The sequence below is a fragment of the Lissotriton vulgaris genome, chromosome 4_1 (genome assembly GCF_964263255.1).
Source record: "Lissotriton vulgaris chromosome 4_1, aLisVul1.2, whole genome shotgun sequence".
NCBI lineage: Eukaryota > Metazoa > Chordata > Amphibia > Caudata > Salamandridae > Lissotriton > Lissotriton vulgaris.
This window is the reverse complement of record NC_141691.1, coordinates 1867540571-1868117286: the sequence shown is the minus strand read 5'-3', so window position 1 is coordinate 1868117286 and position 576716 is coordinate 1867540571. Positions and strand designations below refer to the sequence as shown.

At 44.9% G+C, this 576716-nt stretch overlaps 1 protein-coding gene across 1 annotated transcript; it reads right to left on the bottom strand.

Moving 5' to 3' along the window:
* Window positions 1–271349: 271349 nt before the first annotated feature.
* Window positions 271350–533145, bottom strand: FAM91A1 (family with sequence similarity 91 member A1). The gene is made up of 24 exons (XM_086966190.1): window positions 532846–533145; window positions 512813–512897; window positions 484705–484856; window positions 483717–483774; window positions 479714–479781; window positions 470955–471068; window positions 469553–469643; window positions 466754–466816; window positions 450495–450601; window positions 438400–438438; window positions 438075–438187; window positions 436761–436873; window positions 427211–427323; window positions 422524–422610; window positions 412278–412401; window positions 396903–397051; window positions 395325–395459; window positions 368705–368818; window positions 348870–348942; window positions 344644–344796; window positions 312700–312807; window positions 288856–288976; window positions 276653–276722; window positions 271350–273320 (listed from the first exon to the last, which is right to left on the bottom strand). Exons 1-24 carry the CDS (start codon window positions 532915–532917, stop codon window positions 273126–273128), a joined length of 2517 nt encoding a protein of 838 aa, XP_086822316.1. The 5' UTR covers window positions 532918–533145; the 3' UTR covers window positions 271350–273125.
* Window positions 533146–576716: the final 43571 nt, after the last annotated feature.

The window sequence follows — 576716 nt, the reverse complement described above, 5'->3', positions numbered from 1 at the left end:
GAACTTGAATGCGGGACTTACTTTTACTGCAGGTATTCATGGCTGGCATGCCGCCAAACGTATCAATTTCTTTAACCTTTGTGGTACATCTGATGAGGAAAAACAGAGCACCACTGTTTATGTAAAATCTTTCATGGTGTTCTATTCTGTTCAAATCATAGAATGAACTTACAAATCGTATGTAAGTTATTTCATAACTTCACATTTATAATAGATGTGTGGCAGAACCCCTAAAGGCCGGTAGAAAGCAGTTAGGATGGGTGGATATATGGAGAGTCAAAATGGAAACAAATAGGGGGGTTCACCTTTAACAGTAAAATGTATGTTCATCAATCAAGACTAGACTTCTTTTTAATTGATCAAGACCTGAAACAAATGGGCCAAAGATGTAAAGCATATAGGGATACATCTATCAGACCACTCTTCAATAAACCTACCATTAGATCTGCTGGTTAACTTAGTTCACATGAGGTGGACCTTGGATTGTGCTATATCATTAGACGAGGAAGTGATTGAGAAGTAGAGAGCGGAGACACAGGAGTTCTTTACAATTAATAAGAATAGTGCCCCATCTGGCGTTGTGTGGGACACATACAAAGCTTTTTTCTGGCGGTATGTAACGTCTCTCCAAATATTTAAACAGAAGAAATATAGAGGTGAAATAGGGGAAACATCCAGCGACTGGAACAGCAGTTACTAGCTCAAGGGGGAGGCCAGGAATCAGAGTGAATCCAAACATCTCTCCAGACTCTAAGGCTGGAACTTGCTGGGGTGATGGAAGAGAGATTAAGGATACGAAGGCAAGCAAGCAAGTTAGCCCACTTTGAGTACAGGGAAGGATGCGGAAAACTCCTATCCTGGAAAACTAAGAACGATTTGGCAAAAGGATTTATAAATGAAATAAGATAAGAAATATCTGGAAATTCACTTGCAAGAAGTAGGGATATAGAAGAGACCTTTGATAACCACTTTGAAAAGGTTTACCAGGAGGTATTAATAATAGTCACAGAAGAAGACATTGAGGTCTGGTTGGGCCAGGATGTCCCGTGAAGAATCAATAAGAGAGCTGGCAACCTCAATAGTCAAAATATAGAAAGCGAGGTCAAGAAGACCATTATGGCTGGGAAGTCTGACAAAGCGGCAGGCCCAGACGGGATACCTGCAGAGCTCTATAAATGTTTGAGTGAGGTTCTCACCCCCATAATGGAGACACCATTCTCACAAATCTTTGAGGAAGGCAGGAAAATACCAGAATCCTGGAATGAAGCCATAGTCGCGTTGATCCTTAAGCCAGCAAAACCACCCAACTCTTGCGACTCATATAGACCCATCCCTTTGCTTAACTGATATTATAGAATCTTCGCCAAGATTCTAGCAGGGAGGTTAAATGGGGTGGTGGGTGGTCTTCTGAATGAGGATCAAAAAGGCTTTGTTCGGGGCAGAGGGATTCAGGACCTGCCCTATAATGTAATTGGGGCAATAGATTTAGCCACACTTAATGAAATACCCCTGGGCATCATTACCTTAGACGCCACGAAAAATATTGAGATTGTGCAATTTGGGTGAAATTTTTTGTAGGACTAAGTTTGATATACTAAACACCCACAGCTAAGGTTTTGGTGAACGGAGATCCGGCTGCCCCCGTTAAGATCCAGTAGGGTACTAGAAAGGGGTGTACTTTATCTCCTTTACTTTTTCATCTATATATAGAGCCCCTAACTATGAAAATAATACAAGAAGACAGAATTCCCCCCTTTTAAATACAGTCGCTGGGAGAAAAAGGTGGCTTTATAAACCGTGATTTAATGGTGTACACTTCAGATCTGTCTTTGGCGGTTCCAGTATTGTTTAACCAGGCTTCTCAATTTGGTCAGGTTTCAGGCTATGAAGTAAATGTGACAGTTTCTGGCCTGGAACATTTTTTTTTTTTTTTTTTTTTTGGTGTAAGACATTTATTGGCACAAAAGAAATAAAAGTTACACTGCGTCACGCCAACAACCCGGAGGCAGGCCGCTATGAAAGCAAACAACACACAAAAAGTGTTGAACCATAAGGAGTGACACATACAGTCGGGTGGCATGACTCATAGGAGAAGCTCATGGTATAGTAATGATACATATAACAGCAGTGTGACATTAGCACGATAATTGGTCTTACATTTTCTTCAGCGCCGTAGACAGCCAGACGGATCTGCAAGTGATAGTGCTGCCTCACAACTCTGTAGAGATCAACAGGCCACAGCCTGCTGAACCGGCAATATGGAGAAAATATGTCTACGGCCACTGTTTTCGCCCATCCCACCCCAACCAACAACAAAAAAGAAAAGCAACGAACATTGGTGCATGTCTGTAACATCAAGCACATATCATTGCACGCATACAGAGGGTCGTGTGCGCCCGTGCTGGGCAACCATAAAACAGCATCAATCAGTGGCAGAGCCAGGTTTCAACCGCAGGGAGGGGGGGGGGGGGAGAGGGGGATGGAGGAATAAGGTGAAATATCGGTGCGCGTGGCCTCGGAGGGGACGGAAAGGACCATACAGTGTAGTGTCAGAGTGTCCAGGGGGCAGGAGTCGGGAAGCGTATCACAGCCCTAGAGCGAACACGCTCAGTTAGAAACTACCAGATCAACAACAGCACTCACACATCCACAAGCCCCTACCCCATATCATCCGAAATGCCCACGTCAGGTGACATTCCCGAAGCATCCGAGCCAGCGCGCTCTCTAGTCCATTGCAGGAAGGGTTCCCAGATGTCGTTAGGCCTAGAAGCAGTAGGCATCGTCTCCCAGTAATATGTGAGCTGTGCATGACCATACGTCACACATCCCTGACCCACGCTGTGAATGATGGCAGACACTTCCGGCCCCAGTGCAATGATACTTGTCGCTTGGCGTAAAGGAGCAACAGCGCGTGTAATTTCCTATCACAGGGTTCCGTGTCTTTGACATAGCCCAACAAGCCCAGCAGTGGAGAAGGTGTATCAGTCCTGTGTAGTATTTGGTTAATAGCAGTGAATATGTCCGACCAGTACTCTCCTAATCTGGGGCAGCTACATGCTACATGAAGGAAGGACGCATCCTCCCCGCCGCATTTCCAGCATGATGCATCGGCGCGAATGCCCATTCGGTGCAGCAGTATCGGCGTGCGATAATAGCGATGTAAGAACTTAAAATGGACTAGCCGTAAACGATAATTTGGAGACAACGCCGTCAATCGCTTACAGCAATATTCCCATACCTCGTCTGTCAGAGGGTCTACCAGCTCAGCAGTCCAAGCCTGCCTGGCTGTAGGTACTGTTATCGGGCCTGCTCCTGCATGCAATTATAGAGTCTAGACACTAGCTTTTTGGGCGAGGGTCTCGAAAGCAGATTCTGGAGGGCATCAAGTGTCGGCGGTGCTTCTGGGAATTGGGGCCATAGTTTCTTGCAGGATTCCATAAGAGAGTGGTATAGGAGTGCATCAGCAAAGGAGTCAGGTTGGTCAGCCGCACAAGCGCCCAGCTCCCCGAATGTACCGTCAGGATATACATCCGCAAAAGTGTGCAGACGCTTCCCACGAATTGTGAGGGAGTCACCTCTGGCACACAAGCATGGCAACATCGGGTTGCCCCGTAGGGGGATAGCTGGTGCGTAGAGTAAGGTGAGTCCCGCTCTGTTTTGCAGTTCACACCAGGACCAGCGAATCATTTCTACGGTGTCCACGTCTTTCGAGGGGCGCGAGACTTTACCATAGAGCGCCACGCGTAGCGGCGATGGGGCTACAGCTGCCAGCTCCACCGCCACATGTGGCTGGTAGGGAGTGGGAAAGACCCAGAAATGTAAGAATTGCGCCTGTGCGCATAGGGAATATAACTTCAAATCCGGGGCACCAAGACCACCCTGCCGTAGTGGGAGCGTGAGCAGGTCCCAGGACGCCCTCGCCTGTCCCCCAGACCATACCAAATTCAGGAGCAGAGACCGGACGCGCGCGTGAAAGTGCGCCGTCATGGGCAGCGGGATGTTGACAAAAAGGTATAAAAATTTTGGGAGAACCACCATTTTGGCCAGCGCTATCCTCGCAACCAGGGAGAGGGGAAGCTTGTTCCAGACTTCTATTTTTCTTTCCAGCCAGTCCACCGCCCTGCCAAAGTTAAGAGACCATAATTCCTGTACATCTCTACTGACCCAGATTCCCAGATATTTAACAGCGTCAGTTTCCCAACGCAGGGGATAGTCAGGTGGTGGTCGACCGGTCACGTCAGTCAGAGGGAACGCCACAGATTTCGACCAGTTTATGGAAACTCCCGCCAGGCCCTCAAAGCGGACGAATTCGCGGAGTAGTGGGTTCATGTTTTCTGTGGGGTTGATGACATACAGGGTGACATCGTCCGCCTACAGCGAGATCAGCAGACTGCGGGAACTAAATCCAATTCCCCTCGCTGTATGGTGCTGCCGAATCCTGGCCGCTAGCGGCTCCATTGCTATGGCAAAAAGAAGAGGAGACAATGGACACCCCTGTCTGGTCGATGTTAAAGGGTGCCGATACAAGGTCATTCACACTTACCCTGGCTCTGGGTGTATCATACAGCAGTTTGATGAGGGTTATGAAATTACGGCTGAACCCCATCCTACTCAGGATCCTGAACAAGTAAGGCCACTCCAAGGAGTCGAACGCCTTAGTGGCGTCGAGGAACACCACCGCTGCCTGAACCGAGGGGTGTAAATAATGTAGGATAGAGAAGATGGTCCTGAGGTTGTGCGATGTGGCGCGGCCAGGGATAAACCCAGATTGGTCAGGGAGTGCTATGATAGGCGACATTGGCTGCAGTTTGTCTGCAATAACCTTGGCATAGATTTTTGCGTCCACATTAATTAGGGAGAGGGGTCGGTAGGAGTCCAGGAACAGCTCATCCTTGTCAGGCTTCAACAGTGTGATGATTAAGGCCTCGCGCATGGAGTCTGGAAGGGAGTACAGCTCAAGGGCTTCTACAAACACCGAGTGCAGTTTCGGCGCCAGTTCCTCTGCATACGTTTTGTAAAAGGTCGTTGTCAAGCCATCAGGGCCAGGGGCCTTGTTGGCCGGCATGCTTTTGATTACCTGTACAATGTCCTGCACGGTTACTGGGAGGTCCATGTATTGCCTGTGGTGATCATTAAACCAGACCAGGGCAATGGAGTCCAGGAAACTTTCCAAGGATGTAGGGACATTGGGCTGTCTGGAAGCGTATAGGGACGTGTAGAATTCAGTGAAAGCGTGCAATAAGGCTTCTTGCCCCATGACCAGGGATCCCTCGCTATTGTGAATAGTATGTATGTAATGTGTCCGTGCGCGAGGAGCTATCAATCTAGCCAGGGTTCTACTAGGCCTATCCCCCTCCCCGTATCTGCGGGCCTCAGCCTGTCTCCCTAGGAACTTAACCTCACGTTGCGCTTCTTCATTAAAGGCAAGTATCTTGGATTTTAAGCTGCCCGCAAGCTCCAAAGTTGGCTCCCGGCAGAAGGCCAGATCTAAGTTTACCAACTCCCGCTCCAACTGGGCTAGCGTCTGACGGATAGTGCGCAGTACCCCCGCCTGCCTCGCTATGCATTGGCCCCTAATAACTGCTTTGAAGGCGTCCCACACAATGGCCTCCGAGGAAGCGGAGCCTTCATTTTCAGCAAAATATTTGACAATATCCGCTCGGATCTCCTCAGAGAACACCAGATCCGTGAGTGCGTGAGGGGGCAGGCGCCATGTGAATGCCCTGTGTACAGTATCTGGTATGCGCAACTCCAACATGCAGGGGGCGTGATCTGAGAGTGATCTAGCCTGGATGTCAGCTTCCATCACCCACGTCGCTACCTCAGGCGACACCAGCCAGAAGTCTAAGCGGGACCAGGCAGATTGATGGCACGTGTAGCAAGTTCCCACCCTCTCCCCCGGATGTCTAACCCTCCACGCATCCGACAGTAATCCTTCTTCCATTACATCCAGTACAGCTTGACGCGCTCTAGCATGCGTGGGCCTACTCGCACCTCTCCTGTCCACGTCGTCATCCAACACAACATTAAAATCACCTCCCACAACAATCGAGTTACAGTCCAGCAGTGCAATTTGTGCCCAGACGCTCCGAAAGAAGTCTGGGTCATCTACATTCGGACCATAAATAGCAGACAGAATAATCGGTCGCCCCTGCAGCGAACCATGTATTATAACATAGCGCCCCTCCTTGTCCAGCACACAAGTGTGTTCCCGCCAATCCAATCCCCTCCATATAAGTATGGCCACCCCCCTTGCATAGTTAGAGTAAATGGCAGAATAAACATTTGACCACCTCGAATGTTTCAGCCGGGGCGAAGGGGTTGTATTAAGGTGAGTCTCTTGCAAAAAACAGATGTCCACTTTATGTCTAGTCAGCATACTATGCATCAGCTGGGCTTTCTTATAATCCCCAAGGCCTCGAATGTTCCAGGTCCACAGTTTAACCCCCCCCCCATGCCTGAAGTGTTGTGAAAGCTGCAGGGTCATCACCAGGTTGTGCCCCCCCGGTCCCTTAAGCACCGCACACGTTCCACACACCGACCCCCCGCGCAAAACGGAAAATATTGAGTAGTTCACAGTGCACCATGTGATAACTAAAAACAACAACTCTCCGAACACCCCCCACCTCCAACCCCCCAATCAGGTTGTGACATATCCCATAGAAAGACATGAAAAGTATGATGGAAAACTAACGACAAAAACAGTGGGAGACACCCCATGAGGGCGTGGTGCTCCCGGCGTACACCCCTGTGTGAACAGGGTGGCTGCATGCGGGTGTACAGCTCCTGAACCCGGAGGTTACCCACTCCCCAGGGTCGATCAACAGTCCCCCAGCAATGTCAATACAGGCAACAAAGCCTTAGTAGCCGCATGAGTGCGGGGGGATTCACGCCAAGTCCCCTCTCCCACCACAGTCAATGTTCGCACTGCAATAGAGGGTGCTGGGGACATCTGAGCCCCGAAGTAGGGCGTGAGGAAAACGCAATGACAGCACAGTACTTACAGTCATGGCACTATCAATCATTATCGCTTAGTCGTGCAGAGTCTTCTTCCAATCTCGGCGATTTCCATCTTGCCCCCGGACCATTGATGTGTTTAGCAAATTTGAGGGCGGATTGTGCATCCGTGAAGAAGTGCGTGGTGTTGTCATGGAGCACCTTCAGTTTCGCCGGATATAACAGGGAATATTGTACCCCAGCTTGCACCAACAGTCTCTTAGCCGGAATAAATTCCTTACGGGCCGCTTGCACCAGGGGGGTAAAGTCTGGAAAAAAGGAGATGGTGTTCCCTTTGTGCGGGATCTTACCCTTTTCCCTAGCCAGACGCAGGATGAGATCCCTATCCTGGAAATTGAGCAATTTAGCAAGGATGGGACGAGGCGGTGCGCCCACTGGTGGTTTCTTGCCAAGCGACCTATGTGCTCTCTCGACCGTGAAGACCGACGAGAGGGCCGGGTCGAAAAGTTTGTGTAGCAGGTCTGTTACAAACACCTCCATCTTGCCGGTGTTCGTCGTCTCCGGAATTCCAGTAATTCGGATGTTAGACCTACGGGAACGCGCTTCCAAATCATCCGACTTAGCTCGTTGGCTTTCCAGTTCCCTCTCCAGATTCGTGATATGTTCCTTGATCTGCTGTTGAAATTCGCAGCATTCGGTCTGCCTATTCTCCAAGCAATCCAGCCTGGTTTCATGGGCGTCAACCTTGGTCTTCACCGACTCCAGATGGGAGGACATTGCATCCAGTTTGGTGTTGATGCTATTCAGGCTAGTTCGCACCTCCATTATTAGCGCCCCAAAGCCAATGTCCGCCGGAGCAGACTGTGACGACGGCTCGCCTCCATCCGTCTCAGTCGCCAACTGCTTAGGCGGGCGTCTGTTCTCGAAGCTTATTTTGGGCTGTTTAAACTCATTTTTCCCCATTATGGCGGCAGTTGTACGGCACTCTGCAGGCCACCCAAACTGCACTTTTCCGAGTGTTCTGTGCGCAGTGTCCGGTGGGGAGCAGTATTTGTAGTAGCAAACCTCTGATGAATATACTTTCAGGTCAACTCGAATCGTTAGCGGTGCTTCGGGCGCCTGTCGACTGCAGCATGGAGCCCAGAGTGTCTGCAGTGCACAAAATGGCGAGATCCCCAATCCCGCAGCCCGTTTTCACAGCAGCGAGTGAGGCCCACTTAGCCGGACCGATCCAAACAGCAGTGCAGCGCAGGCGAAAGGAGTGCAAATGCCAGCTTGGTTTTGGGTCTTAAAGCCAGAACAGCCGCTCAACTATAGGACAGTCGGGCCGCGGCCCGGCAGCAGAGTTCCAGTATCTCCAAGCAGCTCCCGCAAGATGGCCGACCTGGTTCCGGAGTTTCAGCAAGGTTACCACCCAAGGGGGGATCGTCAGGTCTTCCTCGCCCGCCGGCCCCGCCGCGCCTCAGGCCGTGTCCTCAAGGCAACGGGGACTCACCGATTTGTTCCAGGGCGGCGACTCCCCCGAAGCCAGGCACCCGCGTCTTGTCTCGCCTGGCCACTAGCGGCCTCACAAGCCGCGGTCTGTAGTAGGCCGCGGCGCCCAGCGTCCGGCTCCGCAGCCGCGGGGCCCAGAAGGCGCGCAACCCGGGCTATCTTCCCACAGCGATATCTCCGTAACTCAGAAAGTTTTGCGTTTCAAACTTCGGTGGCAGGATCCAACGGGTGTGTGTCATCGACTCCCGGTCAGATCTGGGGCCTCCAGGGTCTTGGAGCAGGATTAATGCAGGATTAGATGATGCAGCCGGCGGAGCTCACTCACAGAGCGGCCATTTCGCTGCCCGGCTAGCCACGCCCCCCGTTTCTGGCCTGGAACATTAACACACAACAAGAGAACATCAAAAGGGGAGATAAGACATTTGGGTATTATGGTCTTAGGGAACTTCGAGAACATTCCGGAAATCAACTTAAAAAAAGTTAGTGAAGAGCTCTGCAAGTAATTGGTAAGTTGGTCACATCTACCGCTAACTATTACTGGAAGGGTAAATCTAATAAAAATGATTATCTTCCCAAACTCACCGTAGTATTTCATAATATTCTGCTAGTTTTTAGGGAAGTCTAGCTTAAGAAATTGCAGTCTAAGACAACAAGTTTTATTTGGGCTTCCAATGGTGTGTGAATTTTGTGAAAAAAACTTTGTAGGAAGAAAAATAAGGAAGGTGTGGCTTCCCAGATTTAGTTTACTATACATGGGTTTTTCTTATGAGGAATGGGAAAATGCTATTGAACGAACCAGATGGTTCGGACATTGGGAGAATGTTGAAGGTGATGCTTTTAGATGTGAAGGGAGGGGAGCAGGGCTTTATCTATAAATTTGGAGATCCCAGATACTTTAAAGAAGTGCGTCTTAAGACCCTGTATGGATTAGTCATTATGTGGAATCAAATCAGAAAGGTGCTAAAAACCAACTATTATAGCGCACTAGCACCTATCTGGGATGGACAAAGCATTACTCGGCGATGCCTTTGAGGAAAGCAGGAATACTATGCTGTAAACAGCTAGTCAAAGATGATACTCTACTTTCCTGGGAGGACTTGTCAGACATTACGGAGAATGAGCCATCCAGATTTAAGTGTCAACAATTGAAAAGTTGGCACCAAGCAGTTGAAGCAGTCGTCCGCACCTCGAGTGAGTACGAGTCTGCCTGCATTAATGAGGAAAGTGGCAAAAAAGAAAGAGGTGGCAAATTTATACTGGCTCCTGATCGATTTTTAAGAAGGAGATTTCAAACTGATGATGGAGCTGTGGGAAAAGAGCTTACCAGGGATCCATCTAGAAGAATTATGGCAAGTATCTTGTAAAATCTTGTATTGCACGGTCCAGCTGCAAATTTAAGAAACCAAATTTTTGTGTTCTCCATAGGGTTTATTGGACTCATTTGAGGCTCTCTAAAATTAGGAAGAGTGCCACTCCGTGATGCACTAAGTGCTCAAGAAAAGGTAAATGATATGCACATGTTCCTACATCGTCCAATATTGCAGCACTTCTGGGCAGATGTAAGTAATAGTATCTCTACAATACTCTGTTTGTAGTTTCAGGTAGGCCCACTGTTGGTTTTCTTTGGGGTTTCCATACAGCATGATTCCTTATCTTTTGAAAAAAACTAATTAACGTCCTATTTAATTGTACTTGCCCGGCGAGAAATTTGTAAAAACGGGGTAAATAACGTCTCCCCGACTGCTAGAGATTTGACTAATTCTGTGAGATATATAATTAAGTTAGAAAAGTCATCATCAAGTAAGAAGAGAGATTTTTGGCTACTGTGTGTAAACTGGCTGGAAGCTGAGGCGAGCATAGTTCTATCATTATGCCATTACACTGAGATACTTCATCACTCCGGTTGTCCCTTCGGGTGCTCTGAGAGAGGGCCGGAATTGGCCAACCAAGAAAAATATGTTCTGTGTAAAGTGCACTACCTTGAAACAGAGTTCTCTGTTTGGTGCCGACCAATAAACTTTAAAAATTCATAAATCCAGTTCTATTGATTGGATTTTTGTTGTTTTGGTGTCAGATAACATATTACAATTTACTCTGTATTTCTAAATTGGTGTGTGATTTTTCTTGTATTGTGTTTTCACATTATTGCTGTTTGTGTCCTGCATAAATACTTTACACATTGCTTCTAAGTTAAGCCTGACTGCTTTTGTGCCAAGCTACCAGAGGGTGAAGCTCAAGTTAAATTAGTGACTGTTAGTTGTTCACCCTAACGGGGTTTGTGGCTGTTGCTTGAAGAGGGTTAACAGTCCACTCAGCCAGTGGCCTAATTTCTCACAGTGAGTGGGACTCTGCGATGCAGCGTTTGTAGGGCTTACCCAGGAAAAGTCTTTTTGTTACCTTGGAGCACAGATGCCCTTCCTTCCATATCTCCTCTTCCACCCATAATAGGTTATCTATCAGGTTAAGCAACATAACATTTTATTTGGAAAACAACTGCCCATACGTCACTTTTCCCCATGTTAAAAGTGACACACCGGTAGCGCAAGGGGCTTGTAAATAAGCCCCTGTATATTTGTGTTGATCAATGAAGTATTCACTAACTGACATATTGGGCCATCAATTAAACTGTTTAAATCTCTCTGACTTGGGTAACCCTGACAAACACCCTTGTATAATCTTATTTACAACCTCTATGAGTTTAGAAAATCCGCTGATCAGGTACATACTATTACTTAATGTAATTACCAGCTGGAGTGTGTGCTAACATTGGGCTTAGAAGGGCCATGTTCTAATGGCGTGCTGTTGATTCCCTACTATAATCATAGCAAATTCAGTGTGTATATAACATAGTTACATTTTTGCTCCAATGTAAAATAATACAACTCCCATCCTCAAATAATCAGTTTTACTGCACGTTCGTATATAATTCTGATTTTGAACATAATACTAGCCCTTGCATTACTTCTCTTTGCCAAAACTTTAAAAAACCTATCACACGAGATTCATTTTGCTTTGCACCCGTAGGCTAAAAGGTTGGCAAAAGTGGTGTATTTGCACCCACTGGTCACATTTATTACATGTGAAATGTTTTCAAGGTTATTATCCGGTATTTATGATGGGGAAATACTGGCACCCAACATTAGTGTTAATCCAAAATATATATATATGTATATATGAAGGAAACATTAGTTACATATCTTTGGATGTCATTACACAGTGTTTGCATAAAATGCATGTATTGTCACATTGATACATCTTGATGTGATAATTATATTATATCAGCAGGCTGTTGTGATACTGGCAGTAAGTGTCCAACAAATATTTTTCTCTGTGCAATGCATTGTGCTACAGTGTCACTTTAGTCACTCAGTTCCTGGGCACTTTCTGCAAGTGTCAGTAATTTAAAGGCACACAGTGAGCGGTCATCTGCTTCTACTCCTGGTCCGCAGTCGTCATGTTCAGGGGCTGTGTCAAGGACCTACCCTACGTTGTACTCGTCTGTCTATTTTTCTACAGGTGCAGGAGCAGACCATCATGTGTACTTCACTCAACACCATCAGTAGATGTAGATGTTGTGTCCCTCTGGCACTTTATGATAGGCCCTCATCGATCGTAGAAATGGTCTGGTCTGTCCTCTTCTTGACTGCTGTGTTGCTCAGGTCCTCTGGTGACAGATGGTCATCACTTTCTGGTACCGTCTTCTCAGGCGTTGGGGCGCTGCCTTGCATCTTCTCCCCTCAATCCAGTCATGCCGTTGGTTCACCATCTGTGGTCCAGTCCACCTAGAACTAAAAAAAACAGCTTTTATTTTTCTTGCAATGACCATGTATCCATAATCACTTTAGAAGTCTTTGCCACATTGAAGGCAGTACTAAAGTCAGAGCATCAGGCCATTTCAGGGCTTTTCCATCCCTTTCTGGCACTAATAATCTATTTTTTATTTTTATTTTGAAGTTCATTTACTCCTCCTGGCCGCAAGTTGGAGGATGGTATGGGGTATGCATGTTATACTTTATTCCCCAAAACAACCTCTTCAGCATAAATGTAGTCACTAAGTGATCTTCTTCTATCGCTATTTATGCCCTGGTGGGTCCCTAGCCTTGGAGAGATGGCTTTACTGAAGTACTGTGCTGCAGTTGCTGGACCATTCTTCCCTGTTGGATACACCTCCAATCCTTATGAAAACATATCCACCAACACCAGCAAATATTTAAATCCATTCACTGGGAAGCAACATGCATCTACACATTCATCCTCCCTTGTGCAATATCAGAGGGTCCCTGCTCCAGTCTTGTAAGGAAAAGGAACATACTGTGTGGGGACACAGGCATCTCATCCTGGCAGGCCCATACTCTCTTCATTATTCGGCTCACATCCATCATCAATCCTCCCTCTATGTTCATCTGGTGCTGAAGACCATAGTGCTTCCTTTACATTAGCTTGCTACAATTGTCTCTGAATGATCTGTATTTTTGGAATGCTTTGTTCATTAGTCCCATCTGCAATGGCTGTAACATGCTTTCATTTAATGCTGTGTCAGCAATGGCATCACCTTTGGCTAACTTAGATTTAGCTCCTGTGTAGGCTTCACATTTTATTACCGCTATTGTGGTGTATAATAGTACTGCTGAATCCTTATTAAAGGAGCATTTTTAATAAGGCGCCCTGCTTCTGTTATGAATCCTTGATACTTCTGCAGCTGGCCACAAATAAGAACTTCAAAGCATAATGTGAGTCAGTTTAAATTTTAACAGTTTTACCCTTGACTAGTATTCATGCTTTTGTTACAGCATACAGCTCATCTTATAGGGTAGATTTTTCAAGTGGCAGAGCTGCACTTCAGCTATTACTATGGCATACCCTGCTCTGTATCGGTGTCGATCAGTCTGTTGGATGAACCACCAGTGTACCACTCATGGTCTGTCTTTACTAATAGTGTCTAATCTTGGCGTGGTGCAGTTTTATACAATCTCAACACCAACTTACTTAGGGGTCTTATCTTTTTCTAAGAGAATGGATCTCATCAGAATAACCTATTGCAGGTAATACTTTTGCCAAATTAACAGGTGAGCATCTTACATGGTGCCATTATAACCTGTGTGCCTGCTAGCAGAAAAATGTTGAGTTGATCCAGACAGCAACAACTGCACCAAATATGGCACCTAGATAATACAGGTATAGTCCAACACAGAGACGTCCTCTCCACCATCACAGCTGCTGACCCCTAGTCACTGCTGACCCCTAGTCACTGCAGAAAGCAAAGTCACCTAGTTGTGTCCCACACGCCTTTCTTTTCCAGCTGTGTCAGCACACCATTGGCAGCATCACTTCATTTGTAATGTTATTTTGCTCTGAAACAGAGATGGAAAGGCTGTTTGTAGTCCAGCAGTCCCCATGAAGGTGCAGTACACAATGTCTCTTCCAATTTCTTGAAACAGTTTGCCAGTTCCTTTTGTAACAGTCATAGCATCTGCATTCATGGACCCATTGGTGGCAGTAGTTCACTATCCCCAGGAAGAACGTCATTCCTTTCTTGGTGGGCAGGAGCTAAATGCCCTGAAACAATTTAATTGTGCCAGGTGAAATGCGGCATGTACCTTGGATTATCACAAATCCCAGGTAAGTCATCTCTTTTTGGCAGCACTGGCATTTTGACAATGAGGCTTTGTGTCTTCTCTCCTGGAGGTAGTTCCACCTTCCAGGCATAGATGGCCCAAGTTATCCCAGTATGACGGCAAAGAGGTTTTCACCCAGTGGATGGACTCTAATGTTAAAACCCACTGAGGAGAGAAAAAAACTCTGCCTCTACAGGTATAAATAATAATATAGTACTGGTGTTAGGCACAACAGCCTCTAAGGGAACCACAAGTTCATAAGGTATTCACTTTATGGGGGCAGCATGTTATCACCACCCTTTCTTTTTAAAATTTTATTTATTTTAAATATCACTTTATGGTGAAGGCATTTTTCCAAATCTCTCCATTCCCTAGATCTATAATCTTATTGTTAGTTATGTGTACATCCATCCATTTCCTTTTCATAAGTAACAAACTGCAGTCTAACAGCATCATTCATCATCTCTCAACACATCCACACATGCTCTACAGGGGGTGCATACAGCAGAATCCTTACTGAAGTTACAAGCAGCAAGTGCCCTGTTCTAACCTATGGTTAGGTATGTGAGAGTAAATTCCATTTATTAAAAAATATATATATATACTGTTGTGAAATTATGTTTATTTATATTAAAGTTGTGAAATGTATCCCTTTATCTTCCACGTTAATGGAAATATCTTCCACTTTAGTGGAAACAGGAGATTCTCCTTGGGAATGTCTGATATCTTCATCCTGAAACACTGTGCAACAACAAAACTGATACCATACTCTTATCTACTCTCTGGTATCTACACTGCACCCCATGATAATGTTATTCAGTGGAATAAACCCACCCTGCATATCTCCTACAAAGGTAATATTTCTCAAGAAAACAGTGATATCCTAAACAGATCTGTGGTGTCCAATCTAGTTCCAGGAAGGCTAAATCAAAGTCAAAATTTCATTGTAACAACTAGGTAAATTCTTTCATTCATTGAGTGTAGTTATATTACTAATGCCGATATCCTGAATATTATTAACATGAATTGAACATTCATTTGACCCTAATTTTCCTAGGCACATGACAGCCTCAGACATCATCAGAGCCAAATTTATTTTAACATTCTCATAGATGAGCAATTTTTTTTTTTAAATGCTATGATCTTATTTGTAAATTACCTGTAGTGTTTAATCCTATAATGTTAGAATCAGGAAATATAATTAACACAAAGGAATTTAAGTTGTTTAAACTACTCTTCAACATCACAAGCAGGTATTATATCTATGTTTTTTCTATTTAGAACAAGTTGCACTGGAGTTTGCATTTGCTTAACACGGGTTATTTGCTGTAGGCCAAAATAGAAGCAAATCTGCTGAAAAGGAATATGTTCTCCGTTCAATCAAATACAGCCCTGAACACACACAGATAAAAAATGCTCAAAATTCCCTGCGTGGACATTTTCTTTTGGTAGTTGTGGTCAGTTCTAACTATAGAACTGGCCTGACCCGTAAACCTGTTCTTCCTTGTCTGAGCGGCATTACCCCATGTGGCTTATTTGTTCAAAGAAACCTCTCCAGAAGCAAGACTGAGGGTGCGTGCCTCCGTGGTGATATTTTAAAAGGTACGATCACATTTGAAAGTATCTTTCGAGAAGCGTGACTGAAAAGCCTGTGTGCTGACAATTGAAAGGTAGGGTGCACTTTTATTCCTTATCATTTATTCATTTCTTGTGCACTGTGTGTTCTAGCACCTAAAAATTGGCACAAAAGCTCAACCTTCTCAATGCCATAGTGTGCCCAGAAATCTTGTGCATAAAAGTAAAAGACTGCATAAAGGCTTGCAATGGAATTTTCATGTCTGTACGGCTACTCTTTGCATAACTTTGTAAGTGCCCTAATTATTCGGTAATACTGTGATTGCTAGAGAAACTTAATATTCACCCTTTTAATTTGGTGTAAGCACAAAAGCCTTACTGAAACATAGAAATGTTCTTTCACCCTTTAGAAATAAGTAATTATTTACTATGAGATCCACAAATATGGAAAAGCAGGAAAGGAATTCCTGACTTGTATTCTTTCTGTTTTATCCAAAATAATCAACATATATTTTAAAACTTTCAAGAGAGCTGCAACATTTTGCATCTATTTTTAATATTTGTTATGTCCTAGTTTTGTAATAACACACATATTCGCTTTTCTCTGTGAGGCCTACTTTTTCTATTTATTGCCTTTTTCTAGGAAACGTCTGTTTTAACATTTATCATGTAACAATTAGTATTAAAGACCCACTGAGCTAACCATGTCTGTGACCAAACTGCTTGCTCTGTGCTCCTAAAATCTATTCCAGTCTGACCTTTTCTGCCCTTTTTGACACGTCCTGGGTTAACAGCTGCCAAAAAGCCTCAGATTCTTAAATGTTGTAAGCTCTGACTGCGCCACTGATGGTGGTTCCAGTGTAAAGTTGTACACACGTTTTAAAGTTTAGTAATATGAGGCTATGTATAATGATCCCAGAATGCTCTCTTATAATATGCAAATATTTACAGATGCTTGAAAGTAAGTGTGATTATTCTTTGCTTTGAAAATAAAACGTTCACAGAAAATTCAAGCAGGAAAAACATTTAGCTAAACTACTGTCATAATTTAGGTACTATATCTTTGCAGCATTATTTAGTAACATGATGAGGTATGCTAGGATTTCCCAAAATATTCATATTGGAAAATCAGTTTAACCAGTTTAAATACATTTATAGAAAAAAAAATAAACAAGCATTGCCAAAGCCAGTAGGTCTGAAATTGGAGGTCAGTCTTTTGATTTTTTTTTTTCAATGCATGACTTTTTTTAGGCATGCTTTTTCTAAACCCATATCAGTGTTGGAGCTGCTCACTATTCTAACAAGGTTTGGCAAAAGCAAAAATCGTTTTTGGTTTCAAAAAGTACACATTGCCACAGGAGTTCTGGGCACTGTACACAACTTCTTTGTGCGTCAAAATGCTCCTTGTGAAAGAGCAGAATACTGTCACTCACAGTAATGCCAGCTGTTAGAGAAAGAGAGTGACAGGCATAATTTTATTATACACAAAAGGTCATGGCTAACTCCAGGCTTAATTAGAGGCCCACTTATTAAAGAAAGTCTCAAAAGTGCATGCATGGTATATATCCTTGCATATATACTGTTTCCTTGAGTTCACAAGAATTTACAGTAGCAGGCCAAGAAATAGTACTCCTAGAAAATGTTTGTGAACTGCATTTTTCCATGAGCAGATTTGCATTTGTAGATTTGCTCATGTGAAAATCTGAATGTTTCCAAGTTCACTTTCCCTCCAACCACTTTTTTCCCAACCCTGGAAGAAGTTTTACGTCTGCCACTGTCAAGAGTACATTTCCAACCTTTCTCATCATGAGAATATTTGAGAAGCATTGGTGAAAACCCTTAACACCTTGGCTGCTAGGGAGATTTTTCTCCTGTGCTGATATTTCATGACTCCCATTGTTCATGACGAGCTCAGCTCGTCATCAGCACAGCTCCACTGTGCCTCATGACGAGCTGAGCTCGTCATGAGCATCGAAGGGGTTAAACATGCAAGTCACTAGGTGTGCACAGACTCAAAAGGGCATTCTAACCCTGGAACTATTACTTACCACTTACTTCAGCCTCAGGATGTAGACCTGCAGAAACGTGGCAACATAAGGGAATTGCTACTATTCAAACCCTACTATGGTATAAGCCCTGGCATAATCAGAGGTGCTATAACAAAACTTTTATATAATGAGATTGCTGCCATAATTTGTTGCAGCATTGCATGGCACAAAAGGGACAAGTGGAATACAGGACAATGTATGCAAAACCAGTCTCCTTTTATATGCTATATTTTGTAACTGCTTCACTGTCCATAGTAGAGTACATCCACTTAACATATTTTCTATACTTCATATTCTTACCTTCATTTGAATTTGAATTTGAATTTTTCTCTCCTGCCGTTTTTTTAAACAGCTTTCTATTGAGCTTACCATGATTTTCATCTGAGATCCTGTTTTGTGATATTTGCTTTGTACTCACTATGTGAGCTTACACCCTGAACGATAAATTCAAAAAGTCTCCTGCAAGGGAAAAGTTGTTAGACCAATTTCCTTCTCTCATGCACTAATGCGCTTCATTTTTTATATAAATGAAGAAAACATAGAGGTTCAGTACTGTACCCTATTCAAATACAGTGATTCATCCATGACATAACTACGCATATTTCAAAATTATTCCCTGTGTTCCGGTGCAACCAGCAAATCAGAAGCTCCACTCACTATATTCTGGGAGGGTTTCTTTTTTGTGGGTAAAATCAATACCCCCTACTAGCATAGGGTCTCCTGAAAATGGATTTTATAAAACCCCCAGAGGGTCTAGCCATTTGTCAATATTTATTGACATAAAGCAACTTTATAAGTCACCTGCTTCACTACTTCTTATATGGGTAGGTACACATAAATTATTCTCTAACCCAGGCTCTCCTGCAGTGTATGCCACATATCATTTAGTGTATTGATACAGAGAATATTTTTAAAAACATTCTCTGCAGTCCCCTGTCTATTTTAAATGCCAGTCAATGCCCCTTTTATTAATACTATGTGTTAAATACACATTTGAAAGACTGAAAAGTCACTTGCAGCAAGGCAAGTTAGTTATTTAGCCTACATCTTACTTACCAACTGATGACATCACAGTCCTCCAATATGTCCCACTTTCTGACACCATTTTGATGGGGAAATACTGGCACCCTCCCAGGAGTAAATGAATGAAATTCACCAGACATAGCAGGTTTGCTCAAAAACAGAGTGAAATGTATTTATTGGTACCAAAAGCATGCATCATTGCGAACTAGCAAGGAAGAACTCAGTCTACTTCTTCCCAGAGTGACAAATTTCTAGGTGCTATATATCTAAAGTAATGCCATGTCAGCAGAACTAGAATAAGTCACCAAGCCAAAAATGGCTGCCATGGATGTGCAATGTCTGCACCATGCAAAACAGCCAGATATGGGCAGACCAGAAAGGCAGGCTCTGCGCTGTGTAACACTTGCACAACCAGAATAAGAAATATCAAGTAGTCAAGACAAGCAAGGTGACCTGTAAGAGGGTACAGAATAGCTTGTTGAAGCTTGTCCAGTCAAGGTCAGATAGGAAGCCCTTTTGAGCTCCAGGACTCATGTTAATGTGATCTTATAGAAGCATGATAACTTTTGATGTGCATGCACATGAATTTATATGAATATTCATATATATTTTTTAGCGAAGGCTCCAATGTTATTAATGCTCAGATATGTTTTTTTTTAAAACAGGTTTTTATTAACTTTTCTTCAGTCATGCTCAGATATAATGGTTTTGAGAAAATGAGGCACAGAATGTGTAAAACCCTTCCATACATCTAGCCCTAAGCCTCAATGTAAAGCTTAGATCTACAACAGACTCTAACCTGATTTGTGATTTGTAAGCGCTGTGTGCAGGATGTGTCACAGCTCCTGGCAGGAATATGCTCTCATTGTGTGATCTGCCGCTGCTCCCTGGTAGAATGTGCACTACCACCCAGATCTCTCACACTACTCTACCTAAATGCTCATCCCCTGCAGGCCTTCTCAGCGCTGCATTCCAGTGAGCACTCCCTGCAGAGTCGGACCTTCATCCCTGCCAGAGTGTGTTTCTAATCCATTGCCCTTCTCCACTTTCTGCCTAATGCGCATTTCCACCAACTATATCCTGACGTACGGTCCAGTGGCTCAGTGGACTAGCGCATCCACTCCAGGAGTCCCATCTGGCTTTCATCCTGGCAAAGCCGATAAAATGAGTATTACAGAGTGTGGTAACAATAAACACGTTAATTATCACTGTCTAGAGTTTGCATTTCCTTCAGGACCTGTTACTATTCCCTGCTAGTACCTGCATTCCCTGCAGTGTTTATTTCTGCTCCTTGTTACTTGTACACTACAATTTCAGACCTTAGGCAGCATTACTGTCCCCCACGGAGCTTTGCCTATGCTTAGAGCACACTAACATTGTAGGACTTGGACAGCATAACAATACTCTAAAGGGCTACGTTCATGCAGACCAGTATTACAGGCTTCAGATCCGAGAGCTACACCAAGAAGGATGTCGGGATGCACACAGCACGTTAACACATTATGCATGCGGGGTAGCATAGCTCTCTCCCAGATAGCAGCCTGCATGCACAAGTTGCTTGACTGTGAATGTATCTAGAAAAACCAAAGGACAAGAGGCATTTGGCAAAGCAGGAGCAGTTGGTTTGATCAAACACTTTGGCCTGGAGAACAATTAAAGAGTCGGGGTCCGAGGATTGTCTCAAAGTATAATCGATTGGAGCACCATTATATACATTTCTTAGAGCATCATAAAACAATTCATTGATCCTTTTTATGGAACAGGGATGGGGGCAAGTCATGGAGTCATAAATTACGCCTACCTGATAACAAATGCAGGTGGGTCTCAACCGTGCATGGACACAATGAGGGCCAGTGGGTAACATGTCCAGATGTCCTGCATAGGGAGTGCATGATCACTGTGTGTGATGTGTCCTGATTGGCTGAGTGAGGAAGAAAAGCTCTCACCAGAGTCCTGCCTAATAATCCTACCGAAGGGATGGTAGAGTAAATTAAAAAATGTCTGGGAGTATCAAACATAGGATAGGGACAATCAAAGGTGTGATAACGCTCTCCAGAGTTACAATATGGTCATTGGTGCAATGGCAAGGAATAAAAGAATGTGTAAACATGGGATTCTATAATCCCCATTTAGCAGTCAATAATTTTGTTATAATTGGCGACTTGTGACGCACTAACTATACGATTATAAAGAAAAAACATCAGAACTCGACTATTATATAAGGGATAAAAAAAATTACAGAGGAGTTCCATATTCACATAGAGGAACGAGGCCGAAGGCTGAGTTCCTTTATAAGTTTAATGGAACTCTTAGGTCACTTCCAATATACATATAATGTATAGCAGGTTATCCCAACTAATACATGGTCACACCTTCACCTTTCCCACAACCACATACAACCTTGATATGTAGCTCTATCATATGAAAGAAGGAGCATGTTTGCAAAAAAAACTTCTAATGCAAAATTAAACACATCAAAAACATGGTAGATATTTGTTACAATCACAAACAAAGGAGCAAAAGAGGTACAGTAGGAAAGAGGGGTGCACCCCACTCAAACAAATCAGAAACAAAAGAACCCCCAATCTCAATCCCCCCATTTCAAACGTTCTATTAGTCTCACAGGGTAAAGTCCCTGTGACAAAATCAATTCTAGGTCACGCACTCACTCGTCTTTAATGAATTTATAACATGAAATCTTTGTTTATGCAGTTTCATTCAGAGCTATTAATCATCACTGTTAGAAATTGGGTTGCTGGTTGGTAGGGGTATGCACCTGTCCAAGTAGGAACTACAATCCTAGTAAATTCAAATACAAACAATACATTAATCTGTGTTTACCCTTTGGCAGCTTGGCACAAAGCAGGTAGGCTTAACTTAAGAGGCAATGTGTAAAGTATCTGTGCAACACTTCAAACAGGTAAACAGTGAAAACATTACATAAAAAGATACCACAACTGGTTAGAAAATTAGCTTATGTTGTTTTGAACAAAGCAAGACCAAAACAACAAACATCCAACAAGTATAACTGGAGTTATGATTTTTTAAAGAATACATAGATATATAGTGCCTAAAAGCTTAAAAAGCCAACCTGAGACATCTGGCCGCTCTTAACTCGGGTAAATCCAAAAGTTCTGGCTAACAGCGATGAAGCGCGGTTCAGATACAGGGGTCAGCCTTGGCCCTCTAAAAAGTACCTGGGATGTCGAGATGTAAAAAGCAAAGAGGCGATGCGTTGTTGTCAAACAGCGCAATTCAGAGAAGTGTTATTGTCGAGCCGCAGGATGTAGGTGATGCGTCTGGAACTTTGGTAGATGGACAGCACAGTCGGTGATGCGAGGTCCCTGGTTCGTCCTGTGATAAGTCAGCGTCAAGGGAAATGTGCCAGTTCCGATCTGTGCAACATTGATAATGTGTGGAGTTTTAACAGTTGCAGCACTTTATACCCAGTTCCCAGGGCCCAGGACTAGATTGGCACCGCCTGGCAGGGCAAGGTTTGCAGCAAGCAAAGATCAGGTTCTTTTGCAGTTGGATGAGAAGTCTTTGATGTCCCTGAGAACCAGTGTCAAGCCGGGTTCAAGTGGGATAGGTCCAATCCTTCCTCAGCAGGGCAGTGGGTAGAAGGCAGCAGGGCAGCAAAGCAGAAAAGCTGTTCTTCCAGAGCAGCAGTCCAGCAGAGTGGCAGTCCTTGTAGCAGCACAGTAGTCCTTCCTCCTGGCAGAGTTCTACACAGATCCAGTAGTGTCTGATTTGGTGGGGTCGGAGACCCAGTACATATACCCAGTTGTGTCAAAGAGGGGCTTTGAAGGGCACAAAGGGTCTCCCTCCCAGCTCTGGCTCCAGACTCACTACAAGGGGGTATTTAGCCCTTTGTGTGGGGATGGGACACTGCCTATTCAAGTGTAAGGGGCATATCCTCTCTCCCATCCTGCCTAGGATGATCCATCAGGATTTGGATGGCCATTCAGCCACACCTAAGCTACCTTTGTGCATGGCTGTCTAGAGGAATGCACAAAATCCAGCTACCCCCCACCCCAGACATATATTGGAGACATGCTGAAGGCACACAGGACTAAGAGCAGAAAAATGCCATCTTCCTGAAAGTAAATAATCAAGGGGTTGGGCCTATTTTTAGTCAGCAAGGTTAGGCCACTTTAATTTCAAAATCAACAAAAAAACCTTGTCTGACATCAATTGACAACATATTCCATTCATCAATGTGATCACGAAATTCAATTAGTATGACCAATTTTAATTAAATATTTTGGTTTCCTCATGATTTGAATTGATTCTCTTAACAGATCATATAATGTACTTCGGAAAACAATATACTTAGTCACAATCAAAATACATTTTAAGCTCCTACTTCTTGATTACTATTTATGAAACAAAGTCTATGCAAGCAATTAAATATTACTTATATCACGCAACTTATAGAAAATTAAAAGACATTTATAAAATTAAAAAAACAACTACATCTGTGAGACAGTGACCAATTCCAATATCTCAGTTCTCAAAATCAAAACTTAAGGAGTAACTTATTTCTGTCCATTGTTCATACTCCGAAATTGAATTGACACCAGGGGGTGAGGCACTGTATTTTGGGGGATCTGAAACAGAGGCCTATTATGTTGTCATGGGTTCCCTGTGTGCTTTTGTCTTTTTATCAACTCCGTAGTAGAAGAATGTCTGGGTTTTTCGAACCCCCCAATTCTGAGTTCTCCACATGACAAAGAACTACAGGGCATATTTACAAGGGCTTTATCTCCGCTTTTTTGGCTTTTTAAGCCAAAAAAGCGGAGATAAAACTATCGCCCTATTTACAAGAGAGTGCTAACGTGCCTAATCACATGTTAGCACCCTTTTTCCCAACGCCTTCCTTTGCATCTCTAATGAGATGCAAAGTGGGCGTCACTGGGAGTTCCCCGGATGGACTACCTTGCAAATATCTCTGATGTTCACATCACAATATTTACAAGGCAGCCCACAGGATTTTAACACACGTTAGTTTTTGGAGAAACTGCTGTTTTCTCCATAAACTAACATCTGCTCAAATGCAGACTTACCTATCCCTGACTTTGGAGTGGAGTATGCTGATACGACCGGGTTATTGCTGTTTTGCAGGGAACATCGCTGGAAAACCAGTGTTGTTCCCTGCAAAACGGCAATTTCCCTGCTATCTCTGGAATTTTTATCGCCCTGGAGTAACACGTTGTTACTCCTCCGGGAGATGATCCTAGCGCGATACAAACCCGCTAATAATAATAATAATAATAATAACGCGTTACCAGGGCGAGAAATTCCAGAGATAGACGGCAATATATAACAAAGCGCAAAGCGCATTTTGCATTTATTTATCACCGTCCTTGTAGATATGCTCCTAAATATCAACTGTGGGGTGGATTTACAAACATTTTGAACAGGTTAGCATCAATAAAGTGATTCTAACAAACACAAAATATTTTTTTCCTAATTTACTTTACAATGCAAAACTTTTTTTGCTGGAAAGTACCTTGAAAGTAACACAAAGCAGCCCAACGCACTACTTTGCTTAACTTAGCGCCAAGAGGGCATTACATAGGTGGTACAGAGGCATACCCATGCCTTTTAAAGCAAAACGCTATCTACAATAAATAGTAGACAGGGTTTAGCTCCAAAGGTTAACGCCATTTCAAAGCAGGTGTTAAGAGGAAACAATTTTGTATTTTTCCTTTACACTACACTGTGCAGCAAACATACAAAGTAGGAAACGTTTTAAAGTGTGTCCAGCAATAGTATTTTGTACCGTAAGGCTTCCCTTATTGTACAAAACCTATGGCAAACTTGGGCATGCACCCTAGTACTATGGCACTAAGGTGTGTGCCTGGCACAAGCAAGCTGAAATCAGCGCTGGTGCTCGGGAGAAGGTAGGAGAAAGACATATCTGTGAAGATATGGTGCTCTCCTCCTCCCTCCCTGTCACACAACACAGCACAGCATTTGTGGCTGCTAAACTGCGTTTCATGCCTTTTGTGAAAATCTGGGTCTCAGTTGCTGATGCCAAAAGGAGACATTGTCAGATACGGAGGACCGTATCCAGAAGCCGAGATCCACTCCCACTCTGTTTTCTTTATTCACATTAAATTCTACAGCGAAACAAGAGAATGAGGCTGACAAATTATTACGCCTCCAAAAAAAAAAAGCAAAAAAGAACTGAGTTACATGAACATTTTCTTCTCGAACATCTAAAAGCAGGAATAATACAATGGGGACTTCAGATACTGAAAAAAATTGTTTAGCTTTTAAATACGCTGCTCGCTTGCCACCAGCGTCGGCGACTGCACAACAAAGCTAGAATGTCTGAATGCTGCAAATGGGATTCCTGTGAACGGCGTCCGCATAATAAAGATGTTGAGAAGAAGATGAATGGATACTCTGCCAGATAAAAGGTCAGGCTAGGACACACTAATAAAATATAGACTGTGAAACCTACTCTTTCGGGAAGAAGACACACTAGCCCCGGCATTATTGAATGAACCAGGGCTTCTTTAGAATGCAACAAATCTATTTTAAATGCTACGAGATGTTTTCCAGAGATGGACAGCACAAGCAACTGAATGTGAAAAAAACAATATCCAGTTCTTTGTCCTGAGGCAAACCCAGAATTGTGGGGTTTGAAACCCCTTGGTCACTATCTCACAGATGTTTTTTTTTAATGTTGTATATGTTGTGTGATATGAGTAATATTCAATTGCTTGCATAGTTTTTGTTTCATAAATAGCAATCAAGAAGTGGCAGGTTGAAATGTATTTTGATTGTGACTATGGGTACGTGTTCCAAAGTACATGATGTGATGTGTTAAAAGAATCAATTCAAATCACAAGGAATTCACAGTATATAATTAAAAGTGGTCATGCTAATTGAATTTCGTGATCACATTGATTCATTGAATATGTTATCAATTATTGTCGGACAAGGCTTTTTTTGTTGATGTTGATTATCTGAAAGTGACTTCTTTTTAAAGGATAATGATAAATTCAACTTTACCAGTATTATTACCATTCAAGTGATATGAAACAGGACAGATCAACTCCTTCTCAATCATGAATTACAGCTTACAAAGTGAAATAAATAATTTCCAATGTTAACCTATAAGAGGGGTAGGTCTCACAGTAGTGAAAAATGAATGTGGGCGTTTTTCACTGCCAGGACATGTAAAACTTAAAATGTTCATGTCCTACCTTTCGATTGCACAGCACCCTGCATTATGGGCTACCTAAGGTGTGCCTTACTGGTGACTTATCTATACTAATATAATAAAGAGCCAACCCAAACCTTTGAGGCGGGTAAGCTCAGGAACCACAGCACCACTTACAACACCCAATACAGCATTGGAAAGGGCAGTTGCAGCAGAAGGACATAGGCTATGCAGACGCCCACCATATACATTTAAAAGGTAAAAGAACCGTGCCAGCAAAGTAGTCCCTTGTGGGCGTGTCTGCGTTGTGCTGTGGGCGTGTGCTGGGGGCATGACAAACGCTGGGGGCGTGTGGTACGTTCCGCCCTTCATGCCATGTCTCATATCGTGTGCAGTGGGCGTGTGCGGGGCACGGGATTACGGGGGAAAAAAGTGAGCTTTGTGCCCAATATTTCATTATGTTTTCTTCCCAGGTTCTGTACATTCCAGCTCCGGGTGTCCACCCTGCTCCTTTTAAATACCCCTGCACCCCATAATCATAACCCACCCTTACTCCTTAAAATAACCCAACACCCTTAAACACTAACCCATCTTAACCCTATAAATATACCCTGTACCCCAAAACCCAAACCTATCCCTAAACCCTAAAAATACCCCTGTACCCCAAACCCCAAACCTGGCCCTGAACCCTAAAAATACCCCTGAACCCCAAAACCCAAACCTAGCCCTGAACCCTAAAAATACCCCTGTACCCCAACATCCAAACCTACACCTGCACCCTAAAATACCCCTGTACCCCAAAACCCAAACCTAGCCCTGAACCCTTAAAATACACCTGTACCCCAAAACCCAAACCTACCCCTGAACCCTAAAAATACCTCTGTACCCCAAAACCCAAACCTAGCCCTGAACCATAAAAATAACCCTGTACCCCAAAATCCAAACCTACCCCTGAACCCTAAAATACCCCTGAACCCTAAAATACCCCTGCACCCCAAAACCCAAACCTAGCCCTGAACCCTAAAAATACCCCTGTACCCCAAAACCCAAACCTAGCCCTGAACCCTTAAAATACCCCTGTACCCCAAAACCCAAACCTACCCCTGAACCCTAAAAATACCCCTGTACCCCAAAACCCATACCTATCCCTAAACTCTAAAACTACCCCTGTACCCCATAACCCAAAACTATATCTGAACCCTTAAAATACCCAAACACCCCAAAACATATACCTCAGTACCCCAAAACATATACCCCTATACCAATACTTACCTTATCCAAACATTAAAAAAAACATGCTTTCACCATTCATGCATTTACAACTAATTTTGTTGTAAATGTATGCGTGGTAAAAGCATATAAAATGTAATGCCATGCGTTAAAATGGCATTGCGGAGTCTTGGTACTTTCATAATGAAAGTATGCGGAGTGATGGTTTGCGGAAAGAAAGTTGCGGAATAATGGGTGTTTACCCTCCCCCGGTAAGTACATTGGTGGCACGGCGGCCCACATCTCCAGCAACATACTCATATTTTTTCACCACCGATTTGAAAAATGCACAGGTCTCTCTCATTGATGGCCAACACCGACATACACTTTTAGACACACCTCCCGCCACAAGTTCTAGAATTGCAAACTTTAGAGCTGGGGAGCTACATTCGAATTTCAGCATCAGCTCAACATCCTGTGATTCCAGGCAAATCGCTTTGTCTCCCCGTGCCTACCACAAATGAATGTGTTCTTCAGTAATGTAAATTGTGCTCATGCCATGTTGTCGAGTTTGCTCTATATAATATTGCAAGGAAAAATAAAGTAGGGAAACTCGAGTTCACACACTACGGAACGCTCACTCTTAAGTGCATCAGCAGTGCACTGTGATTCGAAGCGTTTCACAGGCCTGTCACAGATAAAGAATGCTATCAAAACGAAATCCTACAAAACAATATACTACTGGCTGGTAGCAATTCATACCCGGACAATGTCGGGACGGGCTGCTAGTATGTAATAAAATGGGAGTTTAAGGCTTGGAATGCAGTTATAAATGCCATGTCATCATTGCAGCGTAAACTGAACACACAGGCTCTGGAGTGGCAGGCCTGAGACTTGTTTAAAGGGCTACTTGAGTGGGTGGCTCAATCAGTGCTGCAGACCCACTAGTAGCATTTAATTTACAGGTCCTGGTCACAGATATTGTAATCTAATAGAGACTTGTATGTAAATCAAATATGCCAATTGTGGACAAGTCAATCCAACCATGTTTAGGGGACAGAGCACATTTAGGGGAGAGAGCACTTGCACTGTAGCACTGGGTAGCATGGAATAAAGCGCTCAGAGTCCTAAAGCCAACAGAAATGGGCTCATAAAAAGAGGAGGAAAGCAAAAAAGTTTGGGGTGACTCTTCAGAGACGGCCATTTTACAACACAACCCCCCGCCCCCTCCAGCCTAAAGTCAGGGTATACTAATCAATACCTTGATGGACTTCCCTGCTTAGAGCGATAGAACATGGGCAATGGCCCACTACTATTGGGCACTTGTGAAGGAAGGAAGGGAAAAAATAATACAGCAGGACTATCTAGTAAGAAAGGTATGCAATGAAAAAAATAGTCTATTCATTAGCACAGCGAAGCTCAACCTTGGAGAAATACAAGAAAGGGAAAAAATAATACAGCAGCTGCTATCGCTGAGGCAGACATACGAGTGAGACAGAAATTAGTTTTGGTCATGGCTCAAAATGGCCGCTCAGCTTAAAATTGTGCAGTGAATGCTAACTTTACATAGAGCAATAAACTCGCAAAATGAATGCATAACATTTACATTTCAACACTTAATCCCAATTGCTCAAAAATGGAGAACCATCAAAAATGAACTTGGTGATCAGTCCTATCATTTGGTTCTCCCATAACACGTGGTCGGTCCCTTGATCATCGAGACCATTCAACCACAAATATGCTAGTGGAGCAAGATCGAGTCCATAGGCACTTATGGACGACCATGCGACAGCCGATCGATGATGGTTGCAAAAAATATATATTAAAGGTGCAGTGCAAAGCAAATTAGTGGTGATAGTAAAATAGAGTCCGGGGACTGGACCTCACCTTATGTGTAGTAGCATAGAGATAGAAGTATTGTTGGGATGTACTATCTAAATGATACTGCACAGATATTGTACTATACATGATTTTTTAACATACCCGTGTTAGCAATCCATGAGCAAGACAGGGTGTGCCACATCATCCTTGTGGTTAAGGAGATTACTACGCTTGCTGGCATATTTTAAAATATGAAATGTTAAAGGGATTTGTGTTGGAGTTGAGAGAGGGACGCCATGTGGGCGGACTCGATTGCGGTCAAGGGACTAATATGTTTAACCATGAGGGGCTTTGATGAATTCAGGAGCATGAACATCACTGTTTCTCTCTGGTTATTATCTCTTGGCGTTTAGAGCGGGGCCTCGGGAGACCTGAGCACGGACCAGGTGAGGTGAGGTCCAGTCCCCGGTCAAACTGAGTGAGGAAAAGCATCTTATTTTTGATGGGAATGGTGCATGATTGCATTCACATATAGTTGATTCATTACATGAATGTTTATTGTCTGTTATTGTTTCTCTTCATCTCTTTTTAGATGCGGGTCAGCCTTCACTGGCTCGGATGATTAGCTTCTTACAGGTTGTATTTGTTCCAACCTTTAGATTTGTGTTATATTATTATTATTCACATCACATTTCAGCAGTAGCAATATATCTAGAGAAGAGGCCCTGGCCCTGATGAAAGCCGGGGGACTTTATGCCCACCTAGGCAGAAACATGTTGGCCTTGTTTCACGACAGATATTTGTTTCCACTGTTGCTTGCACTGTTCTGTTTTTAATTAGGGGGTGTGTCCTTTGTTGAATAAAGTTTTTTTAGGACATTCCACTCTATTTTACTATCACCACTAATTTGCTTTGCACTGCACCTTTAATATATATTTTTTGCAACCATCATCGATCGGCTGTCGCATGGTCGTCCATAAGTGCCTATGGACTCGATCTTGCTCCACTAGCATATTTGTGGTTGAATGGTCTCGATGATCAAGGGACCGACCACGTGTTATGGGAGAACCAAATGATAGGACTGATCACCAAGTTCATTTTTGATGGTTATCCACTTTTGACCAATTGGGATTGAGTACTGTGGTACAGTATGTACGTTCTTTCATGCACACTGACCCATCATAATTTAGCATTTTTTCAGCTATCCAGTGTAACTAGGGAACCCACTCACGAGTTAGACTTGAGTGTAGGATAGCTAGCCACACGTTGTGTTGCTTCAGACCCCTTTTGTTCCTTCTGTGTATTGTATATTGAGTTTGGGGACCTGAACCAGGAGTGGTCTTTAAATATTGTTGTGTCTCTGTGACCCTCCCCTCCGTTTGTTATGACATTTCAACACTTGCCAGTTCTATGCCTCTCTGAACCCATTTTGATACCTCCATCTATGTTCTCTGTGGCCACTGAGTTGACCCAGGGGGAACCCTCCTCCTCACCTGTGGATCCCATCTGTGTAGCACCTAACCTTAACTTGCTCACAGAAGCAGCCCAGTAGCTACACAGTCCAACCATGGCCACAAAAACGTGATGTGGTCCTTTCCACTCCTTGGATCTGACTTTTGTCCGCAACCCAAGCAAAACCCTAGCCACAAGGACAATAACCAGCAGAGGCCACTGACAGCTATTAGTGTCAAGAGCCAGGTCCCAGGCCATCCAGGGGTCTCTGACCTCTGAGATTTTTCAAAGTGGGTGCAGTATCCTCAGGAGCTTTGCACCCTTTTTCCACTCCAGGTGTAGTATACTGAAACTGGTCCTTCAACCCAGAATCTGTACCCTTAGGCTGAACATGAGTCCAGGGGTAACCTATTCCCCAGAATGCAGTCTATGGGCATGTGGGGTCTAACTATGACCCTCCTCTGTGTCATCTCCACACCCCACTCTAGGGACACCAGGGTCATAGGGTAAGAAATGTCCTGCCCCTGGGCCTGAGTTACCATACACACCTGGCCAGTGTACTGCTTAAGGGAGGCTAGCCTTTCCACAATAATGGTCTGGCTAGCCACGGTATCCACCAAACAGTAACTGCGATCCCAGTCACTTTCTCCTGGTAGAAGTGATGACTCTCACCCTCAGGGATCACCACCCTCTGAGTTTATCTCCCAGCTGAGGGAGATCAGGGCATGGTCTATGTCCTGCCCCTGAGGACGACCTACCCCTAATGCCACATTAGCTACTCATGTAGAGTTCTCACCAGTGGGTGGTTTCTTTGGACAGACAGAGTCGTCCTGCCTTTGCCCTAGTTAAAAACAATCAAAGCAGCAGGGTTGGGAATGGTGCGTCCTGGGCCACAGCCCACCAAAACCTCCCTACTTCTTCTCAGAAGGGACATGGGAACCCTTTCCTTTCCCCTTAACCTGAGACTTGTCTGGGTCTCCCTTGACCTCTCACTCACTGTTTGGGGAAACCTGAACCACCCTTCTTGGGGTCACTCCCAGGCACCTTTTTGGACACTCTGGTGGTGACCCACAAACAGCCTCTGCAAGCTTCCTGGGGGCAGTCAGCTTGCTATCAACCAGGTGTTGGCACAGCTCTATAAAAGCAAATATCAAGCCTGTGCTCCCTCAAAATTAGGTTGTGCAGCCCAGAATATTCTTCTACCTTCTTGCCCGTTACCCAGCCCTTCAGTGTCTTACTGGCAAAATTAAGGAAATCCACCTAGGTCTGTGATGGGATTGTGTGGCTGCCCCTGATTCTCCGTCTATACCTCTCAGGGCTCAGCCCAAATGTATTGACAAGAATGTCCTTTATGGCAGTTTATTGTGTCTGCTCTTCTGCCTCTAGTGTTAGGCGTGTGTTCATACCAGCAGAGGGTATGTACCTCCACAAGCTACGCCCCCCCCCCCACCCCCAAGGACTTCTCTGAAACCTTCTGCACCCTTAGAGACACTTCATATGCTGAGAACCATTTGTCAATGTCATTCTCCACCCCATAACTGGGCACCACATCTTTTGGGATGCAGACCTTTCTTCTCCAGTGGACACAGTAGATATGCTGCTACCATTTCTGCTGGAATCTATGGGTCTGATTTAGATCTTGGCGGACAGGTTACTCCATCACAATGGTGACAGATATCCCATCCCAGAAATATAAATCCCATAGAATATAATGGTATTCATATTTCGGCGGATGGGATATCTGTCACCTTTTTGACAGTGTAACCCGTCCCCAAGATCTAAATTAGGCCTCATCTGTTTGGATGTGAGATCCAGCACTCTGAGACTGAGCTAATGTGCATTCTGCAATCCATGGCCACTCTCTTCTCCACTAGAGCTTGCTTAGTAAGCTTTTGTTCCTTCTGTATCTTGGCAAGCTCTAACTTAAGTTTCCTCTCTTGTCTTCCAGCTCCTCTGGGGTTTCTTGAAAACATACTACTCCCTGCACGTGGATGGACTTCCAGCGCTGGGAGAATGTTTACCCCCTCCTAAACAGTTCACATGCCAAGACCCTTAGGTAGGTCTTATTCCAAGTCCTCTTCAGATTCTGAGCCTTCCACCCCATTGTCTGTTTGGATCTGGTGGGCCTCTGCCCATGCTCTCAAAGCTTTTTGGAGCTCTACTTTTCTAGTGTTCCCTTTGGCAAGCAACCTCTTCTCCTGGCAAAATCCATTGAGCTGGGCCACAGGGTAGCTCTCTAAGTTTGCCAGCTCAAACTCCATCTTTGCAGGTGAGATCACAGACACAACTGGGAAAAAATGAGAATGGGGAAAATTTGGGAAAATTGAAAAATGTCAATCAGGGAGAATTTACTAGAATTGGTCTAGATATAGAGTAGTAGTGTACACCAAGTCACTGTATTGCACTTCACAAACACAAGTCCTACCCTCACCACAGATTAGAAATTGGGTTGCTGATTGGCAAAGGTATGCACCCTGTCCAAGAAGGAACCACAATCCTAGCCAGGGTAAGTCAGATACACACCATAAACTAACCGGTGCTCACACTCTAGTAGCTTGGCACAGAGCAGTCAGTCAATTCAACACATTGCACTGTATTCCAATCTACTATCCCATCACCTTTATGTGTGGTAGGAGCATTAACCCACCAGTTTGACCCACATTCAAGTGAAATATAGGCACATTGAAGGAACAAATAGGCAAGTCACTGTACTGCATCACAGGGAACTAACCCCTTAGACTGCATGGAATCCCTGAGACACACAAGTATGAATCCTGGGGAAGGCTAGTCCAATGTATAGTACTGTAAAATGGGAACATGAACAGATCATATTCCACTCTAGATCCACCACGGCCCCAATTGAGTGGAATAGGCAAAAATGGGTGCAAACTACATATTCAGTAATGTGCAATACCAGAGAGCTTTTGCACATTTCTCATGTGATTATGAACATGTGTGTGCTCTTTTGTGTTGCAGGTAGTGCATGTGAAGTTTGTGCATTCACTGACTCCCCATGTGCATTTAACAGGAAGTCCCCAAAACTAAGCATGGGCGGAAAATCCGTTCCGCTCGTGGATTTTGCGGATTTTCGGCAAATTCGCGACCCGCGAACGCTCGCGAATTTACCGAAAATCCGCAAATTCGCACGCAGCGGATTTTTTTTTCTTGGTGATACAATTTTGCGGCGTGCAGTGTAAGTTCGCAATTGCGAACATGTAGGTGCGGCGGGCAGCAACAATCTCGCACTCGCGAAATTACAAAATTTGCAATTCTGCACAAGAAATCCACTAGCAAGCAGCATAGACCTTCTAAAAATGATGATTTTTATCAGAATAACTCCTCAGGTTGACATTTGCCTGCCCTTTTTTGGATTTGAGGCCTTTTGACTTTCTTTGGATCACTTTTGGATTATAAATCAACTTTCACAAGTAAGTTTGTTTGGGGCATTACATTTGCTGTTCTGCAGAAAAACGAGTTTTGCTAAACTGAAAGCACTCAGCAGGTGCAAAAGTTCAAATTCATCATTAGTAACCATTCCCTGTAGTGCTTCCTGACTGGGGCCCCTCCAGAGTTCAGTTGCTAGTTGCAACAATTGTATTACCCTGCTCTGACCCTCACAGCCGATCATAGAATAGCTATAAGTAGGCCAAAAAGGTCCTGGAAAAAAAATTGCACTGCAACAGAAAGCAAATTACAGACAAGGAAGCAGGTGCCAGACTGGAATTTTAAAACAGTGACACATTAATAAATCAACCCTAAATTAATTCATTTCAGTTGAAGCAGGGCAGGTGTGCTTGCTTTTTCCCCCCATAATCTACAGTGATGATGATGAACCAGAGGGTGGCATTGAAGTACCAGAGGGTGGCATGGGTGAAACAGAGGGTGGCAGTGTTGAAACAGAGGGTGCTGTGAACCTGTGATGATGAACCAGACGTAGAAACAACATAGTCGCGACCATTGCGTGCCGACAAGTAAGTTCGCAATTGCGAACTGGTACAAAATCCTCGCGAACTAGCAGAAACCCTTGCGAACACTATAAAAACAAAAATATCTGCAAATTCGTGAGAATTCGCGGATTTTGCAGATTGTGAGTTCGCAAATACGCAAATTCGCGAATGCCAGAATCGCAAAATTCGCCCATGCTTACCCAAAACATTATCTGAACAGACTTGTCTAGGCATACATTATGCCAACGGTATATTACTACAAATGTGTGAGAGGAACCCAATGTTGAACTCCCCACCACTGTTAGACCTGGCCTATCAATCTAAGTGCAGCCACGGCACACCAACTGAATCACATGATGCTTCTCATCCATCTGCTCAACACCATGTGTCACTCCTGCAAGGCTCTGCAGGTGTAAGCAATGGGACAGGTTGCTGCAGTTTCTAGAACTGAGAGATGGTGATGTTGGTAGATGGCAATGCAGAAGTAGTTTTTAGAACGATCCCCCAGAGTCCACCATGCTCCATCTCACTGGGGCACTCAACAGACCTTTGCCTCCTCCGATTTCATGAGTGCCATTTCAAAGCCTATGTTTTTTATAAACTATAATTGAAAATTGAGCTGTAAAATGCATCATTTGACTCTGGAGTTAGTCTTTCTTGCTTGCTGCAATTCAGGCCAGGTACTGCATCTCACTGTTTTCAAAGGTCACCTGCCGGCCATGATCCAGAGTTCACTTTTCCGGACCAGGTCGGCACCCTTTTGATTACAGTTGTCAGCTATGTAAGTGATTAGTCTGTCACTCCAACTTGATACACAACATTCTGAACTGAAGAACCCCTTCATGCACACACCCTGGAACATTTTCACCCTGAATTGAACTTAGCAGAAGGGTAATGAGGGCACCAAAGACTTTGGGCGTGTCCATTCAGGCAGTAGGCAGCATTTGTTATTGATGCCTGCCATGCAGGTGGTGGAAGTACACAGCACCAATTATTGAAGTAGGCAGCAGCCCCCTAGAACAAAAGTATGGGAGCCTTAACTTATGTTTCTTTCAACATTAGGCACAGGATAAAACATACATGAATGCCTATATCTTCCAATGAACGGTGTATGGTGTGAATATGTTTAGGTAAAGCATAAATGTGATGGTGTGTGGGGTCATGTATCTGATACCTATGATTCTACAACAACTAAAGAGGGGAATGAGGTTAGGAACAAGTGTCATAAAATTATACTGAGCTATTCTTGCAAATGGATCCACCCAAGAGTACAGCAATGGAGATCCGTGGTGTTCATTTTGGGGCACCATAGCTAGTATCCTTACACTTCCACCTGCTGATAGCTCACACCTGGTCTACCACCACTGCTGCCACCAGATCGGAAGCCACACCTGTCCAGGAACAACCATTAATATCTTCTTTTTCTACTTCGGACAAAGCACTGTCACCTTTAGCAAGTTCTGCTAATCTCCCTGCTTCAGCCTCAGCCCAACCACCTTCAGCAGACCCTGCTGCCTCCTCTACATCAGTCACAGCTTTGCCGCCAGCTATGGGCACAGCTTATTCCTTTGGGCCTTCTTCCACACACACTATGATTTCCCCTTTATGTGAGTAATGAGGTGAAGATCCTCAGAAGGAGGAGGGCAGCTATATACTTCCCTTGGAGGATGCAAAAGAACAACATGTCCCATTTCTGGAGGCAGTTGGGGAGGGGAAAGCATGTCACCCCTCTCCTCTCAGGAACACACATATGCAGCATCTGCGTCATACAGAGAGCATGATCAGTCCTTGTGGGTACCACCCCCAATTCAGAAGTATTTTGTGTTCTGAGAGACATTTTGACATTTTCAGAAGAGAGGGAAGATCAGTACAAAGGCACAAACTGGAAGAAAGGTGGCATTGGAGATCCATGACCTGCAATGCACACCAGCAAATGTCATCCATGAATACTTAAGGTGGCAGATGGCAGTGGCACAAAGAACAACTGGAGCTGCCTTTGACACCGTGGGCCAGTTCCTAAATCTGATGTGACAGATCCTGTAAGGCAGTATCCAATCCAAAGGCAATTGCAGCACCACTCCCTCATCTTTCTCTTCCAACTCCACAGTCCTCCAATCGTCCCTGGTCTCCTGATCCGGGTTTGCCAGGAGGTGTTCAGCCAGAGCAGCCCACCTCTCAGGCCAAGGGGACCTACACACACCAAAACAATTAACATCAACATGGTATTGTGTAGGGTTTAGTGGGACCAGAGAGTGTTATTGTTAGTGTGGGTAGAACTTTATAGTACTTAGGGGATGGAATTGGTGTTGGTAAAAGATTGTAATAGTGGATAGGATATTTGTGTGGGTATGAGATTAGAGTCGTTTTGAAATTGGGTCGGTGTTAATGTAGATATAAGGTTATAATATTTGGGGATGGGATTGTTGTTAGTGTGGCAATTTGATTACAATGGTTTGGAGATGGATAATTGGCCTTAAAATGGGTGTTCTCAGGCAGAGTCGAGGGGTGTTCACTTGTGTTGTGTAATAAGATGTCCTTTATTAATAAAATGATGAAGCAAAAATATAGGACCCAGGAGGGACCCTATACACCACCCTAGTACACTAACACATCAATTGAACTCAATGTAACTACATACACATAAGGTCGTTTAGTTAATCTAAATATTTATTATAAAATGATAAGTGTATTCTTAATTATGTTTAAAATTAGGATAAGGGTAAAACTATATATTAAGACATAATAATATTTTATTAAACTAATTGCTATATTAAAATAACTCTGCAAAGGTTAGGGTTACTATAGGCATTAAAGCTATGTTATGTGTTCTCTACTAAATAAAAAGTAAATTAAACTAAAATAATTTAAATATCAGCAGAATGTTCACCCTCATCATCAGCTGCATTACAGTTGTCGGTGGGTCAGCAGAATGCCCACCCTCATCATCATCTACATTACAGTTGTGAGTGTGTTAGCTAAATGGCCACCGTCATCATCAGCTGCATTACAGTTGTGAGTGTGTCAGCAGAATGCCCACCCTCATCATCAGCTACATTACAGTTGTGAGTGTGTCAGCAGAATGCCCACCCTCATCATCAGCTACATTACACTTGTGAGTGTGTCAGCAAAATGCCCACCCTCATCATCAGCTGCATTACAGTTGTGAGGGCATCAGCAGAATGTCCACCCTCATCATCAGCTGCATTACAGTTGTGAGTGTGTCAGCAGAATGCCCACCCTCATCATCAGCTACATTACAGTTGTGAGTGTGTCAGCAGAATGCCCACCCTAATCATGAGCTACATTACACTTGTGAGTGTGTCAGCAAAATGCCCACCCTCATCATCAGCTGCATTACAGTTGTGAGGGCATCAGCAGAATGTCCACCCTCATCATCAGCTGCATTACAGTTGTGAGTGTGTCAGCATAATGCCCACCCTCATCATCAGCTACATTACAGTTGTGAGTGTGTCAGCAGAATGCCCACCCTCCTCATCAGCTACATTACACTTGTGAGTGTGTCAGCAAAATGCCCACCCTCTTCATCAGCTACATTACAGTGTGAGTGTGTCAGCAGAATGCCCACCCTCATCATCAGCTACATTACACTCATGAGTGCGTCAGCAGAATGTTCACCCTCATCATCAGCTACATTACAGTTGTGAGTGTGTCAGCAGAATGCCCACCCTCATCATCAGCTACATTACACTTGTGAGTGTGTCAGCAAAATGCCCACCCTCATCATCAGCTGCATTACAGTTGTGAGGGCATCAGCAGAATGTCCACCCTCATCATCAGCTGCATTACAGTTGTGAGTGTGTCAGCAGAATGCCCACCCTCATCATCAGCTACATTACAGTTGTGAGTGTGTCAGCAGAATGCCCACCCTCATCATGAGCTACATTACACTTGTGAGTGTGTCAGCAAAATGCCCACCTTCATCATCAGCTGCATTACAGTTGTGAGGGAATCAGCAGAATGTCCACCCTCATCATCAGCTGCATTACAGTTGTGAGTGTGTCAGCAAAATGCCCATCCTCATCATCAGCTACATTACAGTTGCGAGTGTGTCAGCAGAATGCCCACTCTCATCATCAGTTACATTACACTCATGAGTGCGTCAGCAGAATGTTCACCCTCATCATCAGCTGCATTACAGTTGTGAGTGCATCAGCAGAATGCCCACCCTCATCGTCAGCTAGATTACAGTTGTGAGTGTGTCAGCAGAATGCCCACTCTCATCATCAGTTACATTACACTCATGAGTGCGTCAGCAGAATGTTCACCCTCATCATCAGCTGCATTACAGTTGTGAGTGCATCAGCAGAATGCCCACCCTCATCGTCAGCTACATTACAGTTGTGAGTGTGTCAGCAAAATGCCTACCCTCATCATCAGCGGCATTACAGTTGTGAGGGCATCAGCAGAATGTCCACCCTCATCATCAGCTGCATTACAGTTGTGAGTGTGTCAGCAGAATGCCCACCCTCATCATCAGCTACATCACAGTTGTGAGTGTGTCAGCAGAATGCCCACCCTCATCAGCAGCTACATTACACTTTTGAGTGTGTCAGCAAAATGCCCACCCTCATCATCAGCTACATTACAGTTGTGAGTGTGTCAGCAGAATGCCCACCCTCATCATCAGCTGCATTACAGTTGTGAGTGTGTCAGCAGAATGCCCACCCTCATCATCAGCTACATTATGTGAGTGTGTCAGCAGAATGCCCACCCTCATCATGAGCTACATTACACTTGTGAGTGTGTCAGCAAAATGCCCACCCTCATCATCAGCTGCATTACAGTTGTGAGGGCATCAGCAGAATGTCCACCCTCATCATCAGCTGCATTACAGTTGTGAGTGTGTCAGCAAAATGCCCACCCTCATCATCAGCTACATTACAGTTGCGAGTGTGTCAGCAGAATGCCCACTCTCATCATCAGTTACATTACACTCATGAGTGCGTCAGCAGAATGTTCACCCTCATCATCAGCTGCATTACAGTTGTGAGTGCATCAGCAGAATGCCCACCCTCATCGTCAGCTACATTACAGTTGTGAGTGTGTCAGCAGAATGCCCACCCTCATCATCAGCTACATTACACTTGTGAGTGTGTCAGCAGAATGCCCACCCTCATCATCAGCTACATTACATTTGTGAGTGTGTCAGCAGAATGCCCACCCTCATCAGCAGCTACATTACACTTGTGAGTGTGTCAGCAAAATGCCCACCTCATCATTGTAGGAGAGTAGGGTCTGCAATCCTATGATCACCCAGATTTTTTGCTTTTGTTTCACTGGTTTACGACTTTCTCTGGCTGTGGGCCTGCCAATCAGACCCACAGCCTGGCTGTTCTCTTTCGAATTTACAACATGTACCCTAGGTGCATTTACCAATTGGTACTGGGCCACCTTATCAGACCCTGTAACTCAGGGCATAGGTGTACCCAGGGCTGCCAGGGGCTGCAGCATGTATTATGCCACCCCTGGCTGGCCTCTTAAATTTGGCACAACTGGCTGCATGACAGCTGGGGCAAAGTCGTGTAATCACCCTTTGCTGTAGGTGTAGTATACCTATACCTAACCCTAAAACGGACACACAGATTCCTATCAGTCACTCCTATGGCAGGCCTTGACAATCCTGAAGGCAGAGTGCTTGGAATCGTGTGAGATGGTGCTCTGGCTGAGCTGAGCCTGTCTGCAGCTTGCGGAACCAAGTCCTAATAGCTGTTCCATGATAACGCATACCATATACTCTTAAGTGCATTATAATCCTCGTGGTTAAATGCTAACTTTGGTATTGCTTTATCAAAACATGTCGAGTAAGGTGTCATACGAATTGGAATACTAACCCCTCGCCAATTCTGGCGACGGGGTTAGCATTCCACCCTTCTAGAGGGACACGACATGTATGTAACTGTGAACCCCGGTTAAAGTTAACTGAAGCCTCAGCTCCACAAAATGGATGCTGCCACCACAGACACGAGTCTGACCTCCTGCTGCTGGGAGTCCTTCCAGCGAGGGAGGCCTGGACAAAGGGTTTCCTGTCCGGGGCGGTGCTAGCACCGTCCCAGACATGGTTTTGTGTATCCTGGGTAGGCAGGGCTTTTCAGGAAGGTGACTGCTGAGTGGCACCCCGGTGCTCACTACGCATAGGCCGGTCTGAACCAGTTCCAGGGGCACACCAGCCCCTGGCCTGGGGAAGTCCGGCATGGCAGAGGGGTGTAACCACCCCCCTCCTAGTCCCACCCATAGGCAGGACCTAGTCACCGGGTCAGCCCCCTTTTTTAGTATAAAGATGGGAGCGGGCCCCCTGTTCAAATTAGATCATCTTTGGAATCAAGACACGACTTTCTGCGAAAGGACTTCAAGATTTCTTCCTCAAGATTCTCCCTTGTGGCTAAGGAGTAGTCACCCTGCATCAAGCAGGCACCATCCTCAGAACACTGCGGCCTGCTGCAAGTCCTTCTTCACGAATCCGACGACCCAGCTCGACGAGACCCGGCTTCCCTGGCACCTCTGACCTCTACTCACCTCTACAGCAAAGCTGAGAACCGTGAGTGCGACGAGACCTCGAGGGACCGACGATCGCCAAGACTGCACGACTTCTGCATAACAAGCCCACCGAGTCTTCCACGGGTGAGTGCTTTGGGGTCCGAGAAGCCCCAACCCTGCGCAGCTCCAGCACCCAAGATCAGCCTCCCTGCATCTCCACGATCTGCGTGGGGCCCTTCTGCTGTTTGCTGTGCACCGCGTTGTTTGGCTACTAGCCGGCTGGCTTGTGGCCTTCTGAACGACGCCCGACGACATCACTGCTGCTGGTCTGGTTGCTCCAGACTGGCCCTTGCTTCCTTCTTTAAGAGATGCACCCCGGACCCTCCTGGTCCACTCCAGACGCCATTTTAGGTCCACCGCGTGGGCTTGAATTTGCCAAGGCTTTGTTGCCCAATCCTGGGTCCAGCGACGCCGACAGCTTCTATCTTCGTGGGACAGCTCGCTCCTCCTTCCTGGTCGCCGACAACGCCTCCTGGTCCGTGAGATCTTCGAGCACAGCGTCACCCACTCACCTGGTCGAGGTGGCTACCATCCGGTGCCCTCCTGGTGCCCACTGACTACTGGCTAGTAGTCTCGAACTTGGTCCCCTCTGCTTTCAGGTGTAATCTTCCCTCGATCCAGGCTTAGATCCACCGAACTTTCTTCACTGGTCGCCTGCCAGCAACTTCTTTCTTCCAGGCTCCTGGTCCGTCAACGAGGATTCCCGACGTCCTTTGAGTCCTATGCAGCTGCAGCCCCTGGGCTAGGTAACTTCGGCATTTCGGTGCCCCAGCATAGCCTCAGTATCCAAGGGTCAGAATCCACTTTCGTTTTCTTCCTACCAGGTCGGGTTCGCCCGAGAACACTAACTTTGCAATTCCTAGCTACCATAGACTTTGTCCCGCATCTCGCGTGGGAGTGCACACACTGCACCCGAGTCCCCTGGGTCTCCTAGAAGTAATCTAACGATTCTATAGTCAAGTCCTAGCGATTCCAAAGCCTATTAGTACTGTACTTACCTGCTAGTAATTTCGCATTCCACTTTTCAAGTATATGGTTTTCCGTGCCCCTCGGGCATTTGTATATACTGTGCTAACTTAAGTATTTTGTAAGAGTTTTGGTTTGTGCTTAGTACCCTGTCCTCATAAAGAGTACAGGGCTGTTGTGATTCTTAATAAATAACTGTTTATTTTCATAATACTTGTGTGGTGTCCTTTCACTTGGTGTTCAAGGGGTATATGTGGTATAACAGCTGGCTTAACACGCCCTCTCGAGTCTTTAGCCTTAGACTGCTCGTATCCACGCTACTAGGATAGCTGGTCTATAAGGTTGACTTACAACCAATCATCAATAAGGGTTGCTGGACTGATACATAGTGTTCACTAGAATAGTGAGCACTGCATATCAGGCCACCTTCTCACATTGGTGAGCAGCGGTTGGGATTTGAGCTTGCTGTTGTTTTACCACACGTATCCTAAGAATATCTTGTTGAAAGATCACATAAGTACTGTTAGTACATATAACTAAGCTTAGAATACTCTGAGTTCTACTGAACCAGCTGTTGCAGCTCCTCAAGGCTTAGCACACCTTGGCTGCAACTCTTAGCAAGGGATCAGTAGGTAAACACATAGTGTAGGTAGGTGCATCACTTACACCACACTAGAAACAGTATGTCGGACAAAGGAGGAAACACTGAGTCTCCCCTTGTGTCAGTTGACCCTCCACAGGTCATCCCTTCAAGATATACTGTGCTTAGCTTCCATGAGTTACGACAAGTATGTACCTCTAGGAAGATTAAGCAAGGGGCTAACCCCACCACCTCCTTTCTGATTGGTCTCCTGGAGACTTATGATGCCAGAAAGGCTGAGAGACTTCTTAGCCCTTCTAATCCAGAAGGAGGCATGCCTCCCCTTGAGGGAACCAGAGGAGACCCTGACCTAATCCACCTCTCCATTGAGAACGAAAATGGGGAGGAGGATGAGGATGAGGATCCCTCTGGGGATGAGGCAGACAAGGGACAGGTAGAAGTCGTTAGACTAACCAGGTCCAACTTAAGCAAACATGACAGTGGTACTGGGGGACCCCTGGGGCCACTATCAGGTCAGCTTAACATTGGGAATGGACGAGCCAGATCTCTGTCAGAGGCTCTGGCAGATCCCTTCAAACCAATGGCTCTCACAACTCTTCTCAAAGAGGGATGACATCCCCTCAGAGGATAGTGTATGAAGCTAAAGAAAGGGCAGCCAATCTGAGGATTGAAAGGGAAGAAATTGCCCTAGCCAAAGAAAGGCTTGCCTTTGCTAGAGAGCAACAGTTAAGTGGGGTAGTCCCCACTGGTGGCAGCAATGTACCGAGCAATAGGGAAAGGAGTTTTGATACAAAACACCTAGGTAAGATAGTGCCCCCCTTTAAACAAGGGGATGACATCCACAAATGGATTACTGCTTTGGAGAGGGCCTGCACTGTGCAAGGTGTTCCCCCGAGTCAGTGGGCAGCTATCTTGTGGCTCTCCTTTGAAGGTAAAGGTAGAGACAAGCTCCTCACTACAAGAGTGGAGGATGCTAACGATTACCAAGTCTTGAAAAATGCACTGGTTGAAGGGTTTGGCCTAACCACTGAGCAGTACAGGGTGCTGTTCAGGGATACCCAGAAAACTCAGTCTCAAGATTGGTCTGACTTTGTAGATTGTGCCACTAAGGCTTTTGAGGGCTGGTTGCTGGGCAGTAAGGTTACTGATTATAAAGGATTGTATAATTTGATGATGAGAGAACAAATTTTAAACAATTGTCAGGACCAGTTGTTGCATCAGCATCTTGTTGACTCAGATCTGACCTCTCCCCAAGAATTAGGAAAGAAGGCAGACAGATGGGTTAGAACAAGAGTTAAACAGAACCAGGGCCAGAATCAAGGTGGTCAGAAGAAAGCAGACCAGAAAGGTAAAGATTCTAAGGGGGAACAAAATGACCAGAAGTCTTCGACAGGTCCCCAACAACCCAAAGAGGGTGGGGGTCAGGCTCCCCAAAAGAAGAAAGAAGGCCAATCTAAAAGGTGGTGCCAATACTGCAAAAGTAAAACTCACTGGTTTAGTGAGTGCACCAAGAAAGGAGGAGGGCAGACTCCTGCCACTGCAGCCCCTAAGGCACCTGTGCCCCCTAGTACAGCCAGCAGTGGTAGTGCACCTCCCAAGGGTTTAGTAGGGTTAACCCTGGGTTCTGAGGGGTGTGACAACTTAGTTGGTACACTCACTCAGGCTGTCCTTGTCAGTGCAGGGGATATGGACATGTCCCCTGACATAAGTCCCAATACTTTGGGCAAATACAGACAGACACCTTTCATTAATGGAAAAATGGCTCAGGCCTATAGGGACACTTGTGCCAGTGTCACAATGGTGACACCTAACTTTGTGGACCCTGGACAGATCATGCCAGGTACAGAATTCCTGGTGACCAATGCAAGCAATGTCACTACCAATCACAGTATGGCAATTGTAGCTTTCTCCTGGGGAGGGGTAACTGGCCAAAAGAAGGTTGTAGTTATTTCAGACCTCCCAGTGGATTGTTTGTTGGGCAATGATTTGGAGTCATCACAATGGTCAGAAGTGGAGCAGAGGACTCACATGGAAATGTTAGGCTTGCCAGCACATGTGTTCGCTGTGACCAGGTCACAGGTCAGGAAATGCCCCACTGAACAGGTGCTGGATCCTGGAACCAGACACCTCCCAAGAAGAAGAGCAGTAGGGTTAAAGCTGTGCCTTCCCCCTTGCCCCAGGTTGAGGATCAAGTCTCAGAGGAGGCTGACCTACAGGAATTGAGGGAAACTGAGCCCAGAGAGTTTGAACTTGATCAAGTTGAATTCTTGGGTTCAGGGGGACCCTCAAGGGAAGACCTGGGGAAGGACCAGCTAAGCTGCCCTTCTCTTGAACCCCTCAGACAGCAGGCTGCTGCTGAGGCTGCTGGGAACGCCACAGGTACCCACAAGGTATACTGGGAAGATGGACTCCTGTACACTGAGTCAAGAGACCCCAAGCCTGGCATGACCAGGAGGCTGGTTGTACCCTTGTCTCAGAGAGGTTTCCTACTTACCTTGGCCCATGAGATTCCCTTAGCAGGTCACTTAGGCCAGACAAAGACTTGGGACAGGCTTGTCTCACACTTTCACTGGCCTCACATGAATGAGGATACCAAGGAGTTTTGTCGCTCCTGTGTCACTTGCCAAGCCAGTGGTACGTCAGGTGGCACAACAAAGGCCCCCCTTATACCAATGTCTGTGGTGGGGGTGCCCTTTGAAAGAGTGGGGATTGACATTGTTGGTCCAATGGAACCCCAGACAGCATCAGGGCACAAGTTTATACTGGTGGTAGTGGATCATGCCACCAGGTATCCTGAAGCTATTCCACTTAGGACCACCACAGCACCTGTGGTGGCAAGGGCCCTAGTTGGAGTGTTCTCCAGAGTGGGCTTCCCTAAGGAGGTTGTCTCTGACAGAGGTGCAAACTTCATGTCAAGCTACTTAACTGCTATGTGGAAGGAATGTGGTGTCAATTACAAATTCACTACACCCTATCATCCACAATGCAATGGGCTTGTTGAAAGGTTCAACAGGACCCTAAAAGGGATGATTCATGGACTACCTGAAAAGCTCAGGCGTAGATGGGATGTCCTGATTCCCTGCCTTCTGTTTGCTTACAGAGAGGTCCCACAAAAGGGGGTTGGCTACAGCCCTTTTGAACTTTTGTATGGGCATCCTGTGAGAGGCCCCCTGTGTTTGGTGAAGGAAGGATGGGAGAGACCTCTCAAAAAGCCTGCAACCAGCATAGTGGACTATGTACTTGGTCTCCGCTCCAGGATGGCTGAGTATATGGAGAAGGCATCAGAAAACCTTAAGGCCAGCCAAGAACTTCAAAAAGCTTGGCATGACCAAAAGGCTGTCCTGACTGTTTATCAGCCTGGACAGAAGGTGTGGGTGTTGGAGCCAGTGGCCCCAGCAGCACTCAAAGACAAATGGTCTGGGCCCCACACAATTCTTGAGCAAAAGGGAGAGGTCACCTATCTGGTGGACCTTGGAACTCCCAGGAGTCCCCACAGGGTACTCCATGTCAACAGGCTCAAAGCATATGTCGACAGGAAGGACATGAGCTTGCTCATGGCCATAGATGAGGGACAGGAGGAAGAGAGTGACCCTCTCCCAGACCTGCTCACTCAGAATCCTGATGATGGGTCAGTAGATGGTGTTGTCTTTTGTGGCAGCCTCTCTGAACATCAACAGAAAGACTGTAAACAGGTTCTTCAGTCTTTCAGACATATGTTTTCTCTGACACCCAGTCAGACCAATTGGTGTACCCATGAGGTTGACACTGGTGACAGCCTGCCAGTTAAGAGTAAAATCTACAGGCAGCCTGATCATGTTAGAGACTGCATAAAAACTGAAGTGCAGAAAATGTTGGAGTTGGGAGTCATTGAACCCTCAGATAGCCCTTGGGCTAGTCCAGTAGTTCTAGTGCCAAAGCCTCACACCCAGGGTGGTAAGAGAGAGATGAGGTTTTGCGTAGACTACAGGGGTCTCAATGCAGTCACTAAGACTGATGCCCACCCAATACCAAGGGCAGATGAGCTGATAGATAGATTAGCTTCTGCCAACTACTTAAGCACATTTGACTTAACAGCTGGGTATTGGCAAATCAGGTTAGCTGAGGATGCCAAGCCCAAGACAGCATTTTCAACCCCTGGTGGGCATTATCAATTTGTGGTGATGCCCTTTGGTCTGAAAAATGCACCTGCCACCTTCCAAAGGTTGGTGAATCAAGTCCTCACTGGGCTGGATGACTTCTGTGCAGCATATCTAGATGATATTGCTGTCTTTAGCTCCACCTGGGAGGATCACCTGGTCCACCTGAGGAAAGTGTTAGAGGCTCTGCAAGCAGCAGGCCTCACTATCAAGGCCACCAAGTGCCAGATAGGGCAGACACAGGTTGTATACCTGGGCCACCTTGTAGGTGGAGGCCAGGTTCAGCCACTGGAGAGCAAAATACAGTCAATCAGGGACTGGGCTCCTCCAACCACCCAGACTCAGGTCCGAGCTTTCTTGGGCCTGACTGGATACTACAGAAAGTTTGTCAGGAACTATGGTTCCATTGTGACACCATTAAATGAACTGACAAGTAAGAAAATGCCAAAAAAAGTTCAGTGGACAGCAGGCTGTCAAAAAGCATTCGATGACCTAAAGCAGGCCATGTGCACAGCACCTATCCTTAAGAGTCCAGACTACTCCAAACCATTCATTGTCCAAACAGATGCTTCTGAGTTGGGTGTGGGAGCTGTTCTATCTCAGCTGAATTTTGATGGTCAAGACCAGCCCATTGCTTCTATAAGCAGAAGTCTGACCCCCAGAGAGAAGAATTGGTCAGCTATTGAGAGGGAGGCCTTTGCTGTGGTTTGGGCCCTGAAGAAGCTGAGGCCATACTTGTTTGGCACTCACTTCAAGATTCAGACCGACCATAAGCCCCTCTTGTGGCTAAATCAGATGAAGGGTGAAAACCCCAAACTGCTTAGGTGGTCCATTTCCCTACAGGGGATGGACTTTACAGTGGAACATAGACCTGGTACTGATCATGGCAATGCCGATGGGCTCTCCAGACTCACCTGGTCAAGGTTAGCTTATTGTCCCAAAGTTTGGGGGGGGGGTCATGTAGGAGAGTAGGGTCTGCAATCCTATGATCACCCAGATTTTTTGCTTTTGTTTCACTGGTTTACGACTTTCTCTGGCTGTGGGCCTGCCAATCAGACCCACAGCCTGGCTGTTCTCTTTCGAAATTACAACATGTACCCTAGGTGCATTTACCAATTGGTACTGGGCCACCTTATCAGACCCTGTAACTCAGGGCATAGGTGTACCCAGGGCTGCCAGGGGCTGCAGCATGTATTATGCCACCCCTGGCTGGCCTCTTAAATTTGGCACAACTGGCTGCATGACAGCTGGGGCAAAGTCGTGTAATCACCCTTTGCTGTAGGTGTAGTATACCTATACCTAACCCTAAAACGGACACACAGATTCCTATCAGTCACTCCTATGCCAGGCCTTGACAATCCTGAAGGCAGAGTGCTTGGAATCGTGTGAGATGGTGCTCTGGCATGAGCTGAGCCTGTCTGCAGCTTGCGGAACCAAGTCCTAATAGCTGTTCCATGATAACGCATACCATATACTCTTAAGTGCATTATAATCCTCGCGGTTAAATGCTAACTTTGGTATTGCTTTATCAAAACATGTCGAGTAAGGTGTCATACGAATTGGAATACTAACCCCTCGCCAATTCTGGCGACGGGGTTAGCATTCCACCCTTCTAGAGGGACACGACATGTATGTAACTGTGAACCCCGGTTAAAGTTAACTGAAGCCTCAGCTCCACAAAATGGATGCTGCCACCACAGACACGAGTCTGACCTCCTGCTGCTGGGAGTCCTTCCAGCGAGGGAGGCCTGGACAAAGGGTTTCCTGTCCGGGGCGGTGCTAGCACCGTCCCAGACATGGTTTTGTGTATCCTGGGTAGGCAGGGCTTTTCAGGAAGGTGACTGCTGAGTGGCACCCCGGTGCTCACTACGCATAGGCCGGTCTGAACCAGTTCCAGGGGCACACCAGCCCCTGGCCTGGGGAAGTTCGGCATGGCAGAGGGGTGTAACCACCCCCCTCCTAGTCCCACCCATAGGCAGGACCTAGTCACCGGGTCAGCCCCCTTTTTTAGTATAAAGATGGGAGCGGGCCCCCTGTTCAAATTAGATCATCTTTGGAATCAAGACACGACTTTCTGCGAAAGGACTTCAAGATTTCTTCCTCAAGATTCTCCCTTGTGGCTAAGGAGTAGTCACCCTGCATCAAGCAGGCACCATCCTCAGAACACTGCGGTCTGCTGCAAGTCCTTTTTTACGAATCCGACGACCCAGCTCGACGAGACCCGGCTTCCCTGGCACCTCTGACCTCTACTCACCTCTACAGCAAAGCTGAGAACCGTGAGTGCGACGAGACCTCGAGGGACCGACGATCGCCAAGACTACACGACTTCTGCATAACAAGCCCACCGAGTCTTCCACGGGTGAGTGCTTTGGGGTCCGAGAAGCCCCAACCCTGCGCAGCTCCAGCACCCAAGATCAGCCTCCCTGCATCTCCACGATCTGCGTGGGGCCCTTCTGCTGTTTGCTGTGCACCGCGTTGTTTGGCTACTAGCCGGCTGGCTTGTGGCCTTCTGAACGACGCCCGACGACATCACTGCTGCTGGTCTGGTTGCTCCAGACTGGCCCTTGCTTCCTTCTTTAAGAGAGGCACCCCGGACCCTCCTGGTCCACTCCAGACGCCATTTTAGGTCCACCGCGTGGGCTTGAATTTGCCAAGGCTTTGTTGCCCAATCCTGGGTCCAGCGACGCCGACAGCTTCTATCTTGGTGGGACAGCTCGCTCCTCCTTCCTGGTCGCCGACAACGCCTCCTGGTCCGTGAGATCTTCGCGCACAGCGTCACCCACTCACCTGGTCGAGGTGGCTACCATCCGGTGCCCTCCTGGTGCCCACTGACTACTGGCTAGTAGTCTCGAACTTGGTCCCCTCTGCTTTCAGGTGTCATCTTCCATCGATCCAGGCTTGGATCCACCGAACTTTCTTCACTGGTCGCCTGCCAGCAACTTCTTTCTTCCAGGCTCCTGGTCCGTCAACGAGGATTCCCGACGTCCTTTGAGTCCTATGCAGCTGCAGCCCCTGGGCTAGGTAACTTCGGCATTTCGGTGCCCCAGCATAGCCTCAGTATCCAAGGGTCAGAATCCACTTTCGTTTTCTTCCTACCAGGTCGGGTTCGCCCGAGAACACTAACTTTGCAATTCCTAGCTACCATAGACTTTGTCCCGCATCTCGCGTGAGAGTGCACACACTGCACCCGAGTCCCCTGGGTCTCCTAGAAGTAATCTAACGATTCTATAGTCAAGTCCTAGCGATTCCAAAGCCTATTAGTACTGTACTTACCTGCTAGTAATTTCGCAGTCCACTTTTCAAGTATATGGTTTTCCGTGCCCCTCGGGCATTTGTATATACTGTGCTAACTTAAGTATTTTGTAAGAGTTTTGGTTTGTGCTTAGTACCCTGTCCTCATAAAGAGTACAGGGCTGTTGTGATTCTTAATAATTAACTGTTTATTTTCATAATACTTGTGTGGTGTCCTTTCACTTGGTGTTCAAGGGGTATATGTGGTATAACAGCTGGCTTAACACGCCCTCTCGAGTCTTTAGCCTTAGACTGCTCGTATCCACGCTACTAGGATAGCTGGTCTATAAGGTTGACTTACAACCAATCATCAATAAGGGTTGCTGGACTGATACATAGTGTTCACTAGAATAGTGAGCACTGCATATCAGGCCACCTTCTCACAATCATCAGCTGCATTACAGTTGTGAGGGCATCAGCAGAATGTCCACCCTCATCCTCAGCTGCATTACAGTTGTGAGTGTGTCAGCAGAATGCCCACCCTCATCATCAGCTACATTACAGTTGTGAGCGTGTCAGCAGAATGCCCACCCTCATCATCAGCTACATTACACTTGTGAGTGTGTCAGCAAAATGCCCACCCTCATCATCAGCTACATTACAGTTGTGTGTCAGCAGAATGCCCACCCTCATCATCAGCTACATTATGAAATGAAATGAAAAGAATCTTATAACGCGCGACTTAGCCCGAAGGCATCAAGGCGCCTAACAGAAAAAACCAAGGAAGCAATGGAAAAGTAACTACAGGTTCGCCCTTGCAAACAGCCATGTTTTTAGTGCTTTACGGAAACGCAGAACAGAAGGCTGAGCTTTAATTTCACATGGAAGGGTGTTCCATAGCTTAGGGGCGATTGAAGAAAAGGCCCTGCCGCCCCATCTGCTCTTACGGAAGCGAGGTACCACAAGCAAGTTCTTTGAGAAGGAGCATAAGAGTCTGCCCGAGACATAGGGGGTCAGCAGTTTCTTGACCCCTCCTGCACCATTGCCAGAAAGTGCACTATGAGTCAGGCAGAGCACTTTAAAGGTGATCCTCGCTTCAATAGGAAGCCAATGTAAGGCTATCCTAGCTGCTGTTGATGACGCTAGTCTGGGAGCGTCCAGAACGAATTTGGCAGCCGCATTTTGGGCGGTCTGAAGACGCTGTGTTAGGCTCTTATTCATACCGATGTATAGGGCGTTACAGTAATCGAGTCGCGAGGCGACAAGTGCTACCACCACTTGCTTCCGCGCCTGGGGGGACAGGTAATGTTTTATTTTCCTGAGTTTTTTGATGATCCCCCAGCAGGTAGCAACAGTTCTATTTACCTGCAAAGTCATGGAGAGGGCAGGTTCAATCAATACTCCCAGACTGCCGATGACTTCGTGGGGGTGGGACTAGACCCCAGCGAGGGCATCCACCATTCAGGTGACCAGATGTTATTGTTAGGACCGAACACCAAGATATCCGTCTTCTCCCCGTTCAGCTTTAATGAATTGTAAATCATCCATTGTGACACTGCTTCCATGCAGTTCCTAAAGTTGAGCGGGGACGAGCCATCAGGGTGAGAGAGGGACCCCAAGATCTGTGTGTCATCTGCATAGGAGACTACCTCCATCCCAAAGATCTAACTAACTTGGCAAGTGGGGTCACGTAGATGTTAAACAGGGTCAGACCTAATGCTGACCCCTGTGGGACCCCACATTGCACAGGTAGGGATGGAGATAGAAAATCTCCCAGCTTAACCATCTGTACCCTCTAAAAAATGGCAGATGGCGGAACCTTCATAAGGATGCACCTGATCTGAAATAACCCAGTATAAAATTTACCCCTTTCTAAATACTGGAAAGCAATTATGTGCACACCGATAAGACACCCGCCATCACAATGACAGTCCTAAACAGAACTTTAACTTGTAACGAAAAAAAAGAACAGGTGCACCATAAATTGGAATTCTTCAGAAGTAACAATGTTCATATCAAGAAACAAATGGTGAGGTCCAGAGGTCTTGTTTGTTTGATTCTTTATTTTTCAACAGTAGAAAAAGAACAGCCGACGCGTTTCGTCCCAAGACGGGACTTCTTCAGGGCGAGGATAAAAGAGGATAAATCCCTGGCAATGGAAACGATCGTGTGGCAGAGCACCGAAGGCGGAGGTCTATTACGTACTTGTAAAGAGGACGTTTCAAAGCAACAACATCTGGGGGTATATATGTATTTCTATCCTCCAGGATTATTATGCAGCCGGGCTTGTAATGTTAGCTAAAAAATATCAATCAAGAAGGTAAGTCACTTGTGATCAGGATTTGGGCCAAGGTATCCACAGTGCACCATCCATGGGTTGTGCACCTGAGCTTATATAAACGACCCCTCAACATGAAGAAATGTAAAGCTTGAAAAGTCACTTCTTGCTACTTCGCCAGATTACGCGAGAATAGCATGGATCAACGTCCAGAGCCCGAACTGCTCACCGTCAGAATGTATAGCATCTCTGTACCCTCTGGTTGAGAAAGGAGGCCAGCAGACTCAAGGCCGCCCCTTCCACCTCTATTTCCCTCAGGCGAGATGTTAGCACCGAGGGGGACAGGGTATCAAAGGCGGCCGTGAGGTCTAAAAGGACCAGGACGGTGGAATGTCCCTGGTCTACCTCAATGCGGATGTTGTTCAATACGACCGTAAGGGCTGACTCGGCACTATGGTGTTTCCTAAAGCCGTGCTGGGATTGATCCAAGAGATCTGAGGAGTCAAGAAATGCCGCCAGATGTTGATTGAGATACGTCTCAAGCATCTTTGCAGGTGCTGGGAGCAAAGAAATGGGGCGACAATTCTTGAGCACCTCTGGATCAAGTGTGGGCTTCTTTAGGAGGGGCTTGACCACCGCATTCTTCCATTCAGATGGAAAAATGCCCTCTCTCATGGCCCTATTCATGATGTCAAGTAGAAAAGGGAGTCTCTACACTCCTTCAGGACTTTAAGGGGACACAAGTCCAATGGGGATCCCGACCTTGTCTTACTTAAAAGCAGGTCAAGCTCCTGATAGGATAAAGGCGGGAACTCTAACAGACTCTTGGCGGCGATGGAAGAGACCTCCTTCGGGAGCAGAGAGAGGGGGACAGGCGGGGGAGGGGTAACAGATCTTTGTGCTTCAAGATTCAGGTAGATGTCCGCAATCTTCGAGTGGAAGAATCCTGCAATTTTATCACAGAACTCCTTGGTGCCTGCAACAGGGTCCTTTATCTGTAACGTGCAGAGCGAGTCCACTATTTTGAAGAGATCTCTGGGAGAGGAGAGAGTCATTGTCAGGTTAGCAAAGTACTCTTGCTTAACTCTGATGATCTCCAGCTTGTACTCCTTAAGGAGTAACTTGTGTTTATCCCTCTCCTTCAGATTCCAGCTTGTTCGCCAAAGCCTTTCTTGCTTCCTGCACCCTTGTCTCATGAGCCTAAGAGGCTCCGAAAACCAGGGTGCAGAGGGTTTCTTTCTCGCAGAGTAGCAAGAGGCGAGAGGAGACAGCACATCGACTGCTGCACTAATGGTTTTGGGCAATTCCGAAGCCGCTAGATTGGTATCCTCATAGAGGTCAGGTTTGTAGTTTTGCATTAGTGGGGCTAGCGAGGTGCTTGTGATTTTCTTAAGGTTCCTCCTGAACTTGGTGTGACTAGGAACTCCTGTCTTAGCAGGCGTCAAGGCGACCAAAAGCTCCAAAGGAACAGCAAAGTGGTCCGACCAGGACAGTGGAATAGGGACTTCTGTTTTAAGCCTGTCATCGTTGGAGAAAACTGCATCCAGTGTGTGGCCTGCCTGATGCGTGGGGTGTCTGACCAGTTGCACTAAATCACATTAGATAGTGAGTCGAGGAGATCTGAAGAGTCTTTAGTCTTTAGTCATTACAGTTGTGAGTGTGTCAGCAGAATGCCCACCCTCATCATCAGCTACATTACACTCATAAATGCGTCAGCAGAATGTTCACCCTCATCATCAGCTGCATTACAGTTGTGAGTGCATCAGCAGAATGCCCACCCTCATCATCACCTGCATTACACGTGTGAGTGCGTCAGCAGAATGTCCACCCTCATCACCAGCTGCATTACACTTGTGAGTACATCAGAAGAATGTCCATCGTCAGCATGAGCTGCATTACAGTTGTGAGTGTGTCAGCAAGTACAGTATCTTGGAAGCATCAGGGTCATAATTTGAATGGTGCAACAGGTGCAGTGGCACAAGGCCAAAAATGTGTCATGCACTCCTCGAAACACTGAATATTGCTATATTTTACTACTATACAGGCAGACAAAATTGCAGTTATCTTGCAATGGTGCAGCAGATGCAATGGCACTGTGGCCAAAAGCTCTGGGGACCCCACTAAACACAGAATATTGCTAAACGTTACTACTAAACAGGCAGTCACAAGAACAGTTATCTAGCAGGCACTAGTGGCATGATTTCAATGGTGCTGTAGGTGCAGTGGCACCAGGGCCAAAAGTTGCCAGAACTTCCCTAAACACCTACTATTTCTATATTTTATATCTAACAGGCAGTCACAAATGCAGTTATCTAGGAAGCGCTGGGGTCATGATTTCAATAGTGCAGCAGGTGCAGTGGTACCAGGACCAAGAGCTCCAGGCACCCCACTAAACACCGATTATTGCTATATTTAACAACTAAACAGGCAGTCACGAGTGCAATTTTCTTTCAGGCACTAGGTTCATGATTTGAATGGTGCAGCAGGTGCAATGGCACCAGGCAATAAGTTGTCACAATTTCTCTAAACACCTAATATCGCTACATTTTACTACTAAACTGGCAGTCCCAATTGCAGTTGAAAGCAGCTTGATTTAAATGGTGCAGCAGGTGCAGTGGCACTGAGCCCAAAAGTTGTCATAACTTCATTAAACACCAAACCTTGCTATATTTTACTACTAAACATGCAGTCACAAGTGCAGTGATCTTGCAAGCAACAGGGTCATTATTTGAATGGTGCAGTAGGTGCAGTGGCACCAGGCCCAAAATGTATCATGACCTCCTCGAAACACCTACTATTGCTATAATTTACTACTTACAGGCATACAAAATTGCAGTTATATTGCATTTAAAAGGGGCTTGATTTGAATGGAGCAGCAGGTGCAGTGTTACTGGAGCCAAAAGCTCTGGGGACCCAACTAAACACGGAATATTGCTAAACTTTACTACTAAACAGACAGTCACAAGTGCGGCTATCTAGCAGGCACTAGGGTCATGATTTCAATAGTGCTGCAGGTGCAGTGGCACCTTGGCCAAAAGTTGTCAGAACTCCTCTAAACACCAAATATTGGTGTAACACCATCCTTGACTCCTCCCTCACGTTGGCCAGTCAAGTTAACGCCGTTACCTCCTCCTGCTTCAACACACTCCGCATGCTCCGTAAGATCTTCCGCTGGATCCCCACTGGAAACAGGAAAACGGTCACCCAGGCCCTCGTCACCAGCCGTCTGGACTACAGGAACGCCCTCTACGCTGGGACCACCGCCAAACTACAGAAAAGACTCCAGTGCATCCAGAACGCCTCAGCACGACTCGTCTTGGACATCCCCCGACACAGCCACATCTCCGCCCACCTGAGGGACCTGTCAGCAAGAGGATCACGTTCAGAATCCTCACCCACGCACACAAGGCTCTCCACGACTTGGGCCCCGAATACCTCAACAACCGCCTCACGTTCTACACGCCAACCCGCCGGCTCCGCTCCGCCAGCCTCGCCCTCGCCACCGTCCCACGGATCCGCAGAGCCACCACCGGAGGAAGATCCTTCACCTACCTGGCGGCCAAGACCTGGACACCCTCCCCACCCACCTACGACTCACCCAGGACCATCTCTCCTTCAGGAAGCAACTCAAGACCTGGCTTTTCGAGCAGTAGCAGCCCCCCCTCCCACCACCCCAGCGCCTTGAGACCCTAGCAGGTGAGTAGCGCGCTTTACAAATACTCTTGATTGAATATTGCTATATTTAACAACTAAATAAGCAGTCACAAGTGTAGTTAGGCACTAGTCAAGCACAAGCAGTGGTTTGATATAGGTTATCCGGCGCCACTTAGAAAGTCTCACAATTTATTCTAGTCCAAACGTTATTTCTTACGGTGCTATAAGGTAGAAGGAACCACTTAATCCTTCCAAACATGAGCATATGCTTCAAACAAATTGTAACACCCCTTAGCACACGTATATCATAGTACTATTATATATAGGTGTTGCCACACTTTTGAAACAATCAAAGTACGTAGTTGTTATTAGTACAGAAATTTGTATTTATTCTTGATCGTTGGAAGTTCTCCACACAGCCGGCACGTGTTTCGTCGTAACTGGGAGTGTAACCCACGACTTTTTCAAGGCTATTTCCAGATCTGTTCTCTTTTAGTTAGTATGCGGTGATAATTCCAACCTGCATGGGGGTTCTACGGGGGTCTTCTGTTATGGTATCCAGTTTATGCTGTCCACAGTGACTTCACATCACAGTTTATTTTAGCCGGCTTTCGCCCGCCTTGTTCAGTCCGTAAGTGCTCCCCGTTAACAATCAGCGCGTCCGCTCGATTGTCCTGTGGGATGGAACTTCCAACGATCAAGAATAAATACAAATTTCTGTACTAATAACAACTACGTACTGTGATTGTTTCAAAAGTGTGCCAACACCTATATATAATAGTACTATGATATACGTGTGCTAAGGAATGTAGTTAGGCACTGGTGTCATGATTTCAATGGTTCAGCAAGTGAAGTAACACCGGGGCCCAAACCTCTAGGAGCCCCTCTAAATACCAAATATTGCAATAGTTTACTACTAAACAGGCAGTCACAAATGCAGTTATCTTGCAGGCACTAGGGTCAGGATTTGAATGGTGCACCAGGTGCATTGGCATCGGGCCCAAAAGTTGTCAGCACTCCCCTAAACACATTGGGGCATATTATCTAGGAAATGGCGGTGAGAGGTGTTAGCCTCCTTGGCTTAATGCCTCTTATCGCCACTTCGGAAGCGCTAGGCTGCACCACATTACCAAGGATATGTTGCAGCCTGGCGCCTCCCCCTGCGATGCCGCTAAGTCTCATGACTCAACGCCAACGCAGGCACCCTTGCACCAGAGTGCAAAGGTGTATGTGAGCAGGGAGGTTTGTTTATGTACTAGAAGGTGTCCCTTCCTGTACATAAACAAACCTAAAATGCAATTTTGTAACTGACATGTGTGCTGCTTCATGCAGCACACATGTAAGTTACAAAATGGTATTAAAAAAAAAGATTGTTTATATACAGGAAGGGACACCTTTCTGTATATGAACAAACCTTGGCATTTTGCTTTTTCCATGTGTGCTGCACAAGGCAGCACACATGGAAAAAGCAAAAACAAGGAGAAATGAAGCATTTCTCCTCGTTTCGCCACCTTAAGACCAGGATTTTTCTGGTCTTAAGTTCGGCGCTGCCACCTATTATCGCAGCGTCGAAGTAAATGGGTGGTGCGGTGGAACGCCCACTGCAACACCCACGGCAGGCCCCTTTCACGCTAATTTTAGCTTGAAAGGGGCCCTATCACCAAGGCAATAATAAGTAAAAGGTGCCTACAAGGGATATGGTTTAAAGATTCTTACCCTGGTGTATTATACACATAGTTACTTAGTTATTCAACCACAGTTGGTCTTGAACCCTTGAACAATCAAAGCATATGTCAAATTATTGGAAATATAAACACTCAACGAATGAGAAAATATTATCAAAAACATGGGAATATCTTTTTTCAAAAAAGTACACATTTTTTAAATAGATAAAATTCAAGAGGGTGCAATCTAGGATAATTAATATAGTAAAACACCATGAAAGAGGATATACAGATCAACCCGCAGTTCATAAATGAATAATCTATTCCAAAATAATCAAAAAAAGTAACAGATCTGAGAATACAGGAGACAGTTAATAAAATACAATGAATATTTGGGAAATAGATGAGGGAGTCGACGTTTCGGTCTGTTGTGGCGATTGTCCGTCAGACCTTCTTCAGGTCATGTAGTCAATTGCTAAAAAAGACCCCTGTATAAACATAATGCATAAAATTACATTTATGGAAGTACAATTTGCCATCATCAGATTGGTAAAAGAAAAAAAGATAGCCTGTGCAGAAGAAAGACAAAAATGGCCTGAAAATCTAGCCAACAGCATGTTTGTTTAAACCTTAACCCGAAATGTTGTTCGGTTAAAGATGAATCATACATTTCTAAAAGAAATGGTTGGAAAGAAGGGGGGCTCCAATGTGATTGTAATGACTCTCACCAGGACAATGCAACATAGATTAATGTCACAAAGATTATTTGGCTTACTTGGCTGAAGTCTGATACTCGAATGGGACCCGGACAAGTCTTGATACAGAAACAGATTCGTCAAGAGTGTTCGCTGTTGAAATGTTCACTGTGAAAACATCAGTGAATAAATAATCGAGATGTCAAACAAGATTGTCACTAGCTCAGTCCTTGCTAAATGTCTGCTGATCAGGCTATCGCTTATGCGCGATTAGCCTTTACAAAAAATTAATGCTACTCTTCAAAGGACCCATCTTTATTTTTCGTGGCTTAACTATTGTGTTAAGTTGCTTATTGCTATGTTATTAGAGGGCGTCAATCGATACGTATTTTGCAACTGTAAATGATGCGAGAAAAACAAAACTGTGATTTTAGAGTAAACAGTGGACAACACATTTGCTACGGAAAATAATTACTAATGTGCATTAATTACAATATAGTGTTTGGTCATATTTAAAAAGTAGCTGTATCTACCAGCAACCACGTTGTTTGTATGTTAGTGGAAAAACAACCCTCGAAGAATTTTGTTTCTAGACAAACGTGGCTGTACCTAGCCGCAGCCGCAATGGCAACACATCTGGTCAGTTACTGAAACCAAAGAACTCCATCAGGGTTTACCTATGCTATCTCTAATGTCTCTAAATGGCTGCATCTAGAGTCAAACATATCAATTGCCGTATTTCAACAGCTAATTTGAGGTAAAATGTATTGCTTGCGTCCTGTGAATACTCAATTTACCATCAGCAAGCTACAACTGGCAATAAAACACAGCTTATTATTAATCACAATAGCCAACCATAATGCATTTACCAATGCTTGTTTCTTTAGCCAGTGAAAACTCAACTAGAGGGCCCCGTTCGGCCCTGGTTTGATGTGTTTTAAAAGTGCTGAGGTATATCCCTGACAGGCCCGTTCGCACAATCAGACACTACTTTTGCTGTGGAGAACTTTATTTTATCTGCCATCGACTAACCTTGTGCTAACACTAGCACAACATATGTATCGAGAACCGATTAGAATTGTACTTATATTAATTAAATCTCAAGGGAGTCGTATTTATTTTGAGGCCTCTGCTGACCACACATTCAAAATAAATAAATAAATAAACTGGCATGCATACTTATCGATAGAGGTGCACATATATGAGCACACGGTCATTTAAATACGTGCATGCATTAATTTCCCAATCATTTTTCAGACAGGACCATCTCTACCATCTAGTCAGTAACCATTCGGAGAAGGGTCCCTCCTTGCCTCTTGTATGTGCTTTCACCGCTGATGCAGGTCACTGCTGAGGGGGGGTTTGGGGGGGGGGGGGGGGCTGGGCCTAAGAGGTGTCTGAGAAACCTGCCAGGCTGCCTGCTTTGCATCATCCACGGGGCTGCTTGGGAAACCCATAAATCTCACTGTGTGCAAATCAGAAGCGGCATTCCCAGAAGGGCGAAGGTAATAAATCATCCAGAATGCAGCTCTATCCTTCTGTTTACTTTGTGAATAAAGAAAAATGTGTTGGGAAAATGGAGATTCGTGTTACAATTCAACAACGAACCCCCAACACAAAACACATGCCGCAGATGTCGAGATGAAAAAGCAGTGTACATTAGGATGCATTAAGGGTGACATTTTGTTAAAATAACGAGACTGAAAATAAAATGTGACTCTAGTTACGATTTGTGCTTCATTTAAACCTCATATCTGGTTATTAAAATGGGCCTATTGTCCGAGTAGTTTGCTTGCCAGTGAGAACACTCGCCAGATTGCATTAGCTATGTTCTCAAACAGGCGTCTCGAAGCTTCATGTGAACATCAGCTGACAATGTTTGCAGGCCATCTCCAGGATGGAACTATCTCCCATGATCAGTTCTATGCTAAATAAGGCCAACCTGAAGGAAGTCAAAATCAGTGCTTATTTTGCAAAAATAAAAAAAAACAAAGATTCACTTGCCCACATTTTTTAAGGCCTCTGTCCACTGTTCCACTTGCACTACATTCTTCCCTCGATCGTGCTGGAAACTATCTGCCAAGAAGCTAAAAAGCCGTAGGCTATTAAAAGGACCTGCTGAGAAATGCCAGTACTTTCACGGTTCGTTTTGGGGATTAGACAAGGGTTGTGGTATGTGATGGCGGACTTTATGGCTCCAGAACAAATGTATGAATAAAATGGCACATGACAAAAAAACACAAAATACTTTAAAAACACACTCTCAAATCGAGTGAAGCGCATATGCACTGACAGACTGCCCTTATCGGAGGCTGCGAGGGGGACTTCACTTAATGACAGGTTGAGTATCCCCTCAGAGCAATATAGGCCTTGCTACAAGTGCGTATTACACCATTAGTAATTGAGTGATCTAAAAATGAAAGGGTTTAGTCTTATCCTGTTTTTCAAATTGTCACCCTTGAAGGTCCAAAAATTTCCATTGGTCTTTCAACGTATAATTTATTTGGATTCATTTTCACCCTCCCACGAGGTTTTCCATAGAATATTTGGGTTTACTCATTCCCTCTGAAAATAGTTAATCTTGAGTGACTTCAACTGGAAAATGCATCAACATGTGACATCATCTTCCTTGAAGTTGTGCTCAAAACTAAACTAACACTCTACATACAGCCTTACTCTGCCTCGGGCCTCTACCCTTTAATGCTCCTGTCTCTAACCAGCACGAGCCTCCTGACTACTCACCATAAAGATCGCCACCTTCCCCGACGACTGGAAACACGCAGAGATCAACCCAATGCTGAAGAAACCGTCCGCAAACCCGACAGACCTCAATAAATTCAGACCCATCTCCCTGCTCCCCTTCCCAGCCAAGGACATCGAGAATGCCATCAATGCCCAACTCTCCGAGTTCATTGAAGCCAACCACAGCACCAAGACCGGTCTCCTCGCTGCCTCTGTTGATATGCACAACCTCCTTGACCGGGGAGAAACATCAGCCCTCATCCTCCTGTACCTCTCGGCCACCTTCGACACTGTCTCCCACTGCACCCTAAGCACAAGACTCCACGACGCCAGCATCCACGACAAAGCCCTGGACTGGATCCATTCCTTCCTCACTGGTACAACACAGCAAAACAAACTACCACCGTTCTTCTAAGAACCGACGGAGATCAGCTGCAGAGTCCACCAGGGCTATTCCCTGGGCTCCACCCTCTTCAATGTCTACATGGCCTCGCTCGCAGCCATAGTCAGGAACCATGGACTCAACATCATCTCCTACGCCGATGACACACAGCTGATCCTCTCCAAAGAGCCCACAATCAACAAAAACAACTTCCACAATGGGATGAAAGCCGTCGCTACCTGAATAAGAGACAGCTGCCTCAAGCTTATCTGGGACCTAAGTCCTCATCCTGGGGCCCAACACATCTGTTTGGGACGACTCCTGGTGGCCTGCCCCATTAGGACCCCAACCCACAGACCATGCACAAATCCTCAGCATAATACTGGACTCCCCGCTCACTATGAACTGCCACATCAACGCTGTATCCTCATCATGCTTCCATGCGCTTCCACTGCTTCGAAAAACCTTCAGATGGATCTCCACTGAGGCCAGAAAGATGGTCGTTCGCGCATTCATCAGCAGCAGACTCGACAACGGCAACGCAACAAAAGAGTAGCCTTCAAGCACCGCACACACAACTACAGAGCCCTCCACGATGCCGGACCAGCATACATGAACCAGCGCCTCTCATTCCAGGTATCCACCAGGCACCTCTGCTCTGCCCAACGTGCCTTTGCCACTGTCCATCATATTCGCAAGACCAGGACCGGAGGAAGATCCTTTTCCTACCTCACTGCCAAAACATAGAACACCCTGCCTCTCCACCTCAGGCTATCCCCATCACTGACCCAATTCAGGAAAGTTCTCAAGACCTGGATCTTCGACTGATCCTCAGCGCCCCACCTCCAGCACCTTGAGACCTTCACAGGTGATTAGTCACGCTTAACAAATACTGATTGATTAATCAACTGTGTTCGAATAATTCACAGGGCTTCTGCACACTTTCAGCCCCAGATTTCATATCTTGCCAGGATGCCCTACTCCTCCCCTCCACCTTGCACTAGCCTCAGTTTTCTCTCAGTACTGTATGGCTGCTTCTCCAGTTGAGGGTTTGTAAGCTTCCTCAGTTGCAAAAGGTGAGAGAGGGCTACATGAGATGGGATTACAGCAAGAAGGGAAATCAAGCAGGGTGAAAGACAAGTGCAGAGAGAGTTCCATAAGGGAGAAAGGGAAGATGCAAGAGGAGAGATGAGGACCCCTGGAAAGGGGAACTTCAAAGGGAAATTGTTATGTTGTATTATTTCTAGCATAATATTTCCTAAAACACGATTACCTAGTTAACAAAATAGGGCATAGGCACTCTTTGACAGCTGGCCCAACTGGGGGTATGTTCCCAGATTTCATTGTTGTTCTTTTAAATGCTCTGAACTAGAGCGGGAAATACTGGTGCAGTAGTCTCTACTCCATCATGCTCACTAGCACTATACTCTTGAATACTCTCCTTCTACTGAAAATGCACTCATAATCCACCCTTAGACCACGGCAAATGCAAAGATTCTTACCCAGGCAATTTATAACTCAGGAGTGTTCTCGCCTGATTAGATGGACTGGAGGAGTGGGCCAGTGTGAATTATATTCAGTCGGATTTGCAATATGGTTTTAAATCTGGTTTATAAACTACTGAGCTGTTCTTAAACTTGTTTCTTCTGATTAGTAAATAGTTCCTTGCGAGGGGTAGCACTATGTTTCTCGCATTTATGGATCCAGGACTAGCTCCAAATTTTGGGAGCTGATTTTTGGGATGGGGAGAGGTCTGCATTGTCGCCTTCGTGAGTCCTACGTATGCAGGGGTGATGGCAAGTGTAAACCACCACCTCCCCTCCCAACTTGCCCCCCACCCTTCCGGATGACTCTCCCACTCTACACCCCCTACACTGGACCGCGATCCCTGTCCACAATCGCAACAACCGCCCCCGTCGCCCATGCAACCCTCTTTCGGACCTCGACACTCACCCTCCTCCACTCCTACGACCCAGCTCCCCTAAACAACACAACCGCCACACACCTCTCCATTCCCACGATACACTCAAATCCCCGTAGACACTCCACAATAAACAACAGAATCTCCGTCCCTAATAACCTTAGAAAAGTCGCCCTCTCTCTAGAACCCTCTACCTCCCCTGACACACCCCGTCTCAAATGCACTCTCCTCAACTGCAGATCGGCCTCTAGACACTCCTCCGCCATTGCTGATCTCATCTTAACATTGGACCTTGACCTAATCATCATGACTGAAACCTGGCTAACCGAATCTTCTACACCTATATTGGACATTCTGGTTCCCCCCAACTACCACATCATTAGACTTGACAGGTCTGGCAAGATAGGTGGTGGAATCGCATGCATATACAGGAACAACCTTTCTGTTCTGAAAGTCACCGCACATTCCCTACCCTCCCCAACTTCCTTTGAATACATCTGCCTCGATATTATCAGTGAGGGCAAACCGATATGCTCTCTTCACGGCATTTACCACCCACCCAGGGACAACCGCACCTTCGCCCAATAAATCATGGATATGATCTCAACCAATTCCGGACGACAGCTCACCCAAATATACCTTGGTGACTTCAACCTCCACTGGAACGATCACAATGATGCGGTGGTAAATAGTCTTAAAAATTTCCTCAACGCCCTTGACCTCACACAATTATGCAACAGCCCGACCCACGAGAAAGGCTCTATCCTCGACCTTATCATCTCCAAAGAGGAGGCTATCCAACTTGAGTCTATTCAACCCTGTGACTGGTCAGATCATAATATTGTCACATTCTTCATCAATGAAAAAGTCAAATTCAACACGGTTCAATCCTCCAAGCCTAAAGTCTGGAAAAGAGACCTGAAAAAACTCAACCCAAACTCCCTACCCCTGAACAGCTGCGACCTCCTACTCCCTCCTACCGGCGCTACGGACGTCCAATCCTTGACTGACCACTATCTCAATGCCATGACCTCAATAATTAATGAGGCTGCACCCATGCAGCTAAAAAGAGTCTCCGCTAAAATCTCCAATCCATGGCACGACGGGAGTCTCAATGAGGATAGACGAGCCATGCGAATGGCACAGCGCACCTGGAGATCAGCTCCCTCTGCACTGCACCTAAAAACCCTGAAGAAAAAGAGAAACGCCTACTTCAGGAAAATAAAGCGCTCAAAATCAGACTTCTTCTGGCTCCAGCTCGACCAAGCAAAAAACCGTCCGAGAAAACTGTTTGAGCTAATCAGAACACAATCCAAGGAACAACCCCAACCACTCAGCACTATGCGCGAAGCACCCTCCTGTGAAGACTTTGCTGCTTTCTTTATCCAAAAAAAGGACAACATGAAGAGTGATCTCCTCATTGACGCAAGCCTTTACTCCAAACCCCACTGCATAGCACCCACTGAACCAAAAAAGGTCATCCTTTGACACCTACTCCGAAGAAGAAATTGGCAAACTGCTCAGCACCTTGAAATCATCCAATCACCTCATGGACCCCCTCCCTGATAACGCTATCAAAGACTTCACCCCGTTGCTCCTTCCACTCTGGACTAAAATTATCAACAGCTCACTTCAACAAGGAACCATCCCTGACTCCCTCAAAGTTGGACAAGTCACACCTTTACTAAAGAAACCTACAGCCGACCCATCTGATCTAAACAATTACCGTCCCATTACCAATATTCCCACTCTCGCCAAACTCTTGGAAACATGCGCACAACTACAATTGACTAAACACATCGATCAGTTTGCTCTCCTCAACCCTCATCAATCAGGCTTCCGAGCAGGACACAGTACAGAAACCGCTATGACTCACATAATTGACGACGCCCTTCAAATCCTAGATCAAAATGATACCTGCCTCCTCATCCTTCTTGATCTCTCTTCAGCATTCGACACTGTTAAAGATGAGAATTTACTCGAACTTTTAAACACAAGAATGGGTCTATCTGGGACTGTTCTCAAGTGGTTCACTTCCTTTTTACACAACAGGTCGCAGAAATTCAAGAGCAACAACCTGATGTCCTCGCCAATACCTGTATCGTTAGGCGTCCCCCAAGGATCCTCCCTATCCCTAACTTTGTTCAACCTAGTTATGGATCCTCTCACCACCTTGCTACAAGAATCCAATGTACTCTTTCACATGTACGCTGATGACACCCAACTATATCTCAAATTACAATCCCCCAAAGACATTTTACTCCTGAACTCAACGATCAGAAGCACCCAATCCTGGCTTGCCGATAATCATCTAGAACTCAATGCTCTGAAAATAGAGTTCCTTCTGATCTCACCTCCCGCGAAGATCTCTACCACTCAAATTTGGCTTAAACACCTAACTGCACTCAATGTCCAACTCACCATCGTGGACTCAGCAAAATCTTTAGGCATAACACTCGCCACCAATCTCAACATGCAGCAACATATCAGCAAGGCAACTAAGGGAGCGAACTACCAAATCAATACCCTGAGGAAACTTAAACCCTTCCTCCCAGCCAAAGACTTCCAAACTGCAGTACAAGCACTAGTCATCCCTCGAATTGAATACGGCAGCATCGCCCTCTGCGGTCTCCCTCTAACTACTTCTGCACCCCTAAGATCTTCTCTAAACGCTGCAGCGAGACTCATCACTGGGTCAAAAAAACACTTGCATATCTCCCCTGACTTGAAATCCCTGAACTGGCTGCCTTTTGAAGCCAGAATACATCTGAAAATCGCCTGCATGACACACAAGGCTGTACACCTGAGCTCACCCGGATACCTCACCCAGAAGCTGACAATCTCTGGCGGCTCTAGAAACACTAGAGGCACAAACAATCTTCTGCTATAACCTCAAAGATTCCGGAAGGAAAAAACGTATAAACGCTCCTTCTCAGGAATGGCACCCAGGATCCTGAACTCACTCCCTCCTGAAACCAGGCTCATCTCCTCCATCACACTTTTTAAGAAAGAAGTAAAAGCTATCCTCATGGCTAAATACACTTGAACTATTAACGTGGATTTTTAAAGACTCTGCACCGATCTGTATTATCTGTTCGATCCCTTCGATTATTTGTATTACTTGTATTATTGACTTACCTAACTGTCTATGCTCACACTTATTTGTACTATTTGCATTATTGATGTACCTGTTTTACTATGCTCCCTCATGTACCTACCCCACCCCACTTATTACCTACAACTACGCTATACCTAATGGCCTGTTATTCACTCTCCTGTTTGTATTCCCTGCTTTGTAAAGCGCTCTGATATCTGCAAAGATCTTGTTCGCGCTATATAAAACTTTCAAAATAAATAAATAAATAAATAAATAAAAGAAAGTGTTGCCCACGGTGTGAGACAAATGAACCATTTACTCAATTCAGTAAAAAATACTTTATTCTGATAAAACTATATCCATAAAAGCACATCAGACCCGATAATTTAAAAAGACAAGGACATAATCAAGCTGCAATTCATTGACATAGGTAACAAATACACAATATTTGAAACACATATTTTAAACAAAAACTCATGCATAAAAAAGGAAAAAAACTTTTCACGGGTTACACATCATATTGCGGGCCCGCACGGCAGTTGTCAAAAAAGTGACAACGTGAAAAACTAGCTGCCAGTGTAAGTATCTTCCTGTAAGCATCTGCCAGACTGATGGGCGTATTTCCTTTAAAAAATGGGATTAAAAGCCATTTAGCATATTTTATGTAATATTTACAGAAGAATAAAACATTTTAATTGATTTGATTGCTTTGTCCATCACACTGGCAGGGAAGGGAATAAAGATTTGCATTATAAATCAGGGGCAAGCAGAGCAAAAATGTAACCGTGCCTACCCTTAAGCGAAAGAGGAGACCCCTCTCCCAGTGACTCATGGGCCGATGAGGTAACTAGCCAATGGGTACACAATATGCTAAATATTCATAAAGTTAAAAACAGACACTTTCTTAGATTCCCTCGCTATCCTTTCCATGCCATAAAGTGTATAGAGTAACCCTGGGCGGTGAACTCCGCTCCGCTCACAGAGTTTGCGGAGCTTCCAGCACTCCGCGTTACGCGTAGCTCGCGGAGTTCTGAAAAACTCAGCTTCGCGCAGTGGAGCAGAGGTTTTTTCTTCACTCGCGTTTACCAACGTCAAGTTCACGAGCACGAGCGAGGAAAATCCACCCCCTGACGAGAATTTCCTCTTTCGCGATCACCAATATCACGTTGGCAAGCGCGAGCGTGGAAAATAAACCTCCCGGCGAGATTTCTCAATGCGGGGGGTCAGGTTTCTCATTGCGAGTGGTTGCGTATGCTCGCGACCTCTCGTGTTGAGAAACTGACCGTTCGCGTTGGGAAACCTACCACTTGAGTAAAAATCTACTTGAGCAGCAGAAAAGGTAAGCTTGCGTTATGCACGGTGCTGTTTGCAATTATTGCACAGTGCGGACAAGCATTCGGCACTGTGCAATTGCCACAAACTGCATTTTTCTTCCGTACTCCGCTGCTCACGGAGCTCAGCGTAGTGCAGCGGAGTTTGTATTGCACTTTGCGTAGCTTTACACGTAGTGCAACTCTGCAAACCCTGCCCAGGGTTAGTATAGAGTGCATCCCTGAGAGCATTTTTATGTACAGTCTCAGCTGTCCCTGGATTTAAAAAGAGCCTGCCTAAGTTAACACTGCATAGGCTCAGATGTACCCGGACAGCCACGGGATGTCCTGCCCTTTCTCACAATTAATGCAGTCGCCTATGATCTCTCTGGTAAGGGATGCAGCCTGATTTTTCCATATGGTGAGCCAGAATTAAGCAGGACAGGCCCTTATAAAATCTTCTATATAATTCAAATTAAGTTATTTATGGCAAACATACTGAGAAGTGAAAATTGGTGCGCCTACTAGTTTCCTACAAAATCTATTTTCTTCTTGTTGAATACTATGGCACTTGCCAATACCCCAAACCTCTGCGCCATAGGTGGCTGTTGGTATGCACTGGGATTAAAAAAAAATGGCGGAAAATGGCCCCTGTTCTCTTAGGCCGTGAAGACTAAGAATAGAGTTGGTGGCCTTTGAGAACTTTGTCCTGAAAAACGCCAAGTGTTCGGACGAGGAGCTGTTCGCAGCAAAGATCAGACCAAGATAGGGAAAGTGCTGGTGCTTTTAAAGTTTTGATCGCCCACAGTTATAACATTTTACTGGTGTTTTCATGGCCCACAAGACATAATAAAAGATTTTTTTTAAATTAGTACTTAGCTCCAGACAGGGCATGAAGTCAACAAATCCATGCTCTAAGGTGCGTAACACGTTCAGTGTGTGGCCCATAAGGACTGCGTCATCGGTATATAATAGCACAGGGAGTGACTTACCCTTCATTTTAGGAACATCATTGGTTAATGTAGTCAGCGATTTGTGCAGACCGTTAATGTAAATGATAAAAAGGAGAGGGGGTAAGACACAACCCTGTCTATCCCCTCTAGTTACTTTGATGTCATCAGAGACATCACCCCGCTGCTAATCCTAGCCCAGGCCTTTAAATCTTTGTGTAAATGCGCCAGGAAATGCACTAATGCCTCGTTCATGCCATAGGTCAAGAGAATGGACCATAGTCTTGACCTATTGACAAAGTTGAAAGCAGAGGTCGGATCCATAAATGCTAGATATATTGGCGAGCGCCGAGCAATAGTGTATTTACCGATAATTAAGTTGAGGTTTAGGCATTGTTCGTTAGTGCCTACTTTACTCCAGAAACTCAATTGGCATGGCTCTAGGATACCGTTACCCTCAGCCCAGTCTAAGATCTTATTATATAGAACTCTGCCCAGGATTGTTAAGGTGTTATCTATTAAGGAAATTGGTCTGTTGCAGTGGGAAACAACCTTTACAATGCAACTTTTACATCGCACTACCATTAAAAGCAGTTATTACATCGCAACATCCTTTACATCGCATGTCATTACAAAGCAGGCATTACATCGCATGTCACTACAACGCATACCATTACAAGGCATATTACCTTTACACTATCCAACACTTACCCTACTGTTGCACTCACTGGAGTTAGAATAGTAATTATTACCCCTACACTATCCAACACTTACCCCACTGTTGCACTCACTGGAGTTAGAATAATAATTTTTACCCCCACACTGTCCACCACTTACTCTACTGTTGCACTCACTAGAGTTAGAATAGTATTTATTACCTCTACACTATCCAATGCTTACCTTAAATGTGATGTAATGGTGTGCGTTGTAATGGTATGCATTGTAACTTTATAATGCGATGTAATAGTATGCGTTGTAAATGTAGTTTCTAAAAAGGCTTTGTAGTGACATGTGATGTAAAATCATGCGATGTAAAGGATGTTGCGATGTAAAAACTGCATTGTAAAGGCATGCATTGTAAAAGTATGCATTGTAACGTCATACAACAGTTGCAGTTGGGTTGAGAGCGATCTCCCTTTTTAAAAATCGGGACAATAGTACTTATTGACCATGTACTAGGTAGCGGGGCATACGTTAAATTTGTTAAAAACGTTTAAGAGGCGCCCAAAAGTCTGCCTTATGTTTAATGAGGTCAATAGATAACCCTTCTGGGCCCTGGTCTTTATTGCCCATACTCTGGTGGATGGCTTCTTCAACCTCAGACAGCGTTATCTGAATACTTGGTAGGGTCCTATGCTTTAAATGATCGACCTCTTGTGCAGGGGCAGTAAAGATCTTAGAGAAATGATTTTCGGATGCCTCGCTTTTTATGGTACAGCTAATGTGGGTTAATAGCTGCCCCATAGCCCTCAAATCTTTAACAGCTGCCCAAAACGTGTACCGCTTTTATGCACTTGCAGCTGTGGCAAGTGCTTCCCAACGTTTTTTAAAATTTCCCCTTTCCTTTTAATAGTCGCTACCTTAATCCTCTGCTGTGCCAATTTAACGTGTGAGTCGCACCTTCAACTGGTTGACAGTGACTTGCGTAGCTGTCTGTTGGCCTCGGAGCACTCATGGTCAAACCATCTAGATCTACGTTGCACAGAGGGAATAGGCTTCAAAATTAATTACTGAATAAAGTTTGATAAAATCATAAACTGCCTCAAGGTATGGATCAAGGGCCGATAAGCAGGGGTTGATGAGTTGCCTTAGCTAGTGTATGGAGCAGTTAGGTGTTGTCAATGCCCCGCCAAATCAATCTTAAGTTGTCAGTGGAAGGTGAAAAATTATTGGCGAATGTGGACTGGGGTTGATAGTCTCAGTACGGTTGTAATTGGGTTATGATCCCCATGAGTTGTGGCAATGACTTCAGCTTTCACTAAGTAATTCTCTAGGATGGGGGAAATAAAAACATAATTTATGAAGGAGGCACAGCCCCTCCTTCGGAATATCGGCTCAGGAGGCTTATTGTCTAATGTTCTGACCGTAATTTCCATGACGTTTGTAAAATTGTGTGTGTAGCCAATTCCATACCCCTGCAACAGGTTTGCCAACTATTACAGGGCCCTGAACTATATGATGTGTCGGATAATCTTACATTAAAATCGCTTCCAGGGCAAATGCCTGAATATTAGTAAATTCCTTATGGGAATCTAAATTGGCATTGAAGTCAAATAAATTGATAAAGTTCCTGTTGGGTATCGAATAGAAATCATTGTTATAAAAATTTATTAAGTGAAAAGAAATGCTCCTTTTGTATAATAGAACTGGAAGTTATTACTTTTGGAACATAGGGCCTTGATGCTACCATCAGTGGTGGTGGTTATCCAGATTGACAAACCCCGAGGGTCGACCTGACTTGGGAATTGGAACTACGAGGTTATGACATTCAATATAAAGTTCTTGAGTCACCCATGTTTCTTGAAACATAACATTCCCTGCTGTTTTTCTAATTTTAACCAATCTGGATCCCCCAGTCTAGACCGGAGGTCTGCCACGTTCCAGCTCAAAATGCTCAGATCTGAGTCAACCCAGACCCTAAGTGGCGCTTGTTGATCATCGATCCTGGTTGCAAAGGGAGGGAGTACGAGCCCATCAGGAGTGTCGAATAATTCCAGTCACGGTAGTGATCAGTCCTGGGTATTAAGATCAGATAGGGCCTGGAACCTGTTGTTTAAGATTGCCAATGCACGCTCATTTACGGGAGGCCCAAAGGTTGGATTGTAAAAGTAGCCCAATGGTAGGGAACAAATGATGGTGCTGTGGTTACGTGTCAAGTCCCAGGCTCTCAGTAGAGATCACACCATGGATGGTCTACGTAAGTTAATCACGATGCAATCTCCATCTACATTCTTAGTGGACGTGCCAACCCACCGACTCCGCGAGCCATGATAATCTCAATCAGGTCTGACGGGTGAAACCTCCTGTTCTTTGTTAACCAATTCACACATTTGTTATGCAAATCCACCCAGGGCTCCCTCTGATCCCTTTTAAGGGTTGGAACGCCAGCCAACACCAGCACAAATGGACAGGCGGCCGGTGGCAGGCTTAGGATGTCTCAATTATGCCTTAGATGGTTACTACTTAGAGTATCTGTTATGCTACAGCTTGGGGTACCTGGCTCGATTCTGACTTGTGTGCGGTCAGAGTTGTTACTACACCCTCGGGTAGAGTCAGGGGGCAGAGTTATGACTGGATCATCTACAGATGGCAAGCCACTCTTTGGATTAGGATTCGGTGATGCGTTGGCGCTAAGTGAAAGGCATTCCCTAACTTGACCGCATGTTGAACATGCACTACTGCCGAGAGAACTGACAGGTGGGGGAGTGACAGGGACGGGCACACTGGTGATGGTGATTGAGAATTGACTGTCACTAGCAGTAGATCCAGCCCCAAACCTGCAGTGGGTTGTGCTATCATCAGCAGCAAACTAAGTTTCCCCACAGCTGTGTCCAGATAGTCTAGACGTTCCAAAAGGGAATTGCATTTGGAATCTAACAGATCGATAAATGGCTTGTACACAGTATCAACAATAAAATTAACAGGGGTATCCCCAACCCCCTTATTGTCCATTGGTGCCGTAGTCTGTGTACTGATGGAATGGTGTGAGATCCCATTTTAATCCTTCCCTGGGAGTGTCAATGCTTGCAGATAACTACATCCATGCAGACAAACAATTTCAAGACGCGCCAATTCTGGGTGGTTGTTTCCTTTTGGCGCAGACAGGTTTCCCACTCTTCATCTTATGTTTGGAAACCAGGTTTCCCACATTTGTGGGTATATCAGTGGTGCTTTGGGACTCAGGTATACTGCAGCCAATTGGACTCGTGCTGACATGCGTGGTAATAGTAGTACTAGGTCTGCGGAGCTGTGGGAAACGCTGTACAATTGTGGGTCCCAGTTTGGATGCAGAGTCAAAATCGGGTGCGGCCCCTCTGAGATGGGAACTAACCAATGGGCCCTCACTGCCCAGAGACAAGCTGCGCTCAGTAAGTTAACTCTCCCCTGATACAATATTGACCACTCTCTCAAGCATGCTATTTATACTGCTCGAAATGGGGCATGCAGTCGATGTCCCGGTGCGCTTCCCCATAGTTATATTGCAGGTCAAAGTAACAATCGGAATGTGCCAAGGAAATAGGGCTTGGAGACTCTCACCTGGTTGTGACTGATGACTTGAAAGAGGGTTGACACTGTCCTGCCTTTTCCTGTCGCTGATGGGCACAGATAGGCCTGCCCTTGGCCTGGGCTTTGCATGGGCGCTAGCCGGGCACGCCAACACTGCAGGAGTCCTGGTAATTTTTTAGGCGCTTCCTGGTGATGGTAAAGTACACAGGCTCCCCCGCGGCCCCCCTGCAGTCAGGAAACAGCAGCAGCAGCAATCAGGTACAGGCTCCCATTTACTATTACTAGAGAGTTTTGCCAAGGGAGCCTACATGCTCAGTTTCTTTTTGCACTCTATATTAATAGACGTGGTAAGTACCTTGTCAGTTGGGGGCGTGGCTAACCACCGAGCATGGCGGCCGCACATTGACGGAGCTTTCGTGCGGGACCCACAAATCCCTTGATTTACCACTGAAATCTGGGGATAATTTGCCAAAACTTCTCCCCTCCCTAAGGAAGATACTGAGGCTGCCAATTATCTACAGATGATTCAGAAAAGGGGGTGGTGATGAACAGAGTGTCTGAATTAAGCAGACCACTCTTACCCAGTCCAAAGATCAGGGCTTGATCCATCACCGTTTTTTAGCTCACTGCACCATCCCAGCTCAGAACTTGGCTATATGCAAATTAGTCTGACCCTGGCCCAGTGCATCATGGGAACAGGGCAGACCAAACTACCAAGCCAATTCTTCACCAGAAAGGAGACAAGCTACCGGGTCTTAGATAAATAACGGTGATGGATCAAGCCCTGATCTTTGGACTGGGTAAGAGTGGTCTGCTTAATTCAGACACTCTGTTCATCACCACCCCCTTTTCTGAATTATCTACAGAGGCATGCCCAAGGTGCTTCGTACTTGAATGGATATCGCCATCTGATGTCGCCAGCATGCTGCATAGCTCAACAGCGTAGAAAGGCGCCAGCTTTCTGGCGTGATCTTACAGCGGCCCTGTGCTGCCTGACCTTGCGGCTCTACCTACTCTGGAAGACCCCTTCGAGACCCGCAATACATCATGCCGTGTGTGCAGACTGGGGCAAGAACGGCGAGGAGCGGCTACTGAGTCTGCACGGACCCAGCGCCTATGCCCTGAGACGTATGAAGACGAGTATTCTTAGAGGTGGGCCCTGTGTGCAAGCCTGGTAACCCGATACTCGGGCCGTCCTTGGGCTCTTACAGGGGTACCCCCATGTCCAGGGGGTAATTCTAGGCCCCATCATCTGCCGCTGGTGCTTGCCCCATCCCCAACTGCTCGCCGGAGCTCTGCGTTGGACTGGCAGTGTCACTATTAAATGAGGATACACTGTGTCTGTTTTTCACACCGACGTGAAGAACCGGGTTTTAATTATGCTCCGGCGTCGCAGGTACACAGAGACACGGAACACTCTCTTCGTGAGAAAGAGTAAACATTTATTTGACTGCAGCCATGAACAGTAGTCCCAGAAGTACAACAAAGTAAGTTCTCGGGAGACCGCTACTTCAATCCGCAGCGTACATTCTTTTATAGTGGTAGACACACCAAAATTTCAAACAATCAGCAGTGACTTCTATTGTTTGTCAGAATACGGCGTGATCCTCTCATGCTCTTGTTTTTCACTCGTGCAATATCTTTTATAAAATAGTTAATCATCAATACATTTCATGACTTCTATTGTTTGTCAGAATACGGCGTGATCCTCTCATGCTCTTGTTTTTCACTCGTGCAATATCTTTTATAACATAGTTAATCATCAATACATTTCATGACTTATACAACCCGCTACAAGGACAGATGAGCCTAACTATAAACATGAGCCACAATGCGGGGCTGGGATCTCACACAATCATCTTTGTGTACTAGGTTGACTCTCTTGCGCAAAGCTAACAGGGAGTAGTTTGCTTTTTAGTGAGCGTTTGTGTTTGTTCAGGGACAGGGAGAACCTCGAAGTCGGGCCTGGGTAATGGCAATACAAAAATGGAGGCAAAATACAAGATGGATGCGGTATTCGGATATTTTCATATTTCCTCAGACCCTCCCATACACAGGCAAATTCTAGTCCGAATCCACCTCAATAGCCATGAATTGGAGACTTGTTTTTGCAGCATTATTTGGGCATTTGTCTTTTCCCTATTCATTGGTCGTGGTATGCATGATGTGGCGCAAAGGCCGCGGATGGCCGGGCCGCATTGTAGGCAGAGGCAACAGGTGATAATCACAGCTAACATAGCTCCAATAAATGTCATAATCCTCCAAACCCAAGTGGACAGCATTCCCCAGAACCATCCTGTTAATGACCAACTCCCTTCACCTTGGTGGATAGACTCAGCTATCTTATGCCGTTTTGAGATGGCCTGGTATACTGTAGGGGCATTATCAGGCACATAAATACAGCAGCTAGATCCGATCAATTTGCATACGCCTCCACGGTCAGCTAGGATAATGTCTAGCACCATCCTATTTTGGAGCGTGACAAGGATGTCTGCAGCAAGCTCTGCTGTAAGATTATATAGAGCTCCAGCTGTTTCATTGACAGTTGCCTCTACAACTCGAATACGTTGCCTTATGTCTCTGCTGTTGGCCATTGGACCCCAGATTGGAAGGAGCCCTTTTAAGAAATCTGCTGTTCCTTGTCCTGCTGTACCTTCGGCAGATACCACTCCTCTTTTCTGTAGGTGGTGTTTGGAATCTGCCGTATACGTAGAGGGCAGTAACCAAGCAATATAACAAGTGCCTCTCCAACTACCTGGTTAAGAAGTGTAGGCTTTACTCCCGCACACAAAAAATGTGTTACGTGAGGGTATCATGCGAGGCCAGTCTGTTCCATTCAGAGTCACAACGTACAGACACTTACTAGTACCTTTGTTCTCTGACCCCCCTTTCTTAATACAAAATGGTGCCTGTCCGGACGCTACTAAAAGCATTTGTCCTTTGCGAGAGGTCTTATTAGAGGGAAGGAAATACAGGTCTGTAGACTTGTTTTGGCGGTCAGCATATTCCGACTTTTTCGCTAATCGCTCCGTATACTCTTTTCCCATCTGGCCAACACAAATGGTACAGATGTAGTCAAAAACTCCATACATCCGTATTGTCTCTGTTAGTACTAGATGCCCAACTGGCGCTCAACTCCTACCACACCCTACAGGAACCATTGAAGGAAAAAGGAAGAGGGATATATGGTGTCCCTGTGCTTGTAGAACTTGGCAGAAGGCCGCAAACCCAACAATTTGTGGTGTTGATGGCTAGCTGGTATTGATGTAACATAGAAACAAACGTACTGTTGTGGAACTCGCTCCTTCTTGACTCAAGATGTGGGGATAGCGTAACATGAGAATGCATTTCATCAATAATCTTAGTGGTAGGTTGTGCAAAAACCACATGAAACACCCATCCTATACAAGAAATCATAATGCATATTAGGACCACTATTATTAAAGTTATGACACAACGACTATGCAATAATTTACAATACTTTTTTTCTCTTCATTTGTACGTTGTCCATTGTTTTAGCAACAGTAAATTCCACCTAGGCGTTGCCCGTGACTGGTGGTTGCTTCACTCTTCACTCTTGACAATTGCGCTATTTGATGAGCGCCTTTATGTATTCTCACGTCCTCCTTCAATCCGTCTTTGGTATCGGGTTATTGTAAATTATCCGGCTCTGACTTCGATTTTGTGGCCTCCCTGCACCCAACGAGACGAGGTACGGGAGGGACAGGGAGGCCGCAAATACATAAAAGCGCCCATCAAATAGCGCAATTGTCAAGAGTATCCAGTCATAAGCTGTCTCACCTTTTTCCCAAACACGTGGCACCAGCTCTGCATCATTACAATACGGTGGCTCCCTTGACCTCTTAAAGAAAACAGCCATTGCATATTCAAAGGTCTGTGCACTATGTAGAATCACCCTGAACTCCAGCTAATCGCACCTATCCCTAAGAAGGTGACACAAACAGACATAAGAAGACAACCTCAAATTGATTAACGAGGCGGAAAGAATTCCATTATTTCATAAGAACTTTGTCCTGATGAAGGTGCTATAACAAAACCGAAACGCTGCGTCAACAACTCTGCATTTTTAACTGTTCTTCATGTGAATTGACACTATTTTAACTGTATTTTATGGCACTGTAACTGTGTACGAAAGTATTGTTTTATATTGAATACATTGTACAACTTTACATATATCATTTTAAATTGTTTTGATTATATTCTTTCTATTGTTGTGATTTATTAGAAATGTGGGTATGGCAGTAACGGGTTCGTGAGTTTTGAAGGGACGCATTTTATATGCCTTTCCAGTTTTGGAAAAATAGGGACTTTTTTTTCTTACTACTGGTCATTGCTCCTTGTCCCAAATTGGATTTGTAAGGAGACCTCCCTGATCTTTTTATTGTCATATAGCATTCAGTGTAATACATCTCTTTATGGTGATGTGGCTCGCTAACAGTGTTAATTCGTACCCGGAGAGATGGGCACTGGTAAGGTGTTGTGTCTTTGTTCTATTCAATAAAGTGTCTACAGCATGGGGAACCATAACAGTAAGCGGAGTATCCAATACCAATCCTGCCAATTGGCGGATTGATACGGCTGCTGCTGCTGCTCTTAGACAGCTCGGCAATGCCCTGGCGACAGGGTCCAAAGCCACTGAGAAATATGCGCAAGGACGTTGTCTACCACCAAAAGTCTGTGTTAACACTGATAATGCACAACCTTTTCTCTCATGGATATACAGTGTGAATGGTTTTGTATAATCAGGAGTACCTAAGACTGGTGCAGAACACAAAGAAGATCGTAGATCTGAGAAACTTGTCTGGCACTCTGGTTCCAAGGGAGGGGGTGAGGTGTATCCTTCAATGTCAAAGCTAATAAAGGTTTGGCCATTAAAGAAAATTTGGTATACACTGGCGACAATAAGAGGTGATACCTATGAAAGTACGTACTTCCTTTTGTGTGCGTGGGATTGTCATCTGTGAAATAGCTTGTATTCTTTCAGGAGTTAATCTACGCCCTTCTTTTGACAAAAGATGACCTAGGTAAGTAACCTCTTGTTGACAGTACTGTAATTTGGACAATGTGACCTTATGTCTACATTGAGACAAGTGTTGTAAAAGTAAAAGAGTAGCCTCTTTACACAATGACTCTGAGTCTGCTGCTACCAATAAGTCATCCACATATTGTATTAGGGCAGTACCTTGTGGTAAGGATAATGTGTCAAGCTGGGCTTTAAGTGCTTGACTGTAGATAGAGGGGCTCTCACAATAACCTTGAGGAGCTCTACAAAATCTAAAACTGCGACCTCCTAAGGTGAATCCGAAAATATCTCTGCTATCTTCAGCTATTGGAATGCTGAAGAAAGCATTCTTGAGGTCGATGACAGAAAACCATGAAGCAGTAGAAGGTACCATGGTGAGCAATGCAGTAATGTCTGGGACAATGGGGAATTGGGGCAAAACCAACTTATTGACTTCGCGTAGATCAATGACAAAGCGATAGACAGGGGGCTGTGTTGGATCTGTGCGTTTAATCACAAGAAGAACGGGGCTGTTACACATATTACCTCTGTTTCTTCGACGACCCTTTCTGTATCAAATCAGATATTATGAAAAGCAGAGCCTGTTCATCTTCACTGGATATCTTATATTGAGGAATGTGTGGCAACCTGACGTTATTCTTCAATGTTACAGAATAGGGTGGAATCTGCAACAATCTGACATCATTAGGACCTTGCGCCCAAAGTGAGACAGGTAACTGTCAGAACTCGTGTGGTAGGGCATCAATGGATAACTACACTTGGGACACTAATCGTTGGCCTAAGGTCTATGTACTCCTTGAGGGGAACAATATAGTGTGGCATATAATCTCTTCAAAAGGTTGAGACCCAACAAGTTTTCAGCACAGCCAGTGGTAAGGATGAGAGGCGCCTCTAAATGATATGGTCCTATCGATATGGGCAAAGGGCTAGAAACAGGATTCTGTACGGGTGTCCCAGAAAATCCTACTGAAACGTTTGTAATGCCAGACAAAGGTGCCCCAGGGAGCTTGGAGTGAACAATGGAACTCTTAGATGCGCCAGTGTCTAATAGAAATTTTTCCTGTACCCCTAACGTAGTGACATTAACATAGGGACCATGTTGATCCACAGGAATAGACACGGCTCCCTCACTCTGTCCTAGGCTGTCCTATTGGGGAAGAAACCCTTGACCTTCTTCTTCAAAGTAGTCATCATTGTAATATTTTCCAGCCTGGGGGGTCGGATGATCAAAATAGTTGGCAACACTGGGCTGTGTGCACTGCGGTGGTTGGGATCCTCGTCCTAAACCCCGGGGTGCCGACTGGTATCCACCTCGACCTCTTGGAATAAAACCTACTTGATCTCTCTGTACTAAGAGCGGGCATCTACTTTTAAAATGGCCATCCTCTTTACAGTATGCACATTGATTAGGACCAAGGGGAGGTCGCGGAACAGTGTATCCTTGACGCTGGTATAACTTCTGAGATGGGGCGCATTCTGAGGTATCCTTTGCTGGTCTCGAGGGGCATAAGCCTGTTGTAAAAGGATCTTTGTCTTGAGATCCTTCGTTCTCTTTTCCAGTCGTTCCTTTTCTTCTAAATCCCTGTTCTCATAGTATTGGACCATGGTCAAGATGCCAGACGGTGTGGCGACTGGCCACGCACTTTCTGACGCTTTGAGTCTGGTAGCTAATTCCGGCAATAGGTTAGAGACAAATTTATCTACAAATAATCTCTGGCCTCCTGGTGCTGCCATATCTTGTCCACTGTGATCTACGAAGGACTCTTCAAACCTGGAGAAGAAGTCAGAAACCGACTCATCTTTCTTTTGTTTGCATGCGGATAGCTTATCCCAATTAACTGCCTGAGGGGGCATAAGTGTCTTCATAAGTGTAATTATATTTCCGGGCAAGTCCCGTATTATCTGTTCTGGTTTGACTCCGCCTACCTGTCCTCGTTCTGCCAACAGTATGGCAGCCCAGTCACCACCTAATTCGGCAACGTGATCTTCCTTACGTATTTTATTCCATACCTCAGGTGGAACAACTTGACCCATAAGCATATCTATATCAGCCAATGTCAGACTGCTAGAGCTCAATGTCTGTGTCAATTCCTTATAGTAACCTGCTGGATTTTTTTGCGGGTCAGGCAAAGCTTGCTTAAGGGCGAGAACTTCAGATCTTTTCCAGGGGACATGTATCCAAACCTGTTGGAAATGAGCAGATATCGCAGGAGGTCCTGCTATGGCGTTGCGCCAGACCGGCTGTACTTCTCGCATAGGGTAGCCTTTGGATAATGTCAGTATACCATCTTTACCCTCGTTCCTGCATGTAAGGAGATCTCGGAATGTTACTAATTTCGCAACAGCATCCGCAAGATCCTGACCCACAACGTGTCCCCCTGCCACTTCTCTCCTAATGGTGATGAGGTCCCGAGGGGGACCTTCCTCAGCCACGTCACTCCACAGTTGTATTAAAATATCGCACATATGGTCAAAAACCAATCGCTGAGTGGCGTGTGTCCACTGTTCGAATACCGTCAGAATGTCTTCAAACCCATATTTATTCCCATTCTCCATCCATCTCCTAGCTTGCTGTTCTAAGACAGATCTCTCATGCATATCCATGTGAGTCTGACTACGCAATTGTCTGTGACGAGAGAGCGGAGAATTTTGAATGATGCCCAAGAGAGGTGTCAAGGGGGGAAATAAGTCAGAGAGGCCCTCCCTAATTTTTCTACGAACAGTAGTCGGGGTCTGGACGGGTGTTGTACTATAACTTGTTGAGGAGGAGGATGTGGAAGTGGATGCATAAGTGCAGGTTGTTGAGGAGGTACAACCCGAGCATACGGTGGAGGTGCTATTAACATGTGTGACATTAGTGGATCGCTTTCCGAATCATCATCTTTATTGAACGAAGTAGGCAATGCAGGATAGCATTTATCTATCTCCATTCTATGCTTCCTATCTACTATCTCTATGTCCTTTTTAACTCGATCGTCTTCATGTTTCAGAGCTTTTTGTATAATAGACATACGACCTTGTTTATTCTGAGATTTCTGCTGTTTATTTTCTTTCTGCTTTGATTCATTTCGCCAAATGCGAAATGAATCAAACATTGCCGGCCGGGCTGTGTTCTTCTAAAACAATTTTTCTTCCAAATTGTCCGGCACACGGGGCTCGAAATTACCATCCCGTGGCCATTGTAAAGTACCGTCATTCTTCGTGTACTTTTCCGAAAGGCCAGTGAAAATGATGGGGCCAGTCCCGTGTTTGGAGTAAACTTCATATTGCGGAGTCCCCACTGGAGGCACCGGACAGGTATCCTCAAGTCGGGAGTCCCTTGAACAACTGGAACAACACCATTGACGAAACTTGCTGAAACCAGGCATCTTTAGAATCTCTGGTTCATAAGACAAACATCAAGAGGTAAAACTATAATCACGTACTTTCTCAATTCAAGTACTTACCCCTTGGTTTCGGCTTTTGCAAAAGTCAAACAAACAAACCACAAATAACCAGACAAGTGGAAGCTACCCACTCTTACCTGACCAAATTCTCCTCTCACCAATAGAGGCCCGTCTAATGTCTCGCTCTCTCAACTAGTGGGACCAAGACAGGGCGTCAGTCAGGGCGGCGGCCAGATAGACTTCGGGAAGGGGAAGTCGTGCTGCAAACACCTCGGGTCCACAAAAAACAAGCAGGGGTCAATCAGGTGGTGCGCTTCATTCAGAGTTTGTTCACGAAACTCCTCACGACCCTCCGGCTTGACCGCAACCGCTGAAGACGCCCCACGTTGGGGCCAAATTGAAGACCCGGATTTTAATTATGCTCCGGCGGCGCAGGGGACGCCTGAAATCTTCGAGTTCTCCTGTCTAGGTACACAGAGACACGGAACACTCTCTTCGTGAGAAAGAGTAAACATTTATTTGACTGAAGCCATGAACAGTAGTCCCAGAAGTACAACAAAGTAAGTTCTCGGGAGACCGCTGCTTCAATCCACAGGGTGCATTCTTTTATAGTGGTAGACACACCAAAACTTCAACCAATCAGCAGTGACTTCTATTGTTTGTCAGACTACGGCGTGATCATCGCATGCTCTTGTTTTTCACTCATGCAATATCTTTTATAACATAGTTAATCATCAATACATTTCATGACTTATACCACCCGCTACAAGGACAGTTGAGCCCAACTATAAACATGAGCCACAATGCGGGGCTGGGATCTTACACAATCATCTTTGTGTACTAGGTTGACTCTCTTGCGCAAAGCTAACAGGGAGTACTTTGCTTTTTAGCGAGCGTTTGTGTTAGTTCAGGGACAGGGAGCGCCGAGCACGTACCTCGAAGTCGGGCCTGGGTAATGGCAATAAATAAAATGGAGGCTAAATACAAGATGGACGCGGTATTCGGATATTTCATATTTCCTCAGACGGCCCTACCAAGTGCTTCCAAGGAAGAGAGTCACGTCCCTACCGCGGCGGCCGCGGGATGTCCTCTCTGTCTATGGACCCCCTGTGACTGTCGCGACTGGGCTACCGATCTGCGCTGCCCCCCGGAGCGGGGGGAGCAGGAACACACCGGACCATTACTGGGGCCTACCTGCGTACTGGCACTGAGGTGAGGAGGCACATTTTCTAGGATCTTTATTTCGATACTCCATGAGAGTATACATTATACCCAGTGACCTAATATGGAGGCGGTGCCTGGGGCTTGATCAACTTTTACCTCTGTGCACGCTGCCAGTTACACTGAAGCAAGTGACTCACCCGCCAGCATCTGAGCCGGAGGGTCAGCCCAGGTATATTTGACTTTGCAATCTATATTACCAGTAGTGCTGACACGAGCCAATTGTCCCTGAGGAAAACAGACAGCAGCTGATTAAGGTGGAAGGTCTAGCACTTAAATAATTGTTGGTGTACAAGATCTGAGTGGTGGTTGACCTACAGGCTGCCCAATACTATATCACGCTTGAATCTATGCACCCTAAGAGACCCAACTTGCACACCAAGCGCTAGTATAATACAGCGGAATTCACCAGTGCAAAGCCAACATAAACCCTTAAATTGTATTGTCTCCACCAGAGTGCTCTACAAACGCGACCACACTAGTATATGATAACGTGGGATGCTAACAAAAAGACCAGAACAGAGGGCACACCCTGTGGCGGTTGCTTCAAAGGCTCTGCTCAGTTAACATATCCACTACACATGCTGAAATGTGACATACAAAAAGGAAACTGTCTGAAATGCAACCAGCAGAATTATCAGCCCAGGGTGACTCAAACTCTGCTTCTCAAGCTTCCTCCATCAGTTGCATCCCACCGACAAATATGGCTCGGGCACCTGATAAATTAGATCAAATTTTTCAGGAAATCAGAGACTCACATCCATCCATTGAGCACCAAATTGGCACTCTTACTATTGTCTTTGCTCTCCTATGTGCAGACCGTAACAAATTATCCGACACAGTTAAAAAGTAATAAGCAAATGCTATTAGAGATAGTACCACAACATAAAGAGCACGCTGGGCAATTATCTCAAATGTAAAAACAAATAGCTGTGCTCCTTTGATAGAACAGAAGATGCAGAAGGTAGAGCTAGGCATAATAACGTCCGAACGCCGGAACGCTTGGAGGGGCCCAATGCAACCCAATTAGTGGAAAAATGGCTGAGAGAGTATATAGCCCCAGAAGGATTGTCCACCTTTTTTTGTGTGGAAAGAGCGCACCGGATTCCTACTGGCAGACCAGCAGCGAGGATGCTGCCCCGACCACTAATTGCCTGTATACTGAATTTCAGGGATCGAGACCTTCTGCTTCAGAAAGCTAGAGAAACTGTTTTGATACAATTTGAAAACACTTGAATTTCCCTTTATCCGGACTATACTGTTTGTGTACAATGACAAAGAGCATCATACCAACCACGGAAACGAAACCTACAAGAATTAAATGTCAAATATGCTATGCTGTTCCCAGCGTGATTAAAAATTATATACAATTAAAAGTCCCACTTTCTTGAATGCTCTGAGGCAGCAAATGACTTGCTGAAATCCACCCTTTCCTCTCAAATGCTGGACAATATTGACCAACAGGTTCGGCTAGCCTCAACAGAAATAACTAAACCAGGACTCCACCGAAACCGATCTAGGTGTGGAACTCTCCTGAAGAAACCACCGCCGGAACAGGCCTTACTGGAATGAGAATCGACACTGGCGAAAGCTGTTTTTATGCGAGAACCTAGCAAAATAACATCACCAGAACACTTAGACGACAATTTAGTGCCTTCTGACTTTGAAAGCAGTGATGTGCTGTTTCCATCAATTACTCCACAGATAGTAAAGGACTTATTTGGCTAAAAGAATCAAGAACAGAACATGAAGAGATGCGACCATAGAAGACCGACTCCGAGAACCGAAGTGACGTAAGATAATGTCAATGTGTGAATATTTTGTCCTTTTCATTCCCGTCTCCGACCTTATGTTAGTTAATTAGTTCTCGTGACCTCCTAGACTATATCACAGTATTCTAACAAATATTAAATGGCTATATCAGGTAAATACAAAATAGTAACATGGAATGTGCGGGGAATGGGATCAGTTCATAAGCCACTTCGGTATGAACACCCACTCCAAATAGTTAATCTCAATCTGTATGGTTGTTGTGTGCCCCTGGGGTATCACCCTCTGACATGGGTGTGATGGGAAATACAGTATGACAGCGGCACTTAACTTAGCGACATCCCACTAGGCACAGCAGCAGACCCGCTTAATGCGGGATAGAAATCGTATGTACAGAAGTTATCCAACAAAGCTGTTCAGCGGATCATTTTCAGAATTCTTTATTCATTCTTTTGAGCTCGTAGCTGCTTTTCAAATTAAATCAGTGTTTTTTCATGTTGGCGTTCATATATTCATATATGCATATCTCCTTATGCATTTTGGGCAGGTCGCCCTTCGTCAGGGGAAGTAAATGTCCGATGCTTCACAGGAATTCTGAAAGAACGCTCATGTGTAGCCACCCCGGTCCCAACGTGGAGACTATGGGCACAGATCTTTCAAGAAGCAGTTTTCCATGATAAATTAAACACAGCCATTACCAACTACTTTAATGCGAATTACTGTTATAAATATTAGAACTTGGAATGTATGCAGTCATTCTTTGTTTTCCCTGCTTACTGCTGCATGCACCCTTTTTAATGCGATGCTGGATAAATAACAATGAAGAAGAATAACCACTACACTTTCTGCGTGGTTACTACAGTGGCCCTGATGCTCATTTCACAGAAATTAAACCTCAACAGAAGGCACTTACCAATATAATCATAGCAGGTGCCCCAGTTGAAGCTTCACTTCTGAAAAGGACATATGAGCCTAACTTCCTGGGCTTGGGAAACCCAAAGAAAGCGTGTTTTCTTGGGAATTCCACATTGAAAGATTATCTGAATCTTTTGTCGAGGTGAATGCATCAATGATATATTGGAGCGCAATCTGTAGTGACTGTGGATTGGAGACTTTCTTCTTGGATTCTTTTGGTGAAAGCAAAGTCCATGGTTCTCCCTCTAAAGTGCTATGATTTTGAAAATGTTCAGATCACCTAGAAGCATCGCCAGTTTGGCCCCACTGTCCAACTAAGGAGCATGGAATGGTCTTTCCATGTTTTACCAGGATTATGGACAGCTTACCAAAAGAGCTCTCAGTGTGTTTCCTGCCAGTTTTAGTGATGTCTTCCTAATGCTGAAGACTATGAGGACATCTCCACCAAACAAAGAAGCACTTACTTCATATCCTTGTTTGGTGGAGATTTACTTCTTTGTAGTCTTGTTGTCTTCTCTATAGGAAGATTCATATTATCACAGATTCCGGGATAAAGACGCATGAGGAGCAATCATATTGCCCAAATGCACAAAGATTAGAGGAGACATTTCCTTGTGTTCCATTACTCGTATGTAGTATAGAATATGCATTATACATTTACACAAGTTATCACTTACTAATTAACCAAAAGAAAGTACTTGCGTTGGGTAGCTTTTTTGTGCAAAACAGTGGACTCTTGTTGAATAAAGGGACAGGTAAGGCTCCGCTTTGGCCCAGTCACTCCCACAGCTATTGACAGACTCATACAGACATCCACTCAAATACCCACACAGCTACTCATGTACCCACTCACAGACCCAAATAGCTACTCACACACCCACTCACAAATCCACTCACACACCCACTCAAACACCCTGAAAAGTACTTATACCCACTCATACCCCATACAGATACTCCCATAGCTACTCACCGACCCTTACAGCCATTCACATGCCCACCCATATAGCCACTCAAACACCCTCAAAACTACTCACACAGCTCCTACACCTATACATATACTCACATACCCATACATCCACTCACACACCTACTCTCAAAGGTTACAGGTTAAAGATAGTTTGTTTTTTTTAAACTTTGAAATTCACAAAAAAAATCAAAGGTTACAAGGAATGTTATAGTTAGGAAATAGAATTTTAAAAACCCTAGAAATTCACTGAATTAACATTGCTCATGACAACACTGATGACATCTCAAATGATACCACTGATCACATAATCCACAGAACCACTCACACATCCACTCACACCCATACAACCACTCATGCACCCACTCACTCCCCAATGCAGCCACTCACTTACCCATATACCGACTCACATAGCCTCTCACTCAACCATACAGCTACTCACATTCCCACCTATCCAACCAAACAGCCTCTCACACACCTACTAAATTAACCATACAGCCTCTCAACAGAGCCACTCACACCCACTCGCTCACTAATACAGTCAGTGATACAGCCACTCCGTCACCCATGCAGCTACTCAAACTCACACTTGTTCACCCATATTACTACTCACACATCCATACTGCCACTGAGACAGCCACCCACCCACAGATAGAAACAGTCACACAGCCACTCACATAATATGTTAGAAATAGTATCACTCATTAGTAATACAGAAATTATACTAATTTAACTTTTGAAGTACCTCAGTATATGTGTTTAACTCTCATAAATGTTTAGAAAACACAATCACTGGATGATGTCATCAGTGATGTCACTTGAGATGTCATTGGTAAAGTCATGAGTGATATCACTGACATGTCATGAGTGATGTCATATGTGAGGTCATAAGCAGTGCATTGCGGGGGCGTAAGTTAAAGTTAGCGCAGGTACCTATAACTGCTGATTTTCATTGGTTTTGTACAGGTCTTGTATGAGTGAAATCTGAGCGAAACTATAACGTCAATGGTTTTTCCAGTATGTATGTATGTATGTATGTATGTATGTATGTATGTATGTATGTATATATATATATATATATATATATATATATATATATATATATATATATATATATATATATATATATATATATATTACCTATTACCTACTGGCGGTAGCCAGTAGGTATATATAGTTAGGACCTAGTTTCCATAGGAAATCCCCAACATTCTATTGGGAATAACTTTGGCGCTGGTTGATGAATCTTTGCAAATTTCTCAAAGAAGATGGCTCGCTCCGCTCCTCTCCTTCCCTGAAAGTTTGGGGGGGATTCGTCAAGTGGGGGCTGAGAAAAAAGGGGGGTCCCAAAACGTGTTTTCCGCATGTTAATTTCCATAGGACCTTTAGACTCGGCTACAGCCCGAACGGCTGAACGGAATTATTTGAAATTTGGTAAAATGGAAGAGACTGGTTCGCAGATTACGCTTTTCTTTAAATGGTGTAAATCCGTCCAGTATTTGCTGAGAAAATTGCATTTAAAATCAATTATATATCTATAAGCGCGCACGCGTGCGCGCACTGTCCCCGCCTGCCTGCCTGAAATCGGGCCGCCGCGCTGCCCGCGGCGACCCGGAAGTGCTGGGGCCGGCCGGCCAATCCCAGCGCGGCCGGCTGGAAATGCCCACCCCCGCCGCGAGGGGGAAGAAGGAAGATGGCGGCTGACTCTGCAGGGCTCCCGTGATGGGAGGGAGCCCTGCCACCTGTAAGAGAAGCGTCATCTGCGGCTGACTGCCCAGCTGACTGCCCAGCTCGTTTTTGTCCCCACCTGCCTACCTGAAATCGGGCCGCCGTGCTGCCCGCGGTGACCCGGAAGTGCTGGGGCCGGCCGGCCAATCCCAGCGCGGCCGGACGGCAATGCCCGCCCCCGCCCTTCATCATGGCTCGGCTCGGTCCGCTTCGGGAGCAGGTCAGCCTGTCATGTCAGCCCAGGGAGGTCCGCTGCCTGCCGCGGAGGGAGCGCTGGCCGCCTCCCTCTGGTGCTGTCAGCGGAGCGCGGTCAGAGCACTTCCCCTCGCACACTCCCTGCGTGCGAGACAGGCGTGACTGAGGGAGGAGACAGGCAGAGACCGCGCGGGAGGCGAGAGCCTGCCGGCGGGCTTTCTGTCCTTTTCCTCAGCTGCCTCCTCCGACCGTTTGGCGTCTTTCTAGGTCTCTCAGTGGCTCTTTCCTTTCAGTCCCTCTCCCTCCGGCTCTCCTCCGCCTGTTCTCTCAGTCCCTTCTGGCCCAGCACAGGTCCCCTTCCTGCGCTCTCCTCAGCTCCCTTCTGCCTATCCCGCCGCCACCATCTTGTCTGCAGCCTTCGGCTAGTATGGTGCGCTGTGCACCGAGAGAGGACGGGCCGTTGGCGGGCTCAGTCCCTGGCTACCCCCGCGCTACAACCACCCATGTGGCCCCTGTTTATTAATAATAATATTTGTTTGCCCACGGCCGACGCCGCGAGGCCTCCTCTCCCTAGAACCGGAGCTGCGCATGCGCATCAGGCTGCAGGAGGCGGGTGCTGGGCTATTGTCAGCGAACGCCACCATGACAGGGAGGGGAGAGCAGGGGGCTGGGAGTGGGGGAGGAAGGGAGAGAGCGGGGGTGGGGTACAGGGGCAAGGGGACTCGAGGGGTGCTCAAACATCACGGGGAAGAAAGGGGTTGCCTATCGAACTTTGGTGCAACGGAGCTGTGATATATATATATATATATATATCAGCTTTTAAAAAACCAATGAAATTCACTGAAAAAACCATAGGTTACAGACTATATATAGTTAGGAATTAGCCTTTAAAAAACCTTGAAAATTCACTAAAAAACCATAGGTTTTAGGCCTTATATAGTTAGGAATTAACATATAAAAAACCATTGAAATTCCTCCTATATAGTTAGCTGGACATTTTATTGATATAAAACCAATGAAATTCCACATATAGTTAGTTGCACTAACTATATATTTCGCGCATCCGCAATCCAATGCTGATGATGTCACATATTACATCATTCATGACATGGTCAGTGACATCACTGATGACAGCTCATTTAACATCAATGATCACACCACTGATGACATACTTCAAGTGATAATACAATGCACCTCCTTACACTCTAATATAACCTCTGTTACACCTAGTGTAAAATACAGAGTATCATTTTTGAAACTATTGACACACCAATACCATTTACTACATACGCACTCACTGATTCCTACATGCACATTCATTCATTCACCCATAAGGTCACTCGTACATACAGTCACTCATCATTACAACACTATCATATGCACTCATACACCTATGCAGACACTCACACACTGCCACTCATCCATGGAGTTACTCACACACCTACTCAGTCCTGTAAAGAATCAATCACACTTTGATTTCTTCATCTATACAGTTAAACACAAAACAGCTTACATTTTCACAGATATACTAACACATACTTACTTACTTATACAATCAAATCCTTCATCCATACTCTTATACATCCACTCATTCTTCAATATGTAAAACATATTTAAACTTTACAAAAACACACAGACAATGGATGATGTCATCAGTTGCTGACTTGGCTTGTTGCTGAAGTCGACAGGATTGTATACCTTGCACTTAATTTAACAAAAAGTCCCGCCCGTGTGGGCGTGGCCAACCCTGTGGCTTTATGGATCTTGTGGTGCAGGTAGGTACATCTCTCGTGAGTACCCGTCAAAACTTGAGCAAAATTATATGAAAGTGTTACCCCAGTGGGTTGAAGGTTGAAAGATGTGAGCTGCGCAACTTCTGCCTTTCCAAATGACGCCGGGAACTCTCTGCCTTCTCACGGAGTCAGCTTCACCTGGCCTCCCGAGCCTGCAGCAAGCAGGGGGCCTCATTCTTGTGGTTGGACTGAGCCGCTCATATCACAACACAAGGTTAGCCCGGAATGAGAAAGGGCCACAGGCAGATCGGTTTCTGTTCCACTTTATTAGGTGTTAAAATTGCAAGCTAGCAGCATACAGGATTCAGCATTCAAAGTTCCAATAGCCAAACGCGTTTCAGGAGAATTCCACACCCTTCATCAGTGACTTGTTGCTGAGGTCGGCAGGATAGTATACCTTGCACTTAATTTAACAAAAAGTCCCGCCCGTGTGGGCGTGGCTAACCCCGTGGCTTTATGGATCTTGTGGTGCAGGTAGGTACCTCTCTCGTGAGTACCCGTCAAAACTTGAGCAAAATTATATGAAAGTGTTACCCCAGTGGGTTGAAGGTTGAAAGATGTGAGCTGCGCAACTTCTGCCTTTCCAAATGACGCCGGGAACTCTCTGCCTTCTCACGGAGTCAGCTTCACCTGGCCTCCCGAGCCTGCAGCAAGCAGGGGGCCTCATTCTCGTGGTTGGACTGAGCCGCTCATATCACAACACAAGGTTAGCCCGGAATGAGAAAGGGCCACAGGCAGATCGGTTTCTGTTCCACTTTATTAGGTGTCAAAATTGCAAGCTGGCAGCATACAGGATTCAGCATTCAAAGTTTCAATAGCCAAACGCGTTTCACGAGAATTCCACTCCCTTCGTCAGTGGCTTGTTGCTGAAGTCGACAGGATTGTATACCTTGCACTTAATTTAACAAAAAGTCCCGCCCGTGTGGGCGTGGCCAACCCCGTGGCTTTATGGATCTTGTGGTGCAGGTAGGTACCTCTCTCGTGAGTACCCATCAAAACTTGAGCAAAATTATATGAAAGTGTTACCCCAGTGGGTTGAAGGTTGAAAGATGTGAGCTGCGCAACCTCTGCCTTTCCAAATGACGCCGGGAACTCTCTGCCTTCTCACGGAGTCAGCTTCACCTGGCCTCCCGAGCCTGCAGCAAGCAGGGGGTCTCATTCTCGCAGTTGGACTGAGCAGCTCATATCACAACACAAGGTTAGCCCGGAATGAGAAAGGGCCACAGACAGATCGGTTTCTGTTCCACTATATTAGGTGTCAAAATTGCAAGCGGGCAGCATACAGGATTCAGCATTCAAAGTTCCAATAGCCAAACGCGTTTCAGGAGAATTCCACTCCCTTCGTCAGTGGCTTGTTGCTGAAGTCGACAGGATTGTATACCTTGCACTTAATTTAACAAAAAGTCCCGCCCGTGTGGACGTGGCCAACCCCGTAGCTTTATGGATCTTGTGGTGCAGGTAGGTACCTCTCTCGTGAGTACCCGTCAAAACGTGAGCAAAATTATATGAAAGTGTTACCCCAGTGGGTTGAAGGTTGAAAGATGTGAGCTGCGCAACCTCTGCCTTTCCAAATGACGCCGGGAACTCTCTGCCTTCTCACGGAGTCAGCTTCACCTGGCCTCCCGAGCCTGCAGCAAGCCGGGGGTCTCATTCTCGCGGTTGGACTGAGCCGCTCATATCACAACACAAGGTTAGCCCGGAATGAGAAAGGGCCACAGGCAGATCGGTTTCTGTTCCATTTTATTAGGTGTCAAAATTGCAAGCTGGCAGCATACAGGATTCAGCATTCAAAGTTCCAATAGCCAAACGCGTTTCAGGAGAATTCCACTCCCTTCGTCAGTGGCTTCTATATCCAACAGATCGCCGCAGCTTATCAAGCACAGCAGCCACGGACAACGATAAGGACTTTTCAAGCAGCAGTGATTTATTTAACAAAAAGACAGGCAGAATGTCAGAAACAAATATTACCTACTGGCGTTCGCATGCGTGTGTGTAGGGTGCGTGGACTGTGCCGTAAAATAAATAAAATAAAACTGATTTTGTTTAATAATTCGTCTCCAGGGGGGGTTAAATACCGGAGGCAAAATTATTACATTTTATGTGGGGCCCAGAGGGGTCCCCGAGCCTCGGGGATCGTCAGCCCCTGGGGCTAAAAAGAAAAAATGGTGGGGGGAGGGATCAAAGGTCCTCAAAGGCCCGGGGACCATCACCTCTTGGAGGTTTATGTATTGTGGGAGGGGGACTATGTGGCCCCCCTCCTGGAGCACTCGAGGGCCTGTTACCCCCGGGGCTACAAAAAAAATCATGGCTGGGGAGGGGGGGCTGTAAGGTCTCCAAAGCCCCTGGGACCACCACTCCCCGGGGCTTTATGTATTGTGGGAGGGCCCACATAGAATCTGGGTTATCATAAAAGTTTCCAAGGCCAATTTTATAAAAAGGTTCCTTCACATAACAAAACCATGGGATCTGCATGGCATGATTCAAATTTACACAATCTTTTAGGATTTCTTTTGAAAGCTGCAAATCCTCTGAGGACCAGATTTTTCCCCATAGGAGCAATGGGGACACATGGATAATATCGCTCACAAATTCTAAACCCAACTCATCATGACAAAACATGTTTGGAGAACTAATCGGAGCTGATAAAAGACGTTTTAAAAACTTGTTCTCCATAATTTGTAGTTGGGCGCATTTATGGTATCCCCATACCTCCGCTCCATAGGTTGTGACAGGCAAGCATTTAGATTCATATAATATCTTCAGTTCAGCAATAGGTTTTTGGCCTAATTTACTTGCAAAATGAAAGAGGGCCTGTATTGATCTCGTGGTATTTTGTACTCGTGTCGTTATTAAAGGGTCCCAGCTCAGAGTTTTGTTAAAAAGATTTCCTAAGTAGTTAAAATGTGGGACCTTTTCAATGATCAAATTATCTACAACAAACCTACACGTTTTTGTTCCTCTTGGACTGCAGACCATTGAGAAAGATTTTGTGAAATTGACCTTAAGTTCTAAACCCAACATAAATTCATTAAAAGCATTAAAAAATGTTTGCATACTATTTGCAGTTAAGGTCATTAACACTGTATTGTCAGCGTAGGACAATAGAGGTATTTGTTTGCCGTTTATTTTAGGGAAGTCTGAAAATTTTTCCAATAAAAAAAATTCTAATCCATTTGTATAAACTAAAAACAAAAAGGGAGCCAAAATACAGCCCTGACGGACACCTTCGGTTGATGGGATAGGTCTTGTCTTTTCGCCCCCAAGGCAATATCGGATGGCCACTGAAGTAGCAGCATGTAATCTGCGCAGCAGGGTGACTAAGGGTTCCTCAAACCCCATAGCCTTCATTAACAACCACAATTTCTCCCTGCACACAGTATCGAAGGCACTGGATAAGTCCATGAAGGCCAGGTGTATAAAAACACCCCTGGTCTTTATGTACTTACCCATGGTCAGGGCTAAATTGAGACATTGCTCCGTTGTCCCCCTACCCTTTCTAAAACCACACTGTGAGTCCACAATAAGGCCACAGGAATCTGCCCATGTCTCCAGATGGTCCAAAATTACTCTCCCCATTAACTTGCTTTAGTCTAAATCGCTGGTCGCTTTTTTGTATCCAGTCTGTTGCACCCCATCGACTCCCTCTGATGCGCACCCAGTCCTCACTGCTCACCTTTTGTGGACAGGACACCTTTTACATCATGTAGTCCCGATCTGCCACTAAGAAGTCTCACATATGGTGCCGAGTCTTGATATTGGTACGGCTAACAACATACTCATGTTCCCATCATCATCATCGCAGGTTCTTCACCCGCTCAGTCCTTCCGGTACCACTAACTCAGCGACCAAAGAGGCCACGTCGTAGTGGTGGGCCCACAGTTTGGTGGTTCAGGCCTACATGAGTAGTCTGGACCACCAGGACGGGCCATCACAGCGCTTGCGATGGGAGCAACTCTAAAATGGCGTAGAGCACGTGCGCCCCGTCTTTTCTATAGGGAGGGTCACGTGCAGTTACGCATGTGCTGGATGGGTGTGGTGTGGTGTATACCAGCCATGAGGAAGTTTGTGTCTGCCGTTTTGACAACTAGACCTGGAACTAAGAAATCACTACAATGAAAATCTGCGCTATGTAGCTTTGTTGTGTTTTCCTGGAAGCATAAGTGCAGGCTGGCCTGATGTATGCCAGTGCTTCGTGAGGCTCTGAACCATGACTCCGAAGCTATGGGCGTGGTCCCGTCGTGAGCTATATGAGAAATTAAGCTCTTCGAGTGTCCGTTTTGTACTGCTGACGTCACCCGGGTCGTAAAAGCAAATGTGTCATTATATCTGTAAAGTTCCACACCTTGGCCAACATGGAAGGTACGGGGTATCACTGACTCTATATTCGTTCATAGTTGCATACATAAAAGATGGTGGACGTGACGCATTTCTGTGATTATGAATGTTTGTTGTACATTCAGTGGAGTGTTGTAGCTATAGAAATACAGGGCTGGGAAAGATTTAAGTTGTAGTTTTTGGCACATGAAGGGCAGCTAATTTATATACATATGTGGTCATTTAGGTACACTGTACAACTTGATGCTGAAAATCAGTGTTCGAGTCTCGGAGTTGCATGCACATCCTATTATTGTAAAGTAATGACATAATGTACGCGTGCCTGAAAATGTATTGTAAATATGGTGCTCATATAAATAGCTGGTATAGTTTTGGGTTGATTTTGCACTTTATAAATATACTTTTTTTTTTTTTTTTAAAAAGAGGAATAGCCCACACTGACTGTCAAAGGTAAGTTGGTTGCATTCGCTATTTATAGCACAATTATAAATTGGTAGGGCGGAGGAGCAGCATTTTACAAACACAATAAATACACAAAGACAGATAGATAGTTGAAGTGGGTACAGGCACGTGTGCTCGACTCCATTTTATTACGTTGTTGTGAGTAACAAGTAACAGATATTTAACCATAATAGTTTATGACTTCCGTTGTACAAAGGTAGGACTATTGTATGTGAAATAATGTATAGAACATTCTATTGTAAAGGGTTCATGAGTTGTGGTGCACTGAAGTAGGTGATGTTTGTGTTGAGCCTGTGATGATGTGTATTTCAGGCAGACCACACTGGTAGAAATGTGTTTTGACGATTGAATTTTGCATTAACAAGGGCATGTGGCGATTATTTATGGTGTACTGAGTTAGTGGTACGTGTGGTGTTTATCGTGTGCTCACCCTGCGATGATGCGTTGTCTGAGCGGACTGCACTCAAACCATTCACTGGTGCATACTGGACTATATGAACTTTGAGGGGGGAACTAGCATCAATGGTTATCAATTGCTCTGTAAACTAGGTCTACTGCTTGCCCTCCATAACAAATTAAATGGTTGCATTTCACGTAGTGCATTCTAACTTTCTCAAAATGGGGACGTACGTCTAGTGGCGATGTTGAAGGTGATGTCCCACAGGTACTTGGTATTGCCGGTGGTGAAGGTACATTTTGCCGCAATTTTCTACATTCTTTGTTATCATAGTTCACAGAATGCAACGATTGAAGGAGCTTGCGCATACTAGCAGTGCAACAGCACTATTTTTTTCTCTGCTTTAAATTAATTCGAGGCTGAATTTAATTCTGTCTGTAGTGTAGATGAAAAGGTAAATTCAAGTTGTGAACCTTACTATGCACAGTGTATATGGAATTTTGTCTTCTGAATTCTGGCTTAGTAAGAGCAAGTGGCGATTTTGTGTAGGTTTGAGGGGGGTTACTTTATTTGGTACTGCACTTTATACATAATTAATGAAGAACAAGTTAAATTCTGCCTGAATACGCCATGTGGTGATGAATTATGGTGCAATGAGTTAGTAGTACCTTTGGGGCTGAGCGTATACGTAACCTGCGATGATGCGTGGTCCGGATAGACCGCAATGGGGATTTTTTTTTACTACAGAATTTTGCGTTAATAAAGGCCCTTGGTGAATATTTATGGTGAACTGAGTTAGTGGTATGTCTGGTGTTTAGCGTGTGCTCATCCTGTGACGATGCGTGGTCTGAACGGGCTGCACTCAAAGAATTGAATGTTGCATACTGGATTGTATGTATTTTTAGGGGGAAAGAAAGTGCTATTGATGGTTATGAATCCTTCAGCAACAAAATTATCAGAATCAGATGATTCTTCCAGTGGTGTACCCATTTTTGTCTCCAAAAAAGAAATTCAGGTTTCCAATGAAGACATTTGACTTATGCTATCCACATTGTAGACTATCATTAAGTGCACATTTGTACTTGCAGCATGAAATTTATTATTCAAGAAAATCTATATGTGATACAAAAAAAGTTGTTAACGGAAGCATAATAAAGGGATATTGTATAGGTTTTGATAAATGTTATACTTAGTTTGGTATTGTAGTCTGTGAATAATAAATCAACATTGTAATTAATTGTAAGCTCTGATGACCGCAGTGTAGGCAGGAGGCAGCGGTTAGCAAGAGCCCACGACTATGTGTCATTGATTAGAGTTGCACAGTATTGGTAATTTAGTGTGTTTGCACGCAGCAATGATAAGTGGTGGAAAGAGTTAGTGGCACCTGAAGCAACAAAGTTCTGTGGAGTCTGCGATGATGCGTGGTCCAAGCAGGCCGCACTGTTAGCAAAGTCTTTAAAATCAAGTTTTCTAATAAATATTGGTTGTCCATTCACAGAAGTAAGTTGAAGTATATCTTCAAAAACTATGATATATTTTCTTCTAAATAAGTCATCTCATTCAATACGGTCACGTGGCGATGATTTCTGATGCACTGAGTTAGTAGTACCTTTGGGGCTGAGCGTATACATAACCTGCGATGATGCGTACTCAGGGGCGCGCCGCACTGGGAGCAATGTTTTTTGCCTAGTGAATTCTGCCATAATAAGGCCACGTGGAGATGACTTGTGGTCTGAAGAACTCAGCGTGTGCACACCCTGCGATGATTCGTGGTTTGGGCGGGTTGCACTGGTACAATGTCTCTTGGCTATTGGAATGCATCATGTGCAATCGCCATTCCACCTGAATCATGAGCCCTCACAATGTAGATCGAAGGCAGTTGTCAGCACAGATATCGACAAATGATTTTTGTTACTTATGTAAAAAGAATCTGAACATATACAGTAGAATCGTCTCTACATTACATAAGTCAAGGCTGAATTCCCTACTGTTCATAGTGTAGATGGAAAGTTGAATTCAAGTTGTGAACCTGCTGTCGGCAGAGTAAATTTTGGCAAGAGTCCACAGAAACATCGACGAATGCTTTTTTGACATATACGTTAATAAAATCTAACGACACAGTTGAATTGTCTCTGTCTTTAATAAATAGAGAATCAATTCAATGTTGATTGTAGTGCTTCACCGCTTTTGGTATCAAGTGGTGAACTCTGTTGATCGCAGTGTACACTTGAAGGTAGTACTTATTACAGACATAGATGAACGTTTTTTGAGGCATCCATGAATAAAATTGACTCTTCTTTTCATAAATCAAGTCTAACTTGCATGCTGTCCGTAATTGTCTCTGTATTAAATCAATGAAGGCTGATTTTTCTACTGTTCAAACTTTAACAAAATCTGAGGACATAGTGCAATTGTCTCTGTTTTAAATGAATCAAGACTGAATTCAATTTTTATTTTTATTTTTAAATTTTTTTTATAGAGCACGACAAGACCCTTATGGGTATCAGAGCGCTTTACATATAGTAAAGTTCTTCATACATCAGGTATGCAAAATTAAACAAGTATACATAACGTCATAAAGCAGAGAAGTGGTAAAGTGAACCAAAGAAGCAATCCAATTGAATCGAGTGAGGATAACAAAGACGATGTTTTCTGTAGTGCTGATGCGCAACTGGTATCAAGTTGTCAACTCTACTGACAGCAGAATAGATTGAAGGCAGTTCTCAGCAGAGATACTGAAGTCAAATTTAGATCCAAAGTTGAATTCAAGTTGTGAACCCTGCTCTCCGCAGTGTCAATGGAAACCACTAGTCAATACAGACATAAGTCTGCGGTGGTGTGGCGCTGAGTTCGCAATTGGCCTTTATCGAGGAAGCACACAGTCATGGCAGCAGCCACGTGGCAGGGTGGGGACCTTCGCTGCGGCACAGTCTCTCCTCTTTGCATAAGTGAACCACGCCCAAGCCGTAGCCTAATTATTTAGAATGATGTAATATGTGACATCATCACCAGTGGATTGCGGGCGCGAGAGTTACAGTTAGTACAACTAACTATAAAGGAGGAATTTCAATGGCCTTGTATGAGTGAAATGTCCAGCTAACTAAAAAACCCCTGACATCCTATGTTTTTTTCAGTGACTATATATATATATATATATATATATATATATATATATATATATATATATATATATATATATACACCAAACGCTGTCTCCTGCACTTCCTTCTGGTGAGCACAAAGACAACACAAATCCAATGCTTCTGGTACACAATCTTTATTTTTTTGAGCCGCTAAATCGGATGAGTTTCGGGCGTCCGCCCTTGTTCACAGATTGTCAGTTAAAAGCTCGCCATTTTCTTAGATATATTTTACAACACAACATGTGACCATTGACATGGGAAACATACTATAGGTAACCTTGTTTGCACTTTCTTCCCTTTTTAAAAAAAAAAACTTTACGCAAACATTTCAAATGTCGGCTGACAAATGACAGTTAATAGGAATTTTAGCCACATCGATTAATAAAATAAACGTTTTCAAATATTGCTGCATAAATGAAAATTAATTTTAGAAATTCTCAAAGGCTCCTAAATCCTACATCCACATGCTAATAAAATCTAACTGTATACAGTATTTGAATAAGAAACACTCTTAAAGGCAAATAACATCACTTCATAGTTAAGTGAAGAGCTCATAATAATAATGAACCTATATTTTCATGTCATAGATATTTGTGCAAATAACGCAATAAATATGTGCAAAATGAATATTACTTTCCACCATATTTCTAAGTATTTGCAAATCACGCAATAAAGTCCTATGCAAATTTGTTACATCTTGTGTAAAATATCCCAAAAATGTGTAAACCAACATATTCTCACATGTGCAATTAATGCTTTACAAGAAAATATCCTTTTCTAAATAAGTTCATTAAGCAGCCCATAACTGCAATTCTATCCAAATGGTTCAACCGCCCTGTTGACTACCTGCATAAATGCAGTATTCAAAATTAATAAAATAAAACTGTATTACACATGGTGATGAACAGAGCCAAAAAAGAAAAAGTGGAGAAAAAAGAACCCATAAATTGGTGATGCCAAATAATAAATGTGGCAATTCCAAACAATTTTTACTCAATGAAAAAAGTAAATCCTTTTTTAAAATAATCTGTAAGCAGTATTATCCATGTCCACAAGATTTTTTTTAAATGAGACAATTTCCCCTATTAATGTGGTTATACAAAATTTGTTACAAAAGAAAAAAGTGAGAAAGTAAAAATGTAATGTCTAAACTCAGCAGCAGGGAGGCCCAAGTGATGATACTGTATATAATTCCAACTATTCTTAATAAAATTACAATTCATAAAAAGTGATACAAATCCTCTTTAGTACTCAGTCCTTTGGGAAATTTAAAGTCTAATTCAATAATTATTTGTGACTCCATTCTCCTAAGCATTTTATCTCTATCTCCTCCCCTCCGTGGCTTAGGAACAGCTGCTATAACAAAATATTTGAGGCACTGTAAGTCATTGTTCTGCATCGACTTAAAGTGCCTCGCCACTGGGTATGTACTATCGTAGTTAACGATGGCACGCAAATGCTGGAGAATCCTGACATGTACCTGCATCTTTGTGCTCCCACATATCTCAAGCCGCAGGTGCATGTCAGGACATAATCCGCATATTCAGTCTTACAATTGTAAGATCTTTTGATATTAGACATTTCTGGACTGAAAGGAGTGGCGTATTGAGTGGTGTTGACTCCAAATCTGCAGGGCTCTGCAGCTGGAGCACCGTACAAATCCCTGCCGGGACTGTAACCACATTTGTTTTTTACTCAATTCAGGAAAGCTTCTACTGATTTGAGATCTCATGGAAGGTCCCTTCCTATATGTGATTGTTGGAGTATTAGGCAATCTCGGAGCCAATACAGTGTCAGTTTGTAAAATGGGCCAACCTTTCATGACAATGGACCTAATTTTCCTTTCTTGGCGGTTGTAGGTAGTTACAAATCTAGGAACCAAAGAAAGATCAGTAGCCTCTGTTTCCGTGTGTATACATTTTTCAATCTCAAACAGTGACTCCCGTGATCGAGCCTGCATTTTATTTACTGCTTGTTTAAAAATCCCTTCTTTATACCCTCTCTGCCTGAATCTTTCTAATGCCTGAGAGGTAAAAAAAGGCCAATCTTCCTCCGTACTGCAAATATGTTTAAGCCTTAACAATTCACCGAAGGAAATGTTATTGATGACATGCTTGGGTTGAGCACTGCTTGCATGTAAAGTACTGTTTCCAGCAGTGCTCTTTCTATGTAATTTTGTAGCCAAATGCCCTCTATGAATAAAAACTTTTACATCTAAAAAGTCAACCTCTTGCTTAATTATCATAGATGTAAATTTCAAGTTTTCCTGATTGTTATTAATTGTTTCAACAAAAGCATTGGCACTAATAACATCCTCCTTCCATAAAACAAAAACATCATTAATAAAACGCATCCACTTTAAAACTTGGCTATTAAAAACTGCATTGTGTGTGCCCATGAGGACCTGCTCCTCCCACCAGCCTACGTGTAGACACGCATAGCTGGGGGAGAAACAGGCCCCCATCTCCACACCCCGTTTTTGCAGATAAATGTCATTGCCAAACATAAAATAGTTATTATTAAGACACCATGATGTTAGTTCCAAGACCATTTTGTTGTGACTATAACATTGTATTGGTCTTTTTTCTAAAAAATGTTCCAAAGCCCTCAAACCCTATCATGTTCAATACTAGTATAAAGCGATTCGATATCCAACACCATGAATATCAAATCCTCAGTCCATGGAACATCTCTGATTTTCTTAAGGAAATCACCGGTGTCCTTAATATTTGTTGGCAGACTTTTTACTAGGTCCTGTAAAAAATTGTCAATATATTCAGTGATATGTTCTGCAACCCCTTGGATCGCTGAAATAATGGGGCGCCCCGGAACAGGGAATACTTGCTTATGCACCTTCGGTAGAAGATATCATTTTGGTAGAACAGGGTTTTCAACCTACAGAAATTCATGTTCCTGTGTAGAAATAACCCCTCTTTTTTCCATTTCAAAAGGATTTTTCTGAGCTTTTCTCTTGCCTAGTTGTACTGTTTTATTCTTGTCTTGGCATAGCATGAAGGATCGCCAAGTTGTTGCAATGCTTCTGCTATATACTCCTTTTGGGGCCAAATTACAATGTTACCGCCTTTGTCTGCAGTAGTGACAATAATCTGATGGTCATTGCTCAGTTTTTTAACTAGGGACGCATATTCTTTCTCTTGTTCACTCTTATATCTACTTCTATGTTTGACCTTTTAGTACAGCTTTTTTAAGTCCTCCACAATTACATCATGGAACGTGTCTATAGCGTCCCTTGGCATGTTTGGCATAAAATTTGATTTGGGCTTAAAGGGACTTGTGTTAGCCCTAATCTGTATGACTGATGCATCCCTGAGTTCCTGTTGCGTTGACATTTGTTCTGTTTCTTCAATAGTGTTGTTATGCTCAAGCTGATGCATTGTGAGATAAGTCCTTGTATCCGCTGCTGAGAGTTCCAAGCTGGTTTGGTTGTTAGTGTTTTGCTCAGCTTCCTTGAGGCCATCCTTAATGCTGAAAGATTTGCACAACTGTAATTTGCGGATATAACAAAAGACATCCACTCGTGTTCTGGTGTAGTTGAAATCCCAGTTTGGGCAGTAAGTTAAACCAAAAACTGTTTTTCCGCCTCGGTCAAAGTTGTTGTGGACAAATTTATAATTGTATTTTCATTTACTGCTGTTTGCGCCAATATTGCCTTTTGGGTTTTTTGTAAGGATTTTTGGTTTTTGCGGCGCTCTCTTCTTCTTTTGTTGTTCCTTGACCTTTTTTCTGTTGATTGCGTGGCCTCAATGTTTGTAGTTGATCTGAGACTAAAAAATCCACCTCCTCTCTCAAATCCAACACTCTTGATTTATCCACTATTGTGGATTTAGTTTTACTTCCTTCATCTGATGACAAGCCACTCGTTAGAGAATCAATGTCACTATTATCCGTCAATGATTCAGCGATATTGGCTGCAGATGCTCCTGTTTGGATAGTAGATAAAGTCTGTTGATTTTGTTGAGTGAACTTGGACTTTTTGGCATTCTCATATTTGTGTGCAAATGTGTAGATTCGCCCCTGGGCGTAATCCTCCTTATCGGGTGCAAATTTATAAATCTTGCAAGCCTTAATTTTATCTTCCTGCTTGGTTAGCCTCTCCTGTATCTCCTTGCGTGATTTTGTTATTAAATCATTTGGTTCAAACTTTGCCAACAATCCATTGATTTCATTGATTTCTTTCATTAACGCATCCCTGTCAATTGTTGCGGATTTCACTAGAATTTTGACTAGATTAGTTGATGCTTCCAAGTTACTGTGGCCCCACTCCTTCAACATCTCTGGATTTGGGCTCTCGTAACTCGGGGCTAGTAAAATGCGAAGCCCCCTAGGAACTCGACCTTATTCCACATATTTAGATAAGCACTTATGTTCCCACCATTTTGATACTTCCTGACGCATGCATTTCTCCAAGCGCTTTAATAAACCACGTATCTGGCTCTCATTAGTATTTTCACTACTGCCGGGCACCACCTTTGCCGTCGCTCCTTTACCGGTCACTTTCGGCAAGTTGGAAAAAAGAGCAATAGCGTCAGCCTCTCTGCCGCGCACTGTTTCTGCTGACATGGTTCAGCGGGCTCCTCTTATAAATGTTTGTATTTGAGCTGGACCTTTCAAACAATCACTATGGAAAGATTCCCGCATCGTGCCTTGCCGTCCTCCCCATGGTTGATTATCGCCGTATCACTCACCGCAGACAGGTTCTACTGCAAACGCCGACCATTAAGGTTACGCTGCCGCTTCCCTTTTCGTCACGGTTCCGTGCTTGTCTTCAAACGGGGGCTGCTGCTGAAAACTCCGTTGTGGAAACAAACAATTGCTGGTTGAGAGCCGCATCCGACTTTTAGGGAGTGAATTCGCCTTGGAAGCAACCACCTTCCGACTTTTACATAAACACCAAACACTGTCTCCTGCACTTCCTTTTGGCGAGCACAAAGACAACACAAATCCAATGCCACGATCTTCATTTTTTGGAGCCGCTAAATCTGACGCGTTTCGGGCGTCCGCCCTTGTTAACAGATTGTCAGTTAAAAGCTTGCCATTTTCTTAGATATATTTTACAACACCACATGTGACCATGGACATGGAAAACGTACTATAGGTAACTTTGTTTGCACTTTCTTCCCTTTTTTGAAATATGTATATATATGTATCTATATGTATGTATATGTGACCAAGACTTGATGAGGAAGTCAAAACGCATCTTGTTGCTTTCTAGCCAGTAAAATAGATTTTTCTTCACCCAAACCGGAGTGGCTTGTTTCTCCCTAAGGAGTGTGAGAGTTTTTTTTGTTGGGATATATATATATATATATATATATATATATATATATATATATATATATATATATATATATATATATATATATATATATATATGTATATAAATATATATATTCACAGATGCCCATGCAATAGGAAGCACTCGTCCAACAGCTCACATCAGGCTGCAACACAAACTCAAGTTTTCAATCACTCATGCCTGACGCGTTACCGACTTTCACCGTCCTTGTTCACAGGCAGGGACATCACTAAAAAAAACTTCAGGTGTGATTAATCAGCAGTCTGGCTTTATTTTAGCGATGTCCCTGCCTTTGAACAAGGACGGTGAAAGTCGGAAACGCGTCAGGCATCAGTGATTGAAAACTTGAGTTTGCGGTTTGTTTTGCAGCCTGATGTGAGCTGTTGGACGAGTGCTTCCGATTGCATGGGCATCTGTGAAACTTTAATTTGTATGCAGCAGTCCAGCCGCAAGGAAGCACCTCCGCTCTGTCATAAGCGGGCCGGGGGCCTTGTGAGTACGAGGCTTGGTTCGGACCAGCAGCATGGCTTAAGATGTTTTTGCAGGCAAGCTACGACTCAAAGTTAGCCCATTAATGGCTATATTGTTTTAAATAATTGAGAGACATCGCTGCTGTATTTCTGAACTGTGAGCAGCACGAATCATGAACTGCAAAACGGTTCAAGGACTGCTGATACCAGAATGCTTTGCGCTTTATCAGGAGGCCCACTGGGGTAATAAATTCAGGTGTGATTCATCAGCAGTCTGGCTTTATTTTAGCGATGTCCCTGCCTGTGAACAAGGACGGTAAAAGTCGGAAACGCATCAGGCATCAGTGATTGAAATCTTGAGTTTGCGGTTTGTGTTGCAGCCTGATGTGAGCTGTTGGACGAGTGCTTCCTATTGCATGGGCATCTGTGAAACTTTAATTTGAATGCGGCAGTCCAGCCGCAAGGAAGTACCTCCGCTCTGTCATAAGCTGGCCGGGGGCCTTGTGAATACAAGGCTCGGTTTGGACCAGCAGCATGGTGTAAGATGTTTTTGCACGCAAGCTACGACTCAAAGTTAGCCCATTAATGGCTGGATTGTTTTAAATAATTGAGAGACATCGCTGCTGTATTTCTGAACTGTGAGCAGCACGAATCATGAACTGCGAAACGGTTCAAGGACTGCTGATACCAGAATGCTTTGTGCTTTATCAGGAGGCCCACTGGGGTAATAAATTCAGGTGTGATTAATCAGCAGTCTCGCTTTATTTTAGCGATGTTCCTGCCTGTGAACAAGGACGGTGAAAGTCGGAAACGCGTCAGGCATCAGTGATAGAAAACTTGAGTTTGCGGTTTGTGTTGCAGCCTGATGTGAGATGTTGGAGGAGTGCTTCCTATTGCATGGGCATCTGTGAAACTTTAATTTGTATGCGGCAGTCCAGCCGCAAGGAAGCACCTCCGCTCTGTCATAAGCGGGCCGGGGGCCTTGTGAGTACGAGGTTCGGTTCCGACCAGCAGCATGGCGAAAGATGTTTTTGCACGCAAGCTACGACTCTAAGTTAGCCCATTAATGGCTGGATTGTTTTAAATAATTGAGAGACACCGCTGCTGTATTTCTGAACTGTGAGCAGCACGAATCATGAACTGCGAAACGGTTCAAGGACTGCTGATACCAGAATGCTTTGCGCTTTATCAGGAGGCCCACTTGGGTAATAAATTCAGGTGTGATTAATCAGCAGTCTGGCTTTATTTTAGCGATGTCCCTGCCTGTGAACAAGGACGGTGAAAGTCGGAAACGCGTCAGGCATCAGTGATTGAAAACTTGAGTTTGCGGTTTGTGTTGCAGCCTGATGTGAGCTGTTGGACGAGTGCTTCCTATTGCATGGGCATCTGTGAAACTTTAATTTGTATGCGGCAGTCCAGCCGCAAGGAAGCACCTCCGCTCTGTCATAAGCGGGCCGGGGGCCTTGTGAATACGAGGCTCGGTACGGACCAGCAGCATGGTGTAAGATGTTTTTGCACGCAAGCTACAACTCAAAGTTAGCCAAAACCAATCTCCCCGAAGGCATGAAAGATGTAGCCATATGGATAAAAAACTGCCGCCTAAAACTTAACTCAGACAAAACGGAAGTGCTTATCCTAGGATCATCCCCCTCTGCCTGGGACGATTCATGGTGGCCTTCGGATCTGGGCTCTGCACCCATACCCACAGACCACGCACGCAACCTAGGCTTCATCCTAGACTCCTCCCTCTTGATGACCAGACAAGTCAACGCCGTCTCATCTTCCTGCTTCAACGTACTTCGTATGCTCAAAAAAATCTTCCATTGGATCCCCACCGAGACAAGAAAGACTGTCACCCACGCACTGGTTACGAGCCGGCTAGACTACGGAAACACCCTCTACGCCGGAATTTCAGCCAAACTACAGAAAAAACTCCAACGCATCCAAAACGCATCGGCGAGACTCATTTTGGACATCCCTCGCTAAGATCACATTACCGGCCACCTGAAGGACCTCCGCTGGCTTCCGGTCAACAAGAGAATAACTTTCCGTCTCCTCACCCACGCACACAAGGCCCTCTACAAACTAGGACCCGAATCCCTCAACACTCGACTATCCTTCTACACACCCACTCGCCAACTAAGATCCTCCAATCAAGGCCTCGCCGCAGTCCCGCGTATCCAAAGATCCACCATGGGAGGTAAATCCTTCTCCTACTTGGCGGCCAAGACCTGGAACTCACTACCCACTCAACTCTGCCTCACACAAAACCACATCTCCTTCAGAAAAGAACTTAAAACCTGGCTATTCGATAGATAATGATTCCCCCTCCCCAAGCGCCTTGAGACCCTCTGGGTGAGTAGTGTGCTATACAAATTCCTGAACTTGAACTTGAACTTGTGAGTACGAGGCTCGGTTTGGACCAGCAGCATGGCGTAAGATGTTTTTGCACGCAAGCTACGACTCAAAGTTAGCCCATTAATGGCTGGATTGTTTTTAATAATTGAGAGACATTGCTGCTGTATTTATGAACTGTAAGCAGCACGAATCATGTACTGCGAAACGGTTCAAGGACTGCTGATTCCAGAATGCTTTGCGCTTTATCAGGAGGCCCACTGGGGTAATAAATTCAGGTGTGATTAATCAGCAGTCTGGCTTTATTTTAGCGATGTCCCTGCCTGTGAACAAGGACAGTGAAAGTCGGAAACGCGTCAGGCATCAGTGATAGAAAACTTGAGTTTGCGGTTTGTGTTGCAGCCTGATGTGAGATGTTGGAGGAGTGCTTCCTATTGCATGGGCATCTGTGAAACTTTAATTTGTATGCGGCAGTCCAGCCGCAAGGAAGCACCTCCGCTCTGTCATAAGCGGGCCGGGGGCCTTGTGAGTACGAGGTTCGGTTCCGACCAGCAGCATGGCGAAAGATGTTTTTGCACGCAAGCTACGACTCTAAGTTAGCCCATTAATGGCTGGATTGTTTTAAATAATTGAGAGACACCGCTGCTGTATTTCTGAACTGTGAGCAGCACGAATCATGAACTGCGAAACGGTTCAAGGACTGCTGATACCAGAATGCTTTGCGCTTTATCAGGAGGCCCACTGGGGTAATAAATTCAGGTGTGATTAATCAGCAGTCTGGCTTTATTTTAGCGATGTCCCTGCCTGTGAACAAGGACGGTGAAAGTCGGAAACGCGTCAGGCATCAGTGATTGAAAACTTGAGTTTGCGGTTTGTGTTGCAGCCTGATGTGAGCTGTTGGACGAGTGCTTCCTATTGCATGGGCATCTGTGAAACTTTAATTTGTATGCGGCAGTCCAGCCGCAAGGAAGCACCTCCGCTCTGTCATAAGCGGGCCGGGGGCCTTGTGAATACGAGGCTCGGTACGGACCAGCAGCATGGTGTAAGATGTTTTTTCACGCAAGCTACGACTCAAAGTTAGCCAAAACCAATCTCCCCGAAGGCATGAAAGATGTAGCCATATGGATAAAAAACTGCCGCCTAAAACTTAACTCAGACAAAACGGAAGTGCTTATCCTAGGATCATCCCCCTCTGCCTGGGACGATTCATGGTGGCCTTCGGATCTGGGCTCTGCACCCATACCCACAGACCACGCACGCAACCTAGGCTTCATCCTAGACTCCTCCCTCTTGATGACCAGACAAGTCAACGCCGTCTCATCTTCCTGCTTCAACGTACTTCGTATGCTCAAAAAAATCTTCCATTGGATCCCCACCGAGACAAGAAAGACTGTCACCCACGCACTGGTTACGAGCCGGCTAGACTACGGAAACACCCTCTACGCCGGAATTTCAGCCAAACTACAGAAAAAACTCCAACGCATCCAAAACGCATCGGCGAGACTCATTTTGGACATCCCTCGCCAAGATCACATTACCGGCCACCTGAAGGACCTCCGCTGGCTTCCGGTCAACAAGAGAATAACTTTCCGTCTCCTCACCCACGCACACAAGGCCCTCTACAAACTAGGACCCGAATCCCTCAACACTCGACTATCCTTCTACACACCCACTCGCCAACTAAGATCCTCCAATCAAGGCCTCGCCGCAGTCCCGCGTATCCAAAGATCCACCATGGGAGGTAAATCCTTCTCCTACTTGGCGGCCAAGACCTGGAACTCACTACCCACTCAACTCTGCCTCACACAAAACCACATCTCCTTCAGAAAAGAACTTAAAACCTGGCTATTCGATAGATAATGATTCCCCCTCCCCAAGCGCCTTGAGACCCTCTGGGTGAGTAGTGTGCTATACAAATTCCTGAACTTGAACTTGAACTTGTGAGTACGAGGCTCGGTTTGGACCAGCAGCATGGCGTAAGATGTTTTTGCACGCAAGCTACGACTCAAAGTTAGCCCATTAATGGCTGGATTGTTTTTAATAATTGAGAGACATTGCTGCTGTATTTATGAACTGTAAGCAGCACGAATCATGTACTGCGAAACGGTTCAAGGACTGCTGATTCCAGAATGCTTTGCGCTTTATCAGGAGGCCCACTGGGGTAATAAATTCAGGTGTGATTAATCAGCAGTCTGGCTTTATTTTAGCGATGTCCCTGCCTGTGAACAAGGACAGTGAAAGTCGGAAACGCGTCAGGCATCAGTGATTGAAAACTTGAGTTTGCGGTTTGTGTTGCAGCCTGATGTGAGCTGTTGGACGAGTGCTTCCTATTGCATGGGCATCTGTGAAACTTTAATATATATATATATATATATATATATATATATATATATATATATATATATATATATATATATATATATATATATATATATATATATATATAGATAGATAGATATATATATATATAGATATATATATATATAGATATATATATATATATATCACCTCGCAAATTGCCTTGTCGCAGGGGGAGCACTCAGGAGCTGGTGCCATCGCCGGGATCAAGGCAGTATCCCGTATTCAAATCTCCAACACAAGTTCCAGAAATGATGGCACTCCACTCGGGTATGTTTTCAAGGGTTTTATTCAACAACTGTGATCGCCTACGCGTTTCGAACATGGCGTTCTTGATCACGGCAAGTTATCAGACAATAAGTCCCTTTTCCCTTTTGCATTAAATACACATATTACACGCATTGCATTATGGGCTTTGTAGTTAAATTGGTTTCATTAAACATACAGGCATTTGTACATTTCCATCATGTGTCATTTTATGCGCTGCCATTTAACCATATGGGTTTGGCTTTTTGTATATAAAAATGAGCGTTCAACGGACTAAGTGCCATATGGTATCTTTTTATGTGTGTAAGTGAGATAAATCTGCTACTTCCAGTTTTTGTGTGGTAATGTGGTGGTGAGCGCTCCCTGTGCGGCTATGTTTTTGCTAGCCATGTTTAGATGTGGACTGTGTTTTGGTGTTGAATGACTGACTGTTGTAAGGTTGCACAAAGAGGGGGAGGGCCCTATGGTTCCTGGGCTGAGTGCCCTTGCTACCGCAATCATCTACCACAAGTAGCTGGAAGTGTGCTTAACTGTGTGTGCTTTTGTTCATATTATTGGTGCTAACAATGGATATTCACAATCACGATTCAAGTTCTCAGTAGTCCAAACAGTTTTAGGAAACAATGTTCTTTTTTAATTATAGATGTACATGTAGTTCAGCATCTGTGTTCAGTCCCAAGGGCTGCATGGTTTTAAATCTCATGATTAATTTGGACTCAAGCCGTCTCAGTTTTAGTTTCCTATCCCCGCCACGTTCATGTGGAGGTATTGCGGCTAGTCCTGAGTATGACATATTCAGCCATGTGTGGCCCGAGTGACTTGTCATGTGTTTTGCCATGGCATAGGAGAAGTCTTTTTTCTATATAGCACGTGTGTGTTCAAGAATACGTTTTTTCAGAGGGCATGTCGTGCTGCCAATGTATCTTTTACCACAGTTGCATTTAAGTAAGTATACTACAAATGGGGTTGCACACGTTATTGTTTGCTTTACTTCGAAGTTCTTCCCATACGGATCAGACATGTTTTTTAGTTTTTTTCCGATTTTGCATGCCTTGCATATTAGCCATTTGGTAAATCCTCCTTGCTTTGTGTCTAGCCAAGATGGATTTTTTCTAAGTTCAAAGTGGCTGTGTACCAGGTGATCTGACAAATTGGGCGCTCTTTTGTAGATGATCGACGGTCGTTCCCCTATATCATTTCCAATGTCAATGTCCTTTTTTAGTACATGCCAGTACTTTGTCATTACTTTTTGTATTTTGTAACTTTCCTTCGTGTATCTGATTATCATTCTGGTATATTCCCCTGTTGTTGTTTCCTCCATCGTCCAAATTAATCATGAGATTTAAAACCATGCAGCCCTTGGGACTGAACACAGATGCTGAATTACATGTACATCTATAATTACAAAAGAACATTGTTTCTTAAAACTGTTTGGACTACTGAGAACTTGAATCGTGATTGTGAATATCCATTGTTAGCACCAATAATATGAACAAAAGCACACACAGTTAAGCACACTTCCAGTTCCTTGTGGTAGATGATTGCGGTGTGGCAAGGGCACTCAGTCCAGGAACCATAGAGCCCTCCCCCTCTTTGTGCAACCTTACAACAGGCAGTCATTCAACACCAAAACACAGTCCACATCTAAACATGGCTAGCAAACACATAGCCGCACAGGGAGCGCTCACCACCGCATTACCACACAAAAACTGGAAGTAGCAGATTTATCTCACTTACACACATAAAAAGACACCATATGGCACTTAGTCCGTTGAACGCTCATTTTTATATACAAACAGCCAAACCCATATGGTTAAATGGCAGCGCATAAAATGACACATGATGGAAATGTAAAAATGCCTGTATGTTAAATGAAACCAATTTAACTACAAAGCCCATAATGCAATGCGTGTAATATGTGTATTTAATGCAAATGGGAAAAGGGACTTATTGTCTGATAACTTGCCGTGATCAAGAACCCTACGTTCGAAACGCGTAGGCGATCACAGTTGTTGAATAAAACCCTTGAAAACTTCCCTGAGTGGAGTGCCATCATTTCTGGAACTTGTTTTGGATATATATATATATATATATATATATATATATATATATATATATATATATATATATATATATATATATATATATATATATATATATATATATATATATATATATATATATATATATATATTCCCAAAGTGAAGGGGACCACACGGAAGCTTCTTATTGAAAACACCAGGTTTATTCACAACTTGCTCGTGGCATAAAGCATGGTTGCAGCCTCAGTAAAATGTTCTGGCCAAACGCGTTTCGGGATCACCATCTCCCTTTGTCAGTGGCGCTTCGTGAAAGCAAGCGGTCTCGCTGTGTTTAAAGTGTTCAGTTCAATCACCTGCCCCTGGGCGGGGGCGTGGCCGTAGCAACGGCCTTCTCGGCGTTGTAGTCTCTTTAAATAACTTCCAAGTGGGTATGCGAGTTCGTTCGCCAGTAAACTCAAATTTATGCCCCAGTGGGTTGAGGGGGGTACCAGCTCTTTTGACACGCAGCTTTGTAGATGCAAATAGTGTTTGTGTGAGCGCGCACTGGAATAACGCTCACACTGCTTCCTTCCATGTGCAATGCACCGAGGGGTGTTGCAGGTCCGTAAATGAATGCGGTGGGTCCTCTTCGCGACCGGGACGGCCGCTAACATCTAACCAAACACCAGATTCCCAAAGTTAAGGGGACCACATGGAAGCTTCTTATTGAAAACACCAGGTTTATGGACAACTTGCTTGTGGCATAAAGCATGGTTGCAGCCTCAGTAAAATGTTCTGGCCAAACGCGTTTCGGGATCACCATCTCCCTTCGTCAGTGGCGCTTCGTGAAAGCAAGCGGTCTCGCTGTGTTTAAAGTTTTCAGTTCAATCACCTGCCCCTGTGCCGGGGCGTGGCCGTAGCAACGGCCTTCTGGGCGTTGTAGTCTCTTTAAATAACTTCCAAGTGGGTATGCGAGTTCGTTCGCCAGTAAACTCAAATTTATGCCCCAGTGGGTTGAGGGGGTTACCAGCTCTTTTGACACGCAGCTTTGTAGATGCAAATAGTGTTTGTGTGAGCGCGCACTGGAATAACGCTCACACTGCTTCCTTCCATGTGCAATGCACCGAGTGGTGTTGCAGGTCCGTAAATGAATGCGGTAGGTCCTCTTCGCGACCGGGACGGCCGCTAACATCCAACCAAACACCAGATTCCCAAAGTGAAGGGGACCACACGGAAGCTTCTTATTGAAAACACCAGGTTTATTCACAACTTGCTCGTGGCATAAAGCATGGTTGCAGCCTCAGTAAAATGTTCTGGCCAAACGCGTTTCGGGATCACCATCTTTCTTCGTCAGTGGCGCTTCGTGAAAGCAAGCGGTCTCGCTGTGTTTAAAGTGTTCAGTTCAATCACCTGTGAAATTTTACCGACTGCGCTGTGGGCTGAGGTAGGTGAAAGGCGCCCGCGGTGGGCTGAGGAGGTGGTTGGGGGTCTGGGTTTGGCGGACTGCAGCAGATAGGAGCGCGGGGAGGATCGGTGAAGTTTAGCACACAGGACCTTGGGGAGGAGCGGTGAACTTTTTCCAACTGCGCTGTGGGCTGAAGTAGGTGAGCAGCGCCCGCGGTGGGCTGAGTAGGTGGTTGGGGGCCTGGGTTTGGCCGACTGCAGCCGACACGAGCGCGGGGAGGAAAGGTGAAGTTTAGCGGACAGGAGCGCAGGGAGGCAGTAAACAAGCATGATTGGCCCCGGACAACGTCGGGGCGGGCTGCTAGTTTATTAATAATTTGATCAAGTCTTTGTATAGGACAATATACACCAAAAGAGCTTCTTTGTATTATGAAGCACTCAAAAACTGCAATCCTACAGTAGAGAGAACTTAATGCTGGAATTTAAGGCCATGCACAACCGCCTATGAATGAAGAAGTTGGTTGACAGTCTACAGGTATATCGCATAAAAAGAAAACTAGGTATAAACCACATTGGGAGCAACATGTAAGTTGCCCAGGAAAGCCAGGGGTGGCTGAAAGTTGTTTTTGTTTTTTTTAAAGATTTATGGTGTTTGAGCCTTTAATGTACATATAAAAGAAACATGAAGCACTACAAAATCTTACCTTGAAAATATTCAAAATTATCAGTTGAAAACACCAAGGAAAACATGGAGTAATGGGAACATCAAAAGTGCAGGGACTTTATTCTGCTATGTCACTTGCTGGAGCTCTTCTAAGCCTTCCACCAACTCACTGACAAATACCATCTACAAGAAGAAAAGCATCAGTGGAACAGACTTCTCATTACAATTTACAAAACTAAGGAATTCCCTCCAGGCACAGAGATTAAATATTAAAAAGGACTTGAACTTTAGGAAATAAGTAAGGACCAGATTCCTACCAAACAACTGATGCAGGATCACACCGACATATAAACATATTCCATCACGCACACAAGGAAATTATGGACATGAAATTATTCAACAGAATAGTCACCTAAGAACCAAAACCTAGTCCCCCTCAAGCATAGTAGGCACAACTATCTCTCCTACTTTTTCCACTACAGGCATAAGCGCACTGACACAATCTCAGCAAAAATCATTGTGCATAGCGCTACGCATCACTCACAACACATTAACACTTCCCCATAGGTCACACTCCTAACCAATCACTCTCCAAAGCACACAACAATAAATGAACGTGAAGGTCTTGCATGTTATCCCTCATTCGTTTTAGCTACCCTACGCACTCATTCAGAGTGATCTGATGCATAAGAGCAACACCCCAGTCGCAACACCAAAGCACCTCCCAAAAGTGCTGCACTGCAGTTTAGCATTCTTAAAATCAAGTACAACCTACAGTGTAACACACTTCCTGTCTGCTAACGTACATCAGCTCTTCCTCGGGAGAAGGAAGCGCTATATAATTGTAACTATAATGCAATACAAAAATGTTCAATAAACCTTACGACTTCCATACGAGTTGAGAAGTTGTGTTCTCAGGAATTGAGATCCCAACTCCATGTGAAGGAGCTCACTTTGAAGCACCTAGGTCATTCTGGTTTAGAAGATACCTAGAGAATGTTATACACATGGTAATGCACAAACTGGCGTACCACCTCCCACTCCCATCCTTGTTTCTTCTTCGGCACCCAAATTAAAATCTAAATGCACATATTTTTTTACTTAGTATCCATACAAACTTGCATGCCTATTTTCCAAACCTATTTGATTGTTCATTTTTATTTATTTCTTCAATTTACAAGTGGCCATGGTTCAAGTCTTACCTTTGACCTGAAGTTCTGTTCTAACAATGTTAAATGTTACACATCTTTCAGTTTTATAACACTGAATTATGTAGAATATGGAAGGCAACATTAGATAAGATATATTTTCAATGTTTTAACATTTGTCTATCTTGAGAGAATGACTACAGTAATGACAGATGAATGCAAGTTCTAATTAAACATGCTAAATTAGTTTTAGGATCAGACTCTTTCTGCTAATAAGTCTACTAATAGTCCTGTGTGTACAATGATCCTTGGTCAGCTCAGAGTCTTTATTGAGCTCAGAGTTGGTATATGCCTTCAGTGGGCAAATCAGTCACTCAAACCTAAGTAGGTGGTGCTGTCACATAAAAAAAGTTGTACAAATTCCATTCAGTGAGACTTAGCTGTAGGCTATTTTCAATCCTAGAATGTGTCGACTGACAATGCTGATTTTCTATTCATGGGTGCTACACTTTTTGCATCCATTTTGCTTTGTGTACTACACAACTTGTGACATTTTCTCCATCCAAAACATGTTGGGTCATCTCTGAAAAGAACCGCTGACTTGGGCAAACTAGTGTCAAAGAAATTTAATATGGTTGTCTATGCCAATCCACCAGGAGAACTTTTATATCTGTGTAAAAGTAGTGATGTACTGTAATATAGTTGAAAATATTGTGACAACAAGAATATCATGGGATATAATATTGCAGGAAAGAATATTGGGGGTGATTATGATGGCGGAGGGTCTGCCTCCTTTGGCCATGCGATGGCGGGCCCTCCTCCATCGGTTGATGATGATTCTCCGCCCACCAAATTAGGATTGCGGAAGGGAATCATACCGCGACCGTGGCGGGAGTAAAGCCCGCTAGCCACGGATCTGCCAATGGCATTCGTTCCGATTGCCTGGTGGACCGTCTAGATAGACTGAAATGGTGGCAGTGCCTAGCAGGCACCGTCCGCCAGATTACGGTGCTGGCCGCAGCCAGCCTTTCCTCAGCGGGTAAGCTGTCATTGAAAGGCCAGCAGAGAATGGGGGCCCGTTGTGGGCCCCCCTTGTGCTGAGGAGTGCAGTGAAAAGCACGACATGCATGTTTAGCATTGCAACGGGTGCTGCAGCCAGCAGCACCCGCTACAATGTTAACCATGCACGATGGGACCGCTGACGTCTGCGCCCTTCTGAGCCTGGGCCGGGCCCAGGGCCACGACCCCTGTCCGCCACACTCCAAAAGCCGGCATACGACTGACGTACTGTAACATCACTCTTATGAACGTTAATAAAAGATATCTTAAGTCCCCCTGCCTTCGGCTCAACCTTTCCAATGAGCTTAAGACATGCCCCTACTGCAACGCAAAGTTTCTCTTTACTAAAACTAAGGCATGTCTCACAGAAAAGCATATCCCATATGGACAGTCACCAGCCCCCAAGACAGTGACAGGCCTGCTCATTAATACCCCCTCCCTAATAAAACACAACATAGAATTTGCAGAGCTATTGACCTAGCACAAAGTCAATATGGCCTGTGTGACCGAAACCTGGGCAAATAGCACCTCAGCTGCGATCTTGCCTTTGCTATACCCCAAAGATTCTCTATTATCAAAAATGATAGACAAGATAGACGGGGAGATGGACTAGCGATCATAATTAATATCTACCTGGAACTGAAAGGATCCCTGGCAGGAAGTAGTCCTGATCGCGAACTACTTTCCTTCAGAATCACTCTGAGTGCTAACTACACCTTTAACAGCACACTACTGTACAGGCCTCCCAGCTCGAAAAGCAAAAGCAAATTTGAGGAAATTATTAGCCAAGTAATAGAATTAAGCACCAACTCAAGGGACTATTGTATATTAGGCGATTTTAATTACCATTTTGAAAATTTAGATGACCATAATTCAGCATCACTAATAGAGATGATGTCTAAGGCTTCAATGGAACAGAAAATATCTCACCCCACACATGAAGCTGGTCACACTCTGTATGGACTTTTCACATCCAATCCATACCTTCAAATACAAGAAATCCTGCCAGTTCCATGGTCCGACCATAGAGCCATCCTGTTCACGATAACTACCACACATCACATCTCCAGCAGGCACATACCCCATAAGATAATTAGAGGTCGCAACTGGAGGAATATTGGCCCCCAGCAGATGCAATACACTCCAACATCCTCTAAACCTGACCTAAAACATGAAACAAATCAAGCGTCAGGTAATTTCACCAACTGGATCAAATCTGCAGTGAACGTACTGGCACCAGAAAAAAGCATCACTAGCAAGCGCATAAAGAAATTTGTGCCCTGGTTCTGTGATGCCCTGGGCAAACAGAAACAACTCTGTGGAAAGGGAGAGAGGCGCTGGAGAAGCAACTACTCAAAACCCGAAAAAAACTTTATATTCTCAATCTTTGAGCATCTATAAAAAGATGTTACTGGAAAAGAAAAGCAGCTACTTAAAAAAAAAATACAATAAGAAGGTAATTCCAGCAAAGCACTATTCTCAACATTGAAGAAGCTAGTCAAGCATCCTGAACCACCAAAAAAAGACATCAACGTAGCTTTCTGCAATCAACTAGCAGGGTTTTTAAGGACAAAGTACAAATCATCTTCGAATCCCTCTCTGACTGGGACGACAGCACTGTAGCCACTCCCGCCACAATCTCCCACCAATGTCTAGGGATTTGTTCGAACCACCAAACATAGAGCAGGTAGAGGAGGCAATTAAATCAATAAAATCCGGAGCACCATCAGACCCTTGTCCTCCCAACATATTCCATATGGCACCAGACACAATCAGTGAACAACTCAGCATTCTCTTAAAAGAAATAATCAGCTCAGGTATCTTTCCATACACATGAAAAACAGTATCCACTATTGCAAAAACCCAATCTAGATACCAATGACAACAGCAGCTACAGACCAATAGCAAGGATCCCCTTCCCGGCCAAGGTCCTGGAGAAAATTCTAAACTTCCAACTAACGACCTTCATCTCGTCGGCAGACCTACTGGATTCTTCTCAGTATGGTTTCCAACATGGACATGGCATAGGAACCGCCCTGATCATAGCAGCAGAGGAGATCCTGGCAATACTGGACACGGGTGCCAAGGCCGCCTTGATCCTGTTGGATATGTCAGCGGCCTTTGACACCGTGAACCATGACATTTTAATTAGGAGGCTCTAAGAGGTGGGAGTCAAGAACTCTCCCCAAACATTGCTCAAATCCTTTCTGAACAACAGATACCAATATGTTCAGATAGGGGACTCCTGCTCAGAACAGTTTACTTTGCCTTGCGGGGTGACCCAGGGTTCCACCTTAAGTCCCACCCTGTTTAACCTTTATATGACCCCTTTAGCCAAGGTCATCAGGCAATTTGACTTTATATTGTTATCCTACACCGATGACACCCAAATAGTGGTGTCCATCTCCAGCAATCCAGAGGAAACAGCTGAGCGTTTTAATCAATGTATGTCCCACATAAACCAATGAATGGGGACACACTGTCTAAAGCGCAACAGAACAAAAACCGAGGTACTCTGACACATCCTTTTGGTCACAAAACTGATGGCCTTCTAGTATGGGTGCTGTCCCTACCCCAGTCAATAAAGTGAGGAACCTGGGTGTTATTTTTGATGACGGACTGACCTTCCAATAACAGGTCAAAAAAATTGTCTCATCTGTGTTTCTCACTTTAAAATCAATCCGTAAAGTGCGCTCCTTCATTCCCCCTGAAGTAGTAAAAACGTTAGTAACGGTCCTGGACTTGGCTAAACTGGACTATGGAAATGCATTATACTTATATACTTAGGCCTACAGAAATAACATATGAATAAACTTCAGCGAGCACAGAACGCTGCCGCCAGATTGCTGCTAGACGTGCCGAAATTTCAATCCATCTCCAAAGGTTTAAAAAAACTCCACTGGCTTCCTATCAAGAAAAGGATAGACTTCAAAGCCCTATGTCTAGCATACAAAGCTATCCACGGAAATGGACCAACGTTCTTGAAACAATGCTTCACCTGGTACCATCCATCAGGCACCTACGCTCAGCACGTAGCAAACTCCTCCAAACACCAAAATTCAAGAAAGTAAGTGGGGAGGAAGAAGCTTTGTCCTGGGCACAGTGAGGCTGGGGAACTCGCCTCTGTTAACCCCTTGCCTGCTGATGACACGCCCAGATCGTCATGAGGCACAGTGGAGCTGTGCTCATGACGAGCTGGGCTCGTCATTAAGGCCGTGCCACTCCCCAGCCCAGCGAATTCTAGACCTGTGGGGGGTTCTACAGGAGTGGGCGGAGTCATGACGAGCCCAGCTCGCAATGAGCATAGCACACGCGGACCCCCTTGCCCCCCGCACAGGAGGGGAATTACCCCCGTTTAAAATCAAAAGCTGCCCAACACTGCTCGGTTTCAGAAAATTGCTAAAGACATGGCTTTTTTCAAATTAATGCACCATCTCCGGCAATATTCTCGGCAAAGGGCCTAAACGCTCCTGGGCAATCGTGCGATATATAAATTCTAGAATCAAATCAAATCATATGAAATTCCTCAGATTTATTGGCAATCCGTGGCAGTACATCAACTTATATATGCCCTCCGGAACTGGGGATGCCGAATATTTCTGATCTTATGAAAACTCAACCCACTCCTCTGTGGCATGGAGTATGGATTAATCCCAAACCTAGGGGGCCCATTACGATTGCGTGCCGATCGCCCCCGTCGGTGGCTACCGCCGGCCTGGCGGTGGCTTATCAGCCTACCAAATGTCCCAAGATCACCCCCGCCATATTAGTATGGCGGGGGGCACCGCGGCGGGCGGAAAGACCGTCTGCCGCTTTTCCGCCAGTCGACTTGTCGACCGGGCGGAAAAGGCCCTCAATATGGTGGCAGTGCATTGCTGGCATCGCCATCCATATTAGGATGTGCCAATTTCAATACCTTCTCCGCCATGGAAAGGCATGTGGTTTTGCTTTGGGGGTGGAGAAGTGGGGGCTGCACTTAGGGGGTACCTATGGTACCCCCCAACATTGGCATGGACCAGGTGGCAGGCACCCCACGGTGCCTGTCACGTTGTGCATGCCAATGCACAACATGCATATATTACATTGTGGCGGGTGCTGCTTACAGCACCGCCCACCACAATGTAATATATGCGGGAGGCCACCACCACTGTGGCGATGGCACCCTAATTGCCATTGCGGGACCGCAGCACCTCTTGCAGGCGGGCCCGTTTGCTGTTGCGGTGGGTTCGTAATGATGCCCCTAGCCTTATCGTACGGGACAGTTTAAAATTATATTGGGCAACATGCATCCCATGGCTAAAATATATTAAACATTTTATGACTGACCTTGGGCACCTAGCTACTTAGAACATCCTAGAACCTTAACTCTAATCTCTATATTTAACTTTTAAAAAAATTGCTCAATGCTTCTTGAAACTAATAGATTTACTACAGAAATTTTAAAGCCCACAGTGCAGGTGAACCAGCTGACGTTAACTACTTATAGTGTCCAACCCTATCTAAAAACCATGTTAGGAGTGTATGATAGGATAGTTTTAACCTGTTTCAGACGGGGGGTCTTTCATAGGCTAACCAGCTTTCCTAATATGAATGACTGGTCGAAGATTCTTTGTTCGTGCCCATGTGACGATATGTCCCCACAAACAACCATGCAACTTCTTTTATTCTACCAATTTTACACTGAACCTAGAAAGCATTGGATTTTACCAATAATAAGGGTGCTTGGTTATAGACAATGTCAGCCAGCGTTCCTTGTGTTACAAGTCCTAGAGAACATAAACTTTACAAGATAATTTGAAATGTACAATAAAATTAAGGAAATTGATTTGTATATGACTTTCTAATTGCATATTCTTAACCAGATTATTTTTAAATGATACTGTGTTAATGATTTATATTGATTTTAACACAGATAAGCATAACAGTTATGTGTTTTTTAATGTGTGCTTTTATGATTTTATTGTAAAATTGAATAAAGCTTATTTGAATTTAATTTAATAATTATGTAAGCTATGTGTTTAGACTTTATACTTCTTTTATTGAGTTTATACATTTTGTGTATAAGTTGTAATTTACGTGGCTATGTTTTAATAAGCAGCATTTGTAATTGTTATGCTTATTGTTATTTTGTACAGTTTCATATCATTTCTATCTTTAATTTACTTTTAATTGACTTCTTTTCATTCTTTTTTTTAGATTGTGAATTTAGTTTTTCCAGTAATATCTATTTACATTTGCATATCGTTATTTTACTACTTTGTCATTTTTGTTATATTATTTATCTTTGTGAATAGTAAATACTGGACAGATTTGAATGGATATGGGACTTATTATGATTGGTTTTTTAAAAGTTAAATAATTTCCTTTCTTTTTCTTTGGCTGGAGTGAAGTCGTTAGCTCTAAAATCCAACACTTTCCAAATTTTTAGTTAACCCCACATGCCAGGTACTTTTTAACTATCACTTAAGCCACTTTGAACCCCACCACTCACTCATTCTTACAATACCTCACACGCACCACACATAGTCAAATTGAACAAGTGCTCCAGCGTAGTCGTAGGTAGCAGCACGCTGCATCCCGTAGAGGGGTGCGAAGACCCCAATGATGAAGCATGACACCAAGGGTCCTTTTGGTGTGTGAGGTGTATTTAAAGAACACCGTGTGCTCCCCACCATTGTAGGGATCACCCATACCCCCATCTGTGGATTCTCTTTGTTTATCGAAGTCTAAAAGGAATCTGCATGTCTTCCAACTGCGAGAACACCAATTTAAAAGTAACAGTAGAGTCATAAAGTCCTTACCTACCTTCAGATCACCAGGGGCCAATCAGGCCACTACTTGAATGCATTTGCAACAGAGCTCCAATTTCCCAGCACATTGAGCTGAGACCACGGTTCTTAACCTTAAACCTCTTGCCATCCTGGTACATGATGAACAGAAGGTGTCTTTCGACCATTGTTTCTCCACATTCACTGCCACATTTCCCTCCAGGCCTCTCTATCAGTGGTCTAATACTGACACTAAACCTTTCTCTAACTAAGAATTAGCCTGCAAGAAAAGAAAAACATGCTAGTAAAGCAAAATGCATTTCAACAGAGACGTGCAGGCAGGCTAACTTTAACATAGCATTTAATGTGCACTTCAAATACATGGTGCACATGTAGGTTGTACAATAAATGTAAAACATGAGTAAAAGAGTACATGTTTACATATGAAAATATAACTTGAAGTGTAAGTGTAAAATGTAAATAAACAATATGTGCATACATATCTTCTTCTACATTGCGTTTAAATGCTTCACAAATGTTAATGAAGTTAAGGCACACAGTGAATATAATGTCAAATGCATGGATATAATAGCATTTCTGTAACATGTAAGGGTGGAGTCTAAATTGCGCTGCTCCACTAGAAAAGGCTATCTCCTCCTTTCACCTCCCCAACCTGTGAGGGTTCACTGATAGAATATTCAATATCAACAAGAGAGGTAGGGCATAGACACTCCTGTACCCCGGTTAAATGTATTATAAACAACAAAGGAGTGACTGTGATGCAAAGGAAAATAAAACTCGTGATAGTTTAAAAGTTAAAAATTAAACTCCGCTGTGTGCCGCATGCGTGATCAATGCTCACACGCGTGCAATGCACACAGCGGGGCAGTCTCAAAGTCCCTGTATGAGCCCAATAGACTATCTTCAATGGAAGAAAGTCGGGGCGCTTGCTGGTCACCCTATAGTGGGCATAGACAAAAGAACCTTACTTCTTTGACGGACCAACACTCACCACTAGTTGGTGACATGCTTCATCATTGGGTCCCCGCTGACGTGACCGAATGTCTCCCCAGCGTGCTACGACTCCTGGTTACAGCGGAGCAGGATGTGGTGAGTGCAACAGTGCCCAAATTAGGAGGTGACTAAATGTGATTGTGCAAATGTGTTAAATGTTAAAAAATGCAGAGGTTGTGCCTTTAGAAACATTTTTAATAATGGCCAGCCCGCATTGGTTAAAAGCAAAGTGAGCGGACTCCCCAGGTTCTTAATTAAGGAACCGGAATCCTAAGTTAAAAACAGAAGTTGATCGACATGTTTCAGCTGTTTGTTTGCGTTTAGCTCAGCTTTCTTCAGGACCTATATCAAAAGTCCTCCGGTGGTGTGCGCGCGCTAAGGCGCACCCTCCCGAGAGGCTCAAAATTTGAAAAATAAATATATACAGTGAAAATAAACGGATAATTTCCGTCAATACCACACTACACAATTGGTAGGGATGTATAAAATGACCTGTAGGAGAGAAGGGACAAACAAGACCACAAACACATAAACATGAAGAAGAAGAGTTACTTTCTTCAAAATGAAGTTTTGATCAGCAATGATTTCAAAGATGGGTAGGTCTAGGCTTCATGCATATTTTATGTGACACCAGTACTGGGGTGCTACCTTAGATTCCATAATTAGGTGCATCTAAATTAGCCACAAACACCGTCCCTGTTATTAGGTCGGTATCCGGTAATTGCTCGGCATTCATTTAGAACGAGCAATATGCCACTCGCTTTTTATTCAAAGAGCGGTAGAATTAACAACACACAGGCGTCGATTCCGATCCGGTAAAATGCGCTCCGAATCGTCGTACGGAGCAATTTTCCCCGTACGAATCGTACCCGTAAACGTCCCCGTACGTACGACGAAGTACGATCCGTACCAGGAGCCAAAGACCGTACGAGTCGTACAGGACTCCGTACGACTAAAATATCCGTACGAGTCTCACTCGGAACCCGCTGTACGTGACATCGCTACGGTTCACTGCTGGTTTTTACGACCCAGCAAGTACGATTCGTGTCGGGTACGCACCGTACGACCCTTTTTTTTATGGGAGCTGGAAACAGCCGTAAAGGCATAGTTCGCGCCGAAACAAGTACAGAATTCCCCCCCCCGGGGACGCCGCGTACCCCCCATGATTGCCGAGGTACGCGCCGTACCCCTGCGATCATGTGGGGTACGCGTCGTACACCCAGCGTACATGGGGTACGCACCGTACCCCATGTACGGTGGGTGTACGGCGCGTACCCCACATGATCGCAGGGGTACGGCGCGTACCCCGGCGATCATGGAGGGTACGCGGCGTACGGTGTGTATGTGATGGAGAGCTTTTCCGTACGAATCGCCCTTACCTGACGAGGACCGTACGAATAGAGTCCTGATCACCTGGTCCGGATCGTACTCGCCGGGTCGTACGGTGTGTTTACGAGTCGTACGGATTGGGCTACGAATACGAATCGTACGGGGGATTTTTTTTACCGGATCGGAATCGAGCCCACAGTGTTAAAAAGGTATTAGCAAGTATGTCCTAAGATGTTTAAGGAGCCACGAAGCCACACACAGAGGAAAGCTCCCTCTCACAGCGGGAAAGATTACAAGCAACAGTGGGTGTATTGGAAGTTTTTGCAAAGACTCACTTCCTGAGGGACATGGTTACGCCCCTACGGAAACGACAGCGTGGGGTGTCTTCACGCGGCGTTTCTCTGAGAAAAATAATAATAAGAAAGGTAAGAGACCGTTAGAAGATAGTGCCGCAATGCGAGTGCTCGCCTCGATGGCAGGGTGGGGTTAACTTACTTCAACGCCCGGGGCTCCCCTCCGTGTACCTACACAGTCAGCGATAGAATATCCACCCCTAATCGATATTTATATCTCGATGTCCCCATACACAAATACCAAGTTATAAATATTGATGTCAAAAATATTGACATCCTATATTTATAAAGGTAAGTACAAAAATATTGATGTAAAAATATAGTTGTACAAAATATCAATTTTAATATATGTATAAAAATAATATTAAATATCTGAAATAATGAAATTAAGTTTACAAAAATTAATTAGATTTAATATACGTTTGAGAAAATAAATGTAATTTAAAACATTTAAACATACGTACATAAAATGTAGTATATCTATTTACTTTCAAACAATTAATAAACTATTAATTTTTATTTATTTTTTAACTGTATATATGTGAACATTCACATTCATAAATATATATTTAGAATATCACGGATTCACAGAGACTAGCCCTAAAAACACTAACGACGGACACGAGAATTATTGTGAAGCCCTCTGATAAGGGCGGGAACGTGGTTTTAATGACTCGTGAATACTACACACAGGAAGCATTAAGGCAACTCTCAGATGAGAACTTTTACATCAAATGTACTAATGAGGCCTACCAGCAAAGTATTACAGACTATGACAAACTTATTTTCAAGTGGTATAATCAACATATGCTGAGTAGAGATGAACACCTGTTCTTACGTACCAATTGCCCTATGACTCCTACTTTTTACCACCTCCCAAAACTTCACAAAAATCGTGACTGCCCACCTGGCCGCCCAATCATTTCTTCTATTGGGAGTCTCACAGAGAATATGTCTCGTTTTGTGGACCACACCTTATTTCCTTTAGTGTCTACCCTGGACTCCTATGTGCGAGACACGAAGGACTTTTTGACGAAATTGCAGAACTTGGTGTGGGAACAGGAATATCTTCTGATGGTATTAGACATCACTAGCCTCTACACAATTATTGAACACAATCATGGATTAGAGGCCGTGAAATGGGCACTAGAACAACGCCAACTACGATTCTCTAGACACAATCTAATGATTCTAGAATTCGTAGAATTTTGTCTAAAACATAACATTTTCCTGTTTGAGGAACAATTATATATCCAGAAGTCTGGTACGGCGATGGGTACCTGCTTTGCCCCCAGCTACGCGAACTTGTTCGTGGGCTGGTGGGAGGAGCAGGTACCCAGGAGCTGTATGGTAGGAGGCAAAGAGGGCAAGGTCATCTGTTGGCATCGGTATATCGATGACCTTTTCGTTGTGTGGAAAGGCAACCTTGAAACAGCTCAGGAGTACATTAATGTACTAAATAACAACCAAATCAATCTACATTTTTCGGGAACAGTCCGGTGGCAGCGGACTATCTGGACCTCAAAATATTTGTAGAAGACGGACACCTCCACACAAACCTCTTTAGGAAACAAACTGCTGGCAACTCCACACTGCATGCCAGCAGTAACCATCCACCACAATTAATCAACAGTATCCCCTATGGGGAACTGCTGAGACTTCGCAGGAATTGTTCCAAACCATCTGATTTCGAAGCGGCTGCTTCGGAATGCATATCCCGATTTAGAGCTAGGGGGTATGGCGAGAAAATACTAAACAACACTCTCAATAGAGTCAGGAAAATAGAGAGACAGTCCCTTCTGACTAATAACTCTGAACAGGTCAATCGTAGAGGCTTGCCAGGTGATAACAAGGGTAAGTTCAGAGTTATAACTCCCTATTCAGCAGGAGCGGAAAGCTTTAGAGCAATGCTACGGAAGAACTGGCATATTCTCTTAACTGATAGCATGCTCAAAGAAGATCTTCCAACCCAGCCACTCCTAACCTTCAGCAAAGCTAGATCATTAGGCGACATACTAGTGAATAGTCATCTAGAGAAAGTGCCCCAGAGAAGCAATACTTTAAGGGAGCAACGAGGCTTTTACCCCTGCGGCCGCTGCAAAGCGTGCGCGGGCAGTAAACGTGTCCTCTCCTATGTTATAACAGAAACTGGCAGGAAAATGTATATAAACAAATTCATTACCTGCAGTACACAGTATGCCGTCTATTGCTTGCAGTGCCCCTGTGGCTTACGCTATATTGGGAGCACAATCAAGGAGATCAAGCTCAGAATACTAGAGCTCATGCGAGCCATCGACAAAGTAGATCAGACCTATCCGGTGGCTCGTCACTTTGCGGAGGCCCACAATCGAGACCGGAATAAGCTTCAATATTTCGGCCTTGATATTGTACCCCCGAACATACGTGGTGGTGACCGCTTACGCAGATTAAGGAGACTTGAGTCCCGATATATTATTGATCTCTGCACGAAACATCCTAAAGGTCTTAACAGTGGGGAGGAGATGGCCTTCCATCTGGGGAAATGAGTAGAGAATAACACCTGGTAGACATTATTCCAAGATGATAGTCCATCTTAATGAACTGCAATTAGAACTTCTTAACATCATCGTATATGGAATAACTGCATACCAATGTACATAATAGCTCTGGAACTTTTGCCTGAATTTTGTCATGTATATACTAATTGTGTGAGAGACTCTTCATATTTTTATATGACCTACAGTACCTGCCTTGTCTTACAACTTCTTATTATGAATTCAAGAGACATCGTATATGCTTTGTGATCTAGATCGAATGAATTTGCAATTTGATTGGAAACAACGTATGGGCATACTACAAGAGCCTCCTGCACATCCAGTTTCCACTGTATATAATAAGCACTTTCACCACATGTGTTCTACTATGGACTCACTTTATAATTTCCATATGAAATATGAACTGTATGTTGTGAATAACTACACATGTCTTTCTGCTGCTGCACGTGACGCATCTCACTCCATATATATCCCACTTTCCTTTTTTAAGTTACCCCTATCACATGGCTGTTGATTAGGAAGTTACTTATTTCCTTTTGTTTATAGGCGATTTGGACTATGTATTTCATATGGGGACATTAGCCGATCCACGGCTGTATGTTTTTGTCTAACTCATGACGTTCTATTTTGACACGCCACGCATGGAATGATGCGTATGCCCATCTGTGGGCTTAACCACTCTAGTATATCTTATACATAATGTCATTCTGTGTTATATATACAACACACACTACAAGATGGCCGCACCTATTCCATGCGAGGTGTTAGTCCCCTTGTTTATGTCCATGCCTCATTGAAAGTGGGAGTGATCATTATTTGTTTAAAACAATGTCGGAAGTAAACACAGTGCATCACACACTGACGAAGGCAGACCGCCGAAACGCGTCTGTGTGCACCCCTCCGCTAAATAAAATCTAGCGCGTTGAAAATCTTCATCCTCGAGTGCTGTCTTATTCTTTCCAGGAGTTGGAGGGATTTGGAGCGTTATATATATATATATATATATATATATATATATATATATATATAGATAGATAGATATAGATATATATAGATAGATACACCAACAATAAATCTAATGAAAAATATTATATTATAAATTAAAACATTGAACTGTTTAAAAGTCTTTAAACTTAAATTTTCCACTTAAGTGAGTGCAACAGTAGGTAAAGTGTTGGATAGCGGAGGGGTTAAAATTACTATTCCCACTCCAATGAGTGCAACAGTAGGGAAAGTGTTGGCTAGCACAGGGGTAAACTTTACTATTTCCACTCCAGTGAGTGCAACAGTAGGGAAAATGTTGGCTAGGAGAGGGGTAAAAATTACTATTTCCACTCCAGGGAGTGCAACGGTAGGGAAAGTGCTGGATAGCAGAGAGGAAAAAATTACTATTTCCACTCCAGTGAATGCAACAGTAGGGACAGTGTTGGATAGCAGAGGAATACAAATGACTATTCCCACTCCATTGAGTGAAACAGTAGGGAAAGTGTTGGATAGCGAAGGGGTAAAAACTACTATTTCCACTCCAATGAGTGCAACACTAAGGAAAGTGTTGGATAGGGGAGGGGTAATTCCCACTCCAGTCAGTTTAAAATTAAAAACAAACAAAATATCACCAACACAAAATATTTAAAAGAATTAAAATAAATAAAAATATTTTAAAAATCTAAAAAATAGAAACATATTATAATGTTAAAAAGATATGACAAATACCTAGAAATATTATATTAAATCAATTTAAAAATAATTTACAAATAATTTTAATTAGAAATTATTTATAAACAAAAACATTAATTATTACATAAATTTAATCTTTTTTATTTCCTACCCTATAACACTGCAAAATTCGCAACACACATCTAAAAGAAATGAGGAAATTACCTTCAATAATTAATCATTAACTATCAATTAAATAAATACGAATAATTAAAAAACAAATTAAAAGATAAAAAGGAATTTACTCCCCAAACATTACACCTATAAAACCAAAACTCACACACAAAACAATTAACAAGTACTTTAATTATCAATCGGTGAATTAATATCAATGATCAACTAATTATTAATTAATTAAACATAAATTACTTTCCACCCTCTACCCCCATAAACCCCACAACCCACACCTAAAAATCATTACACAATTTCCATAATTAATTTTAAAATAATAAATTAATATCAATTAACAACTACTTAATACTTAATTACAAATAAATTACTTCCCACCTTTACCATTATCAACCCCACAACTCACTTCTAAAATTAATTACACAATTGCCATATTTAAATTTTAATTAGTTATTTGGCATTAGTTAACAAATAATTATAAATTAAAAATAAATTACTTCCCACCCTTCACCCCTATCAACCCCAAAACCTGCTCCTAAAAAAACGACACAATTAACATAATTAACAACCAATTAATAGTTACTCAATAATAAATTACTTCATACAATTAGCACAATAAAATCCAAATAAAATAAATATTGATACATTAAAAAAAATCATTCATTTATGATAATTAAATTAGTTCCCGCCCTTTGCCCCTATTGAATCACCAATGAATTATTATTAATTAAAAAGCAATTCATAATTAATTGATGATACATTACTTCTCACAATTAACACTATAAAATCTAAATGAAATAAATATTACTAAATAACAAATAATCATTAATTTATTATAATTAAATTACTTCCCACCCTATTCCCGTATAAACCCACTACCCGCTACGGAACTAAAAAATGCAAAATTTCATCAAAATAACATTGATAACTACTAAAAATGTAACACATATATTAAGAAACAAAATCAATACTTATACTAAAGAAATAGATCTCATAGATCTAAAATACATACCAAAATACAAGACAATATTAAAAAAATCGATCTTTTAAACAACTATGCGGCATATTCACAAGGAGCTTTCACCAAATTAACAGCACGTTAAAGCAGCCAAAGCCGTGATAAATTTACCTCCCCATTCACAAGCTGGTGTTAAGAGCAGACATCGCCAGTATTCCCGAGATAACTGCCCCAAAACCTAACACCACGGGGGACACCACCAACTAACCCTAATGAGATGCAGAGTAGGCGTTCCCGTGCAGGAACACTCGAAAAAACAACAACACCACTTTCTCAACGAACGGACAGATCCGCAAAGTGACCCAAAAACAGGCAATAAGCTGTGGAAACCGCAGTTATTTAACACATGCCTCAAACAGTTGTAAAGATGGACGACTACCTGCAGTAGGCAACAGAGATTCGCACACAGCCACACCCGAAGAACACACGACGCCATAGAGCTACTCAACATGCAGCTTAGAGCCCCAACAGGGCCACAACACCCACAGTCACAACCCCCAGGACCGGCACCACCCCTAGGACCCGGACCCGCCCCCCCCTGGGACCACCACCGAGTCAGCGCAGAGTAAGACAGCGGACCTACCGAAAATGTACCACTCTCACAGACCTACTGTCCGAGGAAGTCATTGTCCACTACAGGCTCAAGAGGACAACCATCCTCCGCATCATGGCCCACAGGCTGATGGTCCCAACACAGTGGAGAACCAACATCACTCTGCAGACAAAGCTGCTGGCTGTTCTGTACCCGTTGGCCTCAGGTACCTTCCAACCAACAACTGCTAAAGTCAGAGGGGTCTCACAGCCAGCCCTATCTAAGTTCCTCAAACCCGTCCTGGATGCCATCCTCAGCTTCATACCCCAATACCTTCACTTCCCCAAGAATGCGCAGGAACAGCTGGAGACAAAGCAAGGCTTCTACGCAATAGCCAGATTCTCTGCCGTGTTAGGGGCAACAGACTGCACACATGTCCCACTTGTTCCCCCTGCAGATACTGCACACCACTAGCGCAACATGAAGCACACGCATTCCATCAATGTGCAGGCAATAGTTGACCATCGGGGACTCATCACCAATGCTGTCGCCAACTACCCAGCCAGTGTGCATGATTCCTTTATCTTCTGACAGTCCATCATCAACCAGCTCTTCCAGGATGGCACATATGGAACGTGACTGCTCGTTGGTAAGTACCTAATCAACCCACCACACATCCCAAAGCCTCCAACGCACAAAACACAACTGTGGGGATGCACACGTGACCAAACCACTGTGTCGGCCGCTGTGCATCTGGGGCCACTAGCCCTGTGCGACTCGAGTCATCCCCCCTTGTAGTTCTGACATTGCATTTCTTGCCTGATGACTGTTGGTGTGGTTGCCAGCATCAGCTACTCCCTGAGGGCTGGCTTAAACCCCCTCCCGACACACAGCCAGCACAGGCGTCACTGGATTGGTGTGCCTGCCATCACATCCTGCCAAACCAAGAATTGACTCTTTTCTCCCTGCACTGTTACTGGTATTCAAGGATATGCACTCTGCCCTTGGATGATGACACCCCTCTGAGACCCGGCCACACCCGCCCAGAGGCAGAACAATGCGGCCAACATAGGCACCAAGGGCATCGTTGAACGCACATTTGGCGTGTTGGAGTCACATTTCAGGTGCCTGATAGGCACAGGTGGAAAGCTCCTGTACAGCTCGGACATTGTGTGCAAGATGATCGTTGCATGTTGTGTGTTGCACAACATCTGTGTTTGCACCTGGGCCCCATGGATCCCAGTTCCAGAGGTACCGGGCGATGATGGGGGTGATGGGGCAGGTGGCTCACATCCCACTGCAGCTGCTGCAGGATTGGGTCATAGGAATTCCATCCTTGACACTTACTTCTCATGAGCACATCACATTGTGACCGTCCATGGTAAGCATGGGTGAAATTTGCGAATTCGCGATCTGCGAATTTGCGGATTTGCGAATTCGCGATCCGCAAAATTCGCGAATTTGTGGATTTTTTTATTTTTGCGTGTTCGTGGGGCGCTTTGCGTGTTCGCGGGGCAATTTGCGTGTTTGCAGGGCGCTTTGCGTGTCCGCGGGTTTTTTTTGTGCAAGACCGCGATGCGCACTCTGGTTCATTACTGCCACCTTCTCATTTTTTGTGCCCTTCTGCCCTTAGTACCACTCATTTTTGTGCCTTTCTGCCCTCTGCCCAACTCGTTTTTGTGCTCTTCTGCCCTCTGCCCAACTCGTTTTTGTGGTCTTCTACCTTCTGCTCCACTCATTTTTGTGCCATTCTGCCCTCTGCCACACTCGTTGTTGTGCCCTTCTGCCCTCTGCCCCACTCCTTGCCTTTTATTTTAGAATGGCGCCGGCAAGCTGCCAGCGCCATTCTACCATAGTTACTAAGTTAGCTTCATCAGGAAGCACTAATAGATAAAATAAAGCAGGTGCTCGAGTTGGAGCTCAAATTCAGTTAAACTCGAGCACCTGCTTCATTTTATCTATTAGTGCTTCCTGTTGAAGCTAACTTAGTAACTATTTTAGAATGGCACTGGCAGTTTGCCGTCGCCTTTCTAAAATAGTTACAAACACTGAGCTTGAACTTTTGCCCCCCGGATCCGTTCCGCTCGCGGATTTGAGAATTTTCAGCAAATTCGCGGTAATTCGCGGATCGCGAATTTGCCGAAAATCTGCAAAATCCGCGAGCGGAACGGATTTTGCGCCCATGCTTAGTCCATGGCAATCATGTGACAGTAGATGATGTCCAACTGCACTGCATGTGTGATTAAAACATATTTGCATGTTACAGGTTGTATTTGTACATTTTCATGTTACATTTCCAAGCGGTATCAGAAGTGATTTGCCAGGTTGTGCACATGTGTGGAACCAGTTGTGTCCTATGTTCAATTGTGGAGGGGTTGATGTTCGTACCAGGATGTTGTCAATGTCGAGGTGCACTTCTGCTTATGTGCGTATGCTGCACGGTGGGTGTGTCGCTCCTGCAGCTCTGATTTTTCTGCCACTGGTCTCTTTCATGTGGTATGCCTGTCGGTTCGGTTCTTCTAGGGTGCTTGGATGTTTAGGTGTACATGTTGTCGTATGCAGTTGGCCAGGGTGCATCTGTGGTACTCCGCTGTTGATGAATTTTGTTCTGTGGCATTTTCCGTATGCTGTTCTTGTGCTTTTCCCACATTGTGCGTCAGTATTGCTTCCCTTGTGCTGGTTGACACTGTTTTCTTATGTTGGGGTTTGTGTTTTTATCTCCGTCTAGGTGGTTGTATCGCGAGCATCGGATGCAGTTTCGGCCAACTATCGCACTCTACTGCCGTGTTGTGAATTCCATGTTGTCATGGAGTTGTTTTCCCGCGATAGGCTGTGATGTTGAAAGTTGTGTTATGCTACAGTTGTGGTAGTTATCACACGTTCATGTGAATATACCCCTATATTTTTGCAAATGATGTTAAAGACCGATAATTGTAAAAATTATATTTCTTACCTTAAAGACGATATTCTTGACCACGATATTCTTGATGTCGATATTTCTGTGTCATGACATCTCCAACTCGATATTAGCGTAAGTCAACATTTCCAACTCAATATTCTTTCTGCATTTCGCTGTGAGACTGGGCCTATTTTCTCTATGTATTTTGGGAGATGTCGAAATCATCATCACTTCAGAGTAACACAAATCAGTCAACATGGTGATTTACAGCAAGATTGCTGAGATATCGTCCTCAACTCAGATGGACTCCACTGGCAGCCCTTCTCTTTGGACATCATTTCTTGAAGGGAATATATCTTGTCCTCTAGAGCCCTCGATAAATTCAATTTTTTTTATATGAGGCATATTTTTGGCAGAATTGGTGACAAATAAGGGGACGTTTCCAGCAGTGAGATATTCCAAACCATGGTCACTTCTTTGTTCATACCTGTCACCTATCATAGCACCCAGCCCTTATTCTAACTAGTATTTCTTCAACCAAAGAGGTGTGGTGGAAGCAGCATCCTCCCTGCAACCTTCTGGCACTCCAGTTGGTTAAGCTTTTGGTCTTTCCTTCACTTTGGTAAATGTTAGCAGTCACAACTTTATATTCTTGCAGCCTCAAAACTGGGACTGGCATCTAATGCACACTCTCCTTGACAAGTACTAGATGGTATGCCTAGACCTGAAAGGCACAAAATTCTCATTTGCATCTGTCAGTGAAGCAGAGGTTCTGGCAGTTTCTAGGGTTTACCCTTAGGCCTCGCTTCAACCCCTTATTGGTTCACCAAACTCCTTTGGTGGGTGGTATACCACCTCAATATCTGCAGCCTTCATCTTGTAATGTACATTGATGATATTCTCTAGATGGCCTATTGACCCTCTGTCTTTAGGACCATTTGTATTATATTATACATTTCTTCACCGCTTAGGCTTCATGGTAAACTTCAGGAAATCGACCTGTCCCCCTTCCTCCATGTTTGAATTCCTCTTCTTCATTGTGGTAACCATTCTGCAACAGCCCATGCTACTGGGTGATAAACTGCCTTTCCTAAAGCAGGAACTACAACAATGTTGGGACATGATATCAGCTAAGTGATAATCAAACGTGTACCCCTGTTCTGGGCGTGTGAATGCGTATGAGACTAGTATTCTGAATTATATTTTACCCTTGGTATCATACAAATCTAAGTTAGTTCCAGGATCAGTCATGTGATCTAAAGCATCAAGAGTATCTTCATAGTAGGCAGTAGACTATTGTCGCTGCCCTGAATACATAACATAAAACAGTGGAGGCAGCTGTGTTTTTTGAATCTTTAGTGTGACCAAATCTTTTCTTCTGAGTCGGTGAGATTGCAGTCTACAGATACCTCTTGCGTAAGGTTGAGCCATTATTTGATACCCAGAACCTTGCGCTGACAATATGAGTTCATACTGTGAGTGTGTTTATCTACACTACATGTGTAGTACATGTATGGTATTAGCCTCAGTGTTAGTGGCTGTAACTCACGTAATTTGCTGTTTTGTAATTACGTACAGCAAAATTATGAGGAATTACACGAGGAGCATAAACCAGCATTTAGTGCTATTTTCTTAGTACAAAATGCACACTTGTGTCCAAAATAACACAAAATAGCACTACATGCAACAAAACATGAACAGCAGCAGCCTCTCATGCTCGCTAAATTAGTTGTTCCTCTGCTACTGAATTAAGATTGTTGTGCCTAATTAGTCATAATTATGGAAGAGGGCATAATTGTGTAATTTTCAGTAATTTCTCATCAAAAGACTATGGTTATAATATAAAAATCACTCTGATAACTCTAGTATCATTAACATTTCACCCAGGCCTACTCTGTTGTGTGAGTCGGTGTACTGGTGCCAGTGGGATCCATTTTGGATGTTCCTGGTTTAATATGGCGCAGTATGGAGAAAGCGGACAGCTTCCCTAGAATGTGGGAGTGAATTACCTGCATTCCGGTGGCTATAGGGCGGAGACTCAGACACCGAAGGGAGGAGGATGGAGACAGTGCTACCTTTGGGATTTTACAGTAAGTCTTTCCCACCAGAGGACTGTTGATTAGTTCTTCCTGAGCACTACAATTTGGTAGATCATATTGATGTAGGGCCAGAGCGTAGTTTCTGTTGTTCATGGTGAGGAAGCTTCTAAGCAGGGGAATTATTAAAGGTCAGGCCAACTCCAACAGCAGATGTGATTATGAAAAAATACAAAATGTACTTAAAAACTGAAATTGCCGGATCAAAGATACTAATCCAGAATCTATATGTACTGAACTTCAGGTCTCCATAGCTACAAGAAAATCACAGAAATTGTGGCCCCTAGTTATCGTTGGAACTAAGTTACATAAGATAAGCTATGACTATCACATCACATATAGAACATGGAATGAACATCTATCAAATGCATATGGTAGGACACAGACTAAAACAAGGCTGTATCCTAAAATTTACATATCCAACCAATCTGAAGTACTGCAACAGAGACTCGCCTAAACTAGCCAATTTCAAATTCCATTTCTAGCCTACGAAGATGATTTTATTATCTTCTCCACTACTCAGATGGGCTTACAACGTGAACTGACACACCAATATATATTTGACATAAAATTAAGCTTCACATACATTCCTAGAAGGCAAGTGTAATTTCATTTGATTGCAAAACGTCAAAATGTACAGGGGTAGTTAGGTCTACGAACATTTAGTACAAACAGAATACAGTAATTTTGGAGTCAGAATTGATAAAACACATATCACATATGGAACATCTATACAATAAAACTTCAACAGTAACCGGAGCTATAAAAACATTTGCAAACAAATATGGACGAGTGGCAATTAGACCAATCCTAGCTTTAGCTAAATGTAAATTAGTACCAGTTCTCTCCTATGGCTGCCTAAATGGAAATGAAATACTTGAGGGCATTTTACTTAATGGTATTAGAAATCTACTCAATTTAAGAAGTTCAAAACCTAAAAACCGTTTAAGACTTGAACTAGGACACACATCCTTGAAGGCAACCACATGCATTCATCAATTAATTACTACTTGTACTGTCACTCCTCAGGGATTAACACTTTAAAATAAAAAATCTAAGAAGAACTGGCCAGACAAGACTCAAACTGTACTTTATCACATTTTAATCTTTTATCATTGAAGGAACCAAGCAAAGATGACTAGAACGTCCTGTAAGCAGATGCTAAAACAGGAAATAACAATTAATTATTTTCGAATGGACAAAGAGAAATCACTTGCTTACACAAATGGTAAATATATCACAGGAACTCACACCGTGCAGGACCAACCATACTTGAACGTTATAAATAATACAAAGGTAAAGAAAGACTTTTTGCGTTTCAGATTGCTGTACCTTTCTTTTAATCAATGTCATGGCTCTGAGAGAGCGCAATTTGAATAAAACGTATGTCCGAGCCATATTTAGAAGTATATCGTATAAACGTAGGAATGAAATGTATATCGTAACATGAAGCGGATGCTTATAGCATAAAGTTAACAGATGGAACACAAGTAATATAGGAAATGTAACTGTATTTACTCTTGAACATGCATTAGATTCAGAAGGCCCGTATACATAGTGGGCTAATGTAGAAATGTGTAGAAATGCTTACGAAATGTAGAACGTGCAAAGTAGAATTCATGTACATGTGTAACTTTAAATGGAGAAACGGCGTGAAATGTAACATGGAGAAATGTGCAGAGAGCATACACGGCGATGTAACAAATGAGAATATAAAGTTATACTCTATGTAATTTATATTCTATGTACAATGTATTCACTTATAAGCAAACGATTTACTAAATGCGACTATATATAAATGTGTGTTAAAGGTTATACTGTGTAGAAAGCTTCTTGTAGGAATGTTAGAAGGGTTTAGGTCATTTGTGATTTTAACCTGACTGACCAAGAGTTCGCAGGAGTGTAGTCCGCTGTATATAATTTAGTGGGCTCACAGGAGTCGTGAATAGCCTTGCTGTGAACGTGAGAGCCAAGGAGTCTAGTTCTTGTTAGATTTAAGGTGACAATGCCGGAGGAGGTTTATTGCCTAAACGTGAGAGGAGACACTTGGAATTTGAGTCTTGTTTTGAAATGACCATTCACAGGACCAAGAAAGGTTATATACATAGTCAAAGATTAAAGTTCTGCTAAGGTTATAAACTTTTGATCTGAAATGTCAAATGAAGTCACCAACAAGAAGACGAAGATGGCGTCTAAGAAGAAGGGTCAACTTAACGGACGACGGAAAGAGACGAAGCAAGGAAAAAGCTAGAAGATGACCTCACGGGGAAAGTCCGTGGTGGGCGTCGAAGGGGCGTTCCACCCACACTGTGATTGTGTATTTTAGGGACAGCACCCCGGGGAGAAGATAGCGATTAGCGATTAGCGATTAGCGAAGGGGAACAGCGAAGGTGAAGCTAATTGTTCAGAGCGAGAACAGGGAGAAGGGCGAAGAGCAGATGACTTGAGCAGATGCGCTGAGAGAGATCAGAGCGCAAGAGAGCAGTAGGCCGAGGACCCTTAGAGAGCGGATGGGTAGGCAGCGAGGGTACTGCTTCTTAAACTTAAGTTACCTTTAGAGGCTAAGAGAGTTTGAACTTCTTTGGGAGTCAAACTGCTGACACCTTTTTAGGTTAGGAACTTGCGAAGTAGGGATGTCACTTAGTATAGAGTAGGGACAGATTTAACTTGATTATTTTTCTCTTTCTGTAGATGACGCAAAGGAACCACTTCATATCGATGCTTTTAATTGCTGATTCTTGAACTGACTTTAATTGTATTAGTTTGTAGACTGAGGTTCTTTAGGGAATATATGTTCCTTCTAGTTCCTGTATATTTGTTGAATTTGATCCTGAGAGGATTGTACTTGCAACTTTTCTAAATTTTATATTAAACCTTTTAAACTTTATCAGTTGTAAGTGGTTCTTCAGAGTGGCGTCAGTTTATGGGGTTTATCTAACCTATGCGGGGTTTGTCTTTTACTCAATGACAGATAATAAGCGATCCAAAATTTACGAATGAGATAAGTTATTAAATTGATCATAAATTGATGTTAAAATCTCATTCCCCGCAGTTGGTAGCAGAGAAAGATGGTTTTCTTCTTGAGGAAGACAACCTAGGTCAGGTTTAGTTTACCCCAAGGTCCCTAGTCATCGACGACCAGAAGAAGAATCCCAGCCGAAGACGGTGCTGATGGTGTGTCGAGAGAAAAGCAGCAGAGTCGGTCGAGAGTGAGTATAAGGGTCATGTGTTGTAAGATTGCAGTGTTTTATGTTGTTCCTGTGTTGTAATGTCAAGCGGAGTTGAATGCCTGTAGTGTGATTGAGGGAAGGTTGTGAGCGCGCGCAACCGGATGAAATCTTAAGATCCAGAGAAGGGCTTAAGTGGTTCGGGTGTATCGAACACCCAGAGTAATTTGTCTACCATTGAAAGGGGGTCATGAGGTACCATTGATCGCCCGACAGACCGATGATAGGGGGAGCGTAAGAGTGAGTGTATGAGTAACGGGCGCTGGTCGTACGTTTACTGTGTGTAAGTAACCTATCAGTTAAGGCGATCGTCTGACCGTAAGAGGGAAGACGTTTCGCCAGTTAAGGTAGCAATTACAGTTAGACTGTGGCCGTACAGTCAGAGAAAAATGATCGCTTGGACGGAAGTAGTCATTTTTCAGCGTATGAATGAAAACGCATGCAAGATCGTGAGACGAGTTGAGAAAGAAGGGGAACTGCTGCAGAGGGGACAAGTGACGTCAGCGTAGAGCCGCGCTGAGATTGGTCGGTCAGCGTAGAGTCGCACTGAGATAGGCCGATTAGCGAGAGCCGCGTAGGGATTGGTTGGTTGTCATCGGGACGTAAACAAGGAAGAGAATTAATAAGAGAAAATCGTAGATTGTCGAGAATGAAGTGTTTTAAGAGTTTAAGAGCAATCTTTAGGAGGAACAGAAGAGATTTATATGCCGGAGAAGAAGCTCCACCAGAAGGCACACCAGCTTATCATATGGCAGTAAATGTAGGCTTACACTCGATACTATGGATCTCCGAGTGGAATAGGCTAACTGAAGGGAATAAGGAACTGACGTTTCCGATATTCGGAACGTTTAAGCTAGACGTGTTGAACGAACTGAAAGCGGTAATGCTTGCAACAAGACCTCTACCGATGCCAACACAGTTTGAAGCCCTTAGTGCATGGTTTAGAGCAGCGCACGAAAAGAGCGTAAAGAGGCGCCAAGAAAGAGTGAGACGATCAGTAAAGGCAGTGCAGGATGCTAAATGGGACGATGAAGCTAAAAAGTGGAGGGTGCAAAAGATAGAAGCGGACAAACTGTTTACAATGATAGAAGCCACGGGAGAAAAGAAACCTCTAGAGGAAGATGAGGAAAGCGAGACGGAGGAGGATCTGATAGAGAGGCTATTAACAGATAGACCACCTCCGTACGACAGCGAAACCGCAAGTCCCATACTACAGCAAGGGGACGGAGCTAGATGGGGGGAATATAAATCGATCCCAGTAACAGAGTGGGATACCAAGAAAGGTGAGGAAATACCTCAATCTAGTTCCGAACAGAGAGTAGTGGGAAGAGTAGTGGTCCAGAAGGTGCCAGAAACGCAACATGCAAGGTCGTACCAAATGCCAGACGCTTTACAGGTACCTGTTACCATAGGCCCTATTGTGTCAATCTACAACCCAGAAGGGGTCCAGCAGGAGGAACAGGCACGATGGGACAGGGAAAGGGCAGAGATGGAGAATAGGAATACCATGATAAATCCTCAGAGGCAGATACTAGCACCGATGAGTCGGAGTACCCCATTAGATGTCGCAGCAGGTCCCTGGATAGAACAGGGGGGTCAAAGAGGGCCAATGGACTTAAGGGGACCAAAACCGAAATCCTATAAGGAATTAAGGGAATACCTGAGAGAATGGGATACTGCCGAAGAGATTCGGAATAAAAGTTTAGAAACAGGAGCAGAGTGGAGAGACCAGGATAACAAGATCCTCTCTCATTGTGGAGCTGGCGAAAGCAGCCCGGAGTGGGAGAGAGGGAGCCAGGAAAGCAGAGGAAATAATTGTCCTACTATCAGCGGCAATAGGCAAATGTGCGACGACAGGAGTGCAGGGTGTGGCGAAGTGCCTCGCGTCACCTTTAGTGAGGGGGAACGAAAGACGCAGGAGTACCGAAATACTTTCAGATGCACTCACCATACCCCGGGTGAAACGGTGCAACATTGGAATCACGGGAACATGGAGAGTCGCGAAGGGTCTCGCCATGCATCCGGTGATCGCGAGCGAGGTCATGAGAATGTAGGGAGTCGCGGAACGTCTCGCCATACTTCTGGTGATCAGGAACGAGATCACGGGAGCATGGAGGGCCATGAAGGACCTTATCGTTTATTGAGCGACACCAGACAGCAAGCGAGTTACAGTGGTTTTGAACAGAACGGTGGGTCCTATCTCGTATCTGGAGAAACCGAGCCGAAAAGACGGAATGTAGGGATGGGGGATGGAGCATTGTTCCACCACACCCCACGGGAAGATGGAAAGGCTTGGGATCTAGAGAGGTGGGAACAAAGAGATGGAAGAAAAACTCCTCATAACTCACCTGTGTTTAGGCGTAGGACGCATAGTGGAGGTGAGAGGGGTATGAGCGAACCACCTAGGACTGACATACTGAGAGCTGAAATAAAAGCAAGACGGATTGATGTAATGAGTTTGAAATCAGACTTGGACGAAATAATTGACGGCACAGTGGCAATAGAGAGGTTAGAGCTGTACGCACCAGATGAAATATTGTTTTTATCCAAGGACGTTACTCGGAAAGCAAGGGCAGCTCATGAAAAACTATCTGAATTAGCGGAAAAGTATATGATAGATATGTCACGAACTAAAGCTTTACAGCCCAATCATAGGCTAAATTGCACAGACCAAGATCTGGATGAGCGTAGAACGATTGGCTTAAGAGTACACATAAGGGAACTGATCATGTGTATCAGGATATGGAAAGATCTGGATAGATGGGAGGAAAAATGGTCTAAGAGGGGATCTGTCAGAAGAAGTACAATTGTGAAGTCCCAGGATACAGACCTAATGCGAATGGAAGCTTTCCCTTTGCGAGAAATCGCGAACGGAAACTACGTTCATGTGCCCTGGAGTAGGGGGGATTTAGCAGCATTCACTAATTCTTTCCCGAAACTGAGAGAAAACCCTGTAGAGTGGTACAAGCAGGTAGAGAGGTTTGTGAAGATCTCTAAGGTGCTGTGGATCGATTTGAACACATTGTTCGATATCGTAGTACCCGGAGATTTGTGGACGGCATGCAAACTTAGCATTGAATGGCCCACTTGTGAGCCTCCGAGAGATACCCAGACAAATGGTCCATCAGATAGAGTCATGGAAAAATACGAAAGAGTAATAACATGGCTAAAAGAGAAAGTGCCAGTGCAGGACATAGACTGGGTTAAGATAGATCGAACAACTCAGGAGCCTAAAGAGACAGTTCCCGAGTTCTATGAGAGGTTACTGAAAGCATTTAAGCAATACAGTGGGTTAGACGTAATGGATCCTAAGGACATAGGACAGTTTGTGTCGAAGTTTGTTTTAGGATTGAGACCAGACATAAGCCTGATGATACAACAGCATTTGATCTGTTGGCAGAACAAACCTTTAGATGAGATTCTGAGGTATGCAAGGTACTGTAGCGATGAAATAGATTCAAAAGCAAAGAAACTCAAGGAAAAGCTAATGCTGGTACAAATGCAAGCAGCTGGAAAGGGTGGACAGCGGCAACAGGGAACAGGAACACAAGCAAAGAAACAGAATAATCAGAGCAGAGATGAGGAGGAAAGACCGAGACCGAGAATGGATATTGCGACACTGAAAAAGACAACGAGGTGTCATCAGTGTAATGAGGTGGGACATTGGCTACGCGAGTGTCCTTACAATGTTGAGACAGGGGAATTAGAACAAGAGGAGGAAGAGGTACAGAACAACGTGGTTAAGGGAGCCGCAGTCCCGAAGGGAAAGTTTATCAAAGGGGGGACTCAGACTCCTCGAGCCCCGTTTCCTCAACCACCTCGCATTACAAACGGAGGGAAAACCTATAGACAAATGCCATTGTTCGTAGGAGGAGAAGAATGCTACTACGTTGATCCTCTTACAGGGCAACGAGTGAATAGGGAAGAAGACTGTACTCTAGGTGCAGCCCTGGAAGTAGATCAGAGAGGACCATACGTAGAGGCTGAAGTAGCTGGATGTCCTACAACCTTTTTGGTGGATACGGGGGCCACTCGATCCACGCTGAGATCAGCGGTAGTCCCAGGTCTGCCAATATCGGGAGAGACGATTCAGGTGGTAGGAGTCGCAAACAAGAGGATGACGAATCCTCTGACCGAGCCAGTGTCAGTAAGGATAGGGAATTACAGTGACGAACATCAGTTTGTGATCTGTGATTCTAGCCCTGTGTGTTTGCTAGGAAGAGATCTGTTGTGTAAACTGAATTGCACAATACATTGCACACCTGAAGGAGTAGAAGTGCAGACCAATGATGAGGATGCTGATTTTAAGGTTGTAAACTCGCAGGAGTGCGTGGAACTATATCCTACCTTAACAGTGGAGGAGCTTCCACAGGATTTGAGGGAGAAAGTGTCAGCTGAGGTGTGGGATTTTACTGGAGAGGAAATAGGACTGATCAAAGGAGTAGAACCAGTAAAGATCCTGGTAAGACTCAATGCTGAGTATCCAAGAACGCCACAATACAAGTTGACACCGGAGACGATTGCAGGAATAAAGCCTGTGATCGAATCCATGATTAAACAGGGAATACTGAAGGAGATCGTGGGTAGTTCATGTAACTCCCCGATTATGGGTTTGCAGAAGCCTAGTGGAAAATACAGAATAGTGCAGGATCTTCGAAAGATTAATAATATTGTTGTCTCATGTTGTCCAGTGGTACCGAATCCATCAGTGATATTATTTCAGATACCGTTCCAAGCTGAATGGTTCACCGTGATAGATTTGTGCCAGGCTTTCTTTTCGATTCCTTTAGATGAAGAGAGCCAGTATCTTTTCGCTTTTAAGCTGGAAGATCGCGTTTTAACATGGTGTCGTATCCCTCAGGGGTATACAGAGAGCCCATCGATTTTTAACCAGCTACTGAAGAGAAATCTTGAAAGTCTAGTACTGCCCAAGAACTCGGTTCTAGTTCAGTACATAGACGACCTCCTAGTTGCGTCAGAAACTGAGGAAGCTTGCAGAATAGACACCATAACCTTGTTGAATCACTTGGCCGAGAACGGACACAAGGTGTCTCCAAGTAAATTGCAGTATTGTATGACTGAAGTGCAATACTTGGGTCATAGGATTGAAAAGGGAAAACGGAAGGTGTCTCCAGACAGAATAGAGGCGATCATGAAAATGAATGCGCCTACAACACAAAGAGAAGTCAGGATGTTTCTAGGCATGGTCGGTTATTGTCGGCAGTGGATAGCCAATTTCTCACTGAAGGCAAAACCGTTATTACAACTGACGCACAAGGGAGTAAGTGATCCGGTACCATGGGACAAAGATTGTTTGATGGCGTTTTTGCAGCTGAGGGAGGACTTATGTCGTGCCCCGGCTTTAGGAATGCCAGATTATACAAAACCATTTTTGCTTTACTGCTGCGAAAGAGAGGGATGCGCTTTAGCAGTTTTGGCCCAGTTACATGGAGATGCGCGTAGGCCAGTGGCGTATTTTTCGGCTACATTAGATCCAGTAGCCGCAGCGTTGCCCGGATATCTCAAATCCGTAGCTGCAACGGGTGTCAGCATTGAACGTTCAGAAAGCGTGGTAATGGGACATCAGTTAGTGGTGTACGTACCGCATTCTGTAGAATTGTTAATGACCAGGACTAAGACTCAGCATCTGACAAATAGTAGGCTCACACGCTACGAGCAAGTCATACTGGCTGCCGAGAATGTGACCCTAAAAAGATGCTCCGTCTTGAATCCTGCAACTTTGATGCCACTTCCAAATGAGACTGCCTTGGTGTGACTGAACTATGCACCAAACCGAGACCTGATATTGTAGATGAGCCATTGACTGACCCCGATGAAATATTCTTTGTTGATGGTTCATGTGTAAGAGACAATATCGGTCAGCTGAGAGCAGCTTATGCAGTTTGCACAATTACGAGAGTAATAGAAGCCGCTTGCCTGGAAGGAGTACACTCCGCTCAGGTAGCTGAAATTGTTGCTTTGACGCGTGCTTGCTTAGCAGGCGACAAACTTCGAGTCACCATATACACCGATAGCCAGTATGGTTTCGGGGTAGTTCATGATTACGGGCAGTTATGGTCTCAAAGAGGTTACATGACCTCCTCGGGTTCTCCCATTAGGAATGGAGAATTCGTGAGACTCTTGTTAGAGGCATTGCAAGGCCCGACAGCCATTGCAGTTGTCAAATGTGCTGCGCATACGAAAAATGTAGATTTTGTGTCACAAGGTAACCGTTATGCGGATGAAGTAGCGCGTTACTGCGCAGAACAGGGATATTCTCACACTGATGTAAAAGTGGGGGGAATCCAAAAAAGAACGGAATTGACAATGTTGTTGGATACTGTAGATACGTGGGATGAGTTAAGGAGTGTTCAGGAAAATGCACCAGATGATGAGAAAAAGAGTTGGGAAACAGCGGGTTGTACTAGAAGTGAGATGAACTTTTGGATCTCTGCAGATGGGAGAGCAGTTTTACCAAATGAACTTGTTAGTCCAATGGCAAGGAAATTGCATGGATCAGCACACATAGGTAGAGATGCTATGGTGAGAGTATTCAGACAAACATGGTTCAACCCAAAGTTTAGAGTAGCGGCAGAAGCAGTGTGCCAGCGATGTGCGATCTGTCAGCAACTAAACGTGGGAAAAAGAACACCAGTCACATTGAGTCACATTGGGAGGTCTGGGGGGCCTTTCAATAGAATGCAGCTTGACTTCATAGAAATGCCTAAATGCAATAGACTCAGATACGTCTTAGTGATCGTCTGCATATTTTCTAGATGGGTTGAAGCTTACCCTACACGTAGGTGCGATACACTTACAGTAGCAAAATTGTTACTTAGAGAGTTAATACCGAGGTTTGGGGTGCCATCCTCTTTGGAATCGGACAGAGGAACTCATTTTAACAGCGAAATAGTGAAGATGCTATGTTCAGCTTTGGGTATCGATCAGAAACTTCATTGCAGCTATCGACCAGAAGCTTCAGGTATTGTAGAGCAAATCAACAGTACAATCAACTCCAGGCTTGCCAAAGTTTGTTCATCAACATCCCTGAGTTGGCCAGACGCACTTCCAGTGGTTCTTATGAGCATACGTAGCACACCAGATAGAAAAACAGGTCTCTCTCCTCATGAAGTGCTAATGGGGAGAGCCATGAGATTGCCATCGGTTCCGACTGCAGCCCTAGTGAACATCACAGACGATTTGATCTTGGACTACTGTAAGGGACTATCTGATGCCGTTAATTCTGTGTCCCTCCAGGTCCAGGCTGCGGAGGTTCCATCAGCACAAGATTTGTGCCATGACCTGAGTCCGGGGGACTGGGTTTTGGTGAAAAAACACGTCAGGAAGAACTGCTTAGACGTGCGCTGGAGAGGACCGTTTCAAGTCATACTTGTGACGAACACTGCAGTAAAGTGTGGAGGCCTGCCAAACTGGATACATGCCTCACACACCCGAAGAGTGCCAGCACCTCTAGAAGAAACAGCTCCTCTCTCGGATGAGAATCCAGCGGAAAGCGGAGAAGCCATATAGGGGGAAAGCCAAGCTGTGGAGGTGATCGAAGAGGCTGAGACTGAGACGGAACAGGTCGACGAAGGTCAGGACACCAGTGAGACCGAAGTCGCCTCAGGAGAAGAGAGTAATTGGGAGATAGAATCAGATACTGAACAAGCAGAGAGTGACCAAGAGACAAGTCCAAGAACAAGGAGCAGGAGGACAAGGAGTGACGAAGCTAGTTGGCCAGAGAGAAGGAGAAGGCCAAGCTTAAAAGCAGATCAAGAAAGAGCTCTTGTCCCGATCGCCGAAGAATCGGATCAGGAAGAGGAAACTACAGACTCAGGAACTGAGAGTCCAAGAAGATCGAGAAGGGTACGTGTGCCCTGCAGAAGGTACGCCACCCCAGAGTGGACTTATCTAGCAGATGTCTTGGGGACAGAAATCTGGGAGAGTGAAGAAAGTGAAAGTAATCGATCACGATCCATTTGTGGCAGTGGAGATATGGATGTTGACGCCTGGACTCGAGACTGAGGGGTTACTGACTTTCACACTTCCCATACCCCCATATTTGAGTCAAATCCAAGATCTAGTGCTAAATAGATTACAGTTTCCGACTTTTGGTCATCAAATTCCAGAGGAAGAAGAAAAAGTCATTCGTTTTGAATTATTGGAAATTGTTGTGAAAGCTGCAGGTACGAGAATAATTGTAGATGCATAAAGACTTTTGTATATAAGCTATAAAGAAGAAGATAACCTAGCGCAGAGTGGAAAGAAGAATAAAATTAGGGATTACATTTAGAGGACGGAGAAGGGTTAGGGTTGTCTGTTGCTAAAGAGAAAAAGACATTGGTTACGAAAAAGAGACTTTTTGTTGATAAAGAGCACTTTACAGACTGAGAAAGCAAATAAAGCAAACAAAGACTGGAAAAGAAAAACTTTTCGCAAAAGAAGGAGCTACGCTGGTTGATAACATGGAGAACGGCAACCCAAACCGAAAAGCTAAATGTATAGTAGGTACACTTATAACAGTAGTAATTTTTCTCATAATTACAGTAGTGACAATATCATACATAATAGGACATGAAAGAGATAAAGAAACAGCAGATGTAAAGCCTGTAACGACTTTGAGACCTGCTCTTGTGGGGAAGAAGGAGGAGAGCAATGTAATACGTGAAAAGGCTTTACTGGCAGATGAAGCTCGTAGGTTACACATAGACGAGTCACAGGGAAACTTTAGGTCAAACGCATATGCTAAACTATTGTACGAGTATATCGATGCCATGGAAGCCAAGGATTGCTATGTTTGTATGCAATTGCCGGCTTCTGTAGACGAAGGCATTAGATATCATCATCTCCCACTGACTTATGGGATAACATGTAGTTTACTGCTTAGTATATTTTATGGTAGAGAAGGGTTTGAGTACTACTTTTCAAATTATGATTCGGTACTGCCTGAAGTTCCGAATTATAAGCAAATGAATAAGTGGGACTATTACAAAAAGGAGGATAGACTAGCCAAGTTCTTTCTTCCATGGGATACATTAGATACATCATATGCACGCAGAAATAATCTAACTTGCAAAGTGTCAGAGGTTGAGAAAAGGTTCATAGGACAAGTAGACGACAGATACAGAAGACAGAAGATTCTAAAAATGTCAGGACAGTGGAAAACTGATTGGACCGAAGAAGAGAAGGCACATAAAAAGAAAGGTAGCAATGGTCCAATAGCTTTGGATAGAACGCAGAAAGGAAAGTTATGTTTAACTCGAAGCAAGACATATTATGAGAGTGTATTTGTAGGTGAAGTGAATTGCGAACATGCTTTTAGATTAGAGTACTATACGAAAGATTTCATGAAAGGGATGCAAGCTATTCCGAATGTGTATTTTGTATGTGGAAGAAATGCCTATGTAAAACTACCTGACAATTGGTATGGTTCGTGTTACTTGGCAATTGTTTTCCCAAAAATATATCATGCAAAGGATTTAGCGATTATAGAAGGAAAGGCTTCGACGAGAGCGAAAAGGGAAGTAGGAGATGCAGAAGTAGTAGGAGATGTATTTGGAGCGATGTTTCCCATGTTAGGTTTAATACTTAACGATGTTAAGATCAGGAGACTAGCTACAGTTGTAGATAGATTATCTGCAAGTACTGCAAGGTCATTAATGCTAGTAGAAGGCGAGATGCAATCGATTAGAGCTATGGTTCTTTAGAACAGACTTGCTTTAGATGTTATATTAGCAAAGGAGGGCGGAGTTGTAAGGCTTTGAAGGTTCAGGAATGTTGTACTTATATTCCTGATAATTCAAAACCACTTGTGAAAGTCATAAGCAACATTACACAGATTCATAAAGAAATCGAAGATTTATCAAAAATAAATGTTTGGGAAAAAGTAGGTCATGGAGTAGGAAAGGTTGGAAGTTGGTTTGCCAACCTTGGTAAAAGCATAGTGTGGTATATATTAAAACCTGTATTGATAGTATTAATTTGCATAATCACATTATTAGGATTAGTGAAACTATATAAATGGTATAGGTCGAACCGATTACAAAGATCCATGAGAGAGCAAGAAAGGAGATTAGCTGCTTTACAAGATCAGCAGTACAAGAGTTTAAGAGCTCTCGAAACGATAAAAAGGGGGAATGTTGTAACTAGTTCTGTGTAAGGTGTTATTCAAATTGCATTTAGTGATGACTCCTAAAAGTCATCAAAGGGGGGATCTGAGAGAGCGCAATTTGAATAAAACGTATGTCCGAGCCATATTTAGAAGTATATCGTATAAACGTAGGAATGAAATGTATATCGTAACATGAAGCGGATGCTTATAGCATAAAGTTAACAGATGGAACACAAGTAATATAGGAAATGTAACTGTATTTACTCTTGAACATGCATTAGATTCAGAAGGCCCGTATACATAGTGGGCTAATGTAGAAATGTGTAGAAATGCTTACGAAATGTAGAACGTGCAAAGTAGAATTCATGTACATGTGTAACTTTAAATGGAGAAACGGCGTGAAATGTAACATGGAGAAATGTGCAGAGAGCATACACGGCGATGTAACAAATGAGAATATAAAGTTATACTCTATGTAATTTATATTCTATGTACAATGTATTCACTTATAAGCAAACGATTTACTAAATGCGATTATATATAAATGTGTGTTAAAGGTTATACTGTGTAGAAAGCTTCTTGTAGGAATGTTAGAAGGGTTTAGGTCATTTGTGATTTTAACCTGACTGACCAAGAGTTCGCAGGAGTGTAGTCCGCTGTATATAATTTAGTGGGCTCACAGGAGTCGTGAATAGCCTTGCTGTGAACGTGAGAGCCAAGGAGTCTAGTTCTTGTTAGATTTAAGGTGACAATGCCGGAGGAGGTTTATTGCCTAAACGTGAGAGGAGACACTTGGAATTTGAGTCTTGTTTTGAAATGACCATTCACAGGACCAAGAAAGGTTATATACATAGTCATAAAGATTAAAGTTCTGCTAAGGTTATAAACTTTTGATCTGAAATGTCAAATGAAGTCACCAACAAGAAGACGAAGATGGCGTCTAAGAAGAAGGGTCAACTTAACGGACGACGGAAAGAGACGAAGCAAGGAAAAAGCTAGAAGATGACCTCACGGGGAAAGTCCGTGGTGGGCGTCGAAGTGGCGTTCCACCCACACTGTGATTGTGTATTTTAGGGACAGCACCCCGGGGAGAAGATAGCGATTAGCGATTAGCGAAGGGGAACAGCGAAGGTGAAGCTAATTGTTCAGAGCGAGAACAGGGAGAAGGGCGAAGAGCAGATGACTTGAGCAGATGCGCTGAGAGAGATCAGAGCGCAAGAGAGCAGTAGGCCGAGGACCCTTAGAGAGCGGATGGGTAGGCAGCGAGGGTACTGCTTCTTAAACTTAAGTTACCTTAAGAGGCTAAGAGAGTTTGAACTTCTTTGGGAGTCAAACTGCTGACACCTTTTTAGGTTAGGAACTTGCGAAGTAGGGATGTCACTTAGTATAGAGTAGGGACAGATTTAACTTGATTATTTTTCTCTTTCTGTAGATGACGCAAAGGAACCACTTCATATCGATGCTTTTAATTGCTGATTCTTGAACTGACTTTAATTGTATTCGTTTGTAGACTGAGGTTCTTTAGGGAATATATGTTCCTTCTAGTTCCTGTATATTTGTTGAATTTGATCCTGAGAGGATTGTACTTGCAACTTTTCTAAATTTTATTTTAAACCTTTTAAACTTTATCAGTTGTAAATGGTTCTTCAGAGTGGCGTCAGTTTATGGGGTTTATCTAACCTATGCGGGGTTTGTCTTTTACTCAATGACAGATAATAAGCGATCCAAAATTTACGAATGAGATAAGTTATTAAATTGATCATAAATTGATATTAAAATCTCATTCCCCGCAGCTCCAGGAAACAACCAACCAAAGAAAGTAACCTGTGTCACCTCTGCATTTCGGCCTGGAATCAATCGAACAACACATTTTGTTTGTGCCCATACCCAGGAAATATCTTTAAAACACTTTCGTATGGGAGAACAATTTCTGAGGCATTTATATACAGTTGCAGGTGTCAATCACCCAAATATGTCAGCTATCACAAAATATTTAGATTAGGTTGTTAAGACATACAAAAGAAAAAGCATACGGATCATTTAATGCAAAGTGTTTATACAGTCATGACAACTGTTTTTATGACCCGATATGTATTGTTCAGTATCTATTCTGTTAACAAATAATGTTGTATGTAATGCTATTTTATTGTTTATGGTTTTAAAGAAAACGTACCAACGTTGTATTAATTGATTTTGCCTGCCCTTTTGTCTTTCCCATATTATTGCATCAGGGAAGGCTGATCACCACTTCATTGCGCCCTGTTTTGAATACTCCTACTGGGAGCCAGCCCCACGGACACCTACTGTGTACAAAGGCTGTGTGCTGGAAAGCAAAAGGAAATCGAAAGAGAACAAACCAAATCTAGTTCTGAAGCCTTAGACAGTGGATCCAATCGTCAGTCTGGTAAATGTGTATAAAAATGGGTTCCAAACTACTCCATATGAGTTCAGTTCCAAGATCATCTTGACCAAGGAAGGAAGTGATCCACAGAGTACTCAAGTGCTGCTATTTTAATAGAACTTGAATCTGCCTGAAAACAAATCTCCAAGAGGTAAGGGAATATCACCTTGAGTGTGCACTTTCGTCTGGAAGACTAAGAGTATAGTATGCCTGAAGAAGCTGTCAGGCGTCTCTGCTGAGAGGGACGGAGTGTGCCTGCCTCTGAGGGGGAGCGTTTTTCCAAAAGGAGAATCCAGTATCTTCCTGGCATGGGGAGGACACAAAGCAAAGCTAGGTGGGACCCGTGTCCCGAAGGTCTCTCTCTGGTCACCTTGTACAGATTTCATGTCAGCTACAATAATATTGCACTTGAACAACTACTCTGTTGCCAGGTAGATTGCTGTAGGCTGGAGGACTTGTGCTGCCTCTGCCAGCAAGCATGGAAGGACCGTGCCTCCACCAAAGCACAGAGCATAATCGAGATATGTAGCCTTTTATGTTCCTTTACCAATGTCGGATCTGTTGCTGATTAGCTGAAAGAGTTCTGTGCAGTAATTAGGTTTGTTAAGATAGCTCAGATGGTTGATACCCAGGCTACAACACCAGTATTACAATGTAATACATCCTCTTAGTGTCTGCATGAAATAACTTCAGAAGGCTCAGAAATTGCATTTTGCTTCATGCTTGATGAGTGCTGTAGGAGGCAAAGTTCCATTTTGCCTAGAACATTAGAAGTCCTTGCATCAGCACCATTGATGCTCACCATTGAATTTCCGATTGACCAGTTGAAGCTTCGATTGGATCCAATTACAGTGTATTTCTTATGGAAATTGACTATAAATGCCAAATCTAACCAATGCACTATTCGTTAAAAAAAATTGACACGAGGAGGAGCTTCGCCCGTATCCAAGATGGACGCGTGAGCACAGGGCTCCCGAGACCCCTTCCGCCTACCGCATCTATCCTGCAACATATCCTGATTTGGACGACGGGTACTTTTAGCTGATGCCCTGCTGATACGACATTCTTTTTCAAAATTCGATTTGGCCGCCGGGAACCGGACTTACTGCACTTTGAAACTCGTGGCCTACACCGAAGACCATCCACGGACTTGAGTCCCCGAGGTACCCAGGTGGCAATTGAACAACAACGGCTGGTGCGACACGTCGACTGCCCCTGTGGTGCTTTCGGTTTCGCTCTTGGTCATTGTTGACGGCGACTTGCTGCCGGTCGACACGGCTGACCTGATTCTTGCTGCCAGCCCTACGCTTGTTTTCTGCCCTCGTCCCCTCGCCTCTACAAGTTTGCTGCGAAGGGAACCATTCTGACCAGATCCCAAAGGTTCCGTCAGAGCTCGTTGCTCATCATGGCGGGCAAGGCGGATACCGGGAAGTGTGCAACCAGAGGCACATGCCGGGGAGGGGGGTTGCCCAATCCCATACCATAGATCGCTTTACACACCCGAAAGGATCCCCTGGCGGAGTGAGTAAAGTCTTCGAGGAGACTGGAGATGTCTCTCCTGCAACGGAGGAGCCGACATTGAAGGACGTTATGGGCGCCATCGCAAGTGTTCAGACATCTATGGGCAAGCAGTATGAAACCCTGGCTGCCAAGATAGACACGGTGGCGATCGAAGTCAATCTTATCAGGACGGACTTGGGGAAAACCAATGAGCGGGTCAAGTCCCTGGACATCAAGACCGCGAGCCTTACTACGGATGTCACGGACCTCCAGACCGAAGTCTGCAATCTCCGAACGTCTAATGACTTGTTTGCCCGTCGGCTGGATGATTTTCGAGAGCCGGGCCAGACGCAACAACGTCCGCATTGTAGGTGTTCCGGAGAACTCTGCAGACTTATCTACAGACCTTCTGGTGGAGGACTTTGTTCTAAATCACTTGGCACCAAAGGGCCTCAGTAACTTTTTCACGGTGGAGCGTGCCCACAGAGTCCCCGGAGGGAAGCCCAAATTGGGGGCCGCTCCGAGGCCTATAATAGCCGGGATTTTTAATTTCCGGGACAGAGACGCTATCCTTCAAGCATCACGCACCAATGGTCCCACTAAATTTGAAAATGCGTCAATCAGTTTCTACCCGGACTTTACACAGGCGGTGCAGAAACAACGCATGGGCTTCACGGGGGTGAAAAGGCGACTCAGGGACATGGGACTGAAATACGCCATGCTTTTTCCGGCCCGCCTGCGGATTGAACATGAGGAACGTGCGCTCTTTTTTGACCGCCCCGAGGTGGTCAGTGACTGGCTTGACACTCTGCCGACACATCGTACCAGCCCAGAAAGATCGAGGGGCGCAGAAGGCGGCCTGGAACAGCAGGAGTAGTGAGTCTGCACCGGCGAGCCAACTTTATGGACTTATGGCAGTGGCACTATGACTGTTCTGTATATATAGTGTGAATACCCGGGGTGGGTGGGAATCGGGACTCTTCCTCCTCTGAGGACTTTTTTTTTCTCTTCTTGTAGGTTAGTTCAATGGGGTGACAGGCACACTGCAAGTTGGGGTGGCTTTTTGGTCTACCGCAGGGGTGCAGGGTGGGGGGGTGTTTTGGGGGTTCTCTTGGGGGTGGTGGGGGGTCTTTAATTTCTTGTTTGTGTCGAGGCTGCGCTTTGTTGCATATCTTATCTTTTGTGCCTGTTTCTTGGCGGGGGGGCAATGTGTTTATTTCTGTGTTGGGGTAGGGGGCTGTGGGTGCTGAGCTGGAACGTCAATGGTCTGGGCGATAGGATAAAGCGGGGGATAGTTTTGAAATACTTGAAGCGCTGCTCCCCAGATATAGTTTTACTCCAGGAGACGCATCTAATAGGAAACACGTGCCATGCACTGAATAGACGGGGCTACCGCCTGGCGGCTCATTCTGGATTCACCACTGGGTCGAGGGGGGCGGGGGTCCTAGTCAGGAACTCCCTCCCCCTGGAGATAGACGACACTGTGCTGGATGATAGAGGCCGATATGCGGCTATTACGGGCCGATGGGAGGGGAAGACGATCTCCATTTTGTCTGTGTATGTCCCGCCCGGCCTACAGTCCACTACATTTTCTGATTTGGGTAGGGTGGTCCGGGGGTTCCCTGAGGGCATGTTGGTTGTGGGTGGCGACTTTAATTCAGTTGTTAGTGGTGAGGAAGATCGTAGCCCCCCCCAGACTCCTCCCGACATCGCAACTATGGCTGGGCAACTTTTTCGACACGCCGGGTCTAGCGGATTGTTGGAGGCAACTGCACCCCGGACAGTTCCAGTATACCTTCTACTCGGGAGCTCATGGGAGTCTCTCGAGGCTCAATTATATCCTCATACCAGCGGTGCAGATGGTCTCTGTAAGGGAAATTAGGCATTTAGCTAGGGGGATCTCGGACCACTCCCCACTCTGGCTCACTATTGACGTACAGTTGGGGGCCGGGGGTCGGGTTGCTCCGATTAACCCCTGGCACCTTCGTAACCCTAAAATTAGAACCGAGGTGGTTAAGTGTATGGATTACTACTTTGCCGAGAATGAGGGATCGGTGTCCTCCCCCATCTCCTTGTGGGAGGCTTATAAGACTGTGATTCGTGGTCAGACTCTGTCCTTGATTGCTAGCGAGAGGAAGCGTAAGAATGCGGAAGTGGTGGGTCTGGAAAACGAAATCACCAGGTTGGAGGAGAGGATGGAGTCTGGGGCTACACCCGAGGGAATACATTCTTTGGCCCTTAAACAGTCTGACTATAGAGCTCTGGTGACTGACACGGCTAAGGCAATGAATCGTGAGCAACAGGGGCGTTTGTATGATGTTGGTGATAAAGCGGGAAAGTTGATTGCTTGGTTGGACAAAAGAGATAGATTGAATCGGGTGGTGCCTGTTGCTGAAAAAGTGGATGGTACGCGAGGTGTGGACCCGGTTGAGATAGTTGAGGTCTTTGCCCAGCACTTTCAGAAGGTTTATGCGCTGGTCTCGGATAGGCCGGAGGAGGACTCGCATCTGTTGCTTCGGGATATTGCGTTGCCTAGCCTGTCGGAATCGGACAAGGAGCTTATGGAAGTGGAATTTTCCACTGATATAATAGCGCTCGCTATCCGCTCTCTTCGCTCGGGGAAGGCCTCAGGCCCGAATGGCATCCCGGTTGAGCTGTACAAGCTGTGACCTGACAAAATGGCGCCGCATCTTCGTCGGATGTTTTCGGCATCGCGAGATCTCGGATCCCTTCCCCGGGATCAGAGACTGGCGTCCATTGTGGTCATCCATAAAGATGGAAAACCCTGCGAACAATGTTCATCGTACCGGCCGATTTCGCTTCTGAATGTGGAGCCCAAGATCCTAGCGAAGCTTTTGGCGAACCGGTTGATTACGGCGATTAGCGACTTGGTACACCCGGACCAATCTGGATTCATCCCCCATCGAAACACCGCGCTTAATCTTTGCCGTCTTCACGGCGTTTTAGCAAGGGCGGGGTCGCTGCGAGGCCCCAGGGCGGTTATGCGCTATACAAATGCAATTTTTCATTTCATTTTCTTGGTGAGCCGGCCATCTTGGTTTCACTTAATGCCTCGATGGCCTTCGACACGGTGGAATGGCCATATCTGTGGGCGGCCCTTGCTAAATTTGGCTTTGGCCCTAATTTCCTCAGGTGGGTCAGGCTTCTGTATGAGCAACCGCTGGCCCAGGTGGTGGTCAACGGCAGGGCCTCGGAACCCTTTGTTCTCGGACGCGGCACGCGGCAGGGATGCCCTTTGTCGCCACTTCTCTTTGCACTTGCCCTTGAACCCCTTGCCGCGTGGCTCCGATGGGAACCCTCGCTCAAGGGCATTCGATGGTCCCCTGACTTTCGAGGATCGTATATCGTTGTATGCGGACGATATCTTGTTGTACCTCACCTCTCCCCGCAAGTCACTGGGAATCCTGTTCGATGTCTTGAGTTCCTTTGGGAAAAATTCCGGCTTAGTCATCAATTGGGCCAAGTCCTGTATTTACCCTCTCACTGGAGAATTGCCTTCTCTGCCCCGCATTTGCCTGATACCCGTCTCGAGCGTCGGCTTTAAGTACTTGGGGATCTATATATCCTTGGACCCCACACTACGCTACGAGTGAAATTTGCTGCCTCCGCTTACCCGGCTTAGATCGGATGTCGCGGTGTGGTGTGGCTTGCCGTTGTCCCCCTTGGGGAGAGCGGCCCTCTTTAAGATGATGTCTCTCCCTCGATTCCTGTATGCCATCCAAAATACACTCGATCTGGTGCCTGCCAGCTATTTCCGTGAAATTGAGTGCCTCCAGAGGAAGCTGGTATGGGGCGGGCGACCTCGCATAACATTTGCAAAATTGACTTTGCCCTGGTATGATGGTGGTATAGTGTTGCCTGATATCAAGCGCTACTACTGGGCATCCCAACTGAGTGCGATCAACCATGCTATGTACGGTCCTGTTCCGAATCCGGCATTCGAGTTGGATAGGTGGCAGCTACCCGGGGGCGACTATAATAGGGCGCTCTATTCTAGAGCTGCCAGGAAGAATCTGACGGGCCCCACAGGGGTGGCGGTAAGAGTATGGGGTAGTGCAACTACGGCTACGGGGTGGACGGACAAGCTGACTAGAGCAACCCCCCTATATGCTGCGGAGAGACTGGGTAGTCTATGGACTACGAAGGGATTTGATAGATGGGACCTTATTGGTATCAGTAAAGTGGGCGATCTCTGGGTCAAAGACAGAGTTAAGACTTTCGACGAACTAAAACAGGAATACAAATTGAGTGATAGGGAATATTTCCGATATATCCAGGTCCGCCACGCACTTGAGTCGGTCTTCCCAGCTAGGACTACTATTCCGGAGTCCTCTTCCCTGGAAGATAGAGTGCTTGACGGGTACGTTCCTGATAGCACTATATCTCTCATCATTAATGACTGTTCGGACCTCCTTTTACAGCTTTGTGGGTCTTGGACTGGCGATGGACTGGAGTTGGACGATGAAGACTGGCAGGCTGCGATATCCTCCCCCAAAGAGGTCGCGATTCCGGTGCGTCTCCGGCTGGTGCAATTAAAGATTCTGCACCGTGTCTATGTCACGGGTCCACGATTGATGTGTATGGGTTATTCTGCGGATGGGCTGTGTAAGCGTGGTTGAGGTATGCTTGCTACCTTCCTTCACATTATATGGGAATGCCCGGAGGTGGTGGTTTTCTGGAATCGAGTGCATGCAGTGATGGGTGAGGTGACGGGTGTTGAGTTATTGCCTGAGGCCAGACGCTGTTTGTTGAACATCTGGGAGCCGAATGATTGCAGTGTTGCTCAGACTCAATGGGTCACCCTCGGCAACATGATCGCGAAAAGGGACATTGCCCAATTGTGGGGATCTCAGAGGACACCTTTAGTCTCAACTTGGAAGGAAAACATGGACTGGTGCATGTTCAGAAAAAAAAATGTATATGTCTCCCGTGGTAGGCCCAAGAAGTGGGGAAGGATATGGGGTAAATGGAATTCATACCTAGGAGAGATCTGCACTCCCCCTTTTATAGAACCTTCCAACATTCCTAAATCCCCTTGACTGTGCGTTTCAGGTTATTTGCTTCCTTTTGTGTAGGATTTATTGGTTCGCTCTCGCCCCCCCCCTCTTCAAGATCTCTCCTCCTCTATAGCATTGCTCACTAAACAATCGGCTTCCCCTACAGTATGAGACAGCCACTACAATGTATAGTATCCGCCTCGAACTTTTTTTTGTGTATTTCTTTCTGTTTATTTATAAAATGTGAAACCTTTTATTTATTCTCCTATCGCCACAGGCTCTCTATACTATCGTGCGTTATCGCTGCCGGGCCCTCGGGTTGTCGGCTGATGAGCTGTGTATTATTGTGCTATTGGTATTGATTGCCACTGACCAGCCTCCGTGGTTGTAGGTCTGTAACTGTACCTCTTTTTTTTACAAAATAAAGGTTTAAAAAAAAAAAAAAATTTGACACATGCTTATCTATATATAAAAATGTCCATTGTGCTTGCAAAAGCATTTAGCCACAGGGGCCCCTCCCTTATACCACTAATTATATACAGTATATCAGTGTGATAAATTTGCTATTCATGCCATCCATATACCATGGGCAACCTGTGTATCAAAAAGTATCCCTAGTATGTCAGGACAAGCACTTTGTCGTGGTTACCTCCCCCTCCCACATGTTTTTGTGAAAAGCAGAAAATAATTCCCGCGAAGATTTAGGCATTTATTTCAATGAAAGCAGATGCATCCTAGTCCTCAGGACCAGACAGCAGATCCACTTCAACTTAGTAGTGGAACTATCACTGGCAGACCGCTTCCTCATTAAGATGGTTGTGTTGCCAAGATTTTTGTATTTATTCAGCAACGTAGCTGTGAAACTGCCCAAAATGTTTTTCAGAATGGTGCAGTCGCTACTTATCAGGCTGGTCTGGGGGTGGGCTTAAGCAGGCCAGAGTGAGCTGGGAGAGCCTTTCATTAGATTACAATAGGGGTGGTTTTAGCGTCCCCGATTTGTACCTATACTACCTTTGTGCTCAAGCATACAAGCATAGTAAGCACATTATTTGTACACTACTCATGACTTTATCCCACATGTGGCAGTCGAGGAAAGTGATGCACACCCCATCCCACTGAGATCAATATATTCGCACTCTTGTAGGGGCACACCCAAAAATGAAATGAATACGATAGACACCACGACAGCAGCATGGCAGGCGTTAAGTCGTATGGCAGAAAAGCTACCACTATATGCCCCCTGTTACCAATTGCACATCATGCGGAATTGTCAGTAACACAGAATGTGGGAGCTACGCGCACTCTGACATTAGTGGGGCTAGACAAAATGCAGGATCTATACTCCAACAGCGTTTTGCTTACGAAAGACGACTTAAGCTATTTACAGAACAGGACCCCGCTTTTTATCTTTATCTTCCACAGGTTGAAAAAGGCAATGTAGGCACACTACAACACATTTCTTGTCGAGCCACCGACATTGCAGACCTCCAGAATCTGCTGGTTTGCCCAACGAGACACAAACTGGTCACCAAGCTCTATCGAATAGCCAGAGATGAGAAAGTCACGATCCATAATAAGAGCATGGAGCAGTGGAATACGAGACTTAATCCACAGCTCACACAGAAGAAGTGGGAACACTTCTGTCACTTTATCAATGCACTCACGTCAAATGGTAATTTGCGTATAATCTACTTCAAATATCTCCACCAGGTATATCATACACCGCACAAGCTGTTTAAATATGGTCTTCGAGATAGCGATGCATGTAAAAGATGCAGGGCAATGGGAGCAGGCTTGGCCTGGGAGTGAAGATGGGTGGCTGAATTCTGGGCTGAGGTGATACGTAGGTTGCAAGTTATGACTAACATTGAGATACAGTGCACTCCACAAATATATTTACTGAGCCTCACAGCATTCCTGAAGGGTGGCACAGGTAAATCCGCGAGAATCGCTTTATTGCTGGCCAAAAGGAGGGAGGCGATGATATGGGAGAGTACAGCCGTCCGACCCCCGATCATTGGATAAAGGATCTAGTATACTGTAGGGAAAATCTTGTACTATATGCAGAAGAGCTACCTAACCCTCAAGGCCCAAAGATATTTAGGAGCCCTTATTGCAATATTTGCGATCTGGTACAAAGGACGTGTCATCTGAAAATGGAAAGCAGTAGTACTGTATATGTCAGTTGTATGTATCGCACTTTACAACACCGCAAAAGTGGGTATCTGAGGACAAATGACTAAATGTGATGTACTGCCATAGGTTGTTTATATTTACATGTTCTCTGTGTAATATATACGAATTTTGATTCTGTAAATTAAGTATATTTTCATCCATCTACACTTTATAAGGGAACTATATAGATCTAAGATACATCGGATAAAACACATCTTCCCCCTTAGAACTGTATGATCAATGACAATTATAAATGTATAATGCATAACCTAAATCTGAATAAGATTAAACTGGTCCTATTACACTAATATTTTCACATCAATTAAAAGTAATGTAAAAATCTTTCAATCATGCAGACACTCCCTGCTCCTTTTCACACAATCTCTCTGGTTTTTTTGCCATTCTTCTGCCCTTTATACAATACTAACCTTCAAATAATCAATTTACAGAATGCCTATTTCTAAAAACAATGTTGAACTTTTTGGAAACAGCAAATTTCGACTTTCCTTTCACAACCCATCCTCCCAAATTGACACAGACAACATCACCTGCATCAAACTTTCAAACATTCTTATGTGAATTTCTTCTCTCATAAGCTTCTTGCTTGTTTGTCACCCCTTCCGTTAGTCACGAAAGATCACATTCTACCATCTCACTTTTTCCCATCCAACGTGGCACACAAATGCATTTGATCCTTCCACACAAAAATGTAGAGGGTGACTCACCTGCCATAAAGTGCTGAGTAGTCCTGTAACTCCACACCATGTTTTTCAATTACTCCTTCCACCACTGACATTTTAACGTGACCATTTTCTCAGGCATAATACAAGCTGTCTTATGATGACATAGCACCAGACACAAATTTAGGACCATTATAGATCATCACTTCATAAGCAATTCTTTCTCTCATGAAAATATTTTCCAGCAAGGAAATAATATCTTGCATTCTTATTTCCCTCACTATCTTTACTTCTGGCTATTTCGAAAAAGAATCCACTAAAACAATGGTGAACGTACTTTTGACATCTCCAAAACCATAACGCCCACACATGTCTAAACCTACTGTATTCCCTGGTCCTTCTGAATTATTGAAAGGTAGAACTGGTGATTCTTTTTTTTTTTCAGGAAATTTTTATTAAGCATTTGAAAAGTAATACAAAAAGCATGTCATAAATAAGTAGTAAAAAGTACAATGGAAAACATTAATTAAACAACATAAATAATCATAAAAATGTGCTTGAGGAGGAAGGGAAAAAGAATAGTGAAAGAGAAGATAAGGAAAGAGGGAAAGAAAAGAAAAGAGAAAAAAAAAGAAAGAGGAGAGTAAAAAGGAAAAAAAGAAAAGAAAAAGAAGAGCAAGATTTACTACGTGGGATTAATAGCACGTAATAAGGGAGGAGAATTGGAAGAAAGGTAGGAGGTGAAGGGAAGCCAAAGTAAATCGGATTTAATTTTTAAAGGGACAGAGGTGGAGGATGCAATAGATATTCTGTGTTCATCACATATAAAGTTATCCTTCCAACACGCTAAAATAACTTTAAATGCAAGAGCGATAAACAGGTCTAATAACTTAGCAGAAGAAGATACAATATCAATATTATCGGATAAGGAACCTAAAAACACATTCAGGAGAGATAATGGGGAGGAGAAAGAAAACATTGGCATGCAGATATTCCATACTTCAGTCCAGAATGATAAAACAGGGGAACATTCGTATAGTTGGTGTTTAAGAGTACCAGGGTCCTTGGAACATGACCAACATAAAGGAGAGGAAACTTGAGAGAACTTATGGATGCTAACCGGGGTAATAACCACTCTATGATATATAAAGAATAAAGATTGCGTAATACGTGCAGCAACAGATACTTTAAAAATTTTGGACCATAAACGATCCCACATTACAACAGATAGGGAGACATCAAGATCAGTCTCCCAAGCAGTCTCTACATTTGATTTAGAACGTTCTGAAACATTAGATAAAAAAAGTGAATATACAAGTGCAGCTTTAGGTATTTGAATAGAAAATAAAGAGTACAGTGCAGTGGTAGGGGTGAAGGAAGAAAAAGAAACAGATGAGGATAGGGAAGACAAGTGAGATTGAATGGCAGATGCTATAATGGTATATTCAGTGATAAACGATGAAGGCAAATGAAATACATTTTGCAATGCTGGGAAGGAAATAAAGGATGAACCAACAAAAAACTGATGTACAAATAGGATACCCTTTTCTTTCCTGTGTTTAAAGTAAAATGATTTACCTTTGTATCTAAGGAATTTGTTGTACCACACCACAGAGGACAAGAAACATTGAAGAGGGGACAAATTAGAAGAAAAAACAGTTTGTAGTAGAAATTGGGAATATTTCAAAATGGGATATTTGGATAAAAAAGAGAAATTTGACATAAAAACCATATGTTGGAATGAGAAATCTTTGAGGAGAGAGCGTTCTAGGAGAACCCACTTAGGCACAGGAGTGTCCATAAAGTCATAAGCCAAGGAAAAGGACTGTTTGATCAAAAAGGCAGAGTGGTATGATTTAAAATCAGGAAAACTAACACCACCTTCTTGTTTAGGTCGAATTAATTTGTGCAATGCAATACGTGGATGTTTGTTATTCCACAAAAATTTTATACAAAGAGAATTAATTCGTGCAAAATAGGATTTAGGAATTTTGAAAGGGAGCATGGAAACAGTATAGAGAACATGTGGGGTAATCATCATTTTGATGGTATCTAATCTACCCCACCAGGAGAAGAGTAAGGGGGACCAAATTTGAAGAAGGGATTGAATTTTATTAGTTAACGAATCAAAGGTTAATTTAAGGGTGTCTTTTATGGAAGAAGAAAACCATATACCAAGGTATTTAATTTTGGAGGGACACCATGCAAAATCAGTATTATTAAACATGTACTGGAGACAGATTGGATTAAGTGGTAGAACTTCCGTTTTAGATAATTTAAGCTTATAACCTGATATGGAAGAGTACAGATTAACCTCATTCAAAAAATGTGGACGGGAGGATGTAGGATTGGACATATATATCAGGACATCATCTGCATAAGTAGACAATTTAATTTCAGTAGAGGAGAGCGTAAGCCCAGTAATATTAGAGTTGGAACGAATACGTTCTAAAAAAGGCTCAAGACATAAAATAAATCTGTTCAAGGAAAGAAATTTAAAGAATTGGTTGTTAACAAAAATACTGGTACGAGGGGAAGAATAAAGAAGTTGAACCAAGAATATGAAAGAAGGACCAAAACCAAACCTCAACAGCCTAGCGCACTACCAGCAGCGCTCGTCTCTCAGCGCGACCTGCAAGCAGACACTCGAGAATTTTTAAACATCCCGTTTTGGTCATTTTTGTTCATTCTATTTTAAATTGTTCTACCTTGTTCTTAATTGCCGGCCACGCATACTCGCACCTCTGCCCCTCTCACCCACACTCTAATCGGTAATTCACCGCCCTTGGGGGTCCTGCGCCCACGTCTTGTTGGCGGCCATCTTGGTTTGGGGGGTAGCTTGCACGCTCTAGTCCTCTCTTTAGGAGGCGAGCAGTGCTTAAATTGAGGCAATTCTCTTCAGTTCGCCCTCAACAGCCTAGCGCACTACCAGCAGCGCTCGTCTCTCAGCGCGACCTGCAAGCAGACACTCGAGAATTTTTAAACATCCCGTTTTGGTCATTTTTGTTCATTCTATTTTAAATTGTTCTACCTTGTTCTTAATTGCCGGCCACGCATACTCGCACCTCTGCCCCTCTCACCCACACTCTAATCGGTAATTCACCGCCCTTGGGGGTCCTGCGCCCACGTCTCGTTGGCGGCCATCTTGGTTTGGGGGGTAGCTTGCACGCTCTAGTCCTCTCTTTAGGAGGCGAGCAGTGCTTAAATTGAGGCAATTCTCTTCAGTTCGCCCTCAACAGCCTAGCGCACTACCAGCAGCGCTCGTCTCTCAGCGCGACCTGCAAGCAGACACTCGAGAATTTTTAAACATCCCGTTTTGGTCATTTTTGTTCATTCTATTTTAAATTGTTCTACCTTGTTCTTAATTGCCGGCCACGCATACTCGCACCTCTGCCCCTCTCACCCACACTCTAATCGGTAATTCACCGCCCTTGGCGGGTCCTGCGCCCATGTCTCGTTGGCGGCCATCTTGGTTTGGGGGGTAGCTTGCACGCTCTAGTCCTCTCTTTAGGAGGCGAGCAGTGCTTAAATTGAGGCAATTCTCTTCAGTTCGCCCTCAACAGCCTAGCGCACTACCAGCAGCGCTCGTCTCTCAGCGCGACCTGCAAGCAGACACTCGAGAATTTTTAAACATCCCGTTTTGGTCATTTTTGTTCATTCTATTTTAAATTGTTCTACCTTGTTCTTAATTGCCGGCCACGCATACTCGCACCTCTGCCCCTCTCACCCACACTCTAATCGGTAATTCACCGCCCTTGGCGGGTCCTGCGCCCACGTCTCGTTGGTGGCCATCTTGGTTTGGGGGGTAGCTTGCACGCTCTAGTCCTCTCTTTAGGAGGCGAGCAGTTCTTAAATTGAGGCAATTCTCTTCAGTTCGCCCTCAACAGCCTAGCGCACTACCAGCAGCGCTCGTCTCTCAGCGCGACCTGCAAGCAGACACTCGAGAATTTTTAAACATCCCGTTTTGGTCATTTTTGTTCATTCTATTTTAAATTGTTCTACCTTGTTCTTAATTGCCGGCCACGCATACTCGCACCTCTGCCCCTCTCACCCACACTCTAATCGGTAATTCACCGCCCTTGGCAGGTCCTGCGCCCACGTCTCGTTGGCGGCCATCTTGGTTTGGGGGGTAGCTTGCACGCTCTAGTCCTCTCTTTAGGAGGCGAGCAGTACATAAATTGAGCCATGCTCACGCGCAGCGGTCACACGCTGCGGAGACGCCAGAATGACGCCGGAGTTACGCCAGAGTTCAGCCCGTCTGCGCCCGTCCGCGCTGAGGACGGGCTGCAGGCCGGGCTGGATCTGGTCTCTCCATCTCTGCCCCTAGGTAAGACATCACTGCGTTACACTCCATCTATGCTTCTGGCTCTAAGACCTCCTGCATGCTCTGCTATGCACTGTTTCACCCCGCCAGGACTATTACATTCCCGCTGTTGTACTGTCTGTTCTTCCGTATTCCACCCCCTTGGCACTTCTCCTATTAGCCTCTGTCCTTCCTCCCCATTGCCTATTGTATCTCATAATACTGGGTTTCTATTGAATGCCCGTTCGCTAATTAAACACAATCTTGCCTTCCACGATTTTGTGGAGGAAAGACAGCCTGACTGGGTATTCATCACTGAGACCTGGGCTACTGACTCCTGTGGTCATGACCTACTCCTCGCCATCCCTGAAGGATATTCTCTTCAAAAGCTTGACAGACCCAAACGGAGAGGAGGAGGTATTGCCATCCTCTTTAAATCTTCTTTCTTATGTTCGATTAACCGTCTCTCCTCGCCCCAAGATCGCTTTGAAGCCCTATACTTTTGTATTACTTGTGCCCCTTCAGTCTCTTTCACGGGTATATTGATTTATAGGCCGCCTGGTTCCAGAGTTAATTTCGTTTCGAACATTCTGAGAATCCTTGAACCCTATTTTGGAAAACCCTCTATCACCATTCTAGGTGACCTCAATTTCCATCTTGATGAGCTTCATTCTAAGGACACTCAGTCACTGGTTGATTCACTTGGATCCTGTGATCTTAGTCAGCTTGTCACTAGTGCTACCCACTCAGCAGGTCACATCCTCGACGGGGTATTCTCTAATGACCCAAGGCTTTCCAGCGGCACTCCTCTACCACTGGTGTGGACTGATCATTTTGCGGTTCCTCTTCATTTAGCCTTCTCTACTTCCAATTCCACTAAGAAGGGGACTACCTCTTTCGTTTCTAGGAGACATCTCAGAAATCTCACCAACGACGCTTTTGCTCCTTTCGTCCCTACACCTGAGGCTCTTTCCCTAAAAGACGCGGATGTGGCAGCACAAGCTGTGCATGATTCCATCTTGAATGCTGTGGAAAAACTTGCCCCTGCATCCCTGCGGTATGTAGCCCGGAGGAAACCATCAGCTCCATGGTTCTCGGACCATCTTAGATTATTAAGACAGGGTTGCAGAAGCAGTGAGAGGAGGTGGAGGAAATCCTGGGATCCTATTGATAGGGAGGCTCATAAGTCTGCTCTACGGGAGTATAAGCAGAAAGTGATACTGGAGAAGCAGGAATACTTCTCCAACCTCACTAGTTCACTCACTTCCTCCAGGGAGCTTTTTAAAATTGCGGACTCACTATGCTCCCTCCAACTTCCAGACCCCGTAGTCAGCTCTCAACGTCTGTGTGACGATATTGCAGACTTTTTTCATAAAAAAAATCTTTGATATTCATACTTCCTTAGAAGTACAACGTCTCTCCCTGACTGAAAACAATCCCCTAGGCATTAGCCTTTTGGAGTCACTTGATACAGCCCCTTCCAGCTTTCTGTCTGATTTTCCGCTTATGTCTCTGGAGGGGTTGAATCTTCTCTTAGACAAGACCAAATCCTCCTCCCCTCTTGACCCACTGCCTCTTAAAAAACTAAAGGAGTGTAGGACCAGCCTCCTTCCCCTTTTACTTGAGGTGATGAATAAGGCAATTGCCCAAGGCACTTTTCCATTAGTATGGAAGAAGGCAATTGTGAAGCCGCTTCTCAAGAAGCCTTCACTTGATCCTGGTCTATTGAAAAATTTTAGACCCATTTCCCTGCTCCCTGCACCTGCTAAAATTTTAGAAGCACATTTGAATCGCCATCTATCTTCCTTCCTCGAAGCTTCAGAGTACCTGGACATTACCCAGCATGGATTCCGAAAACATCATAGCACAGAATCTGCCCTCACCTTTGTAGTCGACAACATCCGACGCAAGGTTGATGTTGGACAAACAACTGTTGTGGTGCTATTGGACCTCACGGCCGCATTTGACACCCTGTCTCCCGCCATTTTAACATCTCGGCTTAGGGAGGCAGGTGTCACTGGTTCGGCCCTGAGCCTCCTCAACTCCTTTCTCCTAGATAGGGAACAGAGAGTGATGCTCGGCAACCACCTCTCCCCAGCAAAGTCTTTGCAATGTGGGGTGCCACAGGGGTCGGCATTAAGTCCGACCCTATTCAACATCTACGTGGCCCCCCTTGCTAGGCTTGTAAGATCGCTGGGGATGGAGGTGGTATCATACGCCGACGACACCCAGATTATGATTTCACTCACCCAGTCCTCTGTCATAACATCTGCCTCTAGCTTCAGGTCCTGTATGCAACATGTTGCAGATTGGATGGTTACCAACTCCCTGAAGCTAAATGGCGACAAGACTGAGGTTTTGGTCTTTGGGAAGGACCAAGATATCTGGTCGAGTGAGTGGTGGCCTTCCTCTCTTGGTACTTGCCCCACTCCCTCTCAATCCGCCAAAAATCTGGGTGTGGTGTTCGATACATCACTCTCGATGTCTCTACAGGTGAATCGGACTGTTGCGACCTGCTGGGGCGTGATCAGGACACTCAACAGAATCCGCAGCTACTTGTCTCCTCAAGCACGTAAGCAGATTGCAGTCGCCCTTGTTGGTTCCAGGTTGGATTACTGTAACTCTCTCTACATGGAAGCCAACAAGGGCCTTATACATCGACTGCAAGTAGTGCAGAATGCTGCTGCACGTTTTGTCCTGGATCTCTCCAGGTCTTCCTCTGCTACTGCTGCGAGGAGAGACCTTCACTGGCTGCCTATCCAGCACAGAATTCATTTTAAAATTCTGTGTCTGACCTACAGAGCTCTCGAGGATGGACCTAAAGGCGCAATCAGCTCCCTGCTTACCCGCTATCACCCTCCAAGGTGTTTACGCTCTTCTGGACAACTCCAACTTGCCGTCCCCCGCTTCAAGCTCTCCAGATGGGGAGCTAGGGCCTTCTCCGTCGTTGCTCCACAGCTTTGGAACATCCTGCCGACGGAGATTAAGACGCTATCCTCTCTGGCGCTGTTCAAAAAGGCCCTAAAAACATGGTGTTTCTCTAGAGCCTATACAGGTTGAGCTGCAGAGTTCTTTTGTTATGAGCTGGATTTGGAATTAGGCGCCTTGATGCCCATTGGGCTAAGTTCGCGCATGATAAGATCCCTTAAAAAAAAAACAAAAAAAAACCATTTGAGGGTACGTAACATGTATTGCCAATTAATACGATCAAAAGCTTTTTCAGCATCCAGGGAGAGGGCTGCCAATGGGACTTTAACAGTTTTAGCATGCGCAATGACATTGGAAAACAGGCGAGCATTATCAGCAGCAGGTCTACCCTTCACAAATCCCACTTGGTCTGTTTTAATTAAACGGGGAATAATAGAATCTAGACTAGAGGCAAGGATTTTAGCAAAAATTTTACAATCATAATTAATTAAAGATATAGGGCGGTAGTTTTTACATTGTGAGTGGTCTTTATCAGGTTTGGGAATAATGACAATGAGAGCATCCAAAAAGGACCCAGAGGCTTTGGCATCTGAGATAAAATAATTAAATAATTGAAGGAGTTTAGGAGCAAAAAAAGAGTGAAAGGAAGAATAAAACTCAACAGGTAAACCATCAGGGCCAGGGAAATGGGAGCTGGGAGGCCCTCAAAAAATGTTGATAAGTCCGATTCAGAGGAATGTGTATCATCGGAGTATAAGGCCTGGTAATAATTATGAAACACTTCGGCAATGTCTTCATCAGAAGTAGCTAATTTGTTTAAAGATTCATTAAAGATAGGACCAACAGATTTACGTTCAGATTTTATTTTTAAATAATTTGCCAACATTTTCCCTGCTTTATTCTGGCCTCCATGGAATTTAGATTTAATTTTGAGAAGGGTGTGACAAGCTTCATTGGTGATAATTTTGTTAAGGTCAGTTTTGGCTAGGATTAGCTCCTGAAGAGCAGAGGAGGACTTAGAGGAAAAATAAGAATGTTCAAGACTTTTGATCTTTTTTAGCTGGTCGTCATATTTTTGTCTATTAAGCTTCTTCTTTTTAGAAACATAGGAAATAGTAAATGCTCTAAAAGAAGCCTTAAAAGCATCCCAAGTAATGGGAAGGGAGGTGTCCAAAGGATTATTAAAGGAGAAAAACTCATTAAAAAATTCCACACTCTCTTTTATAAAAATGGCATCAGATAAAAGAAAAGAATTAAATTTCCATCGACTGAATTTAGAGGAAATAAGAGAGAGATCTAGGATAGTATACACAGGAGCATGATCAGAAATAAAAATAGAGCCAATGACAGACTTTTGAATGGAGGGCAAAAGAGACTTGCTAACCATAATATAATCAATTCTCGAGCGAGTATGGTGAACATTAGAAAAAAAAGTATATTCAAGCAAATCTGGGTTGCACATTTTCCAAGAATCATGTAAAGGACGAGAAGCAATGGCAGATTGAAAACTCTTATGGGTTTTGTCGGGTTGAAATTTACTGGAGGATAATCTATCTGAAAAAGGGTCTAACCATTGATTAAAATCACCAGCAACAATAAAATCGGGGCAATCTATGGACAAAATCAGAACTTTTATATCTTTCCAAAATTTTGGATCAGGGCGGACTGGACCATATATATTAAGCAGTACCATCGTCTTGTTTTGAATGACAACCTTAGCCATTGCCCAACGTCCTTCATCATCATTACTAGAAGAAACAGTTTGAACATTTAAAGCATTATGAAATAGAATAGGAACCCCTCCTTTTTTTTAAATAGCAGGCGAAAACACAACCTGACCCACCCATTGTCTTTTAAGCTTAAGGGATTCAACATCAGAACAATGCGTTTCTTGAAGGAAAACAACCTGTGAATGAAATTTAGATAAATGAGACAGTACCTTTTGACGCTTGACAGGATGACCAAGACCTCGCACGTTCCACGAGACAAAGTTACACATGATGTAGGAGGGGAGGATGGGCGACAAGTGGAACAGACACATGGCAAAGAGATCACTACAAAAGGGAAGACAAAAAATACATAAGTAATTGAAAAAGGGGATTCCCAAAATGCTCACAATACCAAGACCAAAGAAAACCATGGATATAAGAAATGACAGTATGAAGATCAAAAATAGAAGTAGAGATCGCTCAGGAATAGAATAGCATTGACACTGGGAAGAGAAGCAAAGAAACCAAACAGAAAGAGAGAAAAAGAGAAGAAAGAAAGAGAAAAAGTAGAGGAGGACAGAAAGATAAAAAGTAAACAGATCAAGGCACAAAGGCCTGGATGGAGAAGAAGAGAGCAACCAAAACATCTGAGGCGAAGATGCGCCAGAGAGAGAGCCCAACCCATGAGCTACCAAAGAGCAAGACATATACAAAAAGGAAAAACACAAGGATGTGAGATCAAAACCTCAAGAAGTAGATCCAGAGTAAAGGAGAACAAGCAAAAGAGGTCAGGAAGAATAGAAGAACAACAGTGAACAATAGGAAGGATAGAAAACAACTAGGGAGCAGTGTCCATATTGGAAGGAGAGACACTCAGAAGATAATCGTGGAGAATTTTGCGGATAGTCATAGGATCTGGTATGGCCATTATGCGTGATCTTACAGAAGCAGGGATGCAGGATTCCATATTGAATGTTGAGTTGTCGCATTTAAGGTCGAAGATTCAGGAACTCTTTGCGCCCTGCATTCGTAGCCGATGAAAGATCCTGTGAGATAAAGATGTTATGACCAGACAATTGGAGACGACATTTGATCCTGGCGGCTTTCAGGACAGACATTAACTCTGTGAATTCGAGGAATAGCATGATGATGCCACGTGGTTTGGAGGAGTTGGAATTGATACGTCCAAGACGATGGGCTCTTTGGATGTTAAGAGGGTGCGAAGCTGGTTGAAGATCTAAAAGTTCCTGAAGAAATTTCCGTATAAAGGACACCATGTTAGCACCCTCCAAATTTTCGGGAACACCATAGACGCGTAGGTTGTTCCTACGGTTACGATTTTCCAAATCCTCGGTGTGGAGTTTGAGTTTGAGGATCTCCTGTTCCAACAATGGAATTTTAGTTGAAGCATCTTGAATATCGCTCACACGCTGTTCCAGACTCAAAACCTTGCCCTCCATAACAACCCAGCGTTCTTCAATTTGTTGAAGTTTTGCATTAGTAGCGGACATAAAAGGTTGGAGACCACGCACCTCTTCAAGAATGGAATCCAAAACAGGATTAGAGGAAGATGCAATAGGAGAAGGCGGGTCATTCTTAGGCCTCTTAGGCTTGGTTCCAGTTTGAGACAGTTTAGGAGAGATGGAATTATTTGCCATGGTAATGGAAGCCTGTCAAAGTGCCAAACGTAAGCGTGTATGAAGCAGGTAGGCACCAACAGAGAACGGCAGGATCCAATGAACTGGCTTAGAGATGCTTGAGCAGGAAGAGGGGCATACAGAGCATGGCTTAAAATAGAGCGACAAAAAGGAGAAGCCAAAGAACGCACTACCCTTGAGTGCTGATAACCTCCCTGGATTGATAGTAGCAAAAGAAAACCATCAATACTGTGTTAATAAAAACCACAGCACAGAAATGGAGCATCTATTGAAGCCAGCACAGGTATAAGGTGGTATTGCGTAGAGGCAAAGTCACTTTAAAGATCCTGTCGCCAAAGGGAGCAAATAGAGGCAAAATGAAGACCCAGCTTAGCGAGTCTTAAAATGGCGGACGTGGTTTCTTCAAACCGCAAATGAGAAAGATATCCAATATGGAAGCAGAAAACTGGAAGCCATGGGAGGCAGGGGACACGAGCACAATTGAAAAGTGAGATCGAGTAAGATCATGTAGGGTTTCCCAAAAACATGTACCTGAGGACATTCAAAAAGAAGCAGAACACAGCACATGCAGGAATCCTAAAATGGCGGCCATATCTCTTCAGAGAGACTGTACTGACAGCAGAATTCTAGAGTCATAATGCATTTGGCACTCAAAAAGTATTGAAGTCTGCTTAAAACAATAAAAGCCATTACAAAGTATTCCTCCTAAGTTACCAAGAGTAAGCAAGAGGAAACGCCGCTTCAAAGCAGGTGCAGGGAGACATTTGCGGGATCGGCAAACAAAATGGCGGCCGCCTGAGTTGAGGAGACAGTTCAGATTACCGGGACGAATATCTGCTGTTCCACCGCTAAGGGACACAGCACAATTGCCTCTTCATGCTCTGCCCACCTTCCGACGTCACTGCAGCCCAGAAAAGCCGTTCGAGAAACGGCAGGAAAGGACCTCACGGCATCCGTGTTTTCGTCCTGAGCGGAGCTCACGGGAAGTCCGTCCTCTCCAGCCGGCGCGCAAACCACGCCCCCTGAACTGGTTATTCTTATCACCAAAGATTTGTCACTCGACATGCAACTCATTCACAACCCTCTGTATGTCATGGCCTATAATAGGAGACCAAAATGTGAGGATGAAGCATTCCACTATTCAGTTCAAGTGGATCTTGTCGAGTCCCAAGAACTAGGATCCATTTCCAGTTATTTACAATAAATAACCCAACCTTGTCTGGACTTATTGTCGTTTTTCATTTGCGATGAGCTGCATTAGAACCCAGGATTTTAGACCTAGACTTCATCCTTGTGTTAACTTTCATGAAGGGCTAATGGTTAAAGATGCAGAAAAACATTTACGGACAGCAGGAACTTTAATACTTAACAAATTGCGGTTATGTGTATGTGGTGCTGGTTTCTATTCATTTGCATTTAAGCAGTTCTGTTAGGCTTACAACAGGAAATGCAAGCATCTGTGACAGAAACCAGTGTTTCTAGTTAAATATAGCATGAGACTGGAGCGTGACAGCAGATTGTACATCGAGAGTTATACATACATTAAGCACATCACTGGAGCGTGACTGCAGGGCGTGCAGTCAGACGTCTACATAAACATAGCACAAGATAGAAGCGCAACAGGAGAGCAAACAAGCAGATTCTTAAATAAACAATGCGTGAGTCTGCATGTGAATTATTTCCAATATGTCATAAAGGAACTCTAGGAAACATGGGCACAACATAGAGGTTGTCCATCCATATGCCAAGAACTGCCTACAATACAATAGCGCTAGCATTTTGCCACGTTTGCCCCAGATACCAAGAAGTACCTCCAGAACACTAGTGCCAGCATTTTTCCATGGGTGCCCCATGTGGCAGTGCTTACTTCTAGTGTGCTAGTGCCAGCATTTTTCCATGGGTGCCCCATGTGGCAGTGCTTACTTCTAGTGTGCTAGTGCCAGCATTTTGCAGTGGGTATCCAATATGCCAAGAATTACCTCTAGTTCACCAATGCCAAGTTTTACCTGTAGTATGCCAGTACCGAGCTTTACTCTAGTATGCCAGTGTCCAGTTTTACCTCCGGCATGACTCTGTTTTTTATGTGCTTTTATCCTAAGAATTGTAACCATCATGCCAGTGCCAGCATTTTGCAATGAGTGTTTCTATAAGTTAAGAATTACCTTTGGTAGGCCAAGGACAACTGCAAGAACAACACCACATTCTCACTCACTCATTCTTGCTTACTTGCAATCACTCACTCACTCTTATTCCTCTCACTCGTTCATGATCACTTGTACACTCTCACTCATTTCCATTCACGTTTGCACTAACTCAGCCTCATTCATTCACATTATCTCATTTATATTTCCTCACATTCACTTATACTTTCATTTATTGTCACTCACTCTGAATCTCTCATTTCCACTCGCTCATTCATTCTTACATTCACTCTCATACTCACTTGCACTTATTGTCAGAAATACCCCTCTATCTCACTGTTAAGCATTTTCACCTATTCTGTTTCACTCTCTTATTCATTCTGAGTCACTAATTGCACTCACTCTTACTCTCATCCACTCACTCTGAGTCACTAATTGCACTCACTCTTACTCTCAGCCACTCACTCTCACTCAGTCTGAACTTGCACTCACTCTTTTTGATTCCCATTCATTCAATCACCTACACATTCTTACTCATTCTCATTTGCATTCACTCTTACTCACTCATTCATTCTCCCTTACACTCAATGTTGCTATCTCTTAATCATCCCCACTCACTCACTCTGACTCACTCACTCTCCCAGTTTTACTCCCACAGACACGCTGACACATGTGCATGCACTCTCACACACAAATGCCCACAACATTTAAAGGCATTTACCTTGCTGTTGCTTGTTCCCATCCAGCCTCCACACAGCTTCTTCTCGCTTTAACCAGCACTGAAGGATGCACCTGAAATCTCGAACCTGCCCAGTCGCAGTTACCATTCAGAAAAGGGGGTGGTGATGAACAGAGTGTCTGAATTAAGCAGACCACTCTTACCCAGTCCAAAGATCAGGGCCTGATCCATCACCGATATTTAGCTCACTGCACCATCCCAGCTCAGAACCTGGCTATATGCAAATCAGTCTGTCCCTGTCCCAGTGCATCATGGGAACAGGGCACACTAAACTACCAAGCCAATTCTTCCCCAGAAAGGAGACAAGCTTCCGGGGACCGGTTTCTGGCATTTCAGCCGTCGTCGGCCCGGCTTGCTTGAATCCTGATGGTGCAGTGAGCAAGGGACTCATGTCTGAGTAAAACCTGCCACACCTATAGTGGCCAAAAACGATTCAGAAAAGGGGGTGGTGATGAACAGAGTGTCTGAATTAAGCAGACCACTCTTACCCAGTCCAAAGATCAGGGCCTGATCCATCACCGTTATTTAGCTCACTGCACCATCCCAGCTCAGAACCTGGCTATATGCAAATCAGTCTGTGCCTGGCTCAGTGCATCATGGGAACAGGGCAGACTAAACTACCAAACCAATTCTTCACCAGAAAGGAGACAAGCTTCCGGGGACCGGTTTCTGGCATTTCAGCCGTCGTCGGCCCGGCTTGCTTGAATCCTGATGGTGCAGTGAGCAAGGGACTCATGTCTGAGTATACCCTGCCACCTCTATAGTGGCCAAAAACGAATCAGAAAAGGGGGTGGTGATGAACAGAGTGTCTGAATTAAGCAGACCACTCTTACCCAGTCCAAAGATCAGGGCCTGATCCATCACCGTTATTTAGCTCACTGCACCATCCCAGGTCAGAACCTGGCTATATGCAAATCAGTCTGTCCCTGGCCCAGTGCATCATGGGAACAGGGCAGACTAAACTACCAAGCCAATTCTTCACCAGAAAGGAGACAAGCTTCCGGGGACCGGTTTCTGGCATTTCAGCCGTCGTCCGCCCGGCTTGCTTGACTCCTGATGGTGCAGTGAGCAAGGGACTCATGTCTGAGTATACCCTGCCACACCTGTAGTGGCCAAAAACGATTCAGAAAAGGGGGTGGTGATGAACAGAGTGTCTGAATTAAGCAGACCACTCTTACCCAGTCCAAAGATCAGGGCCTGATCCATCACCGTTATTTAGCTCCCTGCACCATCCCAGCTCAGAACCTGGCTATATGCAAATCAGTCTGTCCCTGGCCCAGTGCATCATGGGAACAGGGCAGACTAAACTACCAAGCCAATTCTTCACCAGAAAGGAGACAAGCTTCCGGGGACCGGTTTCTGGCATTTCAGCCGTCGTCGGCCCGGCTTGCTTGAATCCTGATGGTGCAGTGAGCAAGGGACTCATGTCTGAGTATACCCTGCCACACCTATAGTGGCCAAAAACGATTCAGAAAAGGGGGTGGTGATGAAAAGAGTGTCTGAATTAAGCAGACCACTCTTACCCAGTCCAAAGATCAGGGCCTGATCCATCACCGTTATTTAGCTCACTGCACCATCCCAGCTCAGAACCTGGCTATATGCAAATCAGTCTGTCCCTGGCCCAGTGCATCATGGGAACAGGGCAGACTAAACTACCAAGACAATTCTTCACCAGAAAGGAAACAAGCTTCCGGGGACCGGTTTCTGGCATTTCAGCCGTCGTCGGCCCGGCTTGCTTGAATCCTGATGGTGCAGTGAGCAAGGGACTCATGTCTGAGTAAAACCTGCCACACCTATAGTGGCCAAAAACGATTCAGAAAAGGGGGTGGTGATGAACAGAGTGTCTGAATTAAGCAGACCACTCTTACCCAGTCCAAAGATCATGGCCTGATCCATCACCGTTATTTAGCTCACTGCACCATCCCAACTCAGAACCTGGCTATATGCAAATCAGTCTGTCCCTGGCCCAGTGCATCATGGGAACAGGGCAGACTAAACTACCAAGTCAATTCCTCACCAGAAAGGAGACAAGCTTCCGGGGACCGGTTTCTGGCATTTTAGCCGTCGTGGGCCCGACTTGCTTGAATCCTGATGGTGCAGTGAGCAAGGGACTCATGTCTGAGTATACCCTGCCACACCTATAGTGGCCAAAAACGATTCAGAAAAGGGGGCAGTTACCAGGCTTTAGTTTCTGCTCTTTCGACCCACTCTTTCCCAACTGTGTGAATGATTGGGGTGACACACTGATTGGCGGGCAGTCCCGGACATTGCCGGGCTGAAGTCTGCAGTGCCCAGGGATACTTTTAGTTGTGAGGCTTGAGCACGTCACAGAAGGGGAGGCACTGAGACATGACAGGCCATTGAGTCCAGGGCTGTGACTACATCAGCCCTGAACAAGCTCTCTGATCGTGCCTACGCCTTGATGTGCCTGCGCCAGCCATCAGATAGTGTCACTAGCTTCCTTTCAACCCGAATATTGCCTTTTTTTCACAACAAAACGGAACAACAGGTATTATTCACGTGTAGTATAATATAAATGTAGTAGAAATGAAAGAGGGCATAGCCCTGATGCCCATGATGGAGCGGGGTTTTCGCGAAATAAAACCTGCTCGATTGGAACTCTCGGTAACACGTATTAACAGTGTGCGGTGAAATCTAATGTGGAAAAGTGCCTAACATGAGGGAAAGCACTGGATAGGCCGCAAATGCTTCTCGACAAACAAAAATAAAAGAACTAACGCTGCTTTTCTGCACTTTATTAACGTTTGCTAGGAAAATAATATTAACTTGGGATGCGCATGGGTAAATGCAGCATTGGGAGGGTGCGTAATGGAAAGCATTATAAGTGATTAATAATGCCTGTGTCTTCTTTTGCAGAAGCATGGTTTTCTGCTCTGCAGAGAACATTTGGGGTAATGAAATGAGAAATACATTCAGAAAAATCAAAGTAAACGAAACGATGAAAAAGAAAGACGAGTGTCCTTCATGGGTCCTGTTTGCCTGCCAAAAGTCAGCAGCAAGAAACTGTTTCTTCATCGAGTAAAAGAACATTTCCTTTGGATGCGGCACGGAAGGACACATTTTATACAGAGTTTTCTACATAACCGGCATGAAGGAAGGGAAAATGATGATAGTGGCTCGAATATGCATTTCCTGGGGTGGAAGCTGACGTGATGAATAAATAAACAATAAGACATTGAGTGAAATGGTCATGACGAGTGTGGTGTGACCATACTCCCCCTACCTTAACCAATCAAATGCAGAGAAACCTTCTGTTCTGACACAGGTGTGAGTTGGACATCTGGGTTTTAGGGTATAATTGAGGTTCCTTGTGGGAGGGGTTAGGTTAGTCGATGGTTAGATGGTGGCTTGCTTTTCCACCTGCGTGAGGAGTGGTTTGCTGTCTCCTAGTCTTGAGCTGGCTGTTCCTGTCTGCTGATTCCTTACTTATTCTTTGCCTCTTCAATTCTTCTTGAGGGGCCTTACTGTTCTCATGGCCAGGGAGTAGATTTCTTATTTCAACTGGGTTAGTATAGACAGAAAAGTGAATTTGAATATTCATTTGCAAATGTATTTGTCTTTGAACCTTTTGTCACTTCGCCTTTCCACTCCTTTAACACCGTCTGATGAGATGTATTTTTATCATTACTTCTTTGATATTGTTACTCTGTGATGATCTATGATTTTGTACTGCATGTTGGTATTGATGAGCATTTATTCACATTATTTAGATAAACATTATAAATATACATATGAGTCTGTCTTTAGTAGAAGTGTTCAATTAGTTTTATGAGAATTCTAGAACCAAGTATTAGTTTGCCAAACCCTGTCAACTATATAACATCGCCATAATAGGTATATTAGAAATGAAGATACTATTTGGATTTGGTAAGTTTGGTATTTGTTTAGTAATTCACTAACCCAGCATGGAGGGACTTGTTGGATAATTAAATTGGGCCTTGTCTGGAGAAAATTATTAGTCCCATATCGCTGGATCAGCCATAATGATGAGCCACCACAGAAATAACCCCAGAGCCTAGAAGGTGCGGAGGCGAGAGAATCTTCTTTTGGAGAATGTAATTCCAAGGTGGTCTTGTTTTAGGCTCTTATTTTGTGCTCCCACAAGAGCTTGTCTGAGTCATGTCTTTATTATTACACATGGCCATATTGTGAATATTATTACATTTGTGTACCTGTGAGAATTAAGTTACCTTTATTTTCACCCCCTACTTCAAAAAACGTTTAAAAGAAGGATTTCTAGTTCAATTAGGTCTCTGCTTTACAGATAATTTACTTATTTCTTCCTTAAAGTATGCCATTATGGTCAGATCAGGACTCTGGCCCTACCTGATGGTTACAATTGTGTGGTTTATAATATTGTGGCTGTCACACACAAGATTAGAAAATACTTAGGGGCCTATTAGGATGGCAGGCAGCCTAGCGGTGTTGGGACCGGTCGCCAGTGGTGCGGCGGTCCGGCACCAGCAATTAGGATGCCACTGCCACGGTGGCAGTGGAATCCCCCATCCACATCATTGTGGCGGGCAGTGCACACAGCACTGCCAGCCACAATGCTGGGGCTGCACACTGTGCATTTACATGCAATAGGTGTCAGGCACCGCTCGATGCCTGCCACGTCGTGAATGCAAATGCAGGGCGGTACCATAGGTTCCCCCCATGTGCCCCCTCCACCCCCAACATCCTGGGGGCCCGCAACAGGGTGCTTCTCGCATACATTATAATATGGATTGTGCGGTCTAGCAGACACAGCCAGGATATTCAACCCTTTTCCGCCTGGTTGACGAGTCGACGGGGCGGAAAAGCGCCGGACGATCTTCCCATCCACCTCGGTACCCCCTGCCACCATAATATGGCGAGGGAAATGGGAGGCGGGCAGGAGATAATGTTGGGCGGATCACAACCATCATGTGGGCGGTGGCGATCCGCCGTACATTATAATAGACCCCTTACTGTCTCTGGCTTGGTGCTCTTACATGGTGGATTCACCTGTAAAAGAATATTTGAGAACAGTTAGGTTCTCCTTCTTGACCACCTTTCAGATTTGTGGCAATTACTTAGCAGTTAATACACTGAGTTTTTTTGAATAATTAAAACTTCTAATCATGCCATCAACTTTATAGCACAACACACCACACCCTCACATATGTTAACTCCATGCAGTGTGTCCATGTTTGTTGGTATTACTGGAGTTGCAAGTATTATTAACTCACTTACTCTACATTTAATATTTAAACCTTGGTGGGCCTGCGGATCTGTATGTGAAATTACATTGTTTGCAGTATGAGTTTCCCTTATACTTCTTTGGAGTGCTACATCCCTTACTCCAAGGCTTAGAAGAACACATTTATTTTATTTGTTTGGCTAATGCACATTCACCAAAAGGTATCTTGCACTAGGAATCAATATAAAGTTAGATGGGAAACAGAGTAGTAAACAAAAAATGTGTGATTTAAGAGCATAAAATAATGCAAATAGGAAATGATTTGTTGTCTCTGTGAAATGGAGTTGTAGAGCATCTACTACTATAATGAAATTGTCTAAAACAAAGTATCTTGTATAGCAGATGTTTACTAGACGTCAGGCTTCTGGCACAGGAAAAATTGCTTCAGTTCTATAGAAAACCAATGGTGAAGGCAGAGTGCTTTGAACTAGATTCTTCATTTGGCCGAGAATCAGTATGAAGCTCTGAGAGCTACAGAAATGTGGCCAAAATGTATAAGCCATTGGGCAGATTTAAAAAATGTTGACGTTTAGATATATCCGGCTCAGGAAGGCCCAGAGAGGTAGTGATACAATAGTGAGGTTGAGAAAGAACACAGGTCAGTTTCTGATGTATGTTTTCAGAATTATTTGGTGGGAAAAAGTGGTGGACCAAACCTTTTGGGTATGGCAGCTTATGATCAAATAATATTTCCTGGTGTTAGCGCACACAAAGGCATAGGGCAAGGACCAAACTATTGTGGTCATAGGTCAACAGACCACGTGGAAGCATCACCGCCAAAGAAATGTTCAATGTAAGATTATTATTGGACATCAAATCACCATAAGATATGCCTTAAATTGGCTGGAGATGGATTTGAATTTGACAAGCAACTGAGTGTCATTGGCATAAGTTAGCCTACAAAAGCTGAAAGATCTAGTAAGTTCACCTAATGGCCAGATGCAAAAGTTAAAACCCTGTTAGAACCCTGGGGCACCCCACAAGGGATCCTTATCTGGTGACAAGGAAATGCCCTCAGGTTGCCAAATAGCCCTGGAGAGGGGTCCTGAGACAAAAAGTCTGGGTTGCCCGGGGCAGGTCGGTGGCACCTTCCAATTTGGCAATTCATTGGGGCGGGGGGACCAGAGCAAGATTTGGCCCAGGCCCCTAAGAGGGTGTCGATGAGTGCTTCATTGAAATGCTGCTCACATTGGTTTGCCCCCTAGAGAACCTCTACCAGGACATAAGTTTTGACCACTAAGGTGGGAGCTATATGTCGGGAACTTTGGCTACCCTCACATGACTTCGCAAAGGAGACACTTTCCTCAGAAGCAGGATCAGGTGGTGAGATGAGGCAAATATTAGAAGAGGTGTCAAGGCTACTGGCATTCTGAAGGTCATCATACCAGTTTTCTTCATGGTAAGGTTGGCCAATTTCATCACTTGCATCATAGTCTAGTCATTGTCAGAGTCCCTGCCAAACAAGGAAAGCCATGAGTAGGACCGGCTTGGCAGATGTGGGATGCTAAGCAGGTCAGATGGGGAGGTTGCAGTTCAACCGAAACTGAGCGTGGCTTCAGTTGAGGGTGGAGTGGTGCCAATTCTGAGTCAGGGAGCACAATGGCCCCCTCGTCATCTGGTGTCAATGGAGTCTGCATTGGTGTCAATGCTCCAGAAACGAGCTTAGGTCACTGAGCTGGAGGCAGAGTCAGTACGATCGGTGGAAAAAGTCCAGTGATGGGTTCCGAGGGTCCAACTGGCACTGACTGATGGCAGGCCCTCCATTTGAGGTATCCCAAATGGAGGGCCTCTTGGCTCTTTGGGCCCTTGAGGCATGCCAGAGGGAGGCAATAGGGGTCCAAAGACTCAGAGCATGGCCTTGCGGAACTTTTGGCTCTTCCTCGATGATGCAGAAGGTTCCGGAAACTTGAGGTGTGCAAGAACAAGTTGCGGGATAGGGTCCGTCTGCCTTCAGAAGGAAGATTGAGGGGCTTGGAGATGCCCTTGCACCTTCTCGTGTGTATGAGTGACAGAAAGGGGCAATGTTCCATTTCGATTTTTTATGTACTTTCTTCAACTTACCTGAAGATTTGGAGCACAATGACTATGAACTTCAGAATCGACTCCTGCACTGGGACCGAGACCGAACCTTTGCTTTCGACCAGTCTCAATGAGGATTCTTCCTATGCTTGGTGACCAATAGTTTCACCTCATGGTCTTGTATGGCCTTCAGGTTCCTCGATGTGCAGACTCTGCAGGCCATAGAGTTGTGTGTGACTTAACCTTAGGCACCTCTGGCAAACCTGATAAGGATCTGACACAGATATTTATTTGCAACAGTCCTTACAAGGGGTGAACCCCGTAGTCTTGAGAGGTGACATATTCCTTACACACTTCGGGCCTAATTACGAGTCTAGCGGCCCGAGGACCGTCTGACTCATTGGGCGCAGAGGTGGTGATCCAGCCATCGCCACACCGGCAGTCCGCCTTCCCGCCCCATTACAACTTTGACGGTCAGACTGCCATTGCAACGCCGCAGCTGCCAGGGAACTGCCATTCCCTGGTAGTGGTGCGGCGGTGAGGCCCTCAGTTATATGTTGGTGGTGCCACTGTGGCGCCGCAATGCATGTTACAAGTTTCAGGACAGCCAGCGGTGTCATGGAAGTCTTTCCTCCATGAAAAGGCTGGCGATCCTGAAACAAGGGGGACCCTACCTGGCTCCTGTTGCTCATGTGCGTGGGGATGCATGCAGGGGGGCATAACATGTTCCCCCCTGTGTGCATGCACCCAAGTTCCTGCACAGCATGGACTTTAAAGACCATGTCGCGCAGGAACTTTTATTGGCGCTCCCATTGTGGTGCAAATTATATCAGAGGCTCCATAATGCGCCTGCCAGATACGAGGAAACTCGTAATCTGGCGGTCAGTGTGCCCATGGGTTTGGCGTGCAGGAGTGGGCAGCCGGCGTGGCAGTCCGCTCCTGCACCGCCAAACTCATAATCAGGCCCAAAGTCACTTGTAGGTAACTGGTTCTTGAAAGAGACAAGTTAGCTCTGGATTGCCATCTAGCGACACTGATAGAAAGGAACTTGTCATCAGCACGTGGGAGGAGTGCCTACAGTGGCATCAGGAGTGGAATGGTGTCAGTGTGGAGCCACCTAACGAAGTGAAGCAGTACTAGTCAAAAGTTTCTAGATTTTTTCGAAAGCCTGTTTAATATTCAAAAGGTGAGGAATTTACAGGTAGAAATCTCGATCAGGAACAGAGTGCAATCCCTGTAGTTGCTCATTAGAACTCTGTAGTGAAGCTGCAGTTGATCATTAAGTAGTTAACTGACAGCTGCTGGTTTTGAAAGTACATATTTCAGTCTAACTTGCAGAATGTTTTACTGACAAGGGAGAGAATGATAGTGGGAGTTCATGGAAAATGTGTCCGCATTTTTTACTTTCTAGAGCACTAATCATAATTTCTATGACAAATAGAACCCACTTACTTTATTCATTTCTAATGACAATGCTTTAAGTTGTACAGCTTTGATTAGATGACAATGGTGTTCAGTTGTGTCACACTTTTTTCCTAAATACAAAATGATAGCTTGCGATGTGTTCATTAGAACACAATACCAGGGAATCAACGGACAGGCTGCTACTGCTGCTAGAAGCACGCGTTTAATTCAGAATATCAGACTCTATTCTCCCATGGCTAAGGAAGATAGTTTACTTACAGAAAATGTGCTTTCAGATTAGCTTCTGGAGCACCTTCCATAAACTCTGAAAAAACAGGTCAAGAAATCCTAGCAGAATGTCAGCAGTTTGTATAGGACAACATCACCTAAACCAACCAGCTTTCCTAAAACAAGTAGAACACCAACAAATGATTCACATAGGGACTACAATCTGTATTCTTTTACATTTTATTTTTTATATAGCGCAAACATGACCCTTGCGGGTATCAGAGCGCTATACAGGTATGCAGATAGCGGAGCAATAACAACAATAACATTATATTCTGGAAAAAATAGAGGATAAAGTAGTGACAAGAGAGGAAGGGAAGCCTTACCTTGTTCAGAGAGCAGATGAGTTAAACCAATAAGAGCATGAGAGAGCGTAATTTGAATAAAAAATATGTATGGACCATATTTACAAGCATATCGCATAAACGTAGAATCTATAACGTGAAGTTAACACTTGTAGCGTAAAGTTAACCGATGTAACATGAATAATAGGAAATGTATTCTGTATTCACTTTAGAATGTATTAGGATTTAGAAGGCCCGTATACATAGTGGGCTAATGTAGTAATGTGTAGAAATGCTTACGAACAGAAGAACGTGCAAAGTAGAATCCATGTACGTGTAATTAACAAAGGAGAAAGAAGACGACGGAAAACGTAAAGCGAGGAAATGTGTAGAACATGTATAACACGGTGTAACGAACGAGAATATAACTTTGTATTCTATGTAAAATGTATTCACTTATAATCAAAGGAGTTGCTAAATACGATTACATATAAATGTGTGTTAAAGGTTATAATGTGTAGAAGAGTTTGTAAGAATGTTAGAGAAGGTTTAGGTCATGTGTGATTTTAACCTGACTGACCAAGGGTTCGCAGGAGTGTAGTCCGCTGTATGTAATTTAGTGGGCTCACAGGAGTCGTGAATAGCTTGATCGAATGTGCGAGCCGAGAGTCAAAAGGTCTTGTTAGATTTAAGGTGACAATGTTGGACGAGGTTTATGGCCTAAACGTGATAGGAGACGCTTGGAATTTGAGTCTTGTTTTGAAATGACCATTCACAGGACCAAAGAAGGTTACGAATACAGTCGTAAAGAGTAGAGTTCTGCTGAGGTGATAGACTTTTGCTTGGAAAGTGTCAAATGGAATGTCAATGAAGTCACCAGCACGAAGACGAAGATGGCGCCGAGAAGAGGGGTCAACTTAACGGACGAAGCGAAGAGATGACGTAATGGAAAAACCCAAGATGTGTAAATGTATACGTGGTGGGCGTCACGGGGCGTTCCACCTATACTGTGATTGTGTATTTAGGGACAGCACCCCGGGGAGAAGACAGCTCAGAGCTCAGAGCGCAAGAGAGCTGAGAGAGATCAGAGCGCAAGAGAGCAGTAGGCGGAGGACCCTTAGAGAGCGGATGGGTAGGCAGAGAGGGTACTGCTTCTCGATATAAATTACCATTAGAGGCTAAGAGAGTTTGAACTTCTTTGGAAGTCAAACTGCTGACACCTTTTTTAGGTAAGGAACTTGCGAAGTAGGGATGTCACTTAGTATAGAGTAGGGACAGACTTAATTTGTTTATTCTTTCTTTAGATGATGCAACGGAACCACTTAGTGTATATGCTTTAATCTGTGAATTCTGAAATTGATATTGATCGTGTACTTGTTGATTATATCCTGAGAGGATTGTATATGCCTATAACTCTGATTTTATATAAAATCTTAAAACTTCATCAGTTGTAAGTGGTTCTTCAGAGTTGTGTCCGTTATTGGGGTTGATTTGACCTATGCGGGGTTTTGTCTTTTACTCAATGACAGAAAATAATCGATCCAAATTTGACGAATGAGATAGGTATCAAAGTAATCAGAAAAGATATTAAAATCTCATTCCCCGCAAGCATAACTAACATAGTCAAGAACACTGCAGAATCAGGTAGGGTCAAGAATGAGAAGTTAAAAAAAAACGTGTTCGTCGGTATGCTGTAGTCATGAGGAAAATAGAGGAATTGGGATGGGTATCCTAGGCTCAAGGAAGAAATCTGTTCAGAAGGAGTGCTTTGACTTCTTTCTTGAAGGATACTGGTGAGGGATTCAATCTGATTTCAGGGGGCAAGGAGTTGCAAATTCTTGTATTCTGTCCATTTGTGTTCCTTTTGTGACCCACAAAAACAAACTTTCACTACAATTCATTTCAATGGGGAAAATGAACTCAAGATCTGCAATGGCTGAAACATGTTGTAGCCCGTCATTCAAAGAAGGAGTCCCCTGGGCATACTCCCACATGCCCCTGGGGTTCTGTGTGCGCTCACAATGCCTCCTAATATTTTCTTAATTCATTTTCAGGATACAGGGAACATTTTCCCCAGCTTCTAATAGCTAGAACAACCTATTATTCATGTTGTGGCCAGCCAATCAGGATTTGGTTTTCCCCTTCAAACTGGGCAATCATAGTATATCTGTACACCAATAGTCCAGTTATACCTACATTTTTATCACCTTGAAAACCAACCCGAGGTTCTGTTTAAATGCTAAATTCTTGCAAATGATTGAACGGATTTACACAAAATCATAAATCTCTCCTTTTTTTGTAGCCAGACTTCGACAGTGCACAGAGAAACTTTCCATGAAGGAGATGAGCTGCATGAACTGTTTAGAACGTTTCATTCAGGTTTGTCTGACCGCGCCAAACTTGTTGAAACTGACCTAATTATAATTACACAGTGGAGCAACCAGTAAGAAATATTGCTTGAGCAACGGTATTAGAATGTCCAGTATACATCAGAAAGTAAAACTATACAATTTAAAATAAATTTTAATGCGACTTTATCCAGAGTATTCAAATACGTTTTACCCAGAATTGGAAGTCTGATTCTGTCCTAGGTCCAGGGAAAAAAATAAGCAAAATGACAAAAACAATACAGCAGTTCTGCTGAAATTGCCTACTGCTTTGTAGATTCATTGCACTTGATTTCATCTGTGGCATACAAAGGAGGTGGCAAAAAATTTCTATTTTCGACACAACACACCTTCACTGCTATAGGGCTTTGTTGGACTTGGCCCTTTTTGCAGGGTTTTGCACTTTTAGAAGTGGGCATTTCTGTGTGCTATGTGTCTCTGTGCCTGCCTGATGTGTATTGCATGTCTAATTCTGGAGTGACAGAGGCTGGGGAGGTGCAGTGGCCCCAGAGGGGCTGGGTGAGTCAGCGCTAGGCTGAATAGGCCCATCTGCATTTGGAGTAGTGGGAGGAGTAGCACCTGGACGTGAATAGGACTGTGCCTGCCTTCCACAATGCTGGCTCCGCCCCCCTGTGGTGACGTTTGGGACCAGAGCCTACACTAACAAAAGAGGCTGTTGTGCACTTATTAAGTGCCCCCCAGAACTGGTTTGAACTAGGACCCAAGCCCTGTGCCAGGGCAGAACAAAGAGGACATGTAGTATAAGTATTGTGGCTGTGTTCCCATGAAAAGTGGTAACTGCCTGGTACTTACTTGGTTGCAGAAGGACTGCTGGGTGAGGAGCAACCGACGTGGGACCCAGCCGCTGCCTCCTGGGGGTCCTTGCGTGCTGGCCTGCCTGTGCCCAGCTCTGCCCCTCTAACCTTGGGACCTAGCACCTCATAAGTGTGTCATTCTCCATTGTCCCCTGGAGCCCGAGGAGTGGGCTCTGACTCCTCTGATCCGTCATGCCGTGGCAAGAGAGCCACAGTCCACGAAGCCAGGCAGCTGTTGCCTGGTTGGAAGTGGGGCTCTACAGGGTGATAGTGAGAGCCCCGCAGATTTTCCAGAGCCCCAGACAGAGGGCTCCAACTTTGGCCAGAGCCCCGGGTCACTTTCCATTGTGGCTGTAAAGAGGAGGGGGCCCCACTGCAGTGGAGCATGGGGAGCGCCCCGCGTTACCTTTTTCTTGGTGCCTGAGAAATTTGCACCGCTGCCGGAAGCAAGGTGGCTGTAGTCTGGTTGTGGGCGGGGCATCGAGTCCCCGGGAGAGGAAGCCGCGCCAGAACCGGAAGACAGGTAAATATTGCCTAGTTGTGGGCAGGGCCCCCGTCCTGAAGAGGAGAGCCCTGCGTGCCTGCAACTGAAGACGGGGTCGGCGGAGACTTCGCTCCAGGCTGGACGCCCTCCGCATTGCCAAGGAGGATAGAGGAAGTCCTGCAGGTACTGATTCTACCACAAGGAGGAGCCCTGTGAGTGGGAGTTCCCAAGGCACTTTGTTGGTGCATGCTGGTGCCTGTCACACCTGAGAAGTCCCAATGAATGGAGCTGGGAGGGCACTCTGTTGATGTCCGCTTGCGGTGCCTACAAGGAGGAATTCCATTGAGGGGGGCTTCCAAGGCACTGTTAGTGCCTGTTGCAATTTACACAGCTGCACCGCCAGATCGCGGGCAGCTGCAAAGAGGGGAGCACTTTGTTTAGTGTCCCTGAGAGACACTGGGGAGTCGCACCCTTGCCCCAATTTGTATACCGGCCCATTTGGGCCTGTACCCTGCGGCATTGGCAACCTGGTGGCTGACAAAAGCCACGTGGTCAGAGAGCCCTGACTTTTGGACAGAGGGCATTACAGGACAGCCCAAGATGGGCCCCGAGTAAGGCCAGTTGGGCTAGAGATCACCTTATGTTCTAGTGATGTGTGCACCTTACTAGTGTTACTGTGGTGCACTGCTGATTTAGGATGTATGCCTAATGTGATCTATGCACAATATGTTTATGCTAAGTGCCTTTACCAGTAGTTGCTGGTTGTTTTTGGGTTTCGCCTATTATCATTCGCTTGCGAATGTAATAGGCGAAAATTCAAGTGCTCCATTCGGCTCGTCAAACCACTGCGGTTTTTCCACAGTGCATGTGAGTCACATGACCACAAAAGCGGGTCACGTGACCACACAAGCACGCGCATCTCCCTAATCCGCCTGCGACACTTCTCCTCCCCTCGCTCGCATTCCCGCCCCCCCACCAGGCTCTCCCGCCCCCATCCGGCTTTGTTTGCATATAAGATTATTTGCTGCCCCTTCCACTGCACAAGCCCTCTCACAGCAACTTCGAATTTGTTCATTTTTCGTTCCAAGTGACTTTTCTTCTATTTTGACAAAACTACGTTTTGTTTCCACGAAAAAAAGCATCATACTCAGTTTTTATTATTCTCACTTGAACATGTAAATAATTCTTTTTTAAACAGAATATTTATCACTTTGGAGACTTTTTTTCAATTTTCTAGGAGGCTTAAGTCGACATTTTTGTCAACATGATGTTTTAGAATAAACTCTGTATTGATCCTACCCCACAGCGGTTTAAGATGTTGTATTATAACATGCGTTGAAAAAAGCGTCTAGCAGCGCTAGACTGACTGCTTCACCGCCCTTTAATCACATCATGTTTCCCTGCCTCACTTTTCTCAACACAATTAACACAATTATATAGCATTACGCCCCAGTTTGTAAACAACCATTTAATTCAAACGTGTATGTTTGCTTGTACATTTTCCACGGTGGTTGGTACGCGAGTTGGAAACTTTGCTCTTCAGGCAGCATAAGTGCGCCATTCCATGCAGCGGTGCACCATTCTCCTCCATTCCTCAACTACCGCTTTTGGGAAAGTGCATTTGCATAACGTGAATGCGCGCGCGCTGCCCCGTCTCGGTTCTAAAATACTGCAGCATTCCTTTGGCGGCAAACTTCTCGATGCCGCTCTTGTTCGGCTCGATCAATTGCCTTCAGTTACCGTGGCAACCAGCAGATGGGGTTCTTTGACAATGGTCAGCGGGGCGGCTGGAGGCGGAGAGGTTAATTTTTTTTCTTTATAAACCTCTTTCATTGCTGTGACAGTTCCGCCGTGGATGCGGCGAGGGGCAGTTATCAGATTACTTGTATTAAAAGCTAATTAAGATGTGTGCCAATCAGTGTCGCACAGCTACTTGAGTCAGTGATTTAGGTCGCCGTACGTTTGGCGTTGGCGGAGTACGCCAGAGCTCTTAAGCAGGATGTTTTTTAGCAGGGCTCGGCCGGAGGTGTCACCACTTACTTAGCCAAGCAGCGCCCGAAACATGTTTAAGTTCAGGGCCGCGGCAGGTTGCTGCATTGCCTCCTCGCAGTTTGGAACAAAAACTGTACACAGTATGCACCGTTATGGTGCTTCACTCGTGGAGACATTTCAATTTTTTGGCAGGAGTTAAAAACAAGCACTGGCGTTGCCAATAGGTTTCGCATTTGGAAAGTTGGAGCTATTGGTTTTGTAAATGACATTTTATATTTATATATAGTTATTGACAATGCCAATAACGATATATAAATATAAAATATCATTTACAAAACCAATAGCTCCAACTTTCCAAATGCAAAACCTATTGGCAACGCCAGTGCTTGTATTACTTTCCTGTTCTAATGGTGATGACAGTGGCCCGATTAGCCCTGTAATGTATATAATCCCCTTTTAAAGTAATACCTAGTGCCAGGTGGCACAGTATACATATGTGATTATGCTCTGATGTGGTTTATGGATAATACAAAGGCTATTTTTATATAACCTTGTGTGGAGTTTCTTTTGTGGTGTGCCAAGTGCGTTGCTGCTGTGTGTGTGTGTTGCACAAAAGCTTTACACATTGCATCTAAGATAGGCCTGACTGCTAGTGCCAAGCTACCAAGGGGGTGAGCAGGGGATATCTTCAGTGTGTAACTCCCTTGCCCTGCCTAGAGTGGTGGTTTCTGCCTGGCTTAGGCGCATGCCCTAGCCAACCAGAAATCCCATTTCTAACAGGGTTCTTAGCGGAAAATGGATTTTTCTTGTAGCCTAACTTATTGGTACTCATTTAAACGACCTCGTGAGAATGAAATGATGAGAGGGTACTGCGACTGGAACATGTGAACCAGTGCTTGAGCACCAGTTAAGTATACATTCAATTTTTAAGGCACAGGAAGATTAAGTGATTCGCCCAGAATTACACGATGTTGAGCCGACACGGAGACGCAAACCTGGTTCCCCAGCTCCAAAGTCGGCAGATCTGGCCATTATGTCACATCCTCTCCCCACATGTAGGGTTTCATGGCTCTGGTTTAGGCAGTGCTAACAGGAGAACTGAGCTGGTGGTAGCTGCTTCCTGACGAGAGCCTTAGCATATATTGTTTTACAAAATAACCATGATGTGAACATAGGGTTAAACACAGATTCCTGCAGTGAATGCACTATTTTTCGGAGACAATTGCAATATATACATTATGTCCGGGAAAATACATACAGTGCCGTAAGCTATATTAAAAGCATTTGCAGAGATTAGACATAGGCTGACTTGTAGCCTTCCACTGTTTACATTCAGGGTACACCATTTTTTCCTTTCTCCCAGTATTCTATGAGACTGCATATGTTTTCTTTCTTGCTCTCTCTCCTAGTTCTGTTTCACCGCCACACCCCTGCCTTGTGCTGTTTACATTTGAACCCACCAGCTTCTCCATTGATGCCACCCTCCGTTCCCCAGCTGCTATGGTTCTTTCCCACTTCTCCCTGCTCATTATTGCTCCTCTGTCTGGTACAGTTTTCCTTGCATATTCCTTGTGAAAACACATGATTTCCAGGTTTGGAATCCATTCCCACTGTACAGAGTTTCCATGTGGAGAACTTTGCACAGGGGAAATGGATACCCCTATACAAATGAAAATTTGTTTTTCTTTTTTCTTCACAGAGAACATCTTCCTTATTGAAAAATCCTTTCTCTACACGCCCACCAATTTGGCAGTGATACACTCCTATTCCCTCCACAGTAAGGGAAAGGGGATAATAGACGTTTTTGAATACCTACAAATATACTAGTTCATTCACAAACTTCCAGGCAAAAGGCACCTTTGAATGCCCAGGAATGCTCTCAATCCCACCCCTTGAGTGGGATAAATGAGTCCAGAGACCTCTGCACTTTTGGCAGAGCTCTCAACACCCATAAACGGGATTGCGTCTGCTATGAATCACTTTGTGAATCCCCGGCCAGAGTTAAGGAGGTAAATTCTCTCTTGAATATATCTTTGAGGTTGAATTTACCTTTGTGAATAGGACCCCACCGTCTATTTCAATTAACGCGGGTGGACAGAACTTCTGTTATTTTGTAAAATATTTTTTATGCCCCTCCCTATGATTTAGTAATTAAATTCTCCCACGTACCCACCCGACACCTCCGCTCTGCCCAACAGGCCCTTGCCACCGTCCCTCGGATGTACAAGACCAGGACCAGTGGAAGATCATTTTCCTACCACGCCGCCAAAACCTGGAACACCCTGCCTCTCCACCTCAGGCTATCCCATTCGCTGACCCAATTCCGGAAGTAGTCATGCTCAACAAGTACTGATTGATTGGTTGATTTCTTGCTGAAGTATTCCTTAGGGAAGCCATTATATTATATCTATGTATGGTACTAATAAAGTTCTATGTTTTTGTCACTATACCCTGCTCTTCAAACATATACACACGTTTTCATGTAAGACAAAGAGAAATGAGTAAGGTTCCATTGATATATCATGTCAGAACCCTAATTAAGATATAGGTGGTATCGAAAATAGGAATCTGTGTCGTGATGTTGCATTAATCATGTAGCTATTATGAAACTTTAACAATGTCATTTATTGTAATGTCATCAAGGTTAAGATTCAAAAGTCAAAGCGGATATGATGTTACCTCCACTACCATGGGCCTTTTGGTGAGTCGACTGCCATGAGCTGCAATTTGCCAGCAGGTTACTTATTTCAGGACTCGATATGTTATTTTTTAATTCACCAGTTCATGATGGGCGTTCACCATTTGCTGCTCTAAATTAAAAGCAAAAAAAAAAGACTTCCACAGAGTAATCACTAATATGTGTCTCGTGTGTCATTACACATGCACGCTGCTGGGACAAGCAATAAGGTCAAATGAAGGTCATTAGGTTCAGCCATATATGTATACGTGTGGTGACGCAGATCCTTGTTGGCACAGACGTCATCAATCTAAGGACAGCCATTTTGCCTTGTTGTTGGTGCTATTTAGCAACACTCATGGGAAAAGTACAAAGGACAGCTAACGCCTTTCAAAGGGGAGACGTATGGCTTTGCTAGTGCTTCTTAAATCTTAAACAACATTGTATGAATTGTACCTCCCTAGCTGATGTGAATATCAGTAAAGAAAAATACTTTGTAAAAATGCATAACAGCTATTTCTGGAATTTTACATCAGTCTAGTTGCACCATCTAGTGTTGAAAATAAGCATTTACCTAAACGCTACTATGAGCTAAGTGAAAGGTTCAGTTTATTTTGCAAATATTTAGTGGCATTTCATAAGCATATTTTCCATTGTAATCAGCATTAGGGAGAGAGGGGTGCAGCAAAAGAAACGGACCTCTTACTTTGTGTAAAAAAGGCTGCCTTATTGAAAAAAACTGCACATTACAACAACATTAGCTGGCAACTGTGTTACAAAACTGAAACCTCGCTATACACATCCATTAAACTACCACTTGACCCCATCCCAGCCCCTGAGATCCCTACCCTCACCCAGCAATTAACACATTATATACATTATAATTATTGCATTTTGACATTTCCAACTTGTAGTAACCCTACATCCTATGACTTCAAGTATGAAACTGTAAATAACCAACCGTTCTAGCAGCCTACCCTTTCCTTGCACATGGTTCACTAACTGTCAACGTCACCAAACTTCTGCCAACTCCTGGAAAACTTTGAATGCCCAGTTAGGCACCTGCTCCAAGCAACAGCTTAGCCCTGAACACCTGTCTCAACCAAAACACCTCCCGTAGGAGAAAACTTTCATAACTAGCTATGACCCAGCCCCCGAAAAGCCAAATTAAGTGGACGGGAGGGCAGGAACAAATTTGCTAACCTCTGCCTGCCACAATCCACCAGTTCACCAAACCTAAAATGGTGACAGGGAGCCTAAACCCACCTTGTTAAATAGCCCTTGGGCTATATTCGGCTGCGCCAATGCAGCCCAAACATATTCTAAAATGGCAGTCCTCTGGACTGCATCACCCACCCAATCTGCCTGGGGTGCATACCTCCCTACGGTTTCTGCCCACCAAACCTCTTTTGTGAGAGAGGGTGCAGCCAAGACACTGACCATTTACATTGTGTGAAAACGGCCGCTTTATTCAAACAGGTTGACATCACAACAAAATAGCCTGGCAACTGCCTTGCAAAACGAAAACCCAACTACATATCCATTAAACTACCACTAGACCCCATTTCCCTCCCTGCAATTAACACATTACAATGTATTGCATTTCGAAATTTCCAACTTCAATTAACCTTACATCCTATGACTGTAATAATGAAACTGCAAATAACCAAACGTCCTAAACTGAACCTTGAACTACCTGCATACCCTTTCCTTGCACATGGTTCATTAACAGTCAACGCCAAACAAAGTTCTGCAAACGTCTGGCAAACTTTGCATGCCCCTGTCACCCAAGAAAACGGGGTGGCACCAAAACCTTTTTTTGCCCCCCCCCCCACCCCCATCACCCCACTAGGCTGGTTCCTGTTCCACCAATGATCTACTGAGGTACATTCAGCATCCTGGCCAACACCTCTCTAATCTCCAATTAATAGAGATCCATACCCATCTAGACAAGTGTATCCTGTCGACCCATAAAATTCAACCGTATCAAATCCTGCAACAAACAGTCCTCCTGCAAAAACAAGCCATCCCGCTGTTCGCTTTCCTCTAAGCTCTGTCTATTGGACCAGGCTTCAACGCTCATCTCTAAGCCCTCCTAGGCACAAACTCTACATACAGGACAAAACACCCTGACCACCTCTCTTTTATGAGCACTAAATCCCTCTTCATACTACTCATCAAAACAGCCCCTTTCTCCTTAACCAAATTGTTCTCCCCCATATGCAAAACCAGTATGCCTGGGCACCTGCCACCCACCGTCATGCCGTTCAAACAATGAAGCATTTCTCTCCAGCACATGCCCCCTTTTCCCTTCCATGTGATTTTAAAAAGGCATTCATTAAAACCCATATTCTGGCCAAAATAACTTTACCGCACCTGAAACTGCACCCATGGCCCATCACCCATATGGCTATCTACTCCGCTGCTGGGCCGGCCCCAAACCTGAAAGAAACAAACAAGCAGTAAATGTTTGCATAGGAACCTCCACCATGCGCATATCCTCCCCAGGCCCCGCACATAGCGCCTATATCACTGCGAAGACCAACGGTCCAGCCGCATGATTTCTTCTTGCGCTCAGCCCCTGCAGCCTGCTTTCGGTGCAGAGCCAATACGAAAAGAGTGTGTACCATAATCCACCGCCGATATCTCCCAAGCGGCGTAACGCTATGATGGAAAACCGCCCCAACTGCTGCTCCACATTGGTGTGACCACAGGAAGGTGCCTGGCGCATCCACTGCCGTTAATATGACCCATCTGCCCTGATCCCGCTGATCTGTTTTTGATTGACCAAGCCATATCTCTAGCCTAGCCTCCTTCCTGATCACATCCTCACAACATAGCCCTGATCCTTTCCTTCACAGTAATTCTGACACCGAAATGCCCCCAAAACACCCACACCATCAACTTGGAAAAAAGGCATGCTTCTGCTTCATCCCTGCACACTTCAGGCAATGATGCTATGACTTTGCACAATAGATGCCAAAATATTGTCTTCCGTGCCCGCCCAGATGGACCCTGTTCCCGCGCCCAACCTTCAAGGATCCTATGCCCCAGCTCACCCGCGGATTGATCATAGCCCAGTAATAATTTGCCCATTGAAGCAATCCCAGACAATTTACCAGCAATGGCCACTCTCGAAAGACCTCTCTTAATCATGTCTAAAATATACTGGATGACATCCTCCACCCGCAACCAAATTTTGTCCCGACACTGAGCCTCAGAGTGCAAAAACTCTTTCCGGGCAAGAACATAAGTAACCAGTGTGGATTCCATGAGGGATCCCACCAACGCTTGTAGCACCTGGAGTTGCCTACGTACCATAAATGCTGAAGCATGGGTTCAGGTCCTGTTAGCGTCCTTGGCCAACCTACTCAATTTCCTCCACTGTGAACAAGACAAAGGATCCACAATGTCATTGTCCACACCCAGCACGTGTAATGCTCTAAACGCAATGTCATAGCACAACTATCCCAGTACAAATACTCTCATCAGTTTTAAGACCTGTACATCCCTGGCTGACCTTCGATTCACTATCTCCACCACAGTCATATTATTAACCTGATACAGCACTCGCTTGTGGTCCAGCTCCTCCCCCCAAAGCATCACCGCCACTACCAAGGGAAACAGTTCCAAAAAAGCTGTGCTCCTGGAGCTGTCGATCCATTGTTCAGGCCATTGCTCTGCACACCATCTCCCTTGCCAATAGAGTCAAAAATCCAAGCTACCCGCAGCATAAGAAAGAATGTGCACATCCCACTCATGTCAACTTGACACACCAGCAGGATACCATTGAAGGACTGCAGGAATACACCCCACATCTGCAAGTCTTCTTTTATCCTGACTAATAGCCGGACGTGATGATGGGCAGCGGTTTCCCCGTGAAAGACTGGCCCACCTCCTGCAGAAAGTCCTTCCTGCCCTGCCTACTCTACAAATCAAAATTGAGATGCCCTAACAGGATCTGCACTTCCTTGACTATTACCTTCTCTCGAGGCAGAATGTCACCCAATAGAGCCAAAATCTTGGTTTTTTTGTCCTTTGGTAGCTGGTAGCCTCTGTTTTCAAAGAGTCATTTTCAATTCCCAGAAATGAGTGGTAGGGCCTACTGTTTTTTCAGGTATCAATGGTACCCCCGCTTATCCCCCATTAGCTCTTGGAAATATGCCAGCGCAACCTGGCAGCCCGCGGAGCCAGGTAGACCTACAAAAAAGAAGTAGGTAGTGTGTAACCAACTGATGCCCTGCGCACCATGTGAATAGCCACTGCAAAAAGGATCTGAAGCGTTCAAACAATGCGCAAGATACATAGCAATCCATTGTCAGGGCTTTGTCAAGTATCACTGTCTCTCGAAGTGTATGCTCAAGAGTTAAAAATCCTGTGCATAGACTGGGAACAGCCGAAAAGCGGATTTCACTTCGCACTTTGCCATCAGTGCCCCTTGGCCCGCTGTCACTACCAGTGACATAGCCACATCAAACGAGGAGTAGGACAGCATGACAGCTTCCTGTGCAATTAAATCATTCATCATCCCTCCTTCCAGCCAGGACAAATGCTGGATCAGTCTAAATTGTTCCTCTTCCTTTTTGGGGACTACTCCAATTGGGGACACAATTAATTTCTTCATGGGCCAATCTGAAAAGGGACACAGCCTCCTACTCTCCCGCACCTCCTAGAACAATTTGTCTTGCCCCACCTGTCTGTGCTCTTTGTCTGAGTGCAGATTATCCACCCGCCTCCTGACCCCAACCGAAACCAGTCCTGAAACCCTTCCAACAAGAGACCCGCTTCCTCCCAATGCTCATAGCACCCCAGCCAGTACTCCACCCTATCCAATTTAACCTGCGTATGAGCCTTTTGGCTCCAGCCTCCTGTGCTCCCCTGCCTCCCTGTGTGCCTGCAAACTGCTGTGGTTGTCCCCTGAATTGCTGCTGGGCTGCTGTCAGTATTTTTCTCCCTGGCTGTGATAATCACCCCGCCTCCAAAAACCGCTGACCAAGGGGTGCCGCCCCACATTTGGAACATGTGTGGCGGAACTTGCAGTATTCGTGGAGCAATGCCCTTTATTGAAATCCCAGGAAGTTGGCCCTTACCTGAGTTACCCACCCCTGCCCGGATGATAAACTATGGGCAATGCGCTGGCAGTGAAAATCGTCTTACCCTCTTTTGCTGTCCCCATCATGTGCTGCCACAGTTAAATTCCACCCATTTTGCCTCTGGGCCCCATTCCAGGTGCACCCTGAATTACTCATCATACTGGGCCCAAGCATACCTACCCTTGTTATTTGTGCATTCTGGATGACGTCCATGTATTTAAACATGGTGATGCAATGCTCCAGATACATTTTGCAATCTACACTTGCATAAATTAGGAAGGCTGCCGTCCAGTTCTCAATAGTAAGGGGAACCTTTACTATTGGTCCGCTCACTTGGCTAGATCGTACTCTTCTTTTTTAGACCCTTGATTTGACCTCACTTCCCTATGCAACAATTTGAGCATCCCCACATACTCATAAGATGTGCCTCGGCTTGGTCACCCCCATATAGAGCAACCTCTTAATCTTTAGCTCTTTGCTCTCAGGGGGGGTGCACGCGGCGGTGCATTCGAATCCTTTTTGGGACACTGGGGGTCATAAAACCGGTGTCCCACCTGCCCACAACCGTAGCAGGTTAGGGGGCCCCTATGAACAGGTTTACCCGTCGGGCCCCTGGCTTCTTCTCAGGGGGAGGCTTGGGGATTACTTTGGGGCCCTTTCTGAGACTCCTTCTGTTTACCCTTGTCCCCCCCACTCTTCTGCTGGGGACCCTGCCCACCTTTGGCTGAGTCTCCCACTGGACCCTTGTGGACCCTGGTACTGACCCAGCGGTCCGCCTCCTCAGCAAGTTTTCTAGGGTTAGATATCTTGCTATCAATCAGGTGCTGGCGCAGCTCTGGAAAACAGTTATTAGACAAATGCTCCCAAGCAAACAAATCATAAAGAGCTTCATAACTTTCCACTTTGCTTCCCTTTACCCAACCATCCATGGCTCTGCAAAAATAAGACACATATTCAACCCACGTCATACCAGGCAACTTCTTACATTCTCTAAAAGCTTGTCTGTACTTCTCGGGGGTTAGGCCATACCGCAACATTAAAGCATCTTTCATATGAGCATACGACATCCTATCCGCAACAGGCATGTCTAACAGGGTATCTCTCCCCTCATTCACAAAGCGACCCCACAACCCCGCTCCCCAATTCTTCTCAGGGACCTGGTGGGCCAACAATGCTAACTCATATGCTTTAAACCACTGACCAATATCTTCGTTCCTAGGATAATCTTTTATCACATCTTTGGGAAAGTAAAACTTACTTTCTGCAGGCACAGATGGGATGCTGCCACCAGAGGGATTCAACTCGAACTTCTTAGCTTGGATCTCCAATTCCCTCAACTTGGTATCACGCTCCAAAGCTAACTTCTCTCTTTCAAAATCTAACCTTTTGGTCTCCAAATCAGCTTCTCTTCTACCTCTTGCATTTTCTAACTCCAACTGCCCATTTATCTTTAGCCTTGCCATTTCCATGTTGTATGCACGCTCCTTCGCCCTTTCTTCTCGTTCTTCAGGGGAAAGACCTTTGGAGGAAACACTGCTTCTGGGAGAGGACTCAGGCCCATTCGCTGGCGCCTCCTCTTCCCCTTCCACTGGCGGTACCACCACCGGATCAGTGGGATCTCTGGATTCCAACCAGGCCTCCAAAGCTTTGAGATATTCCTCCTTCAATGAGAGGCCTTTGGTAGGAACTTTAAACTGCTTGCAGAAGGATTTCAGTTTCTTCAAGCCGTAGTCGTTTATCTTCGCCCTGTCGAACTCCTCCACGACAACAACAGGGGTAGTGACTCCGGTGTCACTCATGGTCAAAACTGGCAGTGTTCAAAAAATCAAGTTTCAGAAAAGCGGAGAACCAAAAATAGGATCCTTCCTAATTAGATTGTGACTGCGCTATGGTCTGCTTTCACTATGTAGCGCACACTAATCACTGCACATGGGTCATAAATGCAAAGTTCAAATCCTCACCGCTGACCCACCAATGTTAGAACCGGCTGTCTCTAGTTGGCAGAGGTATACACTTCTGACAAATAGGGACACACCTTTTCTAGTCAGGGCAAGGGGATCACACCCTTTGATAACCCCTGCTCACCCCCTTGGTAGCTTGGCAGAGCAGATAGGCTTATCTCGGAGGCGGTGCGTTAAGCATTTATGACCACATACAGTAATAAAGTAAATGCACTACAAATGGACACGACACAGTAGTATTATAAAAATAAGTATTTTTATATAAGGCTTAGCACAAGACCAGATAACGACAAAAAATGTACACAATCTTAATAAATACTCTGGGAAGGGAAAATAGTTCAAAGGTAGTTTCTTCTTTAGCACAAAGTCTTTAGTATCAAAGCAAATCTTCTTCTTGGAAACACAGTTCTTAGCAACAGGGTAACTCACACGGGAGCTACACGACGTCGAGGCAAAGTTAATCCAAAGGTTCGGCGTCGACCGCGAGGAGCGCTACATCGAGCCCGGAGTCATACGGACCCCCAACAACACAGTACCTTGGAAAATGAAGCACACGATGATCAGCGGCGTCGAGCAATCCGTTGTAGCGTCTTCGGTGTCGATCAGGCCTCAACAGGCGTCGTTGTCGATGATGCGGTTGCAAAGTGTGAGCAGCGCTCACGGCGTCGAGAGGGCACGAGGGCGATGCGATCAGCAGCGGTGCAGACACGAGGTCCTTTGGAGCTGGAGCCGAACTCGCTACTCACTGGCGTTTCTGCTGGCGTCGATCGGGCCCGGCGGCCGGCGTCGAGGAAGCGGGACACAGGGGCCGTTACCCACTATGTCGAGCTGGATTCGTCATTGCGCAGGGCTGGGTCCTCAGACGCCCAGCAGGAGGTGGAGCCAGCATTGACACTGGCAGGAGCAGAGCTATCGGCCTCCTGGCAGGAGGTGGGGCTAGGATCGTCCATGGCAGGCACAGAGCCATCAGCCGCTTGGCAGGAGGGGGAGCCATCATTGTATCAGGCAGGGCAGGCTATCAGCAACTACTCTCCCCCTACTCTCAACGCAAATGTCCCACTCATCCCATACGGACTCATCCAGACCTCTGGAGCCACCCAGCTCCTGTCACACACACGCAAGACCAGCAGAAACCAGATATGGTTAGACAAGAAAATAGACACTTTCTAAAAGTGCTATTTTCAAACCCAGAGTCCAAAAACCATCCACACCAACGGATGCGTAATTAAACCCCGAGTTCAGGGATACCAAACTCGACATTGCACCATGCTCCCCGAGCCAGCTAGGATCATAGCATTAATAATCCCGGTGGCCCATTCTAACTAATGGAGAGCAGGCTACCCCGCAATAGTGAAGAACGAAGATGGCTGTAATTCACTATTAGGACATGCCAACTTGGTCAGGCGTGTCCTACCTTATACTTACAATACACCCTGCCTGTGGGCCTACCATAGGGGTGACTAACATGAAGTCAAGGGAAGGTTTGAGGGGCTGGCAAGTAGGTATACTTGTGCAGCCTGCGTGACAGCACTAGGCTGCACGTGGGTCTCGCAATGACCGACCCGTAGACATTCTTTAACGAGGCCGCTCTTGTGGGTGGCACAACACGTGCTGCAAGCCCACGAGCGGCATTTGTATTTACAAGCCCCGGCACTCCTGGTGCACTAGACTAGGGACTGATAGTAAACCAAATAAGCCAAACATGGATACAATCGATACATCAATTTAACATCGGGAGCACTTGCGCTGTGGCACTGATCAGCAGTGGCACGGCGCCCAAAGCATATACCAGCAAAACATCGTAAAACAGTGGAGGCAAACAGAAAAAATGGAGGAGAGACTCAAGCCAATGATGTCAGGTCTAACACAGGCCCTTTGACTAGCACAACATCCATCACATATTTCCCCTTCTGCAACCGTCCTCCCACACTTTCCCTGCAGCTCATCCACACCAATGGAAACCATTGCAGGCTTCCCCGTCATGAACCTAGTCTTCCCTTGCTCCAAGGGCGGTGCCCCTAGAGATACAGTCTGCATCGCCAGAGGCCTCGATTTCTCCTGCACTCTTGGTTGCCTTGCCACAGGCCCAACGTCCTTGCCGGCCTTTCTGCAAACCCCTGAAACACACTGGGCACAACAATAGTCCCTCCTAGACTCATCCTCCCTCAGTTCGCCTTCTTAAAGGTTGTCCTCATCATATTCTAACACCTCAGAATCATGCTGTTCGACCACTTGCTGCCATCCCGGTCCAGCACTTACAGCTGGCGGCGCGGCCTCTTTACTCACCACACCCTTAAACTTACGTCAGGCATCCCTTGAAGCTGACAGAACCCTTCTATTGCCGTTCCAGCACTGCTAACAGCAGACCTTTCGCTAAAATCTCTCTGGAGGCCGTTTCACACCCACACCCACCAGATGCTGCAGCCAGCGAGGAAGCTCTGGGCCTACATGTGCTGGCTGTGACGGGATCCCCAGAGAATGTCGGGCATGCCGTTCTGGGCCCAACCCACTCTTCATCTCACCACCAATGAGCCACTCTCAGCTCTGCCAAGTCAGACTCCCTGCGCTCTTCTTCAGCCTGTATCAAAAATGGCCATACTTGTGTGCTTTTTCCCTGACTTATGCTCGTCTGCTCAATCAATCAATCAATCATGGCATTTATATTGCGCACTACTCACCCGGAAGGGTCTCAAGGCGTGTGGGGAGGGGGGTCTGCTACTGCTCGAACAGCCAGGTCTTGAGCTGTTTCCTGAAGGCGAGGTGGTCCATGGTCAGTCGCAGGTGGATGGGCAGGGAGTTCCATGTCTTAGCCGCTAGGTAGGAGAAGGATCTTACTCCGGCGGTGGCTCTCTGGATGCGAGGCACGACGGCGAGGGCGAGGTTCGCCGATCGCAGCTGGCGGGTGGGCGTGTAGAAGGTCAGGCGGTCGTTGAGGTATCTAGGGCCCAGGTCGTGGAGGGATGTGTGTGCGTGGGTGAGGAGTCTGAACGTGATCCTCTTGTTGACAGGGAGCCAGTGTAGGTCTCTCAGGTGGCTCGAGATGTGGCTGTGTCGGGGGACGTCCAGGATGAGTCGGGCGGAGGCATTCTGGATGCGCTGGAGTCTCTTCTGAAGCTTGGCTGTTGTTCCGGCGTAGAGGGTGTTTCCATAGTCCAGTCTGCTGGTGATGAGGGCCTGGGTGACCGTCTTCCTTGTCTCGGCGGGAATCCATTGGAAGATCTTGTGGAGCATGCGGAGTGTGTGGAAGCAAGATGAGGAGTCGGCGTTGACTTGCCTGGTCATCGATAGGGAGGAGTCCAGAATGATGCCCAAGTTGCGTGCGTGGTCTGTTGGCTTGGGTGCGGTGCCTAGGGCTGGGGGCCACCAGGAGTCGTCCCATGCGGAGGGGGATGTTCCCAGGATGAGGACTTCTGTCTTGTCCGTGTTCAACTTTAGGCGGCTGCTGTTCATCCATTTGGCGACGTCTTTCATCCCTTCGTGAAGGTTCGCTTTGGCGGTGTCAGGGTCTTTGGTGAGGGAGAGGATCAGCTGGGTGTCATAGGCGTAGGAAATGATGTTCAGGTTGTGGTTGCGGGCGATGGCAGCTAGTGGTTTCATGTAGATGTTGAAGAGAGTGGGGCTGAGCGAAGATCCTTGCAGGACGCCGCTGATGACTTCGGTGGCCTCCGAGCGGAACGGCGGGAGGCGTACTCTTTGTGTTCTTCCGGAGAGGAATGAGGTGATCCAGTCCAGGGCCTTCCCCTGGATGCCGGTGTCGTTGAGTCGTTGGACTAGGGTGCGGTGGCAAACAGTATCGAATGCAGCGGAGAGGTCTAGGAGGATGAGTGCCGCTGTTTCACCGTTGTCGAGCAGGGCTCGGATGTCGTCAGTGGCTGCGATGAGGGCGGTCTCGGTGCTGTGATTGGCTCTGAATCCGGACTGCGATGGGTCGAGGGATCCGTTCGTCTCGAGGAAGGCGGCCAGTTGCTTGTTGACAACCTTTTCGATGACTTTGGCCGGGAAGGGAAGGAGCGAGATGGGGCGGAAGTTCTTGAGGTCGGTCGGGTCCGCTGTTGGTTTCTTCAGTAGTGCGCTGAGCTCGGCGTGCTTCCAGCTCTCAGGGAAGGTGGCTGTGTTGAAGTAGGTGTTGATGATGTCTCGGAGATGGGGTGCGATGGTGGGGGCTGCTTTGTTGAAGATGTGGTGGGGGCACGGGTCGGTCGGCGATCCGGAGTGGATGGTGTTCATCATGCTTGTCGTGTCTTCAGGGGTCACCTCGGTCCATGTCTGGAGGATGGCGGCTGGGTGCGTAGGTTCGACCGGTGGGTGCGGGGGTTGAGCGCTGAAACTGTTGTGGATGTCGGAGATCTTGCGGTGGAAGTACGAGGCGAGGGAGTCGCAGAGGTCCTGTGAGGGGGTGATGTCGTTGTTGCCGGTGCTGGGGTTGGAGAATTCCTTGACGATGTTGAAGAGCTCCTTGCTGTCATGGGCGTTCTTGTCCAGTCGTTCCTTCAGAGATTTCTTCTTTGTGGTGCGGATGAGCTGGTGATGTCTGCGGGTGGCGAGTTTGAGGGCGGTCATGTTGTCGGTGGGCTTGTTGAGGAGCCAGGTCTTCTCGAGGGTGCGGCAGGCCTTCTTGGAGTCCTTGAGTTCGTCTGTGAACCAGGGAGCCTTCTTGCTTCTGGGTCTGGTGAGTGGGTCCTTCAGTGGGGCGAGGTCGTCAGCACTTGTGGTCAGCCACTGCATGAGGTTGCAGGCTGCTGTGTTAGGGTCCGTTGTTCTGACGGGTGGGTTCTGGCTGAGGGAGGTGGCGAGCTGGTCGGCGGTGATCTTGCTCCAGTTCCTGTGGGGAACCTGCTTCGGGTGGTGGCGGACCGTGTTCTTTGCGAAGCTGAAATGGACGCAGCTGTGGTCTGTCCAGTTGAGTACGGTGGAATGACTGAAGGAGACGTGCTTGCTGGAGGAGAAGATAGGATCGAGCGTGTGGCCGGCGTAGTGGGTGGGGGTGTTGACCAGCTGCTTGAGTCCGAGGTTGGCGAGGTTGTCCAGCAGGGTGGTGGTGTTGCGGTTGTTGTTGTTCTCCAGGTGGAAGTTGAGGTCCCCGAGGAGGATGTAATCGGTGGAGGGGAGGGCGTGTGGGCTGATGAAGTCCGTGATGTCATCGCAGAACTGTGAACGCGGTCCCGGGGGTCTGTAGATGAGGGTGCCTCTGAGGGTCGTCTTGGGGTCGGTGTGGATCTGGAAGTGGAGGTATTCCGCGGCGCTGAATGTGATGCTGGAGTCAGTCGAGATGCGAATGGCACTCTTGTGTACGATGGCGATGCCTCCTCCCGTCTGGTTGATGCGGTCCCTCCTGATGATCTTGTAGCCGTCCGGGATGGCTATGGCGATGTCGGGGGCTGAGGAGGCGTTCATCCAGGTTTCCGTGAGGAAGGCGACGTCTGGGGATGCGGTGTCGAGGAGGTTCCAGAGTTCCACGCATGGCGGTGGATGGAGCGGGTGTTGAGCATGATGCACTTGAGGTGGTTGTTGCTTCCAGTCTTGGCAGGTGCAGTGCAGGTTCGGTGGCAGGAGAAGTTGCAGGATCGTCAGACGAAGGGTCCATGGGTGTGTCGCGGGGATGCTTGGTAGCATCCGGGGGCTCGGGCAGTGTTGAGTGCGATGAGTGTGGCGAAGTTGTAGGTCCTGCGGGGGGGCTGGCGGCGCAAGGGCCAGGGGGTCTGGCGCTGGGTGCGGTCCAGGCGCGGACGGGCGCAGACGGGCTTACCTTTGGCGCACCTTCGGTGCTCCAACGGCGCTACCAGCCTCTTCCTACCACTACTTCCCTCATCTCCCTGCTTACCCTTCCTCTTTCCCTACTTCAATCACCTGCCCTGCTTCCTCTTCCCCGCCATCCTTCTCCCCGCTCCAATCCAACATAGCTACAATAAACGCAGAAGCGGGACCCGGAACTGGCGTTCATGGCCCACTTATCTGCCTGTCCTGACCATTTACCCCCCGCCCTCCCATCCAACGCCATGTACCTCATGTCCCACTGCAGGGACCCCCATTCTGCCAGGTAGGCATCCTGTTTGGCTACCCTATCTCCCCCTCGGACCTCCTCCCCCAGGAGCAGAAAATATCCAGGCCCTCCTATGCCCCAAGATCCCAGTCCAGCCCCTGGTCTTCAGGCACCTCCTCCTCCTCCACCATGCACTCTGCCAATACTTGCCCCTCTACTTCTTCATACCATGCTCTCATCTGCGTCCCATCCCTCACCCCTCCACCCCCCCCCCCAAGCTCCCATCCACCTCCGTTCCCAGCTCCTTCCATACTTCCTAGCCTATTTCACAACCCTCCCTCTCTCCTAACTCCCCCTCTGTGGTGTTGGCCGCCTACCCAGGCAGCTCTGACACCACTCTCACTTCAAACTCACTGCTGCCACCCTCTCCCACAGTGGAATCTACATATAGGCTGTCCAAAAAAAAGCCCACCTGGCAGGAGGATATTCCTAATCTGGCGAGTGCCCCGACCACAGGAAATGTGTTATTTGTGTGCTTACATAACATATCACAAAGGTCCATTTCTTACAAACACTCTTTTCATTAACCATTACCTTCTAGTAGACAGCCACAAAATGTGAATTAGCACCCGAGTATAAAATTATATATGCTATGATTATGTATTATTCCACTGTACATTCCTGGGGATTAAATCCTGGTTAAATCCATTAAATTGCTGGATCACAAGTAGCTCCAATGCAATATTTAAGTGGTAGTGGACATATAATGTACTTTAGGTAAGCTAAATAATTGGTTAAAGCATGGCAATGACATAATTAGCAATAAATGGCACTTTATCGAATCAGAAAATAGGCAGAATATTTAAATCTGTGACATTAGCACCAGTCCTGTTACACAATGCTAGAATTTATGTGACAGGTAATTGAAATAGACTATTGTAATGTCCAATTATGGATGCAACTGGCAATATAAGTGATATATTTCTTTTAGGAAAATGAGCCTAGATATGTCCTTCATGGGAAAGTGTGCTCAATTATAATCATATACATATTACTGAAGAGAATGTGTTTCTGCAGGGCACATGGGCTGCTTAGAACACGTGGATACTATAGATTCCAAGAGCTGTTCAATATTTCTAGTACCTAATTTACCAGTTTCTATTACGAAAATACACATGCCCCATTATTCCAAGAAGAATAAGTAAAACACCATTAATTGGATATGTAACAGCCATTTACCACCATAATCTCCCATATAAGAATTAGCTATTCCAATTTTCCCATGCCCATAATTGCTCTTGTGTAAAATAACTGAATACTGTTTGTTACAGGAATTATGACAAAATATAGATCAAAGATAATAATGCAACTTTTTTTCCAAACAACTGTAGATATACGATGGTTTGATGATGATAATTTCTATTTGTGCTTGACTCTTTGCAATTGAAAAAAAACAGCCCAAGAAAGATCAGCCAACACATCTTGTGCCCTGTCGCAGCACCCAGGCCTGGGCCTTTTCACTTAGATATATCGCCACTCTATAGACTGCTTGGGACCTAAACAACGGACTGGGAAGCACTTTGAAAACTCAGTACCAGGTCTAACGTGACAATTCTTCCTTAAATAGATTTTCAATACTCTGTCCAACCCAAAAAGACCGCTTTGGAGACAAGTTTTGTAATTTACCAGCTATATGGACAAATCCTCAGCCATTTAAGTTCAACACTGTCACTACACCATGAAAAGGGACCAGGCCTGTGCGCCACAACAACATACATCCCATGCGGACTGATCTCTCTGTTCTTTCTTGATTGCAAAGAATCTAGCACAAATAAAAATAATCATTATCTACCTACAATTTGTTGGAAAACAAATTTGCATTATCATCTTTGCTGTATGTGCAGTAAGCTCTGTAAAAAAATATATTAATTTGAATATTTAAGATTTGGATGCAAATATCCCCACCTTACAAAACAATTTGGGTCAATTACACTTTGAGGGGATGCTTACACACACTCTAATGCAGCCATATTTAAATACAAGGAACTTAAGGCCCTTTCTCTCCCCTATATCATATATATTTGTTTTGGGGTTGGAAGGTTTATTGGTAAATTGGGTCTGTTGTATTGCATTTAAATATACGTTATTATTTATTTTTTAAATGATAAATTATTAATTGGTATTTATGTGCATGTTTAATTTTTTTAGACATAATCTTTCCATTTGCTTGGTTTACCTGGGAATTGCATGAGTAATGTTTTATATAAAATATATTATAATTAATATTGATCATGAAACTATTAGTGTAATTTAATAAAACATGTTTATTACGTACATTCCTGTGTAAATTTGCTTAATTGTTTTATATATTAGATTTTTGGAGTGGTTTTATAAATTTTCAGGGTATTTAAATTGGTAGTGCTATATAGAAAAATAATAATTATATGCCAAATAATGTTAAATATTAGTTTTTAATCATAATTATTCGACTGATATAAATTGTTAATAAGATACTTAATCATTGGGTTTCAAGGATTTATTCTTTTTATCGAGAGAAAGGTTCTGTTTAAGTTTTTTACGGAACTGTGTGATTACCATATTAGTTTGGAGGAATATTAATTTTTATTTTGAATTGTTTTAATTAACTATATTTCATTTATGTTGTTATATATATATATATATATATCTATATATATATAGATATATAGATATATATATCCAACAACTTTCGTTTTCATCAGCATGCAAAGAAAACGAAGTCCAGGCCACAGTCCTTTGGTTTAGCGTGCTTTTATTTCAGCAGCAAACTCGCCGCGTTTCAGAGATCAAGTCTCATTTCTCACTAGTGCATGCTGATAAAAACGAAAGTTGTTGGATTGTTGGGTGTGGCGAGCCCGTCCTGGCCCGCCGCTGCAAGTAGCTGAGGTGGAGTTTCTAAAATCGAGGTGGAATATATATAAATATATGTTTTAACAAATGTAAAGTTATATTTGGGGGCCGATTCCGATTCGGTAAACCAATCGTACGACCGAATCGAACCTGTAGCCCTTTCCGTATGACTCGTACAATTCCATCCGAATCGCATAGTACGATTCGTTTGAAAAATATACGACTGACTCGTTGCGAACTGTACTAAAAGCAAGGGAAAATCCGTACGACACGGACCCTCACAGTGAACCGTATGAATCGTAAACATGCTGTATGACCCGACAAGTACGATCTGGACCCGGGAATGAGAACGGGATTCGTACGGATAACGTCGCGTATGATCAATTCATACAGAGAGCCACACAATCACATGCATACGGTACCCCCGTAATCATGGGGTGTACGCACCGTACCCCTACAATCATGGGGTGTCCGCCCCGTACCCCTGCAATCATGGAGTGTACGCACCGTACCCGGGGAGGTCTGTTTCGTACGTGGTTCGAGTCAAAATCTTCTTTTCCGGACGTTTTGAGTTCCCGTAGAAAAAGAGTCGTACGGAGTGTTGACGAGACCAATCGTATTTGCTGGGTCAGAAAATGCTGCTTCGATCTATACGGACATCGTGTACTGCGTGTTCCAAATACGATTCGTACGGATTTTTAAGTTGTATGGTCTTTCGTACGATTCGTACGGAAATCTGCTTTGGGTCCGAATCGTACTTCATCGTACTTACAGGGACGTTTAAGGGTACGATTCGTACAGGAAATATGCTCCGTATGGCTATTTGTAAGGGATTTTACCAGATCGGAATCGGCACTTGGTGTTCAGAATTATTTAATTATGTTTGTTAATTTGTAGGACTCCCACAAATCTTAGCATTTTTACAATGTTTCAAAGACTAGTGTTAGTAGAGTGGGCAAGCTAGAGATTTTATGCGCAGACCGTATCACAAGCTGTACAGTTTATCGCTAAGAGCCAAAGCACAATCCATGCCTGAAAAAGCAATGTCAAGAGCTGACATGGCGGGATGGAGAAGGGGGATTAGAGGTGTTGAGGGGCAGAGAGGTTGACTGACCAATTGCTGGATATGGGCATGCTGTGAAAGTCTGGTGCCCATGAAAATACTGATAATATCGACCTACAAAAATATCACTGTCAAAATATTTATGACCAAAATAATGAGTTTACATAGATAAACAGTGAATTACTAAAACGTCAACCACAAAAAAAACTATTATGAAAACATCAATTACAAAAAATATAGGATGGCAAATTAAATAATGGAATTTAGAAAAAATATTCCGCAAAATATATCGGGTTCCAATATTATTGTAACATAATGTAAACTAAATGTAAATATTAGTAATCAAATTTAATTAATACTATTAAAAGCTTAAAAGGGCTGTTAAACCAAGTTACAAACCTAAATGAGATTCTTAGAGACCCAAATACTTCCTAAAAATTCTTTGATATTACTCGCTGTTTATCAGACCCTGCTAGTGTAAACTTTCCAAAAAAATTAACACTTTGCGATGACTTGGCAGTGTATTTTGAGAATAAAAACTTCAGTATTATGTAAAACCTGCCATTATTCATGAATGGGATGGAAGTATCCTTACCCCAGAATCTTGGCCATGATGTTCAAATTTTTTAGGGACGATGACTCTCCGGTTATAAATAAAGAAAGATTTGGAAGTAGGGCAGGATCTCTGAGAGACTGTGGTCGGCTCTTCAACATAAACGTCTGTGAGTTAGGACTATCCATTACGTCTGGTTCTCCCAATTAATTAATGCGGCCTAGAGTGTGGCATTTCCTAGCCGGAATCCTTTTAGACTTTTACGCCCTGTTTGTAATGCTTCTATGTCTTTAGGGGTAGTCCTGGGAGACTGGAAAAAAGCTTGAGTGAGACCTCTTCTAAAGAAACCGTCAGCAGATACCACCATCCTCAGTAACTATCAGCTCATATCACTGCTTCTATTTCCAAAGAAAATCTCAGAGAATTATGTGAACTCGACTCTTGTAGGCTATTGTGAAAGTAATGAGCTGCTGGATCCTGTCTAGTCGGGCTTTCTTCCAATGCATGGTATTGAATTGGCATTGGTCTCTGACTTAGAACAAGCTGAAGATGGCAGTTGAAAAGTGGAACTTAGTAGCCCTGGTATTACTAGACCTATCAGCCACATTCAAAACAGTTTCTCACAATATACTGATTTCGCTATTTTCCGAAATTGGTATGAAGGGTAAAGCTATGTGATGGTGAGTGTCTTATCTGGATCGCAGAACTCAGGTGATCCATCTCCCACCATACCATTCAGAACTTAGACATGCAAAAACAGGGGGTGCCCCAGGACTCTGCATTGAGTGCAAGTATGGGCGAATTTTGCGGATTTGCAAACTCGCAATCCGCAAAATCCGCGAATTCCCGCGAATTATTATTTTTTTGTGTGTTCGCAAGTGTTTCTGCCAGTTCGCGAGGATTTGGTAGTAGTTCGCAATTGCGAACTTACTTATCGGCTCGCAACGGTCGCGACTATGTTGTTTCTACGTCTGGTTCATCATCACAGCCTCCCAGCACCCTCTGTTTCACCACTGCCACCCTCTCTTTGACCCATGCCACCCTCTGTTACATCAATGCCACCCTCTGTTACATCATCACTGTAGAAGATGGGGGGGGAAAGCAAGCACACCTGCCCTGCTTCAACTGACATGAATTAATTTGGGGTTAGTTTATTAACAACACCTGCCCTGCCCCAACTGACAATAATGAATTAGGGGCTAATTAATGTGTCACTGAATTTGAAGTTCCAGCCTGACACCTGCTTGTCTGCTCCCTTAGCTGTAAATCAGGAGTCAGGACCTTTGTGGCATACAGTTAAGGTCATAGCAGGGTCACACAATTGTTGCAAGCAGGCAACCGAATTCTGGAGGGCCCCCTCAGGAAGCACAAGAGGGAATCGTTACAAATCATGAGATTGACCTTTTGCACCTGCTCATTTGTTTTGCTTTTGCAAAAATCGTTCTTCGGTAATTTCGCGCTATTTGCGAGGCTCGGCGTCGTGCGAAACCGACCGCGGAAGCCGCCAATTCGTGCGAATGAGCTTTATATTTTTTTTGCAGCGTGTTATTTCGCGAGTTTTTTTGCAGTATTCGCGAGCCGCTTGCAGCGCAACACGCGAATTTACCCCAAGGTCAAGTACGGGCGCGGCCATTTTGTTTGCGTGACGTATTTCCGTTTCCGCCCGCTACGTATAATCTCGCGAGGTAAGCGCATTGCGAGTACAAGTTCGCACGAGATCGCGAGGAAAATTGCGTGCGAACTTACTTTCGCGCTCGTGAACGGGCGGCCATCTTGTTTTTCATTCATTTCCTGTGTCTGGGCATGGTGTTTATCCTCTTGCCATCTTTGCCATCTTTTGCTTGTTTTCAGTTTTTTTTCAAACGATTTTGCTTCTTATCTATCCCTCTCTTTTCCTAGCTGTATATTTTTGTCTTTTCTGCTATTTATGTTTACTTTTAAACTACTTTTTAAACTCTTTTCTTTTCTTCTTCCCTATCCTATTCCTTCTTAATTTTCTACTTCCTACCTTACCTGCCCAGACCATGGTGAAGCCAGGCGCCGTGAAGCTGCCCAGGCACTTGAGGGACGCAGCGGCGGCGGGGAGGAGGATTCCTGGACCCCGTGCCAGGACAGCATGCGGGCGATTGAGGGGGGAGCAGGTGACCCGACGGGAGATCTTCAGCCCGGAGGAAGTGGGTGCGCTGGCCTACTTCGTCCAGCGCCGCCTGCCCAGGACCATTGCGGGAGGCGGCAGGATCGCGGCCGGCTACAACATCCGGAAGCGGTGGGAGAAGGTGTGCTGGGCCATGTCCCAACTCTCCGGGGTCCAGCGCACCTACAGCCAGGTCACCCACCGCTGGACGGACGTCCTGGACAGGGAGCGCGACCTGCTGGACCAGCTCGGCTTGGAGATCCCCGGGCTTGGTGAGTAGTAGTAGCTATTTCATCACTCACTACTATGTTTTCTCCTGCTCTGTGTTGTTGTATTGCAAATATTTGTTTTTTTCATGGAGCAAGCCAATAATGCTGCTGACGATTACATTGTAGTTAAATTATATTTCAAAATCTTCTGTGCATTTCAGGTGCACTGCTCTCCTTCTCAGTGGCGTTGCTACTATGCTTATTTGTTTTCTATTTTGTGGTCTCATTTGCCTGAGTAACAATTATGTAGGAGTGTACTTTACAGAACTGCGTAATGCTAGACACTAGGGGGCAGATTACATTTACAAGCCCCTTGCGCCGCGTTTACGTTGCCTTGCGTGACGCAACAGCGGCGTAAACGTGGCGCATCCCTGCGAGTCATTTACAGCGTGACGCATCTAGGGAGATGCGTCACGTTATAAAGCCATGGGCCTGCGCCACAATGGGTGCGTTCCTAGTATTCAGGGTGGGCGGTCCTGCGGCTGTGCGCCTCGCTAAAGTGCCTGCGTGAAATCTACAAGATTTAACGCAGGCACTTCTGCGACGCTGCTACGTCAATTCAATTCCTTATGCCTGCTTGAAGCAGGCGTAAGGACTGACACAGCATGTTAAGTATTGGGTGGCCCTGAGAATTACTGGAGTTGCATTGCGTTGGCGACGTGACTCCAGCGATGCGCCGCTCTTACGTGACGAGATGCGTCACGCAAGTGCCTACCCTTGCGCCAGGGCGCGCCGCATTGTAAATGAGGCGCATCTGCCGTGTCGCAAGGGTAGTTTTGCGTGACGCATTTGATCTGGCGCATCTATGGAGATGCGCCCGAACGTGTAAGTAAGTATGCCCCTAAGGGGCAGAATTGCAATTACCGCCGCATCCCTGCAAAGTAGCAGGGATGCGCCAGTAATTGTGCGGCCCGCTACCACCACCAAACATGGTGCGCCGTATTTGCAATGCGGCGCACCATGGGCCCAAAACGTCACCGAAGCTTTACTGCTGGAGTTGCGTCGCAACGATGGCGCAGCTCCAGCAATGCTCTGGGGTACCCTATCTCCCCAATGCTGGGTCAAGCCGTACGTCTGCTTCAAGCAGGTGCAGGGTTTGTGTGACGCATCATTGTCCTAAAGGTGACTGATTGAAATTTTGTAGATTTCCCTCAGCCACTTTTAGGATGTGTTCCAGTGCAGGAATGCCCTCCCTTGCGCCGGAACGCCCCCTGATGGTGCAGGGCTTTATAACGGGATGCATCTCCCAAATGCGTCACGTTGTTATAATATTATACGCCGCACCATGGCGCCTCTTTTGTTTAGCTGCTGCGTCACAAAAGTCACGCAAGAACGGAGCAAAAGAGCCGCAAGGGGCTTAAATCTGCCCCTTCCTTTGTACCCCTGACAATAAGAAAAATAGTGGCGGTGGATTGATAGTTTGACTATTTAAATGACTGGTTATGTAGCAGGCAACTGTTAGTGTTGTCACTGATCTGACTGAAATCACAATGGAGTTTGTCTGTCACTTTGCGTCTTGCCTGCGGACTGCTGCCTGCCAGTCCTAGGTGAACCTTTCAGTACTTTGTTTAGTGAGTTACGTGACTTTCGAAGTCGCAGGTCCGCAAATCAATGAAAACTAACCCTAATCAATATAATTTCGTGGAAATATTTTGTTATTGTTGTTTTGAAATGTTTGATTTGGTTGACATTGACAAGCAACAATCATCCATGTTTTCTGTTCGTTCTTTCATGTTGTACATCAGCTCCCCCCATGGGCGAGGGGACACAGGAGCAGCAGGCGGCGGATGCTGTTGAACAGGGCCAGGATCGGGCAGGTGAGGGCTCCTTTGCTGGCCCCAGTAAGTTTTCATTTTAGACTACTACCTATTTTTCCTAGCGTTCCTCATTTGATTTTTTCAAAATCGTCTTTGATCTTCTTGTAGACTGTATCTAAATTCTTATCCTGCCTCTACTATGACTCCCTGTGGTATTACTAGAATATTCTTATTAGTCTGTCTGTGTAGCTAACTAAGATTGCACGGTTGGCGAAACTCCCATTCTAGTCAGCAATAGCTCTATCAACTTAGTGCAGTGCAGTCCTCTGGGATTGTCCATAATGTCTTTTGAAGTGTTCTATATGCTTTGAAAATTCCCAACTATAAAATGTGAATGACCACCAAGAAAGAATAAGATACTACCTTTTGGTTTGGATAGGAGGGCAATCCATACCACTACTGTTGAGGGGACAATTCTTCTGCAGAAACAACTATGGACAATAAATAGTGCATTGCTTATCAATTATAATAGGCGCTGTTAGAGTTTCCACATACCTCTGTGATAACAGACTTTGAACCCCCAATGTCCTTACTGAGTGACTACATAGTGTGGCACAGTCATTTACCTCCCGAATTCATCCATGATTGATCCCCAATGATGATGATTATCCAACGTAGCTCAAGAGTACGGAGTCAGAGTCAAGAAGTGTCAGAGGCACGGACTCATGCTTGCAAAAATTGCAAAACCTTTCGCTCAGTCACTCTAGTCTGGACCAAAAAACACAGAGTCTATTTAAGTTTAAAAGCTTTATTAAAAGTAAACACATTTATTAAAATGAAGTCATAATAAAAAAACTAAACGTTTAACTGAGACTGGAAAAGTGGTTAGTGCTGACGATTAATTGAAGACATTTCTTGTGGTCGAGTCGAGCTCTCACCTTGTTTCAACTTGATCTTGTTGTTAGAAGTCCATCTTCTGTCTGTGTGGAGAAAAATGGTTCGTGTTAAAAAGCCAGCCTTCATCAGTTGTGCCAAAAAGTGCAGCAAGACAACACCCTTCCCTGGGAAAAGGGACATTTTTTTTACTTTAGAGTACACAGTCACAAATTACATTGTTTTCACATGTCTTCGTTCCTAGACCAAATACTAGTGAGTGGTTTATTCTAACATTCTTAAATGTACTTTGTAGGTGGAACATCTGGTGGCGGGGCCAACGCGGAGGTGGTGGTGCTCGACACGGAGGCGGAGGGCAATTCCTCAGGGGAGGATGCGGCGGTTCCAGTGCCGGCTGTGAGAGTTCAGACGGTGGTGGTGGCGGGCAGAGGTAAGCTCTTATATATTCCTTACTTATTGAGATTGAAGACGTGGCTGGGAAGGAAAGAATATGAGATGCATGGCTGGGTGAATGATGAAGCAATGATTGGTGGAACTGAAGGACAACAGCCTGGGTGGGTGACACAGAAACTGTATGTGTCCATAATATACCTGGATCATGCTACTATCTGACTCTTAGATAGCATATGTGTATCTAGAGCAGGCGTACTCATAGTACGGCCCGCGGGCGGGTGGCGGCCTGGCAAGCCTTCCTTGGCGGTGCGCAGACCTTGCAGACAATCACTGCTCCCCCGGTCCCCACAGAGCAGAGGCTTTGTTGTATTTCACCTGTTAGCGCCCCTGCATCTCCACTCTGACAATCACTGTCCCCCCGGCCCCCACAGAGCAGAGTGGAGATGCAGGGCCACAAAGAGGTGAAATAGAACAAAGACTCTGCTCTGTGGGGCCGGGCAAGCAGTGATTCTCAGGGTGGAGATGCAGGGGCGCTACAACAAACAAAGCCTCAATAATATGTTAATGGTCTTTTAAAAACCTGTTAAGTACTTTGGTGTGGCTGTCTGTGTGTGCGTGTTGAGGAAGCTGTCTCAGCCCGGGCTGAAGGCTGACACAGACACACACACAGTGAGATGACAGAGAGGGAGGGAGAGGGAGGACAGGAGGGAAAGAGAGATGGAGAGGGAGGGCAGGAGGGAGAGCAGGAGGGAGAGAGATGTATGTAAATGCTGGGTCTGGTGGCTCAGTGGATGAAGGCATCTGCTGCAGGGACCTGTGTGCAACCTCATGGTCACAAGTTTTCGTTTTGCTTTAGCCCCGCCCCCTCTGACTCCGCCCCCACCAGTGCGGCCCTCGGCCACAAACTACACTGTAAATTTAGCCCCTGAGAGAAAGTTTGTGAGTACCCATGATCTAGAGAGAGTAGATGGTCAGTGGATGAACTAAGTGCAACTTTGAAGAGCATGTAACACAGCACCCGCACGTCCGTTCCAGTGTAGGAAAGGCAAGGAAAAGAAGTTGTAATTTTGTCCAAATACTACCATCAATAGTAGCAGTAGTTTGTATTGCAAGCACAGCATAGATCCGGTTATTACGGTGGCCACTCCCTACCTCTCTTAATAAGTTTAGTAGTACTCAGTCATTCATGTGTGGATGTATCACTTGTCACTCAATAAAAAGCAAAGCACCTAAAGTCATCCCATATGTAAGCAAAAACATCCCATGTGAAGTGATAGATAATCAGATTATTTATCTTCTTCATTTTTCCATTTCTAGTACTCATTTGCACTGTAGGGTGAAAGTTAAATTAATTAAGCAGTAGCCCTTGTAACAGAGTATTCTCAGTGCCACCCGTAATAGAAAAGTAAGAGCTTCACCACCTGCATGTACTGGACCGGTACAGTAACGCAAGTCTAGGTCACTCATCATGGCGTACGTCTCTTTTTCTCGGGTGCAAGTTCACTGCGCTGGCATTATGCCGGCTTGCAGAAGATAACGTACCAATTTTCCTAAACAAGAGACAAGAAGAAGAATAAGACTGGTGTACTTTCATAGTCGACTCCAATGGAAGTCCATAGTGCTCGTAGAATTTGTTCCTTAAACTCCCACTAATGTTAGAGCAAGGATGAAGAAGTGGGAGGTTAGATAGATACTGGCCTCAATAGTTATGTAATGCGCTTGCAAGTTGCTAGTTGTACTGCAACACAAATTTCTGCTGAATGATTGAGTTAATCTTAAAGAGCATTGGTTACAGACTATGTCTTTCTTTCTTCATATAGATGCTCCTTCCAAACAAACAAGGAGGAAGGAGCTGGCTAGAGCGGCCCGGCAACGGAGGATCGCTGCCACTGTTGCAGAATATCGGTGGCTGGTGGCCCTGGAAGACGATGAAAGTGTGCAGTCGACCACAACAACAACGTCGTCTGCATCGGCCTCCGTGACCCCACGGGCTGCCACCCAGCACAGTGCTCCAGCCAGACTGAGCCGGGCTGCCAAAGCCAAACGCCACCGCCGAGCAGCAAGGACAACAGCTGCCTCTCACAGCCATTGTAACTGCAAGGCACGCCTGCGCCGCAGTACCCTGAGGGTGTCCCGCCTTCAGCAGGAGCTCCACCACTTCACAAACGTGTTGGAGGGGTTCCGCGTAGAGCATGCCTTGCTCCGCCAGGAGTATGATGCCCTGGCCCAAAAAGTAAACAGCATCCACCCATAGTGTCCCTTGCCCCTTTTTTAGAGACTTTTGGGGGGTGGGAATCGGGAGTTGGGTTTGGGACTTTTAAAGGACACCCGTTGGGGTTAGGGAGGGTCTTGCGGGAGATTATTTTGTTAGGGATATAAATATACTTTTTCAAACTTTATCTGAGCATACCTTTTTTTTACTGCTTGCCTGGTGGGTGGGGGTTTAACAGTAACTTTGTTTTCCTGAAAGTTTAGTTCAATTTTCTTCCTTTAAGTGTAAATGCCCAAATGTTTTCAACACTAAGTGCCTCTCACAGAGTAAGTGAAGTGAATTCAAGAGTCCTAGGACTTTAGTAGTACTACCGTCAGTCTCTCGTCTCTTCTAATACTCCATTGTACTCCCTCCCACCAAACGCTTATCTTACCTGTAATTTGTGTTTTAAAGTAGGGCTAGACCCAGGGCTGGCTCCAGGGGAAACAGCGAATAAGGTTGGCGATCCTGGGCGGATAAAATTTCCTCATAGCGGTGGTACTAGTGGTGTGACACAGTGGCAGTTGCATGCCTATGAAAAAAAAGAAAATTAAATATGGTTTGTCCTCCTAAGCAATACAACGGTACAATAGAGAATATAGCAGGTGACAGTACACTAGAACCGTGCCACATTGTAGCCTAACAAATGGTAACGTATAACTACTAATTCGGTTGAAGTTCTTTCACATTAGCCATGGGTCTTTGTCAAGCAGACTAAGAATATATCCTCGGATTTCTTCACCAGCCTGTTGCTATCACCTTATCCTCCCCAGCAAGTGTGTGGATTTATTACTGTAATTTAGTCACACATCAATCAAAACCACACAGCCCGGGGAAGAGGGTTAGGGTTTGAAAAATGGATGGGTACGGGGGTTTTTGGGAAAGGTTTTGGGAGACAAGAAAAAATAGCACAGCATGGACAAAAATTGTGAACATAAACAAATCTTTGGGTACAAACCTATCCATCAATCTTTGGAAGTGCATGCACTAGTGCATGCATGTCAGTGAAAAGTAAGTAGTACTTTCGACAACTGTGGGAGAAAGAATGCGACAGTACAGGGCGTGTGTGGAATTATTGATAACTATATTCAACATAAGGTCTCTGTTGCCAGATACCTGAGAGCCTTGCTGGTCACTATAAATCCATTCACAACACTCAATGGGGTTGGTCTGGAAGGTGTAGTAGATAGAAAAGGAGAAATTGCTCTTTTTCTAGGTGTCCCCTCACTCACCAGGGTTGCCCCTTGGTGACATGCTTCATCATTGGGGCCATCCCAGTCCTCTACGGGCTGGGGCATGCTGCGACTTGCGAATTACGTAGGAGCACTTACAAATGACTATGTGTGGTGCAGATGTGATAGTGGAGTGGACTAAGTGATGTGTTAAAGGATCAATTTAGAAGCAGAGAGAGATCCAAGAAATGCAGTCACAGTCCTAGAAAAACACAATGGATACTGTATCTGTATGTTGTTGTAGTTGTCCTGTTGAATTTGGTAAGTAAGTTGCATGCAGAAAAAAAATCCTCTTATTAGCGGCACTCCTCCATTCCATCTGACGCTTCGTCCATCAAAGTTGGTGACCAGAAGACACCCTGTCCACTCCCTGCCTGGCGGATGCTGAATTGCTGCTCGCTAATGTGAAGCCTGACTCCATCCTTTTTTCGCCATTGCACAGACTGAAACCCGGCCTGTAATTATTCAACGAAAAACAGGAAGTGATATAATATTACAACACCACTGATAAATAAATATAAGGTATGTAGGCTGTGGAGTGCAAAAACTCACACTTTGATTTTCCTAGTAGACAGTACAATATTTTTGACAGTGCGTACTCTGTCTGAGTCACCTTTTGAAGGATAAATAAGTATGGGCAAATTAATGTAGCGGATCTTTCCCCTCAAGCTAGGTGTACTGTAAACTGTGTTTTAGAACAAAATTAGATCTTCCCAGCAGTGCTCCCACCCAGACCCTTACTAAAGCCAGTCGCAAAAATGTAGAAGACCCCCAATCAAATCGCAAAAAACGAGGCCTAGCAGAAAACTGGTGACAAAACGTACTTTGAAAGTAAAAGTAGGCCCAAATACCCCCTTACCCACCGTGGATTGCATTCAAACCACTTGCAAGCAACCAAGCAAAAGTATCCATAGCCAGCATCGCTCCAAGACTCGAAAACCCCCCCACCCAAACACATGCAATCGAAATACTGCTAACCCTAATGAACCCTAAGTTAAGAATAGTGGCAAAGGCTTTCTTTAACTATGCCAAATCCCCCCTTTCCCACCATGGATTTTCTTCAAATGACTTGCAACCAAAATTACACATTCTCACGAGCGCTCTAAGACCCCAGAACTCAGTTGCAAAAATGTAGAACACCCCGAAACACATGCAATCCTGCTGCTAGGGCTAACGAACCCTAAGTTACAAAAAGTGCCAAAAGGCTTTTTGGCGTGGATTTTGTCCCAACCACTTCCACCCGGTATTAGCACTTCCCAGGAATGGCCCAAGACCCGCCAAAAGTAAAGTATCCATAGCCAGCAGTGCTCCCAGACCCCGAAACCCACCCACAAACACCAGGAAGCCCCAAACAGGCCCCCGAAAACGCTACATTGAGCAAAATGTCAGAAATAGCAACAACAAAAATCGGCGTGGATTTTGTCCCAACCACTTCTACCCGGTATTAGACCTTCCCAGGAATGGCCCAAGACCTGCCAACCCACCCGCCAAAAAGCATAACACCCCCAAACAGGCCAAAAGCAACATCTCCTACTTACAATATTTCTCGGCCTTCGGTCCAAACACGCTGCGTAGCTAGGCCATAAGTCCGGGGAACCATCATCACGGCAGTCTGAGAGTGAGGCACACCATGATCTGACAAAGGTACCTAAGGGTAAAAGGAAGGTCGTCGAAAAACTCATAGCTATGGAGTGTGATGAGGCTCAACAAGAAGTGACGGATACTGCTGCTGGTGAAGCCTCTCACGATGACGACGATGAGGCAGTCATCATAAAGGTCACTGCAGCCCCAGCGGGCATGCAGCAAAGAGACATTTTGACCCTATCCCGAAAATATGCTGAGCGTGATGATGATGTCGACGAGGAGGCAATGGAAATGGAAACACAACAATCCTTAGATTTGGAGTTAACTAGTACACCAACACCTACCACTTCCATATTTCTTTCTCGCAAGAAGGGACCTCCATCCACCTCGACCTCAATTAGTGGTGGTGAAAGTGCAAAACGTACTGAAGTTCGGCAATCCACATCCTCCACTTCATCTGGCATTAGCAGCAGGACCACCACCACCAGTATCGCCGCCTCCTCCGGCCCCCAAATACATTTCAAGTCTCCAGTTTGGGACTTCTTTAGTGTTTGCCCAAAAAAGGAAAACGTAGCCATTTGTAGCATTTGTAAGCTTCGAGTTAGTCGTGGTAAGTTTGGTACCAACTATGGTACCGGAGGCCAGAGAGGTCATCTTAAGAGAACGCACGCTGTCCAATGGCTTGCGCACCTAGATGCGGTCAAGGAAGCCCGAATTGCACGTAATGAAAACGTTGATTTTTCATCTGATGATGACGAGGAGGAAGAAGACGATTCAAACACTTCACTTACACCCAGTACCCCTGTCAGCAGCACACCCCATGTGAGCCACACTAAGAGTGTGGGAGAGAGTGAGACATCATTGCGAAAAAGTTCATCAGCGAGCGTAACTGGGTCGAAGATATCATCATCATCATCCTGTAAATCCTTGGTCCAGGGCAACATTAAAAAGATGTTGTTTACAGAAGCGCAATATGAACGCAACCACCCACTGACGCGTCTGTATAACACTAAGCTGGCTAAAATGCTAGCTCTGGACCTTCTCCCTTTTTCTTTTGTAGAAGGGGTTAGTTTTCTAGAATTAGTGACAGCACTCTGCCCTAAATGGAAGGTTCCTAGCCGGTTCTATTTTGCCCGAGTTGCGGTTCCAGCACTACATGCAAATGTTCTGAAGGTGATTCGGGCAGCTTTGCAGAAGAGTGCTGTTCACACTATACATCTGACAACAGACATGTGGACCAGTGGCGCAGGCGCTGATTACATGTGCATCACTGCACACTGGGTCTCTTCTTCAGGGGCTAAAGCAAAGCTAAACACAGGTGTTGACCCGGACATTGTTTTTAAAGCTGCTCGGAAACATGCAACACGACCTTCCTTTTACCCTTAGGTACCTTTGTCAGATCATGGTGTGCCTCACTCTCAGACTGCCGTGATGATGGTTCCCAATCTTCATCCAGAATGGGATCATCAGAAGGAGGTGGGCTTGAAGAAGATGTAGACACCAACCTTGATCTTTTCCTTGCTAGGGATGTGGAAGACAATTAATGATCATCAGGAGGAGTGGCTTCCAATGATACCTCGGCTTGATTGTCGATTTCCTGATGTGCCCCTACTTCGGGAGGAACAACTATTGTGGGCACTTGTGACCCTCCATGCACCTCTGCTTGCTCATCTCCTTGTGCTGCCTCTCTTTCCACATGTACTTGGGCTTGTACTTGCACATGGTGTTGTTGTTGCGGCTGTGGTTGTTCAACACTTGTCAGATGAGTTACAACAACCTGTGTTGATTCAGGGACATTGCTGCTACTTTCTTGCGATGAGCCAACATCACTGGTCGATGGTGATTGGAGAAGTACACTGACTGCCTCTGAAGCACTCAAGGGCTTTGACTTAAGTTGGCGAGGTGGTGGAGGCACTGAACCCAATGGAGCGGGGGTGCTGCTCCCAGCTTGGTCCCCAGCAGATCCTGCTGCTGCTGCAAGCGTACTTTTTTTTTTGCTCCCAAAAAACGCGGCGGCTGGCACACCAGCCTCCTTGGTAACTTGCTTCTTCTGCTCCTTACTAGCAACTTTCTTGCTAGAGGAGCTACGGAGACCTTTTTTGGGGGCCATCTTCTTCAGAGCAGGTCAGACAGCAGGCCGCAGTTGCACGAATTGTAGAGTTGTCTGAGGCCAGACGTGACGTCGCGTGACGTTATGCTGTACACACACCGCTGCAGGACTTCTTCCTGGCACTGGTGGTTCTCTTGAGTCTTGTGCACCTAAAAACAATGGAAGACAGAGGAACATCAGTTCAGTTATACACCCCAAAAAAATCGAAAAAAACCCAGAAAAATCAGCACAATCCCATGCCCTCCATGATGCTTAAATTCAAGACACCCCACAGAAAGACTAGGCACATGCAACACTCACTAGTCACTACCCCTGGTGAAAAGGCCACTTCAATAGGCCAAAAAACGAAACTCACAGAAAAATCAGCACAATCCCATGCCATGATGTTTAAATTCAAGACAACCCACAGAAAGACTAAGCACATGCACCACTCACTACCCCTGGGCCCTGGGCATAATGGATGAAAGCTAGGCAAAATGGGTGCAGGCCTGAGAACACTCCCTGCATTCAAAATGGCCCCCTCCATCACAGCACATGGCCAGGGCCTGTAGCAGCACTTAAAATGGCCCCCAACCACATGGCCTGTCCATCCACAACAGGCCCAAAAAACGAAAATCACTGAAAAATCAGCACAATCCCATGCCATGATGTTTATATTCAAGACAACCCACAGAAAGACTAGGCACATGCACCACTCACTACCCCTGGGCCCTGGGCATAATGGATGAAAGCTAGGCAAAATGAGTGCAGGCCTGAGAACACTCCCTGCATTCAAAATGGCCCCCTCCATCACAGCACATGGCCAGGGCCTGTAGCAGCACTCAAAATGGCCCCCAACCACATGGCCTGTCCATCCACAACAGACCCAAAAAACGAAAATCACCACAATCCCATGCCATGATGTTTAAATTCAAGAAAACCCACAGAAAGACTAGGCACATGCACCACTCACTACCCCTGGGCCCTGGGCATAATGGATGAACGCTAGGCAAAATGGGTGCAGGCCTGAGAACACTCCCTGCATTCAAAATGGCCCCCTCCATCACAGCACATGACCAGGGCCTGTAGCAGCACTCAAAATGGCCCCCAACCACATGGCCTGTCCATCCACAACAGGCCCAAAAAATGAAAATCACTGAAAAATCACCACAATCCCATGCCATGATGTTTATATTCAAGACAACCCACAGAAAGACTAGGCACATGCACCACTCACTACCCCTGGGCCCTGGGCATAATGGATGAAAGGTAGGCAAAATGGGTGCAGGCCTGAGAATACTCCCTGCATTCAAAATGGCCCCCTCCATCACAGCACATGGCCAGGGCCTGTAGCAGCACTCATAATGGCCCCCACCCACATGGCCTGTCCATCCACAACAGGCCCAAAAACGAAAATCACAGAAAAATCAGCACAATCCCATGCCATGATGTTTAAATTCAAGACAACCCACAGAAAGACTAGGCACATGCACCACTCACTACCCCTGGGCCCTGGGCATATTGGATGAAAGCTAGGCAAAATGGGTGCAGGCCTGAGAACACTCACTGCATTCAAAATGGCCCCCTCCATCACAGCACATGGCCAGGGCCTGTAGCAGCACTCAAAATGGCCCCCAACCACATGGCCTGTCCATCCACAACAGGCCCAAAAAACGAAAATCACTGAAAAATCAGCACAATCCCATGCCATGATGTTTATATTCAAGACAACCCACAGAAAGACTAGGCACATGCACCACTCACTACCCCTGGGCCCTGGGGATAATGGATGAAAGCTAGGCAAAATGAGTGCAGGCCTGAGAACACTCCCTGCATTCAAAATGGCCCCCTCCATCACAGCACATGGCCAGGGCCTGTAGCAGCACTCAAAATGGCCCCCAACCACATGGCCTGTCCATCCACAACAGGCCCAAAAAACAAAAAACACAGAAAAATCAGCACAATCCCATGCCATGATGTTTAAATTCAAGACAACCCACAGAAAGACTAGGCACATGCACCACTCACCATCCCTGGGCCCTGGGCATATTGGATGAAAGCTAGGCAAAATGGGTGCAGGCCTGAGAACACTCCCTGCATTCAAAATGGCCCCCTCCATCACAGCACATGGCCAGGGCCTGTAGCAGCACTCAAAATGGCCCCCAACCACATGGCCTGTCCATCCACAACAGGCCCAAAAAACGAAAATCACAGAAAAATCAGCACAATCCCATGCCATGATGTTTAAATTCAAGACAACCCACAGAAAGACTAGGCACATGCACCACTCACTACCCCTGGGCCCTGGGCATATTGGATGAAAGCTAGGCAAAATGGGTGCAGGCCTGAGAACACTCCCTGCATTCAAAATGGCCCCCTCCATCACAGCACATGGCCAGGGACTGTAGCAGCACTCAAAATGGCCCCCAACCACATGGCATGTCCATCCACAACAGGCCCAAAAAACGAAAATCACAGAAAAATCAGCACAATCCCATGCCATGATCCAGCCCCTCCATGATGTTTAAATTCAAGACAACCCACAGAAAGAGTAGGCACATGCACCACTCACTACCCCGGGTGAAAAGGCCACAACAGGCCAAAAAAACAAAAATCACAAAAAAATCAGCACAAATCCCAAGCCACCCAGCCCCTCCATGATGTTTAAATTCAAAACACCCCGAAGAAAGTCTCAGTGCACCCACCACTGAGTACCCCTGGGCAAAAGCCCCCAAAACAGCCCAAAAATCGAAAATTCCAAAATTGTACTTGCAACAACTGTAATGCGCCAAACAAACTTACTTGTGAAATTTCTAATCCAAAAGTGATCCAAAGAAAGTCAAAAAGGCCTCAAATCCAAATATCCAGCAGCATCCACAAAAAGTAATCCTTCCAGCTCCAGATCCAAATGAAAAGTGACCAGGAGATTGACAAAGCACTGGGAGGAGCCTGCTGGACAGGAACAGGAAGTTGAAGACTGTGGGGCACTTCCTTCCTCCCACCCCCCCCCCTCCCCAAAATGGACTCCTCGCAAAAAAAGTGCAGGCAAATGTCAACCTAAGGAGTTATTCAGAAAAAAAATCAGCATTTCAAGAAGGTTTATGCTGCTTGCTGGTGGATTTCTTGTGCAGAATTGCAAATTTTATATTTTCGCGTGTGCGAGATTGTTGCTGCTCGCCGCATCTCAAAGCTCGCAATTGCGAAGTACCGCGATACGTGATCACGGCGTACTCGCGTTGACAAACGCTCGCTGTAAAAGTTGGCAAGCCGCGATTACGTAATCGCGCTTGCCAAATTCCCGCGGGATCCCGCAGCAAGATCCAAAATGGCGCAGCACTCGCAAAATATCATGAAAAGTAACTCGGCAAACGATGATAAACGCCGCGCGCCGCAAAATTGTATCACCAAGAAAAAAAAAATCCGCTGCGTGCGAATTTGCGGATTTTGCGGGAAATTCGCAAATCTCGCGGATTGCGAATTTACCGAAAATCCACAAAATCCGCGAGCGTAACGGATTTTCCGCCCATACTTAATTGAGTGGCACTGTTTTTAATATCTATTTTGGGAAAGCTACTTCATCATCTTGTAGTGTAGTTCCTATATCCCTGATAGGCTCTGCACTTTGGAATAATATACACTATAGATTTGACATAGGACTGAGGTCAGTTTGCCTGTATCGAGTACATTAAACTTAATTACTTGTGTGTGCCAGCTTACTCATAGGTCACTAGAAACTTTCTCGAATTAACAAGAAGGGATTAGCTTCTGACAACCGCATAAACATGACAACTTTGTTTCCCTTAGAGTCGGAACAATATCTTCAGACTTGTGGAAACAATAGATTACAGTTTCACTCAGTCAATCGTGCATGCTTTGTTTTCAACAGAGTTGCACAGAAATAGAGAGACAGGCTGAGGCGTTTCAATAAAAGGGTTTATTGAACAGTTTTTTTCTCAAGCAAGAGATATGAACTGCTACAATTGTAAGACAGAATGCGAAGTATAATTCGTACAGCGTTAACAGTAATATAAAATAATACTGTAATAGCATGGTCTCTAGCTATGACATATATAAAAATACATACATAAATAACACAGGCTAAAATACTCAACTGGTCCTTCTAAAATAATCCTACCCTAGTGTACCTAACCTAACCTAAGTCTAGTACGAGGGAAGAAGTAGGTGCTGTTTAGATACAGTTTAGTTTAGTTGTGCCAAAAATTGCCAACAGTTTCTTTCTCTAGGTTCTAATCAGCTCCATACCTTAGAAAGAGAGAGGTTGGTATCTCTTTCCCGGGACTCGATCTCTAACACCCCGCAAGGGGAATCAGAAACACAGGAGCTGAATTCTCGGTGAGGAGTATGACAGCGTCTGGTCAGTGCGTCAGTTGGGGAGGTGACTTCCTTCGGGACTTGCTGTGGCGAGTCGCGTCTTGCAAGTAGGTAGCCGAACTGCACTGTGCCTTGCCACTGCAAGTAAAGGTATATTTATACCTTCAAGGTGTTTAGGGAAGCCAGTATTGATGTATAAGTTGGGCATATGAATGTCATGAATGGGAATAAATGTTCATGCATAAAAAATAAGTTCTCGAAGAAATCAATATCCAAGCTAGGGGAATTCCTAAAGGTTTAAGCGTCTGGTTTCGTTGTGACGAAGCGGATCGGATGTAGATGGCCATGCCTGTATATGGTTGGCTTGAGCAATGCCTAAATAAGGGCTGGATTTCTATGCCTTAATAAGGCAAGGTGAATTGTACCTATATAAGGGCATGAATCGGGAAATCTATGTACGGTATCTAAATCGACACACAATACCCACTCCACTTTCTTATGAACGACATTACTAAATCCTAAACATGATAACATATCTAAGATATATCTGCACATGAAGTGCTAGGAACATGTCAAAAACATATTTCGAAAAAAACAAATTGCATTTACAATGTGTTGCTGTACGCAGTAAAGCAATGTTTCATTCTAAGCATATGTAGAGGTATCAATGCTAACTGAATGAATCACGAAATTTACATTTTATGAAATGGCCCGAAAATACAGAAGAAAAAAGGGCCGAAACCATTTCATGTCAGAGTACAGAAAACTGTTTGTTTGTGGGCAAGCTCATATATTGTCTGTGGAAGTATTCAAAGAATTCTTGTTCTCTATGAATAGTTCTACTATAAGCAAATTACTTGAGCCAAAAATGAAAAATACAAGTTTGGAAAAAAAAATTATCATAGGAAAAAGTTCCAAAGTTAGTCTCTTGTTTTTGGAAACGTGAAGGTCTAATTCAAAGTCTCTCAGAACACCGTGTGCCAAAATCAAAAGTCAGTGTTAGGGCTTGGTGAAAACATGAAATCTTCTCTGTCTGTAGACAAAAAGTCATCTATCATTGTAGGTGAAAGTTGGATTACCTCGTTTAGAAGATTAACCGCATAAAGATGAGAAGCAACGGCTTCAGCATTGGTCGCATCAGCAACGTTCATATCGGATGTTACCTGCGCGCCTGTTGATTCCTCTCGTACCTCAGCAGTTGCGATTTGCGTCTGTGAGATCTCAATGAATGCCGTCATCAGGATTGGTAGCCGCTGGGGACAACACAGAGCATGGACCATTACAGGGTCCAGCAGAGTATCAACAGCCGTTGGCATGACTGATAGGAGTGTTAGACAGATGTCTAGCATGCATTCTTCACCGCAAAGCAGGCAGCGTAGAACAGGTAAAATGCAATCTTGCCAGATTGGTCTGAATGGCAGAAACTATGTGGTATTTAATTATCCTAGACGAGGTAAACCCAAAATGTGGTGATGCGCTCATGACACTTCATCTCCTGCAGAGCTCTGTCCACTGAGAATTGGGTGTGGCTGGTGATTTGGCTTGCCATATCGTAGCAGCAGGGGCACAAATTGTATCCCTGCAATGAGTCCCAAAAGTAGGGGCAGTCCCCCAAACACAGAGTGCAGGTAGTTTGAAATGATTCGGAGGACTGCTTGAAAAGGTGCTAACAGTCCAGAAAACATTGTCTTCAATACATGTACAATACCGCTCATATCAGACATGTTTAAGATACAACCTAACATTTCTGAGAAATATATAGGGCAGTTTGTATTCAAAAGGGCATGTATATCGGCAGAAGTCCTTGCGATTTGTAGATCATAGGTCTCTTTGGCAGAGGTCAGTGGCACAGTTTTTTGCAAAAGAATGGCTTTCATTCTACTTAGAGTATCAATTCGCATAGAAGAGATGTTCAGTGAAGGCCATAAAGGTGACTCCTTGGCTGTCTTGGTTTGTGGAAACAATACTTACATGCAGCAAGTGACTCTGGATGTAACAGTCACTAGATATGGGATACCTGGCAACATGCCACAGCAGCTGTGAACGTTAAACATGAGGTAACTTCCATTTGAAAGTTGTCCAAAAATTGGATCAATCACTGCAGCTGGTGAACCTTGCAGGGGACAGGATAAGTTGTGAGAGGAACCATCGCAGGTCCGGTGTAAATTAATACCCTGGCAAAGGAGAGAACCGCTTGGTGCATTTTCACTTCATGCCCCCCACTCCAACATCTGTGTGTGTATGGTAAATCCCAAGATGTCTTGATGTATTCTTTACCCAACCTTTCATATTTGCCTGCTGGTATGTATTTTAGGCAATACTGAAAATGGAAAATTGTAATCGGCAGAGTGATTGTTCCATGTATTATACATTCAGTAGCTGGTTTTTCTGCCACTGTGAATGGTAATCCAGTTTTTCAATGCTCAGCACCGTATAGTCTGCTCTCCTTTGTGCTAGTTTGATCCGTTTATCAGTGAGATTGAATTCTGAAAACAGTGACGTAGTGCTGTCTTTCCAAAAGTCGAAAAAACCATGTCTAGACAGTTGGCTAATAAAGGCTGCAGAAAAAAATCTGTTTTGTATTTGTTAACATATTTTTCGTTCCTGTTTTGTTCATATTTTTAAAGTAAAATGTTTCTGGATTGGATATATTAAACCCTGAAAATTATGGAAACTTATTCGCAAAAGTTTTTGAGCTACCCTTAGGTGGAGTAGGACAATTTTCCCATTGGTTATACATAAATACATTTCTGGGCATTGCAGATTTGTGCATGAAATGATGATCATAATGTTTCTAACAATACATTTGTTCATAATCTGATGAACCCCCCTAAATATTCATGATTTGTGAATATTGCAGACATCTCTAGATCAGACATCATATTACTAACAGTCTTGAAGTCCCAATCATCAGAAAAGGTACTAGAGGTAATAAAGTCACTAAATAAAATCTTGAATAAGCGTGGAATCTTTAACAGCTCAGACGGGTCAAAAATGTCATATTCGGTTTTGTCGCAAGCTATACCAACGGTATAGGAACGGCTGTAATGTTCACTGCTGACAAGTCTCTTTGTACAAAATGGGATGATTTGTGTGGCTTTAGAAGTATGTTCACTTGTTTACTTGCTGTGTCCATTTTTACATATCTTCCATTTATCAGCATACCCAGAGTTATTACCAGAGCTAACCAAAGTAGAAGACAAAATATGCCCAACACAATACAAAGTTCATTCCATGGTGAAACCAGATAAGTTCTTTCCAGTTGATGAAAAAAGTCAGTTGCTTGTTCTTTGAAAGTTCTTTTTGCTGGCGTTGTTTAGGGTTCACTGGGATCCTCAGAAAACATATCAAAGTTAATGAAATAGCCAGAGGCAGTTCTGTCAATTGTTAGAATTGCATCCGGATTTGTTGAAATCGCTGGAACCACTTGATCACTTGTTACTTCATTGTAGACAGGTGCTTCAGGACGAACTGTTATTTGGGTCTCAAGATTAACGAATTCCATAGCTTTGTTGCTTAGTCCTTCTTTCCGTACTGCAGCTTCCTCAATGGTGATGAGTCTCTCAGTTTGAACCTCTTGGATTGTAGCTAGAGGAGTGCATTTGCTATATTGTCAGAGTCCACTTGGCATACTGCTTAGTATCCGCCACATAGTGTGGTTTCATCAGGTCGATAGACACAAATCGGTTCACCTTTTTACCAGCAAGGGACGGCAGTAGCACTGTTCTTGTTCCGTGGATTGCTAGGACAGGTACTGGTTGTCTATAAGAAGGCCCAAATTCCATCTTGTCCACGATCTTTTCTCTGACTAGATCACCAAGCTTTGCGATCCAGACAGACCTTGCTGGGATGATTGGTTTTTCTCCCAGTGGTGGTTGGCTTTAGGAACACGTTGCTTTGTTTCGTTCTTAGTTCATTTAAGTCCTGTAAAAGAGCCAAACGATACTTGATATCAAATTTCTTTTTTTTTTTTTTTTAAATTTTTTGAAAACCTTTATTGTGCATGGAGTCAATAACAAATACGGGCCTACAACCATCCGGCCGGCCACGAACTCTCATTTAGCACTTTGGCTTACATTATGGCGACACAGTAATGCAGCAGAACCTCGGACGTTCAGCAGAAGTATAACTAGAAACCGTCGCAGTACCGTGACACAGGAGGAATGAAGGTTAAATTTTAAGTTTTTTTTTATGCAACTATTGAGTTCAGGTCGTGGTGTTCCGTACTAATAAAACAGGAAACAAAGAGCAAGGTCCATGCAGGTGGGACACGACATTGGCTACAGTGTCAAAGCAATTCGCTTATCGATAATCAAGTCCCCGCCAGGCAAGATGGTCACACAATATCCACGCTACAAGGTAGCACCCTACTTCCCACTCGTATCTCCACAGCCACCCAACACCCAGCATACCTAAACATGGACAGAAAAAGGTAAAATCATAGAAGAAGCAAAAACAGGTCCCATAGAAACTAACAAAAAAGAAATATAACCCCCCACCCTACACACATGCAGAGGCTATGGCCTACCCCCCCCCCAGCAGCGTGCCTGTCGCCCTATAAACCCGAAAAATAGTAGAAGAAAAGCCGGAAAAAGAGAGGAAGAGACAGCAAGAGAATGTAGAAAGCAGGAAAAAGAAGAAAATAAGAAATGAAAAATTATCACACTTGAATATAGGGAGGAAGAAAAGAACAAGCTGATCTACCACTCCCAAAAGAAGGAGGCGGGGAGGAGCCCACACAATAACCGATCTCCCGGACTCCCAGCCACTTGCAACCCCATCGCCTTGTGGAATAAAGCGTCATGCGGAAGGGGAGGAACAATTCTGGTGGAACAGACAAAGGAAGCCAGGAGCAGTCCCCACCCGATTCCCGCCCGCCCATGCGTCCATCCCATTAAGCAAGCCTAGCCCTGGCCCGATCTGGGACGTCCCCCTGCGCCCGCCCACCCCGAGAAGCCTGAAACTGCGAGAAGAAGGGAAGAGCCCACCCCCACAAGAACAAAGGGACAAAATGGCCACACTCGGCAATGGAGAAAAGTCCGAGGACTGAATAAAATTCGCCAGTCCCAGCCCAAGTCAATACGTAAATAAAGCAGCATGATGAAAGTCACAATACCACACAACACGGTAGATAATGAAGTCCCCACAAGAATAGCACAGTCAGGCAGGATAGGCAGACATCGTAGCAGCAGCCCCTGGAGCTCCGTGGGAGAGGTTGTTCTCCGAGTTGAAGAGAGAGACATTGTAGCAATACACAGGCGGGAATATTGTAGATCGTTTTCCTGAACACCGCGATGCTGTTGAGTAGTTCCACACGTCCCCGGCAACATTGTTTCACTGACCGGGATCAGCGGGGGCCGTTTAGCAGAGCAGGGAGAGAGGATGGGCAGGATGAGTTCAGACCCAGACAGGCAGCCATCGAGCTTTTCCTCCAGCTGTAGCCAGTACGTGCGCCATTCACACCGCAGTTCATGTAGAGCCAGGAAAACAGAGGCGAGGGTAACTTGAGAGTGTTCCTCCATTACCTCCGTGGAACGAGCCCCTTCAGGCAAGTCAGCTCCCCAGTTAGATGCGAGCCGGAGTTGTCGAGCAGAAGCCAGGGCGCCACCCGCCATTACACAAAGGAGCCGTCTCTCGTGGTCACACCGTCGAGCATACGGTGATTTCAGGCAGAGCCGGAGCCAGGAGAGAATGATCCGCTCCCCTGAGGCAGGATAGGTCCGCAGTCACAAGTTGCAGACAGCGGGGGGGACGCTTTGCCGACCGACACAGGAGAGGCAAGGCAGTGAGGAAGTTATGGCTACTGAGGCGCCCTCGGCATGCGATAAACAGTGAGTAAGAGTCCTACCGCTTTTCTCCGTGGGAAGAAGCAAGGCAGGGTTACCAACGGCCAGCAGTCCCAGCCATCGGAGCGCCTATCGGAATAGCCAATTCTCCCGTCGGTCAGCCCAGGATATCTGCGCCGCTCCAAGGTAATCGGCCCCTGTTGCCACGGCAGTCGCAGGCGGCGCTCTGTGAAGCAGGTCCCGGGTCCAGGGCCAGGGTCGCCCCCTGCGCAACTCTCGACGTTTCTCAGGCTGCCGGGCGGGTAGAAACACCGGAGGGACACCCCCGGAGTCAGGAAGCCTCCCCCGTCAATCCGCCGGTACACAGGTGCAGGATAGGGAGCAGGATCGTTATACGGGAAGCAAGGGCTCGGGGAGCCGGGAGATCACACGTCCGTCTCCGCGGCCATCTTGGCTCCTCCCCCGATATCAAATTTCTTATTTTCCACCGCTGTTGTATGACAATCAAGGTCTGGAACCAACATTCTTGTCCCAAATAGAACCTCATATGGAGTTACAGCCCCTAGAGAACTTCTTTGAAAGTTGTTAGGTGCACGTTGAACCCCAATTAGATGTTTGACCCACCCGTCACCCGAACCTAATACCCTAGCCGTTAAAGACTGCTTTGTGTCCCAGTTTTTTTTCTATAACAGAATTTCCCTCAGGATATAATGGAGAAGAGTACTGCAATGCAATGCCCAAACTGGCCATGGCATCTTTGCAAGCCCGAGAGCTAAACGCAGGACCCTGTGCAGAATGTAGCGTGCCTATTGCGTATGTGCCGATAAAGACTTGCAAATCTTTTATAACTGTTTGAGCGTCAGCCGAGCGCTGAGGCCACTTCCAAAGGAACCTAGAACACAAATCCACTGCAACCATGATATACTTATAGTTACCATCCCTTTGTAAGGGACCACAGTGGTCCATGTAAACACATGCTAGTGGTTTATCTGTGATTAACAGAGGCATCTGCGCAGGACGTTTCACAGTAGAGACTTTCATCTTCTGACATATTTCACATTCCAGTACATAGTTTCTGGTCTGTTTCCTAATGCCTGGCCACCGGTATCTCTGTTTTAATAACGACACTGTGGCGGAAACACCTGCATGATTAGAGGCAAGCCCTTCATGTGCTGCTAGGATTAGTCCTAATCTATGTTCCATGTTTGGAATTACCCTATCCCCCACTCCAGGGATTTGAGCAAATGGAACATTGTTTGTATCAGTTATATATGAGTATTTGAGTGGAAACGCTTTTAGGTAATGCTGCACCGCTGCCTTTGCTTCTAGCATTGAAATGCCAGTATTTTTTCAATGTCTATTTTCGTTTTTGAACGAGTGATTGCAGCTACGGAAGCCGATTGCACAGCCCCCTTTGCGGCATCGCCAGCCAAGGAATTCCCTACAACGTGAACGCCATCACGTTGATGACTCAGCGTGTGCATCACATGAGTGTTTTGTAGTCCGTTTCACAACTGAAGTACTTGTTTCCAAAGCTTTTTATGCTTGATTGGGGCACCTTTTGCATCTTTGAACCCGTTTTGAAGCTAGTTCTGTAAATATTCATTATAGGTTTGTACACAATAGAAAGAATCGCACACAATGAGACTATGAGTGTGGGGAATTTGCGATCCATATTTTCAAGTGCCATTATGAATGCTTGTAGCTCAGTTCGCTGAGCTGTACAATCTCCTAGAGATTGCATTTTTGTGACCATAGGTCTAAATTTGCCATCACACATACGACTTTTAACGATCGCGCAGTTGCACTATAAGCTTGCTTACCCACCCCCCATAGCGGGTTGTGCAGATCCGTCAGTATAAATTATACGTTTATACTGGTATAAAGGTAGAATTTCAGTAGGCAGAGGACTTTCTTGTTTGTATTGCAGGAATGCTTGTGTTGATAAGGATCAAAAATGTATTCAACATCAGTTGCAGCAAGAGAATTAACCCATTGTATCCATCTTGGATGTAAAGCTTTAGCATTTTGAATGCTCGCTTTTGTCACTGTCTCTAAGGCAGGTACAGGGGTTGTGACCATTATGCATTTCCCATGTGCTAGGGTTCTTTCTTTTGCCATAGCGGTTTGAACTGCTGTCAACATTTTCTCTGTAGAAGTGAATTTCATTTCTGCTTGTGTGTACAAATGTGATTTGTAAGCAATTGGTACTTTTTCACCTTCGTTAAAAGTTAAGTTGGTGAATCCCCTTTGACCCGGAATGATTCGGATCACTAAGTTGCGTACATTTACGCATGTTTGTAAAAGTTTAGTTACTAAAATGTCTGTTTGTAGTAAACGGAAAATTGTTTATGTTTTTGTCCAATTTATTGTTTTAAAATCAGGTTTGATTAATTCGTATAGAGGTTTAACCCTTTCTGCGTAGTATAGAATGTAAGTTCTTTCAAAATTCAGGAAAGTTAGAATCAACTAGGTTTTTCAGCATTTTTGGAGGTTGTAGCATCGCACACTTTTCTAAAAAGTTGGCTGCCAGGCTTTTGCCTTCACTTGATAGCTCATATCCTATGAAAAGGACGTTGAGATGGGCAATTCTCGATTTTTTTAAGTTGAATTTGTACCCTTCAGAGGCGAAGCCCAGTATAATGGTGTTCACCCTGTTCAAGTGCCTATCCAGGTCATTGTTTGTTAGATAGATATCATCGACATATGACAATGCCTCGTCATCATAAGTTTGTAGTAACTCTGTTACTCTTGCTGAGAATAACCCCGGACTATTCTTGAATCTTTGAGGGAGACAACAGAAGTGACGCTGTGTCCCAATTATTGAGAAAGCGGTCTCTGTACACCTTTAAACTCTCACTCTTGCCATCCGAGCATATCACATCATGTCAATGTTTTTTCAGGCTTGGCTTGTGCGCTTTGGCTCCTAGAACCAAGCTCTTCTCATAACATATCTGGCTTGCCCACCTAAATTTGTGGGAGTCTTCCAAATTGGCAAACATAATTGAATAATTCTGAACCGCAATTATAATTTTTTATTTTATACTTAGAACAATATACATAAATTCAATATTGAATTTTTAATTATAAAAATAAAGAAATACAAATTTGTTTTTACATAAAAAGAATAAAAGAATTAAAAATAAATACTCCTAAGAACTAATAATCTAATGGCACAGTTCTCCATAAAACACAAACAAAGCTTTTCTATGTATCAAAAAAAACATGACAAATTCCCGAATCCCAAAATGTATTTAACATTTTCGCTTAATTATTTTCACTTCACTTTTTTAGTTCTTACAAAATAAATCAAACTAGCTAGAAAACTGGAGCCAGTGTTTATGTGGGTAGTTAGAAAACGGCGCCTTCTCTCTTTTCTCGGAAGGTGCTGGCAGGAAGGGGTTGACCCAGAACCCCCTTAATTACAGACTGAAAGCCTGTAGCAACTGAGAAAAAGCCTGTGCACACGTCTAAACTCTATAGTTGAGTGAGTAACCTATGTGTAACAATCACAAATCATATATATGCGTCATGCAATTATTTCAAAAAATTTGCTGAAGGATTACATACGCCAAATCTTCAGGGCAGCCGGGACGGAATTAGACCCGGTTCAGAGTTCAGATTCCCTGAGTAGAGTATTGCTGAATTACTCGTACACCTCCGGTCAGCCGGTACGGATTTACAACCGGCTGAGAGCATTAAATTCCCTTCTTCAACTTTGCCTCAAGCCCTAATAAAGTCTTGGGTCCACTTCCCAGACGAAACACGTGTTGGCTGGGCAACCTTGCAAGATTAAAAGAAGAACATAATAAGAACTTCTGAAATGTTTGTATCTTGAAATAATTGCATGACGCATATATATGGGTACTCACTCAATTATAGAGTTTAGACGTGTGCACAGGCATTTTCTCTAAAACAAACTAGCTGTTTGAAGCAGCAGACTGCAGGCAAAAAGTAACTGAACCATCTTGATTACTGCCATGGTTAAGGGGAAGTTACCAAGTAAAAACATAAACTGTCTGTGTTAGACACTCTTTGGTTTTAAGACAAGATAGACTGTATATCCAGGGGGACAGAACCTGACAACTGAAGGAACAGGAAGCAGCTCGTTATTGCTACCGGCCAGCCACTGCAATACATGATACCCTAAGACATGCGGAAGGCAGCCAAGCACCAAAGCGGATTGCACAAACTCAGGTGAGGCAAGCAAGCTGATTGGTGCCAAATAACATCAGAGGCTACTAGAGAAATGATCAAATGATGCTGCTGAGCCTCGGTGGTGGCCGCTGCACTCGATCAAACCTCAAGATTCAGAGCAGAGAGGGAATGTCGGCCCGGGGGAAGTAGGGTCTCAGACCAGTTTCCCCCCAGGATTCTTTGCACAAGTTAGGCAGAAGAACACGCTGTTTGGGGGTCAAGGGGAGGGTCTGGGGTGGGGTATAAAGGTGCAGGAGAGGAAGTCTCAGCCTCTTCCTGCACCTGGCATCACCGGGAGGGTTGGAAAAAGTCAGTGTAGTCAGCTTGGGGGCCCAGTTTGAGGTAAAAGCGCGATCTAGTCAGGAGGTTTTAAAAAACAAATCTGCTAGCATAGCACAGTCTTAACGGGTATTCTTGTCAGCCACGACGGACCAAGCGTGGGCCGGCATGGTCTGACCCCTGCGGCCCTCTTCTGCGGGAGTTGCGACAGCGGCGGCGGAATGCCAGGAGGAGCCACCTCCGCCGAAGAAAGCAGCAGGAGCCAAGGGGCAGGTCCAGCAAAACCAGTTTACTCCTAAGAGTGGAGGCTGCTGCCAGAGACTTCCCGCGCGGCTGGATGATGACTCACCCTGCAGAAGTACGGTGAGGTAGGGGCAGCCCAGAAAGAATGCTGGTGCCGGAGAGGTTTTAAGAGTGCACGATCCCTTGGGAGAGGAGGCCCCTCTGGTCCTACTGTGGAGGCCTCTCCCTGGGAGCAAGTCTAGCAGGACTGTAAGTGGCATTTCCCACCCAATGTGAAGAAATGGAAGGGGCGGGGGCCCAATTAACTACTCTTAGCCCAGAGGTAGGCGATAGGGAGGAAAGCAAGTCGGGAGGGGACCCCCCCTCCCCCACCAATCTTACCCAGGTGGGAATGGCAGATCTTGAATCCAAGATTAAGGAACAACGTATGATTATTCAGGAGATGGAGCGAAAGTGGGAGGCATTATGCGCAGCCAGGGAGGGTGCAGGGCTGGACTACATGGAAGAGGGGCCGCCCCCCCCCTATCGTGGGAAGAGGACCCAGCACTAGACCAGGACCCAGAGGTAGAAGCAGTGGGGGGTAAATGGATATGAGTCAAAGACAAGCAGCAGCCAGGGCTTGGCCTAGGGACAGCCAGGACAGCAGAACGACCCGGTGGTCCTGGGGACCTCTCAGGTTGGAGCAGCCTTGGGGGGTGGGGGGGCACAAATCGGCAGCTGAGGCCAGTAGGAGTGGGGTGGTGCCGGCAGGGTGAAAGATAACCCAGAGACACTGGCCGTAAGCAGCAGGGGGTCCACGGCGGTCTACTCTCCAACGAGTGATCGGGCGACACCTACAGCGTCGGGACAATGCAGTGGGCTGAGTGAAAAGAATAAGGGTCAAAAAAGAGCAGTGCATGAGGTGATGTGGGCTCCCTCAGGGGCTGAAGCTGAAATTCTGTTAGATAACAGGGAATAGAGTGACAAGTTGGAAAAGGGGAAGTATGTGATGAAGAGGCCTTGAGTGAGAGGGTTTCTGGGGCGATGAAGAAGACAACCAAGAAGATTGGTGTTTTGTAGGAAAGAAGTGCAGTAAAGGAAAAGTCGAAGACAACAGGCCTGAAGAAGGCCAGCACCAAGGACAAGGACAAGGACAAGGAGGCACATGGAAATCTATCAGGTGAGGGTGACTGGTGGTCAGCATGGGAAGGGGGGCCAAAGGCCGCCAAGAAAAAACCCTGCTGGCCAGTGGGGGTTGGGGTGGGGTACGGGCCTCTAAGAGATGTGGTGGGCCACCCAGGTGCACCAACGGCCCCTGTTTTAGTGCAAGTCTCCAGACGGACAAGACAGAAGGGGGGTGAAGGGAAGGGGGACAACAAACACCACAAAAAGCTTCCATACATGGGTTTGGCAATGCAGTTGGGGTCACAACTGTCGGACAAAACAAAAAACAGGATATGGAAGCACGAAAAGGTTGATGTATTCAAGCTGCTCCATAGGGAAATTCAGGCAAAGGAGGGATCAAAAGAGGAGGAGTGGGAACTGCTGAGGAGACCAAAGGTTCCCATCAATATGGAAAATTGGACCTCAGCTTTCCTAATATATGCTAGCATTTACTGTGAGAAGCATTTGAACTGAACAATCGTCTTATTGAAGTATATGGATATTATACGGAAGGCGCAGAGGCACTTTGGGGGTTTCGCTTGGTTGAGCTACGATGAGGAGTTTAGGGCTAGGATCACCATAAACCATGATAAGCAATGGGGGGAGGTAGAACAGGAGCTGTGGCTGAAGTGAATGTCGTCCACACAATCCTCGACATCCACCCAAGCGGCCAGGGCCTGCCAGGAGCGTGCTGGTCCTTTCCAGGGCTTCCCGCCCAGGCAGGGGCAGAAGGGGCGCATTTCGGGGCAGGAAGTACAGGTTTGTCACCAAAGCAAGGGGGACCCACCACAGGGGCATGCTGACATTTCAACAAGGGTTGCAGTTCCAGACACCCTTGCAAGTTTAAACACGAGTGCTCCAAATGCGGGGGACATCTTCAGCTCACACAGTGTTTTACATTGTCCACCCCAGCTGAACAGTGGAGGGCCTGATAGAGAGGCTGCATTTAAGATACAATGGGGTTTCACTGAGGGTTTTCGGGTGGGATATCAGGGTCCAAGAGAAGGGAGATGGGCGGATACTTTGAAATCAGCCAAACCATTGCCAGAGGTAGTAGCGGCAAAATTGGGAAAAGAGGGCGTGGAAGTGAGAATAGCAGGCCCATTTACAGATTGGCCTGTTGAGGACTTGATCAGATCACCTCTAGGAGTAGTGCCAAAGAAGGAGCCAGGGGAATACAGGATGATCCACGATCTATCCTGGCCCGAAGGAAGGTCAGTCAATGATTTAATTGCGGAAAAGGACTCAAGGGTGCTGTACGCCTCAGTGGATGATGCAATCTGCCTTGTGAGGTCATGTGGGCAGGGAGTGAAAATGGCAAAATGCGATGTAAATTTACTTTTCGCTTGCTGCCTATACACCCTGCAAATTTTTCAAAGGTGGGGATGCAGTTTGGGGGCCCCATTACGTGGATAACGTCCTGCTGATGGGTTGTGCAATTTCTTGTGTACTCTTCGAGATGTTCAGCACTTTCCTGCAGTGGGTTTTCGTGAAGAGCAGTGGTCAGCGGGAGGTGTCCCACTACCTGGATGACTTTCTGTTCATAGGGAAGGGAGCTTCCGGGGATTGTGAGAAAGCGCTGCATCAATTTCAGGATTTGACACAGGCATTCGGGGTCTCCTTAGCGACAGAAAAGCAGCTGGGCCAAGCTGTAGACTGATCTTTCTGGGCATTGAACTGGACTTGGTCCAATGGGTGATGAGACTGCCTAGTGAAAAAGTGACAGGCATACAGGCTTTTCTGCTGTCGGTGGTAGTGGAGAGGAAGATTGACTTACGAACAGAACAACAGTTGATGGGTTTTTGAATTTTGTTTGTCGGGTGGTAAGAGCTGGGAGAACTTTCTGTCAGAGCCTAGGGATGGCCATGTCTGGGGCAGTGCTACTAAATCACAGAGTCGGGATTTCAATAGGAATCAGCACATATTTGCATGTGTGGCAGACGTTCCTGGCAGATTTCAATGTGGTGTCGCTGGACTTTGTGAAAGACAATACAATCTAGCAGATCCAGATTATTTTGGATGCGGCAGGGGCATCTGGTTTTGGTTTGTTCTGGGATGGACGTTGGTGCGCAGAGCAATGGCTGGCACTTTGGATGACACAAGGAAGGAGCATAGCATTTCTAGAGTTTTTCCCACTGGTGGTGTGGGGTACTGAATTTCAGAATAGGTCGGTGCTGATCCATTTGAACAACATGACTGTGGTGGAACTGGTGAACAGACAGAAATCAAGGGACGTGAGGGTCTTGTGGCGTTTGCGAAGGTTCTTGCTGAAGTGCTTGAGAATAAATGTGGTTTTTCGTGCGAAACACGCCCCAGGTGCAAGTAATGACATTGTGGATGCTTTGGGTCATTCACAGTGGCGAAGAATATGAGGACTGGCACCTGGAGCAGACATGTACAAGACAGAGCTGCCGGACGACATCTGGGCATGGGGGAAGTGAGAGTGATAGGCCTGATTGATAAATCGTTGGTGGAATCCACAAGACGGAGTCACAGGCTGGCCTGGTCTGAATTTGGAAGTTTCATGGGACAGACTGTGGCTGCAGGCAGCATGGCAAGACGAGATGCTGAGCCGGGAATGAGGCATGTTGTGCTACAATGTATTGACAAGGGTTTGTCGCAGACAACGATAGCAGGCAAACTGGCAGGGACATCATTCTATATCATATTGTACCTAGGTTTTTATCCCGCCAAAGGTGAGATTCTGAGTAGGATGTTGAAAGGTTGTGGGCGAGAACGGTGGGGTGGGGTGGGGTGAGAGGGAGATCAGAGGGAGGCCATAACATTTGAATTGCTGCAAGAGTTGTTGGGGGTTTTGCCGGTTTGTTATTACGATACGTTTGAGTATGGATATTGGATGTTTTTTCGAGCTTCCGCGTCTCAGAGTTGTTGGGAACATGTCAGCTGGCAGGAAGAAGGTATGACGAGGTGACATTGGATCAGGGCCAACTGGGGATTTGGTTAGGTCACTCTAAGACAGATCAGGCGGGGAGGGGTAGATGGGTTTGGTTGAATGAGAGCGGATGCAGTGGGGCGTGCCCGGTCCAAGAATGGAGGGATTAATTTGCGAAACCGGGACAGTCTTTGTGAAGAATTTTTTCCCAGGAGTCAGGAGGTTGGCTGACAGCTTTTCAGCTGCTGGCTGAACTACTCATGGCCCTAAGCGTTTGGGCAGGGACCCTGCCAGGTACAGGACACTTTCCGTCTGCATTGGTAAAGCCACAGCTGCAGCACGTTTAGGTTGGTCTTGGGACAGAATCTGTCCAATTGGACGATGGAGGTCTAGGTGCTGCAAGAGATACGTGCGAAAGTAAGGGCTTTAAGAACCTAAGAAGGGCAGGGACAATAAGCATTTGCGCAGTGAGGGGAGGGTTTTTGTTCAATAGGTACACTAAATCTATGTTTTTATGCCGCAGGTTGTGTGAGTGGCCCAGAAACAAAGATCATTACCTGGATAGTGAGGTTCTGTACCCGGTTCTTCAATAGTGGGACATACTTTCATGCACTAGGCGGCAAAATACGTGGATCTGCAGATGTATGGCCGTAACCTGGGTCTGAGAAGCAGCCATCATGAAGTGTGTTTGTGGGTAAAGGAGGGATGTGATGGGGGCGTTATTGCCATAGATGACCAAGATGGTGTCACAAAGAGGCTACCAGAGACATGTTGATTCTACACCTGGGTGAAAATGATCTGATACGACTATCAGGGCTGGCTATATTGCAACACATGCAGAGGGATCTTGAGACAATAAAGCGCAACTTGGCTGGAACATGCATGGTATGGACAGAGTTTGTGCCGCGTAAAGTATGGGAAGTGGCTGTTAAGCATAAACCAGTTGAAAAATCAACCAGAAAGTTGAATAGGGCAATGAGCGTGTTCTGCCAAATGAAAGACATTCAGGTGATCGCTCATATGGAGCTAAAGTTGGAAGAGTCATTGTTATTTAGGGATGATGATCTGCACCTTTCGCAACTAGGGAATGCCTACCGCATGATGGAGGTGCGGGATGTGATTAGTAGGTGTGGAACAAATCTATCCGGTGCCGCAGGAGTGACTGAAAGTGGGGCAAAAGGTGCATAGGAGGGGTGGCCAGGTAACTGCCCTACGGGGGTTCCCTGGTTGGTAGTTCTTTGGAGGGGTGATGAGTCAAATACGGGGGGGGGGGGGGAACAAGTGACTGATGGCGGGGTGCTGGTGCGGGATGCAAGAGACCTATGGCAGGAAATTTCAAGAGAGGATGTTGGAGGAAAAGTTAAGCAGAGAATGGGGATGATGGAGGAGGTCGCAGAGTAAAAGGGGAGGAGCACCAGGTGTGATGTTTGAGGATGGATGGGGTGAATGAAGGGGATGATGATGGGAATGTTATAGTTGTATTGATTATGAGCTTTTGTCTGTCCTTCTCCACTGTAGCTGCTAAAGCAGTGAAGGTGGGGAGGGTTCAGGACATCTACACTCACTACCACTTCAGTAATAGGAGTCTATAAAATACAATAGCTGCACAGCATGAGCCTATTTATGCAGCACAGCAGGATGTCAGCAGAAGCCTTGGCTGGATCCATGTGCCCTGCTGGCCTCATCACCAACCATTTGGGTGTAAAGGTGTGAGCCACCCCTTGCTGACATTCTGATCCATACAGTTTCCAACAATGAATTGCTCTCTTTTCCGTGAAGCAGCCAGACTGGTTAGCTAATCATCATGGGCCGGGTCTATTACCAATTGAAAAATATCAGAGCTCTTTTCTTCAAATAAACTGCATAGCAGGCTGCATAACACGCTGGCTGTTCCAGTCCTCCCACACCTCTCGGATGGGTCCCACATAGGCTTATTTACAAGCCCCTGGGTCGCCGGTTTGTCACTTTCCCCATAATAACCCTGATGCACAGGCGGCACACGGAGCTAGTAAATAAACCCCTAAGTGTGGTGCAGACGGCACTTGGAAGAACCCCCTCTCCAGCCCTCGAGAGTCCCCCAGAAAGGCACTAATAACAGGCCCATCTCCTAGGTCTCCCTTCCCCGTCAACTTCAATGCTTTAATGTGCACCAAGAGGAACATTATCTTTAATACTAAAGTTTCTCTCCTTGTCCCAAAATTAGCCGGCTCGTTCCCAAAATCATTTTGGGCGCTAAGAAAAAGAATAGTGCGCACGCAAAATCTACAGGAACACAGGTCAAGATGCAGGATTTCAATTTGGAAAGCCATTCGCAAAATTTGTGATCTAAGGAATGAACCTTTGTAGCAACAAAAAGCACTCCTTCAATTAGGTATATGGGTGAACATCAACCAGGCTGCACTATCAAATGGCTGATTTGGCATGGCAATGTTGACAAGGTATGGCTGCCTTTAAGAGTGACAGAAGCAGCTCAGTAATCAGTACTGAGTGATTAGCTGAGGGGCGGAGTCTCAGTGAACCCCTGGGTAGACATGGCTGATTTCTATGTTAGGTTATGTTATGTGTATTTGTAAAGCACACTATCACCCACAAGAGTATCTTGGCACTGACTGGATCGTAGCTGCGTAAACTTAGGAACAAGCTGCGAAGTAGGCCACAATATGAGCAGTGCATATGAAAAGTGTCCTCAACAAGCCTCAACAGCAGGCTTAGAGTTCATCTTCACCATGGAATGGAGCTAAGCAATGGTGAGGGCTGGGCTAGCACAGCAGGGGACAACATATTTTATGGGCCCGCCCACCACCAATCTCCGCTCTGAGGGTACGGTTCAGCCCTGAGCCCCTGAGAAGGGAGCAAGACTGCACTGGGGGATGGGTTGGGTTTAGGAGCGGGGCAGGGCAAATCAAACAGGATGAAAGGTCCTCGGTAACACCACCGGTACCTGAATGGTAACAAGGGTCATAAGCAGTAAGTTTCCCAATGAGGAAACTAATGCTAAGTAGGCATCAGCACTAGAGGAAGAAAGAGATTAGCCCTCATTAGAACCTCTAGGGGACACTGATCCTCCCCTGAGACCCAGCAACAGGGAGAAGAGACACCATAGTAACAGAAAATTACAGGTGCTGGGAAACATACGTGCAGGGACATTCACCTGCCATGAGCCACCTTGAAGAGGCCAATTGCACATTCCGCGTCTTACAGCTTCTATGACACAACTCAGTCTGGCACTTGGGACAGCATTCAGGGGTCCACTAAAAACAGCCCACGTGGCCACACAGTCAGCGGGCAGGACAAAACAATACTGCAATAGAAGGACATCCAAAAATAAAGACCACCAAAGCAACAAGTCGAAGATCCTGACATCGGCCTTGCCCCCACCAGCGGTGAATGTAAGAAAAAGCTGGATAAACTCAACACCATCCTAGCAGCCATAATGTCTACCAGAGAGGCACTTAAAAGTAAGACTGACACCGTGGTTGTGGACCTGGGTCTACTCTGTGATGATCAGATGAAGATGGGGGGAAATCAGCAGAGCAGAAACTATGACCACCAACCTGAAACTGGCCACTAATGATTTGAAGAAGCAGGTGACAGAAGTGACTGGCTATATGATTTTTTTAATATAGAGCTGAGGGCTCTTAATTGTGTGCAAGAAGAAACAAGTGTGGTGGGCTCAACAGAGCAGATTGAGGGGCACTGCATTTTTTCCTACATGGTGAACTGGATTAAACAGTCAGTGGTACCGGAATGGCTATCATCCTTCTTTCTCCTGGAACGGTCAGAGTCCCAGCATCTCCACCACTGTCCAGAGCTCCTCTTAGACCCATGGTGGCAAGAATATGGATCAAGACAATACATTATAGCATAGATCACAGTTGAAAATAACGAAGTAATGATACTTCCCAATTTTACAGCTGCAGTGCAACAATAGGGGACCTCTTTTAGTGAAGCGAAGTAAAGACTTTGTGAAATGGGCATGAGAAATGCCCTTCTGTTCCCTTCCAAACTAATGATTGATGGTGATCCACAGGAGGCAGGGGACTGAGCACAGACAGCCGGGGAGGGTGCTCCACTAGAACAAATCAGACTCAGGGCATTGTGATGCAGTAGACTGAGAGGAAGGAGAAATTACCATAGGCTTCACTTGTGACAAAAGGTTCAGCATCACAGAAATAGAGCAGTGGCAGCAGAAGATAGTCTCCAAGAGGATGTGAGGACAGTGGATTAAATGGAGACTACAATAGAAGGAACAAAAACTGAAAATGACCAGATGCTCAAGAAAAGAGGAAGCTGCCCAGAATAATGGCAAGCACTGCTGAGGAACCGATCTAACGGTAAACAGTAAAAGCAGTTGAGAAGCAGAGTCTAGGAAGTGGAAACACATTGAGAATATGTATGCCATTGAAATGAACAAATTAGAACACATTAAGATATTGTAGGCTGGCCAGAAGGGCCGCCAAACCACACTCCACGCTTCCCACTGAATTCACTACCTGGAGTTCAGCAATGGTCGCTGATGGCAGAAGTAGTATTCATCTTAGCTTAAGTTTCGATAATTTTTATTAACTTTTAGTCCAGGGTGCGGATGGATCCGCTAGTTTGATGTTTAACAGTTGAAAGGGTCTCAGAAAAGAGTGATTACTAGGCAGAAAATCAGGACACATAGAAGGGAATATTTGAGTGGGCACCTGTTATATATGGTATTCCTGGTTGGCTGAGGTATGCACCCAGGCCAGGCTGGAACCACCACTCTAATAAGGGTAAGTAAGATACACAATCAGATAACATGTGCTCACCCTCTGGTAGCTTGGCACAGAGCACGTCAGGCTTATCTGCAAAGGCAATGTGTAAAGTAGTTGTGCAACACACACAGTAACACAATGAAAACACCAGAGATTTTAAAAAATAGGTAATATTTATCTGAGCAAACAAAGACCAAAATGACAAAGATCCAATCAGTAGAAGTCAAGATATAATTTTTTTAAAAGAGTAAATCAAAAGTAGTGCATAGAAGTCAATAGCAGTCATAAGATTACTTGAAGTCGCAAGAGACCAGGACAAATGCAAAGTTCAGGCCGACAGCGATGGAGGGCATGCTGGTTTTGGGAACCACGCAGGGCACTCTGAGAAAGTACCTTAGATGGAGCAAAGCGTCGACGCTGAGGGCTCGATGTGTCGATCTTTTCCACACGGTCAGGTCGCTACCTCTTCATGCTTCACTGAAGTGAATACAAGGGAGCACCCCTTGACCTTAAAGATCTAGTGCCCAAGCCTACAAGGGTAAATTGGGTCTCCCCTGCCTTAATCACTGAAGTGAAGGCAATGCATCGTCGGGCAGTGCAGAGCTGTGGAACCTCTGTCATCTGGCAACCTGTGCAACAGCATTGAAGGACGAGGAGGGAAGGCACAGTCCTTCCAGCAGGGTCAAGGAGCAGCAGGTAGCAGGACAACAAGCAGAAAAGTAGTCATTCCAGAAAAGCAGTCCAGTTGAGTCCTTTAAGCAGTTCTTCTGACAGAGGTTCAGTTCAAGATACAAACATGTACGATTTCAGGGGATCAAAAACCCAGTACTTGGGGGGAGGAGCCAAGCAGGCGTTCGAAATGGCCGCATAGTCGCTCGGCTCCGTGAGCCCTTTCGCCCCACACGACTATCCTGGCGTTTATCCTGATCTGAGAGAACATACTTTGATAGGAGAAGACCTACGAACACCTACCGTGTGTTCCCGGAGCTCCGGTGTGCAGCGGATCCTTTGCATAGTCCCCGTCTGCTCCGCGGCCTAAGCGGCTACGAGACCGGGGCGTCGACTCGGCGGGGTCTCCGGCCACGCCTGTAGCGTCGACGGCCGTTGAAGGCGACGAGGAGCCTTCCGTTGGGTGCCGTTGACGTGAAAGACCGCTTCTGGCGGCGGAGACCCGGTCCACCTGTTGGCAATTCTTGAGGAGCAGGGGGGAGACATTGGACCGGAGGGGGCGCTTGAATCTTGCCCCCCCATCCCCAAACTTTGCTGCCCGGACATAACCAAGGTACACCCCCGATATAGGCGGGCGGCTCCCGGCCGGAACTTTAGCCTTTTGGTGGCTCTCCTTTCTGGGGCCTGGCCCACAGTTTGTTTGCCCTGGAGGCACGCTCCGTGGAGCCCGCATGGTGAGGCCTAGTCCCTGAGTGTGGTGAAGAGGGACGGGGCCGGCTGGATCAAGATGGCGGCGGAGGCACTTCTCTATGACCCGAGTCCGGATCAGATGGCTGATTTGCAGGTGGGGCTGAGATGCTCGCATCGTACAAAGGAGTTCATTTCCCGAGACGTGATAGCTGCTCTAGCTGTTTTGCACGAAACTATGCTTTGCCATGCCCGAGACTTGGGCGGACGAATGGACGCCATCGCGGTTTCGCCGTCCTTGGCGGCCACGCCCCGACTCCACGGGACTGCCAGTGAATTTGCTGCTGACCCACTGGAGGACACTTCGGCTTCACGTAGGCACTGGGGACCGCCTGAGGTCTGTGCTCCTGTGCGGGCCGACTTGATTGCTTATTTGGATGTCACCTTGGGACATTTGCCTGGCCGGCGGCTGGAGATGGAGTGCTGTTTCTCTTTTTGGAATGGAATGGTCGTGTCGCAGCGATGACTGGATTGTGTGACTCTGTTCTCCTGGTTGGCGTTGTCGCCTGTGAGCTTTGGGAATCTTCCGGGACCGATGTTGATATCATTTGTTCTTGACGGTTTACACTTTGAGGGATTTGGATTATCGAACTCTTCCATGGTTGCGTCCCAGTCGAACCCACTTATACTGTACGGACCTTTGGGATTAACGAGAGGACTTCTGGCTGTGTTACTGCTAGACAGGGTCAGGGATGATGTGGGTCATGTCTATTGGTGCTAATATTGTTGGACGGTGCAGTGGGTATGTTCAATTGATATTGTATCGTGTTTATACTAGTAGTTGGTTATTCTCCAGTATAGTATTACCTCCATTCTGGGCTTTCTGTGGTGTAGGGGTGAAGGGCGGGGCTGGGCGACACGATGAGGGCCCTCCTCCGCTTATTTTCTTCGCTTTTCTCTTTTTCTTTCTATATTTCGGGTTTCCATTAGGGCGACAGGCACGCGGCTGGGGGGGTTGGCCATGACCTTCTGCGGGTGTGCAGGGTGGGGGTAGTGGGATGGGTGTTTGTTTGTTCTTTGTTTCTATGGCCCTTTAGTCTTTCTTTCCCTTTTTAGTGTCGTTGTCGCGCATGCTCTTTGCGATATGTTTGGTGTTGAGGGGCGGGGGTTAGGTTTCTTACCCGATGGGGCTGCGCCCACCTTTCTCCTGCTTTGTATATCCTGCCCCCCCGATGACTCCTTCTTATTGTTGCTGTTTGCCGATATCTTGATTTGCACATTGTGGCGGGACTGTGTACGATTGCGAGACACCTTCTTAGTTTCTTATTTAAAAAATGAACCTCTTGAATCCTGATTTTCAGCTGTTGTGTATGAATACAAGCTGCGCACTGTTATCCTTTCCCCTGGGGGCCACACTGCTTTAACCACGCATAATGCTTGCTTTACTCCTGTGTAGCGGCCGGCCGGGATGGTTGTAGGCCCATACCTGTAACTACATGCAACGTAAATAAAGGTTCAAAAAACAAAAACAAAAAACACTACTTATACCCAAAAAGTTCCTTTGATGTGGGTGGTGACTTCAAAAGAACTCCCTGAAGTGCACAAGGATCCCTTTATACCCAGTCATGTCTGTCAGGCACATCTTGTTGGGTAAATCAGTGCTTTTTATGAGGACAGGACACAGCCTATTCAGATGTAAGTGGAACACCTCTCCCCCTTCCTGCCGAGGAAGGCTATCAGAATGCAGATAAGTCCTCTGTCACATACAGCCATTCCTGTGTTTGTGGCTGTCTAGAGAGAATACACAAAGTGTAGCTGTCAACAAACCCAGATGTGTATTGGAGGCAGGCCGTCAGGCACAAGGAACAGTATGTACAGAGAAATATCCACTTTCTGAAGGTGGCATTTCTAAAACAGAAGTGTTAAATCCAACTTCACCAGTAAAGAGAATTTATCATTATCATTCCAAACATATCAAACATGAAAAAAGCTACTTCTCCCTGATCAGAAATTACAGCTTAAAAGTATATTAAGGAATTCCCAATGTTGGCCTATGAGAGGGGTAGGCCTCACAGTAGTGAAAAATGAAACAGGCTGTCATTACAAGGATATACAAAACATAAAAGTTCATATCCTACCTTTTACTTACATAGCACTCTGCCCTTAGGGTTACTTAGGGCCTACTTTAGGGGTGACTTATATGTAATAAGCGGGGAGTTTAAGTCTTTGGCAAGTAGTTTTAAACTCCTACTTGAAGTGGCAGTAAACTACAGGCACTGCAGTGACATGCCTAAGACCGGTTTGAAGGCTACTTGTGTGGGTGGCACAATGAGTACTGTAGGCCCACTAGTAGCATTTAAAGTACAGGCCCTGGGTATAAGGTATATCACTTTACAAGGGAGTTACCAGTACAACAAAACTGCCAATCATGGAATACACAAATGTCATCAGGTTTAGGGGAGAAGGGCATGCATTATAGCACTGGTTATCAGTGGTAAAGTGCTCAGAGTCCTAAGGCAAACATAAAGAATCAGTAAAAAAGGGAGGCAAAAGGCGAAAAGTTGGGGAAAAGACCACCCTAAGAATGACAGGTCTAACAGTACCAAATACATGAGACACTCTGGTATACAAGATATTAGCAAGTAGCACCAAATAGTAGATTCACAACACTTAGATAATATCGAACAGTTTCAGATTAAGATACTCACTTAGAATGTGAGGGCCTTAACAACATGAGGCGGGCCTATGGCGTTGCCTGATCTGCCTGTGGACTGCCAGGACCGAGACATAGCACTTCCATCCAGTCACTGTAGGTGTTCTAAGAGAGCCTCAGTAAACAGAATCAAAGGCTCCACAGTAGCTGTGGAGGACTGCAAGATTTCCATCAGAATGCTAGACTTCACTTCACAAAAGTTCAAGTGAATTCCAAGGCCTTCGCCACCTTTCAAACAACCTTTCAAACAACTGTTGAAGATGAGAACTTCACCGAAGCAGGACGAGTGGACTATGAAATGTTACTTTATGAGGAGGTGTCTATGCCACTGGCTTTTTATAAGTCAGACTAGATGCTAGCATCAATACTGTAAGATGACAGGAAGTAATCAGCCTAGGAATCATGATCCTGTGACTGGCCATAGTGCTTACCCTCCACAGCCAAGACAAATAAATATGCATTTGAAATCATCAAGCATGTAAAACATTGTGCCCTGGGGAATTGCTCACAATGGGGCACATATTTAAAATGTACATTGGTCATCTTCTTGGCCACATGGATGATACATGGCCTATGGACTCCTTGGCGGCACCGGCTTCAGCTCCATGGGCGGAGTCACCATCAGCTTTGAAAAGAGCAGATAAAAAGGGTCTGAAGAGTGGGAGATGGCATCCTTTATAATTTCAACTTCATCCAAAAAGGCACCAGATCCAAAGCCTGAAGAGGTGCAGAGTTTGGAGGCACTGGGATCGAAGTCATCAAAATTAACAAGATGAAATGAATGTAGCTGTATGGACAAGATCCAGCTGTAAAACCTGAACCTGCATGGGGCAATACAAAAGGCCAAGAAGTAAATGTTAACTAGTTTCACACGTGACTTTTCTGGTGGATACTCTTACATTAGATTCCTCACATGTTGATTATTCCAAGGTGTCAGACTGGATCCAGAAACTGTTCATAACTCCCATACGCTGAAAAGGGGTGCGGGCTCCATATTGGTGCGCTAAAAGGCACCAGGGTGTCTTTATTGAAGCTATTTTGTGCCCACCCCAGCACACTAACTTCAATTCCCTGCCTATTTTTCTGTGCCTTTAGAGACAGATACGGATGCAACATATCAATTTTCAGAAGGTGCAGTGCAACTAGCTTCTTGGAATCTTAATGTTGTTGATCTATTACCATCCTTCAGAATAGGGGGAGTAGTGGGGGGATTGATGAGGAATCTGCAGAAAAAAACATTGCTGAAGGTACTTCTACCTGCAAATTCCTCACATGTCGAATCAATACCAAGGCAATACATCGCTGAAAAGGGGCATATCTGAATGAGTGCTCAGTTGAGGAAATCCTGGAGAACCGAATGTGAGTATTGGATAGCACTCCTCCCCTCTGACTTTAAGCAATAATGCATAGCAAAGGTGTAGAGACATGCCCATGTCACTGCACACCAAATTGCAGCCAAAGGGACACCTCTGCCGAACTTTGAGGTTGATTTTGCTCTGGTGATATGAGAACAGATTCGCTAGGGTGGCTCCTTACTTGCAAGGGCATAGCACATTTTCATTCATAATATGACCCAGCATGACAAGATTCTCTTCTTCCGCTTTACAGTTGCCTCAGCTAGTTCTATCCCCTACATACACCAAAGGTCACCTGCTAGATCCGGTGTTCAGTAACTGTCCTAATTTGAAGATATGTTCCCCAATAGCACTTCCCTGGACAGATCATGCACTAATTCCGTTAGTATGGAAGACTGATAAGCTCTCGGTTCTCACACCGACAGTGCGAGAAACACGCAATTGGTCAAAAATCCCGTTGGAACGGTGGACCCATGAGCTACAAAGCTCAACTCCATCGATTGGTCAGATTCCATCGCTAGCCAATGAGATGTTCAATGAATGGATAAAAAAAACTCTCTAAACGCCACACTCCCCATTAAGAAAACTGTCTTAAAAAGATCTAGTATTTCTACTCCCTGGTACTCGGATGAGCTCCGGGAGAAAAAGTGTTATTGCAAAAGACTGGAAAGGAAATGGCGGCTGGAATATGCTGAATCAGATAAAACCATCTATAGAGAGGCCATCAGAGCCTATAAAAAAAGACATAAAGATCGCTCAATCCCTACATTTTACCCAGAAAATTGCAGAGGCCGGCTCCAGCTCTAAGGAGATCTACAAAATTGTAAAAAGCCTCATTAACCTTCCAACGCCTCCACTAATCGATCATAATCCTCTGCTCCGCTGCGAAGATCTGGCAAATTTCTTCTTCCATAAAATCGATCTTATATACTCCTCCTTTCCACCTTCAGAGCAGATTAGTTCGAAGGAGATACCTTTATGTCCTTCAAAAGAAAATAAATCAAACTGTCCCCCCTTATTGGCGGAATTTCCCCTGCTGAATGCAGACCGACTTACCTCCCTTATGCGTCAGGTGAAATCGGTCTCCCCCAGTGACCCAGCACCTCCCCATATCCTAGTCTCTGTTGCACAGACCATTCTTCCTACTTTGCTAGAAGTACTTAACACCTCGATTTCTACTAGCACAGTCCCAGTGTATGGAAACAGGCCATGGTGAGGGCCCTTGTCAAAAAACCCAACTTGGACACTAAGAATCTCAACAACTTTCGCCCGATTTCCCTGCTTCCCTGGGCGGCCAAAATCCTTGAGAAATATATAAACGGTCAATTAACAACTTTTCTTGAACACAACCAGTTGCTCGATCCCTCCCAGACAGGCTTCCGACCCAAGCATGGGACCGAGACCGCACTACTTGCTGTCACAGAGGATTCCAGGAAAATCTTAGATCGGGGAGGATCGGTGGCAGTCATCCTCCTCGATCTGAGTGCTGCATTTGATACCGTTAACCACGGTATCCTTTTGCAGCGTCTCCTGGACACTGGAATATCTGACAGAGCCTGGAGTGGTTCAATTCTTATCTGAACGACAGAACCTTCCAGGTTTATGAGGGCAATGCCACCTCCACCAGTAAGCCTCTGGGCTGTGGAGTTCCGCAGGAATCCTCGTTGAGCCCGACATTATTCAACGTCTATATGAGGCCGCTGGCTGAGATCGTCCGTCCGTATGGGATCAAGATCATTACCTACGCGGACGATACCCAGCTGGTGGTCTCTTTGGCTCAAGAAGGGGGCTCCTTAGCAAGCGTGGATCTTGCAGGCTGTCTGGAGATAGTCAAGAGCTGGATGACCAAGTCTTGTCTCAAACTCAATGGAGACAAGACTGAGATCATGCTTCTGGGGCGGCTCGCACTAGCTTCCATCGATGCTTTTTGGCCACCCTGCTTAGGCCCTGCTCCGGAACCCAAGGATACCATCAAGAGCCTTGGCATCTGGCTGGACAGGTCCCTGTCATTTGAACAGCAGGCAACCAGACTATCTGCCATTTGCTTCGGCATTCTCAGAGTCATCAGAAAGATCCTCCCTCTACTCCCCTTTGAAGCAAGAAAGACCGTGGTTCAGGGCCTGATTCAATCCCGTCTGGATTTCGGGAATGCCCTATATCTGGGAGCCCCTGACTTCACTCTGCGCAAACTGCAATTAATACAAAACTGCGCTGCCCGGACTCTTCTACAAATCCCTTGCAGATCATCGGTAAAGTCTGGGTTAATGAGGCTACACTGGCTCCCCGTTAGGGAAAGAGTCAGCTTTAAATCCCTCTGTATTGCTCATCAGGCATTCTGGTCTTTAGGCCCAGCAATCAATCAATCCCTCATAACTCCTTACCACCCTGCTAGACAGCTGCGATCAACCCCTGCCACGCTGGCCACAGTTCCCAAAATAAAGAAAACAAGATCGGGAGGCCGCTCTTTCTCCTATAATGTGGCCAAGATGTGGAATGCTCTCCCCCAACATCTAAGGTCCAACCCCGATCTCACCTCATTCCGCAAGCAGCTGAAAACGTTCCTATTTAATAAACAGTAGTCAGGTGGCTATTTCTTCTTAAGCAACCAAAGTCTCAGCTGCAATCTCAGCGCTTGGACGCTTCAGGGCAGCTATGCGCGCTTTACAAAAATCATTTTCATTTCATTACCCTTTTTTCAGCCTACAGAGGTCACGAAGAGCTGATTTCCTTTGTGTGGTCAACATAACTGATCACCCTTCAGGAGTCCAGCTGGTGTAATCTCTCCTCCTTCTTGGTTGGATGGGGTAGACCGTATAAGGTATTGAGAGTGATAGACTGCCCCAGATTTGAAGGGGTTACACATCTGGAAGGTATGATGCTTTAGGTTTGATTTGATAAAAATTTATAATGCGCAAACAATAACCCGCAGGTATCAAGGCGCCTAACAATAACATCTAAAAAATGGAAACATCATCCTTACACATAGGCTTGCAGGAAGAGGCGAGTTTTAAGGGCACTTCGGAATTTCTGTAGGGAGGGTAGGGACCTGAGATCCAGAGGGATATCATTCTACCATTTAGGGGCCAGGGTGGAGAAAGCCCTGCCACCCCACTTGGCTCTTCGTATGCGGGGGACTGTCAGGAGCAGTTTCCTGGAGGAGCGCAAGTCCCTTCCAGGAGTGTAATGGGAGATAATGGAACCAACTCCCGTGTCGCTGTTCTTTGCAATAGCTCTCTAGGTCATGCATAGGACTTTAACCGGTAGCCAATGCAGCGCTTTCCTGACCAACGTGGCCGAGGAGCGTCTGGGAACATCCAGAACAAATCTGGCTGCGGCATTCTGGACTGCCTGCAAGCGCTGCAGCAGGCTCCTGTTTAGCCCCGCATACAGCGCATTACAGTAGTCCAGTCGTGAGCCGATAAGTGCGACAGCTATTTGCTTTCTGGATTGCTGAGAGAGATATTTCCTGATTCTTCGCAGGGTGTGGATTAAGCCCCAACAGGTGGAGATGGTTCTACTAACCTGTCTGCCCTTATCCAGGGCAGGGTCTATCATCACCCCAAGATTCTTAGCAGATGTCGTGGGGGAAGGGCACACTCCTAGCGAGTCAAGCCACCAGCTGGCTGACCAGATGTTCTCTTTCCCTCCAAACACCATTACCTCAGTCTTCTCCCTATTCAGTTTGAGTGAGTTCTGGATCATCCACTGACCAACCGCCTCCATGCAAGATCTAAAGTTGGAGGCAGTTGGTACATCTGAATGGGAAAGAGAGACGAGGATTTGGGTGTCATCTGCATAAGAAACTACCTCCATCCCGAAAGTTCTAATTAGTCTGGCTAGTGGGGTCACGTAGATGTTAAATAGGGTCGGACTAAGAGCCGACCCTTGCGGGACCCCACAAAGCACCGGTCGGGATGGAGATAGGAACTCCCCCAGCTTGACTCTTTGTTCCCTTCCGTCAAGGAAAGAGGTCAGTAGATCTAGAGCTGCGTCCTTCACCCCCACTTCCCTCAGACGAGATGTGAGTACTGAGGGGGAGAGGGTATCAAAGGTCGCAGTTAGGTCTAACAGGACCAGGAGGGTGGTCTGGCCCCCATCTACTTTTGTGCGCATCTTATCAAGCACAATAGTGAGGGCCGACTCAGTGCTGTGTTCCCTCCTGAATCCGTGCTGGGAAAAGTCCAGACAGCCCGAGTCTTCCACAAAGGCAGCGAGATGCTTGTTTAGATGTGCCTCAAGCATCTTCACAGGGGCTGGGAGCAGTGAGATCGGACGGAAGTTTTTTAGGACCTCCGGATCAAGGGAGGCCTTCTTTAGCAGGGGTTTCACTACTGCACTCTTCCACTCCGAGGGGAAGACACCGTCTCTCATAGCTAGATTCATGATTTCTAGCAGAGGCGGTAGGAAGGTTTCCCTACACTGCTTAATGATTTTCAGTGGGCAGATATCTAGGGGGGAGCCAGATTTGGTCTTATTAAGCAAGATCTCCAGATCTTGTAAAACCAGTGGGGGAAAGGAGTCCAGGGTGCTCAATAGGGAGATATCTGTGGTGGTCATGTTCATCTCAACCCGAGCAGGGGGCCCACTGATATATGCTCTTTGTTCCTCAAGAGCCAGGTAGATATCCTGTATTTTGGTGTGAAAGAAGGAAGCAATTTTATCACATAGATCTTGCGAGGGTACAACAGGGTCAGGTGTTTGTAGGTTGACTAAGGAGTCAACGATTCTGAAAAGCTCCTTCGGCGAGGAGAGCGAGGTTGTCATGGCCACAAAGTGATCTTGTTTGGCCTGCACAATCTCAGCCTTGTATTTCCTGACCAGGAGTTTGTGAGCTTCCTTGTTCTTGAGGTCCCAGCCTGAGTGCCAGAGCCTCTCCATCCTCCTCACTTCTTGCCTGAGGAGTCTGAGGGATTCAGAAAACCATGGGGCAGATGGTCTTTTTCTGGCTCGGCGGCGGGTCTGTACTGGGGCCAGTTCATTCAGGGCCTCAGTAATAACCTGTTCAAAATGACCAACCGCGGTCTGAACACTGTCCATGCCAGTAGTAGAAAGACTGACAGCCCATGGCGCAAAGGAGTCATTGCTGATATTTCTAAAATTTCTGGCAGTTTCCACTGAGTGTTTCCCTATTTTACTTCTATCCATCCTATGGCATTCCAAAAGGAAAGGGACCGCAAGGTGATCGGACCAAGATAGATACACCGGATCCTTGATGGTCAAACGATGGTCGTTAGAGAAAATACCATCTAGTGTGTGGCCCGCACGATGGGTAACCCCGCTAACTCGCTGCTTGAGTCCACAGGACGCCAGGGCCTCAGTAAGACATGAAGTATCAGATAAATCATGCCGTTCTAAATGGTAATTAAAATCACCTAGATTGGAAAAATTTTCTCGACCAAAGTAGGGTTCCAAGGACTGGAGGAAGTTGTGCGTGAAGTCGGTCCTCGGGCCAGGAGGTCGATACAGTAGAATTCCATTGAAAAAAGGGCATTGCACTTCCTTTATGGTGAAATAGAAAGCTTGAAAGCTATCCGGAAAGTCGGGTATAGGTACTGTGTGGCATTGCAGGTGGTCTTTATAGAGGATCGCTATACCCCCTCCCACTCGTCCCTGTCTGTCCAGTCTGGCCAGGCAGTACCCTTCCGGGACCGCTTCGATCAGATCAGGATCAGATGAGTCTTTAGCCCAAGTTTCAGTGATGAACACTAGGGCAGGCTTTCTGTCTAGGACCATCTCCCTAAACATTATCTTGTTTTTGACAAGGGAGCGGGAATTGATCAAAATGCCTTCTACTCCCACTGTCCTGGGTCTACTGACGGCGGGGAGGTCAAAGGAGAGGTGACGGGGAACAGGACTAACAGGCCTACGCGTGTGGTAACAGCCACATCGTAAAGGAAAAAGAAGTTCGTCAGGTTCATAGGAGTGCGAGCACCACAAACTTCGGGGTTTCAGGCGTAGCATTTCCTGGTGAGAGTATCTACACGAGGAGGCAAAAGCTTCGTCTAAGTCCAGAGTCCAGCCGCCCAGCGCGTCCTCAGCGCGGACGGGCGCAGACGGGCTGGACTCTGGCGTGACTCCGGCGTGACTGTGGCGTCCACGATGGGCGTCATATCCAGCTAATTAAGTAGGGCTCTATCGAGTCCACGTGTCGGCTCCAGCGAATGGCTGAGGAGTGCTTCTTAGACCCACCCAAGATGGCGCCCCAGGTAAACAGAGCGCAGGGACCGGGCCGCCCAAATGGCGGTGAATGCAGCAGAATTTTAAAGTGCAGGAGATGCGGTCCGGGTCTAAGGACACAGGTAGGGGTGACTATGAAATCTAGGCAAATCTAAACTAATTATTAAAACCGAGGTATAAGTGAATAAAATTAAAAAACAGAAACGACAAAACTGGGCTTTTTTTAAAATTACAACAGGCTTCTAGCGAGTAGCGCTATGTGCGAGGCGATATCCAATCATTTTGTCAGGTAGGACAAATTGAAAGATGGGCAAACACTGAGTGGGTGTATCTCAAAGACACACCTCGCCATGGTAACGGCCACAAGAAAAGTCAACAAATGCAACTTGCAACTATGAAGTGGCTCAAAAGAAGCACATTTCAAAAAAATGTCAAAACTAGACTTAAATCTCATTGGGTTATCTTAAAGTGTGTTGATTGAAACATATCAGTCATTTCAAAGATCTGATCATGATGTATTCAAATGGAGATTCCTGATCTGGAAGACAAAGAAATGCTGACATGGCTTCAATGTATCAATTGAAAGTGCCAAATGTACAACCCTGTTGGGCTAGCAATAGCAAAATAGAGGAATTCTGATACGGGGGCCTTCAAAGGGACTATATTATGCTCCTTGCCCAAGCAACAAATCTGTTCCACCTATCACAATGAACTGAGCGCTGCAATGAGCTCAGGTGTGCCCATCCAATTTCCAGGTAAGTGGAAGCTCTAGAGATTTGGATGCAGTACCTGCCCCTCCAACTGTGAGGTCCAGCTTGAGAGGTAGAAAGAGCAGGGGACAGAGGAAGCATCTCAGGAGGTCTGACTATAGAACCAGTATTGGCTATTCCAGAGTGATGGGAATTGCATGGGCCCGGTCTTGACAAATCTTCTTCAGAACTCGAGGAATCAGTGGTATTGGTGGAAGTTTAAAACTCCTCCAACTAAAACATGTCCCCTAAGGATCCTTCCAAAGTATAGTGGGGGCACAGAATTATAGGTAGTAAGGGTTTTTTCGAACAGCAAAAAGATCCACCTGAAGTGTGCCCATCAGGACAAAGATGGCCCAAACTATGTCAGGGTGGAGACCACACTCGGGGTCAGTAAGGTGAAACCAACTAACACTGTTGTGTCTGGTGTGTAGAGAGCCTGCCAGATGATTGGCAACTAAATGGAGCCAATATTGCTGTGCCAAAGTTGAGCATACGGTCTGTCAAGATCTGGATGTAGCAACAGTAAAGGGAAGGAATATTTTCAGTCTGCGGAAAGTGCCCATAGTTCAAGACTAGAACTCAATCTACCAACTTAACACCAGATTCATATCCCAAATGAACTTGATCATCCTCTAAGGAGGGAAGGCGGTCAAGGAGGCAATGGCCAGTACTGTGCCTATAAAGAGGAGATACTGAGAGGGCTTTAGGTGAGACCCAAGTCAAACATCATGATTGGTGTTTCCTGCAAGTGATCAATCATCATCTATGGCGAGCTGGCCTTGAGTTTCCGGTCATTTAGCAGCAATCACTGTCACTACCTTGGTGAAGACTCAATGTGCCAATCATAGTCCAATCGGGGGATGTGCAAACTAATAGTGTGTGGACCCTACCATGTAAGGCAGGTACGACTGTGCGACTGCTGTATTGGTACGTAGAAATACATATCCACCAAGATGAGGAATATCATCCAGTATCCGAGTTCTAGAACAAGAAGCAGCTAAGCCAGGGGCAGCATCTAGAACTTATCTTTCCAAAGGAACAAGTTCAATGTCTTGAGGCCTAGAGCCCGACAAAGACCTAAGTCCTTCTTTGGAACCAAGAAGGAGGGCTGCTGGGCTTGGCAACCCTTTCACTTGCCTCTTTAATGGTCAAGCAGCTGCTTTGTTGGCTGGGCAGGCTGACACTGGCGAAAACTGAAACTTCCTTGCCCCAAAACCTCCCTATAATCTCAGGTTGCAACTGAAGGCCCATAGATCAGGCACTCACTACTTGTCCATAAACTTTCCCAAGGCAACATCTCTTCTGTCCCCAAAGCGACGTAAATCTGGTTGATTTCAGCCATGTATTCATTTGCAGGGTCTAAGAATAACCTATGGCCCTGGTCACTGTGTCCAGGCCCACCTTATGAACTGCCTGGAGGCATACTGAGCACTTTTTACTGCCTACACAAAAAAATCTTTCAGGTGGTCTGGCAGATTCTGCATCACCATGACTGCTATGTTCCACAAAGTGCAGGATCTGTCCAGCTGGCAAGTAATGTTCAAAGACTGGAGGGCTAAACTTCCTACAGAGAACAGTTTCTTGTCCTCAGCCTCCAGTATTTTAGATTGTCTTAAGGAGCAGCAGGGAACGCACCAGAATTTGGTTTGGCGCTCGAGTAGGCTTGCAACACAAGCCTTTTGATGAAAGATAAACAGAGAAATTCCCCAGGTACTGATCTATGCAGTTTATCTAACAAGCGGTTTATGTCTGGTGGCAAAAGTTGGCTTGTCCCAATCAGGCTTCATAGGGTCAAGCAGAGTCTCTATAAATGGTAGCAAGGTTTTTGTAGCTGGCTGAAGAATGTTTCATCTAGACTCCAGTGTTGGCTGGGACAACCTCAACAATACCACACGGAAGGCTGAGACTTCTAGGTGACTGACCCGGAGAAGCACTCCATTTCTTTCTCAGGGGTTGTGTCCAACCTACTGATATTGTGAAAGTCAAGGCAGTCAGAAGTATGCGAAGAGAACGGTAGTAACAAGTTGGCTGTCTCACTGCTGTTATCTGTTTAGTGAGACACTACCTGGTCCAAGTGAGAAACACATGTTTTCCACAGTTTGCCGGTAATGCTGCCATGAGAAATCAGGTTAAGATTCTAGTCTGTTTCTGGACTTCTCAATTATCTCCTGGGCTTCCATCCTAGACCTCATTAAGATTGTTTTTTCCTTGGAAAGCAGATTTATTTATTTATTTTATTTATGGGCTTATATAGCGCTATGAATAAACTCCCAAGGGAGTATCTCCGCGCTGTAACTGACCGGTGCAAGACTGAAAAAGGGAGCGCATAGTTAAAAGTGCTGTAAACAAGGAACACTTTAAAATGAACCAAACAAAAACGTTTTTAAATGTTTTCTAAATTGACAGTGGTCATTACATTGCCTTAGTGACAACGGAAGTGAGTTCCACAATTTGGGACCCACAACAGATAATGCTCTTCCACCCAACCTGGTTTTCGTGATCTTGGGAACATTTAGTAGCAATTGGTCACTAGATCTAAGGGCACGGATGGGAACATAAGGAATAAATTTGTTCGCCAAATACTCAGGTCCCAATTGGTTGAGGCCCCTGTGTATAGTACAACATGTTTTAAACTTCACTCGTTGACGTATTGGCAACCAGTGAAGCTCATGAAGTAACGGTCTGGAGGGGGATCTAGGGGGTGCATTTAACACCAGCCTAGCTGCCGTGTTTTGCACCACCTGCAAACGGTCCAAAACCTCCTCGTTTGCACCTGCCAGAAGGCCGTTACAATAGTCAAGCCGACTAATGATCAGAGCCTGAACCAGAGTTTTCCTATGAGAATCAGGGAGGAAAGGGAAGATTTTACGAAGGAGGCCAATCACATGAAAGCACGCTCCTACAGTGATGTTAACATTTTGCTTCATGGTTAGCTCTGGTTCAAGTCTGACCCCCAAGTTCTTGACCATAGTTTTTGGCACAGGGACCGGCCCCAATTCAGAGGGCCACCATTCAGGGGACCATTGAATCCTGGCTTCACCAAAGAGCATCACCTCTGTCTTTCCAACATTGCATTGTAAAAAGTTGTTAGGAGGCACAGAGGTGCTGGAAGTGCTGAGGGTGGTGCTAGAGCCACTGCAGGGGCAACCTTTAAGGAAGGGGCTACAGTTGAGGATCTGGTGTTGGAATGACCTTGTCGGTGCCAGAGGCATTAAGTGAGAAAGAACTGTTGGGTTGAATGGCACCTGGGAGGACCTATTGGCAGAATCCATGCCCTCCGATATTCACCAGAAGGGAACGTAGCACATGTGAACATCGATGTCATGGTTTGATGAAGGCTTGGGATTCCAGCCTCTGAGCTGCGCTGTGTGATAACGGCAGCAGATGACTTGTGATTGACCCCATGGCAGGAACTAGCATTGGTGGCCCCATTGGAGGGGGAGTCTCAGCCACAGTAAATTCCACCAGATCTGGTTCAGAGTTGGACTCCGCTAGAGCAAAAGCATGCCAACGTGACCTATGTCAGGACCTCTAATGACGTTAAGGGTTGTCGTCGTTCGGTCTCCTCTTTTTGTCTCTTAAAAAAATGGAACTGATGTCAGTGCCCCAGGTTGGGTACTATATGACTTCAGTGATATCACCCTAGAGCCACCTCCGGTGCAGAGATTAAGACAGCACACCCTACTGGTGTACGAGAGCATTGAAAAGTTTGGCATCTAGTTTGGCAGCTGGGTATATTTAGCAGGTGAGGATTTTGCAAGTAGAAGCATCAATAATTAGAAACTCTAGATTTAACTTCTTGGTGCTGGAAGGGGAGCCACCTGAGGTGGAACAGTCTGGCATAGGGTAAAGTTGTTAAGACTACAAACTGTCCAGGTACTCTTCCTAAATGAAAAAGAGCTCTCCAGCCTGTGGTGCGCTTTGTGTTTTCTGCAGGAAGATCCCTTAGGAGGATGTTCTCATGAAGAAGAATTATTTTTGGTAGAGGTACTTTGCATGGGAGACTGGCTGCATGGCTTAACGAAAACTAACTTGGACCCCCCTCTCCGAAGGCTTTCAGGTGCATGAAGTCACAGGATTTGCAGCCCGCAGCATCATGTCTTGAACCCAAACACCAAATACAGTCATCGTTGGGGGCACAAAAGGGATATCTTTTTACAGTCTGCAAGGCTTAAAGATAGAGGACCTTTGTGAAGTCACTGCACCCAGAAAAATGTGGGCATAATCCTGTCCCAGATTTCTTAAGTATGCTATCACAAAGTTGGCTACTTCTGTAAAATCGTGTCCACCTGACAGTAGCGCACCTTAGGTGTGGCACTAGCCTGGAGGTGGAATGCCTACCTGACTAGCTAACTTTCTCGCCTGTCCAGATACCAAGGGGGCTCTGGACAAGGGCAGGGTGGTGGCTTCCTCTCCTTTGAGGGGAGCTAGATCCGCATTTGAAAGGCAGCAGCTTCTTTGAAGCTCGCCAAGGAGGCTAATCAGCAGGTCACCATCTTACCGGACAGACTTTTGTTCTGGGTCTCATGAGAGCAAAGGCTTTAACCCTAGGAGGTCATTACAGTAACTTGGGTGCCAGGCTGGCATAAACAAGTCAGCAAGCACACCAGAGGCTGGTAGGTGTTCAAGGGGCACCTCTGAGGTGCCCTCTGGGTGCATGTATTGGTAGATCCAACAGAGACATCAGTGTGGGTTTACCAATATGAGATGTTTGATACCAAACATCCCTATTTTCAGTCACACCATCATGTAGCTGGGGAACTCGTTCTCACCAGTGTCCAGCACGTTTTAAAATGGCTTCCCTGTCCACTTGCACGGGCTGTAATAGAATGGACCTTCACAGTGGCATATTGGATTAAGCCGATATGCCCTCAGATGTAATATTTAGCATCCTGCCTTAGGGCTGTTAGGCCTGCTAAAGGGGTGACTTACAAATATGACATGCAATGGTAGGGGATATGGCACACAGGAATCTGCGACATGTCGTGTTTTCACTCTCGTCAGCACCAAGACATGCAGCCTGCAATGGCAGTCTTGCATGTGCGAGGGGTCCCTTAGGGTGTCACAATTCATGCTGCTGCCCTTAGAGACAGTTTTCAGTACCTCAGGCCATAGGTACCAGGGGTACCCTTTGCTTTGGACTTACAGAGGGTGCTAATAGTTTTGCCAATTGTTGAAAACACTTTCTTACATAACACCCTCCCAAACGAAAGAATGAAACTAACCTTTCAAAAGAGTCTTCATCTTCTAAGTGGAAGAACCCGGAAGGGCCATCTGCATTGGCATGGTCAGTCCGAGGTTAGTGTTCCACTGTAATGTCCATTGCCTGTAAGGATATGGACCACCTCAACAGTTTGGGGGTTTCACCTTTCATTTGCATTAGCCATCTGAGAAGCCTGTGGTCAGGTTGAACAAGGAAGCCAAACAAAGTATGGCCTCAGCTTCTGTGGGACCAAACCACAGCAAAGGCTTCCCTCTCAATGGCACTCCAACACTACTCTCTGAGGAGTAAACTCCTGCTAATAATAGCAACAGGTTGGTCATGGCCATTTTCATTGGGGTAGGACAACTCCTATCATGTTCAGCGGCATCTGTATGCACTATGAACTGCTTGGTGTAACCTGGGGCTTTTAGAATGGGTGCTGAACACATTGCTTCTACTGAGTGTCAGAAGCCTGTCCAGTTCCCTTTCTTTGGCATCTTCTTGGAGGTCAATTCTGTAAGGGGGCCACAATGGACCCATATCCCTTCACAAACTTCCTGTAATACCCAGTCAAGGCAAGGTTTTTGGGGCTACCCAGTCCAGAATTGTCAGGATCTGGAGTTGTAGGGGTTGAACCTGGCCTCCACCTACAAGGTGGCCCAAATATACTACTGAACCCTGCCCTATCTGGTACTTGCTTGCCTTGATAGTGAGGCCTGCACTTCTCAGAGCCTCTAGGACCTTGCCAAGTTGGATCAGGTGATCCTGCAATATCGTCAAGATAAGCTGCACTAGAGGATTCCAACCCAGGAAGGACTTTATTCACCAACCTTTGGAAGGTGGAAGGGGCACTCTTTAGTCCAAGGGGCATAACCGTAAACTGATAATGCCCAACGGGGTCGAGAATGTGGATTTCTCTTTTGCTCCTGTGGTCAGACCTATCTGCCAGTACCCTGATGTCAGAACAAAAGTAGTAGGATATTTGGCTGCCCCTAACCTGTCAATTAGTTCATCAGCCCTAGGAATGTGGTGTGCATCAGTCTTTGTTATAGCACTGAGGCCCCTGTAGTCGACACAAAACCTCAACTCTTTCTTTCCTCTCTGGGTGTGAGGTTTGGGGACTAAGACAACTGGGTTGGCCCAGTGGCTCTCAGAGGGTTCAATGACTCACTATTTCAGCATATTGCTTAGTTCAGGTTTGATGCTTTCTTTGACATGATCAGACTGCCTGTACATTTTATTTTTGACAGGTAAACTGTCCCCCAGTGTCAACAGCATGTGGACACCCGTTGGTCTGACCAGGGGTCAAAGAATAGAGCTCATCATACTGATGTAGGACTCGCCTCCAATCAGTCTGCTGTTGGGCAGTGAGGACATCTGAAAAGACCACTCCTTCAGCTGACCCATATTTAGGGTTGCTTGTGAGGAGGTCAGGGAGAATTTCACTCTTTGCTTCATGATCCTTATCTGTGACCATCAAAATGGTCACTTCAGACCTGTCATGATAGGGTTTAAGGCAGGTGACATGGATGACCCTCTTGGGATTCCTTCAACTGCCAAGGTCCGCCGGATAGGCGACTTTCCCTTTACTCTCTAGGGTAGGGTCCACTCAATTTGTCATGAGGGCCCTAAGAGCCACAGGTTCCAAAACCCACAACTTTTGCCCTTGTTGGAACTTCACCAGGGCAGCCTTTTGGTCACACAATAGATTCTGGAGCTCTTGGCTGGCCTCAAGAAGAAACGAAGGCCAAGCACATAATGTTCTGTTTAGGCTCTTTGAGACGCCTTTCCCGTCCTTTCTTTGCAAGACACAATGCTCCCCTTACAGATTGACCAAACAGAAGTTCAAAGGGGGAAAACCTTACTCCCTTATGTGGCACTTCCCTGAAAGCAAAAAGAAGGAATGGCAGTAAGGCATCCCATCTCCTTCTGTATTTTTCAGGGAGGACACCAATTATACCATTCATTGTCTTGTTGATTCTCTCAACAAGGCCATTTGTTTGTGGGTGAGATGGGGTAGTGAACTTGTAAGTCACTCCACATTCTGCCCACAGGTGTTTCAGGTAACCATACATTAAGTTTGTACCTCTGTATGACACAACCTCCTTTGGAAACCCCACTGTGGTTAAGATACCAATGAGGGCCTTAGCTACTACAGGACCAGTAGTCATCATTTGTGGGAGAGCTTTAGTTTACCTCGTAGTGCGATCCACTACTACCAGTATAAATCTGTTTCCTGAGGCTGTTTGCGGGTCAAGGTGATTGACAATATCGATCCCTAACCTATCAAAGGGAAGCCCAACCACTGCAAGTGGAATGAAGGGGGCCATTAGGCCACCTGTCTTGCCACTGGCTTGACAGGTAGCACAGAAGTTACAAAACTCATTCACCTTCTGGGACATATCTGGCCAGTAGAAGTGGTTCACCAACCTACTCCAAGTTTTGGTCTGGCCAAGATGTCAAGCCAGGGGGATGTGATGGGCCAATGTGAGGAGAAACGCTCTAAACTGCTGAGCCACTACCACTCTTCTGGTGGTACCAGGTTTGGGGTATCTGGCCTCAGTGTAGAGGACCTCCCAGTAGGAGCAACTGACATCTCCCTTTTCTTGATCAGCAGCTTTCTGTCTCAGGCTTTCAAGAGTGGGACAGGTCCTCTGCCCTTGGCACAGATCTTCCCTAGAGGGTCCCCCTAGGCCCAAGAGCTCTGTCGTGTAAGGCACACGCTCCTGAGGCCCAGTTCCCTCTGGGGCCGACAGGCCTTCTCCCTGTGGAAAGGGGACCTGATCTGGAATATGTTTAGAAGTTGGTTTCCTAGTATTCTTGCCATTTCTCTTGGAAGGTTGGCCATTATCCAAGGCTCCAAGTCGTTTTGTTCATCCTGGAATAAACACTCTGCTCTGATTTTCACACACACACCCCTTCAGATATACCCAGCATTGCTGCATGGTTCTATCTTTCGACCTCCAGATCATTTCCTAGTAGACACTGTACAGACATTGCAGAAGATCCATCACTCTGTTGTGGCCAATAACCCCTCCCCATTCTAAAGATACCATTGCTAGGAGATGTACCTTAGCCTGATTATCTGCACTGAGGACAGTGTAGGTCTCACCAGACAGGTATTGTTCTGAGGACAGCAATTGATCAGCCACCATGGTGACAACAACACCATTGTTTCTCAGTTCTACAACTCTAACCCAATTAATATGTGGCTGCTGTTTACTGGGCTAGACAGCCAGGGCAACTACATCCACCCACCCCTCTGAGACTAGAGTTGTATCAGTGAGCTCGCCGACATGATCACGGCTCACCTGTGATCCCATCTGGAAACTTAACACTGTATTTACTGCTAGTGCTCTAGGGCCATTACTTTTGTTGGGTCAGCTAAGGTCTCCAGTTCGGTGTCCGAGAGTCTTACAATCATGACACCAAGCCTTCTTGGGATCCCGGTTTTTACCGTGGTACCCACCTTTATACCGTGCAGAGTTTCTGGGTCAACCCTCCTGAGCAGATTTTTGGTGGCCTTTAGAAGACTCTTTGTTTTTATCTTTTGCTTGATCACCATCTTTACCTTCTGTGGGCTTTTTGGACTCTTTCTTTTGGTCACCCCCACCAATAGTAGTTTTGGTAACCCTTGTTTCGACCATTTGATCTGCCTTCTTCCCCATCTCTTGAGGAGAAAGTGGACTGATGTAATTTCTCTTGATAACTATTACTTAACAGATACTCTTTCATCAATAAAATGTAAAGCCAATCATATACATGCACACTGTTCTGGTTCAACCAGCCACCTAGTGTTTTCACTGAAAAGTCTACAATATCTACCCAGGTCTGATTCTGGGTTATTCTCGTCTCCCTGATCCTGTATTCCTAAGTGGGGAGTACAAAGCCCTCAGTCCATCGTGAGGTCATAAGACTAAGCATTTGCCTCATTCAGTGTCAGGAAACTATCCCTACACTTTCCTGAGAATGCTCCCAAAGAAGAGAACTCCAATACTTCTTGTTCAGTTGTCTCAGTTTAAAGGCCCTCTCAAAGGCTGTAACCATTCGGCGATATCACCCTCAGAGTATTTTGGGGCAATCCCTTTGGGGATTTTAGGGTCAAAACATTCCTTCCTAGTTATAATTTTGCCGCCACCAGAGATGGCTCCTAGGCCAAGCTCAGATCTTTCCTTTTCTATAGTCAGGAGTTTGGCCTCTAATGTTTGGCCAGTTTCTGAAGATCTGCATCTTTAGTATCTATTTCTTCTGAGACACTACTATCAATGCTCTCAGTGGTATTGCTTTCAGTTTGATTGATGCTGGATTCATCATCTACTTCATCCACTTAAGCAACTACCTACCCTTCTCCAAGGGGGCTTCACCCTCAGCCAAGGTCCTAGCATTTTCTGCAAGCAACTTTTGCAGAAGTGCTTTTGTGGGTCTAGACACAACGGTAAGGTTCAATGCTTTGCAGAGTATCTGAAGTCTGTCCAACTTAAGATTCTGGGAGAGCCCCAGGTTGAGCTCCTGAGATGTACCTGCTGCATCCGTCATGGTTTTAATTTAGTTGGGAACTTTTCAGAAAAGTGACAAAAAAAATGCTACGTACTCTCTAAAAAGCGTAACTTACTCAAAATACTTAAAAAAAAAATCTAAACAGTTTTACTGGGTGACTTAACCAAGGCCCTTACAGCTATTTTCAAACAATTTAGAAAAAATGAAAATCAGAATTTTTTTTTTTACCTAAAGACAATTTTAGATTTGTTTATGCTGAATCACTTGTCAACAAAGTGGTACAGCAAATGTCAAGCCTTCTATTCAATCACTGCCACACCAATATAGGAAGCTGGCTCTTTATGTGTTATATAAAGAATCTGATCCAGGGGTACCCTTATGAGTGGACAAGGGCTTGCTATGCTTCGCGGCAACCTCATCTACAGACCACCAGGACCTCGGTCCCAGCCCGCAACCACCATTGCCGAACTCGTCGCACCCCACACCATCACCTCCACGGACTACATTCTACTCGGGGATCTGAACTTCCACCTAGACAACGTCAGCGACCCCGACTCCACCACTCTCCTCGACAACCTCGCCAATCTCGGACTGAAGCCGCTGGTCAATGCGCCCACTCACAGAGCGGGAAACACCCTCGACCCCATCTTTGCGGGAGGAACGAACATCCGCTTCAGCCACACCATCCTGCCCCTCTGGACCGATCACCACTGCGTTCACTTTACCTTTAACACCACCACCGCACCCAAGCCCGCCCCACGCCCATTAGACGGAACTGGAGCAAGGTCACAGAGGAGGACCTCAACACCACCCTCCTCCAACAACCCCCCACCGCCACGACCAACACCAAGGCCATAGAATTGCACCGCTGGATCTCCTGCTGCGCCGACATGCTCGCACCCCTCCGGGACCCCGCAAACAATGCCCCTGAAGGCCTCCTGGTTCACCACAGAACTACAGGAAGCCAGATGTGCCTGCAGACGTCTAGAGAAAACCAGGCAAAACCAGAAAACCACGGAAGCACAAAACAACTACAGGAGTGTGCTGAAGGAATTTCACTAGGGCATAAGAGACACCAAACGGACCTACATAAGAGATAAAGTCCAGACCAACTCGGTCAACTTCAAGCAGCTGTTCAACGTCATATAGCAATTTGTGAAACCCTCCAGTGAAGCCACGGACAACACACCCTCCCAGGAAATCTGCAAGAAGCTCAGCTCCTACTTCCATCTGAAGAGCAAGACCCTCTGCGATGATTTCAGCAACCCAACACCAGACAACACTACCTCCACCACTGCCGATAAGCCAACCACAGCGACCTGGGATCCGGCCACCGTCGATCTCATCACCGCGTCCATGAAGAAAACCCACTCAGGAGCCCCAACGGACCCCTGCCCACTGCACACATTCCACAGGGCCGCTGCCGCCATCACACCCGAACTAGGACGGACCATCAACTCCTCCTTCAGTTCCGGCATCTGCCCAGACGACTGGAAGCGGGCAGAGGTTAAACCCCTTCAAGAAACCTACTGCCGATCAAACAGATCTGAAAAACTACCGGACCATCTCTCTCCTCCCCTTTGTGGCCAAAGTCACGAAAGACTTGTAAACGCTCAGCTGACTGCCTTCATCAAAGAGAACTCCATCCTAGAGGCCTCCCAGTCTGGATTCCGCAGCAACCACAGCACCAAGACCATCCTACTCGCCGCCACAGATGACATCCGCAGGCTACTCGACCAGGGACACACTGCGGCCCTCATCCTACTGGACCTCTCCGCAGCCTTTGACAGTTTTGCAGCGCACGCTCTCAGCCAGACTTAACGACGCTGGGATACAAGAAACCGCCCTCAACTGGATCAAATCCTTCCTCTTCGGCAGAACCCAGAGGATCAGACTCCCCCCCCCCCCTTCCTCTTCAAAACCACAATAGCATCTGCAGAGTACCCCAAGGATCATTACTCAGCCCCACGCTCTTTAACATCTACATGGCCCCCCTCGCCTCCATCTTCAGACAGCATGGGCTCAGCATTGTATCTTATGCCGACGACACCCAGCTCATCCTCTCACTCATGGAGAATCCCGAAGACACCAGACTCCACTTCCAGGAAGGAATGAAGAACGTGGCAGCCTGGATGAAAGACAACTGCCTGAAGCTCAACTTGGAGAAGACTGAGGTACTCATCCTCGGACCCTGCACCCCAGCCTGGGACTACACTTGGTGGCCCCCCACCCTCAGAAATCCTCCCACCCTTACGGACCACGCACAAAATCTCAGCATCCTCGACTCCCCTCTTTCCATGAACCGACAAATCAACGCTGTCTCTTCTGTAAGAAATTCAAATGGATACCCCTTCAAATGGCAGAAGAACCATCACCCAAGCACTCATAATCAGCAGGTTGGACTACGGCAACGCCCTCTAAGCCGAAATTAATAGAACTCTTCTAAGCAAACTCCAAACCATCCAGAACGCCGCAGCCAGACTTGTCCTTGAAAGTCCGCTCCACAAACACATGACCCATCACCTACGAAGCCTCCACTGGCTCCCCGTCGAGAAGAGGGTCACTTCCAAACTATTTACACACGCCTAAAAAGCCCTCAACAACATCGGACCCAAATACCTCAACAAGAGACTCTCTTTTCATGTTCCCATGAGAAACCTCAGCTCCGCAGACCTCACCCTAGCAGAGGTACCCCACATCAGCAGAAACAGAACTGGTGGAACAGCCTTCTCCTACATCGCAGTCAAGGCCTAGAACGAGCTCCCCGTAAACATCAGACGCTCCCCGACCCTACACTCGTTCAGGAAGGACGTCAAGACCTGGCTCTTCGACTGACCCTGAGCAGCTTCCTCCCCCCCGAAGCACCTTGAGACCCTCACAAGTGAGTAACACGCTATAGAAACCCCCGATTGATTGATTGATTGAAGCAATCCCAAAGAGCTCTATGAGGGGGTAGTGTGGTCTAGCAGCTTTAGGCTTAACACAGAGGAGTGCAAGACATTTGCAAACACACACAACGCTTAATGAATGACAACATGTTTCAAGATATAAACATAGCAAGTATTTTTATATATGTTTAGGCAGCAGAGAAAAATCGTTCAGATAAGTATGTTTTTGAATATAAATTATTTTCACATTAAAAAGTGAGCACAGTGCAATTTTGGAGTTCTGCAATGTTGTCCTATGGAAGGAAGAACAAGTCCCACAAACAGGTATAGTACAGCCACCTAAAAGACCATTCTCCAGGAGTTAAGGTGAGTGTTTGGCAAGGTCCAAGGCAGCACCAGCAATACATCACCAGTGGCACGGGCGGCCGGTTGCAGGGAACAAAATAGCGTAGGAATCCCAATATGTTTCTATGGAGATCGGTCACTGTGAAAAGAGGCTGCAGGCTCTGGCTGGAAGGCCAGTCAAGGTAAACCAAACGTGGGGTTCAAGGCTTGTAATGCTTTGGGACACCTGGGGCCTTTTTCTCAAAGGCCCAGGGGTGATGGATGCAGAGGTGTCTTTAGGCGTCAGGTTTTCTTACTAAGAGCAGTTGCAGTCGAGGAGGCCTGCGTGTAGAGGCTGCACGTGATGCCAGGGAGTCCGCCTGGGGTAAATTCACGATGGACTCTAGCTCTGGAGGGCTGGGGGAATTTGCTGACAATGGTGGCCCACTTCAACTTGGGCAGCGGTGGCTACAGGTGTTGGGTTTTGGCAGTACCAGAGGCCTCAGGGTTGTTTCTTTTGGAGTTTCTGCAGGATGCAGGAACAGTTCTGCTGTTCTCCGATAGGTCTTGGTCTTTATTGAAGGCAGGGAGTCCTCCTAGGTTGTGGAGGCACACAAATGCTGGAAGAGTCGTCTTTGGCACAGGTTCGACAGAGAACGGCAGACAGGACAGCAGAGGTGGGGCCAAGTCAGGTGTTCTCTTCAGTCTTCTGCGGATGTTCATGTCCTCCTTCTTTATAGGTTATCAGGATCTGCTTCTCTGGCTCCAGAGACTCCGTTAAATACTGAATGCAGGGGTTTTATGGGAGTGTAGGGTAGTATTAAACGGGCTACCTTGGGGTCACTATGCCCCCTACATGACTACTTCCTGTAAGAAGTGGGCATAACACTGTCCCAGAACTCCTACCTATGCCACTACACAGAAGGCTAAGTCTGAAAAATAGTGTCCACCTCACAGTTGAAAACCTTAGGGGTCATACTTGCCTGAAGGTGGCACGCCTACCAGACAGGCTAATGCTCCCGCCTGTCCAGGTGCCAGGGGCACTGATTGCCAATTTCTACATTCTTTACCCCATTCGCATTTCCAGCCTCTATCTATACCCTTAAGGACTACACTGAAAATATTTTAACAGAAATTAAGCATTTGTCTTGCTTTTTAAATATGCTGAACAGGGAACAAATCTATGCACATTTAGCTACAGAAAGAGGTAGAAGAAACATACAAGTTAGGACTTTACTATTTAATAAGCACATTGTATAATTAAGAAAAATGCTGATAGAATTCTCTTTTCGATAGTCAGTTAATTTTTAAAGACTCTCAGAAATACAAAACGTCTAAAACTATATATTCTAGGGAATTTATTGTAAAAGGTAATCAATACTGGGAATGCGGCTTCATAAATGTTGTGTTCCTTTCCCAACAGGCGTTGGTCACAAAGCAAAACACGAGAAACTGATGCTTCCATGAAGATATTACCATAATTCCTCCGTCCGTGAATCCTGCTATTTTATTCACTATGATGGATGCAACGTGGAAAAAATGAAAATTAACCATTATTTTTAAATAACAGGACTCGTAATTAGTTAAGAACACTTTAAATAACTGAAATGAAAATCATTACAGCACTGCAGTTTAATAAAATTATAGATCTAAGTGTTTTGCATCTGCGGAATAAATTATTCAGACTACAAGTCAGCAAAATACAACAAGGAAGAGGCATAAGTGAGGCACAAAATAAAGCAGCAGCATTGGTCACATTTACGTACTAGTGATATTTACAAATTCACCAGCGACAAAACATCACATGAACATAAAAATATATTTGTAATTCAGAGGAACAACTTTCCAGACAATTTTACAACTGTGCATTTGATTATTTACATGTGTAAATGACTGAATATCATCCACCTGGCCGTCATTCGGTCTCATTTTTTTTAACTCAGTCATAAGTTAAAACAAACAACTCTCTGATCACTTGGTCACAACCCATAGTAAACTCGACAAAACATCCAGGAATAGTCCCATACAAATTAGTACCTTGTAGAGGGGTTTGGTCCATGAAGGCGCTGAAGCAAATCAAGGTTGGGACTGCAGTAATAATTATTGGACTGCACGGTAATTTAAGAACAAAAAATATTCTAAAAGTTGATATAGGAAATAACCATGGTGACTGTACACAGAGAGTATCCCCGATCTTACCACCTGCAACAGTCCAACTCTAAGCGAAATACTGTGACACAATCGGCAACAGTGCACTGCACTGGACCATACTTTGCGCTTGTGCCGTACTACATGTTGCAGGTTTATTATCGAATGTGCAAGAACGGAGAACAATTAAGTAAATAGTATTTTATGACACAGTGCACAATAAAGTTCTTGAATTGTAGGAAACGTGATAGAGCCAGAACTGATCAGCCGCAAGATTGAAATTCGATAACTTATCATTTTTGAAAAGCTGAGGCCTTCAAATGCAAGACGTTTTGTTACAATGATCTATACATTACCTATAAATACTTTATAGTAATAAGTATTATCCCACTTAAAACCACTCTTGCCACTGAAAATAGTATCAGGATCGCTCTGAAGCGGTTTCTGTCATAGGCAAATTCCGTATGATACACTTAATGTAACTTCAATTAAGGGGCTGTTCCTATCAGCATCTGTACAAAGTGCAAATGCATGTATTGCCATTACATGATGATATGGTTTTGTGCTACTAAGACAGAGCAATCTCTGGTGGAGAAAACATGAATTTCTTCAACAGCTACCAGTCTATCCATTTTAATCCAAAAGGGGTCCTGGGAAGAAAGGCGGCGGATTGGACAGCTGGCCTGCTAATGCAGGGATCCTTGATGGCTAGATTAGGTGTGCAATAATTACTGCTTTCAACAGAGGAAGCAAATATGGAAAATGGAAGTGTTTGCCAAATGCAGTACCATGGCCATGAATACAGCTATGGTGAAAGTGTATTTTGATGATGGCCATCAAGGAAAGTACCTACAATCCATGTTTTAAAGTGTTCATTAATACAGTATAAACAATTTGCAATGGATGCTCTGAAAAAGATTTCCAGATGATTAGAAAACATCAATAATGTGATAAGTTCAGCCACTCTGGAACCGACAAAAGGCATCCACAGATGATATGAGAAAGAGTGCTTCACTGCCTGTGACCACATTAGTGCCAACATCAGAAAGATATTCTGGGAACAGACACTAACTATATTACACATATCTTAGACAGTAATGCGCACCTTCCCACAACTGCGTCACTAAATATATTACCATCCCTTTAGCATGTGTCGTACTGCAAAACATCACAGTTAGTGGTTGCCAATACACTGCATTAGAAATCAGAAATGGCAAATTAAGTCTTAAATCCTAGGCAACACTATTTTGTCTGCTCTTTAGGTATGCTTGTGATAAGAACAGAAGAAGGAGATCGTCCATGCCATTCAGAAAGGCTTCCATCCCTGAACATCAAGCTCCTTGCAGGAAGTGGTACGCCCATGTCAGGCGATGTAGGCTGTGTGAGAAGATTTGCAGTACTGGCATCAGAGAGGAGGTCCAGTGTGGAAACACCTTCCTGTAAATGGAAAACAAATTACTATTTGAATAAATATGCACTCACACATCGGATGGATACACTGTATTGCTATAGGGGGCAGTAGAACACAAACTCAATGTTTTTGTACATTGTTTTTGTTAAATACTATCACTGATAATTTACTCAAATACATTCTCTCATTGATGAAATATGATGGGCGATTTCAGTGCTTAAAGATTTGATTTATTTGTGCCATTTCTTTTGGTAAACACATTTAAACCTAGGACAGAACAGGAGATGTTTTCATATATAATTTTGAAGAGCAGTTTAAGAGATTTATAATTAACCTGATGCCAAACAGGAAGCTTTGCAGGATTGACCTTATGTAACAAGTTTAGGGAGGTCTCGCACATCAGCATTTTGTGATAGTTGCAATCCTTGCAACAGAACAATCTACACTGCCTCCTTGAATAGTTAGGGCACAATAACTGCGAGACGTATTTTATGTTTAATACCCTCTACCACAAAGGGAAAGCATGTAATTAAGATTTCAGCTGAGTGATCATTATATAGGGAGCCATCTGAGGATTGAAGAGTATAAGAAAAACACAGGAGATTGGTTGCAATAAAATGGTGCCATTATTCTGGATAAAAGATAACAATTTGACAAGGTTCAAAAGAAACAGTATTTCCGGGGCCTACATTTCAGACAAGAATGTAAAACATCTGACACAATAATGGATTCAAAAATGCCACAAGTGAAAAACAATTCCTTAGCATTTTTCATGTGCCTACGGATTTGCAAAGAACAGAAGGCTCTGGTTAAATCTCTCATACACGAGGTTAAACACAAGCCTGGAAGGAAGTCTCAATTTGAAATGCTCATGCTGGACAGGCAATTGTAGATCATTTCTCAAACAGGAGGCTTCTTTAAAAATGCGTTTTATTAATTACATCCTTTAAAAACCTTGTATTTATTTATTTATGTGCTCTACTGTGACACCAAGAGGCCCTGAGAAAGGGCCATGCTTGCCCTGAAACAAATGCATTAGCGGGGAAAATAGAGAAAATGAAGTTGATTTTTTGCTGCTTGTTTTTAAAGTCTGCAAATAAAAAGATGTCTGTGTTTCGCCTCATGTGAGGGGTTACCAATACCCACTGCTATACAGCTGCAGATGTGATTTCACTTTCTGTGTTAACTCATTGGAAAGATTGGGGTATTGGTTCTGGAGATTTCTTTTCAGCCAAGAAGGACTCCCAGAAGCATACAGCGAAATGGACGAAACTAGGCTGAATAGATCCAAGGCTAAGAACTGTTTCAGAATTCTATTAAGACATTAATTTGGAGAAAATGTTATATGTAAAAAAGTCCAGAGCTTCTCTAACAACCAAACCATTGGATCTTAAACAATCAGTTGAAATGTTTTTGTTTTCCAAAATTCTCAATGGCTTTACTGTGAAAAGGAAGATTTGCAAATGCTGAAGTGCTCAGATGATTTGATCAGTAATATATTTCATATGAAGTGACCCCAGGTAGGGTCACCATCTTTCCCAGAGAACAAATACAACTGTCTATTCATGTTTTAAGTTCCTGGAAAGGCCTGGGTATTATTAGTAATTTGAACTTTATATGAAGTTGTCTGTATTAATATTTAACATGGCCTTTCTGTCTTTATTTCAGGGGGCATAAAAGCAGCTGTGGAACATATTTAAAGTTTTTCTTCCTATATTTACTGTTTAAAGTATGTAATGATAAAGGAATAAATACTAGCTTTAGATGATTTTTCAAATGTTTGTTCCGGAAGGGACAATAGGATACCAGCCATTCTGGTATAAAACCAGACAAGGGGGCAACTCTAGGCCCAAGGTGGGTTGTCATACATGCCTGTATTTTAGTAATCGGGGTCCACCAACCTCAGGTCAGAATGCATAAATTTAAAATCGGAAGCAAGATCTCCTAGAGTGACCGGAAGGCATGCTTGTGAGATCGGTTTGATCCGACTGAAAGCATGTCAATTTTTGGTTCCAAAATACAACCAATTGTCTTATGTCAAGGTTTCAAACATTCCGCTATTGTGTCCATCATTTTTCCAAAAATGTTTTTATGTTTCTTACATCTGCAACAGGGTGTCAAATTGTTGGCTTTTCTTAACTTTCATCTACATTCTAGGCATAACTGTATTATGTCTGTAGAAATGTACATGTTGGTTATCTCTAGAAATAAAATATCTAAGCAGCATATTTAGTTTTTTTGCAGTAGAGAGAACACTGGAATAATCATTCAATCTCAAGTATTTGAGAAATAACTACACCATCCACTTGCAGACGAAACTCGCAACAATGTGCACCACTTGGAGGTCTTAACTGCATTCGGTTTTTTTAAAAGAATTTTCTTGGTGGAACTAAAGACATCATACATGGTTTTTCATTCTTAAGGTGTATTTTAGCTTCCTACATTCATGTACCTCAAATCAAACTCTAGCCACTATTGGCTATATATGTTTTTAAAGCAATAACTAACATACATATGACTGCTATTTTAGAATATTGTAAATAGAGGGGTTCGACCCATGTGGTCAGTGGGACCTGGGTAATGGGTTAAGATATATGAAGGGGTCCCTGACCAAACACACAACAAATACTTAATTTTCACCTAATTATTTGGATATTTCCTTTGCACTCCTTCCCCTTCCCCTGTGGGCGCACTTGAATTTTGTGTACTATACTAGCGAATGCATAACCAATGTATGGTTTTTGTCTTTGGTGCAGTGATAATAAAAACACTGTTCACCAGTATTTTTGTGTTGATTCTATCCAAATAATTAGGTGAAAATTAAGTATTTGTTGCTATTTTAGAATGGCACATAAACGTTTTTACACCCTCTACATAGCAGTAACACTAAGGCACATAATAAGAATACATTGTAAACTACTCAGCGAAACAATGCCAATTTATAGTTAGATTTAAACAATGTTTTATAAATTGGTATACCTCTTTACTTTAACAGCCGAGTTACCTTAGTCCAAGTTACAGTTACATTATTGAACAAAAGAGTTTACACTCCTTTTTGTTTTCACAAAACTGTGAAATTACTTCCAAAAGAAAATATAATGCAAACGCAGGGTCATGTAACAGTATTTAATAAAATAATGTATACTCTTCTTAGTGGTTACATTTTCCTTTTTTATTCCCATAATTAACAGCTTGTTTTAAAATGTTAAAGTATAATGCAGCAATGTGTACCATTAAACTACGTAAAGCTATGGAGTAAATTATCACTTTTGCTCTTGCAATTACATAAAATAGTTTAAACTTACAAAGGAAATCACAAATTAAGTACAAAAGTATTTAGAATTTAAAAATAGGGTACCTGGAATGACTGAACGAAGTTAAGGACCTGTAGAGAAAGTTTTCTACTGGAATGTAAAAGATTCTGAAGGCTGTAACAACAAACAAAGTCATAAATAACAACACTAAAATCACAATTCACGTCTCTAAATAGCAATTCATACTTAACCCTAAAAACAGCTACTGCACAAATACAGTGGATAATTCTGCAAGCATAACTGTGCACTAAAAGCAGGGAACTAGGGATTCTGACATCCTTTCCAGGTGTACTCTAGGAAACCTTTGAAAAAAAATCCTTGAAATCTGTAAATCTGCAGCAGGTAAAGTTGTAAACCTGCAAGTTCTGGTTTATGAATTTGTTTGCGACTCAGGCTCTTTGTATTTCAATCACACTCCTGCATATGCACTAATGAAGCATGGAAATTGAATTTGAATTTAAAACATTTGTAGAGCGCAACGTTCACCGTACGGTTTCTTGGCGCTAGTGGAGGGTCCAGCAACTGAGGGCGAAGTGAACCTATCGCAGGGCAAAGAGGGGCCCAGTTACACGGAGAAAGCCTGTTTGAACTGGAACGTTTTTAGGTCTTTGCAGAAATAGACATATTGAGTGGCAGAACGAAGGTGGTCGGGGAGAGAGTTCCAGAATGTGGGAGCCAAGGTAGAGAAATTGGCTCCACCCCACTTTTTACGTTTGAAACGTGGGATTTGCAGGAGAGACTTGGATGAGGAGCGAAGCTCTCTGATCGGGACATATTCATTTATCAGAGAGGAAATGAAGGCGGGGGCAGTGCCCTGGCGGGCCTGAAAAACCATACAGCCGGTTTTAAAGAGGGAGCGTTCCTTGACAGGAAGCCAGTGGAGCTCCTTGAGGAGGGGTGTGGAGTGGTGGAAGCGTGGGAGACCATAGACCAACCGGGCCGCCTGGTTCTGGACCATCTGGAGCCTCCGCAGGCTGTATGCCGGGATGCCGTTGTACAGGGCATTGGCATAATCCAGCCGCGAGATCACCAGCGCGGCCATGATCAACATAAGTGCCTGGGGGGAAAAGAAACGGGAGACAGTGCGGGTAGTTCGGAGGGTGAGGAAACAGGAGGAGACTACAGAGCTAATTTGTGAGTGGAGGGTGAGTTGGTTGTTCATTTTGACACCCAGTGTTTTAACTGTAGTTGAAGGAGTGGGGGAGGGACCAAAAGAAGAGGGCCAGAAGAGAGAGTTCCAGGGACTAGAAGAACCACCGGTGAGAACCAACTCGGTTTTATCCGGGTTCAACTTGAGATGGTTGTAGTTCATCCAGTCCCTGATGAAAATCATAATAGACTGGAAATTTGAGGCAGAAAGGGGAGAAGAGGAAAGGTCAAAGATGAGCTGGAGGTCATCCGCATAGTTGTACACGGTGACCTCCAGCTGCTGTAGTGCGAAGATAAGAGGAAAGATGTAAAGGTTGAACAGTAAGGGGGAAAGAGAGGAACCCTGGGGAACACCACAGGTGACTTGAAGTGAGGTGGTCGTGAAGTCTCCCAGCCGAACCGCCTGGGTGCGGTCCCTCAGGAAGGAGGATAGCCAGACCAGGGCTGATCCCTCGATTCCAGCCGCCTTGACACGGGACAGTAGGATGGTGTGGTCCACCGTGTCAAAGGCGGCGGAGAGGTCGAGGAGCACCAGCGCCTGGTGTTTGTTGTGATCCATACCCTTCCTGAGGTTGTCTAGGACCGACACCACGACTGATTCGGTGGAGTGCTTGGGGCGGAAGCCGGCCTGGCGGGAAGCCAGACCCCCATTTGCTTCTACATGGGCGCTGAGTACCGAGGTGACATGGCGCTCAAGCACCTTGCCTAAATAGGGCAGCAGGGAAATGGGGCGGTAGTTGGCTGAGATGGATGGGTCAGCGCCAGGCTTCTTTAAAATGGGCACTATGGTGGCTGATTTGAGCGCAGGGATCACCACTCCCTGCGTAAGGGAACTATTGAGGAAAGTAATGGGGGGTTCGGGACAGGAGGAGTAAATCTGTTGCAGGATTCGTGCCGGGCAGATGTCTGCCGGAGAACCCGATTTTACTTTGGGGAGAATACTTCCTCAGTAAGGGGGGGAATGGAAGTGAGATGACATTGAACAGTGGGAGGGGAAGGATCAACAAAGGCAGACGAGGGGAGGGGTATGTTGGCCTTGATGGTTACGATCTTGTCCAGGAAGTAGGTGTTTAATTGGTCACACAGGGGCTGGGATGGAGGGATTTGGGGTGAGGCTCGGTCGGAAAAGGCTAGGTCGTTCACTATACCGAAAATCTCCCTAGGTTTATTTTCGGCAGTCGTTATTTATTTATAAATTAGCATAGTTTGAACTATTCACTCAACAGACAGTCATTTTGTGGCAAAAGCACTGTGTCTCAAGGGTTGATTCCAGTAATATGATTTGGCCAGCTTCCTTAAACAGACATTGCTATCCTTAAGAAAGGTATACATTCATCAGGTCAGAACAAGTGTTCGGTGGCATCTCCTCTTAGTGTATTTGGAGATCGCGCTGAAGGCTGCAAATCTTATTAGATGACTATCATTTATTTCACAGCTCTTTGGTTTGGAAACCTATAATATACCAAAGGGTAAGAGGTGTGGCGGTACACTTCATTGAGACGTTCCTTCACTAAAGGTTCTACGCATTAGCACAGTTATCTTCCTGATATGACACTGTATATTTGCACTGATAAATAATCTGGTAGTTATGCATTTTGGAAAACAACTTAAACTATAACATCGTTTTATAGCTTGATAACTGGAGGTTTTTATTGTAACCCAGAATTCCTTTCTGTTCTCCTCAGGCCATCTGAAGAGTTGCATTACTGTACTGTGTTACTGTGATAGCAGAACCATATGTACCACATTCACGCTTGCAGAAAACAAAGGAAAACAAATCAAGCAGTTGTTGCTCATTGTTGGTCATCATGCACACACGTTATAGCAAGGAAAATGTGTTGGTTCTTAAAATCATTACACTATACAGAGAGAAAACAAACTCCACATTTATACGGAACACCAAATATCAAATTACATTCCCATAATGAAAACAGTATCTATTAATCAGCAAATAGGGGCTGTCCAATGAAAAGAGCTAAAACCATGTTAATTATTTCTATGTAACTCTTACACTAACTAGAATCTGACTTGAGAGTGATTCATAGGATTAAAAACGTCACCATTACCTAGGCTTAAACTGTTGTGAAAACAATATTCACACTATTTTCACAAAATAATCACTAAAAATACTAATAGATGGCAAAAAAATGACAAGCAAAGACTTTTCGTTAAAACCTTCCATACAGGTTATTATCTAGGAAGACCCACCTACCCAACATGATTTTATGGGGAAGCACCCCTACTGATTAGTCCTTTAAAATAATTAGCAATATATTCACAAATTGTGTTCAGCCTTTGACAAGCTGCCAAGTTGTTCCTGTTGCACAAAATAGTGTGGCTTTATTACAAGTCTAGTGCTGCGGCAACAAATGAACGACAGCATGCTGAATAAATCAAACATTCTCCATCAGCCAAGAGATCTGGGTTAAATCATCCATTGATCTTATGCTCACTACGCCACCCTAGTTTTGATCCAGCCATTTGCAAATCCGTCTTGACCCTGGCTCTCATGGGAACAGTCCATCCCAAACTGCCAAGCCAGGTCCACCCTGGAACAGAAACAAGCATCTTGGGACCAGTTTCGGGGTATTTCACCCCTCACCAGCCAGTGGCACAGCGAGCAAGAGACCTAAGTCTGGGCATACCCATACCACTGAGGGTGAAAAGTGATGCGGCAACAAATGATGGATGGAATGCTGAATAAATCAAAAATCTTTCCCCAGTCAAGAGATCTGGGTTTAATCCATTGTTCTCATGCTCAAAACGCCACCCCAGTTTGGACCCAGCCATATGTAAATCAGTCCTCGACTCTGCTCCTCATTGGAACAGTCCAGACCAAACTGCCAAGCATGGTCCTCCCTGGAACTGAAGCAAGCATCCTGGGACCGGTTTCGGGGAATATTACCCCTCACCAGCCAGGCTAGCTTGAATCCATAGATTGCAAGTCTAGGTTACTAGTTTGCGATAAATTGGCTTCAGTAATCTTGTGTGTTCCCATTTTAATTAAGGGCATCCACAAAATAAATTGTATTGTATTGTAATTGCATTTATATAGCACTTACTACCCCTGACGAGGCGTCAAAGCGCGTTTTAGGCGAGTAGCACGCTACTCCGGAAGCCATAAAGGATTACTGTTGAATTAGGATAGTGAAATATGAAAGTCATTTGAGTGGTGGATAGGTTAGTTAGTTATTTGGATTCAGAAGGAGAGCGGAGGGATAGAAGAGGGAAAAAGGTTTGCATTTATTTATGGCTTGTTACCCCTGATGGAGTGTTGAAGTTCATTTTTGGCGAGTAGCTTGCTACTCTGGAACCCATAAAGGATTAGTGTGAATTAGTATAGTGAAATATGAAAGTAATTCGAGTTGTGGGTATTAGTCAGTTATTTGGATTGAGAAGGATAGAGGATGGATAAAAGAGTGAAAAAAGGTTTGCATATATATAGCGCTCGTTACTCCTGATGAGGTGTTTAATTGCTTTTTTGGCGAGAAGCACGCTACTCCGGAACTCTTAAAGGATTAGTGTTGAATTAGTATAGTGAAATATGAATCTAATTTGAGTGGTGGGTATTAGTCAGTTATTTGGACTGAGAATGGTAGCAGAGGGATAGGAGAGGGAAAAAAGGTTTGCATTTATATAGTGCTTGCTACCCCTGATGAGGTGCTGAAGTGCTTTTTCGATGAGCAGCACGCTACTCTGGGACCCATAAAGGATTACACTTTCACACCACAGAAACAGTAGCAACAGATACATTTTATTTTCTTCAACTACCTAGATCTACTATCCGATACTGAAATAGAAGTAAAACAGAACCTTGGGAGTAAATGGTGTAAACTTTGTTTAGACAGATCCCTTAAGTAAAAGAGCATTAGAGGTCTCCAGTGTAAAGTATGCTCATTCATTTTTCATTTATCCAATTCTGCCTAATATCAAAGTTCTTTAGTTTTTGAGTTAATTACACTTTTAAAATGTGCAAATGAAGATGAATTGTCCCAACATGAATTAATATGTAATTGTTCAATAATGAATTTGCCCAAGGGAGTATTGCTCATATTTACTATAAATTCTGTTTGTAACATAAATTTTAATGTGCCTTGGCTGGGTTTACAAAACAGATAGCAGTAGTTTACCTAGAGTACATTTCACACTAATCAATCCAAATTCCAACCTCAACTGTCTCAGCGGATAGGTCCTGGAGACAAAAATAAATAAATAAACAAGACAATTAGCCCTGTAGAGCTACCAAGTATCATGCTCATTTTATCTCCAGAGATCAGCAAACTATACAAGTGCAGGCATAAACTAGACTTTAAGGATGTAAAATAGGTGAATATCCGAATGGCTCTGTAAATTCGAATATAATTTCCTAAGCAAATACTGCAAAAAAGGTAGTGTTTAATTTCATTAATTAAACTGGGTTTTTGGCCCAGGTCTCCCGTCTTGCCACGGACCTAAGTAAGTAAGTAAGTAAGTAAAGGGCTTTTAAAGCACACTAATGCTGAGATGTCTTGGGGCTGGAGGAAGCAAGAAGAGCAAAGGGTGAGAGTCTGGTAACGCTTGAAAGCTATGCGGAGGGAAAGAGCCAGGTTTTGGCCTGTTTCCTGAACTGGGACCTAAATGGAATTAACCTGATGTCGAGGGGAAGTTCGTTCCAGAGCCTGGATGCCATGAAATAAATGTATCTGCCTCCCCATCTGGTTTTGTTTACTCTATGAACATGGGCCAAAGCTTTTTTGGCCTATCTAAGCTTCGACGGGGGTGTGCCATTGAAATAGTTTTTGATTATCAGTAGGCCCACCCCCATATAGGGCTTTGTGAAGCAGGCAGAGTGTTTTGAACTCTGCTCTCTGTTTGACGGGAAGCCAATGTAGGTGTTCTAATGGCACCAGAATTTGACCATATTTAGGAATGTTTAGCAAAGTGTGTGCCGCTGCATTGTGTAAAGATTGAAGTTCCGACATCTGGCGTTTGTAAATGCCTAGGTACAGGGCATTACAATAGTCTATGCTGGAGAGAACAAGGGCCACCACAACTGTTTCCTCAGGTCTGCAGGTAAAAATGACAAGATTCCACACAGCACCTATAAAAGAAAATAGCAATCAGTGGAAACTGGTTAATCTGAGCTGAGAAATTAAGCTGGGAGTCACACAAGAAACCAATGTTTCTCACTTTGGTGGCCGGGGTTGGACAGGGTCCCGCTGCTGCTGGCCACCAAGCTTGGGACCAGATAGGGGGGCTCTTCCCAAATTCCATGACCTCGGTCTTGTTGGTATTCAATTTGAGGTAATTCTTATGCATCCATTTCATTATGTGGCTTAAACAACTATGAAATCTGTCTGCCAACGAATTGGTCATCGTTGAAATGGAGATAATAATTTGGGTGTTATCCGCGTACGATACAAGTGTGAAGCCATGGTCCCCAATGAGCTTGGCTAGCAGGGTAACATATATGTTGAACAGAGTAGGAAAAAGGGCGGACCCTTGTGGGACTCCCCCAGGAAGATAGAAATTTCCTGATTCTAGTGTGTCCGAGCACACCCTCTATTCTCTAGCTGAGAGAAAGGAGGTAAGGAGGGTGAGTGCAGAGTCCCAACTTAATTGATCTAGACTTGCCTCCACCCACATCCAGCAAAAAGAAACATTTGTTATACTGGAACTTATTATTTTATTTTTGTTCACAGTAACTACCAAGTTATTTACTTTACTGAAAGCGCTCACCGCCCCAAGTGCCCTTTTCAATCTGATGGAGGTGGTGTCTGGAAGGATAGTAATCTGCATACTAAAACAGGGATATACACGACCCTCCCAAAGTTGATGGAAAAAGCCTAATCCCTTCATTCTTATTGCCCACATCAGCTGTACTTAAATTAAACAGTAATGGGTCTAGTATGTAAACCTGCTTGAATACCTGATAAGCGGTTTCTTTTTTGTCACTCTGAAACCATCAGACATATTGATGCAAACCCATATGTTTTTTCGAAAGTGTAGCTTGAGTCACAATGTCAAATACGACGTCGCAGGCTCCCGGTTGTTCTTTGAGCTATAATGTTGTGTACAAGTATGTTGCCAAGAGTCTCACAACCCTTCCTAAACCACACAATCTCAGCTTCTTCCACCTAAATCTCAAGTTTAGCCAATCATATCTTAGCATAAGGTTTACTTTCACTGTCTAATAATGTTATCATATGATAGTCATGTGGATCATCAGGGCTGCTCCTCTAAAAAAAAAAACACTAGGTGACTAATGCCATATGTCTGGGATAATTTGTAGTTCCAGGCAAACAGAAAATAAAATTGAAAATTGACATCCATCTATTACAATTCATCTAATTTAGAAACCCATATTTTTGTTGAGTTGTGAGTGTATGCTCACTTTAAAGTATCCATCCATTTCTTTAGATAAACCCGTTCCTTGCCTTCCTGCACTTTTTTGATGGTCGCTGCGTTGAAAGAAAAATCAAGAAATATTGCTTTTTTGAAATCTCCATTTCTTAGTCATTTATGCTCTTTCAGTACTATTGAAATCCATTTTACCAAGTCCAATTCTTTCGTTAATATTCTTCCTAGTTAGTAAATCTTTAACAGACCTTTTTGTCTGCTTACAAACTTAAAAAAGTGAGAGAGCATTTGTTTCACAGTGTATAAGACTTTTATCTCCGAAGTCCCTAGGTGATGTCAGCTGTTCAGAGAACTTTCTCCTCCATAGAGCCTATTGTTTCCAAATTAGATACTTCTTCACAGTGAGGTTAAGAGGGACCCTCAAGGGAAACTAATCATTTCCAACTCGACTTATTATGGCAAATGTACAAATAAGTTGAAATAAGGGGGTCACAAGTGTATAGGCAAGGAGTTTTATAGAATACTCACTGGAAAATGGGACAGATGTACTGGACTACCACAATGAAACCTGCCAAAGAGGCAGGGTTAACGGTTCTCTCTAAAAGCATCATATTATCGTTAGGTCTTCTTGGTTTGTTATCTGCATCTATGGAATATACTATTTTGCCCCAACTTGTTCAATGTCCTCCAAATTGATTCAAAAACGTATTTAAAAGTCACCAAACATTATCAGGTTTATTTATGGTCCTGCGTACAAAGTGATAAAATACAATCTAGTAAGCTTTTCTGAATTATCTGTTTTCAGAGTCTAACCAGGTAAATATAAACATTGAAAAGCATTATTTTCCTAAAATATTATCACTAGAAGTTTATAACACCAATTTGAGTATTTGAATGAGATCTGAAAGTATTTAGGAGCGAAGACTATTAAGACCCATCTTGTTGAAATAGAGGATAATAGAACTCCACTTAGTTATTCATTCTCATGGAACATAGCTTGTATTTTCCACACCAAATAGCCTGGCTTTTCCCTAGAACAGTTTTTTTAATGCATATAATGTTATAAACCGCCATTAAAAATGTTCACTTCTCGGAAGCGCAACGGACGAGTGCAGCGGGCGCGCCCGCCTGCGCCCGTCCGCGACCAGGCCACGACGAGCGCGAGCCACCCTGCCCGACTCACCGTTAACCATGGGGCCTCTCCTCCACTGTACCCGCGGGAGACTTTGCTCCATTTGAGGGAGCATGCGTGCGAAGGACAATTTTCTTTTGCCGCCACCGCCCTCCCTTTGAGTGACTTTGTGACCAGGGGTCTGATATCCGGCGGACTTTTCAATGTAAGATCATTGCCAAAACATGCCGCTGAAATTCAACTCCTAGTAGAAACTCATCAGTTAAATGTTCTTTTTTGTACCGAGACTTGGACCCACCCTAACTGTGAAATTGAGCTCGACTGGGCTTGCCGGCAGGACTACAAAATCCTGCATCTACCCAGACCCAAAGGTCGGGGGGTGGAGTGGGAATCATCTATAGAGCCTCCTGGCACGTTAACATCTTGGATATGGACCCGGTTGTTGGGACTGAGCTCCTCGGACTTTCAATCAACAGTCAAACAGGAGTCACCTTCACGGCAATCATCTGCTACCGCCCACCGGGGGCTTTCAGTGCCAAGCACCAACAATCGCTTCTCACTTCCCTGTCCAACATGGCGATTGCCCACAATAAATTAACCATTCTAGGGGATTTTAATCTATGGCCTAACGGTCTTTAGATACTGGACTACATAACCTTCTGCTCTCTTGTGAGAGCGTGGGGCTGAAACAGCTAGTCCGAGAACCCACTCACAGGGCAGGACATATACTTGATTTTATTTTCTCCACCCCTCAGCTAGTACTCTTGAATGACATTCTGCCCATGGCCTGGACAGACCACTCTCTCCTTAAATTTTTCATTAATTGTAAGGGAACTAAAATACTAGCACACAATATTCCCTCTGAAGTTACCTACAGAGATTAGAAGGCTTTGGAAAGGCGCAGATCTACCGACGCTATGTTCCAAATGGAGGACAGCTTCTCCCCACACCGTCCGGCCGAGGATAACTATGAGGATTTTCACCTCAAGATGTCGACAACCATTGACTCCCTAGCTCCATTAAAAACATGTAAGCACAAGGGGAGAGCATCAGCCCCTTGGTTTGACGACTCTCTAAAGCTTCTTAAATCGGCGTGTAAGCAGGCTCAAAGAAAATGGAGACAGGGCTACCTTGATGCTAACAAGCTAATTTGGAAAACTCAACTCTTGGATTATAAAAATGCGATTATGAAATCCAAAGCCCCTTACTATTGTTCCACAATTTGTACAGCCGCCAACAGCTCCAAAAGTGTCTTCCAGATTTTAAACAGCCTTATCCATCCTGATTGCGCAAAAAAAGTTACCCCTCCCACTCAACTTCTGTGCGACAATTTGGCGCTGTTCTTCAAAGATAACATTGAGACCATCATTCGAAACTTAAGCATCCCCCCCACGCTGGTCGCCTCCATCGGCCTTGACACTGACCTCATTGACCCTGGAGCCGCGAGCCAAGAGCACCAGCCCATGGATCCCCTGTGGGAATTTCCCCCCATTACTGAGGTAGAATTTAACAGACTAGCTCATGGGATTTCCTCGGGCTCTCCTCTTGACCCCATCCCCCCTAAATACTGGAAGTCATCTGGAGAGGAACTTTTCCCCACTCTCTGTAGGATTTGTAATCAATCCTTGAGCAGTGGTCTAGTTCCTGCCCGGTGGAAGCAGGCTCTTATTAGGCCACTGTTGAAGAAACCTTCCCTGAACCCTGAGTGTTTGCAGAACTATCGGCCAATCTCCCTGTTACCTTTCCCAGCAAAAATTGCCGAGCGCTGGGTGAGCTCATGCCTCTCCAAACACCTGGAGCAGAATCATTTTCTGGACGAATTACAATTTGGCTTCCGTCCAGCCCATGGCACGGAAACATCTCTACTTACTGCCATGGAGGACCTTCGTATGCGTGCAGACAGGGGTCAGGCGGTTGCCTTGATCCTGTTGGACCTGTCTGCCGCATTCGATACGGTCAACCATATGATTCTGCTGGAGAGACTAAAAGAGGCCGGGGTGGGCGGTACTGCCCTGCGCTGGTTTCATTCCTTCCTGCGGGATAGGAAGCAGACTGTGTCCCTCCCCCCGTATCAATCAGCCTTCTCCCCGGTGATCCACGGTGTGCCTCAGGGCTCGTCCATAAGCCCGATTTTATTTAACGTGTATTTAAAACCTTTAATTACGTTAATCAAAGCCCACAAGCTAGGAGCAATCAACTATGCCGATGACACTCAGCTCATTCTCTCTTGGGAGGGTGAGGAATCGATTCCTCTGGAGTCGTTTCATGACTGTCTGCGAGACACAGCTTGCTGGCTTCACAAGAACTCCTTACAGTTCAATGCCACCAAAACCGAGGTTCTGTTCTGTGCCGGAAGTCGGATCTCCCGCCCGTTTCCAGCTGAGTTCGGGCCCCCGGAAACTCTGGAAAAACCACAGCCGGTCACCACCGTTCGCAATCTGGGAGTTATGATGGATAACAAGCTCACCATGGAAGCCCAGGTCACAAAAACAGTGCTTACCTGTACTGCTTTGATTCGCTCACTCCGCAAGATCTTCCCACTCCTACCCTTGCAGGCCCGGGCCTCAATTGCCAGATGCACCATTCTTAGTCGTCTTGACTATTGTAATGCGCTGCTGCTTGAGGCTCCGTCTGCACTGTTGGACAGATTCCAAAGAGTTCAAGCAGCGGCCGCTAAATTGGCCCTGGGATGGCCTAGGAGATCCTCGGCTACTGCGGCAATGGCTGAACTCCACTGGCTCCCCATGAAACAGCGAGTTGCTTTTAAATCGCTCTGCCTTGTTTTTAAAGCTCTGCACGGAGTTGGCCCTGTTCCTCTGCAATTTTTGTTCGAATGGTATATCCCAACCAGAGCTCTCAGATCCACAACAGCCTGTCTGGTTAAAGTTCCAGGATTTAAAAAAGCCAGGACAGGAGGAAGATCTTTCAGGGTTACTGCATCAAAACTCTGGAACAGCCTGCCTCTGGATGCCCGCCAAATAACAGAACTTCTCCCTTTCAGGAAACGGATTAAAACCTGGCTCTATCCAAAATGCTAAACGCCAATCACTTTACTGCTCATTTCCTACTGCATTCATCTTAGAGAGTTGTCTTCAGCGCCAGGATACCTACAAGGTGACAGCTGCGCTTTATAAATGTTTTAAATACATAATAAATAATAAACAATCAAACTCCTTAGTGTCATCCAGTTCCACAATGCTGTGTATTCCTGTAGAATTCCAGGAAATTATAAAAGAAAAGGGTAGTTTTTTTAAATACTAGATTTACTGTTCAGATTTCTATTATTCCTCAACTCCCTTGGTTTCGGTGTCAGGCTATGAACTCTAGTAGGAATTAGTATTACACGTAATGGGAATCCAAAATGTGCAGGAGATGGGAAATGACACATCAGAAAACATGACAGGTAACCTCTTAACGATCCAAATCATTACACCACAATTTGTCAAATGTTAAGATTATCCCATAACTAGGAACTACAGCATTTTAACAGCATGACAGCCGACTGCAACTGTCTTGACATTACTTGTTTAGCTTAGTGTTTAGTAATAAAGTAAATACAAGATAATGCTAATTTTTTATTAATATCTTTGGAGTGGCACCAAGTTGCAAAAATGAAAATTTACACACCTGTCTTTACCGCATAATCCGTGGGCTGCAACCTTCCTGCAGACTTTTTTGTTCAGTTCTGAATTGAAAAGTGGAATTCCGAAGGACAGCTCGAGTGGGACCCACTGGTGTTCCGTTGACACTAAAAAAGTAAACAACTAGTCCATTACTGATGGGCACTAAAATAACTATACAACAAGTCTGCTACTGCTTATTTGAGCATTTCATCTTGTGATACACTTATAAAAGGTTAGTGCAGAAGGAAGAGCACAAAGGCATTCCTGCAACCAGATACAGCTGAGTGAAAGAATGGGATAGATAACAGAACTTCCTAGCTTTACTTTCCCTGGTTTTATTTCTATTTTGACTTTGCCTCTAATAATGCACCACTCACACTATTTTAACAACACTGTTTGAAAGGTTTACAGAAATTGAGAGGATAAAGTTCTCCTAAAGGGTAAGCCAAACTTTTTAGAAAGGTGATAGAAAGGCTGATTTATAGACAGGTTCACTTTTCCTGCAGCAGTCTTTAGATGGAATGACATGTTTCTATAAAAAAACAGCAGTTGTTTCCCTTCAGCAGTGGAACTTTCTCAAATTGAAATTGGAAAGAGGGTGATGAAAATAATAGGGACAAATAAAGCACTGATGCATAGATAACAAGACTTATGCAATTCCTGTTGAGAGTCCCTTTGCAGAACCAATCCTGTTGGTAGTCAAAGCTAAATTCATACCTACACGGATTAATGCTAATACAACTTTTTTAGAAAATGTGCCAATTGCTTACACTTTGCCGAGTGCTCTCTGCTTGGAGTTCTGTTCTCCTTTCCAGGGTTTATCACGCAAGCCCAAATTAGGCTTGAGATTGTGCTCTTTAGGTAGACATTAGTAAGGAAAGTTAATTTTATACAATTCTGCCTTGGGACTAAGACAACTAATATAATACTTGAGAAAGTGCTGATCTGGCAAAAAGTTAACAGTTTCTTGGAAATAAATAAGCTAAATGCTTGGTCAAAAAACTAGCATCTGTCATTTGATAATTTAGAACTTGGTGATTCATTGGACATAATAATTAAATATGCATGTTTCAAAATAATTGTGAAGACAAATTTTAAAAGTGCTTCATATTGCCCTGACTAACAAATATTTAGCACCGGGAAACATCAGGTGTATAAAATGTATTCCTATGTGCTGGCAAGATACAGGCTTATGTATTCATCAGTCTATCTTGCTAAATGTGACTTGAATACATGTGTTTATGTGACTCCTAGTTTTTTCTCCATCTGAATTCAAAGGTACTTTGTCAAGCTTCCATGGATGCCTAGGCTGTTGTGGTTAGTACAATTCATATCTAGTTCAGATATTTGTGTGGATGTTCTACCACTGAGGCGGTAAAATGTCTAAAATTAGCTCTGAAAAAACCAATTGGTGACTGATTTTGCATCTGATAGATGAGGTATGTGTGCACGGTTGACAGCTTTTGTCCTACCCAATATGGTTTCTTTGCTATGGTTTTATCTTGTTCTTTGCCTTGGTGTGCAGATTCATCACATTTGAACTTGAGTAGAAGTGGATTATTACTGTTAAAAGCAATTGTATAGCTGATGTCTATTAGATAGTTTTTCATAAGAAGTTAAATATAGGTGTGCCTGGTATCTATTTGTTTAATCCTTTTTGCCCAATTTACCCATTAAAACTATTTTTATTATCTTGTTATGCTACCAGAGATTGTGATTAGTTATGATGACATCTGATTTCGGTTGAAAGGTATTTTGACTTCCGGTACAGTTTTGCTGGCTCAACATATATTACACTGTTAATATATCAACCCGGTTTCCAGATGATTTCCCTTTAGGATAAGTAAGAACTTTAGAGCAATACTAGAGGGTGAATAATTTTGAGCACATACAATGTATTAAAACTTGAATACTTATTTATAAGTCTGATGTGTACATTTTTGTTTCCTCACTAAAATGTGGGACTAGCTTTTTTCTAAGTAAATCAGACTATTCAATGTTAATGTAAAGACCGGTTTTACAAGCCAGTTGTTATGTTTCTAACCTTGGCAAGACCACTATAACTACTTGCTTGTCATGGGTAATAATAATTCTATAATTATATTTTGTCAGTTTTGTTATCTCTTTTTATCTTTTAGCTTTGAGAAGTGCCCTAGCATTGCAACACGCTTGTTGGCTGAATAACTTGTTCACAAACTAATTCAGATATGAAAATCTATGGAGCATAGTTCTGATACTGAACATATTCAAATCATTATTTTCTATTGTATTGGTGTCTGTATTATATGATATTTTGAACATAAAAGTTGTGCTGGAGTAAGAAATGCTTCTTGAAATAATATTAAAACTAACAGTAGATTTAGATATAATGGAGGCTTTTGATATTTTAAGAATGTAGAATAGGTAGGAACTCCCACATTACCTCTATTTTGTGGACTTGCAGTTTTTCATGTACTTATAGTTTGATGAATGTGCTGGACTTTTCTAATGTATGTTTTTAGAGTCTAGAAATGAGGCAGGACATCTGTGGTTTAATTTAACTTTTTTGTAGCAATTCTTATGATTTTAAGAATGCAGAATTGGGGTATCAATCCTTTTGTATTTTTAGATTCATTGTATAGGTCAAAGAGGTACTTGGTCATTGGGTGACCACACAATGCTTTAATAAATTAACTCCCACATAACCTCTATTTGTGGACTTGCAGTTTTCTGTGTGTTTATAGTTAGATGAATGTGCTGGACTTTTCTAACTTATGTTTTCAGACTCTAGATCTTGCAACAGTCATCCGTGGTTTATTTGAACTTTTCTGGTAGCATTTCCTGTGAATTTAAGTAATCTACAACAAATAACTTCGACAAACTTTAATGGAAAATATTACTATGGCTGGAGAGATACTCTCCCTGATGTAGAGTTATCCCAATAACCCGAGTACAACAAAGCCCTGGTCAATGGCATCCTAAAGAAAACCCTCGCTCCCACAAAATACATCCTTCATGCAGGAGCACGGCTCATTACAAAGCTGAAGAAATTGGATACATCACCTCTGTGCTAAGGGCTCTGCATTGGCTTCTCTTACCAGCTCGGATCATTTTTAAGATCAACCATAGCTCTTTCAAGGCAGTCAAAATCGAGGTCCATGTTTACCAAACTAGCACACTTACAATTCCTGGAGGTCAATGCCAGATGAGGGGCTCACACATCGCCAGATTAAAGACTAAACAATGCAGGAAGGAAAAAACAAGAAAGGTAAATGCTACCTCCCAGTATGCATCTGTTCTTGGCAAGTAGAGCTGCAGATTCTCACACTTAGCATTAGATCGCCATCTCGTGTTGGGCTCGGATGATTGCATGTTGTTGTTGTCTTGGAAGAAGTCTTTATAGTCACGAGATAGGCAACTCCTTCCTTGGACGCATGGGCATCAACTCCATCCTTAGATTGTTTTTAGCCTTGATGGGAAATGATGGAGTTAGTAGAAAGAAAAAGATGTCCATGTGTGTATATCTAATTAGGATAGAACTGGAACAGATACAGGTCCCGGGGAGGCAGGTGGGCGTGTGAAAATCTGCAGCTCTACATGCCAAGAACAGATGCATACTGGTAAGTAGCATTTTCCGTTCAAGGGTTATGAGCTGCAGATATCACACTTAGCATAAACTACACAGCAGTGTCTCCCCTAGCGGTGGTCACCTGTATCTGTTGCAGTAGTTTGAAAGAGAATTTTGAGGACAGCTTGGCCTACAGCAGCTTGCTGCTTGGCTTACACATCAACACAATACTGTTTAGTGAAGGTGTGTGTTGTAGACCACACTGGAAAGGGTGGCTTAATTGCAAGGACTCTAAATAGTGACAAGTGTTGTCTGTTTTGTATGTCCGCAGCAAGTGCTGCAAGATCTAAACGTATAGATGAGTATGCTAAGTTACATCTTTGTAAATGCAGTAGATTGCAAATGATATTCTGGATGGAAGCATCTAGTGGATATATGATTATTAGTGCAGTAAATAGCAAACCTTTTCCATTTTGCAGCATAGCAAGCTCTAGTAGTGGGTCATCTGGCTTCTTTAATGATGTTCATACAGTCTGGTAGCAGGTTAAGGTAACCAAACTAAGACTTCAGGAGCCATATCGCCAGATTCAGTTGACTTGGATCTGAATGCCTGATCTCTCCATGGTTCTGCGTTAGCAGGGATGGGGACAGGCACAGTCTTTGGTGTGGAACCAGTGATAGTTCTAGCAGCGTTGTTAACCACGGTTGGCGTGCTCATGTGGGAGCTACTAAGATTAGTTTGAGAGACTGTTGCCGGAGCTTGCGTATCACTAGTGTGATTAGTGGTAGTGGCGGAAAAGCGTACGCAAATCTGCCTGACCAATTCATCCATATCGCAGTGCCCTTGGACAACAGGTGTGGGAACTTGGCGGCGAAGGTTGGGCATTTTGCGTTTTCGTGTGTGGCGAACAGATCTATGTCTGGTTGGCCCACTTGTGGAAAAATGATAGAAGAACTTGTGGATGTAGTTCCCTTTCGTGAATCTGTTGTGCCTGTCGACTTAACAGATCTGGAAAAGAACTAGGGGAGTTAGAGGGTAAATAGCTTGGCTCGCCCTCCAGTCATTAAAGTCAGAAAAAAGGTTTCTGTTTCCAGATACCTGAGAGCCTAGCTAGAGAAAAGGACAGCCACTGCTCAATGTGGTTGGCTGTTGGAAGTAGTGTCTAATGTGTAACAAAGGAAAAATTGTTCCTTTTTTTAGGTGTCCCCTCACTCACCGGGGTTGCCCCACGGTGACATGCTTCATCATTGGGGCCATCCCAGTCCTCTACGGGCTGGGGCGTGCTGCGACTTGCGGAGTTACGTAGGAGCACTTAAATGGACTATGTGTGGTGCATGTGTATTTGTGGGGAGTGGACTATGTGATGAAATTAAAAGTTACCTGCCCAGTAGGTTACTAATAAACTTTATTCTGGCCTCTAGGTGGTAGTATTAAAAACGGGGTAGGGAGATAGGCTATCCTAAACTTAATGTGTCCAGATGTTCCTATCAACTCCTAAGTCGACATGTTTCGTGCATACCCCAAGCACTTCTTCGGGACTACACAGGGACCAGCCCTGTGTTCGCCACTCCTTACTCTATCAATGAGAGATTTGTAAAAAGGTTTTTAAACTGCAGCAAACTCTATTAAGTGCATGCATTTATACCTACGTATTTTGTTTCCCAAAAACACGTGGTTCCTGAAAGATAGAAAACAACTTTAAAATTCAAGGGGTGGTTGGCCCCATTAGTTATCACACACAGTTTCTACCAGAAGTGATGTATTCTGTGAATATTGAACGCGAACTCATTGGCCGTGTTTTCATGCACAAAAACGTGATAGATTTCGTGCATATTTCGAACGTGGTTTTTAACACCTATCATAGTGTCACACCCATACATTCAACAATCATACACACTCATACATACTTTCTTTTGAGACCTAACTGGGCCCCATGGAGTCGGAGGGGTATCGGTATCCTCGCAACTTTGTGCTCCGGTTACCTCCTGTTTTCAGGCACCTACTGTTTCTCCCTCCGGTCCGGATGTTATCGGACTGGAGGTACCGAGTGGTTTAAATGCTGCAAGCAATCGCGGTGGTCCCGCGTTGTTGAGGGGAACGCCCTTCGCGTAAGCTAGAGCGTGTGTTACTCCGCCCGTCTGCGTGGCGGCCATCTTGGAAGTGTCGGTCTTCGTAGGTAGTCGAGTTAAGGTGTCTAACACGACTATTACAGCAGTTTGACACTTTTGGAACAATTTATGGTGCTCTGCAAAGTTCTCGCTATATTATAGGGGTTTTTAACCGTCAATTTCAAAAAGTGAAAATGAAGTTCGTAAATTGAACTGATTACTCCGGTTTGGTAACCTACCCTTCCCAAAGGTATGGAATGTCACCAAAGTCATACCAGTCAGTTCTAGCTGGAAACAACCATATTTTAGAGGGATCTTAGCTCACAGTGGTGGATCATTCATTCATTGGTTGTGCAGTTTTCGCCCAAAGGTGGTCGATACTATATACATCCGACTTCGTGAATTCCACATATGCTGGGTTTGATATTAAAATGTTTACAACTGTTCCTTATGTGAACTGTCCCCAGGGAATGTCATCATTCAATCCCACTATATGGGAGCGGAGCTTGAAAACCCAGCGTTGCTCCTTTTCCAACAGTTTCTTTTCCATGTCAGCATGGGGAGGTTGTGTTTCCAGCACCACCCAGCGCATATCGTTGGGTGTGTGTGCCTTTTCCAAAAAGTGTGTTGTCATTTTGGTGTTTGAATTTTTACATCTAAAGTTACTGCGATGTTCAACCATTCTGGTGTTGACCTTTCTGGTTGTCATTCCAATATAATGTAAATTGCACACACATGTGATCATGTAGACAACTCCTGATGTATTGCAGTTCGAAAACTGTCTTAACTCCCATTTCAGGCCTGTATTACAAATTACCTGAGCCAAGAAAAGGGCATCCAATAACCACAGGGATGCACTGTTGGAGTCTAAACCCAAGGAACCTCCGACAAATCCATCGGAGAGGAGGCCCATCTGCATTACTACATATACAGTAGCCTCACAACAGGTGACAAAAATCGTGAAAAAACATTGGAGAACTCTGAACAGCGGGGGTCTCAACATCACCCAACCGATGTTCAGCCATCGGAAAGGGAAAAACCTGAAGGACTTAATGGTGCACACACGCCCCAAATACATGGAAGGCCCAGTCCGACGTCTGCACCCCCTGCCAGCTGGACACCATCCATGTTCCAACTGCAGCGTGTGCCACCTGACAGAACCCACCAAACAGGTAATTTGTAATACAGTTTAATTGATCTGTTAAAAGATTTTTCTTCCTGGAGCCAAATTGACCGCCAAATCATAAGTGGCCTCAGGGATAACAGATCAATTAGAAAATTGGAATCCAGTTCCCGGTGGCTTAGCTCAGTGGGAGCAGAGGTTGGTAAACACAAGAGCTTTTTTTAAAAGGAGTTTTCATCCTGCTGCAAGTGATGATCACTTCTGTGACCCCACACACCTGCCCCGTAGAGAGCGATTGTAACACATCTTGCTTGATAAATCTTAAGCATATCCCTGGTGTGTCGGTCCCCCACCTTTGCAGCAAATCTAAATACACCATGGGCACTTTTAGCCATTTTAATGCGAATATTACTGAATTCATTAGACCATTTTGTATCCTTGGAAAAGGTTATACCAAGGTAACAAAACTTATCTACTTGTTGCACCTTTTCTTGATCTATAAAAAAGGCATTTGAAAATTTACTTTTGACCCCACACCTCATGGTGTGTGTTTTCCCCTTATTGATAATCAGTTTTCTGTCTTTGATAAAGACAGAAAATCTATTAAGCAGATGCTGTAGTCCTAAAGGTGTTCTAGAGACCAAAACAGCGTCATCTGCGTATAATAACACCGGGACTGGTACACCTTTAATCTGGGGGGCATCTGCTTTAACTTTTTTTAAATTGTATCGATTCTGTTAATAAATAATATAAAAAGTAGGGGGGCCAATACACAGCCCTGTCTAATCCCTCTTTTGACACTGAATTTTGGGGTGCATTCACCTTTAGCGCCGTAACGCACAGATGTTTGTAATTTCCCATACAGCCTCGCTAGGAAAAATGATACCCTCAGGTGCTCCTAGCTGTAACAGGGTTGGCCATAAAATAGAAAGGTTTACCATAGCAAAAGCGCTACTAAGGTCTGCAAAACAAAGGTACAGTGATCCTTGTTTTGCTTCAGTATATTTCCCGATCAGTAAATCAAGGTTAATGCACTGATTGAGAGTATCCCAACCCTTTCTAAATCCGTACCGGCTGTCGGCAAGAATTCCCTCTTGCTCGGCCCATTCCTCTGACCTGGCCAGCATGACTCTGCTCATGATCTTAAATGAGGAGTCAAGAAGGGAAATGGGGGGATAATTTATCGCTTCAGATCTGCTGCCCTTTTTATATATTGGGATAATAATAGATTCCCCCCATGTTTTGGAGGCCTCAGTGCATACTGCGGCGTTAAAAACAATTGCTAAGAGAGGGCTCCACATCTCAGGCGCAGCTTTATAAACATAGACGGGCCCTCAATCGGGGTCCTGGGCTTTCCCCCCCTTACTAGCAGGTATGGCAAGTTCAACCTCACTGACCGTGATATCCGATGGTAGAACAGTCCACCTATTAGGGTTGGAATTTACGCAGCTATTTGAATCAAAAATATTTGAAAAATGGGCAATCCAGCCTTCACTCGAGACATTCGAGGTTAACTCTGGTGTATTTTCTCCCTTCAAAAAAAGGGGGAAACAACAGTAGCCCAGAACAGAGTACTATTAGATAATTCAGCAGCTTGGTTGAAAGAGTCCCAGGCCAACTCATGTAACTCACACCTCCTCCATTTCAGAGCATACTTATATTCTGTTCTTAGATTTCTTATGTTATTAATGTCCCTCACCTATTGGCAAGTACATGTTTCAGTTCAGTTAAAAGGCTAGTGCACCTATGGTCGAACCAACCAGGACCGTTTCTACTCTGAGCCCTTTTGGGTCTAGTGAACCTGGCATCAATTGATTCATTAATATCTTTAAAAGAGACTAAAACCTGCCTGGAATTGGTACTATTATCAAGGATGAAGGTAATATCAACCAAACAATCCCTGACAATTGTACTGATTAATTCATTAGCTTTGTCCCCTGCCCATCTTAGTCTTACTCCATTTGGTCTGTGAGGTTCCACATTTGTAACTGTGGTACTCATTTTGATGGAATTTCCCTCCAAAAGGTTGTTTCCAGGATGATACAATTATGGTCGCTCATAAAAGTTTCTTCAATCCTAGGGACAGCACAACTAGAAATAATATTAGAAGAAATGATCACATGGTCAATGACTGAACTAGTGTGCCTGTTCTTAAAGGTAGGAATAGTTTCGCCATTTTTATCTTTTGCAAAACCCAGAATTTCCAGATCAGAGCAGCCCATAAATGAGTGTAGTGCCTCACCATAGCTGCTATGACCAAAATGCAGGTCGTCAAATCCGGCGTTGTTTGTGAACCCACAGACCTTTTGTGTTGAGAATTCACATAATGGAGTGTTAAAATCACCAACCCATATGAAATCAAAAGAAATATTTACTTCTAAAATAACATTTTCAATGGCACTTGCCAGATCATGTACTGCGGTTACCCTTGAGCTATCAAAAATATTATTGTAGTAGTTAACCAGTAGAATATTACGTCCTTGGTCCTCGAATAACCAAAGGATCTGCACATGTGCTCCCACAACTATATACCTTTTGACTACAATTGGGCGATATATAGATACTAATGTCAATAGACCACCTTTAGCTCTACCTGGATCAGCGCCATACGCCGGCAAGTTATAAGAGACAAACCCCTCAAAATTGACATCTTCCCTGCACCATGTTTCTTGAAAGCATAGAATATCATAGGTATTAATAAGATCCAGCCAACCTAGCACATTCCCTTTTGACTTCAACCCAGCAATATTCCATCTGACAAATGTTATCCCTTTACCCTTTGTTCCAATACTATCTGTTATCGTGGTTACATTACTACCATCTTCCTCCCTTTGGGTACCACTTGATAAAACCCCAAGATCGTAGATTGGATCTACGTTGTCCTCCCGGTTCGATTCAAGCCCAACATGGTTTTCACTTGTCTCGGTTATCAAGGTATCTGTGATCCAACGCTGGGAGGGCTCATGATCGTATGGAAGTCAATCATTAGAGTCCAAACTATTTAGGGCATGGAATCGATTTTGCAATGGGATATCCAGACCAGGCCGACAGATAAATGGAAATTGCCTGGTACTGTTGCTATCATTAGTGGGAACTTTAATAAGGTGGCTATAAAAATAACCAAGTGGACGAGCACAGACAGTATTATCAGCAATCGGTAAGGATGCTGCTCTTAACAGAACCGTAGCGACATGTTGGGGGTGTTTAAAATTAATGATAACACAAGCTATTCTTGGTGGAGTTTCCAACCCAATTGACCCTTCTAGTTGTTAATATTTGGTCGGAATAGGCAACTGGGAACCCACATTGCCTATGCAACCAAGAAACAGTTTTGTTTTTTTAGAGAGTCATGTGATTCTTGCTGGGGCTGGGTTGTGCATGTATCAATAGGCGGAACATTAGTTAAGACAACCACATAAGGGGCACAATCGGGGGGAAGGTTAATAAAACGCCTTCTTTTCACTTCTGTCCACCCTTCATTGCTCTCAGCTACTGTAAAAGCCTTGTTTTCCTGACAAATTCTAGGTAGGCTATCTAATAGGACTGTCTCGTTAACACTATGAATCCCCTCAGAAGGAATTTTTACATCCTTGCTCACTTTAGTGCCCTTCTGGTTGACCTTATGTTTTCCACCCAGGGCAATGTGAGTATCCAAAAGGCCCCCTAATCTGGTTACTTCAGCAGAGATCAAATCTAATTTGGCCACTAAGGGTTTGATAATGCTTTCTAAATTGGCGTCAATAAGGCTAGCCAGGAAATCTAATTGCTCAGTGTTCAGTTTAGCTGTACCTTCTTTCTCCATAGCGCACTTATCGCCTACTATATTTTTGGGTAGGAGTTTGCTGCTCTTTTTTTATTCCGATTACACCCACGTTTAACTGGTACTTTCCTACAAGCTCTGACTGATCTACGGACCGGGAAAGCCTGTACTGGTGTGTTTGGTGTATCGGAAGAGTCATCATCCATCACAATCTGGTTAGGTACAGCAACTACTGGTACCTCATTGTTTATAATATCCACACTTTCGGCGTGGGGGAACTACCACGGCCCAGTGATAATCGACGGTCATTGTTGATTTGCTTAACTACTTTGACTAAATAATTATCCATAGTGGCAGGCACTGAAAGATTTTTCACAATTTTCTGTTTAGACATTGTAGAGCCACCAGTGAAGCACACAATACTTATGTTAAAATCCAAAAGCTATCATGAAGAAAATGCAATAAAATAAAGAATTAAAACCAATGTGAAAAATCAAAGTCCATATAACTTAAAAAGTTTAAATGTCTCACAGTAAGGGGGTAAATATCCCAAGCTGCGACGGCCAGGGTTTGGGGCCCAGCCCAGCCTCGTCCTGCCCCCGACTGCCACAGACTGTCCCAACCTTGTCCCCGACTTAACCCGGCGCTGCCCGCGCGCGTCCTGCGAGGCGTTTCTCCACTTTGTAGTGCCTCCGGGTGCAGCCAGGCACGTCAGCGGTGCGCCGGTGGTCCCAGGGGCACCTGGGAGATGGAGTTCCCAGGTGTTGCCCTCACGGCGTTTGGAATGGCGTGCAAGCGCGAAGGAAAGCCACGCGGCCGTTTCCCTCACGGCAGGAGCTTGTCAGGCAACAGGTCCGGTGAGCTGCTGTATCCCCCGCTGAGCGCTCAGCGCTCCTCCACTTTGTAGCGCCTCCGGGCGCAGCCAGCGGTGCACCGGTGTTCCCAGGGGCACCTGGAAGATGGAGTTCCCAGCCGTTGCCCTCACAGCGTTTGGAATGGCGTGCAAGCGCGAAGAAAAGCCCCACGGCAGTTTCCCTCACGGCAGGAGACGAATATGCTACTTACCAGTATGCATCTGTTCTTGGCATGTAGGGCTGCTGACATTCATATCTGTATTTACAACAAGGGGTGGTGAGGGACAGAGTCTCTGAATTAAGCAGAAAGCTCTCACCCAGTCAAGAGATCAGGGCTAGATCCAACACCGTTTTTTAGCTCACTGCACCATCCCAGTTTCAGAACCTGGCTGTATGCAAATTAGTCTGTTCCTGTCCCAGTGCATGATGGGAACAGGGCAAACCAAACTACAAAAGCCAATTCTTACACTGGGAAGGAAACAAGCTCCCGGGGACCGGTTTCTGGCATTACAGCCGTCTTCGGCCCGGTTTGCTTGAATCCTGATGGTGCAATGAGCAAGGGTCTCACATCTGAGAATACCCTTCCACGCTTAGGGTGGACAAAAATATTTACAACAAGGGGTGGTGAGGGACAGAGTCTCTGAATTGCCAGAAACCGGTCCCCGGTAGCTTGTCTCCTTTCTGGTGAAGAATTGGCTTGGTAGTTTAGTCTGCCCTGTTCCCATGATGCACTGGGCCAGGGACAGACTGATTTGCATATAGCCAGGTTCTGAGCTGGGATGGGGCAGTGAGATAAATAACGGTGATGGATCAAGCCCTGATCTTTGGACTGGGTAAGAGTGGTCTGTTTAACTCAGACACTCTGTTCATCACCACCCCCTTTTGTAAATCGACATTCATATCTGTGCATAGATCGCCGCCTAGTGTTGGGTCCGGATGATCGCACATTGTTGTCCTGGAAGAGTCTTCGAAGTATCACGAGATCGGTGGCTCCTCCCCTGGACTACAGTGCCCATGGGCATCGACTCCATCCTCAGATTGTTTTTAGCCATTGTGGCCAAGGTGGAGTGAAACTACGTGAATGATGACCATGCCAGAAGTATGTGTGAATGCTGCAGCCGCTACAGGCGCCGGGGAGGAGGGTGGGCGATATGAATGTCAGCAGCCCTACATGCCAAGAACAGATGCATACTGGTAAGTAGCAAATTCGGTTCGAGGCATGTGGGCTGCTGAATTCATATCTGTGCATAGAATACATAGCAGTCCCTCCATTAACGGCGGCCGCCTGTGCCAGCTGCAGCAGTTTGGAAAAGTGTTTTTAGAATAGCCTGCCCTACAGCTGCCTGCTGTTTGGAGTGCACATCAACACAGTAATGTTTTGTAAATGTGTGTGTGGTAGACCATGTGGCTGCTCTACATATGTCTTCCAAAGGAATATTTCCAAGGAAAGCCATCGAGGCCCCCAACTTTCTGGTGGAGTGGGCCTGTGGTGGAATGGTGAGAGTGCGCTTGGCTTTCTGATAGCAGATCTGAATGCATTTAACGATCCACCTGGCTATACCAGCCTTGGAAATAGGGTTACCTTTGTGTTGTGGCGCAAAGGCAACAAAGAGTTGTTTAGTCTTCCGAAAATCTTTGGTCCTATCAATGTAGTACATTAGGGCCCTCTTGACGTCAAGTGTGTGGAGCATTCTCTCCGCAAGTGACTCTGGATTTTGGAAGAACACAGGTAGTTCTATAGTCTGGTTGATATGGAACTGAGACACTAACTTAGGAAGGAATTTAGGGTTAGTGCGAAGCACCACCCTGTTAGAATGAATTTGAATAAATGGCTCTTGGATAGTTAGTGCCTGGAGTTCACTAACTCGTCGTAGCGACGTAATCGCTATAAGGAAAGCCACTTTCCATGTCAAGAACTGAATCTCGCAGGAATGCAGTGGTTCAAAAGGTGGACCCATCAGCCTGGTGAGGACCACATTGAGGTTCCACTCGGGAGCTGGTGGCGTCTGCGGAGGAATGACTCGTTTGAGTCCCTCCAGAAAGGCTTTAATAGCAGGCACCCTGAAAAGTGAGAGGTGCTGTCTATTTTGGAGATAAGCAGCCATTGCGGATAAATGTATACGAATGGAAGCATAGGCCAGATTACATTTGTACAGATGTAAGAGATAACAAATGATGTTTTGAATAGAGGCATCCAGCGGGTTAATGTTGTGGTCTGCACAATAAATGACAAACCGCTTCCACTTCGCCGCATAGCATGCCCTGGTGGTGGGCTTCCTTGCCTCCCGGATGATGTCCATACAGTCAGGAGGTAAGTCGAAGTAGCCAAACTCTAGGACCTCAGGAGCCAGATTGCAAGGTTGAGCTTTTGCGGATCTGGATGCTGAATGTCGCCATGGCTCTGAATCAAAAGCCTGGGTGTGAGGCGCAGCCTTTGATGCGGTACCACGGACAGTTCCAGAAACGTGGTGTACCATGGTTGGCGAGCCCACGTTGGAGCAACCAGGATGAGAGTCATCGAGTGCTGCTTGAGCTTGCGTGCCACCAGCGGTATTAGAGGTGCTGGGGGAAAAGTGTACGCAAATTTGCCTGACCAGTTCATCCATATCGCATTGCCTTGCGACTGTGGGTGTGGAAACCTGGCGGCAAAGCTTCGGCATTTTGCGTTCTCCTTTGTGGCGAACAGGTCTATCTCTGGATGACCCCACTTTTGGAAGTACGGGTGGAGTACTGATGGATGCATCTCCCACTCGTGCATTTGGTGGCTGTACCTGCTGAGCAGGTCCGCCATCTGATTGTCCTTGCCTGGGAGGTGTTCTGCCATGAGGAAGATGTTTCTCTGAATGGCCCACTTCCACATGCTCTGAGCCAGATGAGACAACTGTGGAGAGTGTGTTCTTCCCTGTTTCTGAATGTAGTACATGGCCGTCATGTTGTCCGTCTGGATCAACACGACCTTGTTGCCCAGATGTACTTTGAAGGCTTTCAGTGCCATGAAGATCGCCTTCAGTTCTAGAACATTGATGTGCCTCTTCCTTTGCTGTGGTGTCCATAGTACCTGCACAGTGTAGTGGAGTACATGAGCTCCCCATCCCTGGAGAGAAGCGTCCGTCGTCAGGATGATCTGTGGCGCAGGCTCTTGGAACGGTCGTCCCTTGCAAAGGTTTCGTGGATTCCACCAATGCAGAGAGTTGTATGCCCCACCGCTCACCAACACTAGGTCTTTCAACTGTCCGTGAGCCTGAGTCCACTGACGTGCTAAGCACTCCTGAAGCGGACGCATATGTAGTCTCGCGTGCGGGACTATGGGCATGCAGGAGGCCATCATGCCTATCAACTGCATGAACACTCGCGCTGGAAGCGAGTGTTGAGGTCTGAATTTTTGTATCAGCGATTGAATGCTGCTGACCCTCACTGAATTCGGCTACGCTGTGGCTGCCAGAGTGTTTATCGTCACACCCAGATACTGCCGTATGTGGGCGAGTTGCAGGTGGGACTTTGGGTAATTCAGTGAGAATCCCAGATCGTGAAGAAGGTGACTGGTGTGGGACATGTGGGCGGCACACTGCTGGGCCGACTTTGCCTGGATTAGCCAGTTGTCCAGATAAGGGTAGACGTGAATGTTCTGTCTCCGTATGTGTGCCGCCACTGTCGCCAGGCACTTCGTAAACACCCTGGGTGCCGTGGTGACTCCGAAAGGTAGAACCTTGAACTGGTAATGTTGATTTTGGATGGTGAACCTGGGTATTTTTTGTGTGACGGGTGCAGCGGAATATGAAAATACGCATCTTTCAGATCTAAAGTTGCGAGAAAATCTCCCTGACTGAGCAACGGTAGGACTTGCTGCAGTGTTAGCATGTGAAAGTGCTCCGACAGAATGTACTGATGGAGGGGTCTGAGGTCCAGTATGGGTCTGAGGGACCCGTCCTTTTTTGGTATCAAGAAGTACAGTGAGTAAACTCCTGTGCCTCTTTCTTCCGCAGGCACGAGCTCGATTGCACCTTTTTGCAGCATGACGAGGACCTCCTGCTGCAATAAGTGCAAATGCTCGGCGGACATAGGACGGTGTCTTGGGGGTATGTTGGGTGGAGTGGATGTTAACTCCAGACAATAACCGTACTGTACAAGCTGTGTGACCCACCTGTCTGTGGTGATGGACTTCCAGACCGGCAGGAACTGTTGAAGTCTCCCCCCGACAGGTGTTGTGTGGTCGGGGGGCAGTGACAAGGCGTCACTGTTTGTTAGTGGCGGAGGATCTGGAGTTGTTGTTTCCACGACCTCTGCCTTTGGCGCTGTTGCCACGATATCCACCTCGACTCGGTTTGGTGTATGTGGTCTGCGTGCCGCCTTTATAGTACTGTGTAGTTTGGGAGAGCTGGCCTCTGGAAACACCTCTAGTGCTTGAGCGACGAAAAGAACCACCCCTGAACTGCTGGGACTGCCGAGCCCCCATGGACTTAGCAGTGTCAGTGTCCTTCTTGATTTTCTCCAAGGTGGTGTCCACCTCAGGGCCAAAGAGATGATCAGGGTTTACTGTCTGATTGAGAATGGTGGTCTGTATCTCCGGCTTGAATCCTGAGATTCTGAGCCAGGCATGGCGTCTCAGCATGACACTAGTGTTAATAGCTCTGGCCGCGGTGTCTGCCGCGTCCAGTGCACATTTAATAGAAGCATTGGATATAAGCTTCCCCTCTTGGATGAGCATCTCAGCTGCCTCTTTGTATTTGTCTCCAGAGTGTCGTAGTGTGCCCTGTCATACCTGGCTAGAAGTGCTTGTGTATTAGAAATGCGCCAGATATTGGCCGCTTGAGCTGCCACCCTTTTCCCTTATGCCTCAAACACCTTAGATTCTTTATCTGGGGGAGGAGCATCACCCGTTGTTTGTGAATTAGCCCTCTTCCGGGCATTAGAAACAACAAGAGAGTCCAAAGGCAACTGTCCCTTGATGTAAGTAGGGTCACCAGGTGCCGGTTTATACTTTTTTTCAATTCTTGGGTTTATCACCCTGGCTCTCGTAGGCTCTTTAAAGATCTCCCCAGCATGCTTCAAGACACCCTTCAACATAGGCAGAGTCCTGACAGTCCTCTCTGAGACGGAAAAGGTGTCAAAAAGAAAATCCACTTCAATGGGGTCAGCATGGAGCTGGACGTCATGGTTCTTTGCTGCCCTTTCAATAAGGGCATTAAACGCAGCTGAATCCTCTGTAGGCGACGTTTTAAGCGCATACATCTGAGTGTCAGGGGTAGAGTGCGGATCACCTGGGTCAGCAGCAGCTGCCCAGGGTTCATTGGTATCATCTGGCTCAGTGTAGACAGGATAGCTGTATTCATCCTCATCACCTTCCCCGGTGTCCACATCTGAATAAGTGGGTGAGACATCATGGCCATGTGGAGAAACCGGTTCCACAACAACAGGGGTCGAAGTGGAATCCTTTTTCTTCTTCAGTGGAATTTTATAGGACTCCATTGGCTGTTCCGGGGCAATTTTCCACTTATGAAGGGAAAGCCTGCCCGTTTCGGCATCGATAAATTGTTCTTGTTTTTCTTCCAACGAAGATTGTCGATGCTTGAAGGCCGGAACCGCTGTTGTCGACTTCAGCACCGAGGACACCTTCTTGGGCACGTTGGTGGCCATTTTAGGGGCGAAAGCCTTCGGCGCCACTTTCGGCGGCAACGTGAAATGAATGGGCGTCGACGCCTTCTGCGGTTTATCGACAGGCCTTGAAGGCGGAGGATCTTTTGGCCCGACACTCGAGGCTTTGTCCTTGATGCGCTTTAGGGAGTCCGCCCTTGCTTGGAGAAAGCGGCGGACGGCTGCGTCGACTCGACGGAATCTTTCGAGGCACCACCAGACATGGACTCGTGGATCGGTCCGCTCTTGGCCTTGTCTTGTCGACGCGGAGTCTCGAGAACCTTTGGATCACTGAGCCCTTTGTCGGTGTCGACCGTCTTTGTCACCGATTTGTTCGGCTCGACTGCCTTGACCTTTGTCTTCGGCGTGGCAGACTTTGTCTCGACGCCCTTGAGCTGTTTCTTCGGGTCGATAACGCCTTTTGCATTGTCGGTGCCGACTGGTCCGAGGGCTTTGAGCCGACCAAAGCAATATGCACCTTTGGTTTCGATGGGGGCATCAGTGCTTTCACTTGCGTCGAGACCGGTGTCTTCACTTTCGTTTTCGTTTTCGCAGGGTGTGGCTCAATAGCAATGTCCGTAGCCGAGCCCGAAGGCGGGCCGTAGAACGCACTGTAAGATCTTGGGTAAGGCCTAGTGGTGATCCCTCGACCTGAGCCTTGTGAAGCGTTTCGGCCCCAATGACAGTTTGAGTTAGCTCTTCGCCTGAGCTGTCTTCCATGGCCCCAAAGGCCCCGTCGTCGTCTCCTACCTCGTCGACGACTTCTTCCACGTCGAGCATTTCAACATCCGCGTCGTAGTTGTAGTCAACCTCCGATGCAGGATACGACAGGTTCTCACGAACTTCCCGGTCAGCTCCTTCTTCATCCCCGGCATCGAATATGTTCACCGGCGCCGGTGCAGTCTGCTGGGCCTCCTGGCACGCAGCGCGACGATGCAAGAGAGTCTTCTTGGATCGAAAACAGGAACAAGCCATGCAACTGGCTTCATCATGATCCGGCGAGAGACACTTGTTGCACACCGGGTGGACGTCGATGTGGGGATATTTTGAGTTGCACACGGGACATCTCTTGAACGGACTCCGGTCCATGATGGTCAGTCGATAAGGTCTCTGGCGTCGACTGGGCCTTCAGCAACGAAAGCACGCGGCTTTCTGGAATCCGGCTCGAACTGAGCTGGAAGAATCGGGCACCGAACGCAAGACTATACCGACGAAAAGCTAAAAGCCTTTTGACTTTAAGAAAGTTTTATATACATCCGAACCCAATGGCGGAAAAAAACAATCTGAGGATGGAGTCGATGCCCATGCGCACTGTAGTCCAGGGGAGGAGCCACCTATCTCGTGATACTTCGAGGACTCTTCCAGGACAACAATGTGCGATCATCCGGGCCCAACACTAGGCGGCGATCTATGCACAGATATGAATTCAGCAGCCCACATGCCTCAAACTTGTCAGGTAACAGGTCCGGTGAGCTGCTGTATCCCCTCTGACCTGGCTTTTATTAGCCAGTCGTCTAGGTATGGAAAGACATGGATCTATTGTCTTCTGAGATGTGCTGCTACTACTGCAAATGCAAAAACTTTGTGAACCCTCTGGGTGCAGTTGTGAACCCGAATGGAAGGACTTTGAACTGATAGTGTTGTCCTTCTAGTACAAACCTTAGATACTTCTTGTGAGAAGGATGTATGGGAATGTGGAAATAGGCGTCCTTGAGATCTAGTGTGGCAAGGAAATAGTCTTGTTGTAACAGTGGGAGCACTTGTTGTAAAGTCATCATGTGAAAATGATCTGAGTCTATATACAGATTGAGGGGCCTGAGATCGATAATTGGTCTTAGTGTCCCGTCCTTTTTGGGAATTAAGAAGTACAGCGAGTAAACCCCTGTTCCCTGATGTTGTAAAGAAACTATATCTATTGCGTCTTTTTGAAGCAATGAGAGAACCTCTTGTTTTAGCAGCGTAAGATGTTCTGCAGACATGGGACGCTGTCTGGGTGATATATATGGAGGAGTAGCTGTAAATTCTAGGCAGTAACCATACTGGATAATTTGTCTCACCCACTTGTCTGTTGTGATGGAATTCCAGACAGGTAGGAACTGTGCTAATCTCACCCCGACGGGAGTGGAATGTTGTGGGGGGTGCGGATGGAAGTCACTGTTTTGTGGTGGGAGAGGTACGATTGGTGTTGTTACCCCGACCTCTTCCTTTATGGCTGTTTCCTCTGTCTCGGCATCTAAAATATCCTCTGTTAGGGGATGATTGTGTATTGGCTTTAAAGGAAGATGAATTGTCTGCTCCCATTTGTTTAGAGACTCCTCTGTAAAAGGAGCGACGAAAGAAGCCTCGTGTTTGTGGGATTGTAAAGCTCCCACAGATTTGGCAGTCTCAGTGTCTTTCTTCATCTTTTCTAGTGTAGTGTCTACAGCCGGGCCAAAAAGTTGTTGGTTAAATGGCTGATTAAGAATAGTAGTCTGGACCTCTTATTTAAAACCAGAGATGCGTAGCCATGCGTGGCGTCTAAGGATGACACTGGTATTTATTGCTCAGGAGGCAGTATCTGCTACATCAAGTGCACATTTGATTGATTCATTTGAGATTAGCTTACCCTCTTGGATTAGATCATTTGCTTTTGTCTTATATTGGTCAGGCAAATGTTGAAGTAGTGTTTCTAACTAATCGTAATGTGCTCCGTCATATCTTGCAAGCAGTGCTTGAGTGTTAGCTATGCGCCAGGTATTGGCTGCTTGGGCAGCTACTCTTTTACCTGAAGCGTCTCATACTCTTTATCAGGAGGTTGGGCTTGTCCTGAGGTTTGGGAGTTTGCACGCTTTCTAGCATTAGAAACAACTAGGGAATCTAAGGGTAGCTGTCCTTTAATGTAGGCAGGATCTCCAGGAGCTGGCCTATACTTCTTTTCTATCCTGGGGTTTAGAATCCTGGCACATACAGGATCTTTAAACACAGCTGGGGCATGCTTAATGGCCCCTTTAATCATAGGTTATATATTTGTACTGACTTTTGGGACTGTTCAAAAGTATCTAATAAGAAATCCTATTCTGCCTCAGCTGAGTGCATTGTGACTCCATGATAGATGGTAGCCCTATTAATTAAGTGTCCAAAACCAATATTGTCTTCTGAAGGAGATGGTTTTGAGGGATATGTATGTGGATCTGGGATGTCTGGTGTATCCTGTGGGACAGGGTACTCTCAATCAGGTGAATTATTTGGGTACGTAAAAGGATCATTCAGGTCCCCCCCTACCCCTATGTCATCATCATCATCATTATTATGAGGTGGAGAAAAATATGGTGGAGAAATTAGAGGTGTAATAGGTTTAGGGCGAGGAGGTGGGTTAGAGGGCAGTATAGGAGAAGGAGGGTGCATATGCAATGTGGCAGAGTCCTTCTTTTTCACAGGTACTGGAGGAGCAGGTGCTGTGTCTAACTTCCTCTTTCTATGTGGTGCAGTGGTGACATGTCCTGTCTCTGGATCAATATAGATCTGTTTCTGCTTAGGATCAGGATGAAAAAGCTCCTCTTCTGGAGGAACCTCTATCGGCGCCGATTTCTTTGGTTTCGAGCGGGGTGGTTGTTTGTTTTTGTCCTTAGCCTTAGGAGCGTAATAGAGTCCTTTGGCCTAGGTTTTGGCTCCGAAGATCTTGGTATCGGAGCTGAAGCTGGTTTCTTTGGTATGGGAGTTTTCGGGCCCAATTTATCTTTCGAAGTTGACGGTGTCGGAACTGGTTTCAGAGCTGGGACTTCTTTCGGTTTCGGTGCCGACGGCGCTGGTGGGATTGGCACGTGCGGTTTGCTCGGCCCCGAGCTACCAGAAGGCTTTTCAATTTTCTTCGGAGCCGGGCTCGAGGGTGGGGCTCCTGAAGTATGAATACAAGGTCCAGAGCACACGTAACGATAGTAATTGTAGCACATATACGGGTTTCATCAGAGGTGCCGTTACCCGTGACTCTTCAGAGCTGAAAAAATCTCTATTGGACCGGTATCAGGGAACCGGTGATATTTCCAACCCGGTCCTAATCGGGGTGTAGAGTTGGGCAAAGGCAGGATAAGCCGGGAGCATGTCGTAAAATCCCATGTAATAATGAAATCTAGAAATGACGAGCGGGTAATGCCGTCATGGTAACAAAGTTAATTCAACAACGACAAGGGACCCCAATATTAGTCAGCAGGGACCTCGGGGAGCATACTTTTATCAAACAACATTGGTCCCCAACATTGAAAAATTTCAGCACAAAAAGAAATATAGACAGAGTCAATCTATATTTTAGAAAGGCATGTCCAGCCGGACAGTGGTCTTTCAGAGATTTTAGTCAAAATTCATGTATTTAAATCACACGAAGTACCTTCCAACAATCAGCCAGTGTGAACCACAAGCCTGTGTCCAGTACTAACAGAGCAGGTACATAGGGTTGATATAAACAGTAAAGAAGGGCTTTATGAGGCAAAACAAGTTACTCTACCAACAATGCAATTGTACAGAGTATTACAACTAAGCACTACACATCCTATAGTAATCACAGTTCGGTTTCAGTGCTTGTAAAGTCGACGGTGTTTCGGACCCTTAGTAAATCACAGGGTCCATCATCAGGACAGATACAATGAAAAGCCTTAAAGTATTTGAGCCTCTAAATGCCTAAAAGGGAGGAAGAGGAAATATTCACATTAAGTTACAAGAACAACGATGTTCTTGTAACTTAATGTGAATATTTCCTCTTCCTACATGAATTTTGAGTAAAATCTCTGAAAGATCACTGTCCGGCTGGACATGCATTTCTAAAATATAGATTGACTCTGTCTATATTTCATTTTGTGCTGAAATTTTTCAATGTTGGGGACCAATGTTGTTTGATAAAAGTCATGGTAACAAAGGTCAAAAGCTTAAATGCAGCATGGAGTGGTTTGTAAATTTGCTGTAACCGGATGCGGACTACAGCAAATTTATGAACCACCAATAGAGATTTTTTCAGCCCTGAAGAGTCACGGGTAATGGCCCCTCTGACGAAACACGTGTCGCTGGTTTCTCTTGGATCTCCTCTTGAAGGAGGACCACAGCCACTTATAAAACCATCAAGCTTGAACCATTGTTTGTCGATCTTGTTTTCTTACTCGTGTTCTTGCATTTTAAGGGACCTTGTTACTTACACAGTATATGTGCTACAATTACTATTGTTACGTGTGCTCTGGACCTTGTATTCACAATTTATAGGGTGGTTTGGATCCACTCTCTCAGGGGTTTTGGGTTCCCCCTGACCAAGCAGCACCGTTCCTACTTCAGTATCATTTGTTTACTCCACCATTACCTGATGTGCGCCAACTATCTCTGAATACTAAAAATGTAGGCTCCTGAAGTATGTTTTCGGTCATGACTGGGCCCAGCAGGCGGAGTGTTGACCATAGCCTTGGATCGTGGAGGGGGGTTGGGGTAGGGGCAGTAGTACTCACTCGTTGACCCGGAGTGATGGAGCCATCGGAGTCATCTGCCTCAGACACGATTTCGAGATCTTCGGAATCTTCTTCTGGGACATCTGAGCCTTCGTCGAAGATGTTAATGGGTTTCGGAGCTGACCTCTGCATGATGTGTCGATGAGCTCTTCGATCTCGAATGGTCTTCTTCGATCGAAAGGATGCGCAGGCTGAACAGGTAGACTCATCGTGTTCCGGTGATAAACACAGGTTGCTGACCTTGGGATGGTCCCTGTGTGGAAATTTATCTCCACCTGGGGGCATTTCTTGAATGGCATCCTTTCCATGAGCTGTAGGCCTCACGGCGTGGATAGGCCCAACGGCCCGCGTCGACGACCGGAATCGAGCTGATGAAGTCGAGTCGAAGGTCGAGATGTTTAAAAGTTAATCTGAAAAGTTTAAGTATGTTTTTTCGCTTCGAAGTACTTTAGAATGTAGATTTCGAACCAGAGCAGAAAAGTTACATCCGAACCCAGTGGCAGAAAAAAAACTATCTAAGGATGGAGTTGATGCCCATGCGCACTATCGTCCAAGGGAGGAGTCACCAATCTAGTGACTACAAAGACTTCTTCCAAGAAGACAACAACATGCAATCATCCGAGGCCAACAGCAGATGGCGATATAAAGCTAAGTGTGAGATCTGCTGCTCATATGCCTTGAACACAGCCTTTCTCCGCCTACATCATAGGTTCTGGAGCAGCATCCCGTATGACATTAGAATAGCACCAACCCTGAAATTGAAAACTCACTTTATCAAGGAACACTACCTAGGGATGAGAAGTCGGACTTCTCACCCCTTCCACTAGCTCTACCTCCTCCATCTGTCCTCTCCACCCATGCATCCCCCTCTATGGCTTGCCTCCTGTGTAGCACTTTGTTGCTAACCAGCAAGATGTGTGGTTTGGAAATCCCAAAACATACAATCTTACATAGAGAAAAGACACTTACCAAACTACTTTCTGGCTCACCAGCAGTTCTGCACTTTTTCCCCACACCACTTGGGCAACACCTCTCATTTCCAACCCTTATATCCCAATCTCAGACAAATTCCTTTTAGGTCTCTGGCCCAGAAATGTATACCTCCCTTTCCAATCTTCAATAACCAAATCTCCTTTTGTGCCAGCTGAGCACACACCAAGTCTGTATAAGGTTAATTTAACTGAAGATTTTTTGCAAAGTGAACTTACTTTAAGAAAGAAGAGACAACATTCACCTACCTAGTTATGCAAATATGTTATTCATTGTTGCAAATTTTAAAATGGTAAAAGACAATTAATTTTAAGTCAGAAGTAACATTCCACGGATACAGTTTATGTTATATTAAAGTTTGTTCAGTGCTGTTACCGTCAACGTTTTGCTTGACTGCAGAATCACCGGTGGTTTCTTCTATCACCATTTCAAATGACTCTGTGCTGCCATTTACATCGGAGCCCGAGGTCAACCCAGACTCACCTACAAGGGAGAAAAAATGGTTCAGTCAAATTCAGCTTTGTCCTCTTTGTGACAGGGAGAGGGGTTGTTTTGCTGGTTAAGGGAATAAAACAGCGATTTTGGGAAAAGGTCAGACAATCTTATTCTGGACAGATGAAACATGCATGCTAACATTCTGACTGAAGAAACAACAAATACATTAATAATATAATTTAGAATTGTGCCTGCAGATATTATTAATGAGGGTTCAGATCTCCAATTTGTCAAAATCGTGTAGCGATAAAAATAATTTAATATTGGAGTACTGGAGAATGCTACAGCAAATCAGTATTACCAAAACAGGCTTGAGTATGCAACTTCAAAAAAAGAATAGCCCATCCATCCTACCTGGGACTGGTTGTTGAATACATGCGGAACGGAAATCCTGCAGAACGTATGGTGAGGGGTAGTGCTTGTGGTGAGGCAACATAAAAGTGATGGATGAAAGTGTTTATCCAATGCTTCTTGGCACAAACGGTATCTCTGTGTAGAATTCTATCACATTGTTATTCCATCATAGTCGGTGGAATTTTAAGGGATCAGTACATGGACTGGTCTTCCAGTCCTGACGTCTACCTGCCTATGGAGTCCTTCATTATTAGTAGATTAGATATGGGGCAGGAGAGGGAATACCTCTACTCTACATGGCATGCATGGACCCAGGTGCTAAAACCTATTAGAGGCTATAAAGTCACATTTCTCCTGCCAAGAATAAGAGCTATTACAACTTCTTGTGTCCTATAGATTGGGGAAGTTGTTATTTTCTGTAATAGTATTCTACTTTAGGGCAATTTTTATTATAATTAAGACCATTTTTTCTATATGTTTTAACAAATGTTCATGTAGGAGAGGAGTGTGGTCGTATTCCATAATATTCTATGACTAAGGGCCAGCAACACTATCACAGAGAGATCTCAAAGGCAATCCAATGGTCTTCTTAAAGTATTTCTGCCTCACACATCAGTAGTATGGGTTCTTTCAAGACATTCTGAGGTGGTGCTGGGGGTTTAAGGATTAAAAAAAACAACTATAACTACACTCTTTAGAAAACTTGATAAAAGATGCTGGAGTAAAAGATTATTACGAGAGAATCTACTGAATCTAATGTTATCCTAAAGGGGAATGGATAAGTCAGAAACAAGCATTTGCAATGCAATAGGTCTCGCATTATTTAAGTTTGAGCTATTAGCATTGTAAATGGCAATTGTTTTTTGCTTTATGCTATAGTTATTTTTTTACATAAAAAGCTACATATAAAATATCTTTTATTAAAGTTATTTATGCAGTATCTAAATTTTCTTTGCATAAAAAAAGTATAATAATATCTTAGTAAAAAAGTCAAATATTTTAATGGAAATTCACCAAATGTTCATTTATGTGTTGGTTTTGAAAATAGCTAAATTAATAGCTTTGTCATTTACAATGCCAATAGTTATAACTTTCGCAAATGTGACACCTATAGCATTTGTAATGCAACATTTGTATTTACGTGACTTAGATGTATTGATATTACAAATAACAATGGCTTTTAATTTTTTTAATACTTAATAAAAGTGATTGTAATTTATAATGGCAATAGCTTAAACTTTTGTAAATAACTTTTGTGAAGATTATGTTCAGTGTATTTTATTGTAACGAAATCCAAGAACAGAAGTGAAATATGAACATCTTTTTGTGACATTTGTAATAAAGCTTGAAACATTGAGAGAACATATTTGTGCTGTGGTGGTGCTGAGTGATGCTGTGGTGGTGCTGAATGGGGCTGTGGTGATGCTGAGTGATGCTGTGGTGGTGCTGAGTGGTGCTATGGTGGTGCTGTGGTGGTGCTGTGGTGGTGCTGAGTGGTGCTGTGGTGGTTCTGAGTGATGCTGTGGTGGTTCTGAGTGATAATGTGGTGGTGCTGAGTGACTGTACTCACTGTCACTCTGCACTCACTGTCACTCTGCACTCACTGTCACTCTGCACGCACTGTCACTCTGCACGCACTGTCACTCTGCACGCACTGTCACTCTGCACGCACTGTCACTCTGCACGCACTGTCACTCTGCACGCACTGTCACTCTGCACGCACTGTCACTCTGCACGCACTGTCACTCTGCACGCACTGTCACTCTGCACTCACTGTCACTCTGCACTCACTGTCACTCTGCACTCACTGTCACTCTGCACTCACTGTCACTCTGCACTCACTGTCACTCTGCACTCACTGTCACTCTGCACTCACTGTCACTCTGCACGCACTCTGCACTCACTGTCACTCTGCACGCACTGTCACTCTGCACGCACTGTCACTCTGCACGCACTGTCACTCTGCACTCACTGTCACTCTGCACTCACTGTCACTCTGCACTCACTGTCACTCTGCACTCACTGTCACTCTGCACTCACTGTCACTCTGCACTCACTCTGTACTCACTGTCACTCTGCACTCACTGTTTCTGCACGCACTGTCACTCTGCACGCACTGTCACTTTGCACGCACTGTCACTCTGCACGCACTGTCACTCTGCACGCACTGTCACTCTGCACGCACTGTCACTCTGCACGCACTGTCACTCTGCACTCACTGTCACTCTGCACTCACTGTCACTCTGCACTCACTGTCACTCTGCACTCACTGTTTCTGCATGCACTGTCACTCTGCACGCACTGTCACTTTGCACGCACTGTCACTCTGCACGCACTGTCACTCTGCACGCACTGTCACTCTGCACGCACTGTCACTCTGCACGCACTGTCACTCTGCACTCACTGTCACTCTGCACTCACTCTCACTCTGCACTCACTGTCACTCTGCACTCACTCTCACTCTGCACTCACTGTCACTCTGCACTCACTCTCACTCTGCACTCACTGTCACTCTGCACGCACTCTGCACTCACTGTCACTCTGCACGCACTCTGCACTCACTGTCACTCTGCACGCACTCTGCACTCACTGTCACTCTGCACGCACTCTGCACTCACTGTCACTCTGCACGCACTCTGCACTCACTGTCACTCTGCACGCACTGTCACTCTGCACGCACTGTCACTCTGCACGCACTGTCACTCTGCACGCACTGTCACTCTGCACGCACTGTCACTCTGCACGCACTGTCACTCTGCACGCACTGGCACTCTGCACGCACTGGCACTCTGCACGCACTGGCACTCTGCACGCACTGGCACTCTGCACGCACTGTCACTCTGCACGCACTGTCACTCTGCACGCACTGTCACTCTGCACGCACTCTGCACTCACTGTCACTCTGCACGCACTGTCACTCTGCACGCACTCTGCACTCACTGTCACTCTGCACTCACTGTCACTCTGCACTCACTGTCACTCTGCACTCACTGTCACTCTGCACTCACTGTCACTCTGCACTCACTGTCACTCTGCACTCACTGTCACTCTGCACTCACTGTCACTCTGCACTCACTGTCACTGCACTCACTGTCACTGCACTCACTCTGCACTCTGCACTCACCCTGCACTCACTGTCACTCTGCATGCACTCTGCACGCACTGTCACTCTGCACGCACTCTGCACTCACTGTTTCTGCACGCACTCTGCACTCACTGTTTCTGCACGCACTCTGCACTCACTGTCACTCTGCACTCACTGTCACTGCACTCACTCTGCACTCACCCTGCACTCACTGTCACTCTGCACGCACTCTGCACTCACTGTCACTCTGCACGCACTCTGCACTCACTGTTTCTGCACGCACTCTGCACTCACTGTTTCTGCACGCACTCTGCACTCACTGTCACTCTGCACTCACTGTCACTCTGCACGCACTCTGCACTCACTGTCACTCTGCACGCACTGTCACTCTGCACGCACTCTGCACTCACTGTCACTCTGCACTCACTGTCACTCTGCACTCACTGTCACTCTGCACTCACTGTCACTCTGCACTCACTGTCACTCTGCACTCACTGTCACTCTGCACTCACTGTCACTCTGCACGCACTCTGCACTCACTGTCACTCTGCACGCACTGTCACTCTGCACGCACTGTCACTCTGCACTCACTGTCACTCTGCACTCACTGTCACTCTGCACTCACTGTCACTCTGCACTCACTGTCACTCTGCACTCACTGTCACTCTGCACTCACTCTGTACTCACTGTCACTCTGCACTCACTGTTTCTGCACGCACTGTCACTCTGCACGCACTGTCACTTTGCACGCACTGTCACTCTGCACGCACTGTCACTCTGCACGCACTGTCACTCTGCACGCACTGGCACTCTGCACGCACTGGCACTCTGCACGCACTGGCACTCTGCACGCACTGTCACTCTGCACGCACTGTCACTCTGCACGCACTGTCACTCTGCACGCACTGTCACTCTGCACGCACTCTGCACTCACTGTCACTCTGCACGCACTGTCACTCTGCACGCACTGTCACTCTGCACGCACTCTGCACTCACTGTCACTCTGCACTCACTGTCACTCTGCACTCACTGTCACTCTGCACTCACTGTCACTCTGCACTCACTGTCACTCTGCACTCACTGTCACTGCACTCACTCTGCACTCTGCACTCACCCTGCACTCACTGTCACTCTGCATGCACTCTGCACTCACTGTCACTCTGCACGCACTCGGCACTCACTGTTTCTGCACGCACTCTGCACTCACTGTTTCTGCACGCACTCTGCACTCACTGTCACTCTGCACTCACTGTCACTGCACTCACTCTGCACTCTGCACTCACCCTGCACTCACTGTCACTCTGCACGCACTCTGCACTCACTGTCACTCTGCACGCACTCTGCACTCACTGTTTCTGCACGCACTCTGCACTCACTGTTTCTGCACGCACTCTGCACTCACTGTCACTCTGCACTCACTGTCACTGCACTCACTCTGCACTCTGCACTCACCCTGCACTCACTGTCACTCTGCACGCACTCTGCACTCACTGTCACTCTGCACGCACTCTGCACTCACTGTCACTCTGCACGCACTCTGCACTCACTGTTTCTGCACGCACTCTGCACTCACTGTTTCTGCACGCACTCTGCACTCACTGTCACTCTGCACTCACTGTCACTGCACTCACTCTGCACTCTGCACTCACCCTGCACTCACTGTCACTCTGCACTCACCCTGCACTCACTGTCACTCTGCACGCACTCTGCACTCACTGTCACTCTGCACGCACTCTGCACTCACTGTTTCTGCACGCACTCTGCACTCACTGTTTCTGCACGCACTCTGCACTCACTGTCACTCTGCACTCACTGTCACTGCACTCACTCTGCACTCTGCACTCACCCTGCACTCACTGTCACTCTGCACGCACTCTGCACTCACTGTCACTCTGCACGCACTCTGCACTCACTGTTTCTGCACGCACTCTGCACTCACTCTTTCTGCACGCACTCTGCACTCACTGTCACTCTGCACTCACTGTCACTCTGCACGCACTCTGCACTCACTGTCACTCTGCACGCACTCTGCACTCACTGTCACTCTGCACGCACTGTCACTCTGCACTCACTGTCACTCTGCACGCACTGTCACTCTGCACGCACTCTGCACTCACTGTCACTCTGCACTCACTGTCACTCTGCACGCACTGTCACTCTGCACGCACTGTCACTCTGCACGCACTGTCACTCTGCACGCAATGTCACTCTGCACTCACTGTCACTGCACTCACTCTGTACTCACTGTCACTCTGCACTCACTCTGACTCTGCACTCACTGTTTCTGCACGCACTCTGCACTCACTGTCACTCTGCACTCACTGTCACTCTGCACTCACTGTCACTCTGCACGCACTGTCACTCTGCACGCACTGTCACTCTGCACGCACTGTCACTCTGCACGCACTGTCACTCTGCACGCACTGTCACTCTGCACGCACTGTCACTCTGCACGCACTGTCACTCTGCACGCACTGGCACTCTGCACGCACTGTCACTCTGCACGCACTGTCACTCTGCACGCACTGTCACTCTGCACGCACTGTCACTCTGCACGCACTCTGCACTCACTGTCACTCTGCACGCACTCTGCACTTACTGTCACTCTGCACGCACTCTGCACTCACTGTCACTCTGCACGCACTGTCACTCTGCACTCACTGTCACTCTGCACTCACTGTCACTCTGCACTGTCACTCTGCACTCACTGTCACTCTGCACTGTCACTCTGCACTCACTGTCACTCTGCACTGTCACTCTGCACTCACTGTCACTCTGCACTCACTGTCACTGCACTCACTCTGCACTCACTGTCACTCTGCACTCACTGTCACTCTGCATGCACTCTGCACTTACTGTCACTCTGCACGCACTCTGCACGCACTGTCACTCTGCACGCACTGTCACTCTGCACGCACTGTCACTCTGCACGCACTGTCACTCTGCACGCACTGTCACTCTGCACTCACTGTCACTCTGCACTCACTGTCACTCTGCACTCACTGTCACTGCACTCACTCTGCACTCACTGTCACTCTGCACTCACTGTTTCTGCACGCACTCTGCACTCACTGTCACTCTGCACTCACTGTCACTCTGCACTCACTGTCACTCTGCACTCACTGTCACTCTGCACTCACTGTCACTCTAGCCATGCTGTTCACACAAACACACCTGCTGGTTCCATAAACAACCATGTAAAGACTACATCTCGCTCCAACTACACATTGTGGCTAGATTTCTACGTTTTTTAAACATTTTTATAGTGCTACTCTACCCAAGGGGATGTCAGAGCACTAAATAAGCAAACCGAGAAACCCTAGTCTGGAGAAACACATTTAACAAGGGAAAAACAGCGTCTCAAGAAATGCACGTAACAGGAGAACAGCAGCAAACCAGCAAGTAACATCACAAAATGCAGCAAAAAGGAGTGAGGAGACACGGTAGACAAAGGATGGTGAAGAGGGCATAGGTAAACATCGGAGAGAAAAGACTAGAAGGGAGAAGTATAGAGAAAAGATGGAAAGATTATCTGTTTGCATAGCTGAGATGTAAAACATTACAGGCAGGAAAAAATAAAGCACATTTGAACATTCCCGCCGCAATACACATTGTCCACGTCTCTCACGTCCAGAAGACTCCTATGCATTAAAGCACTCCACCGGGGCACGAAAAGATGGAAAGATTATCTGTTTGCATAGCTGAGATGTAAAACATTACAGGCAAGAAAAAATAAAGCACATTTGAACATTCCCGCCGCAATACACATTGTCCACGTCTCTCACGTCCAGAAGACTCCTATGCATTAAAGCACTCCACCGGGGCACTAAGGGGGTGTCCCTGGTGTCACCCCACGAACCTAGGAAAGGATAAAACACCAACTCAAGAACCATGAAAGTGATCCTTTACTTCGTCTGCAGGTTCATCATGCAGTCTTAATTTTCAGGCTTCCAAACTGGGCTACGTGATTCCATGTTGTGTGTGGGTGACAAATGTGTGTGTGTTTTATTTTAGCACTAAGGCATTGACATGGTCAACGTAAATTCCCCTTCGCTTAAAATCAAACCCCTTACATGTCCACTGTGGCCGTCATTTTACTATATACCGTATACACTCCTATAGATTAAACAAGACGTGCTTTGAGGCAACATTTCTCAGACAACCCTGCATCCAGTACGGTAAATAAATACTGCAAGTCACCGCCTTCCGTCACTCTGCCGGCCTGCGACCAGGAAGTCAGGCAGGCCGGCGCGACAACAGGAAACAGGAAGTAGGAGGGCGGGAGCCTACCCCGCCTCCCACGGAAGAGCCGCGATTGGACGGAGCCGCCGTGTTTGGAGCACCGGAGCAGGCAGGAGCCTACCCTGCGCCCCGGTGCCGAAGGAGGGAAGAAGAGTCCTGCTGCCGGGCCCTGCAGCTGAGGAGAGCCGCCGCACGAAGGAAGCCGGTGAGTGGGTTGCTGAGCGGGGGAGGGGGGAGGCGGGGGAAAGCATGTGCGCGCGCGAGTGCGGGCGGGCGGGCGGGCTTTGTGTGCGTGCGTGTGTGTGACTGTGGGGGAGGGGGGTGTGTGTGTGTGTGTGAGCGAGTGTCTGTGTGCCTGCGTGTGCATGCGCTCGCCTGTGTGTGCATGCATGCAGAGGGGTGGGGGCTGCCTGCCTGCGTCTGTGCAAGGGCTGTGAGTTACTCTGCGCATGCGCGGGGACTCTGCGCATGCGCGGATCAGACGCGCGCTCCCGCGGTGAAAACTGCGAGCTCGTAACAGATTGGTGTCCTCATTCCCAGCATTCTCACTAACGGGCCACAATAGGTCTGAAGCAGACACCTTCAATGCTCACGCATTGAGGGTAGGTCTGCTCGACCTAAAAATGGTTGCTCTTGGCAGACAATGATAATTGCTAGACTGACTTATGAATGGACATAATATAGGTGCATTAAGTAATGGCCTCATAGGACTTAGTGCAGACACTGAGCAGTCGTCATTCCAAAGCTAAATCCTTTAACAGCTGAACAAAATCATATGCACCAATCTTCAGGTCACATTTAACGCAATAAAGAATAGGCTAAATGTTAAAGGAGCAGTTCAGAGGCAAATGCTAGGCGTCCTTGAGTGCAGAGTATAGCTTCCCTGACTTGATTCTTGTTTTGCTGAGTTCTTGGAGGTCAAATTTCCTCTTGGTGCTCAGGCCGCGAACGGTGTTCTTGGGAGTACTAAGTAAAAAGCTTTTACAGAGTTGAAAAAGGTCCAAGAGGAACAAGGGCCCACTAATGGCTTTACAAGTCATACCATTTATCAGATTGGTCTGGGGTTTTATTCTGGTCAGGTCTTTTGGTATGTTGTACTTAAGAATTTCTGGAAAGTGTGATTCTTGCAAGATTTGACTTTTCAGAGTTAAAATTGCAGAAAACTCACTGGAGTGCAAGGGGCCCAAAACTTAGGAATTGTAATTGGCCTGGCTGAAGTATCACTATCCTCCAGCACAGTAATACAGCAGTGGGTTAAACCAGGAGCTTTACCTTCTTCTGTACCAAACTAGGAGCAGCAACTAAACAGGGAGATGTGGGTTTCAATGTGCTATTTGTCCAATCATTCACATTCCCTCTGTACCGGTATGATAGCAATGCTTCAGGCTTCTCGGGGTTCAAAAGCAGGAGAGAGAGAGTCATCAACGGTACACCAAACATCTCCCCTGCACCTAGACATATTTCAAATCAGTCCAGGTTTTCCTAAGATTGCGTACCTAGTCCTAAAACGCATTAACATGCTGCATGCCACAGTTTGCAAAGGAAACAAATTTTAAGAGAATCTTCATGGGGATGGCATTAGCTCAGGTGTTCCCTATTTTAAGTAACTACTATTCTATTAAGTCAGACAATATACACAGAAACACTGATCTCCACTACTTAAAGCAGAGGCCAAGGAATTACATTTCAGCCACATAAAAAAGCACAACAGAAAATCATAACAGCCGTTTTCCCAGTGGCACTACTGCTCCTGGTGTCTATTTCAAATCAGTTTCCTAATTTGAATTCTGAATTCTCCTCACATGAACGGTATCACAAGTCCTATCTGAAAGCCTGGCGAAAATCTCACACAGATACTACAAGGCACTGTCTGATCTTACAATGGTCTCATTATTAGGGTTTTCAATCTTTTTCTCTACACAATTCTGGATAGGATGAATTGCTCTTTAGAGCAATGGGCCTCACCGATGAATGTATACCTCGCACTGATAAGATCATCTTGTCTCTTTATTGCAATCAGCCCAAATGAAAACGTTTATGCAAAAAGAATGCAGGCCAATTCAGTTACTGTAACTGTTGAAAGCTATTGTTGCATGTCATCTGAAATAAAAGATCTGTACATTGTTTGAAACATTAGTGCCACCTTACTATTATATTTTCAGTTAACTCACTAAAATGTATCAAAACATGCAGGGTTTTGGATTTTTGGATTATTCTGGTGCTGAAAATTCTTGGCACATACTAGAACTATATCAGGTTAGCTGCCTTTTCTGGTTCTGGTAGGCATAGTCAGACAGGAGGTCACCAGTGCATCAGGACACACTTCCGTTCTGTTGCCACAATAACAGGAGTTCTTCACTTTCCAAAAAACTGCTACAAGATTTGTGGGTACAGCTTTTCCTTTCAGGTGGACAAACATTAAATCCACAGTTGAATGTTTTTGGGTGATGAGGAACTAACCTTAGCCTTTTCCTAGATTTTTCCATTCTCAATACCTCCAGGCATGCAATTTAGTCTGTCCCGGCACTCTGGTGCACTTCTTTTTACATTAAAAAAGCCTCTGTCTTAGATTCCTGAGACAATCATTTGATTTTCTGTTCTAATTTATCAAAGGCAGGGTTGCTAGTGAGTCACAGACAGGAAAGGTAGCTTTCACCGAGTTTAAAGCTAGTGATCGGAGTTGGTGCCATGGTGAGCACAGTTTACAGCCCCATAAATAACCTTACTCGCTGAACATTTGTTCACGCAAGTTCCTACAGAGCTAAATTAGCCTGTAAATAGTGATATTTAGCAACTGTCTCATAAAGTGAAATGTGAATATGCCTAGCTAACTGAACAAATAGTTTAAACTCTAAATATAATTTTGGAATTAGATCTCACCAGTATTAATACCAAGTTGTCTTATGTCAAAACATGTCTACCTTCTAACAAGGAAATGTGCAAAATAAATCATACCCAATTAATTTTTATGAGAATAATAAATTATTTACTTACATTTAACTCTAGTTCTACAGCACTGCTATCTTTCATATATTCAAATGCCTGAATCATTCATCGGGCTTGGATTCCCAGTGAATTTAAAATGCCAGGAAATAGTGTTAAAATGGCCATAGGCCCCAACACCGATGTTTATTTAGCAGCACATCCACCTCATTTGAAGCCACACAAATTTCAGCAAAAGAAGTGGGAGTGCTAAGATCTCCTATTCCTACTAGAAGCCACCATAGCTCAGATTTTGTAGCACTAGTGTGAGAAAGGTACTTTATATGTACACATATAAGCCTATGACTGGGGAGGAGGGAGGGTCGCATGTGAGTACATGAAAGATACCAACGCTGGAGAACAGAAGTAATAGGTGAATAACTAATTTCTTCTCCAGCATTGGAGCTTTTATATATTCACATGTTTGAATAGTAAGCAGCACATAATAATTAAAATAAAGCAGGAAGCAGTTTCACCTTTACTGGAAAAGGTTGCTGAGGACTGCCTGCCCCACTGCCGAGTCGGCTGCTGCGTTCACATCAAGACTTTAGCACTTTGCGAACAGGTGCAGTTTCACCAATACAGGGGCCTCCAGTGCCTGGGAGCTCAACACGGTTTTGTTTTAGCTTATGCTGCCTCCCTACTAGCCGATCCACACAGCACATCTAAAGTTCATCTATAGGAAAGGAAAATGCTACTTACCAGTATGCATCGGTTCTTGGCATGTATACCTGCAGAGTTACATACTATGCATAGATGGCCACCTAGTGTTGGGCCCGGATGTTTGCAGTTTGTTTTGTTGTAGAAAGTCTTTCGGAGTCACTGGATAGATGACTCCTCCTTAGGATGATACTGAGCATGGGCATCGGCTCCATCCCCAGATTGTTTTTCGCCAGTAGGGAAGTGATGGAGCTGTACAAGAAGTAGTGATGTCCATGTGATTTGTATCTAATTAAGATAATACTGGAACAGATAAAGGTAGCAAGAGAGGCGGGTGGGCATGTGTAACTCTGCAGCTCTACATGCCAAGAACAGATGCATACTGGTAAGTAGTATTTTTCGTTCGAGGCATATGAGCTGCAGATTACACACTATGCATAGATTGTATAGCAGTACCCACACCTAGCGGCGACCACCCGTATCTGTTGCAGTTGTTTGAAACAGTGTTTTTAATACAGCCTGGCCCACAGTAGCTTGTTGTTTAGTTTGCACATCTATACAATAATGCTTTGTGAATGTGTGCGGTGTAAGCCATGTAGCTGCTCTGCATATGTCATCTAAGGGGATGTTCCCTAAGAATGCCATTGAAGCCCTTATCTTTCTTGTTGAGTGGGCTTTTGGAGGAATTGATAGCGTGCGTTTTGCTTTTTGGTAACAAATTTGTATGCATTTCACTATCCATCTGGCGATCCCTGATTTTGAAATAGGATTGCCCTTGTGTGGCGTTGAAAAAGACACAAAAAGTTGTTTTGTTTTACGAAATGATTGTGTTCTTTCGATGTAGTACAGAAGTGCTCTTTTAACGTCTATGGTGTATAGAGCCCTTTCTGTGACAGTTTGAGGATGTGAGAAGAATACCGGCAGCTCAACAGATTGATTTAGATGGACTGGTGAGATGACCTTTGGCAGGAATTTTGGATTAGTACGAAGAACCACTTTGCTATGACGCATTTGCAAAAAGGATTCTTGAATGGTAAATGCTTGTAGTTCACTAACCCTTCTAAGAGAAGTAATTTCTACCAGGAAGGCTACTTTCCAGGTTAGGAATTGTAATTCGCATTTATGTAATGGTTCAAAGGGAGGACCCATTAACCTTGTAAGAACAATGTTCAGGTTCCACACTGGTGCTGGTGGCGTTCTGGGAGGAATTATTCTTTTGAGTCCTTCCATGAAAGCATTAATAGCTGGGACTCTAAAAAGAGACAAGTGTTGTCTGTTTTGTAAGTATGCTGCAATGGCAGCAAGGTGTAGTCTGATAGATGTATAGGCTAAGTTACACTTTTGAAGGTGTAATAGATATCCTATGATGTGTTGGATAGACACATCTAAGTGATCTATTTGGTTGTTTTGGCAGTATATAACAAAGCGTTTCCACTTAGCAGCGTAACATGCTCTGGTAGTGGGACGTCTAGCCTCTTTAATGATGTTCATGCATTCTGGAGGAAGGTTGAGGTATCCAAACTCTATGGCCTCAGGAGCCAGATGGCTAGGTTGAGCTGAGCTGGGTCCGGGTGTCTGATCTCTCCATGGTTCTGTGTTAAAAGGCGTAGAGATAGATTTCGTTTTTGGTGTGGCACCACCGACATTTGCAGCAGCGTGGTGTAGCAATTCAATTTCAGAAAGCTTTATTCGACAGCATGTCATAAAAGCGTGGTGTAGCACGGTTGTCTTGCCCAAGTTGGAGCAACTAGAATGAATGTCAGTGAATGTTGCTGCAGTTTGCGCACCACTAATGGAAGTAGTGGGAGAGGGGGAAAAGCGTACGCAAATATTCTTGACCAGTTCATCTATATCGCATTGCCCTTTGACAATGGGTGTGGGTATCTGGCGGCAAAGTTTGGGCATTTTGAGTTTTCGTGGGTGGCAAAGAGATCTATCTGAGGTTGTCCCCACTTTTGGAAGAACGGTTGAAGAACTTGCGGATGAGGTTCCCACTCGTGGATCGGCTGTGTTTGTTGACTTAGTAGATCAGCTATAGTGTTTTGCTCTCCTGGGACGTGTTGGGCTAATAGGAAGACTTTTAGCAGTATAGCCCATCTCCATATCTGCTGAGCTAGTTGAGAGAGCTGCAGAGAGTGTGTCCCCCCCTTATTTGTTTATGTAGTACATGGCTGTCATATTGTCTGTGCGGACTAAGACAGCCTTGCCTGATACTTGAGTCTGAAATGCTTTTAGAGCTAGAAACACGGCTAGCAACTCCAGATGATTGATATGGAGTAACTTTTGTTGCAGTGTCCATCTGCCCTGCATGGTATGATGCAGTAAATGGGGTCCCCAGCCGGAGAGCGATGCGTCCGCTGTCATGATTATCTGGGGAACTGGCTCTAGAAACGGTAGTCCTTGGGAAAGGTTTTTGGTGTTCCACCATTGCAGAGAACGAGGAGTTCGACCGTCTACCAACACTAGGTCTGTTAATTGACCTTGAGCCTGGTTCCATTGACGTGCTAGGCACTCTTGAAGTGGACGCATTTGCAATCGTGCGTGAGGTACTACAGATATGCAAGATGCCATCATTCCTATGAGTTGCATGAACACTCGAGCTGGTAGTGAGTGTTGTGGTTTGAATTTTGTTAGGAGAGTTTGTACACTTGTTATCCTGGCTGAAAAGGGATAAACTAGTGTTAATTGGGTGTTTATTGTAGCGCCAAGATATTGTTGTATGTGCGAGGGGTGAAGGTGTGATTTGACGTGATTTACTGTGAATCCCAAGTGGTGAACCAGTTGAATAGTAGCTTGAGTGTTTTGCATACACTGTGTATGAGCTGGCTTTTATGAGCCAGTCGTCCAGGTATGAGAAGACGTGAATGTGCTGTCTTCTTAGGTGAGCTGCTACTACTGCTAGGCATTTGGTAAACACCCTTGGCGCTGTTGTGACTCCGAATGGGAGCACTTTGAATTGGTAGTGTTGTCCAGCTAGCACTAATCTGAGATACTTTCTGTGTGCTGCGTGGATGGGAATATGGAAGTAGGCGTCCTTGAGATCTAGAGTGACAAGGAAGTCGTTTAGTACCAGTAATGGGAGGGCCTATTGTAGTGTGACCATATGAAAATGGTCTGACTGTATGTAGATATTGAGAGGTCTGAGATCTATGATGGGCCTTAGAAACCCGTCCTTTTTTGGTATAAGGAAATATAGGGAGTATACTCCTTTGTTTTTCTGATGCTCTGGAAGGAGTAGTTTCTTACCTGTAACTCCAGTTCTGTAGTGGGGGTATCTCTGTTATAGTCATAATCTAGTGAAAAGTCCCGCTCATGTGCGGGGACCCCGGAGCAATCAAAAATAATCTCTTAAGCTGTCTTCTGTGCAGTCCTACAAAGACACTTAAGAAAGAATTATGCAGCCTATACATGCAAGGCTAGACTGTCCAGTACTTCAACTAGAAATGCAAAAGATATTCCACCAATATCATATTCAGCACAGTCTGCCAAGTTTCACCCATAGAGAAACTTCCCCCTTCACCAAATCCTTGGAATGATAGAGAGGAAGGGATGGACAGACAAGCCCCCCATAGGCTGCCATTATGTGGCTTAAAAAGGGATACCGTGCCTTTAGGGAAACTTTCTAGAACTTTCGGTACCCCAGAATGCACAGCAACTCCCTCCACTTTCAGTTCTTTTTGGAGGTGTATAAAGCTAGACCTGTAGCATTCAGTATTTCATCCTATTCTCCACCGCGGAGGAGGGCGGGCGCTTATGACTATAACAGAGATACCCCTACTACAGAACTGGAGTTACAGGTAAGAAACTACTTCTTCTGTAGTAGGGGATCTCTTTGTATAGTCATAATCTAGTGAATAGAATGGCAAGCCCATCCCCACAACCAAACCGGCGGTGGAGGAAAAAGACAACACCACTACTGTGCAAACAGATTTCGTAACAAAGCCTGCCCAACCTGAGCATATGCTCTGGCATTAGAGTCCAGACAGTAATGCTTGGCAAAGGTATGGACCGACTTCCACGTGGCAGCCCTGCAGATCTCTGCAATGGGAACATTACGTAGCAAAGCCGTTGTAGCCGCTTTGCCCCTGGTGGAATGAGTCTTAGGCTTACCTCCTAGGGTCTTATTAGCCTTTTGATAACACAACTGGATGCAGGACACAATCCACCTAGACCTGACCGACCCATAGTTGACAAACAGTTGGTCTGACCTACGAATATCGTTGGTCTTATCCAGATAGAATTTCAAAACCCTTCTGACATCCAGGGAATGAAGAGAACTTTCCGCTGGAGTGGAAGGATTCTGAAAAAAACGTAGGCAACGTTGTAGTCTGGTGAACATGAAAATCAGAAATTACCTTAGGAAGGAACTTAGGGTGAGTACGCTTCACAACCTTAGCAGCATGAAATACAGTATAAGGTTCCTGGCAACACAATGCCTGAATTTCACTCACCCTGTGGGCCGATGTAATGGCCACGAGGAACGCCGCCTTCCAGGACAGGTGCTTTCAGCGAAGCCTTATGAATAGGTTCAAAAGTCTCCTTCATCAACCTGGACAGCACCACATTCAGTTCCCACGAAGGCAAAGGAAGCCGAACAGGAGGAAACACTTTCTTCAAGCCTTCCAAAAAATCCTTTATCACAGGAATCTGGAAGAAGGATGTCTGTGAAGGGCATTTCCTGTAGGCAGTCAGCGCAGCGAGATGAACCTTAATAGAATGGAAATTAAGGCCAGACTGTGCCAAATGCAAGAGGTATGGAAGGATGCCATCTTCCTTGCATGTCGTCGGATCACAGTTCTTAGACGTGTACCAGATGCAGAACCTCTTCCACTTGTAAGCATAGGAAGTCCTAGTGGAAGGACGCTTAGCCTCCTTCAGTATGTCCATACAATCTTCAGGAAGATTCAAATGGCCATATTGCACTATCTCAGGAGCCATGCCACCAAACTCGAAGAAGAGAGGTTGGGGTGCACCATCTGCCCCTCGAACTTTGTGAGAAGGTCCGGCCGGCACGGCAGCCGTATGTGAGGAAGTAGAGACCGGTGAAGCAGGTCCGTGAACCACCACTGTCTGGGCCATTCCGGAGCAATGAGGATCATCAGCGCCCTGGACTGGGACAGCTTGATGAGCACCCAGGAATCAGGGGAATGGGCGGAAAAGCGTACAGAAAGCTGTTCGACCAGTTGATCCATAACTAGGCTTTCCTGTTTTCAGTTTCTATTTTTGGTAAATTCTGGTGGGGTTTTTTCAGTGTTTTCAATATTTTAAAAAACTGTTGTTATCAGTGGTTACACATTTTCACGCCACTAAAAACAACAGAAAAAGTGTTTTTCCTGTGGTTATGGAACGTATTGCTTTTCTTATTGCTTGCTTTCTGCACTGAAAGAACATGGTATATAGACAGTGTACTTATAGTGTATATGAGGTCCAAATAGATTTTTGCAAATTAATCTTATTGTAGTACACCATACAATACTTCTTCAGTGAGTCTTTTGGCCATGTGCGCTTGCTCTTTCCCTCCCATGTAATCTTCTGTGAAAAGGCCCTCTCAGCATTCATAGCCCCTTGGGCTGAGAACCATCAGCTGAGGGACACAGTTGGGATGACTCTTTCTTTGATGCCACATAAAGCACGAAATGATAAATATTTGCGTTTTAGCTCCTGTGCATAAGAAAACAGTGCACCAGAATATATTAAAAAGTCAATAGCATCCCACATTAACTCTGAAGATGGTAAAGATGCTTTCAGCACACCATCTAACAACTGGCAAGGATCTCCTACAGGGAATCACTTCAGCTCGGGTATCAATTTTGACAGGTCATCACACAACTTTTTTATATACGTAGCTGAATCACTGCAAATACAAACAATATTACTCCAATCTTTGTTGAACTTGGAAAGAACCTTTTTTGCAGAGCATTACACGTGACACTGAGTTCAATGCTTTCCAAAAGTCTGGTGTCATGTTTTCACCACTATCCCAGATGCTTGGTGATATATATACTTGTCACTATACCTGGCATTGAATTTTTAAAGCCTGAGGTGTTGGCAATGCACCTACTATCAATACTGAACCACTACAAACTATGGTCTGATGTATAAAGGGTTTAAACCCATTCTCTGTGGGTAAATGTGATGACACATATTAGGAAAGATTTTTATGAAACCAGCCATTTTACCTATCAGTGAAAGAATCAAATGCAGCCAAAATATCAAATATGAGTTTGATATTTCCAGATTCTCTACAGTTTATAAAATAATTAAACTAGACCTAAAACATAAAACTAAACCCTGCATCTTTAGACCAAAGGCCACAAAACTGAAAAAAGTAAAAGGAAGAAGAAACAATATTTTAGTGGCATCCCTAAAGAACAAAACTCAAGCAGAATAATGTTAGCCAGTCTTCCTTACTGCTAGCTTGTATAACAAAGTTACATTGTGTTGACACCTTCAGGAAGAAAAAAATGACTCTTTCACTCTCTTTTTCCTTTCTTTGAATGACATTTAGTTTGTGGTTGTGCAGGTGTTTTTTCAGTGTTTATGTTTTCACCAGTGAGGGCTATTTATCTTTCAGTGGGGTTTTATCAGTTTTTATAGGTTTAAACCTAAAACCACACAGCCTATCGATAACACATTCCCCAGAGTCCCCTGCTGGTAATACCTGGATGCGAAGTCTCGGCATTTGCTGCTGTTGGCGGTGGCGAAAAGATCTACGTCTGGAGTGCCCCACCTGGCGAAGACGTCTCCGAGCACTTCATTGTTTAGGACCCATTCGTGGTTTTCCTGGATCAGTCTTCTGAGTGCGTCCCCCTGAGCATTCTGCACACCTGGCAGATGGGTAGCCGTTATCGTCAGTCCTCTGGCTAGCAGCCAGTGCCAGATCCCCTGCGCTTCCTGTGACAGTGTGCGCGATCTCGAGCCCCCCTGCTTGTTGAGGTAATACATCGTGGTCGTACTGTCCGTCTGTACAAGCAGAGAGTTGGTCTGGAAGGATGGATTAAAGGCCTTCAGTGCCAAGTGAACAGCTCTGAGTTCCAGGAAATTGATGTGGTACATGGACTCCGTCGGGGACCACGTTCCTTGGATCTGTAACTGTCCGGAATGCGCTCCCCCGCCCTGGAGAGAAGCCTCCGTCACGATAGTTTGAGTGGGAATGTCCTTGTGGAACGGAACTCCCTTGAGGAGGTTTTCTACTGAACACCACCATCTCAGGGACTGCTGAGCGTGTAGAGACAGTCAAATCCTGTCGTCCCAGTTCCCTCGCCTCTGGTCCCACTGATCCTCTAGACATTCCTGCAGCAGCCGCATGTGTAGGCGTGCATGTGGAGTGAGGAAGATACAAGAGGCCATCAACCCCAGTAGAGAAGACACCATCCTCACTGTCGTAGATGGAACAGCCATGAGAGCCTGAGCCTTCCGAAGGATCGATAAGCGCCTCTCCTCTGAAGGAGACACGCTTGCTGACAGCGTATTGATGGAGGCTCCCAAGTACTGGGGGCACTGGACCGGAGTCGGGACCGACTTGGACATGTTTATGTGCAACCCCAGCTGGCTCAACAGAACGGCCGTCCTGTTGAAGTGCAATTGCGCTTCCTGGAAGGTAGAGGCTTTGATCAACCAATCGTCCAGGTAAGGGTAAACAAACACCTTGTTCTTTCTCAGGTGTGCTGCCACCACTGCCATGCACTTTGAAAAAGTCCTGGGCGCAGACTTCAGTCCAAACGGAAGCACGGTGTATTGATAGTGATTGGTGCCGACTTGGAAGCGCAGGAACATCCGGTGTTTCCGAGCAATGGGCACATGGAAGTACGCATCCTGCAGATCTATCGTGCAAAGCCAGTCTCCCCTTTGCAGCTGAGGGTAAATCTGGTGCAAAGACAGCATGCAAAACGTTTTCCTGCGAATCCATTTGTTTGCATGTCACAAATCCAGAATGGGCCTGAACTCGTTCTGGTCTTTCTTGCGTACCAGCAAGAAGCGGGAGTAAAGACCCTTTCCCCTTTGAGACAGAGGGACGTCTTCTATCACCCTTTTTCGTAACAGGGTATCTGCCTCTGCCTGGAGCTCGCACAGTTGGAACTGCGATCAAACCGGTGGAATCGCTGGAGGCGGGCTGAGAAAACGAGGACTGTATCCATTGCAAACATTATTCAGCACCCACTTGTCCGGAGTAATTTTTCTCCATTCTGCCAAGTAATTTTGTATTCTTCCCCCCCACCGGAGCGGGTAACGGAAGAGTGGGAAGTAGCACCTCAGGGCTTAGACCCAGCCGGTCCCTTGTTCACGGAGGAGGACTGCTGACCACCTCTGCCCCTCTGGCGCTTTTGGAATGGCGGCCGCTGGTACTGCTGCTGCTGCTGTTGATGCTGTCCAGCCTGCCCACCTTGCCCTCTGCCCTGCGCACCGCAACACCTTTGGAACGGGCGGAAGGTCTTCCTCTGTTCCTTCGGCTTTCCAACCAGACAGCCGTCAGGGTTTCAGCCTCCGCCTTCATACTGGCCATCTCCTCATCCGCATGCTTGCCGAACAGGGTAGATCCTGAAAGCGGTAGGTTGGCGACCCTCTGCTGCGCCTCTGGCTTCAGTGACGTTAGACACAGCTAGGAATGGCGTCACAGGTTGATCCCATGGCAGTACCCGTGGGCTGCCAAGAGCGAGGAATCCGCAGCCGAGATTATCACCTGGTTGGAGACCATCATCCGCTCATTAATGATCTCTTAGAAATCCTCCCTTCTGTCCTTGGGAAGGTGCTCCAGAAACTGCTGTATGGACTCCCATAAGGGCCGGTCGTAACGGCCCAACAGAGCAGAGGCACTCGCAGCCTTCATAGAAGTGGAGGCCGTACCGCAGACTTTCCTGCCGGCCGAGTCCATCCAGCGGCTCTCCTTGTCAGGAGGCACAGTCGACGACGGGGCGGTGGAGTGCTGTTTTCTCGCCGCCGTCACTATCCCAGAGTCCGGTACAGGGTCCGAGCGAAGGAACGCTGGGTCTGAGTCCGGGGCCCTGTATTTCTTTTGCAGCCTGGAAGGTGCCGATTTTGTAGAGGCAGGGGTGAGGAAGAGCTCCATGGCTGGTTTTTCCAGCCCTGGCACCAAGGGCAACAAGGGGCGAGACAGCTGTTTCTTATGCAGGGTCTCGAAGATGACTGAAGTCGATGGCCTGGGCACCGTGAGTGTAATGCCCAGTTTCGCCGCCCCACGTAACAACACCTCTTGGAAGGAGACTGTCGTCTACTGGAGACACCCTCGTCCGAGGGGAGTCCGACAATGTAGGCAAATAGTCCCGGGCACTGGACGAGTCCGGTGTGGCGGGACCTAGACCTGTCCCTCCTGTGGTGCCGTCTGGACCATGTGGAAGAACTTTTGGATATGTCCCTCCGTCTGGAGCGAGATCTCGACCTCCTTGGCCTCGGTTTGTCTACTGGCCGTAAAGGAGCTTAGGACGTGGAAGCCCCGTAGGTGGTGTCGGGAGATGAGGCAAAGAGAGACCTTGTCGGAGGTGGCGGTGGAGGAGGAGGAGGTTTATGAGGAGGAGGAGGTTTATGAGGAGCGGGAGGAGGCGGTGGAGGCGTAGGATTACGCGGAGGAGGGTCCTTGGGCAACGGGGGAGGTGTAGGCGTCCTGGGCCGTGAGGGTGAAAAGGTCTGGGAGCACTCCTGCCCGGAGACTCTACCACTCTCCTTATTTTCTGCGCCGGCCTTGATAGGGGTGACCTAGAGGCCGACCTGCTCGTGGACGAGCGACTGCGCCGCCGCGAGCGTGGGCTCGTGGAAGCAGACGAAAGGCTGACTACAGAGTCCTGGGACTCCGTCCCAGTCTTAGAACGCCCCCTAGAAGTTGATTTTCTCCTTCTCGACACTGACCTCCTCTTCGAAGTCGAGCGTCTCGGTGTCGATCGTCTTCTCGCCTTGACCTCGATGATCCTCGTCTCGAACGTCGAGTAGACGCCGAACGGCGGTGTCGCCTCGACGGCGAGCGCCGGTGCCTTCAAGACCCTTCACGACGACAATGGCGTCTCGACGATGAAACGGTCCTCTACGTCGACCTCGTCCGAGGTCTCGACGTCACTCCCCTCGTCGTCGAACGGCGACGTCGCTTCGACCCAGAGCCCTGGGGAGACGGGGAGCAGACAGTAGTCATCCCTCTTGCCGCCGACGTCTAGGATGTCGACGTCGACGGAGGTCTGAGTCGTTTTCTGGCTTTCTCTTTTCTGGGGAGCCCCCTGGAGGCCGAAGTACGGGCAAAAAAAGGCCTAGCCATGCCCAGACCCACCTTGATCTTGCGGTCTTCTTTGCTCCAGTCCTAGGAGCCGAGTTTTCTCCCTGTGTATCAGGGTCCTGTGGGAGAACTGCTGGCAGATCTCACAATCCACAGGGACATGAGAAGAAGGGAGACAGAGGTTACACACCCTGTGTGGATCAAATTTGGCCTTCTTCCTGGCACACTCAGGGCATTTGTCAAATAAGGAAGGAATATCTGACAAAGAGTGGCCAAACTCACCAGAAAACTCCAGCAAAGGGAAGAAGGAACAAAAACACATCGAGTGAAACACTCTAAACACTTGAAAAGTACAAAAGATTAGACAAAACACCCAAAAAGGGAGAGCTCAATGCTCCAGGGTCCTGCTAGCAAGAGCCGGAAAAAAAGAACTGAAAGTGGAGAGAGTTGCTGTGCACTCTGGGATACCGAAAGTTATGGAAAGTTTCCTTAAAGGCACGGTATCCCTTTTTAAGCCACATAATGGCAGCCTGTGGGGGGCTTGTCTGTCCATCCCTGCCTCTCTATCATTCCAAGGATTTGGTGAAGGGGGAAGTTTCTCTATGGGTGAAACGTGGCAGACTGTGCTGAATATGATATTGGTGGAATATCTTTGCATTTCTAGGTGAAGTACTGGACAGTGTAGCCTTGAATATATAGGCTGCATTATTTATCTTTAATTCTCTCTTAAGTGTCTATGCAGGACTGCACAGAAGACCGCTTAAGAGATTATTTTTGATTGCTCCGGGGTCCCCGCATATGAGCAGGACTATTCACTAGATTACGACTATACACAGAGATCCCCTATCTTGTCTGAGCAGCGTTAAATGTTCTAGTGACATTGGACGTTGCCTGGGTGGTATGTTTGGGGGTGGGGGGGTAGATGTTAGTTCCAGACAATAACCCGATTGAATTATTTGGAGCACCCACCTGTCTGATGTGATGTTTTCCCATGCTGGCAGGTACTGTTGAAGTCTTCCCCCGACAGGAGTGGAATGAGGCGGGGGAAGGGAGTCATTGGGCGGGGGTAGAGGCAGAGCGTGAGTTATTGTTTTTGCTTCTGCCTTTGTTATTGTTACCCATGTAATGTTATGTTATGTTATATTTATTCTTATATAGCGCACGGCTACTCAAAAAGAGTGTCCCGGCGCTTTTGATAATGAGACCTACAGCAGAATAACACAACACAGTGATAAAAGCATAGTGGAAAGCAGAACAGAAGAAGAAAACAGCCTAGAGGGCAAACAGCCAGGTTTTAAGGCCCTTCCTGAATGCAAGTAAACTAGTAGCTCCGCGAAGTGTCAGCGGCAGGGTGTTCCACAACTGTGGCACCAGCAATCCAAAGGAGCGGCCTCCAATGCGGGTTCTCTTTACGCGTGGCACAGCCGCAAGAAACAGAGATTCTGATCTGAGAGAGCGGGCCGGGTGGTAAAAGGCGAGTCTCCTTTGGAGATACTTAGCTCCCACAGCATGAAGAGCTTTGTAGGCCAAAGTTAACGCCTTAAAAGCAATCCGTTTACGGATAGGCAGCCAATGTAGGGTCTGCAAGAGGCCAGCAGCATACCCACCCATTTGGTAGTCTTTACTGTGGATAGACTGTGCAGGGGCTTTGTATGAGGTGGAAGCTGTGTCTGATGTATATCCTCTCGTGGCACCTCAATAGTTTGAGTGATGAAATGAACGTCTGGGAGCCTACGACTGCAAGGCTCCCATAGATTTGGCGGTGTCTTTTTTCCTTTTCTCTAATGATACATCTACCTCTGACCCAAATAGATGTTGTTGATCAAAGGGTTGGTTTAGAATGGCTGTTTGTACCTCGGGTTTGAAACCAGATATGCACAGCCAGGCGTGTCTGCGTAGCAGGACGCTGGTGTTAACTGCCCTAGAGGCTGTGTCCGCTGCATCAAGGACGCACCTAATGAGGTATTTGTGATATTCTTCCCTTCTTGGATGAGCTTGTTTGCTCTATCTTTATACTTGTCAGGGAGGTGTCTCATTAGTGACTCTAGCTCATCATAGTGTGCCCTGTCATATCTGGCAAGTAGTGCCTGTGTATTGGCGATGCGCCACATATTTGATGCTTGAGATGCTGTTCTTTTGCCTGATGCGTCGAGTAATTTAGACTCTTTATCTGGTGGTGCAACGTCACCCGATGTTTGGGAGTTTGCCATCTTGCGTGCGTTGGAAACTACCAGTGTGTCTAGTGGTACTGGGCCTTTACTATAAGCCGGGTTCGATGGAGCAGCCTTATATTTTTTCTCTATTCTAGGGTTAATGACCCGAGTTCTGACTTGGTCTTTGATGACTTCGGGAGCATGCTTGAGCACTCCTTTTAGCATGGGCAAGATGGAGGACGACCTTTGTGCATTATCCAATGTGTCCATAAGGAAGTCTTCCGCAATAGGGTCTGTATATATGTCTACCCCATGATAATGTGCAGCCCTGTGAATTAGTTTGTTGAACCCAATAGTGTCTTCCGGTGGGGAAGGCCTTGAGGGGTAAATGTCATCTTGAGGGACATTTGGGAAATCTGGGGTTGAATAATTGTCCCAGGGGTCTGGGGATGGGATCCTGTGGGCGTTGTTGGATCAGGTTTGTTATCCCCCCCCCCCCCCCCACCCCCATGTCAACAGCGCTATCATCCCTGTATGGTGTCATAGGGGATGCTGGTGAAGGAGCAGGGGAAGGCAGTCTTAAAGGCAAGGCGAGGTAGCCATGTCCTTCTTTTTGGAATGCAGAGCTGGAGCAGGTGTGTCTAGTGGTCGCTTCTTTGGAGCCAAAACTAGGTGTCCAGTGACTGGGTCTTTGGCTAAAGTCTTTTGAGCAGGGTCTTGGTAGGATAAATCCGCTGCTGGGGATGGATCCCTTGGTGCGGAGGAAGTCTTATGCACCGAGGCGGCTTGTTTTGGCTTTTTAGTAATGTCTTTCACTGGGGGAGACAGCCGTCTTTTTGGGCTCCGAAGATTTCCTCGATTCCGAGTGTTTTCTTTGGTTCCGGTATTGTTTTGGGATCCGACTACTTTTTCAGATCCGATGGCCTTTTCGGTTCCGGTGGAGTTTTGGAATCTGAAGCAGGCCTGCTTGGTTCTGGCCTGTTTTTCGGTGCCGAAGGGGTACTGGTGTGCTTCGGTGCCGGTGACTTGGATGTCGGGCCGTTGCCTTTTTCGGTGCCAGTGTATGTGCGTCGGCACCGTGTGAAGGTAGACTCGAGCTTGAGTCGCCTGAAGGCTTGATTAGCTTCTTAGCCGGGCCCGAAGATGGGCAGTCGAAGCAGTTTGCCGGTTGGCACCCGAGCTGGAGGGCAAGGGTGTGACCGGGGCCTTGTGTGTCAAGGAAGGGTCGGGGTCGACGGTCCAACTTACGACCCGCTGCGCTGGAGTGACGTCCTCTACTTCGGATTTGTCTGCTTCGGAGCTGCTGTCGACGTCGTGCTGTTCAGGGACGTTTACGCCCTCCTCGAAGATGTCGTCCGGAATCGGAGCTGAAGATCGTTGAGCCATTGTTCTCCTCGCTCTTCGGTCCCGGATAGACTTTTTAAAGCGGAAAGAGGCACAAGCTGAACAGTCTTTTGCCTCGTGCTCCAGAGAAAGACAGAGGTTACACACCTCATGCAGGTCTGTGTAGGGAAACTTCGACCCACAATGAGAACACTTCTTAAATGGCGTCCTTTCTATGAGCTGGAGTTGCGGCCTAGGTAGGCCCGAAGGCCGTCGACCGGAATCAAGATTCTCTGTGTTTGAGATTAGCGTTGACTGGAAAGTGTTCGAAACTAAGTTTTGTAGTTTGGTGAGGATTGCGCGCCGAAGGAAATCGGTTCCAACACGGAGCGCTAGAAACACATCCGAGCCCGGTGGCGGCAAAAAACAATCTGGGGATGGAGCCGATGAGTATGCGCAGTATCATCCTAAGGACGGGTCACCTATCCCGGGACTCCGAAAGACATTCTACAACAAAACAAACTGCAAACTTCCGGGCCCAACACTATGCATAGTGTGTAATCTGCAGCTCATATGCCTCGAACACAATGTTTCTCTGCCTCTAACATCAGCAAGGAGGATTGGAAAAATGCAAGAATTTATTATGAAAGAACCCTTTATCTACGTTACAAGGGACATAATCATGCTCTGTAGAACCCTAAATTAATACATAAAGTCCCTACAGACTTCCATCGGAATGAATCTGTCAATTAGATTTTATATGGACAAGACAAAAGACATACATTCATCAGAACAATTGATTATGTTCATAGCATGTTGACTGTTAGCCTGAATCACCTTCTGCCACAGCAATGTGAAGCATTCACTCCACATCAGTGAGGGCATGTTCCACATGGAGTATGGCGATAACTGTACTCTTCACTGGTGTGCCTTTGCAGGACATCTTCCATGCAGGCATCTGGAATAGCAGGCACTGCTGAGTCCGTTGCTGCGTTCACATCAAGAAAGTGTCACTTCATGAACAGGTGCCTGCTATTTCAGATATCTGGTAAGATATAGTAATCCTATTCCTCATTGTCTCCGTGGTCTCCTTGCGGGAGTTCACCTTCTTCCAAATCAAAATACTCAGAATCAGATTAGTGTTCATCCCCATGTCCTTAGGTGTTTGCGGGCCCAGTGGTTGTGTGACAGCTATGGGAGGTAAGTCAATTACAGGGAAAGGGGTGTTGGGGGTGGAAAGAAGATATAGCTGGAATTAAGGGAAGGGCAGGCAAAGATGGCCTTGCAATCTGTCAAGGAAGCAATCTTTAAAAGATATCCATAATTTGCTGATGTAGGAAAGTGCCCCTTTTTGTCATGGCCACTTGTACTGATGTTCATCAAATGACGTGCACAGGGTGCCTGCTAACCAGGCCCCAGTGCCAGTGTTCTTTCCCTAAAAACAAGGTAAAATGGTCTAATTGTAACACAATTGGCACATACTTTAACGTCTCTGTAACTCTGTAGCAAAAGGTAGTTATAGTTAGTACCTAGTTTCCATAAGAAAAGTTTTTTTTGATTTGCCAATATCTTTGGCGCTGTTTGACAAATCTTCGTGAAATTCTCAAAATGAATGTGGCAGTCAGGTAGCAGCTGTGTTGAAAGTTTCTGGGTGATTCGTCAAGCAGGGGCTGAGAGAAAAGGGGGTCCCAAAATGCGTTTTGTCCATGTTAATTTCCATAGGAAACTTTAGACAAGGCTAAAGCCCGAACTGCTGGAATTACACCAAATTTGGTATAAAGGTAGCTCTTGGTTCAGAAAGCACTCTTTTTGTTAAATGGTGTAGCTCCTGAGAAATTTAAATATTTCTCTATTATCCAAATGGGGACGCAGAGCATCCGTGAACCCTCCTGATCTTGTGCCTGCAATCTGATTGGCTGCCAACACTTCAAACGAGGAAGTATTGGCAGCCATCTTGTGACTCGGTTGAACCGAGTCACAAGAAAAAAGGTGAAAAACCAAGAAAAGGGGTTTTGGTAGAAACACCCTGACCCCCAAGGCATGCTCAGGGGGTTCCACAGGGAATGGGGTCCCTGGGGCCGAAATTGACCTGGAGAGGGGGCCAAACATTTTTTAAAAGCCCCCCCCTAAAAATGTTTTTTTTACAATTTGTCCGGGCCTTGGGGATGGGGTCTCCAGGGACGAAATCATTCTGGGGAAGGGGGCCCCACAGCCCCCCTCCCCTTGTGTATTAAAATAGAAACGTATGCCTGGCCCTGGGGGATGGGGTCCCCAGGGCCGAAATTGGCCTCGTGTGGGGGGCCTCCCGCCCTCCCTCCATTTTTAATTTAAGAAAAAAATGGGTCAGGTCCCAGCCGATGGTATACCTGGGGCCCAAAAGGGTGAAAGGGAAGGGGAGTACCCCTACCTAAAAAATGAAGCTGGCAACTTGCCGGAGGCCCCACCCTTTCTCCACTACTCTGCAAACATGCCTCCTGGGGCGCTCTTGGTTGAGGATGTAGTCCCCTTCGATGCGGAGGACCCTTAAGGGCCAACTAGCCCACCTGTTACCGCCAGTAAGCCCCACACAGTGGGATTGCTGAGAGGTGGTCAGATGCCCCGAGGGACCCTCAGGAGACAAGGCGACTTCATCCCCCAACCAAGAGCCCACTAGGAGAGGTGTCTGAGAGTGGGGAAGAAAGGGGGGCGTGGTCAGAACGCAGCAATCCTGCAGTGTGGGATTTACTGGAGGTAATAGGAGGGGTAGTTGGTGCCCAAGAATGTCCTTGGGCCAACTGCCCCTCCTGTTACCTCCATTAAGTCCCACACAGTGGGACTGCTAAGAGGTCTTCGGAGGCCATAACCCCTTTGTCCACCATTGTCCACCACTGCAAGCGCACCTCCTGCCGCACTGTTTGGGGGCTGAAGTCCACTTTACTCCAGAGGGACATTGGGGGCTAAGACCCCTCCTTGTACCTACTGCAAGTCCTACACAACTGGATTCATGAGAGCTTGTCAGAGGCCCAGACTCCTTACTCCACCACACTGCTAACATGACTGCTAGTTAACAAACCTTAGAAATTTGCTGAAAAAACCACAGGTTTCAGGAACGTTCTAGTTAGGCTGACATTTCACTCGTACAAACCAAGATAAATTCAGCCGTTAAGCTAACTATAACTCACGCCCCACAATGCACTGCTTAAGATCTCACATATTACATGACATTGTAAATGTAAATGTAAATGTATGTAAATGTATAGGCATTTATATAGCGCACTACTTACCCGTAGGGTCCCAAGGCGCTTCGACCGCTGCGAAACCCTTCCTGGCTTCCCTTAGAGATGGTCCCTTAATGGGTATCTCCAGGGTGAGACCAGGCATCCCAGGCGGTCTGGTGGGGCCGTTAGTGAAGATGAGGCAAGCTAATGCCCAGAGTTGCCGAGTGTGATCACTGATCAGAGTGGGCACCGAGGCGAGAGCATTATCGAGTCCGCTAACCCTGGTCCAGAAACCTGCCGCGCCGGGAATCGAACCCTGGTCCCGGGCCGTCCTCTGCTCTCGGGTCCGCTGATAAAAAGGTAGTAATCTTGTTATCTGGCCGAAAATAGACTACATTCAAGAAGCACAAAGACAGCTACAAGATACCGCATGCTATGTAATATTTGATAACATCTAAAGTACTTACTCGATTCTGATAATCTTGGAGTCTAACATGATATAAAAATATATTTTTCTAAATTGGTCTTGAGTTTCTTCTTGAGTGTATGTCTCATTTATTGACTCTGCGTGTTCAATAAATAATTAACATTACCCTCTAATAAACCTAAACTTCTCGCTTACACTACCACAAAAAGAACATTTGGGATTATTAATTTAACCCCTGTAAGCCAATAAGGGACGTCTGGACTTTCTACATAGGGTACCTCAGTTAGATATACTACATAAAAAGCCAGCTTCTTACAGCTACAAAGTTGGAAAAAAAATGCAACAGCCACTTGCATGTGCTCTTGTTCCTTATAGTCATGAAGTGGTCCATAAGATGGATTGTCAGCTACGAAGGTCTGAGGCTGATACTCATACTCCTGGTAGGCTTCCTCTTCATCTAGGGCCTGTCCATCAAATTCATCCACTTTCATTGTACTGGAGGCAGTCTTCGATGCGTGCTGGTTATTGAGATCTCTCTTAAGCTCAGAGTACAGAATCTGGGTGGGTAGCCTTGTCTTTACTTTTATAGGTGAAAAGTAACTTATGCTGAAAAATCCGTCGTTGACGAGGTAGTCTTCAAATGTGTCATTCCAGGGTTTGCCAGCGATTGTGAAAGATGGAGTAAGTGTCTATGAGATCATTGACGGCTGAAAAAGAGAAATCAATGGGGTGGTTCTTGTCTGTGTCAGAGTCAGTGATGATCTTGCTGGCAAAAGAGTCATCGTAATAAACGAGGGCCAGGTTGTTTATGATTACCTCTTTAAGGTTGTTGATGAGGCTTGTCCCATAACTAGCAATAGTAATGTCATTGATGTGACCATCAACGACTGTGGGTTTTTCAAGGGGGTGAGCTTTACATACAGTTTTTTGCACAGGCTGTTAGTCCTCCAGAGGAAACACCATTTTTCTTCATGTGAGGATGTGACTACTGGCACTTTACATTTTACGTCCTGCTCTGGAAATCAGTTTCCGGTTTTGTGCTGCGTTGGTGGAAGTGCTTGGTGGAGAGCACTGCTAACAGAATCATCCCCATACATGGGGCATCCCCCGAAGGAGGAGATTTCTTTTTCTCCAGTGCCAACCTCACCTCCCTATCTATCAGTCTTAGCAGGAAAGGTTTTACAAATGTTGCAGCATGAAGCCTTGTGAAATAGATGAAGGCAATACACACAATGCTCATGTGGGTCTTCAATATAGATCTTTTTCTGTCCACAGTTAGAGCAAGATTGAAAAGACTTTTTCTTTCCGGTCAGTCATGAGGATATTTGGTGACAGAGGAGAGGACTCCCAAGCCCTGAAAGCAGAGCTTTCCTATAAAAGTACCCTAAAAACAACTTACAGTACTCCGAAAGATGAAAATAAGGCCAATTTAGTTCCAGGGTAGACTAGAAACATAATAGGATAAGGCCACCAAGAACTCAAAGTAGAGCTCTATTCGGGGACTCTCTCACACACAAATAGAAAGTAGTAGATATCTGAGCTGTGGTGGCCTCTATGGGCAGTAGGAGAGCTTAGCACTCCCACCTCATTGACTGAAGTTTGCCTGGTTTCAAACAAGGTGTATGTGCTACTAAAACACTGTTGTTGAGGCCTGTGGGTATTTTAACACGGTTCACAGCTAATTAAAGTTACTGGGGATTCCCATCTGGATGCTGGGGAATGGATCCAGCAGGAAAATATATGAAAGGCCAAATGCTGGAGAACTGAACATTCCTGGCGAATGTGAACCATGCATATCAAGTGAAAGCAGACCCTGCACAAAGCTGGCAGTGCAAACCAACGGAAATTAACATTGGCTCCCAGCCATTCAGTGGATCACCTTCAAGCTCCTAACTCACACCTACAAAGCTCTACACGACAAAGAACCAGCATACGCAAGCTAGCAAACGCAAACCACCGCCTCGCATTCCACATACCCGCCAGACAACTCCGCTCTGCCCAACTCACTCTAGCCTCCGTCCCCAGGATCCACAAGACCAGAACTGGAGAAAGTTCATTCTCCTACCTCGCCGTCAAGACCTTGAACACCCTGCCCCTCCACCTCAGGCAATCCGTGTCACTGACCCAATTCAAGGCTAACCTCAAGACCTGCCTCTTCAAATGATCCTCCATCCAGTGTGACCAGCAACCCCCCAGCACCTTGAGACTCATACGGGTGAAACATACCTGACAGGGACCTCTTTTAACATGAACAGGGGTCAACTTCAAATACACCCCAACAGATACATGAGCAAGCTTAGCTATAGCCTATTAACAAAGGGACACTGTAGGGCAAATAACTAACATAAAAGCAAAAGAGGGCTGGGGAAAATGAATATGTCCAAGTCTAGGTCCAAAAAGTAGGGAGAATCAAGCAATAATCCCTTGAAGAAGGGGACTGCACATAGCATTTATCTTGACTTTTACATGTTTGAACAAACACTGATGAATGTAAATAAAGAGAGCATGCTGCAACAACATATATAGTATTTTGAGAGACATTTCTAGAACAATTAAGGTTGATGTCTATAAATTATAACACGGACAATGTGTCATTGCAATACAAATGTTTATACACTGTTTCAGCTTAGCCGTATTACTCAAACATAGCAGTGGTAGCTGTGCTTCACATACTCTTTTAAAATAAAAGGTAGGAGACGGTTTTTGTGTATAAAGCTGCATTATGATGATGCATTTGTTTGTTTACTACGGAGTTTTATATAACGTGAACTTGACCCGAAGGTATAGGGTATCAGAGCGCTTTACACGAGCATCAGTTGCATTACATGAGGATACATTCATTTTTTTTGTTAGGCACAGGGAGAATAAGTGATTTTGCTAAGAATCTCAGGATGTTGCGCATCCTTGCCAATGCTCTATCCCGGTTCCCCAGATTTGAGGTCGCCCGCTCCAGCAGTTATGCCAACTCCTCTCCCAATGGCACCTCTCATTAGTAACTTGAATCTATACTTTAAAATAGTTAAAGTAGGAACTAAGCAATTAGAGCAAGAAATAAACAGGGTTCTATATTATCTTTAACACCTTAATATGCAGGGGGTTATTGTTCTTTATTTCTTGTAGGTCTACCACAAGGAATTATACCTGAAAAAAATATTTTGTGACTTAAAATTCAACTGTACACTGACCTTTTTCTTCCGACGCGTCGCTTAGTTTCCGGTGGTAAACATGTCGGCTGTATGAATTCAGCATGGTGATGTAGCCACAAAAATGTTTTAAGTCTATTTTCTCTTGTAATCGTCTCAAAGCTTGATGAACACCCATATTCAAGTTAGAAAAATCTGAATTGCAAACGTAAGATGTTTAGATAAGGTAACCATTCTGTACGGACTTGATATTTTCCACACAAGAAATAAACTTACACATTTTTTGAAAATAAGTTGGAAGCGTCTGAGGAAGTACTATTTTTCAAAGGAAGGGCGTTTGGTTAGATATTGGACATGGAAACATCTGAGCAAATAACTCCTTCCTACTGCAGAGGCGTACAATTCAAGGGATGGATTGACCAGATCACAATAAACTATATAAATTGTCTGCTTATACACAAATTGTATTTAAACTAAGCTTTTGTAAATATACTATAAACCTGGTCTGCAACTGGCAATCCATGGCCTATGTTGCGCAATCCTGCTTAGTGTCACTTATTTTCAATTTAGTATCTACAGAGTTCAATAAAGCATATGCAGTATGAATGCAGACTATGTTGATATGAATAATATATACTCTGTTGGCACATGGCATAGGACAAAACACCCATAAAACAACGTTGTAATACTAATGTACCCCACAAAATCAGGTAGACCTGAAAGGTTAAAAGAAAAAGAAATTATCTTAAAGATAATTTTTTTTAAATTATCTTAAAAGGCATGATGTACTATTCCCATTCGCAATTTGTAAAGCAACTATGTGCTAACAGGTCACTTCACAAATTAAAAATGTCTATGGCGTCTCAAAAAGGCATCTTTAAGGTATGCCTAACAAATAATAACAAGGCATTTTGCTATTTGAGACCCTCTGTGACTGGCCCTGAATGCAGGTCAGCAGACCTCCATCCCTACATTAGCTTTCCCCTTTACAAACCAGGTATCCCCCCACCTTTGGATATCGGAGAATGGTTTGCAACTCAAATTCCAGTCACAAACCACTAATACATCCCTTGAAAATCATAAATAGGGTTGTAAAAGTCATTGTATCAGTCAGAACATGTCAACAGTGGTGGAAGGTGGATTGCCATCATCTAATTACATCGCTACTTGAGCCTACCATATTCTGGGCCAGTCCACAGTTGGTAGCAAAAAAGCAAGACGGCACAGTTGAGGCCCAACTTAACACTTTTGCAAAATTGTGTTAGGTAGCTGCAATAGGCATAAGCTATAATATTGTGCTGCATAAGCTATAAAAGCTTCTCACATCCTTGATGAATAATGTAATTAATCTGTGCACAGCGACACTGTGTGTAGAACACCCCCCCGTCCCCCCCCTCCCCCCAACCCCTCAATCAGGGGAATGTCCCACTGCTGTACCTCTCTTCTCATCTTGACAGCAAAGGGTTCAACTGCAAGAGCAAACAGCAGTGTGTATTCCTAGGACAGCCCTGACAAGCCTCTTTCAGACACAAGGGGTTGATTTCACTTTCTCAGTGTGCACTCCGGCGTGAAGGGTCATATAGAATAGAGAAATCTATCTTATCACGCTTCTTCCTAAAGCAAATGTCCTAAGCACCTGGAATAAATATTGTCAACTTAATGAGCCAAAGGCATTTTACAGGTCTAGAGCTAGCAGTTGAGTGTGCACCAGCCTTAATAAGGTAATGGGAGAGTTTAGGCTATTGATGGCTACCTACAGAAATGTAAGGACGTTATGCCCTCGTTAATGATGTACACCTTTGCCAATGATAGAGTAGATGGACTTTTTGTACATCTAGCAATCTATTTACTTAGTTTTGATAGGGCATGAAACCATATGGAGATTTTCCAACTACAGAATGACCTCCATAAACTTATGCAGATGAATAATTGCAGCAGTTTTTCCGGGACTATAAGACCAGCACATCACAAATAGGTTTGATCTAATAACTCCCCTTTTACAGGGGAGTTAATCTAGGCCTGTAAAAGGAAATCTTGAATGGAGCCAAAACTAAAAGAGGCAGTCGCGCATTGCTTTACAATTACTGATGGGCTCAGGCCGCCTTCGCAGATTCATAATGATTTTAATATTTCTATGCCATTATCTATAGAAACCGATTTAAAATAAAACAGTTCTCAGTTAGACGACACCATTACTTTGAAATACAACTTGATATGGTCTCTTTTATCCATCCTTGTGATCGAAACTTTTATTTGCAATATTATTGCCTTTGGTGACAAAAAAGTGTAAATTCTTTTAACAACACTTTCAGAATCTACATTGTGACATCAATCAGATATATCAAGAATAGGTCTTGAAAATGTATCTGAGACTCTTCCTACCGGTCACAATATTGGCAGTGAAGAGATACTATGTGCAGTATTTGTTTTTTTGTAGTCCTTTTTATTTTCCTGCAAGACTGTTAGACTAGCCTATGAATTGTTCTTCTGTCAGCATGCTGATATTTACGCAGTTGAGATTTGCCCATTCTTGTGTTAGATGCAAGCCATCTGTTGGATTTACTACCCATTTTGAAACTCCTATGTATCTTGTAAATCAAGATGCCAGGAATGCTTTCTAATATCTCATGATAAACGTCAGTGATTATGTCAGGATCTAACGAATGAGAGACCTTTGTAAGTTTCTGCACTCGCAAAAGTAAAACTGTGTCATGCTTGAGATTCCTAAGATTGCTATGCTCACAAACAGAGTTTCAATTTTTGCCCTGCATTTTAATAAAACAGGTAAGATGGAAGTTGATGGTAACATAATATATCCAACACTAGTTCTCAGCATAATATTGATCCAATGTATTTTATCTACTACATGCAACACAGGCTATGCTTTTTATTGTGCTTAGGCAATTTAATGACTGAAACCCAGTAAACGTCAGGGAAGCAAAGCTGTCCCATAAATTGAAGTCCCCCACTGAGACTATCTTCCATCATCAACTTAAATAGAATATCAAGAACCAAAGTAAGCAAAAGGAAAGAAAAATCTATGAATCGAGAGATTATGGTGATCCCTATTCAAGTCATCAAATAAGTTAATTGCAAATTTCACTGGAATATGCTAAAAGGAGGCAAATGTTCATAGGTCACGTTTAAGTATTTCAATATTATACAAGTGCTGTCCTACCTTCTTAGAAGCCTGCCTGTCTGTATTAAGAATAGTATATTCATCACATAAAGTTAAATAAACGGAGGACTGGACCAGGGAGATCATCAAGTCTTGGTCCACTTAAAGCGATCTGCTCATAACTACAAACAAACCAGATCAGCAAAGTTCACCTAATGACGATTAGTAACAGTGAATGTAAGTGAAGGGGTAAACTGAACCTAGCTGTACTTGAGGTTGACAACACTCCACTCAGCGGGTAGCTCAGTAAACTAGGAGGTTGATGGTTAAAGAAAATATGTAGATAGTGAGTCAAGCTTAAATGGAAAAGTATGTCAGTAATTTGCATCTTTGGTCTAGTTAGTTTGGCTATTGCTAAAGTTAGAGCAGATTGATGATAATTGTGGCCCTGGAAACAGTTGAAGCCATCAAGCTAGATAACTAATATAGTATGAGACTGTGTGTAAATATACAACAAAAGATTGATATTCCCTGGGTAATGTTGGGTTTGTAATTTGCAGTAGTCTTCGGGCAGACGCATCAAGAGGACCTCATTTGTGAAAGTCAAAGTTATTCTAGTGTCATCTTTGAGCTGAGATGTTCTCAGTCTGTGACCGAAAATGTCTTTGTGCACTGTGCCAATGGTGAAAGTAGCGAAATCCAGGGAAGTTTCCCCCGCCTATCACCCCATGTGCTGGGAGCCAACAGATAGCTGGTACACTCCGACAGCAGCAAGCGATCTATGGGAGTCCAAACAAGCGGGGAACTGGGAACCCACACAAACAGAACTGAAAACATTCTTCATCATTTGTCAAAAGATAAAACTGTGCACCACTGTCATACTGCAAATCTACATTGATCAAAAACCTCAAAATAGGGGAAACTGTTAAATTATGAACTAGGATGACTAGTGTATTTTTTTAAGTTGATGATCGTACATATACAAAATATATACCAACATATTCCACACAAAAACCAAAGAATGGCTGATATACAAATAGTTGACAAGTTTTCTTTTTCATTTTACCGACAATATACTATGTGATCACACCCTTAAATGTTGGAAGAATACTGTTTTATGAGGGACATAAATAATTAAAAACATATCTACCTCCTTGAAGTTCTGCTTCATCAAACGGAAAAGGAACATAAACGGTTTCCCCCATGCCATACAAGCCATGTCCCTAAATGTAAAAAAATAAAAACAGATTTATAGAACGATTCTGGGTTATGCTTACTTTGCGTGAACCAAAATGAATGTTCCTAGAACATGTATTTAATTAACTGAAAATATCAAGTATAGCAGTTTCAGGAGGGTTAACAAGTTAAACATATAGGTTGGCTGCTTCACAACTATGTGCTTTCACATAGATTCACGCCCATCACAGATGCATAATTCCCATATTATATATAATGCCTTGATTCATAAAAGATGAACAAATTATAGCAGTAAAGAAGAGTAGTTTGTGCCCTACTTGTGCTGCAAATGTGTGACATACACAACGAATTATATGCCATGGAAGTGTCCCAGGCAGGGTCAACCAAAGGCAGGCAATGCATATGATGAACAAACAAGCAAAACCTATAGCAACATCATGATTCAGAAACTCGAGCTGAATCAGGAATGATACATGGCAAATGTGAGGAACCAAATGTTTAATGCATTTAATAGCAGTGGCGGCTTGCAGAGGTAACGCTGTGGGGTGGAGCTGTGGCGGGGCTGCGTGGGGGGTAGTGGAGTCTGCGAGGAGCCACTCTTTATTAGTATGATATAAAAGGAATCTCTTAGATCTAGTTAAAGATGTTTTTTCTCAACTAAGATCCCAGATCATTTTCAGCACTAAATTAAGATCATAATATTTATGAAAGGTGTTTGGTCAAGTTGAGCGAGTCATTTCCCATTTGCATAGCATAATCTTTCCTGCTGGTACAAGTAGCCCCTTGTATACAAACCTGTTTACGGGATGCAATGTAACAAAACAGACAACAGAATTGTCTTAGGGGCCTCAGTTTTTGGGTCTCCTTAGTGAGGCTCCTCCCAGGACATAATCACAAGCTTTCATCGCCTCACTTCGACTCAAGGTAATGGATGTTCTCGCAAATTGCTAGTATACCTGATCACATCATGAGATTTTTCTGGAGGTAGAAAGTTGTCTAGTTTATTATAAAACTGATTCCACCCAAACCTTTTTTTAAGGTGTTCTTAGTTTCCACAAAGGTGAAGCTTCTGTTCAGTTTCTAAAGCACACAGAGGTCACAATACACTTTTTGGGAAAACTATGTGAAAATCTGCACTCCAAATTAAACAAATGCACCCAAAACCCTAAGCACCCTGGTACTCTAAAGATCTTGCTGACAATTAAGTGCCCCACTGGCAGACAATAAAGCAAATGGAGGAAAAGAACCTCATTGACGTCATTATACAGAAGTCCCTCTGCAAAACACACAGACAGCTCGCCACACAAGCCTAAGCAATGTACTCTACCAACAACATAAATGAAGCCACCAACAGGAGTAAAATTCTTTTCAAGACAATAAAACACTGGAACACTCGGACTGACCCTACTATTCGACCCTCAACAGACAAGTGTAATGTCAGTAACCTCTTCAGTAAAAAAGGACACAAGACGACGCAAAGGCTTTCTTCATTTGCATCCACCCCTTCTCAGGCAATCCTGCAATACTTCAAAGCACCATTTCTTGCACAACCCACTAACACACTTAACTCCGTCAAAAGCACTTCCAATGCTCTCTCAGGTGAAGCTCTCTTCTCCCTAATTAGTTTCAGCTCCTTCTTCTCTTAAGGCATCTTCCCAGAAGACATTCTTAAAGAACCCTGCACTAGACACTGATGACCTCACCCACTACCAGCCCAGCACTCACCTACGCTTCATCAGCAAAAAAACCAGTCTACGCTGAACTCTAAAATCACACCAGTGATAGCCACCTATTGCTCCACTATCAATCTGGCTCCAGATAACACTGCATCATAGAGATCACTACCCTACACATTGTAGACAACACCCTATTGACACAGAAGAAGGTGACCCCGCCTCGTGATAATGCTGAACATCTCAGTTGCCTTCACAACAGTTGCCTATCCCACCGTCAACCACACTATGCAGGCTCAAACACGACTCACTCCCTATGCCCTTCACTAGTAGTGTTCAGACTCCATCATGCTCCCCTTAATGGCATCCCCCACGCAGCTGCGTTTCTCATCCAGGGCCTGAAGAAATATGCTCACATCATCCCCCATGCTGGTGAAACTCTATTAACTCCCCTGTGGGCTGCAGCATCTTCAAAACCAGCTGTAGTTTTACAAAGCCATCACAGCCAGCACTGCTGCTTTCTTGCACTCATGCTCCCCATCTTCAATGCCTCTTAGTCACCCACAGCTGGACACCTTCAAAAGTGTAAACAAAGGAGAGAAAAAAGGCAAGGCTGCAGGCTTAGTTTACATCTATGATGCCAGGGTCTGGTAGAACATCTCCACAGAAATCTGGACCACTCCAGACCTACTCCAGTTTAGGAAAAAGTTGAAGATGCACCTCTGTGAAAAAAACAATGCAGTAACAGTACACATCTTCTCCCAGAACCCTGCTACCTCTCCTATCACTCTTTGACTGAGTCCTTGCCTTTTTATTTATTTATTTTTTAAATTGTATTCATTTCGTTTTTTTACATAGAACAAAACAAGGCATTATGTGCCAACATTGAGCCAGTCATATCCTAGAGAAATCACAGAATTCAATTTACATCACAGCATTTCGTACCCAGCACAAGCCGCAACGCCATATAGAAAATCATTACACATTAACATTCGGGAGATATTTCAAAGGACAAAAACTAAGCGAAACTGCAGAGGCGCAGGAATCTAGGCCATCATGTCCAGCCCATCTTCACATCCTTGTACCATCATTATCACATAATTATACACGTCCTGTTTACAGACATATACCAAGGAAGGGAATACAGCAGCAGAACATAGGAGTCATCAGAGATATACATATCATATTATCCCATACAGAGTTAACCGAGTATTTACTCCGTCTCAGCGGACCCCATGTCTTGTAACACCCGTTCAGCAGACACCCTCGACCATTCCAGGAACGGCTCCCAGATGTCCTTTGGGTGGGACGTGGAGGGCATTTGCTCCCAGAACAGTTTTTACTGGGCGTGGCCATATGTCACATCTAGCAGCCAAGCCTTAAAGTCTGGTACTCGTTTCCTGCCCCAACGAAGTGCAACCGGTCTAAGAGCATACAGCAACAGAAAAGCATGTAACTTAAACCTGTTTGGCACCGTCGCACGCACGCACGTACCCTAAAATCCCCAGAAGCGGAGATGGGGGGTCCTCTCTTCCAATAATCTGATTTACTGCACTAAATATCTCACCCCAAAACCGTGCAGGTGCGAACATTCCCACGCCACATGAAGGAAGGTATTCCCGATCCTGCCCACACCTCCAACACCTGGCATCATCCCTCAGCCGCATGCGATGCAAACTCACTGGGGTCCGGTAATACCTATGCAAGAATTTAAATTGAATTAACCACAGACGGTAGTTAGGAGGCAATTCTGTCAACTGACTATAGCAATATCCCCACTGCTCCTCTGTCATCTGTGGACAGAGCTCCCCATTCCAGAGTTCCATGGACCTGGGCTTCAACACTGGATAGTTCGCCTGCATGACCGTGTACAGTCTTGTTATCAATTTTTTGGCTGATTGCGTCTTCAATATATTTTCCAGCTGTAATATTATTGGGGGAGCATCAGTGAATTGTGCGTTTAGCGAGTGACATGCTATGCGTAATTGATGATATAAAAATCTCTCAGCGAACGGCACCTCGCCATCATCAGTAGCCAGAGGGGGAGGCCTAAAGAGGCCCTCCGGATATAGGTCAGCAAACGTATGCAACTTTAGCGCAGCAATCAAAGTCTTATCAACCCCTTCTCCATACACGCCAACAGGGGATTGTTTTCCAGCATTGATGGCGCATATAGCGTCATCATACCCGCTCGCTTTTGCAATTCACGCAACACCCAAATTAGCGTTCCAGCCGTATCGACATCCTCCCTTGGCCGACCAACACTACGATATAGCGCTACAGCCAACGGGGTCGGCGCCACTGCATCTCTTTCAACCGCGACATGGGGTTGAAACGGGGTCTCGTGCACCAAAAAATGAAGACATTGAGCCTGCGCGCACAATGCATACAGATGCATATCAGGAGCCCCAAGCCCTCCCTGCTGCAATGGAAGAGTCAGAAGATCCCAGGAGACTCTGGCCTGCCCTCCCGCCCACACCAAGGACAACAACTGCGAACGCAGCAAACCCAAAACATTTTTAGTAAGTGGTATTGACACATTCACAAATAAATAGAGAAACTTAGGCAGAATAACCGTTTGTGTCAGTGCTATTCTACCTGCCACAGATAGAGGCAGCCGGGACCAGAGAGCCACCTTCCCCTCAAGCCATGCATAGGCCCTTCCAAAGTTCAGTGTACAAATATCTTGGAGATTTCGGCTCAACCACACCCCCAGGTATTTAACTTCAGTAGCCTCCCCTCGTATGGGGAATTCAGAGCAAACTTCCTTTGTGCCATCGGTTAGTGGAAACATTACGGATTTGGACCAATTTATAGTAATACCTGCAAAGCCTCCGAATCTTATAAACTCCTGCAACACTGGGTCAAGGTTCATTCCCGGGTCAAGAATATAGAGGGTTTCATCAGCATAAAGAGATATCACCAGGCTGTGCACGCTAAATCCTATTCCTCTAGCGGTATGATGCTGCCGTATCCGTGCAGCTAACGGTTCCATAGCTATGGCAAATAATAACAGCGACAATGGGCAGCCTTGTCTCGTACCCCTCGATATGCGGAAAGGGCTTGACACCATACCGTTTACCCGTACAAGAGCTTCAGGTGCTTCATATAACAGTTTTATACGTTTAAGAAATAAGGGGCTGAAACCCATTTGTTGTAATACCAAAAACAAATATGACCACTCCAAGGAGTCAAATGCCTTGGTGGCATCAAGAAAAATCGCCACAGCCTGAACACTAGGATGTAAATAATGTATAACAGAGAACAATGTGCGCAAATTATGCAACGTTGATCTCCCCGGAATAAAGCCTGATTGATCAGGGAGGGCAATCATCGGTAACAGTGGTTGAGTCTGTTTGCCAGTAGTTTGGCATAGATGTTGGCATCGACATTTATCAAAGAAAGAGGTCTATAGGAGTCCAATTCAATTATCGCATTATCAGGCTTCAACAGCGTAATGATCATAGCCTCTCTCATTGATTGGGGCAGAACATCCGTCTCCAGTACCTCCTGACAAACGGCCAGCAGCCTTGGAGCCAGCTCCTCAGCATACGCCTTGTAGAAAGCAGTGGTCAGGCCATCAGGGCCGGGGGCCTTATTTAACGGTAAGCTCTTAATCACTTGAATCACGTCTTCTTTTGTTATGGGTAAATCCATATACAATCTACGAGTGTCATTAAACCACGCTAAGGCAATTGAGTCTAGAAAATCTGTCATGGTGCTATTCTCCGCAATCCCAGTCGTCTTGTAAAGGATAGAGTAGAACTTCTTGAACGCCTGCAAAACTCCCTCCTGACCCCTCACAATGTCGCCCTCTACATCTTTAACTACATAAACATATGCCGCCCCTGCCATTGGTCGTATCATAATCACCAGTGTATGCCCCGGCCGATCACCCTCCCCATAGCGCCGGGCCTCTGCATATTTTCCAAGAAATGTAATCTCCCTAGCAGCTTCCTCCTCAAATTCCAGAAGCTTAGTTTTAAGAAGGCCCGCTGTTTCTCGATCACCACACCCACACATTTTCTTGCCCAATTCCTTAATCTCTTTTTCCAGCCCTGCCAGCGTCCCTCTAATGGCCTTTAACGGCCTTTAAGGCCTTTAACGTGCAATACATTGTCCTCGTATGACAGCCTTGAAGGCGTCCCACAAGACAGCAGCAGTCTCCTCGACCCCTCATTGTTCTCAAAATATACTTCACTGTCCCCTCGAATTTCCTCCTTGAATGCCTCATCCAGCAGCGCGTTCTGGGGTAGCCGCCAGGTGAAGGCTCGGGATGGGGCACCTGGTATTGATAGTCGGAGAAGACATGTTGAATGATCAAACAATGAGCGCGCCACATGGGCCACATCCACCGTCCTGGTCGCAGCATCTCCAGTAATCAACCAAAAATCCAATCTGGACCAGGCTTGATGTGGAGTCGAAATACAGGTTCCCTCCCTTAGGTCCGGGTGTCTCTCCCTCCAGATATCTAGAAGCCCACCATCCACCATTATGTCTTGCAGGGCCATACGCGCCTGCAGGTGTAGTGATCTAGCAGTGCCCTTTCGGTCAGCTTCCTCGGAGAGTATAGCATTAAAATCCCCTCCCCAAATCACAGTTTGGCATCCAATTCCTCTAATCTTGGACCATGCCTGTCTGAAGAACTCCGGGGAATTCGTATTGGGACCATAAACCGCAGCGAAAGTCACTTCCACATAGCCTAGGCTCCCATTGAGTATATTAATACGCCCTTCAGGTTCTACATATGAATATGCACATTTCCAATCCAAACCTCTCTTGATCAGGATAGCAACCCCTCTTCCATAGTTTGAGTATATTGCAGAGTATACATCCCCCCCATCGACTACTCTTAAGCTTTTGAGATGGCGTCACATTCGCGTCACATTCAAATGAGTTTCCTGAAGGAAACAAATATCTATGGCATGTCTCACCAAATACGCATTGAACAGCCTCGCTTTCCGGCCATCTTTTAAGCCTCTTCACATTCCAGGTGCAAATATTCAGAATTTGTCCCGTAGACATCATCCCATTAATACACTTTTACACTCCCGACATATCTGTTCGCAACCTGTTACTAGCAATACTACTTTGCTGTGCATATTGACCTGAGTTCGTGGCTGCAACAAAAAACTAACACAACGCCCACACCCCCCATCTCCCACACCAACCCCCCCAATCAGGTTGTAGTGTAACCCACCCATCCACAACAATCATAAACATTAAATAGATCAAGGGGAACCTTCCCAGGGGGAGAGGGTAGACCGGCATACTCCCCTACTTTTGCAGGGTGACCAGGGGTTACTGCCTGTGCCTAATACATAATCCAAACATAGTAAACTTATACCTGACATACCCGGTATCGGGGGATAGGAGAGCCAACCAGATACATCTTAGCATATTATAGCACTGCCATCCACCCATAGGGCAGAACACCGCACCAAACTAATCAAGTATCCAATAACATCCTTTACCAGCATATAGAGTACAAGAATGATCATTGTTACAACATTGGGTCAGTCATTATCACTTAGCCTGCCAGATGACGCTCCGTCTTCAGTGCCTTTCTTCTCGGACCCCTTGCCTGCTACATGTTTGGAAAATTTAAGCGCAGATTTTGCGTCCGTGAAGAAGTGCGCTGTCCCATTGTGGGACACCTTCATTTCACCGGATATAGCAAAGAGTACGGAATTTGCGCCCGTAGTTGGAGCCGCTTGGCCGGCAGGAACTCCCTCCTAGCTGCCTGCACCAGCGGGGTAAAGTCAGGATAGAACGATATTGATTTCCCTTGGTGCGTAACCTGTCCCTTGCGTGCTAGTAGTAGTATGGTGTCTCTATCCTGATAGTTCAGTAGCTTTATCAGTATGGGACGCGGTGTATCCCCTACCCGCGGCTTCGGACCCAATGTTCTGTGTGCTCTCTCCACAGTAAACACCCCAGAGAGATGTGGGTCAAATAACTCATGCAGCAGGTCGACATGTAGGTTTCCATTTTGGACATCGCTGTTGTCTCCGGTATTCCCGTTACGCGTACTTTGCTTTCTTCGAGAGCGCGCTTTTAAGTCATCATTTTTTTCCCGTATGACTCTCAGCAGTTTGTCCATTTGGAGGAGTTGTTCCTTTGTTTCTGTCTGAAATTCGTGAGTTTCCACCAGCCTGTTTTCCAGCCCATCCAGCCGTGTTTCATGGACTGAAACCTGCGTTTTCACTGTGTCCAATTGCTGTATCAATGTGTCCAACTTGGAGTCAATACTCTTCAAACTAGACCGCATTTCCAGCAGCAAGGACTTCACATCTTCTCCCGCTCCAGATTGCTCGTCCATATGTGCGCCACCTTGCGCTACCGAACTCGTCTCGTTCTGCCTAGTCGAACGCCTGTAGTCGAACGTGATCTTCGGTTGTTTGAGATCTTGCTTGCCCATAGTTTCCCCAGATGGGTCCTCGCGCTGCAGGTAGTGTTACCAAGGGTGGCGCTATATGCTATTCGCTTCGGCTCTGCAGGAACTCCCAGTGTCACCCACGGTGCACTTTCGCCTTGCGCGGTATCCTTCAGCGAATAAGTCAGCTGCAACAGCAAGGGTATCTCCACTCGCTCCCTATGGCGTCCACAGGCACAGCAGATCAGCGCTTAATTGCAGGTCATTGGGGCACCACAGCTCCCACTACGTATTTGCAGCGCAATAAAAATGTCACAGCGCTCATCCACTTCCACAGTATTGTAGCTTCTCCCTCGAGTGACGGCGCAGGTGCAAAGCCTCAGGCCAGCTGATATTGGAAATCTAGTTCTGAAGTGCCAGCTCTTGACTGCTCGCTCTTAGATGTGTGCACCGCTATAGTCTGTCACAGACTAGCAGCTGTGGGAGGCACCTGGCTCGTTGGGGTCCAGGTCACATAGAAGCCAGCACTCACATGCACAGTGGATCACACGTCCCCTCTTCCCATCGAACACCAATCTCTGCACATCAAACTTCACCTGTCACCGTTTTGGTAGGGCCTTGCCAGATAGGGAGAGTCACAATGCCACCGCACCTCCGGGTATTCAAAGGCAAGCTAACCAGCCCCGCCACTCTCTGCACTCTTTGGTTCCAACCTCAGCTCCCTCTGCAAACCTTTCTCCAAATGTGCACAGTAGGGACGCACTGTTTCCTCAGGTGTGGACGGCTCCCTGTAGCACAGCGCACCGCCTGATCTCTTACTCTCACAGGTCCGCAGTCCCATGTGCCGCCATTTTGATGGTGTTCAGGCGTATGGGGAATTTCGTCCCTGTACCTCCGCCTTAGCCGCTCCAGCAGTCCGCCACCCGCTGCATATAAATGCACACCCCCTTCGATCACCTCATATAGGTCGGCGGTGTGTATGCACAGCGTCTGCAAATCGGTGGAGATGTGGCCTCCGGTCTGTCGCGGCCCCCCAGGCTTGAGTTGGAGTCAGCGCCGCAGTCTCCTCGAATTCGGCCGCAGCTCCGCTCGGGCTTTTCCTTCGTCCCGTCCGGTGCTGTGACTGAAGCTCCAATTTTCACCGCCTCTTCACCAGATTGTGTACAGCTCTCCCCCTCACCGGTACATATGCGTAGCACATTAGCAAGGGCTTTAAAAAACAGGATAAATGAAGGATTACAACCCCGGTCGGCGGAGCTCGCTCAAAAGGCGGCCATCTCGCTGCTCGGCTAGCCACGCCCCCCAGTCCTTGCCTTTGATGTTACATTGCTCCGCTGCCTTTTGGCTAGGTTTGCTCTGTACAAATACCACATGTATTCAATAGCAAAGATCATGAATAAATAAAATAATGCAGTCACCTATTTAAAGTTATGTCGCTCAATTCTAAAACTTACAAAACATTTCCCTTTTCCCCCATTTTTAGAAGTGTTAAAAGTCTGGTTGAAACTACATCCTAAAACTCCAGCTCGCTATAAAATGTTTCAATTTCTTTAATATTTTAGCAAACTAATTACCATCATGTTGTTTTCAGATAATGGCCTGACTATACATGCCCAGTACTTACTCAATAGAAACATGATGTAATACTACTGCCCGGAAGTCATTTAGATGCAATTAAACCTACTCCATACACTCACATCGCCTCAGTGCTTAAGCAGAGTTGCCAGCAAAGGCCCAGTTATTCTGAGAAGACGCCATTTAAAGGCTCTATACACTAAAAGATCAGAGATGTGTTTTGTTTCTCTTACTTTATCATAGAATGCCTAAAGCAGGAAAACCTACAACACAGCAATGCTACACACAAATAAACAACTTAGTGTCAAGGTAAAAATATAAAATATAAGTCACACTTTGAGGAAAAAATGCATCAAAAAGGAGCAATCTAATAGGAAATAAATAAAACATGAGAAAATACGAAAAAAGGCCATTAATTGGAGTAAATCAAGACCTAAGTAAACCAGAAAAACAAAAAAATAAAAATACAATCAAAGAGACAGTTAACACAAAGCAGTAACAGCCTGATTAAAATAATATGCGTCTTTATTGAGCTTTGTTAAAGTTATGAGAGACAGAAAAGGCAACAGCCAACAGAATTTGGAGAGAAACCCTCTCATGACATCCTGACACACATTTTACCCACTTACCAACACAATAATGGGGATTGGTTTAACCGCATCGCTGCGGCGGTTATTTTTGCACTACGCGGCTTTTTTCTAAAAGCTGCGTTAGATGATGAGCTCAGCTCGTCATCCGCACACGACCACTGTGGCTGATGACGAGCTGAGCTCGTCATCAGCATCGAAGGGGTTAAAGAGTATGGAGCGAGGGAGAGCATGCGTGTAAGTTAAAATAATGCTTAATGTAAAGTGCTTCTTTACAGAATTTTAAGAGGTGGGGTACCGCCTCTAACTGTATGCATGCTCTACACTAAGAGACTGGGTCACTGCTCATAGTGATGTTCTGTCCGACTGAATCAAACTACTGCTCTGTGAGGGTCACATACATTAAAGGGCCTACCTCAGAAGGATTTTTCACAGTTTTAAGTACTTCGCAGTGAGTGTTTGTCACGGTTTTAATGAAGAACATGTACAACAGTCATTTGTATAATGTGTGAGTGAGGTAGATAGAGAGATGCAGAGAGTGAGACACACATTAGGGGCATCCGCAGACAGCTAAGCTCCGATATAATACAAAAAATTACGATGCCCCTTAGCAGCAAACAAGGCCATTAACCACGGCCAATTAACACATCAATGGAAATGGAAATACAGGTTTCTAATCTAGTGGGGGTTGGCTCTGTCCAGAGGAGTATTTCACTCATGTAATTAGTTATTTGTTGTATCAATGCATCTTTTATGAAGTGCTTGCAATGCAATGGTTAAGAGACTATATTGAATCACAAAAGTACAATGAATCATCACTCATGAAATTATTTATCTCAAAGATGCATTGTACACAGAAAGCAATGTTAGTTTTGTTTTTTTACTACAGCAGGCTTTTGTTACATATTTTTTCAGGATTGAAAATGTAAGCGGGACCTACTGGTTTTGTAGGTGCTATATGCAGTGAAAAAGTAACTATTATTTTATTTTATTTATTTATTTTAGAGGTTTTATATAGCGCTGGCTGGACCCGGGGGTATCAGAGCGCTTTACATTTTAGAGACAAGAAGGTCAATAAAACAGGGGACATACATAGCATCAATGTATATAAACAACATATAAGTCTCCGCCTGACAGATTTCAAAAAGACCATTCTGAGCTGCCTGAAGTCCAAATAAAATTAAACCCTCTCTGCTGTACTGCGTTCCTTTAGAGCAGTGGTTCTTAACCTTCGACTTCTGTGGACCCCAATTTAATCATTACAGGAACCCTGGGGTTCCGGACTACGTGAATGTACTGTATCTGGGCTGACCAAAATATCTTCTCAATCGACTGCAGGTTGTTCAGAACGCTGGAGTCAGAGCTATTCTTATGGTAAATCCCAGGATTCATATGTCACCTTGCCTGAAGGCTTTGCACTGGCTCCCGGTTAGAAAGAGTATTCAGTTTAAGGCCCTAGTGCTGGCCTATTGAGCTTTTCATGGTACGGGTGCCCCCTATTTGAGAAGGAGGGTACAACACTATCGGCCACAACGGGCCTTGAGGTCTGCCGGGCAGGCAATCATGCTCAACCCCAAGTTTGCCCGCTCTTGGACAGGGGTACGCTTTACCTTTCAGGTCCTTGTGGCACGTCTGTGGAATGATCTGCCGTTGTATCTTAGACAGACCAAGGACCTATTACTTTTAAGGAGACAGCTAAAAACGTGGCTGTTTCAGCAAAAACTTTCTGGCAGGCTAGGTGGAACTCTTACAGTTATCGTTTTTGGTGGGCTGCCTAGTCGTAAAACGGCTTAGATGGACAACATAGTGATACTACATGGAAAGAGGAACATGCGTGGTTGACTTTGGGGCTGTCAGAAAGACCACAAATGATTTTCCCAGCATCAGGAAATATTGTGTATTAGTACTTTAAAAGACAAACGTTTGGAGAACTGGGACCAGGCTCCAAAGTACCTCAGAGAACTGTGTGACCTGGCTGCCTGCAAATTGTTGAGTATGCCATTTCCACCTGGCATTTGAGTCTACCGCTGGGTCCAGCGAAAAGAAATATCCCACCCAAGTGGAGCCATGGTGGCTACAACTCAGTGACTTTTACAGATACAGAACATAGGATGGAGATTAGGTGAAGACTTCATCTCAACAGTGAAGCAACCTCAGCTGCTACAAAATCAGTCTCTGTCCCACTGTGCCATATAACCAATGTCCAACCTTCAACTTTCTGCCTTGCCCAGCTGGACAATCGAGTAAATGAAAAAAGTAACAAAGTTCCCGGGTAAAACGTTGGATTGGTGTAGCCTACAGATCATACCCAACCCCTATTCCATCGCACAAAAAATCAAACCTAGGTCTCTTGGTCTACCATGAACATTTACTTTGATTGGTGCTTTGTCTTTTCTTGGTTCTTTTTGCTTTAAAACTTTAACAAAATCATATCCTGAGTTCCCCGAATACATTTTTGTCCATTTTATGCCATTTTGTCTATTTAAGTTTTCTTCATTTTACTAAATTGGTTTGAAATGTGGGTTGTGCTCTTAACTTTAATGTTACCTAGTACTTCTTTTTAAAAAAAAAATCTTTATTGTCAGGAGTGCAAAAATTATATTCACAGTAGTACATGTAGCTCGCTTTCGTATATCAGCAGTATGTGTGAGCAGTAAAAATGAACATAACAGATCGTGCTTCCGTAAGTATCATTCGCTACCCTGTTCTCTGCGCGTAGCAGTCAGGAGTGACCAACATATACAAATTATGGCATATCTTCGCTTCCTATCCACATGACTTTCCCTGACAGTACATTCCTGGTACGTTTATCTGTTTCTAACAAAATTTACTTTTATAAACAGCAAAAACATTAAAACCCAACTAAGGTCATCACTTGGTAATTGAGCGTTTCAATCCACAGTTAATCTTCGGCCATTATACATGTTCAACACTATGTCCGAGGTAATGTATCAATCCCGCACCCTCCCGGCATCCACCCGCACTTTGCACGGAGACCCGTGTCGTCTAGTCCTCATCCTCCTCTGAGTCAGATTCCTCGCCCTCAGGCAGGGGTGCACATGGTTCTCCCCTGTATTTGTTCCACGGCGCCCACACCTTATTCCATTTGCGGGGGCATGCCCGCATCACATAAACTGCCCTCTCTTTTACCATTAGGTGGTCCATATTCCTGATCCACCCTGCTACCGTGGGTAACTCCGCAACACCCCACCTCTGTGCAATGTCTTGTTTGGCCACTGTTACCGCCAGCGTAACCCATAGTTGTCCATACCTGTCCAGGTCAGTAGGATCCCAAATGTTCAACAGGCATTTACGGGGCTCTGGCAAGACTGACATTTCGATGGCCTGGGAGACTGTGCGCATGATCTGTTTCCAGACTTCCTGGATCTGAGGGCAGTCCCACAACGTGTGTAGCAGAGTCCCTTCCTCCCCGCAGCCCCTGAGGCAAAATGGGTGTGGTGCCCTTTGTATTCTGTGAAGTAGCGTGCGGGTGTAGTAAGTGCGGTATAAAATCTTGAGCTGCACCAAGCGAAACCTGGCCCATATGCCTACCTCTGGTGGTGACGCAAGCGCCTCGTTCCATTCTGTATCGTCCATGTCCCCTAGTTCTCCCACCCATTTCTCTTTAAGTTTCTGTGTGGGGTCCGGCATGTTGTTTATCAGCTTTTTGTACGTGAGAGAGGTCGCTTTGTGCTCCATAAATTCGGTCAGTAGCCTGTCCTCCAGTGGTGATGAGTCAGGGAGTGTGGTATCCGGTGGAATCGCCTGCAGCAGGGCGTGTCGGATCTGTACGTATCGGAATGTTTCAGTGGGGCGTAGACCGTATTGCTGTTGGAGTTGCGGAAAAGCAAGAACCGTGCCCTTGTCCCAAAGGTCTCCCACCACTGAGATCCCTATGGTGTCCCATTGTGTGAAACCCTTACATGACCGCAAGTTTCCTAGTGCTTTAGTGTCCCACAATGGCGTTAACTTGGTGATTTTCCCCTTCCACCCTAGACGTGATTGCGCTGTATGCCATAACGCCGCCGTATGAGATGTTGGGCCTATTAGGGTCTGTACTTGTGAGTAGGTGTATAAGACAGAAAGCATGCCGGCAGTCCCTAACTGTGACCAGTCCGCCTTGTACGCGGGGTCGTCCCGCGAGATGTGGATCCAGTGATTAACTATTTTAAGTTGGGATGCCCAGTAATATAATTGGAGATTGGGCAGCGCAATCCCTCCCTCATACCAGCTCTTCACCAGTTTATCCTGTGCTATTCGCGCTGGGCCATTGCTCCACAGTAAGCTGGACACTAGTGCAGCGACCTGTTTGAAGTACCGCGGGCTCACCCTATAGGGGGAGTTTTCGAGCACATAGAGAAACCGCGGGAGCGCCATCATCTTATAGAGCGCCGCCCGCCCTAGAAGGGTCAGCGGTAGCGTAGCCCAGTATTTGACGTCTGCACGAAGGCGTGCCAGTGGTGGTAGCAAGTTTTCGGTATAAAACTTCGCAGCATCGGTAGCAATAAAGATTCCCAAATACTTAAAGGTGGTAGTTGTGATCTTTAGGGGACAGTCGGCTTGCAGCACTGGGCCCGGGCCCTTGAGGACATACAGTATGGATTTGGACCAATTTAGGGTATAACCCGACGCCTTACCGTGTTCGTCGCACAGAGTCAATAGGGCAGGGACCCCCTCATTGGGGTTGATCATGTAGATCAGCATGTCATCGGCGTATAAGGAGACTTTGACCTAGTACTTCTTTAACTTAAGAAGCATTTTTAAGGGGCACTGCCTGCCACATTTGCCACAGAAAACATGGGATTAGCAGAGTTTAACACTAAACCTAAACAGATTGTGTTTATTACGTAGGCAGCGCCACTCTCTGCCAAGCTAATAACACAATTTCTGACGATTTCAGTATCCTGATCAACTGTGCCAAAGTGGAGGACAAGTCACGGAATATGAAACTACAGTTGGCTGCCAAAGCAGAGGTATTCAAGCACTGTTGCAAGAACAGACTCAGAACGCTGTCCAGTACTGCAGACATTCGAAAAGGAGCAGCTAGATAGTGAAGGGGGCGATAACAGTGGAATCTTTGTTCACTCTTTAAAAAGTAACGCTAACACCACCATATAGGCAATCTTTCTACAAATGTCTGGCTTCCACATGGGTCGACACAAAAGCATCCCTTGAAACTGTAGAGATTGGGTGCGTCAGCCTCCCATCTTTTATTTTTGCCACTGTAACACAAACTCTTATGTCCATTAAATTAAAAGCCAGTATTGGAATTTATACTTATATAGCACCTCAAATCACGCTGTTGTCGTACTAATTCATGCTGTTGGACTTGGTCCTCTCTGCATGGTCATCCCTAAATAATTTGCCTTCGCCTTCATGTTTTTTGAACATGTTTTTTTTTTGGCTTGTAGGACTCTGTGCACTTTACCTCTGCTAACCAGTGCTAAAGTGCTTGCACTCTCTCCTTTTAACATGGTGAGATTGGCGTACACCCAAGTGGCATCTTTAATTTCCTTGTAACACCCTAGTGAAGTGGTGCTACATGTACTCGGGCCTGTAAATTAAATGTCACTAGTGAGCCTGCAGCACTAGTTGTGAGAGTCACCCACTCAGGTAGAATTTTAAGCATGCCTCACGCCTGCCACTGCAGCCTGTGGGTGCAGTTTCAAACTACCATTTCGATCTGGGAAAATAAACCTTTTGCCAGGCCTAAACCTTCCTTTTTAATACATACAGGTGACCCCTAGGGTAGGCCCTAAACAGCTCACAGGGCAGGCTGCAGTGTATTTAAAAAGTTGGACATGTACTTTTAACTTTTACTTGTGCTTGTAGTGAAAAACTCTTAAATTCGTTTTTCACTACTGTAAGGCCTGCCTCTCCCATAGGATAACATTGGATTACCAAATTACATTAAGTGATAACTTTTAATTGGGAGCAAGAGGGACTGTAGAGTTTGGTGTTTAAGGAATTGTAATTTAAAACCTTCTATAGTGGTAACGTTGGATTTTAAACCAAAGTCTGAAAATGCTACTTTGAGAAAGTTAGCATTTTTTTGTTCCATCCATTTGGTGCCTGTATCCTGTGTCACATGACTAGGTGTAACTGTCAGTTGGTCTTTGTATAGTGCTCCCAGAGAGTGAGACAAAGGAGGAATATTTGTTGACAGAATCGCCATCTCGGACTGGATAGGTCAGCAGAGTTTTCACCTACCATACTTGCACATCACAAAGACGAATGAAGGGATTTACACTAGTCTTTTATGGCCCCAGACACGCTAGGGCCAGGGCATGGAGGAAAGAAATTCCAGACACCTCTGTAGGGGGAGGACTCTAGAATCTTTTCTCTTTTCAAAAATGAGCACCAGGTATAAATAGAGGACCCTTAGACCAAACTCTTCAGTACACATCTGGACCTGTGGAAGACTCTGAAGAAGATCTGCTGTGCTGCTCTGCTGCAAGGACTGCTATTCTGCTGCCTGAATGTGAAGGCCTGGACTTGTATCTTGAACCCAGGACTACAGGATTGACTTCATAGTCTAGTTGGCTGGCCTCCTTATCAGAGCCTTAGGGACAGAAAAGGCTTCAACTATCTTGACCCCTGTACCTGGTCTCTGTCTCTGTCTGCTGTGAGTCCAAACCCTCCAAGCGATGCCCTCCTCGGAAGTGGGGCTAAAGGTGGTCTGCTAGCAGAGCTGTAGTCTCCAACAGAACCAATGTAGCGCATCGCAAACCTACTGCAACTCTTCGAAGTGCCTCATTGGAACTGATGCAGCCCCAGCACACGTCCGCATCACAGCCCTCGCAGCTTATTGGAACCGCTGCTCTGCATCACATCCTTGAAGCAGAACCTCGCATCGCTCCTGTGGACCGCCGCTGAGTGGCGTACCACTTTTTAACCAGGATTTAAGGTACACTTCTAAACTAACTTGGTCACTGTATCCGGGCCACGCTCCACCGCGGTCTACCTGAACTTGACTACCTGAACTTGTCCAGCTTGACCAGATAACCAAATGTTGCGCTTTGTTCTATTAAGCAACATATTCACCTAAACCTTTGAAATTGCATATCTTCAGTGCTACTAGTTGGATTTTTTTGTTGTTTTGGTGTCAAATAATGTATTACATTTTACCCAATTTCTATAGATTGGTGTAGATTGTTTCTTGTGTTTTGTTTTCACATTATTGTTTGTGTGCTGCATAAATAATTTACACTTTGCCTCTAAGTTAAGCCTGGCTGCTTTTGCACCAGCCTACCAGAGGGTTGAGCATATGTTAATTTGGGGTTTACTTGTGTTTCACCCAGACAAGAATTGTGGTAGCTGCTTAAGTAGTGTTTTACCTCCCTCAACCAGTAACCCAATTTGCTAAACATACTTTAGCAGATTGTGCTGGCATAGTTGGCACAGTTTGGGCTACTACTATACTACTTTTACTTTCATTGCCATAATTTTGGCTGCGTCTACTGATGGGACACTGATCATAAAGTCTGCTCTCACTACATGCAATTTTTTTGGCCTCTGAGAAAAGGTCACTTAAGGCCTCATTTAAAGGTTGGATGGAATATTCTTCCCACAATTGTCAGATGTTTAGTTTGCCAACCACTTGTCCCATTACCCCATCTCATTTAGGGGCAGAAGAAGCCCTCTATATTTATTGTCTGAGCTACAGCCCACTCAGCTGTTAGAAACCCTTGCAAAGCTTGACTGGTCCTATTTTAGACAAGCCTTTCTGGTGCAATTTCTGCCATCCATTTCCTTACCTGCTCACCCATAAAAGAAGGACAACAGTGGTGGTACTGGCCAGGAAAGAAACAAAGCTGTCTTTCATATGTTGAGAGAAAATTCCAACAATGCAACAATATTTTTGTTTTTACAAAAGAAGCCCCCGCTTTGGAGGTTTATAGTTGAAAAAAAAAAATTGTATGCTAGCCAGCATGGCTTGCTTTTGCCATATCTGCTGCCGCCCTGTTTGTGTGCACTTCCCTAAATATCAATTAAGTCCTTTCCAGGATTGCACTACAACAAGGCCCACAATTTAAATGCCAATGTATGTTTAGAAAAAATATTTAATATGCATTATAAGACAATAGTCTCTTAACCCCTTAGCTGCGGCGGTTATTCCGCTGCAGCGCTAAGGGGGAGGCCGGGCCGCGCGGCGCTCCTGTACTCATGACGGAACTGCTCCGTCACGGCCCTCGGGTGGGCTGTGCTTGTGACGGAACGGTTCCGTCACGGTTCTGCCCGCTCTTTAGAACGTCAGCGCAGGCGCGGAATTCACGCAGCTACCTCCATCACCACCCCCTTTTGTACCGCTTTTGGCCGCCATAAGTGTGGCAGGGTATGCTCAGACGTGAGTCCCTTGCTCACTTTGCCACTGGATTCAAGCAAGCCGGGCTGAAGACGGCTGGAATGCCAGAAACCGGTCCTCGGAAGCTTGTTTCCGGTCCAGGGAAGACATGGCTTGGCAGTTCGGGCTGGACTGTTCCCATGAAGCACAGGGTCAGACTGATTTGCATATAGCCATGTCTGAACTGGGTGGCAGAGTGGGCTAAAGAACGGTGATGGATTAAACCCAGATCTTTTGACTGGGTGTGAGTGTTTGATTGATTCAAATGCTCCGTCCATCACCTCCCCCCTTTCGTACGGCGCAGGCACGGCGAGCAGGCCGTGACGGAACCGTTCCGTCACCAGCACAGCCCACCCGAGTTTCGTGACAGAACCGTTCCGTCACCAGCACGGAAAGGGTTAAAGACAGTGGATTAAAAAATGACCTTAAGGTATATAGGTAACCTTTCCCAACATTGACCTAATAGACAATATGGGTAGAAGTGCATGGAGTATTGGGGCAGCAATCTGAGGGCTCATACATTCGCTTAAAGCATTTGAACTGGTGTGACAGTTTTATCTGAACATTCTATTCTTTTTTTATCAAGAAAAGTTTTGCTTTAAGAGGGTCAGTCATACAAAGAACATTTTCTAAGGTTTTGCAGGGAAAAATCAGCATTTAAAGTTAACTTGCTTTCAGATCAATGTACTTAGGACGTGTTAATCCTTTTAATTTCTGTGAGATCACTGTATCTGTGTCAAAAAGACATTTAAAGAATTAAAAGACATGCCTAGTACCAAGAAAAATTGCACAATGTTTCATGAAGAAGACTTTTACAGTGGCTGGACACAATCATCATTACGTCAGTTAGAATTCCAGATAAGTAATTTTCACATATAGCAGTGGATCAGACTGACACATTACGGAAGGTACACCTTGCAACATATCTAAAAAAAAAAATCTCCAGATAATTTATTAACATGAATTATTATCTACTGGTATTGTAATGCCTGTTCGTTGAACTAAAGTGAGAGCTAGCTGCTGGAGCCTCTTTTTATACCCCCAAAAAACAAAACATCTCAGTACAAGCAAAACATCAAATACATAACTGTCAGGCTCCTGTTGGGCACCAGTTGTCTGACCAAATGGGTGCCACGTTTTTTTAAAATCAGGATTTCAATCATATGGCTGATCATAATTATGCATATTAGTTGCAGACAGATTTAATATTAAACATCAGATAGGAAATCGTACCTGAATTAGTACAGCAGAATGTGTTAAAGCATCATTCAGCATTGTCAGAACATTCGATGTTGCCACAATACCAGGGTCATGTCCCCAAGACGTGATGAGTAAGCGGTCATAACTCTAAAAAGAAGAATAAACACTGGGCTATTATGTGACTGTAGTATGTTGTCTATATATTTAAAAAAGTACTAAAACTGTAATTCTCTTTTCAAGGCTGTAGTGACTACTGCAACAACAAATAGACTAATAGAATAGTAAGTGTGTAATTAGTTGGGTACATAGACTGAGAAGGTTTATGAACCTAACAAACATTTTTCTTTAGGCAGTATCAAGGTAAGAAGGGACAGATGGAGACCTGGATTTTTGGAACTGGCCCATCCTGAAAGGTATTAATTTGCTAAAGAAGTGTTTGAACTTCCAATTTTTACATATAATATCTAATGTGAAACTCCATTATATAGAGCATTACGAAGGAACACGTGATATTTTTCAAGAACACACAAGACTTGCATTTGGCTTTGTGACAATCAACTGGATTCAGAGGTAAACTAAATATAAGCAAATACACTTTATTCCTCAGGGAATCTTCTGTTTATGGCTCTGCTTGAGTACTGCATCTTTACAATAATTTTACAATATGGACAGGTTCGGACAGTTTTGATAAGTGAACAGTGCACCTCATTGACAAGGCACTGTGCTGTCCAATTACAAGTTTACAATACCAATAGAAGTGCAATCAAAGTTGCGCAGCTGCTAAACTTAAACACCACATCACAATCTGCTTTCTGAGTGGGCTGTGGAATGTGGATGGACGTTGCCATGAGCATGCTCAATGGGGCCACTTCTACTTAAGAGTCATTTACATTTAAGAGTCGTTGGTCACAGTAGCATTTGATATCGCCCATGATTGTATTTTTTATTGCTTCCCTATGCATAACATTGGAAACAGCCTTCTTTATTTTGTTTTATCTTTCCTTTAAGCAGATGCAGTTCACTCAGACAATAGGACCCACTACACTGCGGTGTAACATAACAAAGGGGATATTTGTAAAGCACTTTTACCCTTCAAGGCACTTTTCTGCTGAAAAAAGATTGTTGATGTCCTTTGGTTTGAACCTGCGATACATACTATTGAGCACCTTTACAAAGCCACTGAGGTGTGGTACTGGCCTCCTTATCTCCAGTCAATAGAGGAAAGGATAAACACGTTTCATTTGAGGCTGAATTCAATGGCTGGTGGTCTTCGTTTGTGAACTATTTTTAGTTTATTTATTTCTTTAAAACAAACATACACTGATTTTGGATGGTACAACATATACAAGGCATCAGAAAGGGTACTCACATGGCTTCGTCTCTAGCTCCTGTGATACACAGTCTCGTTTTCTAATTCAAACTCTCAAACGTAAAGCTCACATTTACAAAATTGACCAGGGCCATGTTTTTTAGCCTACTTTCTGAGAAGTATCTGCGTTTTCTCCATTTACCTGCGGCCCACAATGCATGGTCAGGCGAGGTCAAGTCATTGGGAGGGTAAACACACAAAAATGCTTTTTTTCTGCCCCGGTTTGCTTCTCTGAAGGCTAGTCTTTCCCTGATGCTCATTTAATTAAGTGTCAAAACCTTTGATAACTATCTTTCTCTGCACAACGTAATTCAAAAACAATTCTCTATCAGATTCAGTTTACCTTGTTAGTTAAGAGAATTGACCTATAACATTTTTGTACTCCTCTGGTTGAACCTGAAGAATTGTCGAGTCGTGCCTACTGGAGTATCTTTCACAAAACAATACCATTTTAGATAACATATTTTTGTATGTTGGAAAGGCCTATCTTTAGCTTTAAATAGTGGAGGAGAACAAAGGTACTGAGTACAAAGATTTCCCCAAATACCTAAAAGTTTGAGAATAATCAACCCTTTACCATTGAGAATCCCAATAAAAATATAGCAGCCACCGGTACATTCCCCAACCTTAGAGACACTTATAGAGCATTACACACTTGTCAATTTGAAAAAATGTGGGGCGGTTATGGTCACCTACACTGTTATTGAAACTTTACTGACTTAATGTAGTGATCTACCATTTCATGCAAGAAATATTGTTATGCTTAGTAGTATGCTAACAAGACAAAGTATGAATTAGCATACACAAAGTAGTCTTTCTGCAGATCTAATCTGCCTCATCTAAATCTGCTGCACTGTTTGCACCTTACACTCAAAAACTTTCCAAGGCATGCCCTTGTAAGAGTCATAAAATTTTGCAAAGGCACATTAGCATTTGTCAAGTAGCTCTGCACACGTGTAGAGAATTCAGATGTCGGAATTAGATAGATTTAAGATGTGCTCACAGAGCTCCCTTCTCTTCCCTCTAAGTGGCATACCCATACTGAGCAGGGTCAACAAAGGACTAAGACTGGCACATTAATTGCTGGCATGAGCCATCTACGTGTTGATCAAAGGAAACTGATCAAGTAAAGAAAACTTTAGACACACTAAAGAAGCTTCATCGTAGCCAGCAAGCACTGCAAAAACAAGCGTTGGAAATTACCAATGTCACTCACAAAGAAAATATTGCTAATAAAAAAAGCCTGGTACCAGCTCTCTCTTCTGAAGCAATTCAATCTCTTACTTCTAAAACCGCTGTTCAAGATCTTGTACTGTCAAATCTGAATGGCAGTCAATGCCCTTCTCCATAGCCTCCCAAACACCACACTGACAATCCTTAGGGTATTCTACATTCTCTGGAGCACGTTTCATCCAACCCTGAAGAAATAAGATCCAATCATCCCTATCCAGATGGAACTCCATTGGTTCCCCTTGCCAGCCTACAAAACCAGCTGCATAATTTACAAAGCCAGGCAAAAATGATCTCTGTATACTTGGATGTTGACGGTCTTGCATAGAAAGAACGTGACAGCTGGGAAGGTAACCTATATGATCCTTTGCAACTGCCCATTTGCTTAACCCCTTGCATGCTGATGACGGCCCCCATCCGTCATGCACTACAGCGCTTGTGTGCTGATGACGGCTGGGGGTCGTCATAAACCCGCCCACTCGCAATTTTGCCGCACAGACGCGGAATCGCGGCAGCATGCAAGGGGTTAAGTCACCCTAGGTTTCATAAGCATCATTTTATGAGGATGAGTTCTAGTTTGAGCCCTCTAAAAGGCTACCAGAATGGAAGACTGAATGAGGTATCGGAATGCTCTTGTAGCGTCTGTGGCTATGCTACCTAGTCGCCAAGCCATGTAGTTTGTATCTGCGAGAAGCTAACTCTTTATAGGAAATTCTGGCTGCGTCCAATGTTCAGAATTCTTAACATACATACCTGCAATGACACAGTTAAAGGCTGTTAAAAGAGTCTATACAGTTACCGGCCTGATTTCTGAAGTTCCTGAGGGGTGTCTGTAGAGAAATGGAAATTACAGAACTATTCAAGCACTGGTTTTCGCTATGTCTCCAAATTCCACTGCCCATAGCAGAGCTCACAGTGACCGTGTAGTTTCTAACACCCATTACCCAGATTAGCCTTCTAGCTATACATGGCCCCTACGGTTTGCTAGAAACTAATTTCTGAATCTTGATTTGGGTTCATGATTGGCTATGGTCAATGTTCACACACATCTCTTTTTATTGAATATGTTGTGATTTGCTGAATGAATCATTTGATGGATGAATTTGATCAAGACTTTTTAACTCGATTTTACTGTTTGGTCTCCATCTTGGTCGGCAGTGATGCACATTAAAATATTTGTGTCTAATATTGTTTGAGTATGAATTTTTGTGATCTCGTTTTTATTAGGCGTTTTCTCAATTTGCATTTTAGCCTATCCATAACCTGCCCTCCTTTAGAAGACATTTCAACTATTGATGGCTACATTTATATAACCTTCAGGTCATTACATATATTACAGCACTACACAATTGGCTCTTTAGTAATGCCTCCAGAGGAAGCTCTCCACAGTCGTCTAGTGTAGCCGCTTGAAATAACAGAATTGTTATTGCATCTTGTTTTTATGGCATTTTATCAGACTGCAGACCTAGAAGTGTAAAAAATAGAAAAAACAAGGCAGCAGGCTTATTCCATCTATGCACCCAAGCTCTAGAACAACATACCCGTTATCCATCAGACACACAACAATGCTCCAATTAAGTAAAGATGTAAAGACTCACTTTGTAAAACCAAACACTGAATCACAATGCATTAACCATCCACAACCCACCTTTCTATCCTTTTATTTGTTCACTTTATGCTGGGTTTGACTAGTTATACTGCCTTTTGGCTAGATTTGCGCTATATAAATAGCATATATGTACATTCAATGGACCATCAACTGGGATTTTTGGAGTACAGACCGGAAGACGCAGAGATGATACAGACACAGCATTTGAGTTGTGTACCTGCCTAAAGGCACAGAAGGAAACAGTATGGTGGAGTGCCATAAACACTGGCTGAAGACGGCAGTGGCACAGCAAGGCCCGTCTAGGTTTTACGCTATACATAGGGCCCGCAGGGTTTTAGCGAGGGGGCGTCCTCCAAGACTACCACTCACAAGTAGTGATTGTAATACTGCCACACTCACAGGACAGGGATATAATACTACGCCCACACCCAGAGGAAGTTGAGAATTATATGATGCTAATGCACGAGTTACTTACCTTTGGTAATGATAGATCTGTAAGAAACAGAGGTTAGTATTAGATTCCTTACCTTAGAATATCCCCAGGCGTCAGTCTGGATTCGGAAATCGTTGCGTAACAGTACCTCTGCGCGGCGGTAGGCGTCGTCTGCGGCTCCGGGTCGTTGGTGCCGGGATGACATCGCCAGAGTACTTCGACGCCGCCCTCGCGGCTGACGTCAGTTCTTATACACAGTTTTTCCGCGCCAGAAATGCAGAGCCATGATAAAAAAACAACACTGGTTGATTTTTAACGCGAGGCGTATCTGTAAGGACGACCTACAGGATCAACTGATATCATGTTCTTAATGAGCTGCACCCTTCTCATCCTTGTGGCTAGAAGAGATATTTTTATCTGAAAAGGAGCATCAGACTCCACACTGACTATTTGAAGAAGATTTAGAAAATGTGTCCGTTATAGTAAAAGCTTATCCCTTAGGAGAATTTTAAAACGCTTGCGTCTTTACATTTGGTAGTTCAATTAATGTTGACGGGGCTAACAAGTGCTAACCCTACAGTTAGACTCTATAACCTGTTCTTTGAACCTGAAGATCAAAAGTTACTTACCTGTAAACTGTGGTTCTCCAGTATTGATGTCTTTCATAGATTCACATGCTTGAATATTCCCCGTCGTCGAAGTGGGAGTCCCACGGTACATAAATAGCAGTAATATATATGCATGTATACATGAGAAATATCATAAATAAAATATACATACATATAATGCAATAGAAATGTAAACTTGAAAAAGTACCATAGAACAGAATAGGCCCATTGAAAAGCCCAAGGGAGAATTCACTTTAGTAACACATTAGAGTCATTATGTGTTGGTCCACATTCCAGCCAATCAGGCTGTAGCCTCCTCTAGAACCTTCTCCTCAGAAGCCCAAGTCCTCAGATTTTCGTAGCACAAGTAAGTATAAATACTTGAGGAGAAGAGAGCCTCTGAGGGGTTGATGGGAGGGTCGCATATGAATCTATGAAAGACACCAATACTGGAGAACTACAGTTTACAGGTAAGTAACTTTTGTTCTTCTCCAGTATTAGGGGTGTCTTTCGTAGATTCACATGCTTGAATAAGAATAGAAAGCAGTAAATCATACATTAGTCATAAAGGAAGTATACAATTTAAGTTTTGGCAAAACATATCACTTAATAAGTAATAAATACCAAAAATCATGACAAAAACCTTTATGACTGGAGGCGGGTAGCAAAAAGAGGCTCACCTTTATCGGAAAAGATTCCGCAGCACCGCTTGACCTACTGCCGCATCCGCGGCATCTGTTGATTGCAGGCAGTAGTGCTTCGTAAAAGTATGGCTGGTAGACCAAGTAGCAGCTCTGCAGATGTGTCTCAGAGGTACCCCCGCAAAGAGGGCAGCAGAAGTCGACACAGCTCTCGTGGAATGAGCTCGAGCCGGAGCAGGAAGGGGCTTGCCAGCCCGTTTATGACAGTAGGATATGGCAGACGATATCCATCTGGTGATAGTCTGTTTGGTTACAGATTGTCCTTTGCACACTGGGCCATATGCTACAAATAATTGATTAGTCTTTCTAAATGTAGCTGTGCGTTGAATGTAAAACTTGAGGCAGCGCTTCACATCCAGAGTGTGCAGAGAGCGTTCTGCTGCAGATTGAGGTGCAGGAAAGAAAGTCTTAAGAACAATTGGTTCATTGAGATGGAAGTCACTGGGAACCTTAGGAATAAAACTGGGATTTGTTCTCAAAGTAACAGCCTCGTTGGAGAACTGTAGAAACGGTGGCTGTATCGTAAAGGCTTGGATGTCGCGGACGCGCCTGGATGAAGTCAGAACAAGCAAAAGAGCCACTTTCCAAGTGAGGAATTTTAGATTGGAAGAATGGATGGGCTCGAATGGAGGCAAAAGTAGTTGAGACAAAACTAAGTTCAGTCGCCAAGAAGGTGGGGGCCGACGGATTGGTGGGAACATCCGAAAGAGGCCCTTGAAGAATTGTCTGATTATTCTGGAGGAGTACAAAGATGTTACGCCATCATGGCGAAAACGAGAAATTGCTGCTAGAAACACCTTTAGAGTGGAGTGTGATAGTCCTGATCTTGCTAATGACAAAAAGAACGGCAAGATCTGCTCAGGCTGAGCACACATGGGATCCAGGGTTTTAGTGGTACACCAAGCACAGAAACGCTTCCACTTTAGCTGGTAAGTTTTGATGGTAGATGGAGCGCGAGCACTTGCTAGCACCGCCCTACAATCCTTGTCGATATTCATGTGTGCAAATTCATTGTACTCAGGTTCCAAGCATGAAGTTGGAGATATGCTGGGTCCGGATGGCATATCTGACCTTGCTGCATCGTGAGAAGATGTGGCAGAGGATGCAATTGTATTGGATTTGTCAGAGAGAACAGAAGAAGATCTGAAAACCAAGGACGTCTCGGCCATTTGGGTGCGATCAGGATTATTCAACACGGTTGGAACCTCATTCTGTGCAACAGGCGAGGAATGAGCGGAAGTGGAGGGAATGCATATATGAAGTCGTTCGACCAGTCTATTGAAAAGGCATTCCCGCTCGACTCCTTGTGTGGATGCCGGCTCGCAAACCGTTGACACTTCTTGTTGAGAGCAGTTGCAACGAGATCCAACTGTGGTCAGCCCCACTGTCGGAAGACGAAATCCAACGTTGGTCGATTGATTTCCCATTCGTGGTTGTCCGAGAGGGCTCTGCTGAGCGAGTCCGCCAGAACATTGGCCACCCCTGGCACATGGACAGCTGTGAAATGTATTTGCCGATGGATAGCCCAATCCCATATTTCCTGTGCCAGTTGTGACAGCACGAGAGACCTTGTGCCGCCCTGTTTGTTGATGTAGTGCATGCTGGTGGTGTTGTCCGTCCTCACCAGCAATGTTTGTCCCTGCAATACTCTCTGAAAGGACTTCAAGGCCAAGAAAATCGCCAGTAGCTCCAAGCGATTTATGTGCCAAGTGCGCTGAGACGCCGTCCATTTTCCCTTCACGGACATCCCGTCGAGATGTGCCCCCCAACCTTATAGGGAAGCGTCTTTTGTCAGTGTAAGTTTTGGTGGTTCGTCTTTGAATGAACGACCTGTCGCTATGTTTGGAGGATGAGCCCACCACTCCAAAGCGCTTCGAATGCGGGGCGTCAGTTGGATCTTGTCTTCGAACGACCCATATATCTGCTTCCACTGCTTGTCTAGTTCTTCCTGTAGAACTCGCATGTGCAGTCTGCAGTTGGGAATCAGCTGAATGCACGAAGAAGCCATGCCAAGGAATGATTTGTACATCCGGACAGAAACGTACTGTCTTGACCGTAGGAATTGTACTTTCTGTATCATTCGATCTTGTCTCTCCTGTGAAACGAACACTTGCCCCAGCCGAGAATCGAGCGAGGCTCCTAGAAAATCTCGCTGTTGAGATGGTTGAAAGTGTGACTTTAGGCAATTGATGGAGAAACCCAATGTTTCGAAGAGGGATATGCAGACTTGAGTGTGCTGTTCCGTTAACTGAAAAGTCCTGGCCTTTATCAGGCAGTCGTCCAGATACGGATAGAACTGGATGCCCTGTAAACGCAGGTAGGCAGCCACCGGGGCTAGAATCTTGGTAAATACCCTCGGTGCTGATCGAAGGCCGAATGGCAGGACCTTGAATTGATAATGAAATTGGCCGATTGTAAAACGGAGATATTTCCTGTGCCTGGGGTGAATAGGTACATGGAAATATGCATCTTGAAGGTCTATCGTTGAAAAGAACTCTCCTGGAATGAGGAAATTCAAGATTTGAAGTAGGGTTAGCGTCTGAAAAGTCTTTGATGCGATGAACTTGTTTAGAGCTCTCAAATCTAAAATGGGGCGCCACTCTCCTGATTTTTTCCTTACGAGAAAGAAACGATAATAAAAACCCCTGCCACGTTGACCTTGCGGTACCAATTCTATGGCTCCTTTCTTGATCATAAGCTGCACCTGGGCCAACAGTTCCTTGAAATGGGGAGAAGGTGGACCCGAAGGTGGACGAGTGGGGGGGAATTTCGTGAATTCCAGGGTATGTCCTTTTAAAACAACGTCCAAGACCCATTGGTCGTTGGTAATGTTTGACCAATTGTAGAAGAACTTTGAGATTCGACCTCCAAGATGTACAGTCGCCAGAGGATAAAGTTTGGATTTGTCACTGTTTTTTGTTGTTGTTCGCACCACCTCTGTAATTGGACTTACGCTGGTATGGTCTGGAGGTGGATGAACGACCCTGGGACTGATAGGAGCCCCTCTGTCTGTTATCATTGTAGTTGTATGATCGATATTGGCCTGTTCCACGAAAAGTAGAGGTTCCTCCTCCTCTACTGCGTGCCCCACGAAATGGCCTTTTCCGATATTGTAGAGTTGTCAAGGACTTTGCTGTGTCTGTGTCCTTCTTTATAAGTTCCAAAGCATCATCAACATGCTTACCGAATAAAGATTCACCGTCGTAAGGTAAATCCAAAACTCTGGACTGGACCTCCGGACGGAAGGTGGTTGATTTTAGCCAGCCTTGACGGCGCAAGACTGCAGCACCCGCTAGTTGCCGGAAACCAGTGGAGGATATATCGACGGCACAGTCGATTATTTCTGCTGAAATCTTTTCTCCTTCGAGAATGATGGCCTGTGCTTCATCCCGGATGGAGTCGGGCATCTGAGTGATCAGACCAGCGATCTCAGACCACATTTGACGGTTGTAGCGACCTAGAATAGCTAAGGCGTTGGACGCTCTCACAGTTGTCGCTGCCATAGTGGTAAAATTTTTGCCAATTGAGTCTAATTTATGGCCATCCTGATCAGGCGGAGATGTCAGAGGTATGGCCGGATTTCGAGATCTTTTTGTGCCGCCTGAGTGATAACAGAATCCGCCTTAGGTTGAGAAACCAAACAGGCCGGAGAAGTAGGTGGCGCTTTATATTTTTTGTCCAATCTGGGCAGAACAGCTGGTATGGAATTAGGGCGTTCCATCAACTTTAGACCTTCTTCCCATATGTGGTCTATTATAGGAATGGTATGCGTTTGCCGTTGAGGTAAGTCCTTAAAATCATATAAAAAACAATCAGTTTGTTGCGCCTCGATTGTTAAGTGGAACCTTTTCGCAGCACTAACCATAAGGTTATGGAAACTCGCGATATCCACTGGCGGTGAAGCTCTTTGTGATGCCGGTGGAGTAGAAGGTGTCTGTGCCCTATAATTGTCCCAATCTTGCATGTCATCATCGGTGTCGTTATCCCCAGTGTTATGAGGAGTTTGGTTCTCATTATCGGTATCAGGGCAAGCACCCGAAGGAGACGTAGGTGCGACAGGCGCCGGAGCTTGAGGCCGAGGTGCTGGAGACTGAGGTCGAGGTGCTGGAGACAGAGGTCGAGGTGCTGGAGACAGAGGTCGAGGAGCTGGAGACTGAGGTCGTGGCGCTGGAGACTGAGGTCGTGGCGCTGGAGACTGAGACCGGGGCATTTGAGGTGCCGGAGAAGTAGGCAACGACGGTGGAAACCTACGATTGTAGTCGTCCAGCATATGTTGCAGGTTTTGCACCAATGACAAAGGAATTTGCGTAACCTGTTCGTAAGTAGTTGGTTCTGCCGTATCAATTGGAAAAAGTACATTCCCATCTTCGACGTTATTATCCACATCCTCATCCTCGTCACTATACTCTTGACACTTAATGTGTAATTCAGAAGGACTGGATGCTGGCTCATAAGTTTGATCCATTTCAAAGTCATTTCTGGATTCCTCTTCTCCAGACTGAAATAATTTCTCCGGAGGCTGAGATCCACTCCTTACTGGACTTAACTGAATGAGTGGTACAGTCTTGAGAGACGAGGCAGTAACCACTTTGAAGGTGGTAGTAGTCTGTAGGGGTTGGTGCGTCGTCAACGAGCCCGTCGACGAGAGTTCCACAGTCTTAGCACCACCCGGTTGTTCTTGCGTCTTCGCCGCAGAAACAGGCGTATGAATTGGCAGCCTACTCTTGGTCGACAAAGATTTTTTGGTCGTCGACGAGGTCGTCGACGAGGTTGCATTCTTCGCCGTCGACGAAGATGCTTTCGGTGATAAGAAAGTAGCCGTCCAGTCGTCGACGGAGTAGCCACCGTCGACGAAGATGTTACCGTCGACGAGGCAGTCGTTGACGAGGAAGATCCGGTCGTCGGAGCAGTCGTCGACGACGATGGCTTGTTCTTGGTCGACGGAGGAACCGTCGACGGAAGGCGCGTCGACGATGATTTCTTCGTCGACGGTTTGATCTTAATAATAGACGAGATGGGTCTCACCTCTTGGCTGCTCGTCGACGAGATGGTCGTCGTCGTTGCAGAGCTGGTTGACAGGGAAGAAGTGGTCGTCGACGTAGAAACCGCCAAAACTGACTTTGTAGTCGCTGAAGACGTCGACGAGCCAGTGCCCGTTTTTGAAGAGGAGGGCATAGTGTTGGGTCTAGACGCCAGAGAGCCAGGTCCCGTAGGCACGTCCTGAAGCAAGTCTTGTGGGGAGACATCCTTGAAAGAACCCAACATTTTACTCTTCTTAAGAAAAGGAGAGGGTACTTCAGTCTCAGACCCACGCTTCTGAGAGGATTTTGAAAATCCAGATGACATACTCTCAGCATCAGAAACCACATTCTCAGATGTTTTCAACTTCTGTAGCCACAGAAGGAGACGGGCCTCTCTATCCCTCAATGTTTTAGGGGGAAAAGTGCGACAGAACTTGCAGGTAGAGGCAATATGATCCGGGTAAAGACAGTAAATACATTTACTGTGAGGGTCCTCATGAAAAAGGCGCAATTTACCACAGGATGGACAAGCCTTGAACAAAGTTTTCTTAGTAGAAGACATTTCTGAAGAGAAAAACAGAACTGGTGAAAAACTGAGCAGAGCTCAGGGAGACTCCCTTCACACGACGTGCAGTAGAAAATCTGAGGACTTGGGCTTCTGAGGAGAAGGTTCTAGAGGAGGCTACAGCCTGATTGGCTGGAATGTGGACCAACACATAATGACTCTAATATGTTACTAAAGTGAATTCTCCCTTGGGCTTTTCAATGGGCCTATTCTGTTCAAAGGTACTTTTTCAAGTTTACATTTCTATTGCATTATATGTATATATATTTTATTTATGATATTTCTCATGTATACATGCATATATATTACTGCTATTTATGTACCGTGGGACTCCCACTTCGACGACGGGGAATATTCAAGCATGTGAATCTATGAAAGACACCCCTAATACTGGAGAAGTTGGAGATAGGACTCTACTATTTATGTCCCCTGGGAATTGTATGTCTGCATCTGGAGAAGTCTTGAGGAAGGTGGCTTGTTCCACCGAAACGCACGTCGACCATTCTAGTGCGGAATCTCATTTAATGCTCTGAGATTCATTTATTGATAAAGAATTGTCTTTGTCAATTAGATCCCATCCTTGTTCAGATTTTTTTGAAAAGTTTTAATGTGTGAGTATGATTGAAGATGACCGTGTATATATTATTGTGATAAATTGTGAATTTTTTTCTGATGAATTGAGTTTGTCTTTTTGTTAATTGTTTTTCTTTCTTTTTTTGTATATAATAAATGTAAAAAAAAGTTTTTTCTATTTATATAAATGACTTAATAATGTGTTCATGTAATTTAAAATGTTTTTTGATCTTTGGGTGTTATAAAATATGAGATGTAATATACTGTTCTAAAAAAGCAAAAAAGAATGAGATATATATGAAATGGTTTGAAAAAAGAAAAAGGAAAAGAGTACTTGTGCAAATAATAAATAATGAAATTAATTCCTTTTGTGATCACTAATGTACTTTTTGAGATAAAATGTTAAAATAAGGAAAATGAATTATATCAATAGTGAATAAGTACGGTCTAAGAGGGAAAAATATCTGTTGTGTAAAAACCAACACTGGTGCCATGAAACTAGGGCTCTGAAAGGGGATGACCTTAACCCTAGATATCGGTTCGCAGAACGGGGAGGATGGGTGGGGCGGTAAGGAATCTAATACTAACTACTGTTTCTTACCTTCGGTAACAATATATCTGTAAGTAACTTGTGCATCTGAAAGAATTTCTAGATTCCTTACCTTAGAATAGATACCCCAGCAATACCAACCCCGGTGGTGGGTCTGCGAACCAATAATCACATCAGAAAGACCTGGAGAACGGAACAGCTGAAAAAGCCATCTCTCCGGACTTGGCTGTCCAGGCAGTAGTGTCTTGCGAACGTGTGCAGCGAGGCCCACATTGCTGCCTGACAGATGTCCTGCAAGGGGACTCCCCGACCCAGGGCAGTAGCAGCCGCCGTGGCCCGAGTGGAATGGGCACGTAGCCCCACAGAAGGCTCCTTTTTAGCCAGTGAATAACAAGCCTTGATGCACAAGACGATCCATCGGGAAATGGTCCGTTTGTGCACCGCCCGTCCCTCCTTAGCGCCCACGTAACCAACAAAGAGTTGGTCATCCACCCAGAACTGGCGTGTGCGATCCAGATAGTATGAGAGCGCACGCTTTGGGTCCAGACGGTGAAGCCTCTTTTCCTCTTTCGAGGGATGCGGAGGCGGAAAGATGGTGGGTAAGGTGATGGACTACCCGATGTGGAAGGCTGTGACTACCTTGGGCGGAAAGAGGGTCGCGTCCGCAATACAACTTTGTCCGGGCGGACAAAAAGGAAATGAGGTTGTGAAGAAAGGGCCTGGAGCTCACTCACTCTCCTGGCAGAGGTGATGGCAACCAGTAATACAGTCTTAAGGGTAAGAAGACGAAGAGGACAGTTATGAAGTGGCTCGATGGGAGCACATCAGATAAGTCAAAACAAGGTTCAAGTCCCACTGAGGCATCACGAAAGGAACAGGGGGGGAACATATGAGGGATGCCTTTCAAGAACCTATTTACAACTGGGGACTTGAACAAAGAGGGCTAATCAGGGAGCCTTAAGAAGGCGGCAATGGCAGAGAGGTAGCCCTTGATAGTGCCCAGTGCAGAGCCCTGCTGGGCAAGAGAAAGAAGAAAGAGGAGGACCTCAGAAAGAGGGGCAGAGAGTGGATCCACAGCCTTTGCTGTGCACCATGCCACTAATTTGTTCCACCTGCAGGCGTATACCGATTTTGTGGAGGATGCCTGGCTGCCAGAATAAAATGACAGACTTCAGGAGGCAAGTCAAATGGCCTGAACTGTCGCAGCTCAATCTCCACGCATGGAGGTGGAGGCTGGACAGGTTCGGGTAGAGGACCGTCCCCTGCTGCTGCGACAGAAGGCCCTCCCGAAGAGGCAGACGAATCGGGGAATCGACTGACATGCTGAGTAGCTCGGGATACCAGTATCTTCGTGCCCAGTCTGGAGCCACAAGGTTGACTTGGGCCCGGTCGCGTCTGATCTTCTGCAGCAATCTGGGCAGAAGTGGTATAGGCGGAAAGGCGTACAACAGACCGCAACTCCACTCGCGACGAAAAGCGTCTCCGAGCTAGTGCCGCCTTGGAAATTCCAAAGCACAGAACTGATGACATTGCACGTTCTCTTCTGTGGCGAATAGATCTAACCAAGGCTCACCCCAATGCTGAAAGAGACCTTGAGCCACGTCCGAGTTCAGACGCCATTCGTGATCCATCATGCACGGACGGACGAGTTCGTCCGCCCTGGCGTTCAGGGAACCTGCCAGGTGTTGAACCACCAGGGTCACGCCCTGATGTTCCAGCCACTGCCAGAGGCGCGGAGCCTCCTGGCATAGGGTCCACGACCCCACCCCGCCCTGTTTCTTGTAGTACCACATGGCGGTGGTGTTGTCCGTGAAAACCTGCACTACACTCCCCCGGACAGAGGGGAGGTATGCCTTCAGTGCAAACCGGATCGCCCGCAGCTTCAGAAGGTTGATGTGGAGCTGGGACTCCGCTGGAAACCAGAGGCCTCTGATCTCCGCCTCACCCATGTGGCCCCCCCAGCCCTGGAGGGAGGCATCCGTCACAACTACGTGCTCCGGCTGGGGTAGGGAGAGGGATCTGCCGCTGACCCAATCACGGACCGTGAGCCACCACTGCAACTGTCTTGCAGTGCTCTCCGAGATCAAGACCTGGTCGGACAAGTTTCCCTGATGCTGGGCCCACTGAATCTTCAAGTCCCACTGCAGAGTCCACATCGGCCACCTGGTGTGATGCACCAGAAGGATGCAGGCGGCCATCAGCCCCAGAAGCCGCAGCGTCAACCTGACCGAGACTCAGGATAACGGCTGAAAGATCGGAATCAGAGCCTGAATATCCTGAACCCGCTGTTCGGGAGGATAAACCCGAAACTGCGCCCAGTCGAGAACCGCTCCGATGAAGAAGAGCTTCTGAGAGGGACACAGGTGCGACTTCGGCACATTGATTGAGAACCCCAGCAGGTGCAGGAGGTCGGCCGTAGTCTGGAGGTGGCCGACGACTGTCTGGGGCGAGCCCGCCTTCAACAACCAGTCATCGAGGTAAGGGAAGACAAACTCCTAACCTACGCAGATGAGCTGCGACCACCGCCATTACTTTCGTGAACACCCGTGGGACGCTGGTAAGGCCGAAGGGGAGCACGGTAAACTGAAAGTGCTTGTGGCCTACCGTGAACCGCAGGTAGCGCCGGTGAGCCGGCAGGACGGGGATGTGGAAATAGGCGTCCTGCAAGTCCAACGCTACCATCCAGTCTCCCGGGTCTAGGGCAGCTAAGACCTGAGCCAAAGTCAGCATCTTGAACTTCTCCTTCCGGAGGAAGCCGTTGACGATCCAAAGGTCCAAGATAGGGTGTAGGCCCCCTTTGCCCTTCTTGGGAACCAAAAAGTAGTGGGAGTAACAACCACACCCTACTTCTGGCCCAGGAACGCGCTCGATGGCCCCCTTGGCCAAGAGGGCAGTAACTTCCTCTTGCAGAAGCTGCAAGTGATCCCCCGACATGTGGTGGTACTGCAGTGGCATGCCTGGAGGGGTCACCTCGAAGGGGAGGGAGTAGCCGCTTTGGACGATTTGCAGCACCCACCTGTCCGATGTGATGGAGCGGAGGAGGTGATGGCGAACCCTGCCCCCCCAATGGCGTCAAATGGGCCTGAAAGCTCGGATCAGGAAGGCTTTCAGGCGGATGCTGTGGGGGTGGATGTGGACTTGCCGAGCCTTTGTCCCCTGTTACCGCCGCGACGGTAACCACGCCTGCCACTGCGCTGAATGGTAGTTTGCGGCCCGTTATAAAAGATGTTGATTCGGGACACCTCCCAGTACTAGACACTAACATACGAGAAGGAGAAATAAGCTCTTCTACTTGAGAAGCAGCAATGGGCATAAAGAAGCGGGGCTAGGCCACAAAGAAAGATGGCCAACTTCTAATGTGCTCTGGAGCCCGGTCACTTATTCTTCTGAAATATGATGCTCAAGTAAACACCTCAACTTGTTTCTCCTAATGGAGATCCATCTGTGAGCTATGCAGAACCAATCAATACCAGAGGAGCCCCCGGAGATGCAGAACTGACAGCATACTAGGGATACTGAAAATAAGTTCTGATCAAGCTGAGCTATTGCATTGCTCAGACAGAGGCAAAGGATTATCTGGTGGTTTCCTGAGCATTCTCAAAAAAACTGCAGCAGAGTCCTAGTACTGGCCGGCACTAATCTCTTGTACATGCCGGCAAGCCGGTCGTGAAGACATCTCTGCAAAGGGCACACTCATTGTACAGTAGCTGAGAGCGGTAGCAACTCTTGCCTCTTATGGTTGACATTCCAGGAACTCCCCTGACGACCATACACAGTGCCACCATCATGCAATCTTGTTTGATAAGTGCCACTTGGAGTTGCACTGAGCTCATGAACCCCACCATCTTGGACTGGGTTGGGCTCACTTTTTAATTACACTTAACCTTACAGAGGAGGCAGCCATCTTTAAACAGATGACCCCAGTGATGCATACAAGCACCACCATGCAGGTGTGCATACTGTAACTTATAAACATATGAAAAGAAAAGGTTATTTTCTCTTCCAGGGAATATTAATTACAGGCACAATCACCATTAACAGGCCATGGTTGTATGACCAGCAATACTCTATTCAGCAGGTAGTGTATTTTCGACAATTTCATTTATCCACAGACTCAAATCATGCTCAGAGAAACCAGATGTATCTCCTAAATCAAGAATTGCATGTCTATTAAGACATCAGCAGATTAGATCACTATTGCCCGTCTCCAGGAGACAAGGACCCTTTGACTACAGTGGCAGTATTACAATTGTGGAGGACTACCGTTTTGAAGCCAATCTCATCAGGAGAAAGTTCCTTGTACTGCACCCATAGTTAAAAAAAAAAAATTATATATATATATATATATATATAGATATATATATATCTATATATATATATATATTTATATATTTACTACGGTTTCTTGTACCCTGCTACAAGATCTTCTCCACAGATGGTAGAACCAAAGAATTCATAGACCTGAGGGACCTGGAACAATTAATCTCTGAAATCTCAGACATACAAGAGAGCCCAATACAGTAGAGTGGTCTAATTACCCAGTTACCTGTGGATGTGTTTTATCAGGGTGACCAGTCTTGTGCAGAACAGGCCATCGTCCTTCTCAGGAAGGTAACCAGAATTAGCTGTGCTGGAATTCCAGCATGGGGCAACCTCTACAGTGCCATCGAAATTATTATTATTATTTATTATTTAACGATTTGTAGAGCGCCTGGTGACGCAGAGGCATCCCCGCGCTATAAAAAAACTTGTAGTGACCAAGGGAGAAAAGAGGTACTATTTGGGGAAAAGAAGAGTTTTCAGTTTTTTACGGAAGAGGAGGTGGCAGGGTTCCAGCCGCAGGCAGCGGGGGAGCGAGTTCCATCCTGAGGACACTTTTACTGCGAAGCGTCGACCGCCGGTGCGCACCTTCCTGAATCTAGGGGCATTGGCCAAGCGCTCGTTATCCGAGCGCAGGAGTCTGGGAGCCTTGTATGGGGTGACCATGTCTCTCAAGATAGAAGGGCCTAGACCGTTGAGGAGTTTATGGGCGGTACACAGAGCCTTGAATTCTATCCTCTGACGCACTGGAAGCCAGTGTAGGGCCTTGAGCGCTGGTCTGGCAGAGGCTCTGGAGGGGAGATTCATAAGGAGCCGGGCAGCCGCATTTTGGGTGCGCTGAAGTTTTGCCAGGGTGGATTCGGGGGCTCTTAGATAGACAGCGTTGCTATAGTCTAGCCGAGCAAGGATCAGACCTGGAACCAAGAGTTTCCTTGATAGGGGAGGGAGTAGCGGAAGGATCTTGCGGATGGAACGCATGAGTCCGAAGCAGGTTCCTGCTGTTTTGGCTGCCTGGGTCTTCATGGACAGCTCAGGTTCAAGCCAGACTCCCAAGGTCTTGATTTCTTTTTTCGGGGTGGGCACCTCGCCGAAAACGTCGGGCCAGACCGATGGGGGGGATAGTAGTCCATTTCTTGCCCATGAGCATGACTTCGGTTTTAGATCCGTTGAGCTTAAGTGATGACTCGCACATCCAGTGGTGGATTTCCTGGAGGCAGTTCAACAGATTGTCTGGGTGGTTGTCAAGATGTGAGAGTGAGACGGCTAATTGCGTGTCGTCCGCGTAGCTCACTATCTTGATCCCGAATGGGGCGACTACATCCTCCAGAGGGGCCATGTACGCGTTAAACAAAGTGGGACTTAGTGAAGACCCTTGAGGGACTCCGCTCGAGAGGGGGAGAGGGGCTGAGCGGGAGTTGCCGTCCCATACCTGGAACGAGCGGCCTGATAGAAAAGATTCTATCCATGCGAGCGCAGTGCCCCCGAGTCCTGCCCCGGCCAACCGGTGGAGTAAGACACGGTGGTTCACCGTGTCAAAGGCTGCACTGAGGTCCAGGAGGATCACTGCCACTGACCCTCCTGAATCCAAAATGCACCTTGCCTCCTCGATGACAGCGAGGAGGGCGGTGTCCGTGCCGTGGCCGGGACGAAAACCAGTTTGGGACCGACGCAGAAGGTTGTTGGATTCGAGGAACTGGGACAGTTGTACATTGACCAGTTTCTCGGCCATTTTGCTAATGCTTGGGAGAAGCGAGATAGGCCTGTAGTTAGCCAGATCGGTGGGGTCCAGTTGAGGTTTCTTAAGACGAGCTTTGACTACAGCACTCTTCCAACTCGGAGGGACAGAGCCTTGGGACAGCGAGATGTTGATCAGCTCCGTGATAGTGGGCACAATGGCAGGGGCCACTGTTTTCAGGAATCTGATAGGAGCGGGTCACGGGGGGAGACGCTTTTCATCTTGGCCAGAGTCTTTCCTACTTCGTCCAGAGAAACTGCCCTAAATGCGGTCAACTGAGGGTGTGGGATGTTTCCTGTATGGTTAATAGGTGCATCAGTGTCCGTGTAGTTAGACAGGCTGGGAGGTGGGAGGGAGGCTAGAATACGGGAGATTTTGGAGTCAAAGTAGGTTGCCAGTTCATCACTTCTGTCCGGAGGGGACATGTTGGAAGATCAGAAGCTCTTTGGCGATGAGGTAGGATTCTCTCGCCGAATTGGTGGAATTTTTTATTCTGGCGTCGTAATAAGAGGCTTTCGTGAGTTTCAAGGTGGATTTATAGGTTCTCACCGACCTACGGTAGGCGTCCTTGCTGGCATGGAGCCAGTCCTTTCTCCACAGTCGCTCCGCTTTTTTGCATTCTTTGCGGAGAGTTCTGAGTTCAGGGCTGAACCATGGGGCTGATCCTATTTTCCCGTTTTTATCCTCACGGGTTTTTATGGGGAGGATAGAATCGAGGGAGGTGGAGATCCACTCCCTGAACTTTCTGTCCGCTGTGACCGGGTCCTCCGGTGGACTAGGGGTTGTAGAGTTCAGGGCTCTGGCCCAGTCCTCTGCAGAGAGTCTGGACCATGCCCTGTCCCTGGTGTAGGTGGCGGGCTTGTGGGGCTTCCTGAATGCCCCTGGCAAGAGGAGAGGGACCAAAAAATGGTCCGTCCACGGGAGGGGAAGGGACGTTTTGGCTTGAAGGGTGTGGATATTGGTAAACACTGGGTCTAGCAGATGACCCTTGATGTGTGTGGCTCCAGAGTTGGTCAGTTGGAGGCCGTAGGCCGCCAGGTCTAGGATCAAATTGGCTGCCCCTGTGTCTAGGGGGTCGTCAAAATGGATGTTGAGGTCTTCTAGTATAGAGAAGTTGGAAGTAGAATGGGCCAGTGATGATATTGATTCTAGGAGAGCGCTAGCGAAAGGGCCAAAATGGCCAGGAGGACGATATACTAGGAGGCCTGACAGCGAACTTGTCGGCGCTAGCTGGATGGTAAAATGACAGCTTTCAGAGTCCAAGATGTGGGCATCGTTAGTTCTACAGGAGAAGTGATCCCGGTGGAGGATGGCTAGTCCGCCTCCTCTGCCAGAGGGGCGTGGTTGGGACTGGATAAGGAAGCCCGGGGGTAGGGCTAAGACCACGTCCGAGTGGTCAGTAAGCCACGTTTCCGTAAGGAACAGAATGTCAAGGTCGTGGTCTACCATTAGGTGGTTAATGAGCAGAGCATGCATAGGGAGTGACCTGCAATTCAGTGCAGCTAATTTAAGGCCAGGGTGTGAGACGGGTGGATTGGTGAGTTGTAGCTGGACTGGGTGACAGAGTGTACAGCTAGTAAAAGGTCAGTCTAAGTCATGAACATAATTGCACGTGCTGTCGTTAGAGGGTCTGAGACTTAGGAGGTCCCGACGCGAGTAACTAACCCTTGTGGGAGCTGGCCCCGGCATGGGTTCTGGCCCTGAGCCCGGTCGAGCGCGGACAGGCGCAGACGGGCTTGCCTTAGGCGCGCAAACGGCTCTCCCGCTGCGCTCGTCCGCTGCGCTTGCGTGGAAGGCACATTTATAGAGAGGGAAGTGGGCGTGGCCTCACGTGTGGGCGTGTCTCAGCGTTCGAGCCGCGATGGCGGCTGAGGAATATTTCCCTGGCGCAGCGTTAAGATCCGCTGTAGCAGGGTGTAGCAGGGAGACTGCTCGGCGAAAGTAACACAAAGTGCTCTGGTAGGTGGACAGTGAGTTAAATAAACAATTAACACAGTTTTAAAATTCGATCAAAGTCCTCCGGCTTCCGCCTCAGAGGTCAATAGTTAAAGAGTGGCGCGCTATCAGTCAGCTCTACTAAAGAAATACTCTTGTGTCTAAACAAAATAGTGATCTGGCTTATATAATAGACATGATACTTCGCTGATTATGGGTAAGGTTCATAAAACACGATGCATTAACCCCTTCGACGCTAATGACAAAGCCAGCTCGTCATGGGCGTTACCTGCGCTGCGCGGGTGACGAGCTGGCTTTGTCACGTTACGCGGGATTTTTGAAAATGCCGCGCACAGCGGGAAAAGCCGCCGCAGCGATGCGGTTAAGGATGAGCTGTGCAAAATTGAGTATATTGGAGATGAGAACATATTTGACTTAGGGGTAACCCCAAAGGGGAAGGTTTTTTAAAATTTCCCTTTCTTTACAGATGTGGTATTGTTTGTCCTTTCATATACTAACTGAAGGAAATTATGTGCAAGATGTTGTTTTTCTACTGTTATAAACCAAATAAAAATATACAAACAGAGAAGCAGAGATACCTCAATTATACTGAGAATGCAACACCCAGTAGGGGACAAACCAGAAGAGCTTCTATTCTGTTTGACCCAGGCCGAGCTAAAGGTAACTCCCATAGCACAGATTCCTAATTCAAAGGGGGAAGTAGTGCATGAACAGCAGGAAATAAATTAAGTGTTCCTAGAATACTACTTGTTATTATATAGGAAAGGAAACATGGTAAAGCTGGCAGAGACCGAACGCCATGTGGCTAGAACAGCTTTCACCAGACTGACAAAGGAGCAACAGAACATCATAATTCACTGGCAAATAACACACGGTTTAAAAGGTACTGGGTTACATGGCTCCTGGGAGGACTTTTGGATTAGACGCCCAACCAGTCAACTTCTATTTTACTTTTTATGACCTAATGGTGCCAAGATTAGCAAAGATAAACTCCTCCACTTTGGAGCTAGGCAACCCCCAGCTACAGTCAGGGGCCATATGCTCTCTTTCAAAACCCTACAGACATTTTGGACAAATCCTATAGGATGTTAATATTAAAATCGATCACATGATTCTCAGGAAGATATTAATAAACAGACAGTTTTGGCACTTCGAGTTGTGGAGAGTCATGGTCCATTAGATCGCTCTCCTATATACTAGACTCTTGGATTGAATACAGATGCACCACAGAAATTACCCCCTTACGAGGTGGACAGACGCACACAACAGGGCTGCCCAGTATCCCCCATGCTATGCTCTTAAGTAGCAGAACCACTTGCAGGTATCACAAGAAAGTTGATGATGATGATGATGATGATATACCCAGAATATCACTCTGTGAATGACCTACTGTTTTGTCTGCACAATGACAGAAAGGGGCTGGAAGATGTTGTCATTTCCTTGGAAGAGTCTAGACAACTTTCAGACCCATGGGTGAACGGGACAAAAATAGGGGCACTGACATTGCTGAGAACAAAGTATAAGATACAGCACTGTACATATTGTTCCTGGGACAGGTCGTTGTCCGCAGGGAATACCCATGCCTAAAGAAGAAAACATTGATGTATTGAAGATATGCCTGCAGCGGACCGGACACCAAATCTCTGCCACTTCTAGGTTTTCTTAAGGGACAACGGTACTTTACAGCCGTATAAAAGTGGGAATACAAACCGTGGGTCAGTTATGTCACTCAGGGTACTTGATGCCCTTGTACAAACTCATAGAAAGCAATGGAATCCCACTGGGACAATTCTGGGCCTTCCAGAAAGAGTGGGGCAAAGACGCAGAACCTCATGATGTAGTAGATAAGCAGTTCACAACTGGAGAGGGCAGGAAAGTTGTGTCCTGATTCTATAAAGTCCTTCTCAATATGACTGGCATTATTATAGACTGTTTGAGGGCCAAAAGAAATGCAGATTTGAACAACATCGACTGGAACACTAGTTTTGAATATGCATATAAGGTTTCTAGGAGTTTAAAATGCACTCCATTTAACTGCCTCTATATAAAAAATACCTAACTCTAGGACTCTAGTAGAATGTATGACGCAGTGTGACAAGCAGGGACCAGGATGCTTCAGTAAAGTGATGAAAGCTTTATTTGTCTTCAATTGTCTCTACATTTGACCAACAATAATCCACTATTTTATGTCCACAGGCTTCTTAATTGGAATATTGCAAGAGACATGGAAAGGGAGACAAGATAGGAGTAGGGAAGGGTAAATTTATGATACCACACACAGCTGCACCAGACTGCTACCAATGTAAGAACATGGATGTAGATTTCTTGTACATGGTTTGGGAGTGCTCCAAAGTGAGTACGTTTTGAAAGAAACCACACATGATCGGAGAGAAGCAACCCAAATAACCTGAGCTGCCCCCTCGTGACCAGTTGCCCCTACCCATGAAAAAAGGTAGACACTACATTTATAGGTTTTTTGTTGTTTGTAAATTGTGTGATTGCTATGGTTGGAAATCGCTTGAAGCCCCTCACATAAGTCAACAGCAATGACCGTGATCAAATAGACTGATTATGAGAACAATTTATTTATGTATTTATTTATTTATTTATTTATAGCATTTGTAAAGCGCATCTGCAACCCTATGGGCATCCTGGCGCTGTGTACAATTTGCAGAGAAATACTGTGCATCAGAGGAGGGGAGGAAAAATATTAAGGTTCAGGTGAGATTAAGCTTTGGGGAAGAGCCATGTTTTCACTTTTTTCCGGAAAGCCATCAGTTCGTCTGTTTTCCTGATGTCGATAGGCATTTTATTCCACAGATGAGCTGCGGCTATGCTGAAAGGCTCTACCACCATAAGTGGCTTTCCTAATTCTGGGTATGCTTATGAGATTGGAGGATGAGGATCGGAGGGACCATGTGGGTGTATACCATTTGAATTTCTTTTGAAGTGGTCGGGGGCCCATCCCGTGTACTGCCCTAAAGACAATGCAGAGGGATTTAAAACAGATCCTTTGATGTACGGGTAACCAGTGAAGGTCGGCCAGAGCGAGGGTGGTAGAGGATCTTCGCTCTCGGGAGAGTGCCAGCTTCGCTGCTGCCGCCTGGATGCTTTGCAGTCTGGAAATCAAACAAGGTGCTCCACTAGGAAGAAACTAAGAGGGATGCATAGAAAGCCTCTTGCTAAGCTGCAGGATGAAGTAACTCAATCATTTGTTAACAAATATGGGAATAAGAACAGACCACCCTGAGCATTTACTGACACCCTATGTGATGCAAAACACAGATTAGTATAGCATTTTAAACAGAGGGAGTATTCAAGATGATGGTGGGTGCTGCTGTAGAGTGCCCCTTAATGTAGTATCTATGTAGCCTGAAAAAGGATGTTTACAACTGACACATGTAGCTCTCCTAGCCCTAGCACTGTGCCACTGATCACAACTACAATTGCATCACTGAATACTTCTGTCGGTCAATGACACTATCCCAATATGTGAGCGAGAAGTCAATTGACCGTCAATTTTTTAGTTCAGACATTTATGAAAATTAGTTTATTATGGAATGATAAATGTGGGGTCCATCTTTGATGTTCTCTTGGTGAATGCAATCAAAAGGAGTAGTATAATGGTCAAATATTGGACCCATTATCAGAAAGGTACTTTTGCAGAACATAAGATCAATGAAGTGAAAGAAATATACGCTGGTGAACAAGAGAAGAGAGGCAGGTGCAATGATAGTATCAAAGCAATCACCAATCTGCTGTTTTGAGACCATCAATGATAAGCAAGGGTTAACTAGCTAAAGTTCATTTTGATGTTCTGTTTGGCGAAGCATCAACGATAACTCTGTGTAAACACATTCACGCTATGTCCATACCCAAAATTGGTTCCACATGCGTTATCTTGAAATATGCAGATCTATATAAAGCCCAAGTTGGCCAAATCCAACACGGTTTTTGATGAGTTGCCGCTACATCACCTCATTTTTAGTGGTAAATTTAGAAAAGAACAGCAGCAGTGCGAAAATGGCTCCCAGGAGAGATTGAGAGGATTGTCTTTTTTTCTCATGACGTCCCTTATTTACTGTAAATGAAGAGTCTTGGCAGCAAGTCTGTCACTGGATGTATCTGCAACTACTCTGGTCACATCATGCTGACGACAAGTTAATTACAGCAAATCAAGCCTGTTTAATCGCCTACATTAATAATAACCAAGGCTACCTTTGTCTCTTTTATTGAGAAAAGTGGGAATTAAGTAATATTGACCTGAAAATACCAAGAGTCACATACAACTCTACAAAAGGGCGGAAAGGTCTTTCATAGCATAGCAAGCATGTTGTGAGAGCAGATGCCCAGTTATGAGGCTCAGATGATGAAGTAAAATGTATTTTTTCTAAGAAATACATTCTTATAGAAATATTGCATAGGCTTCATTTAACATACATAATTACAAATATCATAAAAACCACACAGCACTTAATTTAATGAACCCATCAACACTAGACGACAGCCTGCAATAAAAAGACAAAAACTATAAAATGTAAAATTATTCAAGTTAGAGAAAACTCAATCACAGATAACAACATCAACTCTAAAAACATTTGAGACATTGTAGGAACCCACGACGTAAGATTCATTTGAGGAAGGAACATTGTAAAGTCCAAGGCGCAGAACCATACTCAATCATGGATCATAATATTAATTCATAGCAATCAAAACATTTAAGATATCATAATAACACAAGACGTATAATTCAATTGAGCGAGGGAAGCATTGTACAGTGCAAGGTATAGAGCCAAACTTTCTTGGAAGGAGAGAAATTATTTACCCAGGCAGAAACTCATTTCACCAACTAAGGCAATATAAAGTGCAACATACGACCCAGCCCCATTTTCACATACCTTGTGACGGCATTTAGGGAGGTTAGCAGTAGCCGGAGCATGCGTATGATTTTACCTACCAACATTATAAAGTACAATGTGGAAGACAACTGTCACAACCATGCCTCCCCTTCCAGCAGCCTCCTAGCATATTTGGTCTAAATAAACTTACAGGAGAGGACCTGGCATAAAAGGTTACAATCTTCCACATGATTTGATCAGTAACAATAGCTACATCCTGAAACTTAAGCTCGCATATCATGGTAAGGCCCTCATCGAGTGTTCAAATAGCATACTTTATGAAAATGAGACAGAAAAGCTTCCTCCTTTCCTCAAGGAAAAGTATACAATCTAACAAGAGATGACTCACTGAGTACTTGAGACAATGCAGGCAGATGCACGGAACTAGTTACTACACAGTTTTCGGTTTCCTATCTGCGACCTGGGGTCAATGACAATTCTTAAATGCAAGTTTTCATTTCTCAAGGACTTATCCAGGATTCTGTATAGATATGGAAACTGATACACACTCTCCTGAAGAGTAAGGAAGGGATTGACAGATCTCTTATTCTTAAGATACAGCAGATCCTCCATTTGACTGGTTTCCATGGCACATTTCCTAAGGCTGCATTTCACTCGACTGAAATAAGTGGCTTTACCTTCCTCAAGGAGTAAATCAGGAACCCCAGGCAACCTTCATTACCGACACAAGGTTACTCTTCCAAGACAAAGTTAAGAACACCTCCCAAAGGATTAGGGTCGATAACATTTTGGCCTGGGCCTCGCTTGTAATCGTAAAATGAAAGCGCAGGGTTCTTGCATCTGCCAGGGCACTCCAGTCAACAGTACCTAGCTCCCTCCTAATAGCTCGGATCATTGCACTTTTGGGGAGGTTGAGGAGCAGCTTCAGGATACACCATTCTATCTACTTCAGGAAGCTATATTTGTCCTGTTGGTCACAAAATTGAAATCCCAGAAGCTCCACTTAGCATTTTCTCCCTTCTGAGGTCAAAACAAATATGTCCCAATGAGTGAGTAACAATGAAAATCTATCATTCTATGATTACAACCAAAGAATGACAATACAACAGAATAATTAAATATACCTGAAAAACATCTGGTAGTTTTCGAAGCCTCGATCCTTTGGAGAGCAAAAGGGAAGGAGGCCCCTGGCCAGTCACATTGTACATGTACAGTTTAAACCATACCGAACTAACTTCTGGAATTGAAGGTCCAATATGCTGCCGAAATATTAAAAAAGAAAATTAGAAATGTATAGACTATGTATGTAAACAGAAGTTTACTTTGTACAGTCCTCCGAAATATTTAAACATGTCATTTTAAAAATAAACATACATCATATTCAGGAAAATCACCCTAATATCCTGGATTTTAAGACAGTATTTAAAAAGTGCTATTAATATAAGGCTGCTTATGTTCCCTTAAAAAACAAATCACTTTTAAAAACGAGCAAGTGATTTTAAAGGAAACCTCTTTTAGTATTTGACACCGCCCTACTCAAGAGTTATACTAGTGTCAGTACTCGCAAAATTAATTACATTTTTCGGCTCATGCTAATAAATGCCGTCTCCGACATTTAAGGCCCTTTTTTCACATCTTGGCTCCCGAGACAAAAAAGTGTTTAGCTTGCTCAAACGGATGCTTAAATAATTGATGCAATCTGAAGGCCGTATTCTTCCTTTCTCATGACCTAAATCGTAGGTCACCTGTGAGCTCCATCAGTTTGAATCTATAATAGGTTCCTAATTGCAAACCTCTGCGTACAATTCAATATAGGAGTGCATTGCATTTGCTTGTCGAGTTTGATCCAAACAGTTTCCGGTGGACCCCTTCCCTTGTCGATGAAATATCTGTGATTCACAGAGTGCTGATTTTTCGTTCTATTAATAAATCCCTTCAGACTTCAAATTTCCATGTGAGTTTAACACAAACATACCAGTGTTCACAACATAAAAACATAAAACTACACTAAAACAAAATATATGAACAGGCCTCGGCAAAAAAAACCAAATGGTTCTGAATCTATGCCAAGATCAGATGCTCTTATTATGCTGTCTCTAACTTAAATTTGAAATATCCCAACTTTACAAATTTGGGCAGACAGATTATCTCATGGAGTTTTACTGGAGCAAAGCAGGAGTTGACTTCCCACCGATATGCTAGCAACCGAATAGGGTGATGGTGTATTTATTAGATCGAGCACTTTGCCAAGTGATTATCTTTTTTCCAGGCACATACTATGACTGCAACTGTATTCAGTCATGAGAAGTATTTTCTTTTTGACTTACATTTATATAATAAAAGCAAGAAATTAACTTGTAAATAAACAGGCATGTCAGAAGCTTTTGTGGGTCACGTGGAATAATGTTTTTCGGACCTCTCCTTGGTTTCTAATCGGAGGAATGCACTACGAAGTAACACGCCAGGCCATCTGTTGGAAGAGTTAAAACATTATGTACTAGGAGAAAGGGGTCTCAAAATGTGTGGCGCCTGGGTCAAAGAGCCCTGGTCTGTTCTCCCCCTGTGCCTTGTAACGTGGATTGTAAGCTGTAAAGTATGGCAAAACACGTTCTGTCAACAAATTGAAAAATCAGATTACAAAACAGCTATTTAAAAATAATTTTTTGTTCAAGTAGTATTACAATTAACTCAAGTTTGATTACCTGCGGTGTACAGCTGCTGATAGGTCGTATTTCATTAGTAAGCGGTGCCATGGAAACAAGAAGTGCATAATTCTTATTCAAAACTCTGCTGCAGGTTGCAGGATCCAGGCCCAGAAGACTTTCACATCGTAAAAGATCAAGTGGTAACCCTGTTTTACATCAGAAACACAGACATTGTTAAATTATTGCTAGGGTAAAGCCTGTTCAAAAACTGCGTTCCCCAAAGATCCACATTAGTACAATAGGTTAATAGAGAGCACACTCTTAAACGGGAAAGGGAGTTTCAACATTCATATCCCACCACAAACCACTCCTGTACTTTCTTTGTTCACTTTTCCAGAGTTTGTATAATCCTCAATCCCGGCCCATCTAACTGAGTTCTGTTTGAATTTCTATTGTACCACAAACTTCACTGAACTGAAATTAAATTGACCCCCTGCTTCACCAGCGACTCATCCAATGACAGTTTAACAGCTCACAAGCTGGTTCTAGTGACTATGGGGATTAATACATCCATTGCAAGCATCTGTGTTCACCCGTATGGTCACAGGTTCAAACACTGGTGGGTTCAGTCGGCCCCTTTAATCCTCCCAGGTCAATAAAATGAGTTAGCTACCAAACCTATATAGCACAGCATTAGAAGACCCCTTGCGGGATAATGTACTACATAACTACATGTTATCGTTACTGCCTCAATTCTAATGATATACAAGTAAGACAAGACAGAACTAGAGAGACAGAAAGGGTTGAAATTGCAATGGCTTGACGTGAAATATTAATAACAAGGAATGAAAAGATTATAATAGGCAGTCTCCTTTTCGTCACGCAGGCAAACAAATGGACCAATTTTACTTTTCTCATACTGCTGTTTACAGAACTGGACAAGCTACATAGGTTTAAAAAAGTTTAACATGTATCTGAGCCACTGCTGGCACGCACAAAATTGGACTACGATAAGTGGTCCCATCTCGGCATCACGTTATGGAGCAGGATGGGGACCCTGCGGTGATTCACCAATATTCTAGGCATGCTCCCCATCTCATGCCTCCCTCACTTTTATGATTAGTGGAGAGAGACATCAGGTCTTTTATCTGTGGGTCGTCTCTGTGCCCAGGTGGCTAGCAGCAGGCTCATAGCCAACCGTCGTGCGGCGAGCAGGGCCTTCCCGCGGTCAAGCACTTCGTTTGGCTCTGCACTTGGTGCAGCTTGCCTATATGCCACCCCAGATCTACCGCTGTGGGTCACAATTGAGTGCACCAACCTAGAGGGCCTTCGGGGGCTCGACACCCCTCTATCAGTATGATGCCTCCCCCTGGCTTGAAGTACCTGATGCTCCAGGCGATGGCTAAATCTTGGTCAAGAGACCAGCGCCTCTTCTCAGTGGACACTTGCTTGCATGACCATGCATTGGGTAACTGGTCATATTATCGATTACAGAATATCGATAGGACAGCATATCGAGTACAAAATATCGAGTATAGGGAAATATTGAAAGAAAGAATATCGAGGTACAAAATATCTTTAAAATTAACAGTAATAAAATATCGAAAACAAAAATATCGAATCAAAAATATCGAGTAGTCATAATATCTATTTTTTAGTTTTGGTAAAAATATCGATAATATAAATATCGATTGTTAATATAATAAAAACCTCCCAAAAAAATTTAATATGTGTATAAAATGAAAAAATAGTTATATTTAGTCAATATTTCTAATGTAAGAAATGTGTAATTTCTTAGAAATATATATCTTTTAGGGACGGGATGTTGGGTTATTAGGGGATAAGGGTGGGGAGTAATTTAAAAATTTGTATGCAAATAATAAAATAAATAGTATAAAAAAATATTTTGAATACTAAAAAATTTAATTAAAATTAAAACATGAAATTTAAAAAAATGTATTACAAATTTTTTTTAATTATAAAAAAAATACAATAGAAAGTTAATTTTTAGGAGCGGGATGTTGGGTTATTAGGGGATAAGGGTGGGGGAGTAATTTAAAATTAGTATAAAATAAATAAAATAAATAGTATAAAAAACAAATTTAAATACCCAAAAAAATATATATATATTTATAAAAAATATAAATAAATGAAATAAAGAAAATGTTTACAAAAATTAAAATAAATGTAATGTTTAGGAGCGGGATGTTGGGTTATTAGGGGATAAGGGTGGGGAGTAATTTTAAAATAATTTGGAACAAATATAAAAAATTTGTATAAATAATAATTATATTAATAAATAAAAATATAAATTTAAAAAAAATAATTTGGAAAAATAAAATAATTTACATTTAGAAAATTGAAAATGATAAAATAATATAATGAATAACAGAAAATAATAATTTTGAATAAAAATTTTACAAACAAATATGGAAAAACTAAAATAGATAATGAAAATTTGAAAATGAAATAATTTTAAAATAATAAAATTTAATGAAAACATAAAAAATGTGTTAATATTTCAAAACATTTGAAATTTATTTCCAAATATTTGAAAAAAACATTTATAATCAATTTAAAAAAAAAATTCTAAAAAATACTAATTTCAAATGGATTACTGTCCAGCACCTTCCCTGATATTTGTCTGACTGGAGCTGGAATAGTAAATTATAATGGGTCAGTGTCCAGCACCTTCCCCGATATTTAATAGACTGGAGTTGGAATAGTAAATTATAATGGGTCAGTGTCCAGCACTTTCCCTGATATTTGTATATCTGGAGTTGGAATAGTAAATTAAAATGGGTCACTGTCCAGCACCTTCCCTGATATTGAATTGACAGGAGTTGGAATAGTAAATTATAATGGGTCAGTGTCCAGCACCTTCCCTAATATATTTCTGCCTGGAGTTGGAATAGTACATTTTAATGGGTTACTGTCCAGCACCTTCCCTGATATTTGTCCGACTGGAGTTGGAATAGTAAATTATAAATGGTCACTGTCCAGCACCTTCCCTAATATTTGTCTGACTGGAGTTGGAATAGTAAATTATAATGGGTCAGTGTCCAGCACCTTCCCTAATATATTTCTGACTGGAGTTGGAATAGTAAATTATAATGGGTTACTGTCCAGCATCTTCCCTAATATTTGTCTGACTGGAGTTGGAATAGTAAATTATAAAGGGTCACTGTCCAGCACCTTCTCTGATATTTAATAGACTGGAGTTGGAATAGTAAATTATAATGGGTCAGTGTCCAGTACCTTCACTGATATTTATTTGACTGTTTTTGGAGTACTATATTGCATTGACTAAGTTTCCACCATTTTTTTTTTCTATGTGATTTTAATGGATTGGCAATAGTGTGATATATATATGTTAAATATCTATCTCAAAAAGAATAATAATAAAAAATCAGAAGTAATTTATTTGTTTTTAAAATATATGTAATGGTACATGAAGTTTTACATTTACATTTCTTTTCATAATTATTCAATTTTTTTCATACCAGTTTATTCATTTAAAAAAAAATAAGTAGACATGGACGTTTAGAATTTTTTTATTGTCAATTTGTATTTATAATATGCACAGTACAGTATACAATATTTGTTTCATTTTACTCAAGTACTTAATTACATAGGATGTATTACACTTATTTATAATCATAAATGTTGTACATTTTTACAAAATGATATTTTTGATAATATTTCCACAAGAAATGATAGTGTTCTTCCTTACATTTGGCAAAGAAATAGTAATATTTAAAACATATTTAAAAAATACATTGTAAGCATATTAATAATTTATTTAATAATGTTAATATATAATATATTAATATTATTAAATGTACATGTTATATATAGACATAAATATAAACTATTAAGCAAGTAAATATTTATGTTTATAATTTTAACCTCATAGATGCTATTAAACATTCCTCCCCAGTGCTGCGCTGTCCATTGGAACTAGTGCTGAATGGACGTCCAATGGTCGTGCGCAGCACTGGGGAGGTAGTGCTGCCGTCGGCCAATGCACCGAGGCAGCACTTAAGGGGTTAAATCAAAATAGACTTTTAAATACTTTGGTACATATTAAATACAATGTTCATAATAAATAAGTTATACAAATAATTATTACATGTATATAAATCTTTTAGGAAAAAACATTATTCCTAATGCTATATCAAATAGTAAATCATTTAGTAAGTTGGATATAATGTTTCATTAGTAATTTCAAAATATTTACATACATGTTTAGAATTATTAATAACTAGCAGCCCGCCCAGACGTTGTCCGGGGGCAATGAGGCTTCAGGGCCAACCGCCCGCCTAGGCCCCCGCCCGCCCCGACATTGTCCGTGTTCCAGAGCCACCTCCCGCCCTGACATTTTACGTGTCCCTTTGCCTTACCTGAGCCGCCGCTCCTCCCCTCGCTCCTGACTTCACCGCCGCTCCTCGCCTCTCGTCACCGCTCCTCCCCGCCTGTCCGCCGCTCCTCTCCGCTCCTCCCCACCTGTCCGCCGCTCCTCCTCACGCTCATGTCCGCCGCGCCTCCTCGTCATCACGCACGTCGCGTCCAGTGCTATGTCGCAGCCAGCGCTACGTCGCGGCCAGCACTACTTCCAGGGGACTACTTTTTTTTTAAGTTAAATTTTTAAATTTACGTTTAATTTTTATTTTTATACAGCCTATGTCCATCTGCACACCCTGACATTTTCAACAATGTATCTGGTGTGTGGATTGGCGCTGTGGTTCCAGAGTTTACCTGGCTCAAAGGTTTGTGTTCTCTCTTTATAATAGTAGTATAGATAATAATTAATATAGTATATTGATTATTAAAATTAATTTACAATTTTTACAAATTATAACATTTTATATAAAATCACATATATTGAATCTACAAATATTTACTCATTTATATTTCTCATTGCATTCATTTACAATTGACATATATAAATATAATTAATAATAATAAATAATATTTAATATTTATTAATATTAATTTAAAATTGGAATATAGTTGTAAAGTCACTTAAATAAAGGAATAAACAAATATAATATATATAAATTCCCAATACATATGTTTTATGTATTTATTGCAATGTTTATATATTTTATAATATTAATATCAAATAATATTAATAAAATATTATTTAATATTAATTAATAAAGGATATTTAATCTAATAATATTTTTATATGTGTTAGAAAATAGTGTATAAAATGATAAGTGTACTTATATATTTTATTTCAACTCAGAACTTTGTATTTCGTACGTTTAAGTTCATAATATTGTTTCAAGGGGACTACTTTTTTACAGCATAAGGTTATTTTGCTTCATTCAGGACTGGAGAAGCTCGCGGTTGGAAGCTGCGTCGCGTTGAGAAAGGTACGGTGTATTTTAAGTAATATATCTTAGAGAGTAGTAGTGTTTGAGTGTATATTAAAGTTTTGTAGTACTATTGTGTGTATGTAGTCGTTGTTTTGCTATGTTTTAGGTGAAAAATCCTTTTGACAGAGGTGTCGTGAGTGTTTGAGGCATAGTGTAGTTTAATGCTTTGGATATTATCATATGTGTATTTTAATGCTTTACATTATTGTTTATATATATTTGGAAATGTATGGACGTTTGTGTGGGTGGGTTTGTTTTCTATATGCTTTTTTACAGGTTCCGGTGTTTCGCTGTTTATTTCTGGAAGAGGAAGCGTTTTTTTTGGGAGAAAAGAGTATTACTTGGTATTGTAAAATTTAAAACTCTCTCTCCTTTGTTCGTGCTTTCATGGAGCGATTTTTATTTCTTTTAATGTTTTTCGGGTTTTTATGGGTATCCGTTTGGAATGGACTTGGAGAACATAATGCGTTTATTTTAGAAACAAAGTGTGTGTATGTTCATTTTTTGTAATTAAGTCAACACGCTTTGTTTATTTCCGTGTTCCTGGAGCGATTTTTATGTTCTTTAACTGTTTTTCGAGTTTTGAGGGTATCGCCTTGAATTGGGAGAAGAATATGCGTTTTTATTAACCACGTATGTGTATATCACTTTAAATAAAAAAAGGCACCACACTTCTTTTTTTGGGAGTTCTTGGAGCGTTTTTTTCTATTTTTACTTGTTTTCGGGTTCTTGACTGTTTCGAAAATTGGATTTGTAATGGATTGCCAAGGGATTGGATGGATTATAAGTGTCTGTATTACGTCTTCTTCTGTGACATAAGTATTTTCATTTTATATTACTTGGGTGGGAAATGTAATTTTTATTTTTATTGTAATGTTTGATATTATAATAAATATTGCATATTTGTCTACAAAATGTTTTTTAAATGTTTATAAATATGTACTACAAATATGTAATATTTTTTATGATACCAAAATGTCAAGATTTTGTAACATTTTAAGTAAATATCAGAAACTATTTTTATTTTTTTAAAGATAATTTACAAAAGGGTTTTTGCTATTAGGGATAGGTAGTCTAGACCTCTTGTTGAAGGATATAGTGTGACCTGGCTTTGAAGTAGTCGGAACATTTGTTTTGTTTGTTTTGTTAGTTTTGGTCCTATTTGTGTTACAGATTGTTCTATGCGTAGTTCTTGGTAGCTTTGTTCTTTTAGTAAAGCTTGTATTAGATTGTGGAAGGAGGGTTTTCCTCTGCTAGTGGTAGCTTGGAACGCATTGTGCCATCCTTCTACACTGTTGTTTGTTTTAGCCTCCTGATTCAATGTACTTAGATATACATTCCACCAAGCTATGTGGAATTTAGGTTGGCGTCTGTGTCCAGATCTATGTAACCTTCCCACCCAAGTATCTTCAAAGTAGTCTAGAAGTGAGGCTAATTTCTCCTCATATTTCTTGTAGTATGGACTGTCAATTAGTATATTATAATGTTCTGCAACGTCAGTAACAGGGACATAGGAAAGTGCAATTAATTTTTTTATTTGATATGCAAAATTGCTATCTGTTGCATATTGGATGCTTAATGTGGATTTTTGGAGATGTCTTCATATGCTTTGGTTAAAATGATAATAGCAACCTTGTATTGTTGTGTGGGGAAATGTTTTTAAAATGCTATTAATCATTGCTAGCTCGAAATCGATAATTATTTTCTGGGGAAAATAATTATTAATTTCATGTTTTATTACATTTAGCATTTCTGTATATGTGTTTTGTTGTTTGTTAGGTAACAAACAGTAAATAAATGGTATATTGTAATGATGGTACAATCCATGTATGCTATACAGTTGGTAGAATAGTTTAGGACATGGTTTAAAAGTCCCATCCATCATCCAGTGTTCGCATTGTTGTAGTTTCCTTAAATTAGTTGCAGTAGCAAACATAATAATTCTGTTTGTACGGCTTTCGTTGTCAAATATTATACATTTATCCTCATTATGTGTGATGCTAATTTCTGGGGATATTACAATTTCCTCGAATGTTGAGGGTTAGATTCAGTTGTAGAAGTGAGTCTTTTTTGGCGTGCAATTGTGCGTTTTAGGGAGTCAATTGAGGGCAGTTAACCTGAAGAATGGCTAGGAATTTTTAAAAGTTCCTCTTTTAGGATCTGTGTTGTTGGTTTGTTAGTCCCTGTACTTGCTTCTTTTATACTTTCCAAAGCATCCCTGATCTCTATTTCTGTGACATTAGGGGGGTGATTGTGTTCTCTAGTAAATAATACATTTGCTTCTTCAGTTCTGTGACATTAGGGGGGTGATTGTGTTCTCTAGTAAATAATACATTTGCTTCTTCAGTAGCCCTACCATAGCATTTATTTGAATAATATTTAGTACATTTCCAAAATACTTTTGTTCCTGTTTGTCTTTCCTGATTATAAACATACCCCATATAGCATAGCAAAAGTTTATTTTTCTGTGACATAACAAATTCAGCACCTTCAGTCATTTTTCTATTACTTGTGCTAGGAAAAATTAGAAAGAAACTGAGTTTTGTTCTAAATTTTAAGATGATCGGATATGTAAATGTTTGTATGATTAATTATGAGAAATGTTTGTACTTTTATGGATATTGCATATCCGAATAAAGACCAATGAAACTGAAATTTGCAAACTACTGAGTACAAAGCATTTGCATTTTTCCGCTAGGTAACCTAACATCTCAGGGTGGTCTATCTCATGTGTAGTGCCCATGAATAATTTAAACTACTTCCTACCTACTATGCTAGATCACAGCCGCAATACCAAACTGGCAAAAACTACATTGCCAAAGAGAGCATCCTTTATGAAAATGCACAAGGAGGGGGGAGGAGCTTCGCGGGCAACCAAGATGGCCGCGTAAGCTCGGAGCTCCGGGGACCTTCCGATCCTCCGCAACTATCCTGCCCGAAATCCTGATCCACGAGGGTGGATACTCGTTGATGAGGGCCCACTGAGGCGAGAACCGTTTTCAGATCTCGAATCGGTGTCTCCTACGCTGAGCTACGTCGAGTGGGACTCCGTGCCAGCTCAGTGCCATTGTCTCTGCGGATTCCGCTGCTACGCACTGCCGATCTGCGGAGTGCCTGCCTGCCCTCACCAGCGGCGAAGTGTATTGGACAGCGGTGCTATTCGGACAGCGGAGTGAACCTGGGACAGTGTTCTAGTGTCCTCCCGGACGAATCTCCGACTCTCTGGGCTTGGACTTGCCTGGCATAGCCCTTTGTTCTTTTGGATCTAACATGGCGGGCAAAGGGGACCTCGACAAGCCGTCTAACAGAGGAGCGCGCGGTAAATCGCAACAGCAGCAGAATAGGATTGAGCGCTATACCCAACCGAAGACGCCGCCTGTTACTGGACCCTCTGCCAAGGGCAACCCGCACTCGGGCTCGCCGGGCGACTCTGAGCCCACTTTGAGCGACATTATGGGAGCCATTACAAACTTCCGGGCGGACATGCAGCAACAGCATGAAGTCCTCATGCACAAGGTGGATGGCATGGCCGTTGATCTGTCCCTCATTAGAGCCGACTTAGGCAAAACTAATGATCGGGTCAAGAATTTGGACATCAAGACGACCAGTCTCACGGGAGATGTCTCGGACTTGCAAACTGAAGTCCGGAACCTGCAGAGGACAGCGGAGCAATTCGCGAGGCGGCTGGATGATTTCGAAAGCCGGGCCAGGCGGCAGAACGTCCGCATTGTTGGTGTACCGGAGGGTTCGGAGGAGGCGGCGACGGACCTCCTCGTTGAAGACCTGATCAGGACTCATCTGGCCCCGCCTGGCCTCAGCAACTTTTTCTCGGTGGAGCGTGCCCACCAAGTACCGGGTGGCCCGCCGAAGTCGGGCGTGGCACCTAGACCCATTGTGGCCCGGCTGCTCAATTTCCGTGACAGGGATGCTGTCCTGCAGGCCTCCAGACGACATGGGCCGCTTAAATTCCGAAACGCCGATGTCCATTTCTATCCAGATTTCACCAGGACAGTTCAGCGACAGCGCCAAAGCTATGCAGGGGTGAAGCGACGACTACGGGACCTAGGTTTCAAGTACTCCATGATGTTCCCTGCCAAGCTCCGGATCGAGCACGAAGGTCGTGCCCTTTTCTTCGACTTCGCTGAGAACGTTAGTGACTGGCTGGACACTCTACCGCCGCGCCGAGAAGCACAGGAAGACCATGAGGGTGGCGCGGCTGGCGGTTCGGACGTATGAGACTTGGCTCTATAGTGGGTGATTCCTTGATTATCTTGCTTGCCTCAGTGGTCTATCGCATGTAGCCTTGAGATGCCGTACTATCTTTCCTGTTAGTACATGGAGGGTGGCGGGAGGTGTTCGCGGAGATTCCTCACTCCTCTGGGTGTCTTTTTGTAGAGTAGTTATGGGGCGACAGGCACACTGCTGGTTGGGGGGGCTTTTTAGTCACATGCAGGGGTGCAGGGTGGGGGGTGCAACTATGCAAGTTTTATTGTTTGTTTGTTCTATCTCTTTTTCTCCCTTGAGGCAATGGACTGCGTGTTTTAATGTGCAATTGATGTTTGAGTTGGATGGAGTCGGGTGGGGCGGGTTGTTCGGGGATGGGGGGTAGAAAATTGAAAGTGCTTAGCTGGAATGTCAATGGATTAGGTGACCGAGTAAAGAGAGGGGTGGTGATTCAGCTGATAAAGAGAAACATGCCTGATGTTGTACTGTTGCAAGAAACGCACTTAGTGGGGAACTCCTGTAGGGCCCTGAATCGTAAGGGTTACAAAATGGTTGCCCACTCTGGGTTCTCCTCGGGCTCCCGGGGGGCGGGCATCCTTGTGCGTGCGTCCCTTCCTCTTGAAATAGACGTCACACTACTTGATGATAGAGGACGCTACGCAGCTGTGGCGGGAAGATGGGAGGGGCGTTCCTTGGCCCTGCTTTCGGTTTATGTTCCCCCTGGCCTCCAATCTAGCACCTTCCGGGACCTTGGTAGCGCCATCTTGTCCCTGCCTTCGGGCTTACTGATCCTGGGGGGGATTTCAACTCAGTCTGCTCTGGCACTCTTGATCGCCAGCCACCGAGAGACCTCCTGGGTTCCCAAACGTGGCTGCCGGCCTTCCTTGACTCTATGGGTCTGGTGGATTGTTGGCGGTTATTACATCCTACGCTCCGCCAGTTTTCGTTCCTCTCCGGGGCTCATGGGAGCCTGTCCCGCCTAGATTATGTCCTCACCTTGGGGGCGCAGTCGCCTGCCATCTCTGAGGCACGTTTTTTGGCGAGGGGCGTATTCGATCACTCGCCGTTGTGGATCTCCTTTGACTTCGGTGTCCTTCTGTCCAGCCGCCCGGCCGCGGTGAATCCCTGGTATTTCCGCAACCATAACACGCGAGCACTCCTGGCCAAGGCCATCGGCCTATACTTTACTGAAAATACGGGATCCGTGGGCTCTGCGGTCACTCTGTGGGAAGCATTCAAGACGGTGTTGCGGGGTGAAGCCTTAGCTCTCATCGCAGCGGCTAAACGAGCTCGTGATGCTGATCTTCTGCATGTGGAGGAGGAGGTCTTGGATCTCGAGTCCCGTTTGGGGCCTGAGCCCGACCCTTCTCTCCTGCACGAACTCTCTCTGCAACAATCGGAGTATCACAACCTCGCCACGAACCCAGCCCTGGTCTTGGAAAAGGAGCAGCAAGGCCGCATCTATGATGTCGGGGATAAGGCTGGTAAACTGCTGGCCTGGTTGGACAGGCGAGAGATGGCAAGCCGGGTGGTCCCGGAGGTCCTGGGCGAGGACGGAGTGATGGTCACTGATCCGAGTGCCATTGCCGAGTCTTTTGCGGACTATTTTCGGGGTGTTTATACTTCCGGCTCGGACCGCTCCGAGGCCGACTCGTCTGACTTCCTTTCGGTGATAGACCTTCCTTGCCTTTCGGAGGAAGACAGTGCAGACATGGACCGAGACATCACTGCGGACGAGATTGCTCTGGCGATCCGCGCTCTGCGTGCGGGCAAGGCAACCGGACCCAATGGCATACCGGTTGAACTGTACAAGATTCGGCCGGATGTGATCTCCCCTTATTTGAGAGACATGTTCCTCCGTGCCCGTGAAGAGGGTGTCCTTCCCTTGGACCAGCGACTGGCCACCATAGTTGTTATCCATAAAGAAGGCAAGCCGCGGGATGTTTGTAGGTCCTATCGCCCCATTTCTCTCCTCAACGTTGAGCCCAAGATTCTGGCCAAACTGCTGGCCAATCGGTTGGTCGGGGTTATAAGCGACTTGGTGCACCCGGACCAGTCTGGTTTTATTCCTCGCCGCAATACTGCCCTCAACCTGAGACGCCTGCACGGGGTTATGGCCAGAGCTCACACCCTTACGGAACCAGCGGTACTGGCCTCCCTCGATGCCACGATGGCCTTTGATTCCCTGGAGTGGAACTATCTCTGGGCGGTGCTGACAAAACTTGGGTTCGGACCGGGTTTCCTGGGCTGGGTACAACTCCTTTATGCTAGCCCTCTGGCTGCTGTCACGGTTAACGGCCGCATGTCTGCTCCCTTTGCGCTCCAACGCGGCACCAGACAGGGCTGCCCCTTGTCTCCGCTCCTGTTTGCGCTGGCTCTGGAGCCTCTCGCGGCTCTGCTACGCTCGCACCCTGACTTGCATGGGATCTCCTGGTCCCCGGGCTTTGAGGACAGGGTCTCCCTGTACGCAGACGACATCCTGCTCTACCTCACCTCCCCTTGCAAGTCGCTTATTGTGGCGTGTGATGTGCTCAGGTTGTTTGGGCGCTACTCCGGCCTGATTATTAACTGGGCCAAGTCCTCCCTTTACATCCTCAAGGGTGACACGCCGCGCCTCCCCAGAGGTTGCAACATACAACTGGCCGGGCAAGGCTTCAAGTACTTGGGGATCTACATCTCGAACAGCCCTAAGGCGAGGTATGACCACAACTTACTCCCCCCGCTCCACCGGTTGCGGAGGGATGTGGAGAGTTGGCGTAAGCTCCCTCTCTCTCTCCTGGGCCGGGCGGCATTATTTAAAATGATGTCCCTGCTCAGGTTCCTGTATGCCTTGCAGAATACTCAGGACCTTGTTCCGGCCCGCTACTTCAGGGAGGTTGAGAGCCTGCAGCGTGCCCTGCTTTGGGATGGTCGGCCTCGTGTCGCTGTCCAGAAGCTTACCATGCCATGGTACGACGGGGGCATTGCGTTACCAGACGTGCGGAGGTACTACTGGGCCTCTCAACTTACCGCTATCAACCATGGTTTTTACGGTCCTGTTGACAGCCCGGGCTATGCTATGGATCGATGGCTTTTGCAAGGTGGGAATTACTACCGCGCTCTTTATTCTCGATCCTTTGATCGGAGCCTCACGGGTCCGACCAAGGCGGCGGTCCACACGTGGCGAACGGTTAATAAGATACAGGGTTGGCAGGGCAGACTGATGAAATTCACCCCTCTATTCGATTCCGACATTTTAGGCAAGCTCTGGCATACCAAGGGCTTCGACAAGTGGGACCTCATAGGGATTTCAAGGGTTGAGGACATGCTGGCCAGGGGGGAAGTTAAGACTTTCCCGCAGCTGCAGGCGGAATACCAACTGAGTGGAACGGAGTTCTTCCGGTATGCCCAACTTAAGCACGCAATAGCCGCCGCCAGACCGGAGGAGGGTGACATCCCCGAGAGCTCTCCCTTGGAGGACAGAGTACTGGACGGGCATATGCCGGATAGCGCCATCTCTCTGTCCTACAAGAAGCTGATTAATGTTCAGGTCGACCTCCTCCAGCGCTTGCGGGAGCAGTGGGTGGCCGATGGGCTGGAACTGGACGACTAGGACTGGCAGAGTGCTGTGTCCTCCCCTAAGGAGGTCGCCATCTCCTCGCGTCTGCGGCTAGTCCAGTTCAAAATCCTTCACCGGGTGTACGTCACCGCCCCCCGGCTTGTGCGTATGGGCTTCTCGCCGGATGGCCTTTGTCGTCGTGGCTGCGGAGCCCCTGCTACTTTTCTGCATATATTGTGGGAGTGTCCCGTTATTGCCCCTTACTGGGAGAGGGTACATCGAGTGATGAGGGAGGTGACTGGAGTGGGGTTGGCTGCGGAGGCGCGTAGGTGCCTCCTCAATGTCTGGGAGCCGAATGATTATACCACGGCACAGACCCGATGGGCTACACTGGGCAACATGGTCGCTAAACGGGACATAGCGCAGAAATGGGGATCCAACGTGGCCCCCCTGGTGGTACAATGGAAGGCCAACATGGATTGGTGTATGTTGCGTGAAAAGACTGTATACACTGCCAGGGGGCGGCCTCAGACATGGAATAAGGTGTGGGGTGCTTGGAATGCTTACAGAGGGGATTTGTGTCTGCCACCTGAACCGATGCCCCGAGATGAACGCCTATCACCGTAGACGTTGACAACGGCTATGCTACTCACGTTCTGATTCTCCTGTTCTTCCTTCTCTCCCCCCCCCCCTTTTTTCTATATCCTACTTAAGTTCTTTCTGAATCTTCTCTAGCCTCTGACGCCTCCTACTGACTCATAGTCATTTTTCCTTCCATTGCCTTTTCCGCGCCCTCGGGCGCTTCTGTTCACGTTTCTGTTTTGTAAATAAAATAAAAAACAACCTGCATTGTTCTGACATGAATCGCTTGGCACTATAACCATTCTGAGATTTTGCTGCCTTGCCTCCGGGATGTTAGGCTGAATAGCTGTGTGCTTTACTACAATAAAGGTTTTAAAAAATTTTAAAAAAAAGAAAATGCACAAGGAACTCCTGTACCATCTTGTTAATCACTAGATCTACTAAGGCCACTCCACCTATTCAGCATTAAATATTTGCAAAATGAAGGCTGCATTCTGCACTCTACAACTGGTTAGAAGTGGTACAGAGAAGACCATGAAACATTAGATATCTGGTGGATCCCACAAATCCACAGATCTATTCTGCTGCTACACCCCTTAGTCAACTCCTGAACAATGCCTGTAAATGGCGACCAGGAGAGGATCACATAGTCACTCATCCAATCCCATAGCACATTAGTTTAAGTTAAGTAGAGGGAGCCTACCATGGCCAAGAAAGAAAGGGTTTTCTCCTTCTTCACTTTGAAATTCAACCCCAAATCAATACAGCAACAGCCAATCAGCAGGGAGAGGTACATCAAAAGCAGTCATTGATACAATCTTGTTCTGTTCTTTTACATCATAATTTTGCCACTTGCAGTAATGGACATTACCAACAGACAACCTAGTAGGTGATGATAACTTCTACTGATTACCTCGTACCTGCTAAAGGACAGGCACTGCTAACCCCAGATATAGCCCAGTCACTGCTAGGTGTGCTTCTGACCATAAGCCACAGACACTTTAGTGGGAGAGAATAGTCACTTTTGGGCTTAACTATCAGACATTTTACAGGGTTTGACAAAATAGCCGCCAACCAGTTCTACACAGTTTAGGTCCATGGTCAGAAGCCCATAATCTGAGACTTAGTGTCACTCACCAGAAGTGAAAACTACAACCCCTGGAGTCCATCAAAACCACCAGATGTGAACGGTGCCAATAGCATGCCACTGCAGCCACACAAGCCATCCCTGTTCATTTCCAGATTAATACTCCAATACACAGCGGTCCTGCAGCCAATTAAGGCTGCATTGGCAGATCCTGAACAAGCCTCTGCTATAATCCAATACTGTTATAAGTCCATGGACTCTTACCACTTTACACACCATGAGGAGAGAGTGGGATGACTTTCAGATGCACAGGGGGACTCTAGCATAGTCCACTACTGCAGGTCCTAGCTAGCCACAGACTATGACCTTAATTACATTCAATTATATTTACAGAAAGGAAGACCATAATGCAGCACAGGAAGCTACCCATGCAGGCATGTGCTTAGGCATCCCTAAAAGTGGTAGTAAGCACTATATAACAATTACAATGGAAAATGAAGCAGCTCCATTTTGACTTGCAAATGTATTTCAGTACTTGTGCTGTGTAAGGAAAAGTGTAAATTTCAAAGACTGTTTTGCAAAATATTTTTAAATGAAAACTCATATGAATAACTTACCGTTATTTGTCTGCTCAGGAAGTGCCACCAGGTCCTTATTGTGCCGTAAGAAGAGAATTGTGTTCCTTAATGTAAGTGCATGATCAAAATATCTCTGAGCCTCTCCTTCACCTGTACTTTGAACCTAAATAAGGAAATAAAAATTAGGCTTCATCTAAACACTTGGGGAGAAATCCCGGTGCTTTTTATATAGCTGTACCCAAAGCACAAAACTATCTGGTGCCAACTTCAATAAAATGTGCCCATAATTGAAGTAAGTCATCTTGATTTCTATTCTAATAATTGAAACTGAATCAATATTTAGTTCAGTACCCACAACACATCTTTCCATTCTTCACAAGCTCAGAAGCTTCCACCAATACCTATACTCAACATATTTAATTAGACTCTCACAGGACCATTTTAATTATTATGAGTTATTTATGAAGATACAATTTATCATAACAGCATTACTCTTTAATAATCTAAGCTTAGATTGAACACTTTTAGGAAATGGACGAATCAATCAATAATAACATTATTTTATTATATCAAATAAACATAAAAGTACAAAGCTGCAAAATAGAACAAACATTAATTAAAAAAATTATAGATTTCCGACATCTCACAATTGATTTCAGAAAAGAACCCACTCTAAAACAGACTTCATCCCCATTTAGCATCTGTAAAAAACCTAAAGCTAGTCAAAATTGAGAACAAATATGTTAGCTCGGCAGAGAAATTAAAAATAGTACAAAATAAATAATAAAGTTTAAAAAAAAGAGAAAGTGCTAAAGTGTGTTCTGTACAGCCAACAAAGAGGCATGTAAAAAACCTAAAGCTAGTCAAAATTGAGAACAAATAGGTTAGCTCAGCAGAGAAATTAAAAATAGTTTAAAATAAATAATAACGTTTAAAAAAAGAGAAAGTGCTAAAGTGTGTTCTGTACAGCCAACAAAGAGGCATGTGCAAAAACTATTACTGTTGTACTGCCCTAAAGGGAAAACAAATCAAGGGATGAATAGTGCCATTCCTGAAGTGAGTTAAATGCTCCTTCTCAAAGCCCAGTTACCTTCAACAAAGAAGGGCTCGATATAAAAGGTGGTTTGTACAATAATGTATTTTCTTACTGTGGTTTTCACTAATTCATCACTTTCCCTACCCCTGTGCCTTTTCTCCATAAACATTTGTTTCACCAATAGCATATCAGTTTTGTAAATAGTAGATGGATTCTGAAAAAGAGCAGATCTACCCAAACTAGCAAAAACAAGAACCTAACATATGATGTCCATTGTATTTTTAGACAAGTAAACAACTAGAGAGTAAGGAAATCGAACGGGAACTTGTCCCTTTCACAGAGTATTACACAAAAACAATGTGGACAAGTCCTTAACGGGTTATGGTCTATGTTGGTGACCTTCACCCTGGTCGAGGAACGCAGACGACCAGTGGTTGTTTTAGAAAACTCCTCACCCACCTACCTACTAGGTGGCATGCTTTATCATCGGGGTCCAGCTGGATTGCCAAGTGTAATCCAGCTGTGCTTCAACGCCTGGTTTACAGCGGAGCGAGTTTTGGGTAAAGAGTGATGTGTTATGTGAAGTGTAAATAAATGATAAAAATATCTCTAGGAAATGCCCTTATAAAAGTTTTAATAGAAGGCTCCTAGGTAATGAGTAAAAACATAGTTGGGATACAGGTGAGGTAAAAATGTGCCTCAATATCTCTAGAGAGTGTAGGTCCCCGATAATGAAGCATTGCCACCTACTAGGTAGGTGGGTGAGGGGTTTTCTAAAACAAACACTGGTCGTCTGCGTTCCTCGACCAGGGTGAAGGTCACAAACATAGACCATACCCTGTTAAGGACTTGTCCACATTGTTTTTGTGCATTGTATTTTTAGGCCATTTTCACAGTTCAGACTGCCGGTTATAAGTTGAGAGTGGGTTGGTCCAAAGAGAGGACCAAAGCATGAGTAAGGCAAGTTAAATACGATCATCTACAAAGGAAAGACCCAACTCCTTGTGACAAAGCCTGAACTGCAATAGGAAAGAGAGAGGAGGCGACAACAACCCTGAGGGTCATAAATGTGCGTAGCCTCAAACACGGGAAACACCCGTTACAACGAAAGCATTACATCGCGCTTCCATCGCAACGCGACTAGGACATCGCAGGAGGCTTTAGAACGCATGTAATTACGACGCATGCTATAACATCGCATGGACCGTCACGTCGCTGGCGATTACATAGCATTCGAGCATGATTACATAGCATTCGAGCATCACGTCGCTGGCGATTACATAGCATTCGAGCAATATTTTATGGCCAGGGGGTCCCGCGACTTCAACTTGAATTATGGCCCGGGGGAAATTAATAAGAAATTAAAAAGCATGTGCGGAAAGTAATAAAAAGTGAGGGTAATTAATATTTTTGGGCCCGGGGGACCCGCGACTTGAACTTGAATTATGGCCCGGGGGGAATTAATAAGAAATTAAAAAGCGATAACGAAGTTGATTAAATAAGTACCACTGCCCCCCATAATATTGTTAAGTAAACTACACACCTGCGTGAACGTCAGTCCTTAAAAAACATGGGTCGCACAGAGGGAGAGGATGCGATTACATAGCATTCGCTAGCGAAGTTGATAAAATAAGTACCACTGGCAGTCTCACCCCCCTCCCTAGCGAAGTTGATAAAATAAGTACCACTGCCAGTCTCATCCCCTCCCCCCCCCAATATATTATTGACTATTAAGCTACACACCTGCGTGAACGTCAGTCCATTAAAATGACACGGTTGGGGGAAAGTGATGAAATGCACCCTTTAAACTTCAGTGATATCCCAGGGTTGGCCCCTTTCTTCCACTCGTGCATGGGTGGCGAATTGAACTTGAGCGACTTTAACTTGCAGGCGGTGACATGGGGGAAATGAATAATACGTGAAGGTAATTAATAATAAGTGAAAAGTGGGTAATTATTAAAATCATAAAAACTGTGTCTGTGTTCGATTATCAGCAGCTTTGATAAGACTTTCATCCTTCTGAAGTTGCTACAATAAGTACCACTGCCAGTCTCAGCCCCCCCCCCCCCCCATATTATTATTGACTAAGCTACACACCAGCGTGAACGTCAGTCCATTAAAATGACACGGTTGGGGGAAAGTGATGAAATTCACCCTTTAAACTTCAGTGATATCCCAGGGTTGGGCCCTCTCTCCCACTCGTAATCCATCATTTTCGCGTGTTTAAATGGCATCTTCCTGCAAACATGAGGGGTGAAGCGAACCCAAAGCGATTCAAAGCAGGAAGATGCCATTCTCCCGCCTAAGTAAGTGAGAATGATTTATTAAAACCTGCATCATTCCTCACTACAGATTGCATATCAAGCAACACCCCTGACGTCCTTTTTCTGCTCATGAAGCTCACAAGCAAGCTTCACAAGTATGACTACAACCAAGTATAACTCCTAGTATCTTTTGTGTTTTATGTTGTTTGTGTTGTGAGTACTTTTCCTTTTTAACAGGCTTACTACAAGCATATGGTGAGGTTCCAGGTGACTGCACCTGCTTGAACTACCCGCTACAGGGGTAACCATTAGTTGTTCTTTTTGTCTTTCTGCAGGTCATTGTACTTGTAGCAGACCGCTGTAGGCACACTTAGCCTAAAAATTGTCACTTTTTTGTAAATACACTATTTTTATTAAAACAAGACGTGAGTAAGGTGGGGAGGTTGTGCCCCCGTCCTGAAGGAGGAGCCTGTCTCCGAAACATGTCGACAACGCTTACCAGAGGTCCTGTTCCTTAATTCAACAGGTTCGACCTCATACTGCACTTCTTTTAATAGTACCAGCCAGAGTTCAGAATAACATTTTTTCTTAAACACTCATGTGCCAGGTACTTTTTAATCTTTCACCACATACACCGCACACCACACATAGTCATTCCTATAAGTGCTCCCGCGTAGTCGCAGGTCGTAGCACGCCGCATCCCGATAGAGGGGTGCGAGGACCCCGATGATGAAGCATGACACCAAGGGGCCTTTTGGTGTGTGAGGGGTATTCTACAGAACACTGAGTGCTTCAACATTTGCTGATCACTCCACCCCCTTCCTTCCTTTGAGTTGGATTCTTTATGTTTATTTAAGTGTTATTGTGGAGCAAGAATCCAACCCTTCGCTCTACCTCCCTCTTGTGTTTTTTGACATATTGGTGGTATCCCCAGTACAAAAATTTAGAGCTTCATTTACCTCTGTTTAATTCTTTAAGAAAAACTGAGCTGTGAAAGACCCTGAACTCAGAGAGCTTGCTAATTTGCTGGGGACATTGATCCCATCTTTTAGGTTTTCCAACAAATTAGCCCAAAAACCCATTAAGGAACGGACCACCTTGTACAAAAATAAAAAATGTTCATTGGAGTGTTATGGGGGTAGGGTGTGATAGTATATCCTTCCAGGCAGTCTCTAAAACAAAATTGAACGTGAATTCCTTTGTAGGCTTCGAGCAATCCCCAAAGGTACGGCCAGCCTTATGGCCCACCTGGAGGTTGGACTTCCTTTCTTAGAGGATTTAGTTCAGGTTGCACCACCACTTATTTGGCTTAGGATTTGGCAATCAAAGCACACCACATTCACTGGTTTAGTTACTGAAGACTGTCTAAGATAGGGTCGAGCTTTTTCCATCCCCTGGCTCGCCCATGTTATAAAGGACTTTTTTGATATAGGTCTTTCAAATCTTTTTCACTTTCCAAACGAAATTGATAATAGTTCAAAACTTACAGTGAAACACTTTTTGTCAGCATGAGGTAGGGATTGAACATTACTTAACATAGGTCTCAAACAGCAAATACAGATTTTATGTAACTCGCTTTAGACTCAGCTCCTTGCACTTTATAGTAGCCTACCCTCAGCGAAGTACCTGGTTCCAATCCCTGCCCCTCTGCCCCTACGACAATACCTCTAAGTAAACATTGGCACATTTTATTTTATTTTGTGGTTTTTTGCATGCCTGAAAAAACAGTATTTAATACCATTTTCACACACCCTTGGCTCCAGATCTTATAAAGAGTGTTTGCAGTATCTTCAACGCTTAGAATCTGAACAATGTTGTCTTGCTGTAACTTGCTATGTATGTCAAACTCTTCGACTCCGGCAAAGTGATAAAAAAAATTCACCTTGATGAATTGTGAAGCATTTTATCTTGCAGCATATTAAGCCTATATTGTGTGCATTTCATTTTACGATTTTATTATTGTATTTATTCTAAATTTGGTATTTTTTATTACTTTTATATAGTATGTTTTATCATTATTTCATTGATGCAATGTCTTTTTATGGCTTTATTCCCGAATAAAAAGTTTTGACTGAACTCTTACAGGAAATGGACATTATAATATAAATAAAATTAAAAAATTATATATTAGTGTTCATAAAGATGCATTGAGAATGGACCCGGGATTCAGACATATGGCCTGCCGTTGGGTTGTAGTATTAACAACAAACATGAAAAATTCTTAACATTTAATTCATGTTTAAGACTTCCAATAAGTGTCATTCCTGCAAAGAGTGTTTCCATTACTATTCGCCTAACTACTGGCTAAAAAAATCAGTCTCTGCTTTTGTTCAATTTTAGAACAATATCAGATTACCTGGTTCAACCCACTTGCCACTCATTGAGATATTAAAAACCTCCTTCACAATATGATTGCTTTCAGTTTTTGGGGCGTTTATATGTCACATGCATGATCTAAAATATTGCATTGATTTCAAATAGGTATCTGCCAACTTGTAATGTAGCAACTACAATGTATGCTTATTTTCCAGGAATAGTATGGGCATTTATTTACTCCTCATAATAAGTATACAAAACAGTGATGGATGGAATGCTTGAATCATTCTCAGCCACTAGTAATCACTTGGGTCGAATTCCAAACCATTGTTGCTTTACACATTGTGCCTCCTCAGTTTGCATCCAGCTATATGCAAATCAGTCTTGACCCTACTCCAATAGGAACAGTCCAGCCTGAACTGCAAACCCAGGTACTTCCTTGAACAGAAAACATTTAACAGTGCCACTGAGCTAGATCAGCAGGACAAAAACTTAGTTTTACTGTGGTCCATCTTTCAGTTTGCATTTTTCTGGACATTTATGGTGCTACCATTTAGGTTTTCACCATAACGAACCAGCCGGGTCTGGTGGCTCAGTGGGCTAAAGCAGTCACTGCAGTGGCCTGTGTTCGACCTCATGGTCACAGGTTCAAATCCAGGCGGGTCCACTCAGCATTTCATCCATTTGAGGTCGATAAAATGAGTACCATTGAGTTGGGTAACAATAAACATCTGTTATTCAGCGCCAGGATACCTTCGGGTAATCGTGCGATTAACAAATACACCTGCTTTGTTATGTTATGTCTATTACACCATATATTTTAATTACATATGTTCCTCAGACCAATTTATTATCTACAACACTGGTAGCTTAACTACTTTGTTGCAGAGGATGGCTCTGTGCCATCCTCCGAACTGTTCCTCATGTACCAATGAAGGCTCCAGGCCGTACTCGAAGCCACGGCAGCAAATCTCTGATGCGAGCACCAGAGGGGATTCCTTTTCCTTTTCCTTATTTTTAGCCCCAGGAGCTAGGGAAGAGTTACCCCAGCAGCCAGAGGCATTTTTTTGTGAGTATTGACGATCAGCACACATGGCGAACTTACGTAATTACATTGAAAGTGAAATGAGACAATGGGTCTTATTTTATTTTCACTGCATTAGTTTCTCGGGCGCATATCTCAGCCCCCCAGAGCACAAATTGGGATGGGGGAGGTGTCATTAGAAAGGGGAACATCTCCCCTTTCCAATGGCACCACTCCCGAGGGGATCTACCAGGTAGACCTCCAGGGAATATTTTTAAGGTGTGGAGCCCCCTGCCATTACCCAAATGTGTCCCCCTCCCCCAGCAGCACTAAAGTCTTTCTGCCATCCTGCCCCCTTCCCTCCAACTGGTGCAGAATGGTGGTTCTAACCTTCAATCTGCGGGGGAGGGGAAGAGGTGAAAGCCCACTAGAAACCTGGGCTTTTCGTATGCAAAATGGGTGGGGGCCCCCACCCACCTATACAACCCCCCACCACTTTTCCTGTCTCCTGTCGGGGTAGACTGGAGGCGTTTCCTTCCAATCTGCTGCCACTGGGGGGCAGAAAGTCCACTAGACCATCAGGGACTATATTTGGAGGGGGGGCATCCCCCCAAGAGATGGTCTAGTACTCCCCCCCCCTACTCCAGGCCCAAATGTCTTTCTGCCCCATCCCCCCCCCCCCACCCTCCTGGGGTATACTGGAGGTTGTTATCACCAATCTGCCTCTCTGGGGACAGAAAGCCACTAAACGCCAGGGAAGATTCTTCTGTGGGGGAAATGGGTGGAGGCGTCCCGCCTAAGCATTGGGCCTAACCACACCCCCTCAATTGACATGCAACAGTCTTTCTCCCCCCGCCCCCAGGGACAGATAAGTGGTCTTTTAACTCCAATCTGCCCTGGTAGAAGGTGAAGAAAAGCCCACTAGACACCTTTTATTGCATCAAGGTTTGGGGTGGCCTGCCCACCCAGTCATCAGGCCTAGCTTTCACCTTCAGTATGACCCCCAACAGTGTTTTTGCCCCTCTGGTGACTAAAGAATTCCCATCTTTTTGTCAAGAAGGGAAATTTAGATTCTGGATGCTTTTTTTATACATACGAGTAGCAGAGTTGGGATAAGTCCCAATATCATCCTACTTCTATTCTGAATGGCAGCACGTTTCGGGCTCGGGTCAGCTGCCACCTGGGGAGACCTATCAAACCCAGGCATTTCTGAAAACCAGACAACCAAATGAGTCCAGAGAGGTATGCCTCGTGCAGATCCCACAATGTTTTCTTACCCACAGTGCCCTACAAACCTCAAACTTTGACTGAAATTGCACATTTACCTAGTATTTCTGTGACGTAAAGTTCCGGAATCAGCAGGAGTCCACAAAATTCCTACCACCTAGAGTTCCCCACTTGTCCAATAAAAATGCTTCCCACTTGTGCGATTTGGCCTAGAGTAAAAAAAAAAAGCTGCAAGCCAATCACCGAATCAGATCATTTTGTGTCTCCATATTGTATTTTGGCACCTTTCCTGTTGCGGGCACTAGGCCTACCCTTACAAGTGAGGTACCATATTTATCAGCAGATTCTGGGGAATGCTGGGTGGAGGGAAGTTCATGGCTTCCCACAGATTCCAGAACTTTCCATCACAGAAATGTGAAGAAAATGTGTTTTTTTAGGCTACGTTTGAGGACTGCAACGGATTCTGGGGAAAACAACCTGGGAAGAGCCAAGCAAGAAACCCCATCCTGGATTGTACAGGTTTGCTAGGTTTCCCTAGTTGCTGGCTGAGATAGGGCCCAAAATCCACAGCTACCCACTTTGTAAAAACTGGTCTGTTTTGAGCGACAAAATGTGATGTATCCATGTTGCATTTTGGGCAGTTTGCTGTCACGGACACTAGGTCTACAAAGACAAGAAAGGTACAATTTTTATCAGAAGACATGTGGGAGCATTTAAAAGCACGATATTTATTATTACCAATTGGATTACAATGCATTTGTCCCTTCCAAATGCAAGCCATTGTGTAAGACATTTTGAAAAATACTCTCTAAATCATATGCTCATACCGGTACCTACACATTCAGAGATGTACCAATACCCACTGCTCTTAAACTCCATATCTTGTGCCCATTTCAGCAACACCTAGGTTACCTTGAAACCTATTTTTTGCTCTACATATTTCACCATGTGAATTGGTCTACACTCAATAGACAGTGAAAAACATTGTACAGTGCAACTGAGTTGTTGGCTCTGGGCACCTTGGGTTCTGGGAGAACTTACAAACCCTATATATCCCCCCAATGAAAAGGGACTATGCAAAAGTAATGGTAAATTGCTTTTGTAAATTGGCCATATTACAGATGAAAACATGGTCACAAATGGCTGTGTTTCCTACTCGTTTTCAATATTAACTTATTTCAACAGTAATTTTCTTTGTGAAAACCTTGAGGGATCCAGACATATGACTTCTTGCTGAAATCGGAAGTTTGTCAACCTTTCCGAAATATATAGCTTTCCTCCATCACGCATGGGTTTTGTACTGGTTTGCGCTATAAACTGGAAGTAGGTTGAAAGCACAAAAAATATGAAGAATGGGCTACCTCTTTGAAAAATACCAAAACTGTGGTCAAAAATCTGTTTTTTGATTCAGTTTTGCATGCTCCTGAAAGCTGGGAAGAAGGTGACTTTAGCACATCAAACCATTTGTTGATGCACGTTTTATGAACAAAACACTTTTATCCAGAGCACTTTTTTCCTATTGTTCCACAAAAACTCAAAATTTAACTATACTTTGGTATTTTCTCAGACACCTCCAGGAGAATCCACAATCCCTGGGTACCTTTAGAATCCCCAGGATTGTTGGAAAAAGATGACAACAATTTGGCATGGATAGCTTTTGTGGCAAAAAGTTATGAAGGACCAAGCACAAACTACCCTAAATAGCCAAGAAAAGGCTTTGCACAGTTGGGGTTGGGGGATGTCCTAGCAGTGAAAGGGTTTAAATGTGTGTATTTTGCTAGCAGTAACAGCTGAGATTTGTTTTATGTGATATGGGGAGAACGTTTCTGAGGTGCCTGGAGAAAAGAACAGAGAAAAATTTTCAGCCAGACAAAGGCCCAAAGAACTGCAAAGTAAAGGGCCAGGGACATAATGACTCACATTATTTGATCTAGCTTGATAATGTTAGTGACTTGCTAAATGGATATGTCAGTGTGTAACTGTCACAAACTTACCAAGAACTACAGAACTGAGAACATCAGCTCTATGTTTTTATATTCCGGAAATTGTATCATCAAGATACCGGAGAGCCAACAGAAAGATTTGTGTGTCATTTTTGCAAAGCAGAATCTGCCTTAAGTGTAAAGGTTTACCCAAAGTAAAAAAAGTTTCAAATTTCAATGACACTGATAGTATATTGGCAGGATCATATTAATCTGCTATAGAAAATCTGAAGCATTCTTCTCAAAATTCAGCGGGAGAAATGGACAAAGCTTCAGGTGGGGTTAAAATGTACAAAATTATTACAAAACTAGGATAAATAGAATTTTGCTGAGTCAATAACAGTGAAGAGCAAACTGCGAAGGCTAGAGCAGTTTATGAGCAAATACTCCAAGAAACTATATTCATTACTAACTTCTTCTGAATTGGTCACCTTACCTTTTCAAGCTCCACGAGAAAACTGTCAAGAGACTCATCTGAAAGCTTGCCCACTTCAAACATGGTTACGGCATGACTTTTCAAATTCTGGAAAACAAGGCATTCTACAGTAAATTGTTTTGTCATTTTATAACCGCATAACCACAGTATATTTTTTATGAATAACTAAATTACTTTAAAGAAGGGTTATAATCAGGGTGTCTCTTAAGGGGAGGTGTTTGGGCATCACGCTGTTAGGGCTAAAAATGTCAGTTCAAAGGCCTCAATATTAGAGTACGGCAGTGCCTGTTGGGTTTCCCCCAATGATCAACAGAGCTCAAACCATAGGCCCATGTGCACGCCCTAGAACCTTTCAGTCAGGCTGACCTATCCTCCACTTTCTAAATACCAGGGGGCAGACAAAAACATGTGCATCGTTAACAAGCATACTGCAGAAACTGGTCCAATTTTAAACTATGCTACCCGCCTTTTCAACACTCAGTAAATAATTTTTCACTTGCTTATTTTATGTTCAGGTCTTTGGAGCATCAAAGACATACAATGCCAACATATATTTGCTTTTGTGAGGAGGAAGGAGGCAGGATCAATAAAATGATTTTCCTTCCCTAGTATGCTGTTTTAGAGTGAGACTTGGAAGGGAACACCAGAAACAAAGTACGCAAAGTCGACCCATGGCATGCTTGCATTTAAAGAGTTTAAGTAGGAACACCCTTAGAATGTTCAATGTATCTGTGAATACCTCTCACCTGCCCCTCTTTAGAAAACAACTCGGACTTTCAGATATTTGACTTGTGTGTGTACATATTTGACGTCTTTCTTTTTCCTTTGCAAACAATCCATTGGCTGAAAGGCTCCGTTATCTACAGGCAGAGAGTGGAGCAGTGGAACAGGAAAAGAGGTTAATAGCACAGAGGCTCCTGTGTCCTGTGTTCCAATTCGTAAAACAGATTTTATTATAGTCAAACGGAAATGTACTCATTTGACCTTAAAACCAAGGGACCTGCGTTCTAATGCAAGTTGTGCCACATTACTGAATACTAAGCGACTGTAGGTAAATTGCTGCATCTTAATTTATTCTAAATTGTAAATATGTGTAATGTAATTAAAAAAATGTATTGTAAACATTCACTACACAGTGTGCTGTCTAGTAATTTAGCAGTAATAGTTTGCTATTGGCAGCTACTTGTTACATTCTGTTTCTGTAATCTGGTTTCAAATAGATGCCAGCACCTATCGTTTGAGATGCTTCTGACATAACCATGTTCTTCGTAGAGCTCTCCACTGCACTTTGGCTTAGGTTTGTTATATATAAAATACCAATAACACACACTAAAGCAGTAGGTGTTTTAGCCCATCAAACCTATATAATTGGTATTGGAACTTGTGACCTGTATGTTACACAGTAATGTTTCAGCAAACATTTAACAGTGACACTGAGCTACAGCAGCCCACTATTTGTTTACTTTGACTGCGATCCATCTTTCAGTTTGCTTTTTTGGATAATCAATGCGCCTTTGTGCAAACACTCATGCGTCACCTTGGCCAGCCCTGTACTGTTGTAAATAAACTGAGATCATATGGCAAAACAACCAAAATACTAAAGATCTTGAAAGCATAGCCAGGGTTTTGAACTAATAGGCAGTGTTGGGCGTGGCCCTTTTTGCAGACTTATACTCAAATGTTTTGGCTTCTTATTCTGAATTTTTCTGAACGGTTTGTTGGCTTTAAGACTCTGGGCACTTTACCACTGCTAATCAGTGCTAGCGTGCAAATGCTCTCTGTGTAAATTGTAATGGTGATTGGTTTATCCATGATTGGCAAATCTGATTTACTGGTAAGTCCCTAGTAAAGTGCACTGTGGGTGCCCAGGGCCTGTAAATCAAATGCTACTAGTGGGCCAGCAGCACTGATTGTCCACCCCGATGAGTAGCCCTGCAAACATGTCTCAGGCCTGCCACTGGAGTGTCTGCAAGTGCTGTTTAAATTTGTCATTTCGACCTGGCAAGGGCACCCACTTGCCAGTCCCAAACATCCCTTTTTCTACATGTAAGACAACCCTTAGGTTGGCCCAAGGTAGCCCCATGGGCAGGGTGCAGTATATGTGAAAGGTTGGGTATGTTTTTTTCATGTCCTGATAATGAAAGACCGCTAATTTTGTTTTTCACTAATGCAAGGACTATATCTCACATAGGTTAGCATTGGAGCTGCTGTGTAACATCTTATAAGTGTAACTTTCAAGTGGGAAGATAGAGAGAGAGAGAGAGAGAGAGAGAGAGAGATTTGCAGTTTGGGATCCTTTAACTTAAAAATACTTCTTTTAGTGAAGTTGGATTTTAAATTGTGTGTTTGAAAAGGACAATTTTAGAAAGTGGGCATTTTCTTTCTTTACCATTCTGTGCTTCTGTCTGCTAGTGGAATCCACCTATGATTTAGACTGACAGTTGGACTCTTTTGCATTCACTCTAGACTGTCACACAAAGGGAGCTGAGGTAAGCCCTGCATATCATGACGGTGGGAGTTGTTATCACTGACACCTGAATACGGCTGTGCCTCCCCTCTCACAATACTGCCTCCAGCCCCTGTAGTGTGTCTGGAGCCAAGGCAGGTTCTTTTGGACAATAAAGACTTTCCTTTGAAATAAGCCTAATTCAAAGGCCAAAATGGGTAGAAGTACTGGCCCTGTAACCCACACATTTTTAGAACACCTCCGGTCTGAGGTCTCTGCCAAGAAGAATAGTTGAAGAGCTATCAGAAGTACTGCCCCTGTGCTGTGTGTTCCTTTGCTAGGTCGGCCAGCAGTTGCTGCCTTCCGTCTGTGGGCAGTGAAAATTACTGGACTTTGTTTTCTTGTATGCCGCTTTTCCAAGGTTTTCCAATGCTCGTGTGCTTGCCTCCTATTGGAAGTCTCAGGGCTATCAAAGACTCCATCTGCAGCCCCCCTGAACTCCACTTCTGGGAGTTCTGACTTGATAAGTGGTGCATATTCCAGTTTACAGCCCTTCGAGGTGGTTCTGCTGCTTCAAGACTTGAACATACACGCATAGCCTTTCCAGCGCTGCTTTTCCTAGCGCAAGCTTGCCGTGCGGTTGAAAAATCAGTGCAGCGCCTTTTTGCGGCCCGAAGAACCACCGCAGCCCGGGTCCAGAGCACAGTGAATCTGACGTCAGAGACCTCCACACCGATGCAGTCCCTGCTGTGCAGCTAAAAGAAGTGATGCATCACTGGTCTGCGGACGAAAGATTCAACGCAGCACCTGTTTCGCCACCAACGCACTACCCCAGCACGTCAAGTTTCCAACGTATCACCCTGCCGAAAAGAGTTGTCTCTGGAAATCAACGCATCGCTTCTCCTTGCAGTAGGGAATCGACACACACTTCTCCTGCGTGAAGCAGGACTGACACCTCCATTGCCCTGAGACTCAAGAACCGAAGCATCGTAGTATTTTCTGATGCTTTTCTCCTTTGCAGCTGTTTTTCGACTGGGATTTTAACGCATCAAAGGTACTTTGTGCTAAAATCAACGTATCCAGTTCTATGGACAGAATTGCTTAAATCTTTTAAAAGTGATATTTTGAGTGGTGCATGTTGGATATTTGTCGTGTTGGCTTAAATAAAGATAGTTGGTTTTTCTAAACTGGTGTGGTGTCTATTTGTAGCGTTTTCACTGTGTTACTGTGTGTGTGTTACGTACAAATAAATTACACATTGACTCTGAGATAAGCCTGACTGCTTGTGCCAAGCTAACAAGGGGGTGAGCAGGGGTTATTTGGGTGTGTAACTCCCTTACCCTGTCTCGAAGGAAGGGCACCTACTTGCACAGGGTATCAACCACTGCCAACTAGAGACATCTATTTCTAACAGGTAGTGTCAAAGTGTCTTAGCCCAACACAAAAATGTATGTATAAAGTAACAATTAATTTAACATTTACTAACCTCTATGGGCAAGAAAATATGTGGGGTCAAATCTAAAATTCCGAAGGAGGTAGAACCTTAATATTTATTTTCCTAATCATTTTTAACAGTCTGCAGTTCTCCAGTTGTAAATAATAGTTGATTCCTGTTTAAATAAATTTAAAATAGAATATACATTTATCTTCACTATTTGTCATTACTGTGTCATAGTGTACCTAAATCATTTTACTCCTTTAAAATCAAGGGTTTGAATACTCGACTCTTAATGTCTGTAGTGCAATAGGACCCTTAGCCCAAGGAATGCTGGGACTAGATTACAGTAACCACCAGGACTATTACCTAGTTGTTAGTGCCACCACAGGATCTGGAAAAAGGTCCTTAAAAGTTGTGTGATGCTTTAACAAGCTTAGATTGGTTTGGGTGTGGACGCAGAGAATAAATAAAAAATACATTAATGAGAACTAAGTCGGAAAGATACTAGGCCTTCGTCTACTGGTAATGAAATCATAGCAAACATTTACAGAATTGAGAAAAGCAACTTGTAATAGTAGCCAGATGTCAGCGATGCAAATAAATCTCACAGAAGAGTAGACTAGATTGCAACTAATGGAGATGGCATTCCAAGGTATCTGTGCAGGAGAATTAATGATCTGGTGGAAATCCTCAAAGAAAACCATAGGAACAGAACACTGCATATCTCTTTTGAATAAGACAGTAAAGGAATTTGGTGTGTTTAATTTTCTAATGGCTATACAACGTGTAACACAAATACTCACGGGTGAAAGGTTCCCCATCATTAGGAAGGCAGTGAGTGTTGAATCAAACAGAAATGCGATCCGCTTTGTATGCCCACTTGAAAGATTAAGGCTGCTCACACTGGCAGTGTCTGCTGTTAGAGCAAAGCATATTTCTTAATGAGACATGTTTTCTTTTTTTCAATATTCTTCATTCAATTTTCAGTATAGAAAAAATGATATAAAGACAATAAATTATTTGTACACATTCTAACAAAAGCAGAGGTTGTTGTCAAAATCAGTTCGTAATATGAATCAGTATTTATTTGCCATTTCAATGACAAGAAGCTACACATTGGGATTGGCACTTTTTTCAAGTATTGTTCTGTCTTCTATCTTTTACAGTCAGAAAGATATTGGAAATGTGAATATTGCTTTATAGCTAGTCTTGGGTACTAAATATTAAAACTGGGTTGGCCTGCTGATTACAGCTAACATATTTTGCACTACAAAGCGCAACCCGCAGGTACTTGGAAACTCAAGTGGCATGATATGCTGTACTTAAGAGCAAACTAGTTATGTACATGATATTAATCAAATGTATTATCAAGGATGTATAATTGCCATTTTAATCTCTCTTCACACATATGATTTCCTCCTTTTATACATGTTGAGTTCATGTGCAAAACTAAATACAGTTGTGATGAGAAAAAAAATATATATATTTTTAAGAGCTGGCCAACATGGATGAAGCAATCAGTTATATAGAGCAAAAAGAGACAATCTCTTCTGGGATTGAAGGTGATGAGATAAGTACATTGATTCTTTGATCTTTATGGCACATGGGAGCCCAACGTACATACACTAGGAAAGCAGGTCTAAACCTGTGGTGCCAAATACACTAAGACACCAGTTCTTAACCTGTGGCCCGGGGACTATTGGGGGTCCACAAAACCCACGCAGGGTGTTTGTGACTTCTTAGAAAATTAAATAATATTTAAATGCACAATACAAATAACATGGGATTAACGCAGACCAACTACTTTGCAGCAAGAATCTTGGCTAACAAAGCTCAAAAACTCAGGTCAACAGGGTTTCAACAACCTACATCTAAGCGTGAAACAACACAAAAGCCAGTCAATAGACTATTAGTTGGACTACAAATATAATGACTGAGTGGAAAAAGTAGAATGCTAAACTCCCCTGCCATAAATGACATGGGTATAGCTCGAAGATGTTGCTGTAACTTGTGGAGCAAAGGAAGTGATGTGCTAATTGAGTGACCATATATAGGTTGTTAATGTTCAACTACAATAGTATCCCCTCCATGATAATGATCTACTGATAATGAGTTACTGCTACATTGTAACGCCGTAGGTAGTTCTAGTTAGGACCAAAGTTTCCATAGGAAACGCGTTTTTTGTTTTGTCAATAACCTTGAGGCCATTTGCCGAATCTCCACAAATGTTTCACAAAACTTCCCCTTTATGGTTCAGCTGCTGTGCTGAAAGTTTCGGGGAGGTCCGTGAAGTGGAGGCTGAGAAAATTGGGGGGTTCCCAAAACGCATTTTCCTAATGTTACGTCTATGGAGATTTTTCATTTTTTGAACACGACTAAAGCCAGAACTGCTGAATGGAATTACAGGAAATTTGGCAGGAAGCTCGATGTTGGTGCAGAGATCTGGTGCGGTCCGGAAAGCGTGTTTTTTTGGGATTTGGTGTAAATCTGTTCAGTAGTTTTAAAGAATATAAATACCTGGAGACGCAAGTCCTTGCAGTGGACTCGCGAATCCTACTAAAATTTGATTGGATGCCCACACTTCAACCAGGAAGTGTTGGCAGCCATCTTGGGACTCGGCATGAAACAGAGTCATAGAAAAAAGTTTTCAAAAAATAAAAGGGGGAGGGTAGGACTATAATCACCTCCCAGATATGATGGGGGTCCCACAGGGACCCCGCCGAGATAAAAAGCATTTTTTGGGCGGGAATTTTGCTGCAAATCTGCTGAAAGTTTCAGGACCCGGGGGCATATACTAATTACAGGAGGGGGGCACATGGGGACACCTCCTAGGGCTACCTCCATCTCCCGGGGGCTCTTTTGATTATGAATACAGGTTGGCACTCCAGAGCCGCCTGCAGACATCCACCTCCCCGGGGCTATTTCAAATTAGGGGGAGGGGGGGGGGGGAGGCGGAATTCTCCCAGACCCCCGTTATGTCCCGAGGACGGCCAACCCCAGGGGCTCATTAAAACAATATGGGGGGCCTCAGACGCCCCTGCCCCAGGTAATACTACCTCCCCATGGCTAATTATAATTGTATGGGTGGCCTCGCTGACCCACCTTCCCCGGGGAACGCCACCTCCCCGGGTACACTATTTTTTGATATTAAGTAATGCGGGGGAGGCCATAGGACCTTCCCCGCAGCCCCGGGGATCACCACCTCTTTGGGGCACAAATGCAATCACTAAGGGGGTCTGTTTGATTGCTTGAATTATCTGCTTTCTCTTTTGGACTGTGCCCACAGCGCGGGGACACACGGACTATAGTGTATGCATGCGTTCTACAAATGTTTTTATTATTATTATTGTTGTGGCCCAGAGGACCACCACCTCTCTGGGGCAAATGTGATCAAAGGAGAGGGGTCCGTTGCCCCATCCAGGAGCTCTAGATGGCCATGGTGACCGCCGACTCCAGCAATGTCCCGGGGTGTCCACCCCCTGGATATTGCAGTTTGTAATGGCATGGCAGGAGCACCACTCCTGCCATGCCATAGCAAACAGTGTGCTCCGCTTTGAGCAAGCAAGAGCATTTTGCTCTCGCTTGCTTTAAGCGGAGCACTTTGATTTTTACACACATGTCAGCAGCAGCTCCCTGTGTGTAAAAAGCAATAACTCAGGCCCCGGCAATGAGCTGCAATAACTTCGGCCCTCGCAATGCGCTGCTTATGACCACTATTATTACATCACTCATGACATGGTCAGTGACATCACTGATGACATCTCAAATGACATCACTGATGAAATCATCCACAGAATCTGGCGCACCCACTCAAACCCTAATAAAACCTTTCATACACCCACTCCAAGTTCCACACTACCATTCTATTAACACACTGTAGCATCCAGTACATTTCACTGTGCTATATATCTCTTTAATTCATTAGTCCTTTTTCATTCTAGAATGTTATGGTTTTTTAGCAACTTGTTGAATTGCCACTGTGTTGGTTGGAGCTGTTGATAGAGCTGGTGCTGTCCGACTCCACTGACCATGTAGCCATTAATAAAGCATATTAATATTTCCTTAAGTGCTTGGTTACTACACACTCCCATACCAGTACTTACACACCCACTCAATGATTCATAGGTCTACACAGACATCCACTCAGTCACCCACACAGCCACTCATACACCAACTCACTCACTAATACAACCACTGATATATCAACTCACACACTGTCAGTCACCCAGAGAGCTACTCACTCACCCATAGGGCGACTCACGCAGCCACTTACCTCTACAGTTACAAACACACTTATTCATACAGATACTAACACATACCTACTCACCTATATACGTTACTGACACAAGCTCACACTCACCCATACAGTCACTCTCACAATCACTCACACATACAGTCACTCATATACATCAACACCAACCTGTACTGCCTTTCACATATGCAGTTACTAACCCATATACCACCGACACATCAATTCACTCACCGACAAAGCCATACACACACCTAGTCACCCAAGCAGCTCCTTACAGAGGAACTAAATAACCCATATAGCCACTGACTCACCCACTCACTCATCCATGCAGGCTGTCACACACCTTCACACAGACAGTCATACAACCATACAGGTACTCAGAACCAATCAATCACCCATACAGCCCCTCACATACAGACTACTCCACCAATATAGTCACTTGGACACCAACTGACAGACTGACACATACACAACCTAGTAACTCAACCACACATTCACTGAGACACCTAATCCCTCACTTATATAGTCAGTCACAAACTCAATCATACATACAGGCACTCATACACCCACTGATTCATCAATACTCCTAGGTATATACTGAACAATCACTGTCACTGGATGATGTCATCAGTGATGTCACTCACCATGTTATGAGTGATGTAATATGTGAGGTCATAAGCTGTGCATTGCAGGGGCACGTGTTATAGTTAGCTCAGCTAATTGGGACTGCTGATAAGATATACTGTGACACTACAAAACATCTGCCCTATGTCTCTCTGAAGACAGGCAAGACCTAAGACATGAAGGCCACATTACATCACTTATTTATTTATTTTATTTTGAAAGTTTTATATAGCGCGGACAAGATCCTTGCAGATATCAGAGCGCTTTACAAAGAGAAGTACATGTGGGAGCATGGTTAAACAGATAAAACAGTAGGTCAATAAGTACAAATTGGTGGCAACTAAGCCCAACATGAGTACAGAGTAGTTCAAGCATTTTACATTTAAGAACAATAACCTTTAATGTCAAGTTAACAAACTAAAGACTAGTAAGACACAAGTGATTACGGACCCACGGACCCTTCTCCTGCCGCACCTGCAGTTTCTCCTGCGACAGAGCCACCAACCTCCAAGGACTGGACCCAACCACCTCCGCTGCATACTCATCAACACCCGCTCCGCACGCAAACACACCGTCAAGCTCTGGGATCTGCTCAACACCTCCGCCCCAGACGTGGCCTTCCTGACTGAGACCTGGTGGAACGACTCCTCGGCGCCCGCCATAGCCATCCCGGACGGCTACAAGATCGCGCGCAGGGATCGCGCCAACTGAATCGGAGGAGGAATAGCCATCGTCCACAAGTCCACCCTCAAGGTCGCCACCCACGCAGACGACACCCTGAACACCGCCGAACACCTCCACTTCCGGATCCACACCGACCCCAACACCACCCTCAGAGGAACACTTATATACAGACCCCCCCGGACCCTGGGTTCAGCAACTCCATCGCCGACCTCACCAGCACCCACGCACTCGCCTCCATGGACTACATCCTCCTCGGGGACCTGAACTTTCACCTCGAGAACAACAACGCCACCAACTCCACCACCCTGATCGACAACCTTGGCCTCAGACAACTCGTCACCGCACCCACCCACGCCGCCGGCCACACGCTGGACCCAGTCTTCTCCACAGGCACCCACGTCGCCTTCGACCACACCACCGAACTCCACTGGACCGACCACCGCTGCATCCATTTCACCTTCAAGAAACCAGCCACGCACCACTGCACCAAACAGCTGCCTCGCCGCTGCTGGAGCAAAGTCACTGAAGACCAGCTGATCACCACCCTCGTCTAGAACCCACCCGCCGACCCCACCAACCCAGACGCCGCAGCCTACAACCTCCGACAGTGGATCGATGACTGAGCCAACACCCTCGCCCCGCTCAAGAATCCTTCCAACAGCCACGCCAGCAAGAGAGCCACCTGGTTCACCAACGAGCTCCAGACCTCCAAATGCGCATGCCGGAAACTGGAGAAGATATGGCTCCACGAACGCACACCGGACAACCACGCAGCACACAAGGACGCCACCCGCAGACATCACCACCTCATCAGATTAGCCAAGAGATCCTCCTTCAAAGACCGCTTTGATAACAATGCACACGACAGCAAGGAGCTCTTCAGCATCGTAAAGGAACTCTCCAACCCCAGCGCCAACACAAACGACATCCCGTCCTCACAAGAACTGTGCGGCTCATTAGTCATCTTCTTTCACCGCAAGATCGCTGACATCCCGACAGCTTCAACACCAGACCACCCCGACTACGCCAGACTCCACCTCCCCTGTAAACACTACCAGCACCAACCGCCTGATCTCCTGGTCCAACGTCACAGATGACGAGACACGCAAGGTCATGAACTCCTCCACTCAGGATCTCCGTCAGACCCGTGCCCACACCACGTATTCAACAAAGCAGACGCAGCCATCGCACCCAAACTACGGAAGGTCATCAACATCTCCTTTGAAACAGCGACATTCCCGGAAAGCTGGAAGCAACCCGAAATCAAAGCCCTCCTCAAGAAACCCAAGGCGGACCCCAAGGACCTCAAGAACTTCCGGCCCATCTCCCTGCTCCCATTCCCGGCAAAGGTCATCGAGAAAATCGTCAACATGCAATTAGCCCGCCACCTGGAAGACAACAACATCTTGGACCCGTCCCAGTCCGGATTCAGACGAAACCACAGCACGGAGACAGCCCTCATCGCTGCCACAGACGACATCAGGCGCCAACTAGACAACGGCGAAACATCAGCCCTCATCATCCTGGACCTGTCAGCCGCCTTCAACACGATCTGCCATCGCACTCTAAAGACACGCCTCCTAGAAGCCGGAATTCAAGAGAAGGCCCTTGACTGGACCATGTCCTTCCTCTCCGGCAGAACCCAGAGCGTCCGCATCACACCCTTCCGATCCGAAGCCACCGACATCATCTGCGGCGTCCCCCCAGGGCTCATCTCTCAGCCCGACGCTGTTCAACGTCTACATGGCCCCCCCCCTCGCACAAGTGGCCCGCCATCACAACCTCAACATCATCTCCAACGACGACGACACCCAGCTCATCCTCTCTCTCACCAAGGACCCACACACCGCCTAAACCAACCTCCACGAGGGAATGAAGGCAGTCGCCGACTGGATGAGGAGAAGCCGTCTGAAGCTGAACTCAGACAAGACTGAGGTCCTCATCCTCGGACCCACGCCCTCAGCCTGGGATGACTCCTGGTGGCCGACCACACTGGGAACAGCACCAATACCCACTGACCATGCATGCAACCTAGGATTCCTCCTCGACCCCTCCATGTCTAAGCAGGTCAGCGCCGTCTCCTCCTCCTGCTACAACACCCTCCGCATGCTCCGCAGGATCTACAAGTGGATCCCGACGAAACAAGAAGAAAGGTGACACAGGCCTACGGCAACGCACTCTACGCAGGAGTCCCAGCCAAACACCTACAACGACTATAACGCATCCAAAACGCCTCCGCCCGACTGATCGTCAACGTCCCCCGCCGCAGCCACATCACCCCCCACCTGAGAGACCTACACTGGCTCCCCGTCGACAAGAGGATCACCATCAAGCTCCTCACCCACGCACACAAAGCACTCCACAACGCAGGACCAGCCTACCTGAACAGCAGACTCAGCTTCTACACACCCACACGCCAGCTCCGCTCCGCCAGCCTCGCCCTCGCCGCTGTCCCTCGCATCCAACGAACAACCTCCGGCGGCAGATCCTTCTCCTACCTTGCCGCCAAGACCTGGAACACCCTCCCTACCCCCATACGGCAGACCCAAGACCTACTCGCCTTCAGAAGACTCCTCAAGACCTGGCTCTACGAGTAGTAGCAGCACCCCCCTAGCCATAGCGCCTTGAGACCCTCACGGGTAAGTAACGCGCTTTACAAGTACTCTGATTGATTGAACCTTAAACCTGCTAGCCCTAGAGCAGGGGTTTGTCATGTGGCAACTTAATGTGGCGTACGAATCACTTCGGAACTACGAAAAATACCTATTCTGAATTATGAATCTCTCTTACATTAAGTCACTAAAAGGCTGAAAAAAATCGCATAATCTCCCCAGCAGTACTATCGGCAGATGTAACATAATAAAGATGTCAATTCTACCTAAATTCTTATATCTATTCCGTGCTATTCCTTTTAGAGTTCGTAACCTTTTTTTTAAACTTGGGGCTATACATAATCTCGCCAAGTGATTACATTTATAAAATATCTTATATACAAGGGGGTCTTCAGCTGCCTGATTTTAAGCTCTACTTCTGGGCCTCCTCCTCAGGCTGTCTCCACAGCCTCCTTTCAACTAAAGACCAAGATTTTTGCCATCAGCTTTTACTGGGCCAAGACAGTAGTAGATTTCTATATCGTACTCTAGATCCGAACTGTTACAAGCGAGTCAGCTTCAAGACCATTAGAGACACTGTTACTGTTTGGCGGGATATTCTCTCTGGCTATTCGCTTCCAACTTTTCACGATAAGTTCCCTCTTTGGGATAACTCACTCTTCAAGGATAGGGTGGCAAATAGCTGGGCTACATACGAGGTGGAGAGACTTAGTCACTTATACGACATTAATGGTTTGAAGACCTTGCAAAGTCTCCAGAACACATTTTCTCTTCCTCAACAATCTTATTACAAGTATTTGCAGATTAGAGTCTTATTCTTGAGATCACAAAGGCTCGTATCCATTTCTGCATATGCCATACTGACATTTATTTAGTGTAGAAAAACAGTGGTGACTGCCTTGGTCTTATCTCGCCTTGATTACTGCAACAGCCTATTTCTCAATGCCCAACAGCGGCTCCTTAACAAACTACATGCCTTGCAAAACGCAGCAGCTCGTCTTATCACAGGCGTACCAAAGTTTGCCTCCGTCTCCCAGGAATTGGTGAAGCTGCACTGGCTCCCAGTGCGGAAACGGATCTCCTTTAAAGCCTTGTGTACAGTCTTCAAGGCCCTTCGGGGGCTTGGCCCGTCATTTCTAGCACAGTACTTTCAATGGTACCGGCCGGGTAGACATCTTACGTCAGCCAATCTGGGGCTGATCGCGATCCCTCGGATAATGAAAGCACGTTGGGGTGGCAGAAGCTTTATCTTGGGGCAGCGAGGGCTTGGAATGCTCTCCCTTTGGCTCTTATACAGATCACAAATTTAATAACCATCCGCAAAAATGTGAAAACATGGCTTTTCGTTCATTAAGTTCAGGCCAGGCTAGGGGAGCTTTCATTTAGCACCAGGACACCGTTTGGTAACAGTGCGCTCTATAAATGTTATAAATAAATAAATAAATATTCTCGAAACACCCAGTAAACACAATACGGATTGCTTACCAATATTTTTCACAGCTAAGAACAGACCCTTGTCTCCAGCTCACCCTTGGAACAGATATCCCTGCCGTACTAATTAACAACACATTCACAACAATAAAAGAAGCTGTAGTGTCAGTTAATTTAAAGCTCCAACATTTTAGGACAGTGTGTATGCTATATTACACCTCTAAGAAGATAGCAAGCTGGTGGGGAAAAAGAGGCGATCAAGCCCCCGACGACAAAACAAAATGCGCCAAGTGTGGTCGACATAGTGGACATGTTTGCAACATGTCCGCCACTTGTAGAGACAGATTGGGTCTAGAACTAAGATTTACCGTACAGGAGATAATGATGGGTTTTAAGGTTGCCCCTAGCCCGGCATGTCGTGCACCTTTTGCCAGCTTACTGGGTTTTGCAAGGCTCACCATCGCCAGGGCTTGGATCTCCCCTAAACCTAGTAGCTCGTTGAGATTTGTGAAAGGAAAAAGCTATGGCAAAGACCATTTCAAATTTTTGGCATACGGTACTTAAGGATTGATAATTTAAATATGATTTTCCTGTTATATATCTTTTCAATGAACCAATTTTGTTTTATGGAAATTATTTGATCTGGTGCTACCTCTGTTTCTCTTTTTTATTTTTATATTGTATATTTGTTTACCCTGATGATCTCCCTTTGCATTAAAATGTAAAAAATAATAATAATTTCAAGTTAACCTTGGTCTTCCTGACTGTTCGTATCAGTATCTGTAGCTGATGATACCTCCAGAACAGGACTGTTCTCCACACTCTCCCAAGAAAGAAGCATCTTTTGGGGATCCATTGTAGTCCTAATGGAAACAAACGTAGTCCAATCAGCAATATCTGCTTACTAAATTTGCAAAATACATAGCTATGATAATGCAATACTTAGGCTAAAAACCAAAGGAGTCATTAACATTGCAAAGGTTCTGTGCAAAGATAAAGCATAGCCACAGATCTGCAGGATATTGAGGAACTGTGTCTTTTTTGCATTAACAAAAAAAATAATTTAAGTAATGAGTGATGACATTAATAGCCTCACAGGGTTACGTGGGCACAAAAGGAAAACAAAGAATGCTTTGTCGTATTTTCAACATGTAAGCATGTACTCATTTCAATGGAATACATTTATTCCCTGAAACACAAAGGGAGCATTTGTGACTACCTCTCCTCAAGAACACCCAGAAATAATGGATCAGTATAGTAAGAAAGCCCCAATGTTATCTGAAGTTTTAAAGCACCTAATATACACCAGAGATAAACTAATGTTGGATATGGCACCAACAACAGGACAACAAAATCTAGGTTCTTAATACTATGACAACAACAAAAATTCCAAAGTTCAGAAAATCCTTTCGAACCAGCAAATGTTACGTCTTGTGTGGGAAGCTATGGCAAGGACCAGGTTACTAGTTCCCATTTCCTTTTAGATTCTTGGAATACCACATATTTAGGCCAGTTACTTCTTTGGTACAAATCCACAAGGTCATGCAAAAAGGGCCATCTTGTTGAGCCTTCTCTTAAAATGCAGCATTTGTAGAAGAGCCTAGCCCCCAATCATGGATACCTGCTGGATTTTCTGGACACCACCGACCCTGAAAGTAATACGGTTTATGCAGTGCAATGCCTAAATATGAAAGAGAAATTGCGGAGGAAGGACCGTATTCTGAAGAAAAAGTACTCTACTACAGTATAAAAAAAATGCCCAACTTATTAATTACACAATAAAATAAAGACTTGCCAAAGAACATAATATACATTGAAAGGAAATTACTAACATCCCAAATATTGTTCTGAGCTGTGAGAGACACCGGCAATTTTAGAAGAAAATTGACTTGATAATATACTTTGCTACACAAATGGGTATGCCAAATCATTCACTTGGTTCTTTCAATATCTGTTTACGAGACGCAAACAGGATATTCGAAGAGATGGTAAATGCAAAGGTATTTGTCCAGCTCTAAAGTTCCTTCTTCGTAAAAGAAATGAAACATTTCCATGTATAGTTACTTTAGTTTGTTAAGAGATGGAGCATTCCTCCAAGATGGATGGAGCTGATCAGGAAGGATAACTTGTCCTTTTTTGTGTGCAAAACCCAGACGACAATACATCGAAACTGCATTCTGGGGAAAAAAGATTATTATAAATATATGCAAATGAAAGGTGACTTGGCTAGGTAAATATTTTTAAGGTAAAAAGAAAACCCAAATTATCCACATTTCTACAGTACCTGCCCATTGAGAGCCCTCATCCCAAAAACAATATATGCTCAAATCAAACTCAGAGGAAACCATCAAAAGGCAATGAGACCCAAAACTCTTACCAGGATACATACCTTTACTAACGATAAATCTATCTCCAACACATTGGCAAGCTGTAAGTCAAAAAACGTTATTAATAAACATATTGAAAAGGTCTAGTGATATATCAAGAATTGTTTACTCAGAAAAAACAGAATCCGAAGCACTTGCAGTGAATTCCAGGTATCAATCCAAATAATAAAACAGTATGAATAACATTTTCAAATCACTTCATATTAGTGGTGATTTGAATGCAAGGGAGTCGCAATCATTAGAACTGAAGGAATGACATCACAGAGCGGCAACATAATTTACCATGGATCACAACATTTTAACACTAGAAAGCCAGCACCAAGCTTTGCATTCGATAATAATCCACTGCCATCCTACATTGAGTTTGAAAAATTCGTATACACCAAATCATTCCTTAAGATGGATATGAACACAAAAAGGAATCAAAATAAAGATTCAGCTCATACTGATCTACACTGGGCCTATCCAGGTGAATCGTGAGATACTACCGACTCTGCTGTCAATTCTACTTAGGGGAACAAGTCTACGCTACTATACTTGTTCTGAATAATTTGAAGATGCTACAGAGCAGTGATCTCAAGAGATTGTGGAGGGGCAGGCTACTAATATTAAATACTCAGATTTTTGGAGCTTTTACTTGCAATGAGTGCTGATTTGCCTTTCAGGATGTTTGTGAGACATTCAAATATTAATCTACTTTGATACCTCATATGCCAACCGTGGCACCTAATGGTTCCAGTAGAGACTGAAAGGCAGGGATAGGAAAATGTCCATAATGGCAGGATAGCTCAAAGTTCTCAGGATTCTGAATAATACTGGCATTGCATTCATATTGTTGAGCAGTTGAGTCAGCTGATGCAGGAACCATAAACCAGTTTACGAACTTTAAGACTGATGCTAATGTAGGACCACATGGCATTCATTAGGATTTTATGGTCCACTATGGTAAATTCTGCAGAGAGATTAAACAGGATGATGTAGGTTGGTAGGTATTGCGAGTGACTATTATGCCTAAGGTATGAGCAATGACCTGTGAAAAAGCAAATTTTATTAACACAATCACATCTGAATCTGGATTTTTTAGTGTGAATGTATTTTATTACCTTTGCTTTTTAGCAGAGGTGTATAATGTTTCAGAAGTTTTAGACAGCAGTAAGCAAGGAAGGTGTTTAAAGGATGGTTAATTACAATAGCTTGCAGATAGAGAATAATAGTTATTTTATTAAGAACAAGCCGTTCAGAAAGAGTCAAAGCTAGTGAGATGGAAAGGGGACCAGCATATCATTAGTTTGTTCTAGGTATGTGACCTTTTTACATTTCTAAACCATGAAGCTCTGCATTCAATCCAATGATTATTTTGCCTATTCAAGATGGCAGCAACAGGTTTCTTTTCAGGGCAATTTCTCATTTTATGAAATTAATCAAGGAAATAAATATATACGTTTTTGACACTGGGCAGCGAATGTGTACTTTTCAATGTTGAAGGAAATGTCTAATTTTGAGTTATAGAGCTTTGGATTGTAGTATATAATTTTATTGTACTTCTTAATTTTCTTCAAGGTGTTAGTAATTTGTCACGGAGTAATTAATATCATCATTTCTTTATTTATGTAGGGATATTTTTTCCATTTTGAGAGATCTCAAATAAAACCAGGGGAAAGGAGCATTTGCCGTTTTTTTGTTTCAGACATGAACATAATTCCTACCCTTGGTGGTAGTCTCACAATACATATAGTACAGTAAGGGAACAATTTGTTCTTTCCATGATGGACAGTTAGCTGGTATGGAGCTTTCAAGGTCAATCATTTCTAGTGTATGTGGTTGTAGACCAAATCAGATGATGGGGTTTGTTGCCAGAGTAAAAATATTACTCCAGTAGTAATGGCACATGACATAAGACTGACTTGATCACTGAATCTTAAGTGGGTTTTGAGTCTCCAGGTTCTTTCACTTGCTGCAGATATGGGCCTGGTAGTCCTACATTTGTAAGATCGTTGTGTAAGGTCACAAACATCTGCTTGTTCACATAAGGCTGCCCAGTAAACAGAGGGGGCCAGCTTTTGGAATGTTTGCAAGGAAAATTCAGGATCGAGTACCTCTTAATGAAGGCCTAGGTTAAGAGCCTGTGTCTGAGACAGCTGGAAGACCTTGCCATCCACTTGATGTGAGTGGCAGCATTGGAGTTTCAGAATGCTGCATTTTATCAACTTAAAGGTATTCGATACATCTCTAATTTTAGAGAATATAAAAAGAAATGTATTGTGCACAGAGGACTACATATCTTCTCTCAGCATTAACCCCTCTTGAATAGATATCCTACGACAACTGAACAACAATTTTCCATAATGACTAAGATAAAGATACATTTAAATAGGTAATTCGAGAAGCCAAGCATCCTTTCCAAAATCAAATTGAACAAAGCCGTCATTACAGACCAGCATTAGATAAGTATTAACATTGCACATATGAAAACTGTAATGGACATCATCAATAATGTAATCAAAACATTTCTGACTTCACACCAAATGTAAAAATATTAAAAATGTACAACTAAAAAAAGACAGAACAAAGTAACCACCTATTCTTATTGATGACCACTGCATTAAATAAGATGTTAAGTAATAGTCCAAGTCATTCAGAGGGAGGCACCAATAAAAGTACTTTCTCGAAGTCATACATTGACACATCACTGAAATATCGGTATGCTTTCCCTCCCTCTTGCTCACAGTCAATATCTGATGCAGGGAAATAAGTGCTAGTCTCATAAAATAAGTGCTGCTGGTCCTCACTGGCAATAACTGGCTCAAATGAAGCACTAACTGCACTGAAATGCAGCAGTGACTTGGCATCAGGTTTAGAGGGGGGCCGTCAGACATAAATGAATGATAGAAAGATGCTAGAATTCTAAAGAGATGGAATCAAGACTTTTATGTTGCTTTCTTGGGGTCAGCGCATAGGGCCTCGTTACAATGTCGGTGTGTCCGACACCGACGTGCTGACGGTGGCACTGACATCTATGTTCGCGGGCCACCTTCCACATTATGATGCCACGGGTGGAGAAATCGGGTGGAGGAACCAATCGCGGTGCTTCTGATGGGCTCACGGAGCCAGTCGGTGCATCGGAAAACACCACAATCCCCTAATGCGGCAGAGCCAGTCTCAGCTCCTCAGTCAAGATTATACTTTGTAACAGCCTTTGCATGTCGACCTTTCCGACATGGAAAGGTTGTCGGAACGTGTCTTTGAGGGTCCTAAGCAGGGCCCCTTTCCCTCCTGGGCCTTCGCAATTGTAGCCCCCCCTAAACATCCCTGTACCGTCACGGTGCCTGCCACACAGTGCAGGGATGTTTCCAAAAATCCCTTTTAATATGGCAGCTTGTGTCCTGGGAGGCAGAATCAGCAGAGATTCAGTAGGCAGGATCACGCAAGGTGCACTCTTTCCCCTCCCCTCCCCTCCCGTCCCATGCCCGAAGGAGCAACAGAAGATTTCTTAATAAGTTATAAGTACAATCCACACCTACAATAATGTCAAACCCTGAGCCATTGAACTCAAGTGACGAAGGGTAAGTGAATCAACCTACCCATTGCGAGCGGCCCAACCCAAAAAATCAACAAAGGGCCAAAACATGTCGACCTCTCACAATCAAACACCAGGTGCAATTGACCACTAATACATTCACCCAGCACCAAACTTTTATTTTAACGTTACTAACATTCACTTCTTTCCGGATCATTTACGTAACTATCACGACTGTCACGAACCAGATGGTCTCCCTCCCAGATGAGGATTGGAGAACTGGAAACTCAGGCAGAAAAAGACCAGATGATGATGCAATTCACCCAACATACATGGCAGAGAATCAAAATATACTTCCACTGAAGTTAAGAGTGAATGAGGGTCGAAAACCTGAAAACCCTGCCATACTATGACGTGATTCATTCGCTTTTGATTCTTACTATCTTTATATATTAACATGTGTGAAAAGCAGGCACTGCCAGTCATACAAACAACTCTCAATTATTAAGACAGCATACCATACATTTACAAGATGTGTTTCATTTGCTTACTGTTTGCTTTTTAGGTCTCGCCTAGGCAGCACTTGAGCTGTATCTTCAAGACATGATGTATTCATGTATGGACTTGAAGCTCCGCCAATTTTCTGCCCATCTTTTCAATTGGCTCCTTTTACTGTCCATTCTAAATGGTTGCTTCCGATTCGTGGATAGGCTTAGTAGTTCCTCCTCAGTACCGCCTTTCCTGCTTTTGTAACCTCCCATGAGGACTGGCCTTTTTACATGTGTTGTTACTCAGTATGGTTTCATTTACAGTCTGTGAGCAGTATTTTTTTTAAATGGTTTGCTCCTATTGCACACAGGACATGCATTTCTGCAAGGGTGACCACTTTTCCACTCTTTGCTGCCTGTCTGCTCCTCATTGCCTTTGGGCACCATGCTGTAGGTTTCAGCATGGCATCCGCTTGTATATTTTTATTTGTAATGGTGGGCGCGTGTCATATTTCCAAAATGTGCTGGCTCGCCCAAATTTCACCTTTCCATTTACATTTTTTTTTTAAAGAGAGGCAAGCTCCTTTTTTAGGGCAGCGCAGCACGCAATAGCGGCCACGCGTCTTATTTTCCATTGTACCAGTCATTGGCGGCAGCTTGCCTTTAAATGCACACCTCACCCCACTCCAGTGTTTCATTTACTTGTTAAAAAATGGCAGCAGTTTATGATGTTTGCAAAATGTATGGCTCGCTTGACTAAGGTTGGTCGGTCAGCCTTGGTCACATCAAACGCAGCACCTCCATTTTATCAGTAGTTCTGCGTCTCCATGTTAAGAAGCGTCCCCGGCAGGACAATGCCATGTGCAGCCGCATCTGGCTTGTTTTCCCTGGAAAAGCACAAACTTGTGTTAGCACTTCTGTGGGTATACCTTATACCCACTCAGTTGTTGGTAGGGAAGTCTTGTTTTCCAACATGTAAAACGCTGTCTGAGTGCAAGCAGCTTTGACCAAGCCCAGGGAAATATTTGTAAAACAATGTAGCCCTTCGTTAGTTTCCACCTCTTGTTTCTTATTCCCACAGGGCCGCTTTACAGACCGCCATGAGCATAACTGTTATGTGCATAGACGCCATACTTTGTTTTGAGCACAGCGCTCACTTTTATATTTAAAAACTCATTGCAAGATAAAAGCAGGTAAGCCCGGCAATGGCATTTTTCAAAGCGCAACTGTATAACCCCACCCTTTTTGTCCCAGCACATTGTGCCTAAAATCGCTTAGAGAGGATAAAAGGTTGAGAAAATGCAATGATTAGCGTTCAATGCAGGGATGGAAGTGGTGGGGGCTGCGCCAGTAAAACTTTCTGGCCTGCGTGGAAAGCAGACAAGGAGAAGTTGAGCACGGCTCTCCCCTTCTGTGCTAGTCAGTTTTGGAAGTGGTGGTGGGGCCACTGTCGATGTCTTCAGCGCTTTGTGTTTCACGTGGCAATGTGCATGTGAGGTGCAGTGGAGAAGTGAGTGTGTTAAAGCCAAGTAGTCGTTCGAAGGCTTAACTCAAGTTGGGATGTGTGGGAGAGTCTCTGGCTGTACGGATCAGGGCTTGCTTTGCAACAGACCTGCTGTCTTCCCCTCACGCCCTTCCTGTACGCAGACGAGGGCGCCACCAGGACAGAATGTGGGGGAGGGCAGCATGGAGTGCTGTAAGGCACAGCACTGCTGGGATGCGCAAGAGTGGTGAAGTTAGGTGTATGTTCAGGTGATGAATTGCACTTATTTTTTCTTAATTTTGTTTTCACTGCTATACAGTGGAATAACCCGCCTCTTCACTTTCACTTTACTTACAGTGAGGTAAATATTTTGAGAATTTTTTTTATTTTGCATAAAACATATTTCACAGTATGACAGCAAAGCATGTCTATGTAAGCAGGGCTAATGAAACTCACAATCAGTAGGCAAGTAGGGAACTTGAGAGATAGTTGTTTTGAGGGGTGATTGGGATTGTGACTGGGAGAGTTATTATGGGTGAGCAGCAAATGGTACTACCGCACACATTGCTACTCAGGCTTGCCTACCGTGAGGTTCATGAAAGGGGGGCGTGTGAGGGTACAGGGTTGTGGAGAGGGACAGTGTTCTAAGCTTCTGCCAGATGCTTTCCTTTGTGCAACGGAGGAGGTATCTTCTCAGGGTGTAGAACCAGGTTGATTAAGACTTTGAGTGTGATGAGGCACCGTCCCCCTGTTTCCAGCTGACTACGGAAGGACTCCCCTCCACCCATACCTGCTGCGGCAGGGACAATGCACAGCGTTACCCACCTCTAGTAATGGCTGTTAACTAAACTGGCACTTTTTTTTTTTTTTTAAATGTGCTCATTATGTTTAGGGAATAGTGTGCCACTTAAGAGTGCCAGGACATTATTGTGAGATATACATTTAAATACAGTGGTCAGGCCACATTGAGGCGGCAGGCATTTACAAGTATTTACCTCATTTTGTGTATATCATTTAGCTCATCAAGGCTTGGTGGAAGCGTGCTGTCTGTTCCTTTCTCGACCTGGGTGCTCCTCTCAAAGCCGCAACAACGTGTTCAGTTTGTATTTTGGCATATTTACAACTCTGAACTTTTACTAGTATTCACTAAAAATCCTGCATGATGACTAAGACTTGATGCCTGGTACCACCGCCAGGATGTGAATACAACTGATAGCTTTAATTGTGGTGGTTGCTGTAGCCAGGATACTGTGCAGCTCTAATTATGATGAGTCTACGCTTACTGTGGATAACACTGTGTCTCCATTAAAGTACTCATGTTTTTTAATCACTTCATTTGTTTTTTAAATTAGCTAGATATTGGTTCAATGTCTGCAGCCAGATTAGCAGCTCAATTAAATAACACACACGCTTCTGAAGCGGGAAAACATACTTCAATAGAAACAGCTTCTGCCGTCCGATGCCTCTCATGGCAGGGCCTGTGGTGGGTTTAATCCAGAGGTTGTCGTACTTTTTTATTTATTTTCTTTTTTAGTCAACTGTTGGTTGCACTGTTACCAACAGTATCAGAACTGCAGTCACAAACATCTTTTTAAAATATATTATAAACGCACTCAATTTCAAGATATCATTTTGCAAATTCATCGAAATTGTTAATATCGGTTTGAATGTACATTTAGTTCAGCTGATTTGTTTAAAATGTGCTTTGCTTGCTAATGTTTTTCCTTTCCTTTCCCTTGCTTGCTGCCTGAACCTTAACACTAATCCATACCCTAATTTTAACTGTGTTGTGCAGTTTAACTTTACTCAAACGCTCTCCATAGCCCTTAATCAGTCGATAGCAGAGAGCTTATGCCTAACCCAGCTCCTATCCCTCATCTAACCCTACCTTTCTACTTTAACCCACAGCTAACACTCAACTATCACCCTTAATCCTGCTCCTATTTCTCTCAATTACCATGGCTTCCACCCTTAATCCAGACCTTATGCATAACCTTGCTTCTATCCCTCACAGTAACTTCAGCTTTCACTCCTATATCAAATGCATCACTCACCATACCCTAACTTTCACGCTGAAAAAAGACCCGCTCCAATGCCTCACCTAATCCTAGTTTTCACCTATAACCCGAACCCGAACCTTTATCCTGCCACTAACTCTAACCCACAATTCTAACACCACACAATTCCACAACTAACAATTCCAATGCAACCCATATAATTCCATTCCACTCTATACCACATACATTCACTACACTCCAAAGCAAAACACATAGGTGAAAGACATGATTATTTACAACCCTGATACCTCTAACTCTGCCAAATGCGATACCTTTTGCATTGCAAATGCTTGTCCTAAAATGATTTTAAGTTTCTTACTACTGCTCCCCCTATTAAAATTATCACTTCAATTGGACAAAGTGTGTTATGTTTCACAATATTGCTTTTACTTCATTTATTTCATAGTAAGTAACAATTAGCTTAAAAAATGCTAGCGTAATCCCCAAGTTATTTCACAGAGACCTGCAAATCCCCACACTCAGATGTAATGTATTTTTAATAAATGCTCATGCTATACCAAATTGAGATTCCATTTATGTTATATCTGCAGGACCATTTATACATAGTGTTTATTTACCCAGGTACTCTTGGTTTAGAGGATTGCCCCATTTTGTAGGTACTATAGTACTGAGACGTGTTTGCAGACTCTCTGATTTCAGGTTCCATGCATGGTTCTGGGTTGCTAACATCATCCCCGTTGTAGCCCATCAGATTTACTCAATAACAGGAAGAGACCATAATTGGGGGAACATAATAATAAGTAACAAGAGTATATCGGCATTCTAAATCGGACAGAATCCAATGTCTGTAAAACCAAGTTGGTGGGAAAGAACAGGGATTCTCAACCTCTTTCCAATGCAGGAATACATATAAGGCTTTTTGGAGGAATCCCTATAAATGAAATGTTTACAAGCCAGAAAAAGTTGTTAGCTGGGAGTGCAATTAATTTACTCATAAGTCATTGTCATGTAAACGTGACTGAAAAGAGCTGCTAGTTATCTACAAAACAGCAAATGACTCTAAAATGCACTAAACACTACTCATGAAATCCCTCTTGAAAACAATGTGGTTATCAACATCACTGAAATCTGTGGAACCTACTTCACCATTTACCTAAGACTAAACTCAAGAACTTTCTCAATCAGTCTCGTTCAGACAGATAAAAAAAAGACTACACATGCAAAGTATTCTGAGAATCAAAAGGGATTCACAGAAAGTGATGTGCAGATACGGAAACCACTTCCAGGAAGAGTTTTGAACCAACTGCTTATTTCCACTTGGCAGTGCAGGATTTGAATTTCTGTCACCAGAACAATATGAAATGAACACAGACACAAAAGAACTAAATCAATCAAACAAACTGCATTTGTAAAGTGCAACACTGTCACCCCCAAGGTTGTCTCAGTTGAAGAGCCAGATCTCGAGTCTCTTTCTGAAGCATGCCAGGATGGTGGCTGTAGGGAGTGAATGAATGAATGAAATGCCTCTTGTATCGCGCTACTAAGCCCGGAGGCATCAAGGCGCCTAATCAAAGGAAATCAGAATGAACAGATAACCAGCAGTATGGGTACGTCTTTGAGAATAACCACGTTTTTAGAGCGTTCCGAAAGTTTTGGACCGACGGCTGGGATTTGATTTCAAGGGGAAGGCTGTTCCACAACTTGGGGGCTACTGTTGAAAACGCCCTCCAGCCCCATTTAGTTCTACGAACGCGAGGCACCACCAGCAGACTCTTGGTTGAGGAACGGAGAACTCTCTTCGGTGCATATGGGCACAACAGTTTCCTCACACCCTCAGCTCCATTGCCAGCAATCACCCCATAGGTCATACAGAGAGTCTTAAAGGCGATCCTGGACTCAATAGAGAGCCAGTGCAGACTTTTCCTGGCAGCCGTGGCGGAGGATAGTCTAGGAGCATCCAATACAAATTTGGCTGCCGCATTCTCAACAGTCTGTAGGCGCTGAATCAGACCTTTGTTAGCACCAGCATAAAGAGCATTACAGTAATCAAGTCGCGAAGCAGCCAGTGAAACCACGACCTGCTTGCGAGCCTGAGGGGACAAATGGTGTTTAATTTTTCGAAGGATTTTAATAATATCCCAGCAAGGTGCGACTGTTCTATTGACCTGCTGTGCCATTGAGAGAGATGGATCAATCATTACTCCCAGATTCTTCACAGAATCTGTAGGTGTGGGGCAGACTCCCAACGAGGGGGGCCACCATTCGGCCGTCCAGATGTTAGTGTTTCCACCAAAGACCAAAATTTCGGTCTTCTCCCCATTCAATTTGAGTGAATTTTTAATCATCCACTTAGCGACCGGGGGCTGCAGGGAAAGGTTATTCAACATCTCTGCAACAATGCAGGAGGAGGAGCAGCTACCACTGGATGCAGGGGTTGTGTGCGAAGGTGAATGAAGAAGAGCGCAAGTGTCTAGAGGGTTGGTGGAGGTTCAGTCAATGGTTGATGTAGGCAGATCACAGGTCATGGAGGGCTTTGTAGGAGTGCATGAGGATATTGGACTGGCATCTCTTCTGGACGGGAAGCCAGTTGAGGTCTCTCAGGTGGGAGGGTCATGTGGGTTTGTTTGAGATGAATCTGGCTACAGCGTTCGGTATGGTCTCGAGTCTTCTGAGGTGCTGGGTGGAGATGCCAACACATAGGGTGTTGCCATAGTCGTGGCGGATGGTAACAAGGGCCTAAGTGACAGTCTTTCTGGTGTTGGTTTGGATCCATCTGAAGATTATGCAGAGCATGAAAAGCGGGTAAAACCAGGATGAGGAGATTGCGTTGCCTTGTAGTTTCATGGTCCGTTGGCTGTCAAGAAGGATGCGGATGTTGCATGCATAGTCGGTCAGTGTAGGTAAGAGTTCTGCAGGCCACCAGCTGTGGTCCCATGTGGAGGTGTTCTTTCCAAATATCAGCACTTTGGTTTTGTCGGAATTGAGTTGGAGGCAGTTGTCGCTTATCCATTTGGCTACATTGGTCATGTCTTTGCAGAAGTTGGATTTAGCATAGGAGGGGTCCTTGGGGAGCGAGCGGATCAGTGGAGTGTCATCTGCATAGGAGATTAGGTTGAATCTGTGGGATCTGATGATGTCTGCGAGAGAGGTCAAGTAGATGTTGAACAGGGTGGGCTGAAGGATGATCCTTGTGGTAAGCCGCATATGATGTCTTTGGGTGCAGAGGTGAAAGGGTGCACTTGGATGTTCTTTGTGCTTCCTGTAAGGGAGGAGGCAACCTATAGGCAGTATGCTTATGTTGTAGAATCTCTAAATAAAACCTTAAATATAAATCGACCAAAAGAACACGAATATGGAGTTGTTGTGCGTGCAGATTACTTTCGTATTGCTGCACAAAAAAACCCCAAGTGATATTTCAAGAATATTTAGAATTTTGTTCATTCACGGTTTATTTATGTATTAAGTATGACAACCTGAGAGTCATTAGTGCAAGTAACTGGATTCTAATTTCAGTATTTCATTGGTATGGGGTAGCAACAGAACTTGTTATACACTGCTGATATGTTGTAAAAGAATTCCAGCCTGCTCTGGCTGTGCTCTAAGCACATCTTTAGGAGGTTATAGGTGCGAAGGCACAGACAGTGGTTGGGGTGGATGGCAGGTGGTCAGACATTTGTTTCTTTACCTTTACATATTTGGAGCAGGCACGGGATGCCATGTTATGTTTAGTCCCCCCATTACTCCTCTACCCTATGTAACAGTTGCAAAGAGGGGCAGATGATTTTGGGCACCATACAGAACATAACATTATAGATGGGTAAAAATAAATCCCTGGGATGTGTTTCCCCTGGGGTTTCAAGTGCTATCATAGGCAACTCGGTCTTTGCTCTGGTTGTCTTTTTGATATCACTCAGAATCCCTTACCCATCAGAACCCATGACTGTTTCTTGAATCTTGGTGTAAAATATGGCTAGAGAATGGCAAATGGAAAAATATAAAGAAAATGTAGGGCTATCAGGAGGTACCTAGGCAGGAATGGACAACACTAGGGGTCTGAGCTATACAATATTCAGTCACTGCGAGGGTATGCACATAAAGGGAATGGGCAGTTATCAAAATGTTTGGAATGCATTACAGGCAAATTACAGGGCAGAAGCAGCATACTATGCAGAACATTAGTTGGAACAGTACCCACTGTGTACAGAAAACTTAAATCCTTGACCAACCAGCACTGGCCATGATGAAAAGATGAGGCAACCAAATTAAAACAGTTGTACAATTCAACAGATAGCAATTTCTTTCCAATAAAGCTGAACAACAAAATTAAAGTTATAATATAAATATCCTGTGTAAATCACACAGTATATAAAATAGATGCAGAATTATTATGGCAGAGTGAGGAGAGTAAACAAAGTAAAAATTATAATGTACTTACAATCATGGATCTAAGCATCCTAATAGCACAACGTTTAGAACATGAAACCATTCGACAAGTTAACTAAATTCATATTTAGTGATTAAACTGCTTCATTTCAGATTATTTTAATTTTACAACCATGCCCAAAATGTGGATATGTCACACATCACTTACCTCTGCCACATTAGTATGTTCATCAATGGAGACAAATATCTTGTAAAGAAGTGTTTCAAAGTAATCACCTTGAAGTCGATTCATCACAAAACCTTCAAGTGGTGGCACTGAAAAGGAGAGAACATATAAACATGCATTGATCAAGTAGTACAACATTTTTACCAGACACTTAACTGTAGAGTCCTTTTGAAAAATCGACTGAGGGGATTTCAATTAAATTCTGCAGCAGAAACATTGAAAATGGGGCTAATAAATTAAGCATGGCTCCTTCACAAAGGCTCAATCAAAAAACTGAAATATATATATATATATATATATATGAAAACCAAGAGTTGCCCCATAATGAAGAAGCCACATGCAAACAAGTTCAATCCTTATATTTGCAGAGTTGTTGAACATAATCTCGTGCCCCTCACACAAATAACATCAGCCATACGCGTTTCGGGCATTGTCCAGCCCTTGGTCACTGGCGGTAGAAGGCAGCATCAGAGCGGAACCACCTGCGCGCTACTTTAAATGTCCCCGCCTATGTAGGCGTGTGCGCTAAGGATGTTGGTAAGTGTAGTTCGGCCCAAATCAACCCGAGTGGGTGTTGCCGCACTACCAAATGTTAATGTTTAAACCCCAGTGGGCATGTTTGGGGCTTCAAGGCTTACTGTCCAATCAAATATCAATCCACAAAGCGGACTTGTTGCTCCGCAGCGCCTCTTTGTTTCCGGCGCTGTAGACCCGCTGGAATCGGCGGTGGGGCTTCCTCGCGGCCAGGCTAGCCGCAAACATGAAAACCAAGAGTTGCCCCAAATGAAGAAGCCACACGCAAACAAGTTCAATCCTTATATTTGCAGAGTTGTTGAACATAATCTCGTGCCCCTCACACAAATAACAACAGCCATACTCGTTTCGGGCATTGTCCAGCCCTTGGTCACTGGCGGTAGAAGGCAGCATCAGAGCGGAACCACCTGCGCGCTACTTTAAATGTCCCCGCCTATGTAGGCGTGTGCGCTAAGGATGTTGGTAAGTGTGAACTGTGGGCACGGAAGCAAGATGGCGGCCGCTACTGCAGCCGTGTGAGGAGCTGCGTGTGTTTCCCCTGGAGATCTGTCCTCTCCTGGCGTGAGAGAGGCGTCTTGCTGCTGCCGACTGTTTTTGTGGAGCTGAGAGGCTTAACGAGTTTCCTTCCGCGGCGTCGAGGAGAAAGAAGAAAGTAGAAGGTTCGGCTGACCCTCCTGTATGCTACGCGAGCCGTCGGTCCCGGCTACTGGATTGTGCTGACCGCTTTCCCTGCCGGCTGGTGGGGGGCCTGAGTGCTTTTCGAGCGCCCGCGGCGTTCTCAGTCACGGCGCCCGTAGGTAGGAGTCAGCTGTGAGACCGGGCGGACTGAGGCGCGGAATCGCTGCGGAGTTGCTGTGGAGTGTTTGGAGAAAGCAACTCGGGACGTCTGTTGCTACATCGTTGCACTGCGGACAATTGTGGATAATTTGTTGCCAATACCATTTCAAGGAGGATTTGAAGGATTCGGAAGGTGCTTTTGGTTACCGTATAGACGCGACTAAGGTATTTAACGAAGTACTTGCTCAAGCAACTGTAGCTGCTCATAATTGTAGCAACTTTCTTCCTCCTGCTGTATGCTTAATTTTCTACACCTTTGGTGTATGAGGAACGCATCTTTTTCTTTTGAACTTGCTATACTGTGTGTACTGTGGAACTAGCTGCACCTAGCAAAGTACTTTTTCCTTTGGCAGTTTGGCAATTAGCAAAGCCTAGATAAAAATTGTACTTTTTAGAGAGCATTGAGAAAAGGATTCCTCTTGTAATAAAAATACTCAACATGGCTCCCAAAGGCAGAGTTACAAAAAAGAACGCCTCTAATTTAGCCAATTCTACAAATGCTTCGAGTTCTGCAAATGCTGCAAACAGCGCCACAGCAGTAGATCTGGAACCTCGTAATGGGGTTTTAAAAGAGCCCACAATACCTGAGCTTTTCAAGAAAAAACCTATAACTACCCTTACGAACACCCTTAATAAAAGCTCTACAACTGAAGCGACCCCAGCAAGGGCTACCGAACGCTCTAACCCTGATAAATCCAATTTGAACCAACCTTCCAAAAATGACACTGGTTTAGCTGGAGCTAACTCAAATGGCAATGAAGATGGTGTAAGGGGGGAAGGTAACAACGATGACGCTGTATCAGAGCTTTGTCTTGCGGTAGAGGGAGTTAGAGTCTCACCCAGACCAAATGACTCACAACAACAACATGATGCAGAATCGGTAGAGTCTGGGGGCCAATTCTTCTCTATGTCTGATTTATTTGTTGCTTCAGAAGGCGATATGGAGGAGGAACTCCTCAGCGAAGAACATTCTCAGTTCAAAGATTGGGCGGAGGAGTGTAATCAAGTTACAGAGGAAGATATCTTAGGCCCTGACTTTCTAATCAATGAAGGAGTTTCAAACACAGTCCGCAAGGTCATAGAGGGAAAAACTAAGGAGAAAACAACAGTTATGGATCAACCTCAATGGGACGGGGCCGGTGCTAATAATAATGAAGCTGATGACGAAAACTCTGAGACTCATGAGCTACTAGAAGAGTCTGAGGAGGTTACCTTAAAATCTATATACAAGCTACAAGCCTCTATGTATCGCATGATATTAACTCATAGAGAAGAAACCAAGGCGGAAGGTCTTCGGACTCAGGGAGCAGTTCGAAAACTTCAAAATGTAGTACGGCGTCTGGCCAAGTCTAGCACGGATACTAACGTGAGAGTGCAAGAGACGGAGACGCATATTTCAGCAGTTGAAGATGAGCTAACGCTACATAAGAATTCAATCAAAGATTTGGATAGCACCAGGCAAGACGTGGATTGGAAGTTAACTGACTTAGAGAATCGCGCTCGACGTAATAACCTGCGTGTCCTGGGAATTGGAGAAAAATCTGAAGGGAAAGACACTCGACGCTTTGTAATAGACTTGTTTGCGGATGCCTTTCAGGATCTCACTGGATGGGACTGGGATAAGGAGATTATAAGAGCTCATCGATTCCCATTTAACCAAAAGACTGACCAGGAAGGCAGGAACAAATATCCAAGAGCTATCCTCATTTGTGTGCAGAATTATCTTCTCCGTGAGATTCTGTATGACTTGGCAAGACCTTCGAAACCCAGAAAAGGCTTGGGGCATGAATTCTTTGTGAGACCAGATTTCTGTGCTGCAACTGTCCAACAACGCTGGAGACTAAAACAGTTGATGGCACCAATGCAAGCTAAAGGGGGTCAAACCTTCCTACTTAATCCTGCTAAACTCAAAGTTGTGCATAAAGGAAGAACTATATTTTTTGTATCAGAGATGAAAGCTCAACAATACCTAGAGACTATGTAGTAAAATTCTATAGGAACAAAGCTATGTTTAATCGGTTATGATCCAGTTACCCCGAATAGGCAGATCCTCTTAGCAGTATTGGGCTTAGATGCTTTTTTCCTTTTTTTTTCTTTTTTTTTTTTCTCTCTCTACTGCATTTTCTTTGGCTATTTTTTTACCAGGAGGGTCAGATCCGGGGGGGACTCACAGCTGATACTCACATTCCATCAATGAGGGCACTAGCCCTTACGCTTCTGGTGGGGGGGTGGTGTGGGAAGGGAGGGGTGGGGGGGAACAACGGGGTGGGAGGGTGGGAAGATTTTTTTTTTTTTGGGGTGCAAGGTCATACAGCTGGAATGTCTAGTTGACTTTAGTACAAGGCTTATTTTTGGCAGATATCAAATTTTGGCAGGCGATGCTCATATGTTTACGTTTAGCTTAGTTTACTCAAATATACTTTATAATGGCTAAATTATCAATATATTCCATTAATATATGTGGTTTGAATGATAAAAGAAAAAGAGGTATATTGGCCCAGATGTTATCAACTATGCGGGTGGATGTAGTTTGCATTCAAGAGACCCATATCGCTTGGCCCAATAGAGGGACCCTAAAAGATCTTGGGTTGGAAGTGATAGGATGCACTCGTCAAGGCTCCAATACACGTGGGGTTGCAATACTTAAGAGACGTGAAATGGGTGAAGTTAAAAGAGTTAAAGAGGATCCAACTGGACGGAGGGTAATTGCAGAACTTTAAGTTGGAGGTTTGTTAGTTACTATATGCTCCTTGTATGGAGCTATATTGGACGATGCGGGTGCATTGGATTTTTTAAACATAGAGCTGGCACAATGGTCACCCAATATGATCTTTTGTGGAGACTTTAATCTGCATCTGGAAGAAACTTTTGATATTAATAGTAGGGCTTCATACAAGGGGAGGAAGAAGAAGGTATTTTTAGCACTTAAAGGGATCATCGAAGAGTATAGATTAATTGATGTAGGGCATGAGAATCGAGGAAACATATTTGGGCACACTTTTTTCTCTGCACCGCATCAAAGATTTTTTAGATTAGATTACTTTTTTGTTTATAAGGGATTATACGATGACTTAGCACAAATTGAATTTGAGGTTCTCCCAAAAGTCATCTCAGACCACAATCCTCTAATACTTAAGCTTGCCCTAAATATGGTTAATACTACACGCGCATGGTCTTTTGACCGTAAATTACTGTATGACCCAGGCTATGTTGAGCGCATGAACGTTTGGATTCCAGGTTCGGGGTGAAACACTTAGCTATTCTTTGAGTAAACAAAAAGAGACCCGAAACCAGGTAACCTCTGAACTTAAAAATCTTAGAGCTTTAGAGATTCAACTTATGCAACTATGTAAGCAAGGGTTACCTACGGAAAATACTACAAAGAAACTAGTAGCTCTAAAAAATACGATTTACCAACGACATGCTATGAAACTTGCTCAACAGATCTCTGCATATAGGACAGAACTATATGAAGTGGGTGAAAATTCGGGCAAAATTTTGGCAAAGAGGGCAAGGCAGAAGGCAGCTTATGCTTGTATCAATAAAATAGATAACCATTTAGGGATAACAGTCAGCAGAGCTGAAGACATTCTGGGGGTTTTTAGAGATTTTTATTCTCAATTGTATACGGACGAAGCTCGTCCTGAGTGCTCAGACCAGATTAATCAATTTGTTAATCCAGTATTGAATACTATTCTTTCTATTGAAGAGAAGGAGAAACTAGATTTGCCATTTACTTGGGAGGAGATAGAACTCTCTTTAATGTCCCTAGCCTCAGGAAAAGCTGCAGGACCCGACGCCATTCCGCTAGAATTTTACAAACACTTCAGGAATGCATTAAAAACAGAATTATTAGATTTATGTTTAAATGCACAGCAAGGCAACTCCCCACAATCTTGGCATGATTCTATCATTACGGTGTTCCTTAAAAAAGGTAAACCTCCTTTATCGCCCTCTTCTTTTCGCCCTATGTCACTTATAAATTCTGACCGTAAAATCTTTTCTAAAATCCTAGCGGGTAGACTTTCCAATATTATTTCCCCTTTAGTCTCTAAATACCAACATGGGTTTATCCCAGCTAGAGATACCGCTGATCATATTCGACGGGTGATTTCTTTCTTGGATTGGTCCCAAGCAACTCGGTCTAATATTGGACTAGTATTTTTAGATGCTGAAAAAGCTTTTGACTGGGTTGCTTGGGATTATCTTTGGGAAATTTTGCTTAGGAAGGGATAAGGTCGGGGGATTGTTAAAGCTTTGCAAACTTTGTATATTACCCCTAAAGCATATATTCGAATTAATGGACAATTATCTTCACCCTTATTAATTTCTAGAGGTACCCGTCAAGGATGCCCTTGTTCTCCTTTACTTTTTGCTTTTTATATTGATCCCTTAATTAATCGGTTTTTTTTTGGAAATGGATATTAAACCCATACATTTAGCCAATACTAATTACCGAGTCCTTTCTTATGCCGATGACATCGTGATTTCTACTACAGATGTTCAAACAGCTATACCCATTATTGATCAAATTGCCAAACAATTCGGATACTTTTCGGGCTACAAACTTAATCTAGAAAAGACCCAAGTTTTGTGTTCTGGAGAAAACCTACCTGCTAATATCCCCACTTCTTCTGAAGTTACTTATTTAGGTATTAAAATCTCGCTACCTATAGAAAAAATTCCAGAGCGTAACTTAAACCCTATTATTGCTCAAATTAACACCCTATTACAGCATCTTGATCATCTGCGATTGTCCCTCTTCGGCCGTTCCAACATTTTAAAAATGCTGGTCCTACCGAAGGTTTTATATTTATTTCGCACAATTCCTCTGGATTTCTCATTACATTCTCTCAAAATCTTAGAAAGAACCACATTTCGTTTCCTTTGGGGCTATAAACGCCATAGAAAAGCAGCTAACAAAATGATTCTTAGTAAGGAATGTGGCGGTTGGAATGTACCGTATTTTCTTTTTTATTACTTTTCTGCTGTTTTACAATATATTGGTCCCCTCATTTTGGGTGAAAGAACTGAACTTGCAGAATGCCAGACCCCATCAATTTATCAACTGCTTCTGGGTGAGAAAGCTAAGGGTAGCTTTTTGAGAATAGTAGAACCCAGTTACTATAAAAAAACTAAATATAAGACTTTGAAATCTGCTTTTGGAATCTGGCAGAAAATTCGAAAACATATTAAACTAGCGAAATTAAATTTCTATACTCCTCTCATATCAACGGAGCTATTTCCAGAAGTTTTCTTTGATTTAATTATGCACAGGTGGCAGCAGAAAGGAATAAAGCACTTGGGGGATTTATTTTGTAATGGGCAAATGATCTCGTTTCAGGACCTAATAACCAACTTTTCCGTGGGTAGAAATGATTTTTTTAAATACCTACAACTTCGCAGTTTCCTACAGGGCCACCCTCTTATGCCACCGACTAAAAATTCTTTATTAGAGCTTTTACAAAGAAAACCTCGAATAGGTCCTATATATTTAAGCTTAATGCAGGAATTTGGTGATGATCTAGGCCAATGCCAGACTAAATGGGCCAATAGTCTAGGCATAGTAAATGTTGATGTTTTATTGTCAATTAGAATGGCTGCAGAATGTCTTATAACCGGGATGATGAAATCCCAACACTTTATGTGTATCCACAACCTTTATTATACTCCTAAAAAAGTAGTTAAATGGAGCACGACGGCAGGCACGAATTGTAGCCGATGTGGATTGTATGCAGCTGATGAATTACATATGTTTTTTTCTTGTCCTAAGTTATCATCGCTGTTTCAAGAAATTGAAACTTTTTTATTTACTATTCTGAAATGTAACATAAATATAACTAATGAATTAGTACTGCTTGGTATAGATCATACTATAATTTGGCATAGACCAATCTCTTATTTTCTTTTTCTGTGTATGGCTGCAATTAGATCTTGTATCACCAAAGAATGGATTAGCCAGGATCCCCCTACGTTTTTTATGTGGAAGGAAAAATTATTATTTATGTTTAATATGGAATCGGCTATCTACAAGCTCAAGGGGGTTAAAAAAAGAATTATGGGAGAAAAAATATGGGCACCAATTGCTGATTGGATTTAATTTAAATCTATGTACTTTACAGTCGCTATTCTAATTTTGTTTTCTGCCAAAATTCTGCCATATAACTTGCTTTTTTCTTGAAAATAATTTGCCATTTTATTTACATGTTTTTTTTCTGTCTATGTTGTTTAGTATAACGCCTTGCTGTATTTCCTTGCAATAAAACAATAAAACTTTAAAAAAAAAAAAAAAAGGATGTTGGTAAGTGTAGTTCGGCCCAAATCAACCCGAGTGGGTGTTGCCGCACTACCAAATTTTAATGTTTAAACCCCAGTGGGCATGTTTGGGGCTTCAAGGCTTACTGTCCAATCAAATATCAATCCATAAAGCGGACTACCTGCATTCTACAAATAAAGGTTCAACTTGCCGTGGTGTGGCTTCTTCTTTGGAGGCAACTCCTTTGGTTCATGTTTAGCGGCGTGCCCCGCCGCGAGGAACCCCACTGCTATCATGGCGGGCCGGCAGCGACAACAATCCAAGACGCTGCAGGGATGGCAAGTCCGCTTTGTGGAAGGAGTATGGGCAGGATGCCAGACCTGTCAGCTTCGAGCAGCCCACTTGGGTATGAATACGTACATTTTGTTGGGGCAAGGCATGCAACCCACTGGGGTGAACATTTCAAAAAACGCACTACAACTACCAGCATGCAAATTGCGCATACGCCCACTGGGGCGGGACATTCAAATTTGCGCAGGTGGTGCGTTAGCTGCCTTCTCCCCATGCCAGTGAACAAGGGCGACCACACGCCCGAAACGCGTTTGGCTGAAAGGCATTTTGCGAAGGAGCAGCTGGTCTGTGCTACCTGCATTCTACAAATAAAGGTTCAACTTGCCGTGGTGTGGCTTCTTCTTTGGAATATATATATATATATATATATATATATATATATATATATATATATAGATATATATATATAGATATATATATATATATATATATATATATTCGCTCCAGGTTGTCCACCTCTTGAGTAGCACACGAGCAGCAGCTTTATATATGTGTAGGTGAGGGCGGGGATCCGCTTGTAGACGCCGCTCCGTAATGGATCTGCCCGACGCGTTTCGAAGCTCCATCTGCTTCTCTTCAGGGGCTTTAACGGAAGCGGTGTGCGCACCCGTTACACTTCTCCAATTTGATATGACTCACCCGCCGATGGGAGGCTCCAATGAGACTTCTGGGAAGTGTAGTGCGGAAAGCACACAATCAAGTCCTGTATGGACTCCACAAGTGGGCCCGTCCTCGATCCCATGTACGGCTGCTACTTCACTGCCGTGACCCCCACGTTAACAGGATATATATATATATATATATATATATATATATATATATATATATACGCCTGTACCGGAAAGAGAGTCCCACTCTCTGCTGCTGTTGGTCGAGTGCGAAGCCAAACTGATGGACACACTTTGGAATATATATATATCCGGTACAGGCGGTTGCCGCTTGAATCACTCCGTGCAGGTGTGCCTGACGCGTTTCGAAAGCTCCTCAGCTTTCTCTTCAGAGGCTTTCACGGAGATTCACGCTCCCAATTTCAACAATGCACGCCCTCCAATAAGATGACGATGTTGGCTGAGCATTGTCGGAGTGGTAGTTCTTGTGGATACGGATATTGACTCAGGCAGGGGGTTCCGTCTTAAATCCCTGCTGTTACCCCACATATTCGATGAGGTGTCTCCTCTTCGAGTGGTCCCCTTCTTTCAGGGAGGTGCAAAGCCCCGCGGCAGGACGGCCGCGTTATATGCAAGCTCCAAAGTGTGTCCATCAGTTTGGCTTCGCACTCGACCAACAGCAGCAGAGAGTGGGACTCTCTTTCCGGTACAGGCGGTTGCCGCTAGAGTCACTCCGTGCAGGTGTGCCTGACGCGTTTCGAAAGCTCCTCAGCTTTCTCTTCAGAGGCTTTCACGGAGATTCACGCTCCCAATTTCAACAATGCACGCCCTCCAATAAGATGACGATGTTGGCTGAGCATTTTGGGAGTGGTAGTTCTTGTGGATACGGATATTGACTCAGGCAGGGGGTTCCGTCTTAAATCCCTGCTGTTACCCCACATATTCGATGAGGTGTCTCCTCTTCGAGTGGTCCCCTTCTTTCAGGGAGGTGCAAAGCCCCGCGGCAGGACGGCCGCGTTATATGCAAGCTCCAAAGTGTGTCCATCAGTGTGGCTTCGCACTCGACCAACAGCAGCAGAGAGTGGGACTCTCTTTCCGGTACAGGCGGTTGCCGCTTGAATCACTCCGTGCAGGTGTGCCTGACGCGTTTCGAAAGCTCCTCACCTTTCTCTTCAGAGGCTTTCACGGAGATTCACGCTCCCAATTTCAACAATGCACGCCCTCCAATACGATGACGATGTTGGCTGAGCATTGTGGGAGTGGTAGTTCTTGTGGATACGGATATTGACTCAGGCAGGGGGTTCCGTCTTAAATCCCTGCTGTTACCCCACATATTCGATGAGGTGTCTCCTCTTCGAGTCGTCCCCTTCTTTCAGGGAGGTGCAAAGCCCCGCGGCAGGACGGCCGCGTTATATGCAAGCTCCAAAGTGTGTCCATCAGTTTGGCTTCGCACTCGACCAACAGCAGAAGAGAGTGGGACTCTCTTTCCGGTACAGGCGGTTGCCGCTTGAATCACTCCGTGCAGGTGTGCCTGACGCGTTTCGAAAGCTCCTCAGCTTTCTCTTCAGAGGCTTTCACGGAGATTCACGCTCCCAATTTCAACAATGCACGCCCTCCAATAAGATGACGATGTTGGCTGAGCATTGTGGGAGTGGTAGTTCTTGTGGATACAGATATTGACTCAGGCAGGGGGTTCCGTCTTAAATCCCTGCTGTTACCCCACATATTCGATGAGGTGTCTCCTCTTCGAGTGGTCCCCTTCTTTCAGGGAAGTGCAAAGCCCCGCGGCAGGACGGCCGCGTTATATGCAAGCTCCAAAGTGTGTCCATAAGTTTGGCTTCGCACTCGACCAACAGCAGCAGAGAGTGGGACTCTCTTTCCGGTACAGGCGGTTGCCGCTTGAATCACTCCGTGCAGGTGTGCCTGACGCGTTTCGAAAGCTCCTCAGCTTTCTCTTCAGAGGCTTTCACGGAGATTCACGCTCCCAATTTCAACAATGCACGCCCTCCAATAAGATGACGATGTTGGCTGAGCATTGTGGGAGTGATGGACACACTTTGGAGCTTGCATATAACGCGGCCGTCCTGCCGCGGGGCTTTGCACCTCCCTGAAAGAAGGGGACCACTCGAAGGACCACTCGAAGAGGAGACACCTCATCGAATATGTGGGGTAACAGCAGGGATTTAAGACGGAACCCCCTGCCTGAGTCAATATCCGTATCCACAAGAACTACCACTCCCACAATGCTCAGCCAACATCGTCATCTTATTGGAGGGCGTGCATTGTTGAAATTGGGAGCGTGAATCTCCGTGAAAGCCTCTGAAGAGAAAGCTGAGGAGCTTTCGAAACGCGTCAGGCACACCTGCACGGAGTGATTCAAGCGGCAACCGCCTGTACCGGAAAGAGAGTCCCACTCTCTGCTGCTGTTGGTCGAGTGCGAAGCCAAACTGATGGACACACTTTGGAGCTTGCATATAACGCGGCCGTCCTGCCGCGGGGCTTTGCACCTCCCTGAAAGAAGGGGACCACTCGAAGAGGAGACACCTCATCGAATATGTGGGGAAACAGCAGGGATTTAAGACGGAACCCCCTGCCTGAGTCAATATCCGTATCCACAAGAACTACCACTCCCACAATGCTCAGCCAACATCGTCATCTTATTGGAGGGCGTGCATTGTTGAAATTGGGAGCGTGAATCTCCGTGAAAGCCTCTGAAGAGAAAGCTGAGGAGCTTTCTAAACGCGTCAGGCACACCTGCACGGAGTGATTCAAGCGGCAACCGCCTGTACTGGAAAGAGAGTCCCACTCTCTGCTGCTGTTGGTTGAGTGCGAAGCCACACTGATGGACACACTTTGGAGCTTGCATATAACGCGGCCGTCCTGCCGCGGGGCTTTGCACCTCCCTGAAAGAAGGGGACCACTCGAAGAGGAGACACCTCATCGAATATGTGGGGTAACAGCAGGGATTTAAGACGGAACTCCCTGCCTGAGTCAATATCCGTATCCACAAGAACTACCACTCCCACAATGCTCAGCCAACATCGTCATCTTATTGGAGGGCGTGCATTGTTGAAATTGGGAGCGTGAATCTCCGTGAAAGCCTCTGAAGAGAAAGCTGAGGAGCTTTCGAAACGCGTCAGGCACACCTGCACGGAGTGATTCAAGCGGCAACCGCCTGTACCGGAAAGAGAGTCCCACTCTCTGCTGCTGTTGGTCGAGTGCAAAGCCAAACTGATGGACACACTTTGGAGTATATATATATATATATATATATATATATATATATATATATATATATATATATATCTATCTATCTATCAGGTATGGACCACAGCGTGCTTGAAATTCAAGTACTTTATTGCAAAATCCACAGCATCTCCCCGGTCTTGATCACTTGACGTGCCTGAACCTGTAACAATGGTTTTTTTTTTTCCCGTGTTAGCATTTCTGTTTTCCATTTGTGCCTGTTATTTTTTGTCAGTTTCTGCCCGTCTTAGCGTTCTCCTTCCTGTCTGCCCGCCTACCTCGCCGCCCTCCGCCTTCCCTCCCCGCTCCCCGCTTCCCGCCACCCGCCACCACCGCTGACCCCGCCCCTTTTTCCCTTCTGTTCCCTCCCCGCTCCCGCCTCCCAGCTGCCCCGCCCACCCGCGCACTTCGCCTTATATGGCGACCGTGCAGCGGTCACGCGCAGCGGGCGCGCCGATTGTGCGCCGAAGGCGCGCCAAAGGTGAGCCCGTCTACGCCCGTCCGCGCCTGGACCGCGCCCAGTGCCAGGACCCCTGGACCTCGAAGACCCAGACCGACCCGCCGGACGTACTCAGCCGCCACCCTCAGCGCACTCAACACCGGCCGACGCCCAGAGTGCCACCAAGCCACACCACGACGCACCCACGGACCCTTCAGCTGCCACGCCTGCAAATTCACCTGCATCCGGACCTGCCTCGCACCAACACCCGCCAAGTCGAACACCAGCAGCACCCACCTCAAGTGCATCCTGCTCAACACCCGCTCCGTCCACAGACACGCCATCGAACTCTGGAACCTCCTAGACACCACTGCCCCCGACGTTGCCTTCCTCACAGAGACCTGGATGAACGCCTCTTCAGCTCCCGACATCGCCATCGCTATCCCAGAGGGCTACAAGATCGTCCGGAGGGACCGCAACGCCAACCAGATGGGAGGAGGCATCGCCATCATCCACAGGAACACCATCCGTCTCACGACCAGCACCGACAACACCCTGACCACCGCCGAACACCTGCATTTCCAGATCCACACCGACCCGAACACCACCCTCAGAGGCACCCTGATCTACCGACCTCCGGGACCACGCACCCAATTCAGCGAGGACATCGCCGACTTAGTCAGCCCGCATGCCCTCCCCTCCGCCGACTACATCCTCCTGGGGGACCTCAACTTCCACCTGGAGAACAACAACGACCGCAACACCAGCACCCTGCTCGACAACCTCGCCAATCTTGGACTCAAGCAGCTGGTGTCCACCCCCACCCACCTCGCCGGACACACACTCGACGCAGTCTTCTCTTCCAGCACAGACATCGACTTCAGCCACGCTACAGAGCTTCAATGGACGGACCACAGCTGCGTCCACTTCACCTTCAAGAGAACGACGACCCACCACCACCAGCAACAGGCTGCCCGCAGAAGCTGGAACAAGATCACAGCAGACCAGCTCGCCACCTCCCTGAGCCAGCACCCTCCTGCCAGCTCAGCGAACCCCAGCCAGGCCGCCGACAACCTCACGAAGTGGATCAGCAACTGCGCGGACGAGCTCGCCCCGCTGAGGACCCCGCCCAGCAGACCCGGCAGCAAGAAAGCCCCATGGTTCACCGACGAACTCAAGAGCTCCAAGAAGAACTGCCGAGCCCTCGAGAAAGTCTGGAGAAGGGAACCTACACCGGACAACAGGACCTCCTTCAAGCTTGCCACCCGGAAGCACCACCAGCTGATCCGCGCCGCCAAGAAAACTGCATTCAAGGACCGGCTGGACAACAACGCACACAACTGCAAGGAACTCTTCAACATCGTGAAAGAGCTATCCAACCCCAGCGCAGGAAACAACGACATCACCCCATCGCAAGACCTCTGCAACTCCCTCGCTTCATACTTCCACAACACGATCGCGGACATACACAACAGCTTCAACAACCAACCAACGCACACCAAGACCGAACAACCACCCCCCACCACCACCCTCCACGCCTGGACCCCGATCAGCACCGAAGACACCATCCGCACGATGAACTCCATCCACTCCGGATCACCGACCGACCCCTGCCCTCACCACGTCTTCAACAAGGCTGACAATGTCATCGCACCCCATCTGCGAGACATCATCAACACATCCTTGGACACCGCCACCTTCCCTGAGAGCTGGAAGCACGCCGAACTCAGCGCTCTACTCAAGAAACCCACAGCGGACCCCACCGAACTCAAGAATTACCGCCCCATCTCGCTCCTCCCGTTTCCAGCCAAAGTCATCGAGAAGACCGTCAACAAGCAGATGGCCGCCTTCCTCGAGGCGAATGGATCCCTCGACCCCTCACAGTCCGGCTTCCGAGCCAATCACAGCACCGAGACCGCCCTCATCGCCGCCACCGATGACATCCGAGCCCTGATGGACAACGGAGAAACAGCGGCCCTCATCCTCCTAGACCTCTCCGCGGCATTCAACACTGTCTGCCACCGCACCCTAGTACAGCGCCTCAGCAACGTCGGAATCCAGGACAAGGCGGTGGAATGGATCATCTCCTTCCTCGACGGAAGAACACAGAGAGTCCGCCTACCACCGTACAAGTCAGAGGCCACCGAAGTCATCTGCGGCGTCCCTCAAGGATCCTCTCTGAGCCCCACCCTCTTCAACGTCTACATGAGCCCCCTCGCGGCCATCGCACGCCAGCACAACCTCAACATAATCTCCTACGCCGACGACACCTAGCTGATCCTCTCCCTGACCAACGACCCCGCCGCCGCCAGAGCCAACCTGCACGAAGGGATGAAAGAGGTAGCCGAGTGGATGACGACCAGCCGCCTGAAACTGAACTCGGACAAGACGGAGGTCCTCATCCTGTGCTCCTCACCCTCCGCCTGGGACGACTCCTGGTGGCCTCCGGCCCTGGGCACCGCACCCAAACCGACAGACCATGCACGCAACCTGGGCTTCATCCTGGACTCCTCCCTCTCCATGACCAGGCAAGTCAACAACGTCTCCTCGGCGTGCTTCAACATCCTACGCATGCTACGGAAGATCACCCAGGCCCTCGTCACCAGCCGACTGGACTACGGCAACGCCCTCTACGCCGGTACCACCGCCAAGCTCCAGAAGAGACTCCAGCGGATCCAGAACGCCTCAGCCAGACTCATCCTCGACATCCCACGAACCAGCCACATCTCCGGACATCTGAGAGACCTTCACTGGCTCCCCGTCAACAAAAGAATCACCTTCCGCCTCCTCACCCACGCACACAAAGCCCTACACGACCAAGGCCCGAGCTACCTCAACAGCCGAGTCAACTTCTACGCTCCCAAACGCCACCTCCGATCAGCCAACCACGCCCTCGCCGCCGTCCCCCGCACCCGAAGAGCGACTACAGGAGGAAGGTCCTTCTCCTACCTGGCCGCCAAGACCTGGAACTCCCTCCCGACCGACCTTCGCCTGACCCAAGACCACCTCTCCTTCAGGAAGAAGCTGAAGACCTGGCTGTTCGAGCAGTAGCGGCACCCCACCCACCCCCAGCGCCTTGAGACCCTACGGGTATGTAGCGCGCTCTATAAATGTCATTGATTGATTGATTGACAGTGACACCTTGATTGATTGAACAGCCCATCCCTCTCACACTTGTGTGCATAGTCAGATAATCATTGTATATACCGAGCCAAGTGCCTGAATGAGATAGTATACTTCCAAAGCTGGATAGCGACACATAGGGGAATAAACTGCATTAAAATCAAAACAGTTATTCATAGTTCAGCAAATATTGTGTATGGGGAAACATTTGTGCAAATTTAAAGTTAAAGTGCAAGTGCTTATAAAGTGCTCGTGTCAAAAATAAGCCAGCTATTTCATCATAGCTGAAATTAATACAACATGAATGGTTGGCCGAGCTATGCCTGTAAACAAGTTTTTTTAGTATCAAAGTGCTAGTGCATATATACCTTGCACATAATGCAAAAAACTTACATTTTTGATGGCCATTAGATATGGCACCCAAGTTGATATATATATGCTCATCTATAAGTACCCACAAGTTTGATAGGAAAAATCCAGCTCTTATTGCAGAGTAGATACTGTTCGAAGTCTGCAAAGTTGAATGTGTATGAATTGGTTTACATGATTCTGCATGAACTATTTATTGATGGGCGTTCCTTTAGCCATATTATCCTTTTCATTCCCACTCAGTATGACCGTGACTAGCTGCTAACCTCTATTGCCCACCTTGTTACTCTGCGTAATGCGGTTTCACACCGTATCCAGCTACTGTACATTTCATAAATTAGCTTCATCTGCATCAACCTGGCAACTTCTTTCTTATTCAGAACTGAAACATTTGTGGCATCTAATTAATTTGCATCCCCTAAACAAGAGCAGTAATTGTGTCCAGATATCATAAACTGCTACAAAAAAGAATACTAACCTGCTATGCAACTGTCATCAGATATTGGAACATCAAGATAAATAAATCCCTTGTTGTACAGGCCTAAAAACAAAAAAGACAAATTCAACGATAGTACACAAAAACACAAAATAAATTAATGCTGCCATAACATCACAACTTATTCACTTCAAAATGTTTCATTCAAACTGTCAAGCCAGGCCTGAATTATAAAGGGTTAGTGTATACAACAATACAAATGCAGAGTTTGTGATTTGTTAAGCCTCAGAAACTAATATTTAATAATAAATACGTTTGTAAAATTGTCACTGCCTGAGCTCAGACGTCTGATATCTATAGCTTCAAAGTACAAAGACAAAAGAAGATTGCAGAACAACAAATTAGAATTTCAAAGGGGGGGATGGACATTATTCCATTTTAGTGGTGGGAAACAAAAGATAAGCACAGTTTTAGTTTAATCACTACACAGAAATGTGAAACCAAGTATACATCAATCAAATACACAAATTAGGAAATATTGTATTTGATTCACAATTACAAATATGAAAATTGAAATTGTAATAGGAATGATGGAGTTTTTTTAAATATAGTTTTATTTCTAAACGACAGTGTGATGTTGAACACTCTAGCATATCCCTTTGTAATATTTGTAATATTTGCTTGAATAATCTTCTCAACCTAACTGTAATATACTTCACCTGTGTATTAACCTCAAACTGTGTGATCCTAGGCAAATATTTTGTCTTATGGAGCCACATTTTTCTTCATTATCACATAAGAGAGCACCTATAAATATGCAAGTTCACTATTTCTGCTGTGCAAAAAAACTATTTTTATTTACTAGCTTATATCTGGCCTGTCTTTTAGTTCACTAATAGCATTGTCATCTGGGCAGGAATAATTTCCAGTTCATGTTTAAAAACTCACTGTTCATAAATATATTACTAAAGCATGACGTGGTAGTGCACGGTTATTTAAAATAGCATATTTCAAAATGAAATGGCCACAAAACCTTACCACTAACATGTAGTTTTACTGATAAAACTAAATAGCGCATAAACAATGTTTTGGAAATTGGGTTTCATCAAAAATATTTAAAATGTGCACATCACCACGTAAAGTATACTAATTTGTTTTCTATACTACTATTATAAAGAGAGAACTTGCACCTTTTGGCAAGGTAAACTCGGGAACCACAGCGCCAATCCACACACCCAATACATTTTTGTAATCCTCAGGGTGTGTAGATGGACATAGGCTCCATAAAATAAAATTAAAACGTAAATTAAAATTTAAAAACAAAGTAGTCCCTTGCAACTAGCGCCGGCCGCGACGTCTGCGTGAGGGGAGGAGCGGCCGGCGTTCACCAGAACCAGGAAGAGCCGCGCGACGTCTGAGTGAGGGGAGGAGCGGTGAGAAGCAGAACCAGGAAGAGCCGGAGGACAACAGCGCCGGTATGAGAGAACCGGAGGAGCAGTGGCAGCGCGGGGAGGAGCTGGCGGGAAGCGGAGGAGCAGTGAGAGGTACGTTGCGGGGGCGGGGGGAGGGAGTCGGCGGCTGCACCGCCGTGTTGCTGAAGTCCGGGCGCGAGGGAGTCGGCGGGTGCACCGCCGTGTTGCTGAAGTCCGGGCGGGAGGCGGGAGGCGGGGGCGGGAGGGAGTCCGCGGGTGCACCGCCGCGTTGCTGAAGTCCAGGGCGGGAGGGAGTTCTGCCCTGGGATAATGCAGCCCGCAGCCCCCTTCTGCCCCAGGCAACGCTGGGGCGGGCTGCTAGTGATTATATAAATATCTTTTTCACACAGAATTATAAAAATGTGTCTTAATAACTAGTGAAATATATTTGAAATGTTTTAACAGTTCACTTATTAGCCATTTCAGTGATGTGTTAGAAAAAAGCCTGACATTTTACAGCCTTTCATTTCACATGCTTTGTACAGCGCGATTGTTCCCTTAAATCCTCTAACTTCGCAGAGAGAAAAGTAAATGTAGGAAAGGCAAACTGAATTTTGAACTCTGCTTCTAAAAGCCAAGCAAATGTGACAAGATAACACGATTTAAAGGCATCTTTATAGCTCACTTTATTTGTGAGCAAGCAGCACACCTGTTATCAGTTCGCCAGAACGGGCGAGTAGGCCCTAAATAAAGCTCATCCTGATTAAATCTGGCTCGCTATAGCGAGTTGATTTTATTGAGACCTGATTTGTCTGTGCATAGCAGTGCTGCAATTAACTATGCCAATCCACCCCATTTAAATCATTAATTGCCCATACTAGATTTTGTCTATTGTACTTGCTCTGCTCCCACAACCCAAGTTAAGTATAACAGTTTCAATTTTAGCCTAAAATGTCAGATGCCTTCATGTTTACACAAGTGTAAAAAATGTACATTTTGCACATATATCATTATATCGCCAAACCTTTTTAATCTGGTAATATCAAGTCATTTTCAAAGTATTCGCAGACCCCCATGAATCACTATGTGACACACTAATGCAACCTGTAGTGTTGCCCATATTCTACACGTAGGCGTCACCAAACCCAGGGGTCGGCAGATGCCAGGTGAAAAGCTACTGTTTTCAGATCATTTCATACCTTTTATTGGACTAAGTGAAAATAATATGCAGTGATGATAGGATGGTAATGGTACTTTGCAGCTTTGAATCCTGATTAATATAGCACGGTCATCTGAAGAAGGGGGCTTCTGGATATAGAAAGATAATGAGTTGTGCTATTGCTACATTATATTTCCAGCTAGTCCAATAAAGGTTTAGTGGAGAAATTGTCTATCACCAATGTCAACAATATACTTGTAAAGCACTTACTGTGAACCACACTGTGCTCTAAAGAACCAGCAAGTTGAGGACCTTTGTCAATGATCTTGTCAATTGCCTTTTTTTCAGGTGTACTGCAAATCTATCCAAAGAAAAAACAAAGAATGTAATAATACGTTTACAAATATACATTTATTAAGAAACATCTCCTTGACTGAGTATTTTGGCACATAGTTTCTATTGAATAAAACGTTATATACACACATATATATATATATATACATACATACATACACACACATATATATTTTTTGTTGGTTCGTTTTTTACTGTAATAAAATGCCTTACTAGTGAACATGTAAGGAATAGAGGTCTCAAACTTTAGAAATGTAAAGTAGGGGATAACCGAATGGTAAAGGACCAGCACATTGTCAGTGCTTTTTTGAATGCATGTTACACTTACAGAAATCTTAGCAAGTGTCACAGACCTGCAACATATTAGGACATTTGTGCTCAGGCTGAGAAATAAGAAAGAAAATAATTAAGCGCTAAGGTAAAGAGGAGAGATGGCAAAAAAGATTTGTCTTGAAGAAATCCATTGACAAATCAAATGTTTGCACAGGGATCAGATGCAGAAGCATTGAAAGTGCCATGGAACCAGATTTAAGACAACGTTTGAAAAAATGAAATCAATCCTGATTATCTAATACCTTGTCACACACCAATTAAATGTAACTTTATTAAACTTAATAGAGATAATGGTGCCATTAGGTGCAGAGTAAGCTAGGGCTATGGAACTACTTACTATATAGTACAACCAGTTCCAAAACTATATTTAATAGAACACATTGACAATGGGTGCTCATGATTACAAGCTATGTTTGTACATATGCAAGGCATGGAGGCACCCTGCATCCCTACCAATCTAGGTATTTATCAGAAAAGATAATGGTTCCTTTGGAGAGATACCAAAAATTATTGGAATTTGGAAGACAGACTCAGTATCTCACCAATCGATAATTTACTTCATGTCAATTAAAACAAATTGTGACTTCTTCTGAAAATCACTAAAAAATTTACATTAGTGTAAATACGTTTTCCTAGTTTCTATCTTACCAGGATGATGCCAAGGGCTGAACAAAGTACTTGCCCCTTTCTGTGATGATGAAAGTTACAGACTATAGAAAGTTGTTTACTGTCAGCTGGATACCAGTGAACATTATATGAAACTAGCACAGATCCCAAAACTGCATTACCAGAAAAACATTTTGACCTAACCGAATGAAGACAGTGAAGACGCGGTCTCTGGGGCCAAAAGCTTGGATATAGAAACATTCCCCTCAAATTAAAAAAACGTTTACAGAATCTCTATGCAAAAAACAGGTTTGTGCCGTAACCCCCAGTAAAACACAGGTTGTTTATAGAACACATCAATATAACAAATAAAACATACCCTAATGTCATCTTCTGTGATATAGCCAGCCTGCACCACCCACCAAGGCTCCACAGCGATGTCCACTGGTTTAACAGGTAGGAGATCCCGTGCGGTTTTCCTTCTGAAAAATTTCTAGAGTAGTACAGTCCATTTGAGATTGCCCATAATAAGAATCACCATTGGCAGTTAAACCAAAACATCACAAGCTGTTCCTTACAATAATATATTTATTAAATGATAAATTTGTGAAAAAAAACAATGGGAGATTAACTCCATTTTGCACCCACGGACAGTAAATCTCAATTAACCTCGTCATGTCCTGTCCTATATATGCATTGTCTACTATCAACTTGGTCATCACAGGGCTAATATCATCTTAAGCCACTATATACAATACTAATGCAATCTGTAGTGCTGTCCATATTCTACAAGTAGTGTAATTTATTGCACTGACCATTTTTTTAGCTCATTCTTTCTTTGTTCAGACGTCTAAAGTCCAAAAGTAATGAATTTGCATTTTATAAAAAAGGATTATATCAAAATATTTTCAAAATATGCCAGAGATTGAATGTGATGACATAAAAGTCACTCAAGTACATTTCTTATCTGCTCAGGACAAATAGATCCCTCCAGAATCACCTTCAATGTTCTCAGTTACTGCACTATGCATTGTGAATTTATCGTTTCTTTCCTTCCCAACGAAGATTTTTTTTAATGTCCTTTTCATGATGCAATATTTTCGAATGATACCCGTTAGCTTCTACCCTTCAGATCCTCTATGTCAACCTCTAAATCTAGTTATTTTCTTCTAAAAAACTTAATTGTCACTTATATCACATTATAAATATACATTTATAGTTATATTCTTACGTTTCCTCTTCATCTTAGAGTATACATGCATAACTCCTGAACATTGTTTTGAGTAGTTTTTGTTTAAAATATGGTAAAATGTTGCTGATTCCATACAGGGCAGTCTACAATGTTTGTTTAGCCCTCTGGGCTAGTAGTAAAGGCCAACTGGTTGTTGTTTATTATGTTTATACATATGTGTTTTAAATCTCCAACTTGTGTAATTAAATATTGGTGCTCCCATTATGGGTACAATTAGATGTAGAACATGTATGGAATAAGAGAACATGATTATTACTGGAACATACAAATAAGTGAAATATACCAACAGTTTTCACGAGCTACTCTTTTGATATGATATTAAACAAAGGAATTGACAAAATTGAGAATAAACAAATGCTGTGACTGGAAGCAACCTCAGATGAAGGATGTTGTTGTGAGGAAAAACCCCTCCACAATTTACAAAGCGTAAACCATGCAGGCTGATTCGCCCACTTGCTGAGGCAAGTACGATTTTATCAGGGCTGAGCTATTTTTAGGGCCTCTGAGTCCGTTTTAATGAGCTGACAAAGAATGAGTGTTCTGTTCATTCAGAAAGTGAATGAGCAAGATGCCTTTAAATCATCTTTTCATCTTGTCACATTAGCCGCAGGTTCAAAGATACAGGTGAAATGTCAGCTTATGTCTTCTTACAATTTGCTGCATATTTATCCTAGGGGACTTGCGCGTACTTTTTTTTTTCCTCTGACGGCAAAGTTATAGGATTTTGTAAAGTGAACTGTCTGACAATCTTGCTACGATTTTATCAGGGCTGAGCTATTTTTAGGGCCTCTGAGTCCGTTTTAATGAGCTGACAAAGAATGAGTGTTCTGTTCATTCAGAAAGTGAATGAGCAAGATGCCTTTAAATCATCTTTTCATCTTGTCACATTAGCCGCAGGTTCAAAGATACAGGTGAAATGTCAGCTTATCTTCTTACAATTTGCTGCATATTTATCCTAGGGGACTTGCGCGTACTTTTTTTTTTCCTCTGACGGCAAAGTTATAGGATTTTGTAAAGTGAACTGTCTGACAATCTTGCTACAGAGGGAGTGTGAAATGAAAGCCTTTAGGATGTCAGGGTATTTTTTACAAAACAACATTTAAATAGCTTGTAAATGAACTGTAAAAATATTTATAAATATATTTCAGTAGTTGGGAAATTTACATTTGTTGTAATTCTGTGTAATGGAAACAAAGATTTTAATATAATTAAAATACATCAGAAACCCCAACCTTGTGATGTGCATTAGATGAACATTTTTGCTGAAACTTCATTTCCACACCTTATTTTTCGTACATGATATAGTTTTAAGAGTAAAACTGCATGCTAATGGGAAAGTTGGTGGTCATTTCAATGGAAAATGTGCTGTCGGCAAAGGACAGTGTGCTACCACATCATACTTTGTTAATTAAAAGTGAGTTTTTATTAAACATGAACTAAGAAACATTCCTGCACCACTCTGATGACAATGCTATTAGTGTACTAAAAGGCAAGCCACGCTTCATGTGCACCCTATATGTAGGCTAAATTCTTATTATACTTGGAGAAAATGTTTAGTCGAATAAATCAAACAAATGAGTTTGAGTACGGCAGACATTTTTAACTCACATATTTCAATGTGCTTTCATATGTGATAATGAATACAAAGGTGACTAGGATTATCTAGGATCACAGAATGTTGGGACCAGTTTATGGGTCAAGCACATTATAGTTAGGTGAAGTAGATTATTAAAGTCACTAAACCTGCAGGTCTAGTAACATGTGTACAAATGTTTGAAGCCTGCAATGGCAACTCAAGATGAATGCACCAAACCATTTCTCGCTTTCTATTTTCCTGCATTGGTTTAGGCCATAGTTCTAGTGGATAAGAAAAGAAAAACAAGCATTGGCATAGCCAACAGGTCTCGCCTTTGGGGCCTTAAGTGTTTAGGCAGAATTTTTGGCTATGTTGTAGAGCATTGTGGCTGCTGTGCATTATGTTGAAAAGTTATAAGAAAAAGTGTGAAGCATTTTTGTTACCTTTATAGAAACGAAGATGACATTATATATAACTGAAAAACCTTATGAAAAAAGATTTTAGTTTAAAAAAAAAAATCTTCTCTTTTTTTGTATTGCACGTGGCGTGTAATGATGTGGAACTTAGTGGTATTATTTTGAGTGTATGTTGCATCGAATGAAGTGTATTTATGTAGCATATAAATATGTGGCACTGAGTGGTATTGTTTGGAGCGTATGTTGCATTGGGTGTAGTGTAAATATGTTGTATATAATTATGTGGCACTGAGTGGTATTGTGTGGAGTGTACGTTGTAGTTAGTAGTGTTTAATTGTGTGGTGTGTAATTATGTGGCATTTAGTGGTCTTTGGAGTGTATATTGCATTGAGTGCAGTCTAAATTATGTAGCATTTAATTATGTGGCAGTGTGTGGTATTATGTGGTGTGTATTGATGTTGCATTAAGCAGAGTGTAAGTATGCAGCGTGTAATTATATGGCACTTAGTTATTATGTGGAGTGTATTTATGTTGCATTGAGTAGAGTTTAAGTATGTGGTGTGTAAATATGTGGCACTATGTGGTAATATGTGGAGTGTATTTAAGATGCATTGAGTAGAGTGTAATTATGTGTGTTGTAATTATGTGGTATTGAGTGGTAATATGTGGAGTGCATTTAAGTTGCATTGAGTAGAGTTTAATTATGTGGCTTGTAATTATGTGGTATTTAGTGGTATGTGGAGTGTATTGAAGTTGCATTAAGCAGAGTAATTATGTGACTTGTAATTATGTGGTACTTATTCGTAATATGTGGAGTGTATTTAAGTTGCATTGAGTAGAGTGTAATTATGTGGCTTGTAATTATGTGGTAGTTAGTGGTATGTGGCGTGTATTTATGTTGTGTTGGGTGTAATTATGTGATGTGTAACTATGTCACAGTGAGTGGTATTATGAGGAGTGTATTTATGCTGCATAGAGTACAGTGTAATTATGTGGCGTGTATTTATGTGGCATAGTGTTATTATGTGGAGTTTTTTATGTTGCCTTTAATAGAGTGTAATTATGTGACATTTAATTTTGTGGTAGTGTGTGGTATTACATGGAGAATGTATGAATGTGATTACATCACAGGCGCTTATTAACAATAATGCAAAATTAATGCAGGGAAGCCTCAGACACAACATTTTAATATGCGTACGTAATTACATACGTATACCTAAAGCACCACTTTTGAGCGTGCCCGAACATCTTAAATTTTTTTTCAGGTGGTGCTTTGTTTTAAACCGAATAGCAGGATGTTTAGTATCCGTTTCCTAATGTTTACTTTTGTGTTTCTGTATTGTGTTTAAAACACTTTAATGATTTACAACCGACATTTTCTTCTTTTAAATACTAGTGTTGAATCATTGTCTATGAATAGCGGGTGAGGGGTCGTTAACGCGAAGACTGTCGCTGTCTGCATGCCTTCACTTCATGCAGTGTTAGACAAACTCGACACGAAAGTATTGGAGCCCTTTCATAAGCACCAGTTACGTTACACAAGTATACATTATTTTTTTTGATAGGCACGGGCGATTAAAGGATTTATTTGCACAGAAACACAGGATGTTGCGCCGACTCACAGACTCAAACCTGGTTGCCCAGTTCCAAAGACGGCAGCTCTGGCCGTTAAGCCACATACTCTCTCAAGCTCTACAAACTCTTCAAGCTGGGGACTTTTTATGGCCTCGCCAAAAACATGAGCATTCATGCATAGCAAGACAGTGCCAAATTCTAATAAGGCTGAGCATGGTTTATGGGCGAGCACTTGAAGATTAATCTAAGGTTTTGGTGAGTGGAAACATGGATGGGTGCGAGGAAAGATGGAGGCAGGGAAGTGTGGATGGTAGATTGCATGAGATGGCTAGATGCTCTGGTGAATTAATATATTGATGGATTGGTGGATGCCTGTATAGGAGAGTGTGTCTGGGTGTGGATGGATGGATGGATGGATGGATGGATGGATGGATGGATGGATTGGTGGATGCCTGTATAGGAGAGTGTGTCTGGGTGTGGATGGATGGATGGATGGATGGATGGATGGATGGATGGATGGATGGATGGATGGATTGGTGGATGCCTGTATAGGAGAGTGTGTCTGGGTGTGGATGGATGGATGGATGGATGGATGGATGGATGGATGGATGGATGGATGGATGGATTGGTGGATGCCTGTATAGGAGAGTGTGTCTGGGTGTGGATGGATGGATGGATGGATGGATTGGTGGATGCCTGTATAGGAGAGTGTGTCTGGGTGTGGATGGATGGATGGATGGATGGATGGATGGATGGATGGATGGATGGATGGATGGATGGATGGATGGATTGGTGGATGCCTGTATAGGAGAGTGTGTCTGGGTGTGGATGGATGGATGGATGGATGGATGGATGGATGGATGGATGGATGGATGGATGGATGGATGGATGGATGGATGGATTGGTGGATGCCTGTATAGGAGAGTGTGTCTGGGTGTGGATGGATGGATGGATGGATTGGTGGATGCCTGTATAGGAGAGTGTGTCTGGGTGTGGATGGATGGATGGATGGATGGATGGATGGATGGATGGATGGATGGATGGATGGATGGATTGGTGGATGCCTGTATAGGAGAGTGTGTCTGGGTGTGGATGGATGGATGGATGGATGGATGGATGGATGGATGGATGGATGGATGGATGGATGGATGGATGGATGGATGGATGGATGGATGGATGGATGGATGGATGGATGGATGGATTGCATGTCTATGAATGATGTTCTGGTGAATGCGTACATGGACGGGTGGATAAGTGAAAGCCAGAAGCTATCTAGGACAGATGGATGCCTGCAGGACCAGACGACTGCCTTGGATGATTGAAGCAGTTGAAAGTATGGGTGTATGGATGATTGATCCATTGGCGGTTAGATGATAGAGTGATGTGCTTAATTTGTTTTAAAAATAGGTTCTGGCGCCCAAAGTCACAACATCGCTTAACAATGTTGTTGCTGGAGGGTTAGTCGGATAACAGGTGTGCGGCCTCGATGCCCAAAAAAACACCCGCTAGAAGGTCACGGGGCCTTGGGGGCGGGCTCGCATTCAGGCTGCAGGCTGGTAAAGTGAAGTTTTTTTCACCACTCTTTCATCATCCAAATGTTGTTAAATAAAACTGTTGGTTTGGGTAGAAAAGTGAAATGTGGACATGTGCTAATATTACTGACATTTGCCTGGGTTAATTGCCAAACTAAAAGAGGAAACTCCTTGTAAATCTAGGACGCCTTGTGTAGTCTTCATTTTCAGAGCTTTAGCCAGAGGCAGTGCTCATGGCGGCCGCGAGGTTTACTCTTAAGGGCAAACAAGGAAATCGCAAGCGCCATCTGTTTCCAATTAACGCGAACGCTATAATTGGAAACAGATAGCATTGATGCTTGCTCCCAAGCACCCTAGGCCAGGGAACAAAGAAGGCGGGACAATCACCTGCCTTGGACCAATTGTGTGCTGTCTTTTTAAGAAAGTGCTAAGTGCGCTGGGGATGCCCAGACGTGGGTCCCAGGCACTCCACACCACTTGGAGTCAAGCTAGCCGGGCTGATGAGAGGTGTTACCTCGAAACCGGTCCGGTCCTCGGATGCTTGATTCCGTTCTGGGAAGGACATGGCTTTTGTAGTTCGGACTGGACTGTTCCCATGGGGCAACAGGGTCAGAGCTGATTTGCATATCGCCATTGTCTAACCCAGGGTGGTGTGGAGTGCAAAAAAACGATGGATTTGGGCCCAGATCTTTTGACTGGGGGAGTGTGTAACATTGATCCACATTCAGTCCATCACTTGTTGTTCTTGCAAAAGTCTTTTTAAGAAAGACACATGCACAGGCCAATTGTAGGTTAATTTAAAAAAAGCACGCGCACAAGTGTGTGTTTAGAGTTCAAAAGCCCTTACTAAATGCCTCGCAGTGCAGCCCATGCAAGCTGGCTCAGGCGAGGCCTAAAAAGGATATGATCTGGAGGAGGGCCAACCAATCTACAATAATGAGAACTTCAATGGAATGAAAACTGATATTGCCGCAGCACTTATGACACATTAGCACAGTGTTCGGCTAAACAATGAAGATATGATCTGTTGGATCCTTGAGTTGAGAAGAGTTGTGAATAATATATCGCTCCACACTAGATTGTTTGCCCATGTTAATTTTAAAATATTTATTGGGAAGGCACCAGATCACTACTGCCAGGTATTCAAAAGGGGAAAATGCTTGAGTGGGACTTCTTTGCACCCTTTGGGTGCCCCTTCCCTTTGAGGAGAGGGGCACATCCCTGTTCCTATTGGGTCTATTTCTCCGATTCCAGAATTTCTAAGACAGGGGTTCACCTCGGCTCCTGGAGACCGTAGTGGTGCGCCAGGCTAAGGTGGATACTCCTACTTTGGTAGCAGGACAGTTGGGAAAATTAGTAAGCAAACGTGGGGCCTGGACAAGAGGGGAAGGCATCTTCACTAGTTGGAGCTGTCCAAATCAGCTCATCAAAAGGTGAGAGCCCTTGAGGCTCACACACTGGTGTAAAAAAACTTGAGGGGGCCCCCCTTCAAGGTAGGTGGAGGGACCCTCTCCAGAATAATTCGGGAGCTCTCCGACTAGAATTCTGTGCTGAGGGGGCCCCATGCGGTTTGGGGGCTCGCCACACCACAGGGGCTGCGGGGACCTGTGTTACGCCACTGGGCTCACCACCAAGTGTTGCTGTTCCTGGCAGGGGGTGGTGTGAAGCACCTCTACCCAGAGCAGGCATTGTTTCTGACCTCCAAGAGCACAAAGGCTCTCACCCCATAAGTTCAGATACCTGCCTGATGGTGGCTGGTGATACACTAGAAGTTTGTTTTTTTCAGGGGGCATCTCTAACATGCTCTTTGAGTACAGTTTTGAATAAATACAACACTGGCATCAGTGTGGGTCTATTACACTGAGATGATTGGTACCAAAACGTTCCAGATTTCAATAAAGCCATCTTGGAGCTGTGAGGTTCGTACTGACAAACTCCCAGCTCATGCACTCAAAACAGCTTCACTGCACCTGCAGGGTCTGTGAATGGCACAGACACTTAGGGGCATAGTGCTCATGCAGCAATGACCTCATCTGTGGTATGGTGCACCCTGCCTTAGGGCTGTAAGGCCTGCTAGATAGGTGACTTACCCATGCCAAAGGCAGTGTTGGTGGGCATGGCACCCAGGGATGTGTGCTATGTGGACTCTTTAGTTTGGTCTGCACCATAACACACACAGCCTGCAATGGCAGTTTGTGGGTGTTAAGTTGAGGGGTCTCTGAGGGTAGCATAATACATGTTGCAGCACTCAAATGCCCTCTCTGGTACCGGGGGTAACTTTTACAAGGGACTTACATGTGGCCCGAGGCGTGCCAATTGTGGAAACAAAGGTGCAGTTTTGTGAAAAAACACAGGTAGCCGGGTCTCAGCATCAGGGTTCTGGCAAAACGTTAGGGGGTAACTGTGCAAAAAGGGGCACTTTCCTACAGAGACCATAAGAACTCTAAGGATTCCAAGGGAGAGGTATTGGGCAAGGTATGGAAAAGAGAGAAAAGGACAAGAGGAAGGGTAAGTGAACGTTATGGAATGTTGAAGCGTCTGGTAATTAAGAGGAGAGAGAAGAAGAAAGGACGGAAAGGACAGAATGAAAGAGGAAAGAGAAGGCATGAAAAGTAGGTATGTGTGCCACTAATCAATACATTGATGAACAGAAAAGTGATAACAGCAGAAGGAGTCCCTAACAAGGAATTACACAATCACAAATATAAAGGTACACACCGAGAAATCGGAGAATCCGTCTTTACAATTGTTTACTGCACATAATTACAAATATAAGAAAACACTTACTTTTGAAGATCTACATTGGTTCATTAGGTCAATGTATTGGTTTCTTCCTATGCCAAGAAGTCTTAAACCTGAAAGATAAAACTACATCAACGATCTTATAAACAACACAAAGGGTGGCAAATGTGCCAATCAAAAAACAAGGTGAATTAATATGTAATTTGTACAGGTCCATCACATTATTATAGGCTAGTACAAGGTGATCAGACTGGCTTCATTGTCAGACTGTTTAAAAAAAAGCTTTAAAAAAGAGCTAATAAATAACATATTATATATAATTTAGTCGAAGTGATGGCAATGAGAAGAATGCAATGATTACTGTAACTATTGACAAAGATTTTGACACATTCCTTTTGGATTGCTTATTGACTATGTTAGAGGTCTTGTGGTGCATTACACTATAACAATCTACTCCAATACAAATAATAAAATATTATACATAATTTTGTTAATAATAAAATATGCCTTGCAACACCCTTTAGCTTTGCTAGCGACATCTTTCCCTACTCACCTTTGCAAGACAGACCCTTGCTAAGACAATTTATATACGCTCTAAGATTTTGGGGATTTGCTGACCAGCAATGGGTGTTAGAAAATAAATCTGCAATGGGCACTGAAATCCTGATTCCTAGAAATCAAGAGATCACTCTCATAAAGGACAACAGTAAATGAGAAATTCCACCAGCATGGTGGTGTTTCTGCAATCATAAATTCTGTGCTAACGGGTGGAAATATTCCACAAATATTTTACAGGTAGTCTGCCACAATAGAATAACATGCAAATACATCCATTTGAAAGACATTTGAGTAAGGTTGAGTTTTCTATGTAGGAATAGGGTGGAAGGAGCTTCAATTTAGTTTCATGGAGATGAGGAATAATGGCTTTTCCATACTGAAAGAAATCCTTGTGGTAAAAGGACAGAACGTTTTTTGTAAAAACTGCTATCTGTGTCATTATCAAGTTACTATTTATAGATGGTGGAGGGAGAACAGAGATCGTACCCTAATCTTTCCCAGGGCACAAGGAGACTGACATTTCAGAATGCGGAAATATCCACCTTATGGAAATTCTGCATGCATAAATGTAAAGCACTAAAGTACTCACAATTCACTATTCCTTGAGTAACCCTAAGAAACCAACTGTCTAAAAGAGTACCCTTTGAGAATAGGATCATTCATGTTTAGTTTATGAGGAGTTCAACTATTGCTTAGTATTGATATGCCAGATTATACCAAAGCTCTAAAGCCCTTATTGTAGCAAACACATTAAGTATGGCAAAAATAAAGGATATTTACTGATATGCACATGTTACATGTGTCAAAGTCCTATCTCCCAAACAAATTTGAGCGTGGCCAAAGAAGTCACACTCCTCTGTTAATTATAGTCTTGGGAAACTGGTGAATCGTGCATTTTAATCAAACAGATATATTCACTTGTATTCGACTATTCTGGAAACCCACATTATACCCATAATTGAAAAATATTTACTGTCAGAGAATTAATGTATTATGGGTAAATTCCACGGCAAAAGATTAAATCAGACGTTAGAAACAGCTCAATTTAAAATACATCTAAAATATGTGGCATGAATATTTATTAACAAACAAAATGGTCAAAAGATATTTCATACTCTTTCTGCAGAGTATTGTTCCTCCATATGGAGGCAGGAAAATAGGATTCTATGGAAAATCAACAAAAACTAATGGAGTATGAAGTCACTGCTCTTCAGCAAGTCAGGTAATTGCTTTTCAACAAAACTATATGAAATTTACCCAGGACATTTGAACTCTAAGCTCCTTACTCAATTCTTGCAAATTGGCTTACATGATCAGGGGCAGATCTAAATAATCAATTATTGGGAGAATTAAAAAAAATCCTAAAAGGGTGCAAACAATTTCACTCCCCATCAAAATTCTCCATTCAACATTATCTAAAGTATTGTGAATTCACTGCTTACACATAACGTGTTACTACTGGGAAATCCCATATTTTTTAAAAACTGAAACTCAGTAGAGCTTCCAATAATGAACGTTTTATTTTCCCTCTCGGTTCGAACAGTCTGACCTGTCCCCTAACACAACAATAAAAATAAATGCTATTTAATATGAAATGGCCCTCATTTTTATAAAGCGGGTGAAAGGTTAAAACCATGGATTTGTTACATGAACACACACGTTCTTCTGCGTGCCTATTCTTTTTGTGATATTTAACTGGTATGAACGTATTCACTTCTCATAGAGTTTTTTCACAGAATTTATTAAAGAATTTGATGTATTTGTTCCTTTCTTCCTTTAGTAATTTTGAGTTATTCTGTTGCTAACCGGGGTGTTAAAAGTCAAAGAGAAAAAAAATTGCAATGGTGCAGGAGAAGAGGGGGTTAGAAGATGCAGGGAAGAGAACAAATGTACAGAGGAAAGGGACAGTTGGAGAGAAGGAAAAAAACTCCATTTACTGTTGCTCTCTTTTTTGTTAGGACCAATTGGCAAAGTGCATGAGAGAATTACCAAATTTGCACATGCCAATGGGCTTTCTAGGCACAGCTCACTAAAATCTGCATCTGGTGCACCCTCTCATCTCACACGGCACTCTTTATCGGACAAAGAGTTGCCTCAAGAGAAGCTGCAATACAGACACTGTTCACAAGCGTCATCTTTCAGCACTACAATCCCAGTTTACATATTTCATGAAATATATGTGCGATGCAAAACAGATATACATTTCCAGGTCTAATTCAGGAGTGGAAATGTAAACGTCAACAGTCATGTGTGTAGGGCCAAGTATGAGTGAAGTGTATACAGGGCAGGAGCCTGCTGATTTCAGGAGGATACATTCCCCATGCATGCCCACTAGGCTTAAAGGAGCCAATACACAATGAACAGCTGTGTGTATCAGCTGGTGTGGTATGCATGGAGGGTCCGGTGCAAACTGCAATTACTTACAGGGGCTCACCCACCCCTCAGGTTGGGACTAGCAACAAGCGCATACTTGCAATCAACATGCTGCCACTCGAAATCAAGTATTTTAAAGCACATCAATTTTACATAGGGGCTGATTATGACTTTGGCGGTGCTGGATTGACTCCCCCACTGCCAACATCGAACTCCCCCACTGCCAAAGTCGAATGCCAACTGCCCGCCAGATTAGTAGTTTGCTCCTGGTCTGGCGGGTGGTCCTTCGGTTCCCACGGTGGTGCCTTTGAAAAAGGCACCGCAATGGGAACACCATAGCAAGTTCCTGCATGGCATGGACTTAACAGTCAATGCAGTGCAGGAAATGGGCATGCAAGCAGATGGGGTGGGTGTTGTGGGGGGCATACATCCCCATGGCCTGAAGCTCCAGGGGGCCGTGTAGGGCCCCCTTAGTTTCATCACCGCCACCAGTTTCATGGCGTGAACACTGCCATGAAACCACTGGCAGTAAGAAAACTCGTAATAGACTTGGCGGGCCACAGCAGTCCTGCCGATCATATTGCGGCCTAACATCGTAGCACTGCCACCAGCTAAAGTGATTCCTTGGCGGTTGCAGTGGTGCAATGGAGGTCTGATCACCATAGTTTTAATACAACTGTCGGACCACTGGTGCGGCAGTCTCCGATAGCCACTGCACCTCCAACATGGGTTCGGCGGTGCGGATGACCGCCAAACTCGTAATCAGGGCCATAATATTACACAGCATGCATATTTGTAAAGAACACATTTACCCAATGGGGGCAATAATAGCTTTATTGTTACACAACTAAAGGCAAAAATGTGTTCAAACTTGTAGAGATATAAGGCTAAGTGGGCCCATCGATATTTGAACCAGTTACAATGAGGTCAAGCACAGATTCCTGGAGTCAAAGTATGAATCCACTAAACTGCCAGACCCGGCCACATCTGTACTTCACGTAAATCGTAAAAAATGCAAAAGCCTTCAAATCGATTCTGCATGGATAGAGGCATTCCACCACAAACACAAATAATCCCTTATAATACTGAAGAAGGAGTTTCATTAAAATGTACTTACAGTCAGCAGCAGTAAAATTAGGCAGAGAATCATAGCTTTTTTCAGAGTTCATGATATCCTTTTGAAAACAAAAAAGATAAGGTATATTCATTTTTTCGTACATGAGATCTAGTTTCTATGAACCTAACATGACAGCTCTCAAAAGAAGCAGGTGAAGCTATGGAGCCTATGTGGACATTTTAGAGAAAAAAGAAAGGAGTGAAATCCCAAATAACCCTACTATCCTTGTGCACAGACAATATATATACATATATATACACACACATACACACACACACACACACACACGGGTTCTCAAACACACATTGAAAGTAATTGTTTGTGTTGAAATCTAATGTGCTATTTATGTGTTAATGTGTATATATGTCTATGTGTAAATAAGTGCAAGCTATATCAGATCTGAGCAGTAAAGACACCAGTGCTACTACTTGCTTTATCTAAGAATATATTAAATTCATTTTGTTACAGATTTATTTCTGACCAGTGACACAGTTGTTTTCACATTGGCTACAACTGCAGAACTACCATGTATCCCTACTTTACACCAATTATGTGGAAATGTTAATCTACGGTAGACATTGTACCCTGGGACGCCTCATCACCGATGCAGTCATGCGCGTTATAAATCTTTTATAAATAAATACATTTATAAATAAATGTGAAAAAAGACCATCAATCTCCAGTGATTGGTAGAGCTCAACAAACTTTGTAGCCACGCTGATTTCTGAAGCCTGACGTATTGATGCCTACCCACAACTTCCCAGGAAGCTGGAATAATCGAATATGCTAGGTCGATCACTTCACCCACTTCAGTAGCACAGAGGTTTGAAGATATAATTCATAACAAGCGTTATAAGACTAAAAGGTAAACAAAACACTATGGGACTATCCCCCATAAACAATCAATTTTACACACTTCGAGTCAAAAAAGGAACAAGTGGTAAGATAAAATGTTTGCAAGGGAGGGAGTTAAGAGAAGACTGCTTACCTCCATTATTCCAATGTAGTAGGAAAAAGGTGTGATCCGCAGGCCCTTGACCATGATGTCAGACAGATGATATGGGTACAAAATGAGATGTTCTCGGCTGTACTTAAGCAGCTCCTCATAGTACTTACGCTCTTCTTTCTTCACATGCTTGACTGTGAAATAAACACATATATTCAATGGTTCTTTATAGTACTATACTAATGAGTACACAGACATTTATATTGCATCAATGTATTACTTTGAGCACATGTATACCAGTCAATACAAACTAAGCACTTAAATAATCCTACACACAGGTGAATTTAAGCCAAAGCATGGTGTCCTTTTACAAAAACCTTTAAAGCCTTAATGCTTGCTCCATATATTTTCTATTGCTGCGGTTGATGAATCATTGCAGCTTTATTCATGCAGATGGCACAACAACCCTGGCAAAAGGAACTATATTACTTATTTTCTGCAGGATCATTAATTCAATGAATAATCTGCCAGGAATGTAATTTATATTGAATAAAGGGCTGTAATAAATATTACTAAAGGCTAATGCTGAAAGCCCGGTAAAGCCTGTAAACCAAGTGTGAGCAGAGATATGGTGCGATTGGATGTTACATTCTAAGAGTGATAGTCCCTTTAATAAAAGCATGATGTTATCAATAATTCTATCAATTCCCCCAGCTTCGAGTATTTATAAACAAAGGTTATCATTACATTATATTCCCACACAAGTCCGGCAAGAGCAGAGGAAACAAATAATAATCCTGCTGTAAGAGGACTGCACTAGTCCATAAAAGTCTGGACCTTCCTGGGCAAACTGATAGAAAGAGCAGCGTTCGCCCAGATGTCACAATTCATTGAAGAGAATGACATACTTTCAGATTTCCAAACAGGATTCCGTCTGGGAAGAGGCACTGAATCTGCCCTCCTTGCCATCTGGGATGACCTAAAGAATACAGTTGACCGTAACGGAGTTGTTGCGCTACTCCTCTTGGACCTCTCAGCTGCCTTTGACACGGTTGACCATGACACTCTGAAACAAAGACTTTATGAAGCCGGCATAGAGGGAACTGCTGTAGACTGGATCGCGTCCTACCTTCGAAACGGAACTAATGTCATCCATACCCCACCTTTCTCGTCCAAACCGTACTCCACAAAAGCAGGGGTCCCTCAAGGTTCTATCATCTCGCTCATGCTTTTCAACATCTACATGAAGTCTTTACCAGTACTGATCAATAAATTTCACCTCACGTGCTACAACTATGCTGATGACACGCAAATACTCCTTCAACTGGAATGTCCCAAAGACATTGGAAAATCACCAATTTTCAGCTGTCTCAGAGCCGTGGATCAGTGGATGACTTGGAGCCATCTCAAATTGAATGCTTCAAAAACTGAAATACTAAAGTGTGGTGATTGGAAAAATTACAACCTGCTTGCCGCAGGGCCTGATGAACTGGGATCACTGCCTAAAGTATCGAAGGATGTAAGAAACCTCGGAATGACCATGGACTCCAAGCTGTCAATGAATGCCCAAGTGAATAAACTAGCAAGATCAAGCTTTGCTACTACAAAAACGCTGCAACTAATTTTCCCTCATTTGGGATTTCCACACAAGGTCCAAGCTACCATCTCCCTTGTTCTGTCCAAACTCGATTACGCCAATAACCTCTACCACGGATCACCTTTAACGACCATGAAAAGACTACAACGGATTCAGAACTCGGCTGCCAGACTACTCTTGCATATCAAACCGCAAGACCACATCTCCCCTGCCTTGAAAGCCCTGCATTGGTTACCGGTTGCCAGATGATCCTCGTTCAAGCTGCTTTGTATTACCCACAAAATAATACATGGAATAGGACCACTCTTCATCAGGAATAAAATCACCAAACACATTCAACAGAGGACCCTCCGCTCTAAAGGAGCATCTCACCTCAAAATCCCACCATACAAGAAAAAAAACCATGGGTGGCACATTCTTCTCTGTTCAAGCAGCCAAGCTATGGAACTCTGTACCCCCCAACATAAGATCCACCAACAACCACCCTATCTTCAGAAAACTACTCAAGATTTGGCTCTTCCCCACATAAGCACATACGGAAACAGAAGTTTACAGCATATCCCTCTGTATATAAGCATTTGTTTTCACTATAGATATGTACCTATCTTTGTGTATTACTTTATAAAACATGTAAAATAATTATGTTGTTAAGAGAAAAGAAAGAAAAAAAATAATATTAATCAATAAATAAAAATCATCTTTGGTCTACATGTACATACTTCCATTGTGCCTCTACGTACCTTCCATTTACTTGGATCTGTGTGTCTGTTACTTTTCTCCTGAAAAAGCATATCCAATGCACTACCATATTTCTCATCCTGTGCCTCTATCAATATATTCAATCTAAATATACTTACTTCCTTTATATATCTATATACTTTCAATGTACTTATAGATCTATATATTTATCACGTTCTGCTAATTTAGCATTTTCCAATGCACTAGCTTATTTCTCAGCCTATACTTCGCTCAATATATCTTCTAGCCCAACCTTCTGACTCATCTCAATCTTCTTTCTACTACTCCTTCCAATGCACTACCCTATCTCTCATCCTATACATCTATAAATATATCCTCTACATCCACACTCTCATTTATCCCAAACCGTATACCACTACTATGATCGCCAAAATAACCCTTTCTAGACTCTCTCCTGCTCTACCCCTCCTTGCATCATCTGACACCACTTTTTACTACACCGATCCCCTAAAACAAACATTTCTAAACTCTCCCCTCTGACTCCTTCCCTCCAAAACTCCTTTTTACTCATCCAAAAGCCTCTTACTACTGCCAAGACCTAAAAAAAAAATCCTTCACTCTTTTATCCCTCCACTATCCTTTTCAATCAAAATTAACAGACTAACATGTTCACTTCTCAAATTCCATATTCAACTATACTGACCAAATAACTGAAAAACATATCTACTACTCAAGTTACTTCATATTTATACTATACTAATTTTCAACACTAATCCTTTATGGGTTCTGGAGTGGCGTGCTACTCGCCAGAAAAGCGCTTCAACACCCATCAGGGGTAACAAGTGCTATATGAATGCTAATCTTTCTTCCCCTTTTATCCCTCCGCTATCCTTCTCACTCCAAGTAACAGACTAATATCCACCACTGAAATTACCTCATATATCACCATATTAATTCAACACTAATCCTTTATAGGCTTCCTGAATAGCGTGCATCAACAAGCGATAAATAAATACAAACCTTTGTCCTCCTCTATCCTTCTGCTATCATTCCATATCCAAATAACTGACTAACCTATCCACCACTTAAAATGTACTTGCATGTTTCACTATACAAATTCAACACTAATCCTCTATGGGTCCCGGAGTAGCGTGCAACCCGCCGAAAAAGCGCGTTGACGCCTCGTCAGCCTCGCCAGCCTTTTCATGGTGGGCTTACAAGCATACTGAAGACTCATGATTTCCTGGAATTCTTGAGTACAGCTAATGTAACTCCAACTGACCAGCGCGTAGAGTCATTTGCTCATCCCAGGAAGTACCCCGCCTCACTTTTGGATCTGAAAGATTCAACGGAGGAAGACCAAAAGATATGCAGGTCAAAATTCAGGAAACACTACATTGTCACATAAAAGCAACTACCACCAACAAATATGTCTCATTGTAAACAACTCTGAATCTTATCTCGTGGATAAATCCATTGTTCAGTGTTCTGCTTTATGTTTGTGCTGCACAAATACACATACTTAGATCATTTCAAGAAAGACCCAGTTGTTATAGAGGCACAGAAGTTCTTTTAATTGGAAGTACTCCAATTGAATTCATTATGAATGCAGCTTTCCCTCAAAAGTCTGAAGTATGGTGCTATATACACTAAAAATGTAACTCCCTTCTGTAAGTGCATAGTTATATACCAACTATTGCCGTGCGTCAGGCAGCGTCCATGCTAAGTTTAGCAGATGGGAGAGAATAATGAAGTTCCATCATTACAATAGCCAGCCAGATAAGGAATAATTAACAGAATACTTGAAAGTGGTTTATAAACTTCTAGATAACACAGTGAATTGATCCATACCTTCTAACTCAATGAAGTCAAAGATGACACTTTTAAAAAGAGGTGTATAACCTGGGAGAACTCTTAAAAGTACTACGCTGGTTTAGACATATGTGATTTCCAGCTAATAAAGAAAACAGAAATAAAGTGGGGTAGCTATTGAGACTAAAGTAGAAAGATATACTACGATACTGTAAAATCAAAAGAGTGCAAAGTGGTTAATAAGATGCATTAGAAACTTGAATTGAGTCCTGAAGGACTTATATCAATAGCTGTATGTGAACCTATACAGCAGGGAACCACCGTGCGATAAGCCACACTCCTGGCTAGGGGCATTTTGGACCACCCCCCAGTGCTGGTGCACATCACCTTGGGTGAAAGAAGGGTGGGCTGCATAGCACTGATCAGGTGCCCCCTGCCCCCCTTACTGTTCTCCTTATCCCTGGAGCCTCTTGCGGCCTGGATTCGGCAGGACGGGTCACTGAAGGGTATCCGTTGGACAGATGGATGGGAGGACAGGATTTCGTTATATGCGGACGACATCCTGCTTTACATCACGCGACCCCGCCGATCACTTAACGTAGCTATGGTTATTTTCACGAGTTTCAGAAGGAACTTGGGATATAGTATTAACTGGGGCAAATCAGTTATGTATGTTCTTCACGGAGACCCTCCCGTGCCCCCTCACTGGGGCACAGAAGGGGGCACGGAGGAAGTTACCGCTCTGCCTCCTTGGAAGGGCATCCCTCTTTAAAATGATGGCGCTGCCAAGATTTTTATACGCCCTGCAGAACCATCCTGACGTGGTCCCACAATCCTATTTTGCGTCTATTGAATCTGTACTATGAGAGCTACTATGGGTGGGGATGTCCCGCATCTCCCTTCAGAAGCTCACCCTGGGCTGGTACAACTGAGGAATTGCGCTGCCGGACATTCGGTCATATTACTGGGCCGCCCACCTCTCGGCCATTATTCAGGGCATATACGCAGCCTGCGGCGATCCAGGCTTTGCAATGGACCGTTGGCTACTACCGGGGGGCAATTTTGAGGCTGCTCTTTACTCAAGGCCCGGCAGATACCCCCTTACGGGGCCCACCAAACACTCGGTTAAACTATGGCATACGGTCCAGCGAAAGCTGGGATGGACTGACACCTTGACGATGGCTACCCCATTGTGGGTGTCCGAGAAGTTGGGCACCCTTGGTCGGACGAAAGGATTTCACAATTGGGACATCATCGGGATCTCCCATGTCCGTGACCTGTGGGGCCCGGGGGAGGTTGTCTCCTTTGACTCACTCCAGCGCACGTATGAGCTTACACGCACAGAACACTTCAGATACTTGCAAGTCAGACACTCATTGCAATCTAATATTCCCCAGGGTACATGCCCCCTGCTGCCTCCCCCTGGAGGACAGACTCCTTGACGGCCACCTGCCTGAACATGCCATACCCTTACATACAAGAAGATTATCAACAACTCCCCAGACCTACTCCAGCCACTTAAAGGGAAGTGGGAGGCGGACGAGTTGGAAATCGACGAGGAAGAATTGAGGTTTGCCCTTGCGTCCCCAAAGGAAGTGGCCATATCGGCCAGACTACGGCTGATCCAGCTTAAAATTCTACATAGGGTCTATATACCTGGTACTAGGCTGAGATTGATGGGCCGCAGTGAGGATGGGCTCTGTAGAAGAGGATGTGGGGCGGAGGGGTCGTTCTCCAACATATTGTGGGAATGTCCGCTGATCCAGACCTACTGGCACCGCATTCACCAATGCATGCAAGAGGTGTGGGAGGTATCATAGAGAGTAGAAGCGAAAAGGTCTCTCTTAAGTATCTGGGCGCTTAATGACTTAACCACGCATGGGAGGTTGTGGGCCACGCTGGGATTTGCGATCGCTAATCGGAACATTGCCCGGCTGTGGGGGGCAGGTTCTCCTCCGAAATTGGCCTCATGGCAAACTGACATGGACTGGTGTATGCTCCAGGAAAAGACAGTATACGTGGCCAGAGGCTGTCCCCAGAAATGGATTGGTGTATGGACCAACTGGAACGAGTACAGGGGTCAAGTCTGCGAACCCCCACATGTTGCCCCGGATGACGACCAAACTGTAAGACCGAATGCTTATTGAATGACTGAAAAAGTTGCTTATAACCACCTAAGTTATGTAATGAAGGGTGACCAGGAATATCTGTACTTCACTGTATTGAATGTCAGTGACAATCACCGCTGTTTATCTATAATTAATAAAAAGATTTATAAAAAAAATAGCTGTCTGTGAGAGAATCATTTTGGAGTGCTATATGTGTTAGCCAACATACATAATGGTCATGATCTCCCTCAGTGTATTCTTAATAAATTGAATCTAGAAATTATCAGGGCACTTAAGAATTTCAAAGGAATTATCCTTACCAATCTCTTGGATGCCTTCCACCCTGGCCTATCACAGGTGCTGGGCATTTATACTCAGTAGGGCATTTCCACCATTGTATTGTTTAGTAATTAATACAGGAGTAGGCAAAGTTAAAAAGGAGAGCAGAGGGTACTTTGAGAGCAAGAGGTTGTATCAATGAACCCTCCAGAAAGCTCTCACTGAAGGTTTATAGGTTAAAACCTTGCAGATCGGGTAAACATTTGTGGTATCTTACCTCCTACCCAAACTGTATTCAAATGCAGAATCTCAACAATGCACTAGGCAGAGGCTTTGATAGCCAAAGTAAAATAGAAGCCAGGACCTCCCCCACTGTATTATCCATTCATTAACTTCTCTGTAGTTGTAGACACCATACAGTTGTATCAGCTCGGTGCAAAGATGTTTAATTTCAGACCAATTTCACTTATACCTGTAGTGCTAAAATGCTGGAAAGGCAGTTAATAGGCAACTTACCCTTTTTTGGAATCAAACTCTCTCTGGATTCTGAGCTGGGTACATCTTGTCAGAATCCAGATTGCCTTGTCAGAATTTCACACTGTATCATACCCAATCTTGTTGAAGAATATTGGAGTTCAAGGACAGACTTCGGCCTGGACTAAATCTTATCTTGAAGACTGGTCTCAAGCAGTACCTCTCACCCCGTTTACCTCTGCTGCTAAGCTTCTTGAAGGTGGGATCCCCCAGCTGTTTGTTTTGTTTGTCCTAAATTGGCCAGGCATGCCCGGACGTGGGTCTTTTGCTCACTTTGCCACAGGATTCAAGCTAGCCTGGCTGATGAGCTACCCAGAAACCTGTCGCAGGATGCTTGTTTCCGGTTCAGCAAGACCTGGCTTGGCAGTTCGGGCTGGACTGAACCCCTGAGGCACAGGGTCAAGACTGATTTGCATATAGCTGGGTCTGAACTGAGGTGGCCAAGTGAGCTAAAGAATGATGATGGATTCAACCCAGATCTGTGACTGGGGCCGATTGTCTGGAAAGCTTCAGCACTCCTTCCATCATCTCCTTGTGTTTGCTTTGTTCCCCCAAGTGTCTGCCTTGAGCCATATCCTCTTTATTGTTCACCTGGAGCCCTTGGCAAACCTTGTGGACTCTTGGGGTCTGAAGGTGATTTCGTAGGCTGATGACACCCAGCATCTCCTGTCCTCCTAGGACAATGGGACAGACGCTTTCAATTCTTTTACGCTATGCCTGAAGTCTTTTTGGCACTAATCAGTGATTCACTCATCTTACAGCCTTCAGAGCTAGGTGCGTCTGCTGTTCCATCTTCCTGTATGAGAAACCTAGGCCTAAATTTGATTCTGCCTGGTCTTTTGAACCACGGGTCAAAGCGTTTTTTGTTAGCTGCTTTGCAACCATGAAGTCACTCTGGAGGATACTGCACCTGGTTCAGGTAGCTGCCCGGAAACTACTGCCTATTCTTTGGTCACCTCAAAGTTAGACTATGTAAATAGTCTATATCTAGGTCTGTCAGCCTACCTGACAGACCCAATTGAATTGTCTGCACATTATTCGAAATGAGTCTTATCCTTAAAGTTCCTGCACACCTGTTAGAGTCTGCCTGTTAGTTTAAGTCAGAGCAGCTTCAAATTCAAGGCACTCGTTTTTCACCTAGAGAGCCCAAGAGCAGAAAGGTCCTTTGTACTTAAGAAGAAGGCTTAAGTCCAACACCTTGAGACATCTGTATACTAAAGGGTTCACAAGGCGAGAAAAGGTTAAAGATCCTTTGTGTTTTCAACTGTGAAGTTTTGGAACTCGTTTCTGAGCACTTCTTTGTGCCCCATCTGAATCTGCTTTCAAGAAAAGTCTGAAGAATATCTTTTTAATTCATAGACCAGCTGTCGATGGGATTATATGCTTGTTATGATTGTGGTCTATTCGGCTGGTGTCTGGATGCTTCTTTAGAAGCAGCTGCACGCTTTATAACATCTATTGTATTTTATTTAACTGGGAGGAATCTGGCTGGCCTCTTTATTACCTCAGTAAATTAAATTATGTTACTGTTCAACAAGTATCTTCCTAACAAGCCTAACCTCAATGCGGTCAGGACTGTATACATCAGCGATTTGGATGAGGAACTTGGTGAACTAAATACCAATGCACCTAAACCAGATAGAGAGATAAATGTATAAACTGGCATGGGGCGTAACACCTTAGTCAGTGCAATTTAGTGGTCTGTCTGGTCTAGTTCCCTTGCTACCTGCAGCAAACGGCACAGGTAGCCTGCTAGAATACAAAAACAAAACTAAAAGACAACCTGGATTTTAGCCTTAAGATCTTCATATCCATATCTTAATATGGATATGACCAATAACTCAATAAGTTGTGTACTTGTCAGTTAAATCTCATCTTTCAATTTGTCACTGACTTAGCATTTCTACCCAAATAAGGTGTTGCCATCACGGAGGAGTTCATATAGGAATCACTCCTCCTCAAGTTTGTGTCATTCAACAATGAGTAGCAAACACCTAAGGCTCATTTAGTTGAGGATTTCCTGTGTAACAATCATCAGGAATAGGTTATAACTCAGAATGGGATTAACAGTGTGAATATGGCATAACCCAGGTTGATCAGCGCTTGATCGATAAGGTGGTCAAATGGGTTTATACACTAAATAGAGTAATGAATGGGCTTCACAATTTCACAGATTGCAACAGTTTATTTGAAAAATGTGCTATGCCTCCTGGATTTCTCTGTTTCGGCATTCTAGTGTCAACATTCATAATGACAGTTTGTTAATAATCGAGTGTCTCTTTTACACAATGTTGTTGCTATTTGCACAACAAGGTACATGTAGCAAATCTAACATCGTTTCACAATATTGCAAATTGAATAAAAAAAGAACATAGCATTTTTAATCAACTACAAACAGTAACATTGCATCACCTTATTCTCCAATTGCATCACAATGGTCTCACAGCTGTACTACTTAGATGAATCGGAATGATTTTAGTCCATGGCTCTCACCAGTTCTCATCATAAATCTTAACTGCAATTCCTAGTGCTTTATCAAATTGGATCACCTACAATGCAAAGTAGTGAGTCTTAAGCTTCCTGCCAATATCACAATATTTTGGGATTTGACCAAGAAAGGTGGATATGGTCTGTTGTGCCACTACCACACCTCCCAGTTTAACAGGGTACATTAAGGTCAGTTTCTTGACAGATACGGAGTCATCTTCCAGCACCATTATCAAAGCAGCCTCCTTCCCTCAATTCTTACTTTTGATGTAGACTACATGCATGCTGTTAATGGCTCATATATTTAGGGTCAACAACATTCTGCCCTCAACTTGTCTTCAATGTGCTATATGAACGCATTCGACCACCAGCAACCACAAATAACAAACCGTCCAGTACCAACAATAATGTAAGTGCAAAGATGTATTAATTTATTTAAGGTGTCCTCTTATTACACTGATTTCTGTATGCTACTTAACACCTTAAGAGCGTCGGACGCTCAGCGCCCAGTTTTGCCACTTTGAACACAACACTACATGTAACTGTTGTTGTAAGCTAAACTGCTTGATTTTCTTCACATGAGAACGGCTTGTTTTTAAAATCCCTAGACTTACATTGCAACCTTAGTCTGTACAGTGCATGCAGAACCTTTAAGGTCACCATAACAATGTATGCTGTTATTCAGGTTGATCGACCCACGCTCTAGACACAACATGAATACAGCTGCACCAAACTGAAATTCTAGTGCTTTTAATAATGCATGCATGATTGGGGCACTTGGAGAAAAACCTTTCCCAGTGAGAACATTTTTGCTGATCCTGTGATGTGATTAACCACTGCCGATCTTGGAGACCTTCAAGCCTAAGAGACCTTCTATTATTATAAAACCTAGTTCCTAGCAGGGAAGGGTGGTTCACAAAGCGCTATAGGACCTGTTTCTACTATCATTATAATATGATTTCTCCCTTTGTGTTTTATGGAATTGTAACAATGCTGATCGTATTATTTATAATCATATTCCTGCTTATTTTAGCCAAAATACTGCATCTTAGAGCACGTCATTAAAATAAACATTTTAAACGTTTTCCGTGTTTCTGATGACTCACGTTGTGGACTGGTATGAGAATATAAACAAAAGAGTGTTCTTGATTCCCACCATTCATGAGAGTACCCTAAATTGCATGTTCTGGGTTGTCTAAGCATTATTAGCTTTGCTATAGGACGTCGAGCTAATGAGACACTGATGCTAGTCGGTTAGGGGTTCTGGCTACTGAGGTGAGTTTTTTAGTACACCACAATTCACTGAGGTCCTGATTTCCTGTGCATAGTTCTGTGCATGAGCAGAATCCCCACAACATGGCGCACCCAACGTTTGGTCTTATGTTTGAGACTCTTGAGTAGTGCTTGTAACAGTCCACGACACTCTAACTCCTGTTTCCGGTTGACAGCAGTGACGGATTAACCTACCTATACGAATGTGTTATAGGTTCATTCAAGCTTGAGATTCATAAAAGGTTCTTGTTTTGAGTTACTACCCCTTTTTGTGCTACAATTTTCAGATTGATTTTCTCTGTTGCTTCCTTATGGCGGGCGTTGATATAGCTCAGCATAGTCGCATGCCACTCTGCAATCACTTACATCAGTATGGAGTGTCGGCTGAAGGAATGGCGGTAGTCTTTGTGGTTAGTGCAGAAGCGGCTTACCCATCTGAGCTTTTCTACTCTTGGGTTACGTTTCCAGCAGTAAATGCAGATGATGGTACATACTCTATGCCTCCGTTGTTGGGGTCTATAGGGCTTTAGTGCAATATGTTTCCTGCGATAACCAGGTGGGAGCACCTGGAGCTGAGGCGCAACAAGTTGGACCGGGCAGGATAAAAAGGAGTCCAGTCATGGTTAATTCGGTAATGGGCAAGCGCCCCCAGGATAAGGACGAGATGTCTTATTGGCTTGCCGAGAAATTTGACCAACTGGAAGCAGTTTTTCCTAATACAACTCCCGCTGAGAAACACAGGATTCTGACAATTAGTTTGCGGAAAGACTTAGTACCGGAGGTGACTGATTGTGAGACTTGGGGGTAAAGATTTTGCGGCAGTCTATGCAAAGTGCTTCGGCACGCCATCTATGACTGTCCTGCCCTCCGTGATCAAGCGTGTTCGGGATCAACACGATTCGGAGGCCACTCTAGAATTGGGAATGAGGCTTGTCGGAGTGTTTGACATAGTTTCGAATCTCATCCTTGCTAATGTTAAGGGGGATGTGGTAAGCTTTTAGGTGTCTAATGCTTTGCGCAATGTTCCTGATGCGGATAAACCCCGGCAGTTACCGAAAATCATTGCGGATGCTTATAAGACCATTGACCGCAATAATTTGGATGTTAAGCCTTTTGCTAAGGTAACAGCTCAACCGCAAACTCAGACTGCTAAGTCTAATAAAGACGATCGTCCAAATTTTCCTAAACAGAATTGGAAATCAAAGAAGTAGGGAAAGCAGCAAAAGAAACAAGGGTCGCGTCCTGCATAGTCGATACCTGTGTTTACTGATCGCACTTATGATTTGCGCGACCGCGCGAGTATTAAGTAACCCAAATTATTTCAGGTTCCTGATCATAGTTCTCCTGGTCCTTTGCAGGAAATATCGATCTCGCAAACCGGTGGAGCAGACCGCGACAGAGGTCAGGGCGGCCCACAAGGTCGTGAGGAGCCCCGCCAGACGGAAGGTAAAGGCAAGCATGAGGACTTTCAACGTCAACGCCCTCAGTTTCCGAAAAAGAAAGTTGTTGCTTTAACAGTGAGGTATGCCATGGATAGTGAGAACACAGCTTCGGAACCGGACATGGGCGCTAACGCTGCTCGACAGCGCAGCGGAGGTAACAGTAGTGCAGCAAGCACTGCGTCCGTATCTGAAGACGACAGCAACTGACACGTTCATTACTGTTGAGACAGCTGACACTTGAGTGGCTCCCCCTGATCGACTATAGGACATAGTACTTTTAATTGAAGGTGACATAAAACGTACAATAAAAGGGATTTTTGGGGAAAACCTGACCTCTACATATGACATTTTGTTAGCGGAGGCAGACTGGCCTCCACCTCTAGTTTTGACCACTCCGAGAAAGGGGTGGAGGTAATCCTCCCCATTTGGCCCACACAGTGCAGAAGGAGCAGGCGCAGAATTTTGCAGAAGAGTGGGCTAAGGTGCTTGCACTGGCTTTGTACCATTCTCAATGTGGATGGGACAAATTTTCGCCCAGGCATGAGATTCCATTGCAGTCAATGCCACAGCCTCGAACCCAAAATCCTATGCGGCGTGAAGGAAAAGCTCCTGTTGCAGAAATCCTTGAGCAATGGAATATCAAGGTGTGATTGAAACGTGTGTCACCGATGAATAATCAACTTTTTACTGTGACCAAACCTGAGGGGTCGTACCGCCTAGTATTGGATTACCGCCATTTGAACTCTCATTGTCGGACCTGCGCAGTACAGAATACTCACAGTTCTGCTCTTGTGGATAGTCTTGTGAGAAACGGTTTAAGACCACACTTGACATATCCAATGGCTTTTTTAGCCATAACCTGACCAGTAGTCAATGGCAATGACAGCTTTCACTTCAGGCGGCAAACAAAAACATTTCAAAAGATTAGCTATGGGCTACAAAAACAGCCCAGGCGTCTTTGGGGCTTGTATAGTCTCTCTTTTGAGGAGACTTGACCCTGATACATGCTCATATGTTGATGATATTTATCTCACATACGATGAATTATGGCCGCATCTATGTCGCGTTGACCGCATCATTGTTATGTTTGCGTACTTCGGTTATAAATTTTACTTTCCGAAATCGCACATTGCAGAGTTCACAGTGTTGTTCCTGAGCTATGAGCTCAACAATAAAGGTCTAGGTTTAGCACCTCACTTCCTGGACAAAATGCGCACAGTTACGCGCTCCTACAATTCTGAAAAAACTACAATCTTTACTGGGTTTTTAAATTTTGGGCAAACTTATATTCCTGATTATGCCTAGCGTATCAAGCCAGTATATGCCTTGATACAACCTACTTTTACCAAATCTTACTGGCTGCCAGAACATTCAGCTATACTGCACTCTTTGCAGTCTGATGTTCTTGAATCTAAAACTTACTAACTCGTGACAATCACACAAACCTGGTGATAAGAATTGTGCTAGGGGCAGTGGGTTTCACGTACTTTACATTAAATGAAGGGAGACACAGTCCCTATTGCTTACAAGTCACACCTGTACACTTTGGCTGAAATGGGCTTTTCCTCTGTTGAAAAAGTTTTGACTGCAGTGCATATGGCGATTCTGAAAGAGCGCGGTCGCAGGGGAAACGCATGTTGGTTGCGACACTATATCCTGCCCTAGAGGCAGTGACGAAAGCCAGTGTACCAAATTCAAAAGCTTTGCGTCCACATTGGATAAAATGGGCCAACTTTGACATCTCCAGATATCACCTTTATTTTTGATTCCTCTTTACAAACACAGGAGTACCTGCAGTATGAATTTGCTCATCCCTGCTCCTTTGTCTTTGCGCCCGCTGGAGGATTTCAATTGTATCATTTACACTGACGGTTTGGCGCAACCGGTGACAGGGTCAAAGCATGCTTATTCAGCGGCATGCGCAATAGTGGTGGGTTCCATGGTGAAAGGAGCATTCAAGTCCGATGTCGTGCATACACAGACATTAGGGGACTGTACCACCCAGTTGGCAGAGCTCCGTGCTCTGGTGCCTGCACTGGATATGCTGATCCTTGTGGGACTACTCTCATTGTAAGTGACTCTTACTACTGTGTTCAGTCGTACAATGAAAATGTATTCTTATGGACTCAAAATTAAGTTTGTGATTTCAAAGGTAGCACAATCAAACATAAAATGCTATGAGTTCGAGTCGCAGACCTTAAGGAACATCTGCCGCTCGTATTTGTAATTCATACTCTTGGTCACCAGCGCGTAGGAATACACGCTGTTGGTAACTGTCTTGCTGACGAAGCAGCAAAGACAGCAGTGGCATCATATGAAGTAGCAGCAGTTACACGTTCCAAGAGTAAGATTGATGATGACATCTTGGCAGCCATTGCTGCAACAAAGAAAGGTGGTACTTACCCTAGGGGTTTCTCTTCTAAATACTCTTATCATTTAAGCCGTGATAAAGTTACCTATGTGAGAATTGACGACGTTGGTGACAGATTAATTCCCAACGCGGACCGCAGGCAAAGCTTGATAACAGCCGCTCATGACGGCATGGCCTTGGCACATGCCGGCGTTTCGGCGACTGTCTCTATCTCGCAGCAGCATTACTGGCGCAGCGGATTGTACAAACAGGCATGTGATTATGTCCTTCATTGTGACATTTGCCAGCAGATCGAACCTTCAACTGCTGCGCTGCCGTCACAAACACAGTTGTACATAGGTAATAAACCACTTGGGTGTGTTTATTTAGATTACTGCGGTCCTTTCTCCTCAGATTCTGTATATAAGTACATCTTAGTTGCTGTGGATTCGTGCACATGCTTTCTTTGGCTGTGGCCGCAACGTAGTGCTGATGCTCGAACTGTCGTAAGGGATTTGCGTGTCTTAGTGGGAATTTTTGCATGTGGCACCCTTCATTCAGACCAGGGTCCAGCGTTCGCCTCTAAGGCATAAAAGGATGCCATGAGGTCTTTGGGAGTGCAGGTCAAATTTTCGTCTCAGTATCGGCCTGAGGGCAATTCTGTTGTGGAGCGAATGAACTGGGACTTAAAGCAATCCTTGACAGCTAGGATTTTAGGTACCAGCAGAAACTGGCTGGCCCATTTGTATAGCATTCAATGTGCACTTAATAATCTCCCTAGAAGGTCTTGGGTGGGCGGACCGCATACAAAATGCTCTTTGGCATCAAAATGTTTGTTCTGGACCTTGAGGATCTAGACATGGCGGCGTCTGCCACACCCTTTGACGTAGATGATCATTGTGCTGTATTACAGAACCTACAAGAGACTTGAGACAGTCTTGCAAAGGAACATTTGCCCTCCGCATCTGATGCTACTCTTCAGATTCCGGTAGTTGGCTGGCTACCCAGAGTCGGTGTCCTGGTCCCTGAGAAGGTGGAGAACAAGAAGGAGTTCGGCCCCTCCGTTCGTGCACCAGTTCCTGTGGTCGGAGTGCAGGGTACACGAACAGTCATTTTGCCTCCACTTCCTGGTCGCAAGGAAAACAGGTACATCTCCATTGACAATGTCAAATTACTGCCAGTGGCCGATTCTTCTTAATATGACACCAGCGGTCTCTTGTCCAGCAATGCTGAGAAATTCTGTTTTGGCTACGGCGGGTACCAACAGGACTGACATTGCCATCGAGATGCATACAGTTACTAATCCATTATTGAATCTATCAGCTGTGATCCCCATGATGATACTGAGTACACTTAGCCCACAGATGTGTCGTTGCCTGGTGTACAAATAAGTGCAGTTGACCAGTCACGTTTTTCATTTGACAATGACTCTGTAACATCAAGGTCCCCATTGAAAGTTTCTATTTTTGCTGTTTGGTTTTAAAATACATTTTAGATACCCCCTTGGACCTACATTTGGCTGGTGCTTTTTCCAATTTTTAATTCATGTCAGTCGGATTTGTGGTTGTATTTATTCGTCTGGTAAATGGACATTATGTTAAAGAGAGATCTACAATTAAGTTAATTGATGGAACTTTGGTACCCCACTCTTCATCTCACAGAATGAAAAGGGACCATACTTTTGTCAACATCAAGGCTTGGCCTGTATTAGATGGGATTGTTTGGGATGCTGTTAAATTTCAGATTCACTGCCCAACAGAGGTTATTAATGTCTCCAATGTACTTGGTGTTTCAATGGGGGATGTTCTACAACAAAACATATGCTCTGATGATTGGGATGTCCAAGCCATAGAGGCTCTGTTTTCTGATTTGAAATATTATGCTGCTTTTGATGCTGAGGATTTGTACTTGGACTCAGCTAGTTATGCAGACTTATTCTGCTACCAACATTATGGCAATCATTTCCTGCATAAAGCAAACACATTTAGAAATGCGGTTAATTATACACAATGGGAGCATTGTCCCGCACCTATTGAAGGCAGCTTGAAAACTCTTTTGACAAAGTTTACTTATTTTACTGATTTTAATCGATCCAATCCGGACGCCTTTTATTTTCGGTGACTGCTAAATCCTCTTTCAAAGTTAGACTCGCCCATACTAAATTACTGTATTCAAAGTCCTTTATTGATCAATTGGCTAAAGAGGGCAATGAGCTATGAACGGATAATCTAGATCGGAAATCTGTTTGGTGTTCTAAAAGCTGGCAGGTGTAGGGCACTGAAGATTTGCATTGTGCAGGTCTCATCCCGAACAATATGTTGTTTTTGAACTCGACTATTTCACAAACTACTTGCTTTGGATTGGCTACATCTAAAAAATTCAATGCCCCTTCAATTCCTGATTTGGGGAAATACCCTAAATGGAACAATTATACCGATAGGTCCATTGATGAATTGCAGTCCCTGCTAACAAATTGCTCCTTTAATATTTCCAGCTTGGCTCCTCAAGGTTGGGTATTATGGCAAAAAAGTGCAGATTCAGGTCTGGCCTCTGGCTACACACAGGTTAGGGTGGATCCCCATTTTGAAAGCACCCATTCTGTTACTACCTATTCAGTAGGCAAATTATGTCAGAACTGGCTTAAACACTCCACGTTGGCATCAGTTAAGCTAAATTTATCCAAATTGTCTGAGGATGTTGATTTGAATGATTTTGTTAAAGCCCCTGTATGAGGCAGGTCCAAAAGATGGGTATTTGCTATTTACAACGAAGTCTGGAAATTGTCCCAAATTGAAGCTGTTCCAAGATTAAGAGCAATTGATGAAGGTAATTTACAAAAAGTGCTTGCAGTCGTTGATAATAGCATTAATAATCTTTCTTCCAGAATTTACACATTAGATAATATTGTTTCATCTGTTGTTGATATTGTACAGGATGAAGTGTCTGTTTTGTACCATGGTCAAAATCAATTCTGTTCCATTATGCAGTTTGCTTGGACTTTTCAAACTTTGAAATCTAGGAAAGTGCCTTGGGACTACATGAATACTTCTTTATTTTTTCAGTTTATGTCTATGAAGGATGCTGCATATTCACTTTTGCATATTGAAAAGTTGGAACCTTTACCTTTTTCTGTTGCCAAATCTAATTCAGCTGTATGGCTCATTCATGGGTTAATAACACTGCCATTCCCCTTGTTTAAATTCAATTCATGTATGAAAGACTATGCCATAGGCAGATACGAACCATTGGGAAGCGCCTATTTCCATGAGGTTTGGTCTCTACCATTCACCTATAGAGGCCTGAGAGAGGGTAAAGAAGTGTATTTAAAGGGCGAGGAGTGCACTTCTACACCTGATCACTTACTGGTTTGCAAGAACATACAATTGCACGGCTCGTGTAACACACAAGCTCCGAATTTAGCATGCATTTTAAAAGGTAATCCAGTGCCAGCTATAACACCAACTTTCATGCTGCCAGCTAACGGTAGCTATTTACTTTTAAATAATGAAGATTGCTGCGGTATGCTGGCAGGGATTCTGTACATTGTGACCATCTCCCAACGTGTAGTCTGCAGTAAAAATGTGCTTTTCCCGCCCCCGCATGGGACACTTGATGTATCAATCTGGCCTTCCATTCCGACCTTGAAAGCAGAGTTCAACAAGATGAGTCGAATAAGGGCTCTATTGTCCCAGAAAGAAGTTGCACTTACTTATTCCCATGAAACATTTGTCCTTCACATGGCAAACACCCGCACCGAGGTGTCCCACTTCATTTTGGTACTTTGACACAATATTCAATGCCTCGTCAACAAGTGGCTTAGCACATTTTTTTAAAGTGGTGAGCTCTGGCCTTGTGACCCCATTCCAAACTATATTTGGTGTGATACCGGAATTTTTTTCATTCTATTTTTTTCAGCATCTTCAGCGGTTTACCATTAATTCTCGCCTTGGCCGTCTGTGTAGTGCTGTCAATTTGCTTGCTCAAAAATGTCTGCACAGTCTGTGTCACAAGACAGCCTGTCCCGGCTGCTCCAGCTTCGCAACCAGATGCTTGAATACTATGGATCGGTACCCCTGGCCACCTTCAGTGTAGCATATGTATTGTCCTTCCGTTTTTCATACTTTACGTGCATGCAACCTGTTTTCCATTGTCTTGATTGCTGTTTGGAATGGGCTCTGGATTTGTGTCCCTGCAATACGGGGTCTCCTAACCCGGATTATGATCAACTGATGAGTCCCTTAATAGCTCATGAGATGGACTGTTCTGGTATACGAATTATGACCTGTGCAGCGGCACTTGGAATAGTAGGAACTTGGAACATATGGGCTGCAGCCCATGACTTCCTGGTACGCAGTTATCTCGAAGAACACCCGAGTTGTCCTATGATGGTGCTAGAGGTTCCGGCCATCGCAGAACATGTATGTTCCTTCACGCTATTAAATTGGATGGCTGAATTATTTTTTGATGAGAACAATGACTTCCTTTTGGAGGCAGTTACAGTGCCTTTACGCTGATGGATTGATTTGGCATTTGTCCATCTTCACCGTGTCCTGTGCACAAACAATTTTTTACTTTTTTTTCCATTTCCAGGTTGGGTAGTATACTGCCCCTTATTGTTTTTTTTTATTTTTCCTTACTGTTCCGAACGTATTACTCCGAATTATCCGTTTTGGCAAATTTTTTACTTGGTTCTGTCTCACTCGAACTTGAACTCGGAGTTCCTAAATTACCTGTTTGTGTTCCGATCAGGGGAAGGTGTAGTGAAGACAGGGCCCTGTTTGCACACATTGCTATTTTAGCATAAGCTTATTAGAAGTTTAAACACCATTTTGCCACTTTGCAGCTTTTGCACACAACACTACATGTAACTGTTGTTGTAAGATAAACTGCTTGAATTTCTTCACATTAGAACAGCTTCTTTTTAACATCCCTAGACTTACATCGTGAGCTTAGTCTGTACAGTAGGTGCAGATGCCTTCAAGGTCACCATAACAATGTATGCTGTTATTTAGGTTGATCGGCCCACGCTCTAGACACAACAAACACAGCTGCAGCTAACTGAAATTCTAGTGCTTTTAATATTGCACTGCATGAATGATTGGGCCACTTGGAGAAAAACCTTTTCCAGTGAGAGAGCTTTTGCCGATACTGTAATGTGATTCACCACTGCTGATATTGGAGGTATGGAGTTCCCCATTCAAGCCTAAGAGACCTTCTATTATTATAAACCCTAGTTCCTAGAAGGGGAGGGTGGTTCACAAGGAGCTACAGGACCTGTTTCCACTATTGTAATATGATTTCTCCCTTTGTGTTATCTGGAATTTTAACAATGCTGATCGTATTATTTCTAATCCTATGCCTGCTTATGTTAGCCAAAATACTGCATCTCAGAGCAAGTTGTTAAAATAAACATTTTAAACTTTTTCCGTGTCTCTGATTACTCATATTGTGGACAGGTTTGAGAATATAAACGAAAGAGTGTTCTTGATTCCCACTGTTCCTGAGAGTACCCTAAGTTGCATGTTCTGAATTGTTTAATCATTGGTAGCTTCGCTATAGGACGGAGAGCTAATGAGACACTGATGCTAGTCATTTAGGGGTTCTGGGTACTGAGGTGAGTTTTTTGGTACACTACAATTCACTGAGGTCCTGGTTTCCTGTGAATAGTTCTGTGCATGAGCAGAATCCCTGTAACAGTACAACAGCTAGTCTGACCAGGGGTCAGAGAGAAGAGCTCATCATACTGACTTAGGACTTGCCTGCAGTCAGCCTACTGTTGGTCAGCGAGGGTGTCTAATCAGACCACTTTATCCACAGACCCATCTTTGGGATTGCTGGAGAAGCGATCAGGGAGAGGTTCACTCTCAGCTTCCTGTCCTTTATCTGTAACCATGAACATGGTTACAACAGCTCTGTCATCGTAGGGCTTCAGGCAGTTGACATGTATTACCTTTTTGGGGTGTTTACAACTGTCACGGTCCACTAGATAGGTGACTTCCCCTTTTCTTTCAAGGACAGGGTAGGGCCCACTTCACTTATCTTGGAGTGTCCTAGGGGCCACAGGCTCCAGTGCCCATACCTTCTGCTCTGATTAAATTCAAGCATGGGAGCCTTCTGGTCATACCGCTGCTTTTGAAGCTCTTGGCTGGACTGAAGGTTTTGGCTTGCTTTTTCTATGCACTTAGCCATCCTGGTACGAAGGCCAAGCACAGAGTCCACTATGTCTTGTTTTGGTGTTTTGAGGGGCTTCTCCAGTCTTCTCTTACTAGACTCCAAGGACCTCTAACAGGGTGCCCAAACAGATGCTCAAAGGGTAAGAACCCCACTACCTTCTGTGGCAATTCCCTATAGGTGAAAAGTAGGCATCCCATCTTTCCTGTGTTTTTCAGGGAGTCCGCCAATCATGCCTTTCAATGTATTGTTGAATCTCTCCACCAGACCACTGGTTTGTAAGTGGTATAGTGTACCGGTAATTCACTCTTCACTACTCCCATGTGTTTTAAGTATGCAGACATGAGGTTGGTACCTCTGTCTAATACTACATCCCTAGCACAACCAACCCTGATAAAGGCGCCAAGGAGTGCCTCTACTGGTGCAGAGTAGTGGCCCTTAGGGGAATAGCTTCAGAATACCAGGTGGCATGATCCACTACCACCAGAATTGATTTGTTCCCTGGGGCTGTTGGAGGATCCCGGGGGCCAACAATAGCCCTTCAAAGGGCCTTTCAAAGGGTACCCCCAACCACTGAAAGTGGAATTAAGTGGACCTTTCGGTGGCATACTGCCTTGCCACTGGTTTGGTAGGTGACACATGACTAACAAAGGTTCTTCACCATCTGAGGCATCCCTGGCCAGTAAAAGTGATTGACCAACCTACTCCAGGTTTTATCCTGACCAAGGTGCCAGCTAGGGGGATATCAAGGGCTAAAGTAAGGAAAACTCTCTAAACCTCTGAAGTACAACCACTCTCCTGTTTGCACCAGGTTTGGGGTCTCTGGCCTCAGTGTGTAGGAGTTCCTCTTTCCAATAGACCCTGTGACTTCCACAGATATCAGCATTTTCTTGTGCAGCAGCTTGCCGCCTCAGGCTCTCAAGAATGGGACAGGTTTTGGGCCCAAGAGATCTGCTTGGAACGGCCCAATCTCTTCAGGCTCAGTTACCTCTGAAGATAAGCCCTCTTCCTGAGAAGAGAGGTTCTGACTTAGGATCTGTTTAGAAGCTGGTGCCCCAGTCTTCTTGACCTTACTCTTTAAGAGCTGGCACATTCTTCCAGCTCCTCTTTTTCGCTCAATCAATCAATCTGAGCTCTGCTCTGTGGTCTTGTTGCACCACAACCCCATCCTTAGAGACCTAACATGATTGACATGGGTCCTCAGTTTGACTTTAGCCCAAGGAAAAGTCTCCAAATTATTTTCAAGCAGACAATCTATAGGGACAGTTGGAGACACACCCACTTCCTTTTGTCCAACTAATCCCCGCCCAGTCCAAAGTAAGCATAGCCATGGGATGGACTGTGGTGATTCTGTTAGCATTGGTGACCTGATAGGACTTTCAAATCAGGTACTGATCTGAGTAGCTGGGTCACCAAGGTGACACTAGCCCCAGCATTTATCAAAGCCTCTATCCTAGATCCATTAATATTGGGAAAACTCCTGTATTTTTTCATATTAGTGGGCCAGGCAGCACGGACTAAGTCTATCCCTCCCTCAAGGCTACTGTTGCCTCAGTGAGTTCAATGACATGGTCAGGCCACACCTGGGATCCCATCTGGACATTAGAAACTGCCGGTACTGAAGGCGGACTAGAAGCATTTTTCTTATTTTTACAGCTATGGTCTCCAGTTTGATGTCCTAGTGTCTGACAGTTGCCACACCAAGCCTTGTTGACATTCCAGTTCTTTCCCTGGTACCCACCCTTAGACTGTGAAGAGACTTTGGGCCCACACCCCTGGGCAGGTTTTTGGGGCCTGGAGAAGGCTTTCTTGTTATTTTTAGGGTTACCCTATTTCCCTTGGGGGTGCTTTTTCTTTTGATCTCCCCCACCAGTAGTAGTCTTGGTTACCCTTCTTTTGACCCAGTGGTCTGCCTTCCTCCCCAATTCGTGAGGAGAAAGTGGACCTAGGTCTACCAGGAACTGATGTAGTTTCTCTTGGTGACAATTACTCAAAAGGTGCTCCTTTATAATCAAATTATACAACCCTTCAAAATCATGTACATTGTTACCATCTAACCAACCTCCTAGTGTTTTAAATTGGAAATCTACAAAATCCAGCCGGGTTGGGTTTTGGGTTTTTTATTCTCCCTGAATCTGATCCTATACTCCTCATTGCTGAATCCAAAGCCCTCAATCAGGGTACCCTTCATAAAATCATAGGATGTAGAATTTTCTCATTGAGTGTTAGGAGTATATCCCTGCACTTTCCTGAGAACATTTCCCACAGGATAGTACTCCACAGTTTTCTGTGGACCGGTCTACTAAGATAGGCTTGTTCAAATGCAATGAATCACTTAATGATATCATGGCCCTCAAAGAATTTAGGAGCAATCACTTTGGCGATTTTGAAGTCGACAAAGTCTACCTCCCTAGTTATTATTTTTCTGCCACCAGAAATGGGTCCGAGGCCCAACTCAGCTCTTTCTTTTTCTATGACCAGGAGTCTAGCCTCCAAGGATATTCCCTTGGACAGTTTCAGAAGATCTGGATCTTCAGTGTCTACCTCATCTGAGATACTACAGGGGTCACTCCCAGTGGTGTTACAATCTCAGGGGGTAGTAATGTTCTCAGAGTCCCCTTCTGCTACTTCTTGGGACTCATCTCCTCTTCCTCATTGGTGGGAAGTTTGATTTGCCATGGCCTTATCATTTTCTGCCAGTAACTGTAGGAGATGGCCTTTTGTGGGTCTAGGGCCCATGGCTATCTTCCACGCTCTGCACAAACCTTTAAGTTGGAAAACTTTCAGAAGTGCATAGTGTGCCAGGTTGAGCTCCTCTGGCACCCAATGCATTTCAATGAGGATTTTGTTTTCGACAAACAGGCTCCAGGCGTTGCACCGGAGGGTGCAGGAGGGAGAGCAATGATAGCAATGGTAAGTAGAGATGTAGGGGGGTCATAGGGAACCATCAATTCAGCTTAAAAAGGTGCAGGGGCTTCAGTTGCAGGGGTGGCTTTCGACTTTGGAGTCTTCTTATCGGAGCCGGTCGCGGTTACGGGAGCCTCTAGATTCAGGCTGCAGAGGTCGTTGAGGGGGCCAGGAAGGGTCAACCAATGCTGGACTCTAGGTTCGGAAAGCTGTGGAGACTTCACTTAACAGGTGGGCCACTCAGACTCAGGCCATGGGCATGAGGTGCAAAGTGGGCAGGAGTCGCAGTTCCAGCTGGATTCGGAGCTGTTGTAGTTGGATTCTTCTGTACAGGGCTGCTGTCCTCTGCAGATCTGATCTTTGTTGAGAGAAAGGTGAGAAGGGTTGGGGCCAAGTCAGCAATCGTCTTCAGACTTTGCTGCACAGCGTGTTCTTTGTCCGTCTTCTTCGTAGGTTGCAGGATTTCTAGGTCTGGGGGAGCCACCTAAATACTAAATTTAGGGGGCGGATTAGGGAAGTTATGTTATGTTATGTTATTTATTCTTTTATATAGCGCACGGCTACTCAAAAAGCGTGTCCCGGCGCTTTTGGAAAAGGAAGGCTGCAGCACAATAACATAACACCATAAAAGAAAAGGACAGAGGCCAAACGAGCAAATACACATAAAAAGAAACGGGCTACTGGGTAAACAGCCAAGTTTTAAGGCCCTTTCTAAAGGCAAGTAGGCTAGTAGCTCCCCGCGAAGTGAGCGGCAGCGAATTCCACAGCTGTGGCGCCAGTAGTCCAAAAGAGCGGCCACCCAGGCGAGCTCTCTTCACACGCGGGACAACCGCCAGGAACAAAGATTCCGACCTCAAAGAGCGAGTCGGAAGATAGAAGGCCAGTCTTCTTTGAAGATACTTTGCTCCCATCGCATGGAGGGCCTTATAGGCAAGAGTCAGAGCCTTAACCTCTTCGCCGCTAATGACAAGGGTAACTCGTCATGGACTTTCCATTGATTTCAATGGAAAATCAATGAAAAGTAAAATATTGCCTTAGCAGCCAAGTGGTTAAAGGCGATCCGCTTCCGGATTGGGAGCCAATGCAAGGTTTTCAACAGGCCCGATGCACTGGCCCGTCTATTTAAACCGAAAATTGCTCTCGCGGCAGCGTTCTGCACCACTTGGAGCCGCTGCAGCAGATACTCTGGCAGGCCCAGGTAAAGAATGTTAGAATAATCTAACCTGGACCCGATGAGAGCCTGCACTGTCAGTTTCCTATGCTCCTCAGACAGCAGAGGAAGGAACCTCCGCAGCATCCTAAGGATGCCGAAGCAAGTGCCCGACACCCCGAGGATCTGGGCTTTCACCGTGAGCCCCTTATCCATCTTGACCCCCAAGTTCTTAACAATTTGGGAGGAACACGACGGAGGAAACATATTGATGGGCCACCAGATGTGCCAGTCTGGCTCTGTGTCACACCCAAAGAAGAGTACCTCGGACTTGTCAGAATTGCACTTGAGGCTGATCAGTTGGAACCATTGGAAAACAGCCCCAAGGCAATCCCGGATACTCTCCCCGTCAAAGTTTCCTCCTCTCTTACACGAGAAGAGGAGCTGGGTGTCGTCAGCATAGGATACGATCTGGGCCCCATACGACTCCGCCAACGCCGCCAACGGGGTCATGAAGATGTTAAAAAGGGTCGGGCTCAGAATGGAGCCCTGCGGGACCCCGACTCCCAGAGGCGGCATTACAGCGGAGTCTGGCGAGGCCCAGACCGTTTGCCGGCGGCCGGCTAGAAAGGAGGAAAACCAGTCGAGCACCGTCCCCCGCAGACCTATCTCATGAAGTAGTGAGTAGGGCCAATGGACACCTAACCTGGGGGGACTATAACCTCTATTATGCCACCTTCCCGTGGGAGGGGGCATTGACCTAGCTTATAGGAGAAATCCCCTCATCTTGAAGATGGAGGGACCTGAAAAGGGTGCTTAACTTTGCCTGCTCCGCCAGAGAGGTAGAGTTTGCATAGTTGGGCACACCTCCTAGCCTAAGTCTTCCTGCCAGTTTTCCCACCCAGAGTGGGGCTGTAAACTGGGGGCTGCCAACTACTGCTAGAAAGGGGGTTGCATTACAAAGGCAGCAGGCCTTTGAAGCTTCACCTTTGAGCACTGGAGTATCCTACGGAAGGAGGTGTGACACCTCTGCACAGGATGTGTATAATTTCTGGTCTCAGAGTGTGGAGGCGCTCTACCCAGAGGTCTAGAAACATGTCTGTGTGTGGTGCCCAAACAAGGGTCGGTAGGTTCAGTGAAGCAGTCATGGTGCTGTGGAACTTGTTTTGTAGTTTCCAGCCCATGTACGCACTATGGCTTCACTGACACTTACAATATTAAGAAATAGACCCCAATATTCTAGGAGCAGATATGCTTACTCCTAGGATATAGTGCACCCTGCCTTAGGGCTAGCAAGTTCTGCTAGAGGGGTGACTTACCTATATCTTACGCAGTTCTAGCTGGCATGTCGACTCATTTACTCTACACCAGGCCATGCATGCTGCAGTGGTAGTCTGCATGGCCTAGGTGTGGGGCCCCTAAGGGGCCCTCTTCAGTCCCCATGTCCCTTTTACTAGGGACTTAAAAGGGTACCAAAGGGCCAATTGTGGAATCGTTTTTAGGGAAGAAGCACTGGCACAAAGGACCTGATTGGCAGGGACCCTGTGTACTACAACTAAAACCACATCAATGTCCAGGCAAAAAAGTGGGGGCTAACCATGCCAATAGAGGCACTTTCTCACAGAGGGGTTGAACGTTTGGGGACTTGTACCCGAGTATTCTACTTCAACAATGAAAATATAGGAAAGAGGATTGTTCAAGGACAACGAGAGTTGAGTTAACAAGAGCAAACACTAATCAAGTTGTTTCTTTTTTAGATACACAACATTATCAAAGATAGATTACAGCAATGGCTCATGTTACAATGGAATGTTCGGGTAAATTACTGAATAACTGAACGGATGGACCTATATTACGAAACTAAAACATGATCCTAATTTAAATGTCTGAATTGTCTGAATTGTGTGAAAGGTAAATGACACGTATTACTGAATCTATCAAAATGCTACAACTCTAAAAAAATAAAGTCCCTGGTGCTAACTTTGATACATGTGCACTATGTCACAATTTACATTTATGAAAGTTAATGGTTTAGATGTGGTTTAATATACAAATCAACTATTAGTGTGCCATCAGCGTTCAGGAAAGGTTATGTGCAACACAGGGGGAATCTGTGCTACACTGAATAGAAATTATTTCCCAAAGCTCAATCTACTGCTCTCGCTGCATCCTACCCATTTTAGATCATGAGCAAGTAGAGTTTAGACACTGCAGACATCAACACACATCACCTATGATTGATTACACATGCCGTTTACCATCCTCTTTCACAGAAAATCAACAGAATACCACACACTCTTAAACTTGCCGTAAAACAATGACGGCCCTGCTGTAAAGGTGCCAGACAGCAAATACAAAAGAAGCAAGAAGTGCATTTGCTTTTAAAGGTTAGCACCTGTTCTTCTCATGCCACCATCTTTGCTACTGTGCCTACTGCCATATAATCTTTCATGTTAACATACAATGCTTTCTTGAGGCTCTAACTAGATTTCCAATGTATAACATATGTGTAGTATTCTTCCCATCCTCGTCGCCATCAATATTGTAGTAACTTGAGATACCACAAGTTATAAATCTTGAAGTATTTATTTAACAGATGCAGGTGTTGAGCAGCAGCAGCGTCACCTCGGTGAGCCAGATCAAACTGTCACATATTTCAAAGCACATTCTGAATGTGGAATGCTTTACACAGTAGACTAGCTCAGCATTCCAAAGCTTAGAACTGATGGGGAGAATACTACATTATGTAAGCAAGTGAGCACCCTCGACTGAGGGATGTTATGAGATCAACACATCCTTTATACAATTAAGCCACATTTTTAAGTAACCATCATACTGCCAAGGCCATATATGGTAATGCCACTATCCAGCACCCAACATGCGTATCATTTCTGAGGGCTGGCTTTACACAAGGGACTGCACAGTTGACATCTGTATTATCCCTACTCTGAAACCCAACAGAAATACACTTAGATGAAACACATAACCAACAATATGTTAATAAGGCTTCAGCCTTTCATACACCTAGTTCATGAGCAAAAGCACCCAAAAAACAACCCAAGTTGCTATGAAGGTATGCCCAAGTCTAATGCATGCAATACAAAATGCAGTCAAAGCCTTATACAGAAGGTTAAAAGCAAGGTGTTAAGTGCTTTCTACAAGCCCAAGTGTGAAAATCACAAAGGATTTGAAATCTTTACCAATTAGAGAACTAAAAACCTGTATAGCGGCCACAAATTAACACGCTCAATGCTATCAGGTTTTTGCACACACCAAAATTGTAATACCTATGAAACCTCCAACTACATAAGGGAATTTAAAACCCAAAATGTGCCTACTCACCTAAGTTATTTCTGTAACGCAGCTGATTACGAACGCTATAAAGCACAACATTTTTTTCATACTCCTTTTGCGAGTTTCCAAGACTCTAGAATAGGGAGACAAAACCATTTAAAGAACAAATTAGACGTTACATGAGAACATTAAATACTCTTGAATTAGTAAATTGCAAGATATAAAGCATTCTGGCTTTGTGCCACTGAAGAGAACGCAAATTTAGAATAACTACCATTAGATTATTCTCCAACTCTTCACTAACAGATAGAGTAGTTTGTCATTTTCAACCTACATAACACAAACCATGTTTAAACAAATCTGGGCAGGGCAAGTGGTATGCCCAGAACATCCAAGTGAAACTTCATCGATCAAAAAGAGTCACTGTGATTTGAAATACCACAAATATTCAAAATATAAAACGCATTTCCAATTGCAAATTTCTGCAGTTTGGAGGATTTACCATTGGTGTCATTTAAGGCAAGGAGGGGACGAAAAATGTAAGTTTACACGAGAAAACTCGTATGTATTCATAAACACTGCTTGTAGTTTCACACTTTGGAAACGCATGTAAATCTATGCCCCCATCCCACATAGGAAAGGCATGACTTTCAAGGTGGGAAGGGAAATCCTGTATGTAATTGTGGTTTTCCTGAAGAGGTTTCGCAACAGGCAAAAATATTTTATCTGTGTGTATAAAAAATGGCCTGTGTTCAAATTAACATTTCTGCCTTATTTGCTCATGCAGTTTATCTACTATGATGAAATTCCACAGATGACCGTTGTAGATTTTTAAGAACGTCTCATAGGAATCTTTGTAAATCCACAAATAAGTAGAAATCATTAAAATGAGGGAAGACATCCACACAAGTAGATTCACGTTTTTTTCAAATTGGAGTTTGTGAATCAGGCTCTTAATATGTTTAGCTGGCTTGCGTCAGTTACAAGACACTTCATGAAACAGAAGGTTAGGTTTTATTTATTTACGCACAGAGGAATCTAGCTGACTAGAGAGATACTACAGGCCAGAAAGAATAGTCCTTTCTACGTGGTAGACAAATAATATTCAGAATTCTTGGTCTGCGTTCTGTCAAATCACTGATAATAAAAGGTGCAGCCTCACTTTTACCCACAGACCTCTTGTAAAAATATAGGTTTCATCCGCTACCACTTTATTAAGCCTTGATTTTTCTCTGTGGCGCCAATAGTGAGTTAAAAAGAGAATAGAAATTAAAAAATGGTAAAATTACTTTCTTTGCAAGTTAAGTGAAGATTTATGCGCAACTTTTAAGTCCAAGATTTGACTCCTGGCATGCTCACTTCAGACTTTGCTACTTTTGAGGCCCGTAAATTGTCAACTTTAAGTTGGGAAAATATAACACTTGTAATTTCTAGCATGAAAAAAAATCAGTAAAACCTTGTGTAGTAGACTCAAGATTTAAAAAAATAGGTTCTTGCTCTTCCAGCGGGACAGTTTGTGGACTAAAGCAACATTCACAAAGATCTGTGGAAAAACTACATTTTGAGAAGATATCTTTGTGTTTTTGTACTCCTATTGCAGAAATCATAATTTTCCTACAATTTATATCAAATTAATCCTTGCTTATTTCAAACAAAATGGCTCTGTAGAAAATACACATCACAGAAACCAGCTTGTGTTCTACTGCTGCGTAATGCCATCGCAACAGAAAAGCTCGGCATAAATGTAAACTTGCAAAAGGGAAAACATTGCAATTGTGCATAGAATCTCTTCATAAAAGGTTAAACTTGCATAGAAAAACTCTGCATACATTTAACAAATTGGCTTGTTCAACAAGACCAAAAATGATCTTGCTACATAGTAAAAATGATCTGATATTGTACAAAATAAATCTCAGGCAAAGTTAAACCAGGACATTTTCAAACTTCGGAAAGGGGAGTAAATGTGGAACTTCGCAAAATGTTTTTGTTGATGAAAAGATTTGCGCACACCTAGATTAATGACACAAACGTGCTAATGTCCGAATACTAACGAGCTTTAATTTTTTAAGATGCAAGACCACATCTGAAAGCTGTGAGGAACAGCACAGGCCCGGTCTTAATTTCTGAGGCGTGGGGTTTATGGTGGACATACATTTGGACAGAAGAAGACAAAACGCCGCTGCACACTGCAGGGCAAAGGTAGTCAAAGCTGCTGTATTCTTATTAAAATTCCCTTTTGTGGAGAGTTTAATCTCTAGAAAAGATTTAAGCTCTTCAAACATTTCTTGTGTGAAACAATCTAACAGCAGATACTGCCAATATAATGTAACGACTTGGCAACTTATTTATGATACAGAGAACTATTTTGCTATGCTTAAGTCGTTAAAAAACATTTAAAAATCTGTACCAGCCCACTCACGAAAAACAATTGTTCACACCTCAGAGACCTCCAATCGCCAGATCAATATCCAGATTGAACTATGCGAAATCTCTGCATCTGGATGTCCTTTTAGTGCTAGGAAATAAACTACCAGAAAACAACTAGGGGTTGGCTCTAATCAGCAAGGCTGAGCCGTAATAGTAAATAACAAAAGAGGATTGCCAATACTGATAACCAAAAAATTCATATAAAGGAAGATCAGTGTAGCCCTGGCTTGCGACTACGCATGAGCCAGTGACCAGTGCTGACCTAAGACGCTGCCGAGTTTAAAGAATAGATCTAGGACTCCATTGTAAGTACTTCTTCTCGTAACTCCCGCCGGTACTTTAACCGCTCTTCCCCAAATGGTTTGACTTACGCTTATTTTCCTTTTATTTCAGTCAACCATTCTAAATTAATTTTGGTGGACAGCGGGCTGTAGACATGTCGGTAAGCCCGCTTTGAACCTTTTAGTAATCTGTTTCTACAGATTATGCTTTAAAATCCTCACGCGCCTATTTTTGCTACTTTTGTTTCAGGCGCCCTAAAGGGATACATTGTAGCGACCCGCCCGGCGCGGATTCACGGGTGTTGTCAATCAATGCGGTAAGACGCCGCTTTCAAACTAATAACTTTCCTTTGAAACATACTCGTTTGTTAGCTGCTATATTGTATCCACTACCGGGTGTTGTCAATCGCTGCGGTAAGACGCCGCTTTCAAACTAACAACTTTTCTTTGAAACACACTCGTTTGTTAGCTGCTAAATTGTATCCACTATTGGGTTGCTTTCAGATTGCTGAAACGCTAATCGTTCTCAAGTAACAAGGCGCCCCTGTATTCACCGCAAAGAGTTTTACTGGAAGCTCGGTATGACTTTTTAGTCTAAATCCGTTTGTACTGGCAGTTTGTAGTTCTTGTAGACTAAAGCATCATTTTCTTCATTTAGACGTACCCTGTGAGTTTTTTCCTATCGGCAAAGGTGCATCTTTTGCATGAACACTTTTAGGTGAGCGCAACCATATATTTATACACAAAAACATGTTGTGAACCCACTTCTATCAGACTTTCCTGATGTACCATACGCTTACCTTCATATAGGTCCACCACCGTTAACTTTTGCAATCTGGCTCCGCCCCTTGAGAAAATCTTTTTCAAGTAAGAAAGTAAGTAAATCTGCAGCCCCCTCTCTACCGATTGCTTGCTAACAACGGTTACAACTTGCTGACTCCCCCAATTTTAACTTTTCCAGATTCTGCCATATTCCAACGTGTTAGAAAGTTGAGGCTCCCCTGCCCCTTGCATTTTTGCTTTTCGGTAAGTCTGTGCAGAGAAGGGTGGCAACTGAGGGATGTGCCTGATGTTGATCGCTTGGTTAAATAAACTATGTCATGTTGAGTTTCTTACACTTTGTTTCTCTTTTTTCTTTATTTCTTCTACCTAGAGAAAACCAAAGGCCCTGAAGAGAATCCCCACAAGTCAACGGGATTCGAAACGCGTAGGCCCCAGCCACACTGTTGTCTGCAAGAGTGATAAGCACTAATGTTAAGAATTATTTTGTTGCTTATCCCCGGTTTTTGTACATTACCTTCTTTTTAAATGAAATTTGATTTTGATATAGGAATGTACCTTGTGTTAGACTAATTACTAAGTGATAATAGTGTTAAGTGCCCCCGCAGACTTTGGCTTCTTTCCCATTTTTTCCCCATTTCTTGTTTGGTACTACATTGTAAATATTGAAAAAACCTTTTTGTAAATTTTGTATCGCTTTAAGCTACTACAACCCCCCCCCCCCCCACTCATGAATGGCTGTATCGTGTATGCCTGTGATATGTGTGATACGTGTGACATGTTGAATGATTCCCAATGTAACTTCCTGTTGAATATGTTCTCTATGTTTGTTTTTTGGAATATGCATTTGTTAAAAAATATGATCTTCGTGTTGATAAAATCTTAAAGAATAATAAAAGCTATTAACTAGCTCTTGGTCTTGAATGTGGTTTCAAGTACTGTATTTAAAAGTATATGAATTTTTTGGTTATCAGTATTGGCAATCCTCTTTTGTTATTTATTAGGAAATAAACTACAGCGGGTGCAAACCGCTGATTCGGACCTGCCCGAGAAGGCAGTCTGTTCGTCATGGCCTAAAGCAACTTAATTGGTTACCAGTTAACAAAAGTGTCCACTTTAAGACCATTATGATTACCTTCAGAGCTATCCACGAAAAGGGAGCGTATTCACTAAGGAGACTTAGTGAATACGCTCCCATCAGAGAGCTTCGCTCCTCACGAAAGGGACTTCCCCGCATTGCCACAGTTTGAAATGCTAGGAGGGGAAAGCCATTTCTTCTCTCTACTGGCAGCCAAGCTGTGCAATGGAATGACCTGCAATTAGAAGTGAGAGAGGTTACAATAGAAGCCCTGCTCAAGAAAGGTCGAAAAACCTTTCTTTTAAGGAAAACTTAGTACGAGGAATGATTCACCGTGGTGGCTAGCACAGGGACGCTTCCTTTGAAGCAGCTTTTGCGCTGTACAAACGGCAGTTTTAACAAATTTATTGGTTTAGCAAATAACCATACAAACATGTTTCTAAATCTTGCTCTAGTGGCAGTGCAATGCACCACTCCAGAGAGACCAATAGTTTAACAGCCACTCAGCAACAAAAAAAAGCAGTAACAGGAAGCACCCTCAACACTTAACTCGTTCCATGCTGATGACGGAGCCGCTCCGTCATCAGCTGCGGTTGGGCTGTGCTGATGACGGAGCGGTTCCGTCATGGCCCGGCCGCCGCGCCTGCGCGGCGCTGATTTTGCGCCTGCGCGGTGCGTTCTATTGAGCGGGGCGGGCCATGACGGAACCGCTCCGTCACGAGCACAGCTCAACCGCGGCTGGTGACGGAGCGGTTCTGTCACCAGCATGCGGCCGCCCCGCCCTGTTAGCGCTGCGGCGGAATAGCCGCCGCAGCGAAAGAGTTAAAGGGCAGGCCAGGCCGTCCCTAGAAGTAGAGAAGCCACATGACTAAATGTGACAGAAAAAGAGGAAATGAAATAAAATACGTTCTTACTTCAAATAGTGCCTTTGTTATGTCCAAGACAGCATCAGGTAAGTAATCACCATGACACCGGAAGTACTCCGTTTTAATATCCTGGTTGCACCAGGCATTTTTTATTCAGTGACTAACTCCTCCACGCCCCAAATCATTACGTGCATAACACCTGTGTTTAAATAACCAGGGCTGTCCACCACCACCCCTCCGGGTTACGACGATGGTCGTGACCACATCACACTCCTCCACAACCTGCAAATAAAACACACAACAATAAAACAAAAAGACCACCATAATGTAAAACATGCAAAAGACAAAAATTAGAACACAATATCCGAACCATTAATCCAAATCAATAGGTTACATACTTCTTTAGTCTCGTAAAACCTGGCGGGGCACGGCCGAAGCTGGTACCTCTCGACACCCCCTCGCTGTGGACCAGGCTCAGGCCCCTGAGAGTCGTCAGGCCGGGGCAACAGATCACACTACGGTACCTCACGGGGCATCCTTGCAGAGGAGGAGACACCACACGGTCCTGACACTACACGACGCCCACCAGGAAGTCCACCTCCGTTCAGCGCCAGATCAGGAGAAGTTCCACCATCACCCAAATCCACACCATCCGTAGACTCCTCATAAGAAACTAGAATTCCCTCATCCGGAGCCATACTGTCCTCCAACCGGTCACCACCAGGATTCCAGTAAGCCTTAAAGAAAGACACATTTTGAGCGAGGCTTACTCCATGTCTCACTGCAGTGATCTTAGTCCCATGAGCAGACTGAACATTCCACGGCTCAGGCTCAAAAGGCAAACTAAACTTCCCTTTCGGATGCAGATTCCGCACAATAACAGCATCCCCCACTTTAAAAGAACTTGGTTTTGCTCCATGCATGGACGCAACCCTATAATTCTTCAACTTGCGTTTCCGTAGATCATCTGCCACTGAAGCGTGTCTGGCAGACACTGCCTCCACCTGAGGGATAAAGTCACCCATAGGCCGATTCTTATACAAAGACATCGGATTGACCATCGCAGAGGAATGAGGGGTCAACCGATATTCCCTCAAAAAAGTGTACAGAGCACAGTCCAAATCCTGCCGATCAGCCACAGCAATCCTAATGGCTTTATTAAGGGTACACATAAAGCGCCTAGCCTCCCCATTGGCCTGAGGCCACAAAGGAGTAATCTTCCTGTGACGAATATCCCTGGATTGTAGATAGATCGAAAAGTCCTGCATTGAAAAGGGAGGACCATTGTCAGTACGGAGCTCAGTGAACAAACCATGAGTGGCCATGATCTTCTCGAACCAAGGAATAGTTTGACAAGCTGTGGTAGTGTCCAATAACTCATCCTCTGGATATTTAGAGAAATTGTCAATAACCACCAACATATGGCACCCATCCGATAAACTCCCAAAGTCAGCACTTGCCCGCTGCCAACGGAATGAAGGAATGTCTTCCGTGAGAATGGGAGCCGGAGAATCCCCTGCCCCAGTAGCCTGAGAGAGCGCACAATTCAACACAGTGCTCTCCACCACCGCATCCAGGCCTGGAAACCAAACCTTACACCTCAACCTCACTGCCGAAGAGACACCTCTCTCAAGACCACAAGCCGCTGGGCACCAGCAGTGCAACAGCTAGTGAAATGTCCTCCACAACCCAGCAGAATGCCACAGTCCGCGGGGCACCGGCAACAGCAGGACATGCCCCCAGGAACAAACGGGGCGAAACCACCAACAGCAGAGACGAGGCAGCGAAGCCGCAACAAGACAGCGAGAACCCAGGAAGCAGGGAAAACAAGAAGCAGCTGACAACCTACCACCACAGGGAACGGACACGCAGGAACACCCGCTTCGTCCCCAAGATGTTATGTCCAAGACACCATCAGGTAAGTAATCACCATGACACCGGAAGTACTCTTCTTAAACATCCTGTTTGCACCAGGGATCTTTTATTCAGTGACTAACTCCACCCCCAATCCTTACGTGCATAGCACCTGTGTTTAAATAACGAGGGCAGTCCACCACCAGGCCTCCGGGTTACAGCGATGGCCGTGACCACATCACAATATTGATCTGGTTTTTCAGCGAGTAATCGAATATTTCCATGGGCTGCTCTGCTGAGGCGCCTCACGCTTTCAGGGCCTGGTGGCCAAACACACATTCACTGCTGCCAGGCACCACGCAAACAAATACTGCCCTCATTAAACATGAATTACTCTGCCTGGCAGACACGCATTTAGTCTTTTACCTACGCGTGGCTTGAATATGGGGTCTAGATCTCCATCTCGAGAGACCACCTTTCCATTCTAGTGTGACCAAAACTAGGCTGCCCCCTAGTCCTGCAGGAAGGAATCACTACTGTATTTCAGGGACAATCTTATTTGGCAAAAGGATTACAAAATCTGAACTAAGAGGAGAAGTCTCTTGTGAAAAAGCAAAGATCCTGGACATCTAAATGCTACTCTGAACTGACGTTCTTTATTTGAATTAATGCCTGTGGCACCCAAATGACGTCACAGGTCTAAGGTTCACTAAAAGGCAATATAAAAAAATAGGTGCTCATTCTATTCACTTCTACTGTGACGTTGGCAAAATCTAATATGTTGGTAACTACTTGAAAGATTCACAAAAAAGGATGACAAGCAGCCATGCATACAGTGTAAAGTCCCTCAACTCTACGTTACGTAATATTTGCAAGTCAAAGGAAGGTCCAGTGGCCATATTTCAAGTGTTTTTAATGGCACAGTACTCTGGGCTGGCTTAAAAATAAAATATGAGAATTATATACACATAGTGGGTTATGCCACCAATTATAAAAGGGTAATGAAACTCCTTGAATAATTGGGGTCACCATATCATATACAACAAACTTTATATCATTTTTATTTCCCAAGACAATTACGTGGGGTCAAAATTCCCCTGACGTTCCTGACAATTGCCAAATTCCTTTTGTCATTCTTACCCTTCCCAAGTGTTACGCTCAGCAAACCGCAAAATTCTGTTCAACTTGGTTTCCAGTACATCACTAAATTTTACAACATATCCAAGAGTCGCGTAATGAATCAAACTGCAGGTAACGAGCAATTATGACGGCAGACAACAGAATTATGGGCACACAGCAGTTAATCACTTCTCACGTTTATTTAATGTCAAATGATAGTAGACAGGTGTTGATCGCCCACACTTCCCTACCCATCAATTTCAGTCATACATTAGCTATGTACGCTTATGAGCTGTGTGATGGGGGGCAGGGGGAGGGGTTGCTCAAATCTGCATAATGATATTGCTGTCAAGCATGTATTACATAGTTACACACACAAGGTGTATCACTGTGTCTGTCAATCATTCAGAATACATTTCCTTGGTTTGGTGGGAAAATGCTGGTACAGCGAATATGCTGACGTTTGGGGGTGCATAATAACCCACCCTGCTACTGTGTCTTCCTTGGGAGCAACAGTGCTGGCCTTCAAAAAAAGGGTCCTGATCACTAGTATCAAGAAAAAAACATATTTAATCTTACAGAAGTCTATGGCAACTGTTAAGGCAGGTCAAGGACAACTGGACACCCACGTCTACGCCAGGCTGTTATCTTCATCCTGCAGACCCTTAGCTTCCAGAGGTTCAAGTACAAGGCATTTTGCTTCTTCCTAAACCCGCATCAAGGCATGGTCACCACAGGCATTTGATCAGACTGAGACTGCTAAGATGGGCAAAGCTTGTAAATATTAAGTGCAACTCCATGTTATTGATCATTCAGCACACTACTCAAGCCATACAAGAAAACAGGGCCATTGAACAGGTATGCCACCTACGGGATGTTTGCTCTAGTTGTTGCATGGATGAGAACGTGTACCTGTGTGTTTAATACAGTTTGCCCCTGGGTCCAGTCGGTCCCAGTTGGTGGGTGTGCACAGTGAAGAAGCTCACAAACTGGGAACTACTTGTTATGTTATGTACAAAGCTATTTAAAGTGACTGATCAACGGATAGGGTTTTTACCACTGGGGAGAAATATTGTGCAGCTACTGTTGCAGTTCTGATAAGTAACTAAATACTGAAGGCTTTATAAGAGTGGTTTGTTCTTAAACTTTTTTTCAAATCACTCAAAGACGTCTGCATGAGAATTAAAAAAAAGTAATTACAAAAGGTGGATAGATGTACTGAAAAAACTACAGCATGGAACCAAACTATGAAATCTTGGAGTAGACCTACGTCCTCACGGAAGGTAATGGCAAATCACTTTCGAATAAACGCAATTAAATATGGAATGATCAGAAGGATGAAAGTATTGACTTTTGAGAGATTATAGACAGTTTGCCATCAAATTCAATTACGTGGTCTTGGGTAGTTCTAACTGAAGTGGGGCACTTTTTCATTGTTGTAGGCCAGCAGGTCTCCGCCCAGACATCATCCTTACTGCCAACAATCATTGCTTTATTTGTCAGTCTGAGCCAGTCTAGCTCATTCTCTCCTAGAAGAGGCTCACACTAGATCTATATTGTGATGCTGACAACAGATCACCAACCCACCTGATCAGAATCTGGGTATCATCAGCAAATATGAACAGGAGATGGATGAATGAGCTGCAGAAATGGTCCAGGTGTGAGAGCGTAGTTAGGCTGCGCCAGGCCGCTAGGACAGCAAATGTGAAGGGCTTGGAGATGGCGAGGGCCTGGGAGGCAATAGTACAGGCTCTGAAGGACTATTTGACAGAGGATGAAGACTAAGGGATGATCTGAGTAGGGGGTTCCATGGGACATGAAGGAGTGTATGTATAGACCCCTCAGGTAGCGAAGTCTTGAGTGAGAATCTATGATTATTGCCCACAACAGCTGCAGTTGGGGGGGGAGGGGGGATAAGGGGAGGGTTAGTAGGGATCAGATATAGAAATAGGAGGGATGCCCGCAGAAGAGAGCCTTGGTTATAGGCGAAGGAAAGAACGCTCGGGGAATGGAGCTACGGTTAACGCATAGATTGGCTCACAATAGAAATTTGGGAGAACTACTGCGGGGGTTCTGAAGTGTTACTGGATGGTGCGGGTTCTGCTGAGAATGACATCATTCACCGCTGGTGAATTGCAATATTCGGATGAGGGTATAGGGGAGGGGTTTGGGTGTTATAGAAAAGCAGATACTAAATTAAATTATGTTGTTGAACGGACATCTCAGAGGTGGCTTCCTTGACATCATCAATGGATCGGACATGTACGCCGCCCAGCCTCCGGGATGTGGGCTGAATGGCTGTGTGCAATTCTATTACGGAAATGTGCCTTATGATGATCAGGGGTGGGAAGGTTGAACTATTTCAATGCTTTGTTTATGAATCTGCAATAAAAACATATTTAAAAAAAAAAAAATCTGCAAATATGAAAAATGCCACATCCATGGAGAGGATGAGATCAGCTTGAGGCCTGTGGTTTTTTTGATATCATGTTGCTACATGTAGCGTGGAATGCTCCATGTGAAAGATTCCAGACTAGATGCAGTGGACAGTTAAAGAGAGGGTGACAATAGTAGAAGTCTCTACGTTGTTTCCTTTGGCTGGGGTTATCTGGGAGTAAACTGCTACTTATAACAGACACTTGCAAGTGTCATTACTACACCGTTGATGAAAAGCTGTACCGCAGCCTACACCACGCGTGATTACTGTCCTTGCCGTAACATTTTAAACGAGGACATGCAGCCATGAATGACTTTCCCCAGCCCCGATTATATGCCTCGAGCCTGGAGGCAAGGGCGGATTTCGAATCACATACTGCATCATTGGAGAAAAAAAACTTTGGGAAATCTTACTGCTAATAGTACTGCTGGCATGCGCTGAAAATTATTGGCCTTAGCAATAGGATACTTCATCACACAGTTCCATCTTCGCACGACTTCAGATTCTAAGATTCTATTTGCTGCACACGACTGAGTGTTACTTCACACATTAGTCATGTGACTGTACGTGTCTGCCTCTTGAATTGGGCAGGAAATACCAGACGAATAAGAAGCCAAGGGTTAGTACTGTACCTTGGAGCGTCAGTGTTTTATAAGCTCAGGAAAGGAATTTATTTCAAGGAATTTTTACTCATACGCCAGAAATCACTATGTTATGCACATGGAAATGATGCATGCTCTGATGCGATTCTGGATTACATTACTCTTATGCTCCGGTGTTCCTGGTGTAACATTTAAAAAAACATTAAATCTTTCACCATATTTTTTCAATTTACAATGATGCACAAACATTTTCCTTAGCACCTCCTCAAGAGTTTTTAGTGCCTCAAGGGAACCAAATATGAAAGGCCCCAGTGGAAGGCTTATTTCCTCACTTATATTTCGACAATTGAGGAGAATTCTGAGAAACAATTATCTTCTTGAAGGAAACAAAAGATTTTATTGCACACGTTTGGGCCAAAGGGGATAAGAATGTATGATTAAATTGTGAGAAAAAAATCAAGGTCTGTAACTGATACTGATGTATTTGCTCATGCATTAGAAGATTTAGATAACTCTTCCTTTTATGCCATCAGTATGCATTTCTGTGGACAGATTAATTTTTTTCCAAAGGCATCAGGGGCCTCCGGAATCCACAGATGGTTTTGTTGCAGATTTGGAGAGATTGGCAATTTCTTGTAAATTTGGAACCTTACATGGTGACCTCATTAGAGATCAGATCATCATGTACACTAATGAGTCCAATGTACAAGATCAGCTGTGGGCAAACGGTGAAACACGTTGAAGGATGAAACTGTAAAAGAGGCGGAACTTTCTAAATTATGTGCCAAGGCAGCTACAAGAACATGAGCAAAGTGGATCTGGTGTGTGCTGTGAAGTCATCAAATGTATTGGTTAATGAATGCAAGGACTAGAGGGAAGCCTTGAGGGAATAAAGATCATAAAGTGTTGTGACGTGAAGAGAAATCTTCAGCCATTAAGTCAAGTTATAGATGTGGAAGCAAAGACCATATAGCATACTTCAAATGTTGTTCTAGCCCTGAAACAACGTTGTTCTACATGTGGCACAAAGGGACATTTTGCTAGACAGAATCATAAGAAAGGAGTATCTGCATCTGTAAAGTGTGTGGTAAACTCCGATTCGTCGGGGAGGATGAAGCAGAATGCTTTTGTTGTATTTATTATGATGTACTAGGCCTGTATAATAATGGTAAGAAAAAGTGGTCTTGCTCTATTATATGAGGAGGAATAACACAAGTGATATTAGCTGATTCAGGCTCACCTTTCACCATCATAAATTGCTTAGTATGGGAAATTTTTTTTTACAAAAAATAAAAATAAAAAAAGTATTGCCCCTTGACGTTTCCACGATTGTTACTTGAACAGTTTCCCAATGTATTTTCTGGTAAAGTGGAGGTTTTCAAGGGATTTTATCATAAGATAATTTTAAAAGACAAGTGCAACCCAGTGTGATACAAGGTAAGGAATATTCTTTTCAGCATAAGGGGAGAAGTAAAACTTGAATTGGAGAGCCTAGTAGCTAGTGACATTATTGAGAACACTAAATCAAGTGAATGGTTGGTTCAAGTCAGAATGTGCATCGATCGTCATGATTTGAACATATTGGTAGACAATGCTCCCTTACCTAAAACAGATTAAATGCTTGCTATGACTAAAGGAATCAAATGGTTCACCTCACTGGATCTAGCAGCAGCATACCATTAGAGTCCCATGCACACAGACAGCAAACATCTCACAGCCTTCATAACACCTTTTGGTTTCTTCCAGTTCAAACACATGCAGTTTCGGCTTACTTTGGCAGCAGCAGTATTTCAAAGGTTAATGTATAAGCTGTTCAAGGACCTTAAAGGCATAGTGTTTTTCCAGGATGATATCCTAATCATGGGTACATATAGGCAAGAATATGACAGCAGACTCAAAGAAGTGCTACGCATACTTAGAAAGAAGGGTCTACCAGCAGAGTTTTAAAATATTGAGAATTGCTGTTAATTATGTGACTTATATGGGACATGAAATCAGTGAGAAAGGGATATTTCCAAAAAAGGAACTGTTAGATGCAATATGCAATGCTCCTTCGCCCACTTCCAAGGATACATTGAGATCATTTGTAGGGTTAACTGAATTTTATTCTAAATTTGTGAAGGATTTTGCTACCAAAACATTTGATTTGAGGCTATCTTTGAAAAACTGTGTGCCATTTGTTTGGGAAGAGGCCAATCAAGTGTGTTTTCACTGTAATAAAGACAACATCTATAATACCATTCCTACCCAGGGCTCCGGCTCCGTTATTGTCACCATCATTACCACAGATTCCAGTGGTAAAGGTATTGGAGCAGTCTTGTCTCAAAGAAATAAGTACAATGTTTAATCTACCATCTCATTTGCTTCTGGCTCCCTTAAACCGGTGGAAGAAAAATATTCAGCTATAGAGAGGGAAATGCTAGCATGTGTTTGGGGGATTGGTAAGTTTAAGCAATGTGTGTGTTGGTACCCACTTTCTGTCCGAAAAGTTCACAAACCTCTTACTATGGTTCTTACTTCTGCTGGCATGAATGTCATCACGCCAAGATTGGCATGCATGTCTCCGCATCTACTTGACTGCATTTACAGAGTATGTCCCTGGAATGACAAATCAAGTTGCTGACTTTTTGATCAGAGCACTACAGGCGACTGATTCTAATGCATTTGAGGACAGGTGGAATGGTTATGCTGTAACTGTGGTGGACACATTGGACTGTGAGGGTATATCTAAGGAAGAATAGGAGAAAGGATATAATTCTGACTCAATTTAGGACAAAGTGTGCAATTACTTATCCAATGGGTGTTATTTACAAATAGTATGGAAGAGGAAATCTGAAAACATTGGGAGATCTGGAATGAGCTGTCTTGGGAAGAATGTGTTTTTTTAAATAGAGGTTGAGGAAGAACATTTCAGAAAATTAAACATGAAGGCCATTTAGAGATTGTCAAAAAGAAGAACAGGATTAAAACCCAGTATTGGTGGCCTGGTATTGATGTTCAAACTGAAAGAATGGTTAGGAATTGTCATGAACCTGCTAAATTATTAAATCCTGAATTGCTCTCTTTGGTTACTCGTCTTAACACAACCTCATACACTCATATTTCACAGTGCCACAAAACTTCACTAATCAATACCCACACACATGTTAAACATCAACGGGAATACATAGTGCCGCCACAGGATCATACATTTAATAAAAAATATATGTATATTTCATTGAAACAAATATTCTTGTGTACAAAGTTCCAATATCAATCTCTAAAAATACAATAAGACAATGAACAAGAGTTAAAATGGTTTTCTATACATCACAATAAAAAAATCATGCTATGAAAAAGAGGGAGAGAAAAGGAACACAAAAGTCATAAAATCATCAGTTAATTTGTATTAACAATGGGTCTCTCTCATCTATTGTGCCGGTATGTTCTCCAAATTTAGCTTTACATGAGCGTTGATGGGTTTCGACAGCATTAAATCATTTCCAACCACCTTTTTCAAGACCGTAACTTGAACTCTCTCTACTCAATATAGATTAGTCATTGGAACTGCAAAAGTGTCTTATTTACTCATTATCTATATGTTTTTGTTTTAAATTTTCCTTATCTTCCACTTTGATTTGTATTGAATCTCAACCCTGGAAACAAACGATCCTCCGAGAGAACCGTTAAGGGTAATTAGAACTTTTATGTCCCTTAGTGCTTAATCATCCGGGCAACACCCACTCTCTATGTAATATACACCTTATTTATGTGTTGCAGCCAGATTTCAAATTTTGAGCCCCTAGCTGTCAGGCGACTGTGATTTCTTGTTTCCTTTACTGGCCACCCGCTGTCATCTTCATGGGCAACTTGAGTAATATATATTCAGTTCAATGGCTTCAGTCATGAACGTGCACATAAGAATAAGTCTATTGTCACTTTTAGGCCACATTTGAGTCCCAGCAAATGTCCTCAAGGGCCGTGGAAGATTCAGCCATAGATATCCTTAGCCCCATTGTGAATACCAATAACATTTCTTGCTACATTGTTGTGTTACTGGATTTATTTACTAAGTGGCCTAAAGCTGTGTATTCTGAAGGAAGAAACTTCAGATGCTTTGATTACATTTTTAAATGAGCTATTTTTATTTAAAGGGTTTCTTAAATTCAGTGGCATATTCACTCACTATGGATTTAAGTCTAAGGTTTTTCAAGATTTTTTGTTGAAGAACTGACTTGGATGGAGGAATACTTCCCTTCATCATCCAGAGGGGAACGGTGCTGTGAAACCCTTTAGTAGACTTATTATGGGCAGCATTCGCATGACTGTAGGTAATTATAAGGATTGGGAGACGGAAGTTAAAAAAACAGCTGTGGGCCTACCTACATCACCTACTGTAAGAAGGTTACATCCTTCAAACCGTTGAGAGAGAGAGAGAGATATTTGTACTAAGGATAACCAAGCCAGGATGAAGAACCAAAATCTTAATAAGTGTTCCTTGGAGCATATCCTTAAGTCTCACAATTACTATAACGTTCACCTTGATTTCACACATGTATTGAATGATTTTAAACTAAACACTGGTGATTGAGTTAAAGCTTGGAGCTAAAAAGCGGATACTTGGCTACAAGGTAGGGCTACATTTTATGAATCATCAGCCAGAGGCGCAATGCAACATAATAGGCCCCCCCACAGAATGTAGTGAGGGACCGGGTGGTCTGACAGATCGCACAGATATTCATTTGTCTCAGGCTCAATGGGCACCCCTCTCCTCCCTCCAACACACACACACTGCAGGGGCCAGCTCAGTAAAGCAGAATGCTTTACCGAGCATTCAACTATTTATTATTCAATGTAATTTCACATATTCTGGAAGGCTTGCATTGGCATGGCTTAAAGAGTAAGGGCCCCAATCCAAAGTAAGAAACCCTGGAGCCCCCGCACTGCGGGGGTCTCATTAAGCCCCGGTCATCAGCAACGGTGACTGCGTAATTATGGTTCAGATGCACTTTCTGTTTAAAGAGCATGTTCTGGTATACTATTAATATTGGTGTCGTGTAAAAAAAAATATGTAAAAAATCTGCATACATGTGGCTCATCCAGTTAAATATCAGCATGTCTAGCTCATGGGTAAAAAGTTCATAGAAGGTTAAAATAAAGAGTTGTCTATTTGACTCCCTAAAAAACGTTTAAGCTCTGTTGATGTAAAAAAAAAACATTGAAAGGTATTACAGTACAAACTGGCGTTAAAGAAAATCTATATTTAGAAAGCCTGGTTTTTTTTCTGTTTTGGGTAAACCCGCTCAGTAGTTTTAGAGAAATGAGAATTACAAAAAAGTCGCAGAAAGGCAACAAAGCGTTACTACTTCTGCATATCTTGCTGGGAGGTTGACTGAACCCCAAAACTCTAACTGGCTGGCAGAAATTGTAATTTTGTGTCTCCATAGGCCATTAAAGGATATCAATCTCCAAATCCTCTGCCCTGAAAAGAAATGCTGGGGCACAAGGGTGCAAGGGGAGGATTCACTAACTGTATGGAGGATTGTGGGGTGGAGATAGTTTTGTTGGACTAAATACTGGGCTCTCCCAAAAAAGGAACAGTTTTCCCAGGTATGCAAATTTGTAAAACATATATTATACAAATTATAAAAAATATATATTTTTTAAATTCAGTAACCACTTTGCAGCCAGGCCCTGCACCGAGAGCCTGCTGTGCATGACCGAAGTTCTAAGAGGCTGTTACAAGGCTTGACCAGTCCCCAGATATTATGACTGAAGGTTATGCGCAGCAGCCTTCATGCATGAAAGCTGGCGCAGCACCAGGCCCTGCATTCAGAGCCAGCTTAGCACAGCTGAAGGTCGAGGCGTGTGGGCTGGTGCAGGGCCATGCCCATAGACCACTGACTAAGGCCAAGGCAGCGGACTTGGAGGCACAAGGCCAGGCCACAAAACAAGGAGCCGTAGGCCATATAAAGCGGCCTCGGTGGCGTGAGGGCTGTTAAAGGTGAGCCTGCATACTGAGCACAGCAGGTTTGGCGGCAAGAATGGGGAAAGTGGCATGGAGGCTAGTGGCAGACTGGCTTGCACTCTGAGACTACAATGCATGCTGTACACAGCTTGGTTGAAGGCATGAGGACCTGGGGTATTTCAGGCCATGGCTGCTTGCCAGGCACTGAAGGCAACCTCGTCTGAACATGGGTGAAAGCAGTGTACAGTGCTTTTCACTATGTGCAGTGTTGGGCATAGTGAAATACATAAATATCGGAGTGTTAAGAATTAAGGGCCATTTGTATGAAGCACAAATGCGTTCGCAAACACCGAAATTCGCGTTTGCGAACGCATTTTTGCTAAATGGAATGTATGTAGCAAATCTGAGTGCAAAATAAGGAATCGCAAATTTGCGACTCCCTATTTTGCGATTGCATTTAAGGAATCGCAAATTTTGCGATTTCATAAATGCAATGTAAGAAGCACCAGAAAAGTGCAATTCTGCCTTAAGGAATCACAAATTACCACCAACTTCAAGTTGGTGGTAATTTGCGATTTCTTTCACAAATGCTCTTTTTTGCATTTGTGAAGGTGCTATATGGCGCATATACATGCCCTTAGGGCATGTATGTGCGCCATATGCGCAGACATGTTCATTTCAGGGGTGCATCAGGGTGTCCTTATGACACCCTTGCACCCTTGAAGTTATTCTCAATTAGCGATTCTCAAATTGCGAATGGCAAATTGAGAATAACTTCCCATTCATTCTTATGGGTCTGCTGGCCCATAGAAATGAATCAGAAATTATTCCTTAATTACGTCGCAATTTGCTAATTGCAATTAAGGAATTTTAAGAAATCGCAAAAAAAATGTGCTTTTCTACATACATCCCTATTAACAAATCTCAAATAGCGATTTCTATAAAAACGCTATTTTAGATTCGCAAATCAGGATGTTGATACATCTGCCCCTAAATACTTACAAAAACATACAAATTCCATGTAAAAAGTTTGTTAAAGTTACTGTTAACGTAGCTTATAACCTATTATTTATCTGTTTTAAAAAATGTAAAAATTTTATTATAGTTCCAAAATAATACAGACAACAACAGTTTAGGAACGTACTCAAACCATAACTCATGCTGAGAGCGAGCACTATAAATAAGGACAGGAAGTGATTTCAGACTTTTTATATACACCTCTTTTACACTTACTTATACACCTCTTACAAAGGCAAAATAGCACAACACTCTATAAATAATCCTGGGCTGTACAGAAAGTGTGTGCTTCAAACACGCAGTACTTGTGTAACATGTGCTAGGCAAAAATGATGTGTGTTCACAGGAAACACGTGGACACTGTACAGAAGAATGAGTGAGACTCTAAATGCGTTTGCTGGATGTACTGTTGGCATAATATGCACATGCACGCTCTATGTTGCTTGTACGACTTTAAACAAATGCCAATTTGGTGTCGGCTTGCTTAAACATTCCAAATTAATTAAATGGAAGGGGTTTGTCTGCCTGCACCAGGAAAGAACAATCTGAAAGAGATTAAATGCAACGTAGCCCAGGTGGAATAAAAAATAATTCACTTCTTTGTCTTGCAAATTCGTGTGAAAGTCACGGAATCTTCTCAAAGCTGCAATTATTTTAAGCGCATTATCAGGTTTTAGATCATCTCAACAATGCTGCACCATGCACAATATCTGGAAACCTAAAGAGCTAACTATATACACCAATACTAACAAATGTCCACTGAAAAAAAACACAGTTAAAATGAAGTCATAGTTCAGGTAGTGCAAACACTAAAAGTCACATGGGAAAAATAAGACATTCAGCGAAAAAACAGTTAAAATAAGGCTATAGTTCCACAACAAAACCTAAAACACATCCAAAATTCTATAGTTAGGACCATTAGCGTAAACTCATAATTCACCACTGCCTCATTAAAACCATAAGTCGCCCACCAAAATGGTCACGTTACGACTTCACACAGGATGTTCCATATGCCATCAGAAAGGGCACTGGTCACATCACTGATGATATAACATATCAGCTATTAGCATTATGTCATCACATTAGATACTGTATAATGTAGTTGCTTGGATATGTGTCATCATCAGTTACTGTTGTTTTCTGGTTAAGTCCAGTTCTTCACTACTATAAATATTTAAATTCACAAATAGCCCATTTGGGGTAAGTTATAGTTTTATAACTGGAGGCGCGAGTTAAGTATGTGCAGAACAGTTTTCGTTCTTAAGCAATCCGGATGTTTTTTGTAGCAAATCAGTTTTGGATCAGTTTTGTACCAAGGTGAGTTAATGTGTCAAAATAGAAACTAAGAATGCAACAGAACATATTGCATGTTATTCTTTTAATCACATAATATGTGTTCCGTGTGGCATACTTCAGATAACTGTGTGCATAATGTTCCCCTCCACGGCCATTTAATTCCAGGAGGAGATCGGTGGCACTGGGTAAAAGTCTTCCCTGTGTAACGCGCAGTCCAGCTTTTGAAAAGTTACCTGCATTATCTATAACAATCCAATGTTTACATTTTATAATCGCTGTGCACAGCTTGTGGTGTGCTGTTTTAAGCGTGCATCTATTATTAAAGGCAGAAAATGTTTCTTAGTATCTACCAGGAAGAGGTTATGCCAAGCGGGTACCTGTTTGATGTTGGCAGGCAGTTTGCTCCAGGGGTAATTGTGGCGGATGTGGAACTCCACGTCAGTGTTCATCTTGCCCTCTTCGGTCCCTGGAAGGGATCCGGGACCTCATGCCGCACGGGCCGGTCAGAGCTGCGGCTGCAATGGTGACCTGGTGCTTCCTGTATCCGCCGCGCTCACGGCTCCATAGCGGATTCGCCTCTCTCTACGGTTGTGCCACTGCTAGCATCAGACACCTGCTTCCGGGTTCCGACTGACAGGAAGTGCGTTCTTCTCAACGTCACGTCCTTCTTCGCTGTCATGTTTTCCAGAGAGAGGTCACCTACTGAGTCTGATCGGCTTCTGGAATGAAACAAATGCGGCAATATTGTTATAATAAGTTCGTGGTTTATTGAACCATGTGTAATTAAACGTTCGCTGCTTTCGGGCGTAGTATGGCGCTTTTACCAGTGAGAAAATATGTTTACGATGCTTTTATGTCAGGCGTTCGGAAAGAAAGTTTTAATTTATATGTGTAATTCCACTTGGCATTACACTAGCACGTGTTGTATTAATCTAAGTACGCATTTGACTGGTGTTTAATTGTATTTGATTCTATTGTTTCTGTTATAGTTATTTGTAGGCAGGACAATCTTCAAAAAAAAGAAGCGCGTGACATCACTCCTGGTATCATACAAATTGACGTCACAGGAAGTCAAGCGGCACCACAATCTATGACTTTACAGGAAGTAGAATCGCAAGAATTGACTTCAGTTATTAAGACCTCATCTATGTCTAGCAGGTCAATCAAGAGTACATTTGAGCACACTACGAATATACATGCAAACCCTCCTGAATTAGGAAGAAGACTCACACTTTTCTAATATACCCATAAAACAACCAATAGTTCTCGCCTTTGGGACCTTATAAGTATTTAGCTGTGCTGCACATTATCCTGGGTGCTACAACATTTACAGATGCAGAATTTTTCCATTCCCTGTTGATTTAGTCCCATTAATATTTGATCTAGCAGAGGATGCTAGCTGGTGCATGCGCTTAAAGAAGACACTCGCCACTCTGTACTCCGTCTCTGGTTTCAAAAAAGAGGCACGACAGTGGTTCCTGAGGGGGAGTCACAGCAAAACATTTGCTTAGTCTGTGCCTAATAAATTCGACCTGCCGCCTCTTTGTTCACTGAGCTGCTGTGACCCTGTGTAGGGTAACACTTTCCAGCTTATTCTTGAAAAGGCTAAAGTGAAAACAGATATTAAGTATGCATGCCATTAAGCCATCAAATCAAAGAACGGTGGGATATATGTCATATTTTGTAAAGCATGTATGAGAATGTTTTGAGCACTGCTCGAGTTGTACATGGTGTAAATTACTTGCAAAGTGAAAGCATTGTCGGTTTGTGCACTGTTTGCTGCAAACCATGGGAGATGAATAGTACAAGGGGCAATCACTCAAAGAAACAAGCATTGGAAATGCAATAGGTCTCGCATTAGAAAGGTTGGAGCTATTGGTCTTGCAAATGGCAATTATTTTATTTATGTGTTGGTTTTTAAAATAGCTAAATTGATAGCTTTGTCATTTACAATGCCAATAGTTATAACTTTCGCGAATGTGACACCTATAGCATTTGTAATGCAACATGTTTTGTATTTACGTGACTTAGATGTATTGATAATACAAATAACAATGGCTTTTATTTTTTTCAAATAATGAATACTTAACTACAAGTGATTGTAATTTATAATGGCAATAGCTTAACATTTTGAAAATAACTTTTGTGTATTTTATTGTGATGAAAATTCAAGAACAGAAGTGAAATATTAACATTTTTTTGTGACATTTGTAATAAAGCTTGAAACATTGAGAGAACATATTTGAATGAGTGATGCTGTGGTGGTGCTGAATGATGCTGTATGCTATGCTATGTTTTGTTTTGCTATCCTATGTTTTGTTTTGTTATGCTGTTTTGCTACCCTATGCTTTGATTTGTTATGCTATGCTGTGTTTTGTTAGGCTATGCTATGTTTTGCTATGCAATGCTTTTTTATGCTATACTATGTTTTGTTACGCTGTGCTATATTTAGTTGTGTTTTATTATGCTATGCTGTGTTTTGCTATGCTATGTTTTGTTGTGGTTTGCTATGTTTTGTTATCTTATGTTATGTTTTGTTTTGCTATACTAGGTTTAGTTTTGCCATCCTATGCTTTGTTTTGTTATGCTATGCTATGTTTTGTTATGCTTTGTTATGCTTTGTTATGCTATCCTATGCTTTGTTATGCTATCCTATGCTTTGTTATGCTATGCTATGTTTTGGTATGCTATGCTATGTTTTGTTATGCTATGCTATGTTTTGTTAAGCTATGATTTGTTGCGTTTTAATGTGTTATGCTTTGTTTTGCTATGCTATGTTTTGTTATGCTATGCTATGCTTTGTTATGCTATGCTATGCTTTGGTATGCTATGTTTTGTTATGGTATGCTAGGCTTTGTTTTGCTATGCTAAGCTTTGTTTTGTTATGCTATGCTGTGTTGTGTTATGTTAAGCTATGTTGTATTGTGTTTTGTTATGCTATGCTATGTTTTGCTATGCTTTGTTTTGTTATGCTATGCTATGTTTTGTTATGCTATGCTTTGTTGCGTTTTAATATGTTATGCTTTGTTTTGCTATGCTATGTTTTGTTATGGTATGCTATGCTTTGTTATGCTATGCTATGCTTTGTTATGCTATGTTTTGTTATGCTATGCTAAGCTTTGTTTTGTTATGCTATGCTAAGCTTTGTTTTGTTATGCTATGCTGTGTTGTGTTATGCTAAGATATGTTGTATTGTGTTTTGTTATGCTGTTTTGCTATGCTTTGCTTTGTTATGCTATGCTTTGTTTTGTTTTGTTATGTAATGTTTTGTTCTGCTATCTTTTGTTGAGTTTTGTTATGCTATGCTATGTGTTGTTATACTATGCTGTTTTGCTATGCTTTATGTTATGCTATGCTTTGTTTTGTTATGCTATGCTATGCTTTGTTGTTTTTTGTTATGCTAGGTTTTGTTTTGCTATCCTATGCTTTGTTTTGTTATGCTATGCTATGTTTTGCTATCCTATGCTTTTTTCTGTTATGCTATGCGGTGTTTTGTTATGCTATGTTTTGTTATGCTATGCTGTATTTTGTTATGCTATGCTATGTTTTGTTATGCTATGCTGGTGAGGGTGTGTTAGGGTGTGTGAGGGTGGGTGAGGGTGTGTCAATTAAAGCTTTCCTTTTCAGGTGGCGTGACGCGCGCACAATAGCCCCACACCCCCAGGGGAGTCAGAAACAGTCATAGGCTCTCCAGGTTGCTTGAAACACCCCGGGCGGGAGAGCTTTTCACAACAGATTAAAGAAACACACGAACAATTGTCACGTCGTTACATAATTCTGCATTTCTTTGACACAGTGTTCACTGTCTGTGTAAAACTTACAGGTTGCGCTCAATGTCTCCCTTTCTATACCTTTAGAACCCTTTACATCACAAAAAGGAACATTTACATCCCGAAAGGCACAAGGAGGTGAATGTGTTCATCCTTCGAACTAGATGCCACTCTATGAGGCTTAAGAGGAGGTATTTATTTGTGGCCAGCGATGTGGAACATAAAACACGTAATTAAGGAAAGTAATTGCAATGTATGGATTAGGGGGGCAGCCGTATGTTACATGAAAAACGTGATTAAGGAAAGGATTACAATGTATGGATCGAACACCAGGCAAAATTGGACTAGTAGAGCAAATGACAAAGTAAAACATGTACTGCGTAAATAAGCAAAACGATGTGGCTTAACCCCTAGAGCGGCAGACTTTGTCGCTGGGGATCCAGGTTCGAGTCTGGCGGGAAGGTTCAAGCATCCTGGTATTCTTGGCAAATCACTTAATCCCCCCTGCCAAATAAAACAAGGTGCTGTTGCTCCTCTGTGAAATTGATCCAAAATAAAAGACCAGCCTGCTCCGCCTTGCTTCACTGCCAGCTCCCCTCCCTCCCCCGCAGCACCGCCAGGCAGCCCTCGGTTTGAGCAACGGGGGGCCGCAGCCCAGACAGGAATAAAAGCCCCCACCCAACACCTCTCCTCCAATGTGAGAGCAAGAGTGAGGGGAGGGGGTGAGGGAAATCGCACATACTCGTAAGAGAGGGCATTGAGGCACCTGGACATCCGCGATGGGGGGGGGGAGTCCACGCAGGAGGGCATGTATGGAACCCTTTAAAAAACAAGCATTGCTAAAGCAATGCCTTAGGCTCACCATAAAACTGCCTGTGCTCAGCACCGGTGAGACTCGGCCCACTTAAAGCCCTGATTGCCCCCATTTACGTGTAGTACAATCTGTAATCTGGTCACCGGTGTTGCATGGCATATTCTAGATGAAGCCGTTAGTGTTGAAGCCCCTCCCCCCCTTCATACACTAAAGTAAGGGTAGGCGGGCAATGACGCCGCTGTTGGAGAATTGGCGCTGGCGCTCCTCTCTAGGTGACACACTGAGCCGGGGTACGAACGATGCTTCAATCATCGGAAAGTTTATAGTCCTGTGAAGTGAAAATACACACCTGCTGCAAAATAAGAAAATTAGCAGCCGGTTTGGGAAAAGAATAAAGTAATTGTGACGGAAGGTAATCTAGAGAGCGCCCTCCCATCGTTCACAGAACCGTATTAGTTAAACCTGTGTGTGAATGCAGGCCCTATTTGAAACAGCGCTTACGTGGAGCCACGCTTGTAACAGCACAAGGAGGTCTGCATGCCACTTGCTGTTAAAATAATAACAATCAATTAAAAAGTATTAAATTACTTCTGGTTGATATAACTCGCCATGTTACTGGTTTGCTGCACCAGCAGTTAAAATGCTCTGTAGGCAGAAGTTTAATAAGTAACCCAGCAAACACACGACACTGCCTGTGGTCAAAATCTGGTCATGATGAGAACGAATTCATTCGAGCTTCCCTCGCTTCTCATCTCGTGGCGTAGAGCTCAGCAAGCTGTCAGAACTGGTGAGAGTAGTGAAAAGCAAACTACGGATTTCAGCTCTCCTAAGAGCGGGTTTCTGCTGGGGAGATGCTCTGCTCTCAGGACCTGATCATTATTCTTACAATGGTCTTGAAAATAAGCCAAATACACAAACGATAGACTGAAATTACTCCACTGCTCTCTGCAGGGGATAAACAATAAACACTTACGGTTGTAAAATCAAGAAAAATGTCATTCTTCTTGGTTACTGTGCTGTAGGAATAGTGTATTGATATTCTTAAAGGTACACGCATGTACATAAACAACCGACAAGAGGAGCCGCAGACTCTTTGGACATTAGGAAAAGGCACGCTGAAGGGCGAGGGAGGCGAGGGAGGGAGGAGAAATGCGAGAAACGTGTGAAGCAGGGGGCGGGGGTACCGGATACCTTTGAAGTGAAGCTAAGCTTCACTTCTAAGGCTTGTTGGCACAGCGCACGCTGGGGGATGACTGTGGGAGGGAGGCTGGTGTCTGTGCATGCGCTTTTTATGGCAATGCACATGCGCATTGAGCGAGCTTTTTACGGGCACTTCATGAAATCGCCCGATCTCGGTAAGCTCTGTTTAAGCCCCTTTATATCTCGCTCCGCTCAATGCGCATGCGCATTGATAGGTCACGAGACCTAAAAAAGCCTGTTGCTGAGAGACTTTGGTTTCGAGCCATCAAGAGTATGTGCAGTCAGCCAATCGTAAACGGGTGCTACTGCATACATTATTGCACTTCATTTTCATTCAGTCTGAGAAAAACAAGCCTACTGCCCCCAAAAATGATTTTTATGGTGCGCATAATTAAGCACAATCAAGCTTTCAAGATCTCGAATTACAAGGCCTGTTGTTCTCATGCTAATGTGCACTTGTGCATAAACAAAAACCTCTCAAAAGAAAGTGTAGCTCTCAGCTCTGGTTTGTTCGACTCTTCCCAGCTGGGTCGCTGTTGAAGTTCCATTTGGAAATATCAGGGTGCACCTTACCTTCTGACATAGGACAGTGACGTTTCAAAGGCACCCGGTCGTTCTCTGTGTTAGCGCTTTGGCTGATGTTGACACCCACTGCTGCATAAAGAGCTTCCCCTGCTCAGCGTCCCGTAATGCCCCCTCCCCCCGAGGGATATATTCCATTGGGAGATGCAGCCAAGCACTCCTATGCTCAATGCAGTGTGGAGTGATTTACCCTCAATTTTACCACAGAGACCACCAGAGAAAAAAGAAGAAGAAAAATGGAACAGAATTCCATATACGCTTCTTTAAATATCTCAAATTATGAGAATGGGAGGGGGCGGGAAGAAACACAACACAAACTACAGCGGGAAGGGAGTGGTAGGAAAGGCAACACAAACTTTGGTGGGAGGGGGCAGGAGCAAAGTCAACACAAACTACGGTGGGAGCAAAGTTAACACAAACTATGGCGGGAGGGGGCCGTAAGAAAGGTAACACTAACTGGTAGGGGGGCGTGGCCTGGAGCCGTTGATGGTGGACGTGTAGTTTGCCAGCTCCGTCCTATGCCCTAAACACAAGCTAATTATCCTGCACTCCCCTGCCTGCAGCCCACCTGATTCCAGAACAGGTTGTCTCCGGAGGCAAGCGGCGTGCGGCGGTGCAGCATAGCCCCTCTGAGACGACTCCTTTGTCGAGCTCCGACGACGGAGCCTGTTGCGGCCTGCATGACGAGGCGAAGCCCCGGCCTAGAGTGATCGGCCTGGCCGGCCTACCCCCAGCCTCCTTCGCGGTCCAGTCGGGACCCGGGATTGGATTTCCCCCGATCTGCTGGCCGGAACCACGGAGTGCGGTACGGTGCCCCACCCTCGCTGAGGCTCCGCTATCCCCTCCCCGCTTGGCCACTTCTTCAACACGGACCGGCCACACTGCTGAACGGCCCCTCCGGGGCGCGGGAGCACCTCCGGACCATCCCCCCGCCCGCCCACGAAGTCAGCGGGACTCCGGCGTTTCGCCGCAGGGACGAGGTCCAAAGTACGGGTGGCTCGCACCCTTTACCGCCAACGCCGCGAGACCGGCTTCGCCCTACACAGGCTGCCTACATCACAACGTCGGATCGGCCAGACATTGGTAACTTCCTGGCACCATCTTGCCATCGCGTAGGGGCTTGAAAGAGACCCTCGGACCCTGGCAAACTCGCTTCGCATGCCCCAGAGCCGCCAGACAGAGGACCGGAGGTGATCACTCGACACGGAGTGGCACATATTGCAGGCACGCTGACCACAGGTACAGGGATCTGAAGAGGGGTAGTGCGCCACGCGCTTTGGCCCCTTATTACGGCGCTGCAGCCCCGACCTTTGCCGCGCCCCCGAAAGCCACGACAAGCTCACTCTGCAGTGGCCTGGACCCCACCGCCCCTTCTCCCTCACCACCTCTACGGACCTGGGGTTATACCTGCAAGTGGAGTCGCCGGTGGCGCACCGACCCACCCCACGCTGACGCCTCGCCGGGATAGCCTACACTGCCCCCGCCGGCCCTGGGTCCCTCGCTACTTCCGCCTCTACCCAGTACATAGTGGTCCTCACATAACCACTGCCGGACACTCAGTGGTACCGCAGTGGTCTGCTACATCCACTACAGAGCCACCCTGCTAACGAGATCAATAGGCAGAAACAGGGGCAAACCTCAGGACCAGGGCGCCCGAACGGACGTGCAGTCCACGGGCTCCGAAGACCCGCTGGCCTCCTCCGCCATGGATATCATCCCGCCGACCGGTAAGGGATCGCAAGACGCCAAGCTAGATCTGATCTTGAATGAAATACGCGCAACGCGCGAAGCACTAGAATCGCGCATAGACAATATGGCGACTGGCCTATCCCTACTTAAGGCTGACCATAACAAGTTGGCGGATCGAGTGGCGGAGCAGAAAATAGCGCTGGATGACCTTATCCCGCAGCAGACGGAACACTCCACGAAATTAGAGAACGTAGAGAAGCAATTGAAGCAACTGTGGGGTAGAGTGGACGATGCAGAAGGACGAGCCCGCCGCAACAACGTCCGCATCCTGGGTATTCCGGAGAGGAGCGAGGGGAGAGACCCCACGCAATTTGTGGAAGACTGGCTGAGGAAACTGGTGGGCCAGAGAGACCTCACCGCCCTCTACAGTGTGGAAAGGGCCCACAGGATGCCATCGCGGCCCCCACAACCAGGGGCACCCCCTCGCCCCCTGATCGCTCGTCTCCTCCACTTCAGAGACCGCGACACCGTCCTGCGGGCGGCCAGGGAGGAAGCGCCAATGCGCTTCGAGGACAGGAATATATCGGTCTACCCTGATTTCACGCCCACTGTGCAGCGGGCCAGGTCCAACTTCATGGGGGTGAAACGTAAGTTGCGGGACAGGAACATGAAATATGCACTTTTGTTCCCTGCTCGGCTCAAAATCCTACATAACAACAAGTCCCATTTTTTCGACTCGCCTGAGGAAGCGGCAGAATGGATGGAGGTCACCCTGACCCCACCGGCATCACAGGACCCATTCACCGACCACCACAGTGACACCCACGGGGGCTCGCCAGGCCGGCGGAACGACACTCACAGCCCCGGGCATCATTCACCCCACGGAGCATTGGCGACGACGCATCCTCCCGGACGCCAGACGACAGGCCACTCGTCATCATCCCCGCATCAACGTCTAACAGAGGAGGCACTGGCCGCCCACGACGCGTGAGCAACCGGAGACAGACTCACCGTCACCACCGACACCCACACCGAGGTGTCTGGTTCAGTTGACAGCTTGGAGCTCTTCCCGAAGATCACGGCCCAGATGGCAGAAGAGTTCTGAACCACAACGCGATTGATCCTCTCCAGGTGGTAACGTATGACTAATCCCCTCCTTCACACATAGTGGGTTGTATGTGTAGGGGCCCATTGTATTGTGGGCTATCATGCCCACGCAGACAGTTCAGTGCCAATCGACGGAGGCCTACCACCCCCGGTATGCACAAGAACTTGACTGACTTGTGCCCACGTTGGGCGCCATGGTTTGGCTCCTGGGTACGTTGGCTCAGGGACCTTTTTGTTCAGGGATTACTTGTTTGCGAGACACTCTCACTTCATAGCACAGCAGGACATATGGGATCGCCCAGTTGTTTCATATTGCCGCACCACACAGATGGGAATGGGGCCTCTTAACAATTACCAATTGTGCACCTGGAACGTGTGTGGCATGGGATCAGTGCATAAGCGACACAGAATCCTGGCACAACTCAACCGAAGGGGGACACAGATTGCATGCTTGCAAGAGACACATTTGAACGCCGCTGAAGCGGTGAAATTGCGCAAGAAATGGAGAGGGCAGCTCTTTGCTACCTCATATTCTGCATTCTCGAGGGGGGCGGCGATTTGGCTACGTGGCTCTCTTCCCTTCCAGCTGCTTGAGCAACGGATTGATCAGGAGGGCCGCTATGTATTTGTGCGGGGACTGTTGGATGGGGAGGCGGTTGTCATTGGATGTGTGTACTCACCTAACACGAATCAGTCGGAATTCCTGTTCACTGTCAACGGGGTGCTTGCAGATTGGGCTGATCATAGCTGGATCATCGGGGGTGATTTCAATGCTGTACTTGATGTTATGCTAGATAGATCGCATCCCCCCTTACAGGCTACCGAGAGCAGGAAACAGGCTGATGCGCTTGCGGGCTGGGCGGAGGGCTGGGATTTGGCGGATGTGTGGCGCAGCATACACCCTATGGAGAGGGAATACACCTTTTTCTCCCCTCCCCACCGACTTCACACCAGAATTGATCATGTCTTCTGCTCCCGTTCCCTTACAGCACTGATTGTCCAGGCCCAGCACATGCGGAAAACACTATCAGATCATAACCCCGTGGAAATTACTTGGCAGTGGGGTAGGAGGCTGGCTCCCATTCCAACTTGGCGACTGTCTCCTGATCTCCTCGAGGACTCGGTCTTCCGGTCTTCCCTGTCCGACACTATAGATACTTACTTCTCCACGAATGCGAACACGGCCAGCTCCCGGCAGATAGAATGGGACACTTTCAAAGTCTGTCTTAGGGGGGCTGCTATGACTGTTAAGGTGGGGAGGAAGCGGGAGGTGATCAGCCATCTGAAGGAGGTGGAAAGCTCACTTGCGCCCCTAGAGAATGAGGCAGCGGGCACCAATGTTCCCTTTACACCACTGCAAGAGGCACATATTAGGCACGCGGAGCTAATGGAAGAACTGCGGCTTATAGACTATAGGGAATACACAAACAGACAGCATACGCAAGCCGACCGAGCCGGTCCCCTACTAGCCCGCCTCCTAAGGGAATCCCCGATCAGCCACCCCATTCTGAGGGTCTTGGACCAATCTGGCCACCGACTACCACCCAAATAGGGATTAATACGGCGTTTAAGGACTATTACACGACGCTGTACGGTCCCCCACAACCCTTATCAGAACCCGCACTTGCGGCCTTCATGGAGGGTCTGGATCTCCCACAACTTACTGCCAACCAGAACAAAGACTTGAAGCGTACTATTTCGGTGGCAGAAATCAGACAGGCGATAAGAGCCCTTCCGAAGGGTAAGGCCCCTGGAACGGATGGCCTGCCAGCAGAATTCTACGCAACATATATAGACCTCCTGGCCCCACGGTTACACACTATGTATCTGGAAGCCCTGCATACAACCTCTCTACCGCAATCATCCATGCAAGCACTGATCACGTCCTTCTTGAAACCGGCCAAAGATGGTCTGCAGATGGCCGATTACAGACCCCTGTCCCTTCTCAATACCGATTCTAAAATATTGAGCAAAGTGCTGGCGACGAGGCTCGTGCAGTATGTGCCTCAACTGGTCCACCCGGATCAATGCGGGTTTCTAACGGGCCGTAATACGGCCATGAACCTTAGGCGCTTGGCCCAGCTCATGCTCTGAGACAATATGGACGCGGTCTCCGAAGGATGCATTTCTCTAGACTTAAAACAAGCTTTCAATTCCTTAAGGTGGGACTATATGTTCGCCACCCTGTCAAACTTCGGGATACCGCCCGAATTTCTCGCCTGGGTCAGATTGCTATACACCATCCCCACGGCCAGGGTGCGCACCTCCAATCAAATCTCAGGTCCCATGGCCATTGCCAGAGGCACCAGGCAGGGCTGCCCGCTCTCCCCTCTCCTCTTCGTCCTTGCCCTCGAACCATTGCTCTGTAGACTCAGGTTGATGGCCCCCCGTTATGGCATACAACGGCATGGTACGGACCCCATTGTATCTGCGTACGCGGATGATATCATATTATATCTCCGCGACCTGAGGGGTGACCTGAACCCAGTTTCCCAGGTTTTTGAGGATTTTCGAGAGATCTCTGGCCTCACCATCAGCGAGTCTAAGTCCTACGGGTTCACCTTTGCAGCCGCAGGCGGGTCGGCCCCCCTACCTTTTGCCCCTCATACATTCCAGATGGCGGAAACCACCTTCCGATACCTTGGGATACAGATATACGGGGAGGCGGGCATGATGATAGACGGCAACCTGGGGAAGGCCATTAGATCGCTGAAGTCACAAATTCAGTTTTGGCTAACACTGCCGCTCTCGATACCCGGTAGAGTGGCAATATCCAAGATGGTGATGCTCCCCCGTCTTATCTACTACTTCACCAATCTGCCATTCCAGATCCCAGCGGCGACATTTATGACCCTCGACTCCCTACTCACCGAACTTGTGTGGGGGCATGGCCGCAGGTGCATAGGTCTGGCCAAATTGCAACTCCCCTCCAACTCCGGAGGCATGGGCTTACCGGACTTCAGGGCTTATAATTACGCATGTCAACTACAATGGCTAGCCTACTGGGTGGCGGGCCGCAATCTTCATGAGATTAATATATCAAGGGACGACCATGCTAGGGGGAGAGTACACATCTTGCTCCTACCTGGCTCGGATCTACCTAGAAACGCCCCACCTCTTCTCAAGCTGGCGGTCACATACTGGCGGCAGGCGTTGAAGTACACATCCCCCGGGACACCTTACGCCCCCACGGTTCCACTATTGGGCATACCACTAGTCTCGGGCACACTCACGGCGACCCTGCTGGAGCCCTGGCATGACGCAGGTGTGACACACGTGGGTGACCTGTTTGCGGAGGGGCACCTGTTATCTTTCGAAGACTTCAGAACCACACAGGGCGTCCCCAGAGGCTCCTTCCTTCTACACGCCGGACTCCGCCACTATATCTCACGCACATGGTCGCCTGACGGGCGGGAACCTGGTACGAACCCTCTCGTCACAATGCTCTACCTCATGGGAACGGGCGGCCATCTGACCAGGTGGCTCACAACTAGCATCAAATCGGGGAGGGCACTTACACTGTCATCACTACGGGAGAAGTGGGAAGTAGATATTGGAAGGCCACTGCGAGACAAGGAGTGGGAGCGCATACTTCAGTTCCCCAGGAAAGTAGCTAGGAACCCCAAATACAAGTTCATCCAACTGATGTTACTACATAGAGCTTACTTGACTCCGCACCGTCTACATGTGATGTTCCCTGCAACCAAGAGTAACTGCCCCCGGTGCGATGCAGACGATGCATCACTAGTACATATGCTGTGGCAATGCCCTAAATTGGGGTATTTCTGGACCACTGTCCATGCCTCACTCGAGACGGCTGGTACCCTGCCCCGATCACCTACACTGGAACATACACTTCTAGGGCTGGGACCACCAACACGCACCAGAACCGTGGCGACGCGCTTCTCAGATCTGGCCCTGTTGCTGGCGAAGCGTACCATCACGATGAGATGGAAATCATCTAAACCGCCCAGCCCTGACCTGTGGAGGGCGGAGGTAGTGCGCTGGGGTAAGGCTGAGGGCGAAGCACTACAAAGAGAGGAGAGTAGGGGCCTCCGGAAAACTCTGATCTCACTGGAATGGTTTGACACTTTAGGGGTCTTTGAGGCTGGCAATGACGGAGATGAAGAAGATGCTAGTGAATAGCCACTTGGGGTATTACTATACCCCGACTCACTCTCCCATGTATGGCCACTGCCTACGGTGCACGGCGATGGGGTACGGGTGACCCCGACCCATCGATCACATTACCCCACCCTACCTGTGTGTTAAACTTGAACTTACACTATGTATCAAAGCATTGCGGGTGACCCACATGTCGATATCTCAATTATGTGCCTGCCGAGAGAGTGATGGGTGGGATTTCGTTGGGGTGGAGGGTGGGGTCGGGAATGAACGGGGTTTGTTAGTTTGTTCTGGTTCATCGACATAATGAAAAAAATCGAATTCACTATGTTTCTATATGTGCTCTGAGCAAACGCATGCATGTACCACCGAGATTAATACTGTGCTTGTATATATGAAAATGTATGCTGTCACTGCTCTCAAAACTATGCTAATAAACAGATTTAAAAAAAAAAAAACTAACTGGCAAGAGAGGAGGGGGAACAAAGGCAACACAAACTATGGAGGGGGGACGGGTGCAATGCTAACAGAAATGACGTCAGGAAAGGGCGTGAAGAAAGTCAACATGGACAACAGGAGATGGGAAGAAAGGCAATACTAACTGGCGGGAGGGGGGGGCGGTAACCAAGGCAACGCAAACTATGGCGGTGTGCAAGGTCAACACAAACTACGGCAGGAGAGGGCTGAAACAAAGTCAACACGGACAACGGGAGGGGGCGGAAAGATAGGCAATACAAACTACAACAGAATCAAACTCAACAGGGAAAATGGGAGGGAGCGGGAAGAGAGGCAACACTAATAACAGCAGGAGGGGCGCAGGAACAAAGTGAACACGGACAACAGAACGGGAGAAGGAGCAAAGTCAACACAGATGGCACTTAGGGATGGCAGCAGAGCTCAGAACACGAACAGGAAAGTTGCAAACAAGCAAGTAGTGCGCAGACCAAAGCATATGGCCCATATCAAAAGGATCCATGTAGCAGGGACAGTCACCAGGGCGGCAACAAAACAGCCACAAGGTGGGCCAAATGTACTCTATTCACGAACAAAAATTATGTAATTTGTATAAGCAGACCAATCAACCAATGAAAAGCAGTGGGCGTGTGGTAGGTATGTTCAAACTCCACAGAGGGATTACAGCATGCCTTGCAGAGAGCTAATAATACGCCAATCTCAGCAGTGATTGTTTAACGCCTTGTGAGCGAGGCTATGTTGCAGTAATCTGAGATAATGTGCCGCATTGCTAAAAACGTATAAGGTCTCAAAGGTGATACCGATTGCATTACAAATGCTTGTTGGAGATTGTGGCTCTTTTTTCACCTACAGACTATAACCCAAAGCAAGATAGAAATACAAGAAGAAAAGAAATGAGAAAAAGAGATAAGAAAACAATGAAGAAGGCAGAACATGTGATGAAAAACGAACATGCAAGAATAAGCTATTGTAGGATAGTGAAAGAACAAGGTTATGGTAACCTTCACATTCAGCAATTGGACTCCAGGAAAAGGTTTGGGGCTCTGCATTTATTTTTTAACAAATTCCACACTGCCCCCAAAATGTTACCTCCACATTTAGCAGCAGACATCTCTCATGATCTTATTGTGGGCATAACCATATCTAAATCACCCTCACCACCAGAATGCTCACACCAAGAATGGACCGTAAATTTCAAAGTAAGAGGCTTCAGTTCCACATCAAAATAAGTTAATGCTTCACAGTATCCAAGGATAGAAAGGAAATTGTGACAAAGGTAACTCATAAGAAAAAGGCACGTGCAATTCCAGTCCCAATTAGCACTTTCAAGAAAATACTGGCCTTCAAAAGGAAACATTTGTAGTTTGCATAGGAAAAGTACCTAAGTGGGGAGACATAGGAGCAGCGAGAGACATCACAAACTTTGGCCAGAAATCAGAATCTACACTAGACTATGCTCGCAAATAAGAATTTTGCATATCCTAGACATGTTACACAGTTAACATGGCGGACCGGAGGTGGCCTACTTGACCCAACTTGGCAGATCTTATCAATCCTGAAGGAAGGGTACTGGGTTTTGTGTTAGAGGGTGCCCCTGCATGAGCAGAGCCCCTCAGCAGCCTTCGGAATCTATTCCCCGGGGTTGTCTGTGATGCAGCCAAACCATATATACTTAAGTGCATTATAACCTCGCGGTAAATGCTAACTTTAAAACGGCTGCTTAGAAACATGTTGTGTTTGGTGTCAAACATCTTGGAATCATACCTCTACAACAGTAACTGGTGTGGAGGTATGATTCCTCCCTTGTAGAACCACTACTGTGGGTCACCGGTCTACCCGGTACCAGCTTTCTCGACCTGGGCATCACAAAATGGATGCTGCCAGCCACAGACACACGTCTGCCCTCCTGCTGCTGAGCTGAGCTCGAGCAGGGGAAGGCTTGAAAGGCTTGACAATAGGTTTCCTGTCACAGGGAGGTGTGATCATCTCCCAGACAGGATTTAGTGTATTGGGGCTGGGTTGGTGCACTCTGAGAGTGCCTGAAAGTCTGCACTGGGGGCACATTTGGTTTCCCTGTGCATAGTCCAGCACAAACCGGTTGCAGGAGACATTTGCTCCTGCTCTGGCGCGAAACTGGGCAAAGGACATAGGTGTAACCACCCCTCTGTCTTGACCCTCCCATAGGTGGGTCCCCAGAGTTTGTCCAACCCCTTCCTTGGGTATAAAGTAGGAAACCTGACTAGAGGACTTTAGATTTTACCTGGATTAAACTCTACAAGCAGAAACCAAGTACTTTGATGATCTACACTACGCTGGACGACAGAAGAATCTCCCTTGGAGTAAAGAAGTTACTCCCCTGCTGAAGCAGGCACCTTAACACATCTGACCGGTTTGCATTTCCTGAGGACTCCGAAGATTTCTGCAATACAGGAGGTGGGTTTCTGAGCATCTCAGAGGTTGATCTGCTCTCTCAGCAATTCTGAGACCAGTATCCCTCGTGGGACCTGTGCAACCTGAACCCCTGTACACCGTGTACTTTTGCAGCAGCATATGCTTTTGGTGATCCCTGAGGCTGTGCTTTGGGCTACGTGTTGTCCTGACTCCGAGCAGTATTTTCACTGAAGATTTCCGACCTCCACTCCATTCGTGATTCAGCTCGAGGTCCCTTCGCGATCCCTGGCCTGTTGGCCTGTGTGCCCCTGTGAGTTACATTTGCCAAGGCTTGTTGGTGTTCAATCCGGACACTGACCCCCTCAGCACTTGACATCCTTTGTGGAACAGCTCACCTCCGGCCTCTGGTCATCGTTGACATCTCCTGGTCCCCGTGGCTGCAGAGTCAAGCATCCAGTCTTCTCACCTGAAGCACCCGCCATCGGTGGGCATTCATCTACCGAGCTCCTGGTCACCCTGAAGTGACTCAGACTCTGTTCCCTCTACTTTCCGGTTCTTCTCACCTCGGATCCAGGCTTGGATTCCATTGGACACTTTTCATCTTCCCGGCAGCAGCACTTCTTTGAGTCACACCATTGAAAACGACGAAGGTTTCCGACACCGCTTGACCCCTATGCACCCGGCTCCCCTGGGATAGGTAACACAGGTACTTCTGTACTCACAAGGGTGCTGGCCTTACAACCTTCTATGTTCCAAAGGGTTTGCTTGAAGTCCTCCCTGAAGTGTCCTTAAACTGTAATTTTCCAACCGCAGCTTTCCCATAGAGTTGTCAGAAACTCGTGTCTGTGTTCATACACTGCACCATCCTCCGTGGGGTCCCTGTGTCACTCCTTTGAGTGGTTCTTTGGGGTCCCAGCGATTCTACGTGCTCTAGGCACTATGTCTAGTGAAGACATTGTTGTTATACCATTTTTTTAGTATATTGTTCGGTATCTGCCTGGAGCCCGCTGTGTATTGTGCTATTTACTGTTGTTCTATTGATTAAGTATTGTGCGCCTTGTGCTCTAATCTTGTATAGAGGTTAGTAGAGAGTGTTTAGTAATAAATACATATATTTTATATATCTCTTGTGTGGTTCTCCTTTCATTTAGTAATTCTGGAGGTTCTGATCTGGTAAAGAAAAGCTGCTTTACATTCCTTCAAAACTTAGCATGAAGGCTGCTCTCCACAGCAAACACTAGGATAGCTTTCTATAAAGGTTGTCTTTAACCTAATTATCAATAAGGGGTGTTTGGACTGAAACAAGGTGCCCACTTTAATTAGTGGACAGCATGTACCAGGCCAACTTCTCACATTGGTGTGCAGCGGTTGGGATTCAAGCTTGCTATTGTTTTACCAGATAATTCTCATTGAGTAATTAACTGAAAACCACTAAAGGTATTTAGGTACATATAATACATCAAGAGTGAATAAGTAAGTTCTAGTGAAATTGGAGTTGAGTAAGCCAAGGGTCTAGCACACCCTGTCTCCAACTCAAGAGAATTTAGTTCCCACTAGGTTAGGTAGATACCTACTCCACATAACACTAGTATGTCCTCTAGAGGATAAGCCAGTGGCTCTCTGCCAACTAGGTATGACCAGATCTCATTCCAAGAATTAAGAAATATGTGTGCATCCAGGAAGCTGAGGACAGGGAGAGGGCTCAGCACTCAACACCTAATAGAAATATGAGTTCTAGATGACCTCAGAAAAACTCCAGGGTCTGATGAGGTAGGTAGAGGGGCTGGGGCAGTGGATGAGAACAGAGCAGGAAGTAAACACTTCTTTGATCTGGAATCGGCCACTGGCAAGGAGGAACAAGATGATTCAAACCTGGACAATCCAACTTTTCCTTTAGATGCAGGAGAAGGCCCCAGTGGCAGATTCTTTTCTCCCCCAGGAAGGGTGCAAAGTTTACCTAGAAGATCCAAATCTCACTCCAGGGAATCTAATCATTCAGGTGCTTCTGTAGGGACCTCTGCTTCTCATAAAAGAGAATCATCTTATGATAAGAAGTGCCAATTTCTTGAGTATGAAAGAGCTAAGCCAGGCTCAAGAAGGAACAAGCATTTACAATGCAACGGTCTCGCCTTTGCAAAAGTTAGAGCTATTGGCATTGTAAATGACAATTTTTTAATTTATGTGTTGGATTTTAAAACAGATAAATAAATGCCATTGTCATTTACAATGCCAATAGCTTAATCTCTTGCAAATGCGAGACCTATTGCATTTGCACTCACACACACACACACAAACACACGTGGTGGATGTGGGGGTGGTGGATCTGGTGGGGGGGTGGTGGATCTGGTGGATGTGGTGGTGGATGTGGTGGTAGTGGTGGATGTGGTGGTCACAGATGTGGTGGTCGTGGATGTGGTGGTGGATGCGGTTAATGTGGTGGTGGAGGATGTGATGTTGGTGGATGTGGTGGTGATGGGTGTGGTGGATGTGGTGGTGTATGTGGTGGTGATGGTGGATGTGGTGGGTGTGGGAAGTCGTGGTAGCTCCTATCTCAGTGAAAGGCTGGGAGAGGAGCCTAGCAGTGGATGCCTGGAGGAACCAGCTAATCAATCGAGCCTCCGATCTGTAAATTTATCTACATTCATGCACATCTTTGACATGAAGTTGAGGAATGGACTGCTGGAAAGAGGAACTTGAAGACTGAGAAACTAGACAGGCAGTAAGTTCAAACAAACAATGAAAAGTTACTTGAAACAGTGATATTACTTTTTTTTTTAGTTTGGAAATACTGAAAAACCCCACTGAAATGCATAACAAATAGAAACTGAAAACAGGAAAGCATAGTTACAATGTAACATCTGTGAGTCATGTCTATGCAACAGAAAAGCTCATTCATGAAAGATATAGCAGTATGCAACAGATAGTGCACGTTCATATTCTTTAGCGACTACAGCATTCAGTGATTGTTACAGGGTATGAGACAACAGTACATCGAACAGAAGAGCTATACAGTGCGACACACATGACAAAATATGCAACTCGCTTCTTAAAGAGCAGAGGAAACACACCATTGAGTATGGAGAGATTAAACAATGTTAAAGACAGATGCACAATAACTGGGTGCTAAAGACAAGAATTGTGGAGTAGTGATCTGGGGCTGTCAGTCAGTGGGTCCACAGGTAGGCAAATATGAGAGGTGGAGCGGCTACAAGACTTATATAAATCTTTATTATGTTATTGATTTTACTTAGAACGTATGAAGCCTTGAGATTGGATGAGATGAAGGGCCAGTCTGGCTGCCACTAAAAAGACAACGGGCCTTTCGTACCTATGGACTGGGTAAACGTTCAACTTCATAAGGCTGCTTGCTGATCTTGCCGTTTTAAAATGTGTTAGTGTGGATTCCACAGGTTTCAATGTCCCAAGCATCGTGTGGCATTTACTGCAGCTCTCATTTCCAGACTACTGCAGGGAAGGAGGAGGCACTCAGTTGTAGACCTTCAGTGCATCACCTTAGCCATTAATCTGGGCGCACCAATAAAAAGTACCATCAGTGAGTTGGGATACTGTTGAGTGTGCGAGGAAGGGTCTGTTCCTGTCAAGCATGATTTGATCTGAAGAAGGTACGAGTCGGGTGGCTCTCGGCTGGTGGATGCCAGCAGGGTGCTGCGCGAGCCAGAATCCAGTCACGCAGAAGCCTGCCCACTTACCAGCAATGCTCCGGTCCTCGCAGGCTCACGGGTGTCTCGAGGCTGGCTGCGGGCAGGGCTCACTCGGACGGACAGGCCGCCTGGGCTCATGGCCGCAGGTATCTAAAACAACTGCCGCATTCACTTAGAAAAGAGTCAACATCTCGGCTATGCGGAGGCGGCGCGTGCAGCAGCTGGATTACCACGCTGCTCTCACTCAGCGGCAGGCAGGAGGGCCGAGCGCTTAAATGCTCTGTCAAATGCTAGGTGCGACACGCACGTTCAGGCGGAGAGCAAAACCAAACATAATTGGGAACAAGAAACAAGTCAGGTCCCGGGCCGGCAGCCAATCACAGCGCGGCCCGGGAAATGACGTCAGGGGGTGTCCCGGGCCGGCAGCCAATCACAGCGCGGCCTGGGGAATGACGTCACGGGGTGTCCCGGGCTGGCAGCCAATCACAGCGCGGCCCGGGACACACGGCAACAAGGGGCTGGACTTAAAAAAAGAGTCAGAAACGCCCCCGATTCGCGTTCTGACCGGGCAAAAGTGACTGACAACGATGTCTTCCAATGGCTAGCCTCCATTTATGGAGCTAGCCAATGGAAGACAGAGGCGACCCTAAGCCTTATACAGTAGGACATAAGGTTTCGCCCTGGGTGGAGCACCTGCTTCGCAGGTGCTACGGCCAGGGCCAAACCTAAAAATTGGCATTAGACAGGGAATCCCTAGAACTCTAAAGAGTTTCCAGAAGAATGGGACTAGAGTCCCATGGTGGCAGCAACAGTGTCCCTAGACCTAGAGAATATACTCATGATCATAAGAACCTGAACAAGATAGTACCTCTCTATCAGAATGGGGATGTCATCCACAAATGGATAACTGCACTAGAGAGGGCCTGTAAAGTCCAGAGGATCCCTCAAGAGCAGTGGGCAGCTATCTTGTGGCTCTCCTTTGCTGACAAAGGTAGAGACAAGCTCCTCACTGTAAGAGAAGAGGATGCAGACAATTACTCAGTCCTGAAAAGTGTTCTCATAGATGTGTTTGGCTTAACCACAGGATTAAGTTCATAGACACCTAGAAGACACAGACCCAGGACTGGGTTGACTTTGTAGATTGCGCTACTAAGGCTCTGGAAGACTGATTACTTGGCAGTAAAGTGTGTGATTTTAACCGCATGCGCGCTAGCGCAATTCCGCTCCTGTGCTGAGTTTTTTAAAACCGCACTTTACGTGACGAGCTGGGCTCGTCATCAGCGTGCGAGGAGGCTACGCCATGACGAGCCCAGCTCGTCATGAGCGTGGAAGGGGTTAAAGGATTGTACAATGTAATTATGAAGGAGCAGATCCTTAATAATTATCAGAATCTGTTGTTGCATCAGCATCTGGTGGTCTCTGATCTGACCTCTCCCCTAGAAACGGGAAAGAAGGCAGAACAATACGTCAGAACCAGTGTGAAGCAGAAAGCTCACAAACAATGTGGTGACTCTAAGAAGCAAGATTCTAAAACCTCAGATAAGGGTGGGGAGAAAGGTAAAGACCAGAAGTCTTCACAAGGGTCCCAAAAGTCTTAATCTGGTGGGGAGTCACAATCAAACAAGGGTAAAGGCAAAAAGAAACCTTGGTATTATATCTCTAAACAGAAAAAACATTGGACAAATGATGCTGATTTTCCAAGGGCCAAGGAATCTACTCCAGCCACCCCTGCCCCTAAGTCAACTGTTCCCCCTAGTTCAGTTCAAAGTGGTGGTACACAGAATAAGGGTGTAGTAGGGTTAACCCTGGGATATGAGATGGATTCTGGCTTAGTCAGGATTCCAACTCAGGCTGTGTTGGTCTGTGATGGGGCATGGATATTGCCTGTCTATTTGTCATCCCAGTAATCTGGGCAAATACAGACAACAGCCTTTGATCAATGGTAAGGAGGCCATGGCATACAGGGACACAGGTGCCAGTGTCACAATGGTGACAAAATATTTTGGGCCCTGAACAGATCATACTTTGTGAGATGTACCAAGTGGCCAATGCAAGCTATGTCAGGACAGACCATTCCTTGACAGTTGTGAATTTCACTTGGGGAGGGGTAACTGGCCCTAAGAAGGTTGTGGTAAGTGCAGACCTCCCTGTTGAATGCTTATTGGGCAGTGATTTGGAAATGTCAGCCTGGGCTGAAGTGGAACTCAGGACACATGCAGAAATGCTGGGTATCCCTTCAGATGTGTTTGCCATGACTAGGTCACAGGCAAAAATGTCTTCCATTGAACAGGCCCTGGATCCTGGAATAATTGATCAGGTCCCTTCGCAAGAGAAGGAGCAGTAGGGTTAGGGCAGTGTTTTCACCCCTACCTCAGAATACAGATCTGTCTCTTGAGGGAGATGAGCTTAGTCCTGAAGAAGGAACTGTCTCAGCTGAACTTTAACCTGATCAGGTTGAGTTCTTGGAGACAGGGTGCCCTTCTAGGGCAGATCTGAGCCAGGAGCAGCTGAGCTGCCCCACGCTTGAACCCCTCAGACAGCAAACTGCTGCTGAGGCTGCTGGGAGTGCCAGTGGGTCCCATAGGATCTACTGGGATGATGGACTCTTATACACAGAGGGTAGAGACCCCAAACCTGGTGCTACCAAGAGGTTGGTTATACCTCTGAAGTTTAGGGGCTTCCCATTAACAGTGGCACATGATATCCCATTAGCAGGACACTTAGGCAAAAACAAGACTTGGGACAGACTTGTTCCTCACTTTCATTGACCACATATGCCAGAGGACACAAAGATGTTTAGTTGCTCCTGTATCACTTGTCAAGCCAGTGGTAAGGCAGGTGATACTACAAAGGCTCCCTTGATACCACTACCTGTGGTGGGGGTTCCCATTGAGAGGGTTGGGATTTACATTGTTGGTCCCATGGATCCTCAAACTGCATCTGGGCACAGATTTATACTAGTGGTGGTGGACCATGCTACTAGGTATCCAGGGGAAATCCCTCTTAGGATTACCACAGGTCATATTGTGGCTAGAGCCCTTCTGAGAATATTTTCCAGAGTGGCTTTCCCTGAAGAGGTAGTATCAGGCAGAGATGAAAACATTATGTCTGGTTACTTAACTGCTATGTGGAAGCATTGTGGAGTGAATTACAAATTTACCACCCATTATTACCCACAATGCAATGGGTTAGTTGAGAGATTCAACAAAACCCTCAAGGGCACCGTTAAAGGTCTCTCTGAAAAGCTCAGGCGCAGATGGGACATACTTTTGCCCTGGCTTCTCTTTGCCTACAGAGAGGTTCCTCAGAAGGGTTACAGCCCTTTTGAACTTCTGTTTCGACATCCAGTTAGGGGTCCTTATGTCTAGTGAAGGAGGGATGGGAGTTACCTCTCAAACCCCCTAAATATGATATTGTGGACGATGTACTTGGTCTCCGCTCCAGGATGGCTGAGTACATGAAGAAGGCATCCAAAAACCTTGAGGCTAGCCAGGAATTGCAAAAGGCTTGGCATGACCTGTGTTGACTGTTTATCAGCCAGGACAGAAAGTATGGGTGTTCGAGCCTGTGGCCCCAGCAGCCCTCCAAGACAAGTGGAGTGGCCCTCATGCAATCATTGAACAGAAGGGAGAGGTTACCTACCTGGTGGACCTTGGAACACCCAGGAGCCCCCATGTGAACTGGCTCAAACCATATGTTGGCAGGGCAGATATGGGCTTGCTCATGGCTACTGATGAGGGGCAGGAGGAAGAGAGTGATCCACTCCCTGACCTGCTCTGACAGAACCCTGATGATGGTTCAGTTGATGGTGTAGCTTTGGTAGGCAGCCTCACTGACCAGCAGCAAACTGATTGTAGGCAAGTCCTGAATCAGTTCAGACATATATTTTCACTGACTCCAAGTCAGACTACCTGGTGCACTCATGAAGTGGACACAGGTGACAGTCTGACTGTTCAAAATAAGATTTACAGGCAACCTGACCATGTCAGGGACTGCATTAGGACTGAAGTCCAGAAAATGTTGGAATTGGGAGTAATTGATCCCTCAGATAGCCCTTGAGCTAGCCCAGTAGTCTTGGAACCAAAACCTCACACCCAGAATGGCAAGAGAGAGATGAGGTTCTGTTTAAGGGTGGGCAGAATTTGCGTAGTCGCGTTATGCAAAGTTCTGCAAAACGGTAAAAAATCTCCACGAGCTACGCAGAATTCCGTGAGCATGCGGAATTGCTTGTTTCGCCCGTTGGTGATGTGTTTTTCCTGTTCAGGGACGCAGTTTCCGTGCTCGGGGGGAAAGATCTCACAAACTTGCAGTCGCGGCCATCTTGTTTCACTTGTCCCACCCGCTCGCGATGCGTGTTTCCTTTTCGCGAACGCAGGTGTCTGATGGCGCATCTGAATGACGTGTTCACGATTGCACACCCTCACGGGATTGCGCGGCAGTGAGAAAGTGCCCTCTTTCTTGCATGAGTATGCCCCCACTTTTTGCTGATGTCCTTTGACTGAGTGTGCCCTGGGCTCTTGCCAAACAGGTACCCAGGGCCTGTGTTCCTTTCCTAAAACTGCATTGAAGCCTAAACCCAATTGGCATCTCTCGACACAGGTAAGCCCCTGGTAAATCGTACCATAGATACCCAGGGCACTGTGACCAGAGAAGGACTTAAGGGTTGCAGCACTCATTGTGCCACCCTTAGAGGCCTTGTACCTTGACACACACACCCTGCCCTTGCAGGCTGTGTTTCTTGGTGCAGACCAAAGTGAAGAGTCGACATGGCACACGTTCCTGTGTGCCATGCCCACAACCCACTGCCCTGGCATCTATCAGTCACCCCTATAGCTGGGTGCCCTATGCCAGTGGTGAGGGTACAGGTGCATGCGCCTACAGTGCCCAAGTCCATTCCTGGGCACTGTGAGTGCAGTGCTGCCATTAAGAGTATATGGCTGCACTAAAGATTGAGAAGTTTGGTATCAAACTTCTCAGCACATTAAACCCACACTGATGCCAGTGTGGGATTTAATCTAAAATACACCACAGAGGGCATCTTACAGATGTCCCCTGAAACTCAACCACCTCCCAGTGACCTGACTGAGTGGCTGCAAAGGCTGCCACCCCACACATGTTTCTAGATCCCTGGATCGAGAGTTGCTGCTCTCGGGGGCCTCAAACTATGCACATCCTGGGAAGAGGTGCCAAGCCACCTCCCCCAGGATGAGCAGGGTTCACGAAGGAGAAGCTTCAAAGGCATGCCGCCTTTGTGAGCCTCTCCAGACCACTTGCTGTACTCAGCAGCTGGTCCCCACTGGTTCTACTCCCCCTTTGGTCGGGAGACCAGGCAGGAAAAACAAAGAAAGGAAGAGAGGTGTGCCCACCTCTGCCTACCCCAGGGGTGGGGGAGGCAAGGTTGAAGCACAACCTTGAATCCAGGCCATCTTGTGGATGGCGGGACCCAGCCAATCAGGACTAGGCTCCTGCCCCCATCCGACTGGAGGGTGGCAGAATAGTGGGTGTCCTCACCCCAGGGAAGGGACCCATTGGTCCCTGCCCTTGCCCTACCTGTAACACCCCTAAATCCAGTATTTAGGTCCAGTATTAGGGGCAGCCTGAACCTTGCTTTAGCAGACCCAGCAACGACAAGAAAAGAAGGACGAGAAGCCATGCAGAGCTAACAAGAGGACGAAGCCCACTGACTTGGCCCCAGCCCTACAGGCCTGTCTCCCCTCAAACCTGCTCCTGCAAAATCCTGGCGTGTCCAGCGGCCAGCAACCTCAAAAACTCCGGAGGACCTGCCTGCATTCACTTTCCAAGCTGTTTCTCCTGTGAGCACCGGACGTGTTTAAACTGCAGCTCCTGGTGCCAGCCAGAAACCACGAATCCAGCACACTCTGCACCCGCCGAGCCTGGCCCATGTTTGCGTGAACAAACACCACGAGGAGGTCCCCCCGGCGATCTTGACCCAAGATCCAGCGACTCCTGACCTGCCTCAAGCCTCCAGATGACGCCTGCAGCCTCCATCCAGAGGACCCCCTCTACCGCGACCAGAGCAGGTAAGAAATTCTGACTTCCAAATGCACCCCTGCACCAGACGCCCCACGGCCTTGTGTGCCCAACCCAGTGGTGCCTAACCATCGCTCTACATCCCAAATTACCCCTCGAAGTGGTGGTCACTCCTGGAAGATCCACGTCCCTGAGCCTGCAGTGTTTCTTTGTCCCAGAGCACTCCCATTGAAATCAACAGGGCACCCGACCTCAAAACAGCACCCTGCACCCGGCTGCCATAGTGCCGCTGAGGGTGCCCCTTTGGTGCTAAATTGGTATCCAACTTGCACTGACCTTAACCCTAGGAGCTTTGCTCCCACAACCCTGTGGCCTGCCTGCCAGCCGCCACCAACCGGAACACTCCTATCCTCTATAGGATAACATTGGGTCTCCACACTCTGCACCCGGCCGCCCGAGTGCCGCTGATGGTGCAACAATAGTGCATCACTGACCCTGGGAGACCCCTGAGTCTAACCCCAGAACTCTAATACAAACTACTTACCTTAAAACCGATAACTCAATTTTCCTTCTAGGATAACATTGACACTTTTGATCCAAAAAAGTTTGTGTCGACTTTTTAAAACTGCAAATATTCCTTAAAAATCAGCCGATTAAACAAAATGCATTCTTTCAACTGTTTTTAGGAAATGCCCTAGGATCCAGCACTGAGTAAGAAAAAGTATTGATAACCTAACTTACCTGCTAAGTGAATTTCCTTCCATAGGATAACAATGGTGACTCTATGTGGAAAAAGTTTCTGTGTCGAGGTTTGCAAATTACAAATATTCTTTAAAAATCGTGCGAGTTACCAAAATGAATTTACTCACTTGCTGTCCCAGTTCTGAATCTAGGTGTCCAGCACTGATTAGGAAAAGTAATCACTAATGTAATTTATCGATGATCCAATTTCCCTCCATAGGAAACCTTTGACTGTTTTCTTTGAAATTTCTTCTGTGTCGAGTTTTGAAAATTACAAATATTCTTTAAAAATCGTGCGAGTTACCGAAACAAATGTACTCACTTATTTACTAAAGCTGACCCAGTGCTGAAACTAGGTATCCAGAACTGATTAGGGAAAGTAATCACAAACGTAATTTACGGATGATACAATTTCCCTCAAAGAGAAACCATTGACTGTTTTCTGTGAACATTCTTCTGTCAACTTTTGAAATACAAGAATATTCTTTAAAAATCATACCTCTTACCAAAACGCATTTACTCACCTCTTTTCAGGAAATGCCCCAGGGCTGAATCTAGGATACAGTCCTGTGGTAACCAAAGTAATCTGAAAAGTAATTAACTGCATTTTTATCAAAAAGCCCATTCATTCCATTGTACTATACCTGCAATGTGTTGCAAACTGCTTACTTAAACCTGTAACCAAAGCCAGTACAAGTGACACCACAATTGTGAACTGTGTTCCTACAAGTAATTTACCACTGCAAACTATTTTCTTGCGTACCTGTACCAGGCTTGCTTGGTTCTAGAAATAAAACCACAGTATATTTTTATAAACAAAATGATTGGCCTAGAGTTCAGTGTGTGAATTCCTTTGCTGACTAATTGGGTACATCAAATACTTTACCCTGTCCTCTGATAATGCCTTACTGCTCGACCAAGCTACCACTTTAGAGAGTAAGGTTCTATCTAACTTTAACCTCTGCCAAACCTCTGGAGATCCCTGGACTCTAAACACCTTGTACCTCACTTTGGTGCAGTGTATATAGAGCCAGTTTCTTACAGCAGCCGGATGCAAACGGATAGGAAACCCCGTAGGCAAGCGCAGGGATCCCGGTAAGTCACTCCCGCTTGCACGAACACACATTTTGAAAGCGCAAACAAGGAAAAAAATCTGCTATGCTGCGGATCGTGGAATTTTCGGCAATTCCGCATTCTCCGCGGAAAGCGGAATTGCCAAAATCCCACAAATTCCGCAAGCGGAGCAGAATTTACCGCCCAGGCCTAGTTCTGTGTTGACTACAGGGGACTCAGTGCAGTCACTAGGACTGATGCCCATCCAATACCCAGGGCAGATGAACTGATAGATACTTTAGCCTCAGTCAAGTTTCTGAAACAGCGCAGCGGGAAAAGTAAGGAGTTGTGGCTTGATGCACTGATCTTTCCGGCAGGTAGAAAATACGAGGGAGTGATAAACCAATGACAGGAGGGCACCCAGCTTTTTCACTACACAGCAGACTTCTTAATTGGAGGTGAAGATTTGGTTCGCCCCCACGGGGGGTTTGTACACCCCTGGCACATAGAACTCTCATAGTGTCTGAGAGTGTGAAGAAAATTACAGATATTTTTACCCTTGTCCTAAAGGAATTGTGGGCTGCAACGTGACCACGTCGACAGTTATTTGAGGAGTCCCAGAAAATATTATATTGGTTTGAGAGTATAGGCGCACACTAGTGAATAAGAAAGAGGTGTGATACCTCTGGCGCTAGGAGGATGACCTCAGTGTGTACCACTCGGATTTAGGAGTGTGCATCAGTAGTTGTACATGTTAGGGTTTTGTATAGTTTAATGTCCCTACGTTTGGGGGGAGGGGATGGGGGTGTGGAGTAGAGTAGGATCTGCTTCTTATAGTTTAGAAGGACGAAGGTTTTTGAATCAGTAAGAGGGTGCACTGCCTGTTCATACGCATATAGTTTTCAAAGAACAAGAATTTCTTAGGTGCTATACGGCGAGTGGACAAACCCAAACCACTCCTGTGAGTAAAGAAATACTCCTATCAGATAAACGGTTTGCCGAAGCACTCTGTAAAGTAACGTCGTTTTGTACAATGACAATATAAAAGCACATTCCAGAACACCAAATGACAGAAGTGAACAAAGTTCCACAAGATGATTAAATCTTGGAGTCTTTAATGGAGATTACAGCCAGCCGACACGTGTTTCATCGCCTTCGCGATTCCTCAGGGCTAGACGGCCGTGTCAACATCCGAAGGTCACTTAGCTGGTGATAATTCCGACCCAGCCGGGCCTTCCCCTAGTAGCACTGGTGTGAGTGCGTCCAGAAGCGGTTAGAGTCCTTATATATATATTAAAAGGCATATGCGTTTAGGTCGGGCTCGGAAATCACTCGTTGTCTTTCACCAGACTATCGAAACTTCTGTGGTCAGAGAGCGTGCAATATCAATTCTTATGTAAGGAAACCTGGTGCGGTTCCAATTATATTTTGTATCAAGCCGTGTGCGGCGTTTTCCTGAAGTAACAAGCGAGTGCCCGGAAGAGTTTCACTCGCTTGTTACTTCAGGAAAACGCCGCACACGGCTTGATACAAAATATAATTGGAACCGCACCAGGTTTCCTTACATAAGAATTGATATTGCACGCTCTCTGACCACAGAAGTTTCGATAGTCTGGTGAAAGACAACGAGTGATTTCCGAGCCCGACCTAAACGCATATGCCTTTTAATATATATATAAGGACTCTAACCACTTCTGGACGCACTCACACCAGTGCTACTAGGGGAAGGCCCGGCTGGGTCGGAATTATCACCAGCTAAGTGACCTTCGGATGTTGACACGGCCGTCTAGCCCTGAGGAATCGCGAAGGCGATGAAACACGTGTCGGCTGGCTGTAATCTCCATTAAAGACTCCAAGATTTAATCATCTTGTGGAACTTTGTTCACTTCTGTCATTTGGTGTTCTGGAATGTGCTTGTATATTGTCATTGTACAAAACGACGTTACTTTACAGAGTGCTTCGGCAAACCGTTTATCTGCTTCTTATAGTTACCCCCACTTTTTGCTGATGTATCACTGTTTTCAACTTAGACTGACAGGGATCCTCCTATCCAGTCAAGCTGCTTTCTCCTCTAAATTTATTGCATGTACTTTAGGTACACTCCAGATTGGATACTGGGGTACCCTTATCAGCCCATCGTATATGGTACACCATGTACCCATGGGATAGGTACCGCAAAGGCCTCCCAGGGGCTGCAGCATGTATTATGCCACCCCTGAGAGACCATTAAAATTGACACCACAGGTCTGCTACTGCAATCTGTGTAAGGTGGTGCATGCACCCCTTACTTAGATATAGGTTACCTATATCTATTCTAAATCACTGCACATAGAAACCTATCAGTCACCCCTATGGCAGGCCTTATCAATTCTGAAGGCAGGGTGCTGGGTTTTGTGAGAGAGGGTGCCCCTGCATGAGCAGAGCCTCTCTGCAGCCTTCGGAATCTATTCCCCTGGGTTGTCTGTGATGCAGCCAAACCATAAATACTCAAGTGCATTATAACCTTGCGGTAAATGCTAACTGTAAAATGGCTGCTTAGAAAAATATTGTGTTTCGTGTCAAACACCTTGGAATCATACCTCCACAACTTAACTGGTGTGGGAGATATGATTCCTCCCTTGTAGAACCACTACTGTGGGTCACCGGTCTACCCGGTACCAGCTTTCTCAACCCTGGGCATCACAAAATGGATGCTACCAGCCACAGACACACGTCTGCCCTCCTGCTGCTGAGCTAAGGTCGAGCAGGGAAGGCTTGACAATAGGTTTCCTGTCACAGGGAGGTGTGACCACCTCCCAGACAGGATTTTGTGTATTGGGGCTGGGTGGTTGAACTCTGAGAGTGCCTGAAAGTCTGCACTGGGGGCACATTTGGTGTCCCTGTGCATAATGTAGCTCAAACTGGTTGCAGGAGCCATTTGCTCCTGCTCTGGTGCAAAACTGGACAAAGGACATGGGTGTAACCACCCCTTTGTCCTGACCCTCCCATAGGTGGTCCCCTTCCTTGGGTATAAAGTAGGAACCCTGACTACAGAACTTTAGATTTTACCTGAACTAAACTCTGCAAGCAGAACCCAAGTACTTTGACAATCTACACTGCACTGGACGACAGAAGAATCCCCCTTGGAGTAAAGAAGTTACTCCCCTGCTGAAGCAGGCACCTTAACGCATCTGATAGGACTCCAAAGATTTCTGCAACACAGGAGGTGGGTTCCTGAGCGTCTCTGAGGTTGATCTGCTCTGTCAGCAATTCTGAGACCAGTATCCCTCGTGGGGACCGTGCAACCCGAACCCCTGTGCACCGTGTACTTTTGCAGCAACATATACTTTTTGGCAATCCCTGAGGCATTGCTTTGGGCTACGTGTAGTCCTGACCCCGAGCAGTATTTGCACTGAAGATTTCCGGCCTCCACTCCACGAGTGCTCCGTGGGCCTGTACTTCGTGATTCAGCTTGTTGTCCCTTCGTAATCCCAGGTCCATTGGCCTGAGGGTCCCTGTGAAGGTAACTTTGATTTCTCTTGGGCTCCCCTGGTTGTTCCAGATGTGCCCTGACTACCCATAGCTTGGAGAGTCTCCAGGACCTCGCTGCACCTCACCGTTACTTGCTTCCTCTGCTTGCATGGATTGCATTTGCCAAGGTTTGTTGGTGTTCAGTCCGGACAATGACCCCTCAGCACTCAACATCCTTTGTGGGACAGCTCATCTCCAGAATCTGGTCCTCGTCGATGTCTCCTATTCCCCGTGGCTGCAGAGTCAAGCATCCAGTCTTCTCACCTGAAGCACCCAACATCGGTTCTCATTTGGCTACCGAGCCCCTGGTCACCCTGAAGTTACCCAGACTCTGTTGTCTCTGCTTTCAGGTTCTCGTTACCTCGCATCCAGGCTTGGATTCTACCGGACACTTTTCATCTTCCCGGCAGCAGCACTTCTTTGAGTCACGCCATTGAAAACAGCGAAGGTTTCTGACACCACTTGACCCCTATGCACCCGGCTCCCCTGGGATAGGTAGCACAGGTACTTTGGTACTCACAAGGGTGCTGGCCTAAGAACCTTCTATGTCCCAGAGGGTTTGCTTGAAATCCTCTCCGAAGTGTCCTTAAACTGTAAATTTCCAACTGCGACTTTCCCATAGAGTTGTACGGAACTCGTGTCTGTTTTCACACACTGCACCCGTCCTCCGAGGGCTCTCTGTGTCACTCCTTTTGGGTCGTTCCTTAGGGTCCCAGAGATTCTATATGCTCTAGCTAGTGAAGTTGTTGTTGTTATCCCATTTTTTTAGTATATGGTTCGGTCTCCCACTGGAGCCCGCTGTGTATTGTGCTATTTACTGTTCTTCTATTGATTAGGTATTGTGTGCCTTGTGCTCTAATCTCATATAGAGGTTAGTAGAGAGTGTTTAGTGATAAATGCATATATTTTTTATATCTCTTGTGTGGTTCTCCTTTCATTTGGTTATTCAGGAGGTTCTGATCTGGTAAAATAAGATGCTTAACATTCCTTCAAGACTTAGCCTGAAGGCTGCTCTCCACAGCTGCCACTAGGATAGCTTTCTATAAAGGTTGTCTTTAACCTAATCATCAATAAGGGTTGTTTGGACTGATACAAGGTGCCCACTTTAATTAGAGGACAGCATATACCAGGCCAACTTCTCACAGTATTCAAACTACAGATGACAAAGGAGCTGAAAGATAGAGCTGAAGACACAGAAACAAGATCAAGACACAATAATCTATATTTTTTGGACTTCCTGGAGAAAACAGAGGGCCCATCTGTGGAACTTACTCTTGATGTCTGGATCCTGAACTTCTTGAAACCTAAAGGCTTTACCAATTATTTCTTGGTGAACCTGGTGCACAGGACACTGCCCTCCCCCTCGGATGCCTAGTACCCCCACCACCAAGATTATAATAGCTCGGTTCATGAATGATCAAGCTAGGGATGCCATCCTTCAAAGGGCACAAACTCTGCTATCAAAGAGAAAGAAGACCGTGAGAAAGCGGAGGAGCAGCCCAGGACCCAGGACACACTGCCGGTCTCACACGCTGCAAGGAAACTCAAACCTAAATAAAGAAGAGAAGCTCGCCGCTTCACCGAGGCATTCTACACGTCCATGACCGAGAACCAGGTTCTAGAAAATTGATGACACACTCCATCACAGAGTCCTACACTCTAAACACCCAGCCCTGAGGAAGACCTTATGAAAATCCTCACGTTCCCACACACAAAGGTCGAAAAGTGTATGAACCCCCCACACAGAGGCGAAGGGAACCCCTATACTGAAGAAGCAAAGATATCAAAAGGACAGAGACATGGGCTGGATTGCAAGAGCCTATATTGTACAGCTTTCTCACAGGCCTTCCCTGACCTTCACCTTGGACTTTAAATGAGTTTGTATAGAGGTCTTAGCCATCTCAGAGACCCCATACCACACGATTGTAGTAGGACTGCATATCAGATTGTAAATGAGATGATAAAAGTTCATGCTTTATATATTTTGTTTTCGCAACACTGTATAGAGATTTATTGCACATATTGTTTCGTGTAGTGTTACAAGAAAAATTTGCCATTGAGACTGTGTAACTTTGCTTCTTTTAAAAACAACGGAAGATGAGTAGTAAATCAATGACATGGTCAAATGGATATTGAGAGTTCTGGTGTTTTTAAAGAGATTGACTCAAAACAGTTGTACTGCTAAATCAAATGCTTAAAATGAAATAAGTGAAGGAATTTCTCCTGCAGATAAAGGAAGTATTATGTAGTTGATCACATTTGAAAGAATCTATGGTACAGGAGGCATCTGCTCCTTGTTATATCCTTCAATGGGCCCAACACAATGACTTGGCCCATTAAGAGGGCCTGGCGATCGAGATGTATCTGGAGTATACCCACCTTGTACGATTTGATAGAAAACCATTTGAAGGACTGAAGAGTAAAAATACGAGGAGAAGGCTTAAACTACATTCTACTTTACCTCACAATAAACTTACTTTTTCACTTCACCAGAGATGGCATTGAACTGGTTGGTTAGGTGAACCAGAGGAATAAAACACACACGTTGATGCCCTGTTAAAGATGAATTATCATGGACACCTGATCGGGCTTTGGCCAGGGCACCTTCCAGCTCGCCAAGGCAAATAGAGGTAAACACTGATGGTGCATTGAATGCAAAATAATGACACTCTAACAAGAATACTTCTAGATCGTGAGGACGACCACACCCTGCAGGAGATGTTTTAAGGACTGGGCAAAGTGGGCTCTGACTGAGGGCCCCAGCCTTTCAATGGCCCCCCTGATAGAGGTAACACTGTTCTGCAGATAGTCTTGCCCTGATGATCTTTAATAATTCTTAAATAGGTCGTTTTAACCCCTTCGATGCTGGTGACAAAGCCAGCTCGTCGTGGGCGTTACCTGCGCTGCGCGCATGACGAGCTGGCTTTGTCACGTAACCCGCGATTTTCAAATTTCAGCGCACAGAGGGAAAACCCGCTAGCGCGCATGCGGGTAAGTGCCATTTTTATACAATATCCATTAAAAACGTTTTTTTGGGATCAAAACAGGACCTCACGAGAAAATGGAGGATATAACAGAGATTATTTTCAGTGATATTAGTGAGCTGCTTCTGTGTTACAGTTTTGAAAACACATGTCATTATCCCTGAATATTAGATGTAAACACAGTCCTGAATTTGGATGAATGTGCCTGTGCATTGTCAGTGACCTGGCCAAAGAGGGCAAGAAAGAGCTGAAATTGAATCATAAATTCAAAGCTGTTCTGAACAGGGCCCCCCCAAAAATACTTTTGGTCCTAGGGGACCCCAAATTCCTTAAGATGTCCCAGCAACCACCCTGCTACACATTAAAATACTTGGAACTCCGAGCCATATGCCATCTATAAGTGGGGTAGGATTCTTTTCAGTTTCCTTTTTGGCACCTTGGATGCTGAGAGCATCATCTATTAAGGATCCCAACCGTGACGTCAGAGAGAAGCCATTGCTCTCAATGCTGGATGACACAATAGCTGCTGAGGTGGCGGGCCATCAATCGTGGCGCTATGGTGGCTTGGGGGGTAGGTGGGTACAATCCTGCACTTGTTGAGTTTTGATTGCGGGTAATGGGACTGTTGAAGCCATCTGAGTTTGTGAATGATCTGTTTTTGAAGGAGAGATATTTGGACCTTGAGCAGTTATATATGTTTGATACTGCCTTTTGTCTCTGCCTGATTGGCAAAAGGGACAATTAGCCACTTACAGCAACGTATTGAGTAGTAGTTATGTCTGCAAGCCCATTGTTTATCACTAGGAGGTCAATATGTCAGTGGGAGGGGAGGGGCGAAAACGGGGCCAGGTCCACTATTCTAAGTAAGAGAATGACCACGAGACCGTATAATATGTATGAGGGCACGCAAACAGAGTCGACTGCTGTTGAAACAGATCAGAGACGCACAGTTATTTCTTCATCCTTTAGGGAGCCGACTGTGGACGGTGTTGAAGTATGGACAACATTAGAACAATCACATGGAATGTCAGAAATCTAAAGAATTATACCAAGAAGGGTCGAGCTTTCTCCTGGCTTAAACACCTCCTTGTGTAACTGCTACTACAGATGTATTTATCTGTCTGCCAGTAAAGCTCCCTTGATCTTATGAGCCTTAGAACTTGTGTCTGTTTTGCACGGGGTTAAGTATACTGTTGGCTCATGCATCATTGGGCTGACACAATTTTTTCCTGAGATTGAAGCAAGTGTTTTCAAGAGGTAAACCGATCCTGGATTTTCAGATGGAAGCCCTGCAACGTCTCTTCTAGTTTCCTAAAAAAAGTTTGGATAGTAATCCAATAATTTGGTTGGCAAATCATTTAAAACGGATTCACATATGTGAAGGAACACGTTTTCTGGAGAAATAGGGAGCGCCTCTGAAATGAAGGAGAAGATACAACATCTTTCTGTATGTTTTTTAAAAAAAAACGATTATGTTTTTAAGGATGTGTCTGCATTGCAGTATTCCTCATGTGCACAAGCAAATATGGTTGCAGATCAAGTTACGGGACGGCAGGTGGTGCTACAGGATCACCGAACCCCATCCCAGGCAGACCGCCGTTTAACAACACTGGAGGTTGTGCTAGCAGGAGATAGATGCCTTTCAGTACTTGCTCTTATGATGCAATAATCACAAGGCCCTATTCTAATTAAGGTTTATATGTTATAATCAGTTTGCAACAGCATCGACGATTTCTTCCAAGGGAACTTTATTGTTTTTATCTTTGTGGAAACTCTAAAGTGTAGCGTTTCATTTTGGGCGAAAGTTATACAATTAAAGGCTTGACAGTATGAAAGTCTAACTTTTTGTTTGGGAGACCAAGGGCCATATATACGACGCTATTTAGCATTTCTTAACGGACCGAATTACTATTTCAGGCCGTTAAGAAATGTTAAATAGCCTTTTGGCATGCACAAAGGTGATAACGTGGTCGTAAAATGCAATTTCTACCCAATAGTAATCGCATTTTGCGATTCCCAAAATAGGAAATCGCAAATAGGGATTTCCTATTTGAGATCTCCTATGCACATGTCCATAGCGTTTCCTAAATGCAAATGGGCATTTGGGAAATGCTATTACCATAGAATCCAATACGATGGTAACCATGTGCAATTTTTAAAAATGCACCTGAGATGCATTATTTTCAGGGCCATAGAGCACCCACTTGCCCCGAGGGCATTTGAGCACAAATTTTACTCTTTGGTTTTAAGGGAAGCTTAGGCCCATAGGTAACCTTAGTTTTGCATTTCCTAAACTGCAATATCCTATTAGGAAATTGCTCCATAGGAAATGCAAACCCATTCATACCTTTGGGCCATAGGCCCATAGGAATGAATGGTACTGCATTTCCTAAATAGTGATTTCCTATCAACGATTGCTACCCTGTAGGATTTGCTATTAGGAAATCGCAATTTTTGTACATTCCATTTTGCATTTTGTTGGTACTTGCTCTTTAACCTCTTCACTGTGTTTTTCGGCCAACGGCCGTCGCCAGTGGCGTCACTAGGGTTGGTGTCACCCAGCGCGGGTAACTCGTGGTGTCACCCCCACACGCCTTTTAGCACCCCGCAGACTTCTTGGCGTCAAGAGGAGGCGATGTTACATGGATACTAGGGGCCGCAGCTACTGGATCGCTGAAGAATCACCTTGGTGGGACTCTGCCCTCATGTGGACAGTCAGGTCCCCAGTTACCTCATACTAATGACGCAGATAATGTGATCAGCAATGTATTATTAATATTACTATTAAGACTGGGACAGCCAATACATCCCAGGTCTGTTTTGTCCTATGAATAATAGACGCTGTTCGGAATCTTATAGGAAATGACATTTGGGAAAACACAGCAAAGAATTCCCCTTCCCGTATTCCCACTAGTGCGCTCATACATATCCGTGAACAAACACCCTTTCTTGGGGTGCACCACTTCTAACATGCACAAAAAACCACCAGCATTTTAAATAATGCATTGCAAAGCATACATTGCATTCCGTGGAGTCTATGCTATGCACTCTTGCACTTAAAGGCACTTACCTAATTTCACATCTTTCTAATTGTGAGATCACAAAGTGAACCACACAAAACCATGACTGAAATACCTCAAACCATCATGCAACCACTACCAAGCACAACAAGCACCTCTGTTTCACATTTACGTTTTTGTAAACAGAGGAGGTATTTGAAATATACATGTTTACTTTGTATTAATTGTTCAGAAATGTGACCCCTGCCGCTGACATAATGTTATTTAAGGGGGGTAGGGGGCTCCTGTAATTACTGCTGCGGCAGACGACGGCGTACTTGTTTCAATTAAAAACAAATCACTAATGAAAGGGGCGTTAGAATCTCTCCTCTCGGACCCCTCACACACTCCTCATGCTGAGCAGTGTAACAACGGCTTCATGCCCCGGCACATGAATTATTGATCTAAAAATAACGATTTTTAAAAAAATGGTAATATTTTAATTTGCAGTTATTAAATTCGGCCCCCACCTTGGCGCGAGATTCGCGTCGCCCAAGGCTCCTTCCTGACCGCCTACTGGACATAGCGCCGCCGCTATTAGGCTCACTTCAGGCGCCATCTTGGCCTGGGGAAGGCTGGCGGTCTAGCTGATCGCTAGTCCCGCCCTCCCTGGATACAAAAGGGTGTCTGTCATTTCCCTCAAGGTATTTGTTTTACTTCACCCTTGAGGCGGAAGCCGGGGGTTCTCTGCACTCCCTGCGCGCTCTTGTGTTTTTCTGGAATAGCGCTTCGTTATTGATCTAAAAATAACGATTTTAAAAAAAATGTAAATATTTTAATTTGCAGTTATTAAATTCGGCCCCCACCTTGGCGCGAGATTCGCGTCGCCCAAGGCTCCTTCCTGACCGCCTACTGGACATAGCGCCACCGCTATTAGGCTCACTTCAGGCGCCATCTTGGCCTGGGGAAGGCTGGCGGTCTAGCTGATCGCTAGTCCCACCCTCCTCCCACCCCAAACGATGGATAAAAACAACAGACCTGCCCGTCCGCGCAGCGGGCGGGCGCAGCGGGCGTGCCGGCGGCGCGCCGAAGGCGCGCCAAAGGCGGGCCCGTCTGCGCCCGTCCGCGCCTGGCCCGGGCCGAGGGCCAGTCCCCCTGGTCTCTTGAGTCCGCTTGGCCTAGATTCATCTGGACCATATACGTCCAACATGCTCAGGCGTTTACGACCCCCCCAACATCAGTCTTGCATTGTACTGGATCCGCTATTACTTGTTGCGGATTCTCCCCAAACCTGTCCCTGTTGTCAATTACAGATCCCCTCTCACCTCAACTCCTCCCCTCCGACAAAGCCCTAGTCCTACTCATCCAAATCCTTTTCATTTGCCCTCATAAATGTCCGTTCGTTTGGGAAACACCGACAGGACATAGCTGACCTGATGGAGGACAACAACTTAGATATGCTATTTATGACAGAAACCTGGATGGACAGTTCGTCCGAGCCAGATATAGTAATTGCAGTCCCTAAAGGATTCGTGGAGAAGCGTGGCTCACTGGTTAGAGCAGGCAGACCCTGAAGCAGAGGTCAGACCCGGGACCAGGGTTCAATTCCCGACGCGGCAGGGTGTTGAGCTCAAATGTCCACGGACTCGATAATTCTCGCTTCGGTGCCTGACCTAATCATGGGTTCACACTATGCAACTCTGGGCATTAAGCTTGCTTAATCTCCACAACGGCCCCCCGCGGCGGGATGCCTGGCTTTCACCTTGGGGATGCCCTGTAGGGGCTATCTCACAGGGAAAAACCAGGACGGGTTCCCAAGGCAAGCGCGGAGATACCCCTTTGGGGGTCGATTCTGGCGCTATATAAGAAATGCAATAATAATAATAATAATTCTCCATCCACAGACTGGATAGACCATGCAGGAAAGGTGGTGGGATCGCCTTTATTGTACGTGAACCGTTCACTGTCAGAACCAACACGATCCCTCTACCATCCTCTACCCTCTACCATCCTGTGAAGCCTTGCAATTCTCCGTCAAGTTGACCCTAAGCATGAGCGGATTTTGCGGATTGGCAATCCGCGAATTTGCGGATTTGCAAACTCGCAATCCGCAAAATCCGCGAATTCCCGCGAATTTGCGGATTTTTTTTTTTTTTTGTGTTCGCCCGTGTTTCTGCCAGTTCGCGAGGGTTTTTACAATTTCGCAATTTGCGAACTTACCTGTCGGGTCGCAAGTTTTGCGAACTTGTTGTTTCTACGTGTCCAACCTGTTTGGGACACTCTTCTTCATCACTGCCACTCTCTGTCACCACTGCCACTCTCTGACTACTCATGCCACCCTCTGGCCCACCCATGCCACCCTCTGTTTCATCACCACACCCTCTGGTTGTCCAGTGTACATTATTTTTGGCAAAGCAAAGCACACCTTCCCTGCCTCAAGTGACCTGAATTAATTTGGGGCTGATTAATGTGTCACAGAATATTTTTTTAGCTGGCACCTGCTTCCTTAGTGCGCCCTGATTAGTGATCTTTTGCACTTGCTAAGTGCTTTCATTGTTGCAAAATTAGTTACAACACCTGCCCTGCCCCAACTGACAATAATGAATTAGGGGCTGATTAATGGATTTTAACTTCCAGCCTGGCTCCTGCTTGTCTCCCTTAGCTGTAATTCAGGACCTTTGTGGCATATGTGTAACTATTCTGAGGTTCAGAGCAGGGTCACATAATAGTTGCAACTGGCAACTGAACTCTGGAGGGGCCCCTCAGGAAGCACTACAGGAAATGGCTACTAATGATGAGCCTGAACTTTTGAACCTGGTAAGTAGTTACTTTCAGTTTTGCTAAAATCGTATTTCTGCAATTTCGCACTTATTCGCGGGGCGCGAACTCACGCGAACAGTGCGAGCAGTGCGAGCAAAATCCGCTGCTCGCGGATTTGCGGATTTTTCAGGAAATTCGCAAATCTCGCGGATTGCGGATTTCCCGAAAATCCGCAAAATCCGCGAGCGGAACGGATTTTCCGCCCATGCCTAGACCCCCTCCGATAATTTTAAAGGGATCCTTCAGTATCGTCCCCCGGGATCAAGAACTGGATTTATTTCCGATCTTAGGTCCATTTTGGAATCATCCGCTCTCGACAGTTCCTTCACTGTCCTCGGTGATTTTAATTTCCATTTTGATAAAATGGAGGACAAAGACACTGCTGAGTTCCTAGGGGACATGGCCACTTTCGGTTTACCTCTACTGGTCAAATCACCCACGCATGATGGTGGCAATACACTGCACGGTATCTTCACCAATTCACATAATCTACATGTCTCTCAAATTCTCCCTGTCACTTGGTCAGACCATCATGTTATCATGGGGTCACTAACCCCTCATCATATAGCTGCTTCCTTACTCCCCTCCAATACCCATCAAGCTTTCCAGGCGTGGAACGACATTGATAGCTCCAGCCTGGAAACTTATTTAATCACGTCCATTCCTTCTCTATCACCCGACCCTAATATCGCCACCACTCAATTCTATGAGTGGGTGGGTTCGGTGGCATCTTCGCTGGTTCCGGTCAAACAACGATCCCGTAACATATCCACTCCATCGGGCCCTTGGTACTCTGCAGCCTTAAGAAAACAAAAACAACATTGCAGGCAAAGGCACTGGCGGAAAGACTACTCAGAGGAGGCTAAAATAAAATATAAAGAAACGGTTGCCAAATATAAAATTATGATTGATGAGGCCAAGAAAATATTCTTTAGTCACAGAATTGAGATAGCCAAAAACTCAAATAAAACCCTGTATGAGACCGCCAAGCAGTTAGATGGCTACTCTCCCAATCTGACTCCACTTCCCTCACAATCCCTTTGTGATGCATTAGCCAGTTTCTTTTTTAGTAAAGTTAACAATATTTATCCTGCCTTTGCCAAAAAATCCAAAAGTCCTTCCAACATATTGACCGATACATATACTGGGCCTGTTCTCACTCAATTCGCAGAAATTTCCAGTTCTCAGGTCATGGATATAATATCCACCATCAGATCAGGTTCAGCACTTGATCCATGTCCATTCAAAGTTCTACTACCGGTCATAGAAGTGGTTCTTCCTGCTATTTCTTCCATATGCAATGCTATGTTTAGCACAGGTATCTACCCTGAATGTTTAAAAAAAACCCTTATAAAACCACTCCTAAAGAAACCACACCTTGATATGGATGAACCTAAGAGCTACCGGCCTATCCCCAGCCTACCAGTTTTGGCTAAAATAGCAGAAAAAGCTCTGAACAAACAGCTCTCCGCCTTTTTAGAGCAACATCATTTACTCGATGAAACCCAGTTTGGCTTCCGCCAATTCCATGGGACGGAGACGGCTTTGATTAAAGCAGCGGATGACATCAGACATTAGATGGGGATAATAGATCAACCTTTTCCCCTCTCATGGAAGAGAATATGTCCATGCAGGCCTCGAACTATCATCATCGTATACTAGGTAGATATAGGAAACCAACAGCTAATGATGATATTAATTGTATAGAGACTTGTGCAAACTCTCATCTGGACCCAAGATGGGGGACAGTATAGATACTTGTAGAGTTGCATATATGGGCGATGATGTGAATGTGGGAAATTATGATAAAGATATTCATATATATGAGGCTGTTGATCTGGGAACTAATGGCATAGGAAATAGTGCAGATGAATGTGCCCAAGTCCTTTCTCCAGATAGATTGCAAGTGGAAAAGGAGGGTAACTGTGAGAAGGCTCGCAATTCCTGTGAGAAGGTTAGCAATTTCCGTGTACTTTCTTGGAATATAGCGGGCTTTGGCCAAAGGTTGGAAGATCCGGCCTGGGTAGAATTTGTAGATTCTTTTAACCTAGCCTGCTTACAGGAGACTTGGAGTATTGTGGATTTGAGTTTGGATGGTTTTCAAGCATTTAACATCCCAGCAATACCGTCACAATCAGGGCGAGCTAAGGGTGGGCTTATGACAGCAATCTCGGTAAAACATAATTTAAGAAATATTAATAAAGTGGTGGAAACACCTTGGTACCAATTACTTACCATTAAGAATCTTTTTTTAGAAACTGTTCTTCTTATTAATTGGTATTATAACATATTTGATCCTAATGAAACGGAAATTATTGATAATTTACAGGAAGAGATTGCCAATGTGAGAAATAGAGTCTTCCCTCTCCTTATTATATGGTTAGGTGATTTTAATTGTGAATTGTGTAAGTTTAGTGGGTCTAGAGCCTGTGGCATGATGGATTTAAATGACCATCCTATGGCCCATTTCTCTCACACAAAACAAGGGGAGGCCATAAACAGTATTTTAATAAATAACAATTTATGCATTCTCGATATGATTAGTTTTTCGGGTAATGTGAATATACCCACCTTCCAGGGCACGAGGGGCAGAACAAGCACAATTGATTTTGCAATTGTATCTATGGGATTTTTCAACTATTTGAAAGATTTTAAAATTGAGGCAAATCCAGCTAGCGACCATAACCCTCTAATTCTGAGTTTTACCATTGTTTCTGACTTAAAACTGCACCAGGAACAACCCATAGCATACACTCAGAACCAGGGTGTCACTGTAAAGTGGAATAAAGTAGCTGTGAGGCAACTGGAGATGGATATTTTCAAGGAAAATGTGGCCCAGTTAGATACCTGCCTATCATTCAATCCTGACCCAGTCCATATAATTACGAGTTTCGAGAAGCTAATGGAAAATGTAGCTACCCATCTACTTGTAAAGGTAGGGGGGAAGAATCAAGACCAGGGGCCCAAATGGTTCAACGCTGAATGCTCTGCAGCACAAACTACTTTAACTAAAGCATTGCGCCAAAACCCAAGAGATAGAAACATGGTTATATTGGCTAGGAAACAATATAGGCAGGCAATTAGAAAAAGGAAAAATGAATTGAAGACCAAAGCATGGGAAGACCTGGACAAAGCAGTTGATTTAAGGGATAATAGACTCTTTTGGGAAGTAATAAATAGGCCCTTTTTAAAATCAGGGGAAGAAAATACTATTCGAGTTCATTTACCAGAGGAAACCTGGGTAACTCATTACAATAAAATCTTTAATCCCAAAGAGATATTACAGATTGCTACCTCGGAAGAGGATGATTCCTGTTATATTAATATGGAATCAGCTAAGAAGCTTAGTGAATCACTAATGCTCTCAGAAGTAGAGCTAGCTTTGACTAAGGGGGCGCCTTCAAAGGCCCCAGGCCCTGATTCAGTACCTTTAGATCTTTTTAAACATAATCGACAGGTTTGGTCTCCTCTACTTATGAATGTTTTTAAGGCATTAACACTTGGGCCTATTCCGACCTCTTGGAAAGAGGCCGTTTTGGTTCCAATTTTTAAAAAGGGTGACAAGTATGATCCACGATGTTATAGGCCAATATCACTAATAGACTCAACATGTAAGCTAATGGGTAGGGTGATATTGGCACGGCTGGAAACATGGGCTGAGTCGTCAGGGGTTATTGTAGACTCTCAATATGGTTTTAGGAAGGGGAAAGGAACTATCGAGCAGTGCCTGAACCTGGCATTGATTATGGGCAAGTACATGGGTGCTAAGAATGGTTCTATACACTTGGCATTCATGGACTTGTCCAGCGCCTTTGACATGGTATGCAGGGACAAATTATGGCGCATGATGGACTCTATTGGTTTTGAAGAACCACTGGTCACCCTGCTCCGCAGGTTACATACCGCCACAACGGTTAGGATTAGATATGGCCGTGGTGGAGAGAAATCAAAACCTATATTATCCACTGAAGGTGTCCGACAAGGATGTATTTTAGCACCTTTTCTATTTTTGGTCTATACAAATGGCTTAGAGGGCTTCATATTAGAAACGACTGCTGATTTCCCAAAGATAAACGGAAAAAGAATCCCAATGTTGTCTTATGCAGATGACACTGTTTTAATGGCACTTACCCCCAACAGCATGCAGATTTCTCTGAATGCTTTTGATACATTTATGGGCAAACTAGAACTAGGTGTCAATTTTACTAAATCTTTTGCCATGACTTGCGGTCAAAAAAATGTTAAAATACGGAAGTATGTGGTGAAGAACGCTATTATTGAGAAAGTGGATAACTTCTGCTATCTGGGTAACCTTTTTAACAAAAAATTGAATTGG

Excerpts from the sequence above, each read along its gene's own strand:
- FAM91A1 (XM_086966190.1), bottom strand. The coding sequence starts at position 532,917 with ATGAACACTGACGTGGAGTTCCACATCCGCCACAATTACCCCTGGAGC. Across the intron at positions 450,602-466,753 it reads TGATGACAGTTGCATAGCAG|TGCCACCACTTGAAGGTTTT; the intron begins GTTAGTATTCTT and ends TCTCCTTTTCAG. Across the intron at positions 348,943-368,704 it reads ATTCTGCTGTACTAATTCAG|GGACATGGCTTGTATGGCAT; the intron begins GTACGATTTCCT and ends TTTTACATTTAG.